The sequence below is a fragment of the Mesoplodon mirus genome (genome assembly GCF_964341445.2).
Source record: "Mesoplodon mirus genome assembly, chromosome: 3".
Classification (NCBI taxonomy): Eukaryota; Metazoa; Chordata; class Mammalia; order Artiodactyla; family Ziphiidae; genus Mesoplodon; species Mesoplodon mirus.
In genome coordinates, this window is record NC_138978.1 from 55,439,498 (window position 1) to 56,016,213 (window position 576,716).

The following is a 576,716-nucleotide window of genomic DNA, read 5'->3' on the forward strand; positions in this document are numbered from 1 at the left end:
TAATTTTTCTTTGTCTTTAATTTTTGCCAATTTGATTACTATGTGTCTCGGTGTGCTTCTCCTTGGGTTTATCCTGTATGGGACTCTCTGCACTTCCTGGACTTGGGTGGCTATTTCGTTTCCCACGTTAGGGAAGTTTTCGACTATAATCTCTTCAAATATTTTCTCAGGTCCTTTCTCTCTCTCCTCTCCTTCTGGGACCCATATTATGCGAATGTTTTTGCATTTAATGTTGTCCCAGAGGTCTCTTAGGCTGTCTTCATTTCTTTTCATTCTTTTTTCTTTATTCTGTTCTGCAGCAGTGAATTCCACCATTCTGTCTTCCAGGTCACTTATCCATTCTTCTGCCTCAGTTGTTCTGCTTTTGATTCCTTGTAGTGTATTTTTCATTTCAGTTATTTTATTGTTCATCTCTGTTTGTTTGTTTAATTCTTCTAGGTCTTTGTTAAATATTTCTTGCATCTTCTTGATCTTTGCTTCCATTCCTTTTCTGAGGTCCTGGATCATCTTCACTATCATTATTCTGAATTCTTTTTCTGGAAGGTTGCCTATCTCCACTTCATTTAGTTGTTTTTCTGGGGTTTTATCTTGTTCCTTCATCTGGTACATAGCCCTCTGCCTTTTCAGCTTGTCTATCTTTCTGTGAATGTGGTTTTTGTTCCACAGGCTGCAGGATTGTAGTTCTTCTTGAGGCAAGGGTTCTTTACCTTTCTTTGAAGTTATAAGATCCTTTGTTAACCTGCTGAGGTAAACACTTTGGGATCTCCCTGTAGAGAAAGCAAGATGTCACTCAAATAGACTCCAGGGCCAGGGCTCTTATTACACAGCTGCCTCAGAAGCCATCTGTCAGCACAAGGGGGAGGGTGCTGAACTCAGATATCCAGACCTTTTTACAGGGGTCGAGGGATCCCCTCCATCTGTCCTTGGATGCAGGTGGTGGGGCTGAGGGAGAGGACCAGCAGTGACTTACAAGGCCTCTGCAAAGTAGGTGACAGTCTCCCTGGGACCCTCTGAGAAAAGTGACAGTTTTCTCTGCAACAGATGGCCTGATTCCCTGTCACCTTTCAGGGTGCCCATGTGGGTGGGAAATCTCTAGATATTGCACCCAATTTTAGGGAGTCACAGCCTTGTAAAGCCCATCCAGGGATGACCCCCACCCCACTCCACCTTGTGACTAGTGGCAATGAATTGCAAGAACTGTGTGTTGGTTGAACTTAAAAGTCCCAAGGGCAAGGGCATACTTTGGTCTGAGAAAAAGGCTGTTTATCAGCTCTCCTCCCAGAAGCATATTCTCCCTCAACTGGTAGGCCTGGCTTGCTTGAATAGTGAGGGCCAGCCAGTTATCCCATGTTTTTGTAAGTTTGTTTTTGGATGTGTGGATTTGATTTCGTTTTCCTATCTGTGTTCTGATTGAAACCAGCCGCCTACCCCACCCCACCCCTCCCTCCCCAGGCTCGCTCCTGGCGAGCAAGCAGTGAAGATGAGCACATGCAGATCAAACCTGCCAAGCGAATAGGTCAGCCCCTTTGCCAGCCTCTGCCAGAGGGCCCAGGGTTAAGAGAAACCCAGCTGAGAGGGAGACATAAGCCCTGATGCATAATCTTCCCCACCCATCCACATCTGAGTTTGCAAATAAGCATTCAAAAGTGACCCTGGGGCTTCCCAGGTGGCGCAGTGGTTGGGAGTCCGCCTGCCGATGCAGGGGACGCGGGTTCGTGCCCCGGACCGGGAGGATCCCACATGCCGCGGAGCGGCTGGGCCCGTGGGCCATGGCCGCTGAGCCTGCGCGTCTGGAGCCTGTGCTCCGCAGCGGGAGAGGCCGCAGCAGTGAGAGGCCTGCGTACCACAAAAAAAAAAAAAAAAAAAAAAAGTGACCCTGGGGCTTCCCTGGTGGCGCAGTGGTTGGGAGTCCGCCTGCCGACGCAGGGGACGTGGGTTCGTGCCCCCGTCCGGGAAGATCCCACATGCCGTGGAGTGGCTGGGCCTGTGAGCCATGGCCGCTGAGCCTGCGCGTCCGGAGCCTGTGCTCCGCAACAGGAGAGGCCACAACAGTGAGAGGCCCGCATACCGCAAAAAGAAAAAAAAAAAAAGGGACCCTGGTTCTGAGGGTTTTCACCATACTGTGTTCTCCCCAGCCAAAGCCTGCCCTGAGTTCCATTCCACACACACCTGTCTTTCACCTGCTGGGGTACCCTAAAGGGAGACACGTCATGTACCCATCTCAGGGGAGTAGCCGGTCACTCATCTCAGGGTACAAGACCAAACTGTTGCATAGATTGCAGCAACCTTCCCTCTGAACCCCACTGCCTGCATTTATTGCTACTAAAGGGGAATCTTCCCCTTGCAGAGGGCAGCTGGGGATGGCTGTTTCGTGCAACCCAGGCACACTATATTCACAAAGTGCTTCTCTGAGAGGGCAGCCCCTGTCGTAGGAAGAGCCTGGTGAGGTAGGGACCCCAAGATTCTTGTCCTAGCTCTGCTGTATTATAGTCACTTTTCCCTCCAAGTCTTAGCTTCACCCGTCAGCAAAAGGAAGGTGTCAGCCTAAATGAGAGGTTGGAAACTCAACCGCCCTCTGGGACCAGGCAGGTCACATAGCTGACAGTAGCAGCCAGCTGGGAGTGTTCAGAGCCATGGTGAACAGAGAAAGCCTGCACCACCTATAAAGGCATTTTTATTCCAAAATTTTAAAATATGCTTGAACAGCAAGATATGTCTGCAATCGAAGACTGTGACTGCAAGTTGTGAGCTCTAGGTATTGATTACAGCCAAAGCAAAATGATGCTACAAGTATTTCAGTACTTATTTTATTTAGTGGCCCTTTATCTCAGAAGTATTTAGGATGTTTTAAATAGAATTGGTGAAATTAAATAGATTTCAAATATGAAATTTTAGCTGAGCCTTCCTTGGCCATTACTGGTTCTGCTGCCGTCTCTGACATCAGTCCCTTCTGCCTGGGGCAACTTGGAGTGACTCTGGGTGATGGAGTAGGTCCAGGTGGGTTCTGAACTCTCCTGCAGGGTTTAGCGCCTGAATGCAGCTTTCAGGACCACTGCCTCTGGGCAGCGCCTCTGCTCTGTCCAGGAGCTCCTAACTGTAGCAGCTTTTATTTCTCTCCCATCTGCCCAGGAGACATGCCCCTGCCTGCAGCCCACCCTTCCTCTGCTTGTGTAAGACAGGAGGTAGGCAGAGGTGCAGAGTTCCATTCAAAGCTAGCTCTCCTTAGGAAAAATTGTTGGTGATATTATTCAATTTCTTCCAGTCCCATGTCGAGCCTTTGTGCCTGTGTGGAGGGGAGGAAGGAAGTTCCCCTGCTCCATGTTCCTCTGGCTGCCTCTGTGCTTACCTCTATCACTACACTTTTCATACTACATTATTATATTTTATTGTTCACATGTCTGTTTCTCCCACTAAAGCTATAAGCTCCTTGAAGGTATTTTTGTGTCCCCAGTACCTAGCACAATGTCTGACATACAGTAGACTCCACACATTTTTATATTACTCCTTACTTCTTGTTTATTGCAAGGATGTTAAATTTAATAAACAAAATAAAGAAGATAGGGCATTCTGGGTTTGGGGGAGCATAAACATAATAAACATAATCTATAATTATTTATATTTGTGATGGATATCTGCCTTTTCTACTCCACTGCATTGCCAGCACCTAGCACAAACCCTGACATATAGTGTGTGCTGAATTAGTATTTTCTAAGTGAATGAATGAGGGGAGAAAAAGCATATTTCTGTCAGCCTTCCTGGAAAAATTGCTTTGGTTTCCTTGCTTTCTTGAGCTCACCTACTAGACTCTCCCCTCTTAGGTACTGTGTTGATAACTTCTTTATGACTTTGTGTTGGTGGAGGGTCTAGAAATCTTGAAAGAAAACCCTATGCAGAGCTCATGTACATACATGATAAACCAGACTGCCAGTTAAATCAGAAAGGCTTTTTCATAATTTAGTTAAACTCACTTAAATGTAGACATTAGTCAAGGACAACTTTATTGAGTCTAACTGCATATATTTTCTTACCCTTTACTGAAGCTTATTTTTCAAGTCACTTGAAAGACTGCCCCCATTTCTGAATAGGCATATGCCAAAACGAGGTTTTAATTCATTACCTTTTGGACATACTGTCATTCCCTGGCTAGCACCAATCCGTTACAGAGTGTGATAGTGTAATTACTTATAGGACTCCCAATCCACCTTTTCACAAGAGTTAGCTACTAGAAAATCCTGAAGATCTGTCTGCCTTTCATTCATTGATACAATCAGTCATTCAACAAACATTTACCAAGTCTCAACTATGTACTAGAAATACAGCAATGAATGATGCACAAAACTGCTCTCCAGAAACACCCAGTCTGATGGAGGAGGTTGATGAATAAATAGTTCATTTAGCATAATGTACACAATGAACTAAGAGATCTGTATAAGACACCAGGTAGCCCAGAGGAGGATGGAGTGATTCATGGGGGAGAAGTCAGGGAAAGCTTCACAGAGTCATGTGTGAGCTGGGTTTTAAAGGGGGTAGGAGTGCTTTGGACAAATAAAGTATGGTAAGGGTGTTCCAGGCAATGTCACACCATAGCAGATATATACACAAGAGGAAGTAAGGAGTAGCTAAGACACTGAGTGCCTGAGGTGGAGGAGTAGCCAGTCACCCCAGAGAAGGAGCTGGGGACCATGAAGAAAAGGCCTTCTGAGGATTTGGGTCATAGTCAACTTGACACTTCAGAAAGATGACCCTAGCAGCTGCATAGAAAATGGACCACAGGGACTTCCCTGGTCGCGCAGTGGATAAGACTTCACGCTCCCAATGCAGGGGGCCTGGGTTTGATCCCTGCTCAGGGAACTAGATCCCATACGCATGCCACAACTAAGGAGCCGGCGAGCCGCAACTAAGGAGTCCGCCTGCAGCAACTAAGACCCAGTGCAACCAAATTAATAAAAAATAAATAAATACAAATACAAATAACCATGCTCTGGTGGAGCAACCTTTAGAAAAAAGAAAAGTAAATGGACCACAGGACAGTAGACTTCACGCTTCTAGCTGAAGCCAAACCTCTCCAGCACCTCGTCCCCCAGGTTTCTATGGACCAGCAGTGAGAATCCATTCCTTGCCTATTCTGGTGACTAGAGGCTACCTATAGCCCTTGGTTCCTGGTCCCTTTCTGCATCTTCATGGTCAGCAGCATTGCTTGTCTCTGATCGTACTTTCATCCTCACATCTTCTCTGACTCTCCTTTTCAGCCTCCCTCTTCCACGTTTAAGGGCTTTCATTATTACACTGGGTCTACCTGGATAATCCAGGATCATCTTCCCATCTTAAAGTTAGCTGATTAGCAACCTTAATTCCATCTGCAACCTTAATTCCCCTTTGCCATGTCAAGTGACGTATTCACAGGTTCCAGAGACTGTGACATCCGAGGGGCCATTATTCTGTCACTACATGGAAGAAGCAGAGAGAATGAGCCAGTGTTGAGGCGTTTCTGAAGAGGAAAGCATCTAGTGTGATGGAAAGAGCCCTTTCCACTGTGGCTTTGAAGTTAAAGACCTGGGTTACATTAACAACTGGTCCACGTGCTCACCCATGAATTTGAACAAGTCAGTTGATACCTCTGAGCCTCAGTATCTTCATCTATCAAGTGGGGATAACAATAATTACCTCCCAGAAAAACTGAGGGAATAAAATATTCTTTAAAATTTAGGAAACAGGGACTTCCCTGGTGGCGCAGTGGTTAAGAATCCGCCTGCCAATGCAGGGGACACGGGTTCCAGCCCTGGTCCAGGAAGATCCCACATGCCGCGGAGCAGCTGAGCCCATGTACTACAACTACTGAGCCTGTGCTCTAGAGCCTGCAAGCCACAACTACTGAGGCCACGTGCCACAACTACTGAAGTCCGCGCGCCTAGAGCTCATGCTCCGCAACAAGAAAAGCCACCGCAATGAGAAGCCTGCGCACCGCAGCGAAGAGTAGCCCCCGCCCGCCGCAACTACAGAAAGCCTGCGCACAGCAACAAAGACCCAACACAGCCCAAAATAAATAAATTTCTAAAAATAAACAAATTTTTAAAAATAAAATTAAATTAAGGAAGCAGTGCTTGGCCAAGAATAAGTACTCAGCAAGTGAAGAGGAAGGGGTAAAAAGCTGGTTTCAGCTAAACCATTGGGAGCTAGCAGAGGAGCAAAAGAAAACAGAGCTGGAAAAGTAAGCAGGATTCACATCATGAAGAGCCTAGAATGCCAAATTTTGACCATGAAATGCTATCAAAGACACTGTCTGGAACAACAGTGAATGGCTTAGAATATTCACCAAGCAAACAAGACTGTCAGATGAATTAGAATAAGTAGTTTTGGTATGAAGAGTCCCTCAGGACAGGTAGGCTAGGCTCCCTCACAGCTAGATTTCACACCTTAAGCCAATAAGCAGAAAATAAATCCCCCAATTCTGCTGCTGCCCCTGGTGAGCAGCATGTTGCCCTCCAAGCTCTTGGTTCATGTTCACACATAATTTTAATTCTGCTTTAACTTCAGATTCACAGATTTCCAATTTATCCAACCCCTGGAACACCAAGGGCACTGGAAAAGCCTTTCTGGGAGCCTGCCACTTAGACAGTGGTACCTCAATAAACATTTGTTGATCAAAAACCGCAAACATGGGAAAAAGAAGATTTGGAAACTAAAACTAGGTCTTTTGAAGTGGAACAGAATTTGAAGAGTTTAACTGTGACATATTGAAAAGCATATTTTGCAAGTAAGCAAGTGGGGAAAATCATCAGCTAAAGTCAGCAAAAACATTCAGAAGAGAAAAAAGAAAATCTAGAATCTTTATGCATGTGAAGGGAACGTTTTGGACTTATTTCCTTTTTGTCACGATCATATGTGTACACACACATGACCTGGGACAATGCCTAATTACAAACATCAAGCAATAACTCTGAACATTCAGAAAGATTCTTCTAAGCTTCTATGACTATTATACCATCAAATATCCCTAACTAATATTTGTTAATCAACAATAATAATTTGTTTTGTAAAATTTTTCTGCAATCCACGATACACTTGTATGGCATTTCTAGTTATTTGGTTAGTTAGCTAGTTCTCTATAAACGGATACATTTCTGACATTGAAAATAATATTTTTGAATGAGTGTTTTCCTCCTGATTATAGGATAACAAATGAACACTGTGCTTATTGCACTAATCTCTGCTGGTAATATGAATCATTTTAGGGCATGTGTAGTGAGCTCTAAATGTGTCGAATTGGCTTCCTGATTTAGAATGTTTGTCATAGACCAATGTCACCACGTCTCCAGAAGGTTCCTTTTAAAATGTAGATTTCCTCCTGAGCAAAGGACAAGGGAGGCAAAACTAATGTTTGCAGAACTCCTCTCTGAGCTGGCCCTTCAAGGACATTATCTCACTCAGTCCCCACTGTAACCCGGCGGGCGAGTAATTATGAGTCCCATTTTATAGATGAGAGTGTGAACCTCAGAGAGCATAATATCTTGCCAAAGTTCTTTCCACCAGTAAGTGGCAGAACTAGGATTTAGACCCAGTTTTCTCAGCCATCAGTGGTGCTAGCTTAACTTCCAACTGCTAAGACAATTGGAAAGTTAAAACATAAGTCACTGATGAACCACAACGGATGCTAAAACCTACAGGATGGGGCCTGAAAGAGAATCATCCTCACTCTCTGACTTATGTTAAAGAAAACCTCACTGAACTACGAATTACTAGTTTGTGTGTCTCTAAGAAGAAATCAAGGAAGATTTCAGTCAATAGATCAGCCCCAGGGTGGCAGTTGAAAGCATGGCAGATAATAACAGCCAAAGTCATGATAATATTTATTCAGTACTTACTATATGCCAGGCCTTCTTCTAAGCACCTTAGAGATATAAACTCTTTTAATCCTACAGCATCTATGTGAGGGTGGTACCGTTGTCATCCCATTTTATTGATGAGGAAGTAGAGGCACAATGAAACCACAAGGTAAGTGACAGAGTTAAGAATCAGCCCAGGAAGTCTGGTTTCAGCACCCATGGTCTTATCCACTAAACCTCCCTGCCTCTGTAAAGGGGATTCTGGATCATATAATATCAATGAACACAGAATCACACTGATACAAGAGGGTCTTTCAGCCACAGAAATAATGATGCCTGCGATTTAGAAAAATAACTGATTCATTATCATTCATATCATTCATTCACCATTCATTATCTCAATTGATTCTCTTAAAGGAGCCTGAATGTACATTTTTTATCCACACTGTACGGTCCTTTCATTCATTCAGCAAATTTGTATGGGGTGAGCACTTGTCTTTAGCAAGCTTTGGAGATAAAGAAGTAATCAAAAAGGATCTCATCCTTGCCTTTATGGAGTTTACAATATAGTGAGCAGGACATTCTTTAATAAATAATTGCATGAATATGTAATTACAAATGGTGCTAAGAGCTTTGAATGAAAAGTATTGGGGATTATATGAGCATATAATAGAAGATGACCTAGTCGGGGATTCAAAGACTCGCTGATAGATCTAGTCTGGAAGACATCCCTGAGGAAGTTAATTTGCACTAAATTCTAAGAACAATTGAGAATTAATTTAAATTTTACCATGTCAGTAAAGACTTCTACCTTATTCATAATTACAAGCATTTTTCATAAACCTTACTCCTTTCTGTTCTTTCCTATCAATTATCATCTTCTAACGTACAATTTACTTATTTATTATGTTTCTTTTTGGTCTGAGTACCACCCTCTCCCCCAACTAGAATGTAAGTTCTATGAGGGTTGCAAATCAGTTTCATTCACTCAAGTCTTTGGCACACGTAGACCCTCAATAAATACAACAAAGGAACTAGTGAAATGGGCTTGGGGATGTAGGAACCAGCAATAAGGGGGGGGGGCGGATTTCTCAGTAGAGAGATCCCTCTCTCAAAGTTCCTGGAGTAGGAGGGCATATTGATTTTGAGGGAACTCAAGAACGCCATTGAGCATGTAGAGCAAGGGAGAAAGTGGCAGAAAATGAGGTGGAAAGGGAAGATTAGACCATGTTATGAGGAAATGGACATTCAGAGTGAATGATCCCCAAAAAGAGAGCCATGTGTGTATCTCAAGTTAGATCTAGCCTACCTTGTCATCTCAGAATTCTTTAAGAGGAGTAGAGAGCTACTCGCTCTTCATACAAAAATAGCCAAGCTTAAGCAGATGACAGGGAGCCGCAGAATACTCGGATTGGGTGAATATTTAATCGATGGTTAAAATACGGTCATTTAACATGCTTGAGGCAGAAAAGCTTGATGAATATGGTTGATTTATGAGCAGCTGGATCTTAATACGCAGGGTATCAAAGTGTGTGGATTTTGTAGAGTTTCCTAGTTCTGCTTTGTTAAAACATAATATTTAAAAAGTGGTATCCTAGATCATTACTGTCTCAGCTAGAGATAACTGATATTGTGGCAGATAACCAGCATTGTAGGAGGAAAGAGAATGTTTCAGGAGGCCAGCAACATGAGACATCCTAGGACCCACTGATAGATTCCTACCTGCCTGTCCCATCTTTGACCTCTTATAGGAAGGAGCAAAGTCTTCCTTAGGACAAGATGGTGGATGGTGGGATCCTTTATGTCCCTCCACCTGGCTCAGAAGAGAGAGGTTTGTGTCTTTTAATTAAAGCAGATCTTTGTCAAACTATTGTTCTTATTGGAAGCTTATTGCATACAGACTCCCAGGTTATGCCTAACGTGTGGTTAAGACTGGTGAACCCCTGCGGCACAGTATTACAGGAGGAGCTTGGGGCTTGCTTCTGTCAAACAAATTAAATGCCTTCACTTTATACACTAACAAGGCCAAATTAAACACCCGTCAAAGGGGAGATGCCTTCCAGTGTGCAGTGCCTGCTGCCTCCTTGACACCAGCTAGCTTTCCCAACCAATCCCAGACTGTCTTCACTGGATACATGAGGATGGCATTTTATCTCCTAGGTAGACGTTTCTAAGATTTAAGTCTTCCCTAAAAGGCTGCCTCTTGTTCCAGCTACTCTGAAATTCTAGTTAGTACATGAAAGATCTTAGCCACCATAGACAGTTCATTCTTACAAATAAACGTTGCCATAAGTGTCAGCGATCTGTCTTGCCCAGAAGGTAATTTATAGTAAATTAGATGGGACCACCATTCCAGAGACTCTTCCCAGAATGTGTGGCTGAAAGTCTTTGAGAATGACTACTTGCAAATTGAGCTATGGTAACTTACTCTGTGATTCCATTTTCTGACATGGTCACTGCCAATTCTTTGGTTGCTGTAAACTAGAGACATCCAGCGGCCCATTTAGATGAAAATCTAGATAAAACCTAACATAAGTGTGTCTGGCTGTGGTTTTGCCAGCCAGCTATTGACCTGGGAATTGCTTTAAGGAAGTAGAACCTGGCTGTAAGTTATTTCCTGACCTTCCCCTGTCTTTATATTAATTTTGGAGTCTTACATGTTGAAAGCTAAAAGAGACCTTGAAAGAATATTTGGCCAAGTAATTCTCAAAAACAAATCAAACAGCTGCATCAGAATTACCTGAGGTGCTTATTAAAAATACAATCTTCCAGGTCCCACCCCAGACCTACTGAAACAGAAGCTGTGGTTGTGGAATCTAGGGATCCAGGTTAATAATAAGTTCCCCAAGAGATTGTGGTCTTTAACCACTACATTTAGAAATGAAAGTTCTATTCCTCCCCTCATCCCATAAACAGAATGATACATAAGCTCTCTTAGCAGAGAGATATGATAAATAGTTCCCTCTCTTTTTATTGTTATTTAGGAACAGAGAAAGGCCTCAAGTTATCAACATTAATTTCACATCTTCATCCTATTTTCTGGGTTGGGTAGGGCACTGCATTATAAGGAAGAGTAATTCAACACTGGTGTCAGTATACAAACGGCTCAAATCTAGTGAGTGCATTATAGTGGCCGGAGGTTCCAGGCAAAGTTATAGTCAACATCATGCACCTGCTACATCTAGTTGGAGTAGGATTCCTGCAAGTAGCTGCTCTCATAGGAAACAAGTCCAAGACCATCAGGGGAGGGGGCAACCAAAGTTGGGTGAGGACCTAAATCAAACACTTCCCATGTATTAAATAATTTAATCCTGATTGTGGCCCTTTTACATAGGCAGTATTATTAACACCATTTTAACAAGTGAGGAAACTAAAGCACCGAGGAATTAAGTAACTTGCCCAAAGTCACACAGATTGTGAGTGGCTGAACTGGGCTTCAGAACTGGGCAGGGTAGCTCTAGAATCTGCATCTTTAATCATTAAACCCCACTGCTTCCTCAGAAGGCTGATGATAATGATGCTCTAGTCAACAGGGAAGTGGAGCACTCAGAAGGAAAGACAGTCAGAAGCTCGGGTGTAGCACAGGTCAGCCTACCAGTTATTTAAAAAAAAAAAAAAAAAAGGCTGCTTCTTGGTGACCACCAGGACACTTCAGGTACAATGAGTCATAGACCATACAGCAGCCAGACTAATTCCAACCAACCTCACCCCCAGGGATGGTGTAGGGGCTCCTTCTGTTGCCCCTACTCTAGAAGGAACTGGCTCAAGAAAGAAGGGTGTTAGACATTGCCTTACCTTGGGGGCTGCCATAACACTATGCCTTAGGTGGCTTGAACAGCCGAAATATCTCTTCTTGCAGTTATGGAGGTGGGAAGTCTGAGATAAGGTGCCAGCGTGGGTGGGTTCTGGTAAGAGCTCTCTTTCTGGCTTGCAGGCGGCCTCTTTCTCTCTGTGTGCTCGCATGGCCTTTCCTTGGTGCCTGTGCATGAAGAGAGAGATGGCTCTCTCTTCCTCTTTTTAAAAGATCACCATGGGACAAAGTGAGAGAGTGGCATGGACATATATACACTACCAAATGTAAAATCAATAGCTAGTGGGAAGCAGCCGCATAGCACAGGGAGATCAGCTCAGTGCTTTGTGACCACCTAGAGGGGTGGGAGGGACACTCAAGAGGGAGGGGATATGGGGATATATGTATACATATAGCTGATTCACTTTGTTATACAGCAGAAACTAGCACACCATTGTAAAGCAATTATACTCCAATAAAGATGTTAAAAATATATATATATATATATATATATATATGATGTAGCTCTGAAGACTGCCAAAACAAACAAAAAAATAAAATAAAATAATAAAAATAAAAGGTCACCAGTCCTATCAGATAGGATCCCATTCTTATGATCTCATATAACCTTAATTACCTCCTAAAAGCCCTATTTCCAAGTTCAGTCACATTGAGGGGAAGAGGGGCTAGGGCTTCAACATATGAATCTGGCAGTGGTGTGAGGGTGATACAAAATTCAGTCCGCAGGAATATTTAGATGTTACGGGAGAAGGCCCATCCAACACAAGCAATGACAATACTGGTTCCTGCCATTGAGGGTCTCCTATGTGCCAGACACTGAGTTAAGCACTTCCTGTGTATTATCTCATTTGATCAGTGCTCCACAAGCCCAGGATTAATGAATCCATTTTTTAGATGAAGAAACCTAGGGTCAGAGATTTGGGGAACTTCAGAGTTAATTAGTAGCAGAGCCAGGCTCTGACTCTGCTCAGTCTGACCCTTAATTCCTATGCCAGAAACGACACTCTGGATCATGGATCCTTTTGAAAGTCTGAGTCAAGTTACGAACCCTCTCCTTAGGAAAAAACACACAAACACAAATTTTTGCATATAATTTAGGGGGCCTCCCAGCCATCCAGAGGCTAAAGTAAGTGGAAACATAGGATAAACATGGATTTTTATTTTCCTAGAGAATCAGAATCTCAAGAAGCCATATTATAGAGCGAAGACAACTTTAACATAATCTTCTAAGCTAAAGCACGTACATCAAAGAAACCTGTTTGTTACACAGGCTGTACTGGGCTAAGCCCCAAGGCAACAAACCCACACTCCCCTGACTAGGGAAAACAAGGCTGCACCAGGCTCTTTTTTTTTTTTTTTTTTTTTTTTCGGTACGCGGGCCTCTCACTGTTGTGGCCTCTCCCGTTGCGGAGCACAGGCTCCAGATGCGCAGGCTCAGTGGCCATGGCTCATGGGCCCAGCCGCTCCGCGGCATGTGGGATCCTCCCGGACCGGGGCACGAACCTGTGTCCCCTACATCGGCAGGCGGACTCTCAACCACTGTACCACCAGGGAAGCCCCATGCACCAGGCTCTTGCTCTCTCTCTTTTTCTGGGAACAGCCTTGATGGGGGAAGAGGAAAATGGCTGTTGATGAGGTACCAAACGAGCGGAACAGGCTGAGGTCACCTGAGAGCAGGAGTCTAGAATGCAGATACAGCCAGGGGTCAGCAGATAACAAAGACTGAAGCTGGTCTGGTATAATAGGACAGGAGCGGGCAGCTCTCATCCTAAGGCACCTGCCCACAGCAGCTCCTGTCTACTTTCTCCATGAGGAATGTGGCTTTGGTGGGGACACATCTTCATTTTTTTAAAGCAAAAATATCCAGATTTTTATGTAAAATTTCCCCATTTTCAAACATCTACCCGTAGAAGACATGCAGTCTTAGAAGAATCTCATCCTTTATGACCCTTACTCTCTCCATCGGTAACATGAGGATTATAGTAAAATGAGTCTCATAGGATTTTTTCAGAAGATCAAATGAAATAAGGTATATAAAAACACTTTATAAACTATAAAGTGCTATATAGGTGTTAACAGAGAAACCCATAAAAAGCAAATTCTCTCCAGAGGTAGCGATGGTATATTTAATAGCTGGGCGTCACACACCTATAGAATCTGAGCAACAGCAAAAGGGACCTTTTAAAAATGTAAATTGGGGCTTCCCTGGTGGCGCAGTGGTTGAGAGTCCACCTGCCGATGCAGGGGACACGGGTTCGTGCCCCGGTCCGGGAAGATCCCACGTGCCGCGGAGCGGCTGGGCCCGTGAGCCATGGCCGCTGAGCCTGCACGTCCGGAGCCTGTGCTTGGCAGAGGGAGAGGCCACAACAGTGAGAGGCCCGTGTACCGCAAAAAAAAAAAAAAAGTAAGTCGGATTATATCCTCCCTCACTTAAACTCTCTAATGGTTTCTCATCCCACTTAAAGTAAAATCGAAGCTATGCATGACCTGGGTACTGTCAACCTGTCGGCCTGATCCCTGACCTTTCCCTCACTTAGGATGCTCCAGCCATGGCTTGTTTCTACTCCTTAACCACAACAAGAGGATTCTCCTCTTAGGGCCTTGGCGCTAGACAGCTCCTTGGCTGGAACTCTCTAACCCTGACCTTCTGCATGGTGTCTCATCATTTAGGGCCTCAGATAAACTTCCCCTTCTGAGAGAGGCACCCCAATCCAGAAGGGCCACCTGATCACTCTCAACAACGACACTTGAGTTTATGCTCGGCATTAGCCCTTCTCACTGTCTGATATGGTTCTTAATTTTTATTGGTTTGCTTATTTAACAAATGTGTCCTCCCACTAGATACAAGCTCCAATTAGAAGGATCCTATATAGTCTTTTTTTTTTTTTTTTTTTTTTTTGGCGGTACGCGGGCCTTTCACTGCTGTGGACTCTCCCATTGCGGAGCACAGGCTCCGGACGTACAGGCTCAGCGGCCATGACTCACGGGTCCAGCCACTCCGTGGCATGTGGGATCTTCCCGGACCGGGGCACGAACCCGTGTCCCCTGCATCAGCAGGCGGACTCTCAACCACTGCGCCACCAGGGAAGCCCCTGTATAGTCTTACTCACCACCATATCCACTAGCCTCTGAGGCAAGTCTGGTACATGTTTGGAAGTACAAATATCCATTGAAAGAGTCTTAAAATGGGTATTATAGTAGAAATTTTAGTAGAAGAGCAATAAGCACTTTGAACTGAACCAATGCCATTTCCCGGGTCCCACTCAGATTTACTGAACCAGAATCTCTAAGAATGTGGTTCAAGTATCTGGATTTTGAGTAAACACCTCAGATGGGTGATTCTGGTATAGGTGACCGCAGAACACATTTTTTTAAAACACTGAATTTAGAGGCCAAAGACTGAGTTCTAGATCCTGGTTATTTTGCAGGGTGTTCATGAGGCCTCAAAAGACAAAATGGCAGGTAAAGTTCTTTGCATACACCCAGACCTACAGAAATACAGGCCCAAAGAACCATTCTTCCCTGGCTTTCCTGTCAGGGGCTGCAATGTCCACATTCAGGGACAGAAGCTTGCTGTGCCCTTAGGCAGCTCCTCCCTTTCATGGACCTGAGCACGTTCTGTGCCTTCTTCCTCTTGGTACGTATTCAAGGATTTAAGACAACTATACCAGCTCCTTTTAGCATTTCTAGCTGGTTAGCCATTCTTAGACCATGGCAACCCAGATATATTTCAGTTTGTCCACGCCATTTTTAGAGTATAGATTTTTATAAATTAGTGAAATAGTCCACTCTGGTTTGTTCAGTGTAGTTACATGATATGAATATTATTTTAAAAACAAACAAACAAACAATGACTGGAGTTCCAGGGTCAAACATTCAGGAATTTGATTTTTTTTTTCCTCAGCTCGTCAAAAATGAAACAGAGTTTTGCAGAAAGAATCATCTGCAGAATCTCACAAAAGACTGATGAAAAAACTAAAAAAGTCAGGGTATCAACCTACCGTGAAGAGAAAAATAGTAATAACTAACACGTATGAACCCCAACTCAGGGCCAAGCGCCATCACACACTATCTCATTTCATATATACAACCCTGTAAGGAAGCATCATGATTCTCCCCATTTTAGAGATGAGAATTGCCCAGCATTAGTAACTTGCCCAAAATGGCATAATTAGAACTTTTCACACTTGGTTTAAGAGCCCAGGTACCTGGCTGACCCAAGGGCCATGTACTTATCCACTGACTACACTGTGTGAAAAGTTCTTCTCTTCTGAAACCAGACCAATCTGTCTGCACAGGCTCTTTATTTTCTGTGTTTCACTCTGACCAGCCAGTTCTTCTCACTGACATCTTCTCTTTTTAGATACAATACCATCGATTATGCCACAGTCAAACTCCATTTGCTTTTCCAGTTTCTCCTCTTGAAGGTGCTTCTGTACCTACCCATTATATGTTGATTTTGTAATTTAAGTCTTTGGATTTTGTTGGAGGCAGGGTTCCTTGCTGATGCCTGTAACTTTCTTCAATGACCAACTAAAACTCCTAAATATTTTTCCAGTATACTGGTCTAAAGCTAGGCTCGTATACTTGTGCCATTGATTTTTTTTTCAATCTAAATACAGAACTTTGCATATATCCCTATGGGATTTCATCTTGTGGTTTTGGACCAGTGTTGTAGCTTGTCAAGATTATTTTAAATCTTGATTCTATCATTTGTGGTATTAGCTACTCCTCCCAGCTTTCTGTCATCTGTAGATTTTATTAAATGAAACATCTATTCCTCAGGCAAATAAGAGACAGAAATGTTGAACTGCACAGATAATATGACAGGAGGGATTTTAAAAAATGAGTATAATACTGGACTGAGCATGAGGAAGAAAATTTGGTCCCTACAATTGATCCCAGATGCACTATTGAAAAGAGTGTTGTTCCATCTTTCTCCTGATTTTCCCCATAATGCCACATTCTGGCAGGCGTGCTAGTATCATGATCACCACCTCTGATGTACCTTTACAGATACTTCCTTGCCCTTTATAATTTACTGCCTTGATGAAGTAAAAATCTCTGTGCATATGTGCTGAGGTTACAGAAATGAGGAAAATAAGCAATTAAGTTGATCACCTGGGCTCTTAAACCAAGTGTGCAAAGTTCTAATTATGCCTTTTTGGGCAAGTTACTAATGCTTTGGCAATTTTCATCTCTAAAATGGGGAGAATTGTGATCCTTTCTTACAAAGTCGTGCGTATGAAATGAGATAGTGTGTGATGGTGCTTGGCCCTGAGTCGGGGTTCATATGTGTTAGTTATCAATATTACTATTTTTCTCTTCACTGTAGGTTAATACCCTGGTGTTTTTTTAGTTTCTTCTTCAGTCTTTTGTGAGATTCTGCAGATGATTCTTTCTGCAAAAGTCTGCTTCGTTTTTGACGAGTTGAGGGAAAAAAAATCAAATTCCTTAATGTTTGACCCTGGAACTTCAGTCATTGTTTTGGATTTTTTTAATAATATTCTTGTCATGTAACTACACTGAACAGACCATAATGTACTATTTTATTGGAGAGATGATATGGAAGAAAAATAGGGAGACACATTACTATGATGAGAAATCAAGAAAGGCTCCCTAAATGAAGGGGTACCTGGGTTAAATCTGAAGGTCAAGTGTAAATTAGCCAAACAAGGAGTTGGGGGTGGAGAGGTTGTCATGAGCTAAGGTCACAAAGCCCCTACGCCATTTTAGAAGACTGGATTTTATATTAATAGTGTTAGGGATTTTCATTAAAGACTCGGTCCATGAAGTCTTCCCCATACACTTCAACTTTCTCCAATCCCTCCTGCATTGAAAATGTTACAGCAGTTTTTCTCCATCCCAGGGGCAGGTTGCTCCTTTACCATATACTCATATTTTTACCTCATTAACATGTACATGCATCTTTCATCCCTCAATTCGTGGAAGGGCATTGAAGACTGAAACTATGGCTCACATTTTCATTCTGTCCACAGTTCTAAGCACCAAGGTGGTAGTGAAAAATTTCTTGATGAATTGAATAGAGACAGCAGCCATGACTGGCAAACAACAGCAGTGGAAGATCAGAGGGGAGGGTGATAACCAGCAAAAATGGCACACATAGTGAGGGGCCTAGAAGACAGAGGCAGAAACTCCATGATGGCAAGGATCATATTTGTGATGTTTTCTCTTTATGCCACGTGACCAGTGGAGTGCCTGGTTTTATCTCTTGATAAAATAAACCAATAAAATCTGTTCCACCCATCTTAGAAGAACTGTAAGTCATACTTAGTATTTGTATGTTCAGTCCTACTTTCCAAGGACAGAATATGCCTTTGGAGTCCTTTGTTAAGGTCCCTCAGTCTGTGAGCTGGCATTAATTTTATGCACAATTTCTTTATATATGTCAAGATATAGTGAGTTTTGGAGGGTATGCCAAGCTCATACACAAACCGGTCTGATTATTTTACATTACCTGGTAGGTCGGGGTACATAGACAACAGATGGAAAATAGATTGGAACTTCCATGAGTTCTCTCTCTTCCGTTCTCTCCAGTGGTCAGGTTGGTTGAGAATAGCTGGCTGGGCTCTGTGGGAAAATGAGGCCTAATCTATTGTTCATGTCTATTGGCCACAGGTGAAGGATGTGGTGATTGGGAAACACAAGGGCTATACATATGCCATCCCTGATAGGTGTTGCCTTTAATGTGGCTTTTTAAAAGATTTTTGGGGGCTTCCCTGGTGGCGCAGTGGTTGAGAGTCCGCCTGCCGATGCAGGGGACACGGGTTCGTGCCCCGGTCTGGGAAGATCCCACATGCCGTGGAGTGGCTGGGCCCGTGAGCCATGGCCGCTGAGCCTGCGCGTCCGGAGCCTGTGCTCCGCAACGAGAGAGGCCACAACAGTGAGAGGCCCGCGTACAGCAAAAAAAAAAAAAAAAAAAAAAGATTTTTGGGGCTTCCCTGGTGGCACAGTGGTTAAGAATCCACCTGCCAATGCAGGGGACAAGGGTTCAAGCTCTGGTCTGGGAAGATCCCACATGCCACAGAGCAGCTAAGCGCGTGCGCCACAACTACTGAGCCTGTGTTCTAGAGCCCGTGAGCCACAACTACTGAGCCTGCATGCTGCAACTACTGAAGCCTGCGTGCCTAGAACCCATGCTCCGCAACAAAGAGAAGCCACTGCAATGAGAAGCCCGCACACTGCAACCAAGAGTAGCCCCCGTTTGCCACAAATAGGGAAAGCCTGCATGCAGCAACGAAAACCCAAGGCAGCCAAAAATAAATAAAGTAAAAAAAAAAAAAGATTTTTGGCACAATCTAAATGCTCAACGTCATCCTTCACCTTATAAACTGTGGTGTGCATTTGATTCTAGCCTTTTCTTTAACCTTCTTACTATGAAATAAAACATATCTAAATAACATATTGATCCAAAACACATTACTAAACAAAAATATATAAGATATACATATACAGCTCAACAATCTGTCCAGAGTGAACATGTGTGATACCACCACCCAGGTCAAGAAATAGAACAAGATTGGTCTCTTACAAACTCCTGTCTTTTACTCCTTCCCAGACATTACCCACCATTGTCCTGATTTTTAAGGCTATCACATCCTTGCTCTCTTTTATAGTTTTATCAGCCAAGTATGTATCCCTAAGCATCATAGCTTGGTTTTGCTTTGTTTCTTTTTCCTTTTGGTACTTAATATAAATCAATTCATATGCTATACTTTCTTTTGCGTTTTTTTAATCCATATTATGTTTATGAGCTTGATCGATTTTGCTGCAGATAGCTGTAGCTCATTTATTTTTCATTTTTGTATAGTATTAAAAAGTGTGAATATATGAGTTTTATTTATCCAATCCACAGGTGATGAATATTTAGATTATTACCAATTTTTAATTAGTTTGAATAATGTTGCTATGAACTTTTTTATACACAATTCTTGGAGCACACATTTCTGTTGTGCCTCGAGAGTAATTGTTGGGTCATAAGGTATTCGTTATGTTCAACATTAGTTGATAATGCCATATGGTTTTCATGTGCATATATGGCTTTCATAGTTGTTGCATCAATTTCACTTCCACCATCAATGTTTGAGAATTTTAGTCCTTCTGATATGTGTGTGATATTTTATTGTGGTTTTAATTTTTATTCCCTGATGACTAATGGGCATCTTTCATATATATTTTGACCATTTGAATACCCTCTTTTGTGAAGTGACTGTCCAGGCCCATGTGCCAGATTTGTCATTTCCTTTTATAAATTATAGGAGTTATTTTTATCTATTCTGGACACAAGCCTTTATCAGTTATATCTGTTGCAAATATCTTCTCCTATTTGGTGGTTTCCTTTCCACCCTCCTAATGGTGTTTTTGGAGGAAAAGAAGTTCTAAATATTATGTAGCTCATTATTATTCAATATTTCTCTTTAAATTTGTGCTTTACGTTGTCCAATTTAAGAAAAATTTCCCTAGCCCAAGGTTGTGAAGATATGCTGTATTATCTTCTAGAACACTGATTATTTTATCTTTCACTTTTCGAACTACAGCCACCCTGGAATTTGTTTGTTTGTTTGTTTGTTTGTTTGGTCTGGTGCAGAGCAGTAGTCATTTCATTTTTTGCATAAGGATCACCAACTGATGCAGTTTTGAAAAAGACTGCTCTGAAGCAATACCTTTGCTTTGAATCAAGTGTCCACATATGCATGGGTCTCTTTCTGGAATCCCTATCTTATCATTATTCAGATGGCAATATTATACCAATTTCTGCAGTCTTCATATCCCGTGGAGCACATCCTCCCACTATTCTTCATCAAGTGTCTTGGCTAGTCTTGGCCACTTGCATTAACATATGCATTTAGGATAATCTTTTCAAGTTCCATTTTAAAAATCTTGTTGGGATTTTAATTGGGAATACATGAATCTATAGATCATTTTGGAGAGAAGTAACATATTTATAATATTGTATTGTCCAATTAGGAACATGGTTTATCCCTCTTTTTATTTAGGCAGTTTTATACAATATTATTGTTTTCTTGAGGTTTATTCCTGAGTATTTGACAATTCCTAATTGTCCAGGGTTTTTAAAATCATAAATGGATATTGAATTTTACCAGATGCTTTTTCTGCATATACTTAGATGAGCACATGACTTGTCTCCTTTATTTAGCTAATGCAGACTTTTTGTTGAGTTCTGAATACCAAACCAACCTTGAATTCTTGGAATAAACCCAAATTGGTCATGATTTATTATCCTTTTACATATTGCTGATTTTTTGTTTAGAATTTTTACATCTATGTTCACAACAGAGAGTAGCATACAATTTTATAAACTGTCCTCATCAAGTTTTGGTGTTAAGGTTATGCTGATAAATCATAAATCAAATGGGTAATATTCCCCTTTTTTCTATTCTCTGGAAGAGTTTTTGGAAGATTGGCAACATCTCTTCTTTAAAAGATAGGTAGAATTTACTGGGAAAGCCACCTAGTTCAAGATTTTCTTTATAAAAATGTTTTTAAGTATGGATTCAATTTCTCTAATAATTATCAAATTATTCAAACCTTCTCTTTCTACTTTTATCTATTTTGAAAGTTGTATTTTTTAGAGAATTTGTGTATTTCATCCAAACTTTCAAATATATTTGCATAGAGTTATTCATACTATACTTTCGTCAAAATTTTTTAATGTGTGTAGTATCTGTAATCATGTCCCCTTTTCCATTTGTGACATTGATTATTTGTGTTTACTGTTTTCTTTTTCTTTTTTCCCTTAATCAGCCTCATGAGGGATTTATCAATTTTACTAACTTTTTCAAGTTAACTTTTGGATTTGTTCATCCTTTCTACTCTTTTATTTCATTTGTTTCTGTGCTTATCTTTATTATTTCCTACCACATATTTTATTTGACCTTAATGTTCAGCTCTCTTTAAATTATTAAAACAGATGATTAGCTCACTGATTTTCAGCCTTTTTTCTCTTATATGCATTTGAAGCTATAGATTTCCCTCTATACATAGCTTCAGTTGTATCTCACAAGTCTTTTTTTTAATATTTATTTATTTATGGCTGCAGCAGGTCTTAGTTGTGGCTTGCGGGCTTCTTTCTAGTTGTGACACGCGGGCTCCAAAGCATGTGTCACACGGGCTCTCCTGTTGCAGCACACAGGCTCAGTAGTTGCGGTGGTTGAGCTTAGTTGCCCCACAGCATGTGGGATCTTAGTTCCCCGACCAGGTTCCAACCTGCATTGGAAGGCAGATTCTTAACCACTGGACCACCAGGGAAGTCCCATATCTCATAAGTCTTGATACATATTTTTCATTATTTTTCAGTTTAAATTATTTTCTGAGTTTTGTTGTCATTTCTTCTTTGAACTATGAGACTATATAACTGTATTTATTAATTTCCAGATATTCAGGGGTTTTCCAGTTATCTTTCTGTTATTGATTTCTAGGTTAATTGCATGGAGGGAAATTTTTTGAAAAGTTTTTGATACTTTATGGTATAGAAGTTTTGCATGTGCTTAGAAAAAAATGTGTATTTTGCCATTACTGGTTGTTTTATTCTATTTATGTCTATTAAATCAAATGTGATCGTATGTTGCTCAAATTCCCTATATTCTTACTGATTTTTGGTCTGCAGTTTCTATTAGATATCAAAAGTGATTCTTAGGGCTTCCCTGGTGGCGCAGTGGTTGAGAGTCCGCCTGCCAATGCAGGGGACACGGGTTCATGCCCCGGTCCGGGAAGATCCCACATGCCGCGGAGTGGCTGGGCCCATGAGCCATGGCCGCTGAGCCTGCGCGTCCAGAGCCTGTGCTCCGCAACGGGAGAGACCACAACAGTGAGAGGCCTGCGTACCCCCAAAAAAGTGACTATTAAAATGTCCTACTATGATTATGTTAGTCTATTTCACCTTTTTGTTTTGTTAATCCTCGCTTTATATATTTTTGTTGCCTGTTATCAGGAACATACAAATTTCCTGCAAATTAAATATTTTATCAGTGTAAAGTGTCTCTCTCCATCTCTAATAGTACTTTATAATGATTTAAAGTGCATAACTATAACAGTTAAGTTTGGCTAGTACTTGTATTATGTATATTTTTACTCTCCTTTCCTTCAAATTTTTGTATTTTTATGTTTAGGCATGCCTTTTATAAATACTTTAAGCATCGTAATTTAAAATTTGTGTCTCATAACTCCTATATCTGGAATTCCCATGGGTCTGTTTCTGTTGCCTATTGGTTTTGTTAGTTTTCATTCCTGTTGTCTGGTCTCCTTATATTCCTACTTATTTTCTTTTCTTATTACATGATGGTCAACGTGTTCAAGAATGTGTTTATAGAATTAATTTGAGACCTAGGATGAGGTTATCTTCTCCAGAGAGGATTTACATTTGTCTCTGCCCTCAAGCCCTAATCACTTCAATCCAATTTAAAGATGATTCAGAACTGGTCTTAGTCCCTGCTGGGCCTCTCTATTTCTGGTCCACCCACACTCCCAGGGCTCGTACCTGTCTAGGATCACAGCCAGGACTCCCAATCTGGGCAGGTCTTGCCCTCCCCCCTCAGCCGCCCTCTCTAGACCTGATATCCCCCTAGTGGATAAGTAGGTCCAAATGAGGAGCTTACCTGTTCGGCCTCACTCTCCTCTAGATCCTAGCTAGGTCATTCTTCACTACCTTGTTAGTCCTCCAATGCCTTAAAGCTGATAATTTTATATTTTCATCAGTTTTTCTTATTGTCCTCAGAGAGATGATCATTCCAAATTACCTGATACACCATAATTAGATAGATGTAAGTGTCTGCTCTCCATTTATTTTATTTTTTAATGTAAATAGTGTGTAAATAGTGATTTACGTTCGTTTCTTGTTATTCTTTCTTTCTTTCCTTTTTTTTTTTTTTTCTTTTTTTTTTTTGGCCATGCAGCTTGCAGGATCTTAGTTCCCAGATGGAGGATTGAACCCACACCCTCTGCAGTGAAAGCACAGAGTCCTAACAACTGGACTGCCAGGGAATTTCCTTATTATGTTTTCTTATTATGATTGCTTTTTTATTCTGAAAGTTGTACATTTCCACTGTCGAAAATTTAGAAAATACAAACACAAGAAGGAAGAAAATTTTAAAAATCATTTATAATTCCCTATTTGTCTTTTTTCTCATATATACAAACATTTTTAACAAAAATGAGATCACACTGTAGTTATTTTACAACAGAATTTATTCATTTAATATATCACAACCTCTTGATAGCTTTATGGTATTCTAGTACATGTATATGCCATAATTCATTTAAACAATTCTATAGAATTAGATATCAAAATTTTTCCAATTATTCATCATTATAAAACCACTATCACAAATATTATTTCATCAAATATTCTAACAGTTCATTATTATCTTCTTAGGATAAATTCCTAAAAGTGGAGTTGCTGGTCATAAGATAGAAGGCATTGTATAGGTTGCCAAGTTGTCCTCCAGAAGAGCATTATCAATGTACACTTCTACCAGCAGCGTTTGAGAATGATAGTGTTCAACTCCTAAAATCAGATTAGAACTTCTGAGCAATTATTTCCTTACCAACATAGGTGAGATTTACCATTGTAAAACAAATAAAAGGGGCTTCCCTAGTGGCGCAGTGGTTGAGAGTCCGCCTGCCGATGCAGGGGACACGGGTTCGTGCCCCAGTCCGGGAAGATCCCACATGCCGCGGAGCGGCTGGGTGCGTGAGCCATGGCCACTGAGCCTGTGCATCCGGAGCCTGTGCTCCGCAATGGGAGAGGCTGCAGCAGTGAGAGGCCCACGTACCGTAAAAAATAATAATAATAAAAAATAAAAAGCAAAGTAAGTGAGTAGAAAACTTCTTTCTGGTAACTCAGAAATTAGTATAATACCTAAGCAACACTCTAAAATAGACAAGCTTTGGTTTGAATTCCCGGGTACTAATGAAGTCCAAACTCCTTAACAGATCTTTTGAGATCTGCCCTGTTCTCCACTTCTCCCGCCTAGACTTTCTCCTTTCTAACTTTATACCTTAACAGCCAACAATACTGACTTCCTCTTAGTTCCTAGATAGAGCCATGCTTTCTCTCTTCTTCTCCCCTATACCATGGATACAGTGTCCTTTGCATGGAATTCTCTTTTTCTATTCACTATCAACTCCAGTTTATCCTTCAAAATTCATCTCAGATGTCATCTCCTCGTGGAACTCTTCCATGACTCTCACATCCTGGCTAGGAGTAACTCCTATCTTGTAGGCTTTTGTGTTCATCTCTATCACAGCACCTATCACTCTACACTGTATTCCTCTGTTTACTTGTCAGAGTCATCCGACCAGTTAAGAACTTGTGATGTCAGGGACTATGTCTTATTTCTCTTCATAGTCTCAGCGCTGCACCTGAAAATGCTCCTTAAATTAAGTCTGCACCTGAAAAATTCTCCTTAAATTGTCTTTCCTTCCCTTACAGATATTCTTTCACTCATTCCCCAAATCCAGGACTTTGTTTCTATTAAAGAAAATACAACCTAAAAATCTCATTCCCACTAAGGTAATAGTGGGATGTAGGTGCATAACATTCTAGAATGATAAAACAGGGAGGGATGTAAGTAGTCATAAGCCAAGTTCTCTATTTTTGTGGCAAAGGAACTGAATTTCAGGGAGATGGAGTGACTTGTCCAAGATCATACTGCAAGTTCATGGCCAAACTAAAATGTGAATGCCAGTTTTTTGATTTCTAGACCAATATGCTTCCCAGTAAATCAAGGATCTTAAGAGCAGCATCTTAGAGGAGATAGTACTTGACTCAGAAAAGAATCTCTACCGGTGGGATTTCAGATGCTATGGCCTCCATACTAGGGAAATAGCTAGTATCTCTCATCTTATGCCACATACGTCTACCCAAAGTGAGGAAAGGGAAACTCTGCAGTATTAATATGGAGAAAAAAGACTATGTTTCACAATATACTTAATAAAGAGGATTTTGTTCTATATCCATTATTATATATCCTCTTTAAGGTGTTGTAAAGTCTTTTTGAAGATGAAGAAATAGAAACAGGAAGCCACACATGCTTTTTAAACTAGATGTCGATGTAATCAAAACTGAGTTTCACAGGGTTACTTTGCTTGGCTTATTTACTGTTCTAATACTACCTTATGGAAAATAGCAGATACCTGTTTCTGAAATGTATTATAACTTAAGCTGACAAGTTAAAATCAATTATGTTATTTTAGTTTATTTCTAAATATTAGTAGAACATAAAATAGTAAGAAATATTATGTTAGTAAAGCCCTGGCTTAGCCTGTGGGGCAGTATAATATAGTGGTAAACAGCATGGGCTCTGGAGCCAAACTGAGTTTGGATCAGTGACTTCGAGCTAATTTTGAGCAAACTACTTAGCATCTCTGCCTGGGCTTTTTCATCTGGAGAACGGGGATGTTAATAGTGCACATTTCAGATGGCTCTTTTGAGGATTAAATGAGGTAATACCTGTAAAGTGCTTAGACAAATGCCAGGCACATGTTAAGGCTTAGAATTAGTTATTATAGCAGGGGCTCTGTAAAGAAATGTAAGCTGAAAATAATCAACAGATCCATCTGGGAGTGGGAGTTACCTGTTCCTGCTCCAAAATACAAAGCTCCTGCTATTGGAAATAATTTTAGAGAATGGAACGTATGCCCATTGACTCCCTATAATATTATGCCACAGGAGACCCATGAAAGGAAACTTGATAAAATACAAGCAGTAAATGTTATCCCATAACTATTCATAATTTCTGGATTTCCACAAAGCAGTTCTTCCGAATCGTAATTAAGGGTTTGAAAGTCAAATGATTTAAGTGCTAGTTTTAATTACCGCTTGGTGAACTTTAGTGTGTTAGAATTGTCACAACTTTCCTTAAGGATTACTCTGAAGCCAGGCGATAGTGGGAAATTATTAACTCCTACTTTGGTACAGCAATTATCTGTATTACAAGGTTTATGCAATTAGCTCTTTAAGATGTCATTATATTTTGCCATCTGGTACACAGGAGTTTATGCATATGAACAGGCACGTGCTGAAGTGATTTTCACTATATGACTTGTTCTCAACCCAAGTCATCTCTCTAATGAGGGGAAGTTACCGTGCACCGTACATTAGTGGCAGGTGCACACTATCAAGCTTCATTTTCATCGAAGACCTTCATTTTTCCATTTTAAAGTATTCTGCACAAGTGTTGGAAAATTAATTAGTCGTTTGCCATTGAACTACGCCTGCAGACATGTTCCTTAGCAGTTAGAGGGGGGCACGGCGTCAGTGAGGGGCCGCTCCTCCTCCTCCTCACCCAGAGGGCTGCGAGGAACCCTCCTTCGGTGAAAAAAGCCGGGGCGTGCACCACGCCAGTAGACTGCCTCTCGGGGGCAGGGAAGGGGGGCCGGGCGGCGGGGTCCGCACACCTAGCCCAGCTTTCCACCCGAGGGAGAGCGCGCCAGGCGGAGGCGGCGCGGAGGTTCCCAGACCGCGGCTCCCGCCGTACTAGCGCGGGTCCCGACCGACGCGCATTGGAAGGGCGCCCTCTGCCGTCGGCTCGCCGCCGCCGGGTAAGAGGAGAGGCTTGGAGCGGCCGGCTTAACCTTACAGCCGGTTCGCACGCGGAAAGCCCAGCTCTCCGAAGGGGCTAGCAACCCTGCGCACGCGTCGGGCGCGGACGCCGCAGTCGGATGCCCCCGGGTCGCGCGAGGACTCAACACCCCGCCCCCGGCCTCCGTGTCCAGGCCGGCCTCCCGCGCTGCTCCGGCCCGAGTGCAGGCACCCACGGGCGGCCTCGGTGTGGAGGGCCAGGGCGGGCCCTGGGCTCCGAAGGCTGGAAAAAGAGAAGCCCCTGGTCTGGACGGTGGCGGGGTGCGGGGCGGCAGGGGCTCTGGCACCCCCGCCCCGGGAGGTGGTCCTGCGCCGACCGCCGCGGGGCCTTTGTTGTTCGGTTCCGTCTGAATCGCCGCGGGGCCCAGCCGTCCCCGAGAGGCGTGCGGGCACCTCGCCGAGGCCGGCCCCGCGCTGCCATTGAAACGTGACACTGACGAACGAGCTGGGCCCGAGGCTTTCTTTGGGAGAGTTGGGAGTCGCCCGTCGCGAAGAATGTGGCTCTCAGGTTCCCTGGGAAACGTTCAGCCCCCTCCGTTGCTGCTATCTCCGGTCTCCCCCCAAATACCCCACAGCACGCACGTGTTTCCTCTTTCCCAGTCCGCGTGCCTAAGTTCACTCCGAGAGTTGGGAAGAGAAGGAACCTTCAGAGCACGGGGAAGCGTGGGTTTGTTGGGGCCCAGGCAAGAATGTAGTTCCTTGAGCCTTTTGTTTTGAGGCTCTGACTGTGGAGGAGCCTTTTACATTTGGGGCCTGAGGATGACGGACGGCAAAGGGGCCAAGGGTCAAGAACCTGGCTGAACCTGTCCCTCCTCCACCCCGAACCCCCTTTGTCATCCTTCTGCACCAGCCTTTTTTTGGGGGGAAGGGGGGAGTGAGGAGTTGGATTCTTACAAGCAACCAACACATATTTCTAGATAGACAACAATGTGTGAAGCACTGAACCAGGGACCAGCAGTTACTGAGAAAGTAGGAATTTGCAAACTGATTAGACAGTAAAATTCAAAAAAGGGATAAATTGGTTTCATTAAATATTCAAATGGTGCAGCCAGGCTGGGTATACAGATAAAGCGTGGGTAAAATTAGAATTGGCTATTAGAGTCTCAGAACTTCTGTACCTGGGCATCCCTACAAGTGAATTGCAGGTCAGAGGTGATTCTGTGTCAGCAGGAAACAGATACTTAATAAAGTTTGACATGATGGTGCCAAGAAAAAGAGGCAATCCCTCGTGCTGGAAGAGAACGCTGGACAAGTCAACCAAGGCCAGATTGAGAAGGCTGAGGGGCCTGGATTGAGTGGATAAAGTAGGAAAAGCTTGTGCTTTGGAGCCAGACTAGATCACCTCTCATCTGTGCCTCTTACAAATTGTAATTAGGAGTCTCTGTTCCCCTCTGTGAAATGGGGTAATTATGCCTTAGTGCTGTCATGATTACACAGGGTTATATGAGACAATGTCCTTGGTCCTAATACATTAAGTATCAGTATAACCTCTTCTTCCCTTTCAACTATTTCAAGTGTTCCCATGATCCCTAGGCTTCTTCAAGGCATCTTTAAAGGTTATTCAAATAAACATGTGGCTATGCCCCTCTTGCTTAAATTCAGTCAGCTCAGTTGCGTCCAGACACTCAAGAGTCCATGCTATACTGCTATCTTTTATAGTATCCAAATTCTTTGAGAATACTGCGTATTTACCATAAGCTTTCTGAGCAGCTATCCCATCAGACTGGTTCATCTGATGCCAATCATGTGTAACATGGGTTTATTAGACCTTCACCAATGGCTTTGGCTGAAAACTCAATTCTCCATGAGCAGGAGAAGCAAGCAGTTCAGTTTCTCAAACAACTCCCATGGGGCCATTTCATTTTTATTAAGTATCTGCCTTCCCAGAGCTGGGCCTACACAGAACAACCTCTGACCTGCAATTGACTTGGGGAGATAGCCCACATTCAGAAGCTCTGAGAATGAGACTTGGGAAGGTCAAGGCTCTAATTCAACACAGGTGATGTGAAGAATACTAATGAGTTTCAAAATGACATATAGACTGGCTCCCACTCTGCCCTTTCATTACTAAAAAGAGCCCTGGATTGCCCATTGTTGGGGAAAGGTACAGAAAAGTAGTAGCTAAGATCTCCAGATATATGCCCACACACACACCAACCAATATGTGTTTCCATGACATAAAAGCACAATTACAGGGGACTTCCCTGGTGATGAAGTGGTTGAGAGTCCGCCTGCCGATTCAGGGGACACGGGTTCGTGCCCTGGTCCGGGAGGATCCCACATGCCGTGGAGCGGCTAGGCCCGTGAGCCATGGCTGCCGAGCCTGCGCATCCGGAGCCTGTGCTCCGCAACGGGAGAGGCCACAACAGTGAGAGGCCCGCGTACCGCAAAAAAAAAAAAAAAGCACAATTACACATCAGAGAATAAAACAGGTGTCTCCAAAGTACAATGCTGTCTCTTATAAAATGTCTTATTATAAAATGAGGCCATAAGCTATAGTGCCCACCTTTTCTAAAGTCTTCTCCATTCGTTCATTTATATAACTATGCGTGAAGATGATGAAATGAGTAACTAAAATTCTAGGATAAAGGTAGTAATTGCAGAAGAGAAACATGTCAGCTCAACGTATGAGGTGAGATCTGTATTCTTTGAACATTAACCCCATCACTTTATTATGGCAGAACTAAGGCATGGACTTAGGGACTGGGAGAGAGGGAGAAGTTTCTACCTTAAAGTTTAGAATGTAAACCCCAAGAGAGATACTCCTGCATTTCTTCATATCTCTGCTAGCACCCAGAACAGTGTGGAACACATAAAATAAATTCCACAAATATGTGTTGGTTTCAACTGGTTTTTCTTCACAAAGCCCTCTTACCTAATTACTAACTGGTCCCCAAAAGCTGACAATCCAAAGCCATCTGACCTTAAATTTGATAACTTTATGGTGTTTGTTAGTTACACAGTGAGGTTTTCCTGCTAATGAATCTCCTATGGCATCTGTTTCAAAACGAAAATCTATTACATTATTAGACACATTCCCAGTGTACAGAAGCTGTATAGAAGTGAAATGCAGCTGAAGTCTGAGCTCTTGACATTGCATTGGCAAGCAGAAGCATCAAGGCTGGACCCAGTTAAAAAAAAGAAGAAGAAGAAGAAGAAGAAGAAGAAAGTGGGATGCACACATTTACATCCAATACCCCAACCCAAAGCCTTCTTTAACCCTCCTTTTGATATGTTGAGTTATTCTCAAAAGTGAAAAGGAGGTGTTCTGTGTAGGAATGCTGGTTTGATTTGGTACTTAGGAAGGTAAGAAGAAGGGGAATTAATGAGTGTTTCACAATGGAAAAACAAAAACATTGAAAGGACTATAATTTTCCTGCCTAAATAATCCAGTCCTTTCACCACGAACTGTTACTATTACATAGATGTAGACCAGCAAAAATATTTAATGTGCAACAATACTTATTGTAGATAATTTTTGTAACCAAATCAACAAAGAACCATCACGATAGGTCAGATGCCAGGATTTGGCAATAGCTACACTATACCAAATTTTTCAGTATGATAGTATGCTAAAATGAGATTTGGTTGGTTTGGTCATTAAATAAATATGTTCTTCATATTTATAGAAATATAGATCAATTCATTCTTTGGCTTCTCCCAGTGCACACTTGCCCCCTTCCTCCACCATTAATACTTCCTTACGAAACGTTGTAATACTCTACCGTTACTAAAGGCTATAAACACCATCTTCTACCACACCTTCAACATGGCAAAACCACCAAGGTGCCCACTTCTCCAGGTGACCTTTCCCAATAACTTGTAAAAGTGCCCCAGAGTTAGTTGGGATTATGCTAGGTTGTGGTGTAACAGAAGGCACCCAGATGTATAATCAGAAGATCTGGGCTCTCCATGACCTGACTCCACCACTTCTCTGTAGGACTTTAAGTGAGCCCCCACCCCGGATATCCTTGAACCAAGGTTTCCTCTTCTGTGAAGAGAAAACTTGAAGTCCTACTTCACAGAAGTGTTATGAGAATCACATGAGACCTCATAGGTAAAAATTTTAATATAGTAACCAAGCACATAGTAGGTGCCTGATAAATTGATGTTAAAGGTAGATTCTGAAATATAGATCTGGGTTGCTGACATAGGAAAATTTCTTTAAAGAAACAAAATGTACCAACTATGGCTTCTATCCCCATGTCTTTATTTCCTCATATTCAAAATGAGGATAACATGTAAGGTGATATAAATTAAATGAGGTAATAGTAAATAGCAGTAGTAAGTGATCCATAATATAATATGTTATTATTTGTCTGTGAGGAGGGGATTACCTAGAGAGAGTAGTTATCAAAACTTCCACTAACCTGTCCTTCTATCCTATTCAGACACTCAAACCTCTCTGGCTCTCTCTGCCCTCTTCTAAGGCCCTAATCTTCAAAAAAACAGAAAACAGCTAGGCAAAGTCTTAAAAGTTAGATTTATTAGGATAAAAGATGGTTTCCTCATATTAGAAATCGATGAAAGCTCACTCTAGAAGGCACCTATAGTTTCTCATCTACATTATCTCGTTTAATTCTCGCAAGGATCCTGTCAGACAGGTACCACGATTCCCCTTTTAAAGAATGAAGAAACCGAGACTCAGAAAGATCAAGCAACTTGTCCAAGGCCACACAGCCACTCTTCTCAGTGAAACAAGCTGCACTCCATGAGACCGGCCTGGAGGAGGGACTTCTTTGGTCCTTAAATCCCCCAATTCCTGTATTTACTCCCCCAATTTCGCACTCCCCAAAAGTTCGTTCTCAGTGCCCTCAGGACTCATGCTGCTACCAACAGATCCGTAACTTTGGAGCTCAGAACTCAGACTTAGGAGCTGAGAGATGGCCCCGGACACAACAGGGCCCTGCTTCCCCTGGGTCGCCTTTCTGGGCCAACCGTCTCCCCTTCTCCCTGCTGCTATCTGGAACACGCCTGTAGGTGGCGCCCTGATTCGCTCGGGGAACTTGGAGGGCTAGGACACGGGTCACCAGCTGCCTCCCCTCAAGTCCATTTTAAATAGTCCCTTGGCTGGAGCTCAGCACAGGAACCCTGGTAATGTGGACGTGCCCCCCTGCCCGGTCTCTCTTCCTCTCCCCCACCTCGCCCCTCCCCTCCCCCGCCTGGCCCCTCCTCTCCACCCCCTCTCCCCACAGCGGCTGGTGCGGCGCGGAAGCGGGGGCCTTCCTGCGCTTCCCCCGAGGTCGGACTCGGGAGCAGATCTCCAAGCCCTCTAGGCCGAGCCTGGCGCTCCGGGGCGGTGCTTCGGCCCCAGAGCCTCGGCCTGCCAGCCCCCGCCCCTCCCCGCTCCCTTCCCGCCCCCTCTGGTGCCGCAGCTGTAGCGGGGGTGGAGGGATGGGGGGAGAGTGTGACCCGTGAATGCTGGGCCGGGCAGCTTTAAAAACTTCTGAAAGGCCACGTTCAAAGCCTCCAGGGACCGAACTTGGGCCCTAAGGCGGTTTCCACCGAGGAGCCTACAAGGGGGCGGAGGGTGCACCTGTAGGGCTGGGAGCGCACTGCCTGGGAAGAGGGTCTGGGTACCCGCGAGCCCTGAAGCTCCGGCCCCGCACTCGCCACCTGGCCTCAGCCTCCTCCGTCCCAAGCCCTCGCCCCCTCCGGGAACACGCGGCCCCTCCCGGGACCTTGGCTTTCATCCTCCCCGCGGGACAGCAGCGGGGCGGGGTGGGAGCCTCTTTGGGCCGCGCGTTCCCCGCAGGGTCTTCCTTCCCTCTGGCCCCTCCTTAGGAACCCGAGATTTCGCAGCAAAATTGAATTCCCGGATTTTAATTCCAATCCGCCCGGGTGGGAGGCGGCCGAGGAAGTGGGCATCGCGAAGGAGGAAACGTTCCCATTTTACCTTCTACCCCATAAAAATCACTGGGGAGGGTAAGAAGGAAGGGAAAGCGGGAGGAGGGGCCCACGCTTGTGGAGGGGAGGGTGGCGAGGGTCGCATAGTGGCGGATCGGATAGTGGTCCCGGCGGGCGGCGTCTGGAGTCGCCGATATCGCTGTGCGCCCCGGTTGTGCCATCTGGGGGCACACGGGGAGGGGCAGCCGCTGGCCAGGGCAGCTCTTCGACAGAGAGCGGACGCCGCCCCTCGCGGAGCAGAGAGGGAACTAAAGGGATTTTCATTAGTACCGCATTTTGAGGATCATCAGCCCCCAAAGTCCTTCCTATAGAGGCTCTTGAATGAATTAGGTAAATGATTTGCTCCACTGGTAGTTTCTGAAGAAGACATTTTTCTCAGATCTTCTGAAATTGAGCGCTTTAGCTGGGGAGCAAATACGGGGAGGCTCCTCGTAGGACGGTTTCCACTCCTGCGGTCTCTCTGGGTGTGAATTGATGGGTGGATTAGTGGGGACACGTGGGAAGAGGTAGACATGGAATCGAACAAAGCTGCGTGATTTAGTTAAGGAAGAAAAAGCTGCTGAAGATAGAGTCGTTTAAAAATAAACTACGTAAAGTTTATTGTTTTGCTTGGAGTCCTTTTCCCTGATCTGAGAAAGTAAAATAAGTGAGAGTTGAGTTATGTTTTTTTTCCAATTAGCGTTTATTACACTTTCTCAAAGGCCTTGAAAGAATTATTTTAGCAAAGTTTAAGAACAATAGTTGCTGGCATTACAGACAGCAGAGATGTGGCGAACAGATCGGTAGACGCCAGGAGAGTTTAGTTGCAACATTAACTCTTCAAATTTAGTGTCGACTTTATGTATTTTTTTAAATAAGGCAGTGTTTTTATTAACTTCTAACTTCAGGAGGTAGGGAACACTAGGAAGGAAAGAGACGGAAGGAAAAACAAAGCAATGGAAACAAAGAGAGAGACGAGATTAATTGTAACAGCCTGGTCTTCAATGAGTCCCAAGTCGGCATCCTAATGCAGTGCACATTTCTGGTAGCGTTAACTTTACCCGGAATATTGGTGGGCCTTGTCTCTAAGCTCTTCCTAAGAAAGAACAGGCTTAAGCAAAATGTGTTCCCTTTTGTGAAGGTCTAGCACTTGGTCAATGAAGTTGCCCCCAATGGTAAAAGTGGTCCTCCTGCTCTCGGTGGCCTGACCCGATTTCGCTGCTGCAAAATCGGCAGGTGTGTGCAGCATCCACGGCGCTAGAGCCGGGACCTGGTGAGACAGAGAAACAGATGACCCGCCAGCAGCGTCCTGAGTACCTTGCCCTGGCGTTTTAGCAGACAAGAACTGGCATGTTGAAGCTGTCCATCTGATGGACAAAAGCTAAGCGATCGGGTTTCTTATAGACTCGCCCACTTTGCGCCCAGCATTCTCCCGTATACAGGGTGAAAGCAACATTTTTATCCCTTAAGACTAAAATGTAACGTTTAAAACAGGTTGAAAGCATGGTCAAGGGCTCAAAGGCAAGCCTGCATTCCACACAGGGCAAGTGCAACTTATCAGGGTAAAGAGAAAGAAACTTTGTAAAAGTTGGAATCACCATTCAAAGAGATAGATTACTACAATACGTGCTACAAAATAATGCGGTAACCACAGAGGACCAGAAATATTGGGGTGTGCATTTGTGTTTGTGAAGGGGGGTAATGGAGACTTGTTATGCTGTAGTTTGAATGATTTGAGGTTTACAGAAAGCAGTCCTATTCTCTTGAAGCTGGAAGGCTATACTTTCTGGGCAAAACACTCTTGGTGATTTCACCCTCAGAGTTATGGGATCTAAGACCTTTGCAAGCACTCTTGACCTGAGAAATCACACAACTAGCAAACTCTGCAACTTTTCTCTTGAGTTCATTATGCAAAACACACAAACCTTGATGGCTAAATAATTTAGGGGGTGTTTTCTCCCAGAAAGAAACTGCAGGGAGAGTCTCTGGAGATGAGGGCTGTGTTAGAGCCTACTCTTTAGCAGTGGGTCAGGGGGGCAGACAACAAACTGGCACAAACACACATCTTCATCTGCACTGGCACCCTCATTCCCAACCTGGGTGCACACACTGCCAGCCTAAAGAACAAGAGCTTATCCACCCCAGGTGTGTAAGGAGCAAGGCTTAATGCAGAGTCCAAATACATGCCCACAAAACACAAAAGGGGAGCTTAATTCTGGGTGTTAGGAAGGGCTATCTTGAAGAAGCTGGGGACTTCCAGCAAGCGGTGAAAAAGAGCCCCAGAGATCTGCAACCTGTCAGCTCCAGGGGCAGTCACGGCATCCCACCAGTCCCACAGTATCAGTACTGTGGTTCAAGCTTTGGAAACTGCGGTTTTTAATTGAGGCTGGGTCCTGCCTCCCACCCTTCCTCTTCAGCGGCCCCTCTCTGTAAGCGGATTTGCTTTTCCATGCATCGCTGGCAAGTCACTTTTAGGAAACCTTGCCTCCGCAGAACGTTTTAAACATGGTAATATATTGCAGTCTTACTAAGTCCCCCTCCAGAAGTGCGTGAAAGGGGCTCTGTTTTCCTGAAGGATTCAGGAACTTTACTATCTGAGCAAAGGCTGGCTCAAGGAAGTCTTGAATTGACTTCATATCCACTCACGTGAAGGCAGCATGTTTTGTTTTTGGTTTTGTTGTTTGGTCTGGTTTTTAACACCTAGAAGATTTTAAATTCACACAATACTCCCTCGGAAAGGGGTGGGGGGAAAGTATTGAACTGCTTTCCTTCTTTACAAGACATCCTAGAAGTCCGTCTGAGAGAAGAGGCTGCTGAGTTGGTAGAACCACCAATTAATATGGAAAACTAGGTTGTCTGGGCCAAGTTCCCCGGGTATGGAGACGCGGAGGGGAGGGGACGAAAGTCTCTCACAGGTCGCCACTAGGAAGGGGGTGGCAGAGCAGAGAGCCCCTTCTAAAGTTCGGTTGTGCTGGGCATCCGATCTGCCTTCCAGGACACCTCGCCAGGGAGCCCCGCGGGTTTCAGCTTCCACCTCAAAAGTAAGGGTTGGTTCTGCGGCGTCGCCCCCCCCCCTCCTTCCCCTAGGGATGTGTCGGGACGGTGGCCGAGACCCGAGCAGCGCGGGGTCAGCCCCGGGGCCAGAGGGCGGCGCCCGGCCACTGCGCGCCTCGGTCGGCAGCCTCGCGGTCGTGACCTTGTCGGGCAGCTTCTGCGAGTCCCGCTTGGTTCCTCCAACCGCCCTCGCCCCCACCCCCTCTCGGGGCCTGGAGCGGAGGATCCGAGACCTATCGTCCGGGTCGGTGATGATGGAGGGTAGAATTGAATTTATTTATTCTCAAATTCCCCCAGTACCTCTGCAACTTGGAAAGTCTGCGGGCCACTGGGGACCGTCCCCGCGGGGACTCCTTGGAGGTCTCCGAAAGCTCTGAGAGGCCAGGTGCCCGCGGTTTCTGGGTGCCCGGTTGCTGCGGGCGCGGAGGAATGAAACTCGCCGGGGTTCCCACCTTTGGCTCCGGAAATTTTTTAAAGTATATAGGTACCTTCGGTTTCCTTTCGGCACCTTACAGCGCCTCTTTAGAGGGAGTGTGTGCATGATGGAGAGGGTGGGAGTCCCCACGAGCGAAAGGGAGGAAGGCAAGCAGGTGTTGTGAAAGGCAGCTCACCCTCTTCTATTGATTTACTTATTTAGGAGATTGTGTTAATCAGATTGACAAAGTGGAGTCGAGCGCTCACGCTAGCGCTTGGAACACAACTTTTCTTCCTGCGCTTTCAGCAAGACGTTGTCTGGCTAACGGAGAACTTAACCTGGTGCCTGAAGCCCCCTCAACTTGGGGTTGGACGTCACCCTGGGCGCCCCAGGTCTGCCAGCCCTGGATGGGGCGGTCTCTTCACCAGCCCCTGGTAGAACAGTTAGTGCACCTGGGGCTTCAGGTGCCGTAGGAGGAAAGAAGTGGGACCTTACTTTCCAACCTGCAGTGACCTAAGCCTGCCAGTTCTGGAAACACCTAATCTCCACTTCCTCTATAAAGCTTAACTGCAGCTCGCCTCCAATCCCAAATTGCAAGCACTATCGGGATTGCTCCCTTAAGCATTCCTTGCCTGTGACCCTTCCTAAAGCCTGGTTCAAGTCTGCACTTTGGGGGTCATTAAGAGAGGAGAAAGAGTCAGGATGTTGCTTTTCCCCTTTAAACTAATAAATGACACAAAGGGAGCACGCCAGAGATTTGTGATTGTTTTGACTCCATAATTCAATGACAGAGATTAGGCCTGAGGTAACACATTGTGTAGGAAAGAAAGTATCACAACAGGAACAGGCAGGAACTGATGGCTTGGAAACTTCTCTCCAAAGAAAACCTTGGCTTCCTACCACCTGGACAGTCAAGACACACATTAATAAGTATGCACTCAACATACAGACCCAATACTACACATTTGCATTGATCTGGTCAGGTGGAGAATTCTCCAGCTTCACAACTATTGAATGTATGGGAATGGAGTTCTGGTAGATAATGTTCTGGCCTATTCTTAATAATAATAAAGACTGCTGAGCTCCTTGCTTTAAGCTGACATCATAAAAGCCCGATAAAATAAAGTGCTTAGAGGCCTTAGTTGAAATCCAGGAGCAGATCAAAGATCCCTCTATTATATCTGACCTTGCTTTCCCTGTGTTTACACTGGAGTAAAAATAACCTCTAACATTTATTGAGCTGTTGGTTACATGTGCCATGCTCTGTTCCAAGCACTTTAATATGATAACTCATTTATCCTGACAACAGCGCTACGAATTAGTTGCTATTACAATCCCTATTTTATAAATGTGGGAAACTGAGGCACAACTAAACTAAATAATTTGGCTACAATTACTCAGCTAGTGCATGTCAAAATTAGTTAGTGGTTTGGTTCTAGTGCCCACACTCCTGACCAGTTACTATACAGATAAGAGGAGTGTCAAAGAGTGGTCTCTGCCTGCGACCTTTGGAGTTGTTTTCTGAAAAAAGTAGACAGGGAGTAATTAATCCCCTTAATTCAGTCAATCTTGACAGCCAATCTGGCACAGAAGAACTCTTACCTACTAAAAACTTATTTTCTCTGAATTATCCAAGTAATTTAATGCATTTCAGAAACAGATTATAAACAAGAATATTGAAGATTGTTCCAATCCCAAAATCCTTTTGGCTGATCCTTGAAAAGAGTCTCTACCCCCCCAAAATATAATTACAAGGTTACATTGTCATTCTCAAAGAGCATTCATTGTATGCTATACATACTTCAGAGCTGGAACAATAGCAGCTCTTAATATAGACACAATCTTTATTGTTAAGGACGCAGGCATACTGGATTCATCACTTTTATCACCACCAGTTTATACAGATGCCACCTGAAGAATGTGACCTCTTTTTCTCTCTACATTAAGACCTCCTCCTGGCCCCCCATCATCATTCCCTCCTAGCTAGAATCATGCTGTCAGTGCAAAAAAAGACCTTAGAAAGCATATCATTTACCCTCTGCGATTTTTACAGATGACAAAAGAGGGCTATAGAAAGAGACCTGCCCAAGCTTACAGACCATCCCAATGTGTGGGACCCAGGACTCCACTCCCAGTTCAGTTCTTCTCCCAACCTGAATTCATCCTTAGAGTTCATAAAGGTATTTACATTGAGAGCACACTCTTTTTAAAAAGTTTTAACAACACTTTTTTGACCCAAGATATATAAAGAAGGGGCTGTCTTACCCCTTTCTTCCTTTCAGATGTGTTCCTGGAATATCTTCACCAGATGTTTACCCAAGAAATTACAGTCGCAGAGTCTTCAACATGTGCGTGTATTTTCAAAGCAGCATTTTAGATCTGAACCCAATTAATGATTTTCTTTTCTTTGTTTTATTATAAAAGGGGGGGGGAGAATTTTAGTTTTGCCTGCAAGTGATCCGAGTCTTTACAGAGCCTGCGTTAACGTCACTCACTTTCACTCTGCGACGTGCTAGTCTCACAGTCTAGTTTTGTTCAGACTTTATTTTGCTCCAAGCTGCCTTACACGCCACTTGTCCACGCTGCAAAAGGTGGGGGGTAGGGGTTGGGGTGACTGGCTCTTTTGCTCTTTTTTTCCCCCTTCCTATATATGAAGCAATCTGGAATCATTCCACTTGGCCCTGCGCTTGGACACACACGCGCACACACACGCACACACGTGTACCATGCATGGGTGGGCGCCTGTGGAACTGTGTAGACGCGCGTTTGTGATTTAAAGTGGCAGAACCAAGAGCCGGACTGTAGCCGTGAATTATTTTGCGTGATAAATCAGCCTGATCGTCTGCTCACTGTACTGGCATTATTCACCCGAGTGCTCGGCTGTTACGGCGGACGTGCACTGCGGCAAAAAAGCCCTCGGAGCCGCTAATTCTGTGGCCACGGCCGCGGCCGGGGCGGTGGCGGCGCGGGGGCGCGAGCGCGGATTGATTTTTCAAGATCACGTCTCCTTCGGTGCGGGTCGCCAAATCGAATCCGTTGATTCCAGAAGCCTCGATGGATGCAAGCGGATTGGGTTTTGTACCTGAGATTGTTAAAATACTTTTTTTCTTTGGAAGGAGGAGCCCAGCTGTTAGTGCAGGAAGGGAGATATACCTTTTCTGTTCTATTTTCCTTTTACGTTTGGGGAAAAAAATGAAAATGGCTACCACCTCTTCCCGAGCACAGGGGAGGCCAGACCTTTGCAGACAGGGAGATGATGCTTGAAATCCTTTCTTTCCTCTCTTCCTCCCTCCTTCGCCCCCATCCTCCTGTCTGCTCTGCGACAGCCCAGGGAGAAAAAATGGTCCTAGGCACTTGTGCGTGTCATCTGTCCTCACTCTCGCTCTTTTGTTTCGACAAGTAGTTACCTTTTTTTCTTTCTTTCTTTCTTTTTACAAACTGATCCTTTTCACCTGGTTTCAAATTTTTAATAAAAACGTGTCCGGAACATATCTGATTTGTCTTCTGCTTAAACACCCAACATTGCAGCGGTTGAACAGCAGCGGGGGTGGGGTGAGGGCAATCTCCGGACCCGATCTGTAGAGATCCCTTGGGGCAGACACAGCCCAGTGGTTACCTATACCTTTGGGGGGGCGGTGTTGTCTAATTAACAAATTAGTTACCAGATGTGTATTGATGCCTGCGAGTTTTTAAAAAGCACATTGAGAATTTCATTTTCACGTGTTCGTGATTGTATTGCTCTTCTCTACAGCCGAGCATATGGATCCTACCAGACTAATCATTTACATTTAAAATGTGGGATTCCAAAGACTTGGGAGGCGGCTTCGGCGTCCCACTTTGTTTGCAGGAGAAAACCTGAGTATCTTTCCAGAGGGTAGGAAACCTTTTCCCTTCGTGAAGGTGGCACTGACATTATTTATCCCAGATTTTTACTTCTCCCGAAGCTGCCTGCAAAGCTACGATGGTATTTGCCAAATTGGGAAGATAATTGCAGTGTCTATGTGTAATGACACAGTGTTGCATAATAATAATTTAAGCAACTGTTTTTGTTTACTGTGATGTAACTTTCCCAAAGTTTGTTGGTAGCTTTAAAGGGTTTAAGTGCAGAGCAGCTTGCCAGTGAGCAGCTGCCCTGAAGAAAGTGAGCGTGATTCAGCCCTCCCACCTGGGATCTGCAGTTCCCATCTTTAGCTGCAATCCCAACCTGTAGGTCCCAGGAGCAGGGTGGAAGGAAAAGGCCAAGCTAATGACTTGGCTTTACCTGAAAAAGTCTGCCTGAATTGTCCATGACTTGGAAGAATGCTCCTGTTCAAGGCAAACTAAAATGCCAGAGGCAGCAGTGCTGTGAAAATCCAGCTCAGTTAAATGGGAGCTGAAATACAGCTTTTTAATGAGCGTGTCTCAAGTAGTAAAAATGAGTGCAAATGAATTCAAAACCAACCACCGTTTTGCTCCACCATTTCAGACATACTGAGTCTGTCATGTGTTCAGGCTGCTGTTTCACAGCCCATGATGTGTAGACAGTGCACAATTTACATGTTATAATGACTTGGAGATAAACGAGTGTTTTAATTCAGTCGTTAGAGACAAATGAAAGTAAGTTATACATCTAGGTCCACAGAAAGGCGGCCTAGCAACTCAGAGGAAGCCCACACTCTCCCAGGCAGCAACACTTCCACTGTCATTTTTTCTTAGAGACCAGATTCCAGGACCTCAGAGTTGGGCATGAATCTGATGTATAACTATAAAAGTGATATACCGAAATGTATTAGTTCACACATGGACATATGAAAACTAAAAAATAAAGAACTCTTTGTTGGCCATTAGGCAGGGCTGTAAACTTAGGAAATGCTTCCCTAAAGTTTATCTGAACTAATACTTTTTTGTGATATCTTCTGTATAACCGTGATTTGTCATTTACAGAGACCCTATTCAGGCAGGAGAGTTAGCTTTTTAAAAATTTTGTGGTATCAAAGTTTTTTTTTTTAAGGGGAAAAAACTCACAAACTAAACTTTCTTGTTACAGGAAAAGTTTAGTAAAATTCTTAATGTGTTGCTGCTTTAGAACTAATGTGAACAGGCATTTCCTTTGATGATAATAGTAAATATCTGAACACTATTAGCATTAGTTATGGTATTTTCTTAGTTAATTGATCATGTTTTTTATTTTCAAAGTAACTATTTCTGATAGTGAAAAACTTCAGATTATCTCATATTGGGATTGTGGGATTGCTCTATCAGTGAGGTGCTTTTTAGCTTTCAATTTAGGATTGTTGTGTTAAACTTTCATATAATAAATTGTGAAAACAGAAAGGTTTTTTGTTTCTTTTTGTTTTTTGATTTCAAAGTTAATTCAATTATTTTATCTACAGTCCATGGGAGTCTATTACTACTGTACCTAGCAATTCATTAAGACTAATAGTAAGTAATGTTATATAATACATTTTTTAGAAAAATTAAAGCAAAGGACATGAGCAAATTGAGACAACTAGAGTGATCAAGTAACAATATCAAAACAATACAGACACTTGTAAAATTATGTGTTTGAGTCATTATTTACATTCAAATTTACAAAAGAAAAAGAACAAGGAAGATGAGCTTTATAAGCCTTTCCAATTAACACTTAGCTTGGGAAATAACAGGTGTCTGTATCACTGTAATTATCCACTGAGAAAAACTCTTTCCTGATCATGCTACATGCCCCCCCCCCAAAATTCAAGTAGTATTTTACCTAGCACCGATATTGATATTGCAATGAGTCTTTCTTTCAATTATCTGTAATATAAAATTCAATTGTATTCTCAAATTTTGACTTTGAGAAACTAAACTGAACATGAATCATTATAGTTTTAACACACTTTGAAACAAGTATCATACATATTATATTTTCAGGATTTACTCAAATATTATACCTCCACATAAGAATGTAGGAATTACTACAATCTGATGTTCAGATAGAGACTTTCAAAAGTTAGTCCTACTACTGTAAGGCACTAGATTTGCAGGGAGAGCAGTGAGGTAGGATGTGCCTTATTATTTGGTACAATGTCACGTGTCATATGTGTTAACTCACCTGAAGAAGGTATTCTACGCTGGCCTTCTGGCAAATAAGATAACCCAGCCTTGCCTAGAGTCACTTGCCTCTTTGAAGACCAGATCACCACTTACTTGTCCTGCGTCCCCAGAACATAATGTAGTGCCAGGCTACTGCAGCATCCAGTAAATGTTTCCCAGCCTTGAATTTGTTTGATAGTTCAATTTTTTCTTAATTTTTGACAGTGAGTGTAAATTTTGCAAGTGGATAGGGCTAGTAGAAATACTTTGGCAGAAAACCAGTTGGGAAAATTTTGTTTCTATCTACTATCTCATGACAAATTAAAATATATTTGATTTACTGTCAACTTTATAGCTCTTGGGAGGACTAGCAAACTAATAGGAATAATGTTAAAACCAGAAACACTTACCGTTCTTTGGCTTCGTTCTTGAAGAAGCACTTCTTTTTTCAATATACTAAAAACATACTACGTACCATACAAACTTTAATTGTTCGGCTCTCAGCCTGGACCTTCTTGCTACAAGCTGGCCATTTCAAGCATCCTCGCCAGACTAAAGCACTCTTTATAATTGGTTCTCCTTGCTCTCATTTTGGTTTTCTTTCCTTGGTAAACACAAAGTAAAAACTATGCCAAACTGCCAAAATTTATTGAAGGCAAATGCCACCCTTTTCGGCATTATTTTACCAAACAAGGCATGAATGATTAAATGAATCTTAATATCTGCAGTAAAGCAAGGCATTATTCTTGCATACTAAAACTCAGAGTATTTTTCCGAACAACTTGGTTCTGCATTCGTGTGATCTAAGATAGAAACCAACTCTTTTTCTTCACCCATTAAAAATAATGGTCTTCAAGGATCATTTGTTGTTTTCATAGGTATACAATCTGCTGATGCAGCACAACTCATAACTTTCTTAGTAAAGAAACTAAGAGGTATATAAAAAAGGAAAACAGCATCACTGTATTTTTATGATTTTAGAATATTACATTATTTATATAAAGAACATTATATAAAGCTAGAACTAGACTATTTGCATCCCAATTAAAGAAAAACTCCACTTAATTAAATATGAATTTTCTTAAGTTTTCTCATAAAATATAAGGTGTTATATTAATATGTGATATTTAATTTTCTAGCATTACAGATAAAGGGATAATAATTTCCTATCAGAACTTCTTTAAAAATTGCTTTAACGTCATAGTCCTAAAGTATTAATTGACAAACTAATGACCTGAAGACAATAATACATTCCCAACCATGGTGAATAGTTTTCACAGTTTAGGAAAAATGGTGGCCAAATATTTTTCAGTGTAAGGAGAAGTACAGTACAGTATTATTTACCAAGATGAAATAAATTTGATCTAAATGTCTTTCGTTCCAAGTTAGGCTCTGGGACATCTTGACTAATTTTCCCACTTTCAAAGCAAAAGGAAAAAATGAGGCAAGGGAGCAGAGAAAGAATAGGTTAACTTGTTTTGAACCCCTGCAATCTGTTCTCCACATTGTTGTCAGAGTGATTTTTCTAAACAAAAACTGATCTTGTTACCACCTTCTTTACGCCCTTCAATGGCTCCCCATTAATGTCAGGATAAAGTCTAAAATCTTAAAATTTGGTCACTAGGCCTGGAGTGTTCTGACCCATACTTACCCCTTCAGCCTCCTCTTGGTACCTGCCCTTCAACTAGCTTGCAGTTCATTTTATTTTTTCTTTCAACTGTTACCCCGGCCTTCCTTCTCCCCATTCCCATTCCCATTCCCCTCGGATAATTCTTACTTATCTTTGAGGGAAAAAAAACCTGTTCTGACATTCAAACAGCATTTCCAAAATGAATGAATGAAGAAATGAGAGGATGAACTCATATACCAAAGAGAATATGCAGAATTAGAGACCTTTAGAATTTCAAAGGACCTTGGATATCAACTAGTTCAAAGATACCATTTTTCAGATGAGCAAACTGAGAGTGGTCCTGAAAATTCAGGTGGCTTTAAAGATCACACAGTTAATAGAAGAACTGAGAATAGAATCCAAGATTCCTGATGCTCATGAAAGCAACTCTGTAAATGAAATGTCATTAAATAATTTGTTGAGGGCTTCCCTGGTGGCGCAGTGGTTGAGGGTCCACCTGCCGATGCAGGGGACATGGGTTCGTGCCCCGGTCCGGGAAGATCCCACATGCCGTGGAGCGGCTGGCCCTTGAGCCATGGCCGCTGAGCCTGCGCGTCCGGAGCCTGTGCTCTGTAACGGGAGAGGCCACAATAGTGAGAGGCCCACGTACCGCAAAAAAAAATAAAATAAAATAAAAAAATAATAACAATAAATTGTTCAATTTTTTCCCAAAGCCAAACTAAAATTGCCATTTCCTCTCAAAAAATTAAAAATAGAATTACTATATGATTCAGCAATTCTACTTCTGATTATATACCCAAAAGCATGGAAAGCAGGGACTTATTTATACCCCATGTTCATAGCAGCATTATTCGCAATAGCCAAAAGGTGGAAACAACCCAAGTTTCCATCAATGGATGAATGGATTAACAAAATGTGGTATATACTTCCAGTGGAATATTATTCAGCCTGAAACAGGGAGGAGAATCTGGCACATGCAATAACATACATGAATTTTGAAGACATTATGCTAAGTGAAATAAGCTACTCACAAAAGGGCAAATACTGAATCATTCTACTTATATAAGGTACCTAGAGTAATCAAGTTCATAGAGGCAGAAAGTAAAACGCTGGTTGCTAGGGGCTGGGAGGAGAAGGGAATGGGAAGTTACTCTTTAATAGATACAGAGTTTCAGTTTGGGATGAAGAAAAAATCCTAGAGGTGAATAGTGTTAAGGGTTGCACAGCAATGTGAATATACTTAATGCCACAGAACTGTACATTTAAAAATGATTAAAATGGTAAATGTTACGTATATTTTACCACAATTAAAAAAAAAAAAGATTGCCATTTTCCTAAGGGTTCTACCAGTACAGTGTCAGATTGTGCCCTATCTCCCTACCCTGACCCACATAGGCATTTTTTTTCTGTAATGTTTTTGGTTGGCTCATAATCGTGATTCTTAGCCTATTAACTGGGCTTTGCATCAAGCTACACACTTGTTACTGCTAGTGTATCCAACACAATAACAACAACCCCAATTCTATAAATTCCTCTGCTGGTGTTCCCTTTGCTGATCCCATTTTGAGTCACCTTATGAAAGAGAAGGGGAGACTGGAGAGCTGAAGGATTGAGGATGGAAAAGAGAGTCTGAACTTGCTGCCCATGCCAACTGGGTTGTCCAGTTCCTGTTTCCTTCCTATCCATACTAGTTTGGGGGGAGTGGGATATGATCTTATGAATATTAGAGTAAGTGTGGGGAATTCCCTGGCAGTCCAGTGGTTAGGACTCTGCACTTTCACTGCTGAGGGCACAGGTTCAATCCCTGGTCGGGGAACTAAGATCCCACAAACTGCGTGGGATGCAGCCAAAAAAAAAAAAAAAATTAGAGTATGAAAAACCCCAGGGCCATAGGGGTCAACGTCAACTGGTTCTCTCCTTTCTTTGTTGCTGATGTCCTGGGCCCTAGAGTCACTGCTGTCAAACCAATACCAGGTACATCCTAAGTTAGTGGTATCTGGAGCACTAGTACCACTAGCCCAGGGCACTCAAGCTACAGTTGAGGAGTTCCTAAATTAGTCATTGTAGAAGATGCCATCCTTCCTACTTCCTCTGTCCTTATGCTGGCTGGAATCTCATCCAGTGATTGAGTACATGGTTCCATGCCACATAGTGAAGCTTGTCCTCTTCAGGACAACCCGTGGCTGAGTGTATGTATGGCAGCAGTAGTGATGGTGGTGGTGAAAGGTCATGTATTCAACTTTGCAGACCTCAGAATGTCTGTGTTGCTTTTGAACAACCCTTCTTCAATTTGCATTTTATAATCATAGGAATATTGTATATTTCATAGGTTTTTACCTTTCCTTTTTTTTTTTTTAAATAAATTTATTTATTTATTTTTGGCAGTGTTGGGTCTTCGTTCCTGCGTGCGGGCTTCTCTATTTGCAGCGAGCCAGGGCTACTCTTCACTGTGGTGCGCGGGCTTCTCATTGCGGTGGCTTCTCTTGTTGCGGAGCACGGGCTCCAGGCGTGTGGGTTTCAGTAGTTGCAGCACATGGGCTCAGTAGTTGTGGCTCGCGGGCTCTAGAGTGCAGGCTCAGTAGCTGTGGCACATGGGCTTAGTTGCTCCGCGGCATGTGGGCTCCTCCCTGACTAGGGCTTGAACCCGTGTCCCCTGCATTGGCAGGAGGATTCTTAACCACTGCACTACCAGAGAAGTCCCTACCTTTCCTTTTTAAAGTTGATTAGAAGGAAACTCAAAGTCAAAATGGCAAGCCAACTCTAGAAAAGTACATAGGATCTCACTGCGTGTATTTTGGACACTAACCTTGGCTTTGATTTTATCTTATTTCTATCTTAATAGCCTCTCTCTCTCTCTCTCATATATATATATATATATGTATGTATATATACATATGTGTATATGTATATAGACACATATATGTGTATACATGATATATATGTGACTATATGACATATATATGACCGGTATGTGTCTGTATGTGTATAGCTATAATTAGACAGATAGAGATAAATAGACACAGATACATATATACAAACACACACATCCCCACTCCAAAACATTTTTGAGTAGAGGCAGGATAAATACGACCAACTAAATCTCCATGCTCTTGATTCTGTGCTGGATGATAAACAACTGTTGGTGGTATAGGCCTTCACAGAATAGAAACCTAAATTGTTGTACAGTTTTGCATTCATGATTTCATTGAATCCTCACAAAACTTCATGATGTAAGCGAGGCTGATGATATTCACATTTTACAGAGAAGGAAGCCAGAGGGAGAGGTTGAACTGCCAGGGTCCACAAAGAGCAGAGAATAGAGAACCAGATCCCTCACAGCTCTTCACACCAAGTTGCAGTTGCTGCTCTCACCCCCATCCTCGTTTATTTTTCCTCAAAATTATCCTTGAACTGTCTGAGCACGTAGAGGTAAATCTTTCAGGTACCTGTCTGGATTTTATAGCTGTCCCTTCAATTTAGATAATTAACCGTTTTCTTTCTCTTATCAGATTCACAAACAGTATTTCTTCACTTTCCCAGGCCTCTTTTCAACTTTGATAGCAGAGATAGTTATTCACTCCTTTCCCATTCCTGCAAAATATCCCTTGCATGATGTAATGAAACTGGCACTGAACTGGGGATTAATTCTTTACCAGCTGTGTGGCCGTGAGCTAGCTACTTCACTCTGCTAGTTTCAGTTTTATCATCTGTAAAATGTGGTGGTTGGAGACTTCTGAGGTCCCTTTCAGCTCTTCTTCCGTGAATTGGGAACTCGTACTTTGCTACCTTCACTTTAGTCATGATACAGATTTCCTCTCTCTGGTTGTCCTAGCAGCTCAGTTGTGCACCATCGTCTTTGGTCTTGAGGAATTTCTAGTTTATTATGGTGTGTGTCTAAGATAAGAAGGATGGGTCTGGGGGTGGGGAAAATGGGGAGTTGTTATTCAACGTTATTCATCAGCTCTGCTTGATGAATAAGTTCTAGAAATCTGCTGTACAATTTAGTGCCTAGAGTTAGCAATACAGTACTGTGCCCTTCAAGATTTAAGAGGAGAGAACTCAAGTTAAATGTTCTTACCACAAACAAAAATTGGGGTGGGGGACAAGGAAACTCTGGGAGGTGCTGGATATATCTATTACCTTGATTGTGGTGATGGTACCATGGGTGTTGGTATATGTCCAAACTCATCAAACTGTATACACTAAATATGTGCAGTTCTTTGTATATCAATTATACCTCAATAAAGCTGTTTGTTTTTCTTTTAAAAAAGGATGGGTCCATGTGTTTGCCTTTGATTATGATTAGAGCCCACTAACTGTTAAAACAGTACTTAAAAAAATTGAAGCCTGAACTTTTTCCCAAGTCAGACACATCATAGCTAGAGCTCTGGGAAGGAATGCTAAACAAATTGAATTCTATTCAACCACTCACTATGTGGATGACCTTGAGTAACCCCTACAGTTTCCTGAGCCTTAGTTTCCTTGATTGTGTGGTGAGAATGACAATGGCTGACTTATCCAGAAGGAAAGGTAAAGGTGAGAACATATGTGGAAGGCCTGTGACAAACTCAATGTCCTACTATTTTGATACTTAAAATTTCCACTTGGTAATAATGCCACATCTTGCACGAGCCACACTCCTGACCCTGTATTTCCTCAGACTACAAGGCTGGAAAGCTAACAATTTGTTCATCTATTCATTCACATGTGAATTTGCCCAACATTTACTGAGGATCTACTATGGCACTTTGCTTGTAGTTATACAAGGATGAATGAAGTCATCACACTTTCAAGGAGCTCATAGTCTAGCAGACAAATGGACAAATAAATAACTAATATACAATGTGTAGAGAGCTGTCCTAGAGGTGAGTATAAGACATTATCGAACATGCAGGAGGGACTGATGGATTCTGCCAGGGGAGTTGGGAAGTAGCATTTGGTTCTCGAAAAAAAATGAGCGGAACCCATTTTTTAGGGATTTCTGGACCGAAAAAAAGCACACAAACAAGGGAAGAGACGAATTAACATGTATGGTGTGTTCAGAAAGTGATGAGAAAAGTGAGTCATTTAGTGTGGATGGGACGAGGGGATATCAGAGAGAATTGAGGCAGAAGGAGAGTCTGGAAAAGGAGGGTGATAATAAAACCAAATGTGATCTGTACCAAGTTGGGGAAAAACCATAACATTTTAGAGAGAAATCCAAAGGTATCATGAGACTATTTTATAATCTTGACTATTAGTTATACTAAAGGCTAGGCTGCTATATCAGAGGCCTCAGAACACAACAGTTTAAATATGATCTAGGCTGGAGGAGCAGCTTTGCTCCATGAGGTTGTTTAGGGACACAGGTTCTCCTACCTTGCTGCTCTCTTGTCTCCTAGGGCATTGTCCTGGTCTTTTTCACTGAAGTTCAGTCTCTAACATAGCCTCACCGCAGTCCTTAGGTCAAAAATTGACAACAAATTTCTTTTAAGCAAGTGACATGGAGCTTGGACTCAGAAATTCTGCTCCCATTCTATTGAGAAGAACTTAATCATGTGTCATGCCTATCTTCAAGGAAGGCTGGGAAATATAGGCTCTAAACTGTTCATCTATGTCTCCAAAAATAGAGAACCGATTTAGGGGAGACAATAGTCTGCCACAACTTGCTTATTTGGAAGCCTCATCAAATCCTAGATTTAAATTTGCTTCTAGTATTTATCCTTTATATTGCCATGTTAGATCTCTAAATGCCAGTGTTGATTACTTAGCCTAAAAAGTACTTTGGATGATCTAGGATTTACCAAGCAAATCAACAAAATGTGAAATATATCTGTGTGTTCAACATTCAACTTAGTTTGGAAATTTAAATTTATTATGAGAAAAATATTGCAATTCTGAATTATGTTTCTAATTCTGTAAGACTCTGATGTTCTAGTCTCCATATCAATGCCCTGCAAGAGGATTAAGTTTTTATTTGGGTCAACAAAGCAGAATTCCTGGAAGAGCCTACTATTTTCAAGGCATAAAACAGGACTATGTGGAAACATGAGGCTCTCAATGGGGATGACGACTCAAAATCACCCTATTCCATGTGCAGCTGATTTTCAGTGGGGCTGAAGTTACTGGAACACAAATTCAGGGTGTGGGAAGAGCTAATAGAGAGTAAACAGTCAATCTATGTGAGCTATCGTTATGGTTACTGTTTCATTTTAAATTATTTAACATTGGTAGGTTTAAGGATATAGAAGTGGCAATTTGTGGGGTAAGGAGAGCCTCTTTCACTAATAGGTCTTATTATACATCGGGTGGATATTTGGACTTCGGGGAGAGTCTGGAAAAATTGCACTGTTAAGTTGTCCCTGTTGATCAAGGTCCCTAAAGTGAATGTCAATGGCGCGTCTCCCTTGCTTCCTCACCTCTCTCCTACCCTCTACTCTTCCCTTCCTTTCTCTCTTGCTCATTCATTCCTGCTATGCTATATAGTTCAAGACTTTATCTTCTCTCACCTTTTTCTAACTGGTCTCTTTGCCTCCATTGCTAGCATGATCTTTCTAATTTGCAAATCTTACCTTGTCTATCTTTTGATTAAATACCTTTCATGCCTCCCCGGTCCCTCAAGCAAAAGTTTAAATGGCTCGCAAGGTTCTCCACCATCTTGCCTCAGTCTGCCTTTCTAACTACATCTGTAGTTACTGTAAGCTAATACTAGCTAGAGCAATGAGCCACAATCGAACCCATCCCCATTCTCTGGCCCACTGCATACACTGACATCTCCGTGCTTTCCTGGACAGGAGTGCCCTGCCCCTCGATTGTTCACGTGGCAAATTCATACTTTTGGCCCAACACAAATGTCATTTCCTTTTTTTAGCTTTTTATCTGTACATCCAGGCAAAATCAGTCATCTGTGTTCCCACTGCCCTTTATGTATATCTAAGTTGGACATAGCACTTATTACATTACATTGTTATTTACCTTTATGTCTTATCTCTGCCATTGGACTGAAAGCGTCTTAGAGGCAGGGATAATATCTTATTCTCTGTATCCCAGCTAGCACATTCAATGTACCTAGAACATGGTACATATTAAACAGTAATAATATTATTATTATAGCTACCGTATATTGACCACACATAATGTACTAGGTAATTTACAAATGTTCTTAATATGTCCCATTTTTCAGATGAGGAATCTAAAGCTTACAGAGGTTAAATAATTTGCCTGGAGTCACATAGTAGGACCACATTAACACCTAAGTTGGACTCCAAAGCCTATAGTATGTTGTTAACTAGATGGAGATATAAAAGTTCACTTTGGAAATTGTACTAACCTACCACATTAGACTAAGTTAATGAACTACAGACATTGTACACAAAACTCACTGTTACCACTTACTGACAAGGCCTGGCTTGCTTAGCATTGGGAATTATTCAGACCATGGCCTCTACAGAGCAATGCAATACAAGGTGATACCTCTTGTGCATTTCAAAGGCTCTTAGCTCTTGACAAAACAGACCTCCATTCTCACAATAGGTCGATGTCCTATTTTACAGGTGTTATGTAACCATCTCAAGATCACACAGCCCTAGCACCAGCTGAACTAGGCTTAGAACTTTTCTGATTACTTAAAAAATTATTTTTTCTTTTTACTTAAGCCATTACATCTCATCAAGTGTATTTCTAGGGTGAAAGTAGTATGCCAAGTGGAAATGTATGCTCAGTGGAGGAGGCCAGGATTAAATGCCACAGACTTTCTAGAGCCAGACAATATCTGAATCTATCAGCGGCAGACCAGAACAGCCAAGCTTGCTTAACACCAAGGGCAGCCACAGTACTAAACCTCCCAGCAGTGCTGCATCAGTTAGCTAGTTGTAAAGTGCAAGCCTACAGCCAAAAATGTGGTTCAAAATAAAATAGGAGATTTCTCTAACCTCTAATTTAACTGTGCAAGGTCCTGTTATTAATTAATTAGGTACCTTCACCAAGGACAGTTAAGAAAATCAGACAACTGCCAGGTTGCTTCCTATTCCTCTTGACTTCTTATTGGATAATTTTTATCAAGTGAGCTAAGTACACATTTTCACGTAACTCAGTTATTCAGCAAAACGTCCTAAGCTACTTAACTGATGTAAAGCAAACACATTTTAAAAAAACGCAATAGCCCGGTTGTGAAGCTTTCCAATTAAAGGGACATTCTCCCAGCAGCACCACTGCATCAATGGCTAGTTTGTTGTTTAAAACAAACACATGAAAGGTTGACATTGAAATATCCTGATTACATGATCTTAAAGAGTCTGGATTAATAAGATGAATCAGTGAGATGAAGGACTTAATATTCCAATAATTGTGTTTTAACCCCCCTCCCCCCTTAAATGTCGAAATTCTTACAGCTCTTCTTTTGGGGGGATGGGAGGTAGAGGGGTGCATTAAACTTTGTGGAACCCAGGTTTTGTAAGGATATTGACAAATCAGACAATTGCAATTAAGTTAGAATTTCACTGCATCTCCTGCTTTAAAGGAAGAGCTTTATTCTTGAGGGAGCGCACCTAACAATTTTGTCAGCCATCTGCAGAGAGCAGAGTCATTGCTTTTTCCTTTCTGAACCTGGAGCCGAAGCTTTATTTCACTGAGAGTTCTCTGTGACATTTTGCACTCTCTTGATTTAATGAACCAAAGAGGATCTTTAACTCTTGGTCTACACCAGTGCAAATAAAGGTTAAATCTCTCACTAACCATCATGAACTAGCCTAATAACTCACGAGAGGTTGTGGAAAAAGAAACCGAGAAAGCAGGTGTGCAGACTTGATTAAAACGTGCAAAACCCGCACAACCGCAGGCAAAGGTACTATATCCTCACATCTCCCTAGTACCGGCTGCGAGGTCCGCAAGCCGGGGATCTACTACTGCGCCAAAAACACCATCCTGCGAGCGGGGCCTAGTAACACAGGGGCTTTTCTTCCGAACGGTGTCCCGACCGGAGCTTGCGCTGAATGCCGGGGCTCCTATTGGCCACACGCCGTGGGGGAGGAGGAGACTGGCGGGGAGAGCGACAGGAGGAAGGGAGAAGGGGGCAAGGCCTTTTCCCTGCCCCCTCCCGGCCCCCTCCGCAGGCAGCCGCCGGCGCCTCTTGCGTGGTTACTATGCAAATTGCAGCGATTGCGGAAATAAACAAGGGAGTAGGGACGGGAGAGAGGGACTGCGAATCGATGGCAACTTCTGCAAAGTCTCGTACAATCCAAAGCACACAAGGCAAAACCAGAGAGAATCTGAGAACCAGCCAGCCGGGGTTGGATCGCTTTCAAAAGAGGAGAGAGAGACAGTGAGAGAGGCAGAGAGCGCGCGTTGCAATTGCAAAAGCCTTCTGATTTGGAGTAAAAAAAAAAAAAAAAAAAAAAAATCTCCAAGAAGCCTGCAATTGGCCAACAGCTTAAAAAAAAATCTCTTCCGGGTTTTCAACGGTTCCAAGTTTATTTAGATATCTTTTCTCATGCAAAAAAAAAAAATGGGAACAACAAATGAAGCAATTCGTCCGAACATTTTAAAGTTTCTCACGTACTCTTTTTACATTGCAGTGGTACGTGGTACATCTTTAAACTTTCTATTTTGCGTTTATACGATAGGCGTTTTATAAACAACAATAATGGTAGAATGATTTTGTTTAATGGCTAAGACTTTAAAATTTCTCTAGCTTGCATATGCATTGAAGTGACTACTGGGTAAATGTCTGTTGTAATGGTTTTGTTTTAAAAATGTAGCTTTGTGGATGGCTTTTTTTTTTTTTCTTTTTTGCTATGTGCATCAGGGACCGGGTTTCCTTTTTTTTTTCCTCCCCGAGATTTGAAAAAATTGCTGAGCTTGACAGATTTTTTTCCTCCTAGCGCTTGCTCGGTTCCAGAAGGGGGAAAAAATCCTGTACGTGCTCTGTTCTGTAAAAAGACGTCTGGCCTCAGCAGTCAACCTAACCCGAAAAGAAATGTCTGGACCCGGAGAGTAATTGACGATTCGATCCTCTAATCAATGGGACAACATGGGAGATTGACAAAAGCTTTATCCAATCATATCCAAGCTTGGGTGTACAATGGCTCGCAACAGCCAGAGGGGGCCGGGCAGAGAAGATCTGAAGTTCTCTGCGGCTCTGAAGGGGATGGTGCGGTTCAAGCTGTCAAAGCTACAAGCTCTTCCGGATTTAGCAAGCACAATAGGAAAGAGTTTTCGAGTTTAAGAAAAAAAAAAAAAAAAAAAAAACAGCGTGGGTTTTGTTTTGTCTTGTTTTGCGTGAATTGTATGCCTTCTTCATTGCCTTTTGGGAAAAGTTTTAAAAAATTCTGCTAGAGAAATCTTTAACTTTGCATGAGTTGTTATTTGTAAATTCAGGGAAGCTGTTTATGGTTGTGGAAGGTGAGGTTCAACTTTTAAAAATGTGTGGCTTGAAAACTGGGACTGTAGTGAGCTTTGGGAAGTAATATATTGCACAATTAGCCTTGCAAAACGTCTTACTCTGATTATCTTAGAAGCTTTGGCTTTTCAGGTACTTTGAAGGAATAGGCAAGCCTCTCTTGAACTCTAAACAGTTTTAAGGGAGAGGGACTGTTTCACAGGTGGATTGACAGCTGTTTTATACATCTGAAAGGAAGATGGGGAGAAAGAGAGTGTTGTTCTTGACTTTTCTTGAATTCTGTTTAAATATATGGTCAATAGCGAATAGGATCTTGAGACTGGCCAAGTTCACGTTTCTTCTTGTTACCACAACAACTCCTGTGGAGGGTGTGTGTGGAAGATTGCTGACTCGCTAACTCTTAGCTGGAGTCTGGCCTCTTGGACAAGTCTTTGACACCAATCCAGTGGAAACCAACTGCGGTAGCTTGTCTTGGAGACAGTAACTGGCAGCCTCTGACTAAAATATATCCATCTCTTCCTTCCCTCTGAGCTGTGTAGACACCTAATTCTGTTGGGAAGTGAATGGAAAATAATATAGGCTCTTTCCCATCTTTGGCTTAAATTCCCATTGAGCTATTTCCCAAGGCTTTAGGCCTTCTAATCAAATCTGGCCTGGAAATCTGATGTAAGAATCCACTTGGATGCTCAGTTCAGCAACATGATTCAATTTAGGAATATATGCATATAAGAAAAATCTGCACACAAGTGACTGTAGGTCAAAAAACTAGAGAAGAAAAATGTTGGAAGATGCTAGTAATAAAGTTAGTCTTGGTAGGAACTATAGTAAATGGCGTTGTCACTTATGAACCCCAATTTTACCTTCATTGCTTTGTACATTAAAATCTAAATCATATTAATAAGATCTTCCTATTAAGTAACCTCCAAAATGAGAGGTATTTGAGATGTACATATAAGTGAAACCTTATTGACATAATTTATATATCTAAGAGGATTTCACTAAAACTGGCAAGGTAACATTTCTGCAAATAAAACACAGCAAATGCAAGGCTGGGCTCTCTGCCAGGGAGAATATGGATAGCAGAGAGCATGACAGGAGCCTCCTTTGCGCAGAGACAATCCCATTTCAAGGCAGCCGCCTAGCACTTGCAAAATAAATGACTGGAGTGGTTATTTCCAATAAGGGATTTATCCTTCCTAACAATGGGTCACTTATATGATTGCAGTAAACTAGTTTTTGTACTTCACCTGTGTTTCCTATACTGTTCTCTTTACTATCCTTTCTTTCTTTTCTTCGCCCTCCATCCCTGTTCTCTTTCAAGGGTCTTAGTATCTTTGTGAACCCTGGACAAGGATTTACTTTTGCAACTTGGGACGTAGGGGAGAGGGTTGGAAAGGTTTTCTACCCCCAGTCTGCCCTTTCAGGAACATCTGTTTCTTTGTGTGTTTAAATTTATGCCTGTTGGAGAGAAAGTTACCAGAAGCCTCTCTGTAACTGTAACTCTTCTACTGTATTTTTCGCAGTCCTGTTTCCAAAGGCTGTAGTTGGAACTGTGCTTTGTAGTGTTTCCCCCGCCGGCCCATCCCCCGCCCCCACCTCCCGCGGGGGAGGGAGCGGGAGCTGGCGGAGGTAGGAGAGAAAGCAGGAGCGGATGTGCAGGGCTTTGGTGCTGAACTTGGATCCAGCCTTTGCCTAGAGGGCGCAAACAATCGTCCCATATCCAAAAGTCTTACGAAGGGCGCCAAAAGTTACTTAAGATAATATTGCTAACCGCAGAAAGCTGGAAATCGCGGGCACATCCACTGCTGCAACAAAAGAAGTTTTCAAAGTAGAAATAGCAGCATTAAATTACTTTTCCCCAATTTTTTTTTAAAACCAGGGCGACATGCCAGCCCTTTCTAAAAAATTATTTTCCTTTTTCTTGAGATTCAATTAAAAGTCAGCATCTTTGCTGTTTTGGGAAGAGGCAGATGTGAAGTCTATCTTTTAACACACTAAAAGAAAGATTTTAATCTGCTCTGGAAGAAAGCTTCCCAAGAGTACACACTCGGAACAATAACTTCTCACTGTGCCTCAGTTACATGTTGGAACCGTCAGCCAGAAACTTCTATCGAGGAAACTTGGAGCGCGTTGAAGTTATAGATCCCAGCAAGGGTTTTCGTGGCCAGGGATGTTGTCTCTGTTATTCGGGTTGCCTTTTAGGACGTTTCTCCCCTACTGATAATCCAAAAGGAACCAAGGAAAAGCAGTTGTGTAGTTTGGGAAGACGGGGCTCTCTCATTAAAGGTTTAAGTCATTATTTCCCCTCACCCCTTAATAAATAATCAGAGAGTTTTCCAAGGAGATTTAGAAGCGGGGGGGGGGGAGCGTGTGAAAATGGTCTCTTGAGAATTCAGGAATTATTCTGGCAATAAAGTAACTGGAGAACAAGCATAAAATCACGTTAGAAAGATGCAGAATATTTCAGAGAACTTTGTTTTCTCCAGTAGCATATTTCTTGCTCCTTACTTTTAAAAAGGGGGTGGGGTGGGGGAGAGTCTGAATGAGAGTGGCCTTAACATGTCACCTCACCCTCACATGCTGAGTGGGCATTCCTACAGGAATTTCCTCTTTTCAGAGGCTCTCTAGCTGTGTAACCTCTACCAAGGTGCAGATTCCCCTGTCTGTGTGCCAGAGCCTTTCAACGTGATACAGTCGTCTTTCCTTTTGGAATCTTGAGAAGGATTAGAAAATGCAGCAGGCTGCAAACTAGAGTGAGGGAGATGAGGAGGAAGAAATGGGATGGGGGTTTGGAGGAAGGAGGTATACTTTTTTTTTTTTCTTTCCCATCAGTGAAGAGAGTCTAGAGAGAAAATATGAGGTTAAAAAAAACTGGAAAAGCAGGCTTATTGGCAACTTGCCAAACCCTAAAAACCACCCCCTTTTTTGCCAAAACAATACTTTAGCAAACCTAAAATAATTGCAGGAAGCTCTTTTCCATTTTAAGAACTATTACCTGGGGGAGGAAAAAAGAGGGGATTCTTAAAAGGCACCCTTCCAGAGGTGTCTCAGGAACAGGGACAGTAATGATAGCATGCGTCCAGTTCTGGGCACGTGTTTTTGGACCAGAATATCTCCCTTCCCTAAGGGGACATCCCTTTCACATTTTTTTTTCTTCCTAAAAAGAGAAAGATGTCATAGCTAAACCACTGTTGTTTCTGAACGTGATAGAACTTTTTCTATGGCGTCTGTGTTCAAACCCACTAGTTTCACAGTCCTAGGAGGGAGAATGCTAGTTAATCTCCGCCTCCCTTTCTCCAGACACCACCCCCCCAGCCCCCAAATCCGGTGAATCTTCCTTGTGAAAATTTCCCCCACCACCCCCGCTTCTGGAGGCCATAGGACTGAAGCTGCACAAAGTTTGCAGGATTTTGTGCATAATTACCTCTGCCGACGATCTATTCCCACAAAAAGCTTCGTTGGAGAGACTACAATGCTTTGAGCCGTACCGCATTTCAGAAGGGAACAAAAGTTACCTAGGAGGTCTGATTTTTAAAAATATTTGCATACATGCAAATTTGCCCCCCCCCCCCCGCCTTCTCCGCGGTTCTCTACGTGCCCACGCAGCGAACCGAGGGGTGCAGGGCAACCTGGCAAAGTTGCCCAAGTCCTCCACCGAGGTCCGCGAAGGTCTGCGGCGGGGGTTGGGGGATGGGAACGAGGAAAAGTAGTTTTGTTTGCTTAAGCACATCCTGTGGCAGCCTATAGCTGCCCGGGAGTACAGACTGTAACTGCTCCTCACTGCGTTACCCAGTAATGCGCTGAGCGGGGACTGGGGGGGCGGAGGGGGGTGCCGAGCGAGCGAGCGAGAGAGCCAGGGAGCGAGCGAGGGAGCGAGAGAGGAGCGAGCGAGAGCGGCCGCGGAGGCTCGGGACCGGGCTGGCCGCGCGGCGCCGCAGCCGCCCCCTCCCCCACACCGCCCCCCCACCCCCCCGCGGCGGCGCGAGCGGGCGGCGGCCGTGCGGTGCGGTGCAGAGCGGAGGCGGAGGCGGGCGCGCGGGCAGCTCGCGGGCACCCGGCCGGCGGGCGTGGGAGCTGGAAAGGGTGCGCTATGCCTTTAACGCCCGCGTACAGTAGACATGTATAGTGGAGTGTAGGGAAACTCTAGGCGGGGTTAAAGTTCAGCTCATGGAGCGGCAATAGCGCTGGCTGGCTGCAGTTGAGCCGAGTTGGAAATGTGAACGCAAGAAGCAGGCTTGATTTTTTTTTCTCCCCCCTTCTCTCTCTCTCCTCCTCTCTCCCTCTTTCTCCTTTCTCACCCGCACTCACGCACACCTCCAAACCGCACACCCAGACGCACACGCACACCCCACCGCCGGGCAGTGATGTATTCTCCGCTCTGTCTCACCCAGGTAAGCAGCTGTTTGGATGCGGAGGGGCTGTGGGGGTCGGAGTGGCGGGGGCCGGGCCGGGGGTGCCGGGGACCCCCGCGCCAGCAGGGCCCGGGACATGTGTCTCGGGGTGTGCCCGTGTCTGCGCGTGTTTCGGTGTGTGTGTGTGTGTGTGCGCGCGCGCGTATGCTCGTGGAGGGGGTGGTGGTGGAGAAATACAGCTTTAAGAAAGTAACTTTGTTTCCATGCGGGTGCATTCCTCTTGCACGGCCATTTGTGTGGGCACATGGCTAATGGCGCCCTCTTATTAATGCGTTAATTAATATCGGGGCGATTGACTGCGGAACGGCGGTGTTTTCGGACGCCCCGCACGTGTTTCGGCGGGGTTGCAGCCCATGACACGCTGAAATCTGGACTCAGCGTTTCTGCAGGCGCGAGGCCGGTTTCTGTAGTTAACGCGGCGCCCGGGGAGGGGGGCGCTGACGGAGCCCCCAGCACGCCCCGCACTCTCGGGGCCGCTGCACCCCTGGCTGCGGGAGAACTCGGGTCCCCGCGCCCGCTGCCCGCCCGCTGAGCCCGCGCCGCAGCAGCCTCCCCAAACTCTTACTTTTGTTTATTGTTTGTCAGCCTTTGGGGTCCGGCCGCGGGAGGGACGCGGGCCGGGGCCCCGGGCCCCCGCCGGGACAGCGCCCCTTGGGCACGGGCGGGCGGCGGCGAGCCGGTCCCGGGGCTCGGCGGAGCGGAGCTGCGTGGCCCCGCGTCCCCCCGCGCCGGCCGGGTGGAGCCTGCGTCCTCGCCGCCCGTCGCCCGCTCGCTTTCCCGAGCGAAAGTTTCGGTGCCGGGAAGAACCCACGCTGCGCGGGTCGGCGAGCGACGGAGGCCGCGAGCCGCGAGCCGCGAGCCGCGGGCCGGGGCGCGCCGGGCGGAGTTGGGCTACCGGCCGCGAGCCTGAGCGGCGGCCGGGCCGGACGCGACTCCCCCCGCCCCGTCGCCGCCGCCGCCGTCGCCGCCGCCGCCTCCCGCTGCTGCCGCGCGACTCGGGCCGCCCCGCGCACCGGACGGGGGCAACTTTTCCCTCCGACCTAACTCGGAGCGTGGGTCTCTCTCGCCCCAGCGCCTCTCCTTTCCATGCCCTCCCTTTCCATCCCTCCCTTGTCTGCACCACCCCCAAGCAAAATATTGCTACTTCACGGCCCCAAGTTTGGTCCCTTTTGAATATATTATTTATTTTCTTTGAGTAAAAGGCATGAAGGTAAAGTGATTTTGCGCTAAAATTTTTTTGAAGAAAAGTGTGAGCCTTCATACTGTTTTGGTACATTGCGATCTGACCATTAATCACCTAGATGAAGTTTGTATGCTTCATATAAAATGTTTATTCACCACTCCCTTCAAAAACCTGCTACCACCTCTTGCTTTCCTTTAGCAGGAGATAACGGTTTAACCTGAATACTTTCTGGAAGACTAAAAAGTATCCACAGTTTCTTCTCTCTTCTCTAGTTTCTGGATTTATTTCCCACATGACATGCCTTCTTATTGCAATATCTAACAGTCATCTACCGGCTATTTGATCTCAGAAGACTCTTAAATGCATCTTCTATGTTGAAATGGTCTGTTTGGGATTTAGGCCTAGCATTAATAATGGATAGCAGTTGCTTTTAGTTATTGTAAAAGTTTTTTATTTTTCCCTAACAAACTTCCAAAGTTCCTATTTTAGTAACTCGTGGAAGTATGGAATGAAACTTTTCCAACCAGTTTTGGCAAGGTTCACAATTGCATATGGATAAGATGCAAAGTGTAAGATAATTTGAATGAGTTATGACTACAGTGAAAATGCTGAGATTCAAAGGCTGAAGTTCTAGCTGGCAAAAGTTTGCAACACGTAGAACTGGTAGATAATACCAGTGTGCTGCCCTAGTGGGGAAGGACCTTAGCAGACACATTAGCGTCTTCGCCAGTGAGCTCTCAATAGATAAATTTGTGTTTTGGGATGGTGCATACATGAGGATACCTGTGTACCTATGCAGGCCCAGGGCATAGTCAGGTATTTAACAAAGTTGGATTCTCTTGGTTCATGAACTATTACCACATTAAGAAAGTTTTTTTTTTTTAAACCTATTTGGCAGTGACATTTAGTAGGCCTTCTTCTGGAAACACCACTAAGAGAAACGCTTACTTAGTGTAACAGTTTGTAAAGAAAATGTACACTAAATAGTGAATGAGGGCCATATATTTTATGAGTTCTTCTTTTAGAAATTGATTCACAATTTATTTAACTTGCCGGAATATTTATAAAGCTTTAGAGCCAGTTTTAAAAAGAAAAACTTAGGTAATTTATTGGTCGTTAAAGAAAGTCCAGTAAAGCGCAGTGATAAAAATTACTCTAAATGAAAGAATAAAATCCATATACGTGTACAATTTTTAAAAACTTTATCAGGAAAATTCCAGACATCGTATTTTAATCCATGTGGACACATCTTAACCAAATCATGTACCTGGTCATAGAATGGCAACAGTAGAAATTTATAGGTGAACCTTTGAAAGAGGTAGTTCCAAAAATATCAGCATTCTGTGGTTCCGAAACTTGGCTTACTTACAAACAGATGAACGTTGAAGATGCTGATTCAAAGTCCTACCACTTTTGAAACAGGTTTTCAGGTTTGTTTTTATTGGTGGCCCATAACTTTCTCACTGAGTACATACGTAAAATATTCTTTGTTTTCTCTTGAATATTTTGAAATATTATATAGCTTATGGCGGTATGTGCAACAACATGCTTTATAAGGGCATACTGTTTTGTTTTTAAACTAATTTATGCTGTGCCTGGGCATTTCCTGCAAGTGAATGATGTTCTTTAGTTTTGATGTTCTGGAATATTTCTAATTGTGCATTGAGAAATATAACTCGCACTTTCCTTGTGTATGTGAGTAAGAGTCATACAAAATATTGTGCACTTTTATTGGCACATTCTTAAAACCTTTGGGGAGTAATAACTTGTAAATACTTTTGATGTAAAACTGGGGACTTAGATTATTCTTAATGATTAGTTGAGATAGTTGGCCTTATTTAAGGATTTTTATGATGAGATATATGGGCAGTTGGTTGGCAGGTAAACAAAATCCTTTTGAACACGAATGCACGCAGTTCGCAGTTCTCTGAGAAGCATATTGGGAGTATCTTCGAACACTTAAATGTCACATTAGAAGGTTTATTTTAAATGTTTATCATCATTAATAAAGGTCTTTAATAAGACAAGGTTTTGACATAAATATGAATTGTTTGGAGCTAAGTTATTCTTTGCATTTTAAAATGGGGCTGAGACTTTAAAATGAAATCCTCATTTTGGTGAAAGCTCACTTTGTAGTTAAGGTAGACTCCGGGCGTTCTTTGCATAATTCCACAGAGCCTTGGTCCCTAGCATGTCTTGTGTATATAAGAAAATCAGTCAATGTGAAGGACTGTTTCAAACCCCAAATTTATGTATTTTAGAGCATTTCAAGGATGAGCTCAGAATTTAGTAATGTTTAAATACTTTGCAGTTTGGCGTATACCTTATAGATAAACTGTGACTTGAAAAATGCTCCCCCCACCCCATTTCTCTCTTCTAAAGTACGGCAATAGGAAAGATTCTCAAACATCAGAAATTTTAAAGTGCTAATGGTGTATGGGGAAGAATAATAGAATTCTTGTATTTTTCTCTGTTTTTTTCTCCACTTAAAGAATGCACATGTGTTGTGAAAGCTGACTTCTCTTTTGGATTCTTTTATTGAAAAAGAGCAGTTTTCAAACCTAAACTTGAAATACGGAGCCTGAAATTTGTTGAGAGAGGGAAAAAAATGTTGATTATTGAAATGATTTAGTGTGTATTATATTAATATAACCTTACTTTAAAAAAGTCATATGTAGTGTTTAAGTGATTGATTATAGCTTACAATATTTTAACAGGCTTGATTGTTAAAGTATTTCACCAATTTTAAGCACTCAGTTTATATTTGAATGTTTAAAAATTAATAATTGCTTTAATAGTAATAATATTTTGGACATTACAGTTACTTGTGCCTCCAAAATTTATTTAGATGGATATTACAAACCAAAAAAGAATGCATTTTATATTTGTCTGTCCTACACCCTTTTTAAAAAAGTCATCAAATATCCCTTTGGTTTTCTTATCCTCATTTATTTGAAAGTAAATAATTTATCTTTTGGGGGGAGGGTTGTGTGGTGGAGAGAAGTTAAGATTAGTAAGATTAGTGTGGGGTTGGTTAATCAAAAGTTAGATGTACTCAGAAAGCTTTGTGGAGTTACTGTTTAATTTTTCTTTAATTTTATATTTCTATTTCCTAAGAAAATGTCAAGTAAAAGAATCAAGCATTTTCCATAAAACAGTAAGAAAAATTTAAATGTTTTAAATTCAATTTTATTTTCAAATTACTTGGATTTTAAGAGGCAACCATGAGGGTTTTCCGGGAGTCTCGTAAGCATTGAATATACCAGGTTCCCTGTTTCCCTGTGAGAAAAAGCCTGAAATATTATTTTCAAAATTTAAATGAGTATTCTGTTTTTTCGGAATGATTATTACTGAAGGTATTTCACAATCAGATCAGTAAATTGAATGTGTTTAGTTGCAGCCGTGTTGTCACAGTGACGCATTCTGTTTACTATCTGGCTTGTATGCTTTTCTTTGTTTTTTTTTTCCTTTTTTCCCTGTTTTGTTTCATTTCTATAATATCAGCAATTATGTCTTGAACATAGATCTTTTATTTTAGTCCGATCAGTATCAAATCCATCTCTTCTTTTGTATATGGACCTGCCAAATTTTTCTAAGTTTTTGACTAAAAAAAATTGTGTGTAACTAATACTTAGAAAGGAATTAGATGTTACCAAAATGACTAAGAAACAGATCAGAGTCTACATCAGAGTCTACTTTTAGAGGGGAAAGTCTTTGTTTCCATTGATCGTGGAGATGATTTTTGCTCCTAGACTTCCATAAACATTGACTGGCATCTAAATGTTTAGGATTTGCCAATCTGGCCGCCGAGCCCTGGCTGTACTACAAGTAGTGAGGTCAAGGCTGGAGCAAAATTAGATATGCCTTCCTTGAAATAGGGTTAAGATTATATGTTGTTATAAACATTTCGATAAACTTCACTTACTGTCTAAAGAATCTGGGACCTAGGCCCGACAGTAGAACCTGGTACACTTCTGTGAACATAACAAAACATTTTTTACTTTTTAACGGTTTTCTTCTTTAAGATTGTGAGACATGATACCGATGGTTTTTTTTCCCCCCTCTTGGACTTCCCATAGGGATCCCATGTATGATTTTGGTAACGTAATGCTTGAATCAAATTTCAAGTGAAATAAGGATATATTTTTTTAAAGGTGAACACCTGAAGAAGTGCTGTTGCCTTTTGTTTTCATTATAGTTATCTTTTTGTCTTCATTCATTTCCTCAGGATGAATTTCATCCTTTCATCGAAGCACTTCTGCCCCACGTCCGAGCCTTTGCCTACACATGGTTCAACCTGCAGGCCCGAAAACGAAAATACTTCAAAAAACATGAAAAGCGTATGTCAAAAGAAGAAGAGAGAGCCGTGAAGGATGAGTTGCTAAGTGAAAAACCAGAGGTCAAGCAGAAATGGGCATCTCGACTTCTGGCCAAGTTGCGGAAAGATATCCGACCTGAGTACCGAGAGGATTTTGTTCTTACAGTCACAGGGAAAAAGCCTCCGTGTTGTGTTCTTTCCAACCCAGACCAGAAAGGCAAGATGCGAAGAATTGACTGCCTCCGCCAGGCAGATAAAGTCTGGAGGTTGGACCTTGTTATGGTGATTTTATTTAAAGGTATTCCGCTTGAAAGTACTGATGGCGAGCGCCTTGTAAAGTCCCCGCAGTGCTCTAATCCAGGGCTCTGTGTCCAGCCCCATCACATAGGGGTTTCTGTTAAGGAACTCGATTTATATTTGGCATACTTTGTGCATGCAGCAGGTAAGTGCAATGGTGAAAAGTCGGTCCACTTTCTCGCGTGTGCTTTTTTTTCCTGATGACCTCTGTATGTGCTGGGCCATCCCCGAGCTCCCTAGGGCAGGCCATGTCCACATGGATGGTGTGGTGTCCAAGGTAGACCAACATCGGAGTAGCCAGATCCTCCATTGTTTGAGGTTCCACCTTCATTCAGGTGGAGAAGCATAGCTTGGAGAGCATTCTCGCTAAGTTTAGTTCTTTTGTCAAGTAGCGTTATCAGAGGTGTTGGTCATCAGTTATGGGATATGTGTAAATCACGTTTTTTGATGAGGGGTGAGAGAAGCCTCATAAAAACCCTTGTAAGAAAGAGTCTATTTTAACTGGCAAGTGATCTAGTTAAAAAGCGTTTAGTTTGGTTGTGAGGCGATATTTTTAGTTGCTTTTCTTCTGGGAGTGTTTTTATCTACTGGGGTCTCTTGAACCCCCTGCTAATTAAGAAGAGGTTGGAGGTAAGATTGCTATCAAATCGCTGATCATTTATGAAGGAAAAAGAAATCACACTAGTACAAACTTAGTAGCTTTGTATTAGGAATACTTAGTGTTGTTTACAATAGCTAAAGGAAAAAACAAACCAATTCTTTAAGTAACTGATGGAAAGATGAATCTGAAAAGTAACCAAACCTGTATAGTGCATGAGCACATTGAGAAATAGATATTGATAATTGATTTGGTGAGTTGCGTGATTTGTAACAAAATTCTTTATTGTTCCAAGGCTGTTTTCAAGGCATGCTTTACCTGTGCATATTACAGCATGTAGAGTAGCATTCAGGATAAAACTATTGAGGACTGGATAAAATAATGCATTTTTACTTTGTTCCTCTCATCTTGTTTTGGACAAAAGGCTCATTGTGTTACGTGAAAGCTCAGGTCTTGTGAAACTTGTTGACTTTTTATATGTACATATCGGTCTTGCTAGATTACCTTCATGGCAGTTACTTGAGCCAGATGGAAGAAAGAAGGTTGTGGAATCCTACCAGTAGGTTGTTTTGGGGTTCATGTATTTTTTTTCATAAAGAACAGAGAAGATGTTACCTGTAAAAGCGATACTCCATTGTTTTGCAAAACATTTTCAATTCTAAAAATATGAGCTCTTAGAAGTCATCTGATATCCTATTCTGTATTATTTTTCTCAATATATGTTTTAGAAAGAGAACTTTTGTTATCCCTCTGTCCTAACATAAGAAACTGGAGAAATTTACTTTGCAAGCATGTCACATCATCATTTGCATTCTGTTGGCAGGGGATAAATGAGTATTTTAGAGGATGTGATCTGTAAGTGTTTCAAATATTTGGGTTTTTGAAAATGTATACTTAATTATAAGAAGTGCCTGTTGCTTTAGCCAGTTCTGGGTAGCGAAAACGAAAAGGCAGCACCTTTCAGATGACCTCTAAACAGGAACAAGTGGCCCTTAACTCCCTGTTAACCCTATTGTTGTTACTTTATTTTGTCTATTGAAAAAGCAGAGTTAAAATTTCTTAAAAATTTATTTGCATATATAAGTGGAGAATCTACTAGGACAAGGTGCAAAAAAAAGTTGTGGGTATTATATGCTTTGGGGGAGCACTCTCTAAAAATCTAGTGTTTCATCTCTTGGATATTTGGAGAAGTAAATAACTTACAATAAATGCTCTAACGGACCAATATAAGAAGTTGCAGGTGTCAGTGGGTGATGCCCATCATGGTAGGTGCTTCCTTACAAGGTAACATCAAAGCGAAATACCTGTTATGCATTTATTGGTGTGAGCAGCATCCCTTCTAATTTTTAGATGTGAACGTTTCCCTTAGATTCACAGAGACGCGGCCTTCCTCGCTCTCGCCGTTTCACGTTGGATTCTCTCTCGCTGTTGACAGTTTGTGCCTGTGCTGTGGCTCCAGATCCCTTGAGCCATCATAGTTGCTGGTGGTTTCAATGACCTGAAGGGTAATGTTGGTAAAATGGCAGGTAGACTGTTGCTTAGGAGAGTTAGCATCCTTATTGCTTATGAAAGATTTATTGCCAGCACTGTGGATCAGACTACCTTTCGGTTCGGTTTTCCTGCGCCTCCCAGAATCCCTCGGTCGCCTGAACGGTGGCCAAGTACAGGCCATTGGCTCTCCCTGCGCAGCCGTGGCGCCTCTGTGCGCACCAGGATGGGTCTGAGGGATGCTCAAGGCCTTTTGTCTGAAAATATCTCAAATGTGATTTAAGAGATTTAGAGACCTGTTATTTGTGGAAGGGAAGCTGCCAATACAAATAGGAGGTAGATCGGTCAACTCACATACAACTGATTTGACAAGCATCTGTTATAATGCTGAAGATTTGTAAACACTAAACAATGTTTTTACCTCCTTAAAAGTTTTGAGAACTTGCCAGTATTGGCAGGAGGCAGAGACTCTGAAATGTGCTTCAAGAAACATGCCAAAACCATTGTGGCCTTTTCACCTATAGTCTTTTTTTTCCCTCTCTTTCTTTTACATGTATTTTTTTTTTCTTCCAAAATGCCATTTTTCCCCCTTGATGGCCACAGGAAGATCCTTTTTTTTCTTTCTAAAAATGCATATAATAATTATTGCTTCATGCCTCGGCCTCTTCTTGGGAAGGAAGTTGAAATCTTAGAACGCACATGTAAATACTGGAAGCTACTGCAGAATCAATTGTTTTTTAAAAGCGGAGGTGATTTTTCTAAGACTGATTGAGATGCTAAAATACAATACATAAACTGCATTCCTTTTTCTTCTCTAAATCCAGGGGTATTAGAACTGTTTGAATTCTGTGGCTGATAACCAGTAACAAGTGTAATGAAATCGGAGTGATTCTATAAGCCTGAGAATTTCATCTCATTAAAAGTATAAAAGAGTAAAACCATTTTATGCCTTTAATTTGGTCTCTCTTTGAGTCGTTCTTCCCATGGATCATATGACAACTTTGAGATATTATGGTATTGTGGTAAATGGTGTTCTTTGTGGGCGTGTAACAGTAAAGCTAATTTATGACCAGTCTTTACCAGATGATCTGTATCAGAATCTACAATATACCCGGCACGTGGCAAGGTCACAATTTAAGTTGTTAAGGTCATAACCTTAGCCACCAGGCATTTGACCTTTTAGATAAAGTTAACCTTTGTTCATTAGTAGGCACTCAACCGAGAACTTTCTGGAGAGTTTTTTTTTTTTTTTTAACTGCTTCTGTATAACTTCTGGTAATGTAATCAGATTCTAGAAAGATTTTCAGTTGAGTTAGTTAAATTTTGTAAGAGGTTAGACTTTTTAAGGACTCATCTCTTGGATAGAGGTAGGTTGCTGTGTCTAGGCCATAAAATGACTTTTTATAGTTATTACCTGCTGCGGGTAGAATGAAAGCTGAGGTAGCTGTGTGGAGATGTTTAAAAACTAAAATTAAACAAATAGGATTATGTTTAATTCAACGAAGGCCTTTGCTCATTTTTGAATGGCATTAGGCCTCAAAGATAAATCACAATGAGCATCTTCACTTTTTGCAGATGAGGGATTTTTTAAGATTGGAAGTATTTTTAGTTACCTTAAAATTCACTCTGAAAGACTAATACATAACCAGAATTTGTCAGGTAGTTGCTGTAATTGCTAATTAGCCAGGGACGGAGCGAATTGAACTTGTCCTAATGGTAGCAGGAGTACTTGTTAGTTTCAGGGTAGAAAGTGAACCCGTTTGCACAGTAGTGTTTTAGTTTAATAGTTACAGATTGCTTCCATGGTCTCTCTTTACTACCTTTACTTAGTGTTGCTTGGCAGGAACAGTAAAGGTCCCGTCGCTTACTGAAAGAGTTGCGGTGTCTGCGAAGCCTGGCGCCTGTCCTGGAAACCTGACGGCGGTGTTACTGATGCCCACATTACCTGTACCATATTGTTCCCTTAATTATGCTGTCCTGGACGCTCATTTCAAATTATTTACATTACTACTAGTTCTGCTCTGATAGGCCACGTATTATTCCATTTCAGCAAAGAGAGAGAGACTCCCATTCAGGTGCGTTCTAGTTGTATTTTGGCTTCGTGATTGCCATTCCTTCATATAGTAATAGAGAAAGCCGTGATATGCAGATAGACCAGATGGTCATGTTGACAGATTGAGAATTCACTTCCTGCTGCTTCAGAGCAGGTGTAAGATTAGGAGTGTCTGTGTAGGAACGTGTGTGCGCTTCGTGTGCATGTGTGTGCACATCCAGGCTGCACACAGAGTGCTGGTTAGAGTAGGGGGAATGATTTCTTTTTTAAAAAAGCTGGTACCTTAAATACAGTGTAACTCTCTGTGTAAGGTTATCAGTGCATACAGAATAATAATTGTAAAAAAATTTAAATTGATAATGTTAGATTGTTATAGTTTATAATTTTATGCCAAATTAATTATGATAATTTTTAAAGTTTTAGGTAACTTACCATGTTAGTTTGTGGCAGGATTGTATATCTGAAATATATTCAATGTATTCTATTAACAGGGGTTTGTGTGTATGTGTGTTTACACTCAAATCTAAGACTATACATTATTGAATTAAACTTCTTCACTACCTTAATAAACTCCTTAGTAGAAAGTTGTGTAGTTAGTTTCTGTGGTTTATAATAATAAACCCTATTTGGAAAAAAAAAGGGGTAAGATTAATATACAGCGATATTTAATGAAGACAGTAAGTACCACCCTATCTCAAACTCTAACCTTAAACTAAAGGTGGATTTTGTGGCTGATTGATCTACTGTAACTTATTGGTATATGCACACAGTTACAGAAAATGTCATTTATCTTTCTATTTATCTTTTAATTCTTTAAGGGAGATAGCACAGACAATCAACAAACTTGAGATTAAATATGGCTTTTATATCCTTGAGTATTTTCTGCATAACTTGAAGATTGTATCAATATCCTCTGTTTAGAACGTATCTAGAATGTAGTGAGGAAGATGGAAGTTGAAGGGTAGAGAGTGTAGAGGTATAGGGAGAAAGGGTGTTCTTGAGTAGAAGGGAGGTCAGCTCATTTATGGCTCAGGGGTTTGAGTGTTGGTAAGAAATTTCCCAATGCTGCTGGCTTGGATTTGCCTTGTCTGCTTTTCCACCCAGTGATGGATAGCATTAATTTGAACCTATTTAGGGCTAGTGTGGGAGAAACCACAGCCTTTGTTGTGGTCACTGCTATACACAGTAGGACTGGTTGTTTTACTTGGTTAAGGCCTCAAGCTGCTTCCAGAGGATGCAGAACAGCCTGTCGGTTTTTTAAAACTTGCACAGAAGCAGCAACAATTCTAATTGCTCACAAATGTTAATATAGATTATTGAAAACAATTTTGAGGTTAGAATAGAAGAAAAAACATAAAATACAGATTGCATTCATTGAATGTGCTAAACACCAGTTTGTTGTCATTTCAGCAATTATTTCCCCATGGTCGTTTAGAGGTTAGATCTTGCTTTTAAATTTATTATAAATTGTAAATCCTTGGAAGGTGATGTCAGGGGAAGGAAGAAGTCAGGTGGAGGAGGAAGAGAATGAATAAACTGGCATGCTTTGTTAAGAGAAACATAAAACCGTGAACTTAATTGAAAATGGAGATGCTCTAAAAAGTGTTTTGGTTTAAGTAATGACTGTAAAAGGATCCCAAGCAGCAAGATATCTAGTAGAGAATTTTATAATCCATCTCACCATCATTTTTTTGCATAGTATGCTTCAGACTAAGAGACCTCCTGGGGGCTTTGGAGTTTCTATTCAGATTGTTAGAAAGAAAAGTTTTGCAAAAATTCTTTGTAGCGTTTAGGGGTCTAGTTAGGGACACTGTGGCATGCATAAACTTGGAAAAGGGGCTATTGAGATATTCATTATTATTACCATTTTGCTTTTTAAGGGGTAACCTACAGTGTTGTCAACATTTTAGCTGTCTCCCACCAAGGCAACTGTAAGATAGAAATGATTGCTCCAATCTTTGGTGTCCCTGAACTTATCAGAATTCTCTACCTGCTGCTAAGATAGAAATGGCTTTTTCCCTAGGCATTTCCTAAAATATTAGAAAACAGTGCTTCATGTTTTGCTATGATAATTCCACAGGGTAAAAGTATATTTTATCTAATGGAATTAGTCTTCTTATTAATACTTTAGTGAAATAAACATGGCTTATGAGCCAAAGGAATAAGTCCACAAATGACAGATTGCTGCTACTTTGTAGCAGAGGATATTTTTGCCTTTCTGTTTGTAAGAGACACTAAATGAGATAAGATTGAGAGAAATAAGTTCATTTGTGTTATGTATTTTGGCGAGCGTTGTTCTGTGATATATTGCTAATCTCAATCTCAGAAATGATCAGGATGATCATAATAACTGGAGTTTGAAGTGGAATAGCCTTAATGTTTTTTGAGAACTTTAAACTATTTGTCTTAAACTCTTTGTCTTCATGTCTTACACATATTTTCCTAGTGGTAAATTTTGGACCTAAATCGATTGAGAGTAGAGAGAAGGAGATGGATGGAAGAAAGAAAGGAAGGAAGGCAGGCAGGCAGCCAGACAAATAACTTTTATTGAGTGTCTATTTTGCAGCAAGTACAGTCCTAAGTTTTGCCATACATTGTAGCTTTCTTTTATTTTTTTCCTTAACTTCACAGGAGTATTGTAAATAAGTAATGCACTGTCCATTTGGACAGGTGAAAATCACCAATCTCAGAGGTGCCAGGGGATTTGTGCAGAGCAAGATTAAACCCAGGCCTCCTGATTCCATATCCTATGCTTTTAAAAACAAAATTCAGGTCCATTCTATATCCCTCTTTATATCCTGTTGTCTGGCGTTGGATGTCACTTAAATGGTATCACACACCCACCTTGAGTCAAAGGGGAAATAAAAAGTCAAAATCCAAGCCTTTCCCACGGAGATATTTTACTGTGGAGTTTGGTTTTAGCCGCAGAATGAAGCCACACTTGGTTAGAAGAGGGAGAAATGGTCTCATGCTTGTTACTGTTGGGGTCAAAAATCTGGAATGACTTGTTCTTTCTTGTTTTTAGAATGTAGAAGTTTAGTGAATAGAAGCATTATAACACAGGTTTAAGAATTTTTTTTTTTGTAAGATGAAGTTAGATAAATTGGTTCTAGATGCTTTGGTAGGCCATTGAGAATTAAAGCAAGCATTATTTTAAAAATCAGAATTGCATGTAATATTTTACTAGGTAAATTTTTATGCATTTTAAAATATGCAGAAGAAATATGTATTTCTAACGTCCTTTGATGATTAGATTTAAAAGTTTTAAATTTACTTTGTTTCCAAAAGTTCCTGTGATTATGGCTGTGTGTAATTATTTAAAAGAAAGCAAAAATGGAATTTTATTGTTAAAAAATTGTTTTTTAACTTAAAAGACAAAGGAAGAAAATTGAAAATAGGGAAAAGTTTCATTTTAATGCCCTTAAATGACTGACTGATTTATTGATGGATTTATTTAATGCCCTTATTTTCACTTCTTTAAACTTCGGCAAGATTAGTTCTTAATGACTTTAGTGCAGAAGTTCAAAGCCTCACTCAACATGAATTTTATAATTGTAAATAGAAAAAAAGATTATAATTATAACATACTACCTCTATTCATTTTATGTATGAGTTCTTCTAGTGTTTATTTTTTTAAAAAGCTGCTGAACTGAACTTATATTGAATAAAATAGAAATGTGACTTTCTTTTTAAGTTTCTTTTTTTAGAAATGCTAATAAATCTAAAAGTTAGGGTGTGGAGTGTCAGTCGCCCCAGAAAGGGAAAACTGAGGTGTGTGATAAAAGTGATTAAATTGGAAACAAAAGAGGATTGCAATGAAAAAAAAATAGGACTCACACCCCATTGTCCTCTCCATCAGGTTCCATACTGCCTACCTTTGATGTCTCTGGTGAGTGTTTCTGGTGGTCCCAATAGCTTATGAGTTTCCAAACAGAAACAATTTTCAGAGCATATATATTGATGTAAATATTTTAATGGCTATTTTTGAAATATTCTATGGGTTATAAAAGCCAGATGAAATAAAAGTAGCAATAAAACATATTTTAAAAATGAATAAGATTTAACAACTTGTATGTATGTCTGTGTAGCATCTGCCATTGTCAGGCTGTTGTCTTTGTTGCTATGGTTTGGGTGATTTTATTTCCTTTTGTAATTTTGCCAGCCCGTGATTGGCTAATGCAACATGTTCACACTGTTGGGGAAGATGTATCTGTGGTGAGTCATATAGCTTTATCCGAGGGGTAATTTTTGGTAGGGAAAGGTATTTGTCAGTGGATAATAGGAACTGTGGTGCTGTATCAATTGTAATTGGATTTTTAAAATTAGGGACTATTAATATGGGAAACTCAGAACTGTCTCTTCTGTGTTATTTGCCTTCCTCTTTCCTCTTCCCCTATTGGAAGCGTTTAGAATTCTATGTATTTTAATTTTAAAGGGATTAGTTATTTAAGTTTAAGGTCCCACATAAAGTGAATATTGTATGTACGGGATCCCATCATTGTCACTTTCAAATATTCCATTGCCTTTCAAAGGAGCTGACATTACAAGTCCTTAGGTTGACAAATTCTCATCAACTTTTGTGAAAATTTTGGCTGCAGAAGGAGTAAAGTCAAAAGAGGGCCATAGACAGATGGATTTCAGTGTTAAGATGACATCAAGCCCTTCTTGTGGCATTTTTAAACATTCCAAATGAATGAGGAATGGAGATGCTTACAGAGCTTACTTACTGTAGAATAAGTAATTAAGATACTGTGCATCTGCATGTAAACCTTCATAGCATACTATTCAGCAGAGCTGTATGGGCTCAGATATAATAGATTAACAATGAAAATCGTAAACATCTTTTATACTGAGTATAATTCATAAATAATATTAGATATAAAAAGTGTTGATGGAAAACAGTGTATACCTGAGAATATATTTTTAGCATTAAGTAATTGGAAGTTAAAGATAAGTTGGGTTACAAACACTTAAGATGAAGTAAGGATTCTGGATAAGAATTTGGCAAAAGCTTGTCTGCATCTCTGTAGGACTGTGGCATGATTTTTGCATGGGTGTCTTTTATATAAAAATTACTGAGTTACTAAAGTTTCTGATCGATTCATTTAGTTGGCTTTTTCTCCCCTTCTTTTAAATGGTGGAGGTTCTCTTTGGGAGAGTAGTTTCAAGTAACTTCTGAGAATGAAGTCTTTGTAACTTGATGCTGTTCAACAGCATAACTATTGTTGTATGTTCCTGTCAGGGAAAGATAGTCATTGCAGTACTTTTATTGTATGGCCTCTTAATATGTGACAAGGACTTTTATTAAGAATTCTTTTTTCTTTTAAATGTACTTTTAGAAGTCCCTTACCCTCCTGACCCAATCAGGGATTACAGTGGTTTTTAAGAAGATTCAAGTGAATTTTTATCATTTTCTTGGCTCATTTACTGTACAGACAAAAGTCTTATTTTTTTTTTTAAAGGCTCTGGAATCATGTATTTTAGATTTTCTGTAAAATAAAGTAGGAATAGAAATTAACAGAAAAGTGCCGTCTCATTGGGCCCAGGATGTATACAGTTCTTGGAGAATGAGGATATTGCAGCCTGAAATTTTAGGGTTGAAGAACTAATTGTTCTGAAGATATTTGCCCCTCATCTCAGAAAAGACGGCAAACATGCGAAATGGATAAATGTAATCCTTTGTACTTTTACCACCTACATTTTTAAACTACAGTGACTGTGATTTCTCCAGAAAGGTCAGAGGTTTCAGACAGAAAGCTTTGTGATTCTTCAAAGAGAGACATTTTCAATTTTGCTATCTAATGACTGATTATGCATAGCTTTTAACTTTATTTGCAGTTGAGCCTCAGAGGTGATGGGATGAGGGTGATGCTGAGTAAGTGAGGCCGGGTCATGAGACAGCGGAACTGGAGGGAGACAGCTAGATTGGAGAGGAACGTAGATGCGCATTTAGGGATTTGCATGTTTGGCCCTTTATTACTGACACCTTTTAAAAAGTGAGAACAGAGCAGCTGCAACAGTACGTTTTGCTTTGTGCTAGAGCATTCTGTGACAGACTCTTAAATACTTTGGGCACTTGAAGGAGTTTACATAGCTGGGTGCCATTTTTTAGGATTGGCTTTGTTGGTTTTCTGAATTGTGGATGTGGGTTTCTTTGTTTCTGTTTTGTTTTCCTTTTGGACTTCTCCAAGTTTTGGAGAATTTTTCATGTTGGGTGGTAGGGGCGAGTGGAGCTGGTAGATGGCTTTTGTGGTGGTTTACTCCTGTTATTCAGGAAACAGAGGTTCAGAGAGTGCTCCTAGCTCACTCAAGGTCACGCCAATGGTAGTGGCAGAGCCAGGATGAAAACCAGATCTGTCAGACCCCAGACTAGTCTTGTTAACCTCCATGATATTTAAGTTGGTTCTTATACATTATTTTATTAGCTCTTCCTATAAACCTTACCTTTTTGGTAGGAGAGCTTTTATAATTGCCTTTATGCTGCTGAGAAACAGAGAGGCTGAGTAATGTGTCTATGGTACATGGTTAGTAAGTGGTTAGGGCTGGTAAGTAGGTCTGACCCTTTTATGGCCTGTTTTTCTCTCTCAAGTGTTTCCCAGTATATCATACTCCCTAAGCTCTGCCTTGGAATTTATGGATGGGGCTAAAACTGTTCTCTGGGAGTACATTATAGTGCTGAAAGCCATTGTTTTCTCTAAAGTTCAAAAAGTGGTGAGCAGCTAGACCTTGTCCTGGTTTGTTAATAGATTCAGAATTTTATACCTTGAAGGAAACTTAGAGGAAACCTTCATTTTGCCGGTGAAGAAACTGAGTCTATGCCTCCCAGGAGCTCTGGAGATAGACAATTCTTGTATAAGTTGAGGAGCAGTTGTGGCCTGTTGTTGTCATTTGCATCAAAGTGGATGCTCTTTGGTTGGTGTTGGCATAGAAGATGTATTTTGGTTGCCTTTATTGACAGTTTCCACCATGTCCTTGGCAACTCAGTTCAGCAAACGTGTTTTGAGCGCTCACTACATGTTAGACACTGTGTTAGGTGCCCAAAATACACAACTGAAGAAAATACTGGGAGATGCGTTGTTGCTATCTTAGATGAATTTTCCTCAGAAACTAAGATTTTAAGGCTTTCAATGTCTTAAAATTAGGATTCTCCCAACTAATAGCCCATTAGAAGTTTTAGACATTTGCAGAACCGGTTGTTGATACTGCCTTTTTCCTGTACAATTGGTGTACATTGAGGAATTGTATCATTTGGTGATATTACTACTAAGTGTTAACTTTTTGGTTGTCTTATGTCACAAACATCTATGTAAATGGAAAGAAAACCTAAGCAGACACAGAACAGGGTACAGGTGGTTTCTATTATTTAATAGTTCACCATAGCACGTCTTCTCTAGAGAAAGCTGGTGCACAAAAAAAAAGTTCTACTCTTTTTTTTAAGGACATCCTTTGAGTAATGCTGAGGTATAAAACAGTTATAGGCAAACTAAACAGCAGGAGAATGAGGGAGTAGCAAACAGAAAGGAAGGGAAGGCCTTGAGAGCAAGCTATGGTGATTTCATTTGGCAGTTGGTAGTTCCTAAAACACAGCCAAGTCCCAGTAGCATAACCACTTAAATTCTCTATTTTGCTCCATCTCCGAAGAAAGGTAGCAATCTTGAGACTTTGACGTGGAAGTGGATTTTAAGTTGTCCGAGTTCTCAAGCTGCTCTGCTTTTCTTTCTCTTGTGAGAAGAAAACAGATAATGTATTAAGGGGTCCTCTGTGTACGAGTGTGTGTTAGTGTGGTAATGGGGCAGCTGTGAGGGTCCTTTGGGAAAGTGTGTACAGATGGTGATAGAAAGGAGAAGAACTACTGCATGTCTGATAAGTGAAATACAAACCGCGACAGCACCAGCAGCAATCTGGTGGTCCCAAATATTGGAAATTTTTTGTTCTCTGCTCTATCTGCTCGTTGTTTAATCTGAAAGTGAAATCTGTTTCTGCAACCATTAATATATGTGCGTTTCTTTGTATAGAGTGCGGAACAAATGATCTGTTCTGTAATCATTTTCAAAAGGCAGAAAATTTGTGTGTAACATTGAGAGTGGCATGGGATTGTCATAGAAACTCGTTCTGGACGCTGTAAATAAAAATGGTTGGGGATTAGTCACAGTGACATGGGGGGCATCATGGAACGCAAGACATTTTTCTTTGTTTGACGGTGTGAGGAGTGAGGCAAACTTCATAGGGTTCATGGGATGCTCGCAGTTCATTTCTTCCAGGGAAAACCCAGTTGACTTCAGATTAAGTAAACCACTTGGATACAAACATCAGCATTTACCTGATAAGTTTTACAATATCTGATGTTTCCTTTACTTTAGGAATGTCTTATTTCCAAATAATGAAAGGTTAACCAGTTTGAAAATCTCTCTGTTTTTACTACTAAGCTTTAGAATCACCCTGTCTCTTTCCTCCTTCCCTGACCACACTTTACCCACTTGTAATCCTGCATGGTATTTTTACACATCTGGCCTTAATTCTGTTTTCTTTGGTCTTCCATTTTTTTTCATGAAATATGAATAAAACTGAACACATTAATGATAGACCACTTTCATTAATGTTATATATTTTTAATTATATATATTCAGGTAGAATTATGAGTCAATATAACACCGTTTTCTGTTTTTTAATCGGTTATTTAGAGGGAAATTGTCTGAGGGGACACTCATTGTCTAAGTCCAACATCTGGAAAAAGGATTGCCCATCTTTAAATTTGGAATGAATTCCCAATCGCAGATTCCCACCAGGGTGATGTTTCAATAAACTCTGATGTCTTAGCCTTAGACTCTTGAACTTTTGGAGGTAGGGGCTGAACTCTAAGAAGGGATTTCAGGACTTAAGGAACTTCCTATTATGGGGTGACTTGTGCTTCTGACAAGGCTCCTTTCACAATGCTGTGTGTTATTGAAGGGTCTTGTTTGTTATCAAGATAATAAATGCAATGTTTAAATAAGGGCAAGGTGTATGAGACAAATGTGGGATAATTAACACGAGTAAATTACCTTTCTGGATTGAGTGAACCAGTGGACATAACTAACCTTGAAACTGGAGAGAGCACATGCAAAGACATAAATGAGAATTTTGGTGCATGGAACATATAGGGGCAACCTGTCTCCTTGCCAAGTCTCTACCCCCCCCCACACACACTCTCTCTCTATATATATATAGAGTGTGTGTGTGTGGTGTGTGTGTGTGTGTGTGTATATATATATGTGTGTGTGTGTGTATATATACATACATATATATATATGTATAAATTAATGGAGAATCTGGGTTGAACAAAACCAAAAAATGTGAGAAGCTTATAACGTGAATTTTAAAACTAGGTAACATATAATACAGTGTTTAGGTGTTCACTTCAGGACTGAATTTAAGCCTAAATTTTTTTGGTCAGAATAATTTTCCCTTTTCACTCTATCATGTTAACTGATTCTGATTTTTCACCAAAATCCAAAGCTTCATGTTAACCTAAAAGTTATGACACGTGAATAATTATAATTCTGAAAATAAAGCTTTGGTGATGCTGGACATTTATATAAAATTATATAGGCTATTTCTGTTTCCATCTGAGATCCTGGTCTTGACTTTTATCCAGACTGTTTACCTAGAAAAGATGATTTGGGGGTGATAGAGTAATATAGTCATCGCTCCAGCTTATGTGTGAGGAAATCCATCTTTATACCAATAGCCATTTATCAAGTACCTACTATGCGCTAGCTACCCTGCTAGCAGGGGAAAGAAAAGATTTTAATCTCATGCTGTTGAATTTGTGAAGAGCACAAGCTTGATTAAAAAGGAAACCCTCTCCTCAGGATGGACACACATTTCGTTTTGAATCACATACTGTCCTGCTCTGCAGGGAGAGTGTCTGTCAATCATAGCCTTATCTCTAGTGAGCATTTGCAGGTTTGTTTGTCTATCCTCGCTAAATAGGATAGATTTCGGCATGGTTACTTATCCTAAGTTGGGAGAGGCCAAGGGCAGTAGTGGTAGAAAAGGTAAAGATCAGAATTAAGGAGCTGGGTCCAGTTATATGTGATGAACTCATATGTTTCCCCCTCCTATCCAATGCTTCACTCTCATTAAAGCTGTTAGACCAATTTCATTAGCTCCAAAATGCACCAGCATATGTAAATCTTCTTTGTTTAATTGGAGACCTATTGATTGTAGGTAACATAAGCCTCTCTAAGGGAAACAGAACCCAACTGAAGATAAGAGTTTCTTCCCTCAACACATACAGCATTCACGATTTTATTTCTCTAGGCATGTTCATTATCAAAACCATTCCACTGCAGACTTTCCCAGAAAGTGTTTCTGCCTGGCCCTGTTTTCATATCTAAAAGCTCCTACTTGTTTCAGCAAAGGATAATGGGAGGATTTTGACAGAATATACATTTCTTTCTTTTTTTTTTTTAACTAAAACTTTAATAATAAGGAGAAAGAAAAACTTATAAAATCATATGAAAATAATTTGCTTTAAGGAGACTGAGAATAAGTCTTCTTTTGTGTTTTCATAGACTGCTAAAGGGGACCGAATTCTGGCTGTCTTCTTTGGTGAGCAATCACCAGCAATATTCCAGTGGGGGATGGAAACTAGAATGTAATTTTTCCCCTTACAGTCTAATTGGATCTCAGAGTTGCAGAGAGGATAGTGTACCAGCCCACACTTTGCAAAGTGATATAAAGTATGGGATTTTCCCAGTGCGCTTCATATGATTGGGACATCTTATAAATGTTTAAACTAATGAGAAAACTGGCATTTACTTATATATGTTCCTGCAATTCCACTTTATTCCTGAAGTGTAAGATTCAGATCAAGGTCAATGTCGGGCTTATAGGGAAGTAAGAATCTTGGGAAGGAGAAATATCTGTTCGATGTTGTATTCATACAGTAACTCAAAAATTATCTTTAAATGACAAAAAATAAGGTGTTGGAGAGGTAAATATATCTACTTTTCCTTCCTTAAAATTATACTAAAATTATGTTTAATATTAAGCACTTGAATTAAGAAGTGCTCTAAGTTTTCTATTCCTTAGAGTATTATTGATCTCTAAAGGAGATAATTAATTAGTGAAATTACAGCATCTTGGAAAAAATTGGTTATTTTCTAATTTCATAAGGCAGCTGATGCTATATAGCAATGCCTTCATGGCCTTTCTTGTAGCGTTCATCTTTTTCCTGTGTGGCTGCTTGAACACCTCTCAGGTGGTGAGGAGTATATGTTTAGATGGCATAGAGTAGAGATATCTTGACTGGTAGTGAGTAACTTTATATCAGCCACTATAATGCTTATCAGTGAAATTCTAACTCATTTAATTATTACTTAATTCTCTGATTATTTTTTTGTATCTGAGAGAAGATGATCGCCTTCATCCTGGGAAAGTATGGATGGACAGATGTTGCTATTGCAATTTCTTAATTCACTACACCTGGAAAGGCGTTTTGAGGTAGAACACCTTTTTAAAGAATAGTATGTCTGTGTACCTACAAAATGGTTGTGGTGAAATTCTGACTGGGCTTGTGATGAAATAGGGAACCCTGCAGTTCAGTTCAGTTCATCTTTGAGTTCTGCATGCCACTCATGTTCGGTCAGGTTTCTAAAAAATTTCTTTTGGAGAGTATTTATAGAAACTCAGATCTATAACCAGGTATTGAATGTTATCATTGGAAGGAGGCTTTGTACTCATCTATCATTTCCTCTCTGCCAAGCCACAAAAATCCCACCTTGTTGATTTCTTCTTATATATATGATATATGACGTGTATGTATGTGTGTGTGTGTGTGTGTGTGTGTGTGTGAGAGAGAGAGAGAGAGAGAGAGAGAGAGAGAGAGAGAGGGAGAGGGAGAGAGACAAAGACACTGCCTAGCTATTTACAGCAAACCTGTATCATCATCCTTTCTTAGCCCCTTCCCTTCCCAGGAATAGAAATTTCTTTGAAACCAGGCATAATGAGGAAATGAAATAGAATGTTAAAAGACTGAATGATGCATTTTAAGTTGAACAGAAATGTGGATTATCTGCTGTTCGGATTTGTCCATACTGGAGTTAACCTCCTATATCATTGTGTCCTCCCCTTTAGCATGGGAAGCGGAAATTACATTTAAAATACAAATTATTCACACCAGTCAAGTAAAAAGGAATGAAGATTTTTTTTCTAATTTGATTATTCATATATTTTCTTGGAGGAAGAAGCATTATTAAAATAATTCAAAATAGAAGTTCAAATCTATTTCTTTTAAATCTTTTCAAACCTGTTGCTGAAAGGTTCTAGGATATTGTGAAAAAGTTTTGTTTTAATAAACATTACTGGTTTGATTTCTTATTGATTTTCACTTTATTTTTCAGTGTGAGAATATATGTAATTTATGACACATAATAATGAAGACCTATGTACCTACCACCCGACCCAAGAAAGAGTACATTACCAATACCTTGTATTTACTTCCATGTTCTCTAAAAATATCACACTGAAATTGCCCCCATTATCATGAGGATTGTGTTTATCAATCCCCTTCAATAATAGAAATTTTTTATCACATATGTGTACTAAATATATGTTCAGTTTTGTGTGTTATTAAATTTTATAAAAGTTGTGTGTATATATATACATATATGTATGTGTATATATATATATATATATATATATACACACATACATACATACATATGTGCTTCTGGAAATTGCATTTTCACTCAACATCATGTTTCTAATATAACTACATGTACAGTTGACCCTTGAATAATATGAGTTGAACTACTCCAGGTCCACTTATATGCAGATTTTTTAAAATAAATAAGTACTACAGTACTACAGGATCCAAGGTTGGTTGAATCCAAGCATGTGGAACTGTGGACATGAAGGGCTGACTGTAAAGTTTTACGCAGGTTTTCAGCTGTATGGATTTCAGTGCCCCTACCCCCGTGTTGTTCAAAGATTAACTGTACTGGAATTTCTTCATTTCTTCTTATATAACATGCCATTGTGTAATGGATCGATGTGGTGTTTTCAGTTTCTTATTATTAGCAAGTTTTGTGAACAGTAGCATGTCTTCTGGACCATGTGTGTAAGAGTTTCTTTAGGGTATATGTCTAAAAGTAGAATTGTTGAATCATAGGGCATGTAAATGTTACATTTTTAAAAAAGACAATGTTATTTTATTAAATAGTTGTACCTATATACACTCTCACTAATAGTAGCAGTGTACAAAAGATTCTGTTGATGTACATCCTCTCCAACACTTGGCATTGTCGAATTTTTATTTTTTGCCGTTCTAGTGGCTATAAAATGATACCTCATTGTGGTCTTAATTTTCATTTCTAATTTGTTTGCTAGTGAGATTAAGTATCTTTTTGTATATCTGTGAGCCACTATCTTTTCTTTTCTGTGAAATAAATGCTCATTCCTTTTACTCATTTTTTCTATTTTGTGGCTTATCTTTTTCGTTTGTAGGAGTTCTTCATATATTCTCAATTCTCTTCCTTGTGTTATCTGTTTACAAATATCTTTTCATAGTTTGTAGCTTGTCTTGTTTTCTTTAAGGTATCTTTGATGAACAGAAATTCTTAATTTTAATATAAATTTTATTAACGCTTTATTTTACAGTTAGTGCTTTTGTGTCTTGTTTAAGATCTTCTTTACTCTGAGTTTAGAAACACATGGTATTTCTTATACATCTTTAAATATTCATCTCACATTTAAGGTTGTATTCCATTTGGAATTTATTTTTGTGTATGGCATGAGGTAGGGATCCAATTTCATTTTTTTTCTATGAATAATAGTTTTCACTATATCGTTTATTCAATAGTTTCTCTATTCTCAAGTGATCTTCAGTGCCATCTCTGTCATTTATTAAGTTTTCATATTTGTGTGGTCCTGTTTCTAGACTCTGTTCTATTCCAGTGATCAGTTTGTCTACTCTGTGTCAAAAGCATGTTGTTTCAGTTGCTGAGCCCTTATACTTAGTTTTGATATCTGGTAAGGCAAATCCTTTATGCTTTATTTTAAGGAGTGTTTTTAGTTATTCTTGACCAGTCACTGTTTCATATATATTTTGGAATCATCTTGTCAAGTTTCATGAAAAGTCCTGTTGGGATTTTGTTTAGAAATGTATTGAATTTACAGATGAATTTGAGGGGAATTGGCATCTTTTTACTGTCAAATCTTACTACATCTATGAACATGGTATGTTTCTCCATTTATTTACATCTTATCTTTCAATAAATTGGATGTTTTTCACCCAGGTCTTGGACATTTTTGTGAAGCTGATTTTGTACATTGTGTTTTTAAAAATATATGTATTTCTGTGTTTCTAGTATAGAAATGCAGTTTATTTTTGTATAGTGATCTTATGTATAGCTATATTTACATATTTTTCAGCCAATAATTTGTAAATTATTTTGTGTTTACTGTGTATATAATCATACATTTTCATTTCTGCTATTCTAACGTTATGCTTTTATTTTCCTAACCCTTCTCACTACACAGGCTAGTACCTCCAATGCATTGTTGAACTAACCTGTGAGTGTGGGCATCCTTGACTTTTTCCTTGGTTTCCTATTTATTTTTTATTCATGAATAAGACTGAGTTAATGCCTTACTATTTAAATATTACATTTGCTGATCACATTTTAATTAGAGAAAGGTCAAGCAAGACCTTACCTAGTTTTGTTCATTTTTCCCCAGTTTTTCTTACTAGGTTTGCTCTGTTATCAGTAATTGAAACCTCAGATTCTCCTGGCACATTACTTCTTGTCAAATGAAGTAGTATAAATTATTAGGTGAGTGGTGTTTTGAAGAATGCACTCATCTAAAATTTCAAAATGATAGACCAACTTGTATATACGTATCATTCTAGATATTTCAGTGAAGACAAGTACCATATTTTGTATTGACTTGAGATTCTTTGATACTGTGGTGTGTGGATCAGCTTCTTAAGTTTGAATTTGAACTATAGAATCCTTAAGGATAATTTTTTACAATTTAAAATGCCTGATTTGGATGGGTTTACTTTTTCCTTGTTTCCTCATGCAATTTTTGTTAAGACTTGAACAGATTACTCCTAATCTTGTGAGCAGACTGCAGGAAGACAACTATTAAAAGTAGAAGGCTATTAAGCAGTCAGGGGTTTATTATGCTTTAGTGTTTTGTTTAAGTCTGTTCTTAATTGGTTGATTAATGTACATGAAGTCCTTTTCCCCCCTCCATCTCTACAGATGGCAAATGGTAAGTCCCAACTGTCATTGTTCGAAAAAAAGGTTATGGTTCAAAGTCAAAGATTCAGAGATAACACAATAATCAATCATAGGAACTTGTCTCAGAGTGCCCAGCCAGGCAAAAGTTAGGCAGAGCAGTAATATTTACTCAGAATCCCTTAGGAGCACTTTTTTTTTTTTTTTGGTGTGTTCTTGATTTTATTTAGAAAAGATTATTTAATTAATAGGAATGTCTCTCTGAATTTAGTGTCAGGGATTTAAATAAATGTGAGAAATATGAAAAAGGATGGTAAAGAAGTTTTATGTTTACTGATTATCAAATATTGCTGGAATTTAGGTCTACTGTTTAAAAATGAATAGAATAGAGAATGTAACATTCTTAATACATTGAGATTAACAGAAAACTTTCAGAGGAATACCTTTTTTCCATTTTCATGTGAAGATGATTTATAATGGTTAACTTCCTTTTTTTTAGGAGGAAGAATAGAATTATGTTCTGGTATTGATCCATAAAGAGGATTTGCATTTTATTCATACTATAAAAGTACCTTTAATGGATTCATTGTGGTAATTGAATCTGTACTGTGTATCACTATCAAAGTATCTTTTTAATTATTTTATGTTATATAATTCAGTAACTAAATTGAAGTCATGGGGAAGGAGATGACTATATTACATCTTTTAAGTATAATGTATAGCCTTTAATATTCTTAAAGTGGATGGCAGTTAAGGACATTTGTAGTTGAATGCAAAAGAAAGAGAGAGAGAGAGAGGGAGGGAGAAAGAGAGAGAGGAGAGAGAGAGAGGGAGGATTCCATTACATTCAGCGCAGTATGAAACTAAGTCAAAGGAGTTTTGTTAATTAAATTCAATTGCCATCCATTAGACCAGTGGAATGAGATGGCTCTGCCAGGACGCTGACACAGCACAGGTATGCAATTTGGCTAAATGGCCATTTCTAAACCATAGCAGACATTCTCTACTTGTTCACTCTTTTCTTTTTTTAGGTGAGAGTTTTTACTCTTAAAAAGTCAAAGAGTAACCAGTGCTTGCTGAAGGGTAAAGGTATCATTTTTATGCAGTCTGTTGAGAAACGAGTAGTTTGTTGACTTGGAAATGTGTGGTTCACACGGAGACTCTTTGGGAGAAAATGGCTTTTTAAAAAGTATGCAGTATCCTCAGGCACGCATACTAACCTGTATAACGTGTTAATATAGACGCGTGTATGTGTTTTAAAATTTAGCTGTCTTTTAATCTAAACCTATTTGACTCATAATTATTCCTTGAATTTTTAAAAGCATCCTAGATTTATAAACTTGATTATAACTACAATTGAGATATATAATTAGGGGATGTTATAATAATTGTGGAAATTTTAAAATGAAATTTAGGAGGTGGGTAAATGTATCTACATTTTGGCATAAATCACTACTTTTAGAGGCTTTATATGTCAGACTGATAAGTTTCTTACCATGGTGAAATGACAAGAATACCACTCCGGCATTGGCTGACACATAATTTTGACAGCCAGCAAGATTGCAATGTTGCTGAGTGCACAGATTTCCACTTCCTGCCAAGATTGAAATTGGCAAAAACCAGAGAGGATATTAGGGATTGTCACTTTAAGAAAAAATAACATGTTAATGTTCTGCATTTGCTTAAGAAATATAAGGGTGATCTCTTGAACCGTAGTCTGTTGAATTCTATGAGTTTGCAATCAGTAGAAAAGTTTGATTAGTGTGAGCATCAAAAATTAAATAAAATAGGTTGAGGTTCTCTGACATTTGTGATAATACGGCTCATTATATTTCCACTAACTAGGACATTTTAATTTTTCTTCTGTGTAAGAATTCTTCACAAAAACTGTAAGATGGGTTTCCCAACAGCCCCTGGAGAACAAAGGCCTACTTTAAGTTTGTGAATTTGAAGACAGAAGGCCTTACTTCCAGAATTCTTTGATTTTTTTTCCTGTATGACCAGATGGTTTTTCTTTTTATAAGCTGCCAGATCTTCCCTATAACAAGAAATCCCATCTATTGAGAACCTACTATGTGCTGGGTTCTGTACCAGACACTCAAATCTTCCATGTTTTTTTCTTACTTAGGAGTTTTTGTTTCAGTGTAGGCATAAAAATGGAGAAAAAAATGATATCCTCTGTTGTGAAAGAGTCAGACTCTGAAATCTGCTTATACTTTGCTATTTACAGTAAGTACTTTTGAAACAGCTGTAGATGTTCAAATGAAAGTAGCAATGTGGAGTGGGAAATGTGGGAGCATTCATTTGTGAAGACTTTGCATTTCTCCAGCTTTATGGCCAACAGAAAAGGAGATTGTTGTGCATTCTATTAAATACTGCCAGTATGATTAATTTAAAGGGTTACATTTTATTGAACCCTGGTGTAGATGTTCTTTGTCAACCCACATTCACAGCTAGTTAGAGTGTGTGTAGCATTTATCAAAACTTTCTGGAGCCCCTCTCACCTCATTAGCATCTGAATCTCTATTCAGCAGTTAATGTCCGTTACTGCTAGAGTGCTCAATTCTTGTTTTCAATAAGCCAGTTGTAAAATGTCAGACTGTCACTTACAATATAAAAAACCAAAAATGATGGTATTTGTAAAAATGTTATCACCTCATAAAAACAAATTGTAAAGACATGAAAGTGATCTTGCTATGCTGGGCTTTCAGAAGGGGGTTAGTACAGCTACTTTAAATACCAGTTGTGTAGATTCCCACACTTTTCTACCAATGGAGAGGTTTACACAAGCATAATTTAAGTTACAATTATACTAATTAACATCTCATTTGCATAAATTGTTGAAGTCAAAACAACAAAGAATTGTCTAAGAAGCTTAATCCTATTTGTCCAAAATAGAAAGATTTTTTTTTTTAAAAAAGCCATGCTCTAAAAACTGGCAGCTTGAGTATGTCTTTAGTATGTTGAGCTGTGCCGTTTAAAAAATAAATGCTTTATTTGTTTAAGAATATATTTCTCTATCCTTTTTAGAATATTTCATTTTTAGTATGCTTTGAAAATTAAAAAAAAAAAAGCCCAGTACACTCTGGTTCCTAAATCAGTGATAACGAGATTAAAGTCAAGGTACAGTATCATTTATATGTAATAGTGTAGAATTACATGACTCGTTAGATGTATGATGAAGAGTGTGTGTGTGTGTTAGGAATTTAAGTGTCCCTGTAGATTATCAATGGTCAGTTAAAGTTTTTAAGTCTTGGCTGGTCTCGTTCAGATCTGTCCAGGTGTTTTCAGTGTCTTGTATTTGCCTTTTTATTGTTGTAGATTAAGGATATGTTAAAGGTAGTGTTTACCCAGGTCTTCTACATGTGTGATAGCTCACACCTCTAGTCCGAAAACTTATTTTTTAATGGCCACCCAAATGCAGTTAGCTTCCTGGGGGGTGACTTAGTACAGTAAACTCTCTTCTTCTCTGCGATTCATTTAAACTTAGGGACATGTTTGCATATAGTGGATTAATGAAGTTTTCATACTAACCCACAAAACTCTGCTGTACTCTCCTTTGTAGGTCTAACATTCATTTATTTCATATGCAATTATTGTTGCCATTGAGTCTGCATTAATTACATTGTGCATATATGGAAATAAAATGTCACCAGCAAGGTTTAGGATTTTTTTGTTGTTAATTTTTATAGTAATTTTGGGTTGAGGAATTAAAAATTAGGCTGCATAATTAGTATTTCCAATGCTTTACTAGCCCTAAAAATGCGACGAGCTCAGGAATAACATTAGAATGAAAGTTTCACTTTAAAACTGTATGTCTTGAAAACATTTTGTTTATAATACATAGTTTATCCTAATTTAGTTATAGGTACTTTAAATATATTCTTTAATTTGATCTTATAAGGTAAAGTTTATAAATTACTATCTTAGAAATAGTTAATTTACAAATATGTATTGAGTGTCAACTGCATGTGAGCCATTGTGCTGGGTTTGGTGAGGGATGTAATCTTATATATACATATATAATGTAGTCTTTGCTTGTATGAAACATACATTCTTCTTGGGGATATGTAAATAAATAAATACCAAATGAGAACATGTTTTGTAGAAATGTAGAAGAAAATTCATGAAGAATTGAGACAGTATAGAAGGCTTTTGTATAAAACTAAATTTGACTTGTGGATTGAAGAATTGTTTGGAAATGAGTTGGTGAGGAGGGGTGATGGTAGGAATTAGTAGAGAGAAGACCTGGAGAGCAAGGGAAAGGCATGAGTACAAGTGCAGAAGCAGAAATATGCAAGATCTTTTCCAGGTCAAGTAAGTGGACAAGTTTGGGGAGGGCACTGAGAGATCAATTAGAGATTGAGGCAATAGAAAATCTAGTAGGGTTTTTGAACAGGGACATGTTTTAAGAAGTGTTTTGGCAAAATTAATCGTGAGGCTCAATACAGGGAGCCTTGAAAAAGAGGATGGAGTGAAGTTGTGGACAGTGAGCTTATGTAGTTGTCCCAGCACAAAATTATAAATCATAATATTTTTTATTTCCTATTCCCTGAGTAATATAATGAACTAAATAAATAAAATGGCAAGGGTGCTTTAGAAAAAATAAATAATTTCTGATTCTGGGTGGTACTTAAAACTAAAAAGATATATTTCTGTATAATAAAACATTTATTTTTATTATTTTATTTCTTTTTAAAATTTATTTATTTATTTATTTATTTATTTATTTATGGCTGTGTTGGGTCTTCGTTGCTGCAGGCTTTCTCTAGTTGCCGCGAGCGGGGGCTACTCTTTGTTGCGGCACACAGGCTTCTCATTGTGGTGGCTTCTCTTGTTGTGGAGCACAGGCTCTAGGCAAGCGGGCTTCAGTAGTTGTGGCACGTGGGCTTAGTAGTTGTGGCTTGTGGGCTCTGGAGTGCAAGCTCAGTAGTTGTGGCGCACGGGCTTGGTTGCTCCGCGGCATGTGGGATCTTCCCGGACTAGGGCTTGAACCCATGTCGCCTGCATTGGCAGGGGGATTCTTAACCACTGCGCCACCAGGGAAGTCCTCTTTTTATTTTTAATATTAATTCTCTCTATATGTTTAGAAAGATAGGTATGGAAAAAATGAACATTATTTCCATTCTCCTTTCAAAGGAAAATTATTTCCAGATTATTTTCCCATCTATTTTTTAAAAAGTTGATTTTAAAAGAATAAAATTCTGTTTCTTGGAGTATGGCCAAATTGTTTCATTGTCAATATTTGATCTTTCTTGAAAGTTGAGGGCATGTCAGAGTTACTCAGGAGAATGTTCTGGACTTTTCTTCTTATCTTTTAAAGGCTTATCTTTGATAAGGCTGGACATGATGTGTACATGGTGATTTTTATCTTTCTTCTTGTCACTTTTCTATATTTACCTTGTTCTTAGTAGGTAATCTGAGAGTGCCTTCAAGAGACTAGAAGAGACTTGACCTCAGACACCACATTTTGGGTATTTTAATGTAATCAGGAGAAACTAGGGTATTATATTCCAACAGGAGGGTAGAATGCATTGGCATTGGTAGAAGTACTCATCTTAAGCATTCAACAAATATATATTAATCATTTACTAGAAATAAGGTAATGTGGTGTATGTTGATAGAAGAATAATAGAGAAAATCGAGAAGCTGTCCTTCCCTTCCAGATGCTCAGAGATTGGTAGGGAAAGAGGCAAACATGTTGAGTGCTATGTTAAGTGTAGAATACAAAGGACCCACATGGCCCGAGAGAGGACAGCACAGGCACACCTCAGAGATATGGCGGGTTCAGTCTCAGGCCACAGAAATAAAGCGAATATCACAATAAAGCAGGTCACATGAATTTTTTGGTTTCCCAGTACATATAGAAGTTATGTTTGCACTAAGCTGTAGTCTGTTAAGAATGCAGAAGCATTATGTCTTAAAAAACAATGTACCTATTTTAATTAAAAAATCCTTTATTGCTAAAAAAAATGCTAACCATCATCTAACAAGCAGGGTGGCCACAAACCTTCAACTTGTAAAACGTGCAGTATCTGTGAAGCAGAATGAAGTGAAGAGCAGTGAAACAAGGTGTGTTTATATTGATTCTGAGTTGAGGAGAATGAGGAAGACTTCTGTGAAGGAGGTGGCATTAAAGCGGGGCCTTGAAGGCTGGCAAGGGACGTGAAGGGACGGAGCATGGGGCTTGTGTTCTGGAAATGGCAGGTGGCTGAGATGGAGCTCAGGGTGCGTAGGGTATGTGGTGTCTTCACTCCTGTTCCTCAGTTATTCAGCAAGCACCCATTGCTTCCCTTGTGCCAACTGTGGAGCCAGGCTGCTCGTGAGGAACTCACCAGCTTCTTCCTGGACAGAATGGAAAGAGTTTGTCCAGTTGCCTCTGCCTCAAAGGGGGAGAAGTTCCATGCATGGTGCCTTTCATGTATTATCCCTTGGCATAGTTAAGAGTTTGGTTCAAGTGTGAAAATTTTGAACCTATAAAAATTCCCTTAGCCAAAGTGTGAAAATTTTGAACCTATAAAAACGATGGTGAAGACCATTGTTCTCCCTCTTCTTTCCCTTCCTTCACCTGCAGCCAGATTCTGCCTTGCCTCCAAGCGTGACCTGAGGAACATCTGCCATATCTTCTGTCTTTCCCTTGCTTTAAGGAGTCCCCTTTTTGGTCTCCCCTAAGAGAGTCTGATGCTGATTGCCTCTCATTCCAAGGCTGCCCAGTTATAAGAGAGGTCAGTGGTATAAATGCAAGGCGCAAGTTAGAGATCCCAAAATAATGTTGGAGAACTCTTCACTTATCAGTAGAATTGTCTTTTGGATTTGAGGAAGTTTTGTATACAGTGAAAGTGAGACCCTGAGTTAATTAAGATAACTTCACAGTACATACCTACCATTGCCAGTGCGTCTGCAAATATTTGCAAAGTTAAGGAGTTTTGGTAACTGCAAATATGAAGAAAACATGTATATTAGAAAGTTTAGACGACTTTAATGAAGAAATAAAGTCGGCTTTGGAACTTTGCCTAGCAAGAATGAGGTTTTATGTATTTGATGAACACTGTCAGTTGTTAAGGCATCTTCTGATAGGTGAAAAGTGGTTTTTTGATGCAGTACAGCCTGGCATGCATCTTCTCTGTGGTGTTATCTTGGGGGAATGACATTCGTTAAGTTGGTATCTGTGTGCCTCCCACCCAAATAAAGAATGTTTCATCAGCAAAGTGAATTGCCATGTAGTCATCAGACTCTAGAAATAAATTATCAACCATGACTGCCGTGGGTGAGGCTGTTTGTTTATCAGATCACTTGAGAACAGAGTAAAGTGAGTTTCATATTTTCCTGAGTCTTGAATTCTCATTTTAGACATCTGTTCGGAAGCTTTCTAAGCCATGGAGTATTCTAAATGAACATTTTGTTAAATGGATGAAGGAAGACTTAGTTTTCCATTGTTAGGTGAAACCTAATTAAAAATTAAATAATGACCTTGTGTTGGCTTGCAAATTCCTTATTTCCTGAATATGTGAATGTATTTTGTTAGAACATTCCATTTTAAAATATGCTTTTTTTAAATGACAAGAAATACTTTATTATATTTTTTAATATCTTTATTGGAGTATAATTGCTTTACAATGGTGTGTTAGTTTCTGCTTTATAACGAAGTGAATCAGCTATACATATACATATATCCCCATATCCCCTCCCTCTTGCATCTCCCTCCCACCCTCCCTATCCCACCTCTCTAGGTGGTCACAAAGCACTAAGCTGATCTCCCTGTGCTATGTGGCTGCTCCCCACTAGCTATCTATTTTACATTTGGTAGTGTATATATGTCCATGCCACTCTCTCACTTCGTCCCAGCTTACCCTTCCCACTCCCCGTGTCCTCAAGTCCATTCTCTACTTCTGCGTCTTTATTCCTGTCCTGCCCATAGGTTCCTCAGAACCACTTTTTTTTTTTTTTTTTTTAGATTCCATATATATGTGTTAGCATACGGTATTTTTCTCTTTCTGACTTACTTCACTCTGTATGACAGATTCTAGGTCCATCCACCTCCCTACAAATAACTCAATTTCGTTTCTTTTTATGGCTGAGTAATATTGCATTGTATACATATGCCATGTCTTCTTTATCCATTCATCTGTCGATGGACACTTAGGTTGCTTTCATGTCCTGGCTATTGTAAATAATGCTGCAATGAATATTGTGGTACATGACTCTTTTTTTTTTTTTTTTTTTTTTTTTTTTTTTTTTTTTTGCGGTATGCGGGCCTCTCACTGTTGTGGCCTCTCCCGTTGCGGAGCACAGGCTCCGGACGCGCAGGCCCAGCGGCCATGGCTCACGGGCCCAGCCGCTCCGCGGCATATGGGATCCTCCCAGACCGGGGCACGAACCCGTATCCCCTGCATCGGCAGGCGGACTCTCAACCACTGCGCCACCAGGGAGGCCCCATGACTCTTTTTGAATTATGGTTTTCTCAGGGTATATTCCCAGTAGTGGGATTGCTGGGTCGTATGGTAGTTCTTTTTAGTTTTTTAAGGAACCTCCATACTGTTCTCCATAGTGGCTGTATCAATTTACATTCCCACCAGCAGTGCAAGAGGGTTCCCTTTTTTCCACACCCTCTCCAGCATTTATTGTTCGTAGATTTTTTGATGATGGCCATTGTGACTGCTGTGAGGTGATACCTCATTGTAGTTTTGATTTGCATTTCTCTAATGATTAGTGATGTTGAGCATCTTTTCATGTGTTTGTTGACCATCTGTATATCTTCTTTTGAGAAATGTCTGTTTAGGTCTTCTGCCCATTTTTGGATTGGGTTGTTTGTTTTTTTGATATTGAGTTGCATGAGCTGCTTGTAAATTTTGGAGATTAATCCTTTGTCAGTTGCTTCATTTGCAAATATTTTCTTCCATTCCGAAGGTTGTCTTTTCGTCTTGTTTATGTTTTCCTTTGCTGTGCAAAAGGTTTTAAGTTTCATACAAGAAATACTTTAAAAATACTATTTGCTTTTGGAATTACTGTAGAGTAGCAAAGGATAGTCTTTTTGTTGAGAGTGAAGAGGGGTGGAAGGTGTTAGAGGCATATAGCTTTAGGAACTGGATGGTCTATGAATATAGCAGAGTTAGTTTAACTGTTCACAGAGGCACCGCTATTTTTGTTATATTAGGAATTCTTTATAAACTTAATAAATGAAAATGTTTTCTCCTACAGGCCTGATTCTCTAGTAGACTTCTGGTGAAATTATGTGGATACCTTCCATTAATGTTAATGGAGGTATGGATATAAATCCCTCCATAGTGATGGAAGAATGAGCCCCAGAGGAAAGAATGCTAGTAATGAATTATTGGGTTGTGATACAGGATTCACTTGTTCTCCCTAATACCACTTTTTTTTCCCTCCTAAAATTTTAAGGTCTTACATTTAGGGACTAGCCTCTCTCCATCCTAATCCTTTGTCGTCAAGTCTACAATAGTGTTAAGAACAGAAAAAAAAAAATAGGGATTCATGGATAGACATAATTTTTGTGTTAGGTAATGATATAGTGTATATATATAATTTTGTGTTTTATTTAATATTATTTGGTAGACATAACTTGAATGTTTTAAGAGGTCTAATATTCTTCGCTAATAAGCATTGCTTAATAATTCATTATCCTGACAGACTGCAGTTTATCGTTTAGGTATTAAAGCTCTCAAATATGTTGACTGACTACCTACTGTGTATAAGGCTCTGAGCTTAACGCTTATGGCATAACCCTTATCTCAGATTGCCTAGGATCTGATGATAAAAGTAGACCCCAGTCCCTAAGGCACTTTCCCATGGGACACAAACTATGAAACTTGCCCTGATTCAAGAAAGGGAAAGAAGTTCAGAATCAGTAATGTCACTTCAGGGGATCTGGTTAGAGAAAATAATTCTATATGTAATGATGTTTTCAGTCAGTATTGTTTTAGGTAGTTCATCTTTTCAGCTAACTACTATTGTCTGCCCACTGTGTACCAGGCACTGTGCTAGGTACTGGGAGTGCACCAATGGCCGAGGCAGATAGAGCCTTGCTCTCATGGAGTTTACAGTTTGGGGTGGGTAAACACATGTGGTAAATCTCTAAAGGAAACACATGGTGGTAGAGAAAAAATGAAGGGCCTGCTTTAGATGGGGATGTGGAGGATCAGACCATGGGCACCTGAGCTTCTGAGTAGAGAGATGATCAAGTGCAAAGAACCAGGTGGGGGATGGAGTGATTATGTGTGTATGTGTGTGTGTGTGTATCTCCTAGGGACTGAAGCCAGGAAGGCCATTGTGGATAGTGGTGTGTTAGGGGAGAGTGGTCTAGAGAGGGATAATGAAGTTCCTCCAGAGAGGAAGAGCAGCTTGCCACAGGATCACATAGCGAGTTAGTGGAGGTGGAAGTAGCATTTAACTCAGGTCTGTCTGACTCCAGACTATGCTGGTGTTCTACCACATGTTGTAAGCACCAGGGAGTAAGTGCCAAAGAGTAGTAGAAGAGATAATCGCTACAGGCATTCAGACGAGAGGAAAATCACTTTGATCTGGAAGATAGCTCAGGATTCTCTTTGCAAAAATGTTGGGGCTTCCCTGGTGGCGCAGTGGTTGAGAGTCCGCCTGCCGATGCAGGGGACGTGGGTTCGTGCCCCAGTCCGAGAGGATCCCACATCCCCGGGGAGCGGCTGGGCCCGTGAGCCATGGCCGCTGAGCCTGCGCCTCCGGAGCCTGTGCTCCGCAACGGGAGAGGCCACAGCGGTGAGAGGCCCACGTACTGCCAAAAAAAAAAAAAAAAAAAAAAGTACAGAATGTGAAAGATATTGTGGGACTTTTCCTCCTATGATATAATCAGAAAATTATTCAGGCTAACGTTCCAATAAATTATTATGATCTCTAGCTGAAAGAAATAATGTACATAAACCTTTTTTTTATTAGCTAACCTTTTCCCATGAAATCTTAAATATTTGTGCCTGTAATTTGGTGATTTTTTCTTTTATTTAGGTATTTTTCCCCCTAGTGACACTTACAAAATCTTGCTTACACAACTCCCAAAGTCCACACCGCTAGTATACTCTCCAGCCTCTGTTCCTGGGCCAAGCATTCTTCCTTTGTTACCAGGTCCACACAATTAATGGTTTTATCATATGAGGCAATTCAGTTACTCAGCAAAACAAATGATATACACTTTTAGAAATAGCTCTAGAAAGTAAACTTGAACCTAAAAGTGTTTAGCGAGAGGAAATTTCTGTTTGTCTTTAATTAAGAGAAACTGTATGGAAATGTAAGCTAAGGATGCATTAATCAGAGAAGTTGGCATTGCACTGTGTTCTTCATTTTATTTGGCATAGATTGCATGGGTGCTCATTAAATAATTTGGCTGGAATAACTCTTGTGATATTTCTTGCTAAATTTTTGCATCTATTCAGACTAAAACTCTGGAAAGGGAAAAAAATTCAATCTTTAGGTTTGAAGGTTTGAGCCATTTATTGTAACTGAAAACGTTTATTGTGGAAATATATCCACTATAATATTTGCTTGCCTCATTGTTGGGGAAGAAATGTATATTATGAGAGTATATATAATTTCAATGAAAAACTAATTCTCTTACAGCAAATTTATAGCTGGTAAGTAGATATTTGTACTTAATGTCTTTGAATTTTAACAACTTTGCCTCTGCTCACCCTCTCTGTGAACTTGTTAATTTCGATATTGTTTTAAAAATAAATGTTTGAAAAAATAAAAATAAATGTTTGAAGGAGAAAGTTTGCATGTTTAGAGGGTTGGTAGGGTATACTCATATCTCAGAGGCAACCTGATCTTTAGAGATAGCATATTTGGATCTTCAAGGCCAAGGAAAAGGAATTTCCCCCTCCACTTTAATTTTTTGGTTCATATAGATCAAACCAGGATTCTCTGGCCTAAATCAGGTGGCCATAGGTTTGGTTTGGGCCCTGTAATATTTGTAATTATGTGAGATGAGAGGATTAAATTAACTTAGTTGTAGAGTTTTACACAGTGTCCTTACCAACTTCCTAATAAAGTAATATGAAATTCAGTAAGTAATGCCAAGTGGGACAGTGCTCCACTCACATAAGCTTCGTAAACGTGATATATTCTTATGGCGCTTCTCCAAAATGTAGAAGAAACACATTTATCTAGGTGATTAGTATTCTTTCTGTCTGCCAGATTTAAGGATTGTTTGGAAATATTGTTAGAATCAAAATCAACATTTGTTGCTACACAGGGTTGGGCATTCCAGGCAAACTCCGGTCGTTTTTAACGGTGTTACTCTCATGTCCACTCATTCCACATCTGCCATGACAGTGACAGTTTTCAGTAACACAGAGCTGCCATCAAGAGTGATAAGCTTGTAAGTGAAGCCTTTGGGAAAGTAATAAAGTCATTTCTGGCCCCATCTCAAAGGACAGTATTGAAAATATCTTTAAAAAGTGATCAAGGTAGCACCTACTAGGCCCTGTACAGTTCAGGTTTTTGAAGTCACTAACAATCTGCACTTAACTCCATTTCAGACTGAAAAGTGGCTGTGGTACCAGCTCTTTTTTAAACACGTAGCTGGTTCTAAGTTTAAGGAAAATGAAAACATCAGAAATTAATAGTCAAAGAAAGTTCTTGGGCAGAAGATGCTTTTAAGTTTGTAACTGCCCAGATCAGATTTAAAACTTGAACATGGCAATGCTTTGCATTTTGTGATGGCGAATTAGTGCCTTGTAAGGTATTTTGTTCATAGTATCCATTAGCTGTAGTACCAGGTCGTTTTTAAAATCTTGAATAAATTTACAATAAATGTATTAACAAATTGCAAGGTCTTACATTGACCTCCAGGACATTAGGAAATCAAATTTAAAGCGTTGCATTGTCTGTTACTCAATGCAGTGCACTGAGGACAGCGTGTGACTTGTGTACTAGGAATGATGCAATTGCTAAATATTCTAGTGTGAGTTAAGGTTGATTAAATGATCATCTTTAACTCTGCTGTTCCCGGGGCTTTTGGACTCTTGTTTTTCAGGTGATAGTCTATGCTGTATTCTGTTGTTCTTTTAAAAAAGTGTTCTCTTTGAGGCAAGAAAACATTAAAGCTCTCTTGGATCCTGGATGGAAATTAGCAACCTTAGGCACAGAGTGTAAATGTACACTGTGTTATCACAAATGGACCCTCCTCCAAAAAAAAATTCCAGGGAGTAAAATATAGAAACAAGAAACCAGAAATTGATCTACAAAGTTATAAATTTTTAAAAAACTTTTAAACATTTTTTTCCCTGGAATTAATTTTCTGTGAAAACGAAGACATTTTTCTACTCATCTGGAATCCGTTTTTACCCTATTAGCAGGAAATGGTGAATATACATTCAACACAAATTGAGTTTGCTTTAAGAGGCAAAGAATTTGCACTTCAGAAGTAGATGTGTACAATAAAAGACTCTTTCTGCTGTTGTTCAATAGCATTGTGAAGGAAATTATAGCAGTAGATACCATCATTCAGGTAACTTTCAATGGTGTGATTTCCCCCCCCCTCCGACCCCCATAAATCCAAAGAAAGAATGTTTAACCTGTTGGGAAGTATTTTAGTGCAGTCTTTAGTATATTGGTAAAATGAAATGTTCCCTAGCTGGCTCTTGGTGGTGAGAGCATGTGGGGCTGGGGTAGGACTCTCTTTTCCCTGTTCTTTTGATCTTAAAGTTACATAACTGTGCATTCAGCTCAACTTGTGTTATTGCAGTAGGAAGATGTGTAGGTGGAAAGATATTCTAAAGGGAGGCTAAAGCTACCTTCCCTGACAAGAAGAAATTCAAGTGAACAAATAAAAATAGACTCAAAGAATTATAGAACGTTATAGCTGTAAGGGACCTGAGGTTTCATTTAACCCAAATTTAAGCTTCAAGGTCCTAGATAAAATTTATATTCTGTGTTGTGAATGGGACTTTTCTGTTTTTAAAAGTTAAATTAATTAATGTGTCCACTTGTTGACCATGATATATTTGTGGCTATTTTTTTATATCGCTAATGGGAACATTCTGTATTATTGCTTCTATTTATTTGTCTGGATGCTTGTATATGCTTGTTAGTCTACTCATCTCACATGTGCAAACATAAAAGAGAAAATGGCAATCCAGTATTGTAAAATGGAGAGTTATATAATGCAAAGAGACTGGATTAATTGTGCTTTTGGCAGTCAAGTTGCCATAAAGGTCATATTTTAAAGTTTTAGACTACCCCGCATGTATCCCAGAGTTCGTACAGGGTTGTTGAGTGTCTCATTAGACATACAATCTGCCTGCTGTTCTGTCCTGACATATAAAATGGATGTCACTGAACTGGCATCTAGAAAGCATCCGTAGCGCTACAGATTTGATCACTCATTCCAAACACAGGAATTGCAAAACACCTTTCTTTAAATATTATCTCTTCATGGTACAACTGGGGACGGCCAAATTCCAGCCTTAAATAAAGTTTCAACCTGACTGAGTGACAGAAATGGCAGAGTAATGAAACTTGCGGTCAAGAAACTGATGCCTGGACTGTATCTAGGGTTAGACTGTGCGTTTGCGACTATTCCCGATCGGCTCCTTGTTTCTATTCAGTACAGCCATGCTTGTAGCCAGGAGGAAGTGGAGAGTTCCACCTTTGGTTTCTCTTTCTAGAGAGATTCCTCTTCGGACTCCTAGACACTAATCAGTATTCTTTTGTTGATGATAATCTACTTAAATGATATCTTATCATCAGAATCCCTTGATGGAATTATCTTTGCATTTTGCACAATTCTTTCATCCTGGCTTCTAAAAGTGTTTCCCCCCCCCCTTAAGTCATTTTTCTAATGGAAATTACATATAAATATGCAGGACAGAATCCATAGTCATGGCAGAAAACCTACATAGTAGGGCTGGTTTTGATACACAATCTACCCTGTTGGCAACTACTTTGTAGGATGCTTCATATAATAATGCATAGGGTACAAAAAGAGACCTCTGCTGTGATTTCTTTGGTTTATATATTTTGCATTGAAATTGCAGATTTTTTTGGGTTGGAATTTATTTGAGATGATTAAAGATATTTTGCAGAGTACTCAAATATAGGTGAAAGAATTTCAAGTTTGCTCATTTTGGCATAATTTTAAAACAAAAGTGTTACTGTTGGATCTGGGCATGTGATGGGTGAATGAGTGTTTCAATGAAATGACATAAGTCTGTATAATTTGGAGGGTAATGATGCCTTAGAACAAGAATAAATCTGGAGCGATGGAAAGGCTCCATATTCTTAGAGGAATGCATGCTTCCTCTTATGAGTCTGAAAAATAAAATTAAATTTTTATTTATATGAATCCACTGGGGAAAAAAGCTACATGGACTGGGTTTATGCTATATTTCAGAACAGGAATATTAGCCTTAACCTCTTTCCTCACATTGCATATGATATTTAATCCATCATCTTTGTTTTAAACAAACAATACGCAAGCTGTTGCTGGCATTGGTATAAAGCTGATGGTCCATCTGGAGAGCAGGAATATAGATCAGGAAAATAAGAGAATTGAAATTGGGTGCAAGGGCAGATTTGCATGTGCAAAACCTTTCTGTTTTACCAGCTTTTTATCAAATTATTTAATACTCGGCAAAACAGATTCCTTTTTCTTGAATCTGAGTGTCTTACTGGAAGAAGAGTTGCTTCAATGTTGAAAGAAGGACAGTTGGGATTCAAGAGACAATAAAATCCTAAGCCATTCCTATCACCTTTTTTAGCGTGAGAGAGTCATGTGGAAGAGGAGAGGGAGCCCCGCTGGGGGATTTAGTTCTGGTTCTAGCCCTGTGATCCTTGGCCAGTCATTTTAGCTTCTTGACCTTCAGTGTCCTTTGATCCCAGTTAATTCAGCAACCGCTTATTGGGGCAACTGTGAGAATTTTCTCTGAGCCAACCATTCTGTGAGGCATTATGGATCCATAGAGGAATAAGCCTGGGTCCTACTCAAGAGGCTTCAGGGGCTTCCCTGGTGGCGCAGTGGTTGAGAGTCTGCCTGCCGATGCAGGGGACACAGGTTCGTGCCCCGGTCCGGGAAGATCCCACATGCCGCGGAGCGGCTGGGCCCGTGAGCCATGGCTGCTGGGCCTGCGCGTCCGGAGCCTGTGCTCCGCAACGGGAGAGGCCACAACAGTGGGAGGCCCGTGTACCGCAAAAAAAAAAAAAAAAAAAAAAAAAAAAAAAAAAGAGGCTTCAGGTCTTGCAGTGGAGACAGACCTTACAACTGAACAGTGGAGTGAGTGTTGCATAAATGAGATACGGGCTCACAGAGGAAGGGAAGATTCCTTCTCTCCGGAACAGACAGGAAGATTTGTGTTATGAATCCTTCCTAGGGCTTTTCTATTTTGACAGGCCAAGGAGCTCTAGACATTCCAGGTATCTAAATGGTGAGAGGTTCAGAACAAATTATCAACAAAGTTCTCTCCAGTTCCACATGTGTAGTGTTATCAATGTAAAATTCTTTGAATAGCTTTCCACTGATGAGTTACTTGCCCAAGAGTGTTTATTGTCGTGGCTGAAAGAAAGTAATAATGAAAGAAACAATGATTTCCTTTAGTTTTGAAATTGTGCTGGATGGGAGGAGGCAGCCAGTTTTTGGTTTGTTTTTCCTCATTTCAATCGCCGCCCTATTTGACAAAGCATCCTGCATGGGGGTGGCAAGCGCTCTGCACAGAGGCCTTCCTCCTTCCTCGCAGAGAGTGGCAGGGATGGAACCGCTGTAGCCTGGCCTCCCTCCATGGGAGGAGGGAGTCCAGGTGGCCGTGTTCAGATGTGTGTGTGCAGCGAGGCTTCTGAAATGACAGCGGAGCCCGGCGGCTTCCAAAGCAGCTGCGACTCTGGATCGCGCCCACCATCTCTGCTTCTCACTGCGAGAGGAGTGAATCTCTGATGCCTTAGGAGGCGTGGAGCCTGCGACTTTTCTTCCTTTTTTAATTTTTCGTCTTATTTTTATATTTTTTGAGTGGTGGATGATGATTTCTTGACAAAAGAACGATTCCCTCTTTTTAAACTGTGCTAACGAAGGCTCTTGTGTAAACTCATGGGTTAGGAAGAAAACTAGAATACCTTCCTTTTTGTTGTTGTTTATGAATGGCCAATAATTTATTCACATGTGACATTTGAGCTGGCGTCTTTTTTTCCTCCTAAGATAACAGTAGCTTCCGCTGTGGTTGTACCCTAAAGCAGTCAGAACAGCCCTTTGCTTTTGTCCCCGTTGGTAGTTCTGTTTTACCCTCTTGCCTTTTTTCGTTTAGACCTTATGGTGTTTCCTAACCCTCAGACTGTTTTGAAAGACTTTGATTAAAATATGCTGATAAAAGAATTTGATAACCCAAGTTAGGAACGACAAGGGTATCTGGAGAAGACCGAATGATTTGGCAGCCTAACAAATTCTATTCAGGGCACACAAAGAGATCCTGGAACGTTTTATAGGGACTCTCGTTTGGGGAATGGTATGAACTCAGGTTACCTGCAGAATATGGTGTCATATGGAAACATTTAAGAGCTTATGGAAAATTCTTTGAAATAAAGTGGAATGAGCCAGCAAGCATATAATACCTGAGGAGAAAAATAGGAGCATTCATTCTGATTTTCAGGTGGCTGCTCAAGGAAGGGAGAAGGACGAAAGTAAATCATTTTCAACATCATACACATACTGTGGAAGAGGTATCACCTAAGAACGGTTTTGCTAATCAAACCCTAGACTTAAAGGGATATTAGAGGCCATCCTGCCTAACAGCCTTCCTCTGTAAGAAGCTCCTGTGTGACGCCCCAAAGAGCCTTTGCTTAAATACTTCCAGAGAAAAGTGAGGGAGTGGAGAAGAAGGTTGCAGGCCCTCCTGTTAAATACCTCATATCTGCAAGATACTCTAGTAGACACTTTCTCACTGTCTCATCTGACTTACGTGTGGGTTTTATAACCTCCGGTTTACAGATGAGGAAACTAAGTTATACAAACGTAAGGTGTCTTGCCTCAGCTCATGTATCTAGCTTAAGGCAAAACCGAAATTAGAACGAAGTTCCATCTTTTTGCAGGGCACTAACCTGCCTCCCAGGTTGAAGAAGAGCTCCCTTCCTCACAGGGCAGCCTCTTCCATCCTAATGCATATTGTTTGAAAATGCTTTCTTTTATTTAGCAGAAATCTGCCTCTCATTAAAATCTCTCCTTGGTCTCCATTCCACCTCAGGAACATCACAGAGTTGATGGAATTTTCTTTCCTCATTCAGGTATGTTAACAACCACTGCTGCCCATATGGTCTCTGCCATCTTGTACATAGTTGATTTTTTTTTTTGAACGAACACACACACACACACACACACACACACACACACACTCAACCATCCTCTTTCTGACTGCGATTTACCTTCCAACACATGGCAGGATTCTTTTTGAATCCTAGGGGTCTAGTCTCAGAGAAGATGGGTGTTAGCAGATCCCTTAGTTTCATTCCGCCCTGCCTGATTCATCAGCCAATTGTTAGTATGCCATCATTCAGACCATTAATAAAAATAGTGAACAGGACAAACAGGCTAGGTTAACTTGTGGTCTGTGTATTAGTTCCTGAAATTGCATGCAGAATTTACACTGCCTGTGAATTTTTCTGGGAAGAGGGTTGGTAACGATTGTCCAGTTTTTAAAGGAACCCATTATCTTAAAAAGTTAAGAACTACTCAAAGTAGAGAACTTCCTCTAGGTTGAGTTAACTAACCTCTTCGAGGAGGGCTTCCCAAATGACCATGAATTCACATAATCACCATCTAGACCATTTACTTTGTCCAGCAGACAGGTGAAATAGTCTCATAAGATGCCTGGTTAAAATTAAAGTTTGCTGTGTTTTCTGCATTCTCTTGATACTCCTGGACATTGTAAAAGGATAATTATGCCCTTAAAAATGGAAAAGAGACTGTAACAGTCTTATAGGAAGTGAGCCTTTTTTAAAAAAGTGTCCTTTAAAAGGTAAAAAATATAAATGTTAAAGAGTTTGCATTTATTTTCCATTTTTCTTTGTTTTTAATTGTAAGCCTAAGTATCATTCACCAAAACTTTACCCTTTACTCTGCAGGAACCTTGATAACAGGTGGGCTATTGAAAAATATCCTGTCTACACCTGGCACTTACCTGCTGTTGAGTAGATGTTTGGTGTCCTCAGTAGCCTGGGAGATCCTCAAGGGCAGGGGCCTTGGCAAGGCCTTGACTCCCTAGCACTAAGCCCAGTGTGTGGCAGATTTTAAACTCTGAAGGTTTCTGAACTGAATGGAGTGATTGAGATGAAACTGCCTGTTATTTAGTGTTGTGGGTTGTTTATTTTAGTCAACCTTATTTCATGTGCCTTTATTTTGGGTGAATGGTGTAAAAATGCAGTTGTACTGAGTGCCTAATTAATTTAATAAACAATGAAGAGGAAGAATAATGGACCATAATGAGTTGTGAGCTACAGGGAAGTGAAGAGCCCAGTTAAAAATGATGAGCTTTATTATGTGTGAAATAAAAAATATGTAGCTGAAGCGAAAGTGTTGATGAACATAACCCCCCTCATATGTTGTTGTTTAAGATGGGCATTGGCCTGCATGAAATGGAAATTGACAATTTTACATACATAAAAAGAGAGTTTTAGACATCTAGACTTTAGAGAGGTTAGTTAATACAATCCCCTGCACTTTTTAGATAAGGAAACTCAGGTGCTGATACTAAAGTGACTTTCCTAAGGTCACACACTAAAAACAGTAGGACTTTTTCCTATAAACAGTGGTGCCTACCTACCTCATGCTTTGTTTTCTTTTTTTTTATCTTCTAAATGTCAAAGGTATAAGATTAAGTAAAGATCATTTCTAGACCATATGAAGTAGCCCAGTTGCCCCAGGAGTAGTTTATGATATGTCTATCCACCGTTATCTAGTGGCATAAGAGCAAAAATCCACACAACTTGGTTTTAAAGGACAGTTTCTGTGCAAGTGAAATATACCCACAGAAAGACCACAGTCACATTTTCTCATCTGAAGTTGTGAGTTCTTTGCGGTATTTCCCATTAGGGATACTTTCCAAGGGGAGTTTAGAAATACTGACTGTGTTAAAGACATCTAATAAAGCTAGGAATGTTGAGAGACATTCAGAGCCTAGCCATACGTTCTTACAAACTGTCTCTTGGGGGCCCCATTAGAATTAGAATCCTTGCTTGATAGACAAGGGAGCTGACCCAATGTAATGGCTCTTACAATGTTATGATGAACCTTCCTTGACTCTTCTCCAAAAAGTCAAAGTCATTGTCTTCACTTCAAGCATACAGCCTAGACTCTAAGCTTTTCTTACGCTCCCAGAATGACTTACTCAGTAATTCTACTTTGTTTTAAAACAGTTTTGGTTGTTGAGGTAGGAAGAAGAGGAAAGACCAACCCATTTCCAGTTCTCTTGGGCTGTGTTAAAGTTATCTTTCAGACTGCTAGTGAAATAAGAAAGATTCTTGGTTTTTACAGCATCAGAGTTGCCAGATGTATGATGAAGACAAATGTTACCTAACTTTTTTAGAGTAATGGATAAAAAGACATGCCCATTGCCCAGTAACTTTCAGATCTTCTGTAACCTTTTTAAACAAGATGGAAGAAGTTGCTTCTTGTACCCAAGGGAAGAGAAAGTTAATGAATAGAAAAGACAGAATTTACTTAGGAAAACAGTGGAATTAAGCTCTGGACAAAGCATGCATCAGTGATGCATAACATTTTTGTTAATTGGGTCTTAACAGGTTTCTGACTCATGTGGTAATCATTGCAGAAGTGGGTCATACTAGACCACGACAGTGGCATATCCCACAGCTATAAGAACGCTTACCTACTTGTGCACGTACACCTGAGTTTCTGCAGGCATACGTTTCTATAGCTTAATTTAGGTTCCACATACACTTCAGTGGTTAAACCTGAGCTAGACTCAGAGTTTGTTTCCATTAAGAAAATGAATCTTTTATGTGGACCAAGGTCAGGTGAGTTAATTTGTTTGCTTTTATTGGGATAACTTTTCCCATTCCAATTCATCACTTAATTTTAAGTGGTTCTACTAAAATTCCCATTAAAGTTCCTTACATTTCTCATAGACTAGGGCTATGACGGGTTCATGCAACTTTTTTTTTCAAAGTACAAAGGTAGCTTTTCCGGTCATCAACCTAGTCTTCCTTGTCCGTAATTTCCCAACAATGAGGGAACATTTTATATAATAGCAGTATGAACCCTAACTGCAAAAACAGACCAAGTGAAGTTTTCATGAGAAACAAGATTAATTAAATTATGAAAATGCTCTCAACAGTGATAAACATTTCTTTTAAAAAATACTATGACTTTTTCCCCCCTAAATTCTCCTTTTTCTGCCCACTTCACTCTCTTCCCCACTGATGCACTTTCCAGGAACTCAAAGTCAACTCCTGCTAGTGAAGTAACTAAATGTGATGTTATCGCTCTGATTAGTGGTGACAAAAGATCAATTAATGTTATAATTAAAAGCAGTGTCTAGATCTGTTGTTTGTGGTGAACAAATGTGACAATTGCTTTGTTCATTGACATCAATGTGTTGAATTTCCTCCCTAGATTTTAAGGGGGATGGATGCATTTTAGTGCTGATGTGCACATTTAACTGTGGACAGTAGGAATAAGGCAAGCATATTAGGGAAAGAATAGGGCCCCTAATGTCTAAGCTAGAGCCATATTTTAACATATTTGACACCTTTCCTTGGTGCCTGGTGCTCTATCAGCAACTTGTACTCACTGGGTCTGGAGCCTCACGCTTTTAATATTTTATCACTAAATGCTTAAGTGTTTATGTTGCAAAAAGAAAAGGAAAAAAAGATTCCCACTTGGACTCTTAGATCACATGAACAGGACAATAGAGGACAACTATGTCATTGATGATTTTGGTTCCACCTATGGCAGTGATTTTTAAGTTGATGGGCCAGAATAGTGAGTATGTGATTTTCACAAATCTAGTTGGATTTTTTTCTGATATGGAGCAAGCTGTTTTTCATATATTGAAGCCTGGGAAAGCTATGTTACTGTAGAAAGAGTAACCGCATCTCTTTTCTGAGTTGTTGCCAAGCAGATGTAGACTTTTGGAACGTGCCCAGAAAACTTCTACAGCTGATACACTGGTGACTTGTTCCTACTTCTGGCTTTACTGGCACCTATTTCAATAGCAGAGGAACACGATTTCATGTTGGTAGGTCACAATTTTATACATGTCTTTAGAAGCAGTTAACTATAGGTAAGCCAAGTGATAGAAACAAAGTGAACCCAGTTTGTTTTTCGAGAAGAGCAGTGAAGATATGACCAGCTTTGGTTATGTCATTACCAAAAAATCAAGAAAATCTGTCTAAAAAGTTCTCAGAGAGATTAGCACTGAATGTCAAATAAGGCGATCCACTACGATTACTAAAAGAATCTCAACTTTTAATCTCATATATGGCTCATGCTCAGTGGATCTACCTGAGTAACACTTGGTTTGATTTTAAATTCTTAGATATTACTCACTTCCACTATCATGGTCTGGTATTCCTTCCGTGGTATTAATGTTGTAAAGGCTGTTAGAAATGGGGAAATAGCAACAATGTCAAGTTCACAAAATTTGTCAAGAAATGAGCCTTTTTAAAAATTAATTTTTATTGGAGTATAGTTACTTTGCAGCGTTGTGTTAGTTTCTTGCTATAGCAGGGTGAATCAGTGATACGTAAAAATATATCCACTCTTTTTTAGATTTCCTTCCCATTTAGGTCACCACAGAGGACTGAGTAGAATTCCCTGTGCTACATAGTAGGTTCTCATTAGTTTTCTATTTTATACATAGTATCAATAGTGTATATATGTCAATCCCAATCTCCCAATTCATCCCAACCCCCTTCCCCCCTAGAGATTGTCATACAGAGTGAAGTAAATCAGAAAGAGAAAAACAAATACCATATAATATCACTTACATGTGGAATCAAGAAATGAGCCTTTTCTGTAACATCAGCTCAAAACAACAGAGGTCAGTACCATCATCACAGGTAACTTAGTGGTAATTGAAATCCTGTAAACCTCAAAAGTGGTATGCTTTTGGCCTGGACGGTAAAAGGAGGAAGCTAGTTGAATCCATTGACTAACTGTCGCTGGCTAAAAAGACAAACAAGCAGAGAAGGGAGGAACAAAGAAACAAATCTGTTCCTCTTTTAGGAGTTGGAAGATGAGGAGTAATACAACACTATAGATATATATGTTAAAAACTTACAACAAATCATAGATCATACTAAAGGATTACTGAAGTTTAGAACATGGCTGAGGGTATAGATGTCAGATTTTCTTAACACAATAGTGAGTCTTTTGTTTCAGAATTCACTCTTGGCAAGAATCTCCCTACCACTGCGTTAATTTCCTGTCGATCTTTCATTCAGCAAAGAACTAGAGATGGGGAGCAGACACCCCCCACCCCAGGCTTTTTAAGACTGAGCTTTGTGTAGATTAAAAAGAAGAAAGAAAAAAAGAACAAACTTTTTCCAAACAAGATGTCCATGTGCTTTCTTTAAGATCCTGTGTGTGTGCTTAAAATGATCCTTAGAAAAAGCCCTCCGTAATTTTGAACCTCTCCTTTTTCTAAAGACTTTTATAGCCCTTTTTTTCTTCCCATCATGTGAACAAATATGTAACTGGAATAGATGTTACTTTGCTATTTACTTAGATTGTTTTAAAAGGCTAGCTGTGTGGAGGAATGAGGAAGGAAGGGAGGCGGGAGTGGCTGGGATTTATTTGTTCTGTGCTGACCTAATGAGTGCAGTTCTTAAAAAATAATAAATATTTATATGTGATCTTAATTTTTAATGAGTCTCAGGAACTGGCTGGTATAGAAAAATGTATGAAAAGCCATATATATTAAACTATACATATTGTAAATACGTGCATATGTACACTAGAATGTTTTAGGAGGGAGAGGACATGATTGGTCTTGTTCACTATTGTTTTCCTAGTACCTAGAATAGTGCTTGACACATAACTGGCACTCAATAAATATCTGTTGATTTTTTCAAAAATGAATGTAAGTAGGCAGCATCGTATAGTAGGATAGCATTAGATAAGAATTCAGAAGACCTGGAGTCTGCTTCTGACACCGTCATTAACAAACTATGTGAAGTTGCTTAATTTCTTAACGGAGTCACTTAATTTCTTTGCTCCTCCATTTCTTAAAAGTTGGAAATAATAGTACCTGCCCTCTTTGCCTTTGAGGTTTTTTTTAAAAATAATGATTAAGGGCTTCCCTGGTGGCGCAGTGGTTGAGAGTCTGCCTGCCAATGCGGACCCAACACGGGTTTGTGTCCCGGTCCGGGAGGATCCCACATGCTGCGGAGCGGCTGGGCCCGTGGGCCATGGCCACTGAGCCTGCACGTCCGGAGCCTGTGCTCCGCAACGGGAGAGGCCACAACAATGAGAGGCCCGCGTACCGCAAAAAAAAAAAAAAAAAAAAAAAAGATTAAATGATATCTAAGAGATACAAAAGCGCTTTGGAAACTACAGGGTGATTTAAAGATGTCTGTGTGTGTGTGTGTGTGTGTGTATACAGGTACAGAAAATCCTTTATCTCTTGCTTCTCAATTTCTTTTCTTAGGAAAATCAGATTATTTAAATCCTATTATGCACAGCTCTCCTCTGTTCTTCCTAAGCCTCTGTATTCCATTACCTTCAGTAAATCAGAAAAAGGTGGTGAGTCAGGCTAGAGTGGAAAACAGGGTCTGCGTTTTCTGATGTCCATTTTACTCTGTGGAACTCTAAAATCTTGAGTGCACGTATCTCATGAAGTTTCTTACCTGTTTCAGCTTTATAAGATATAGCATAGGATGTGGAATAGCTTAGATAAGACCACTTCAAGATTCTTTGATGACCAAGTTAAAATATTTATTAGTTGTTAATACTAGATTGATAATCATGAATTTAACATGGAGTCTGCCTAGATAATGAGTATCATGGAATTAGCTATAAAGATATTTTTTTAAAAAGTGTGTGTGTGTGTGTTAAAAATAATATGTCCTGAAGCTGCACACCTGGAAGGGAGGGAAAAGAATAGAAAGTAAAAAGTAAGTAGAGTGGTATTAACAAAGAGAAAAGAGATCATCATCATCAGGACAATTGTTCTTCATTTTCAAAACTCTTCAAGGCTTCATTCATTCTCTACAGTTACTTTTTGAATTAAGATTCTTAAATTTCAATGTCGAGTAACAATTTAGGGTGGCCATTCATCTTAACATATTGCCTTAAATTAGGAAGAAAATGGTGTGAAGGCTGCAGTAGACTTTTTTTTTTTTTTTTTTTTTTAATTTTTGGCTGCCTTGGGTCTTTGTTGCTGCGTGCAGGCTTTTCTCTAGTTGCAGTGAGCAGGGGCTACTTTTCGTTGTGGTTCATGGGCTTCTTATTGGGTGGCTTCTCTTGTTGCAGAGCATGGGCTCTAAGTGCGCAGGCTTCAGTAGTTGTGGCACTCAGGCTCAGTAGTTGTGGCTCGTGGGCTCTAGAGCGCAGGCTCAGTAGTTGTGGCACATGGGCTTAATTGCTCCACGGCGTGTGGGATCTTCCCGGACCAGGGTTTGAACCCGTGTCCCCTGCACTGGCAGGCGGATTCTTAACCACTGCGCCACCAGGGAAGTCCCTGCAGTAGACTTTAATAGCATGGTAGAACTTCAGATTTGGAAGTAGACTGTAAGAGATTCATAGAAGTTTTAGATTTTAAGAGACCATTTAGTCCAGCTACTCTCACTTGGGTCTTTGAAGAACTGAGACCCACATGGCCCAGGCCAGGAATCTTTTGGAAGGTCATGTGACCAGTTACTTTAGCATCAGGACTGTAGCCTAGGTCTTCAGATTTCCAGATTCCAACTATTCCTTCCTGTTACTCAACTACTTAACTTTCATAAAACTAAAACAATCGTATAAACCCCCCTTAGAAATACCTTCCAAAATATTGTAAAGGTTGAATGCCTTGGCATTACATGTGCTAACAGCAGTCACTTAGGTTTACTGAGCTGGAAGCCTCACTTTCAGATTAATAAGTGATATCGAATGTGCCATCACTGGCCAGACATATCCATAGATCACACATTTTAAATCTGAAAGAATATAAGTAATCTCCCCCTCACCCCACCACCACCCCCGCACTCGTTTAAATGACGGGGGCTATTGAAAACCCTCCACTGTCACTTGCATCCATGTGGCTTAAAATATATGCTGCTTATTGAAAGAGTTGTTCAACTTAAACTCAGGAGATATATTACACCGTGTAATATGCCTGCATTTGTCCATGCATTCTTTTTGGAAACCTGATCTTATTTATGTCTGCTTTTAACAGATAGGCTAGGTTAAGTTATGTTAAACATGTTGTACCGAGGCTTGATTCACTGTGCTGCCGCCTGGCTTTCTTCCTTGATTAGCTTTAATCAAACTCTCCACATTCCATGACCTTAATAAAGCTATTTTTCCTGACAACTGAAGACTGTCTTAACAAGCACAGCTCATCTGTGCTGAAACTAAGGCTGAGTTAAGATGGGGTTTAGGTCCTCATTAAAGTCCACAGCATGGAGTATAAGAGGAAATGATGAAATGGTGCTCACTGAAACATCTCTTCTTTAAATTTAATTAGACAAATTATACGCAAACCAGTAGATGCCCTGGGAAGGGAATCAACATTAGGGCTAATAAAAAGCTTGAATAGTATAAAAGGGCTGGGGGGAGGGGCTGTAGACCCTTTCTAACACTTATGAGAGATAAATTAACACCAATCGCTAAACATACAAACTAGATGAATTTAAATATTGATTTAGAAATTAATTTTATGATGCTGTTCTAAGTGCAAAAATGCAGTTTATGCTTAAATCTCTTAAAGTTTGTCATGTGCACACATATGCACAAAGTATTTTATGACTGTATACATTAAGTATACATACATATGCACTTTGTATATGAAATATTGTATACACTGGGAGACACAATTATGGTCTGACTTAGGAGTTTTTGAGAGACCTAGGTTCAAATTCTAGAAAGTTCCCCCATTTGCTCTTTGTGTGTGTGTATGTGTGTGTATGTGTGTGCAAGTTACTTCACCTCTGTGAAATCCAATTTCATCATTTATAAAATGAGCGAAATGTTTCTTTTCCTGGAGAGGCTTTATAAGAATTAAGAGAAATTCAATTAGATTATATGTATAGAATGCTTGGCACAATGCCTGGCACATAATAGGTGCTCGAAAATAGGTGTCCATATTTAAAAGAAACTTCCACTTAGTTAAGGGTGGTTTCAAGTGAACTATCCTATAAATATGTGAGAATTGGATTATGAATGTAAATATTCTACACATAGTTTTATGGATCAAGGTCATTTTAAGGGAAAGTGCTAGAGGACAGAAGCTCATAGATTTTGGAAAGAATGGTGACTCAGACTTAATAAGTGAATTGTTTGGAGCCTAGAGTAGCCAAATGGAGAGACACTTCAGAAAGTTGAAACACTGATTAAGTGCTGCATGCTAAGTGTCTTGTATACCTTATTGAAGACAACTCTGCAAGGTAGGTATTATTCACCTAAGTTTACGGACAAGGAAAAAGAGATTGAGAAGGACTGCGTGAGCTGTGTGTTACCAGGGTGGAACTCAGGGTTGGCTTGGCTGAGAGTGCTTGCTCTCTTTCTCTTCATCCTTGGATAACTTCTCAATGCACTTATTCTGTGTTGTGTTTAACCCTCAGTTCCATTGCTTTGGGACTGTGGTTCTCAGCCTTGACTGCCCTTTGAGCATCACCTGGGATGGGGTTGGGCATGAGTATTTTCTAAAGCTTCCCTGGTGATTCCTGGTGTGCAACCAAGGCATTCGGATATGTCTACCTCAGGCATGGGTGTTTTGGTTGTCCCCAGTTTTAAGCCTGAGTGTCAGCAGTGATTCGTCAGAGTCAGTTATGATCCTCCTGCTGGTTTAGAGGAAGCTATATAGAAGGCCTAAAATCTTTTCTAGTTGTGATAGATGTTGCTTATGCATTAATTAATTAGCACATAAAAATTAAATATTCCCTATTCTTACTGTTAGCTCATTTTCTCTTTTTTTCTGGTTGAAAAAGGCTGAATTAAATGGAGTGAAGATTACAGCAAAAAAAAAAAAAAAAAAAGAAAGAAAAGTGATCATGGCAACTTTTTCCCTCAAGAATGAGAGAGTAAGACCATCCTTTTCTTTATTTTTAGTAAAACAAAAATTATTTACAAAATACACTGACCTTTACCCCTACTCCCTTGAGGTGGGAAGAGTCTTTGTGGCCAGACTGATCTGTGGTCAAACCCGGGCTCTCACTTTCTAATATAGAATTAGTCATTTTAAACTCTCAGAGTCTTGGTGTCCTAATCTGTAAAAGAGAAATAATTCTTAACTCATTTAGTTACTGCGAGGATGAAATGAAGAAAAACAATTAGCAGAGGCTGGCCCAGAGCCTGACCTGGGTAGCTTCTGTTGTTAGGAGACACGAGTGTCTTTGGATACTGGTCAGGTTGGGGGTTTCCAGAGAAGACTCTGTAGGGCTGGTGGGTTCTGCAGAGCAGTGAGGCCTGCAGCTGACTCTAACTGAGGATGCTTCTATTCAAAAAGATCTTTTTCTTTCACCTAAGAGATGCTGGGTATCTCTTTTACAGACAGAAAGTAAGAAGTTAGGGTACTTCCCTGAAAGCCGGTCTGGGAGTTGGTAGCTGATAGGAATCAGTGACTCCCTAACTTGAGATTTCATGATATTCTCTCTCGTTTTAATTCTGAGTCATTGGTGCCTGCTCTGGTGGCATTGTTAATGAACTCAGGCGGTTACTGGGAAGTGATCTTGTCGTTCCTTTTGCCTTCAGGCACAACTACATTGAAATTACCCCAAACAGATGTATTCCATTCTTCTTTAAAAGACTATGTAATGAGCTTCACTATTAAGAAGCTCATTCTAATTTCTAACATTGATAAGCATCAGGTTAAATATATTTCTACTCCTGCCATCTTCCTTAGAGGTATAAAATTGTTTGTATACCTCTTACTTAGGGATCTTTACAAAGAAAATTTTGCTGTCTGCTAATGGGTTGAATTTGCAGGATGTTTTGAGAACTCAGTAGAAGAGTAGCTCTCCCTGCACTTCCATGACCTGGTGAAAAGCCGGATGTTAGGCTTGACCAAACTGAATGATAACCAATAAATAGTGATAGGAATATCCAGAGAGGTAGAAGGCTTGAGACCATCTACTCCCTAAGCTTCAAATCCTTATATGACCCTGAGACAGCCAGGCAGTGGGGCTGCAAGGCTGAGATAAGTACTGAAAACTGGCCAGGGTACTTCTTTTTTTTTTTTTTTAGACATAGCTCCCTCCTTTGCACCTTTCTGTACCTCTGCCCTGAAGGCTACGCAGCCTGTTACATACTGATAGCTAAGTAAAAGCAATCAGCATTCTTTACTACTGCCTACAGAAAAGACCTAAATTATTTACTGACCTCCAGGCTGTTGGTACATATCTGGCTGGTATTTTTTGTTTGTTTGGGGGTTTCTTTTGGGGTGGGTGGGTGGAGGAACCCAGTGTACAGTATCTAAATTTACATTATAAAAATACAAATTTTGTTCTCCAGAATAAGAAATCATTTATAGTAGACCTGCACTGTTCCAAGGCTAATGACAAATTATCTTGTTCTTAATATGCAGGTGCCTCCCCTCCCCCCGTAGCTTTATATATTTTCTGTAAGGAAAAATGCTATTTATAAAGTAACCTGGGATAAGGAGAGTCCAGTGATAAAAGGGATAAGAACATTTTCAGACTGCTTCTTGGAAGGTAGCGTGGGAAAGCTCATTCCAATAGGCCTCTGGGCATCTTGGCAAAGTTGGGAACAAAATTGGTAAGAATGAAGTGAAAATGGATGAAATTTCTCATTTTCTGTTAAATATAGACAGGCTAGGAATGGGGCATCCTGAATTTAGAATGAGAAATTTCCTTGTACAAAGGAGGAAACATAATTTGACAGCAGTCCATGTGAAAACAGCCTAAGAGTGTAAGTTGACTGCAAGATTAATAGGGGCCAGCAGCGTGACAGTGTCATTCCCAAAGCTGATGCTGTGTTGGGCTGTGGTCTGACCACAGCTGGAATTTTTTGCCCAGTTTTGGGCATAAACTGTTTAAGAGGAACGCCAACAGAATGGAGATCCGGATGCTCATGGATCAGGAAATCATATCATAGGAGGGGCAGGTGAGGAAAGCGTGGCTATCAAGTCTGGAGGAGAGATTCCTTAGAATGACCTTAAGAACACGCTTCAATATTAAGTATCCTGTAGGATATTCTCTGTTGCTCTGGAAGACAGGAGTAGGAGTTTGGGGCTTTCTCTGGAGCCTTACACACACACACTCCACAAGAAAAGACGGAGACAAAAACCTGGGTTAACATCTTGCACTGCCTGACCCATTTTTCCAACAAATCTGCTCATCTTCCTGTGTTTCAGAATCAGTGTCTGTCACCATTTTTCACCCTGTCATCCAAACCAGAAATCAGGCATCATCTTTCACTCATCCCTTCCCCTCAGGGAGAAAGACTATTGCTTGTAAAGTCAGCACCCATGGTACTAGGCTTCAGTTTATCTCCAGTAACTCAATTGCTAATAGCTCTTGATAGGGAGGCAATACCACTAAACTTGATAATTTCTAAAGAGTTTTGAGCTATTTTGCTCTAAGTGATGCCAAAGGAAAAGAATACTAGGTACTTGCAGCAGAGGGAAAAATTCTATATCCTTTTTGGGGGCCAAGCTTAAGTTCTCTGTGACTCAGCAAATTGACATTCTGTGTGACCCTAAATCCCTTCTGTTTCCTGATCTGCTTGTCTTGACCTGTTACACTTCTACACCAAAGTAGTTTCATTAACACTGAGATCATGCACAGGAGATAGTAGCTAACTGATGTAATTAACTGGTGTGTCAAAGGCTATTGGTTTATTGCATATGCAACTGTCTTTCCTGGTGGGAAGGTACACTTTCTGCTGACATATCTGCAAAGATACCCAATTGCCAAATAATCTGCTGGGTGATGGTGAGGTGTTTGTGGTGATTCCATTTATACAGACAGAATGGTGGGATCATTTACTCTGTTCTCCCAAAATGCAGCTGGCTGAAGGTGCTAATTGTTCAACAGCACAGAAGAGGAGAAGGCAGTTTAGTTTGGGGCCTTGGTGAGGTCTTTTCTTCTTTTTTTAAAATCTGTGCTTTTGGCATGCTAATGCACGCACTTAGTCTCTGCAAGAAATTTCCGTTTAAGAAAGAATTTAAAAACATGAAGTGCTCAATCCATATCTCCTAAACAACTAAAAAGACTGCAATTTCAAATGAGAAATTATGTTGCAAAGAAGAAAAAAGTTGTTTATTATGGCTCAAAATTTTAATCACCCAAGGGCTGTAAAGTTAAAAATAGACAATTCTGCCTTCTGTTTATGGTAAACTTGGCTTAGTCCCGGCAAATTTCAAAGCTGAACATACTGTATGTTATTTTTGCTTAATTTTAGATTCCACATTTTAAAATTATTTCTTACAAGAAGCATATTTCAGGATATAAACTTAGCCTGAAGAACGGTATTCTTGATTCCAGCCCATATTGAAACTCCTTTGAAAATAGTAAACTATGGTTTTGGGATTTTCCTATTCCCAAGAGTCCAAATGGGTACCTTTCTAAGTCTTTTACATTATGAATGAACACAGGAATATGAAATTGTAAAGGTTACTTTCTGCTATCTGGTTCCTTACTTGTGATTTTAGTTTTCTTAACAGTTTAACTCAATGCAAACACACTAACTTGCACGAAGTCTTTCACAAAGGGAGGGGCGTTTTGTTTCGGCGCTAGTGTTTCAGGTATGGAGGCTGAAGACAGAGAGGCTCTTTGGCGTGCAGCAGGTGTCTGCGTGGGTGCCAGGAGCCTAAGAGAGCACCTGGGAGAGAACCTCCCAGCTGCGGCTACCGGACAGTGCAGCTTCTCTTCTGATCCGCTCACACCTGCCCTGAGAACCGCTCCTGTGGTGACTGTTTGGCCCAAGAGCAAGTAGGCTTGTTGACTCAACCCTCTTCATGCCTCCTGAGGGAGGAGGAACACCTGGCTTCATCTCTCTACATGACTCTTGTCGATTCTTGCCCCTGAGCTCTTCCAGAGGGCACTTCTGGGCCTTTCCTCCTAAGGTTTTTAGAGCAAGCCCTTTGGGGTGACAGGAAATCTAGGGAGGGGATTTTTTTTAATCTATTGCTCAATGTGGCATCAGAGAATCAAACCCTCCCCACAGAGTGAATGGCATGCTTAGTAAATATTTGCTAAATATTGTTGGGCGAACGACTGTTTACTGAAGATCAAGATTTCTGTGATGGCTCTCACAGAGGTATGTTTGTGATTCGGTTGATCGTAGCTACCGCTGAAAAATTCTTACCATGTGCTAGACACATATCTGAACACTTCATGTATGTTGTTTCTGATCTTCCTAAGAACCCATTGTACAGAAGGGAAAACTAAGCTTTACTAAGTTAGGAAGTTGCCAGAGGACATTGAGCTGTCTAGAATTAGCCGTGTAGAATCTGTACTTACTAAGTACAGAATTAGCACTGATTCCATATTCTGTTCAATATGCCATTTCACCATGATTGAGAAAGGCTGTGATAACAGGACCCATGCATTGACACCAAACCTCTGAGAGGCCAAAGGCTTTGTCACAGCATTCATTAAGATGCTCACGCCCTTAATCACGAGAAGATTTCCCAGGCCCCAGTCAGAACCTGTTCACACACAATTTTAATAAGGTTGGTTATCTATTTTTCAAGTACACAGCAGATTTATTTATTTAGTAATTATTTCCTGAATGCCAAACATGTGCCATGTATTCTTCTAGATACAGAGAACAAAAAAGACAGAATTCTTGCCCTTACAGATCACATTTGCAGGTTTATACATCGCTGGTTCTCACAGTTATGGTCCCCAAATCAGCATCATAAGCCTCACATGGGGACTTGTTAGAAATTCATATCCTTGATCTGAATTCTAGACCCACTGAATCAAAAACTCAGGAGTTAAGGCCCAGTAATCTGTTTTTAAGCAAACCACTGGTCTAGAAGGCTTAAAACAACGCTTTTGTGTTCCTGTGACAGGCCGCTCTGTGGAAAACTTTTGTCTCTAGATTTATCCTGATCAGTGTGTGTGTATGTGTGTGTGTGTTGAGGTCTTAACTCACCCATTCAGTGATGGGCCCTTGCTGGGCAGAGGCATGGGGACACTTGTCCACGAGAATTTGAGCCCTGGAATTCACACGTAGCTGGATTCAGATTCTTTCTTTGCCAGACACTAGCGCCATGAACTCACGGAACTGCTAAGCCTTAGTTTTCTCATTGTGACAATGCGGGTGATAGTAATGGGACCACACTTAGCACAGCTGCTTGATACAGAGAACATGCCCAAGAACTAATTAGAATGTTTTTCTGTCTCTAGGATCTAGCACTTGGCTTGGCACAGGATAGGTGCTCAGGAAACGGTCTTGGGGAAAATAGATGGATGTTTATTTTCCCTTTGTGTTAGCCATTAGTGCAGGCCTGTAGCTGTTTAATTCCTACCCTTTGTCCACCTTTAGTGGAAGAAACCAGGATAATGAGACCTGGCATCAGAACATACCTGACATACAAGGTCCTTTTGGAAATGTGTGTTGCCTGCCTCAGTTTAGCTGCTGCTGTTACTTAATCCTCACCAGTTTAAGTGTCACATTGCCTTCTTCCCCTCTGGCCCTTAGCTTTGGGATATTTCAAATGCCTATAAAATTTCATTTAACTAAGGGGCTTCCATATCTGCTTGTAGATATTTTTTTTCTTGAAATGCTGGTGGCATTAATAGTAAATCTAAGAGAATCAAACCTCTGCCTGTTTTGTGCCATTTCAGCACTAAGCCAAGGAGAAAAACTCTCAAGGAAATTAATGCTTCGCTCAAGCTTGGTAGGAATACGGAGCTAACACACTGCCATATAACCCGGTTTCACTGACTTTCCGAACTTCTGTTTTGCCCTTTTTATTACATGTCACATTGTGTGGCTAAAACCAGAAGTGCAATTATGAGGAAGATGTTTTCTCGAAATCTGCAGAGTCTGGCCAATCAGATAACATTTCAGTAGAAACATTATCCACCGGAGACTTAGTTGTTATTCACAAATAGATTATCTTTTAACTCCAGACTTTGATTAGTTCACTAAATATTACTGAGCACCTACTATGTGCCAGGCATTGTTCCAATGCTGGGGATACAGCGCTGAACAGGACAAAAATCCCTGCCCTCCAGCTTCTCGGCTTCTTTCTTTTTCACACAAGGGACTGCGTGTAGGTGCCTTGGGAGTAGTGATTTGTATGCAGAATCTGAGCCTGTGGGTGGGCTGGCCATGGCAGAGGCAGTCAGATGTTAATTCCTTGGATATTAGGTGACTGCTCCCCTTGAGTCATTAGGTGACTGCTCACCTATAAGCAAGTCGAACCACTTGTAGTATTTTGCACCTGTTTTAAGTTTTATGTGTGAAGTTATGGTCAGTCACTGTCATCGTTTCTCTGCTCAGGCACATCGTGGTGCTTGGATTTATGGGGTCAGGTCAGTGCTGATTTAATTCAACTCTTCTTCCTATTACTGCAAGCCCTGTGTTTAAGTTTCCCATTGCTGCTGTAACAAATTGCCACAAACTAATGGTTTAAAACAACACAAATTTATTTTCTTAGCGATTCTGGTGGTCGGAAGTCTGAAAACCTGTCTGGTGTCAGCAGGACTGGTCCATCCAGCAGGCTCCAGGGGAGACCCTGTTCCTTGCTTCTTCCAGCTTCTAGACGCTGGGTTGGTGTTCCTTGACTCACAGCTGCATGACTCCAATCTCTGCTTCCTTCTCCCGGGTCCTTGTCCTCCTGCCTGTCTCGTACAAGGAACCTTGCGATTACATCATTGGGCCTACCTGAATAATGCAGGATAATCTCTCTACCTCAAGATCCTTAACTTGATCACCTTTTGCCATATTCACAGGACGTGGAATTAGGATGTAGCCATTTGGGGGTGTGGGTCGGGGGGTCATCATTATTCAGCCACCCACACCCTGTCAGAGTCCAGTGTCCCTGGGTTCATTAGCAAATAAGCCAGTTTTGTTGAGTAGTCTCTTCTGGTCTATGAAACCCAACCCAGCAGAGTGCACTCTAAAATGCAAATGTTGCTAACTATGCAGAGCTAGTTATACTTGCTTCACTACCTGAAAACCTCCTTAAATCATTCCAGTTTCTTCTGTAAGACTCAGCTCAAAAAACCCTCCCCCAGGAAGCCTTCCTGGGCTTGTTTGACACTCTTCATTTGTGATTCTGTGGTGCCCTGTGTTGTGTGTAAGTGACTACAGGACCACACCTCCCCTGTTGTGATTGTGTGGATTTACTTGCAGCCCACTGCCCCCCTATCCTCTCTCCTTCCCCTAAATGGTGTGCTCTTTACAGGAAGGTACTGTGTGTCCTGGGCACATAGAAGATATTTGATAAAAGTTTCTCTTTTGATGAATGGAGATTCTCTTCTCTCATATGTTAAAAAAAAATTGTTTTGTGTGTGTTTCACTTAATTTCATTTAACAAGGTATTCACTAGAAGTTGAAAGTGGAGTGCAGCCAGCGTGGGTTGTGGAAGGACTGGCATCATGTGGCTTGTCTAAATTGTATGTCACGGTTTTAGGACACCTGACTGTGAGTTCATGGATCTTAGGGATGCTTCTTTCCAGGTGAATGTAATCCTGAAGTTATGCACCATTCTTTTCTCTGTGTCACCAGAAATCTTACCATAAACCAGGTAGGTTCTGAATATTTGGAAATAATGATGTAAATCAAGGTGAAAGACTGAGTGAATCTTTAAATCTAAAATTAGTTTCTGTCACCAAAGAACAGATTCTGTGGCCTGGTCACTTTTAGGGTTACTCTCATTGGAGTCAGGTTTCTGGTAATTGAGATATTTTACTTTATTTCAGTTTTCAAAAGTAACATCTTCCTGTGTGGAAAAATCTGTGAGTCCTATACAGTTGTTGTTGGAAAATCATTTTGCCTTCTTTTACATTATCCAGGCTGATTTTTTTCTTCTCTGTAAGTGGACCTTGGGCTTTCTGTGTGGCTGGAAAGCATGTAATTTTCATTTTTTTTTTCACGTAGTGGTGCTTAATGATACCATGTGAATTTTTATGGTCCCAGCTGCACCGAAGTGTGTGCCCTGAAATTTCAGTTGGATTAAGAACATACCTTGATGTGAGGGCTGAAATTGGAGAAATGGGAGAACACAGGGTTGGATCTATATGTTGCAATTAATATTGATGAGTGGGCAAAAGTCCAACATTATCTTAGGGGGCTTGGCTAATGTTCATTGTAAACCAGTGCAAGGGAGTCCTTCCCCTGCAGGTGTGAATAGTTTAATTTAGTAGGTGGATTAGGAAAAACAAGGGGTGTTTTCTTGTGTTCCAGTTTACAGTACGCGTTGAACGTTCACCAGCTGCATGAGGTACAGCTCATCACTGAGTGGTGGTAACAGATATCCTGAGACGTTGCTAACCCATCTCGATATCTCAAGGATCTAGCATCATGCCTGGTACACAGTAGGCGCTCATTAGCGTCTGTGAAATGAATAGAAGAATGAAGGAATGGTCGCTGAGGCAAGGCCCCTTAAAAATACTGGCCTCGGGCTTCCCTGGTGGTGCAGTGGTTTAGAGTCCGCCTGCCGATGCAGGGGACACGGGTTCGTGCCTCGGTCCGGGAAGATCCCACATGCCGCGGAGCGGCTGGGCCGGTGAGCCATGGCCTCTGAGCCTGCGCGTCCGGAGCCTGTGCTCCGCAACGGGAGAGGCCACAACAGTGAGAGGCCCGCGTACCGCAAAAAAAAAACAACAAAAAAAACAAAAAGAAACTGGCCTCTGCTTATCTCTCTAGCCCTGTTACTACCGCCTACCTTCAGTATATTATTTGTATTGATAGCTTGTTAAATATTCCACATTCTTTCTTGCCTTTGGACCTCTGTACCTGTCATTCCCTCTGCCTCTAACCCCACCCTCCCTCTCCCCTTAGTTTGGCTAATTCCTGCAAGAACTTTATGACTTGGCGTCTCCTAGAAGACTTTTAGAAGGGCATCATTGTGGGTATCTAGGTGAACCTTTGAATAACAACAGGAGGACACTGACTAGTGGAACTGTTGAAATCTGCGTCTGGGCCTTCTTTTCGGGAGCATGTGGAGCACTGTCAGGTGTGGAATCGTTTGGATTACATCTCCCAAACTCTACTTTATTGGTACTTTCCATTTTGGAATGGGCAAAACATGACTCTGTAATAACAGGAACAGAAGTCGTCAAGTTAGCAGCAGGTTCTATTGTGTTTACAGAGCATCAGTATCAGGGTACAGTGGACGATGGAGAACCACTGATGAATTACCTGTAGTGTGACTGATACCAAAGGGACCAAGTAGGCAAGAAGAAGTTGAGAAATGGAACCATTCCCTTTCTAATGAAATTTAGAAAGTTGCTTACATAGTAGGTGCTCAGCCAACATTTGCTGAGGATGGAAGAATAAATAAATCAAGTTACTTTTTTCCTTTTTTGGGCATTATGTTAAGATTAAAAAAATAAATCCTTAGATAGTCTCTTCCACTCCGCTCCTTTTTGCACACATAGCCCTAACCTCAGTCTATACTTAGTGCTTTTGCTAAAACTGACTCATCTTGTTTCTGATTGCCTTCGTGATATGAGACTCTGGTATCCATGGGAATGGTATAAGTCTGTATTGCTTTCATGCTTAGAAAAATGTAAACCAGAAGGGCCAGCTGTTGGTACCGGTACCAACTAGTTCCCGAGAGCTATAGGGCAATCTCATTCTTACATTCTTAAGCCAGTGTGGAAAACAGCGTAATCTCTTGGGAAACTAATCAGCTTTTGTGACAGATAGATGTGATTCAAATCTTGTGCCTGCTGCTGACAGGCTGTGTGACTTTGGGCAAGCTGTTTAACCTCTCTGAGATTCTTCATCTCTGTTTTTTCTGTTTTGTAAAATGGGCGGGGTGGGGGGACCCTATTAACTCACAGGGTTGTTTGACAATTAGAAATGATTTTGTAAGTGTCCTAGTCTGTATTCGATGTTCAGTAAATGGTAGATATTAAGACTACTATTACTGCTCTGAACCAGGTTGGCTACAGGCCCTCCAGAGCTTCATGAGGACAAGGTTAGCGGCAACCACCGGGATCAGGGTGGGACAGCTGAGTTAACATTTAAACAGTCTCTCTGTGTGTGCAACGGAGATTTTCTTATTTTCCTCTGGGGAGAATTCAGGTTGGTTTAAGAAGGGAACTGACAGTGTCTTCTTTATGTTCTGGATGTTTTAAAGATGGCTAGAAATTGGTACTAGTTGCTAAGGAAGAACTTTAAAAAATATAGATGTGAGGAGACAAGGTGGTGTCGAGGCAAGAGCACTGACCCGTGTTCCCTGGGGCTCAGCTCTGCGCTCTCTGCCGAGTCCCTTTCTCTCGTTGTGCTCTTCCTCTCTTCCCTGGGAGTGAGCACACTGGACCAGACAATTATCCTGGCCCAGGCAGGTGCTTCTTCCTGACTGGGAGTTAGTATGGGTGGCCCCAGCTGGGCTGGTTTTATCGTTCCAAAAAGTGTCAGCAGAGAAATGGCTGGACATTGGAGTGTCCTTTGTGATTTGACATTTTGGGGAACCCTTTAATGGTACAGTGTACCTGGCCAAAAAGTCTTCCAGCTGAGAAATTCTGTGCGTTGAAACGCTTCGAATAAATGTCAACCAGGAAGGGATCGTCAGGGTAAATTAAAAAATTCTCATCTGTCTCAGCTGTAGCAACTGCTCAGACCACTGGACTTCTTCGGGGTATTGACAATGCTTGTCTTTGAAGGGGGCATGAATTTCCCAGCTTCCTAGGAGCAACAACAACAACCGTTCCCCCAACAAACCCCAGGGTGTCTGAAGCGCCTGCTCTCTTCTCGAAGAGCCGATCGAATACCCTTCTGTGGGCTCAAGAGCTATCAGCAGTATTGAACAATTAGACTGGAAGGAAGGGCTGTGAACAGTTGTTCCCTAAAGGCTTGGAAATTAACAAAGGCCATATTAGTCAGTCCCGGGAGGAGGGGGATGAAGAGAATGGGGGCTGGGAGGAACAATTCAGAAGTGGAGAGGGTGATTGGAGGGGTTTGTTTCCCAGATAGTTTTCAAAGAAAAGAGATTTGTGTAGTTTGCTGTGGGGCTGAGAATGCAGTGCAAAACCAGTTGATGTTCTTTTTTGTCCAACAATTACTTTTCTCTGGCACATTTCTTTTTAGGCTGACAAAGTGTCTTCCTTCCTTTTTCATGGTCATTGATAGCAAGAGCTTAAGGGTTTTTTGCTTCCCAGGGCTCAGGGTAGGGTAGAGAGAAGGACACACATAAGAGGGAAACGACATTTTGCAAAATTTCGTGAATTTTGTCACAGGCAAGGAAAAACCATCCAGTGCACAGGGAAGGCTCAGGCTTTCATTTCGGTCTGGGGGGTGATTGATTTCTTTCTTTCAAGGGGCTGATGGAGGAGGTCAGTGTCTCAGAAAGGGGAAGAAGCCAGGGAAAGGAGAAAAGAAAGAATGAGATTTATAACCTTCTGGATCCCAGCTTTTATGTCACGTAACCATTCCCAATACTGGAAGTTCATGACACCCTGAGAAACAGCCCTGGAACTCGGAACAGTGATCTGCGTGCAAAGGTGAAATTAAACAGTCCAGCAACTGCTTTGATTGAGAGTCACATACAGTCAGTCCTGTTCTAGATCCCGAGTGCTGCTTCTCTTTAGTTTGCCCCTCAGCATGCATTCTGGTGTTTCATGGAGTTATGAGACAGACCACCCAGGGCCACTCGCGTTATACGGAGGATGGTTGAAGAGGTGCTTAGAGAGGAATTACTTCAACAATGGGACTTTCCCATTATTCTTTCTGTAATCAGCCCTCTGCACTCAGCACATGGAAACCTTCGCATCTGTCACCAAGAATACTAAACGGATAAGGTGTTGCTCAGAGAGCCCCTACCCTGGTCCCATCCCCTGAGATAACAATAGAAGACCTTAAAAAGTGTAAGGCTCTTCCATTTTTATTCCATATGGCTCCTTAGGTAACATGACCCAATGTGGCCATTAAATGACCCTGCTTACACTTGGATTACTCGGTACAAAGCAAATTTATGGTTGTTTATTCTCTCCTCCTATCAGCTATTAGTGCCTAATCATATGGTCTATCGATCATGAGATTAATCGCCTGCTCAAAGAGGCATCAGGTCTTGTGGAATGCTGCACTGCGCCAGACTGAACTTCAACCTTGTACACAAACTGGAGGAGTCAAAATCATCATTCACTGCCTGAAGCCCCTGGTCCCTGGGCCTCCTGAACCCCAGGAGGTAAATCCCTGCTTTTTCAAACCGTGTACTTTGCACTTCCTTTCCCGTGTAAAACTTCACCTCATTGATTCAGTCAGGCCCTTGTAAATAAAATCCTCACATCCTATAAGTAATGACCTAAGCTGAAACTATGTGGGCTCTATTATACAAAGCCCCATAGTAATGCCATAATTAAAGGTCTGTCAGTATTTCTATTGGAAATTCTCGTTCTGGAAGATTTATAACTGGACCATTAAAGTTTTCTTGGGCTAAGACTTTCCACGAGTGTCATGATCTGAGACCTTTTTTTTTTTTTTTCCTTTTTGTGGAATATGTTTCTTTAAAGATATCAGTAATAAAGCCCAGAAACATTATGCTGTAGTAGTCCATACCGACCAAGGTTGGACACTTGAAAATTTGAGCACGGCCTCCCCTAAAGTGGCTTCTGTTCCCCTTCTCTGTGTTCTCATTGCAGTTTTTGAGAACAGAGCATTGTTGTCCTGTTTGTGCTGTATTGTAATGTTCGTTTCCTGGCCTGTGTCTCCTACTCTAAGGAGAGTGAGGGCAGGGATCTTAAATCATTTGTCTTTCTAGCCCTTTTATTGGAGAGCCGAACTGGGTGAGCTGGGTTTGTTCAGTAACTGCGTTTAAGGATGGGAATTGGGAAGCTTCCTTTCCAGTCCTGACACTGTCGTTTAAGGTGGGGAGTAGATTCAGGCAGTGAATTTAGGCAAGTCACTTGGCTTCTCTGAAAACAAGTTTCCTGATCAATGAAATGGGTGTATTGCGTTCAGAGCTGGTGAATCGGTATTCTGTGAGTTGAATGCTGCCAGCCCAGTTTTCAGACATTTGAATCTGAATGCCTTTAGATGGAATCTGGGCTTTCTAGTCTGCCATAATCCCCGCCGTCCCCTGTTGTATTATATTGTATCAGCAGCCTGCTTTAACCATTTGCCTGCATGGCCAGTGTTTATGATTCCTTGTAGTTACAGATTTATAATGGGGTCTTCTGTTTTGTTGTTACAGTAAGGGTCGAAATCTGAGATTCAGGGATGCCTTTGACCGTAATTTTAATTCTCTAATTTCCTTTATCAACAAGAACCTCAACTGTTATTTTTTATTTCATTTTGGAAAACTTTTGTTTTCCAGACAAACTGCATTGGTTAATACTTAATTTGCTTTCCCATTTTTAAAGCAAACGGTCATCTGTAACTGAGCACGCAGATACACACGAGCTGAGAGTATGAAATAGTTTTTGTGTGATGAGTTGGGTGATGTTTTAGCAAGCTTGTGCCGTTGTTTTGTGGATAAGTATATAGTTTCTATTTGAGGTTTTGGTATACTAAAAATAGCTCCTAGATCTTCCTGCCTTTTTAGACACATGAGGGTCCAAGGACTCTAGCTGAATGCTTAGCTTATTATTCTTTTGTGAGTTCTGGGCTACCCTTGTCCTCAGAGCTTCAAGTAACTTGTTTGTCTCTGTATGCAGTCCACGTCTTAATTGTCTCGTTACGGGTAAGCCTAGAGAAGTCTCTATAAAACCTGTCTTTTATATTCCATAAGGGGAAAAGAGCTTCCTCATATGAGTTTACCCAAAGGCCCTCGTTTCCATTTTCTCCCTTTAGTCAAGAGCATTTTAGAAGATTTGTCAGAAGGAGAGGGAGACAGTTTGATACTTGACTCCCAAGCTAAGGAGAATCCTTTCTTTCATCTCAGCTGAGGCTGTTGTTGAATATTGAAGGTTGAGAATTTAAAAGCACACATTTAAATAGAGCAAGTTAAAGATCTATAGCGTAGAAGTAACCTGCATGCAAACCAATCTTGAGGCGTGACCTTTGGCACTTAAAGTGGTCAACATCACGCCAAAGTAAGGGGCTTTGGAAGATAGCAACCTGGTTTAAGCAGATCACCACATGGATACTATTAACGAGAAGAGGCAGTGTCTGCATTGTGGCTAAGAGCTTAGTCTCTGGGGTTCCACTAATTTAGGTTTAGTTCTGTCTTGGTTCCTTATCAATTCTCACTTTGGAGAGGTTACTTAAAGCTCCATAAGCCTCAGTTTCCTCATGTGTAAAATGGGGATAATAATAGCTTGTTGTGAGGAGTAAATGAGAGTAATTCACACGAAGGATTTATGCTGTTCATCACAGAATAATCAATACTAATTATCATTATTAGCTAAGGTATAATTGAAATATATTTCTCAGCTTTGAGTTGTTCTCTTTAAGAGGTTAAAGATATGCTTTCTTAAGAGTGTTCATACACGCTGGATCACCTACCTACATTTCCAGGAAATCATATGCTTCAGCAGTCCAAATGTGCCGCTTTCAGTTTTTTCATGACGTTCGACCTTAAAAATCTAAAGCTGAAATCTTCTCCGTTACATTTTCTTTTCCCTCCAGATCAATCCAAATTAAAGTTTCATTGCACAAGTTTCATAGACCCTTATTAGCATTAATTGTCGGTGTACTGGTGAGAGTCCTAAAGTTAGTGCATTAAGATGTAAAGCCCTTGAGAAAACTTTAAACCCTCACGGACTGAGAGAGCTGGAAGGGACCTAAGCGACCCTCTCCTCTAAGCCCCATTTTACAGATAAGGAATGTGTATTCTACAAGGTAAAATAGGTTTTGAACAGGGACTATCCTACCTAATGGCTTTTTAATTTGTACTCTCCCTGGAATCTGCACTAATTTGCCATGTTATGATTATGTTCTTATTGTGGGGATTGTATGTATTTATTCGAGGCCACTGAGATGTAGCACTGGGCATTACTTCTGTGGCAAAGGCATGGGGGTAGTCATCATTAGTAATGGATTCCATCATTTGGGAGAGCATTTTACTGACTAGAGAGAATTCATTGCGTTGATCCATTGCGCCACATTTGTATTATACCAGGTAGTCTAAAATGATACTCTCTAAACTGGGAAGCTGAAAAATTGTCCAGTCTTAGCAGTTATCCCATCAGTAAGACCTTCCTTTTACTACTGAAAATACATAGTTTTGTTGAAAGAAACCTTTTCACCGGTCCCCAGTGCCCTGAATGTGTTTAAATCCCTCACTACTGAAATAGGAGGATTACTACTGCTATCATTGTTCTAAAACAAACTTCCTTTTGGATGATAACAGCAGCGGTAAGTCAGATGTTGAAGAAAGTACCAGCTTAACTTCAGTTTGCTTTAAAAGGGCTTCCTCTTTAATTGACAAGTGTCATGTGTAATAGAGCATGGCAACTCACATAGAAAACCATGGGCCGGGCTTCCTGCTGGGGTTGGAGTTCTTAATGAACATACAACTGAATACACTGAGGCAAAAAATTAAAGCGCCCCAACTGTGGGCCATTCATTCTGTTCATCCTGGCCAATGTGGTGATTAGCACCAGCCACACCGATGGCCAGAGAGACCCATCTTGGTCATGCGGCTGTTTGGTAGCTGTGAGCTAGGGTGACTGTGGTCTTTCCTAGTGACATTTTGAATAACAGCACAGATCCTAGTGTCATATCTAAGGAATAAATATATATATATATATATATATATATTTTTTTTTTTTAACTTACAGGCTATTTTTGGCATATACCTCTTCACGGAGTGGTGGTTTTCTGGAGCTCTGGCCCACTTGCTAACATTTTGAAGTTTCCCTCACTTAGTACTTCCCTTTTCCTTCCCTTCACTCCCCAAAAGAGAACAGAGCCGATTTTTCAGAGGTGATGTTTACAACAGTTCAACACACTCGAATAAGCACTTAGAATCATGTCAATAGAGGAAGGGGAAAAAAAGGGCGTATTATTATCAAATTAAGTAATGGATGGGCAGTGATATTTTATTTATTAAAGCTCGTCGGAGTACCATTGGAAACAGAGTACGTTGGTTCTGAAGTGCACAGATTAGAAAGGAATGTTGAGTTTGGAAACGTGGCAGCCTGCAGCACTGTGTATGGTTTAAATTAAACCTTTTTTTGGAAAGCAGAATTGCTCTAGGCCACATTTAAGGGAAAAGCTACAGCAGAGTGAGCTGGCTGTGGTTTTTCTTTTACTCTGTAACCGGCCCACTTTCCCTTGTTTTAACACAGAAAAAAGACTTTGGACTCCTTCAGACCAACCACATAGCTTCTCTGCTGACCACAAAAAGGAAGCTTTGCGTAGAAGCCATAGGATTAATACCCACTGTCTCTTAACCCAACAGAGTGTGAAAACTTTTATAAGAGATTTCTCTGGGCAGGCTGACACTGTAGTTGGACTTGAAGCATTTTAAATCAAGAGCAACTTTGAATTGCATTATGCCACAGTGTTCTGTAAATTGTTATGTGCGATCTCACTGTTAAAAGTTATTTACATGAGTCCCCAGGTTTCAGAGGGATAAACCACTAACAGCTTTGTGTATCTTGAGAAAGAAATACAAGGAGAATTAAAGACAGACCTATGCCAAATTATCTCAGCGTAGGTAGATCACAGTCAATCAGATTTTATCGTTCCTGGGCAAATGAAGACAGTTGGCTCTTGGTGGAAAAGCCTTTTAATCTTTGAAAGTAATAAGATTAAGATTGTGGATTCTATTAAGTCACTTGATCAGCTTTATTAAGTCATCACATTATTTTTCATCTAGGTGAGAAAGCTTCCTTTTAATAGATGTGCATCTTTCTAAAATAATTGGTGTGTTGCCGAGGTGTTATTTAATATGCTGACCTGCCCAGGGATTATAAATGGCTGTTTCTGTGTCCTGAGTGTTCATTTTAATGATTGGAATCTCACCACCCTGATTAACTAATCATGTGTTTGCACAAAGCCACTGTGAAATGACCAAACAAACAAAAACAAAACAAGAAAACCCTTGTGTGTGTGTATTTCTGTTCAGTCCTCCCAATTCCTAGGATTGATATATTTTAAAAGAAGTCATTTGCATGTACCTTTTGCCATGCTGAAGTAAACAGCTTTTCACAGGTGCACTGTATCAGCAGTCTGGTTTCTGTTCAACAAAGAATCTCAATCAAAAGAATTGATTTGAAAAGTTGCAGGGAAAAACCGGCATACATGTTTCAGGACTGTGGTCTTACAGTAACCACCGAGTTAATCCTTGGTTGACAGAGTGTCGCGAGAGGGGTTTCTTTGCTGTCATTAGAGAAATTGGTCTGTGTAACACTTCCTGTGTGTGAAGAAATGCAGTTGTCATCTTGCCTAGACCATTAGAACAGTATTTAAATACTTCCAGTTGTGAGGAGCCTTACGTTTATTGTGGTTATTTTCCCAGGTGTCTTAGAAGCGGCTGTTGTGTGCTTTCCTGAACTTAATAGTTGAAGAATGTGGGAAAGAAATGGCATACTTTCTGGGTAAAATATTTTAGCCACCCTGGAGTAGTTGCATCTTGATCTTCTTTCATCTGGGTAGAATTCTACTGTAACTAATTGAATCCATTGATCACTGTCTTGTTTTTTTTCCATCTTCTTCTCAGAGGATTCATTTCATAGGTGTCTATACATCAGTCAGGAAAATGACTATAGAGGAATTACCAAGACTGGTAATAAAGGTAATTTAACCTGGCATAATATTTGTTTTTAAGGCAAAACACTCTTAATTGTCCTTTCCCTGGTGAGAGTTAGCTTCCTAATTAGGCTCTGTTGGAAAACAAGTCAAAATAGGACACTGACCAGTACTTTCGGAGAGGGAGAGAAAAGAGGGACGAAAAGACATCGATCTTGGAATTAGATGACCTGGTTTCTAGGCCTGTCTATCCCAGGGCTTTTCAAACTTTAATGTGCGTATGAATCAACTGGGGAGATTGTGTAAACTGCAGATTCAGACTCAGTGGGCCTGTGGTGCTCCCTGAGATTCTGCAAGATTCTGACAAGCTTCCCGGGATGTCCATGCTGTCGGACCCCAGACCACACCCCAAATGCCAAGTATCCGTGAGAGTGCTTAACTAACTTTGTGGTTTTGGATACACCTAACGACTCTGCATCTCTGCTTCCTAATTTCTAAAATAGGGAGGTTAATCTTTGCTCTCCCTACCTCATCAGGTTGTTATGAGAATCAAATGAGATAATGTAGATGAAATTTTAAAAGGCTACACAAGTATAAGACACCAAGGATCTTTGTTTATAGATAAAGACATTCTTTGAATACCTTTCCTGGAATCACTGTGAGCTGCTCTGTGATGGGAAGCGCCCTGAATTGTGAGAGAGACTGGAATCCTTCCTTCCCTAGCATCTACTCTGTGCTGCCTTTGGCCATATCCGTTCAGCCTTCTGGTCTCTCATTGTCTCATCTTTAAAATAAGGGCTCGGCCTGGATTAGTGGATCTCAAAGTGTGGTCGCAAGACCAGCAGCGTCAGCATCCCTTGGAAACTTTCTAGAAATGCAGATTTCCAGTCTAAATTTTGTGTCATCTCCTGTCTCACAGGCGGAGAAGAATTGGGAGTTCCCCAAGGTGTTCACTGAGCATCTGGAAAGGAGGGATGAACAGCCGGGGGTTTAAGCCTCACCTCCCTGGAGGTCAGAATAGATTCTTACTGCATTGACTGATACCTTTCTAGCTAATCCCAGCTTTGGGGCTGCTTCAGTGGCCCATGAAAGCTGATTGAGACAGAGCAGAACGTGCAGCCCCAGGAGGTTCTCGTCCGTCCTCCTCTTTCCTCTCCTGCTCCCCTGATGGTTGTCAGCCTAACCCAGCACCATCTTATATTTTTCAGACTTTTCGAGCACTTTCACAAAGATGATTGCCGTCTATTTGTGTAGGGTAGCTTGGCGTGAGATGAGAGCTGAGAGTAAAATACATGATTTTCTTAAATTCATTTACAGTTAGACTTCACATACCTGCAGTTTTGGGTTGTTTGTTTGTTTTTACGTTTGGAAGTACATCTGAAAATTACAACAAAAGCATTAACTGGCCTCCAGTTGTCCAATGTAGATTTTATCAAGTTCAAGCACTAAAGCTCATGATCTTTACGCTCAGAAGAGACCCTCAGTGAAGCCTAGCAATGTCTACACAAGTCTGATTTTTTTTACTCCACAGCAGCAAATAAAGCCATAATGGGCAGTTGCTTGAGTCTGGAGAGTAGAGACAAACAAGAGGTGTTAGCTGGCAGCTGAGCAGTGAGGAAAGACTTGGAGATACTGTCAAAAGTAGAGCAGGTAGGAGGGCAAGATAGATAGTAGCTTGAGCCCCTCTCCCTATGTGTATATCGATATACATATGTATACATATATGTATTTCTGTGTGCAATATAATAAGTATATATATAGTGCATATGAATATACCTGTGTGCGTATATATATAAATAAATCTATATGGTATACAAATGTATGTATGCGTATAAATATTGTATTGGCCAAAAAGTTTGCTCAGGCTTTTCCATTACATCTTACAAAAAACCTGAACGAACTTTTTGGCCAACCCAATAGTTGCATTTTTATTTTTATATATGCATACACACATATATTCTATATACTAATATTCCCAAATAGTTCTTTGGGTATTTACTGTAATGGAATACTCATGTAACTCACGTTCTTAATATCTTCAAAAACTTATGTTTCTGTATGTAAGAATATCAGTTACCAATTACAGAAGGTTTCTCTTTAAAATAAGTTATTGTAGAAAACAAATAGTCGTTAAGGAGATAAATGTGAGCCCTTTGCCAGTTCATAAAATCATGGACATCTGCAGTTATGAAGAACCTTATTGATCATTTTATCCAGTGGTTTCAGATTTTCTTTAAACAGAGATCTTTTATTCAGAGCTAAATTCACGGGGAAGTGTGCGCTCTCTCGCTCTCTCTCCCCATAAATATATATACATATACACATATATATGTGTATATATATATGTGTGTATATATATATATGTAATTGAAAAAGTGTGTGGGTACTGGGTCTCTCTTGGCTTTGGCCTTTCTGTTCTTTCTTCCAGAAGCAGCTTCTGTTGGAATTGACCCCTAGGGCAAGGAATCACCTGGGAAACTTGTTATATGCATATTATGATTCTGTAAGTCAAGGGTAGGGCTTGAGACTCTGCATTTTTAAATTAACTCCGGAGGTGTTAAACATACACTGACCGCAGTTTGAGTAACAAGTCCCTGGGGGATCTGTGTAGACAGTTTGAAATCCTTCAACCTCTTCATTTTATACATGTGAAAAGAAAGACTTGGACTTAATAATGCGTTGCCAAAAGCCACATGCCTAGTGAGGGTCTTCTGATTTCTGGTAGGTCCTCTGTTCTGTATCCTGCCTGGAAGGAATGGCTGTGTCCTACCCCTTCTGGCTGAATGGGGTAGCCCAGTACCAGGGTTCCATTGGCTCTACCAGGGCCTTGCACAAACTTACCATCACTATAGACGATACTGGGAATGCATTCTCTTCCAGTCCACTCTCTGGCCCATGGAAAAGCAGTACTTTGAATCAGACCCCATTTAGGGTGGAACATTCTGATTAGCCAGCAAGGGCCGTTAGGCCAGTTGCCGTGGTGTCTGCTGCCACAGCAGAATGGATAAGCAGTTCTCAGCCCCCCCGCAACACAATCCATAAAACTCTTTCAAACCCCCCCCTTTTTTTTTGCATGATGTCTAGCATTTGCAGATGGAAGTGGCTGAGGAAAAACAGAGTGAAAGTTTATATAAAATATTTATACCTTAAAGATCTTTTATCTTGTGTCATTCAAGAGATAGAGAAGTGAAAAATGTATTGGGAGTACATTATCAAGAGTACATTATAAATTTAAATCTCAGATTGAATAATACCAGCTGCTAATGTGTGGAGCTTTGGAAATGAGTCACTTTTGAATCTTGAGAATTTACTGTACCAGGGCAGTTATACTTAAGAAGGAAATGCCTTTTGAAAAAGAATTCTATACCAGAATCAAAACTGATACTAATGGGTATTAAAAATCAAATATTTGACATAATATTCCTGTTAGAATGTACTTACATAGGAATGAGATGTAGGATCTGAGAAAGTTTATGGAACGTTTCTCAAAAAAAATCAGGTAGTTTTGGTTTCATCTTTGTGAAGCAATGTAACCTGTGGTTAATAGTATGTGTCTTAGAGTCAGGGAGACTTAGATTCAAATTCTCTATCCACTGTTTGTTAGCTATATGATTTTTGGATCAGTTGGTTTCTCTGAGACTTACTTTAAAAATAAAGGTAAGGGCTTCCCTGGTGGCGCAGTGGTTGAGAGTCCGCCTGCCCATGCAGGGGACACGGTTTCGTGCCCCGGTCTGGGAAGATCCCACATGCCGTGGAGCGGCTGGGCCCGTGAGCCATGGCCACTGGGCCTGCGCATCCGGAGCCTGTGCTCCGCAACGGGAGAGGCCACAACAGTGAGAGGCCCGCGTACCGCAAAAAAAAATAATAAATAAATAAATAAAGTTAATAGTGCTACCCAATATGTGTGGTTTTTTTTTTTTCAGGATTAAATGGCATTGTATTTGTACAGCACTTAGCCCATTGCCTAGACTCAGTAAAGTCCCAGTAAATAATTAATATCATTATTATCACCATCATATTGTCTTTAGCCCTAACTAATAGTATATTGCTCTCTGGTGACACGGTGTTTTTCTCCCCTCTGTGTAGGTGTGCTTTGAAAGCAAAACCAAAATTGGTGTGCCTGTTGAAAAAGTTAGCAGCTGGAAAAAGAAAATGTATTTTCCTAAGTGAGACCATGATGGTCTATGCCAGATATCCGGATGCTAGGCAGCAAAAAAGAACCCTTTTGTTATAATGGAACTTGGTTTCTGTGGTGCACAGTATATATTGTTGTATGCTCTGTGCTAGGGTCTCACATTCAGACTCCTGAAGCAGCAGGAGGAATGAAGTAGGCTGTGGGCAGAGAGCACCCAAGTCCCACTGAATGCCAGTGAGTCCCATTGAAAGACCCCTTAGCTTGAGTCAATTGGTGTTGGGTGAAAACCTGGATGCAGTGTCCCAATTATTATTATTATTATTTTAAGAATCCATGGAAATCCACATTTTCATGTGGATCAAAGGATGTTTTAAATACTGGCAACTGTGTCTTTGAGAATGCTGTTGGCTGCAAGAAACAAAAAATAGTGGTCTCAACACAGATTTATTTTTCTTACAGAGCGATAAGTTCAGAGGCAGTAGCTAATGTGGGTTTATTTGCTCACTAATGCCAACAAGAGTCCCGGCACTTTCCTTTTTTTTGTTGTTTTTGCAGTACGCGGGCCTCTCACTGCTGTGGCCTCTCCCGTTGCGGAGCACAGGCTCCAGACACGCAGGCTCAGTGGCCATGGCTCACGGGCCCAGCCGCTCCGCGGCATGTGGGATCCTCCCGGACTGGGGCATGAACCCGTGTTCTCTGCATCGGCAGGCAGACTCCCAACCACTGCGCCACCAGGGAAGCCCCCACCGGCACTTCCCATTTTTATGCTCTGACATGCTTTATTTGTTGACTTATTTTGTAATTCCTGTCATGTTACAGTCGCCATATGTATGTTCGAGGGCGGATGATGAGGAGATGGGTCATGCTAGCCTAATGTGTTCCATTTATCAGGGAAGGAGAAACTGCCCCAGAAGCGACACAGGTGGCGTCTCCTTATTCACTGGTTACAACTGGATCACTCGCTGCAAGGAAATTCGGGGAAGCTAGTGTGCAGCTTGCCGGTCCCTGCAGTGGGCAGCGAGGAGGAGGTTGTAAATGGCTGTGGTGTTTGCCAGGGCACAGTGCCTGCCCCAGCACCCAGCTCAGCAGGAAACCCAGCTGCATGGCCTGGAGACCCCTCGGCCTCCAGCGTGTATCAGAAATCTCCAGATTTGAGCATTGTGAAGGGAAAGTATCATTTGGGGAAAGGCCAGGGCTTTATTTTTTAATTTAGTGGTTTTGCATTGTATGAGATAGGTCGTTGCTAGCAATGAGGAAACTGCTGAGGAAACAAGAATTTATTTAATTTTTAGAAAAGTTTATCTGGAGTTTTAGTAGAGGACTTAGAAAAGAACATACCATTTAATGTTATTTCTGGACGACTACTACATTACAATAAAATATGTACATTTCCCTATACATATTTTTTTAAATTTATGGATAAACTATATTTGTCTTTAATTGTTTTTATTCTAAAACAAGTATATGCTTTATAAATCATTCTAATCTGATTTTGATAACCTTTTTCAGAAAGAAATCTTTTCTGCCTTTTTATTTATCTATATATTTAACTTAAACACCGGGCAGCTCTTCCAAAATGCTTTATAAAAGCAGCCATTTTAAGCTGATTAACAGCATGTTTGATATGTATGGATGTAGTTGAAATGCTACCAAACCAAGTATATATTTAGATAATTAAACTCAAGAATTATGGAAGTTTTAGATTAAGAACTCTTAATCACAGGTATGTATACAGTAAGGAAAATCAAATCCGTTTGACTCCAGTCAATCGACTCTTTTGTAATATTTTTGCTTACACTTTTTTGCAGCTTTACTGCTGAGTTAGCTGTTCTCTAATGTCCCTGACAAATTTGGGAAGCCACCGTGTGTACATAAATTGAGAGAAAATATTTCTGCCAATTCAATCCTGATCGTTTCTTCTCAGGGTTATAAAATTTGGGTTTTCATGACCCCAATGTTAATTAAAAAAGAAAAGAAAAGAAAAAACCCAAACAAAGCAACCCCTGATAGTCTGAAGGGTTACTCGTCATTGTAGGAGGGTATTGTAGAGTCTAGGGACTGTGAATTGGCCACCTACTGAGTAACTAGAAGCATGGAAACCACACTTTACAGCTTTCATATAATTCCAGTGTCTAATCACTTTGTCAGACCCAGCAAGTCAGAGAAATCTCTAATAATACTAGGATAATTAAATACTTCAGTAACCATAAGCTCTAAGATAAAAGGCAAAACTGTTTTTTATTAGGGAAACTTATGCTGAGACAACCTTTTAGAATGATTTAAGGGGGTCAATAGATAGGTGAACCAGTCCACTATAAATAATATGTTTAAGATTAAAAATATTGCCCAGATGCTGTATCAAAATCTACTTTAGAGTGAAGTTGTAGTGAGGGACTATTTTATTTTATTTTTAGAATGGATTTTCTTTTCTTTCTTTCGGCCATACTGTGTGGCTTGCGGGATCTTAGTTCCCCCACCAGGGCTTGAACCCTGGCCCTCGGCAGTGAAAGCACAGAGTCCTAACCACTGGACCGCCAGGGAGTTCCCAATGAGGGACTGTTTTAGAGACAAGGAAAAGAATAGGAGACTTCTTTGTATGGGAAAATATAGTGCACTTCTGTTTAGTATATACCTATCATGTGAGAGATTCTGTGCCAGGTGCATTAAACTTATTATCTACTCCTCAGATCAATCATAGATTGGGTCTTGTGACCTGTGTTTCCTTGATGAAGATACCAAAGCTCTGAGTCCTCCAAGTGACTCAGTTGCTTGAGGTACACAGAACATTCTGGAGCTGAGCTTTGAACCCAGCTCTGTGGTCCACACTCATTCTCGTCCCCCTTCATCAGAAGTTCCACCTACATTGGGCGAGTGAGGAGACAAATAGCAGATGGACTTAAATGTGGGTTAATGTACTTAGCAAAGGAACAATCCACACTACTTATAGGATATGGGCTCTTAGCTACAAATTACACGTCATGAAGGAAACCTGGAGCCACTGTGTAGGCTGTCACTCAAGCTGACAGCTGCCCATCCCCTAAAGGCAGTGGATCCAGGAACATTTGTTGAGCGCTTACTTAGCGTGGAGATAGAAAGAAACTGTTCTTGCACTTGAAAAACTTACATCTTTTCTCATAAGACTTTTCTCATGTTGCTGTAGTGAGAAAAGTTCCCTGTAAAAGCTCTCTAAACAACACAGTGGTCTGTATATGGAAAGGAGAGATAAGGGTACCCTCCTTCAGTGCCATGTACTGATTTGGAGTGTGTTTTGGAAATGAAGACTAGAAGTTAGAATAAGTTTACTTTGATCTAAAGGAGGTATTTTCTTAGTAGAGTCATTATGATATTATTTCCTAGCTATTAAAATTTGCCATCTTGATGCTTGGTTATTCACTGAAAGAAATGAAATATTTATTAAGGTCATATCACTGTTGCATACAAAGGGAGCCACGGAGTGATTTTTATGCCATGCTTTTTGGTAGCAACGTTTCTGCTGGGTTGCATCGACATCTGTAAATTTTATTGATTATAATTAAGTCAGTCTCCATTGTCTCTGAGAATTTGCATGGGTTTAAAAATCAGTCCTTTATGTATTCATTTGAAATAGTTTGAAAAAGGATCTTAGTAGAAGGGACAAATCTGCAACTATTAATCCTGTTATTTCTGTGAGCCAGAGTTATTTCAGTGTTATTTCCAGGGTGTTATTTCCCATTAAAACATTCGCAGGTTTTAGGTGTTATGATCCTTTTAGTTTTCTTTTAATTTCATTTCCTCTGTCTCCAGTCTTTCAAAAGCGTGTCACAGCTTATCCTTATCTCCAGTAGATTTCTGGGTGTGCCTGGAAAAACCCCCAGCTCAAATCCTAAGGTTAAATTCCAATGTTGGATGCTCTCCATATATACAGATTTTGATGTAGAAATAAGATTATGAAGATTTCATGCCAATTGATACCTTGCATTTACATGATGGATCAAAGGACTATGGAAGGGCTAATGGGAGAGTGATTGGAGGTTGTGGGGACATTGTCAGGGATTTTTACTAAAAGATTCCTGTGTTTCTTTATGTATCAGCCAAGTTTGACAAACACATTTCTGTTAAATATTAAGGCGTTAACAGTCATACAAGCTTGTGGAATTAACTCATATTGATATATGTGAGGTCTTAACCAATACAAAGACCAAAATTGTAAGACTTTTAACAGCTGGTGCTTTTGTGGAAGTATAAGAATTGACTTAGGATTTCCCTGGTGGCACAGTGGTTAAGAATCCGCCTGCCAATGCAGGGGACACGGGTTCGAGCCCTGGTCTGGGAAGATTCCACATGCCGTGGAGCAACTAAGCCCGTGCGCCACAACTACTGAGTCTGCTCTCTAGAGTCTGCAAGCCACAACTACTGAAGCCCGTGTGTCTAGAGCCTGTGCTCCACAGCAAGAGAACCCACCGCTATGAGAAGCCCACGCAACATAATGAAGAGTAGCCTCCGCTCGCCGCAACTAGAGAGAGCCGCGCACAGCAACGAAGACCCAATGCAGCCAAAAGTAAATAAATAAATTTATTTAAAAAAAAGAATTGACTTATATTTATATATTTTTCTACAGCAGCTAATTTCAGGTACATTTACTTCTGCCTAAGTAGATGTTTACTGTGTGTACATGTCTATTATAGGTATATATTGAGAGATATAGTTGGAAAGATAATAGTGTTTGACACAAAAAATACTGAAGTAAATTGCACTTTTTTAGTTTTAAAGATTAAATAAAAATAAAAGAGCACTATTTGTAACAAATTCAAACTAAATACACAGCTGGGTGAGCCTTTAAAAAAATAATTTTTTGAGATCCCTTTAAGGAATAGTTTTAGTTTCCCAAACTGGAGATATGTAGAGATTATGGACCCAACATTTTCTGTGGCCATGATTCTTGAAGATAGTCAGGGAAAACTTCTCTTGTTATAGTTCTGTAAAACGACATTAAATTTGTGATATCCTAGGACTAGTGCAAGCCTCTGGGATGGAGGTTACATATCTCTTTTTTTAGAGGTTGAAAAATTAAGCCCTGGCTTATAGCAGTTTTGGTGTTTTCTCTAAGCCCAAAGCTTTGATCACAGGTTTTGAAAGCTTAATTATTAATGGCTGCTAAACATGTTTTTTTTTTTACCCACTTATCAGCATTTTCCTTTTTTGCAGCAAGACTAGCTTCCTTTGCTTATGGAAGGCCCCACGTTTGTTTAGAAAACAAAGTCCGTCTTATCCTAATTTTGTTGGTGACAAGATGTGGCTACAAAAAACAAAGAACAAACCTGTGGCTCTTTCGCTCCTCATATCAGGCCTCTGTTTGGGGGAAGCCTAAACGAATAAAATGGCAACTTGTTAAACTTAGCCCCGATTCTGTTTAAGGAGATCTTTTTATTTACAAAATTGAGTTGACTGCTCCCTAAAGGGGGGGAAAAATGGTAATTTTAGTGGCTCTTTAAAGTTTTTGGATAAATACTCCCAAGTTTCTTTCCCCAAGCTTAAAAAGCAACATAGATAGTCTGAAGCCTGGTTTTTCCAGCTGTGTAAGAAGCACAGAATAGAGGATTCCAAATATTTATCTCCCCACCCCCCCCCAAACGCTTCTGTGTTCCAATCAAATGTGATTACTTGCTGTGTGTTTCTAGGACACTTTTCACGCTGTGCTCTCTTGGTTCATCCCTCCAGGAATGCTCTTCTTTCTACCCTCACATCTCTGTCCAAAGGAATCTTGTCTATCCTCAATCTGCATTTTAAGTGTCAATTCTTCCTTGAAGTCTTCATGGACTCCCCAACAGGACGTGGTTATTCTGGAAAGGGATCCACGCTTTCCAATACAATTCCCTTACCTACCTTGTGGTTGGGCCCCGTATATTGTTTTTCTGCCTTGCCTTTTAGGTATTTGCATATTCAGTAGTGTTCGGGGGTCAACAGACATTTACTAAATGCCTGCTTTTGCCAGATGTGTATTATTTACTGGAGAAACCAGAAGTTTGAAACATGGCCTGTGATGTCCATACCTCTTGGTCTTTTCTTTTCCCAAGTTGGCTCTGAATTCCCGATGGATAGAAGCAGTCTTAGGATTCTTGGGTATCCTCTGAAAATCCTGGCTTCTTGCACATAGTAGCTGCTCAGTAAATCTTCATGGCGTCAAATTGGTTGAGTAAATCAGTTTTCTTCTGATTGAGTTTGAACAAGAAGGATTAGCTTTTGTCTTCGGGATCCAAATGAAAGCAGTGTTATTTATGCCATTTGCAATTACACTGTGATTTTTTTGTGGTATATAAAGGAAGATGTTCCCACTATCTCTGCCATGTACTCTTTGGGCATTTGCTATTTTTCTTGGAAGGCATGGTGACGGCATGGGTCAGGCAATCAGAATTTTATTGAGTACTGGCGGATACCATGTTGGCTTCCTCATCCTACCCCATTAAGCTACCCTAGGGATCCTCCTGCATAGGTAGCTGACTGACTGCAACTTTTGGGCCCTGTCAGTTTCCAAAGGCATTCATGACCCCAGAGAGGCTAAGTGAATGAGTAAGTTCACACTTGTCTCCCTGAAGGATCTAAAATGTAGGTGGCATTTGGACAGGTTCACAGCTGCTCCGATCCATAGTAGTGTCGCAGAATTTCCTTTTACCTAGATGGGGGAGGAGGAACATCTGTAAATGTGAACCTAGAGTAAAACTTGAGATGACCTCCAAGAAGCTGTAGGGCTTCTGGGCAAATGATGGCGAACTGCTACATTATTAGGACAGGCCTAGAAACCCAGCTTGCCAGAGAATGGCCCTGTTCATAGCATTTGGCATTTTCCCTGTACTCTAGCCAGCATAGGACTTCTGGATGTTTAAGACCGTAACCTAACCTGTACTCTTGCCTAAGAGTATCCCCTCACCCCCACATTGCCGTCTAAATGACAAGGATAACTATCAGTAATATTTTGAACTTCCCTGCAAAATTGTGTTCTTCATTGAGTGCTCCAGGAAGTATTTCTTTACTTTGGCAATTTAGATGATGGTCTGAGCAGAGCAAAAATTAGTGTCACTGCCTCTTTAACGGCTGGACACTTATCATCAAGCCGTGTCAACATCAGTGATGGTATGCCACAAAGGTGTTTGGTCTTGATAAGCTTGTAAAGAAGCAGACTTTGTTGTTGTTGTTTTTTTTAAAAAATAGCTATTGGACTCTGTTTCAGTTTCATAATAGAGAGAAAGAGAGAGAAAAAGACAGAGAAGAGGTATTCTTTCCTAAATAGAAAAGGCAGAAAGTTTATAGAAAATAACGCTAAGTTGCTAACCCACCGTTTACCCTTGCCCTGCGATTGTGTTTGTGTGTGCAAGCACGCACGGCTGCTAGTTTGTGTACTTAGTATAAGGCCTTTGAATGGATACCAGATTGGCTCTGTAACCTTGGAAGATTTATTTGCTCTCTCAATTCCTTTTATTCCCAATCTTTTATCAAACACTGTTTATTATATTCTCTGAAATTGTTAAATAAAAGGGACTGTGGAAAAAAATTTCAAAATAGTAAATTTATTTCAGGCTAAAGGTATTACAATAGGATGATGGTGTTTAACCCGTCTACTTGAAGTAAGAAGCCAAGCAAATGGAAATGTGATATATTTAAGAGGGCGTTTCTTAGAGGGGAAAAAAATGTTTGATGTTCCTTCCAGACTGACACAATTCATTGTATTTTTAATTTAAACATAACTTGAAAGTGTGTTTAAAGTAACTATAGTGACATTTCTTGTCTGGTTGAACCAAAGGATAATAAGAGATAAATGTTATCTGTAATGCAGGCTACATTGAATCATTAAAAGCCCCATCTTTGTTATAAAACACTGAATATATGATTTGGGAGGAGGAGGAGGAGGAGTTCCTTTTTTTTTTTTTTTTTTTTTTTTGCTTGCGGTACGCGGGCCTCTCACCGCTGTGGCCTCTCCCGTTGCGGAGCACAGGCTCCGGACGCGCAGGCTCAGCGACCATGGCTCACGGGCCCAGCCGCTCCGCGGCATGTGGGATCCTCCCGGACCGGGGCACGAACCCGTGTCCCCTGCATCGGCAGGCGGATTCTCAACTACTGCGCCACCAGGGAAGTCCCAGGAGTTCCTTTTTAGGAAAGGTTTTTGGTAGGTCTTCTTTACAGAAATGAGGGAAATGCCCTGCTGATCTATTTTGAGAAGCAATAAGAAACTGCACCTCACTGTGGCCAGCATGCCGTGGTCCTGTGCTGGTGTGGCTCTGTGCTTTTGCTGGGGAAGGACAACACTGGAAAAGGGTTAGACCCTTCATTCTAAGTTGCTGTCCCCCTTGGGAACTGTGTGTCCTGGTGGAGACAGCAGTATTTGATCCTTGCAAAAGGGAGGATTTCCTATGCACCCCTTAGGGGATTTCAGGGCTTGGTGCAAAGGGTAATTTCAAAGGATTTACCTTAGCAGCTTTGTCCCTGAGTGCGGAGAGAGGAATTTCTGTGATGATTCCAAACTTACAATAAACGCTAGGGAAGAATCCATAGAGCTCCAAGGACTTCAACCTCCAGGGGAGAAAAGCAGTAATTTATGGATCTCTCTAGAAATTATGGTTGGGTTCTTTTCCCTCTGAACCCAGTCTTCCTTAGTCATGTGACCGGAATTCAATTATCAGTGCCATAAATAATCTTGTGAATGGAAGCAGTGTGTTTGACAGTGAATTTCTGCTTCCTGAAGAGAAAGGAACCTTTAGAAGTTATTAGAAATAATGCTGGACTAGCCATGATTCTGAAGGCGAATGGTCACAGAAGCACAGGACTGGGTCACCGAAGACAGAGGGTTTTAGATGAGTCAGATGTGTGCTGGGGACGGATGGCATGAAGGTGGGGTATGTTTTTTTAAATACATATTTAAAGCAGGCTGTATTTAGAAGTTTATTTATAATTGGTTTTAGGATAAAGCCAGCCTGTTGATGCATAACGGAGTTGATCTTTTGGTTCCATTAGCATCTTTGAAATATTTAACAAGAAGCTGAGTTTAGCATATGAGCTCTTTCAACCATTGTTGGAGATAAGGCAGCCGGTATTGGATAATTCCTGCTGTAAAACCAGCAGACATCCCCTTTGTTTTTCCATCTTGCCCCATGCCCTGTGTTCTAGACTAGAGAAGGTCAGCTTTTTATAGTCAGAGGTATGTATGCCTTTGAAAATGGCCATTCCCCTACCTATCCTCAGCCAGTTACAACTTATGTCCTGAAGACAGCAAAGAGTGCTGATTTAGTTCATTTTACAACCAGTGTCCTTTCATGGGAGCAAGCAGGCTGGTAAAATTGTTTCAGGAACCAGAACATTTTTCTTGGTTATTTTTAACATAACTTGACCACCCAGCTACACAGGGCTTCGTTCAATTGAGAAAGTCTATTGAATCCAAAAATAATAATCCTTTCTATTTGTCTAGTATTTGCAGTTTTATAAGGAACTTCACATCCATTCTCTCATTTGATTTTTTCCGACAACGCCATGAGGTAGAGAGGGCAGGTGTTATCGGGCAGGTGTTATCACCTGCAAGTCACAGATGAGGCTGGTGATGAAGCACTGAAACTCAAGTGCTTCTAAGTCCTGCCCAGGGTTTCACAACTAGTAAATGACTGGGACGCGAGCCCCCTAGATTTTATTCTGGCTCAAAGGCCAGTGCTCTTTCCACTGTTTGTTTTGATACCCTTGGAAGGTTCATTGCTCATCTAGGAAAGAAAAATTGGCAGCTCTTGCTGGAGAACACGGAAATCTGCTGGGAGAAACAGATCCGAGAGAGCTGTACTGGCTCAAGAGTAAAATGAGAAAAGACCAAGGGGGTCAGGGGCCTTGGCCACCTGCCCTGGTTCACTCCCTGTGTGATCATGGGCAGGTCACTTAACTTCTCCATGCCTGAGAACTCGCTTTTAATCTCTCCAAGGACGATCATCTCTCATCTCCCGTAGCCATCCTGCAGGTCTATGGTGAAGATGATAGAGAAGTGATTTCTGTGCGGGGTCCTTGGATGATACACATTATACATCAGACAGGTGGCATCACTACACATGTTTTTAGTATTTGAGTTTGAGGTGTGAGGTGGAAAAGCAGTCATTTTCCATTTATAGGGGCCTCAAATCTACCCTCCAGGGAAGAGTAAGGGATTGCTTTATTTGCCCTCGGTCAATTTCTTACTCTTCCTTTATTTCCTTTCTCTCACCTCTCTGGGCGGGACTGTGAAGATATCCCTAAGCATTTCCTATGCGAGGTGACGGCCTGCCATGGAAGGAATATCAGATTTACAGCCAGATAGCCCAGCGCCACCACTTTCCAGCTGGGTGACCTTGGACATGAGACTTGACTTCTCTTGGCCTCAGTTTCTGTTCTGTCAAGCAGAGATAAGGGTGGTGCCTAGGGGGATTAGCATGAAGTGAGGTAATGGATGCAGAGGGACCGGCACTCAGTATGCTCTCAATAAATATTATTCTGTGTTAGACATTGATGATTAGGGTAGAACTGATGAGAGAAGTCGATGGAGAGAGGGATGGCTTTGGGATTTGGCCGTTTTCTCCACTGGAAACACTGTTTGCTGTATTATCTATCAGACTTCATTTTGTCTCTCATTTTTTTCCCTCTCAAATGTGAGGTGTCTTCAAGGAAAAGACAACCTAGGAGGTGAGGGCGTTATGCAGATGGAGAGGTCCATGGCTAACGGTACTTGCAGAAGCCCCTCTTCCCAGCCTTCCTCAATTTTGAAACACATGCCCTCTCAGCAGGCCAGGGTAGTTTGCAGAGCTGTGAGAAGGCTTCACCCAGGCAGTGCCACGTGCTCAGAAAGCGACACACATACCTACGCACTTGACGAAGCAGAAGGCTTCTTTTGTTTTCCATGTGGTTGAAAACGAAATGGACCTTTAACAGAGTGGGTTGGGGGATTCCACACTCTGTTGTGACTCTGGTACAAGGACAGAGATATGGTATACCCACAGCTTGTAGAAGAATTTGTACTCCTAGTTTCATCTGGCAGTGGGGTGGGGGAATGAGGAGAAGGAAGTGAGTGAATGAAGCTGCTACCTTGTGGTCCAAAACGAGTGGGTAGCCCGGCATCTGCCATTTGCATTGAAAACTGAGAAGAAGGGAAGGAGCGTGTTTCTGCCTTTGATCCCACGTGGAAGGGCAAATTGGTTTGGTTCTATTCCATAACCTTTGAGTGCCTGCAATATGCCAGGCACTGTGGTAGGTGCCTAGGGTATGAGGAAGACATACAGATGTCGTCTTTGAGAAGGTTCGTTTGAGCCACTGTGATGGAGCTGAAGTTATGCTTTGAATTATAAAAGTTAGGATTTGGGGATGAACTTTGGATACGGGACTGACAAGGAATAGCTTGTTCTTTTGAGGGGCACCCTGGCATGCAGTGAGAAGCACCCTCTGTAGCTGGAACGTGTTTGAGGATTGGTATTCTCGAAAGTGTGGCCTCCTCCCCGTTGTGGGTGTAAAGGGTTTCAAAAAATATATCTCAAGACTTGGAATATGTTGGGTATTAACAGACCAGTCCACAAGACATTATTGATTGTTGACTTTTAAACTAAGCCTTTCTGTGTTGATATTTATCATTATTTCAAGATTCTGAGAAATGTCGTACAACTACAGATGCGAAGAACTCTTACTGCATTTCCCCCCGCCATTATAACTGTTAGAGGAGGGCACCAGATAGTATTTAGTCATGGTTTTTCGGAATCCTTCTGGTACCTTATCTCCTCCCCTGCCTCCCCCTAAAAAAAGACGGTATTAAAAACCCGTGTGACAGAAAGCCTTGTTCAGTAGGTCAGTATTTATACAGAGGATTCTCACGTTTACTTATTGCTACATGACATTGTAAGTCAGTTATTTCATAGGTAATTACATCTTTATGCGATTACCTTCTGTCAAGTGACTGTTTCCTTCTTAGGTTCCAGTTATATATTCAGTCATTTTCTCACTTATTCATTCAACAGTCTATGACACTTAGTATGTGCCATGCACATATGAGGCATGTTTCTGTCTTCAAGGAGCTCACTGCCCAATGAAGAGACAGAAAAGCGAATATAGTAAAGTTTGATCTGTGATAGACTTAAATGCAGAGTATATTTCAGACTGTCTTTCTGAGAGAGGTTTCCTCTAAGCTGAGTTTTAGAGGATGAGTGAGTGGAAATTAAGAGGCAGAGGGTTGTTTTGGGGAGGAGATAGGAAGAGTAGCGTGTGTGAAGAGAAGTGGAGAGCTTGGAGAGAGCAGGGTATGTTCCAGCAGTGGTGCCCGGTTCCTCCTGGGGCGTGTGAAGCTGTATTCAACTTTCCAAGGCCATGGCTAACTGCCGTGGCCTCAGAGTGGAAAGCTGCGTGGAGGCTGGTGTAGTACCATCACAAGGGCCATAGTGACACCTTCCCAGGTGCTAATAATTTTTTCCCCTTTGTAAGTTTTGCCATAGTTTTTACTGTAAATGTTACTGTTTTAAGTTGGGTCATAAACTTTGCAGGATGAGGGGGGCAGGCATGAATTAGTGAATGGCAGAGGCCTTTAAATCTCCCTTTAAAAGTAGCCCTACCAGGCTTCCCTGGTGGTGCAGTGGTTGAGAGTCCGCCTGCCGATGCAGGGGACACGGGTTCGTGCCCCGGTCCGGGAAGATCCCACATGCTGTGGAGTGGCTGGGCCCGTGAGCCATGGCCGCTGAGCCTGTGCGTCCGGAGCCTGTGCTCCGCAACGGGAGAGGCCACAACAGTGAGAGGCCCGTGTACCACAAAAAAAAAAAAAAAAAAAAAAAAAAAAAAGTAGTCCTAATGAGTTCCTCTTTTCATCTCAATAGATACTTAATAGGATAGACATAAAATCATGGATTTTTCTCCCTTCTAATTGCTTACTTTCATTTAAAGCTTTTTTTCATATAAAATGTGTTGATATTAAAAATAACTTATCTGTACTTGTAAATACGTAATATCTGCAGTATAGAAAATCTAGAAAAAAATACATAGGTGAATATTAGAATTAACTCTGCCTTTTTTCATTTTTTCTTGCATTCTTTCCTTCTATGCATTTAAAAATAAAAGCAGGATCACACTGCAATGAAATAATTTTTAAAAATCCATTTATTCAAGAGATAGTTGTATTATTACATTTCCATAGCAAAACAAACCTTTTAAATCCTCTGTAGGGAACTCTGACAATTATTGGGCATACCAAAACTGGAAAAGCAGAAGTAACTGTATTTCTCCCCATCTATATTTAGTTCTCTATTTATGAGAAAGTTCAAAAGAAGCTTAAGAGGAGTTAGTTCAAAAATAACTTCAAATGCATGTTATAGGGTCAAGTTATTCCAACCTCCTACACTTTCTATATGTACCTTAAACAGTATTTAGTGAATCCATGATGACGGTAATAATAACCCTGATTTTTAAAAAGTAATATCCGTATAACACCATTTACCTAGTGATGTCATGTACATTATCTCATTTAATTCTTACAACTCACTATTGTTACCACTAATTCTAAAGACCAGAATATTGAAGCATGGAGAAAATAACCCTGTGCCGTGATCCTCAGGTATGTTCTGAATCATTAAAGAGGGTTATATTATATGTAGTATAGTGTTTATAGTAAGAATGTTTTGTATCCTCTATGTGTGTGTTTTGGAACGTCATGCATTGTATACAAGTCTCTTGATTTTTAAGCTAGTCAGACTTCCCTTTCCATAATCCCCCTCCTTGAATTTAAGCCATCCTGAATAAAGAGGAGCTTTAATAAACCATCTCTATTATTGGTTCTATAAGACCTTGACATTTGCAAACTTTATTTTCTGTCTTTTGTCCCACACAGTAGCCACTCTTGCAAATCAACCTTGGGAAGTTAGCATTCTTAATGAAGATCTATAGGAGGCTTTCTCCTTAGACCGTAAATCAGCTCTTTCAAGGCACCATTTATCTCTTCCTTTGAGCGCATGAATTGGTATATGGCACCTTGCAAGAGCTCATTTATCTTACGTGGGTTCCTAGTTATTCCCTCTGCCCACTTCCCCTAGATCGCCAGGGATCAAGGCAGAAGTGAAGTAGAGGATGGCTTTGTACTTTAAAAGTTGCCAAGGTCAGCTGAGGTGCCTGCGGCATTGACTTACAGAGAGCTGGTACTGAGTATCACCCATAACTTTTAGGGGGATATCACCCACACCAGCAAAGGAGTTAATTTGCTAAGCATTCGAATTATGCTTGGTTAATTAAAGGTGGCTAGAGGATAGACAAAACAGTAGGAGAAAACGTTGGTTACTGTATCCTACCATCAGACATTTTTTTCCCTCTTTAACATTTGTCCAAATTACATTGGCATCCTTTTGGCTTCATAATTAATTCTATGCTGATGAGAATGATGAACCTTTATGTACCTAGGCTATAGTCTAGGTGCTTTTACAAATGCTCTATATTTTTCTTACCATGATAGAGGAGTCATTATCCTCATTTCTCATATGACGAGTTGATCACTACTGAGATTAAATAACTTGCTGAAGAATACATAACCGGAAGGGCAGAATCAGGATTCAAAACCAAGCATCTCCAACATTTGCCTCTGAGACCATCCTCTGGCAAGGCTGCAGCTTTACTGGCATCACCCACTGTTTGAAGGATGCTGCAGACTGTACATAACATTCTGCTAACAAATTAATCGAGGCAGAATACTGGTATGAGGTTACAGTTAGCAGTGGACGCTGAGGCCAAGCTTACATTGCTAATAGTGCTAATGCTTGTTTTTATAGTTTGGGTTTCCTCACAAGCAGACCCTGAGACAAAGTTTTGGGTGTAAGTAGTTTATTTGGGAGGTGATCCCAGGAAGTGTGGGGAGGAAGTAAGTCCAATAAAAGGCACCTTAATGAGCAGATTACCCCTGTGAACAGTTGGGCCTCAAGTGCTGGGGGTCCCCCACTGAGAGTCCGGAGCACATGCCTCATACTTGTTTCACCAAGGGCCACCTCTTGTCCTTCACTGGTTGAGGTTGTCCCTGGTTACATTAATTCTCCTGCATTTCCAGCCTGTCCCTTTCTGCCCTGTGGGCAGAGAAAGCCCCGAGGCAGAGGGACTCAGGTGTTTGAATTTGAGACGGGAAAGCTTGTCCACCCCAGCAGTAGGTGACCCCCAGGGTGAGACGGGCAGCATGCGAGAGGCACCAATAGTTTCCCCTACATTTGCTTTTGAAGCCAACGCTTGTGCTGATAAAGGTGCATCTGGACTGGTCACCCGGACTAGAGGGTTGACACTTCGTATGAGCCAAGCAAGGCAGCAGGGAAGGCAGTGAAGCTGGGATTAGTCCCAAGGGAGGAACTCAGGAATTGGAGTCAGGCAGTCTCAGGCTTTGGTCCCAGTTTCTGCCACTTATTAAATGTGTGTTAGCAAATCACTTAATTTCTCTGAGCCTCAGTTTTATTACCTGTAAAGTGGACATAGCTGCCTTACAGGGTCCATAAAAGCCTTTGTAAATTATAAAGCAATATGCAACATTGATGCCCCTGATCGAGGCATCTGATGGAGTGCTAGGTGCTAGTGGAACTTCGAGCGCAGCTGTTTGCCTTATGTGATGCTCCTGAAGAGTGAGTACCATCTTAATACCCCCCGGAAGCCTATCCTCAAGTATCCTGACACCTTGGAAGTCAAAGGTCAGTGAATTCAAACCTTGTCTAGGCCCCTCCTTCTCAGTGTGGTTTCTGACCAGCTGAGAACTGGTAACCCCAATTCTGCACCAGAGTGAGACTGTATTTGCAGTAGCTCCCTATGAAGTGCCGATTTCTTTTCTGGTGAGAGTTGATTTGGATTTGCAGCCCCGTAGATCAAGCACTGGTTCTTCTAAAGGTCCATCAGCCTTTTTAGAAGATGTCAGCAAGGCGTTCATCTCTCACACTCTCAGTTTGTTTTTGGTTTCTGACCAGAGGCTGACTCTTCCATGGGTGACTGATGTCAAGTGAATCAGGACTCTCTCCACATGTGATTTGGGCCCTAATATAGCCAAGAACTGCGTGGATGGCTGGGAGCCCACCTTGGTATCCACCCTTCAGTACCCCCTGGCTCCTCGGGAGTCGCATTTCCAGGAGGAGAACACATGGCCCTGGCTGTACCCCCTCACATCCAGCGCCATGCCCAGGACTCCGTGCCTTCACCCCACCCACCCAATCAGCCCCTGGCTTGAACTCCATCACTCAAGAGGGAACGTTAAAAAACCCGCACCTCTGACTCATGCTTTGATTTTGCGGCCTAAAGAGGCAAAGACGCCGTAAGGAGCTTTTAGGGGCCATCACCATGGAGCCTCTTTATTGCCTAGCAAGAGCCTTAAATGATAATGGGAAACCTCACTATTGATTGGCTGACTCTTAATTCTTCCTCTTTGGGTTTCGAAGTAGAAGTGATGGTCCAGAATATTTATATTACTCATTGGATATATTAAATTAAACATACGAAAGTCCTGAAGCCATTTAAGATGAGGTTGCAGCACTGGTGAACAGGACTTTATTACCCAAAGAGGGAATAGTAGCTTTTAGTTGTGGCTTATCTGGAAAGTACATTGATGATAAGAATGGCTCAGCAGAGGGCTTGGGACTCTCAAAAGGGGCTCAGAGTGTGTTTCTTTTTAAGAAAGTTCTTCAGGCCCATCCTCTATAAACACCCAGGGCTATGGTGTGATGGAGGGTGTGGTAACAAAGACTTAACTTCTATCCTGGCTGAAGATAAGCCCTGTTGACATCTCCGCGAAGGCTGTTATTGGGCTGTTAAGGACCAGTGCTTGAGTTCTGGGGCTGCACGTCTCAGAAGAAGATGTCCGCTTTCTATGAGAAGCCACATGAAGTACAACCTTACTGGATAGTTTGGGATTTAGAGTATTTATTTCTCTCTCATCTTAAACCCAGTGGAAATGAGAATGGATGAGAGGATTGGATGATTCTGTTAAATGACTGGTCAGGCATATTAGGGCTACAATTTTTGTTGTAAAAGATTTCAACCCCTGGAAAAAATGCAGAGCCTGTGGTAGTGAAATGGTTAACATGACTGCCTCTCTTACAGGTTTCCCCAGATATGCTTACTTGGTGTACAATGGATAATTGTTAGCTCTTGTTATGCAGATGCTGTTGCAGATGGAGTCCTGTACCTGCATGCATAGCAAATGAATTAGACTGGCAATCCCCTTTATAAAGCATAAATATGTAATTTGTTCAGCTGTTGTAATTAAATATGTATGTGTGAAACAGCCACCATTCAGGTCATTAATGATGCGCCATGCCAAATTAGAGCTTACAGACAGTAATGTACATTGTTGTGCAATGAGGGAATTGCAAATAACATAGCTAAGCCTTTCCTGGTAAAGTGATGCATTCAGCAGCTTTAAAAGGAATATTACATTTGTAACATTATTTTTATTTAGAAGGTACTTTTTTGTTCATTGTGAAAGTCTATAAGATGGAATTACTTTTATTACCAGTTCAGCTTTATTAATGTTTTAACATTTTATCGTACAGATGCCACAGACTTTATTAAACATGCTGCTTGCTGATAAGTCTTAAGTACCTACTTACATATAAAACAGCAGTTGCCCCTGTTTTTCAACATGGTTATGATAGAATTGATGTATCATAGCACCTTGGAATGCCTTGATTATTCCACTGCATTAAAAAAAAACAAAACCCTCATAATATTTCAACTCTATTCCCCACTGATAGATAAAGAAATTCCTCTGACAGTAAACAGTATTTTTATTTCCATAGAAATTGAGCTGAGAAAAATGCAGTTATCAAAATATAAACAAATAAAAGTGGTAAATTTGTCTCTTGTGCTTTAATTCCCAATGAATTACTTGTGAATCCAAGGAATTTCCTAAGAAAAGTGTCATCCATGGGTCAGAATGGTTGTTTTTAAAATATTAAGACTCAAAGTTTGTGAAGTTAATGCACTTGGGAAAATTATCGTTCTGTCCTTTTTCTCCTTGGTTTCATCTTACAGTCTTTAAAATACTTAAAGCTGAAATTTAAATATATTAAAACTATTTTTATTTTAAATTCTTTCTGCATTTGTTGCCTACAGACAATCTATTTTTAACATGCATGTTGTTTTGACGGGTGGTACTGAAACTATAAGAGCTAACCATCTTGACCTTTTCTGTCCACCAGGGCAGCAGGAGGAAGCGTCTCAGAGTTAATTCTGTCTTGTTCACAGCTGGGAACAGAACATTCCTCTGTGATCCTCTTGCCCATGATTCGCTGGGATCTCTTGGAAGTCAAACTTGATACCATAAGTCCTGGGCTTCTGAGGTTGAGCACAGATCAACCATACTGACACATTTGGTTAAGAATTAGATTAGACAAGACCTAGGTAGTCGTTAAAGTTTCACAAACAATTGAAAATGGAATTATTTGGTACATTATCTTAGGGGTTTTTTTGTTTTTTTTTTTTACACTATCTTAGTTTTGCAACAAATTCAAATTTAGAAATTTCTTTAAGCCCAAGATTGATCAAGATTCAGGACCTTGAAAAATTTTCAAAGTTAGAACTCTAAATTGTGCATGGATGTAAAATTTTCTTTATTTTCAACAAACAGCAAATGTTTCAATTAAGCAAATGTGTATTTTATTTGAAACAGATGAAATCGTAACAGCTTGGCTTGCTTTACCTAAATTATTGTTCTATAATATCAAAAATTTTGCTTAAAAGAATCTCTTATGCTCATATTCTGATTTTTTTATCCCATTTTCTGTGTAACTTTTCAGTTCAACTAAACAAACATTTCGTTTGCAGCACTGAGGAAAAGTTTGATTCATGCATTATTGTTTATGAAATAGAAATGTTATATGGATGACAGTGATTTAAAAATATGGCGACTTAACTTGGTTGTATTCAGGCTGCCTTTACTGAAAACCGAAAACCATGAAAAGACTTTGCCCTGCTAGCTGCTTGCTTAGCGTAAACTATGAATTCATAACTTTTCTGAAAAGATTTTCTTCAAGATCCTTTTCTCATTCAGTCCCTTTATCCCAATTAGAGATCTTAATCTTCTGATGGGCAGCTGCCATTATTTCTACCTGTTTCAGAACTATGGTACTGGTAAAATAGCGTAACTAACGTATGTTTTGGTTTTCGGAGAGAGAATTTGAAGGATGCATGGGTTTATTTAAAATATCCTATTGCAGCTATCTGTCAGAGGTCTCTCCTAATTTATTTTCTTGCGGGAATTTCAACGATGCTTAAATTCATCAAATGATGGTGATTGAGGAATTTAATGATAGAATAGGTAGGGATGAGAATTGGGAGGTGTGCAGGAGTCACTGGACCCGAGAAATGCCCGTGGTTTGGGGAGGTGGGACTGTGTGAGGAGGTCACAGGCCCTGCTGAGGTAGCTTCAAGGAGCGGACACCTGTGTTTTGCAGCAATGGTAGCAGGTATATGGGTGGTTTGGCTCATTCAGGCTCCTCTCTCTGGAGGAACACGTGTAAAACCATCAGCATGTCTATCGGTCTTTTATTAACTGTGGCAAGGCTGTGCATTAAAGAACATAACCATCACCAAAAGGGTGGGAACAGCCCAGTGGCCAGTGGCCAGGTGCTTTAGGATAACACCGCAGGCAGGCCTGGCCAATCAGATGCGCTCTTCTGCTGGCAGTTGCTCCTTTGGCCACCACGGCAGTAAACACTTTCCCTTGGATGTTGGTTTTCTGTTGTGTCTGGCAGCCACACAGGGCTGCTTGAACTTTAGCCAGAGGCAAATATTTATACATCAGAGTGTGCAGTGTTCAACTGGTCAGGCCTGAGAGGGAAAATGAGAGACCTCCGTGCCTTTTCGCCAAAGAGGATGTGTCCTCCCGCCACCCCCCTGCTTCCCCTTCCACAGAGTGACTTGGTGAAGTGGGACCATCCTGGAGGTCGCTGGAGCTCAGACTGCATGTGCTTCTTTCCCAAACGTATCCAGGCGCAACCTGAGGGTGTGCTTTCCGAAGGGAGGGTGTCCTGACATTTCTGCCTGCTCCTTTAATTCCTCTTGGAAGGTTTACAGTTAATATTTTCCCTGGAACATTGTCAAGCTTTTGACAGAGCCCGAGTGTATGCCGAACTGTGAAATCGAGCCGGAGAAGCAAGTTGTGAGAAATCTGTTTCTACTCAAATCCGTAAGGTTTCGTGAAAAACAAAAACAAAAACAGAAAACTTCAGGGGAGAAGCCGGGAGCCGGGCCGGCTTCTCGTGGTGCGGGCTCGGCCGCCATTTTAAGAAGCCAGCGCCGGGCGACGCTGGGCTCCTTACATGGCGGCTGTATTTACTTGGCCGCAGCCAATCACGCCAGCCGGGCCGGGCACGTGACACGCCACGAGGGCACGCTCAGCCATTTCCTCGCTGCTGAAAAACTTGCTACCTACACAGAGCACTTTACCTTGTTTTGCATGCCAAATGTTCCTGCAGAATGTGTCTAGCAGACTGGCATTTGTCCATAAAGTTATTTTAGTAGGTAAAAAGTCTCCGAGCACTTGAGCTTTGTGCATTCTTTATGTAAAATGGATTTCCCTTCTTGGCCAGAGGCCAAGGGTACAGCACACTCGCTGGGTGAGAAGAGAGCTTCTCTGCTGAGAAACTGGTGGACCGACACACTCTAATTTTTTGGCTTCTGACCAAACAAGCTCGATGGATGCCAAAATTCAACAAAATAACACGTTATTGTGTGATAGAAGCCGTGCTCGAAGAGAGCAGTAACTCAGAGGAACTTCATACTGCCCCCTCCGTGCCCCCCCCGCCACAAAGCATTGTCACTTTGGGGAGCTTTCTTTGGGAAACGAAAGGAAAGTGGCAAAATGCAACCTAGACAGTAAGGTGTAATTTGCACATAAACACGAAGGAAGGAACTGAAAGAAAACAGAGGAGTTAAAAATTGCTTTTATGAACTTTTCCCAGACGTAAGACACAGTAGCCTGACTTGACTCCGCTTGCATTCTTTTAACCCTGTAGGCTCCATCTGTGTGTCTCGGCTGAGTGGTGGGTTACTTAATATGCAAATAAGAATTAACGTGAGATTTAAGCACTTTAAAAAGACTTAAAATCTAAGGATAGCTGCAAATGCCAAATACGGACTCTTGGCAGGCTTCTTAGGAACAACAGAAAACTTCGTACGTTTACATGTTTTATGATGCTTTTGCCCCCTGACGTCTGATCTTGAGTGAAGTCTGCTGTTAATTACGTGCGTGGAGTAAGTAAGCTCTCTGTACCTCAGTTTCCACATATGTACAATGAAGACATTAAAGAAGGTAGTTAAGATCCTTTTGAGCTCTCAGGACACCAGAAGTTGAATTTGAATGAACAGCAGGCATAAGTATGAAACACATCTTCAGTTTTTGTGTGGAAAGTTGTCAGTCAAAAGGGGAAAAGGGGAATATCTCTAGTTCAAACCACCGTCATCCTTCCTCAGACTACTATAATTCTGGGTGTTCTGCCGCCTTTAATTCTTGCTTCTTCACACGGCAGCCAGAACGGCCTTTAAAGAATTCAGTTAGGTTTTTTTTTTTTTTTTTTTTTTTTATCATCCCTCTGCTTAAAAACCTCTCATGGTTTCCCATGGATTTAGAATAAAATCCAAACTTCTTGCCATGGTCTACAGACACTGCATAGTCTCCTTCTCCAACGTCACATTATACCACGGATTCCTTGGATGCCACACTGGCCTCCTTTTGATTTTTGGAAGGTGTCAACCTCTTTGCTCCTTGTCTGCTTAGAATGCATTTTTTCCTGGCTCTTCCTGTGGCTGGCTTATTCTCACCTTTCAGCTCTCATTTCAAGTGATATCTCTGTAGAGGAGCATTCTATCTAAAATCAGCCTTCATACTGATATTTTCATAGCACTTTTAGCAATCTGAAGTGGTCTTGTTGATTTATCTGATTACTCATTTTAGACCCATTTTCAGTCCCACAATGATCTTTACTGTTCTGTTTTCTTTTTTTTGTACCACACGTAAACACATTGGGAATGAAATGGGCAAATTAGAGTACTCCAAAATACATACTTCATTTACCTTTCATTTCACTGTAGAGTCCTATATTTTATTACTTATACTCGGAAAACTTTTATTATAAAATGCCTACTTAGACTAATGCTTTCAGTTGTCTATGGAGAGTCAGTAGAACACATTGGCTCAGAGAGAACAAAGCTGGGAACCCTCAGTGTGGCTGTCCTTGGATCTTGGCTCTGCCATAGACCAGCTATGGGAACTGAAGCAGGTGACTCAGCTACCCTTCACCTCAGTTTCCTCATCTATAAAGTAGAGTTCAAAATAGTTCCTTCATCATAGGGCTATTGTAAAGATTAAATGTGATATCACATGTAAAACTTGCATCACAAAAATATTAACTATTACTGCTATCGTTAACTACCACTCCTGTTAATTAAGAACAGTGTGACAGGCTCAGTCCTGGCGGCAGGAGTGCAACTGTGCTGAGAAACATCCCTGTCCATTCAGTCTGTGGAAGAGACATCTGTGTCAATGACCTGCTGTAGGTGCATTACCTACAGTACGTTGTGCCAAGAGCTGTAAGGATATGTGAACAGAGCATTAATGAACACAGAAAGGGGAACGTCTGCCTCTCAGTAGACAGCGAAGGAGCACTGGGCCAGATTAAGTTGCCCTTCAGGTAAAATATGTTCCTTCGAGATAGTAATAAAATAATGGCAGCTAGTACCTATGTAATTCTTCTACTAATGTGCAAGACTCTAAGCGCTTTACCTATATTATCTCATTTAATCCTCTCAGCAACCCTGCGAAGCAGTACGATTATCCCCATTTTACAGAGGAGGAAATGGAGCCAAAGAAGGGTTAAGTGGCATGCCCAAGGTGGCACAGCTATCCATTGTCAGTCCTGGGATTGCATACGTTTTTGCTGTTAGAACACAAGGGCTACCCCTGCTCAGTCACTTTGGCATCCTGTGGTGTTCCATTTTGCTTTCATAATGCATGGAAGCCCTAAAAGGATTCTGTGAAGAGCTGGTTTCACTTTGTTAGCCCTTGTTGCCTTACTGGTAAAATGTCAACTGTAGCCATCTCCACCTACCTTATGGGGTGATTATGAGAATTAAATGAGGTAATTCAGGTAAAGGGCTTAGCATATTGCTCAGCATATGGTAAGCACTGAACAAATGTTTGCCATAACTAGTATCGTTGTATGTTTAGCCACATTAAAATGAGCTCTGTGATCCCCTGGGACCGGCCTGAGCCCTCCTTCTCTTGGTAACCCCCGCGGTGGGACAGCCACCTCCAAAGAGAGCAAGTTGCCGGAGCTGAAATGGCACACCACCCAGGTTGCTAGCGTCGTCCCTCAGCTGCCTCTCCAACTGCCATAGCTGCCTTCGTAATTTAAAAATTACTCTTCCCGTTTTATATTTCAGCTCAGAAATCGATGCATCTGTGAGGCAGTTTGTTTTCCTGGGGAAGTGTAAGGAGCCCTGGTGGTGGTATGGAGACGCGCTGCGTTTAGACTCAATATTGCCACCCACTCGCTCTGCAGTGTCAGAGAACAGCCTCGGAAAGATCTGTTCCTTCCCCTCACACACTGGGTACCACAGACCGGCCCATCCTCCCGGACTCTGCTTATCTGCAGGAGTAGGGAAGCACTGATGGCCCCCTACTTGCCTCTGTTTCTTGTTCCTTTGGTGCCTCCCATGTTTCCCTGTCTCCAAGACTTCAGAACTGGATAGACGCCCCTGTTTCCCACAGCCAGGGTTCCGTGCCCGCTAAAAACCAGGGCAAGGCTCACGATAGCCCAATTTCCCTTTTTCTCTTGTGGAAGTGGGTCTCTGCGAGAGGGGACGGTGCCTGCTCTGTGCCTGGACGAGGCAGTGCTGCAGCCACCTCTGGCTCTGCTGTCCTGGTGCAGGTGGGCTCTGAGCTCCAGACGTGGTTGGGGGGGGGGGCTGGTGTGGTTGGTCGTGTAACCGAAACGGAATGGGCTTATTCTTGAAGTTTTCTTACATGACCATCTTCAGAGTTCAGAGAGGGAGGAACGCAGTCCCCCGAAGCACCGGGAGTTACAACATATAAATAGCTCTGCTGAGTTGAACAAAAGCACCTATTGTGTGGCGTACTGCAAAGCAAGATGTATACTGGGAACTCAGAACAAGATACTAGAGATTTCTTTTCTTTCTTTTTTTATTTTAGCCTGAAAAGTTTGTTTTCCCCATATGAATTACGCATTCAGTCTTGGGTCTTAAAACAGAATAGTTTAAAGATGTGGGTTCTACTCCTGGCCGTGCCACTCCGCACTGTTTGATTTTAGGCAGATTATGTAACTCTGTGCTGCCGTTGCTGTCGATGCTGTTTAGGTGAGTTTTGGAATTAATCTTCTAGGGCATTTATGATGGATGGAAACCCGTTCTTCTAAGTTAGTAATCAGTCATTCAGCGTACCTAAAAATTTCCTTCCTTAACAGGGCCAGTTTTAGTCATTACTTTACTATTAACGGTTGCTTACCAGGCCATACCTAATTTGTATCTTTTCCAAGTTAAAATAAATTACTTAAGGTCATAATAATTGGTGCTTGAGTTCATATGCAAAGTCCTGTATGTCTGATTCCATCTGGAGATAAATTATTTAACTTAAGTACAGGAAGTGTTTCCTCGCCTGTAAAACAAAGATAAGCAATACCTACGTAACAGGCTCTTCGTGAAGATGATACGTGATACCTGTAAAAAACGGCCAGTTGGGTGCCTTTTACAAATTTGAGGGCATCATGGCTAGTCAGGCATTCGGGCTCATGAGGAACCAACAGATAACCTGTGATCAATTCAAAGTCCTTGAGTCAGGGGGTGTAGACAAGGTGGGGGCGTCAAGGAGGTGGGTGGTCTTCTGTGGCCAGGAGAAAGCAGGTAAAGAGAAGGCAAGGTGAAGAGGAGGGGGATTCGGAAGCCAAGGCAGACAGAGCAGGAGTCCTGAAGATTAGGTGTGGGGTTGGACCTGATCTTTGGGCCACAGCTCCTGGAGTTCTTCTTTCCTCTCTGCTCTCTGTCTGGGTAGCACATGGCTCCAGAACCTAGAGTACAGGTTACAGGTATGGAGAGAAGGTTCTTTTTTCTTTAAAATTTAGTTTTATTTATTTATTTTTACATAGTAGGTTCTTATTGTTATCTGTTTTATACATATTAGTGTATATATGTGAATCCCAGTCAAGGGAGAGAAAAGTTCTAAATGTGGTTCAAAAATAAGCCGCAGGTCGCTTCCCCTCTTTTCCAATAAATACTGTATTTCTAAATCAGTAAGTTCACCACTAATGTTTTATTTTATAGGAGCCATTTGCCTGTATGAAAAAAGACTTCCTTGTCTTAAATGTAAGGAGAGCTGGTCAATAGGAGTGCTAGGAATGTTGGATCATAGGCACTCATTAAATACTTGCTGATGGATTGATTTGTTTGGATCATATCTGGAATTGGGGAAACTCTCGTGCACATCTACAGCTTTAGGATAAGGGAAAATGTCATATATGGCTATTTCTGATTATGGTGCTATTGAGTTTTAATATTATTGATAGCGTTTATTGAATGCTGCTGTGTGGCAGGCAGGCAGTGTTCTAAGCCTCTATGTCAGTTATTTCACTTAATCCTCACAATACCCTCTGAGTGAGGTACTTTTATTCCTCCTATATTCTGAGTGGAAAATTGGCACCAGTCAGGTGACTCCAAAGCCACCGTCTTAATCACCCCACGTGTCTCCAGTCAGAATAGTTCCATCTTCGTGGTACTTTGGACTAGTTCATCCTCACCCCAGAACCATGAGGTTGGTGAATTCCTTCGTTTGCTGGATAGTTCTTACTTCTGTGCTACCAGAATTGGGCTAGGCATGGGATGGGATATGGAATTATTTCTGGAGGCTAAGTCATTTTCCTAAGTAGGGCTGCTGTCAGAATTGTAATTTAAAGTTCCAAGTTCATGGCTTGCAGTCTTGTGCTTGTAAAACAGACACACATACTATATCCTATTTTTATGGTTACCTCACAGGAATGATTTGCATTTATTCAGACACAAATAGGGCAGAGTGGAAGCTAATGTGTCTCAGGATTTGTTGCAGATTTTATCATTTACACATCTTGCGGTGTAACTGACTGGGTCTGATTTGAGGCATCTACTGAAACAAATAAACAAAATGCTTTCTGACCTTTAGGTACAAAGTCTGGAATCAGAATATGTGTGAAATCAGGACCCAGGGATATGAGTTGGATGATATACTTAAAATGTAGACTATATCTGATTGCCCTTGTAGCAAGGATTTTAGTTATATGACTTAGAGTTGGATTTCTTGCACGAGTAAGTCCTTTCTTTTCCTTCCCCATGGCAGGCTTTATATCATTTTTGGTACTGAGCACCAAACTCTCCTGGCAGTTTTTTAATTGAGGTTTTGTAGTTTTAATGGTCTGGTACTATAAAAAGCCAATTTTGTGCCAGAATTTTTCCAAGACCAGACATGGGCTTTGACACCACAATAAATTAAAGATAAATAAATAAAGAAACATGACAGTGAAAATGTGGGAAGTTTCTTTAATGTTTTTTGTTTTTTTGTTTTTTAAACTAGCAAGTGAGCCCTACTTGTAAATTTCAGGCATGTTTTCTTAGTACTTCAGCTCAATGTTACAATGCTTAGCTACATTAATCTGTTACTGGGTAACTCCAGAAAGAATGTTAGACCAAACCATTAGGAGATTGGCGATTTTTTTTTTTTCCCTTTGAGCATTATTGAAATTTGACAACATTCTCATAGTCTCTGCTTTCATTTAAGGATTTGGCTATCAAAAATAGTAGGGGTAAGTGAAAGGAACCAAGAGAAACTAATGACCAAATGAATAGTAGTATTTAAAGTCGCAAGTTGCTACGATACAGGCTTCACCGTGACCTGGATGGATAAGGGCTAAACAGGATTTGCTTTCTGGACAATCTGGGTGCCTGTTCCACCAATTCTGTTTGTCTGCAGCCTGCCTTTTTGGCCTCCTCCTTTTCCCAGCACCACTTATTTCGGTTCTGAGAAACAGCTTCCTCCCATTACATGCACCAATTCAATTAGGAAGGAGATAGTGCTGAAGGTTTTTGATGCCATCAGCTTCTGGTGTGCAGACAGTAGCTCTGTTTAGAAGAACTTTGTGACGGTGTTGTGATGTGCATCTTTCTGGATTCTGATCCCTTCTCAACTCAAGACTTTCAAATCAGTTTCTCTTTTCTCTCCTTTCCCCTCCCCCTTCCCTCCCCCTTCTCTTTCCTTTCTCTCTTCCATGACGCAAAATGTGGATGATTGCTCTGATCAAATCCAAGCCCTGCCTTTCTTCACAAATATTGGTAAATCATTTGGAAGCCATTACTTTTCTTTCAGATGCTAAGTGATGATAGCCCTTTTCTGAGTTTGGAATTTAGTTTGCCCCTGCAGGGACCTGTTTCCTTTTTCTAAACCGTGTCTTAAAATTTACAAAAAAGGACTGAACAAGCTTTGAAGCATATTAAAAATAACCCAACAAAAAACTTCCTTCTCTTTCTTTAGTCTACTAAACTTCGTCTAATTTTAGCCCACCGTGTGGAACTAAGCTTTTATTGAGGTTTGAAATGTCAAAATAAGGAGAGATTTGTGTATATTTTCACTTTTGACTTCATTTACTGGAAGTGCTGAAGCACCAAGGGGTAGGTGGTTTTGGAAGTATTTCTGATCTAAAGAGGAAGTTCCATAAATCATCCATGGTAATGTCTCATTTGGTATTCTGGGGAGGTGTAGGCAATTTCTGTCATGCATCCTGGCCTTTGACCTTATACCTGGCCCTAACCTGGATTTCAAAATTTGAACATTTCTGTTGCTCACTCTTGAAAATGTTAATACTCATATTCTTAAGATGTTCTGTTAAATATTTTTCAGAGCCTAATATACTGTTCAAAACTGGCAGGCGCTGTCAGATTCCTATGACATGGGAAAAACCATGGCTGTTACCATCGAATGTCCCCCCCCGAGACCTACCAGCGTTGGCCATGTGTTTGGTTTGGACCAATTTATAAAATGTTCACATGCTTGTGAAAATCTAAATCTCTGCTATTCAGAATAGTTGAGTATAAAATTGAACAGAAAAGTATAAGAAAAGAAGCTTTTCTGTGACTCCCAGTATCTCTCTTTTAGTCACTGAGTGCTATGAGAAGGGTCTTTTTCATTTCCACTCTTAGGAGTCTCTTTGGTAGAATTACATCTAGTGAGAAGTGGAACTTACTATGCTTCCTATGTTGCCCCTGCCTCTCCCCATGCAGAGAGAGAGTAGCTTCTGAATGAGGTGTAACAGAAATAAGTGGGTTCTAACAGGTTAAATTAATAGTTAATAGTTAATAGTTAATAGTCAAAGTTAATAGTTCTTCCTCTATTTACAAAGGTGCAGTAGGAGCTTTTCAATGTTATTCTGCAAATGTTGTCTCTACTAATGTGGTAGAAGAGAGATGATGAAGGATCATCATCTGTAGTCAGTTGTATTTTGCTTCTACCAAAGACAGTACACCAGTAAGATATATTTCCTGGACAAGCTACAAATTTGCTGTATCCCAGATGAGTTCTGATGGTTAATGCATTTATATTATAATCTGCCCACGTTTCCCTTTAAAAATTTCCCCATTGATGTCCTTGTTGCCAGAAGGCAAATATCCTAATTTCATAGGACTGATAATTATAGGACAGATTCTTAGGAATATGTCTCCTCATCCTTACATTTTTATTCAGGGCTTTGTCTACATGCATCCAAAGTCAGCTTAACTTTTTGACCCAATTAACTGATTGGCCTGATGAAGTTAATTAAAAGAGGGGAAGTGCTTGTGCAGAGAGGACCAGCATTAGTATAATGTGGTAGTTAAGATTAACAAGACTGATTTGATTTGATAATTAATTTGATAATTTGATTAACAAGATAATTTAGTGTCAGTCAGAGACCTGGGTTCCAATCCATTTTAGCTAGGTGACCTTGTCTTAAATGTTTTAAGTGTGTTTCCCCCCACCTATTAGAATGGCATGATAGCACATACCTCATAAGGGTGAAGTGAGAATTGGTGAAATCAGTCATGTAAAGTGCTCAGCACAGCACTTGGCTCAAAGTCGCTGGTGGACAAAAGTACCTTTTGTTATGTTCTAGGATTTTTAGATATGTGTCCTCGGAAGGACACCACGTCTCAGATTGCTGTCAGATTTCTTTCCGAGTGAACAGAGTCACTTCTTTTTCTGAAGACATCAGTAGCACAAGCATCATATGGTCTCTGAATTTTCTCCACCTTTTTGCAGTTGAGACATTCCTCCCTTTCTTATTCACATCAACTTCAGATCATAATAATAGTCCCTATATTTAAAAAATTTTAATAATTTCTCTACAAGCTTATCTTATTTCATTTTCTCAAAACCCTATAAGGTGGTCAAGGTAGAGGTTAGGTCATAGAGAGACAGAATTTTAGAGGTGGCAGGAAATGTGGTGGCCTGGATTCTACCCCATCATTTGGTTGGTGCAGAAGCACTGTGTTCAAGTTCTGTGTAGTAGGTGGCAAAGCTGGCAAAGCAGATCTGAGTTCAGTGCCTTTTCCACCACACCATGCTGATCACTTCTCTTTTTAATTCAAAATGCCCTATTCCTGGCCTCTTATTGACAAGTTGCTCATAGCTCTTAATTTCTAGGGTTCTCAAAACTGTTTAATGAGCATATCTGGATTAAATCCAGATACTCTGAGGATATGGTGCTCCTTTCCGTTTCAAAGATCCCTATGTAAGTACAGCATAGAATCCATAACAGTTTCCTATCAATTTCCCCTTTTTAAAATCTTGGCTCTTTTTCTGTAGCCCTCTGAGAAATCAATTCTGTAGACCTCTGCTGCTTTCTGTCACCACCTCTTGTCACATGTGCTCCTCTGACTGTAGCTGCCACATTTAAAAGAATGATAGCTAGGAATCAGTACTGAAATACTTTCAATTAATTCTTATTTCTGCAATATGGCCATTACAGGGCTTCTAGGTATGCATTTAACAGATTTTCCTTTGCCTATTCTATTTTATGGAATGTTAACTTTGTTCAACTGAGATTCCTTTGTCAGAACTGCTCTGATCACTGGGTCTTACGCAATCGTGAATGTGTACCCGTTAGTTAATATTATCTTAGCCACGTAAGAACATAACCAACTTGTATGTGAAATGCAACCCGAGGGGCTATAGGTTTTTCACCTACATCTTAATTTTCTTGAATTCTTTGTATTTCAATTCTAATCTGTAATTTACTCCCATAAACAATATTGTTCTCCTGACCTTTCTTCCATACCCTCCTCCGTTCATTTGCCTTTTTCTTATTTTTGCTTACATTGTGTCATTCAAAGTTAAGAAATTTAAAAATATAATTTATTGCCTTATCTATATTTAAACATTTTAATTTTGTATTAGATTTATGAATTCTTTTAACTCCTGACAGTTTTAGCCTATTCAAAGGTGATGCTTATTTTCTGTAAATGTTCTGTAATTTGCCATTCTATGAAAGACTCAGTAAAAATTTACATCAGATTAACAGCAGATATATTTTAGAACCATAAGAAATATCTCTTTTAAATGCTACCTCTTTATAATATTATTTCAGAGACTAGGAATTCAATTGCAACTTTTATTAACCTAGTTTTATGAGATCAGAAAAAAATACATGTATAAATAAAGCAGAGTAAATATTCTAACAGTTTTTAATGAGCCTGTTTTTTTCTTACAGAGTAACTGGATTTTTCATAACAGAGACTCGATCTTTTGGGATAGATTTTGCTTTGTTTGTCCACATGTGAATTCTAATTCTGCTAATATTGATTGGAAAGCTTTTTTTTTTAATTGAAGTATAGTTGATTTACAATGTTGTGTTAGTTTCTGGTGTACAGCAAGTGATTCAGTTATACATATATATATTCTTTTTCATATTCTTTTCCATTATGGTTTATTACAGGATATTGAATATAGTTCCCCGTGCTATACAGTAGGACCTTGTTGTTTATCTGTTTTATATATAGTAGTTTGTATCTGCTAACCCCAAACTCCTAATTTAACCCTCCCCCACCCCTTTTCCCCTTTGGTAAACGTAAGTTTGTTTTCTATGTCTGTGAGTCTGTTTCTGTTTTGTAACTAAGTTCATTTGTATCATATTTTAGATTCCACCTATAAGTAATATCATATGATATTTGTCTTTCTCTTTCTGACTTGGACAGTGTATTTTAAACCCTATAAGTTTTCAACTTTATAAAGAAATGTTTACAAGGTTTCAATTTTATAAAGAAAATTAAAGGTAAATTTGCTTTTGGGGGTGTGTTTACTCTTCTTTTGTGTAGGTGCTATAGGTGGGTTTTAAATGAAATTTAGTCATATCTTTTGAGAAAATTGCAGCTGTAATGTGCTACTGAAAGCCTAGCGTTGTGAATCAATATCTAACACTTGATTTGGACAAGAAATTTGTATAAACTTTATAGAGGATTTTAGCAGGGTAAAAAAAAGTACACCCCCAAGGCAGTATTCAGTACTATGTATTAGTAAACTCCTAGGTCTGTGGAGCTCTTCCTCAAGTTAAAGGAATCTTTACTTGAACCAGTTAAAAGCTAGTTTAAGATACAGTTGGAAAATATCTAGAATTGAGACTATATATGCCTTTGGTTTTCTCTGTTGCTCATGAAGGTACATTTTAGTGCATTCTTAGTGTAGAGCAAATTTTATAGGCAATATGACTGGCTAGTGGTATTTTATTTCAAAAAGCTCATGCTAATATATAAGAGACTGTGGTATTTGTTGTTTGTTTGTTTTATCAGCATGCTTTATTTTTCTAAGCGTAGCTGTATGCAGAATGCATATTTGCTGTCCAAACGAGTTAATGGGCTTACAACTGGAGGGTGTAAGTTCTAGTATCTGTATTTTCCAGCTTGCAGCAGTGTTGTCTGAAGCCTGAAACAGCTGATGTTAATCTTCGGTTTGTTTCGTTGTTTTCCAAAAATTAAGTTGAAGTAAAAGAAAATGTGATGTAAATCAACTTCCCTGCATGATAATAACAATACTAATAGTGAGATATAAAGTGAAATTTCCTATATGTCATAGTGTTTAAAAACTTTAAAGGAGAGAGAGAGAGAGAGTGTGTGTGTGTGTGTGTGTGTGTTTAATTGAATAGGGGAAGCAGTAAATTTCTGGCTTTTAATCAAATTGATGAATTTTGAATTTCCACTTCAATGATGGTTCTACCTTAAATTCATTTGGCTGATTTGATAGCAGTATTTGGAATGCAAGGAAGAGATAAGGATTTGGACCCCGTATTTATAATATCGCAGAAGAATTTCCTTTCTTATTGGCTAGAAACTCAGATTTCCCACAGAGTTGTAGATGGTGCGATTTGGCATGTACTTTTACTTACCCTTATTGTTTACAAAGATTTATAACTCAGAAGGAGTCTTGTAGGTAGAGAAGGCTCTAAAGAATGGTTCTCTTAATATTGCGTCGTTTGGCTAAGAAACCTTTTTATTATTCTGTTCGCTGTGCGTCCTAGACTTGCCTAGAAACAGCAGACTTAGACTATTCCCGCTTCAAGTAGAATAAATAAGCAGAGCGGGGCCCGGAAAAGCCAATGAAGAAGCCACAAGGCAATTCATTAACCCATTTGAAGACATTTTCAAGCAACTTGTTAAGCTTCAAAGGTCAAAGTGACCGACATTGAATTCATCACGGGAAAAAATTCTGGTAGAAGCACAAAGTTAGCCATCTTGACCTTTAATACATAACAAGTTGTCTTAAAGTGTTTTTTTCAATCTAGATACTTTGCTAACATGATTCACCTTCTAATCTATGTAAATGTGACTTTTACATCATATTGGGTTTTATGTAAGGGCTTAATGCAGTGGACTTCGGAGCAGGTAACACAGAGTTTGTGATTGCTGTGTCCTGTTGTGTGTCCTGTCACAGTCACAGGGAGAGTGCCCCCTGCAGGGGGGATCAAGTGAGAAGTCACAAGAAATCTGGCTAGGCTGTTGTGAATAGTTTCCGGCTGCAAGCAGGGCACGGGAGGTGGGGTTTTAACCTTTTGCGTTTCTTTGCCCTGCTCTCCACTCCATCGAGTTGCAGCAGTGGCCCCTGGCAGGCAGGCCTGTAAGCGGCGGGAAGGCAGTGCTGGTAGCGGGGTGACGCTGGCCGAGCACTTTCCAGGCATGCTAGCACCTAGCGCACAAGCGGAGAACTTTGCTTCTGCCAACTGTGACTTCAGAACCCAGGTCTGTTCCTGAACCTGGACGCCCAGCTGTCAGTGTGTCGCCATATGTCACCAGCACATGGCACCCTAATTAAAATTTCAAATCGCATGCATTTGTGTTTGCTGGCTGACTTGCTTAAAAGGCAGAGACCTCACCACCCCAGCCTGCCCTCCTCCTCCACGGCTCTGAGGTATTATGTTTGCCATCCGTAGGTGCGGGTTGGAGAACGGCCTTTCCTCACGAAAAAACCATCTCTCTCTTGTTCTCTCACCTCCCAGTTTGAAGGAAGAATACTCCCTATTTTAAGGGAGGAGGAGGGCTGTGAGAAAATTGTGTCTGGTGCCCTCGACTATATCTCTGAAGGCCAGAAGTGAGGTCCCTGTTTTTACCAGTGGCTTGCACAGAGTACTCTTCAGTCTTTCTCTCTCTTCTCATTTGAAAGAAAGTGAATATTACTATCCCTTAAACATAGTATAAATTTTTTTAATGAAGCTTGTTTATTATGGTACATATTTATACTTTAAAATTAGACACCAGGAGGTGGTGTTAATAAGTACACGTATTTCATTTGTGCTGTCCTCTCTTTGTGCATAGATATAGCTCTTTGTATGTTTACATTTGAAATTTTTTGAAAAGGATTAGATTGATCCCTCCTGTAAAACAGTAACAAAGAAATTCTATGGAAGTAAGTCCCTCTATTCAAAGCAGCCGAGACTTAACTGCTGCTTGGGAATATCATCTATTAATAGCTGCCCTTTATTGATCAATTACAAAAGGCTAAGGAAAATGCAAATTGGTGCACCTCTGTCACCTCATTTAATTCTCACACCACCCCTACTACGCAGCAGCTGCTAGCATCCTCATTTCAGAGATGTGTATGTTACAGCTTACTCTTGAAGCTTTTCCAAGGTAACACACCCAATGTGTTATGGAAATGAGATTTGAACCCAGATCTGTCTGACAGGAGACTATGCATATTATACTGCTTCCTCTCTGGGAAGAAAAGGCAAGTTTTTTTCTGGTTCATTCTAATCCTAGCTTTTTTGCTATACGCGGGCCTCTCACCGTTGTGGCCCCTCCCACCGCAGAGCACAGGCTCCGGACGCGCAGGCCCAGCCGCCATGGCTCACTGGCCCACCCGCTCCGCGGCATGTGGGATCTTCCCAGACCGGGGCACGAACCCGTGTCCCCTGCATCGGAAGGCAGACCCTCAACCACTGTGCCACCAGGGAAGCCCTAATCCTAGCTTCTTGTGTGTAGTCTTAGTAAGTTTTGCTGATGTGTTCAGAAAGTTGAGCTAGGCTTCATACAATTCATTTCATATCAACCCCTTGTCACCATTTGCAGTGTTGACAAGCCAGGGGTAGTTTCATCTACAGCCAGGTTGGGATCATAGTGCCTCGTGGTGAAATATGCCTGTGGTCTATTTAAATCTCTGACAAACTCCAGTATTGAGCTCTATGAGGACGTTGTTGCCAAAGATGTCACTGCTCAGGCCTACGTGGCTGATCAAACACGTGTCATGGAATTTATCTCAATTATTTATTTACTTACTAACTTGTGATTAATGATAAGGCCACTCATCTGCAGAAGCAGGAATGCATGTGGTTTTCTTTCTCAATAACTAGGAGACTGGTGACCAGGTGAGGAGGCAGCATGGTCATTAGTGTGGACACTGGAGCCTGACTGCTCCAGGTTCAGATCCCAGCTTCCCCCTTTTTTTTTTTTTGCGGTACGCGGGCCTCTCACTGTTGTGGCCTCTCCCGTTGCGGAGCACAGGCTCCGGACGCGCAGGCTCAGTGGCCATGCCTCACGGGCCCAGCCGCTCAGCGGCATGTGGGATCTTCCCAGACCGGGGCACGAACCCGTGTCCCCTGCATCGGCAGGCGGACTCTCAACCACTGCGCCACCAGGGAAGCCCCCAGCTTCCCCTTTGACTAACATTATCATCTCGTGCAAGCCACCTGACCTCTCTGTGCCTCAGTTTCCTCATCTGTGTAAGAGGGATGATAATATTATGAATTAATCCATGTAAAACACTTTAGAATGTGGCTCCTGGAACACTGGAAGTAATCAATGTTAGCTAAAAATTAATCATCACATTTAACACTTTACACAGAAAAAGAAGTTATTTTCGAGGAAGAGTAATTGCTGCGTTTTACAGAAAATTCTAATATTAACACAATGACCTTTTGAAAGCATAAATAAAATGACTGACTAAATAAAATGAGACACCCTCTTGATTGGATCTGCCAGTCAACAGTCATTGATGGCGCTTCTGGTGTGAAGTGGTATATGGAATCTCCAAAATAAAAAGTATTATCATAAACCTTAAAGGGTTCCTGTCATGTTGGGTAGAAAAGATATCCTCTTACTTATGTTTCAACAAGTGCTCTGGAGTGTTTACAAATGTAGTACAGTGAATTGTCACAACTACATAATAGAATGTGTACTCAATCCTAAGTAATGACAGAAAGGATGAAGAAAAGCTAAACAAACAAACCAAAAAAAATGCCCATAAATTTTAATAACATATATAATGCTAATAGTAGTATTTCTAACAGTGATTATAACAGAAGTAGAAGCCAGCAGTGCACATGTAAGCAGCTACTCTTATGGCTCTAGACAAGCTATTTACATACTTAGCAAAGTTATGAAATTCTATCAGCTCAAATCTTTCCCACCACAAATTATTCATTTCTTGTAAAACTCCCATGTATTCCACAGGGTTGCTGAAACACAGCAAAGTGTGAAAGAGAAAACAACTACGCCCTCTACATTTTGTTTAAAAATAGAAAATTCTGATGAGAATCTGAGACACAAGCCAAGATATGTATTAAGATTTCACATACTTTCTCAGATTTGGCTTTTTTTCAACCCCAAGTATCATATGAAAATACATTCTGATAGCTTAAAGAATCAATATCTTTTACTACATCTGTGAAAAGGTAACGAATGTTGATAATTTTTGTGAGATTCATTGTACTCATTTTAATCAACACATCGTCTCACCTATAGCATCACAGCCTTGAGATAAAACTGGCTAATGACCCATGAACCGACCTGTTTTCCTTCTTCCACTGAGCTTTAAAATGTAACGCTCTCCCTGGTGTTCAAAGAGATATATTTGTTTAAGCCTTTGTGTATATTACGTGTCATTAAGAAAATTATGAAGAACTTGACGAAAGCTTGAGGCAAATTTCTTAAAATAGAGTTTGTCATGTCAAATTCCTGTCTCCGTTGAGCTAAAAAAATAAGAGAAAGAAAGAGAGAGAAAGAAAAAGAAAGAGAGAAATAAAGAAAAGAAAGAAAAAGAGTAAGGGCCGTTAGGAGGATAGCAGGTAGTAAAAGCCTGTTTAATGTAACATCAATTGTGGAGAAAATAGTAGGTACAATTACATAAGGATTGTGTGAGAGGGAGCACCTTGAGAAGCATAATTTAATTAGAATGAATTTATGAGGAAGAGGTCCTGTGCCATTAGACAAAGGGAAGGCAGTAGTGATGTGCTCTTTTTTCACAAGAGCATTTTAATGTTTCCACACAAAATACTTCAGGTAAAAGATTTGTAGCAGGTGGGCATAGAAATGTAGCTCTAAACAAAACCTGTCAAGTGGCCCCAGTGGCAATTTCTGAATTAAGAGTATTCAGTAAACTACATGGATATTGGTATTGCTTAATGATGATTTCAGTGAACAGCTATCACCAGCAAGATAATCCTTTTCTCTTTTTAAAAAATCAGATTCCAATGCATTCTTTAGTTGGTCAATGAACATCTAAGTGTAGTCCTGGCCTCACTTGACTCCTGTCTGGCACTCGTGTTAGATCACACCTCATTTAGCTTTGCATACTCATTGACTGTCCTGATATTCCAGAAGGATAGGTGCCAACGGTGACTTTAGATTGAGATTTTGCCTTAATGGTTTGTCTCCTGTTTCTGGTCAGAGGGAATTAGGGCGTTATCTCCCTATAATGTAATTGTGGTCATAAACTTTATCAGCATTCTTTTAAATAAAGTCCAAGTTGGTGAAAGGGAAGGAAAACACTATGGTGAAACTGGGGGAAGGAGGATGCAATAAAGGCATGACCTTAACCTTGGTCAAAATATGTTCCTTAAGACTCTGGGAAATCTCATATATGTAAAACTTGTACGGAGGGTTTTAAAAAAATTGGCAAGAGAATAATTCGTTGTATAAGGATTTATTTGTGTCTGTTCCTCAGAAGGTATGTTTTTGGGATTTATTACAAATAATCCTGTTAATCTTTTCCTAGATTTCCCGACAGGCCGGGTGGCTAAAGAAGGACGATACTTAACAGGACTATGGAAATGCCATAAATTATTACATAGTAATATAAGTATTTGTGGTATCCATGACTAACTTTTAAAATGGCAAAGTTATAAATATCTGTAAAGTCTATGCACAGTTGTTACTGATTACTGTGGCACTAATGTGTAAGGAACATGTTTTTTTGTTTTATTTTCCACCCTTAGATTTTATTTATAAAACCAAAATTTTACATTTGCAGAAGAGGGGAATTAGCAGGGTGTAAATTAAAGACAAAAAGCCCCCAATAGGGAAGAATATTTTAAATGTCTTGCAGGGAGTGGAAGAAAGAGTTTTGCTTCAGAATTTCACCATATGCTAACTCTACGCAGCACTTCAAGTTTATTTATTGTTAAAGCCTCATGTAAATCACGTCATTCTGAAAGTCATGGAAACTGCACATTTGTGCATTAAACTATGTAAACAACAAAAACTGGTCATCCATCCAATTGTTGCTTCACTTATTTTGAGTTATAGCGCAATTTTGTGGAGGGTGAAATGGGGATTGCACAATATAGCGATTTCCTGTAACACCTACATTTTTGCTGATCTAGCAAGGTCTGTTGGTATGAGAGCTTAACCTTTATTTTATTTCAAAATGTGTTTTTTATTCTGAGTTCCATTGGTGCCTATGGTTTCACTTTTCTCCGTGAACCACATGTTAAAGCCTGCCCTGACTAAATGAAGGAGTCAAGTGGTATAAAAGACCTTGTAGGCAGGCGAGTTTTATACTGGAATGAGTTCAAGAATACTTTGAACCTATCAGTAACATTATTAATAGAGAGAAAGTGTAAATGCTAACACTTCAAGTGCTCAAGTGTACATGTCAAAATTAAAGCATAAAGTTACAGGAGACTACTCACCATCCTCCCTTATTCATAAAACAAGATATATCCTTTGCACATAACTTGCCCTGGTCCCCTCTGTCTATGCCTGTTTTTCTGTCTCAGGTGCCCAGTTCTTCCTCTGCTTGCTGGAACCCTGCTCATCCTTCAAGCTGCCTCCAGTCTTTGGAGGATGAGGGCAGGGAATACATGTTTCTTCTTCTGACCAGCCCCCCTTGATTAGCCTTCTTCCTTATCCTTTCACCCATTGCACGTGGTCTAGGTTGCTTTATGGTTAAGCCCGGTTTGCATTTGTACTTAGTTGTATGACAGTTGGTCTTCCTCATGAGGCTCTGTTTTCTTACTGCTTGAGATAGTTCTTTGTAACAGTGGATACTCAACAACTATTGTTGGGACTGAATTAAAGGAAAAAAATGAGAGAAGTCTACTTCAGTAGGAGCCAGGCCATAAAGTGGTGAGGATACATTGAGGGAAATCTGTATCTCTCCAGGATCAAGGCTGGTTGCCAGGCTCCAGTTGGATTCTGTGACGGTCTGACCCCATGTTTTAGGGTAGATTTTAAGGTATATGTGTGTGTTGTGGTCTGTGAATACTCATTTTTGACCAAAGAAGCTGTTTCTTTACAGATATTCCTATAAATCACTCTTCTGTAAATTCTGAAGGTTTTTTTTTTTTAGTTACTAACTGCCTAGCAATTTATGAAATGATAAAGTGGAACAGAGGTCTGTCTCCAGCTGGATTGTTCTCATCAAAGTGACCTCCCCTTTTCCTGTGGCCTCCTTGAAGTGGATCTAGTCTAGAAGAACCTCTGATTAGTTTATTGTCTTAAGATTCTTACCTACTTAGGTATACGCTCAGAGGACCAAAACTAAGCTGAGGTTGTGATTAGTGAACTGGAGCCAGTTAGCTGTGGACTGGAAGTTACTCAGGCTTGAATTGATTCACACCTCGTTCCTAAGAGGTTGTCCTGGGCCACAGAACTTCCTATAGTCAGTCTGATCCATGCATCTGTTTGGATTTAGAGCATGCATGTAAATGACCCTAAAGGTAGTACCTGGTATAAGACATAGCAGGAGGACCGATCTTTTTTTTTTTTTTTTTTTAAAAAGCCTTGGGCTTCCCTGGTGGCGCAGTGGTTGAGAGTCCGCCTGCCGATGCAGGGGATTCGGGTTCATGCCCCGGTCCTGGAAGATCCCACATGCCGCGGAGCGGCTGGGCCCGTGAGCCATGGCCGCTGAGCCTGCGCGTCCGGAGCCTGTGTTCCGCAATGGGAGAGGCCCCAACAGTGAGAGGCCCACGTACCGCAAAAAAAAAAAAAAAAAAAAGCCTTTCCTGTGTAATCCTAGATGGTTTGTTAAGTGGGTTGCCTTTTGTTTGTATCCATCTTCATTCCTTGAAAAGACAAAGAAGCAAAAATGCACTAAAATTTGATTTAATTTCTAGCTGTGGATGTTTGACTGTATCTGCCTTAGTCTGCCTTATGGCCCCAAAGGGTGGATGCTGAAGATAATGAAGCTCTCCAGTGGAGATTGGACGTTGACCTTCATTTTAGTAGAACAAACTCGGCTGCTCTTCTTACCTACCAGGGATAGTAGGTTGAGTTGAGGAAAACTCTATCCTGTGATTCTGTTATTATGTGAGCATTCCTGAAGTATCCTGGGTGATATGGAAAAACATTTAGGTAGAGCTTTTTTGTCTCAGAGCTTATTCATTCATTCACCCAACCACTATTTACATAGTACCCACTCTTCTAGGCCCTCAGCTTGTGTTCTATTAGCTCCGACATAATTTTCTGGGAGGGCATACCATAGTGCTAGGACATGTTGATTGATTTAAAGGCCATAGCCAATTATAAATTGATTTTGCTGTCTATTCAGATATGTCCTAAAGGCTACCCTATGAAGGAACACTGTTTTTCAAATTTCAGATTATTTTTTATTTTAAACCCTTTTGTTGTGAAATCAAACATTTAGGAAAAGGGCATACAACTTAAGTGGGCAGGTTCAGGAATTTTATCATGAGAACCACTTACTGCAGCCACCACTCAGTCAAGAAGCAACACTGCCAGGAGCCCAGAAGCCAGCGTGTGCTTTTCCGGCTCACAGCTCCCTTCTAAAGATGATCGCTTTCTTGACCCTTATGGTAATCACTTCCTTGCTTGCCTCTTCATAGTTACTCATAGTTTGTCTTCATTTGCTCAATTCTGTGTTGTGAGGTTAACTGTGTTGTTTCACGTGGCTGTAATTTTTGCGGTACGCGGGCCTCTCACTGTTGTGGCCTCTCCTGTTGCGAAGCGCAGGCTCAGCGGCCATGGCTCACGGGCCCAGCCGCTCTGCGGCATGTGGGATCTTCCTGGACCGGGGCACGAACCCGTGTCCCCTGCATCTGCAGGCAGACTCCCAACCACTGCACCACCAGGGAAGCCCCTCTGTTTACTTTTTAAAAGAAAGCCGTGGTATATTCAAACAATGGAAGCATCTACAGCAATGAATGAATACTATTATTATGCCCATTTTATAGATGAGGAAACCGAGGCACAAAGAGGCAAATCAATTTACCCAAGGTCATACTGCTAGCATATGTTATAAAACTGGGATTTGAACCTAGCTAGTTTTTTTTTTTTTTAATTGGGGTATAGTTGTTTTACAATGTTGTGTTAGTTTCTAGTGTATAGCGAAGCGGAGTTCCCTGTGCTATACAGCAGGTTCTTATTAGTTATCTGTTTCAGATAGATAACTAAAACCCCCACCCCCCCGCTTTCCCCCCTTGGGATCCATACATGTGTTCTCTACATCTGTGTCTCTACTTCTGCCTTGCAAACCGTGAACCTAGCTAGTCTTAATCTCTGAGTCTGTTCTCTTAATACCACACTAAGTTGTCCAGGACTTTTAGCAAGACTTAGCCTAAATGGTGTACATCATTTCAGTTTCTCTGAAGGTTTATTTAACAGATTTTCTTAAAAGTTAGTTCTCAGAAGTGAGGCTTCCTCATAGATATTGTAGTAATGATATAAAAATATAGAAATTTCTAGAATTATGCAAATTTACAGCCCCTGAAGATGATCTAGTCACTGGATTCTTCATTTTAAAATTTTGAAAGTAGAGGTCAGAAAGTTGTGAGACTGAGCAGCATTCAAACACTTGTTTATCAAAAGAGGCAGGACCAAGAAGTTGGTTGAAGTGAACTGATGAGAACTCCAGTGATCTGGAGTTTATTCCATGTTTCAGTGTTGGCACCAATCTTTTGGTCAACACACTAAATCTTATCCAATTTGATGCCCAGTTTCTTGCTGAGAAGTTTTCAAGGTTTGGTATCAGCCATTGCTAGGAAGAAGAGCTACAGATACTGCCTTGGCAGCCAACAAGGCTTCAGATCAGACCAAGTTCACTGTGTTGATGGGACAGAAAACTTTGAACTTCGGTGGGCTTTAAACTGAAACCAATGACTGGCATGTTCTTTCTCTCAGTCATAAGCATGATTAGAAGTCAATCTGAAGATGTTCTTCCCCCAGTTTTGATAATTCTTGTCAATGTGACCTCAGAGACACATATTGCCTCCTTTTTCTCTGAATCCTTTGACCAAATGGAATTTCTCCTACTTTGGATGTTACCAAAAAGCATTTTAAAGATGCAAGGTGTGTCCTAGATAAATATAAATTAATTGGGTTCTAACGCTTGAATAGAACCAAAGATAGTCACGGAACCATCCTTTCCTTCTTTGTCTTTCAGAACTGTTATTTCCTGCCCATCATTGCACTCCTGAACCGATCTGGTTGCAGCACACGCACACACACACACACACACACACACACGCACACCATTGAACTGTAGTTTTCAAACCTTTGCTTTGGCATCAACATCCCTATTGTTCTGAAGAGCTGTTCTATGAAAGAATAAGTGAATTTCTGATAGGATTAATATGTGGGACTTGGAGGTAGACAGAAGTCAAGTCAGTATGAGGAAGGTCATTATAATCATTGAAGATGTCCAACAGTGGACTGGACTTGTAGAGAGGCTAGGGATCCCACATCTGGGAGGGAATGGTTCTGCTGAAGTGGTTCAGGGATTTTGTAGCTGAGATGGATTGGGAAATTGCATGAGACAACCTTCAAAATTTTGTACAATTTTTTAAGATTTTGAAATGAAATTTAGTGAATTGTTGGTTGGGGGAGCAACTGGTGTTTTTCTTCCACTTTTTTTTTCTCAGATTTAAGTAAATACTCACTCACTGGGAAATTATTCCTGAGTAATAAACAGTAGACCCATTTCACATATACCCATATTTGTTCTTTCCCTATATTTTTTAAAATTTAAAAACAAGACTATAAGGCAATGTTAAACTGTCTAGCCAGAAACTGTGTTGTATATGATCATCTTTCCTTTCTTATTCTTTTCAACTTCATCATTTTGTCCTAGAAAATTTACAAATTCCACTTACATGTACCTCCCTCCCCAGCTTGGTAGCTGCCATGAAAAAGAAACTTGGGTGCTCATGGGGCATGTAGAGTTCAGCTGATGGTCGGAAGTGTGGGAGGAGTCCCGGGAAATATGTAGCTGTGAGCATTCATCTTTGACCAGAGAAGCACTGTTAAGATGTGCCCAGATGGAATTCCCGCGAGTCTCTCTTCTGTGAAGTGGGACTTTTGTGGCATTAACAGCAAAGCAATTCATGAACAAAAAGCCTTCTCTGGCGTCACCATTGCTGATGTTCACTATTTCTTGCCTCCCTTCGCTTTTGTTTGGCAAGGGGCTTTTATTTATTCACACACACATTTTTACAAGATTAGAACATACATCCATGTTAATAACATCCTGAGTTATCCTTTTGGGGGGGAGATATGCACATTTCATCTTGGTGTTTGTGTGGGGTTTTGCTGAGGAAAACAAACAGAATTGAATGAAGTTTCACTCCCTGTAGCTAGATGATGGTATGTATGCCTTGTAATGTACTGGGCTTTTTTTTTTTGACTCAGCTTCTCGGGAATGGTAAAGTAAGGCACTATCTGCAATGTGTGAAATACTTCTTAAAAAGTGAGAACTCCCAGTGGAGGCATGGTGTAGCAGGAGTAGGTCAAGTGCTTCCTTTCTTTAATATTTAGCCAAGAGAGAGAGACGACTTAGCTCCGCCGAAGCCTTCCCTATAACAGATCATCTCTTTCTTTTTTTCTGTTCTTAGCATTATGATTAAACTCTTGTTCTTGTACGCCAGTGAGATCTTGCATCTGAAAATCCTGCTGCAAGCAAGTTCTGATCAATTCATCATTTTTGCTGCCATTCTCTGCCGGAGTGCATCTTGGTTCATGCCAGGCTGAGGATGAGCTCAGCAGAGGAAGGAGAAATATACAGTGGTTTAAGAGCATGAAGAGAAAAAGAGTATTCTGGTGGTCCTTCTGTGTTTGTGTTTGTTTTGTTTTTTAGTTTTGAGAAGACGCAAGCTCCCACTTTTTTTTTTTATTCAAAGGGAAGCAACTTGAGATACAGAAGCATGGGCTTTGGAGTCCAGAAGACCCGAGTTTGGAGCTGTGCTTTGTGACCTTAGACAAACTACTTAATCTTTCCAAGGTCCAGTTTGCTGTGTGTAAAATAGGAATAACAGTATATCATAGAGTTGTTATGAGGATTAGATAAGACACTTCATATAAGGTCTATAGCACAGGGCTTTGCACGTAGCAAGTGGCTTGTTATTATTCTTGTATTAATAAAGATGTCCTGGTATTTCTTCCCATTAGTAATTTCCATAAAGTACATATTAAGCTCTATGATTGAATATGATTTAAAACTTTTAATAAACATGTCTAGAGTTTAAGATTTAAGACTTTAAAAAGGGTTCACACAGGATTGGTTTCTTGGTGATTAAGTAGTGGGCAGTCATAAGATACTCATCTTATGACATGTTTAAGAGAAAGTACTGAATGAAGCTTGTAATGGTAACAGCCCCTTTAATTAGAGGACCAAATAGAGAAGTCATTTCCAGTGCTGCTGGGAAAAGGGTGGATTTCCTGCTGCATCCGAGAAGCCCTGGGTAAAGGACCCTAAAGAATTCCTGAATTAAAGGAGCTTGGAAACTAAAACATGCAGGTTTTTTTTTCTCTCTCAGAAATTGATCTATTGCATCCTAATGATATTAAGTAGAAGTTGATTTTTCAGAGGAAAAGAAATACTTGAGAGAATTGAATTGTCTGTCAGATTTACATATTTCTCTTTGGAGAAACTGAAACCTGTTTATTCTGTAAAAGCAGTTATTTATGTCTAGATTTGCTCTCCTGGAAGCCATCATTAACCCTTCAGGGTCAAATAATTTTCCCTCCCCTAAATGGTTTTTGTAGATTATTTTTTAAAGATTCACTTTCCCATATAATCTCTTTGAGGGCAGGATCAGATAGCCTTCAAAGTACACATCACAGTGTGCACCGATGCTGAAAATTAATATTCACATCTTTATTTTTAAAGACTTTTATTATAAAAGTAATATAAGCTTATTATAGATCATTTGGAAAATGCAGAAAAATAGAAGGAAGAGAAACCATACACAGTTCCACCATCTAAAAATAATTATCATTCAATCTTGGTGCATTTCCTTCTGGATATTTTTCTATTTGTACGGAGCACTATGGTAGATATTCATTATTATGGATATATATGTAGGATCCTCAAAGATCTTCTCATGCTGAGGCCAGGTGTTGTTGGACAGAAACTGATGGTATCCAGGCAAAGTGTGTGAACATAATCATAATGATGACAGAATCACAGGGGAGGGTGGAGTGCCCTTGGATTCCTCAGCCCAGGGTGCACGCATCTCTGCCGTGGCAAGTGTGGTTTTCCTCAAGTGAAAAAAGACTGTAAAGGGAGGATAGGCGAACTCAGAAGAGATCTTCAGATTGTCCCTGTGGTAGATAACAAGGGCAATCAAAAAAAAAAAAATTTTGCTGTGCTTTGGTTTTCCTGTATTCAGAAAAAAATCATTAGTTCCAACATGTCCAAGTGTTGAAGGTAATTTTATTCCCTTGAACATTTCCCATTAGGAATTAAATTATTGTCATTCACTTCAAATGTGGAGGGGGAGACATAAACATACGAGAATTGAGAATAGTTAGCACATACAAATTTTTGCAGCATGACTGTCCTCAATCCTGACTATCTTCTATTGAGTTATATCTTTCTTTATAGTTGCTTTCCAGTCTGGCCCATGCATCTCTGACTTTTCTCATGCTGAGTCATACTTTATTCTGTTTTTTTATGTAATACATATATGTATATATCTACACACATACATATATACATACATATGTATACATATGTATACATGTGTATATCTCCATTATTGGACAAAGACTGGAAGAATGGATATGGCATTGGGAAATGTGCAATATGTCCAGAGATCACTTGTACTGAGAGATGATTTCACTGTAATCCTTCCTGATTGGACATCTCAAACCTGTTATTCTCATCTGCAAAGTGAACGTTTTTATCCCTTTTCCCTTGGCACTCATGTCTCCATCTGTGTGCAATGCTCAGGTGGACTTCTTTACCAGAGAGAAGAGCATAATATTCTTTAAGTTTTCCTAGCTCTTTGGCATTTAAACAAGCTAGAGAGATGCATAAATTTAGCAAAGGATCGGGGCCAAAGTGATGGCTGAACTGGCATCATTTCACATTTTTCATGCTCTGTATTTATAGCAATAAATTTTAAGCAGGGAAATAGATTGCAAGGAGTATGCTGTATTAGGAAGGAAGTTTGATACTTTTGTGGCTTATTGGTATCTTAGTGTAACCTTCTTCCCACTTCCCTGGTTGAGTGAACTGAAACGGATAAGTTCAGAAGCTTTTTGGTTGTTCTTCATGTGTCTGGCCAGTTAAAGGATAGGCTTTTTAAAAAACAAAAAAACAAAAAAAAACTAAATTGAGTTCCCAGAATTATTGCTTGGTTGTGACTTTCTTTCTCTCTCTCTCTCATTCTAAGAACCTGAAGATACCCTCTCATGACTGCTGCCCCCATAGCTGCTAAGTTCTAGGGTTTTATGATGAATTGCATATGTTAACTTAAAAAACAAAGAGTGCCCAATTTTTAAATAAGATTACGATAAAATTGTGTTTCCCAGTCATTGAGATCTTATGAAGCTTTACCAATATTGAGAAAATTTTTGTTCCATGATTGTCTTGTTTTTTGAATCAGTGGTGGGTTACAGTTCAGAAATGAATTGCCCAATTGCTATTTATTTAATAACAATATTTAAATGATGAAGATGATGATAAATAGTAACACCTTATTTTTTTAAAAGATAGATACCAGGCTAAATGCTTTCATGAATTATCTCATTTAATTCTCTCAACAATCTTGTAAATCTTATAATATTATCATTCCCATTTTATAAATGAGGAAACTGAATTTTTTGAGAGCTTAAATAACTTCTTTTTGAATATAGGTCTTAAATATCTAGAGTAAATAAGTGATATCGGGAAATATTCCCTTCCACTAAATATGCTTTCTCCCATGTAGTCCATTAATTAGAGATTTTTGGAAAAGGGGCCTGTTTTTTAAAAAAGAGAAAACCTTGGTAGAGGTTTTAGTGTTCATTAATCATACAGAGTTATGGTGTGAATTTGAGTGCGCAAACCAGTTGTTGGATTTGTAGCTGTAGGATAATGGGGTTGTTTGTGAGAGATTTAAAGGAGAGGTGAAGGGGACTTCCCTGGTGGTCCAGTGGTTAAGACTCCTTGCTCCCAATGCAGGGAGCCTGGGTTTGATCCCTGGTCAGGGAACTAGATCCTGCATCCCGCATGCTGCAACTAAAGATCACACATGCTGCAACTAAGACCTGGGGCTGCCAGATAAATAAATACTTTTTTTTTTTTTTTAAAAAGGAGGGGTGATGGTTTAAAAAGTTTTTTTTTAACAAAAGGGACAAGCAAGCAAGCTGGCTTTCTGTGCTCAAGGGCACAGGATGGGGCAAAACATCAAAGACAGATTCCATCTACTGCTAAAGTTTCACCTTTTACTCCAATAAAACTTTTCTTATACGTCACCTTTGAGACACATACCAAAGCTTATTGTTCTGTAGAGCTACCAAGTAAAGTACATTTACTTCGAGGATGTAAAATATGAATCTAGAGAAATATTTCAGATTTAGAAACACTTAGATTTGCATTCTAAGTTTTTATTATCCAGTAGGGACTGTGAGCCCATGAGTAGGTACTGAATTATCTTCATCTTTACGTCTAGAGTGCCTGGGACAGGGTCTGACAGATAACATGGTAAGAACTTCATAAACCTTTTTGAATAAATGAATGAGCGAAGGAATGAATGAACAAAACTTATAGAGCTTCCTTCTATCATCAACTAAGCATCTGCCTATGATTTTAAAGAACCTCCTTTTAATAACAATAAAAAGAGGCTAATAACCTTGTTTTTTGACAATGTTCATTCAGTATTCATTCATATATATTGTAATTGGACTTATTGATAAAAGAGAACTTTGTAGCTTGGTTTATAAAAGAAAATTCACAATTCAGTAGAGCTGGGACCACACCTTCAGACACAGACACTCTGTTCAGACTTGCAGACCCCCACCCTGCTCAGCTTCTGGGCTGCAGCCCAGACTGAGGTTGGGCAGCGGGAAGAAGGAAGCCCTGTGGTTAAACCACTTGGGATAATCGAAAGTCAACCATACTTATTTTCAATTTGGCAGCTGCATTAGCTTCTTCCTCAAGTGTGCAGTTTTCCCTGGCTGTCTTCACTCTGTGGCTTGCTCACCATTGGTGACCTGGCAGAGGCATCTGAGGAAGCTCACCATGGCTCCCCTCTGACAGTTCCTTTGCGTGTTCCAGTGTTTTCCCTGAGTTGGCCATGCTCTCTGGTCTCAGGCAGTTGGATCAATTGCAGTGAGTGCAAAAGAAAAAAAGACAAAAATCAAGAAAGTCTTGATAATAATAATGGAATGTTAAATTTAACATGGCCTGAGTTTGGCTGGATATAAATATTTACAGCATGTGGAAATGTTCCTGGCTCCTCCAACTGTTTCACGTGCTTTGATTCAGACCCTTAGAAGTTTCTGGTGGGCAGTTGATATTTGAGTCCATCAGTATGTCCATCTTGATGCTCCAGGCTTGGATACCATTTTAGTTAGAGGCATGGCGTGCTGGCTACAGATGATGTGTGAGTGTCTCGGTGTCTGTAGGAGAGGAAGGTTGTGAAGACACGTGTTCATGAGGGACAGACAGACTGCAGACCCACATCTCCCAGGATGAGCTACTTAGTGTATGTAGCCTTGTTCATTTTCTTTTTCCTGTTTCTTTTAACCTGCATTTTTTTCTTTTTCCATTTTCATCTCAAGTTTTGATATATCATTTAAATTTGCACCAACACCTGGGCCTAGTTTCCTACCCATGTTGAACCTCAATTAGAAGAACCTCAGGTCTTGGTGATCTTACTTTACTATTTTATCCAGAGGATAAAATGCCCTTGATACCAAATAACTGTATGTTGAATATTTATTATTGCTTGAGTACAGTTTCGTGGAAAGGATATCAGGGGTTTCATAAAGGGGTAGTAAAATCCACTTTTCCCTTTAGCATTTACCAGCAACCTTGCAATTCGGGTGGCCTGAAATATGGTCAGAGTTCATGTTACTCAACTTCTCCTGGCGGCTCCTGCTCTCTCACGCTGCACACAGATGATGCCCCCCACCCCCTGCCAGTCAAACAGCATGAGACCTGCTGACGCATCAGGCACGTGTAGGGACCTGGTTATACCTTTCATGACTCTAGTAGGGAAGGATGGATGCCAGGAAAGTAAGAATCAGGCTGTTGACCTGCCTGACTTAAAAAAAGCACCACTGCGTTTTGTTGGAAGTATGGGAGTTTGGAGGTGTCCCCCAATCAACCTAAAACTGTAGGTGATTGGGTTGCTATTTTCTTACAGGTGTGTGGAGGGCATCATTTCATGACTCCCCTAGGCCTGAGTGGACAGTCAATTAAAAGATACAAATTCATGGATCATATCAGAGAGAGAGGATTCTAATTTGTGGTCAGAAGGGGTCTACTCTTGTGTTCTGCTAGGGTTTTTCAGGATATTCCTTGCTGGAAGTTGCTTGTCCAGTTTGGATTGAACCACTTAAGTTAAATGGAACTTCACCTTCAGCCTTGCAAGTAAAAACAGAAAATCCTGGAAAGTAAGAGTTTTGCTAATATCTTACGTAGGCTCTCAATGATGAGAATTGGGACGAAAAGCCAGGGAATCGTGTTTGGCTGATGGAAGTTAAAAGTTGAGCTCATAATAAATTTCATTTGCATATCAGTTAACAGCTTGCAAACTGCCTCACATATACTATATTATTTGAGCTTTATAATTGTTCACTGAGGGAAAACGTCTATTAATATTACTATTGCCATTATTATCAACATCACCTTCCATTTCATAAGTGATAAAATTGAGGCTGTGAGAATTTTAAGAGATTTTTCCCAAATTACTAAACTGTTACTTCTGAATCTGAGTATGTGCCAAGATCTCTGTCTCTGGATCCTGTGTTTTGCCTCTGAAGTGTACTGTTGCTAAGCCTAGCTTTCTGAGGACTTCACTGTCTTTTATTATCTTACAGTTGGCATTCTAGCAGAATTAAGGATGTTTTATAAATGCATATTTTATAATACTTCCATAGCCAATATAGGAAATGGCATTGAAGTTATAGACTTTGCCTGCTAAAATCAGCGCAATTTGTGAAAAGGCCTTACCTCTCTTAAACTCCGTTAGCTCCCAAACACTTAACTACTATATTATTATAATGAAGTTTGCAAAGGACTGCAAAGATTGAGACACACTTTTACCCTCCCTAACACCAGATAGCACTATGACATGTCTGGAGACTTCAACAGAAGATATGGGCCTGCGGTGAAATATTTATTGAAATTTAGGTCTTTCTTCATGAGTATATTTCTTTTAAAACTGAAAACAATGGTATTTAAACAGAATTTGTATCATTGCATTAGAATGTGTTTTTAATGAGAATTAAAAAGTACATTTTATGGATTATTCAACGTTGACAAATTGTTAAAAATGATTACACTGTAATTTGAGGTATAAACTCTTTTATATCACTTATATGAATAATTCCATTATATGTAACACAGCTGGAAAATTCTGATGGGGTCATGTCCATGCAATTACTGATTGTGTAATGCTCTCAGTTTTTGATAAGCATGTTCCAGGTTTCTCTGTTCTGAACACAAACATTAAAGTCACCCACCATTGGAGACAAAAGACTGTCACTTTTTTTTTTTAGGAATTAGTATCATTAGATACATTTAGAACTAGATGGGAAATCAAAAGACCAGAGCAAAAATCAGAAGACTAACCCTATTGATAAAAATTCAGTTCCTTGGGAGCTTTCCAGTGATGACCACCGAACATAAAAGGCTTTTAAAGTGCACCTCGTCATTGTACAAGTGTAACTTATTCAAGTAGGTGAGATAAACCAGCTCCCCATCTATCCAGCTGCAACTGAACAAGGATGATAGTATCTGACCTATAAATGACTTCTTTTTTTTATATTGCCTGTTCAAATCAGGTCACTACGAAATCACTGTTTTATGAACTTATTTCTGTAACATGATGGTCTAAAGTATTTCAAGACTTGTTCATCCCTTTTCCATGTGACTCAGAATCAGATTCTGCACTCTGCTCTGCTAAGGTCGTTCTGACTGAAACAGGTAAATTGAACAAGAGGCCACAAGGACGCAAACTTAGGTACCTGTGGTCATCAGTCATGTACGTTGCTTTGGTTAAATAAACCCTTGATGTACTTGATGGTTTATTTGCCAAGAACTTGACAGTTCCCCCCAATTGCTGATGCTACCAAGTGCAGGGAGAAATGTGGATGGTTATGAACTTTGCGTGGTGCTGATATACTCGCATAGTGATATTTGGCACAATTAAACCTTGTGTTAGTAGCTTCCTGGTTCATTTTCCATTCACTCCATCAGAGAGTTTGGCCCTTAATGGACCGTCACTGTATGCAGTTCATGGTGATATATAGTTCACGTTTCTGGAAGGGCTGTGAGGTTTGAGTAATAACCCTGTGCCGTCATCATATCATCTTTTCCTGTAAGGTGCGTCTTCAATAGCTTTTAACTCCTTGGGATGCCCAGTGCAGTATCATGGGTTTCAGTTTTTGCCTACCAGCCCTACAAGCCCTCAATTGTGTGTGTGTGTGTATATATATGTATACAAAAATGTATACATGTGTGTGTGTGTATATATATATATATGAAAAATATTAAGGTGAGTGTAGGACTTTCAAAGAAAGGCCTCTCCTTCTTCTTGTTCTGTTGACACATAGATGGAGTGTCATGGTGGAACATAAACGTTGTTCCAGTTGGCTCCTGGAACTTGAAAAAGTTTCACTGTTTCAGCCAAACTGAATCGTCATCTTGGTTTTTTAAAAACTGATCGATTCAACAAGACAGGGCTGATGGCACAGGCAAATTAATTGCCTCTGAGGCAAATGTTTAGAGTAATTATTCATGGACGATCTTTGGTATCAGTGTGTAGCAATAATCTTTACTGTCCTATTTTGTTTAATTGTCTGTGTATATATACTCTAGAAAGGTGGTTGATTAAACTTGGAGATAGCTTGAGTCTATTGTATGAACTATATTAATGTACATAATTATGCCTGGAAGAGAACTATAAGTAATTACAAAATTTATGGTTAAGTGATCTATACATTATTTTCTTCTAGTTTTCCTTTAGCTGTGTTTTAGGAGGTATTCAGGAGTACAAGTTTAGGTTAATAACCCATGACAGAGCTAAAATCAGGAGGGGATGGTCCCAGAGGACCTGAGCTGGCTCGTGTTGGGAAAAGCTCAGGATTGAGAAATAGAACTTTGGAGGCATAGGGCAAAGGAGGATATGAAATATTTGCCCCACAACCCTGTACATGATTAACCTTTACTTTGGAGAGGAAAGGTTTCTCAGACTTACTCAATGAGAATTAGAATAAACCTGACTTCAGTGGTTTAGAAAGTCATAAATGTAACAGAAAAAAAGGCTTAAGATCTGACATTGTATTCAGTCTGAGCTCTGCCACTTAAGAACTTTGGGACTTCAGGCACACTGCTTGTTTATCTATTAGCCTCAATTTCTTTGCCTCTGCAAAGGGTAATGACAATGTCTATATTGTGGCATCGTTATTAAGAAGAAATGAGGTAATGTTAAAAAATGTTTCACACAGTCACTGGCACATTGAAGGTACTTCATAAATGTTGGTTTCCTTCGTGTTCAGCAAAAGCTTAAGGAGGAAAGCTGGTGGGGGGGATGTTTATATATTTCATTACTTCAGTAGCATTTGCCAAACGTATTTACCTCATTGTTGCTAAGTAATTAAAACAGAGAGACGCATATCTAAATATGCAGAGATATTTTACAATTTAGCTACTTCTCCTTTTTTGTAATGCATTGTGGATTCTTATTTTACCTCTGTGTCTCTGAAAATCTTATAATTTTAAAATATATTTATAAGTTCTTTTGGGGGTCTTCTGATTGAAATGGGGGGGTTCTTCAACTCCATTCATGTACTGGCTTTAAGATATTTGAGAATCCCCTGAATTGACAAAGTGGTGTATGTTCTGAGTATATATATTTTCTTGGGAAGGGGGTGTGTGGCTTTCATCATATCTGAAGAGTTAGAGGCCCCCAAAAGTTTAATATTGATCTTAATGATGACTTTATGCTTGTATTTTTTGGTCCAAGAATATAAATGTTGCTACTGATATGTGTTGAAGTTTATTGTATGCTGGGCTAAGTTCATTATATGTGTTATCCCAGTGGAACCTGGGCCTTTTGAACCTAAAGCCCACAGAGATATTTTAGAGCCATCAGGAATAGAAAGTCCAGGCACAGCTTGCCTTAGCATGGTAGAAGGCCAAAACCAGGGATGGACAATTCATTCCACTGTTCACTTTGTACATAGTTTTACCCCAAATGTGAAAATTGTGATTCAATAATAGTATTGTGTTTCTATACCATGTGTTGAAGGTATTAGAGGTTTTTTTAAAGCATTGAAAAATTAAGGTGATATTAAGATGATCATTTCATAAATCATGGTGTGTGGAATATACCTTAGACCATGAACCTCAGTTTGGGGGGGATTTTATTTATTTATTTTCTATGTAGGTATGTAAAGTCTACCATTGTCAGAAAGATTAGCTCCGTCTGTTCTTTATCCCCTCTATGGGAGTGGGGAGGGGGGGAAATCTACGGAAGATTCAGATTGGTTAAAAAACCCATAGCAGGAAGCCTTGTGCCTTGAAGTGTCCCGGTTACAGCTGGGAAAATTAGGGCTAACACATACTGCCAAATAGCTGGACACTGGCCGGTTTGAGGAAATCTTCAATATGGGGTCTTAGCAGATTCTTAGTGTGTTGTTGAATTGACCTATTATGATATGTACATAGCTTGAAATTATCAAAACTTGTGAGTTAGAGGTAGGGTTGTATTTGCCTTGATTAGAATTGTTGTCCAGCCTCACCGGACATCTCCTGAAGTAGCCCTTTTGTACCTGGGGTTTGTTCATGTCTATTGTCTTTTAAACATATCTGTTGTGTTTAAAATAATACAGTGATAGCATCAAAAATGATGAATATCAAATAGAATTACATGCCTGGGTACTCTTTTTCCTGACCACATGATCCTCTACAGTTTTACATCCAGCATGCATTACAAAATGTTCATGATAGAATTGCTGTTTTTCTAAAGCCATCTTTAGAAGATTTTTCAAAGGATTTTGAATTTTTAGGGGAGTTAGAGGATTTTGCTTCATTTGGACTGGAAATATGGTGTCTCCATTGAAACTTGGAAACCAAACCAGACAGTTATGGGTTCTCTTTCATTTAGAATGTCAGAGAACATAAAAGTGAAAAAGCCAATTTTGTCCTAATTCTACATATTCATTATATTTTGTTTTAAATTTCTACTGAATATGACTGACTTTACTTGCTTCTTATGAACTCTGTTTCAAATAAGTTACTTAGAAAACTGTTGAGGAAAGGTAAACCTGAGCCTAATGATCATAAACTTTTCAACTAGGAGTGTTAACTAAACTGTGTATCTTTGGTCAAAGTCGCATAATCTTTCTGGCTCCTGTTCTACTTCTTGACAGTTTTTAAATTTTAAGAGTTTTCCTTCTACCTAATTTTTCTCTAAGATAATTTCATGGTAGTAATCTAATAGCAGTCTATATCTACTGTGTCTCTGAAATTTTCTTCCCTGTAGCATTTGGGAATTTAGCAGAGTTTAACAAGTAGTGATTAGTACTACCACACAAAAAAGTTGCTAACATTTCTAAAATACATTTACTATGAGGACTGAAATTCATAGGAGTGATTTAAATGCCCAGAGCACAAGTGCTCTGTGTTATAATATCTTTATAAAAAACAACAAAAGCTTACTTCTGTTTATTTCTATAGGATTTATATGCCATCATTGTAATTTGCATTATACACCCTGGTAAAAAGAAGAAAATAAAATCACCTAGGGGAAAAAAATCACCTAGGGAAAACCATTATTAAAATTTTGCCATTCTGGGATTCAGCCTTTTGAATATATGTATGTATTTTAAAAATCCTGTCTAAAAATTTAGTTCATTATCAAAAACACCTTTTTCTGTCATATATTCTCCTCCAGCATCATTTTAATGCCTGTCTTATATTCCATAATATATGGACTATTATTTAGTCCATGATATATGGACTATTATTTAGTCCATGATATATGGACTATTATTTAGTCCATGATATATGGACTATTATTAAGTCCATAATATATGGACCATAATGAATGGACTATTATTTGTAAAATCAGTTCTGCATTGGATACTGAGTTTGTTTGCAAGTTTTTGCTATTATAATTAATATGTAAATTAATATCCATATATTAGTTGTGATTTATAGATCATCTTTTTAAAAAGCAATATTGTGATTTTAAAACATTTTTTAGACAAAACTAAGTGATATGGAATTGATCAATTCCTCCCTTGTATACTTTATTGTCTGTACACTTTGTAAAAGAATTATTTATCCAACTACTCACCTCAATTACTTAAAAACTGCTTTTAAACATTTATTAGCTGTATAGTTTTGACATGTAACAGTAATTTAGTTATTAAACTTTTAGTTATCTTACGTTTAAGGACATACCAATTACCTCACATTATTTTCACTAATAGAACAACGTAAAATAGCTTCCACTTGGGGGAAGGAAGGTAAATAGGGCATATTCCATTGGCATTTTCCACCAATAATATGGGGGTATGTTTTATGCCACTGTCTCCCTGGTGATGGGAAGCGAAGAATTTCTTGGGTCTTAAGGAAGAAGAGGGACCACAAAATCCACAATATTAATGTTTATATTTTTTAAAATAATCTTTTACTTCCTGGGGTTTTAACTCTCTCTGTGTGTGTGTGTGTGTGTGTGTGTGTGTGTGTGTGTGTGTTCCCCTGCCTTTATGCCTCTGTATCCATCATAGAATATCTCAAATGCCATTGGAATACTTTACCCTGTCCCCTCCAATTTGTGGGTTTGTGGGCTAGTCCAGCAGCAGACTTTGGAGAAGTTACTTGCTACCTTATTATAACATACTTAAACTCAATAGCAATTCAGGCCTTACTGGGTATTTACCTAATTTATTGTGGCAATGTGGTATTTAGACCACTGATTAAGTGAAGTCTGTCAGTATAGTTAAAAGAAATTAGAGACACTATCATTGCTAAATCACTTTACAATTCAAAGAAGAATTGTAAACATATGAATCCATTTAATTATAATAGTGCCAATTATAAGAGAAATTGTAACGCTGAGAACAGTGGCTTTTATGTAATCATAATAATGGCATGTATTTATCTTGGTTTGGCAAGTTAGGCCTTTCTTTAATACTTGGCTTTGCCTAAATAGAATGTGGTTTGCTGAAACCCACAATAACCCCCACACCCCCCAATTTGTTATTGCAGAAAATACTGAACAATAATCATGTGGTATGAATGATTAATGTATGCATGGGTTAGTAAGTATCTTTGAGGTTTAAAAAGTGTTTTTATTTACGTTCTTCCATTGGCTGAAGGTATAAAACAAACAAATACAAATCCACGTGTTAAATCTTCCCATCCCTTTTCAGAAATACAAGTATTTGCAGCGTTGAGTACCATCATAGTGTTTTCATTGTTTTCTGTGCTTTTTGTGTTTGTTTACTCAGCGCATATCCTTTAATTATATTTCAACTGTGGTGTTTGATATGTAATCCATTTTTAAATTTGCTAAGTGCTTTGAATATAGCTTTCTCCCCAACATAGAAATAATCAATTGAATAATATTTGAAGATTGGCAAATTTAATTGATAATGTGTTCAAAATAATACCTATTAGAGTCACACTTATTTCTAGAAGAGCATATGTAAAAAGATTACTCACATTTTCTGTTTAATAAGATTACGTACTATTATCATGGAGGAAGAGGTGCTATCTAGTGGTATAAACAAAATTACTGTGGAATTGGAACATTTCTACACTTTAATCTCAGGGCTTTTATTTATTTCTGCTTCCTGCTTTCAGAAAGATAATTTGCAGCAGTTCCACACTGTGCATTTGTAGAAGTGGAAGGAAATCCTACTTTCCTAAGCAAAGAAAGAAGGAATTTAAGTTTAAAGAGGGCTCTGATAAAAACTTACTTTTAAAAACTCAGATAGGTCTTTATTTTAAGAATAAACAGCCCTTCCATAAACATGTAGAATTCACTGTAAAAGCTATACATTATAAAGAACATCAGAAATCCAAACTGTTGATTTTTTGGTAAGACGCAGCCCAGAAAGTAAAGATAAACAATAATAGATTTAAAAAATTGACATCTGGAAAGGGTTAATATTTTTATTACTTGAAATTTGATATAAAATTGTGGGCAACCCATGACATGGTTTGGAGTACTTGATTATTCTTTCCTCAATAAATAAGAGTGGCATACAGTTAATTTCAGCACTGTAATTGAGCAATGCATTCTGGGAAGTTGAAAAGCACTGTAAGATGAGGAAATGTTTTAGGGACTAATCATGAGAAGAAAGGAGCCTTTCATAGCCCGTATGATGCTGTTGTCAGAGCTAAAGGCAGATAATGATTCGGTAATAATGGCACATTGTGAATATTTAAGCTGAAAAGATTTGGGCAAAATGAACAGACATTGTTGGTTTGTTAAAACTGAACAGTTGGTCCCTGGGCTTCAAAAGCGCTCTGAACTCAGTACAACATTTTTATTCAAAATTTTTCCTAAAACAAGACACTTTTTTGAAAGTTATATCAAACACCATCACTATAAGAAGTTTTAAAATGATCTACTTGTTTAATTTTTACTCTAGAAATTGATAGTATGGGCTCTTTTTTTGTTACAGAGAAGTTTAAAAGTTCCATGTGTTTCTTCTATGTCTTCTAAACTTTGCAGGCAGAAGCAATACCTTCAAAGAACAATTCTCATAGCAATGATGTAAAATACTGAATATAAAACCAGGAGTGTCAGACTGCAAAGAAAGTGAAGTGATTTGTATTTTGTTTCTGAGGTTCCCAATACACCCTTAAGAGTTTTGCGGCTGGGTTTCTATGTACCTTGTCTTTTCTCCTCGTTAATATATTTCCAACCTGTTTGTTTGTGTTCTGGAAACATCTGTTAAATACAGATTTATACAGCTCTGGTTTCCCATTTTGAGGTGAATGTTACCAGAAGCTTAAGATTTGAGTCCTCATAGCCATCCTTTAACTTAGAACGGGAAGAGAACTGAACCCCGAGCCAAGAGCAGTATATTTCAATACTTACTAACTTTAATGGTGTGTTTTTAGGGTTGGTAGCACATCTGGGAAAAAGCTAGATCCTGTTTTGCTAAAGTGTAGGTAACACACTATTCCCTATACTTTAAAAAGCATTATGGAAAGCCTTACTGAAATAATGCTTTTAAAACTTTAAAATCTGATTCAGTTAGAAAAGAGAACTTTTTTAGTGTAAGTTTTAGGACAGAATTCAACCTTTACGTGTGTATGATATGTATATCTCCAGTGAGCTCTCATTTATTATATATATGTTACAATGACATAAATAATTCCAAGTCTGGTATTTCTTTTATAAATATACTTTTCATGTGCAGTTTTACACAAAGACTGAAATGAAACAGATTTCTGAGGCTATACAAATGTTTTTTGTTGAGTAAAAAAGGTTACTTATTAAAATGGCTTCACAACTTAAACCAAAATAACTTTTTTTTTTTTTTTTGGTTTATTCTCTGAGATTGTTTGAAGGGGAAAAACTGTTGCCTTATGTTTACACTAACATTCATTTTTACCCATATGCTTTAAATCTGTGTATTTGTTTAACCAAATATTGTTTATTTTTAGAACTGTTTAATTTTTCTTTTTAACTGGAATTTTTAAACAGCAGCTCTTTTAAAATTAAGTTAAATAAAATTACACCATCTCAAGGACATTTTCTTCAGGAGTTTGAACCAAGAAATGAGTCCTTTATTACCATTAGATGAGACTAGTCTTTGGGCAGGAAATAGGCAGAGTCCAAAAGCAAAAATAAAACAGAACAAATGTTTACCAGGAAAATTAACTGTGACCCAAGGAGATTCTTGTATCACTTTTCTAAAGTAGCTTTTATGAAAGGTACTCCATGCAACTATGGGCAGAAGAGACTATCCCTGTACTTCTGCATGGAAACATAATTTAAATTTTGACACTCTACCTGTACCAATTTACAGTTTTTCAAGTTTGAGAGCGGGAATTGAGAATATAAAATGAGATTGTTATTTACTTGGAAGCTCCATAAAATTTCACTTATTTTTATAATAGAAGATAAACATTTCAAATTGTATTTTGAAAAATGTTTTTGTAATCAATTTTTTACTTTTTCTTAGATTCCACATAATTCCAGGATTGTTTGTCCTAAATTTCTTTTTTGTCTGAAAATGTAGCTTTCTCATTTGATATTAAGCAGTAATTTTATTTAGAATGATAGTTATTATCCCCCCACTCTATCCTCTGTATTTCTGTTTATTCAAATTCACATTCTTTTATCAGACAACTCTATGGCCATAATCAAGGAAATCAGTGGTGCTAAACTCTATTAACATTTACTTTGAGGTTTTCTGAGGATATCAACTAAACCTTCATCAGAGGAACCTTCCAGGAAAATTAACCTTAAATTTTGTTATAAATAATTTAAAGCCAATATTCAGAAATCAGCCTGTTTGAAAACTGACCTCTCCGCTTACAAATTACCAGATGGTTCTTGCCTAACATGAAGAGAAAAGGTTGAGGTAGAGCTTTTGTGGAGAGGAGGAGAGATTTTTACCGCTGATAGAATTACATTTTATTTACTGAGGTATAAAACAGTAAGGCCAGACAATGTGCTTAAAATAGGGTAATTATTAAAGAATTTCAGTTAGTTTTTTTAAAAGATTTTGTGTTAGTTTATTGTCTTGAATTTAGCTATTCAATTTAATTTTAAACAATTCTACTTAAATCTAACATTTGACTAACATAAACTAACCGAAGTACAGTTTCCAATATTTGCATCTTACGCTCCATGGAAAAAGGATTTGGGGTTTTTTTGTGAAATATATTTAAAATATAAATGCATACTGTTGTCCCTCTTGAAGAGTCACAGGGCACATTAATATATTAAAGGGGTCTGAGAACTTTGTTTAACCTAGTAGTTCCGAAATTGTTTGTCAGTGGAACCTTTCTGCTTGTAACCCTTATGAATCCCCCCAAAACACACTTTGCGAAATTATGCCCTCAGTCTTTTTTTTCTGCTTTTAAGTGAAGAAATTTAGGATTTTGGTCCCTTTTGGTGCAAAAATCATCTTCCTATTGACCCTTCTGCTCAGGGAGAGCCCTTAAAAATGAATATGTTCTGGTCTCTATGTGGGTACCAAGTGCCCCTTGGAGGGGGACTTTATCTCAGAAGCAATGCTGCTTGATTTGTCTGTTTCACCCCCACTACTCATCCATCCAGTCCATTGCAATTTACTTTAAGTACTTCTGACTGTGTCCTTGGAAGACAGCTTTGCCTGGAGCTATTCCAAGTTGCCAAAGGGATGTTCTAATAAAGCTCTAAGTGGTACTACTTGCTGATCAAGAGGAGAGGGGAAGGGTGGTGACAGTGTGATGCTACAAAGGTCATTTCATATGACTCTGAAGTCCATTTTTAAAAGGTCTCCTTTCCTTTCACCCCATAATTTTAAGCATTGGAAAGATTTGTTAATGAAGCTCACTTTTATTATGTTATGCCTCCTACGAAACAGACTTTTAAAAAGAATTATTTTCAAGATTCCTGACATAAGAATCCACCGTACACTTCTGCTTTAAATTTGCCCCATGCCTTAAAAAAGGTTTTTTATCAGTTCCAGTTTTTTTTGGAAAGAAAATAAAATCCATCAGGAGGGAAATTGATGTGAAGATTTTAACCTAAAACTCAGTAAATATTCAATCTAAAAACATCATATGAATTTATACGTTCTTAGTATCTTTTTGCATGGGAAAGAGATGGAACAAGTGTGGCAGGAAATTTTATTTTTTATTACCAAAAAAGAAGTTTGCTGTTCTCATCCAGTTGACATCTTCAGTGTTTGCTGAATAAGCATAAAGGATTATTTTTCTATCATAACATGTATGTTTGCAGCTATCTAAGAGATATTAGATTTGTTAGTGTCTGAGCCCTCATTAGTATGAGAGGTGAATCTGTTTTAGTGTTTGAGCTGTTACCGAGCTAAATATCTTTAAAAAAAGAAAAAAAAAACAACCACATAATACAATACCAACTCTATAATCTTCTTACCAAGTAGACTATAATAATTCCAGAGGATTTAACACAGTTTATTAGATAAATGACTTGCAATTTTAAGAGACCATGAACATACATTTAAAAATTATTGTAAGTGAAACAGGATCTTGATAATAATTCATATAATCTAATTAGCTAATATATCAGTTGTTAGTAATTTTAAGATATCCTGTAAACTAAAATAAAATGTTGGGCACCCAGCAAACATGTGTGATAGGAGAAAATCCAACTCCAGCAGGAAAATAGTATTTGTGGAATATGTAATGTGGTACTATGGTAGCATTATAAGAGATCAGTGACCAGCTGGGGTTAGTAAGCCTTAAGTTTGCGTCATGCTATTGACATTAGGCAGCCACTTGGTAAAGCCTGTAAAGTAACATGTGCCTCAACAGTTAGCACTTAGAGATTGTGTTTTAACAAGTCTCCAGATATGTATTTACATGATAGACCATACTAACACCTTTTAGTGTTATCTGTCAATCAAGATTTAATACTGTTCCTTGATAAAATGTATCTGGTGTTCATTTCCATTAAGTTACCCTACATATTTTGTATTTTTACGTATTCATTAAGAATCCATGGTTGCCTAACCTCTTGGCAGCCTTCTGTAAACTTCACATTAACCCTGCTTCCTAGGGATTGCAGGGGTCATTTTAACCCCCGTGAAACTGAAAGTTCCAGATAATTGAGTCCAAAGAAGCTCGAGAAGGGATCTGCAAAGTTCCTCTCCACCACCACCCCCCCGCAAAAAAAGAAATGTTTTAGTTTATGCATTTGGCAACCACCCCTCCCCTCTTTTTATTTTTATTTTTGGTAAAAGGATTTTATGTCAGATATTATTAAAAGATTTTATTTAACACTCAGATGCATTTTGTTCTAAAATGAATGCTTGCTCAAGAGTCGAAGAAGGCTTCATGGGAAGAGCAAAGCAATCTAAGCCATATGTATTGGGCAGGTTGCCAGTTGTTTGCCAATATGCCCAAGCCACCTGGCTGTGCATTCAGCCAAGTATGCCATTCCGACCAGCCAGCTTTAACCTCCCGGCTGCTTTTCAGTGCTTAGGAAACTCCAAAGGCCTGGGAGCTGCACTTCATTTCTCCCATGCCAATAGTTTTCACTCAGACAAACGGCACAGCTACACTGACCGGTAACTCACAAACACCCATTTTGAATGAGCTCTCCTTTTGTTTAAAACACCATTCACTGGTGTTGAACCATTGCCATAAGATGAGTCTGGAGATAGCAGCCTGAAACCTTTACCCATATGCCGTAGACACTTTGACTGACAAGCAGCATTTTATTCCCAAGCCTGCAGCGATAGGGTTTTGTGATTCTGGTTTGCTGAGGTTTGGGTTGACTCTATTTGCCACCGGTTTCAATTTTTATTTTGGGTGCTTCTAACTTTTAAATGTTTGGAAACGTTTGTTCATTTGGTTTTTCCCTTTTTGTTTAGTTTAGACATTGGTTGTGCTGTTGCATAATTTATGTATCAAGCCTGATTTCATAATCTTTGGCAATCTAGGTCAGGAATTGTGTGGGACAGGCAACCTTAAAATTGTGGATGGAATCGCGAAGACTGATTTTGTTCTTTTCAAAAGTCACAATAGGAAAGGTCTTACTACTAAAAGGTAGTATTCTTTCTTTCATCTGATCTTAAGAATTATGTAATATGTCTTGTTTCCTTTTTGGACTTGGCTCCCAAGAAACTCAGAGGTAAATTTAATTCTTAGCCTCAGTAAATAGTTCAGCCCAGGTTGCTGCCCACATAACTTCTCTTCTTTAACCCCGTAGTTTTTGTTTGTATTTTTCTCTTTCATGGCCTTAAATTTTCATTTATGTGTGTATGTATTTGTGCATTTAATATATGTTTGCGAACCATCTCAAATCATTTTGGGAATGTAGGTGTGATAAGTAAATATAAATTCAGAAACTTTAGAATTAATTAAAATCTTTAAATGGACTTTTCTGGTATAATTGCAGGTGTCTCAGATTAATCATCCCATGTTTTAACTAAAGGGAACTGTGATGATTTAGGCCTAGAACGTTCATTGTTATAAATTTCTGCACTAGCCTTGGACTGGCCAATTTATTATTTCCCATCAGTATTGTGGTCTGTACATTCTTAGTGGATGCCATTTCCCTCTTCCTGGCTCAATGACCACTGTCTCTCAGATCTTGAAGATCTGTTTTGGCTTGGCTCCAATTTAATCAGTCTGAATGGATTCTATTGAGTAACTTGACTCATTCACCCTGCTGAAGAGAGTCTGAATACACTATTTCTGAGGGTTTAAAAAAAAACTATTATAGTGTTCTTTTTGATTAGAATTGTCAGTCATTTCAGGAAAAACGTGATCTGTGTGTGTGTATGTATTTTGGGGGCCCATTTTTCATTCCACTAATAAGACCCATTCGGATCGTAACATTTTGGCCAAAGTCCTCGGACACACTCAACAAAGGCCTGAGAAGGTGGAGCTGCACCAGCTCACAAGATGGATAGACAGAGCTGGGGGAAGTGTCCCAGCGGGCTTTGCAGTCTGTCAGAGGAGCTGCAGCTGTAACCACCCATCTGTGCATCCTTGGCTTGGACTGGGCTTCAGTATTGAGCACTTACCCTGAAGAAAGATGTTCGAAAGGAATGGATGGTATGGTTCCAATAATAATGACCAAAATATCATAGGGCTAATGTTTGAAGATGAGAACTATTATATTCCACAAACTGTAAGATTTAGCCTTGTGACATTTCTAAATTTCTAAAATTTCTGTAATGTTCGTTACATTGCTTGTTTTTCTGGATCCTGCTTGAAAGAAATACTGGGCTTTCAGTTTATTTTTTTAAGGGTACATGAAGATTTTCAGCATAACGTTAAATCCAAAAGAATCTTGACAATCATATTCATAGTGTCTTCCTTGATTCATGCTTTTATCTTATGAGTTACGCTTTTTGTAGTAGGTAGCCATCTTTCATATCTTGGTTCCTGAGCATTTATCATCCCCTCATTCATTTTGAAATACAAGTTTTTCTTTTGAAAACATTTGTGAGCAACAGGAAGCTCAGTAATTCTGGACAAAGAAAAGGCTGTTAATTATTTGCACCTTTTAAGGTTCTTTATAAGAACGATAAAAGAACCTTATAAGGACCCACTAATAACCAAGAATGCAAATATCCCCCAAAATAATACAAAAACTCTCTCCCTCTTTTTGATATAGGAAAATGATGTGTATCATTTATCATTTATATTTATGATATTTATGTATATGTTTGATATAGGCAAATGAATACATTTCATCCAAATCATCTAAAATATGTCATTCATGGTGTCAAAATAAAAAAAAACAAGATTCTTTCCTTTATTAGATCAAAAATTTCATATGGGGCTTCCCTGGTGGTGCAGTGGTTGACAGTCCGCCTGCCGATGCAGGGGACACGGGTTCGCACCCCGGTCCGGGAAGGTCCCACATGCCGCGGAGCGGCTGGGGCTGTGAGCCATGGCCACTGAGTCTGCGCATCCGGAGCCTGTGCTCTGCAACGGAAGAGGCCACAACAGTGAGAGGCCCACGTACTGCAAAAAAAAAAAAAAAAAAAAAAAAATTCAAATGTGTATATACCATATATATGGTATGTATATATTTCATATATATATATATATATATATATATATATATGTACCTCAGTGTCAATTAGATTTAGTTAAAGAACATATCACTTAAAAGGTATTCTTGAAAAACTAAACTACTCTGCTGCTTCCCTCAGTATCACCCCCCAACCAATTAACCAACCATATATTGAAGAAAAGAAATATCTTTGTGTTTATGCTTGAAAATTTGTTACATGTTTACAGTGCAGTGAAATTTATATCCCATCTCTTACATATTTTCCTATACTCAGGTCCCCCCAAACATCACTGATGCCTCAGACAGGATCCTTAGACAGTGTTTTTAAAAATTCCCTTTATTTGATTTCACTCAACTAGATGAACGTATCAAGCAAAAATGAAGTGTTAAATCGGACGTCATCTCAATGAGAAATCATTTATGGATTTATTTATTGAGTGCCTACTGCACTTGGTGCTAAAAACCCCATCCTTGCCCTATGGAAGATTAAAGTATGATTTTGAGTCAGGAGCCCTGTGTCTTTCCTTCCTCCCCAACATTCATTTATTACCCTTGGAAAATGCTTAAGTGTTGAATTTTCAGTTAAAACCTAGGATACAGGTGCAAAAACATTATTAAAAGTCATTTTGGGCAAAAGGATTTGATAAAATTCAACAACGATTTCAAACCTTTAAAACCTTTTTTTGATAACCAGTAACAAAGGAGAACAGTATCCTTAACACGATAAAAGTTGTCTATGTCATAGCAACAGAAGAAATCATACTGAATTGTGAAATATTGGAGTCATCCTCACTAAAATTAGGAACAAAACAAAGATGAGCATTATCACCATTATTATTTAATGTTCTCCTAGAAGTTATGGCCAATGTAATAATATATGAATTAGAATTAAGAAAAGAGGAGACAGAATTATCACTCTTTGCAAATGATATAATCATCTACTAAGACAAACAAAGGGTTCAGCCAAAACCATGTGGAATTAATAAGAAAATTTAGCAGAATATCTGATTAAAAGATCAATACCCCCAAGCAATAAATTTTCATATACAGTCATCTCCAATAAGAGCCTATGCTGAAAAAATGATCTCATTCAGGAGAATAATAAAAAGCACAAAATATCTAGGAATAACCTTAAAATAACTTGGCAGTGATTTGAAGAAAAGGGCTGCTCTGAAGTTAGTGTTCTGAATCATGAGGGTTATAGGAACGGGAAAGGACGGCATCTAAAGGGATCGTCCCTTATACATTTCTCTCAAACTGCAACCTGGAAGTTATACCTTAGTCCTCTTTCATGTTCCTCCTATCTAATCAGCCACCAACTTCTGCCAAGTCTGCCTTCTTATTAGCATGCAAGTCAATTCGCATCTTACCCCATGCTTCCTTTAGTTTTACACCCTTATTATTTCTAACCTAGACTGTCTCTGTTGCCTCCTCTTTTTGCTCTCATTCTTTCTCTGTCATCCATATACTTGCTGCCAGAGTGATCTTTCCAAAAAGAGAATTATCATTCCTTTACTGACATCCCTCCAATGGCTCCCATCACCTGCTATAGAAATTCTGCATTTCCCAGCAATCCATGCAAGATTCTTTATCATCTGGTCCCTCCTCACACCTCTGGTGTCATTACCACCCACCCCCATCTTTCACACTTGGATACATTGCGCTCCAGCCCTCTGATCTGGCTCTGCTGAAATGCTTGCCATTTACCAAGGTTCTGTGCCTTATCAGTGCCTCGGTACTGCAATATCAGCGTGGCGCCATTGCATGTTCTAGTTCCTCTGCTGAGAATACTCTCATCCAAATGGCTCCACAGCCTGGAAAACTCCAGGTCCTCTTGCAACACTCAATGTAAGCTTTGTGTCATTTGGAAGACCATTGATAAACACACAGTCTTGCAAAGTTACTGAGTCTCCCTTTTCCCTTACGGTCTTTGTATACTTCTTTCATTTTACGTACCACACTAGACTGTGCCATTGGTAAACCCCCAGTAGAGTAGGAACTCATTGCATCTCTAACATCCAGCACAGTGGCTAGAACATAATAGATGCTCAATATTATTTGTTGAAATGAATATAAAAAATTTTCTTTAAGTTTGAAATTCATGAAGTTTTATGTTTCTGAGCTATATAATTGTTTTCTGGGACAATTGCTTTAAAATTTCTTAGTTTTGTGGCATTTTGGAACTAAACAATGACTGGACATAAAACATAAGTACACACATTTTTTTATGTTACAGCTAAAGTTTGACAAATATTTAATTTTTTTTTGTTTTTTCAGAAATAAATTATAATAAAGTTTTATGAATTAGGCTATAATTTGTGTTTATGTTTTTAGTGCTAAATCATTTTTTTATTAGATGCCTAGGTTAAGGTCATTAGCTTATTTGCTGACATCTGCAATCATATAACGTGTTTTATTTAAACTAATAAATGATACAAGATCATAGATATGTAAAATTCAGATCCATTCAAAATAATTATTCAGATTCTTTTATATGCTTAGGGCTGAACTTGGTGCTATTACATTTTAGAAAGGTATAAAGCAGCTCAGTCTTTAAGAAGGTTGTATAAAAGAAAAGACTTGCTTACATAACAACCAGACCAGATAAAAACAAAAGAATATTTCATCCTGAGAAACCGAGTATCATCATCATCATTTTATAGATAAGGAAACAGAGTTTCAAAGAAGTTTGGTGGCTTTACCAGCATTACAAACCCAGCTATTAATGATGGGTTTGAGGCTGGGACCTAGATTTTCAGTCTGTGATGAAGGGCTCAGAACAGAGTTTAATATGCTAAAGAGGAATTTGATGAATTCAAAAAATGTAAAACAAGTCCACAAAGAGTTTTCTAATTGTTTCCCTCTATTTTACTTATGAATATATAGAAGTAAATATTGAGTAGGTTATATCTAAATAATAAAGCATGGCATTTGGGTGGCTCTGATATTTTGTAGGCATTCCAGAAATACTAATTAATCTAAGGTCACAAATATTCGTCTGAGTGATTGGACTAGGCCATTTTAACTCAAAGGGAAATTAAGCCATATTATATATGTACATATTTATGTAAAGCATAGTAGAACAATATTGCATCAAAATTTTATTGCTGTGAGTTTGAGATGACATCTTATAAGTGGCAAAGCTGCAAGTGAGTTATGCAGGTCATCTCAACTAAATGCCAATAAAATGTTTTTCCTGTACCACATCATCCAGTATTCTGCCTATGCTGCAAATTTAAAAGAGAACCAATTTTAGAAATACCCAGAGTTATAAAAGTTTTTATTGGCACTATATTTCAAAGTTGCTGGCCTGTAAATATTAGTTCCATTAATTGTGGTAAAAATTAGTGAACAGAGAGTTTAAAAAAAAAGCACTCATGATAGGGGTCTTTTCTTAAAACATATTTCTTTCTAGTTTAGTTCTGTTTTTTCAGTTCTAAGTATAAATACTATCTTCTCTATTCCCTTTCTATGTAAATCTTTTTCTCTTTTCAAAAGCTACTTCAAGCCCCATCTCCAAGGAGCTCTCCATGGGTCCTTCACATCACCCCTAAGTTTAATCTCATTTTTCTGAACACTTACTTTTACTTATTGCCCATAAATTCATTAGCAAATGTTTTTATTCCTTTTAAACCACTCTTTCAGTTGTAGTTTATTGTTAAACTCTTAAAGTTTATCATTATTAAGCTTTTAATTGAGTGTATACTGTCTTTCCCATATAAATTCTAAGCTCCTAGGGAGTGTATTCAATGCTTTATGTTGTTCCTGGCCTCTAGGACAGTATTTTTGTTTCTTTGTTTTTAATGTCCTTTTTTATTTCCTTCCCTCCTTTCCTTCCACAGATATTGATAGAGTGCCTATTATTTATTTTCATGCCTTAGAATGCATTGGATATTGAAGAAGAAAGGCTGCCTAGAAAAGAGCTTATAGAGATGATTCTCAAACTATGGTGTACCTAACAATACCTTAAGGAGAATTGTTAAGGAAGTCTACTCCTAAGCCTTATACCCAGAGATTAAGGGCTGGGAGCCAAAGATCTATACTTCTAAACACCAGGTGATTCTGGTGCTGAGCACCCACTGACTTTGAGAAATCCTAGTTATAGGTTAGGAGAGAACATACTATAAGCTGATCATCATACTGCTGTGCTATTTTAAAAGTCCTATTGATAGCAACATGCTCCAGATGTTCAAGGAGCCCAGTGGAGGGGCACCTACTGAAACTGGAGAAGTCAGAGGAGTAATGTCATCATTGATGCTTAATACTTGCTCTATGAATAAATGAATGAATATTTGAATTTAGAATTGTACTGATGTGGTGGAAATCCTGGGGCTCTATGACCCTAAGCAAATTCTTTAATTTCTCTGAGCTTGAGTAGAGTGACCATGAGTTGGGGGTATCCTCAATGCTGATTCCATTAAATTGGTTTCAGTAGCTACTTGGCATACTTTATTATTTTCTACTGAGAATCCATAGATGAGAGCTGTGAAGTGATCTTTGAACTCTTACCTTTTTTTTTTTTTTCATTTTAAATAACGTGTGCAGAAAGAGAGTCTGCCCTGGTACCCAGGGCTTCTAAGGGCCTGTTTCACAGGGACCTAATATAAAAAGCAGTTCCTCAGACCATAACCCTAGTTTTGCAGTTTTGAATGCTTGATGTTGATCCATCCTTGCATTATGTGGGTACATGTCTGCCTCCCCTGGTCTCTGTCAGCTCTTCTGTGAGCTGGAATGTCTGTTCTCTTCTTAGTCTTTCTACACACCTATCAGGCTACTTTGCCCTTAGTAATCCTTTCAAAAATACTGGCATGTGAATGAAACGAATCCCTCAGAGAGACCCCAGCAGCTAGCTCGAGCCCCAGCAATAGATGCGGTATCTAACTATCTAACTATTTTGGCAAAAAAGTTTGTGCTTTTCATATTATCGTAAAACTGACCATATCCCTGCCTTTCTAGCTGTACTGTTATACTGGTCAGAGATCCGATGACTTACAAGTTTTTCAAGAAGAACGAGTATATATTTTGAGTTGTGGCACTTCCAGAATGGGATTTTTATTAAAAGACAAGAAGAAACACATTTTGTTTACAATATTTTTGCTTTTTAAATTTGTTTTGAAGGATGACCACAACTGGGTTATTTCCTGGAAATTCAACTGTAGTTGTGACGTCCATACTAGCTTTCCACACACTTGTGACCACTGTGACATGTCTGTGGTTTCCCCACTTCATATTTCAGCCCCTCTCTCTCCCTGGTGGGTCCTATCTTGAACCAAGTCAAGCCTTTCTACCCCTTATACTCCACTCTCAAGAAAGAAGCTATTCCTACAAAAGGAAGTTACAACATGCGATACAAGGCATGGTAGGCAGCAGGAGCAGGGTCTGTCGAGTGAATAAAGGAAGGAAACTACTACATCATGAGCAAATTTTTTTTTTTTTTTTTTGCGGTACGCGGGCCTCTCACTGTTGCGGCCCCTCCCGCCGCGAAGCACAGGCTCCGGACGCGCAGGCTCAGCGGCCATGGCTCACGGGCCAGCCGCCCCTCGGCATGTGGGATCTTCCCGGACCGGGGCACGAACCCGCATCCCCCGCATCGGCAGGCGGACTCTCAACCATTGTGCCACCAGGGAAGCCCCACGAGCAATTTTAAAAAGTGAAAAAAAGTAGATTTATCAGCTTGTCATTTCATTTGTAAGACAGTAAGGGGACTGAGTCCCCCCTACCCCAACTCAGTCGAAGATTGCTTTGCTGTTATGTAGACTCACTGTTTTTTTAGGTTAGTGTCTGACGGTGTAGATGATAGATCTACACTGGGAAGGATGTCTTAGTCATATGGTTTCTGAACTTCCCTTCCCTCCCTGAGCCCCACCTGTGACAGAACACTGAGGCTGCTTTTGCATTCTAACTCTGATTCAGAACACATTAAAAACATCCCCAAGTGGTCAATTAATCTGCATCCAGTTCAGGATATACTTACCATTTCAGAAAATATCCGTCTTTTTAAAAAGGTGGGGAAAGGGGGTAGAGAGAAGTAATTCTTTCTAGATCAGTGTCGACGTAGGAACAGCTATTCTATTTAGAACTGGCAAGCATAATCGTTGCTGGAGAGAGTTTTTCAGCTAAATAGGTGTGAAGAGGAGGGTGTATCTTGAGTGTACTGCTAGTTAGGGTCCCAAAACATATGGCCCAAGATATCCTTGAACAAAATAACAGACAATGTGTGCTCTGTGCTTTTAAGGCACAGGCGCTATATATACTTTTTACATGGTGTCTTTGATGTGAGCTGTCACAATGTACTTTATCATGTCCAAGCCTGAAATCGTGATCCTCACCTACAAAAATGTTATATAAACATTTTAAGACATAAAGAAATAGAAAAGACCCAAGTTCTAGGACTAACAGACACCTTCCAAACTGCACCTGGTCTAAGAGTCTAACGTGGATGCATTTTAACCTGTTTTTGGAAAAGAGTTTTCCTAGAAAGGACCTCTTACTTGTTTCTGATCAATGTCTTTATTTTGTGACTTCTTTCTTTTTCCTGTTGTCAAGTAGTTTAAAATGACTGAGTGGATTCATCTGTTGTATTAATGCGTGAAGGGCACAACCAAAGGACTGTGTGCTTTTTAGTCCATTGGCAGATATAGCCCATTTCTCTAATTATGTCTGGCCAAGGAGCACTGGCAATCACTCTTTTGCTTTTCATCAGTGAGAAAACTTTGTGAATATTAACCTTTGAAAAAAGAAAACAATACAGATAACTCTATGAAGCCATAGCCAACCACTTTTTCATGTTTTTATCCCAGTGCCTAAGGTGTTTAATCATTGTTGCCTGGATGAATTAATATGTATCTAGAACCTTTATTCTCAACTCCAGTCTAATGTAAGCTCCCAGAGGGCAGGGAGTTTTTGTCTCTTGTGTTCACTGCTATATTCATGGTGCCCAGAACGCTGCATGGTACCTAGTACGTGTGTCTCTCCTCTCCATTTCCAGTGTTGAATGAATGAATGAATGAGTTCAAAGCATTCTTAGCCTTCGAAAGAGTCAGTGATATGGTAATTTTTAATTCATAGTATCGAGAACCTCAGACTAACATAGCCATGTTTAAAGTAAAAGCATTCTTCTAATTCTGCAAAATATACACTTACTTTTAAAATATCCAAGTGGTATTATTAAACCAAAGATAATAAGAGAACCTCATCTTTCTTGGGTTATGTTAACAATAGAAGGGTTAATTATTTTGACAATTAACTGATTAATACCTAAGTCTCTATGGTGGGCAAAATATTGTGCTTAAGTATATTAGAAATGAAATTCAGAAAATTCACAAACTAGTTTTTCTCCTCATGAGCAGAATAGGTAAAAACAAACACACACACAAACAAGACTCATTGTTTGATTTTTTTTTTTTTTAAGCAACAAAGTCAACAGAAGTCAGATTGCTTTTTCATTAGTTCTGCAAGTTTTTTTCTTTTCTTTTCTATCACTGTCTTTGGATATAAATGTCAAAAGGTGGAATATTCTGTAAGTTTCCCACATTCTTATTTTCGTTCTTGTGTATGCTCTGGTATCTTGGTTTACCCTTCCCAGTCAGCTGTGCCTCAGCTTTCCCAGGTGTAAAATTGGCCTAACAGTGCTCATCTACTAGCAAGGGGCGGGGGGGGTATGAGACTTAATTAGCAAACAGCTGGAAAACCCCTTGAGATAGCTCTGTGAGTCAGAATGGAAGTGCATTGTTATTAATCATTATTATTATTATTATTTTTAAATGGCTCAGAGCCATCTCTCAATTTAGTAGTAAAATGAATGCATCTAATAATTCTTCCCAGGTACATGATAGGTGGTGATGCATTTCACAAATTAAATGGTAGAATACCTGTAGGATATGATTATAATGATCCAAGTAAATGATCCTCAACCAATTCAAAATTATGTGATTAAGACCCCAAGGCGCTAAAGCAAGCACTTTGCTTTGTTACCTTTCAGCTTCTCGAATGACCCATTTTGTGTTAATTTATGTGAAAGGGAAAATTAAACTTTTTTTTTTATTATTAACTTGGACTTTTCTGTGTAATTAGTTGGGAACTGGGGAGTGGGTGGGTCACCTCCTAAGATGTGTTCCAAATACATCTATCTGTGACACCTTGTCCATACTATACATATAAGTTGTTCTAAATATGTTTGTCTTAACTTCCTGTCAGTTATTGAGCCAAGTTTAATTTGTGAACTTTAGAAGTCAGAGATCTTCAAACACCCTCTGAAAAGATAATCATATGAATCATATGTCTTATTTTTCTACTTGTTCCCTGGTCTCTTCCTCTACCCTTCTGTCAAGAAATGCTTTTGGGTCTGAGTTAGGTTGTGTTGCAAGTTGGTGGAGAATCAGCTTCCACTGAGATCGTATGCCTGTAGCTTGAATTATCTCAGGCAGACATCCTGGCTAGGTGCAATGCAAAACTCAGAGGACTCAAGCCTAAGAAGACCTAAGGCTGGCAGCCCACTAAGTTGGGGATGAGAAAGGAAAAGGGAAACTCTATCTTTTCTGGTGCTTTTCCCCTCTTGGTTTCCTCATGAAAAATCAATAGCGTGGTCGATAGTTGGTTTTGAGTTGTTCACTACATGTTGGAGTTTTTCTGATGTAAACCTTTGGTGTCTGGGCTTCAGACATTATAATGTGTCAGGGAAAGTTTGATAGCTGCCACGGGCCCTCCTGGGTTACATTTTGTTCCCTGTGACAGCCTTTGTAATGCGAGAGGGGAAGTACAGATCAATTTTTACACCATTTAGTTGTTGGGGGAAACTTTTTTTTCTGTGAATTGATTGTTCTTTTAAAAATTTACCCTGTTTATTCTAAACAGCAGAAACTAATAGAATGAGGCCTTTTCGTTAAAGAATATTTTCAAATAAAAAACAATTCAAGCTTTGCTCTGAGTTGTTAAGACCCGGTCGTATCCTGTTCAGAATTTCTCAAATTCCTTTTGCATGACTTGGAATGACACTTTTAATTTTAAATGTATCCATTTGGGAAAACCTGGTGTCCTTCCTTAGCAATCCTCTGGAATGGTGATGATATCAGGAAGAAAATGGCACAATGTCAAATATAATGTTTGTGTGATTTTTAATTCAGCTTTTGGTTTCTTGGAAACTCTATGGTGGCACTTATGGATATTGAATAATTATAGATAATTAATAGTCACTATACATTTCTATTAAAAAGTTTTAATTTTCATTTGAGTCCTTTCTATTAAATCTCTTGCTGTCTGGATTTGCAAACATTACATCTTCTCTTCTACAAACAATAGTTTAAGTTGCTTACCTATTTTTTCTTTCATTCTAATATTTATTCTCCTTCAGCATAATAAGTCTTATCAGAATGATCCTTGAGAAGCTGTAAGGTAACCTCTAGTGTGTTAAATGGACACGGGATGATAAAGTTGTGTTTGTAAGATGGCTTCAAATTTTGAAAGATAAATTTCTAAATGGAATGAAAATGTTTTTGTAAAATTATGTTGAAACAGAATCCTACAGAGGTGCAAATGCTGTGTCTTTAAAATACTAAATACATTTATTTGAAATAATGGCCAAATATTTGAACAATGATATTTAAGCAAGAACACTAGAGTCAGGCCTCTTATTCTCCGAGTGTTAGATATCCATCATGCTGTATTAATTGAAAGGATTGAGTATAATCTCATAAAGAAACAGGCAAACTCTGGGCTTTCTGCTCTAGTAAAAATATATCATTTATGTCTTCCATTACCGTGCTATAATTATGGTAAGTGAAGCAGAATGGAATCGATAGAGCAATTTATCAATGCATTCCAAACTATTCTAGCACCGTTTACGTCATCTACTGCAGATACTGTCATTCAATAAAGAGACATCTAATAGTATCAAGACTTTAGACTGATCCATTTCAGCATAATGTTTTCCTATTTTATGTTCTAATTTGGATCATGGTTTAATTAATTGTTTCACTTTGTATGATATTATGTGAAGTAAAATAGTTCTTGAATTGAATTTCAGTAGAAATTTTAAAATTTAGTCTTCAAGTTTAAAAAGCACTGCTATATTATAAACAGTGTAAATAGTGCATTGATATAGGCTTTTAGGTGCTGTATTGAATTATATCACAGTTGAAACCAAAATACAAGCTAGGTATCCATCATGCCCCAAGATACATTGAAATTTAAATAACAACTATTTGGCTGGGGATATGATTTAATGACTCTAAATTTTTGTTTTTTAACATCACAAGATTCAAAATTCTTTAGGCTTTATCCTCATATTTATGATTTAACCGTAATTGTAGACACATAGAATATTCAGTTCATTTAGATTTTTTTTCATAAAACGATAAGCAATATGGTCTTTTTACCATTAACCATCCCCTCATATAATATGGTATTAAATATTCACAGAATTGAAGGGAAGATACTAAATTGTATATTAATGTTATTTTTTTAATATGGAAAAGATACTTCAGATTATTAGATTGTCATTTTCCTTTTCCATTTGGTGGTAAAATTATCATCCAGTGTCATGTAGTTAATTCAACCTTCTACAAAATGGTATAAATCTGGTAAGGATGCCAAGAGTCACACCAATGCAAAAGTATCATTTTTATTTCAGATTGTAGCCATCAAGAAATGTTTTTAAAGATATAACTTATTTTTTGGTTGATTAGAAACATTGAAACTTATGGAGAAATAGTGAGGTTGAATATAACACAATTGTAAGAAAACATTTATAACTCTTAGTTTTCGAAAAATGGTATTATGTACAAGTTTTTTCTTTTTGTTTTCTTTTAGACTAGTTCTTAAGGTAAGATTTGTTCTTGTTTTTGGGTAATTTCCTTAAAGCTCCTTAAGATAGTTTCCATGAACTCACAGAACATTAAGTGGGGCACAGTCTGACATTTTGGGATCATTTTCTAGAATTGTATTCCACGGGGTGTGACGACAGCCCTTCTCCCTTCTATTTTATATCTTGAATTTGAATGGGCTTGTGAATGTTTTGATATAAGTTCTGTCTATGTTTTTGGCCATCGGTTTCCTTCTTTATACCTTCCATTTTCCTGCTCACTGATGTCCCTCCAGGATTGATTTTTAAGAACTTGTCTGCTAAAGGGTTAAGGAGTCAGATTTTGAGGCGCTTCAGCGTGATGTATTTAAGTTAAGAAAATTGGGATGTCATTTAGCTTGGTGAAGATGTTATAAATTGTTTGGTTGGCAAGATTTATTGAGGGTTATTCTACCTGATATCACACTGTATTGTTGAATGTGGACTATTTTTAACTAGCCTTCTATTTAAACAGTGTCAGCGAATTCTGAGAGCTTGCCAAACACATTCTCAAAATGGTTGCCAAGCTGTAAGATGGCTGCCAAGGTCTGAGCACACTGAACAGGTTCAAAATGGTGACCAACTTCGCAGGATTTGTTGGTCAGATTCTCCCACTGCCATCCTCAACCCCCCCAACGCACAACTACCACCGAAAAAGGAAGGGAGAAAAAAACCCCGAAGATGCAAGACTTGGCACCAGCTCCTTGGCACGAGTGGTAGTAGTGTCATCCAGAGATTCAAGTAGTTACCGTGTACTCCTTGTTTCCCATGCATGGCAGAAGACTATTCAGGGGAGTACGTGAGGTGAAAACACCACCGTAAAATAACATGGCCATTTTCTCCACCTGATCTAACATGCACCAAATCATTCTTTAGAAAGGAGTGGGGAGGGGGGAGACTAGATGAAGCAGTGCTTTCAAAGAGCTTTCTAACGGAGATCCAAGAGCGTGAACCAAAACTTTGGGCTGTGCCTTTTTGTACTGCCTGCCTGAAGTGGCACAAACTTTATATACAACAGGTTTAAGATTTATTTTAGTTTTGCATTTGTTTACTTAAGTTTATAGCAATTGCTTTCTGGCAGTTGTGCTACTTAGCAGATTGAAATAAAATCATAAGGGTGAATTAAAACATACTGCTGTTAGTGCTGATTAGAATTTTAGCTTAGTGTAAATACCGGATGCAGGGTCCAACTTCTCAGACACTTGGCATGAGCTCAATAGGGATCTCCAGGCTACACAGGAGACAGTGTGTGTGTATTTGGATGCTTTTAAAATTCTTGGATAGGTGGAGCATACTACTTCTGCTGGCATGTGAGTTCATTGTGCTGCCGGCATAATGTGCTTGGGTTCCAAGGTAGACAGAGAAGCTGGGGAAATCATGATAAGGGAAAGTAGTTGGAATTTAAAAAACAAAACTTGGAAAAAAATGGATTTTAATTAGACCCTGTGAAGTTTTTACTGTGTGTTTTGGTTATTAGATATAAATAACTAATAGTAAACTAAATTGAAGAACTGTCAGGTTTGTGATATTTTGAACAATGACCTGATAGTGAATATATTTCTACAACTTGTTAGAAGTTTCCTGTGTGACACTTTAAAAAATATACTTGGTGAATTAACTTCTCCAGGCAGTCAGTTTACTCAGGGAATTCCTTACATTGGTCTTCTGTTTAATATCAGCTATGGGCTAGGTTTTATATACTGATGAAAACCTGAATTCCTGAAGAGAATTTTTAATTGATAGAGCATTTTATTTAATACTTAAGTAGCTATACAAAAAAGGTGGTTGTCACGAAGGTGGTGGTGTTTTGTTTTGTGTCAATCAGTGGTGGAATCGGCTAGTGATAATATTACAGTAGGATGGTTTATATAGTTTGAGCTTTTGGCAATCTGCAGTTTTAGGATTTGTTAAGTCACGGAGTCCTTAGGTGGGGGAGATGTACACTTGGTGTATACTCTATTGTAAGAGGTAGCCAAGAAATGTGACTTCTCAGTTCTTTTTTACTGATATTCTTTCTCCGTTTAGTCAACAATGACTGTAGCTAAGACTCTTGTAAGTTCTTTTCCAGTCTTTTCTCTCTTGGTAGGCAATTGTCAACCAAGCCCCAGGCATTCAATAGGTGAAGCCAAATGTTATTGACAGTGCTGAAATTTGAACTCTGCATCCTTCAGTGTAAAAGATCAATGCCCATTAAGATGCTTCAGCTCTGGAAGTTTCAACATAGAGCTACATAGGCTTTTAGAGGTTAGCTGGGCAAATGTGTAATATGAAAGTTACATGGCAGATCCCTTAATACATATTTACAGAGTACATTTGTAATGTTATATGATATTACGAATGTAAAGTAGTTTAATTAAAAGCATTTCTTGCTAATTCTTATGTATTTTACTGTGCGTTAGTGACAAGGAACTTGAATAAAACCTTTCTTTTTAAATTAAAAATCAGGAGTTCATACCTCTTCACAATAAATCACAGTACTTTTTTTAATTAAAAAATTTATCTATCTATCTGGTTTTTTTTTATGGCTGTGTTGAGTCTTCGTTGCTGCACATGGGCTTGCTCTAGTTGCCAAGAGCAGAGGCTACTCTTCGTTGCGGTGTGTGGGCTTCTCATTGCGGTGGCTTCTCTTGTGGAGCACAGGCTCTAGGCGCGTGGGCTTCAGTAGTTGTGGCTCGCAGGCTCAGTAGTTGTGTCTTGCAGGCTCTAGAGCACGGGCTCAGTAGTTGTGGCTCATGGGCTTAGTTGCTCCGCGGCATGTGGGATCTTCCTGGACCAGGGCTCGAACCCATGTCCCCTGCATTGGCAGGCAGATTCTTAACCACTGCGCCACCAGGGAAGCCCCACAGTACATTTTTAATCTTCAAATTAAGAATGTGTAAGTAGTACTGATTATTACCTGTCAATTTTTCCCATTCTTTTCTATCGTATATTATTCACTGGCAGTTTATTTAAGTGAATAATGTTGTTGTAGCAAAGATAGAAATTAGATCCCTAAAAATATGCTATTTTTACTTTGTTCATAATGTAGTGTATCCATGAATATGTAAGCAAGTATAATTTTTTCAGATGGCCTGGAACATGAGATAATTCTAAATTTTATAGTATAAAATGCCAATCAGGCAATGTTTAGGGAGGTAGAATAAAGGAGAGTTTTGCAGATTCACAAAGAATTCAACATTCTTGCTTATATGAAAAACACAGTACTTTTCAATATTTTTAAGAAAAACTTTATTCATTTTACCATTGTTAGACATAGTCCATATTTTCTGTTAGTGAAGTACAAGATCATTTCTTCAGGAAATTTTTCTATTAGTCCTTCCAAAGTGAGTATTTTAATTTAAAAGAATTGTTTGTCTTTTAAATTTATGTTGTGTGTTTGGCATTTTACCCTTTTCTACATAGTATGCATGTATAATTAGTACATGGGTTGTATGTGTATGCCTGTTCTACCCAAGTATGTATAGAGATATAAAATTTACTTTCTATAGAGTAGCTTTCTGCATAGGGCAACCCAAACAGCTGTTACTCCTTTTTATAGCTTCTTTAATCTATGTGCCAACAAGTCAGTTTACAAAATCTGTTTTGTTGATGACTGCTGCGATAATAATTGTGGTGTTTTGTGGCTTGGCAAAAGTCTGGGGTCTCCTCTGAGGACTCTTGCCAAAGGCTTTGAAGGGGTTGAGGGGGATTCATTGCCAGAATGAGTCACCGCTCTCTATTTTATTTAGTGTCCTTCTGCCAAGGCCTTAGACACTTTCTGTTTTCATTCTTTTGTAGGCTTTCCTCCCCACATTGTGGTTTTCTTCACAGCCAGAGGCCTGGGTCTGCCAGGATAGGTGAGAGAAGCTGGCTGCTCTTCACTAAACACCAGTGTGCAGTGGAGCTGGAGGGATGGGGGGTTAGCTGTTGTGCTTCTTGAATGAATGTGAGTTTAATTATATAGTTATGAATTCTAAATAAAATGATGGATAATCTGGTTCACTCTCGTCACCTGGATTTGGGTTAGAAATTCTCAGGAGAGTAGTTATTATTTACTTTAAAGTAACATCCAAATAATGTGACAGCGTTTTAGTGCTTTTCATCATTGATTGTTGAAAAACCTTAGATTATTCATGAGTTTTGGCTGTAGGCCCAAATCATGAATTTTTCCTCAAACAAAAGGATACCATCCCCTTCCTTCTAAATGCCATAATATTTTGCTTCAGATAAACTGTTTTATACACACACCTAATAGTTTTCAAGGACTAATCCTAAAAATTTTATTTCGACTTGTCTAGATTTAAATTGTCACTGGTAAGTGGACTCAGATATGAACTGCTAGTCTGTTGTCTAAGATATATTAGAGATTTAAATAGTTTTGTCTTCATTAAATTCTTCGAATAGATTGAAATAAGTTGGACTAAATATCTTCTTGCTAGATTCTTCCAACTCAAGTACATTATGCGTATAGAAAGATGACTGGGATAAATTTAAATCTTCAACATGCAAGCAAAAATGGCATTTCGTACATTAATATGAGGAGGACTTAATTGGACCTTTGATGACTTTGGCCCCATAAATTCAGATGGCTTTTTCTTAACTAACGTTATGACACCATTCTAAAAGCTAATAAACTGTATATGCAAAATTAAACTGAGGGACGTAGTTTTCGCTTTGTTAAGTACCCATTCATTGTGTTAGATCTTTAAACATGGTCTACATTATAATATCCCCTGAAAACATTTTCATAAGTATAAACTATACTTTTCAAACTTCAGAGTCCTAACTGTGGGATATCAAAGTATTTTCCATATATTATGGTCCAAGCTTTTGTTCCTCAGGAAATAAAAATGCCATAAAATGACTTTAACACTTTGTTTACAAAATAAATACTATTAATAATTGATTATTATTCCTTATAAATATTTCAGTTAGAAAATGTATAATTACATAGGTGAGGAGTCTGAGATAATATTAGGATAAATTGATCAAATTGTATCCTACAAAGGTTAGTGGTTAACATTCAGACACGTTAATGTATGTGAAAGCCCTTTAAACTGTAAAATATTATATAAATATCAAAACATGAAGTTTTTATTTCTTTTCTGTTTTCTTAAACTTTGGATTATCAAACTCTTTTCTCCATGTATCTTCTTTACATTTCATTTTCATTTAAAATAGCAAAAGTAAGTAAACAAACAGTTACTAAAAACCTGTAGTCAGTTTGTGATATAAATTTACTCAGAATTTAAATACTTAGAGTTCACGGCAAGATTCCAAGACAGAAATTCTTTTGGATGATCTATAAACCACTCAATCCCTGGTTAATGCTCAAGCCATGTGAAAAGTTCCAGGTGAAGTTCTCTTTAAGCCTTGTCTGAACCCCATAAACTGAGTGAAGTATGGTAAACCCTGTGTGAACCCCAAAGAATCAAAATAACTAAACCTGGTGCATTTCATTAAAACCCACTGTTTTCTACTCGCTGCTTAAATGTGCCCCAAATTTGAAGACAAACTTTGCATTTGGAAGTGAGCTGTTTTATTTTAGAAAGTATGAATCATAAGCTACTTAGTCCTTAGATATAGTTACCCTATTGCGAAGGTCTAATAATAATGCTGTTTCAGAAGAGGAACAGGCGCCTCCTTACAGGTCCTAATAGTCCCAGGATCTCTCAAAAGTCAGCAAGACATAAATAGAGCAGTAGTAATGGTTGTCATCCTAGTAATGGTATTAATAGTAGAGATCCTCATCAACAGTATTTTGAAAGAGTTACGTTGCCTTGAATTTATCCTGAACCTTTGTGCCAAATACTTAAAACAAGACTCAATCTATCCTTTGTTACTATAGTGTGAGTTGATGGAAGCTAAGTATTATTGGTCCTTTTATGCAAAAAGGAAACAGAATCGTTGATCAGTTAAGTCACTTGGCTTCCAACTAGTTGCATGACTTCAGATACGGGTAGATTGATCTTTGGGGGCATTGATCTCCTCTTCTGAAAAATGACTTCTTAGATTCCTTTCAACTCTTAAAAAAAAATCTGCAAATGCTATTGCTGTCGGTTTAGAAAGCATATCCCCAGAAATAACAGTCTTTGTGTCATTGTTCATTTTATCCCTTTTGAAGATGAGGTGACTGATCCATAGAGGACACATGATAAATCACTGGCCTGATTTCCCTTATTAATCACCATAATCAGAAGTACAATCATAGTTATCACGCATCAGGTACTTACTCTACCTTGGATATCGTGTGCTGAGCTCTTTCTGTCAATTAGCTCACCGGTCTTTCTGTAGTTTTTCATTAGTAGCCTTAGTGTCTGAGTGTATCAGTGATTTTATTAAGTTGACTACACATTTTGTATGACTATTTTTACAGGCCAATGTCCTTGAGTATTCAAGAATCCTGAAATCATTCCCTTTGCCTGTAAATTTTGACAGCTAACCAAAATGAGGACTTCTTTCACTCTCCTAACCATTTTTGCTTTTTTGACTATCAGTCTTATGATGAGTTTCGTAAGGATTAAGTAATTTTCATATATTTTTCTGTACATTCTTCCAACCATCCAGCTATCCTCTTGTGTACACACAGGCTTTTGCGCACTGGAGAAACCTAGGTGAATAAGATATGCTCCTTGTCTTCAAGAGCTTGCAACTTCCAAAGTTACAGATTCACCATGAAAAGAGCGTCAAGGTGCACCTTAAGTTCGTTACCTAAATGGCCCTGGTAAATATTTTCAGATAAGCAAATATTGAGCTGACATTGAGTGAAGTGTGTGCTTTACAAACTTTCATGTTTCATTTCCGGGTAAGACATGGCACTCTGAAGAATGGGCTTTTGGAACGTATATGCTTAGCTTAGTTCTAGGTGCTAAAGACAGTAAATAGCAGCTGAAATAGTCTTCCATCAACCATGAGCAGTATCTTCGAAGCAGTCACTGCATGCGCTAGGCTCTGTCTGTTGTAGGGTCTGCTCATTAAAGCTACTTTCTGGGTCTTTGTTCATGTCATGCAGACCTTGTGACAGGTGTTACAGCTGCCAGCCTGGCACAATCCATTGGGGGCGTGCTGTAATTGCTCTTGATGCCACCCTTAATGGGTGGGTGAGGGGAGGTGAGAGGATGCCCTCAGGCCGTTACTGACATCTGGTCACCACTGCTGTTTCACTGCAGTGTCTGCTTGGTGCCTACAAATATTGGACCATTCAGTTGAGTTTGCTGCCACCATTGGATTCCTTGCAGCTATCATTATTTCACAGCTGGGCAATGATTTTAGCTTGGAAAAGGATTATTCATCTCAGGGCCAGAAACAGTCCACTGCCAGCATGACCCTGAGAACTTTCTTATGTTTATTAAATGAGAGAATAAGTATCCTCATGACCTCCTTTATTAAGTAAGTGTTTCCTGGTTTTGAACTTTTTGTTTTTTTGCGAGAATGTTATCTTTCATCATTATTTCTGAACGCATAAAGGATTAAATTTCCTCTTCAAGAGTTTCACATATTTCTTTTATGTATGCAGGGTGATAAGTAAACATTGATCTGAGGAAGTTCTGAAAAATCTCATTCAGCCAGCATTTACCAAGCCCCTTATCTGTCAGCTACTGAACGAGGTACAGGGAAAATAAAGGCCTGACTTCAACTCGCTCTCTCTCCAGTAAGGCAGACAAACCTGTACACAGCTAACCATAACATCGGGCAGAGTGATTAAAGTGAAAATGAAGTAAAAGTGTGTAACAGCATGGGTACAGTTAGATTTGTGTATCGTGCTTTTAACTAGACACTTGGGTGAGATGGATTTGAGAAAACTTCATGCACAAAACTTCTCAATGCACAAATTATAGACAGGCCCCTGAATATGAAGACACTCTCGTGAGGGAGGATTTCAGGCTGTCTGGAATCCGCAAACTAGAGTTTGCCCACAGAACTGAATTACAAGTAGCTACTTCTCCTTATGACCTTTTGTTTCTGCAATAGTGGCATCTTCCTGAGGCCGTATTCTTTTGGTTGGAGCAGGGCTGTAGTATGTTGTTAAGTTGTTTAGGAAAGCTCCGAGACAATTAATGAAACGGATTTAAATGTGTATTTAAAACCAGTCACAAAGTTTTTCTTTGTGGGAGATGCCCATATTGCAGTCCTTACTTAAATACCAACTTAAATAAGAAACTTGACTTTAGGTGTGCTCCATAAGTATTCTGTGATCATTTCTGGGGTGTTATAAGACACTTCTAACCACTTTATAAAGATATTAGTCACTAAACGATCGCCAATTAGAACCCTCTCCCCTCCATTTCCACATCCCTCTGTGCACACCCACTCTAAATGCTCATGGAGAGATAGCATTAAGGCTCTAATCTGACCTTGGTGATTTTGCAAATATAAAGGTAGCATTTCATGGTCCCTGAAGTGATATATTATCGGAAGAGCATTCATACAATTTTGTTTTAATTGATTCTAACTCTTAAGTATGCAACCAATCTGTGTACATCTCCTTTTAATTATCTGAGCTGTGAGAGAAAAGTAGGTAATAATTTGGTGATCCATTCAGATATCTTCAAAGGAAGGTATCCATCTTTTATATGGCAGACATGCTGAAATATATAAACCAAAATATTTTTATTTAGTAATTTCATCAATATTCTTTATAGCGCAAACGATTTAAATCACAACTTATACAAGTTGCTCAATAAGTACTTTTGATTGAAAAAAAATGGCCACAAGAATTAAATTTATGAAATTAAGTGAGAAAAAAGCTAGAACATAAGAAATGATAAATTAATGAATAAATTCTCTTTAGAAGGAAGCCAAATATTATAGTTAGGGTGAACAATGAAATAATCCCACTTGAAGAAAATTAATTCAGCCAACACATTTTAGTGTTTTCTCTATGCTTATTATGGGGCATGTGACAGAGAGAGGTGGAGGAAATTTATCAGAAATGAATAATATTCATTATCATGTTCCTGTTGACAAGTTCGAGTACACAGGTATACTAGTGAAACAGTGAATTCAAGGAAGAATGAATTGAAACATAGGTTGAAATTATCATGGATAGAAGAGGCATAAAAATACACTTCCTTTTCTAGGAAAATATTTGTAAATTGTGTTTGGTTAGTGCAAGTACATAGAAAGCATATAGAAGTTTTCAGTCTATTTTCATTGAATTTGTAAGATGCTGGGTAAAGTGTACAGGTCCTTGTCCTGTATGTTGAAAATTATTGTTTTAATTGGATTGCTTCTTTGGAAAGAAGACAAAGAGCATATTGCTAAAAGCTTCTGGAAGCCATTTTCAATATTTGTAATAATGTAAGTGCTAGAAATGTGCTTCCATTATATGCAAAGGCAATAATGCCTTCTATAAGCATAGAGTCTCTGTAAGACTTTTATAATATTGTCTATTTAAATGCAAGCAGACAAAAATTATTTTTAACTTTAGATTAGAGGACCAACTCCATCTTTCTCCTTTGCAATTTTTTGGCCACTCTTTCTAATTCTGCTCCCAAGAGCAATTTAAAAGTCACTTTTTGTTTTTCTAAAAAAGGAGTATTTATTTCTACAAGTACCATGTCAGTTCTATATGACCTGGATGGTGTGTGTCATAAATATAATTTTTATATGATTGGTCAAAGTTTTCACTTTTACCTAAGATGTCTGCTGTAGCACAATACTTGGGAATGTTTGTGTTGAGAGATAATGTAGAATTTATTAACTTACTTTTAAGAGTACCTCTGATAATATAGATATAACAGCTCAATTATAATGTTGCATCATCTATATGTAGGTATATACGTGAAACAGACTGAGAAATTAAATGGCCTATACCTATACCATATAATATGTTTCTTTTCATGATTTGAATTTAAATTTTACAATGTTGTTTACATGACAAGACAAAATTTGAAATTATAAGAAAACTATGGGCCAGTTAGGTGCCTTTAGAAATGTACTTTGGGATATTGAAATGTTCTATAAACCATTATGAGTATAAAATGAAAGGGTTCTCTTTATCTCTTTTCTAAAGCGAGTCAAAACTTTTGCTTTCATAACATGCCATTGAAAAACATACTTTACAAATATTTTATAAAATCTTACCTTGAAATTTTTTCATGCAAGTAAGGAATTATCTTTAAAATTATGCACGCTGCTAGAGAATAATATAATTGTGTTTAATATAGAAAAACTCATTGAAAATCTGTGTGGATTTGGTTTATCTGAACTATAGATTGATGAAACCTATTTTACTTTTGGATATTCCATAAATTCCAGACATCTCTTAATGTCTTTTCTATGTATGAGAAATCCATACACAACAGAGAAAGGATGGAAAAGATGGAGAGCTTTCATTTCCCTTATTTTCACTTTTGTTTCATCCCTCTGTGCTTGTCCTTTGTTCAGATAAACTTTTGTGGTATGTCTTTCACACATCATCGCTCCTTGCTTCAAAGGCTTCTTTTAATAACTTAACCCTGGCTCACTTTCTTTTGCATATGAAATTGATTTAACTAAAGAGTATGTGTGTGTGTGTGCATGCATGCACATGTGTGCACTCCAACGTGTACACACACATCTGTACAAATAAAAATTTCACTGGAAAGGGAAGTCTATGATCTCTGGTTTACTTTGAATACACACACACACACCTTGTTGAAGTGATAAAGCCTAAGCTTAGAGTCAATCTATTTTTGAGATCCAGATTTTTCTCTTAATGCTCTCTCAGTTTCCTCAACCTGAAATAAGGACAATAATATTTACTTTGCAAAAGCGGCTGGGAAAGTTACATGAATGTAAATAACTTAGCTCACAGTGTTGGCCATTCTTTTTTTTTTTTTTTTTTTTTTTTTTGCTGTACGCGGGCCTCTCACTGCTGTGGCCTCTCCCGTTGCGGAGCACAGGCTCCGGACACACAGGCTCCGCGGCCATGGCTCGCGGGCCCAGCCGCTCCGCGGCATGTGGGATCTTCCGGGATCGGGGCACGAACCCGTGTCCCCTGCATCGGCAGGCGGACTTTCAACCACTGCGCCACCAGGGAAGCCCGTGTTGGCCATTCTTGTTATTTTCAGGCAGTTGGTAAATGCTTGCTGCTTCCATCACCATCATCATCATCATATATGAATATAATTAAGTAATATATTGATCTTGAAGCTGATAATAAGTTAACTGATAATAAGCAGAAGGTTGAAATTAAGGCTTTTTGTTCCTGAACAATTGATCTTAAGTACAATCACATGAAAAGTGATAGTTACATTAACCTGAAAATAGTAAAACATTTTTAAAAAATGACAGTATTATCTATGTGATTTTTAATTGTCAAGCCAACTTATGTTAAAATGGAAATTAAAATTTCCATTAGCATAGTGTCTATAATTTTTTAAAAAATGTTTCACCAATTACAAATTTAAATCAACAGAAGTAATGATATACTGATAGTTGTACAACATAACAAAAATGTAAATGAAGTTTAGAATTTGAAAATACTATATCAGGAGCTAAGCTGTGTAATTATTTATCTTGTTCTTTAACTACAGTCAGATGAATTTAAATATTGTTTTCTATAGCAGGTAGATAGAGATATCAATTCAGCTACCATTTTAAATACAGTAACTCTGAGAAGGTCTAGTTATTTCTTACGTTATTAGAAATTAAATTCTGGTATGAATTTAATTCTGGAAAAGATATCTTTTTCAATCTTGTGTCCCACCATCAAGCATTATGCATCAAGCATCAATGGCTTCTCATAATATCCACTGGATGACTATTTGAATTTTATTTTCATTGGGCAGACCCTCACCTTAGAAGCTCTGTATTAACCAGCTCTCAAGACTGACTAAGACTTTTTCTCTTCTTTGTAACATACTAACTGATGCCTGGAGTATGCTGAATACTAATGGCCAATAGCTACCTGCTAGCACAAGCTAGCAATTTTATTTTTACTAGTTGTGTGCTTACCAAAAGTTGGGTTATTCTCAGACCTGTTTATACTAGTATTATTGGTATTGCTGTAATGTAATTTAATTAAATTCATGTGATCTGATGACATACAACCTCAAAATAAAAAAGAAAGTTTTATTTCTGTGAAAATAAGCCAGTGCTTTGAAAAGTCTTATTAAAGGTGAGTTACAAAAAATTTCTGTCAGATTAAGTGTGGGTGAGCTGTCTCAACTGTAAAGGGAAGTTTGTAAAAATATGAAAGAATCCTGTGCTCAGATTATTTTAGAAGTATGTTTAGATTCTCCCTGTACTGAAAAAAACCACAAAACCTGGAAATCTTATATGATGTTTTATAGGCGTGGTTTATGTAAGAAAGATGCTGCAGTTAACAAACATTAAAGTTAAGGCCTTATCTCTGTATAAAAAGACTGGCCAACAAATGTACATGTCTTTACAGTTAAAATACTTAAGGTGTATATGTTTCATAAAAAATTATCCATTTTTTTAAACTAACCGACCAACTACTAGCCCCAAGAGTATTGGATAGGAATGCCTCTACTCTATTTCTGGTTCATATACTTTTCAGAGCTTTAGAGATGTTCTGGTGTTTTGTTTTCCTAACAAGGGAAATTAGAGGGAATTGGCAGATAGGGTTTCTATGTTGGGCTATGAGACTTGTAAAGGGCCAAGACCTGAAATTATGATGTGGAAGTTGATATGCTGAGGTCGGTCAGCTCCATAAAAAAAAAAATCAATCCAGCCAGAAAATGTTCCAGATGGCCTGATTTTGGGTGGTAGCTTAGTGGAGTAGTGGACAACATGGAGGTCTAACTGGCAGAAGGTGAGAGTCCCCAGAATTGGGCAGAAACAAGAAATAGAGTCCATGGACAGGTGACACTAATCCAGGCAGGTGGTTAGCATCAGAGAAGTCTGTCAGCAGGTAGCAGGGTTCCAGGTGCTAACCTGGCTTTCAGGGCCAGAATTTCATTCTCGGGAAGCAGGTAAGGAAAAGCACATCAGTATCTCCAGTTCCAGATGAGCCAGGGTACTTGACTGAACACTTAAAGTGGAGTTTAACTGTTGGAGAACATGGCACAGATTGCTGGTACCAGAGTTGGAGCGTGAGGTCAGAGGCTAGGGGGTGGCTTAATGCTGAGGCCCCTGGGGAAGTTGTGTTTCTCAGAGCCCCTCCTGTCTCCGGAGGATGGATGCGCTTACAGATGGGGACTGTTACACAATTGGACATCAAATAGCTTACCTAGGGGTGGCAGAGAGCCAGGTGACAACTTCAAGTGTTCAAATAAGGAAGAAAATAAAATAGTTCTGTGTCTGTCTTCTTGAAGACAAAACCCAATAGCCAAAGGACTGAGAGTTTTACCAAAGAAACTGCTGTTTTTGAAAGAACGGTGGAAGATGCATCTGCTTCCAGTGTTAGATTAGCCATACCTAAGTAAGGTAAACTCTTTTTCTTTCATTGTTGTTGCTGTTGTCTGTCCTGTCATCTAGTATTGCCTGGCACCGAAAAAAGCAAGGAATAATTGCTGGCTAATTCGACCTATCTGGATGGCATTTGTAACTGAGATTCATCCTTTATTGAAGCAAGTACAGGCATTATTACTATTTTTTAAAATATCTACTTACTATTTTTGTAAGTTTGTTTTTTGGGTTTTTTTTTTTTTTTACTAGTTTGTTGTTGCTGGTGGTGGTTTGGTGATGTTCTACAGTGGGGCCTACTTGTAGCTCAACTAAGGTGTTTGAGTCAGACTTTTTAAGCATAAAAGTACTTTGCATGGTTTTATTTCAAGTGTTTCAATTACGTCATTTGTGGCACTGAAAGTGAGATTGTAATTCCCAGAGCGCTGGGACAGTTCATTCAAAGGTTAGCCCACCTATGTTTATAGTAGTTCTCTGTAATATAATTATAACTAATTTCCACTGTTGTTTTTGGAGAAAACTGTAGACTATAATTATGTGTTAGCACTTTTTAAACAGCTCCCTGCATTGTCATATTATTTTAAATGGGCTCTGTTTTAAAATAACCTTTCATGCTTTGATTTCAAGAATATAGCTTACATGGGTCTGTAGTTAGCAAAATACAAGGATCTAGCAAATCATAGAGAGTCAACACAACAGTAGAAGCATGTGTTAAACGTTTCTAGCACTGCCCTAGGTTTAGAGGGGAAGATATGGCGGGGGGGGTGGCGAGTAGAAATTCCTTGTCCTTTAACAGTTGATCAGCCCTGTTGGATAGGCAAGATATTACACAGAATAGCTAAGCCCCCACGTGGAAAAAAAAATACATAGTACACAAATGTAAAAATGCTACACGCGAAACATTGTATTTCATTTTTGTGGTCCACTCATAGGAATCTCAGAGCAGAATTAGAATAAAGTCCCATGTCCCAGAATTAAGGGCAGCAACACCATTTTATCTCTTGGCAAATGTTGCCCGTATCATCCTCAAATGGCAGATATCTGCATATAGTTAGTCATCTGGACACACCCTTCCCCTGCTACATTTCATCGCCATATTAGTAATAGAATTTTAGTGTTGGTTTAAAAGACAGGCTGCCTTAAAGCAGATTGCATAGTTTGCACACTGTGAATTGTAATTAAAGTGTAAGGGGTGCTTATTATGTCAACAACTGGCATGAGAAACCCCGAGCAGCAGGTGACCCCGAGCATGTGACGTTTGTGACAGCTAGGATCCCCTTTCCACTGGCTTAGCAATCTGAAAGTCCAAATTGAAAGAAGCCCAGAGGCTGTATATTTCATTAGATCCCAGGGGAAGTGCAGGATACAGCTTCCTTCTGTTTTCCTGGGAGGTCGCCAGAAAGTTTGTGGAGCTCTGTTTCTGTCAGAGACTCAAAAGAGAAAAGCAAAAGCACACACAAAACAAAACAAAACACCATACACACCACAAAACCCTCCACCAATCACCCCCAGGACCATAGATTTGACATTTCCCACAGTCTCTCGGAGACCACAGTGTTGCTGTGTCAGCAATATACCCCTTGCTTTGAATTGTTTGAAAGGAAGGCTCCGTGTTCTAGCATTTAAAAAATGTTTAAGCTTCCATATGCGGTGATTCTTTTGGTATAAAGCCATGAAAAATTATCAAGTACAGATATCATATGATTTGCTTTAAATACTTTTGCATTATGCATTACATTCTCCTCACCTTCTAGGATGGGGCAGAAGTCCGAATTTAGAAAGATGAAACCGCACGAATAATAAAGGAAACAGACCAAGGAGACATGCCATATGTATTTCAGTTCTTACTGTGATGAGTAAACCATTTGAAATGTGGTCACATGAAAGAAGTGCTACTTTAGGAGGCTCGGATCCTTTTAAAAGTAGATTTTTATGGTATTCCATAGTGGGTACAGACCCCCACTAAGGTTTTGGTTCTGCTGGAAGCTTTTGGTCTTGAGTCATCTTGGGACCTGACTGACAGTTGCTGGAGTGAGCAAAAAGGTGTCTCTTTTTTCACCTCACGTTGGATGGCAGGCTTCTTACTGTCACGGAGTTTCCATAGCACAAAAATGGAAACTATGGTACTTTGTTGCTTAGTTTTGGTAACCCAGATCTTTTGGAAGTTGATTTTTCATATGGGACTCAAGCTTCCTACATGAACTGATGGGCTGTGGCTTCTCTGCCCTCAGGAAAGCCAGGTTTAAGCCCAGCAGGAAGTATTGCTGGCCCTATAGATACCAAGCATACCTTTTAATCCCTAAGTGTTATTAAATTTAAACCAGAAAAGAAGAACTCTGTGAACCCAGACTCCACTTTTTTTGTGTGTTTTATTTTTTGGTCAAGAAAGAAAGGTTAACAAGTCGCTGTTTTTAAGCATGCGTGTGACTGTGTGTGTGATCTTATGCTAGCCTGGGAAGAGAACCTCAAGGCTTGAGAAAAAAAGATGTGCCGTTTTTATAAATTTGGTAAATAAAATAAAACCTTCCAACTTTAGAGCTGCATTCAAGTACTGTAATTAAGGGAGTACCAGTTATTTTTTAAATTATAATACACCTATTTTAGCAAATTTGCAAAGAATTAATTTCTTTGTATTTATATTTTTCAAGGTCAGTTCCTTTATTCAGCCAGAGAGAAATCCAATATCCTTAGCAGAATTTTACCTCAGTTTCCCAGAGAGATGAGATGAGAATAGATTCGGCGTGGAATGTGACAGAAATTTGTCTGTCTGTGCTGCCTAAGATTAGCTAACTAATCATCAATTTCTGTAGCAATATAAGCGTAGAGCGTGGAGGTTAAAAAAAACTGTCCCAGGTCGTGAATTTTCCATTTTTTACTTAGCTTCTAAGTGAAGCTTTTAATTTTTTTTCTCTCATTGTGTTATGTGAATACTACTTCCTTAATCTCTATTCTTAGTTTATCATCCTTTATCATATGTCCTTACCTGCCTTGAAAGTCTGCATTATATTGTTTTATTATCTGTACAAAATCACATCACTTTATGGATATTCTAAATATAGTCTGTTAATACATAGTGCCTGATAAAAGGTGAATATATAGAAAATAAGCCATTTTCAGAACTTTTGGCTAATTTTAGAAACCGCATTCTCAACTTTAGGCCAGGTTTTAAAAAAAGAATTTAAGAGTATCTGATCTTATGTCTACATCAAGCCAAAGATAAATAGGGTGTGTCAAACTGGCCATAATTCCTATCAGAATTGGTCTTCAGCCTAACATTTTCAACACCGTTTCAATATTGGTCTTCTGAAATGCATGCTAGAATGAAAACCAAAAAGGAATTTTAACATCTTATTTTCGATTATCTAAATGAAACTTTCGATGTCTTTTTTTGTTTATTAACTGTAGTTATTCTTCTCTTACTGAGAGAAGCTTTACTGATACACCAGTCCAAACATGATTATGTCACTCCTTCACATACTTAGTAAAGTGTTCTTGCTCTGTGATGCATATCAAGGAGTCTTCAGTAATTATGAAATCAGAAATGCAGAAGCCTATCGTCACATACTGCAGGAATTTTCTATAGTAGGGACCTAAAAGATTTACATTAAACAAAATTTGTAAGCTTAGCCTTACTCTTCCTACTACAGATAATAGGAAATGTTTTTAAAGATTCTGGTCCCAGTATATTTGCAAATAATTGTCAGAATTGTCTCATGATTTGAGTAATCTGCTTCCCTTTTAAATTCTAACTTTTTGTTTGTTTATGTTTCAAATATTAAATTATCTGATAAGATTGTCGTGGGCACTAGACAAGCCATTTGCCCATCTCTGATAGAGAGGGGGAAGTCTTTCCCTTATATGTAGCCATTTCAGGAATTTTAGCCTTAATTGAAAAACCCTGCATGTTTTCTAACTGTACTTCGTTTCTGCTAGGAGATAGAAAAATATATAGGCCGTCTCTGGGATAACCCCTGCTTAAAAGTCTTGCCCAGACTAGCCTCTCCCCTCTATTCCTCTATTCAAGGTCACTTATTGAGCATTTACTATGTGCAAGCCTTTCTTTAAACGTGTGCCCTCAAGGGCTTGCAACTTGTTGGTAGGGCAGGTGGGGATTATACACTGGGAGAAATGAAATAGAAGCTGAGCCCTGTTCTTAGTAACCAGGCTGTAGGAAACCAGAGGAAGGAGGGATTAATTCTGCCAGGAGGAAGGGAAAGGATCCTGCCTTCATCCTCTTCTACACTGAATTATCTTCTAAATTCAGGACAGGGATCTGTGCTGTATAAATGTGACTAACCGGCATCGGAAAAGAAGGCAATTACTTTCTGTGCCTAAGTGGGTGTTGACAAAAACAGAGGGTAAAAGCAAAGACAGAACTCTATAAATTGACTGAAATTTTTTCAAATATTTGACAGGAAGCTTTGGGTAAAATGTTAGAGTTTTAATTACTGTATTTTAATGGCAGCTGAGGGTTAATAAGCGCAATGGGCACTTGGCCTGGTCATCAATGTGTGGTTGCCGTACAGTTGAGAATAGTAGTGTGGGCTGGGCTGTGCAATACCAGTGGGTTAATCAATTTTGCGATAGTCTGTCACTCATTCCTCAGGCAGGGGGACATTTGAGTTTGCAATAGGTCATCCTGAGTTGCAGTTTTGTGTTTTAAATGTAGCTAAGTTTGAGCCTACAGAAAAAAAATCAAGAAAATGGAAGTGGTGAGTTTTTTTTAACTAAGGAAATTCATTCAGTCAAGGCAGAGGGCCAGTTTGAACAATGTAAGCCTGAGACATCTTTCACAGGAGACTCTGTGCCCTTTCAGTGTTCTACTTTGCTTTGCTTCTAAAGACATGATGTCTGTTTTCCGTAAAATTTCTCGGAAAGTATTTGTACCCATTTATTTTCTTTTCTCAAGGAACTTGCAAGCAGATCTTGCAGTGTGGTGAGCACACACACATTTTCTCTCCCCGTTGGTGCCATCCTGTCCAGGGCAGCGCGCGGACTTGCGGTGGGTGATTCTGCAGAGGATGCCCGGCAGCTCCCGGGCCTGCAGGCTTCCTGGAACCTAGGCGTTGGGAGCCCAGAGCTTGTGAGCCTCCTGTTCATGGCTCTGTCTCCAGGGCTCACAAGAGTGCTGGGCACACAGTAGTTGCTTGATCCATATTTGTTGGTTTTATCTGTGGAATGATATGCTGACTAAATGATGAGAGTATATTAGTAAGGAATTTCAGTTGAGTTTCCATTTCCTCGGTTGCTAGATTTGTAATATTTTAATCAGCATATGTCAACATTTCTAAAATTATTTCAGATTTATCAGTGACATCTGAAGTTCCACTTACTCTTTTGCAATCACTAGTTTCTTGGGACGTACAATTCTTAGGAAAAAATGATTTAGACTACAAGAATTTAGGAATTTTAGGGGAAAGCTAGAGCTCATTTACTTTAATAGCCCTAAAGATGAGAAAAATGAGACCCAGGTTTACGGAGCTTTTAACAGTCGATTCTGGATCCCAGATTTCCTGATTCTGAACCTGCTGTTCTTTTTTTGGATATTAACCCAAATACCTTAAAGCTTTTCCTCTCTGTTGCTCTCACTTTTGATCTCTCATTTGTGAATACTTTCTTTAGACCAAACAGGGAATAATAAAGTACTCCAGGAGAGGGGAACTCAGAGGTGAACTTCACATGGAAATGTTACAGGCCTGCTGCAAGGTGCAGCCAACAAAAAAAAGCGAGCTGGCAATCTGCCTTCCACGCAAAGGTTATTTTTCTTATTACAACAAAACTAATTAGTGGATTTTCTAATGTAAGAAAATGTTGCTGTTAGTAAAAGTTTCCTCTGTGCCAGAAAGCAGATGGTGGCAGTGAACAGTGTTTTCTTTTGCCAGGTTTTGTATATGCTTTCTAAACCTGCAAGAGATTTTGCTTTTCCAGATTCAGATTTCTGATCTTTTTTATTTTTAAACAGAAATAGAAACTTATATTTAAATGTACTTGCATCATGTGGTCTGTTTGACATATCATGGTTCCTTGAAAATGTTGAGTAACATTTGATGTTCTGCATGAATTTCTTCTCGAAGAGTCTTGGGACTTTTTAATGTTGTGCTATACTTTCCTTACGGAAATCCAGAGGTCGTGCTTTGAGAGCGCCGCAGTAGGGAGTTTAGGTGGGGTTATGAAAAGCAGTGTAGGAGATTTTCTTTATGTGGCAGAAGAAAAAAAAGATTTTCTATTTTCTTTTTTCTTATTTTGGTTTTTTGTTTTTTGCTTCCAATCACTGTGTAAATACCAGCTTTTCTCAGTAAGGTTCCTTAGAGCCTGCCTCTATTCATGATGACGTCAGGGTTTGTATACAATTTTGAATAATTCATTTCCCTATCTACTGCCGGTGAGATGTTACACTCTTCCTGTTAATTTAAAATAGTCTTTTTGCCTAATGTTTTTTATGAAATTCCTTCCAAATAGGTTTGTTCAAAGTCTTCCCCTTTGAAGTCTAAGCATGTCAGGACAATACCAACATGGCGGCATTAAAACAAAGTGCTTTCTGATTTTAAGACCAGGTGGGAGAACATGTGACTACAATAGTGTGATGTGAGGCTGTTTTGTATGATAAACACTTAAGACTCTGTTGACTAAGACTTTAAAAAATTTCCCCTTTCTACAGGACATCCATTTAGAGGAGAAAAGGAAATCATTAAATTGTTAGATGAGTTGCTAAAGTATAGAATAAAGATGGAAAATGAAAACCAGCCCAGTAATCTTTTTTTTTTTTTTGGAGATCATTTGGATAAATATAACAAGAAATTATTGCCCCAAAGTTACTAAATGGAAAAGAATTATGAAATTCCGTGCTGTTTTTGGAGGTGGTAGCCGGACTTAAAGGAAATAACGGAGACCTTCATCCCTTCTTTTACAGCATTCCCATGTTAAGCTCTGCTATTGTTCCAACCATCCCCCAATACAAACCTGATAATTGAGAGACACCATGCAGGTATTATGTCACCTTTAATTCCTGAATAAACTCTGATTTTTTTTCTTGTAACTTTCCCCAGATCTGTTGCAAATAAGATTTCCTGTCTCATTTGAAGAGCTGCTATTTCTGACCCCTGTTCAAAGATGCCACTTGTTTTGTTACTGCGATTTTTTTTCTTTTTACTATTTCTTCTTTTTCTTTGTTTTCCCCACTTATAATTTGTTTTTAATCTTTTTTTCTAGTAACCAAAAAATAAAATAGGACAGTTTAGAAGGGCCACTGAGCCATTTCAACCAAAAATGATTTAGTCACCTTTTATTCTTTGCTTATCTTATCTTATCTTATCTTATTTATTTATTTATTTATTATTCATGACTGTGTTGGGTCTTTGTTGCTGCATGTGGACTATCTCTAGTTGTGGCAAGCAGGGGCTACTCTTCGTTGCAGTGTGTGTGCTTCTCATTGTAGTGGCTTCTCTTGTTGCAGAGCATGGACTCTAGGAGCACAGGCTCAGTAGTTGTGGTGCACGGGCTTAGTTGCTCCACAACATGTGGGATCTTCCCGGACCAGGACTGGAACCCATGTCCCCTGCATTGGCAGGTGTCTTCTTAACCACCAGGGAAGTCCCATTCTTTGCTTATCTTAATATTGTAAATCTGAAAAGACAGAGGTGATATTGAAATCACTCTGAACCCGAGGTTTGGGCCTTGTCTGTGTGAATGCTGCAGGGGGTTAAACATTGCTTCAGGAAGCTCAGCAGGGATAAGGGTGTAGGGGTGAGTTGGGGTAATAATGGGGTATGATTGGCAGGTAGAACTGCTCGATTTTGTTCTATACGCTGGTGCTCTAGCTTCCCTCTCAGATTTCCCTTGTCTGTAGGCTTCCACCGTGACCAAAAAATTGAAAAAACCATGGAACCCAGAGATTCATCATTTTTGTTAAATAGAGAACAAACAGATAAACCATTTCCTATTTGTAGAAATCTCCACCTCCTCTCTCCTCCCCTAATAGACTTAGGATAGTGTTCTCAGAAACACTCGATATTACCACCACTGGTGGAGATTTGGGGGTTGGGGGGAATAGCTACTCTTAAAAAACAAGTAATATACGCTTTAATAAACGATCCAGAGTTGAATGAGTGGAATTGTTAGTCAACATTATGAGCTACCTCAGAACTGAATAAAAGCTCACAATGCCTTGCACACAGTAGGTGATAAATGTTTGATGAACTGAAATAAGCTTCTTCCCCTAGGAATCACTAATTATTAGTCATTCTTTAGAGTGATAATGGTTCTTGAAAAGTGAATCAGAATGAAGTTCCAGTCACCCACTTAGACTTTTTGATGAGGAGCAGGTGTTGAAGATAGCACCTCTATTAGAAACTTTCCAGAAAACATGATTTTTTTTTAAATCAAAATAAATCCAGGTGGCAAATAAGAAACTTTTTTTTTAAAGCACATCCCGAAGATAGTTCATTTGCCTAATCCTATGTGAACTATTACTAGACATTGTATGGAAGACAGTTTGATTTTAGGATTATTACTAAGCAAATTACTCATCCATACTGAGTTACTGAAATGGAAAATACTTATCCCCCCTTCAACATAACCACAGAAAAGAATGTCGATTGCATCCTAAAATGAAAATACAAATGACAGATAAAATGAACTTCAGATGAAGGTGAAAGCACATAAGCTCAACTGGCACCTAATTGGGTTTATGTGGGTAGGACCTCATGATCTGTGGTGAATTTCTGAAAGCTTTTCTGGATTCAAAGCTATGTAAGTAAATTCATGTGTTTTAATTATCTAGGTTTGTTTTTTTCTTTTTATGTAGGGTGTTTGCAGTTTTCTCATTTGTATCAACTCACACATTTTTGAAATTTTATAATTTAGTATAGTTTTGGTTATAGATTAAAGTTCACTGACTAATCTTTTTAGCATGTTTAACTGCTCCATGGTATAAAGATACACAGAACTTGATGGCTTCCAAGTGTGGTTCAAACATCCAAAGCACTTGAGATTAGCACCATGTGAAGAAATTTTAAAATATTGTACTGCAATTAATTTTAAATAACTTAGCACTGCATATGTCAGGGAGAAAGCCATGATAGAATCCAAATGGAAACTCCTAAAAGTGAAATGATTCAGTACATTTAAGTCATTTTATCTATCATAAAGACATAGAAGCAAAACATATATGATTATTTCTCTTGCAAAATGCTTGGGTGAATTTCTAGAGAATCAGCTATCACTTGAACTTTGTTATGATGCTGTGGGAGTCTGAGGACCATTTTTTGGTTGACCAAATGATAGCTCCCTGTTTTCATGCATATTTGTTAAAAGTCCAGAAACCAAGTTGTTAGGGAAAAGTTATTGTCAATGTGGAAACTGAAAACACATTATTAAAAAAATATATATTTTACATATTATAACAATACAAGGATTAGGGGCACCAACCCTTGACACAGTCAAAAATCCTCATATAACTTATAGTCATTGCTCAGTGTATGCCGTTCTTCTGTATTTGCGGTTCCACATCGGCAGATTCAACCAACCATGGATCGTGTAGTACTATAGTATTTACTATAGAAAAAAATCTGCTTATACAGTGAACCTGCACAATTCAAACCTGTGTTGTCAGTGGTTGTTTTTGAGAAAGTATTGTCCTCAATACTAGTCTAAGACCTAGGACCTAGGCTAAATTCTTTAAGGATACCTTATACAGTAGCTCCTGAAACAAAAAGTTTCCTGGTGTTCTGAATTACATAATGGGTTAAGAAGTAAAAAGAAAACACTGTTTATTGGCTCCTGTAGTCAGGACTGGCCAAGTCACTGAAGATAAACATTTACAATTCATAGTAGGGTATTTGTCATCACTTATAAGGTAAAGAAGAGAGAGTCTGACTTATAATGATTATTGAACTCATGTTATTTCTAATTGTACTTATGATCAGCAGCTAATATCACCCAGCCCCTTTTGATGAGATGTGGGTCCCAGCCTTGAATGCAGCCAGAAGACCAACAACTGGATTGCTAATGATCTGTTTCAAATTAGAACTCTAGGGCTGGAAAGAACCTTTATGGGTGCCTAACCCCCCTCATTCTAGTCCTGAATCTAGGACCAGAAAGCCAAGCCTATGAATCCCATAAGGTCTGTTCTCACCACATGGGATATACCACCATCCAGTCATGCAGTCTCCCCAAAGCCAGAAAATTTACCCCCAAACATCTGTTGACATCGCCCAAGATAGGCCCTATTGTATTTCATGGCCCTGAAAGAGCAATTCTTTCACCCTCTTCAATTCTGTTTCAACAAATATCTGTTAGTATGTATATGTTCTAGATACCATGCTCTGTGCAGTAAAAATAATGAGACAAGAAATAAAAGTAAGTAGTCAATGTGATTCTTTAACCAGTTTCTATACATTAGCAAATGTATGCAGTGTACAGTTAGAGTTATAGCCACTATAATTTACAAGGCCTTTTAAACCATGCCATTCAGTTCTCATAATCTTGAAAGTCAGGCATTTGGAAGATGAGTAAATTGAAATTCAGAGAAGTAAAGGGGCTTGTCCAGTTCCACAAAGCGAATATAAATGGCCAAGAGGGGACTCAAACTCAGGTTTTCTAATACCAAGTTCTCTACCTTTTTCAGTGTACCACAGCTACCTTTGCTAAACAGTCATTTCTGTTAAAGGGAGTACACCAGGCCTGATTAGGAATATTGTCTATGAAATTGTTTCTAAGGGGGAAAAAACCTGATTTTTAAAAATCATTTTGATATTTTACACCATTCCCAACAATGCTAACTATGCAGTAATATACCTTCATCTTTCACTTGAAAGGACTCTGCCTAAACCTCTCTATATCTTACTAGAAAAGTTAATCCCAACCATCCATTCCCACCAACAGTTAGCATCCAGGCTACTGTAAATTCTGTTACAAGGCTACACTTAGTGGTACAGTACTGATTACGAATGGTAAGAGAATAAAAGCCATTACAAATGTGCACAATAACATGTCGCTGTACATTAATTTCACCAGAGGACAGGACTTAATCAAGAGGGGATACCACAGAACCTTGATTTTATTATCGTTATTCTGATTGACTGAGAGATCTTGAGAGCAGAGACCTTGCTTTTTAAAATTTTTATCACCACGGACACAGGGAGAAAGGCTCATAGTAGATGCATTGATGAATGCCTGAATTAACGAATGGAACAAGTAAGCCCAAAGACAAGGAAGTTAAAAGGAAGCAGTGCTTTTTCAGGAGACTCTTCCAGTATCATTTTCCCCTTTGGTTAGGAGTCGTGGTCTGAACATTGGAGCACTGCAGAATCCCAGGCTTCTCCAAAAATCTCTAGCTATCAGTGGTGTTGGGACTCACAAACACACTGATAGTCCTGTTTTCCCAAAAGCTTCAAGGGGGGGGAAGGAAAGAAAGAAAGAAACAAAAAACCCCAAACTTCCTGATTTACCCAACCACAGAATCTTCAGCCTTCTCATTAAGGCGTCTGCATTTTTTAGGCAAATTGTTACTGTGCCATTCTCATCATCTTCTTTGACAGCATTATTCTCTGGTTATGGATATGACATGGTCCAGTGATTTGATTTGTGAGAGTTTGGTCGTTTAGTCAGTGGATTGAAATCTCTTCCACCATGCTCTCTCCCTGTGTCCCAACCCTCCCCTTCCCGCCCCCCACCAATTCTTAATTCCCTTTCCTCCTTTTTTCCTTTCCAAGCAGGAAAATGTCACAGTAAACCTCACTACCTTGTCATCCAAAATTCCATGGGAGCCTTCGCTCAGGGGGTCTTCTTCTTGAGGCCTTCACCTTACTTTTAGACAGTTGTCATTATCTTTGTATAAAGGTCATAGCTAAATTGAATAAAAGGAAAGCTGTGTTTTCCTGTCGATGCACAAAGGCAGTATTGACTTCCCTAATCCAGTTTGCTGAGGGGTGAGAGAATTAAATTAGATATCTAAGCACAGAAATTGAGAGCCTTTGAAAACAAAGATAAGGAGACAAGACTGTATTTTCCCTTTTCCTGGGAGCTCTGGGCTCAAGATTTTGCAGGTGTGTCATCTGATCCATGGCTTGCATCGATCAAAACTGTGCCAATGCATATTTAATTAGCAAGGGGACCCTGGATGCATTATAGCCATCATCCCTATATTGAATGGACTGTCAGACTTTCTGCACACTTCTCCACCCCTACCGTCCCCTCAACCCGTGCCCCCTCCCTTGCCTCCTTGTTTGGGAAGCTTCTGCATTTTGTCTGAGCAGCTAAAAAGTTTCTTTGTTTTTAGCTGCTGATGCATACAGCACCACTGAGGAGAATACAAACAAGTAGAGTCCTAAAGTGTTTATTTTGTCTAGAAAGACAAGCTCAACCAATTTGATGCCTTTGGTAAGATTTTCAAACCCTATAGAAAACCAACAAGAAAAATAAAAAGAAATATACTTTTCAACTCTTCATGTTTAGATTTTTTAAAAAGAGTCAGTTATATTAGGATTAAAAAAAAAGAGGATCCCGGGATAGATACTTTAGTAATAGAATAAAAGAATAAACGTTTTACTATTACGATAGAAAAAAGTATTGAAAAAAAAAACCTCCCTGGTCTTAATCATTAGATAGGGCATGTTAGCAAACTTCTTATTTATCAGTCCAAATTGCATGATAAAATTCACCATTCTCTCCTGAGGCTATCGTGCCTTTAGGGAATTCAATGAGTGTAGAAAAGTTAAGATAGAAGGTGAGCAAAAGTTAGAGTTGGATGTATTTTTTCAAAGTTTCAAAGGTTTCTTAGGAACGTCTATTGGTGGGGGTCCTTAAAGTGATGGGAGGTTTGGAGTTTTGCCTCCGACAGGTTATTTCATGGGATTATGGTCACCGCTGATTTTCACACAGGTTACAAAGCCAGACAGAGTGTTGTCTGATAAACAGATGTAAGGCACCAAGTCTGCTTAAAATAAAGAGCAACAGACTGTGAGCAGATATTTAGGATTCATTTAAACTCATCAGCATAGTCTAGCTCATAGTTCTCTGTCTCTAGTCTACTTTTGAGGTAGCTTCTTGCTGGTAAAGTAACAAGGAATTTTTTTTTTCTTACTACAATTTGCTGTGGAGACTCATGGGAAATTCATTTGCATACATCTTGTTACAAAGACTGACTACTTCCTGGCTTAGACAAAGTGTTGCCTGATAAACAGACTTAACACACAAATGTCTGTCTGGAATAAACAACGGCAAGCTGAGATTTAAATTTCCATTATCAGAGATAATCTCTTTCCCAGTATATTGGAATTAAGAACCTTTACTTTAAAACCAGGGCTGTGATGCTGATGTTCTATACCAGAATCATGTCACGTGTGGGCTGGGGTTGATTTTTTTAAAAGAAACAAAAATGTATGTGGATGGGAAGATTTATATTGCAGAGGTAAAAGTACATTTCTTTTTGGGGGACCTTATAGTTTCAAAATCAGGTCTTCTTGCATTATTTTATTTGATCCACACAACAACTCTATTAAATTAGGCAAAATAGTCATTAGTGTTCCCATTTTACAGGTGAAAAAAACCGAGATCCAGAGTTAAATTATATAGCTCAGATTTTTTTAGGATTCCATCTTTGTACCTTTTCATACTTCTTTCAATATGAAATATGGATGCAAAAAAAGTTAATCCTTAGAATACTAACTGAACTTAAATAGCCATGATTATCCTCAACAGAGATCATTTTATTATTTTAATGAAATTTTTTACAGATATCCAGACACATGAAAATAATGTGTATAGACTATAACTAAATTATGCATCATTTTCATTTGACACATTTGTTTTTATAGTATGAAAGTATACAGGGAGTTTTTCTACTTCCAGTTGTATAGATTGACTACATAAGTAATCTTCAAGTATATTTTCTTCTAAGAACCCCAAGAACTTACTGTTATAATTAATTTTGTTTGTGAAAAAAGTGACTCAAAAGGGGAAATTGAGCACAATTCTGATATGCAATAATGTTATACTCATGGCTTTTTAGGCAGGTCTTTGTTTACACATGAGTGGGTAGGTAACCAGGTTGACTCACTAATGTGAGTTCTGAATTGATCAACAGATCACCATCACATGTTAACACAGCCCCTGTTATGAGAAAAACAAAATTCAAAGTGGTTACATCAATTTTAGTTTATTTTAGTCAGAGACCCTTGTCAAAGAAAATACGAGAAATTATAAATTTAGTCAGAGTATCGTGCTTACATATCTTTTATAATCATCACATTCTTGCCATTGACTTCACTTATAACTTTGCTGAAAAAGCCGATGATGACTGGAAATCAGCCTCATGCGAAGATTGAAGGTTTAAAGATTGAGTCATTTGGTCTTTACTTTCAGAGTGACTGAATTTGTAATTTTCAAAGCTTAGAAATGATTCCCCCTCAGTGTCATAACACAACAATGGTGAGACCATTTTACTTTTTTCTCAACGTGTTAAAACTGTGTATCATTCCACAACCTCCCTGTGCATGTAGCCAAATAACACGTTTATGAGTAGGTGATAAGACAGTTGAATCACTCTTCAACCTAAACAGTCTCATCATCATACACAGCCCTGACTAAACAGATGGGCCTTGAATACCAGCATTAATGCCAAAAAATCTAATTCCTGCAAATTTAATATTTCACAAATTCTTCTTCTGAAAGGCATGTAAAAAAAAGTTTTAAGAAAGAAAATGGTCGTCATCTAGATTATATAACGCTTTTAAGATCCGACCCCGAAAATGCCATACCCGGGAGTGGCTAAGGGGTGGATCTCCCGAGCAGCTGGCAGCCCCCGGGGTGGTCTGGTGGAGCCCTTCCAAGTCTCTGCTGCGTGAACACAGCCTTCCCGCTCAGATTCGGATTAGAGGATTCAAGGGCCAACGTGTACAAACTAGCCTGGTCCTTTTGGAATTAGGGTTTTCCTTCTGCCCGGTCTCCCCACCTCCCTTCTGGTGAAGAAGGATTTGCTGTGCATACCTTGATTACTGCGGTTATCATGACGCACGCAATTCTAGCTTACTGGGAAAGTTACACAGATCAAATTTTGTATTTTAAATACAATAAAGATAAGACTTCCCATTTAAAGAACCATGGAGTGTTTCCATTTTCAAAGATAAGAAAACTTCTATGGTGTGACTCACCTCATAATTTGTTTTAAAAACCAGGTTATTGTGTATTTCTTTTTCATTAAGTAGGCCACAGTTGTATACATTAATTACCATTAAATACTGGTTTGGTTGTTTACTGAGCTTAAAGGATTTATCCATTCTCTGAAAATGCTGATGATAACTGAAGATTTTTGGTGGTCCAGATTTAATGATAGTATTACAAAATTCTGTTTGTTCTTTGCCAGACCACGATGGATACTGTTATATGTAGTGGATGGTATTGTATTCATCAGTTTTACTCGTAAGCCCCAGATTGTATATACATGTGTGCACCTGTGCAGTGACATTCTACATCTCAAAGGTTTTTAAAATATTTCCTCACACCTCAGTCTTTAAGGTCATGGTGATACTGGAAAAAATAGACAATGTTCCTAAAGTTTGTAAAGTATTACAATAATATTTCTTTTATAACTGCAGCTATGAGAGAGACTAATAAGCAAAATGTGACTATTATAGCCATTTTTCTAGATCTCCTTTCTGTAATAAACATCTTATGGTACTGAATGATCAAAATTAGAGTAATTCTAAGCCTTATACTACCAATCAGAAATAGATTTCTATAACATCATGGATGTAGAAAAATGAATCTTGGATTCTTTGGCTTGACTCTTTTGCAAACTACTCATCTTCCCAAACCTCTGTAAGAAAAAAAAAGAATCTACCTAAATTTTTAAAATCTTTAAGTGCTACAATCCTAGAGGGTATTTATTATATTCAGAGTATAATCACCCTATTCCGTATTGTCTTTTACCTCAGGAATGTTCCTAACTCTTCATTTATTTGCAGGAAAGTATTCATTCCTAACTTTGCCTTTTCTTTTTCACACTATGAAAAACAACTTCATCTCTTTTTGGCGGCATTTGCACTTTCTTTCACTTGACTAACTCATTTTTGTTTCTGGATGCCTTCTGATTTCTTCGTATCACCTTTTAATTTGGGAGATTTAAAACTGGACACAAAATTCTAACAAAGACTTTTCAAGCTTCATCCTTAACCAAATCAATATGCTTGTAGGGAGGTTGAACTTAGGTGAAATTATTTTTCCCCTGGAACCTGAATTTGTGCTTTCATGGTCCATAGACTTTTGTTGATATCATGTTGACTGAATAGGAATTACATTGGTTTGTTTCGGGGTGGGAAGGGTTCCCCACCACTGCGTGGCTGCTCTTCTTTTATCAGCTGTTCACAACAGCAAGTTGTTAGGATTTTGAGTCCCTCTTCGGGCATCAGAATATGGCAGCTTTCTCTTATCTTTGTGTTTTTTGAATGTGTGAAATATTTCTGCGATCCATCCTTTTAGCCTGCACACATTTCTGGGGGGCCTTTTATGTGTCAGACACCACTCTCAGCTCTTACTATTCTAAGGAGCCTCTTGTGGGTGTGTCGGCCAGGGGATCAGAGGAGGTGATTGTCTGCAACTTCTAAATGCTGTGCAAGACTTCCTACTCACGAGCCAGAGGGATGTGCCTCTCTCTTTCTTGCCAGGTCCCGCGAAGGGGGACATGAAGCAGAAATAGAGACCTTTTCTACCCTCCTTTTTCATTTAATAAGTCCCAATCTGCTTTTAGGTGTGAATTTAGTATATTTTCAGTCACTGGCAGTGGTTCAGCATTAGAAAGCTGAACAACAAGTGAAAATTCATCTCTTTCGTTCAGCGGTTATCAAATCCTTAGCTGGGCCAGGTACCCTTGGAAGGTACTGGGGGTAAGACTAGAGGAAGAAAGGAATTCTTTTCTTATGGAGCTCAAATTCTCATAGGAGATCATTGAAGAGTACCTTAGTGCAACATAATGTAAGTCACATTGTAAGAGATGTATGGCCAATAAAAGAGGAATCAGAGAGGAAAAGTTTAATTCTGGGTCGAGCACAAGGAAGATTTAACAGTATTCCATCTTTGCACCATGCCTAGAGAACAGAAAATACATGGAAGTGATGTCTATATTTTTGCCTGACCAGTTTTACCATATTGACATGTTTTTGTCACTCTTCACCATACCAAAAGGAGTATTCTCTGAGGTTCCAAGTTGAAGAGGAGCAGAATTGAGGTTAGGGGGACTGGAGCCATGCATAAGTAGCAAATCCAGTACAAGGTTTCTGTTCCTACAGTGCACATGCTTATGGAAGCAGAGGCTAGTGTGTAGGCATTAGGATTTATTTTATTCCTTTCCCTAGTGATTATATTGATAGTGAAATATCTTTGTCTGAGTACTCCAGCAATATAGCTGTAGGCACCATAAAAATGCATAGGTAGATGACTACCGGTTCAATTAAGAGGTCTCAATCCAGCCTCCTATATGAAAACCCTGTCAATTTTAGGTTTAAATTTCTGCTCATAAATTTTTTGCAAACCAAAAGAAAAATTGCTTTTCTTTTAGGTTAGGTTGAAGTCTAAGGTTCCTTAAACAAAAAACAAATCCCTAGATGGAAAAAAAACTGATAATCCTAATATACTTCCTCACAATAGCATTTCCAACTCCATCATTTAAACACATTTTAAATAATATTCTCTTCATTGTAATATACAAATTTTCTGGCTTTCAACCAGGGAACCAGAGAAAGTCACGGCTGTGGGAGACTCAGATACAGGAAGGGCACCCAGTTCTATGCAGGTGGTTCTTTTTTTTCTGGGGCCTCTAATTATTTCAGGTGGTGGGAATCAAAAGACCATTGATAATTGTCCCCAAAAGTAAGACATAAAGTTACCTTGGCTTCTGACAAGTCTCTCCCAAGTATTTAAAACAGAAAAGTAAATTAGTTGCTAACCTTCGTGATAGTGTTTTAATGCAAATGCTTAAGAAAGAGATCTTTCGTTTGTATCAATTATGTATGGGTAGAAATTAATTTATAATTCTGGTCATCTGGTCGGCTCCATACTTAACAGCATTGGTGACCTTTTGCAATACCAGAGAAAGTATCCATGCGTTCTCAGCATAGAATTGCACCAGCACTGGGTAATTTTGTTCCTTGTTGGTTCAAAATAGAAACGGCATTCAATAGCCCATGGTAGAAAATAATTACCTAAGTCTTTAGATCATTTAACTTTTCTTGTAGATCTTTGGCTTTCCCTATCCATTACCAAGATGGTGTATTTTAGTATGCAGTCCTCCGGTGGAGAACAGTATTCCCAGCTTTTGAATAAAAGTGGAGAAATTAAATTCCGTTTTCAGTTTGGCTAGATGCCTTCTCCAGTGTTTGTATCTGAGCTTTCACAAGAGTGCTGCGGCCCCTTTCAGACCAACTCTGAGCTGTTTTCCTGCCGCTCAGTCATTTGCTGTTTGTTTGCTTCTTTTTCTGTGGCTTGGAATTTTAAACTTTCTTTGAACATACCTATTGCCATCTTTTGTTGCTGTTCATGTTTTCTATAATTATGCTACCTTTCTATAAATATAGGGTGACAAATGTAAAAGAAAATTTAAAAGGACAAAGGAGTCCACTTTTAGATGATTAAAACAATTGTTTGGATCACCCATTATTTTTTTACCTTAGCTTAGTATTAATAGTTAAATATCAGAAAAGTAATTGGCTATGGTATATTTAAATTAATTGAGATAAAAAATATTTTTCTTTTTGTAAAGTGATTAATCGTAAAGATATTACATCAAGAAAAAGAATATTGGCTAAGCTATCATATAGAAAGTTAGGTTTGCTAGTCTTATCCCAAAGAAAATGTTCTATTTGGCAAAATTTTATGTATCTATTCTGGGACATGATCAGGAAGAATTTTAACTTTCCCTAAGACAAACTTAGATATTTTCTTTAATTTTAATAGTTGGATATTAATGGTTTAAAATTTTCTAGTTCAAAAATAATGAACGTATGCCTTTCTCCTAAAACATGTTGAATTACTTCTAAGAATGTTGAATTTGTAATTTTTAATGGTGAAATTACAGGATATTCCCTTAGAAAAAGAGAAGGTAGTCATGCCGTGTTTTTAAATCATTTACTATAAAAATAATGTTAATTTATGGAGTTAAAATTTCAAATGTAATCCGATATAAATTGTATTCCAATTTTCAGTGCAGACTTTGTATTTAGTGGTTCATTTTGAAGAATTTGTCTAAAGTTTTTTGACCTGTAATGCTTTTTGTTTGTGTGTTCACTATGGCTATTGTTACGTTATGATAAAAGCTATCACTTTGCCAGACAAATAAAAATTCAAATTTTCACATCATTTGCTATCTGAACCTTTGAATCAATCTAGAATTTTTTCACTAGTTACCAGGTTAAGAGCATCTGAAAATTTTTAAATAGACATTTAAAAAAAAGTACTTCCCAATAATTAAAATCTTCATTTGCCTAAAAGCAGGGAGCCTTTCTTAAAGTAATAAATTAGCGCTTCTCTCGACCTAGGGTCAATAGTAGTGCTGCTACTTTTTGCAGTATCTCCAAGAAAGAGAATGCTAAAACTGTAACTCTTTTGAAATAGAATTAATATTTTCAGTTTAATCACAGTTAAGTGTCATGACCTTTTGGATCTTGCATTGAACTTCTTGCTGAAATGTGGTCAAATTTCAGGCAGCCCATTCTAACCCTGTGAAGTCAAGGTAAAGTTCGGATCCAGGCTTTCCACAGATACAGAGATTTTTCTGAAACTTTTTTTTTGCTTGTTTTTTGATAACATTATATATTGTTTCAAGTCTCAGAAAATGCTTTACATAAAAAACTCTCTCCTTGAAATATTTTGCCTTTTTTCTCCTTTCCCCCCAAAATGTATCATAAGTATTCTTACTCCTAATTCTGTGAATTTTTTGATCTTACTTAATTTTATCTCATCTTAAAATTAAATATTACTTTATTTTAAATTATCTCATTTAGAAGTTAATTGATTGAATCACATTTTTTCATTTGAAAATGATTGTGTTTTTAAAATAAAAAATAAATGGGATCCAATAAAGGTGTGCAGGAACCTGTTTTTGCTCACAAGGCCTGTTAGGATCTCCCAAATGCATCAGTACAAGAGGAAAATAATACTTATAAAGTGGGGGAGAAAGATATCTTTGAGTGATCATGTTATTTTAAGTAAATGCACTAGAATATTAGGATTCTAGTATTTAATGGTGTTAGTCTGCATAGTCTGTTGCTGTAATACAGAGCTAAATATCAACAGAACTTGTTTCTGTTGTTTGGGTTGCTTTTATATACCAGCTTCAAAATATGTTTTGACACTTTATTATGTTCTGAATCAAGCTTCAGATGTGTGTAATGAAGGATGAAGTCTTTATCAGACTCTAGTGTATAAATAATGGAGAAGAGCAGTTTGGGAATGGTCTCTGAAGGAGGATGGTTTCTGAAGAGTTTCAAGTTATGATCTGGCACAAGCCAAGCGCCACTGGAGGTGTCAACAGAACCGAGAGTCCTCTCTGAAGGCACGGGCTGTGGCCTCTGCTGCTTTTCACCCCCTGTCTTTTCTCTCTTCTTTTTTCGATCATCATGTCACTTCTGTAACATTCTCATTCCTAGTTTCCATGCTGAACCTTTTGAGAAAGTCTGGCACCTCTGATCCACTTTCCTTCACAGACCCTGTAATTTTTGGCTGTATTTTTATGTTTTTCAGATTCAAGTCAATCTGAAAGTCCCAGCCAGCCAAGTGATGCTGACATTAAGGACCAGCCAGAAAATGGTAAGTCTACTTTGGGACTCTTGACTGCTGCTCTGAGAGTCCATGGTAGCCAGCAGCCAACCAAGTACAAGGATTTTGAGGTCTGCCCCTATGGGCGGCCCACGGTAGGGACAATCTTGAGGATTCCAGGAGTTTTCTGGGCCACTCTAGCCTCCCCAAACCCTTCCCCTCAGCCACAGACCCTATCAGGGTACTCATAAGAACCTTAGTTCCCAAGAAAGTTGATTACTGTGAGAGGCGGTGTTGATTTACCAGATCAGGATCTTTTACAGCATAAGTGAGGCGCCAACGCCTTTTCATTTCAGTTCCTTTTAAGGTGGCAAATGACCCACAGTCTTCTTCACTAGTGATTTAAGTTTATTGACTGACAAGTATTTTTGAGGCCTTTTCAAAGCCTTTGCTAATTGCTTTAAGAAAATCATCTCTGCCTTTGAAGGATTTTTCACTTCAAATTGTCTAAAATAAAACACTAAGGATACGTGACAGAATTAAACTCATCAGTTGCATAAATATATAAACTTTCCGTTGCAGAAACTTGACTAACCTAGAATACACACTTTATATATGAATATAATAGTATCCACTAAAATACTCACTGTGTGGTATATGCACTCCAAGGACGAAAAAGATTGTCATAGGTTAGAATGTAAGATTGAGTAAAACCATCAGTTTCAATAAAAATCAAGAAGTAAACTCGTGATACCCCTGACATGCTAAACATTGTATTATACACTTTCATAGATATCATCTCATAAAATTCCAAAGTGATCTTCCCTGGTGAGAGAGCTGAAGACTCTAATGGGAACTTGACCTTGAGGGACCTTTGAGGGGAATATGGCACCAAGGCTAAAAGCTCAGGCTGTGGTGTCAGACCTGTGTTCAAAGTCTGCCTCTACTACTTCCTGCCTTTGTAATGTTGAATAGGTTATTTACCCTCCCAGAGTACTGATTTATTCCTCATCTTTGAAGTGGTATGGTACTAATTGTATTGATCTGTTGAAGAAGTAAATAAGATAATGTGTATAACATACTTTCCATAGTATCTTTCATAGACTTTATACTAAAAAAGTTGGCTGTTGTTCAGTATTCCTCGTATTATTTTTCTGGTCAGTATAGTTCTACCATACATTGTTTTTCACTTACTTAGAATGACCTCATTCCTCCTGACTCTCTTCTTTTTGTTGTTCTATCTATTTTTCCATTTTGATCTCCATCTGATCTTTTGGAATAGATAGGTAAACTGAATTATGTCAGTTTTGTGGGGTAGAGGATTGAGTTTACCACACTGAATATCCTATCACTGATTTCTCAGGATTCGTTTCATTTCTCAAGCCTGGGAAATTCTGTATAACATTGTTGGGCTCCCATATTAAATATACACTATCTGACTATTCCTTTCCTCACCCTGGTATTTTGGTGGTATTTTCCCTATCAAAGTCATCTTTTCACAGCAGGCATTAAAGAGAGAGAGAGAGAGACCTCTGAAGGCTTGTTTTTAGTGTCATAAACAGCTACATCTTATTTTTTGTTGACATTTTAAAGAGCGATATTTATAGACTAGTTTCATTCTTTATTTCCCACTTGACTTATAGATGATGCCTTATAGTTTCGTTAGTTTCGTTTTTTTCATATATTATGTCTCTATATAATCTGCCTGAAGTTGTGTCCAGAGATATTCGTTTTATTTTCACCTTTAAGAGCTGGTGGGCTGCCGAGGTATGTGGTTCACGTGTTTGGGTCTGGCCGCCCCTCTCACAGGCCTGCGATTCATCTGTCTTCATAAAATGGCCGACAAGCTGTTCACATGCAAATATAAATTGAGAGCATGAGAGGCCTGGCATGCCTTTCTGGAGCTGCTGTAATACCGATATTGTGCGTTTCCCATTCCAAAAAGAAACGAGGATTGAGCCTGGATTTTTCGGCCAAAGGCACAGAGAGACTAGCCAAGTTCACTGTTAACCCCAGATCACTTGGTGCTACCTCAAGGATTCACAGTACCATTTGGGAAGGATCGTGTGAGTTCAAAGAAAGAAAGTATTAATATCCAGGAGAGACAGTAATGAATTCCTATGTTTCAAATTTCTATTTATTTCAGAGAAAAGTTGAAGTTGGTTCATCTTAGACAATTCCAACTGGAGCTCAGACTAGAGGAATATCAGCCTCTTCAGTTTCCTCTTTCTGCCTTTTGTCAATCTCAGATGAAGTTATTTGAGGAAATATTTCCTCTTCCTTAAAGTCATATAATCCCTAAAGGAAAATAAATGAAGATTTCAGGACTAGGTATTTACATGCATTAGATGACTTTCTGGGGTTGCTTTGATAAAGAGTATTCTTTCATTTTCATTACCCCAGGTTATGGAAGATGAGTTCCTGAAAAGTTCTTGTTTGTTTGTTTATTTGTTTCATTTTTGTTTTTAAGAAGAGAACTCTCATAAGTATATCAACAAAACTCAAGAACTTTTGAAATGTTGGTGGATGAAGAAGTGACAGACTCTGGTCTTCAAACAAAGTGGGAACTCATTATTCCTTATTTATGTATATATTCGAGGGGAAATAATATTCTTTTTATGCTAGCTCTTGAGGAGAAAGGTAATGGGAAACGAATGGTATTTTCCTAGTAAACCATGGAAAATGAGTAGACAAATGGTAACATGCTGTTTCATCCAAAACCATAAACTAGGCCATGTAACTTTACCTAAAGTGGATGCAGCTGTTTCTTCCCTGCCCAACTAGTCTGTTTTTTTTCTGTGGAATTTTTGCTTTCTTTTCTTGTACTCCCTTAAGACTCAACTGTAAAAGAAAACAAATCTTTGTCCAATTACAGTATTAGATGGGAATTTTGAAGGAATTATCTGAAGCCCAGAGATAAAATATCAGAATCTCTGAAACTCAAAATTGGTATAATATAATGATTAAAAATTCCACCTCTAGAGTCAAACAGGCCTGATTAAATAATGGCTGGGCAACTCTGAATAAGGTATTGCCCCAGTCTCAGTATTCTTATCAGTAAAATAGGAACACTAAAAGATCCTTCCTCATGAGTATTAAAATGAGAATATGCCTGTGAAACAGCATAATGCTGGGTTCATAGTAAGGACTCAAAGAAAGGTAACTACCACCACTCTCCAGTTAATAAAGCTCATACCTGTAATGAGATACACATATTCAAGAGGTCAAAAGCTGGGAGCCTTGGAGTGGAAGGAGAGATAATATCAGAAATAAAGCTAGACTCTTTAGAGACAGCTTTTGTAGATACCTACTCTGTTCAAAAATGTCAGGCTTAAGTCTCTTAAATCTGTCCATAATCCCCACAGTGGCACATCTATTTCGCTGTTTAGTTCTCTTCTCCACATTCTGTTTACCTCCCAGGAGTTGAGAGCTACAAAAGTGATTCAGAGTTGCTAGAACCTTCAGAATGAATGCTCAAGAAAGTTATTCTGGACAGAAGGGACTCCACTTAGATGTCTTTAATTTTGTCTGAGTTTTTCCTTGGCACAAACCAAATAGAATCTGGCTTATTAAAACTATAAGCTGATGAAAGATAGGATTCATGACCAATTCCATATGACTTGAACATGACAGATACCTAGTATTTATTAAAATTAATAAGTAGATAAATATACTGTCATTATCCCCAAATAGTTTTTGAGTATTTGCTCACTATTGATTTACCAAGAAGTGTTTAAGGAAAAAAAAAAGAAACCTTGGAGAAGTTGAAATCTAATTTGGATGTGGATATAAGTTGTACAGTTGTATGTGTATGACACATGGGCATACATACACAGATATGACTAATACTGCTGGGAAACCAAAGCTAAGGGTTATACTAATGGCCATAGTAGATGAGAAGGAGGTGTGATCAAAGATATGCAGTACCAACAAACAACCCAATCCGAAAATGGGTAGAAGACCTAAATAGACATTTCTCCAAAGAAGATATACAGATGGCCAACAAACACATGATAGGATGCTCAACATCACTACTCATTAGAGAAATGCAAATCAAAACTACAATGAGGTATCACCTTACACTGGTCAGAATGGCTATCATCAAAAAGTCTACAAACAATAAATGCTGGAGAGGGTGTGGAGAAAAGGGAACCCTCTTGCACTGTTGGTGGGAATGTAAATTGATATGGCCACTATGGAGAACAGTATGGAAGTTCCTTAAAAAACTAAAAATAGAACTACCATACAACCCAACAATCCCACTACTGGGCATATACCCTGAGAAAACCATAATTCAAAAAGAGTCATGTACCAAAATGTTCATGGCAGCTCTGTTTACAATAGCCAGGACATGGAAGCAACCTAAGTGTCCATCAACAGATGAATGAATAAAGAAGATGTGGCACATATATACAAAGGAATATTACTCAGCCATAAAAAGAAATGAAACTGAATTATTTGTAGTGAGGTGGATGGACCTAGAGTCTGTCATACAAGTGAAGTAAGTCAGAAAGAGAAAAACAAATAACCGTACGCTAACACATACATATGAAATCTAAAAAAAAAAAAAAAAAAAGGTTCTGAAGAATGTAGGGGCAGGACAGGAATAAAGACACAGAAGTAGAGAATGGACTTGAGGACATGGGGAGGAGGAAGGGTAAGCTGGGACGAAGTGAGAGAGTGGCATGGACATATATACACTACCAAATGTAAAATAGATAGCTAGTGGGAAGCAGCCTCATAGCACAGGGAGACCAGCTCAGTGTTTTGTGACCACCTAGAGGGGTGGGATAGGGAGGGTGGGAGGGAGACGCAAAAGGGAGAGGATATGGGGATATATGTATATGTATAGCTGATTCACTTTGTTATACAGCAGAAACATACACAATGTAAAGCAATTATACTCCAATAAAGATGTTAAAAAAATAATAAATAAATAAAAGGAGAAGTAAAAATTCCAAAAAGAACCCAAAAAATATTTGTTCCAAAAATGATGATTCTCTTAGTACTTGCCTTGGTCACCTAGAGACATATCAAAGTAGACAGCTAGGGGCTTCCCTGGTGACGCAGTGGTTGAGGGTCCGCCTGCCGATGTAGGGGACGCGGGTTCGTGCCCCGGTCCAGGAAGATCCCACATGCCGCAGAGCGGCTAGGCCCGTGAGCCATGGCTGCTGAGCCTGCGCGTCCAGAGCCTGTGCTCTGCAACAGGAGAGTCCACAACGATGAGAGGCCCATGTACCGCAAAACAAACAAACAAACAAACAAAAAAACTAGACAGCTTATAATAAAGAATTCACTTTATGTGACCTAAGTTTAAAACTTGTCTTCTATACCAGAAAGAAAGTGAAATTTTATTGGGATAATAAAGAATTTTAAAAATTACAGACTCTTCCTAAAATTATAATTATGCTTATTACTAATATTTCCACAAGAATGCACCTGAAAAATTAAGACTCTGTTGAGAAGAAAAAAAACTAGAGAATGGATATAATTGAGCAGCATTAACTTAGAAAAGTTACATTCGAGCAGTGGTTTCATGTGTTGAGAACAGCTTTGATTTTCCCCAGAACTCCAATTACTATTGTTAAAATGTTAAACCTGAAGCAAAATAAGAAAAAATCAAACAATACTTTTAAAGTTATTGCAATGTCAAAGAGTCAAAAAAAAAAAAAAGATATGCAATATCGTCATGTTCCTTTATGGTTGATAACCATAGGGAATGGAATCCCGACAAAGTTCTCAGCTCTGACTGGTATCCTTCCTTTAATCATTTTGCATATTACTGAAACCCCCTTTCTGGCTTTTCAAGAGCTCCTGAAGGTTTTAAGCCTTATTTGTTAGACTTTGACTTAGAACACCTACTCAAACCACCTTTGTGAATTCCCAGAAGGTACTTTGGCTACTGTCAAGAGTATTTGTGGATATTGGAATGCTTTATATTTGCAATGCTTTCTCGATATTTACAGGGCCTGTGAACAGTCCCCCAAAGCTTGCGTCCTGTGGTGCATCAGGTCAGGCATTACTGAGGGAAAAGCTCGTGTGATAGCCCTCCTACTTAATTCAAGGCACACTTCTGTGTGACCACGCTGAGGGAATAGCACAGTCCAACACTGGCACTCTAAAAGCACACTCCCCTCTGGGACTCCCTGTAGACGCACCCTTAACTAAAAAAGGAAAGAAAATGTGGTGTTCCCTTGCTGGAAAAAGAAAAGTTGTGTTCACATGTGTTTTGCTTTTTTTGTTTTTGTTTTTCCTATTTACTGTCTCTCATCACCTGCACAGGCTGCTAATAATAATAATAACCTCATCTTAGTGGTTTTTAAAATGTGATATTTATAACAGGACATCAGAGTTGGTATTTAGATACTTTTCTTTAGTGTTAATCACGTTTGCTCTGCCTCATTTATCTGGTAGTTGCACGTATGTCGGAGACATCCTCCCTCAGATGGGCCTTTGCAATCAGTGGAAGGCCATGAATCATGATGCTTGCCCCAGATTTTGAAAATTTCCAGCTCTCCCTGCCAATGTGAAAATCACCCTGGAGTACTGGTTGAATCTAGCTTTCATGTTCAACATCTTTATTTATGTCATTCCCATCCTGTATCACCAAACTAGGGATCGTTGCTAAAAGTTGCTGGAGGAGCAAGGAATGTACTTTTCTTCAGTCTCAATTGTCACTCTCTCATTGGTTATCAGTTAACTCACTTCTGTGAGTATTTTGAATATTTTAGTACTTACGAAATAAATTCCAAGGCTACTGACTTCCCGACTTAAGATTTATATGTAGGATTCACTTTGTAACTTGGAGGTGAGATAAGAGAACTATAAATTTCTGTTTCTTTTTTGGACAAACATTCTTTTATCTGATAATATTCTCATAAGAAAGTGCAGACCCTTTGCTTTAACTTGTTTCACTACCTCCTCAAATATGTAGTAGATATATTGCAATATTATGTTATAATATGAGTACATAGTTGGAAGGCAAAATAAAATTCATAATTCCAAACGCTAAGAATTGTTTCTTACTACTGGATGGACTGCTGTTTTAGGAACTATTTTGATTACTGGGTCATTATAGTTGGGTCATTTTAGGAATTTTGGAGGCAACATGAAGCCGAACAGTTAGCATTTTTATTGGGAAAGCAGGAGCATTCTAGCACCATTGACTTGTAAATGCAACTTGTCAGTATTTCATAATTTGCATGACTTTATTTTGCAATTACCTAGCAACAGTTATTCTCAGCCATGTTTTTTCCAAAAACCCTGCAAGGACAGACACAGTAGAGTGACCACCAAAATAACAGCGGTAACAGTAATGATCAATATTCTAAATATTGTAAAGGTCCCAACTCAGGGAGACATTAAAACTAAATGCCTTCTGGTTTCCAGATCTGTGAAATTAAATTCTGACTGATGAATTTTCAGCAATGCAGTGGAGCTAGCCTATCTTCTTTTAGAGACTGGGGAACTAGAATTTGGTTTAATCTAAAATGTCAGTCTGAGACCAGGTGAATTGTGCTTTCTTAAATATTGTTAGCAGATGTGACCCATCATTGTTTACAGGGGCTCTTGAGAAATGCCAGCAGACAAAGGAAATTCTTGGATCTTGCCTTTTGAAAGATGAGGTACCAGCTGAGGCTTCCCCCATATGCATGCTGCAGTGTAGAGTATGATGAGCTTTACCACAGTATTCAGGGTAGTTAAGGAGCCTTTTCAACTGAAAAAGGAGGATGAAATTTGTAGTCATTTTAAAGAAGTAGTTTTACCTCTCACATTATGGGTGTTTTATTGTCTACATACAGAGGATAACTAGCTGAACAGACTTTAAGTAGTTGGCTAGTAGCCAAAATAGGGAATGTTTTAGACCCCTATTCCCCTGATTTCCAAATTCTAAAACGGACTAGCTGGGTGGTCTATTTCAGACACAAACCCCACCTCCTCCCCTCTGCCAATGCCTCACACACAAATAGTTATAGAGGAAAGAAGAAATAAAGAGGTGTCTTTCTGGTCCTCAAATTACTTCATGCCTGTGACTCTTGTTCCAGGAGAGACAACCATTTGGATGTAACATTGCAAATAGAAAAGTGTTTTTAAGTGTTTGTTTATAACTTATATGGGATTGTGTAAATTTATCCATAGATCTCGATTCTCAAAATATGAAGCAAAACAGTTCACGTAGTATTTGAATCGGGCTCAGAAAAGAAATCAAATGCGGTGCCATCATCACATCACAGTTGCATGGAGAAGGTGTGGTGGAAGGTACACCTGGTGTTTGGCTGCAGTGCCATCTGCCCTTGTTCTCTGTTCCCTGGGGTCGAAGCCTGGATGGGCTTTGATAGGACCCTTTGACAGATCTCCTTAGAAGGGCCTGCAGTGTACTCCTAACGGTCACTTTCACATACCTCTCCATCACTGAAAAAATCCGCATGATGAATTTTCAGGGAGGCTAGTTTGGATCAGGAATAGTGTATGAGCTTTCCTTGCCACAAATAACAGGGTCTGATTTGACATTTGACTATGAATTTGTTGATTTAAATCCTGTACATTATTTTGGGGAAAGAATGATACATTTGTGGATCATATTAGTAAACTGAATGTGATATAAATAATTTATTCAGGGATTTGGAGTAGCTAATCCAGATTGATTAGTTGTCTGCTAGAAAAATTCATGTGACCACAAGGATTTTTGGCACCTTTTCTCCCTACAGCTTCCTCATTCTTTTTCTCTTCTTCAGGTTTCACTCAGCTCCAGGCAACTGTGTTCCCTTGGCATTACCTTGTCGTTAAGGAAATCTACTGGGATAGCTCAAATCGAGGTGGTGGAGGGGTAATATTTACTGCAGATTACTCTGCCCCATCTCAGTTGTTAATTTCTATACTTGGTTGATTTTATCCCAAAGGGAACAGGGGAGTCTCATATGCCTTATCCACAGGCATCGTATGGCAAATATCCAAAGAGAGAAGTATAAAGGATGTTATGGTGAGGCCCAGCAAAATAGTAATAGGCTTCCAACAATCTCTTCATGAAGGAAAGTCAGTGTTTTCTTAGATCTCTGTAGGTATTTTGCAACCAGAGAGCTTCTCAGCAAGCAGCATTTGTAAACTCAAGAGATGAACAAGTAGAAGCCAAATCACAGCTTCCGAATAGGTCAGATTAGCAAAGGAGAGCTGCCATTATAAGCCTGACACTGAGCATCTGTTAAGGGGAAATCAGTTGTCCAAGTCACTTAAAGACCTGTACCTCAATTTTCTCATAAGTAATTTAGCAGGTAGTTATTAAGAATCCGCTGGGTACATTTGGACTATGTACTGGATGCATTGAGGGAATACAGTGATGGATCAGACATCCTGTTCTAAAGGACCTGATAGTCTAGTAAGGGGAAAGAGGCTTCATTCATTCATTCCTTCATTCCTTCATTCAACAAATGTTTATCAAGTGCATTCCAAGGATCAGATACTGCACTGAGCAAAACAGATAAAATCTCTCTTATTCCTTCTGGTGAGAGGAAACAGACAATGAACTAACTAATATATATAATATACCAAATGGTGTGAAATATTATGAAGAAAAATAAAGCAAGATAAGGGATAAACAGTGGAGGATATGGGTGCTATTTTACGGAGGGTGGTCAGGGAAGGCCTTTTTGATCTGTTGACTTTTGAGCTAAGACTTGAGGAAGGTGAAGAAGAGAATTATGCAGATACTTGGGACTTTTGTTCTAGAAAGAGGGAACAGTAAGTGTAAAGACCCTGTGGCATGTTGGAGGAAAACTCAGAGGGTCAGTGTGGCCTGCAGGGCACAAATGAAAGAGGAGCAGTTGGAGATAGGGGTAGCAGGAAGCCAAATTATACTGGACCTTGTAGGCCAAGGAAAGGACTTGGCATGTGCTTGATAAACTATGATATCCTCTACAAGGGTATGCACATACCAAATCCATTCATTTCTTTTTTTTTTTTTTTTTTTCTGTATGCGGGCCTCTCACTGTTGTGGCCTCTCCCGTTGCGGAGCACAGCCTCCCGACGCACAGGCCCAGCGGCCATGGCTCACGGGCTCAGCCGTTCCGCAGCATGTGGGATCCTCCCGGACCGGGGCACAAACCCGTGTCCCCTGCATCGGCAGGCGGACTCTCAACCACTGCGCCACCAGGGAAGCCCCCATTCATTTCTTGATGTGGAGAATATGCCTTGAGCCCCGACACTGTGTTAGATACTTAAAGTTAAGTGGTGAATAAAGCAAAAGGCCTAATTCATAGCATTGTCAAAGAAGGAGACTCTCGTCTGCCATGGCAATATCTTTTAGTATCCCCAAAGGTTTTCCCTTATGTGTGTATCACTGAAAGCAGAGTCACTTGCATGGGATAGATGGCTTCACATACCCTCTCATGCAGACGATTCTTTTTTCATTTAATGGAGGTCTAAATCTGTGGAGCTGCAGTTTAACCCTTATCTCAGGACTCCATTTAGATTGTAAATCCCCAGGTCTCAAGTCCACAACCCTGAAGCTTGATTTTTCTCCCTAATAGTTGCCAGATTTAGCAAATAAAAATACAGGATGCCAAGTTAAATTTGCATTGCAGATCCACATAAATACATTTTTTTTTAGTATTACATGGACTCTACTTATTACAAAAAAGGATTTGTTGTTTATCTAAACTAAGTCCTGTATTTTATCTGGCCACCAGTCCTAATTCTCTACACACTCCCATGGAGGTTACATGGGCAATAGTAACAGCAGTATAGGAAAAGGTTTGATTAGTCTGTGATGATTTCATTGATCACAAAGGGTCAAACCACTGGAATTTAACCCGCTGAAAATGAGACCTGGGAAGAGTACCACGAAGTTCTAATGACTTGACTGCTTAAATTCCATTCCTCCTGCATCTGCCGGTACCTAGCCCAGTAGTTATACAATAAGCCACTTGTATGGCACAGTCAGTGGGTACAATACTGCAGTTGAGAGGCACTCCCTATCCAAGTCAGTGTGTAAGTTTAATTTGTGGGATAGTAATTGAGTAAGGCATTGGGACAGTGCGTGAGTCACTTCTTCAAAGGAAGTATACCTTGTCGCAAGGGGTTGTCAGGCAGTCATGCTTCTTTTAACTTGTGATATGAGTGTCTCATTTTTTATGGCCACCACAGCAAGGCACTGTGCTAAGGGTTCTAGATTCATGATCTTGTTTCACTCTGATACACCCCTATGGGGATAAGTATTCTTAGTTTACCCATTTTACAGATGAGGAAACTGAGATGCAAAGAATTTAGGTAGCTTGTCCACAGTCAACAAGCAGAAAGGACAGAGTTTTTAAACTTAAACTCCAGAGTCTAATTGCTTAACAATGACCTTGCATTATAGCAAGAATAGTATTCAAACTCTGGTTCTGTAACTTACTGATGAAGTAAATTTGGGCAAGTAATTTAGACTCTTGGACTTGTGTTTCCTCATTTATAAGGTGGAATGTTGTCACCTTCCCAGGAAATGTGTTTTAGTTGCTGTTGCGTTTTGAGGTTAAACAATGTTCATTCCTTTCCTTCCTCGTGTTGTTCCCTCATCTAGGATGGTCATGTCTTCCTTTATTCCCCATCTCATTCTCTCAGGTATCTGCCTCAGCCTTGCTCAGGCACCCACAGGCTTAATTACGTCCTCAGAACTAACAGGACTGTTTCTATGCAGATTATGTATATGAATATATCTCTATGGATGTGTGTATGTATAAAGTGCCCAGAACTTGCAGTGATCCATAGGAGATACACAATAAAGTGTAGCCCACCTTCTCTTTCATCCACTTCATTGCCTCATGGACATGAGCCCTGTGCTAGAGGGCAATCTAGAACATGCCTTTTTCTTGTTTTCAATTTTGGGGGCAAAATTACATTCTTTTGGAAAAATTACGTTCTTATTTTTCATATAAACATTCTTTACTCTTTTTTTCTACAGTTTCAAGCATCCTTAGTCTATATTTCCACAATGGGTACTTTGAAACAATGGACTAAATTTTCATTTGATTTTTCTGCTGGAGGTGGAGTGTATAAAAAGAGATTAGTTGTAAGGTATTTATACCAGATGCCATTGTGTTTGTTGGCTGGCATAAAACAATTATGATTGCCAATGAATTTGAAAGTATTTCACTTGCAAAAGATGTAGGAGTGTAGTTTTATTGAAAACATATAAAACATTTATTTCCACTCCCCATTTTTTGTGCAGTACAATAGAAATTTGCACCTCATCCGTTTGATTTTAGATTTCTGAATTATTTAAAAGAATTGGTTAATTCTCCATTTCAAGTGAGTTAGACAAAGTTCATTAGGATATCTGATTCCTAGCATGTCCCCCATTCACAGATCATGTTAACTCCTTAGAGAGGTTTATCTTCTTTTAAAATTGCAAATGCTGTCCAAACTGAAAGCTTTTCAATTTAATGCATTCTTACAGCTTTGGACTATAAGTAAGATCTTTAACAGTAGAGAGGGGACAATGAGGCACCTTGTTGTCAGAGCATCGGCCAGTTCTAAAGGCAGCAGTGCCCAGGACATGCATGTCCCTTGAGTTCTAATGGATTTGCAAATTGATATCATGAAATATATATAAGTAAAACTCAACACATGCTAACACATGCTCCTGACCAGTGGTTGCCAACTGGCAGTTCTTGAAGGTGGCCAAAGAAAAAAAAATTTTTTTAAGAAATTATGCATTTTTCCCTAGATAATAAGATGCATAAGCTGACAATTTTTGCTTTTGACTTTGTGAACTCACTGGCTGTCTTATACTTACAGAGACTCTGTTTGGCAGTTATAATTTGGATTCATTTAGTTAAAGGTGGGGGAGAGATGAATTATCCATAATTTAGTAAAAATGGTAAATTAAATACTTTGAGAAATAGGCACCATGAGAGGAAAATATTACGAGATGTCCTTAATGGTGAAAAGACACAGAAGCCCCTGCTGTAGACCAGTGGTTGATAATAGCCTTTAACTTTCTCTTTTGGCAGGAGAGGGAAGAAGAGAAAAGCAGGTACCAGTAAGAGCCAATAAAGATGAGTTGTGCCCGGGGGCTGCTCATCATCTCCACAATGCATCCCTCCATTCATTCTTTCAGCAGATATTGTTGAACTCACTTCTTTCTGAGCGGAATTGATAGTGAGGGCCAATGAGAAAAGCAGCTCAAAGTAGGAGACTCAGGTATGCACTTCTGTGCATAAATTGACCCAGAAAATCATACTTTTAGAATATAAGATTTTAACAAAGTATGGGTAGCCTAATCATTCATAATTGTGTAGAACATTTGAGTTCTGGATTCAGAGCTCTTTCTATGTGGATTCTGTACATCACTAGGAGAGGTGAGAAAACTGGCCTTGGCACTAGGCACTTTATTTTTATTTTTTTATTTTTTTGCAGTACGCGGGCCTCTCACTGCCGTGGCCTCTCCCGTTGCAGAGCACAGGCTCCGGACATGCAGGCTCAGCGGCCATGGCTCACGGGCCCAGCCGCTCCGCGGCATGTGGGGTCTTCCCGGACCGGGGCACGAACGCGTGTCCCCCACATCGGCAGGCGGACTCTCAACCACTGCGCCACCAGGGAGGCCCCACTAGGCACTTTAAATTGTTTGGCTATGTTGTCTTAATTTGTCCTAATCTATGAGGTAGACGGTAAGGAAAACGAGGTTCATGGAAACTGAGGCACAGATCGATGGTCAACAGCTAGTGAGTGGCGGCGGAAATGCTGCTTTGTCTTCGTGGGGAAGGCTCTACCATTAAACAGATAATGGATAGTGAGGTGCTTTGAAATGTTTTGGAATGCTTGACATTCAGCAATTGTAATAATCTCAAATAATGTGTATTATTAGTACATTAATTGTACTATTTCAATGTATTTTCTCTATGTCCTGTCCTTTCTTCCCAGGGAAATCATAAACATGTGGTTGGAGAATGACAATAGTGGGGAGAGTGGTGGTGAATTAGTTAAAACTAGATAATCCATCAGTTGTTTTAAGTGAACACCAACAAATGAACAGAGTAATACGTCATAATGGGATGAAAATTAAACCAATAAGAGAGGGTCTGCAGAATTCCACATTTTCCTAGGGATACCGTTATGTACCGTGGGTGACACGTGACCATCTGACATAGGTACCAAGTGAGGGAGATGGCACTGTTAATAACAAATTCATCATTATTTTTTAGAAGATGCAACATAAAAATAAGTAGAAACCCCAATGTTTTCTTTGGGTCCCCTAATATGTGTTTTGAGGAGACCACTATTCTAGATAATGTAGAATAGACTGCCCTTGGGGGAAAAAATTAATGTTTGGGTTGTATTCCAAACATAGTATCTGACAATCAATAAATATTTTTGGAGAGGATGAATGAGTGAGCAAATGAGTGAATGAATGGCTCTTGCCCTCAGGAGTTTGAAGTCTTTCCCGCCCCCATCTCTATCTTGCCCCTCCCCCCATTCCTCTCCTCACTGGTAACCACTAGTTTGTTCTCTGTATCCATGAAAAAGTCTTTTTCTAAAACTTAGCTACATTTGACATATAACATTGTGTATGTTTAAAGTATAAAACGTATTGATTTGATACATTTCCATTGAAGAAATACGATTGCCATTGTAGCATTAGCTGACACCTCTATGGCATCACATAATTATCATTTTCTAGGGTTGGGAACAATTAAGATCTAGTCTCTTAGCAAGTTTAATGTTTATAGTATAGTTTTGTAGTCTATAATCACCATACTATGTATTAGGTTTCCTGGACTTACTTACCTACTAGTTTCAAGTATGCACCCTGAAATAACATCTTTCCCATTCTTTCACCCCCAGCTTCTGATAACCACCATTTTAAGAGTTTAAAGCCTTTTAAGGGGAATAAAGTAATTCTACCCTCTTCCAATTCATTCTTCCTTAATTATACATATATTCCTAATCCTTGCATTAGGCAATGGTAATATAAAGATAAATGAGATGCAGACCCAGTGCTCATCAGATATATATTCTAGCATGGGAGATGGATTTTTTTTTTTTTTTTTTTTTTTTTTTTTTTGCAGTACGCGGGCCTCTCACTGCTGTGGCTTCTCCCATTGCAGAGCACAGGCCCCGGACTTGCAGGCCCAGTGGCCATGGCTCACGGGCCCAGCCGCTCCGCGGCATGTGGGATCTTCCCGGACCGGGGCACGAACCTGTGTCCCCTGCATCGGCAGGCGGACTCCCAACCACTGTGCCACCAGGGAAACCTGGGAGATGGATATTTAAATAGATATTTTCCATAAATTGTGACTGTGATCTCCTGAAGGTATTTAGATAGTGTTTGGGGCCAATGGTGGAGGAAGGTACAAATGATTAAAGCTATGCAAGAGGCAGCAATAGTTAAGTTATAGGTGTTTATAGAAGAGCTTTATTAAACATTTGACCTAAATATTGAAGCATATGTGTGATATGCTATGCTATGGCTATGCTATTCTATGGCTTCCCTGCCTCTTAGAATGAGCTCAAAACCCCCATTCCACACTCTGAAGAAATCTAAACGTCACCCCAGGATTTCTGCATGTTTCTGGGGGGGGTTTCAGGCTAAAGTTCCCTTCTGGCTCTTGGTTCCTACACTTGCTGAGTTAGTTTAAGTGATAGATCTTCTCTCAAGCCATACAACACTCTCTTCCATGGACTGTGCTCCAGATGTTGGGATCAGCCCCTTCTCCATATTTCTGTTCTGTGCACACACAGAACATATGTGAGTCACTGAGATTGGTAAGTTGCGTGGTAACGGGGTTGGGGAGGGAGCACTTAGGTCATGTCTCAGAACACACAAACCACTTCACACTGATTTTACACAACTCTGTCCCTAGAAACACTTAGGCGCCTGTGCCCTGTTACCATTGCCCTCTCTTTTCTCCCTTCCCCCTCCTCTCTGAGCTTCTTCTTGTTCTTGTTTAGTTCTTAATGCAGAGGAGTTTCACTATATCTTATTTCCTTGAATTTTGAAAATTGATGTTCTGGGGTGGGTCTCCTTTATTAATAAGAAATGTACCACCAATACATTTTCCTAATCAGTGAATGCTGGTGCTCTTGATAATACAATAAATGGGATTCACAGCTTCTGTATGTGTGAGAGGGAAGATGTAGCATCCTTATTAAGCAGAAAGAACATTCGACCCACCACATTAGACTCAGTTTGGCTAAGGCATTGTGTTTCTGAACAGTTTCTAATACAGCATAGTCATATCATGTTTAATTCTTGGATGGCCAATCATCCGCTATGTTTCCCTTGGAGTGAAGCTTGCAGGCTGCCTGGCTGACAGATAGAAAGCATCCATAAATGAGAGACAGAGTCGAAATTAAAATGTGACTTCTTTGGCATCCACCTTTAGAACTTAGGCCTTCCCCCACTTTAATTCAATTTAGTAGATGTTGGACGGAAACTAATACAGTTAAAAAGAACTTCATGTAATCTCACTAACATTCTTAGAATATGATGTTCAAGGTTTTCTGGTCAAGGATATTTGCATTTGCATTTATAGAACAGTTAGAGGTAGAATTCTGTGCGTGTGAAAAGTCCTTGCTCTGAGAATGACATTTCCAAGCTGTCAAAATCTGATGCACCCAAAGCTAAAATCGAAATTGCCTTTTATTCTGTAAATATTGAAGAAAGGGCTTAGCATGGCACTTGTGAAAATGCTAGCCAAGGAACTAGCCTACTGGGTTGGAATCAGAAAAAAGGCTATTTGTTGAGTTTAAATTGTCACAGAATTCAAGCTTGAGTGATGCAGTGAGAAAGTATTACAAGCAGTCATAGCCCCACATTTTCCTGCCAGCCATTTAGCCCCTTTGACAGTATTTACTAGTGCATCATTTGGGGGTGTAAAAAATTGAATGAATATATGTTGCTTGACTGTTCTTATTTCCAACTTCTTGATGTTTACAGAGAACCACAGAGATAGTCACACTAAATCTTCACATATTATGTTCATCCATTCAAGCAACATTTATTTATTGAACATCTGCTGGATGCCTGACACTGTTCCAGGCATTAGTTACAGCAGTGGTCCCCAACCTTCTTGGCACCAGGGACTGGTTTCGTGGAAGACATTTTTTCCATGGACCGGGACAGGGGGGAGGATGGTTTCGGGATGATTCAAGAGTATTACATTTAATCTGCACTTTATTTCTATTATTATTACATTGTAATGTATAATGAAATAATTATACAACTCACCATAATGCAGAATCAGTGGGAGCCCTGAGCTTGTTTTCCTGAAACTAGATAGTCCCATCTGGAGGTGATGGGCGACAGTGACACCCGAAGTGTGTTGCTTATGTCCAGTCTACTCTCTAAGATGCAGCTTCATTGTCATTTACCACTCACTGATAGGGTCTTTTTTTTTTTTTTTTTTTTTTTTTTGCGGTACGCAGGCCTTTCACTGTTGTGGCCTCTCCCGTTGCGGAGCACAGGCTCCGGACGTGCAGGCTCAGCGGCCATGGCTCACGGGCCCAGCCGCTCCGCGGCATGTGGGATCTTCCTGGACTGGGGCACGAACCCGTGTCCCCTGCATCGGCAGGCGGACTCTCAACCACTGCGCCACCAGGGAAGCCCTACTGATAGGGTTTTGATATGAGTCTGCAAGCAATTGATTTACTATGGTCTCTGTGCAGTCAAACCTCTCTGCTTGTGATAATCTGTATTTGCAGCCGCTCTCCAGCGCTAGCATCACTGCCTCAGCTCCCCCTCAGATCATCAGGCGTTAGATTCTCATAAGGAGCCGCAACCTAGATCCCCCGAATGCTCAGTTCACAGTAGGGTTTGCTCTCCGATGAGAATCTAATGCTGCCAGTACCGGTCTGTGGCCTGGAGGTTGGGGACCCCTGAGTTACTTCTCTGGAAACCCAGAGAAGTAAGGAGATGCACCTCAGGTAACACACAGTTTAGCCATAGACCTGAGACCCTGAATATCCCAGTCCCCTGTCCGGCATTCTTTCTACTATATTTATTACTCTGCTTTTCTTAGGCTTACACTTTTCCCCACAGATAGAATGAAATCAAATGGTTACTTGAAAGGCTATTGAAACCGTTCTTTTAATCTGGCAACAAGTTGTAAAGTTTATTTGAAAGTCACTCATTTAGTATTTTGAATCAAATTATGGCAATTTTAATATTACATTTATTTGTGGGAATAACATCTGCAAGGCCAACATCATTATAAAGTGGATTGTAAACTCCATGAAGGCAAGGAGTATTTATCCCTTCCTACTCGCCATTTTCTCCTTAGCACAGTGCCTACCACATAGCGTGTGTGGATAAATATCTGTTGTAGATACAGAACTGAATGACTCTGATGCCTTACGGTTCTGCTCTTGTCTGGTGTAGTATGCATGCAGCACAAGCTCTCCAGAGAAGTCTGCTGCTAGGAAGATTACACATGACGTGATCCATATTCGGTGGGCCTCTGCTGAGGACGTGTAGTTCCCAGCCCATATCCTCCTGTTTTAGTGCTTAGATGGCCATCGAGCAGCTTAGAGTGTTGCTTGCTGGATTGTGGTAGGAGCCTCTGATACCCGGGACACAGCAGACACAGTACGTTGCTTTTGCGGTGAGGCATGAAAAGTTTGCTGCCGGTCAGGGAGGGAAGGTTTTCCCTGGGACTTGGCTGGGGCTGGCAGCATTGCAGGCTCCACATTTGCTGGTTCTCTCTGCTACCCATCACTGCCATCCTCCTCTGCCCACAGCTGGCAGCTTTCCACGCTCTGAAGGAAAATCTTGTAAGAGGCCGAGCTGGCTGTAGCTAGTCACAGTGTGAGATAAAGACATGTTACCTGGCAAAGCTGACTTTGACATGAAGTGATCTTTGCGATGAGAGGTTGAGCAGAGCAAAGGAAAGCAAGAATAAGATAGAAGCGGATTCTGTGTGAGCATGTGTGACAAGAAAGGCCAGCTCATATGATTTTAACAAGCATCTTAATATGGAAAAGCATAAATATTAGACATGGTCTCTTAGTTCACTTTTCTTTTTCACGATCTTTTAGGGTAAAGAACAGGCATAAAATTTGAAGAAATAATGAGCTTGATAGTCACTTTTATTGGAGGAAGTTGGTTTTGGGAAGGAAGAGTGAAGTCCTGTGATTTGAGCTTTGACAGGTGCATGGGTGGAAGAGGGATGGGACACCCTTGACTTTGTCCCCTGCCTGGCTGCGAAATGTTTTTGAAACATTCAGACCTGGACTTCCCCACTTACGAACTGTAACTGACCCTGGGAAAGAACTAACCTCTTCGTGTCGCATCTTCCTCATCTGTGAAATGGAACTAGGTGATTCTCGTCCTTCCCTCCCAAGGATTTAGTAAGGATATAATGAGATAATGTATCTGAAAGCACTTTATAAGCAATCAAGCCATATATAAAATGAGCTATTGTAATAATTTCAGGTCATCAGGAATTCCTTCATTTCCATCCCTGGTTCTCTGAAAAATGCTGGGAGGCCACTGAGTATATTCCACAGTTGTTTCCTTCCACCCCAACAGTACTCATTTTCAAGTGCATATGGTTCCAAAGCTGCTGCATGGGAAGTGAACGCTCCTTTCCATGGGCAGCGTATTTTACCATTTGGCACAGGGCTTCACCCCCATGCCTACAGAAAGGTATTCTTTCTGCATTTACCATGGCACCACTTTTACCCTCTATTCTGAACTAAGCTGGAATTCTAAAATTTTCAAAGATAATTATTTTAAAAGTTAGGCATCCAAAATTACGTCAACTAGCCTAAACAAATAGATAAGTGGAACCCACAGTTTCTAATGAGACTCCATCTGGTCCAGAATGCATCTAAGGGATCTTTAGACTGTGTTAGTGTATCAGTGTTTGACTGCAAACTGACTCAGGTTTATTCGATCTTAAACTCCCTTGAATCCCCAGACTTTTTTTCTTATTTGCATTGAATATATTCACCCCAGTGGCATTTAAATCCACTTTTAGTTGGCTTTTATTTAAACTTTTTTTTTTTCTGGGACAATCAGCTCAGAGACAAAATAGGCTCTAACCCTGTGTATTTGTTGTTTTGGCAAATAGATAGATTTCACTAGGTGGTGAGAGTTATAGGGATATAGTTGTTTCTAATAATTCTTACGTGTATTTAGTGGTCTTAAAAGGAAGTATTAGTGTCCTCATTCTTAAGCCACTGATCTGAAAGATCTATCAAGCATAGACTTTAAATTCCCTGACAAATTATCTCCAAGGTTCGGAAAGAAGTTTTGAGCATTTTCCGATTCCAACTTTTATCTCTGCTCTTGAGCCTCCATTTCTACCCACTGTTAATTCCTGACCACAAAATATTTGTGTCTTCACGACATCAAAGTTTATTTTTAAAAAGAAAATAATGTTTCATCGAAAGAAAACATCCAGTATGTATTGGAGGGCTATGATACATTTGCCTTTTCATACATTTTTCTGGTTGAACCAAATTCACCTCCCCTTCTCAGAAAAGTCTTCGACCCTGCCCATATAGAGGTGCAGCAGAACAAACAAGGTTCAGCCATTGCCAAGACCATTTTTTTTTTTTTTTTTTTTGCTGTGTGGTATCTGCTGAGGAAGCTCTTACTTATACTCTGACATATATGACATAAATTGGTGGAGAAGAGCCTCTTTCGTTAAATGGTTCATTCATTTCACTGGCCTGATGTAAGTTATATGAACCACAGTGAAGCACAACAATTACTAGTTTAATTCCTTTTTTACCCTGTATTCATTTAAAAGGTTTGCTCTATAAATATAGGACCTGTAGATAAAAGGTTTCTGTAAAAATCACTCACTTTTCAAGATGTTTTCATTAGTTGGTATTCATTAAGTGGGTTCTACTCTGCATACCATTAAAGGTGTGTGTAAATGTTTTTATTGGTTTCTTCCCTATCTTCCACTTTTATATTTCCTCCATAAGAGGCAATGCCATTAACCTTAGCAGTGCTGAGTGTGATTGTCTTTCGATCAGCCCCATCATTGCAAACCACTGATCCATAGCTTACATTACTTAAACCACTGGTTCCTAAACAGAAAAATAGCCCCATTACCTTCCTTGGAATGGTGATTGGCTGTCTGAAAAAGCCTTTCAAAAAGAAGAGTGAGCAAAAATACTCCCTAGTTCCTTTGGGAATAGTCCTTTCTTTGATAGAAGTGTTTGTAGTAGTGGAACTTGAGTTTCCTATTTTAACTACACATGAAACACTTATTGAGTACCTGCTGTGTTCAGGGTGCTGTTTAAGATACACAGATCATGCCATGATTTTTGGATGCAGTCCTTTAAGAGACATACTTTTTTCCTGCAGGTGATAGACATGTATGCTCCTAATAATAATGCAGGGTAAATATGCTACGTGCTCTAAGAGTGAAGCAGACAAAGTGCTCTGAGGATGTAGAAGAGAGAATGCTTTAATTCAGACTTTAGAGACAGGGAGTAGAAAGTTACATTTCACCCAGCAGAGAAGAAAAGTGAGGAGGAAAGAGGAAGAGGCATGTTCAAATCAGTGAAATAGCCACCAGAGTCACTGTGTGGTCTGAAAGTTTGTGGTGAACTTTGAAAATAGCCGTAGTCTGGTATGACTTGTGCAAAGTAAAATGAGGGGTGACAGAAGGCATAGCATCTACAGGGATGACATTCATGTTTTAGCCTCCCCTTTGAGGTTCTCCCTGCAGTGTAAATCAAAGATTCTATCAGTCCACACATGTTGGTGGACTCACTATCTTCAGAATTTCACTTAACCCCACTCCATCACTCAACCAGTCAGAGTGTTAGAGGATGCCTTGAATTAGGAACCCAGAAAACTGTGTTCCATTCCTGGTTCAGCCATTAATTAGCTATGCTCTTGGATAAGTAACTGTTCCTCTCTGAGCCTTGATTTACTCTTCTGTAGATTGGAGACAGTAATAGTACCTACTCCATGGTTATTAAAACAGTCTTAAATGAAATAATGCATAAAAGGTGCTTAGCATAGTGCTCAGTATGTAGCTAGTGCTCAAAAAATGGGAACCACTCATTTAAAATGATATTTTGATACCTCATTGCCTATCTTAAGTGAACTGGACTTTATTTTAATTATTGATAACTTACAATACAGTGGGAAAAAGCCCTCTGTTCAACGTGGCTGCATTAATTTGGAAACAAGATCCAGTTTATATTCTTCACAATAAAAATCACACTAAGAAAGTACTCACTTGTATTTGTAGAACAGGTATTTTGAAAATTTTGAGATCTGAAGGTTATGAAATTATACTTTAATGCAGATCTAAAATAATCATATAATAGAGCTTTTCCCATTGCTTGACATTTGTTCCTGAGTGTTCCAGTGCGTTTATAGAAGCTAAGAGAAGATGGTCCTCTCTAGTTACATACCAAGTGCTGAAGTTTTCCTTCTCTTACAGATTCCCATCCTGTATCAAAGGACTCTAAAGATCACTCAAATCACTGTTAGCATTTACTGCTGTTACAGCAATTTTGCATCTTGATCTTTTCATTGACTAGTATTTTCCCTTCCTTTTCAATCTTTTGAACTTTGCTCTGAACTTTGAAAAGACACAAGTGTTTGAAAGCGCGATCTTGGTCTGTCTTAGGCTATGGAGGAGAGAGTTTTAACTTACGTTCCCCAAATCAGGCCACTACCTCTTTAATTTTTCTTTTTAATTTAATCTCTATGTCTGTACAAGAAAAGTTTTCACTTAAAGCATGACCTTTAAGAAAAGCATTTTTGTTAAAGGGAAATCTTAATGGAGAGAACTATAGATAACGAATATGAAGAAAATGTCTGGCAACACAGACTTCTGCAAGTTTGAAGCTCTTGGTGAAATCTCAAATAGTCGGAATGGAAAATTACCCAGTCTGTTTCCTCAAGATAGACTTGTTTGTACAGCTACTCAAAGTTTAAATGGCAGAACAGTAGGTACACAGGCTGTACTTATAAGCTGTGTTTGTATTACAATGCTGTGTTTTTAACCTCCTTTTAGTTTGGAACACAAGCTGGTTAATGTCTTAGTTCTTTGCTTCCTGGATTATTAGTGAATAGCTCAGTTGTATTTAATAACCAGAAAGAAAGGAACAAACAGGCAAATAACTTCACTAAGATTATATTTCTCTCTCATTACTTAGGTTTTTCCTTCAGTTTCATATGAAGACTATTTTCCCATTAGATATTGAGTCCCACTCTCATGAGATCAAAGAGTTTTCAAATATCTGAGGGTTCTTGTGTATACTCTTATTTTGTAGAGTCCCATTAAAGGTCCTCTCAATGAGCAAATGAGCTAAGGATGACTTAATATAATTATTTTTCTTTTTTTTTTTTTGCGGTACGCGGGCCTCTCACTGTTGTGGCCTCTCCCGTTGTGGAGCACAGGCTCTGGACGTGCAGGCTCAGTGGCCATGGCTCACGGGCCTAGCCACTCCGCGGCATGTGGGATCTTCCTGGACTGGGGAACGAACCCACGTCCCCTGCATTGGCAGGCAGACTCTCAACCACTGCGTCACCAGGGAAGCCCTATTTTTCTTATTTTTTATGTCTGTCTCGCAGTTACCACCATTCTTAGCAGTAAAATATGGTTCAGCTCTTATGTTCATATTTTATATGCTATGGGTAACAGCAATGATAGCTAACATTTGTATTATACCCTGGAGTTTTACGAAACACTTTCCTATGCATCATCTCATGGGATATCTTGCACATCTTCTTCTAAGTATAATTATATGATATTCAAATGATCTAAACCCATTTCAGTAGAGTCTGAGTAATAAGCATATTGAATTTTTAAAAATTGACACCCATCTGAAATTTTTGAGAATAAAGCATTTTAGAAATTAGACTCCAAGAACTCTAAATCCACATTTGTATTAGGTAAAATAATATTACAGAAAATGCCATTAAAGTATGATATAGCTATTTCTTTATATTGGTAGATAGCCCACAGAGATTTGTTGAACTTGTTAAAATAATTCTCTACAATGAATAATCCAGTACAGCCAATTTTATTTCTGTTTCATGTAATAGTTCTTTCTCATGAAAATATACTAGTAAAATTGTAATCTTTACAGATGAGCGTGTGTGTATAGATTGTATATATATATGAACTTCCATTTTATAAAGATTGGAAGACTTACAAAGAAAAAGTACAGTAAAATGGAAAATATAGTCAAGTAAAAAATGAGGATTGGAAAATATATAAATCAAAGTAGAAAGATAATTAAATTTGAGCAAAGATTCTACTATACTGTTCTACATAGTTAATAGCATTGAGCCATAAGCTTGGTTCTGAACTTCCTCGCAGCCAAAGGAAAAAGAGAAATACACATGATTAATTATGTGCTTCTCATTACCTATGAGATGATACATACCAGTTCCTCAAGGGAAGAAAGATTTTCATGGCACTTAGTTGTAATGTTTTTTCATGTGGAACTTCAGCAGTAGGACTCTGAGGGATAGAGCGGCATTCAGGACATGGATGCAATAGAGGATTTGGTAAGATAGCTTCTTTTGGGGTCCACTAACTAGAAACTGAGAAACTAATGCAAATGTCTAACTTAATGAAAATTATTCGGGATGATCAATGACAGAACTTGCTTCTAATCCATCAGAAAATTTACAAAAGCTAGAGAAATTGACATTGTGATCCTTACAAAAATCTATGGAAGTAGGTAGATCTCAATGTCTTCACATGGTTTTAAATGTTTCTCACAACTAAGCTTTTGATTAAAGTTCCCATTGATGTGTTTTAAGAACTGATATTTGCTTAAAGACTGGATCTTTATATGTCACAGAGTAAAAAAAGCAGAGCTTGCATTTCAGGGTCGAAACTGGCTCCTCAAAGATGATTCTTGCCCGGATGTAGGGGAAACAGGTATTTGCCCTTGTGGTTATTTTTAAAGTATTTTAAAATATTCTCTCTTGGGCTTCCCTGGTGTCGCAGTAGTTAAGAATCGGCCTGCCAATGCAGGGGACACAGGTTCAAGCCCTGGTCCGGGAAGATTCCACATGCCGCGGAGCAACTAAGCCCGTGCGCCACAACTACTGAGCCTGCCCTCTAGAGCCCATGCGCCACAAGTGCTGAAGCCCACGTGCCTAGAGCCCGCGCTCCACGACGAAGAGTAGGCCCCACTCGCCGCAACTAAAGAAAGCCCATGCGCAGCAACGAAGACCCAATGTAGCCAAAAAAAAAAAAAAAAAAAAAAAAAAATCTCACTCAAGTCTCTCCCCAATTGCTTGAAGATTCATTTAGCAGTAGATCAAGTCTATTGTTGATTAAAGGGAAACAGGACTCAACACCGAGCCTTTTGAGAGAGAGAGTGAGCACACGCTGATTTAATTCTTCTCCAAATAGAAATGATTGATATCAGATTCTTGTCTGAAAGCACTTTTCCCAAGTGGAAAGAACTCTGGGTTCTTCAAGGGGAGTGACAGGGTAGGTTCTGTTCAAGCCAGGTCACCTACAAAAGCAAATGCCGCTGCTGCTTCCTAAGGTGCTTGTTGGCAGTACGCAGTCACCTCTGGCCTGGTGACCTTTCCATTGAGTTTCATCCAGAGCACTCTCTGAGAGAGAACTTTTCCACTTACAATATTACATGCACACACTACTGTTGCTTAGGACTAAAAGGGTTATTTACACAAGGGATAAAGTGGTAGTGCAAAGGTGTGTATTTTGACAACTGCCGTTTCCTCATGCGGTGATCAGATTTTCTTTTGACCCTGTTCATTCATGGCAGAAAGGTGTGGGCTGGTACCCGTATCCTCACCTAGATACTTGGGATGGGGATTCTAGAAAAGTCTTCGCTCAGAGTAGAAACCACATGGAGTGTGGTCATGTTAACAACTTGCTGAGCCGTATAGCCTGATATTATACTGTTAAGCATCACAGTACAAAAAGAAGGTTTTGTTCCCCTAATTCCTGGCTACAGTCATTTTTTAATGTGTAACTTCAGATTTATTTCATCAGAGAACAACTGGGAGGTCCCAAGACGGTGACTAAGTGGGAATATGCAGCAATGACGAGTGAAAGCTTAGTTTCTAAGAACCTCGGTTTTGTGGAAATCCCCCTTAGACTAATGATGGAAGAGAAAACATGTGGTGTGTGTTTGGTAGATCATTCCCTAACAGGATGTTTTATTTTTTGTGTTTAGTCTTCGTCCATAGTAACAATTATAATGAATGCATCAAAAATAAAGCATGCAGACCTTGCGACCTATCTTGCAATCAGCATAAATTAGTTTGGGGGCAGGATAATCCAGCTGCATATTAGTTTTATTAGATGTTCCCAAACATTTTATTGCAATATTTTGGAAAAACCAGCCACAAACAAATCTAAGTTTTCAATGTGTTTCCTATTCAATATGTATTTTGTTTTTGAGGGATAATTAAATTGTATGTTTATAATTCCTTTGTTCTTAATGCATCAAAATGCTGCCTTTTGGGAAAGCAGTTTCAACACAGGAAGATTATTCCTTTTCCCAACAACCTGTTTCTAGAAAGGGAAATGTATCTTTAGCCCCGCCACTACCCCTCCAAATGTTCTCCAGACTGTAAAAATGCTTTTAAAAGTTCAAACTATTACTTTTCACTTGGTTCTAAAGATATTGATTGAAGTACATTTTTTTTCCTATTCTGATGATCAGAATTGCTACTTTTAATTGAGTGACTAAAATGAGCTGAGCACTGTAAGCTTTTCGTCTTACTTAATCCTCTTTTTTATCGATGAGGAAACTGAGGCTCAGAGAGCTTAAACACATTGCTCAGGTCATGTGGCTACTAAGTGATAGAACAATCATTCTTCCTTCAACATTCAATAAATATGTATTGAGTACCTACTTTGTGCCAGACACCTTTCTAGTGGCACAGGATATATCAGTGAATAAAGCACCTAAAAACCCTGCCCGCCCCCAACTATATTCTAGTTGATGGAGACAGAGAATTCAAACATAAATCAGAAAAATGTAGAGTGTGTCATCTGGTTAGAAGTGGAGAAAAATTAAGAAAGGAAGTGGGGTGGGGAGTCAAGAGTAATTTGGGTTTTAAAGAAGATGGCCACAGATGCATTACTGAGAAGTTGACATTTGAACAAAGACGAGAAGGAGGTGAGGGAGTGGGACAGGCACCTATCTGGGGGAAGACTCGTGAAGATGAAATGAAGGGAGTGAGGAGGAGAGTAGAAGGAGAGGGACTCAGGTAAAGGGCTGGGGATGAGGGCAGCTCATGCAGGACAGTGGTTGTCAAACTTTAGCAGCATCACCATCACTTGGAAGACTATTGTTAAAACACACATCGAGGGGCACTCCCCCTAGAGTGTCTAATTCAGAAGTTTGCAGTTCTAACAAGGTTCCATGTAATGCTGCTGGTGCACCATCCCTGTGGTCCAGGGATCCCACTCTGAGATGCATTGAGGCTGTTGTCAGACTTTGGCTTTTTACTCTCGATGCATGGATGCCATGGGCAGGATTTGAGCATGGGCGAGATAGGATCTCTGTGCCCTGGAGAGTAGGCTGTAGGAGTCAAGGGCAGAAGAAGGGAAACCAATTAGGGCACTACTACAGTAATCCAGATAAGAGATCATGGTGACAGCATTAAGCTCTGTTATCTCTATTCTGAGTTTATTTGAGCTTGACCTCTAAAGTAAAAGTGTACTAAGCCTCAGGTTTAACCTAAAATTCCTTTGGTTAAATCTCTAGCTAGAATGAGTGTATGAATTCCTTTTCAAACGCTGCTGGTCTAGAAGTTTGTGAAAAAGACAGAAAACATGGGGAGTTCTGAGTTGAGAGATTTTTCTAATAGAGCTTACAAGGATCTGCTCAGGAACACAGGACTTGGGGGAGTGACCCTTGGGGAGGCATCTAGGATGGTGGGTCAGAGAGCACCCAGAGCTGACCTTCAACTGACCCTCTATCTACAAGCTGATCGTTGGGAGGACTGGAGAGGTGAAAGTGCCTAGCATCCCAAGAAATATTGTTGGTAGTGGATACCATTGTTTCCTGAGATGCTCAAATCTATGAGGAATATATAAGGAAAGAGAGAACTGAAACGTGGCACAGCCTTTTGCTTCCTTCCTGATAGGCAGCATGCGGGAAGCTGCGAGGAGAAAGTCAAACTTGGAGTCACCAGTCTCCAATGAATAACTGCATCTTTGCCCAGATCTCTTAATGTCATCTGAAAATGGGAATAATAATAATAATAGTGTTTGTCTCACGGCAGGGGTCAGGTGAGGCTGTAAATCAAATGTTAGTTGTAACTGCCATGATTGTCACAATGAAATTTAAGTAGATTTCTGGGCTTTTCAAGTCTGACACTTCCTGGTCCCTTGTCCAAATTTCCACTGCAAAGGAAAATAGCAGAGTGTAAAGTTAGGGCAAAGGGGAAATGGTGGAAATGCTGTGGATGTTAAAATGCATGGTGGGCGTGGGAGAGGGGGGAGCAATAACCCCTTTGAAAGAGAGAAGAGGGGAGCAGGCAGGCAGAAAATGGAGATAGGATGGAGAACCAGAGGAGGGAGATTGAGATGGAGAGCAGAGGCAACGTGAAAAGGGGAAGGAGGGCATGAGAAAGAGTGGCAACGTGGAAGGAACCAGAAGTTCCTGAAACCGGCTGTTGGGGCAGAGGATAACATTGAGGCAGCTTGCTTCCATGGCCCGACAGGCCGAGTGTACCTTACCGAGCCTCCATGACTCACAAGATGGCCATTGGCTGGCCCGGCGGACATCTCTGTGCTTTTGAGGGGCAGCATAAAACAACAAAAGAAGTATCAGAGAAATCACAAGTTAGACCTCAGAGACTCTACTTAGCCACGGTGTCTGTGGCAAGAAGACTCATGAAATCTGATATCCATGCAGACCTTTTAGGCGGATAATCTGAGAACCGAGACAGTTGTTACAAGTCCCCACGGAAGCGTCTGAGGAATCCTTCTCTGCACATCCTGGGGCCAAACCCGGAGTGACCTGCTCCTCCAGTGGGGTAGAAATGAAAAGGATAACCATCATCTCTTCAGGACCCTCCCTCTTATTTTATCCTCCGATGGGCAGAATTAGTTCCATTTAGCAGATGCAGACTCTGAGGCTTAGGTTAGGTTGTGAAGGGGTACGGCTGGAATTCAAACCTGGTGCCTGGCTCCAAAGGACTGCCTTTCTGTTAGCAAGACACTGTCTTCTGAGTGTTTTCAGGGACTCATTAGTTGGCCTCTTTGCTTTTCTCACTTCCGTGGCGCTCTGCCTGCCTTTTGGCCGTTCACCTCTCACCCTCAAACCCCGGGATCGCTCTTGGATAGGGATCTGGTATAGAGTTCTGTAGGATTTGGTATAGAGTTTCTTTGTTTCCTTGGCTTTTGTTTCTAGAATGCTTTCTCTTTCACACACACCTCTTCTTTACCACTTACCATGATTGATTACTAGGTTACCCACAAAATGATGTTGGCCCGAATCACCTAGTTCGTGGAGGTTCTTCACTAGCACCAGTCCCCCCTCACACACATGCAGTGCCCAGATTTTGGCCTGGGAGTCCTGAGGAGTTGTTGCCTAGCATCAGCAAGTATTATCTGTCCTGCACACCCAGGAATGCAAAACTCTCAGGCTATAAGAAGAGTTGCCCCATGCCAAAGTTGGGGAACGACCCTGCCCTGGTGTGTCTTCCTCAGGGCCGATCTTGTCCAGTTCATCTTGCCTTCCTCTACCATATCAAGCACAGTACTGTGCACACAGGAGGCATCCAGAAAGCGCTGGGTTCATTAATGGAGAGTAGATTACCCATTTTGGCCTACATCAGTGTCTTTAGGAAAAAAAATCCAGTGGGGTGGCATGAATATGGAAGGATCTAGGCATTCTACAATAACCATACCACAATCCAACACCAGAAAATGTGATTTTTCTAAACCGCAATGAAAATCAGTCACCTGGATAAGTGCGCCAAATGCCCAAGTGAATCAGCCAGTCGTCTATAAAGAATCATTTCCAGGACCCACATATGATCGTGTTTCCTTTTTGTGTTTGTATTAAGCTACTCTGGAGTAATACCACTGTGAGTATTTCCCTGGCACAGGGAAGTTGGCAATTGAGTCACCTGTTTGTGATAGCGAAACTTTTATGAACCTTTAGCAGATCCATTTATAGGCATCTTTTAAAGACTCCAGATTTTCCGACGCATCTGAAGTAGAACTGGGAGCTATTCTTTGTCAGAATAGAAAATATAGGCAGTCTTGTCTTCCCTATAAATGTAAGTTGTTGTTGTTATTATTATTATTATGCCAGCGGTAAACTGCTCCCTGGAGAACTGAGATACAGCATCGCAGAGAGAGTGTGGCTGGCTGTGGAAATGGCAGTAGGAGTCCGATGATATTATCTCGTGGTAATGAATTTACCTTTATGACAGATCATTATCCCCTTCTGTAGCTGAACCAGATGAAGGACAAGTCTAGCAGAATAACCTGGTGGTACTTGGGATTTATTGGCTTTAAATTTTTAAGCTGGAAAAATGCAGTAACCGCCAGGTTATCTCTATATGAATGTTGCAGAGGGGGACAGAGAAGAAGGAAGTCACATTTTCTTTCTGGTAATGGTAGAAAGCAGGTGGTAGTGACAATCTTTAACAAAACAATGAATGCAGTTTTTCATATGCTTTGCCATCTTATTGCTTGAGTCAAGGGATTAAATGAATGGGAAAAAATCCATAGGCCATCATCATCATTGATAATAAGTACTTGAGGTCTCAGTCTTACACTACAGGAAAGAGCAAAGATTTATTTTTAAAATGAATGAGATGAGATTTCCTTCCCAGGTGTGTATAATTCGAGTTCATGATTTCAAGGCTATATGTAACATGGGACTGTCTTATGTTAGTGAGCTGGGTGTAGTAAGTTGTAGTTCTGCATAAAGGCGAGCTGTGGTGTCTTGAGGGGGGTGTCCCTGTGGGAAGAAGATGGGCTTGGAATCATATAGGTTGACATCCTGGCTTTGTCTTTTACTCACCATATGACCTCAAGCAAATCAAATTTTCTGTCTTAGTTTTCTAAGAGGAAGCAAAGAAGTCAACGCCTGACTCTCAGCTTTGTTTTATGCTGTAGTGTCAAGTACCTAGTAAGTCTTCAATAAACGATCATGGTTGGTGTTCCTGCTATTGTTATTGTTGTGATTGTCTTGACTCAGGAGCCCTGGTGGTGACACTCCATGCTGTATTCCAAGTAGGACCCACACTTAATTGTTGTGAATGAGGATCAATGTGCATGTAAAGGTCCTCAAACCCTGCATTTCTACAGAAGCCATGAGAAACCCATCCCACTCTTCTTTAGTAATCTATACTGCAGGGCCCAGCTCTCAAACCATTTTCCATTTGCATGATCATCAGAAGAGAGACCAAATGTTCATTATCTCTTTGTGAATTCTCTATAGAGTTTCCCCATCTTCCTCCTCTTCCCTCTGATTTTCCTTACAAGGCCTTTACTGCTTTCATCTGAGCTCTGACACTGTACATTATGTTAATTATGTGGAGCCCCGGGCCAGGCAGTCCTTACAGAGGGGCTTCATCCGGCTTGAATGTGAAGAGATGGCTAATTCGTGTTCCCTGGCTTCACTCCTACGAATCTCAGAGTCTTGAGCTCTTTCTTCAATATCAGTATCCATTATCTTCTATTTTGGGCAAAATGTGAGTGCCCCCCCTCACTGGCTGAAAAAGCTCCCTGACCCACAAATCTATACATGATTCTTCCTTACTGAAATCTTTTCATGACTTAAATCCTTTTTTTTTTTTTTTATCTTGCTTTCAGCTGTGAGACAGAAAGCCAGGAAAATTCACAGGAAGGTTTGTGTATGTAAAGACTTGGGTCCAAGTTCTCCTCAGTTCAAGGAGTGAAAGAAAACCTCAACGGTTTTCTTTAGGAAATTTAGGTGGATGTTTCCTTCTTTTCTTTTCTTTTTTTTTTTATTTTAATAAATTTAGTTATTTATTTATTTTTGCTGTGTTGGGTCTTCGTTTCTGTGCGAGGGCTTTCTCTACCTGGGGCAAGTGGGAGCCACTCTTCCTCGCGGTGCGCGGGCCTCTCACTATCTCAGCCTCTCTTGCTGCGGAGCACAGGCTCCAGACGCACAGGCTCAGTAGTTGTGGCTCACGGGCCCAGTTGCTCTGCGGCATGTGGGATCTTCCCAGACCAGGGCTTGAACCCCTGTCCCCTGCATTGGCAGGCAGATTCTCAACCACTGCACCACCAGGGAAGCCCTCCTTCTTTTCTATTTCTTAGAATGATTGCATGGATAGAAGCAATTGCTTCCTTTTTACTTTTTAATACAGTGGAAGTCTGTTTTTAAGTCCATTTGCTTTGAACACAGAAGAATGCCTGGAGTTTTCCTGTGACAGAGATGGTTTACAAAGTAAGACCCAGTTGGAGTTGCTCAGTCAAGATGTGTCTCAGGTGAAATGTTAATCCATTCAGTGTTTCTTTGTGTTTTGGAAACCTCTTTAGTGTGCTGGGCTGGCGGCCACATTTTCTGTAGTACAGATGTGGTATCAGACTTTATTAACAAGTCAGACCTTAACAAGGATGAGACCACGGTACTGAAGTAGGGGAAAGACCCCTGGAAGTGGAGGGGCTCAACCTCCTTCCAGTTAGAACTGCCATTTTCACCTTAGCTTTGGTCATATTACTGCAAGCTTAATACTCTTAAGGAGCACTTCAGTACTTTAACCAAGCTCAATGGAGCAGGTAGTGCTCATGCTTTGGGGGGTACTGGTGACAAGTAGAGGGGAAGATGCCTGGGGAAGAAGCATCTTACTGCCCTTTAGTGTATGGGGAATAATAAAGGGGGCAGTTAGGGATGCTAAATATCTTATAATGCTCTGGATACTCCCATCTAATGAAGAATGAATTTTCCTAAAATGCCAGTAGTGTCCCTATTAAGAAAGGGCCTGGGGCTTCCCTGGTGGCGCAGTGGTTGGGAATCCGCCTGCCGATGCAGGGGACGTGGGTTCGTGCCCTGGTCTGGGAAGATCCCACATGCCGCGGAGCGGCTGGGCCCGTGAGCCACGGCTGCTGAGCCTGCGCGTCTGGAGCCTGTGCTCCGCAGCGGGAGAGGCCGCGACGGTGAGAGACCCGCGCAAAAAAAGAAAAAAAAAAAAAAAAAGAAAGCTCCTGCCAGACTGTTCAGTCTCATCCCTTTGGAATCGCCTTTGAAATATTAGGTGCCTAGGCATAGCATCAGCTTAATATTAGGAAATGGTACCCACTGCATTGGTCTCCCATGTCTACAGGTACTATGCTGGGGTCTCTGCATTATTTCATTCAATCCTTGCTCTAGCAATAGAATAAGAAGCTGGGGCTCAAAGTGTTTGCATAGCTTGCGCACGTGGAGAAGGGCTGGGATCTGAGTGCACGTCTGCCTGGCAGCAAGGCCTAGGCTCTGTCCTATGCTGCCTCCCTGAGGAAGAGAGGCGGCCCACTTCTGTCTAGAGGTTGGCTGCCATCCAGGTGTGGAGAGCCATATGTTACCTCTTCTGCACAGTAACTGCTGCCTTCTTTATATCACTGGCAACCCAGTAAATATCTGATAATGATAAGCCTGGCTACGTAAACTTGTGGGTACACAATTGGCCTGTGCTTTGAGTGTTGGGCCACAGAGTTCATGGAGGTGAACCATGGCCAAGCAAGAAATTTATAATCTCCTTCATCTTTTGTCTACATCAGAGCTTTGTAAATGCAGTGTCCGCGTCCCTTAACGGGCTCTCAGGTGAAAACATAGATATCAGCATTGCTCCAAGCTTGTTCTTTATTAGAATTCTTTATTACCTAACTTGAATGACAAAGCCACATGAGTTCTGAAATTGTGGTTCTTAGTGGCATTCTGTAATTCACTGTTGGTCCCCTCCCCAACATTTTTACTTGAAAAAATTTTAAATTGGAATTTCTTTACAATAAAGTTTATTCAAAGTCTCAACTGATAGAAAAAAAAAAACAACTCGTAACTTTTAGAATAATTCTGTCCCTCGAGTGACAGCTAACTCACAGCTTCCACTGTTAAGTTGGCCCTGCTTTAAGCTTGCACATATGAACAAAAATACAGTAAATTAAGTAGTAGTCAAGGATGGATCAAAATCATATGTATGGTGAAGATGTAAGAGGGAAGTGGTGTTAAAGGATACAAATTGTTTTCAGAACTCGTGGTTTTAGTGGTACTGATATGGAAGAATTAACCTTCCCACGGGGTTGTTTGGTGAAGGACACTTCCCTTTGACTATAAAGCTGGAGTTTCAGTTTGCGTAGAATCCACTGAGTCCATCAGCTGGTGGGAAGGAAATCTACTGTAGTCAGATCTGCAGGTCAGGGGTTTGTATGTATACACTGATGACAGTGATGCTTATAATCATGTCGTCATCTGCTGAGCCTTTCTCAGTGCCTGGCCTGTGGAGTAGATATTCTTATCCATGCAATTACGGACAGTGCCATGGTTGAGAGCATGGGTTCTTCAGTTAGATTGCTTGAGTTGAAATCCCAGCTCTGTCAATTACTATCTGTGTGACCTTTGGCTTAGATGATGTTCTGTGCTTCGATTGCCTCATCTATAAAATGAGGACAGAAGAGTACCTACCTCATAGCACTTTGAAGATTGTAAGAAAATAACACATGAAAAGCTGAGAAGAATAGCTGGCACGTAGTGAGCACTCAGTAAACATTCACTAGCGTCACTCCATTGTTATTCTCCTACCCACAAAGAAACTGTGCCACTTTCCTCCACTTCACAGTGTTAATCCTGCTGGTCTTTGGGGACGGTACAGGACATCACTTCCCTTCCATGAAGCCTTTTTTTAACCCTCCCAGACTAGTCTAGGACCCTCCTCTGTGCTCTCAGAGTCTGCTTCTACTACCAGGGCCTTTATCAGGTTGTATTGTAATTGTCCCAATATTGCCCTGCCTCCCCGACTAGACTGCAAGTACCTAAAGGTCAAAGATATACACCCCAATGACTCCCATAGTGCCTGGAACAAATAGATATTCAACATATGTTGTCTGGATAAATTAATGAAAGTTTAATTAGCTTATTCAAGGTCACAAAGCTGGTAACTGAATGAGAACCATGTCTTATAAACGTAAATAATAAGCTGTGGACAACATTCCCCTAATAATAATAATAATAATAATAATAATAATAATAATACATTAAATTATGATTCAAGACTGACCATTACTTACAGAATATTGTCCAAATTTATTGAAACTCTACAAATTTTGGCCCTATCATCCTTTCAAACCTTTATCTACTAGGCATATATACCCAGAGGAAACCATAATTCAAAAAGACACATGCACCCCAATGTTCATTGCAGCACTATTTACGATAGGCAGGTGATGGAAGCAAACTAAATGCCCATCAGCAGACGAATGGATAAAGAAGATGTGGTGCATATATACAATGGAATATTACTCAGCCATAAAAAGGAACGAAATTGGGTCATTTGTAGAGACGTGGATGGATCTAGAGACCGTCATACAGAGTGAAGTAAGTCAGAAAGAGAAAAACAAATATCGTATATTAACGCATATATGTGGAACCTAGAAAAATGGTACAGATGAACTGGTTTGCAGGGCAGAAATAGAGACACAGATGTAGAGAACAAACGTATGGACACCAAGGGGGGAAAGCGCGGGGGATAGAGGGGGGTGGGGGGATGAATTGCGAGATTGGGATTGACATATATACATTAATATGTATAAAATAGATAACAAGAACCTGCTGTATAAAAAATAAATTAAATTAAATTAAAAAAGACAACCTTTATCTACAGTAATACTTGCCATCTCCCCTGCTGCCAACATATACACTTGGCTGCCTAGCCATAGGGTTATCCTTGTTGATCCCCATAAGTTTGATCACTTACACTCTCATCTTCTCTCAGACAGTTGTCAATATTTATTGAGCCTACAATGTAGAGACCTGTGATGTTCTATGGATACAGAAATGAAATCAGAAGGTGATGACATTTGAATTGGGTCTTGCAGAGGTGAATCCAGTCTTCTTACTAGTTCTTCTTTGAAAGGTATTTTTGCTAAACTGAAGACAGGGAATTTGTTAATATTTGTTCCAAGTTCATCACCTAGACTTAGCTCATGGATTGGCATCAACAGATTTGTTGAATGAATGAATCAGGCTGTAGAGAAAACTTTAGGTTTATAATTAAAGCACCTTAAAACAACAACAACAACTACGTTTAACTTCTCCCTAACCCTTTTGATAGTAGCTGGAACCTCAGAACTCGGCCATTGAGCTTACTGATTTTGTCAAGTGATTTACTATATAACAGAGCAGAATTCTGTTGGCTTCGCCAGCTGTGTCCAGAAGAGCTCCATGTTCAAATTAGCCACAAATCATGCCCCTCTTGGTATTGTTGCTAATGGTGACATTGAAGACCTGAAATGCCTACATTAGTGAAAAACATATTATTTGGTGCCCCTGACAGTTTACATCTGAAAAGAAAGTGCTTTTCTCTGTGTTGGTTTTTGAGGGAGGAAACGAAATTAAACACACGGAAGTATATGTACAGGTATGCATGGATGCACACAGGGCTCCCACCTGCCCTGTGACTGTTCTGCAACCTGGGAAGATTTTGTAGCTCCCCTAGTGTTAGGGGTAGGAAAGGAGCTAATGGAGTGCACCTTGGTGATCACAAAGCAGAAGGACTTCCATGCCACAGGTACTGGGTAGCTGCCCTTGTCTCTCACTTTTGGAAAAATTCAATAAAATATCAGAATGATTAAAGAAGAAAATGAGAGAGCTGGAGGAGCTGCCCTCCTTCAAAAGAAACATCTGAGACAAAGGCACTCATTGCAATTCCTGGTTGGTTGACAGCATGTAGCCTGTTGTTGCTTAGTTTGGTTTATTTTCATAGTGTAGTTGGTTTGGTGCTAGCAATAGGGACTTGGGTCATTTTGGCCCTTTGTCTCTTTATTTCACCTACATCCTTTTGCTGAGAGCAGAGAGCAGAATGAATGTTTATTTTCAAGCTTTACATGTTACTTCATATTTCTGTAGAGTCTGTGGACTTGAGGTACAGTGACACTGTCGTGAACAAACAAACTATTTGTGGGGTTCCTGGGAGTTTATTAACAGTGAACGTATCTTCTCGGCAACAAGAAGGGATCAGAGAGGCTTGGTCAATATGTCATTTGAAATCAAGACTCTTCCAGAAAGGCCAAAATGTGTTTTATATTTATGGATCATATATATGAGAGCCCCCCAAACAAAACAAAAGTTACAGTATTTCTGATATAATATAAAAAATCAAATTCTAACTGTAATATCTGAAGTAGATACTTGGATAAGGGTGAGGGGTAGAGGGCAGGACTGAGGAGGAAGTGAAATTTCAAAAGAATTGTAAGAATCAGTCCCTGGCTTACAAGAGTTTGCATTCTAATTATAGAGACAAATAAGTCAGCTCAGTAGTGGGCAAAATTAGGTAGTATCAAATACCTAATGAAATTTGTAAGACAGTATTTATACACTAGAGAATATTTTTCACCAAAGGACCAAATGGCCCCCCTTGAGGGGAGTTCAAAATGTACGAGGGCATTTTTGGTTCTTACAAGGAGGGGATGTTGCTGGCGTTCAGTGGTGCAGGCCAGGGATGCTAAGTGTCCTACACAGTGTACAAGGTAGTTCTGGACATTGGAAGGAATCCCTCTCAAAATGCTGATAACCCTGAGGAGAAACACTGCAGAAATTCGAAGAAGAACTCAGTGCTCTGGCTTAGCTAAAGCCAGGTCTAAGACGTACCTGGTTACTCTGCAAGTCATACAAAGGTTCTGTTTTCCCTAAAATCAAGAAAATGGCCTGCATCATGAAGGGCTTCAGTGATCAAGGTCAGTAAAGGGAAACATGTTCATCATTCTTCTGCCTAAAAGGACAGATTCTTTTAGCATTGATTTAAAGCTATAAGGAATTAAGACCCTTCCTCTAGTGATGCTTTCTGATGGCTCTCTGTCTATGTTGAAGTAAGGATCTGAAGTATGGAGGCCCTGGATTGAGGGTAGTTCATTTCAAAAAGGTATTTCTACATTCGATGTTAATATTGCTTATTTTGTAGGCATTTTTATGCTATCCGAAGGATTTTAATGTTTAAAAAAGTTTAAATAGTTTTCATCTGAAAAATACTGAAAAACAAAATTAAATTTTTAAATACCTGTTTTCTAGAACGTGCAGCTTGCATTTAGTTACCAATAAGAATTTTTAGCAAACGAAAATTCTTTAAATAAATAAAATGTAACTGGCAAAATAAGTGTGCCATTTTTCATTCTTTCCCTAAATACTCCTAAATATTGTTTATTGAAAAATTAGGTAAAACTTGATCTACTGGAAAAAAATTGACCTACGGTCCATTTGTTGGTTGAGTCTCTATAGTTATCACCCCCAAGATATGAAACCAAAATTTGTATCCCCATACCTAGGATAATGCTCGGCCCATGTAGATAGTTAAGGTGCATTGAAAGAATAAATCTATATTTAAAATTATTTTAGGAATTATAAATAGTTATATTTTTACAAATACTCTGAATAAATATATTTATAAATAAATATAGGAATCAGATTCCTAAAATTTGCACTCAGTTTATTTAGAACAATTGGGAGACTAAGTACTGCTTTTATCTCACTTTAGAAAAACGTGAGAAATACTAGAGGATTTGTTTTTAATAAGTTTTTTGCTGCTTGCTTTAGAAAATAATTTCATTTCCACTCAAAAATTCATTATAAATAAAATTATATCATCATTTTTATTTGTATACACAACTTTTATATGGATATTACATTATTTACTCTTCCACATCAAAAGAACATAGTTATTCCTACCTGTTTCTTTAAAAATTTTTCTATCTGATCAACATCTAAGATATAAAGAATAGATTTATTATTATAATAATAGCTATCATTTTTGGAACACATTCTGTGTTCTAGGTTCTTGGCCAAATATTTTAAATACATTATCTCATTATTCCTAGCAGCAATTTTAAAGTAGGTGCAACCGTTAGTGCCATTTTACAGCTACGGAAACTGAGGCTTAGGACATTTGGGATTCTGATTTCTGTAATATTTTCCCTACTACTATATGATATGCAAATAATACCTTGCAAATATAATTTTTGAAAGACAAGATGAATGAACATGTTGCCATATTGATCCCTTTACAAGAGAAAAGACACATTGCAAGTTCACCTTGGTTTATACTTAGCCTAGAGTGTTTTGTTCTTCTGATCACCAACAACTAAAAACTATGAAACTGAGTATGTTTGATAATTACTTATTTTACATTAGATATATAACTTATTTAAATGCAAAAGTAAGTTCGAAGAAGCTTGATAAGTGAGGCAGAATTAGCTTCCTTTTGAGTGAACTTTCAAAGCATCGGTAATAACTCGCTAAGAAGAATGGACACGGGCAGGTTTGAATCCTTGGTTGCAAGCTGACACTTTGAGGGAATGTTCTTAGCAAAACACTCACTTCAAGGGAAATTAGGTCAGGCTTCTGGAACATTTATCATGTGTACCTGTCACCAGCAAGACCCAGTCCTTAAAGTGAACTGAGATCACAAGCAATGATCCCTCCTGCTCTGGGTTGCAAAGGACACTCTAAACCAATAGTTCTACAAGTATGTGAGCTTGGCAGAAACTCCCATAAAACTGAAGCCAACGCCCATATAGTTGCTGTGGGAATTGAATTCCTTAATACTCTGTTTATAGAATTTTGAAACAGCAAATGGATTCGGTCTGTTCTGAAAAACAATCTGTCCCGTGGCTTGTTTGGAATAACATCTAGAGTTGCTATAGAAGGATGTAGGCAGACAACCCATGTCTGCTTTGGAAGTCAATTTCACCAGCCTCTGCTTGTCTCACACCGCACAGCCAGGCTGGTTTTTGCCCAACTCAGGGTATTATTTGCATAAAGGAAAGGCTACCCTCTACTGAAGCTAAGGAGTTGCTCATTTGATATAGAAACTAGAGTCATTAGCAAAATCCAGAGCTAGAGAAATTAGCAAAATCCAGAGCAATGGAAGGTAAGATAGAGTGTATGGTAAAACCAAAACAACATAAATGAGTCATAACTCAGTGTCCTTTCAGTAATCATGTGGCATCATTCGGGTGGTTTCAGAACAATGTCAGCAGTATGGGGATCCCGCATAGGAATTTGAGATTGCACCTGCATCAGGTTATGTACATTTCAGCTCAATGAATGTCATTCATTGAGGGTCTTATGGATCAAAATAACCACATTCACCAAGCAGTCAAATCTCTATATCTACTAAGTTAAGTTACCTTATCTTTGAAAGGAAGTAATTAACTCATCTTTTTCATAAATTCTTGTTGGGTAAACATACCTAAAGATGTAACAAAAAATTGCTAATTTATATGTGAAAATGGTTGAAGAAAAAGGTGATATTATTAAATGTTTGTGTAGGAACCTACCTTTATATCCCAAGAAGAATAAAAAGAATAAATGGATAAGAATAAATACTTCATTTCTGTGTTCCATTGTCATACATATAGTGAGGACCCACCATATGCTAATCACTGTATAAATGGTGGAATTAAAAAGATGAGATAGATACAGTTCCTGCTTTCATCAAACTCTCATTTAAGTTGTGTCTGTGTGTGCATGTGGTGTGTGTGTGTGTGTGTGTGTACAGCAGATCCTTAAACAAAAAATAATGATACCCTGCGTGAAATGCCAGAGGTTATTTTAAAACTGAGAAGAAGTCAGGAACTTAAAGAAATTTTGTCTGTGAGAGGTAGCTTGTGAAACAAAGTTTTGTTTTTAACTATGTCCTTAAGAAAGATGGGGATGTTATAAATGCAAGCCCAGAAGATTTGAGGGGCTGAAGGGGGAGAGTAGGTATGGAAGAAATCTACCAATGATTTCTTGCTGGAAGAATTAAAAAAAAAAAAACTTTCATTATCACACTCTATTAAGCCAGGACCAGGAAACAATTTCTAATCAGCACTCTGATCTGGGCAGAGATTGTGCAGCCTTTTGTACCAGGCCTCAGATCTGTGTTCTCCATTCACACATGCTCACTTCCAGCTGTTGTCATTGAAATCCCACATAATCTTTCAAGGTCAAAGGGCAGTCACCCATGGCTGCTGCAGTTAAAAGGTTATGCTGATTTCTGTTGTCAAATATTGGCCCTTTTCTCTTCCAATCACTCCCATTCTACTTTTTCTAACAAGAAAAATCCAGGCTAGAATTGTATTACATGACTTTAAAGTCTTAAAAGTGTTCCCCCATTGTGCTAACACGACATGGCCTGAACAGTCTAATTCATTCTGTTATATTTCACAAAGAATTTTCTGCTACTTCTAAAATACTTTGTGTTTGTGCTGAGCCAGCGAACTTCAAAGTCTAGTGGCCTGCACAATTTGTGGCATGGCGTGGTATCTGCAGAAATGTATAATATAGATCCTATAATTTAATAAATGCTGTGAATTATGGCATCAGTAGCTAAGTAATTGCTGGGTGAGTAGGAATTGCACAAAAAAAATGACTTTAAAAAGGATGGAAGCTCTTTGTATTTTGTGGTTCTCAACATTAAGTAATTTTATTATATATTTAGAAAATGGCACCTACCTATTTGTAATTTTTTTTTTCTTTTTGTAGTCTTGGACAAGTCATTGCAAGAATTCTTTTAAAATATATTGCTTAAGTTCATCAATGATTTTTCTTTCCATGCTTGGTGAACCAAAATCAGTGTTAAGTGTCTTAAAATTAGCACATGGCCCCTGGTCATTTTCTTTCCTTGTCATTGCATGTGTCCTCAGGTGGTTTAGCAAGCAGGGCTCTCTGTGAATGTTTTCACAGCAATGTGAATTAAACCTAAAAAGGAAGAACAGAATGATGGGCATTAATTTTTTTGTTTTCTGTTTTACATCCATAAACCAGGGTAGCCCTCAGGTGATACAGTTTCATGTCTGTTTCATTTAAGATAATCAGTTTCTGATGTACCCAGAGAATGCATTTCCTTATTTTTTTTTCTCTAGTATATGTAAGAGTTTATAAGCAGAAACTGAAGCTATTACTAATAGCTTGATCTGTTTGCAGATTAACAGTTGTTACTGTCCAAGTTTAGAGAAAAATTTAATTCAGAACATAGAAACAATAAGGTTGCTTAAAAACCCCTTTTAGTTCAAAACCAGGTTAATTAAGAAATACTTTTAAGTTTATGATACATTAAAAAATAACAACATTAATTTTCAAATATTTATAAAATACTAATCTTATTGTGCTAATATACTGGAACTTACTTTTTCTAACATGAAGCAAAATTTTCTTTCTTTAAATTTTTTTTTTTTTTTTTTTACGGTGCTTTGAAAAATAATTCCCTAAAGCAAGTGTTTCTCTGTTCTTGTACAAAGCTAATTTGTAGTTGGGTCCACTTGCAAAATATCTATTTCTGCTTATTATAGGTATAATATATGTATAATTCTAAATGTTTAGGGGCAACGGGGAAATTAATTTGCTGACATGACAGAAGAATGAAAGGAAGAATATTTAGCCTGGGGGAGAGACTGGGGCTGAGGGACTGTCTTCATATATTTGAAGGGTAGCAAAATGTAAGGGAGATTACATTTATTCTGCCTGTTCCAGGGGCTAATGAGGTGAAGTTATAGGAAGGCAAACATATTAATGAATTATTTTTTAAAAATCAAACTTCATGATTTCATTAGTCTAAAATTCTTTATGACACAATGATTACTCCATTACTAGATGATCTTTAAGATCCCTTCATTTCCAGTTCATTCTGTGATGTCATGCATCCAGTATTTCTAAACATACAAATAGGTAAAAATCTTTTTTCACTTTTTATTTAGGCATTTTGATATCTATTAGACATAGTCCTTTAATTAAATGCTTAATCACTTGTAACTCAAATTCATAAACCCTCTTTATGTAAAGTCGAACCATGAAATTTAATTTAATGAAATACTACTCTTCCCTTCTTAACTGCAGGAATTGGTAAAAAGATGTGATAAGGCCTCTGGGCTAGATTGGATAATCAAGTCTCTAGCATTATATTTGTTGGATTAAAATGCAATAAAATTCATTATATAAAGATAACTAAACCTGTGTTCTAATCCTAATTCTGCCACTAGCTGTGTGACCTTAGGCAAGTCAACTTCATTGAGCTTAAGCTTCCTTTTCTGTAAAATCAGAATATTGCCAACTACACAGAGTTGCAGGAAGAATTAGAGCTAATATGACTAAAGTGCTTAGCAGAGTGCCAAACACGTAGTAAATACTGAATAAATGAAAGCTACGGTCTTGATGAAAATTAATGCTACCTAGAGTTGTTCTATGGAAAAATTTTTCAGCTAGGTAGCTTAACTTTATAATACCTGTTACCAGCTTGATCCATTTCCCTAATTTTAAAGTGATTGCAAGTTAAGACGTGGAATATCCTTGAGCCTTGCCTTAAATGTGTTAATTAGCTTAGAGAGTTCAGATTCTGCTTTCCCCTTGGCACATTGGTACATAAACCAAATGGGGAAAATAGGAAAAGGAGCAGAATAGTGTATTAACAGAACAACATTTGCCAAGAACAAATGGTATCCTTGTCAAATTATTTAGGAAATCGTGAGTTAAATGGTATTAAGAAAGTTTGTTTATTGCAGGAACTTTCAGAGGCTTTAATATGTAATTTTTCCTCATCATTCTCCAAGGGTGGGTGTGATAATGTTTTCTGAACTTATTTTACTATGGAAATCTTTATTTAATATGTATTTGTGTCTTTGTTTTTAATTCGTTTGTGGTAGAGCATTTTGGGGGACTATTCTACCTAGCACGGTTTGGGAAGTGCTGATATGAACCCTGATATGGAGGATGGAACATATCAGTATTTGGAGAAGAGCAGGTGGGACATCTTGGCTGCAACACAGAGAGTATGTATTTGGGTGGTATTGGAACTACTACCTGAAATGCTGAGAAGGTGTATTAGAGGCCAGATTTTGAAGGGCTTTAAATACCTAGCTAAGAAATCTAAACTTAATTCTCAAAGAAATCATGAAATACTGATGGCTTTATTATCAGACAAAACACACCAACCATCCATGCGTTCTCTCCCTATTGTGCTAGTAGATTGAAGTGGAGAGAAGATACCTAGCCAGCATCACAAATTTCTTTGCCTATAAGGGCCTTACAGAACATTTAAATAAATAAAATACAATAAAGAGTATTGGGGAGTGTGGTATATTTGTAAGCTCACGCTCAGTTTAAAAACTTTTGTATGCAAAAAAAAAAAATTAGTACTCTGCTAGCCAAGCAAAATGTGTTTGCAGACTGAAATTGGCCCTTGGGCTGCTAATTTGTGGCACTTTCAATTCTAAAGGGAAAGACTGGCACTTATGTTGGTTAAGTTAAGTACTAGGCTGCTATAACAGAGACCAAAAAAATAAGGTGGTTAAAGTACATTAAAATCTACTTTTCTTTTTGTAATTGTTCCAGATGACAGGCTAAGTTGGCAGGGGGGGGGTTCCACTTCACACCGTCATTCAGGGTCCCAGCTTCCTCTGTCTTATTGCTTTCCCATCCCATGGGCTCTGTCTTTGTCTGCAGACCAAAATTTTAAAATTCGGGCTTAATGGATCGGTAGAAATATACCTCCACCCCACCTTAAAAAAAAAAAAACAACCTGTTTTCTAAGATATTCCAAAATACAAGTAGAGAAGGAAAATGTGACTGGACGTAAGCTAAAATAATTTACATTGTGCTTTAGAGGGCTACTAAGTAAGGGTATCTCAAGGCGCTCATCTGAATCACTGAATCAATATTCATTACACACCTAGAACCAGAGATTGTGCTGGGCCCTGTGGGCATTGTCAGATCAGGAGACACAGCCTGCTCTTACCTGGTTTGTTGCAGGAGTGCTGAAGGGCAACAGGAAAACAAATCACTGTCAAATAAAGAGAAAGAGCCTATGACAGAAGGCAAGTCAAGCTGAAGCTCTACTCAACAGTATTGACCGAGCACAGCTGCTAAGTATGGACTGAACTGGGGGAACGGGGAAGAGGAAGGAGCCACGTTCCCTCCCCTCACACGGCTCATAAGCCAATGGGGAATTCACCGAAGGAGGAATGAAAATTCCAGGGAGGAACAGTTGATGAGGTCACCTTTTCTTTAGGAGTAGGAGAATTCTGTGAGTTCTGTGAGAGCCGTGTCTTCGGGATTTAGCTCAGGGTCTTCATGTCACAGACAGTCCCAAGTACTTATGGAATTGTAGATGGCCTGACCATGAAGGAGCTCTTTTCTCTTTGAGGAGCCCAGACCCAAGCATGAAAAGTCCCAGACATTGGCCTGGCTTACTAGTGACGGGACCATGTTTACCGTGGGAGAATAGACTAGGGATACACTCGTCCCCACGCATCCATATGCGTGGATGTTGGTTCCAGGACCTCCATGGATACCAGAATGCTCAGATGCTCAAGTTCCTTGTGTAAAATGGCACAGTTGGCCCTCAGTATCCACAGGTTCTGCACCCCCTATACGGAAGGCGGGCTGTACATTCTTTGTGGTGAAATGACCTGTGTATTGCAGTTGGCCTACATCTACTGGCCAGATGAGGTTTGATAATTTAGAGCTGAGGGCCTTTGCTCTTCCAACAGGACAAACAAACATACCACCTCATGTATAAACTTTCCTCCTCAGATACATTACCTCTGTTTCATGGACATTTCAACTTTCTTTAAAGACCAGCCCTCCAGATGGTTTGTCTCTTCCTTCCCCAACCTCTGAAGGTTCTGCAAGGTTACCTGTGTCTCTGCAAATCGAACTTTTTTCCTTTAAGAGGTAGATAGATGTGCAGTCCCTTCATGAGATACGATTTGGTTCCCATATAATGGCATTTTCCATAATAACTGCTGATATCATCAAGGTAAAGAGAGATGCTTCTCCTAACCACCCATAACAGAACTTAGCTTTTTATATTTCTGCCTCTCTAGAAAGCCTAATCTCTCCCCGCTGTGGGTATGACTGACTCCAGGTATTGAAACCTGTACTCTAATTGGAAATTCATTGAACAAGACTTCAGTGAGGGAACTATTTTAGCCATTTTATCTAAAATGAGAAAGAATCTGCTCCTTATTTCAATGTCCTATACAATTGCTCCTGAACAGTAGTTCAGAATTGGAGAGAGTCAGATCAGTGTGCAGTCTGGCTTTTCACCTAAGACACACTTAACGGAAGTATATGTTTTGCAGTCATTTCTGAGAGGCCCTGTTCAAAACATAAATCTTGGGACCTTTTGGGAACGTTTAATCAGCTTTCTATTTGAAGATCTTTTAATGCTAACATCTGAATTCTGAATAACGTACTTGAATTTGCCTTTTTATTGTCTTTTCTGTTTTTCTCTCATCTTGCAATAAAGTAGAACACCAAGATTGGTGTTATTTCCCTGAAAGTCATTTTTGTGACTTGGTTTGTGTTAGTAAGAAGGAAATACTAATCTGCTCAGGTTTGCTTAGTAATTATGCTAGCTGTGTCATTTTTTCCATCATTTCTCAGGTTTCATTTCTCGTTGCTATCTTCTTCTAGAGTTCATCACTGGGTTTCCAAGTAATTGGTGAAGGAACAAAACCAGTTTCATAGTCATTTAAAGTTACCTGGAGTGTTTACACTGGCCTTTCCTTGGGGACATATTATAAACATGAAGTAGTCAAGGCAATCTGATAACCTCATGATACTGTAAAGGGATGGTTGCTTCAGAATTTGTGAAGTAATTCTACTCTTTATTGTTATTTTTCTGGTTATTGTACATTGACATATATTTCATCTTCTAAATTACATATATTCTATTAAAATGGCCTTAGGGGCTTCCCTGGTGGTGCAGTGGTTGAGAGTCCGCCTGCCAATCCAGGGGACACAGGTTCGTGTCCCAGTCTGGGAAGATCCCACATGCCGTGGAGCGGCTGGGCCCGTGAGCCATGGCTGCTGAGCCTGCGCATCCGGAGCCTGTGCTCCCCAACGGGAGAGGCCACAACAGTGAGAGGCCTGCATACCGCAAAAATAAATAAATAAATAAAATAAAATAAAAATAAAATGGCTTTAGGAGGCAGGTTGCTGGAAGGGGAAGGAGGATCCAATTGTTATTTTTGCAGTGACTTTCAGGGTGACACAAAATCCTAGCTTTAGTGTGGGACTAGATGTTTTTTAGCCCCTTGTGTCCATTATTTAATGCTGCCCTTTATCTCTGTTTTTATTTGGTCTCCCAAAAATATTAACCATAATCACAACAATAGGACAACCCCAGACATTTCTCATCAGGGAAACTGATAGCACCATCTCAATTGGAAGCTTTGTCTAAGTGGATTGCCCATCCTGTCCTTGTCCTGTTTAGTTGGGAGGAACTATTTGGATAGTTCATTTTAATAGTTTTTAGGTGCACGTTGGCTTGATTTCATTGCCAGAGGTGAGAGAGAGAAAGAGACAGAAATAAGAAGTTCTGTTAACGTTTTTATAAAAAAGGAAAGAAAGCATATTGAACCCAATTTGAGTTGCGTTCATTCAGAGGCATGTCTGGAGTGCGTACTGCATACCAGACACTGCGTTAGGACCTGAAGGGCTGGAGACGCGGAAGATGCTCTCTCTCCCCGCAGAGGGCTCACAGTCTAATGTGAGAAAAAGACAAAGTTACAATTCAGTGTGCTAAGTCCTAGGTTAGAGCTTAGTACACCAGGAGAATATTGAGAAAAGAGAAAAGAAGTCTTCGCCAGCAGTGGGGGTAACCAGAGAAGGTTTTTGATAGAGATGACAACAAAGCTGAGATTTAAAGGACAAGTAGGAGGTGGACAAACAAAGGGTATGAAGGACAAGGCATTTCAGGGAGGAGCATGTATTCCCTCAGGCCAAGAGGTAGGGCTGGAAGAGAAAGACAGAGATAGAAAATGAGCCTGAAGAGGGAAACAGAGGGGGTGTGGAGGTCTTACGCCACATGAAGGAGTTTGTACTAAACCCTGAACACTCTGTGGGGCTCTTGCAAGATTTCTGACAGGACAGTGAGCTCTGAACACATTGCGTTTATCTCAGATTCCTCAACACCTTGTTCTTTTCTACCTCAGGGCCTTTGAACATGCCAGTCCCTCTGTCTTAAGAGCTCTTCCTCCTTCTTTTCTGGGCTGCCTCCTTAGTATCTTTCAGATGTCAGCTCTTAAGAGAGACCTTCCCTGACCACTGTTTCTAAAGCTTTTCTTATTTGTTTCCCATCATGCTGGTGAGAAGTAGGAAGAGCCAGGGCCACAGTTGGAAGGGAGAGATGGAGATGTACATGGAGTGAAGAAACAGTATGAAATGGAATCAGTGGAGATTCGTTGGACATGGGTATTTGTAAGAGGCAAGATTCAGGGATGACACCAAACACAGAAAATGAGATGAACAGTGGACGGTTCATTGAAGTAGGGAATTCAAAAGAATAAGAACAGGTTTTTGGAGAGAAGAAAAGGAACTCGGCTTTGGACATGTTGGGTCTGAGGATACCCGTGAGCTATCTGGATAGAAATATCTAATAAACATTTTGATTTATGGGTTTGGAGCCCAGGAGAGAGATCTTGGCAAACGATAAGGATTTGAGAGTCATTGACCTATAGATTCATTCATGCACTGATTCAACAAATATGCACTTACTAACTGCTGTGTCCCAAGTATTAAATACAGTGGTGAAGCAAGCAAACATTTTTCTAGTTTCACAAATATCACAGTCAAGCCTGGTAGCTGATATCATGGAACTAAAGAAAATAACATAGGGAATATATATGTAAGGAGAGATGAGTACAAATGCTGGAGAACACCAATATTTAAGAGGTGGACAAAAGAAAAGGAACAATCAAGAGAGGATGATGGTTTGAATGGATGAACACTCAGGTTTCCCCCTCCCAAGTCCTTATGCTAAACTAAACTAAGTTTTCAAAATAGATTGGTTGCTTTTTCCGGTGGCAGGATTAAAGTACGTTCACATTCGCTCTGTTCAGAAATTCATTTTAAGTCATCCTTAAAATAAGGAATTTCACAGGTTGGAACTGAAACAAGTATCAGCCCGCAAGCAAGTGACGCAGACAGAGATGAGCAAGAGCTGGAGATCAACCCAGATTTTCCCACTCAGCTCTGAATTTCCTTGCTATTGTTATATGGGTCTTAACTCAAACTTAACATATGTTGTGGTTGGATTTCCTTTGTTATAGTCCATGGGATAAATGTGCTGTTAACGTTGTCACAGTAGAAAGAGATATTATGCTGTTTTGCCAAGACTTCGTTAGAGATATTTATTTATTTGTTTGTTTATTTATTTATTTTTACTTCTCAGTTCTTTTAACCCAAGAGGCAACACCTCAGGCACTTACCAAGTAGAAGTCAACTACGTACCTGGGTGTGGGTTGTTTTAAGAGGTGAAATTTCTTAGGCACTTCTTCAAATGAATTTTGCCTTTTTAAAAAAATTGTGGTGCATATACATGATTCTTTTTTTATTAAGATATAATTGGCATAAACATTCTATGAGTTTCAAGTGTACAACACAATGATTCAATTTGTATGTATTGCAAAATGATCACCACAATAAAGTCCAGTTAACATCCATCACCACACATCGTGCCATTTTATTTTAAAAAAGCAAGTTATGATTATTGCATATTCTAAAAATTAGAGCTGCTTCATCTAAAATATCATAGATTGTTTGTTTGATATAAAAATTGACTGAAAATTGTCTTTTAATTCTCAGCCAAAACATCTTTCTTATACAAAAGTCCAATGTAACCAAAAGAAAAAGAATAATTTGTAGGTCCATTTATTATTCTACAAAACATGGTGATTTTTTTTGCATGTGTTTATGTGCATGATATTTAACAGATTTATTGGTGCATAAACTATGCCACAGGTAAACTTGCTTCCTTTTAGTAGTGGGCAAAATCTTGCTTTTATCAATGACATAAATCTTATTTATGGATTGTTTGTTGTACATTCAGACTAGTCCAATTTCTTACATTGCATTTCTTAAAGGTATGTTTCTTATTTCAAAGAACACTTATTTTAAAAAAAAATCCCTTCAGCCAACTACTTTTCCTTGACCCTAATTTTAAAGCAGATTACACTAGCCCTATAAACAGATCCATCCCTCAACTAGATTCTACCTGTGAGACTCAGAATCAGAAAACTTTAGAGGCAGAGAGGGAAATGACATTCATAAATTATGTATTCCTTGCCATTTATAAATATGTTCCTGTATATTCCATAAAAATAAGCAGTTGACAATTAGATGTAATATCAGATATCTTAAAGGAAATTAATTATATCCAGCAAAAATAAAGCAGATACAGAAATCAAAGAGTAAGTCATTTTGAACAATTAATTTATTATCTTTTCTCAAAAAATAAGGTTCAACCCACCCCTCCACAAAAAACCCTTGTCTCAAAACAAATATAAAGTTTTATTTGTGCTCAAAAGAATTTGTGTTTATGTTTCAAGGTTTGGAGCTTGTCTTTTGCAGTCTTGACTTCTTAAGGATTCACGCTATGGTGCCTGTAGAAATGAAGGGGGAACATCTTTAAATCTTGTTTGGTTTGAAGGAATGGATAGCTAATCCCTATCAGATGTTTCTTTAGAGAACAATGTTTAAAAACTGTTTGGGAATTTAGCTATCCTAGCTGATTCTTAGGTAGGCTGTTTTCATCCCAGTTGTGGAGGTCTCAGAGGTCAGCCAAGGTAACCATTTATTTTAAATCGTCTTTTGTTTCAGATTTCCTGTTGAACTTTTTTTTTTAACCATTTCAAAAATCACCCAGTTGTTGTGTCGTAGCTTTCCATAACCTCCAGATTCAAAGATTCAAACCAAAAAACCATCTATGTAACTAAATGACTATACCCTCCTACGTGACTCTAACTAGAGCAGAATATGAAATTAGACTTCACATTTTTTAATCACAATGAAACTAATATTTGAAATTCTCTTGTCAGATGTCTTCTATTTATGACACTTCGCTTCTTTTGTTTTTGTTTCCCCAGGACATTTGGGCTTCCAGGACAGTTTTGTCACATCAGGGGTTTTTAGTGTGACTGAGCTAGTAAGAGTGTCACAGAGTAAGTATAATTTTGCTTTGATTTGGTACAGATTTGCCTTGGGTTTGTGCTTACCTTTTGCCTAGGCCTCCTAAAGACATAAATACCTTTCAGAATCTCCTTTTCATACTCCCACTGGAAGAATTTTGCCACGTAGTTTGTTTGACAACCAAGAATTTAAGTCAGGAAAAATTAATATCATTTTAATGTGAGACGAAGGGAAAGAACTGAAATCCTGAGTGTCTCACATAGTCCCTAGTCTATAGTGTGAACCTGTTTTTAAAAAATTGAGGCTTCCTGGATTTCTAAGAAATTCTGAGTTTTAAAAGAATTTGTTTTTGACCTTTAAAGAATGCTAATGCCCTTAGCATGAGTGACACCGTGCAGCATGATCATTACCAGCTTGTCAATAATCACCAACAACAGTGAATTAAGAGTACCTGTCACCACCCTGTTCCATTGATCAAAGGGTCATTGATTGTATTTTTGCCATGACATAATCCAGACAGTCCAAGGAGAAAGTATAGGATTCTCCCTCTCCCTCCCTCCACCCCCCCCCCACACACTGTTGCCTTCCCACAGAAACATCTCTTTGTTTTTATTTAAAACCATACCTATATTACCCCTGAAACTAACATAATGTCATACATCAATTATACTTCAAAAAACTAATAATAATAATTTTCATCACGCTTCAGACAACTCTGCAGGCCTTGAAAAGATCATAGGCCTTAGGCATTGTGCCTATTGTGCTTAATGGATTAAAATAAAAGTTTCTGGCTAACATTAAAAAAAAGCGTATCTACAATGACTATGGTGTTCTAGGTCCCAATACCAAGGAAAAATATACTAAATATTAAAATTTTATTTTCTATCCCCCTTCAACTTCAAAATACCACTGGTGGATGAAATTTACATTGTTGAAATTGGTTTCAGGCTGCATCAACTTCTTTGTGGAATGAGGTGGAGTAAAAATAAATATTTTTATTTCAAGTTCATACCCTCCATTCACTGTATTACAGTCTTGCAAGCTTGACCAAGGAAGCAAGTCAATCTCATGACAAGATGTCAGGTCAAGCAAGCCAAGCCATCCTGATCTCACAGGCTCAGGTTCTGTCTGTTCTTATTTCTTAAAAATCCAGAAAGTGGGATACAAGGTGTGGGCAGGGGATCTGAGGGTGGAGGGAGAGTCTATCCACCAAGCACTGTGCTAGGTTTTCACGTATGTTACATAAAATTAATCCTTGCGATAAACATGTGAGCTTAAGAAATTACTCTCATTTTTACAAATGAGTTAAATCGAGGGTCTAGTTAAGTCGTTTTTCCAAAGTCAAACAAGTGGGTAAAAGGTTAAGCTAAGTCTGTGTAGCACTAGAATCTGTACTCTTAGACTAGCCCAGAGGATCTTGAAGAAATCTACAACCTGAGACTAGACAGGGAAAACAGCAGGAAGGTAACCATGGGTGTTAGAATTCTACAGTCAGGAACCCTTAGTTAATGCTGGGATGTTCTGGTGTAGGGGGTCAGAACCCTAAAGAATGAAGCATTATGAGCAGCAAGTTATGATTTGGAATGGCGAAGTTGCTGCCATATGATGAAGTGTGCTTAGAGTACCAACCAGCGAGCTGGAGAGAAGATTGCCTTGGGACCTGGTTTGTTTCCTGTCCCTGTTTAGAGGGCTGTGTTGCTGCGGCCTGGCGTAGTGAGCATCCTTCGGCTCTTGAATGCTTTTCGATTCTGTACACTGCTGTGTAATTGCTCTAGGACTCACTCACACATGCCCTCATGACTGAAACTGTTTGGCAAGAGTGGGACTGGGCTGTGTCAGCTAAACCATGGCTTCTGGCCAAACCGCCATCCAGAGCCCCCTCTCTCCTGCAGATCTTTTTTTTTTTTTTTTTTTTACGCGGGCCTCTCACTGTTGGGGCCCCTCCCGCCACGGAGCACAGGCTCCGGACGCGGCTCACGGGCCCAGCCGCTCCGCAGCATGTGGGATCTTCCCGGACCGGGGCACGAACCCACGTCCCCTGCATCGGCAGACGGACTCAACCACTGCGCCACCAGGGGAGCCCCCTCCTGCAGATCTTTAATCCAGGTTTGTTCAGGGTCTGTGTCTCAAGATTGCCTTGTCTGATGAGGGAAGGGTCCCCCAGCTCATGTTTCCTCACCCACACACCTTTCTGAAAGATGTAACACTCAGACCACATGATGGAGTCAAAATCCTTAACCATTCCTTACAGCGCTGCCCACCTCCCCACATTAGAAGAGCTGAGCATCCATTCTAGAGGTGCAGTGGACACTTGTTCCAGATGAGTGGGGCTGGGGTGCATTCTGTAACCTTGAGATAGAAATAAGCTAACTGGCATGTAAGTTGATTAAATGCATAATGTTAGCCCTGGTAGGAGCATAATGTAACGTATGAAAAATTACAGTAGCCAGCATTTATCAAGCATACACCAAGTACCAGGCATTGTGCTAGGCACCATTCAGTCCTCCCATGGTTGCTGTTATTGTCCCTTTTTATAGATGAAGGAGTCGGTGATGCTCAAAGTTAAGAAACTTGCTCTTTTCACTTTACTGTACTCAGCTAGCTGCCTGTAGACATTTTTGTCATGACCTCTCCTATAACTGCATTCTAGAACTAAACAATCCAAAGATTCTGTGCTTTTATTAAATTATCATTTCTTATTAGAGTTGATAAACTTTTCAATTGTTAATATGTGCATCAAAAAAAAAAGTTTAAACGATTTTCAGGTAAACCAAAACAAGTAAAATACTTAATTACAATTTTTTTTCCTGGATTTGTTTTCAGGTTTGATTTTTTTTAATGAATAGACTTTCAATATCGCTTCCTCCCCAGTTTCCTCTATGATTAACATCTTTTGTTAGTGTGGTACATTTATTATAATTGGTGAGCTGATATTGATACATTATTATTAACTCAAGTCTGTAGTTTACATTAGGGTTCATCCTTTGTGTTGTACATTCTATGTGTTTTGACAAATGTTTTACAGTATCATACAGAATAGTCTACTACAGTATCATATTATTACACTATTACAGTGGCATACAGGATAGTCTCACTTCCTTACAAATCACGTGTGCTCCAACTACTCATTTTCCCACTCCCCCAACAAGTGATCTTTTTACTCTTTCTAATAGTTTAGCCTTTCACCTGGATGTTTCTAATGGCCTCAGTGTCTTAGAATTTCTTCCACTGTGCTGCACATTTCTTCTTAACTTCCTCCTGTCTATCCCAGACCCACCCAGTCCCCCCAGTCACACCTGGGACCACATACGTGGCCCAGAAATTTCACACTAATGGTGGCCTTAGCTTGAAAATTTTCCCTCTTTCTGGATCTTTCGAATTCAGTTTTTAAATTTGCTAATACAAATATTGACATTCCCGAGGTTTCCAGTTCGTTTCTGTTTTTAGTTTTCCTCCTTTCAAGTTTAATAGAGGAGGGAGATGCTATTTCAGTATTTCCTCATGAGGATTCACTGAAATAACTGTGCTAAGTTTGTTGATTATAATCGTGTTACTACAGGGTGGCCATGGCCGAGAAACTCAAGAGAAAGCTGCTGGCTTAGCCTTGCACATTCAGAGGTGAGGGTCAGGCGACAAAGTTGCTTGACATGAAATCATCCTGCTCAAATGCACGGGGCTGTTGGAATCAGGGCCTCCTGCTGCAGTCTCCCACCAATTCCCCTCTTACCCTTGCCTCCTGCCTGCCTACCTTTTAATTTTTTTGCATCATCCAGACTCTGTGAAAGGCAAGAAAGGAGAGTTCTGTTTCTCTTAGCAGTGAAGAGAGTACTGTAGCATAAAAGTAAATGTATATTCATTCTCCTCCTACCTTTTCCCCCATGTGCTAGGACCATCTGAAAGTAGTTCTGGTTATTTATTACTTTGTTCCGGGGGAAGGAGGGCGACATACAGACCACTAGACACGTTGCCAGAGAGAGAGAGAAGTCTTCTCTGCTCTGGGGGAGGGGGTTTATAAGTGCTAACGATGAGGTTCAGAATCATTAAAGTTGTTTTAGCATAAGACTGTGAGGAAAGAGACAGGAACCATCTGTTGAAATGGCTCTTACATGATGCTGCATTTTCAAACAAAGCCTTCTAGAAGCATTTTCAGATGGGTCTCTTTCCCATGAAGTTGCTACAAAGCGAGCCCACTCTACTGGTGGCTAAATTGATGCTGCTTAGATAGCTCTCTGTCAGCACCCTCTCTTGTTTATTTTGCACCAGTGTTTTCCTCAAAGTGTGTGCTTTGAGGCTGTCAAATATCCTTCCTGGTATGCACCCAGAAAATCCTCCCGAAAAAATCCACTACTTCTGCCCATATCCTTCTAAAGTGCTGACTCTTTTATTTGAAGTTGGTGGAGTGACTCTGAAACCTTAAATACTTCACTGGGAAAGAGGAAAACCGCAAATACACACAGACCATTGTGACTCTGGCCTGACGGGTTCTAATTTTCTAGCAGTGGTTTGTACACCCGAGCTGGCTGCAAGGGTTAAGTAAACTTCGTGGCTGGGTATGATTTCATGGCCCTGGAATTTTGAAAAGCCAGGGTTCTCAGTACACTGTGGCCAGCCTTAGAGTCTTTGGGTGTGAAAACCACTCTCAGTTACCCAGACTCATTTTGGGTTCCTGTTGCATTGCTGCAGAATCTATTAAAATCCAGCAGCTGAATCGTCCTGGCTCTGCCACAAAGCTGGGCTGCTGGGTGGCTACAGGATTCCCAAGTTGTTTGTCAATGGAGAGTGGGAGTGAATGGAGCAAGGCATATGCCTCAGCCTGGCATGAGGTGGCACCCTAGTGGCTGTTCTCTGCCTTAGAAATGTGCACTCTTTCTGTATTCTTACACGAGAATTGTCATTAAGATCCAAATTGCAGTTCATTTGTAAAATTCTTTCTTAAATCTCTAGGTCCTTTGTGTGTCTCTGGGGGCCCATATCCACACCCTTGGATTTTCTGACCAGCAATTTAGTAGGAACTATTGGCAATAGTCTAACCTGCCTTGATGGCGCTACTACAACAGAATTAACTCGGCTCCCAGGTACAATAAGGAAACGAAGATCTTTGGTAGGGACAAGCCCAAACTTGAGAATTACGAAACGTTCCTGCAAAGAAGGACTCATGAGGAAATTGGTGTAGGATAAGGGATTCCGGATGTCCCAGTCCTCTGGGGTGCCATTTATTTGCCAGATTTTAGGTCTTTGTTAAAGTGGAATAGATTTGAAACTTTCTTTTCTGAATAAGTGGCCTGTTGGTTCACCTTTGATCATGGCATTGGAAATTATTTTTAAAAATAAGGCTATATTCTTATGCAAGCTCTTCTTTCGAAAGAAACCATTTGGACTTGAGCATTAAAGGAAGAAACAAAAAGATTATAATAAAAAATACACTGCAGCCCTAGCATGAACAGTGGCTGTGACCTTGCCTCTTGTTTGCCATTACACAATTCAATGGCAGTCCACTCAAACTATGCTCTCGATCAATATCCTATTAAAGCAGCACAAAAAGTCTCCATAAACTTAGTGGTTAGCTATGTTTATAAATGGAACTCGGCATAATTAGATGGTCAATAGCAGGCTCTACTAGTAATTTTAAAATGAACATCACACATTTTCTATCTGCAGAAGTCAATGGCACCTCTTCCAGAGTAAGGGGATCGTGTGCAGCAGACAAAAGAGTAGGAGTCCCTTTAAAAAAATCATAATGCCTATCTCCAGAATGCAGTTTTTCAAGAAAACCTGTTACATTATGGAATAGAAAATACTGATTGGCCCTATATATTTTTTCATTGGCCTGTCTAAGCCACCTTATTCTGAATATATTATGACATTGCAAATGTTTTATTTTCTAGTTTTAATCAACCCCTCATGGAGAGATAAAATAATAAATATTGCCATACTCTTAGGAAGAAAAATACCAGTCTGGCTGGCTTAATTTAGTGGGTTTCCTCTGCTATAATTCAATAAATTTTCAAAATAAATACTGAAATTGAATTACTTCAAAAGGATGTTTTGTTGTATCATTTTTTTTCTTTTAATTTTCTTGACATATTTGGGGTGAATATTTGGACAGTAAAGCTGGCAACAAATGGAATGAACTGGCAGTAGCAGAAATTTTCGTCAACTACTCTTTCTTCTGAATCCCGGCTCACAGTATGTGTGGCCAAACATGGTATTTTTTTTCTGTCCTACTCTCCTCACCCACTAGAGACAGAGCCACATAAAGTAAAAGGTGTTCCCACCCTTACCTATGAATTGAAATGTGCATATACCTTGTGTTTGGTGTGGGCTCTGGCAGCTGTGTTATGACCACCATGTCAGCTGAAATAGAGCTATGATAAGAACAAGCTTATGACATCAGCAGACCCATCAGCCAATGCTGTGCATGAAGGTCTTGTCCTTTCTGTTACACTCATACCCCTACAGCCTTCCTGCTTAGAGCTGGCAGTGAGTTCTCATAGCAAGATTTAGAGGGCCTCTTGTTTTCTTTTCTTAGCTGAAGCTCCTACTAAATTTACCAGACTATGAACATTTTTATTGTAAAGGTTTGACTCAGGGAGAAGCAAAACACATAACACCTTGATGTACATACTATTTTGTTATCACGATCTCTTTTCATATATTCATCTATTTCTCATCTTTTCTAGGTAATTTTTTCTTTGGATAATATATTATATAAAATCTATATGCAAGATCGCATAATGGTTATCATAAAATAGTCCAGGATAATAGATTTGGGGATCTGGCCTTACCAAGTGACTTTGGGCAACATTTAACCCCTCTCAGATGTGTTCTCCTGATAGGTCACCATCATTTATTCAATCAGCAAAGATTTATTAAGTACCAATTGTGTGCTGGGTCTAAGTCTGAGTGCTGGAAATAGAAACACCTTTCAGAATCGATAGCTAGTGGGAAGCAGCCCCATAGCACAGGAAGATCAGCTTGGTGCTTTGTGACCACCTAGAGGGGTGGGATAGGGAGGGTGGGAGGGAGACACAAGAGGGAGGAGATCTGGGGATATATGTATATGTATGGCTGATTCACTCTGTTATAAAGCAGAAACTAACACACCATTGTAGAGAAACTATACTCCAATAAAGATGTTTAAAAAAAAAAGAAAGAAAAAAGAAACACCTTTCAGGAGTGTTTCAAGGATGAAGTGAGAAAGTGTCAAGAGTCTAGTACATAGTAGATGCTCAACAATGGTAACTACTATGATTATTATTGAACAAAGCCTCTGTCCTCGATCTTTCACTCAGAGCGGATCCTTGAGCTGACCACACTATCAGCAAATTTATTAAAAATGTGTGTGTGTGTCTATATGTGCTGAGTGTATGTGTGTATAAATTAAGAAGGACTGATTTTAGAATTCATGTTCTAAAAATCAATTTATTACAAGGACCATTCTAGTGACCCTTTCAGAGTTAGTAATTCCAATAGAAAAAGAGCATGCCAATACTAGATCTAATTCATCTGCTTTAGGAAGCCAGAAAATTCTTATTCCACACGTTTTCAGCCAAAGCCTATGTTTCTGCATTATTCTTGGAATTTCTCTTCCAGGGTATAGAATGGATAACAAGATGTTTAAAAATTCTCGGTCTAACGTTGACACGTTAACAACTTTTTAAGTGGCCAGCCACACCATGGTTATTTTTATCAGAGTTTTTCAAAGTATTTGGTTCTATAGTATTTGAAAATCTTGCTTTCTCTTACATTATGGATGTAAAAATTCCAGTATGCTGGAGGTCATTACTGCCAGTTGGTTTTTAGTAAATCTTCATTTATGCACTCATAAGCCTCAATTTTTAAAGAGTAGATATTCATATCCAGTAGGTAACATTGGGGAACTAAAAGGCATTTGGGGGCTTTCCAAAACCCTGACACAAGAAGACTGCAAATATTATTGAGATTTTGGCTGGAATATATTGTCCTCACTATAACTCTATTTTTTTTTTTTTTTTTTTTTTTGCGCGGGCCTTTCACTGCTGTGGCCTCTCCCGTTGCGGAGCACAGGCTCAGGAGGCGCAGACTCAGCGGCCATGGCTCACGGGCCCAGCTGCTCCGCGGCATGTGGGACCTTCCCGGATTGGGGCACGAACCCGTGTCCCCTGCATTGGCAGGTGGACTCTCAACCACTGCACCACCAGGGAAGCCCCTCAGTATAACTCTTACTGACTACAGAGACTGTTGCTGATGACCCTATAGGCATGTCTAGGATGAGATTGAGGGGGTTCAGACTCAGAAAAGCAACATATTAGGTCAAATACTGGAAATTGAGTTAATCCAGTATGTGATTGGTGTGAGGACATATAAGCACCCAAAATTTTTCAATAGATGGAGGAGAGAAAAAATTAAACAGTTCTTGGTGAAAATATTGAGAAGTATTGCAGACAGCTGGATTTGTAGGTTGTTGAGATGGGACTCTGTTGACATAGTTTGGTTTCCTAATTGCTAATGGTCAGATAGTCCCAGTGCACTCTTGGTTAAGGGGCTTATGTTTAGAAGCCCGTCCTTGGTTTATAGATCATTGTGGTGAAAAGACCTCTTAGGCTATCATATCTATTCCCTGTCAGAGAAGACTTAATCCCATGGCTGAAGCTGTATCATATACTAAACGGGTACCACATTTGACCTCAACCAAAAAGCTAAGAAGAGATGATACTCTAAAATGCAGAAAATCAATTTCAGTCCCAAAGGCAGAAGCCACTAATGCAAGAGATCTGTCAGCATCGCTCACCCCACTGTGGGTTGCTCTGCAGGTCCAGGTGTCAGGCCCTTCACCCAGTGAAGCACTGCCTGCCACTCTAAAGACCTGTAAAAACAAAGAAGGGAGGAGAAGGAAGAGGAGATAGTTGTTTTGCCTGTTAAGTGGTAGTTGATAAATATTTCTCTATTTAAATCTTACTGAATTCATCTCCCCAGTAACCAATGGTGAAGGAAGGACAAGGAGACTAGAAATGTGGGTTTCCCCTCTGTTTCTTTGGACAGGTATCTAGAGATATCTGGGTTCAAATCCCCGCTCTGTCACATGTTTCGCTGTGTGAACTTGATCAGGTTACTTAACCTCACAGCTCCCTTTTCACTTCTAAATGAGAAGAATACAAGTGCATATTCCATGTCCCCATGCAGGGATGAAATGAGATAATTCAGGTAAAACACCTATCCCATTGCCTGGCTCTTAATAAATACTTGATAAGTATTAGTTCTTCACCATTTTTCATTAACAAGCTCATATAATTTTAGTTCAACTCAGTAAACATTTGTTGCATGTGAATATATGAAGCATCCTTCACTGTGTGCTGAGAATACAGAAATAAGTAGGAGACAGTTCTTTCCTTTATAGGGTAGATATGTAAGTTTACTGAGATCCAAGACTGGACTTTATGGCGATAAAGTGCCTGAATATGCTTTATTTACAAATTGAACTCAGTAATTATCTATCAAAGATAAACCATCTTCATGGCTCACAGTGGGGAGGAAGAGGGTATCAGTGAATGGTTCCTAGTTTCGTAAAAGGAAAATATTGTTTTAGAAATAAAAATTCCTCTATTTACCTTCTTTGCCACCACAAATTTACATAATCCTTACCCTGTGTCCTCAAAACGTGAATGTGTGAAAACAGTGCTCTGTGTTAGCTGCTTTTGGCACCTAATGCTACATTTCATAATGAAACATTGCTTCAATCTTATAATAGCAGGGAAGTTCATTTTCACCTAGAGGGAAACCCTTGCTTTGGTTCAGTGCCTTTCTTTTATGTTCCATTCTGGAAAAACATACTCCAAGCCTGCATTGGGTCAGACCTTTCAGAATGGAAGAGTGGGGAAAGGAGATCAGCACACGGTTTACAGACTAGAAATCTGCTTGGCAAAGGAGTTGCTGAAGACCATGGCGTAGAAGCTGCAGAGAAAGTACCTTTATGATTGATTTGCATTCAAGTCAGACTGACTGCCGTGTGGTCATTTTTCTAACCCATAACTGCTCACACTGCAGCAGTCTGCTATCTGCAGGGTGTCTGAATTATAGCAGGCTATGTCCGTGTTCCCTCTTATACAAATTACTTACACTGGTTTCTTTTTCCATGCAAATTCATCAGTTTTACAGCCCTTCGAAGCCAGTCAGGAAACTCTGGCCGAGAGCACAAATTGATAAAATGAGTTAATTTTACTATACTTACTTTTTTCTTTCTAAGAGCCCTCTCTCATAAGCAGTGTTCAGGAAGCATATTACGGTAAAAGGAAGATAACAAAGGAGTTGAATTTTCTTGCCACAAATTACTTTCCAAGTTAATTCCTTTAACGATGATTCCAGATTTGCTTGAGTTTTCATAGCATTGTGCGTTTACAACTGTGCCTTTGATAGAAAAAAGAACAAGTATTTTCCCATGTTCACTCCTTTTGTGCCAGTGACATGGACTTTCTTAACAAGATCTGTGCCACTAGAATGCAAAGCAACACTAAATTGTGCTGGGCCCATTGAACTGTGTGCTGTTGTTGGACTTTTTCCCCCCCACAGTCTTAAAGTACAAGTTCCCAAAGTCTCGGTGAGTACATTAGAGTATGTAATCTAGAGAGAAATAAACCTCTCTCTTTTTTTTTTTTCAATAGTTCTTTTACAAGTTGGAAATCCAGTACTAAATCCTGATAGTCTTTTTGGGGGGATACCTATTAGCCAATATTCCATCTTCTTTAGTTGCCGTGCAAATTTGAGGAAAGACCAGCTATGATGGTTAATCTTTAAAATGTAAACCCCACGAGGGCAAGGGTTTTTATATATCTTGTCCACTGATGGATCTCAAGCATCTGGAGCAGAGCCTGGCATATTAAAGGTGCTCCATAAATATTTGGTGAATTCAACTGAATGCAGCCTCTCAGAGAAGATGTGCCGTTAGCCATAGGCTGGCCGCACTAGTCATTTAGTTAATGCTCCCCGCTGATTCCCATTGAACACATTGTGAACTCAGTGCTCTGTCATCTCCCAGGCAGAGTAGCTTGAAATTTTGGATAGAGTTTTTTTTTTTTTTTTCCATCATCTTCTCTTTCCAGCAATGCAAGCCTGAGCAGATTGTCTCTGGTGGATGGCAGAAGTTCGATAACCACAACCTTATCCAACTACTAATGTGTACAGAAGAGCAGGTCATTAAGAGGGTTGGCTACTACAGTAACCCCTTTCTTCCAATAGCCCACATTACTGTAATGATTCCTTAATAGCAAACCGTTTATTAAGAAATGACACAAAGACTACATTCTATTCATGACAGGAAAGAAGGGCGGGGGGAGGAGGATGAATGACTTAGGAATAACATCTTAAGAGACAGTTCCCCAACATTAACCTTTGTTGTTGTTGTTGACATCTTTATTGGAGTATACTTGCTTTACAATGGTGTGTTAGTTTCTGCTTTATATCAAAGGGAATCAGTTATACATATACATAGGTTCCCATATCCCTTCCCTCTTGCGTCTCCCTCCCTTCCACCCTCCCTATCCCACCCCTCTAGGTGGTCACAAAGCACCGAGCTGATCTCCCTGTGCTATGTAGCTGCTTCCCACTAGCTATCTATTTTACGTTTGGTAGTGTATATATGTCCATGCCACTCTCACTTTGTCATAGCTTACCCTTCCCCCTCCCCATATCCTCAAGCCCATTCTCTAGTAGGTCTGTGTCTTTATTCCCATCTTATCCCTAGGTTCTTCATGACATTTTTTTCCTTAAATTCCATATATATGTGTTAGCGTACGGTATTTGTCTTTCTCTTTCTGACTTACTCCACTCTGTATGACAGACTCTAGGTCCATCCACCTCACTACAAATAACTCAATTTCATTTCTCTTTATGGCTGAGTAATATTCCATTGTATATATGTGCCACATCTTCTTTATCCATTCATCCAATGATGGACACTTAGGTTTCTTCCATCTCCTGGCTATTGTAAATAGAGCTGCAATGAACATTTTAGTACATGACTCTTTTTGAATTATGGTTTTCTCAGGGTATACGCCCAAGTAGTGGGATTGCTGGGTCATATGGTAGTTCTATTTGTAGTTTTTAAGGAACCTCCGTACTGTTCTCCATAGTGGCTGTACCAGTTCACATTCCCACCAGCAGTGCAAGAGTGTTCCCTTTTCTCCACACCCTCTCCAGCATTTATTGTTTCTAGATTTTTTTGATGATGGCCATTCTGACCAGTGTAAGATGATATCTCATTGTAGTTTTCATTTGCATTTCTCTAATGATTAATGATGTTGAGCATTCTTTCATGTGTTTGTTGGCAATCTGTATATCTTCTTTGGAGAAATGTCTGTTTAGGTCTTCAGCCCATTTTTGGATTGGGATGTTTGTTTTTTTGTTATTGAGCTGCATGAGCTGCTTATAAATTTTGGAGATTGATCCTTTGTCAGTTGCTTCATTTGCAAATATTTTCTCCCATTCTGAGGGTTGTCTTTTGGTCTTGTTTATGGTTTCCTTTGCTGTGCAAAAGCTTTGAAGTTTCATTAGGTTCCATTTGTTTATTTTTGTTTTTATTTCCATTTCTCTAGGAGGTGGGTCAAAAAGGATCTTGCTGTGATTTATGTCATGGAGTGTTCTGCCTATGTTTTCCTCTAAGAGTATGATAGTTTCTAGCCTTACATTTATGTCTTTAATCCATTTTGAGCTTATTTTTCTGTATGGTGTTAGGGACTGTTCTAATCTCATACTTTTACATGTCCCTGTCCAGTTTTCCCAGCACCACTTATTGAAGAGGCTGTCCTTTCTCCACTGTACATTCCTGCCTCCTTTATCAAAGATATGGTGAACATATGTGCATGGGTTTATCTCTGGGCTTTCTATCCTGTTCCATTGATCTGTATTTCTGTTTTTGTGCCAGTACCATACTGTCTTGATTACTGTAGCTTTGTAGTATAGTCTGAAGTCAGGGAGACTGATTCCTCCAGCTCTGTTTTTCTTTCTCAAGATTGCTTTGGCTATTCGGGGTCTTTTGTGTTTCCATACAAATTGTGAAATTTTTTTGTTCTAGTTCTGTGAAAAATGCCAGTGGTAGTTTGATAGGGACTGCATTGAATCTGTGGATTGCTTTGGGTAGTAGAGTCATTTTCACAATGTTGATTCTTCCAATCCAAGAACATGGTATATCTCTCCATCTATTGGTATCATCTTTAATTTCTTTCATCAGTGTCTTATAATTTTCTGCATACAGGTCTTTTGTCTCCTTGGGTAGGTTTATTCCTAGATATTTTATTCTTTTTGTTGCAATGGTAAATGGGAGTGTTTTCTTAATTTCATTTTCAGATTTTGCATCATTAGTATGTAGGACTGCCAGAGATTTCTGTGCATTAATTCTGTATCCTGCTACTTTACCAAATTCATTGATTAGCTCTAGTAGTTTTCTGGTAGCATCTTTAGGATTCTCTATTTATAGTATCATGTCATCTGCAAACAGTGACAGCTTTACTTCTTCTTTTCCGATTTGGATTCCTTTTATTTCCTTTTCTTCTCTGATTGCTGTGGCTAAAACTTCCAAAACTATGTTGAATAATAGTGGTGAGAGTGGGCAACCTTGTCTTGTTCCTGATCTTAGTGGAACTGGTTTCAGTTTTTCACCATTTAGGATGATGTTGGCTGTGGGTTTGTCATATATGGCCTTTATTATGTTGAGGAAAGTTCCCTCTATGCCTACTTTCTGCAGGGTTTTTATCATAAATGGGTGTTGAATTTTGTTGAAAGCTTTCTCTGCATCTTTTGAGTTGATCGTATGGTTTTTATCCTTCCATTTGTTAATATGATGTATCACATTGATTGATTTTCATATATTGAAGAATCCTTGCATTCCTGGGATAAACCCCACTTGATCATGGTGTATGATCCTTTTAATGTGTTGTTGAATTCTGTTTGCATCTATGTTCATCAGTGATATTGGCCTGTAGTTTTCTTTCTTTGTGACATCTTTGTCTGGTTTTGGTATCAGGGTGATGGTGGCCTCGTAGAATGAGTTTGGGAGTGTTCCTCTCTCTGCTATATTTTGGAAGAGTTTGAGAAGGATAGGTGTTAGCTCTTCTCTAAATGTTTGATAGAATTCGCCTGTGAAGCCATCTGGTCCTGGGCTTTTGTTTGTTGGAAGATTTTTAATCACAGTTTCAATTTCAGTGCTTGTGATTGGTCTGTTTATATTTTCTACTTCTTCCTGATTCAGTCTTGGCAGGTTGTGCATTTCTAAGAATTTGTCCATTTCTTCCAGGTTGTCCATAAATAAGGAAACACAAGCTTTAAATGATACATTAAACAAGATGGACTTAATTGATATTTATAGAACATTCCATCCAAAAACAACAGAATACACATTTTTCTCAAGGGCTCATGGAACATTCTCCAGGATAGATCATATCTTGGGTCACAAATCAAGCCTTGGTATATTTAAGAAAATTGAAATTGTATCAAGTATCTTTTCCAACCACAACGCTATGAGACTAGATATCAATTACAGGAAAAGATCTGTAAAAAAATACAAACACATGGAGGCTAAACAATACACTACTAAATAACCAAGAGATCACTGAATAAATCAAAGAGGAAATCAAAAAATACCGAGAAACAAATGACAGTGGAGACACGACAACCCAAAACCTATGGGATGCAGCAAAAGCCGTTCTAAGAGGGAAGTTTATAGCAATAAAATCCTACCTTAAGAAACAGGAAACATCTCGAATAAACAACCTAACTTTGCACCTAAAGCAATTAGAGAAAGAAGAACAAAAAAACCCCAAAGTTAGCAGAAGGAAAGAAATCATACAGATCAGATCAGAAATAAATGAAAAAGAAATGAAGGAAACGATAGCAAAGATCAATAAAACTAAAAGCTGGTTCTTTGAGAAGATAAACAAAATTGATAAACCGTTAGCCAGACTCATCAAGAAAAAAAGGGAGAAGACTCAAATAAATAGAATTAGAAATGAAAAAGAAGAAGTAACAGCTGACACTGCAGAAGTACAAAAGATCATGAGAGATTACTACAAGCAACTCTATGCCCAACCTTAACCTTTGGGGAAAACTCCTCGGTGGAACAAAATCCACAAGTACTTCAGGCTGGAGTAATCGCAGTGCCGCTTAAGAGATTTGGGGAGCCAGTTCTCACTATTTATGTGTATTTATGGATTTCTAAGTGTCATTTTGCAGTAAAAGTTTGGGAGAGGGGGTGCAAATGGAGAGGGAGGGTAGTTATTTACTCTTCTTAATTCAGAGTATATTTACTGATCATCAGCTGTTTGGAAACGTAAAAGAGGCTGTGGGATCTGTAGGATTAAAGGCCATCTGGTGTAAGGCCTCTGACTTCATGACCTAGGAAAGTTCCTAAACCTCCTTGTACCTCAGTCCTTCCTAGTGGTGTTGTAAGGATTCAGTAGGATGAGGTGCTGAAAACTCTTAGCCCAGTATCTGCCCAAAAGTGATGCTTAGTAAATGTTAGTCCTTGTTGGGATGGTGACAGCTGTAGCAGTGATGGGTGGTGCTGGTGGTAGTGGTGGTGAATTTTCACTTTTATCATAATGAATATTAGAATGATGAGTTCCAAAGAGTTTAAGTGACTTAACCAAGTTCTGCAGGTGGTTCTTGGCAGAGCTGGACTCTAAACAATCTCTCCCAGGCCCTGACCAGCACTTTTTCTATGCCCTGGGATGTCTTATCTTTACAGAGCTCAAATTGCACTCAATCTAGTTGGGTAGAAAATCTTATGTATGAGTTCACTAAAGAATGATGAAGCCTATGGTCAAGTACACATGGAGCAAAATCAGGTTTCACAATATACAGAGCAGACAGGAAATGTTGTTGTTGGTCCAGTCCTTCCTTGACATCCCCACGTTTGATTGGCGGTGGCTATAATCTCTGCACCACACCAGCAGGCAGTTAGTCATTAGCTTCAGAAGCCCAGCATGACATCCTGGACAGACACCTGACAAATCATTTAACCCTCTCTCGACAACTTACTTCCCTAATTTGCAAAAAGGACGTAATACCATCATTAGCTAAGAAGCACATTTTGTTATATACATCTTTTTGATATTTTATATTTATTAGACTAGTATAATCATTTGCTCGTTTATGCCCTTCCATAGTGTATAATGAGAAACATGTCTTTTATACCTGTTTACTATCCAGAAAGAGGTGACAGATACCAATTGTGAAAATTCTATTTTCTTCCTTGACACTGTAGTTTAGGTCTCCATTCCCTTTCACTGGGACTCCCGAATCAACCTACCAACTGACTTCCCCACCTCTGGAGTCCTGGTCCCCTTATGTGCATTTTGTATGCTGTCGTTATATTAACATTCCTCAGATTCAACAATTATTTTATCACCCCGCTACTCAGAAAATGTCATGGTTTCCACAGATCACTCACTTACCTCCTACCTCCAAACTTAACGTATGCACTCTTTTGCTTAGAAACCCTCTCCTATCTCCTTCTGGGCCTCTTTACATCCCAACCATCCTTGAAGGCTCAGCTTAAGCACCCACCCTTCCTGGAATTAACCCTTTTTCTGATCCCACAAGCCAGTGGGATCTATTACTCCTTTGAACTTTCCTAACACATTCTTTTCATTTTCCCTATGAGATTTAACACATTCAGCCTTGCATTAGATATTCAGGTATTATTTTATTATTCTGCTAGGTTGTAAACCCCGTGGGGACAGAGATACTACATACCCTTTTAGCATCTCAAGTTTAAGGCCAATATTGTACATGAAAGTCAGGGTGGTGCAGCAGGAAAAGCACAGGTTTCGAGGTCAGACATCCTTGAATTTTAATCCTGGCTCTCTCTCTTTCTTGCCTTTCTGTGATCCAGGACAAGTGATTTAACCTCACTCCAGGGCTTAGTTCTCCTCAGCTAGAAAATGTACCTTTCCTGAAAAGATTGTTTTGAGGCTTAAGTTAGATATAATAAAGTGCTTCTCAAAACATGGCCCCCTAGGTACTCAGAAAAGCCTGCTGAAAGTACACCTTTTGAGTTCTTAGTTACTTGTCAAGGCTCTTCCTGTTCTTCAGATTAGAGGCACTGAGAATACCCAACCCACTAAAAGGATACTTTGACTGCGACCTCTACACTCAGATATAAGGCTTTCTCTTTGGCTGTCACTGTATCACTGAATCAGAATCCACGCCAATAAGCTGACATTCATACCAGACATACATACAGACAGCACTGGGTGATGTTTCCTTACAAGACTCTTTTCAAGAAGGCAGAATTTGGATGCTCTTTTTTAGATTAGAGCTACAGTGTACTAAATGGATCACAGGAAGTAAATATACAGGCAAGTTAAGGAACATTTCTGTGGGCTTAATTATTTTTTTATTCTCTCTGAGAAGTAGACACACCACATGCACGCATGTATTTTTCTTCCTTTTCCTGTTCTGGTTCCCTTGACATTGTAAAAGTATAAGCAAGGTAAAAGATATTTTCCAGGGTAGAACAAGATAAAGTGTTAGGGTTCCCTGGTGGCGCAGTGGTTGAGAGTCCACCTGACGATGCAGGGGACATGGGTTCGTGCCCCGGTCCGGGAAGATTCCACATGCCGTGGGGCGGCTGGACCCGTGAGCCACGGCCGCTGAGCCTGCGCGTGCAGAGCCTGTGCTCCGCAACGGGAGAGGCCACAACAGTGAGAGGCCTGCGTACCACACACACACAAAAAAGATAAAGTGTTAAATGGAAGAGCAGCTTGATGTTCACCAATAGGTGGAGGGCCTCAGACTTCTCTCAGTGGAGTCAAGTCCATCTCACTCACATCTTGCTCTGTCTTTCCTTCCAAGAGGAAGCGAGTGGGGTCATGCAGTTTCCACGGTGCTCCATCCGGCGGAAGCCTCAACCCCATCTTGAAACTTGTGAGGAAAATCTAAATCCAGACCCATGATACTGATTAGCCTTATCCTCTTTTTTAGTTAACGAGAGATGCCAATCTCTAAGCTCCATGAAGGCACAAACATTAAGCACCTATTATATGCCATGTTGCTAAAAGGGATAATGGGTGGTCCATGCCCATATTAGAGCAATCCCCTCCACACCCCATGGCCTATTTCAGACATAAAATATTATGAAATCAAAGGGGAGATTATGTAAATAAATTTAATATAAAAAGCAAATTTGGGAACGACTAGCAAAATTATTAATTAGAACTCTCTTTACACTTATTGTCAAGCCTAACCATTTGTTTTTGAAGTAAAGGCCTTCCTCCATAGAGCCTGTCATTGAGAAATGTGTCTGAATTTCAGAAAGTATGTGTGAATTTCAGAGCTTTCTATTTCTTAGCAGTGACTATTTTTATATAACGATAGTTGCGATTAAGGTTTAGCCATTGCTATTAATCAAACAACTAAATGTTTATTTTAGAAATTGCTGTGTCCTCTCATGCCTTTTCTTGATTCCACAGTTTTATTATGGCTTCACAATTCACCCAGTTTCCCAAGCTGCCGTCCTGGGAATTATCCCATACTCCTCCTTTTCCCTTATTACCACACTCAAGAAGTCAATACATTTTCTCAATTCTAACTCCTAAACAGCAGTCACCAGGCTCCTTTCTATCCCTTGAATTTAGACCACACCCCCATCTTCTTTTATTTAAATGAACTCCACTGGCCTCCACGGTTTTACTGATTATATTCTTTAACTGCCACCCCTCCCCACTCCAAGCTTACCCTCCAGACAGGTGGTGTGTCTAGCTTATAAGTGCAAATTTGATGACAGCATACTTTGTTGGTTCTCCTTTGACTAACAATCAATTCCATGTGACCAATGCTTACTGACTGCCTCCTGGTGTCCGGGATTGTATTAGATACTAGCAATATAAACCCAAAAGTCCCAATGATAGTGGAGTGTGATAAGTCCTTTAATAGCTTATAAACTTGGGAATCGACTGAACTCAAACTCATGTTCCTTAAAGAAACCTACCTACCTTCATGACCTGACCTTAAATCTCTCCTCTTTTCCCCATGTATTATATACTACATCATATCAAGTTATCAGAAATCCAGTCACATTTTATGTTCTCTTACCTTTTTTTTTTTTTCCGCGGTACGCGGGCCTCTCACTGTTGCGGCCTCTCCCGTTGCGGAGCACAGGCTCCGGACGCGCAGGCTCAGCGGCCATGGCTCAGGGGCGCAGCCACTCCGCGGCATGTGGGATCTTCCCGGACCCGGGCACGAACCCCTGTCCCCTGCATCTGCAGGCGGACTCTCAACCACTGCGCCACCAGGGAAGCCCCGTTCTCTTACCTTTATAAATGCTGTTCCCTCTGCCTAGAATACCTCCATTCCTCTCAGTTGGGTAAATCCTACTTGTCCTTTTAACATTCTTCCCAGGCATCACATTTACTGAGGCCCTTTTACTCCCTTGAACCTCTTATCCCTCAGCTGGGTTACATACCCACTTCTGTGCAGGCATGTCAATTTAGGAATAACTCTAGCAAAGGACTTATCAGACTGTATCGAAATTAATCTGTCAGCCTCACTCTCTAGAGCTGTTTCAGGGTAGGGACCACATCATTCATTTAAGTGCCTTCCTTACCCAGCACAATTCTTAGCAATAGCAAACTCTCAGTAATCATTTGCTGAAAGAATGAAAGTCCCTGGTTCATGATTTTCCTAATTACCCTTTCTTCTTATGGATATGAGCCTCTATTTAATTTATTTATATATCCACTTCTATGGGCTTAAAACTCTCAAACTAATGCCTCAATACAGAAATATATGCATCTATTGCTCCCACCTTATGTAATCTTTCAAAAGAACAGATTATTTGCACTTATATAGTTACATCACTGATTTTACACAGAATTGTTTTCCAAGATTGATAGATGTTATTTATTCATTTGAAAATATTTATTAAGCTACTCCTGTAAACAGGATATCCAGGACGTAAAAAAGTACGGAGAATCACATCTCCCACAAGGGTCAGCTCTGAAAATCATGTGTTGTCAAAGTTATTTTTAACAGTCCCTTAAATCAGAGGTCGGCAAATTCTTCTATATAAATATTTTCTGCTGTGTGAACCATATGGTCTCTGTCACAGCTACTTGTCTCTGCTGTTGTAGTGTGGAAGCAGAGACAGTATGTAAATGAAGGGGTGTGGCTATTCCAGTACAACTTTATCTACGAAAATTATGGCTCAGGGACCATAGTTTGAGGACACTGCCTTACATTAGAAGGTGGGACAAATAGTAAAGTAAAGATGTATGCAGGGTGCTGAGGTGACTCGGAGTAAGGAGAAATCACAGATTTCTCAGGGCAAGAAATTGGTAATGAGTGGCCTAGAAAGATGAATTTGCAGTTCAGAACTGATTCCAAAATACAGGTGAGTGGAAGCTATCAGGATCAGACAAAGTTAGAAAAGCCCAGGGAGTATTTTGTCTGGTCATTCAAGAAAAGTTTCAGACCAAAACGTGGAGGTATTTTTGTTAAAAGCATACAGGAATGTTGCAACCTTGGTGACAATTTACCATTACAAAAAGAGAAAAGATGAAAGGTATGTTATAAAAAAAAATAAAAATAACTATGTGCTTCCGATGTAGATGATTTTTATTGTCAATATTCTTTTAAGGTCCGAGTTTATTACTGATTATTTTTGATGATCTTACCATATAAATTCAAAAATAAAATGTGTTAAATGCGACACTGAAATATGCTCTCCTTGGTCTTTTATTTACAGAACTTACCTGATGTTTCTTTCTTTTTTTTTTTTTTTAATTCTAGCACCAATAGCTGCAGGAACTGGCCCAAATTTTTCTCTCTCAGATTTAGAAAGTTCTTCATACTACAGCATGAGTCCGGGAGCCATGAGGAGGTCTTTACCCAGCACATCCTCTACCAGGTAATTTGATTGATGGCTCATAAAGAGGTCATAATTCATAGTTACATACCTTGATTTTAACTCTGGGCCTGCTAGACACTTAGCAGTGTGTCTGTAGTAGTAGAAGATACTAGAAATGGGTTCAGCCCCAGTGGATTTTCAGTCTCACTGGGGAGAGAAAGCAAATGCATATGCAGCATGCATATATGTGTATACACACACACACACACAGACACACACACACACACAAGTCAGTGAAAAATTGTGTGGCATAGGCTGAAAATAGTTAAAGACAGCTTTATCCGAAAGGAGTGACTTGTGCTCAGCTATAAACTGTAAGCACTCGTCGGGGTTGGTGAGATGGAAAGTAAAGGAATGGTGTTCTGGGTGGGGTGAAAACATGAGCAAAGGCATGGAGGAAGGATGGATGATGAACATAGCAGGTTCTCAGGAAATTAAGGACAAGACTTGACTAGGGAAAAGGGGGTGTGTTTTGGCTTGTTTGGCAGAAAGCTGACACTGGTGACATCAGTCCCAGTCTCCATGCCCACAACAGACATTACAGCTCAGTCCCAGCTCTTTTCCTACTGAGCCCCCGACAGGTCTCAAAATCCAGTCTACTGGAGTTGCCCTGTGAGATGCAACCTATTTGATATCCTGGTGTGAGGATGTAAAAGCAAATGCAGTCCCCCAGCAGTGTGAGGCCAGATCATAAACACTGTTACACCGGGAGACCTTTAAAAGAGCAAAGCTAAAAGAACATAACCAGATAACAATTCTGGGGTTCTTGATCCCCTTGAGGTCACAAAGCCAAAATCAAAATGAAGCATTTTGCAAGATCCTGTTGTCTCTAGATAACCTGTACCAGAGGGAAAGGGATTAGGCATTAAACCCACAGTATTCTTTTACAAATTGGCTTTAGCACTGGACTGTGACAACAAAGAAAAGAATGGTGCAGAACAATCTTTAATGTTTGTGTACTTCGCAGAAAAACGTTTGACAAAGGTATATTCCTCCTAAAGCAAGTACCAGAGTTTTAGGGTTTAAAACAATGGCCAGATGATAGAAATTTTCCATGGTAGAGATTCATTCTTACCTTGACTTTTAACCATATTTTAACAGTATATTTGATCATGACTTTAAAAAAAATCAGCTTAGTCATCACCGATACCTTGAAGACAGTTAAAGAAACAGTTATTCCTTAAATATAACCACCAGATTCTACCATCATCTTTCTTGCTGTTTATATGTCCCCCTCAGTTCACTGGGGTATCAGCTCCTCAGGAAAAAAAAGTCTCCAATCCGAAAAAAACACTTATAATAAAAGAATGAGATTGTGAACACATTTGGATGTTAATACATTTTGAGGATTTTGAATGTCTGCTGATGGAAGAGACACTGGGTGTAACTACACTCAGTGAACATGAAAGAGCTTTGCAAATACTTGTGGTCAGTGATTAATTTAAAAGTTGATGGGCTATTTGTTTTTCATATGTGTGCTGCGTATGTACCATGGACATCCCAAATACCCTTTCAACTTCTCCAGCTGTTTTGTTGCCTTTTGTTGTGATTCTCTGTGTGGAAACCTGGTTATTAATGTTGTTTAAAAGGCTAGTGTCGTTCCTATAATCTGCAAATAACTAACCCTGATAAGGTGCTAATTACAAACAGCATCAGTAGTTAATAACTTGGTAATATGTTTGTTTTGCTCACATTAGACTCTCCTAAGATGATTCTTTTAAAATTATTCTTTAAGTATATAGACTCAGCAGAATTATCTGTGTACAGGTGAGAAAATGTGCCCAGAAGAATGCCCCAGATTTACATATAGAAAAGTTCATCAACCAATCAATATTTGTTGATGCTGTGCCACTATTAATCGGTCACCTGCTCTGTGGCAGGCACTGTATTAGGTGCTTTACATCCCTGATATGAGTTAATCTTCACAGTAATTTTACAATATAGACAGTGTTGCCATTTAACAGTGGGTCAGCCTAGAGCTCAGAGAAGTTAAGTAACTTGCCCAAGGTGACAGACCAAGTAAATGGCAGAGTCTACATTCAAACTCAGGTCTGTTGAAAATTTAAAACCATGCTCTTTTCACACTGAATCCTCTTAGGAATGAGGCTCACTCTTCTAGTAAGGAACAGTAGAATGGGAAGCCCCCAGAAAGGAATACCCAGCATCTCTACTTTGCCTGGACACTTAGCATTTACTATTTTGAATTATTATTATCATCTTTGAGGTATGTACAGGTCCTGCTTCCCCATCTGGACTGTAAATCCCTTAGAGAACAGTGTCTAAGTCTTCTAAATCAGCAACAAACATTTATTAGGTCCCAAGGATATTGTCCTAGGCACTGTGGATATAAAGTCAAGTACAGGAGCTTTGCAATCTCGAGGTAGAGACTAACAAATGAATGGAGATTGTCAGTTCAGGGCACTAGGAACACTCAGGAAAGATGTGTTTTGCTGTTTTGTGGGGACAGGGTAAAGCTTCTAGGCTTTGTACGTAGTAGGAATTAAGCAAATATTTGGAATGAAGGTAGTAGTCTTACCTTAATTTCTAGGTAGAATTGATAGGAACAAAACAAATTCCACACACAAGAGAGACTGCTTGGAAGAGTATTTATCCTCCCTCTTATATAGAGATCTTACTAGTCCTTTCCAGTGCTCCTCAGATGTTTCTGGGAGAGTAGAATCACTGTGTTAGAAAGTCAAGAGCAAGAAACCAAAATTAATGACTGATTCATTTCTAAATTTTAAAAAACAAAGAAGACTGATAAGCATTAACTGTAGGTTCTGTACCCCTTCATAGTAAACATCTGCAGAATCATAGAAGGGTAGTGTAAAAATTGGGATAGTGTATACTTTTTTAATCCCAGAGAACTTCATCGAGATAAATCAACTGTCAAGTTTGTGAAGTCAGTAAACTTTGTCTTGGAAGCCCTCCACTCGTCCTTCCTGGCACTTCTAATTTCCTTCCCTCCTGCATCCTGTTCTCTCCTCCAACCTGTGTCGCCACTTGCAAACATTTATCCTGTATCAACCCTTGACAGTCCTTGCTTTCAAACTACGGGGTCAGCTAATATCTACACATTCTTTCACCTTTAGGATTTAATAACTGCATGAGTATTTGCGTTTCATTAGAGGACACCAAGGAAATCAAAAGCTTTAGAAACTCAGAGAAGTATTAATAATGGGAGAATGACGGGCAGTGAAGTTGGCCTTTTGGGTGGGATCTCACTGAGTCATGACACTTGGGCGAATCCTTGTCACAAGTACTCATATGACTGTTTCTAAATCTGTAGCCCAAAAATAAATAAATAAATAAATAAATCTGTAGCCCAATTCAGCAGTTTTTGAGCATCTGTTATTAGTCAGATACTGTGATAGGCACTAGAGATAACAAAAAAACAAAAAAACCTGATAGTCTCCTTCCCCACAGATCTCACAGTTTTATCAGAATATGCATGTCTTACCTTTTATTTGCCAAGGAACATAAGGAAAATATTTATTTTGTTTCCAATTTGTATTCTTCCAACTTCCAAAATTATTTCAAGCGGCTTTCAATTTAAAAACACAACAGATAGTATTAAATATAGAGAGGACAGAAACCATGTGGAAAGATAGGAGAGACTATTATATCAGGAATGTGAACCCAGAATTATGCCTTATGTTTAGCCCTGAAATTCCTGGTTGCCAAGGCAAGAAGGGGGAACACTAGGTTATATAATGTGCATTTGCTAATAAAAGGAAACAGTAGAAATTCGTTTAAAGAGACCATATTTTTTTCTGGTTTTATGTATTAGGAGGAATTTTTGTGTGTATATCCTTTTATAAAAGACTTCTATTAGATGCAGTTTTACATAAAATACAGAAAAGTTCTCTGAGTGGCTCTTTTTCATTGAACTTCAAGGAAAGCCAAGCAAAGAACATTAAATATGCTATTAAAGGTTTTTCCTTTGGGTACTAAGCTAGCATGCTACAGATATGTTGCTTTCCTGTGGTCTGGCTTTAATGAAAATAGAGCTTAAAGACTAAGAATCCTGGAATGCCAAATTGAATAACTAGAAATTCGTGCCTTGAACTGGGCCTTCTGCATTTTTTTACTCAGGTTGCTGCAGTAGCCTCTTAACTCTCTCCCTGGGGGAAGGTTCCATCCCCTTCTTTTCCCTTTGCTTTTCAGAAGCCATCATCTGTGCAACTACCAGAGTGACCTTTCTAACAGACGACTCTGATGTCACTCCCTGTTTAGACTTTTTCAGGGAGTCTCCATTGCTTATAGGATAAAGTCCAGACATACAATATCTTCTATCACCCCATCCCCTTCTTTTGCTCTGCCCCTCCTGCTACTTCAGCCATAGCAAACACCTGCCAATTCTCTGCATGTGTCACACTCTGCTCATGGTGTTGTTACTGCCTGATATACACCTCCCTCCTGGAGTGATGTTCAAAATAGCAGATAACCTGTGTGACTCAAGCATACCACTTAGGACAGACCTGCCCTGCCACAGTGTGAAGTCCTGGAATGCCCCCCTGATGTGTCAAACCTTAACCCTTTAGGTTTGGGATCATGAGTCTGTTCTGGTGCAAAGATGGGATGACAGGGTTGGGGGAAATGTATGGGGCATGGGACAGTGGCACTTTGCCAACTGGTAAAGAAGTATTTCAGTATTTTAAAATCGAGAATGGCTGCCTGAGGGGTGCATCAGCTGAATAACAGCCCGTCTCTGCCCTGTCCTTTCTACCCCATCTCCTGACACTCTCTTACAGACAGTTCAGGAAGCATCTCCAATGGGAAGCCTTTCCCGACCTTCCCTGTGTATCACTTTTCCTAACTCCTTCAAAGAACCCACTATAACCTCTGTGTGGTTCCATCATCATACCTGTATTTCTCTTTGCACAATTTTGTTTACCTCTCTGTCTTCATCCACGAGATTCTAAACCCCATGGAGACAGGGGTTATGTCTGATTTATTTCAATATAGCAGCATTTAGCACAACACCTGGCATGCAGGAGGTGCACAATAATTGTCTGATGAATGAACACATATTAAAAATTCTGTACCCTGACACAGGAGGAAGAGATTTCCCAACAAGCACTTGCACCAAGTATAAAATCTACCAATTCTGGTATGTTAGTGACATAATCAGTTAACACAATGAGAACAACATCAGCAACATGTAGCATTTCACTCCCTTTTAACTCCTGAAGTCTCAAATTGAGAGGAAAAAAAATTCAGTCCTTTAACTGGTAGAAAATGGAATATATTCTGGAAATGTCCCAACCATACCTATGCAAAACTAAAAAATCCCCACCCTGATGGCATAGAATTTCATTTTGGTAATTTTGTTGTAGAGACAGTGCATAAAAGTCACTGGGTCACGCTTGTTTCCATGTCCCTATTCACACAAGGAGGTGTACTCCTTCCTTCTGTTTTTATCTTGTTTATTCACTGTTGTACCTCTAGTGCCCAGATCAGTACCTGGACTGCTGTCACTGTGCAATAAGTATGTTTTACATGAACAGATCTGAATGGAAGATGAGAAAACATGGCAAAAAACCAAACAGCAGTCCGAGCTTTTCTTCAAGGGTCATGCGCCCTGATGTTTCTCCTTTCTGGGGTGGCAGAAGGGATTGAATTGATGTCTAGGGACATTGCTGACGGCTATGCCCCAGCCACTGCTCTAGGAGATGCAAATGTGAGCGTACTACTGACTCTTCCAGGTGGAGACAGGAGCGGGAGCCAGCCACCCGTTCCTCAAAGGAAAAAGGAACTGGAGGTGGGGGGCAGCAGAAACTCGAGTGACAATAAAAATCAAACCCAGACGCTTGGAACAACACAGACCCAAGACTTTGCTCCACATCCAGTGACTCACTAAACTGAACAAGAGCCGAAAGAGAGACCATGAACTACACTGAGTTGCCCAACTGCTTCCTCCCTTGGCTTTCTTTCCACCAGAGATGCCATGTCCAGGAGAAAGGTGCTTTGGATGACTTTTAAACATGTCCCCGTTTGTTATTTCAGCTCCACAAAGCGCCTCAAGTCTGTGGAGGATGAAATGGACAGTCCTGGTGAAGAGCCATTTTACACAGGCCAAGGGCGCTCCCCGGGGAGCGGAAGTCAGTCCAGCGGGTGGCATGAAGTGGAGCCAGGTAAGCGGGCTGGGCAGTGGGCTTGCAGCCACCCCTGTAAAGTCCAGGATACGTGGGAGCCCACGCCAGGCATAAAGGGAACGCAGCAAGCTCAGAGCAGTGGACTTCTTCCACGTGAACACGTGTTTGTACCTGACTGCTGCTTTTATGAAAGGGTGGTAGTGAAAGGATGCCATTTAACTGAGAAGAGAGACTGAGAATGGTGTGTAGGGTTTTCTACTCTTACATCTTTTCACCTACACTGCAATCCAGCGTTCCATTTGCCTTTGCTTTCATTTTATACTAATTGCCTTTTGGGTCTGGTTTTATCTTTTAATAATCAAAATAAAAATCTATCAACTTTTTCAACTGCGTTGATAACATTAGAAAGGTAGAATGGGTTCCCTGTGTGGTAGCTTGTATCTTGGATCTTTATAAAATGAGACTTTTAAATATGTTTTCCTGTTACTGGACTTCATCATGATTCTTTTTTATTTAAAAGGAACAGCTATCTTTATGTCCCTCTTTCATGGACTAAGCAATTGATGACTGCTAGTTTAACCTCCTGGGGTAGTTCAGTCTTGGCTCTGGAGTCTTGAGTAATGTGACTAATTCTGATAGCAGAAGCTTTTTGAAACTTTTCTCAGTGTCTAACCTCCACTTTGTCAAGGGAAAATCTTCTCCAGTGGCTTCCTCGATATGCAAAGTCAAATGCTGTAGAGAATAGAGTGGGCTTTGGAAAAAGACAGGCAGAGTGTAATCCTGACTCCAGCTCCTGCTGGCTGTGTGATTATGGGCAAATTACCTAACCTCTCTGAAACTGATTGTCCCCATTTTTATAATCTGTCAATAATAATAGCTATGTCAGTGCTCTTGAGAATTAAATGAGGTAATATACATAACCTGTCTATAAATCACACCTAGTACATAAGTTTGAAAAAATTTCCCCAACCCGTGCCTCAGAGTAATTCCCTGCAAAAACAGACAAGCGCCAAGAAAATCTCTGAACCCCTTCATCTTCAAATCTTAACTTTTTTCTCTCCTCTCTAACATATCAAAAGAGAATCCTCAGAGGGTGTGACTATAAAGGAAATAGCACAAGGGAGATTTGGGGGATGATGGAACTGTGCTGTATCCTGTTTGTGGTGGTGATGGACAGGAATCTATACATGTGTTAACATTCATAGAAAAGTATGCCTTCCACTCCTGAACCCTCAGGCAGTTTTGCTATATGATAATTAAAAACAAAACAAAACCTCAGGCCCCACTGTCTGAGTCCTTTATCTTGTTCACTTTACTAAAATGCAGAAATTTCACTTTGCCTTACTTCTACCTAATCTTTTCACCCAACTCATTCATTCATTCGCTCACACCTTCACTGGGAACTTTTCTCATAATGAGGAACTATGCCTGGTTCTGGGAACTCAAGGATGAATGGGAAGGCTATGGCTCCTGCTTTCAAGGAATTCACAGTGGGGATGGGGAAGAGACACATAAGAAGATTTTTAGGGGAGATTGGTTCAAGATGGCGGAGTAGAAGAATGTGCACTCACTCCCTCTTGTGAGAGCAGCAGATTCACAACTAACTGCTGAACAGTCATGAACAGGAAGACACTGGAACTCACCAAAAAAGATACCCCACATCCAAAGACAAAGGAGAAGCTGCAATGAGATGGTCAGAGGGGGGCAATCACAATAAAATCAAATCCCATAACCGCTGGGTGGATGACTCACAAACTGGAGAGCAATTATGCCACAGAAGTCCACCCACTGGAGTGAAGGTTCTGAGCCCCACGTAAGGCTTCCCAACCTGGGGGTCTGGCAATGGGAGAAGGAATTCCCAGAGAATCAGACGTTGAAGACTAGCGGGATTTGACTGCAGGACTTTGACAGGACTGGGGGGAACAGAGACTCCACTCTTGGAGGGCACACACAAAGTAGTGTGTACATCAGGACCCAGGGGGAAGGAGCAGTGACCCTATAGGAGACTGAACCAGACCTACCTCTTAATGTTGGATGGTCTCCTGCAGAGGTGGGGGGTGGCTGTGGCTCACCGTGGGGACAAGGACATTGGCAGCAGAAGTTCTGGGAAGTACTCCTTGGTATTAGCCCTCCCAGAGTCTGTCATTAGGCCCACCAAAGAGCCCAGGTAGGCTCCAGTGTTGGGTTGCCTCAGGCCAAACAACCAACAGGGAGGGAACCCAGCCCCACCCATCAACAATCAAGTGGATTAAAGTTTTACTGAGCTCTGCCCACCAGAGCAACACCCAGCTCTACCCACCACCAGCCCCTCCCATCAGGAAGCTTGCACAAGCCTCTTAGCTAGCCTCATCCATCAGAGGGCAGACAGCAAAAGCCAGAAGAACTACAGTCCTGCAGCCTGTGGAACAAAAACCACATTCACAGAAAGACAGACAAAATGAAAAGGGAGAGGGCTGTGTACCAGAGAACAAGATAAAACTCCAGAAAAACAATTAAATGAAGTGGAGATAGGCAACCTTCCAGAAAAAGAATTCAGAATAATGATAGTGAAGATGATCCAGGACCTTGGAAAAAGAATGGAGGCAAAGATTGAGAAGATGCAAGAAATATTTAACCAAGACCTAAAAGAATTAAGGAACAAACACCTAGAAGAATTAAAGAACAAACAAACAGAGATGAATAATACAATAACTGAAATGAAATATACACTAGAAGGAATCAATAGCAGAATAACTGAGGCAGAAGAAAGGATAAGTGACCTGAAAGACAGAATGGTGGAATTCACTGCTGCAGAACAGAATAAAGTAAAAAGAGTGAAAAGAAGTGAACACAGCCTGAGAGACCTCTGGGAAAACATTAAACACACCAACATTTGCATTATAGGGGTCCCAAAAGAAGAGAGAGAGAAAGGACCCGAGAAAATATTTGAGGAGATTATCACTGAAAATTCCCTAACATGGGAAAGAAAATAGCCACCCAAGTCCAGGAAGCGCAGAGAGTCCCAGGCAGGATAAACCCAAGGAGAAACACGCTGAGACATGTAGTAATCAAATTCACAAAATTTAAAGACAAAGAAAAATTATTAAAAGCAACAAGGAAAAAGTGACAAATAACATACAACAGAACTCCCATAAGGTTAACAGCTGATTTCTCAGCAGAAACTCTGCAAGCCAGAAGGGAGTGGTACCATATATTTAAAGGCATGAAAGGGAAGAACCTACAACCAAGATTACTCTACCCGGCAAGGATCTCATTCAGATTTGACAGAGAAATCAAAAGCTTTACAGACAAGCAAAAGCTAAAAGAATTCAGCACCACCAAACCAGCTGTATAACAAATGCTAAAGGAACTTCTCTAAGTGGAAAACACAAGAGAAGAAAAGGACCTACAAAAACAAACTCAAAACAATTAAGAAAATGGTAATAGGAACATACATATTGATAATTACCTTAAATGTGAATGGATTAAATGCTCCAACAAAAAGACCCAGGCTCACTGAATGGATACAAAAATAAGACCCATATATGTGCTGTCTACAAGAGACCCACTTCAGACCTAGGGACACATACAGACTGAAAGTGAGGGGAAGGAAAAAGATACTCCATGCAAATGGAAATGAAAAGAAAGCTGAAGTAGCAATACTCATAGCAGGTAAAATAGATTTTAAAATAAAGAATGTTACAAGACACAAGGAAGGATGCTACATAATGATCAAGGGATCAATCCAAGAAAAAGATATAACAATTATAAATATGTATGCACCCAACATAGGAGCACCTCAATACATAAGGCAAATGCTAACAGCTATAACAGAGGAAATTGACAGTAACACAATAATAGTGGGGGACTCTTAACACCTCATTTACGCCAATGGACAGATCATCCAGACAAAAATTAATAAGCAAACAAAAGCTTTAAATGACACATAGACAAGATAGATTTAATTGATATTTATAGGACATTTCATCCAAAACCAGCATATTACACTTTCTTCTCTAGTGTACACGGAACATTCTCTAGGATAGATCACATTTTGGGTCACAAATCAAGCCTCAGAAAATTTAAGGATACTGAAATCATATCAAGCATCTTTTCTGATCACAATGCTATGAGATTAAAAATAAATTACAGGGGGTGCTTCCCTGGTGGTGCAGTGGTTGAGAGTCCGCCTGCCAATGCAGGGGACATGGGTTCATGCCCCAGTCTGGGAGGATCCCACATGCCACGGAGCGGCTGGGCCCGTGAGCCATGGCCGCTGAGCCTGCACGTCTGGAGCCTGTGCTGCGCAACGGGAGAGGCCCCAACAGTGAAAGGCCCACATACCGCAAAAATAAATAAATAAATAAATAAATAAATAAATAAATAAATAAATTACAGGGGGAAAAATGTAAAAAACACAAACACATGGAGGCTAAACACTATGTTACTAAATAACCAAGAGATCACTGAAGAAATCAAAGAGGAAATAAAAAAATACCTAGAGACAAATGACAGTGAAAACATGATGATCCAAAACCTATGGGATGTAGCAAAAGCAGTTCTAAGAGGGAAGTTTATAGCAATACAAGCCTACCTCAAGAAACAAGAAAAATCTCAAATAAATAATCTAACCTTACATCTAAAGGAACTAGAAAAAGAAGAACAAACAAAACCCAAAGTTAGTAGACGGAAAGAAATCATAAAGATCAGAGCAGAAATAAATGAAATAGAAACAAAAAAAAATAGCAAAGATCAATAAAACTAAAAGCTGGTTCTTTGAGAAGATAAATAAAATTGATAAGCCATAAGCCAGACTCATCAAGAAAAAGAGGGAGAGGACTCACATCAATAAAATTAGAAATGAAAAAGGAGAAGTTGCAACAGACACCGCAGAAATACAAAGCATCCTAAGAGACTACTACAAGCAACTCTATGCCAATAAAATGAACAACCTGGAAGAAATGGACAAATTCTTAGAAAGTTATAACCTTCCAAGACTGAAACAGGAAGAAGTAGAAAACATGAACAGACCAATCATAAGTAATGAAATTGAAACTGTGATTAAAAATCTTCCAACAAACAAAAGTCCAGGACCAGATGGCTTCACAGGTGAATTCTATCAAACATTTAGAGAAGAGCTAACACCCATCCTTCTCAAACTCTTCCAAAAAATTGTAGAGGAAAGAAAACTCCTAAACTCTTTCCATGAGGCCACCATCACCCTGATACCAAAACCAAACAAAGATACTACAAAAAAAGAAAATTACAGACCAATACCACTGATGAATATAGATGCAAAAATCCTCAACCAAATACTAGCAAACAGAATCCAACAACACATTAAAAGGATCATACACCATGATCCAGTGGGATTTATCCCAGGGATGCAAGGATTCTTCAGTACATGCAAATCAATCAGTGTGACACACCATATTAACAAATTGAAGAATAAAAACAATATGATCATCTCAATAGATGCAGAAAAAGCCTTTGACAGAATTCAACACCCATTTATTATAAAAACTCTCCAGAAAGTGGGCATAGTGGGTACCTACCTCAACATAGTAAAGACCATATATGAGAAACCTAGAGCCAACATCATTCTCAATGGTGAAAAACTGAAAGCATTTCCTCTAAGATCAGGGACAAGACAAGATGTCCACTCTCGCCACTATTATTCAACGTAGTTTTGGAAGTCCTAGCCACAGCAATCAGAGAAGGAAAAGAAATAAAAGGAATACAAATTGGAAAAGAAGAAGTAAAACTGTCACTGTTGCAGATGACATGATACTATACATAAAGAATCCTAAAGATGCCACCAGAAAACTACTAGAGCTAATCAATGAATTTGGTAAAGTTGCAGGCTACAAAATTAATGCACAGAAATCTCTTGCATTCCTATACACTAACAACAAAAGGTCAGAAAGAGAAATTAAGGAAACAATCCCATTCACCATTGCAACAAAAAGAATAAACCTACCTAAGGAGGTAAAAGACCTGTGCTCAGAAAACTATAAGACACTGATGAAAGAAATCAAAGATGACACAGACAGACACAGAGGTATACCATGATCTTGGATTGGAAGAATCAATATTGTGGAAATGACTATACTACCCAAAGCAATCTACTGATTCAGTGCAATTCCTATCACATTACTAATGGCATTTTTACAGAACTAGAACAAAAAATCTTAAAATTTGTATGGAGACACAGAGGACCCCGAATAGCCAAAGCAATCTTGAGGGAAAAAAAACGGAGCTGGAGGAATCAAAATCCCTGACTTCAGACTATAGTACAAAGCTACAGTAATCAAGGCAATATGGTCCTGGCACAAAAACAGAAATATAGATCAATGGAACAGGAGAGAAAACCCAGAGATAAACCCACACACATATGGTCAACTAGTCTATGACAAAGGAGGCAAGGATATACAATGGAGAAAAGACAGCATCTTCAATAAGTGGTGCTGGGAAAACTGGACAGCTACATGTAAAATAATGAAATTAGAACACTCCATAACACCATACACAAAAATAAACTCAAAATGGATTAAAGACCCTAATGTAAGACCAGAGACTATAAAACTCTTAGAGGAAAACATAGGAAGAGCACTCTTTGACATAAATCACAGCAAGATCTTTTTTGACCCACCTCCTAGAGTAATGGAAATAAAAACAAAAATAGACAAATGGGACCTAATGAAGCTTAAAAAGCTTTTGCATAGCAAAGGAAACTACAAGCTGAAAAGACAACCCTCAGAATGGGAGAAAATATTTGCAAACGAATCAATGGGCAAAGGATTAATCTCCAAAATCTATAAACAGCTCATGCAACTCAATATTAAGAAAACAAACAACCCAATCAAAAAATGGGCAGATGACCTAAATAGACATTTCTCCAAATAAGACATACAGATGGCCAAAAGGCACATGAAAAGCTGCTCAACATCATGAGTTATTAGAGAAATATAAATCAAAACTACAGTGAGGGGGCTTCGCTGGTGGCACAGCTGTTAAGAATTTGCCTGCCAATGCAAGGGACATGGGTTCAAGCCCTGGTCCAGGAAGATCCCACATGCTGTGGAGCAGCTAAGCCCATGTGCCACAATTACTGAGCCTGCATGCCTAGAACCCGTGCTCTGCAACAAGAGAAGCCACCGCAATAAGAAGCCCATGCACTGCAATGAAGAGTAGCCCCCGCTCACTGCAACTAGAGAAACCCCCATGCACAGCAACAAAGACCCAACACAGCCAAAATTAAAAAAAATAAAATTAATTAATTAAAACAAAACAAAAAAAACTACAGTGAGGTCTTACCTCATACCAGTTAGAATGGGCATCATCAGAAAATCTACAAACGACAAATGCTGAAGAGGATGTGGAGAAAAGGAAACCCTCTTGCACTGTTGGTGGGAATGTAAATTGATACAGCCACTATGGAGAACAGTATGGAAGTTCCTTAAAAAACTAAAAATAAAATTACCATATGAACCAGCAATCCCACTACTGGGCATATACCCAGAGAAAACCATAATTCAAAAAGACACATGCACCCCAGTGTTCATTGCAGCAATATTTATGATAGCCAGGTCATAGAAATGCCCATCGACAGATGAATGGATAAAGAAGAAGTGGTACATATATACAATGGAATATTAGTCAGACATAAAAAGGAACGAAATTGGGTCATTTGTAGAGATGTGGATGGGCCTAGAGACTGTCATACAGAGTGAAGTAAGTCAGAAAGAGAAAAACAAATATCATATATTAACGCATATATGTGGAATCTAGAAATATGGTATAGAAGAACCAGTTTGCAAGGCAGAAATAGAGACACAGACATAGAGAACAAACGTAGGGACACCAAGGGGGGAAAGCAGTGCGGGGGTGGTGGTGGGATGAATTGGCAGATTGGGATTGACATGTATACACTAATATGTATAAAATAGATAACTAATAAGAACCTGCTGTATTAAAAAAAAAAAAGTATAACCCCAGACTAACCATGAGAAGGACATCAGACCAGTACTAGTTGAGACTCACTGTACAATATATTTGACCACTACTCTGCAAACTGTCAAGGTCATCAAATATAAGGAACGTCTGACTAACTACCACAGCCTCGAGAGGCCAAAGGTGCATGACCCCAAAATGTAGTGTGTGGTGCTGGATGGGATCCTGGAACAGGAAAAGGACAGTGGTTAAAAACTGAAAGGATGGGAATCAGGTGTGAACTTAAATAATGTATCCATATTGATTCACTAATTGTAGTAAACATACCATAGTAATGCAAAGTGTCTGTAGCAGGGGAAACTGGGTGTGGGTATGTGAGAACTCTCTGTACTGTCGTCACGTTTTTTTCTGTAAATCTAGAGTTTTAAAAAAATAAAGCTTATTTAAAAGAAAAAAAAAGAAGAAGATCATTATGTGGTGACATGGGAGGCGTAAGGATGGGGAATTAGCCTCTGGTGCTGCCGTTTTCTAAGTGTTACGAACACAGCATTCAAGGTGTGGTGGGTCTTCTACAAAGGCCACACATCAGCTTCACTCCACACTGATATCATGCCCATTTGCTGAAAGCGACTAAGAAATACACCCAGGCCTAAATGAACATGATGACCACCCAGGCTGCCAAATGCATCATCAGCGCGACCTCAGGATAGTGCCAATGAGAAGCTTATGTGCTATTAAAAAATTTGCAGATCTAAATGTTCTTTGAACTCTTTTCAACAGGTCAATTAAAGTCCTGGCCCGTTTACCTGCTTTGCTGAAAATCAGAATCAAAATATATAAGTTTGGGACATTGTGCTTGAGGGTCATACTGATGTGGTTTTATACAGACTGAGGTGCTTCATTGTGTCGATGTACATGAAGCTCCTCCACCATAAGCCTGTCCTGTCAAGGTAGATTCCTTTGGGGGCATATCTGGGGGCAGTGGGAGTACGTTGAATATAGAGTGCCTTGACCTAGTGACTCTTTTTTTTTTTTTTTTTTGACCTAGTGACTCTTTTATTCAGAGTAATTCTATTCTTGTCTGCATGTCATGATTCAAATGACCATAAATTTTAACATCTCAATACCTATATCCTTTGTGGTCATTAAATAACTAAAATTTAATGGCTAAATCCTTTTTGGGAGGAGATATATATAGATATAGATATAGATATAGATACAGATATAGATATATGGTAATAATACTACATATTATACTATATGTATATAGCATATATGTACATATAGTATAATATACTGTATATACTATACATATATATGTGTGTGTATATATATATATATATAGAGAGAGAGAGAGAGGGAGAGAGAGAGAGTGTATATTTGTAGGGGGGTTCTCTAAGAAAAAAATTTATATTTTTAGGGAAATCCCCCACAATTATACTGTATTCCTGCACTGATGCTCCATTCTCTATCCCTATTTCTTTACAGAAAAATGCAGTTTCATGGTATATGTGCAGGGGGTCGGGGAGGACAGTGAATAAATTTACATTTGGCCATATTCAGCATAGAAAGTCATAATTGAAACATGGCCTGATGGGACATTAAAACTCAGCTGAAGGATGTTGTACATGTTCGTGGTGACTTTGGTGTCATTAACTCACACCAGCCATTTTAAATGGATAATTTATGCTGCCAGATGGTCTTTTTTGGGGGTTTTCCATCCAGCCCAATCCCCTTTTTGGCACAGAGGACACCCTTATGTTGTTCCCACACTGATCCGGGCCTGCATAGCTTTTCCCCAGGGGTACAGTTCATTGAGTAGGAGGCTTTTAGTGATTCACGCATGTAACTTACCTTCAGAACGTGTTTGGCGTTATGTATATCTGAAGGCACCAGCAGCCTCGTGGTTGCCTACATGTGGGATAATTCTCTCAAGCAAGTACTAAAGGATACTTTGTTTATGCCTCAGATGTGACCCAGGAAGCAAGGCCTGTACTTATTCCTCACTCAGAGAGCTTTGCATCTTGTTTACCTGCCCTCAGATGCTTTTTCAGTGCTCCCCGGCCAAAAGAGGGCCGAAGGTTGCCAGAAGAGACACATTTCCTGGAGCAACAGGAAGGCTTTGGAAAGTAAAACAAACCAGACATGCAGTAAATTACATGGGCTCTTTCAAATGTCTTTTGTAGTATCCTGTTCCCCATTAGTTTATCTCAGCACTTTCAGTGCACAGCTCTTATTATCTGGGAAGAGGGGCAAAGGAGATTAAAGATGATGTTAGTTTAAAAACATCAGACAACCTCAAGCTGACTTGTGCTTCTCTTACAATGCTGCATTTGTTCTTTCCACTTAGTTTCGTTTCCCAGTTATCTCAAAACTGGGTTAGATTCGAAGCTTTGAAGCTAATCATGCACTGATGAAATGAGTCCTATGAAATTCTATCAAGCAAAAGTGCACATACCATCAACTCTTGTTTATCTGTACAAATGAAAAATTGCAGAGGAACTGATAATGCAAATAAATAGGAAGGAAACCAACAGGCAGGCGCCTACACTGGGTCAGACGCTGCACATGGTGCTTTCATATATATGGTAATGATTATAGTTATAAATTGTTTAAGTACCTCCTGTGTACCAGGTTTTTTGTTTTTGTTTTTTAATTGCCCTAAATCATGCAAGTAGAATGAGCTTGCCTCTGTAGAGATGAAACTGAGAATTATAAAAAATTAGGTGACTTGCCCAGCGCCACAGAGATAGTAAACCTATGGATCCTGAATCCAAATTTCAACCTAAATCTGTTTTTGGAGTATAAGTTTTGTCTTCTGTACCCAGAAGACAAAATAACCTCTTTTACCATAAACATTTATGCTTGTATTTTAAGGTCTCATGTCCTGAGCTTGTATTTAAATATAAAGCATAACAATAAAAAATTTTAAAAATTACTCATCAGAAAGACCTGAAAAATCCCCCCCTTTCCTTATCCCAAACCCTTGTCATGCACCCAGGCCAGAGAAGGAATGTGGGTTTATTAAATACACATAGGATATAATATGTGAGCAAACGGTATTAACTGTTAACAAAGTGAAATATCTACCATTTTTTGCCCATAAAATCAAACAATCCTCAGCATTCAGATCTTTGTTCAAATAATACATTATCAGAGAGGCTTCTAGTGATCTGAAATAGCTGCTGTTTCTCTTGCATCATCCTATAATTCATAACCCTGCTTGCTTTCCTTTCTTCATACCACTATCTCCTGTTATCATATGTTCTCCCTCTAGAATATACACTCTGAGCAGTGGGGCTGAGTCTGTCTTTTCCACTGCTGTACCCCCCAGCATCCGTGACAGTCTGCCACATAATAGGTACTCAATAAATGTTGATTGAGTGAATGAATGAAGCCTATAAAGCAGGGAATTTGGGTGCTTTCCATAAATCTGAAAGCAGATTTTGCCACCCGTAATTCTCTCAGAATTGATGTTTACTATATTCTCAATCTGTAGGCTGTTATTCAGTCAAATCCAATTATTAGCAAGTAGTAAGCAAAACAATTGCTAAGGCTCAATGATGGGCCCTGTTGACAAGTGGTAGGGTTATCAAATTTTATTACAAGTATCCCTCACGTTAAAGGGTATTCCTTTAAAAGATAATACTTTATTGTCTTCTAAGATAATACTTTTTTTTAAAAAAAGATAATTCATTACCAGAAGCTCTATATCAAGAATCCCAATAGGGCTTCCCTGGTGGCGCAGGGGTTGAGAGTCCGCCTGCCAATGCAGGGGACACGGGTTCGTGCCCCGGTCCAGGAGGATCCCACATGCCGCGGAGCAGCTGGGCCCGTGAGCCATGGCCACTGAACCTGCGCATCCGGAGCCTGTGCTCCGCAACGGGAGAGGCCACAGCGGTGAGAGGCCCGCGTACCGCAAAAAAAAAAAAAAAAAGAATCCCAACAGTGAATCTTTATAGAATGTTTTATGTAACCTTCCTGATTTATGTCTGAAAATTTTAAGATTTCCACGTGAAATTTTCTTTTATACAAGCATAAGTAACACCCATATGAGACACTATGAGATCTGTATCACGTGGGGTCTAATCTTGCTATTCAAAGTGTGGTCTGAGGACCAGCAACATAGCATCACCTGGGAGCTTATTAGAAATACAGAATCTCAGGCTCTAGCCAGGCCCACAGAATTTTAGCAAGATCTCTGGGTGATAGTTATACATGTTAGGGATTGAAAAGCCCTGATCTAGGCTCCTCCTCTAATTGTTCCTTTATGTAGGCTCTCACCACTCAATCATTGCCTTGTCTAGCGGCACCCTGAACTTTCAGTGTTGTGCTCCCCCAAGCTTTCTCCCTACTTTAAGTAGGAATGCCTTTAACACTCTTCTAGATAGATAGAAATCTAGCCTATTTTCAGACAGATCAGAGAAGATGGTACCCTCACACAGTGATTCATACCTCAGTACATGAAAGAAACTTCTCTCTTCTGCGTCTCTCATCTTCCTCCAGTTGAAGTGCATGGAGAAGAAGAGCTGGTCATCTAATCAGTATAGTTCAAGTCGAGCCAAGTCACTGAATCTTTATTAAGTGCTGACTGTGTACAGTACAGAGTAGTTACAAGATGACCCCGTCAAGTCCCTGTCTTCAAGGGCAAACCAGATTTCCTCCATTGTCAGTCACCATCTGTAAGATGGGCACTGTTGTTTCTGCCCCATCTCTGTCGCAAAGTTACAGCAATCAAATGATGAACTTGAACTTCTGTTCCAAATGCCAAAGTCCTTTGTTAAAATTAATGTCCTTTAATCATGTGAAGTATCATTAGAATTACTGAGAGACAAACCCTACCCAGCTCATGGTGGTTGGATTAAATGCTATTGGAGTAAAAGGAGACAGCTGACTTTAGAATTAGGGACACTGTCCTCAAAAGGAGGCAACGAAACTGGGTTTCCATTGGAATCCAAATGAGAAACGCTTACACACTTGAAAGTGAGACATGATGTCTCTTAGCCTTTCAATCATTGGTATATATATAAATTTAAGTGTTCTTCATATACCTTTCTTTCTAAGATACATATATCTTGCAAGCCAGCTTTGTGGCTGTCCTGTGAAACTTCTCAGGTTGTCTGTGTCCCCAGAATTGACTCATCCGAGGGTTCAGTGGGCTTCACGGATTACTGAGTTGCACCCCTTTCCGCATTTGAGATATACATACCAGTCAATTTCAGCACAGTTAAAGATATTTTTTATTGTGAAAAAACATGAAGTTATAGGACTTTTTCAGTGAAATTTAGTTCTGTGTTTGAAAACAGGAGCCTCTTACTCCTTAATTTTTCTCTTGTAGGAAGATATTCAGAACTCTAGCATGCCTTCAATTATTTTGTGATTGTAAAACCTTATTAACAGACACCATTACTTTAGCCAAGATGCTGGAAGTTCTAAACAGTTCAGTGAAAAGTTTTAAAGTGAAATTTGGTAAGTAGTAAGTTTAGCTGTAGTCCTTTTCTTAAAAACTTTCAGAGAGAAACTTCTTTCAGAGATAGATTTCTTCCCAAAGGCTCAGCAGTCCTCATTTTTGAAGGTTAAAATTAAGCACTGTGATAGCATACTGTCTATTCTTATCACAATTATTAAGTCAGGAAATACATTTTTAAAGGCATTTGCAGAAGAATACTTGGTAAACATCTCATGAACCAGCAGCCCAGGACATTTAGAACCAGAGTTCAGTGTCACAACTGCTAGGAGCACAATTGGATTTTGCAGACTTATGTTGGTTCATTGTAGTTTTCAGTACTCCAGAATAAGTTCACTTGGATTCCCAACCCTGCTAGTCCTAATTTGACTATCAACAGTCATTCACTGGTTGTAGGAGCGGGGGAAGCTTGCCAACATAAACTTGTAGCTGAGAAGCATAGGCAGAGCCCCATTATCGATGCCAATAAAAAGGCAGCAGACTAGTAACAGTAATACATTGATCATGGACGCTCAGCTGTACTGGCATGTATTAGGGGAAATGATTAAATCTTCCACAATCTCCTGCTGTAATAGGAAGAGTCACTGTTACAGAACGCTGCCATAGGATCAATGTCTTGGCTTTTCTTCTACATTTATAGAGCAGTGGGAAATCATCATTATGTGACAACGTTGTCTCCCATTATCTCTTTAGTATTGGCACTTGCTCTTAGAGGCTGGCGCACCAGGGAGCACCACTACAGTAACAAGAGTTCCTGCTCTTCAGTGAGCCTCTTTTAGCAGAGAACTTTCATCCAAATACGGTGTTATGAAAGGAAAGCTATATTACAAAAGGAGCATTCCTTAACTACCCTTCAAAAATATCCGAATTTTCTTTATCAAGGCTATTTTTTAAAGCCAAAAAAGGGGCACTAAAACAACCTATTCTAATTGGAGTCTAAAACGTTACCTATTAGAAAAAAAGAAATACTCTTCTCACATATGTGCACGTACACTAATATGTGGGTGTGTGTTTGTCAAATACGTAGATATGGTAGAACATGGTCCAAAAAATGACCATTGTATACCTGAAGCCTGTTATAGTACCTGGCACATGGTAACCATTCAACCAAGATTTGTTGGATAACTAAATAAAGAATAAGATGGGGACCGCACATGTCTTATCTTGTCCTCTGAGGAGGGCAAAGTGCTCAGGAAGCAGAGTGCTGCATACATCTGTTGAGTGAATGAGTACAGTTAGACTTGCGTCAGAGAACTCAGATGCACGATTTCGTGAATACAGAAGCTCCCAGGAAAACAGATGCAGCATTTCAGCTGGTCTTATCTGAGTAAATAAATTACCCAAGTCGCCAAATTTTTTATTTCATGTTTGAAAATGAAGCTGTGTAAGTATGCTAGAAAGAAGGAAGGAAAAATGTATCTTATACCTTAGGTTTACATGGGAAATCTTCCTCCCTCCCCTGTTCCTATCACCGTCTTTAGTACAGCCCCTGAGTCTTAGGTAGCAAAGAGCTGGCTCATTGAGTGGCCTTATTTTAGCACATTGTAAGGAGGAGCTTTAAAGTACATTTCAGGGACTTCCCTGATGGTGCAGTGGTTAAGAATCCGCCTGCCAATGCAGCGACAGGGGTTTGATCCCTGGCCCAGGAAGATCCCACATGCCGCGGAGCAACTAAGCCCGTGCGCCACAACTACTGAGCCTGTGCCCTAGAGCCTGTGTGCCACAAGTACTGAGCCCACATGCAACAACTACTGAAGCCCGCACGGCTGGAGCCCATGCTTCTCAACAAGAAAAGCCACCGCAATGAGAAGCACATGCACCTCAATGAAGAGTAGCCCCTGCTCGCTGCAACTAGAGGAAGCCCGTGCACAGCAACAAAGACACAATGCAGCCAAAAAAAAAAAAAAAAGCAAATTTTATTCCAGCCACAACAATCTTTTTTTTTTTTTTTTTTTTTTTTTGGCAGTACGCGGGCCTCTCACTGTTGTGGCCTCTCCTGTTGCAGAGCACAGGCTCCGGACGTGCAGACTCAGCGGCCATGGCTCATGGGCCTAGCCGCTCCGTGGCATATGGGATCTTCCCGGACCAGGGCATGAACCCGTGTCCCCTGCATCGGCAGGCGGACTCTCAACCACTGCACCACCAGGGAAGCCCCACAACAATCTTCATAGGCTTGTTGGGGAGGGAAAAAATAAGAGAAAAGTAGCATGTATTATAAAGAGGAGAAAAGTACAATTAAGATTCAAAAGCCTCCAATTCTTGGCTTCTGTCATGAACAAGCCTGGAATTTTTAGCAAACGACTTCTCTGAATTTTCATTTCCTCATATGTAACATTGGGTTCTATAAAACACCTTGGCCTTCCTAACTCACAGTTTTGAAAAGATCAGATGAGATTATAATAAAAACAGGAACTACCATTTATTAAGCACCAGCTGTGTGAAAGGTACTGTGCATGACACCGGACATAGGAGTATTTTTAATAAATGTAAAGTATACTTATAAACATAAAGCTTTATACAGATATTAGCTATCCCTTTTTCAAAATGCTGAAGTGCTATGTGAGTTTAAGATACTATGAAATTAAATTGAAACCCTAGTATACATGTCTGCATCTGTTATATATAAAGCACTGTGCAAGATGGTAGAGGGCATATAAAAATAGGTAAGACAAATCTTCTAGCCCAGTGAAGGAAGGATAGGTAACTGGTTAAACCAATACCCAGTTCTGCAAGGTATCGAGTATGCTAAGTGTCACATAGGTTAGGAGTTGATTTGTTGGCTTAGACCACCATCCTCTGCTGTAACTGAAAAAGCAGATGCATCAGCCATTCCATTATTAAAGGAGCATCAGTGAATGCTGGTCCCTGCTTTCTCCCTTCCATACTATCAGAGTCTTACCTTTCTTTATCTCTGAGAAGCAGGTAGAATGCTGATGTGCTAGGAAACACTCTGGAAGTGCACAAGGCAATGCCATCCTACTCCAGCAAAAGATACAGCTTTCTGCACCCATGGACTCAACCCCTACCTAAAGCAGTGTTCTGACTTGTAGATAGTGAAAATGGGCAGAATCTAAGCAAATATTGACTTAGAGGAAACAAAATTATTCTGAATTGAGATTAAATTCACCAAAGGGAAAAGTAACCAGAAAGTATAGTTGGAAGAGAAGAAACAAAAGATATAGATAGATAGATAGATAGGCAGATAATCAGACTTACCTAAGAATGTCCTGTGTTGATTTTCCTTTGTCTAACAGATTTTATTTATCTAATAACTACTAATAAATATTTGTAGAACTCAAACAGAATGTAGTTTTAACCTCTGATATAAAGAGAAAAAAATACTTCTTAGAGAAGTGTTCCTACTTCCTCTGGCCTATTCTATGAACACAATGTAGATATTTCATAGACATGAGTAATACCACAATCTGATTAACAATAAAAGATAAATTTACTTGTATTTTGTCATTGGAATGTTGCTGAAAATTTAAATATATAAGTGTTTTATTAGAAAGGGCTAGTGTTTATTGAGCACTTACCATGGGCCATACATTGTTCTAAGCTATCTGTATATATTCTTATATATGTAGCTATATATTTATATGTATATATGTGACAAATATGTGCATATATGTATAGATATAATGTGTATATGTACATATATGTTCAATTTGTAAAAGTGATACAGATCACTGATAATACTATTTGCATACTTACTTCCCTCTCTCGGTCCTACATACTGATGATTCTATTTAAATGTTAAATAATCAAGTATGACACTGTCAGTTTATATGGGAATAAAGTTCTCTCTATTTTGGCCACCAGTGTTTTTAATAAAATCAGTTTTTCATACTCTAGAATTAAGGGGCTTTCTATGGGGATGGGGGAGAAAAGGAGGAAAGAAGTCCTCAGGTGCACGCAGGTCTCAGGAGGGAATAGCTTTTCCGCCCGTGCTGTGCAGCAGTTTCTCATGTGGCTGTGCACACCCCAGTCACTTTCCTGCTCGGCGGAGGATTACAATAATGCCTATTTATCCAACTCTATCCATCCAAGGATTTCAAATACATCATAAACTCATCAATTAATCAAAGACATGGCACCCATATTGAGATGATGGGTGAATTACATCCTAGAAGATTACGAGAAACGCTCACATCAACGTAGTAAATCAGGGACTGTTTCCTGATGGATTCCTGAACAACCCACCAAATACTAAAATGGAGAGGGTTCTTTCCTGCACTGCATCACAAAGTATGTCTCTCAAATAGGAGAAAACTTCAGGAATAAAAAAGTCACTTTATTTCTAAGTGATGAAATATTAAACCCTGATAAAATAACTGAACCAATTTAAATACAATTATGCAGCATGCCTCTTCAGAGTAAAGTATTACTGATCTCCGTTTTGTAACAATTAAAAATCCCCCTCTGAAGCTTTTGATTTTTAAATACTGGGTTACTTTGGTTCCTCATTCTCTGGTCTGTTTGGAGTGAGGGACTCTGTGCTGTGGTCCAGTGTCTCCAGCCACTGTGGAGAAGGGCTTCACAGACAGCTGTGAGTGTTCATTCAGATGATGCTCCAGCTCTTCCGGATTTTACTGTGGTCCAAGCATCTTATTGTCCTTCATTTTGAAGAAACATGCCAACCTCTAGGGATTTTCCACTTTGTATCTAATGAGAGGTAAAGTTTTCATTTGCATCCTTGCACTCCAGTCATTAGGAATTCAAGGAATGGCAACCCAATATCCATTTCTAATCTGAAGTGTCCTCTGCAGTACCAGATTATTCTGCAGCTTTAGCTATCCCAACCCAGAAATTACTTCACTGTGATTAGCTTCTAAGATGAATGAATTCTAGGATATCATGATTGCTTGTGACTTAATGCCAGTTAGAATTCGCCATCTGCCTTTCAGCCATTTCGTGAACCTGAGCGAAGAGATGGTTTTCAAAATGGCTGTGCAGCACCTCTCATGTTTTAGCACTCTTTAGGGACTTACATAAGCAGCACTTCATGTTCTGATGTCAAAATACACGTGCGAGGATTAAAAGTAGTATGGGATGCATAAGAATACTTTTCAGGGCCAGCTATTCTTTGATATTTATCACTTCATAGCAATGACACCTGCTTCTAATTTTAAGAGTTCTTTTTGCCAGTGGGTGATTTCTTTTTTTCTTCAGAAAAGAAATCGTATCCTCAAAAGACTTAACTGGTAACTCTTCTCCTTTTGATGTGCTTGATATTTTTATGAGTTTGTCCATTGGCACTGAAGCCTTAACATGCCTTTAGTTTTAAAAAAAAGTCTTTATAACACATAATTATTATATTGGGTCACATAAATTTATATCCTAGCCACACATTTAGAGACTTTTGCAGAGATATATTTGTTATAAATGTCATTATCTGCCCCTTGGACTAATTGATAGTTGTCTTAAGTTGACCAAAGCCAGAGAAATAAACTCCCTTGTGGGAGAGGTTCAGCAACTTACATTCAGTACGAATATTTTGTTGTTTTTCACATTCAGTTGGTGACAGTTGTCATTTGAGGGTTGGTAAGTAGACGAAAAATAGGAGAGGAACCTAGTTTTGTCTGTTTAGATACATATGAAGATAGTCCTTTGGCTTGGGTGTAGCCAGCCTACTTAAAGAGTCCAATGTGGTTTGCTTTTTTGTTTTCATAGTGCATAAAGAACTTTTCCTAATAAACACTCTATAGAGTTAATTATCCTAGTAGAAAAAGATGCAAAAGATGGTACGTTGCTAGCATCCCATTCTGACTGGCCCGTGGGGAGTTGTCTGTATAAAATTGGATCCTTGTGCTGGGTTCCAAAAAAAGGTGTGAATATGAAGGAGAAGTGCTAAATCATGACTCCAGAGAAAATGTCGGCCATGAGCAGTTTTTAGTTTAAGTGAAAACCAAACTTTAGGATTTGGACAAATAAGACAAGGAGAAAAAAGGGTGAATCATTAACTCCCATATAAAAGTGTTATGGTGATCAAGTTTCAGCAAACTTGCATAAGACACTCAACAAAGGCTGTGACTGAATGGAACTAACTCATCTACTTAATTGATATGAAAAGCTTTGCCAAGCATTTATCCTTCACGTCAGATAAGTAATTTTTAATAAAATATTTCCAAGATATGAAGACAGTTAAGAAAACAGCACAGTTTTTAATAATTGCACTCCTAAGTAAACGGATCTATCATTACATTGTCACAAAGAATGACAGTGAGAAGAAACATCCTGCTAATCCCTCTCTGATAAGTGTTCAACGTAATTAGACAGACACCGTCTCTTAAGTGTTCAACATAATTAGACAGACACCGTCTCTTAAGTGTTCAACGTAATTAGACAGACACCGTCTCTTCTGTTGAATGTAGCATTAATCAGAAGTGCAACTTTACAAAGAATACTCTTTTCTAATATGTCATTTTGCTTCCAAAAATGACTCACGTAGTTGTGCACAGCTATTTCCTTTTGATTTTGTTTGTTTTAGTAGTGTTTAATAATAGTGTGGGCCTTTTGCATCCACAAAGCTGCATTTGAGGTTAGCAGTTCATTTTGTTTTGCCAACTGTCAGAATAACAAACCGACTTGAAGTATTTGGAAGCTTTGAAATGACCTGTTGGCTCATCTCACTGAAATGAAGGCGTGACTTTTTTAGAGAGAGGTTTTCTTATAAGGAAGAAGCCAGAGGTTTTCTGCATTAAACAAGAGCTCGAGAGAGAACGTGTCTCAGTGAAACATTTAATGTTAAAATGATGAAATGTGTTGCCCCCTTTCAGCATCCACAGGCACTGCCTTTTTAAAAAATCCATTTCCTTTTGCTCTGTGGGCTTCTAGCCTGAACTATGAACTACCGCATAGTTATAAAGTGGTATCCGCTCCGTTCATTGCACGACTCTACCTCCCCACTTTCTCAACGACTCAAAGGCCTTTGAAGGCAAAGAATAGGGTTATTGAAGGATGGGAGGCAGATTTCACTAAGTAACAGGTGGAGGTCAAAGTAGTTTATTTGTGGGGATGAACAGAGTGCAGAGATGAAAAATCAAATACTTTGCCGTAATAAGGTTTAGCAACAAAATGCTGACTACACTAAGCTGAGATTCTAGCTGACAGAACCTTTTCTAGTGTTCATTACTTGATTTCACAGTTCAAGCAATTTGAAGAGACCTAAAATTATATTGCTTTTTTCCCCTATGAAATGTTCCCATCAGTTTCAAATTTTACTTTAAATAAGGTGATGGGTGCTCTACTTGTATCCAAGGAACATTAGGACTTAATAGATTCCCAGTGCAGGCATATCCCAAGCATGGAACATCGCAGACTGCATCTCTTACAAATTAAATTCTACCAGTAGGAACCTTAAACTCCAAGATTTCAATCATGTTTTAACAGACAGAGTGAACATATTTTAATGAACATGTAACTTCACATCATCTAAATGAATATTGTAGGTGAAGAAAAGTATCTAGAGGGATATTTACCAAGCTTGAGCACTGGGTTACCCCCAGGTTGTTGAAGATAAAGAGGAAAGAGCTTTTGTTTTTCTCCCCTTTATACAATTCTGTATTTGTATAGTGCATATATTTTGCTTTTGCAACTTAAAAGAGGGTTGGGCTTCCCTGGTGGCGCAGTGGTTGAGAGTCCGCCTGCCGATGCAGGGGACGCGGGTTCGTGCCCCGGTCCGGGAGGATCCCACATGCCGTGGAGCGGCTAGGCCTGTGAGCCATGGCCGCTGAGCCTGCGCGTCCAGAGCCTGTGCTCCGCAACGGGAGAGGCTACAACAGTGAGAGGCCCGCATAACGCAAAAAAAAAAAAAAAAAAAAAAAAAGGGTTAAACATGCTGAAAAAATATATAAAAGTAAGATTTATCTACTGTTCTACAGCAGGACCAAAAAGGTAAAAATGTTATTTGGTTGCATATAGACCAAAGCTGTTGAATAGAACTTTCCGCAATGATGCAAATGTTCTAAATATGCACTGTCCAAAACTGTAACAACTAGCCAAATATGGCCATTGAGCACTTGAAATGTGGCTATGCTGAGCAACTGAATTTTTAAATTCATTTAATTTTAATTAATTTAAATTTAAGTAACACATGTGGCTAGTAGCTACCATATCAGACAGGGCAGATATAAACCAAACATATGTATGATTGAGTTTTTTACTTTTCATCTGGGTATCTAGGCAGAATGAATAAAACATTATGTTATATTGTACTATATTTTTCATGCAAAGAAAATAGTTTGGTTTTCTCAGTAATTTCTTCTTCATTCTCAGTCCTCTGTGAATGTGTGTGATTGCTATGTTGAGCCAAAATCAATCCTTCCCTGAACACACGGAAGGATGAGATGGTTAGGGGGAAGATGGGATGGGTAGGGAATCTCCAACTCATAAGTATATGGAGCATGAAATGCAATTTTTAAATTTTAGCCCTGACACTGGGGTGTCTGTACTTACCCTGAAAGGAGAGGAAATCCCCTAAAAAGTCATGAGACTTTATTGTTGGCCCAGGAACTAGATTTTTTTTTAAATATCTTTATTGGAGTATAATTGCTTTACAATGGTGTATTAGTTTCTGCTTTATAACAAAGTGAATTAGCTATACATATACATATATCCCCATATCTCCTCCCTCTTGCATCTCCCTCCCACCCTCCCTATCCCACCCCTCTAGGTGGACACAAAGCACCAAGCTGATCTCCCTGTGCTATGCGTATGCTTCCCACTAGCTATCTATTTTACATTTGGTAGTGTATATATGTCCATGACACTCTCTCACTTTGTCCCAGCTTACCCTTCCCCCTCCCTGTGTCCTCAAGTCCATTCTCTACGTCTGCATCTTTATTCCTGTCCTGCCCCTAGGTTCTTCAGAACCTTTTTTTTTTAGATTCCATATATATTGTTAGCATACGGTATTTGTTTTTCTCTTTCTGACTTACTTCACTCTGTATGACAGTTTCTAGGTCCATCCACCTCACTACAAATAACTCAATTTCATTTCTTTTTATGGCTGAGTAGTATTCCATTGTATATATGTGCCACATCTTCTTTATCCATTCATTTGTTGATGGACACTTAGGTTGCTTCCATGTCCTGACTATTGTAAATAGAGCTGCAATGAACATTGTGGTACATGACTCTTTTTGAATTATGGTTTTCTCAGGGTATATGCCCAGTAGTGGGGTTGCTGGGTCGTATGGTAGCTCTGTTTATAGGAACTAGATTTTTTGTATGACATTTTCCTTGTGTCTATTCTTTTTACTCTCTCTGGTTGTAAATTTTCACTTACAAGTGAACATTTGAATACATTAGAGAACTCATCATTTCTTTTCTCCTGAATAATCCATATAATTTTTACTCCATTTTCCCATTTTTTAAAAATTGAAGATACCACTTGTGTCCAAGCCTTTTAAATTACCTGAACTTCTTTATGATGTGGTAATTCTTTGGGGGGGTCCTTTTAGCTCATTTTAAATAGTTGCATATAGAGCAAGAAGGATAAACCTCAGAAGCTGTAGTAACTTTCATTTTATTGTCTCCATCATAAAAATGATTTTAAAACATTTTTTATTCACTGAAAAAGGTTAAAAGTCAAAATAGTCTGAATGTTTTACTTTTTTATTATTGAGTGTGTTAATCATAATAAATTACATTAGGATGAACCCTAATGGATTTTATCATTAGGACGCAAATCTAAGATGAATACAGTATCTTGAATTACTTCCTCCTGTCACACAGCATGTGTTGATACCCACAGGAACAGAATGGTCCTTTAACTGTGGGATTAATCTATCCAAGCACAGCCTTTGTTTAGCATCATGGTTGGAGATGATCTCATCATAAGGTATAGCTGAAATGGTCCTAGGAATGTCCAGTTCTTGCCTGGGGGGCAGCTGCTAGAGAGTGGGGCAGTGCTCTGCGTCTGGAAGCCATGAGTCTGAGTGTAAATTTGCTGGTGGTAGGTGACTTGCAAAATATGGTACTGGTCCTCAGTTTTCATCCTGTGCTTGAGAAATGGCACTGCAGTTTATGCCGGCAAAATTAGTCTTACAGACCTGACTGGCGTATCCATTCCCCACACTTAGACCTGGAGGTATAGGGGAATCTGAAGGCCCAAATGTACAGAGAACAGTACAACAGCAGTTAGCATGTCATTTAGGCTGGAGAAAAATGTTTCCATACCCTTAATAAGCTCTATTTTAAACCAGCTTGTTTATACCAGTAAGATAGATAGATAATGGGAACTTTCTTCAGAAGTAGGCATCTGGCTGGAGCAGTACACTGAAAGGAGGAAGAGTGTTGGCTGGCTGGGTTCAAATCCTGGCTCCTCCACCTACTAATCTTGTGACCTCTCACCTTCTCCGGGACTTGGCTCCCTCAATTATCCTCCCGCCAAAGCATAGCCTTCTGCCCATCTGCTAGAGACATGCCCATCAGAAGGCCAGCATGCCTTATTGGCTCCCATCTTCAGAAAGGTCTGCTTTGCTTCCCTCCAGCTCCCTAAAGCTACTCCCCTAATTTTCTGCTCCCCTCTACAGACTAGTTTTATGAGAGAGTTGACTACAACCACTGTCCCTGCTTCTTCCCTTCCCGTTGATTTTTGCAAGCCATTCTAACCCATCTTCCATGTGCCTCACTCTCCTGGTGCTCATTTATTCTCACTATACTTGACCTCTCAACAGCCTTCACTGCAATCCATCACAGCCGTTTCCTTGAAACACTTCCCTTAGTTTCTGTACAACTGCACTTTCCTCTGAGTAAAATGCCTCCACTTAGTTGCCTACTTTGACACTGATGTTAGTAGCTCAGAGGCCTCCCTTAATGTCAAGACTTACTGAATTCTTAATAATTGTGTGTTAGACTTTACCTCTGGTTACATGACGTATTTCTGCATTATCATATAGACTAGGCTTGGAAGATGTCAATGATTCTTAAAAGAAAAATTGTGATCCTTTCTGCTGTCATTCGCAGGAGGCTGTAGAGAAAGCCACTCGTTGAACAGGCAAGCGGCCTATTGTGCATATTAAATGTATTTACTCTTCTACAATTTAACATCTTTGGGTCATTATCTATTAGAAGACTTCTTCTAAGTCTGTGTGATATTTTTCTTTTGGAGGTTCTGTGTTAGAATTACTGGTAATACATTGAGTATAGTTAATAAAATAGTGATTCCTACTAATAAGGCCAAGAAAAACCTTTGGTATGTAAGACAAAGTGATTCTTAGTACTGTACTTCAGAGTTGTTTTTATTTTTCGCATACTCGTTTGCAGCTGATATAAACTTTCTTTGATTTTTTTCTTTGGATAACCATGTTAGAAACTTCAACTATGAATATATTTTGTTGACTTAAATAGGACACTTTTTATAGTATACAAGGGAAACTACATGAGGGAGTGTGATATTTTACAAAATATCCAAGCTTTAGAACCAGAGAGACCTGGGTTGGAATTATCACTTAATGGCTGTATGATCTTTTTTTTTTTATTGGAGTATAGTTGATTAACAATGATGTGCTAGTTACAGGTGTACAGCAGAGAATGGCTGTATGATCTCGAGCAAGTTGCTTGACATCCTTGATATCTACTTTCTGTGACATTTCTCCTCTTTAAAAAGTTATAGGTAGGGAGGATAGTAATACCTACCATTCTGAGATGAAAATGTAAGGATTTGTAAGTACATGGTACTTACATGTACTTACATGATGGTACTCCATCACTTGTGGCTTTTATTAGTCTCAGTCTGTTTTTTGGAAATGATCAATATGTAGGAATTTGATGACCATCTCTTTAGCTGCCTCCTGGCTCTCTTGAGGCTCCTAGGTGGATGAAGGCTTCCAATAGCCTTTAGGTTTAGTGTAATAGTTGTTCTGGTAAAGCGATAAAGATAGGTCATTGGGAATTCGATCATGACAGCAAACAGAAGAATGTCTGAAGTCAAACATGAACAGATGAACTTAAACAGCATTTTGTGGTCCTCTCTAACCATCTTATATATTGGATTTTAAAATGAAAGTGCAGAGTTTGCTGGTTTCTCCCAAACAGATTGTGACTATAAATGAACAGTATTGAAACTAACCTTTCTTTTTTTTTTTTTGGCCGTGCCGCGAGGCGTGTGAGATCTTAGTTCCCTGACCAGGGATCAAACCCATGCCCCCTACAGTGGGAGCACAGAGTCTCAACCACTGGACCGCCAGGGAAGTCCCCTAACCTTTCTGTTCTTGACTTTGATACTTTGAAGAAAGAAACATATACCAGTTAAATCTTCTCTGACAACTGAAATTGCATCACGCAAACTCCTACAACAGACAAGATAAGGTCCTGCTGTCCTGAGTAGCATTAACCAGGGATCATTTTCACAGGACAGTGGATTTTTGACTAAGTCCTCTAACAAAATAAATACTAACCCTGACTTGTCACCTCCTCTTTAAAAATCCAGCATGTTGTTCCATTGTCACTGGAATAATTATAGTTTATTGTGATCTCTCCCTTCTTCCCCCCTTCCCATTAATACTGTAGCTCCTTTGACTCCTAAAAAATATCCCCTTTTAGAAGCTTTCTCAAGCAAAGAACAGCACTGTACTTTCTTATCATTCCTGTAGGATTTGCTTCACAATTGTCACTGTAAAGTTCTTGATCAAAGTGTTTCGTAAATCTCATGATTTGGGTGAGAGGGGGAGTTGAAATTGATTATGATTTTTTCCCCTGTATATTCTTTTTGTTACATCAGGTTGCAGCAAAAAGTAACCCCCCCAAAAAAAACCCTTGATTTGTTATAGGAGACCTCAAGAATTATTTTGAATTTTTTCATATCTTTTGATCTCATTTTATTATTGATGTTTCTTGAAAGAATCAGGAGGAAATAGAAAGTGTTTACACCATTGGAAATCACTATTTATTAGCCTCTTTCCTAAGAAGGTGTCTTACCATTTTCTCTGGGTGAGTGTAGGCTAATGGAATACCTCACTGCTAGGACAGACTTGCTAAAAATAATGGAAACTTCTGGATGTCTAGAGATTAATTCGTGTATAGTAGGCATCTCTAATACACCCATTCCTAGCATGAACAATAGTCTTATATTTGAATATCATGTTAGTCTGCTATTGCTGTATAGCAAATTACCACAAACTTAGCTTAAAACAAAACAACACACATTTATTATCTCATGGTTTCCATGGGTCAAGAGTCTGGGCACAGCTTAACTGGTCTCTTTGCTCAGGGACTCACAAGGCTGCAATTAAAATTTTGTCCAGGTTGCATTCTTTTCTGGAGCTTAGTGTTTTCTTGCACATGCTCGCGATTGTTGGTAGAATTCTGTTCCTTGTAGCTTTAAGACTAAGGCCCCAGCTTTCTTTTTTTTTTTTTTTAGCTTACCCTTCCCCCTCCCCATATCCTCAAGTCCATTCTCAAGTAGGTCTGTGTCTTTATTCCTGTTTTACCACTAGGTTCTTCATGACATTTTTTTTCTTAAATTCCATATATATGTGTTAGCATACAGTATTTGTCTTTCTCTTTCTGACTTACTTCACTCTGTATGACAGATTCTAGGTCTATCCACCTCATTACATGTAGCTCAATTTCGTTTCTTTTTATGGCTGAGTAATATTCCATTGTATATATGTGCCACATCTTCTTTATCCATTCATCTGATGATGGACACTTAGGTTGTTTCCATCTCTGGGCTATTGTAAATAGAGCCCAGCTTTCTTAAAAGCTGTCTGTCAGCCACAGCCCCACTTAGTCCCTCGAGGTCCCTATAGTTCTTTGCCATGTGACCTTCTCACAGGCCTTTTTATCACACGGCAGCTTACTACTTCAAAGCCAGCAAGAGAATCTCTCTGACTTCTTTTTTTTTTTTTTTTTTTGCGGTACACGGGCACCTCACTGCTGTGGCCTCTCCTGTTGCAGAGCACAGGCTTCGGACGCGCAGGCCCAGCGGCCACGGCTCACGGGCCCAGCTGCTCCGCGGCATGTGGGATCCTCCTGGACCGGGGCATGAACCCGTGTCCCCTGCATCAGCAGGCGGACTCTCAACCACTGTGCCACCAGGGAAGCCCCTCTCTGACTTCTAATTCTTCTTTTTTTTTTCTAATTTTATTTCTTTATAAATTTATTTATTTATTTTTGGCTGTATTTGATCTTCATTGCTGTGCACGGGCTTTCTCTAGTTGTGGTGAGCGGGGGCTACTCTTTGTTGCAGCGTGTGTGCTTCTCATTGCGGTGGCTTCTGTTGTTGCGGAGCACGGGCTCTAGGAGTGCGGGCTTCAGTGGTTGTGGTTCACAGGCTCTAGAGCACGGGCTCAGTAGTTGTGGTGCATGGGCTTAGTTGCTCCGCGGCATGTGGGATCTTCCCGGACCAGGGCTCGAACCCATGTCCCCTGCATTGGCATGCAGATTCTTAACCACTGTGCCACCAGGAAAGTCCCTGATGCTTCTTTTGAAGGACTCATCTGATGAAGTCAGGCCCACCCAGCATAATAATCCTTTACTAACTCAAAGTCAGCTGGTTAGGGACCTTAATTACATTCACAAAAGTTCTTTCCCCTTGGCAATATAACAACCTAATCACAAGAATGACATCCATTTTATTCACAGGTACCACCCACATTCAAGGGGAAGGGATTATATAAAGTATGCAACCAAGGGCCTCCCTGGTGGCGCAGTGGTTGAGAGTCCGCCTGCCGATGCAGGGGATACGGGTTCGTGCCCCGGTCTGGGAGGATCCCATATGCCGCGGAGCGGCTGGGCCCGTGAGCCATGGCCGCTGGGCCTGCGCATCCGGAGCCTGTGCTCCGCAACGGGAGAGGCCACAACAGTGAGAGGCCCGCATACCGCAAAAATAAAAAAAATAAAATAAAAAAAAATAGAGTATGCAACCAAGGGGCCACAAACTTTGGGATCTTCTTAGAAATCTGACTACCACAAATATCAATGATGAAGCTAACAGAATCTTTTTGAATACTGTATTTGGCCTATACTTTCACTCACAACTGCCTCCAGGGAACAGAATAACTGAAAGACTAGAATTTCATGTACGTTTGTTGCCTTTGTCCATTGAACACTATTTGAAATGACTCAGATAGCTTAGAAAAATGGCTAATTGGAGAGAAATTCAGAAAGTCTAGTTGTTAGAGAGCCAATGGCTAGCCAAAAAGCTTCTTGAAATTCATCTCCTATTCTATTTACCACCATTGGGTTTTTATAGCAATCAATAGGAGAGAATGTCCCTTTTTTTTTTAACATCTTTCTTGGAGTATAATTTCTTTACCATGGTGTGTTAGTTTCTGCTTTATAACAAAGTGAATCAGCTATACATATACATACATCCCCATATCTCCTCCCTCTTGTGTCTCCCTCCCACCCTCCCTATCCCACCCCTCTAGGTGGTCAAAAAGCACTGAGCTGATCTCCCTGTGCTATGTGGCTGCTTCCCACTAGCTATCTATTTTACATTTGGTAGTATATATAAGTCCATGCCACCCTCTCACTTCATCCCACCTTACCCTTCCCCCTCGCCGTGTCCTCAAGTCCATTCTCTACATCTGTGTCTTCATTCCTGTCCTGCCTCTAGTTTCTTCAGAACCATTTTTTTTCTTTTTTTTTTTTTTTAGATTCCATATATATCTGGTAGCATACAGTGTTTGTTTTTCTCATTCTGACTTACTTCACTCTGTATGACAGACTCTGGGTCCATCCACCTCACTACAAATAACTCAATTTCGTTTCTTTTTATGGCTGAGTAGTATTGCATTGTATATATGTGCCACATCTTCTTTATCCATTCATCTGTCAATGGACACTTAGGTTGCTTCCATGTCCTGGCTATTGTAAATAGAGCTGCAATGAACATAGTGGTACATGACTTTTTTAAAATTATGTTTTACTCTGGGTATATGCCCAGTAGTAGGATTGCTGCGTCGTATGGTAGTTCTATTTCTAGTTTTTTAAGGAACCTCCATACTGTTCTTCATAGTGGCTGAATCAATTTATATTCCCACCAGCAGTGCAAGAGGGTTCCCTTTTCTCCACACGCTATCCAGCATTTATTGTTTGTAGATTTTTTGATGATGGCCATTGTGACTGCTGTGCGGTGATACTTCATTGCAGTTTTGATTTGCATTTCTCTAATAATTAGTGATGTTGAGCATCCTTTCATATGTTTGTTGGCAATCTGTATATCTTCTTTGGAGAAATGTCTATTTAGGTCTTCTGCCCATTTTTAGACTGGGATGTTTGTTTTTTGATATTGAGCTGAATAAGCTGCTTGTAAATTTGGGAGATTAATCCTTTGTCAGTTGCTTCATTTGCAAATATTTTCTCCCATTCTGAGGGTTGTCTTTTCATCTTGTTTATGGTTTCCTTTGCTGTGCAAAAGCTTATAAGGTTCATGAGGTCCCATTTGTTTATTTTTGTTTTTATTCCCATTTTTCTAGGACATGGGTCAAAAAGGATCTTGCTGTGATTTATGTCACACAGTGTTCTGCCTATGTTTTCCTCTAAGAGTTTTATAGTGTCTGGCCTTACATTTAGGTCTTTAATCCATCTTGAGTTTATTTTCCTGTATGGTGTTAGGGAGTGTTCTAATTTCATTCTTTTACATGTAGCTGTCCAGTTTTCGCAGGACCACTTATTGAAGAGACTGTCTTTTCTCCATTGTATATTCTTGCCTCCTTTATCAAAAATAAGGTGACCCTAGCTATGTTGGTTTATCTCTGGGCTTTCTATCCTGTTCCACTGATCTATATTTCTGTTTTTGTGCCAGTACCATACTGTCTTGATTACTGTAGCTTTGTAGTATAGTCTGAAGTCAGGGAGCCTGATTCCACTAGCTCCGTTTTTCTTTCTCAAGATTGCTTTGGCTATTCAGGGTCTTTTGTGTTTCCGTACAAATTATGAAATGTTTTGTTCTAGTTCTGTGAAAAATGCCATTGGTAGTTTGACAGGGATTGCATTGAATGTGTAGATTGCTTTGGGTAGTAGAGTCATTTTCACAATGTTGATTCTTCCAATCCAAGAACATGGTATATCTCTCCATCTGTTTGTATCATCTTTAATTTCTTTCATCAGTGTCATAATTTTCTGCATACAGGTCTTTTGACTCCTTAGGTAGGTTTATTCCTAGGAATTTTATTCTTTTTGTTGCAGTGGTAAATGGGAGTGTTTCCTTGATTTCTCTTTCATATTTTTCATCATTAGTGTATAGGAATGCAAGAGATTTCTGTGCATTAATTTTCTATCCTGTTACTTTACCAAATTCATTAATTAGCTCTAGTAGTTTTCTGGTAGAGTCTTTAGGATTCTCTCTATATAGTATCATGTCATCTGCAAACAGTGACAGCTTTACTTCTTCTTTTCTGATTTGGATTCCTTTTATTTGTTTTTCTTCTCTGATTGCTGTGGCTAAAACTTCCAAAACTATGTTGAGTAATACTGGTGAAAGAGGGCAACCTTGTCTTGTTCCTGACCTTAATGGAAATGGTTTCAGTTTTTCACCATTGAGAATGATGTTGGCTGTGAGTTTGTCATATATGGCCTTTATTATGTTGAGGTAAGTTCCCTCTATGCCTACTTTCTGCAGGATTTTTATCATAAATGGGTGTTAAATTTTGTCAAAAGCTTTTTCTGCATTATTGAGATGATCATATGGGTTTTCTCCTTCCATTTGTTAATATGGTGTATCACATTGATTGATTTGCATATATTGAAGAATCCTTGCATTCCTGGGATAAACCCCACTTGATCATGGTGTATGATCCTTTTAATGTGCTGTTGGATTCTGTTTGCTAGTATTTTGTTGAGGATTTTTGCATCTATGTTCATCAGTGATATTGGCCTGTAGTTTTCTTTCTTTGTGACATCTTTGTCTGGTTTTGGTATCAGGGTGATGGCGGCCTTGTAGAATGAGTTTGGGAGTGTTCCTCCCTCTGCTATATTTTAGAAGAGTTTGAGAAGGATAGTTGTTAGCTCTTCTCTAAATGTTTGATAGAATTTGGCTTTGAAGCCATCTGGTCCTGGGCTTTTGTTTGTTGGAATATTTTTAATCACAGTCTCAATTTCAGTGCTTGTGATTGGTCTGTTTATATTTTCTATTTCTTCCTGGTTCAGTCTCAGAAGGTTGTGCTTTCCTAAGACTTTGTCCATTTCTTCCTGGTTGTCCAATAAGCATAGAGTTGCTTGTAGTAATCGCTCATGATCCTTTGTGTTTCTGCAGTCTCACTTGTTACTTCTCCTTTTTCATTTCTAATTCTATTGATTTGAGTCTTCTCCCTTTTTTTCTTGATGAGTCTGGCTAATGGTTTGTCAATTTTGTTTATCTTCTCAAAGAACCAGCTTTTAGTTTTATTGATCTTTGCTATCGTTTCCTTCACTTCTTTTTCATTTATTTCTGATCTGATCTATATGATTTCTTCTGCTAACTTAGTGATTTTTTGTTTTTCTTTCTCAAATTGCTTTAGGTATAAGGTTAGGTTGTTTATTTGAGATGTTTCTTTTTTCTTGAAGTAGGATTGTATTGCTATAAACTTTCCTCTTAGAACTGATTTTGCTCCATCCCATAGGTTGTGGGTCGTCGTGTTTTAATTGTCATTTGTTTCTAGGTATTTTTTGATTTCCTCTCTGATTTCTTCAGTGATCTCTCGGTTATTAAGTAGTGTATTGTTTAGCCTCCATGTGTTTGTATTCTTTACAGATTTTTTCCTATAATTTATACCTAGTCTGATAGTGTTGTGGTCAGAAAAGCTACTTGATATGATATCAACTTTCTTAAATTTACCAAGGCTTGATTTGTGACCCAAGATATGATCTATACTGGAGAATGTTCCAAGAGCACTTGAGAAGAAAGTGTATTCTGTTGTTTTTGGATGGAATGTCCTATAAATATCAATTAAGTCCATCTTGTTTAATGTATCATTTAAAGCTTGTGTTCCCTTATTTATTTTCATTTTGGATTATCTGTCCGTTGTTGAAAGTGGGGTGTTAAAGTCCCCTACTATGATTGTGTTACTGTCGATTTCCCCTTTTATGTCTGTTAGCATTTGCCTTATGTATTGAGGTGCTCCTCTGTTGGGTGCATAAATATTTACAATTGTTATATCTTCTTCATGGATCGATCCCTTGATCATTATGTAGTGTCCCTCTTTGTCTCTTGTAGTAGTCTTTATTTTAACGTTTGTATTGTCTGATATGCGCATTGTTACTCCAGCTGTCTTTTGATTTCCATTTACATAGAATATCTTTTTCCATCCCCTCACTTTCAGTCTGTATGTGTCCCTAGGTCTGAAGCGGGTTTCTTGTAGGCAACATATATACGGGTCTTGTTTTTGTATCCATTCAGCTAGTCTGTGTCTTTTGGTTGGAGCATTTAATCCATTCATGTTTAAGGTAATTATTGATATGTATGTTCCTATTCCCATTTTCTTAATTGTTTTGGGTTTGTTATTGTAGGTCTTTTCCTTCTCTGTTTTTCCTGCCTAGAGAAGTTCCTTTAGCATTTGTTGTAAATCTGGTTTACTGGTGCTGAATTCTCTTAACTTTTGCTTGTCTATAAAGGTTTTAATTTCTCCATCGAATCTGAATGAGATCCTTGCTGGGTAGAGTAATCTTGGTTGTTGATTCTTCCCTTTCATGACTTTAAATATGTCCTGCCACTCCCTTCTGGCTTGCAGAGTTTGTGCTGAAAGATCAGCTGTTGACCTTATGGGGATTCCCTTTTATGTTATTTGTTGTTTTTCCCTAGCTGCTTTTAATATTTTTTCTTTGTGTTTTATTTTTGATAGTTTGATTAATATGTGTCTTGGCGTGTTTCTCCTTGGATTTATCCTGTATGGGACTCCCTGTGCTTCCTGGACTTGATTAACTATTTCCTTTCCCATATTAGGGATGTTTTCAACTATAATCCCTTCAGATATTTTCTCAGTCCCTTTCTTTTTCTCTTCTTCTTCGGGGACCCCTATAATTCGAATGTTGGTGTGTTTAATGTTGTCCCAGAGGCTTCTGAGACTATCCTCAATTCTTTTCATTCTTTTTTCTTTATTCTGCTCTGCAGTAGTTATTTCCAGTATTTTATCTTCCAGGTCACTTATCTGTTCTTCTGCCTCAGTTATTCTGCTATTGATTCCTTCCAGAGAATTTTTAATTTCATTTATTGTGTTGTTCATCATTTTTTTTTCCTTTTTAGTACTTCTAGTTCCTTGTTAAACATTTCTTGTATTTTCTTCACTCTATTTCCAAGATTTTGGATCATCTTTACTATCATTACTCTGAATTCTTTTTCAGGTAGACTGCCTATTTCCTGTTTATTTGTTTGGTCTGATGGGTTTTTACCCTGCTCCTTCATCTGCTGTGTGTCTCTCTGTCTTCTCTTTTTTCTTAACTTACTGTGTTTGGGGTCTCCCTTTCACAGGCTGCAGGTTCGTAATTCCTGTTGTTTTTAGTGTCTGCCCCCAGTGGCTAAGGTTGTTTCAGTGGCTTGTGTAGGCTTCCTGGTGGAGGAGACTAGTGCCTGTGTTCTGGTGGATGAGGCTGGATCTTGTCTTTCTGGTGGGAAGGACCATGTCTAGTGGTGTGTTTTGGGGTGTCTGTGACCTCATTATGACTTTAGGCAGCCTCTCTGCTAATGGGTGGGTTTTGTTCCTGTCTTCCTAGTTGTTTGGCATAGGATGTCCAGCATTGTAGCTTGCTGGTCATTGAGTGGAGCTGGGTCTTAGTGTTGAGATGGAGATCTCTGGGAGAGCTTTCAGCATTTGATATTACATGGAGCTGGGAGGTCTTTGGTGGATCAATGTCCTAAACTCGGCTCTCCCACCTCAGAGGCAGAGGCCTGACATCCGGCCAGAGCACCAAGACCCTGTCAGCCATATGGCTCAGAAGAAAAGGGAGAAAAAAATAAAATAAAATAAAATAGTTATTAAAATAAAAAATAATTATAAAAGATTTTAAAGTAATAAAAAAAGAGAAAAAAAGAAAGAAAGAAGAGGGCAACCAAACCAGAAAACAAATCCACCAATGATAACAAGCACTAAAAACTATACTAAAAACAAAAAACAACAAAAAATCCCGACAGACAGAACCCTAGGGCAAATGGTAAAAGCAAAGCTATACAGACAAAATCACACAAATAAGCATATGCATACATGCTTGCAAAAAATGAAAAAGGAAAAAAATATATATATCTGTATATTTTAAAAATGGAAGAGAGCAACCAAATCAATAAACAAATCTGCCAATGATAATAAACTCTAAATACTAAACAAAGATAAACATAAAACCAAAAACAAATTAGATGCAGAGAGCAAACCCCAAGTCTACAATTGCTCCCAAAGTCCATCGCCTCAATTTTGGGATGATTGATTGTCTATTCAGGTATTCCACAGATGCAGGGTACATCAAGTTGATTGAGGAGCTTTGATCCGCTGCTCCTGAGGCTGCTGGGATAGATTCCCTTTCTCTTCTTTGTTTGCACAGCTCCCAGGGTTCAGCTTTGGATTTGGACTCGCCTCTGCATGTAGGTTGCCTGAGGGCGTCTGTTCTTCGCCCAGAAAGGACGGGGTTAAAGGAACAGCTGATCTGGGGGCTCTGGCTCACTCAGGCCGGGGGGAGGGAGGGGTATGGATGCAGGGTGAGCCTGTGGTGGCAGAGGCCGGCGTGACGTTGCACCAGCCTGAGGCACACCGTGTGTTCTGCTGGGGAAGTTGTGCCTGGATCATGGGACCCTGGCAGTGGCGGGCTGCACAGGCTCCTGGGATGGGAGGTGTGTATACTGACCTGTGCTTGCACAGAGGCTTCTTGGTGGCTGCAGCAGCAGCCTTAGCATCCCATGCCCGTCTCTGGGGTCCGCGCTGATAGCCATGGCTTACGCCCGTCTCTGGATCTCGTTTAGGTGGTACTCTGAATCCCCTCTCCTTCTGTACCCCGAAACAATGGTCTCTTGCCTCTTAGGTGGGTCCAGGCTTTTTCCTGGACACCCTCCCGGCTAGCTGTGGTGCACTAGCCCCCTTCAGGGTGTGTTCACGCAGCCAACCCCAGTCCTCTCCCTGGGATCTGACCTCTGAAGAAGCCGGAGCCTCAGCTCCCAGCCCCCACCCATCCCGGCCGGTGAGCAGACAAGCCTCTCGGGCTGGTGAGTGCTGGTCGGCACTGACCCTCTGTGCGGGAATCTCTCCGCTTTGCCCTCCGCAACCCTGTTGCTGCGCTCTCCTCCGTGGTTTGGAAGCTCCCCCATCCGCCACCCCCCATCTCCGCCAGTGAAGGGGCTTCCTAATGTGTGGAAGCCTTTCGTCCTTCACAGCCCTCCCACTGGTGCAGGTCCTGTCCCTATTCTTTTGTCTCTGTTTTTTCTTTTGCCCTACCCAGGTATGTGGGGAGTTTCTTGACTTTGGGGAAGTCTGAGGTCTTCTGCCAGCATTCAGTAGGTGTTCTGTAGGAGTTGTTCCACATGTAGATGTATTTCTGATGTATTTGTGGGGAGGAAGGTGATCTCCATATATTACTCTTCCGCCATCTTGAAGGTCTCTGGGAATGTCCCATTGAAACAAAACATTATGGTAAATTTCTGCTTCCAATTCTATGTAATTCTTTATTTTTACATATTGAAAGGAACTTTGAAGTAATATTTGTTTTGTTCCAGAAAAACGTGTAGCATTACTTTATAATCTTTTTTTAAAAATCTGATACTTATAAAAAATAGTTTTAAATCAAAATTTTGACTCATTAAGAGAAAGCCAATCAGTCAATCTTTGCAGTAATTGTGTAACAGTTGTGCATAGCTATTTGGTAAAAGAAATTTTAACAAAGAGCTTATTTTTAAAGTAATGTACAGAAACCAAATTTGATTTCAAAAATAAAAACCAGGATTAATGTTGTCTAGCTTTAAACATAAAGCAGTTTACTAGCATTTTAAAACTTCATTTGGTCAATTAAGTATACGAAGCAAATTAACGAAAACATACATTATGCATATGGAGAAAATATAAGTAAATAATAAGGAAACATGCTCAATATGAGTCTTTAAAAATTGAAAACACAAAGTAATTTTGAGATTCATGACAGCCTTGGGGTTCATATTACTTGACCGTGATAAATTTAGAAGGTTATACAGAGTTTGGCTTGTTCTTCTTATATGCAGAAAGTATTTCTTCTCTCTTTAACCCTTTCAAAGAGGATTTAAATTTTGATCATTTTGAATCCATTTACTAACTGGATAAGCATTTTCATGCTTATTGTCTACATTTGACTTCCACTTCCCCTTTTAAAAGCGTTAAGTGGTGGGTTTAAATCATGTCAACATTTCTGACGTATTTAGAATTGCATGGGTTGGAAAACATGAACTTTTCAAAGAAATGACTTTTCCTTGAGTCTAGCCATTTGCTTTCTTTAATAAGATTAGTTCAGATACTGCATTTCATCATCAATTCCATCATCTGAAAAAAATTCTGCCATCTCAAAAGTTTTGACATTTTCATTTTCTATTCTATTTCTGTTCCATGACACATAATTCAGGCATTTGACTGAGTTTAAATCAGTGGACTGGTTGGAAGCCTAAAAATTGCCTTGCACAGAAGAGTTTTGAATGAATTGGGAGATTTCTTTACATTTGGGAGCTTTTTATTTCTTTCCTTTCATTTTTTAATTTGATCTCCTCTGTGATGTAATTACATGATGATACCTTAGGTTAGGTTACTTGTAATGAACGTTGATCCAAAATCTCAATTCGTCCTAACGACGTTAGGACATTGGCATGCCATGACTTTGGTTACTGATTCATCGAGCAAACAAATATAGCTAAAGTCACTTAGTGACTTGTTTCTAATTCAAATCACACACATATTGATCTGTAGAACGGATCTGATCTGGATTTGTCTAGCTCGTGTGAAATCACACACCACTTCATGTTGTCCTTATGTCTGACTATGCAAATGTGCTTGCCGATTTGCAATTTGTTTCTTTCTTAGGGTCAAAACCCCAAGTTTTGCTCTGTCCAGGCATCTATTAGTAAAGCCACAGATCTCTTAGTAAAGCCACAAACTACCTGTACAGGTAGTTTACATATCTTTTCAGACCACTTGATATGTTCTAGACTCTTTGTTAGATAGCCTGAAAATAGAGGCAGGCAAAGCAGACCTCGTGTCTCTCCTTATAGAATCTGTGGTCACACTTGAAGGTTGTCTTGTAGAATTTCATTAAGGAAATCTGTGATTAGAAATAACAAGGACATGTTTAGACAAACTAACTAAATTTCTAAACAGATCTATACCTATAAAGTGCTTAGAATAGTACATGGAACTTAGCAAGTACTCGGTAACATTTACATGCCAATATCGTTATTATTTTTATTACTTATTTTTCTAGTTCACCCAAATAATTCTCTGGTCATAGGCAGAACATAATACATGTAGATATGTATAAGTAAAATGAGATTTGGTTCTTTAAACATGAAATCAGACCAATTTTGTGCTGCAAATTTAAAAGAGCCCAAATTTTTCCTGTGATGTGGAGACTAGGAGTCATTTCCTTTATTTTTATATCCAAGTTTTCATTGTTTTAATTGGCACCCTACCAAACTGATAGATGCCTCTAGTTGTGTGTGTCAGCGTAGTTGCCGAGAACATTACAGATGCAGTAATTACAAGGGACCATTTTCCCATTATTTTCTTCCCAAAGCGTTTCCTATGCTGGAAATGCTATGAAAAGTTTAGACTATAGTAAAAATACTATTTTTTTTAAAAACAAGCTTTATTTTCTTAAAATAAAATATGTTCGTCATAGAAAAAACAAGTAAGCAAAAAGAAGCAGTGAAAATCACTCAAATCCAACATGCAGAGAGAACTACTGTTATAGTTTATGCATATTTCTTTCCAGTTCTTTCTCTGTACATAAAAATACATTTTAAAATGGCATCATTGTATAATATCCTATTTTGTAATTGCTTTCCATGTCTTTATTTCATGTCATTAAATATCTTTCCATTGTCATTATTCTTTTACAGTGTTATTTGCATTTGTTATACCTTATTTAACCATTTAACTTTTATTTTTTAACTTTTACCTTTTCTTTTTTTTCTATTATAAATTATTCATTGGATGAGCAACTGAGTTACCACTGATGAGGGTTTTTTAAATGTTAAAATAGCTAAATTGTATAAAATGTGGAGAGAGTGCCTTGACACTGAAGTAAAGTAACTGGCAAGATAAGATGATTGCATATGAGGTCCTCATATGCTTCTATAACCTTCTTTACAAAGGGTCCGAAAGGCCACTGGCTCAGACAACAACTTCAGGAAGCACTGGGGAAGTGGTGCTCCATAATTAGAGAAGATCAGTAACCCCAAAATGGACTGTGATTTAGGAGAGTAAGTTGAAATCAACTCTATGCTGATATCAGGGGACCGTTCTGTCACCTGTTTGTTCCTATGACAAATTCAAACCAATTCAAAACAAATTTTCCCTTCACAGGTAGATTTCTTTTTTAAATTCTTTTAAGTTTAATCTTTTAGGTTGCATAAACTGTTGTTCCGTGATTTAAGTGTGCTTGTCAATCCATCCTTCCTGCCAGGAATGCCATCTCCAACCACACTGAAGAAGTCGGAGAAGTCTGGTTTCAGCAGCCCCTCCCCTTCGCAGACCTCCTCCCTGGGAACGGCATTCACACAGCATCACCGACCTGTCATTACAGGACCCAGAGGTGAGCTGCTCCACAGACACCCTTGATTGTGCTTAGATCATGACCTTGGGACCAGAGTAGCAAAATGAGAGACATGAGACCCGAGTAGCAAAATGAGAGGCAATGAGGGCTCCCCCAGAGTGGTCCTAAAGGCAGCAAGTGTTCCAATTTCTTATCCTCGGGGGCTGCTTTGGAATTGTAGGGACCCAAGAGATTTGGCATCAAACCCTGATCCTTACCTGTTTCTTTGCTGGTGGGATGTTGAAAAGAGGTGGGAGGTAATTTGAATTAAACCAAAATCAAATCTGTCCTACAAATTGTACAGGGGGCACATGCACGCGAATGTGTGTGTATTTGTGTGTGTGTGTTAGGTAGTTTATTTTTGTGTAGTCAATTACCTCTTTTCAAGCAATAGCTTATTTTCATTCTCTCACCCCTGCTGATTCCCTTTCCTTGAAACCTGATTTCAATATGTGGCATTTTGCGTTGAGGTTGTCTGCAATCACTGTGTTGACGAGCCATCTTCATTCCCTTCTTTTGAAGTGGTAGATAGTTTGTCTGGTTTTCATTGCAATGTTTTCATTATTTTTGTCTCATGTGCTTTTAAGTTTATTATTAAAATGTGTCCACAAGAAATATGATTTGTATTTCACATTAAAGACAAGCTTTAAACCTCAAGAGAATGTCAGCAAATCACTTAACTTGATCTTATTGCAAGATGAAAATATTTATTAGTTTGTTTATGAAACTCCCACAGTAGGAGTACGAATAATTGTAACCACGTTTGCTTTCTCCCATCAGATTTTCGTTTAGGTAGGTTTGTGATCTACCAGCTGGTATCATAAAACATCCTAGAAAGTTATGGTCTCTTGTCTACTTTGACATACGCCTGGGGAAACTGATGTTTCTTGCATTAATCTCAATGTGAGTGCCACAAATCTGAATCCCTTTATGAATACTCTGTGTGCATCTCAGGGAAATATGGCAGTTGAGAGGGCTGGCCAGTGCACACGTGCAGAAATCACACTGAAGAAAATAAGTATTCTGACTATTGTGTGAAGCAGTTTCTCTATCCACAATTATGGATGTTCACTTGCCCCATCTTTGAACATCTTGTGATCATTGACGGAACTTTCTCAAGATCCCTAATTATTCCATTTGTGTGTGAGAGTGTGTGTGATACAATCAGAAAAGCTAAATATGTATTTTTTCCTAATTTGAAAACCTTGCATCTGAATGGGATTATGTGGTCCCAGAATGAGTCTCTTTAAATGGGGCAGTATGATATTTTCCTCGTTGTCAACATTCCTTAAGCATTGAAACTGTGGTGCCAAGTAAGAAATACAAAGCCCTTTTAGTCAGAAGATTTTTGGTCTCAGGGAGATAAGGCATGTGACGTTTCTCATCTTTATTATGGTCAGGTTAACATTCTAAATGGTAAATTAATGTTAAAAGCAGACAGTTCTGTAGGACCTCAGGGGAGGGAACTATGGAGCTTCCTTCATCCATTAAACAAGAATTTAATGAGTACCTGTCACTATACAGGCACTGGGAAATCAGTGGTTTCTGTCCTCATAGAGCATATCATCTAGTGCAGGAAAATAAGCATTTAGAAAATGATGTGGAATGCACTGTTACTTATCACTTTATATCAAATAAAGAGACTTCAAAGTGTACATAACATTGAAGTCAAATCTTAAAAGTTGCTTACATGAATGGAGGGCATTCCAAGCAAAGAAAAGACTCATGGGCGCAGCAGGGCGACAAGGATTGGGAAGCAGCAATGTCAGCAATCAGGTTAGTTGGTTAAGCTGCCTCTTTCCCTTTCCACTTACCTTCTGAATTTTTTAATATCCTCGTCAATAAAATGGGAACAATACTACTGCTGAATGAATATTTTCTCCCAACCTCATATTCTTATACAGAAACTACAATAAAACAATATTTTTAGAGACTCTTTGAGGAGCATAAAGCAATGTGCCTATGTTATCATTTATTCAGTAAATACTGAATGCCTTCTGTGTGTCTTGCCTTAAAACCATAGTTCTAGAAATCACTGAAATGATTCTAGCAGTTACTGTGGGTGCCATGATTGGGTGCTTTCTTCATGCTAAACAATCACATTTGCTAAAATGACCCACACTGGGTCGAACCAGAGGGGACCGTCTTAGCCTACAGGACAGTGAGTTTTGATCTATTCATACTCATGAAATTGTTTATGTGGCAAAGAGAAAGATGCTCAATTTAAGAATTATGGAATTCCAAAGATGCTTTTTTTTTCACCAGAATTCAAGATGGTTCCCAGCATCCTCAGTTCTCCTTTCTGGGAAATCTACTCAGGTACCCATTCTTATTGCATCCTGCCCCACTTAGTGGTCTGGTGAAGGGAAGTGGGGTAGTTGAGATGAAATACTTCAGCAGCATCACAGAATTGAGATAGACTAACATGAGACACTCTTGGGCTAAGACCTTTTTAAAGGTTGGTATTCAGGTGCTTATTATTTAAGACATACTTGCTACAGGTATTATAATCCCGGTTATTCTTCTCTGAACTAGTTGGAAAGCTAATGCTTAGAATGACATCACATCTGGGAGTAAGAGTTGATATTTTAGGAAGATGAGGCCGGATTTAAAGGAGGAGAGTCTGACCGAGGGAGCCAGTGTGGAATAAATGAGACATTGGACATAAAGGAGAATTCAACCAGACATGTTCTTTTTATTATAAGGAGTTACCACAGTCTGAAATGATAAATCATTAGAAAATCCAGACAGATGATCCAGCTTCAAAAGGAAGAAGAGAAAGGTGTGTCCTTTATCAGGATCCTGGGGCACTGGGGAGGTTGTTTACTACACTCTTGTTCAGAGTTACATGGTATAGTCACCTCTGGATAGCACCTAGATTGCAAGACTTCTGCTGCCTTCCTTAAAATTTCTCAGGGGACTACCTTGACTAGACAAACACCAGTTAGTAAGCAGTAGCTTTGTAACGTACCTCAGTGCCCAGGCCAAGGGTGGTATTTTAGCAGAGCTACAGAAAAGCAAGGTCTCCTCACTGAAAAAACAATGACCCCATTTTTCACTGCAAAAATTATCTATGTTTGGAAATTTGGTGGCCACCTTTTAAAAAGGAAACCTCTCTTTGATGATTGTAAAGCTGAGGCAGAAAAATAGAGCCTGGAAGGGAGTGGGTAAGTGCAAAAATTTGGGGGTCGAATGGACTGGTATTTGAATCCTGTCTCTACCACTTTCACCAACTGTGAGAACCTAGCAGATAGCTTTCCTTCTTAGAGCCATGGACTCCTCATCTATAAATTGAAGATCCTAATCTCAACCTCAAGAGAATTGTATTATCTAAGGAGTAGATGAAATCATGTATTTGCAGTCCATAGCACAGTGCCCGGAAGTAGAATATGTACTCAGGTCATACAAACAATTAAATCACCCGTTTTCATCCAGGGTTTGAAAATCTCAGGCTGTCCTCCTGCCTTTGCCTGTCCACATATTGCCCGTCCTAAGACCAGCTTGGGTACCACCTTCTACTGGAAACCTGCTCAGCTCCACCCAGGCCGCCATCATCTCACACTCCACAGACTCCGGGAGACTTTCACACCTGCACATTCCCTCCACCGACATGGTCTTGCTTTGTTAGTTAATGTACATGTCTTGTCCCTCCTCCAGAGCAAAACCTCTGAGAGGAAGGATCTCTAATGTGTGCTTTTTGGTATCTCCATTGTGTCTCATACACAATGCTCAAATATTGCTTGAATGAATAAAAAGTACTCAAGTTGCACATAAAGGTACACAAGAGACATTCATCCCCTCCCTGACACTGATGGATTGTCATTGCTTCAGAAGAACAAAGGGTGACAAAGGATAATAGTTTATATAGTACTTCTTTATGAGGAATGTTAAAGATGAGGAAGAACTATGGCCTTTCATCCAAAGAAAGCTTTTGCAAGATTATGAAGTAAGGCTTTGCTATTAAAAGCTATGTTTTTTCTTAGTTTATGCTATTCTAATCACTTTCCTATTTACCTTGTGAAGGTAGAGGCATGTGGTTTCTTAAAACGAATCCCTTCTCTGATATTGGCTTTCTTTATGGCTTTGATAAATCATTTAACCTTGTGGCCTCAGTTTGGCCATCTGTATCATGGGGGTAATACTTTGCCACCTATGTAGTTAAAATTAGGTGAAGGGGTTAAAAGTTATGCAGTGTCCTAGGGAGTGGGGAAGAGATTAAGTTTCAGTAAGGGCATTTGTATTTTGTTATACATTATTACAATTATTGTGCACTTCAAGCTGAACGATTGGGCTTTCAGAGACTTTCTTTTACCAGTACTTAAAATTTCAACCATAATAAAGTATTTAATCATGACAATTTATCTTATTCATGATAATGGAGAAAAAAAAGCCTTTTTCTTCCTTTTGCCTTTTTAAGAGTTGTAGGTTTGCCTGATGATTTAAAAGAGCCTAACTCTTTTGGATAATTATTTGGAGTACTCATCAGAGATATTTTCGAACTTCTTGAAAGTTTGTCTTCTTGAAACTTATGTTTCTGCCTAAAGTCTGCTATTTTCAAAAACAAGATAATGAATGATACTTAATTTAAATGCTCAGCACTGGGTAAGGCAACTCTGTGCTTTCGGGATTGAGAAGCAGGGAGGGGCCTGCACTATACACGTTGTGAGGCAGAGGTTGAGCGTAATCGCAAATAAGCACTGATTGAGCTTCATCTAGAGCCATAGAATTTCAGAATAGTGCTCTGAGAATCTTCTGGTTTAATCCTTTCCCTGTATCCACTAAGAATGTGTTTGGCTGTAAGTAACTGAAAGTCGGACTAAGCAGGTTGTATTTTTCTCATATAGAAACAAATACATGATTCAGGACTGTCCTGGTGTCATCAAAGCACCATCAAGGACTGAGATTTCTTCTTTTACCCATGCTTTAATGGGTCGTTTTCATCCTCATGCTGTGACCTCATGGTCACAGCATAGCCACTACCCTCTTTCCATGCATCTGCATTCCAAGCAGAAAGAAGGGAACCGACAAGGGCAAAAAGTGCCTGCCAGCTCATTCTGCCACCTTTTATAGAATGTTACACAGCATGATCAGAACTATGCCACACAATCTCCTCTAGCTGCAAGGGAGGCTGGAAAATCTAGGTTTTTTAGCTGAGCATATTGCTGCTCTGTATAAAATTGGGGCTTTATAAGTAGGTAAATAGGGGAGAAATAAGCTGGCTAGCAGTCAACAGCATAGTTCCCATTACTCATAGAAATGTGAAATCTGAGCTGGCCAGAGCCAAGACTAGAAATCTAGTCTCCAGTGCTGTGCCTTTTTCACCATATCAGCAGTTCCTACCTTTTTCTCTACCACTGGGAGAAATCAACTGCATTTATTTAAACAATTGGTTTGTTTTCACAATTTTTAGTCAAAAACATGACATAGCCATTTAGATCTTTCGATAAGCATGACATAACCCGTGTTATCACACTGAGTTTTTTTTTAATAACAACCGTAAACAGATCACTTGACATTTTTTATGAGCCCCTGAATCCTTGCTACTGGTAAACACAGGGTTTCTGGTAGGTGCGAGTCACTTCAAAGACAACTTTCGAGGTCAGTTTGGCTTTTTTTTTTTTTTAATATTGAAATTAGCTTGCAGACTCTCATTACTGTCTGGGGACCCGTTCATTTTTCTGCAAGTGTTTATCAAGCACTTACAGTGTACAAGGTGCTCTGCTACTTGCTTAATAGAGTGAAAAAGAGAAGCTTGGATTCTGGCCTCAGCATGCTTACTTCCTGGTGGAGGGCAGACAAGAAAGCCAGCCGTTGTATTATTGTGATGGGGACTCCCGGGTGCTGTCAGGGTCGGGGGCAACCTGATAGAGAACTACCATGGCATTCGGCACTGGGCGAGTCCAAACAAGCGTGATTTACCCCTGTTCTCAAACAGAGTACCTCCTAGTTGTAAGCGTGCAAGGCAACAGCAGTCATGCTGTAGCTAAGTACTGAGAAATCCAGACATACAAAATGTGAGCACAAGGCTAAAGCCCCACTTCTTTATGGGTCAAAACATATATATATATATATATATATATATATATATATATACACACACACACACATACACGTGAAGGGGGTTTAGAAATCAAATCGCCCTGATTCTGAAAACATGCACAAGATGTATTAAAACAATAGCCATATAAACCAAAGATTTATTGTGCAGCTTTCAAAGAATCCTGCCAGTTTCTGTTCAGACGTTTACATGCTCTGTAAACCTCTCTAAGTCCATGATCCTCGTGGCCCAAACAGGGATCTTGCTCTTAGTGATGAAACGTCTGAGGGTCTGAAGTTAACATCTCCCAGTTTGGCCAAGAAAAATATACTGCAGAGAATTATGAGAATTAAGATAACTTTCCAGGAAATTCAGGTCACCAGGAAAGGTTGGAAGAGCAGAGACTCATAGACAATAATAGAGGAGGAAGGAAAGAGAGGTACCATAGGAAGGCAGCAGTTATCACTAGATGGCAGGGCCCATTAGAACGGGGACCATTCTTTAGTCTTCCTCCCGATACCCTGTATCCCTCAGCCTTGTGCCTGGCGTTAGGAAAGCACTCAATAAATATTTGTTGAATAAATGAATGAGCACATGGATTTGATTGAAAGCAAACAGAAAGTTTGGGAATAACAGGGAGTTCTTTCTATCCCCCACGTGTGATAATAATACAATATTCAAGTGCGCGTATTTGGCAACATTTAGGGAGATGCCTAGCATGGCGAATAAATGCTCGATACACATTTGCTTGGTTTTAATTAAGAACTTCTACTTCCATGGGCATTAAGAGAAATGCTGAGCTCAAAATGATTTGATCCCCCTTTTTTTTTTTTTTTTTTTTTTGCGGTACACAGGCCTCTCACTGCTGTGGCCTCTCCCGTTGCAGAGCACAGGCTCCGGACGCGCAGGCTCAGTGGCCATGGCTCACAGGCCCAGCCGCTCCACGGCGTGTGGGATCTTCCCAGACCGGGGCACGAACCCGTGTCCCCTGCATGGGCAGGCGGACTCTTAACCACTGCGCCACCAGGGAAGCCCAGATCCCCTTTTTATGGAATATTTTCTATGGTATTATAAATGTGTCTGCCCAAACTAAGGATCCTGAAGAAGGAATAGTCCCTGGCGCCTCGTCACTCTCATAACCATGGCACCTTCCTTGACATAGGCCCTCTACCTAAGTGGTAGTTTCGTTTAGCATTCTCGTATCATATTGGCAAACTTCTTTGCCTCTTAGGAAAACTTCTTAACTCAGTTGTGGAACACGCTGGTGCTAATTTGTCTCTCCTGGTTTTAGTGCAATTGAATCATCTCAGGAAAATGAGAAGCAATTAAGTACCTGTTGCTAACAAGGCGCTGAAATAATCTGCCAACAGATGCAAGGTGTTTATTTATTACTGGAGTATGTCATTTGAGAAGACATTACATTGTCTTTCTAACAATCAGAATTGACTTCCAAATGCAGGCATCACAGACCTAACAAGTACCACCTTTGAGGAGCACTAAAAAGAGAATAAGAGGGCTTGTGAACACTGGGCAAGGTTAGCTCAAGTGCTGTCGCCCAGCCTAATGGGAGACGTTGCCGATGGGCTTTGGAGGAACTGGATGGTAAAGAGGAGAAGCAGCTTTTTAGCAAAGGCCCTTTAAGTCCCAGTTCAGGAAATTATTAAATTCATTAGCCAGATACTTACAACCAACTATTACTGCCCAGCCAAAGGAAAGACCAGTGCCAGCAAATGTTTTAAAACTACAACTAAACAAAAGTCAGGAAGCATGTAATTAAAACTGTACCTTTATTGTACTGTAAAGAATTTCACTGTGACATGGAAAATATTTAAAGGAGAAGGCTGTTTAGCTAATTTGTCTGCAAGTGAACTGGTATCCTAAATGAACTGTAAGGCCACCCACCGAGCGAGCCTCATAAAGGGCCGTGGCTGCTCAGCTTGGTTTTGTGTAACCGTTCAATAATTACTAGATAAATGCATAACTAAAAGCTCTATTACACTAATAATTTGCGCTGAGGTAGATGTGTGGGACACCCTGCTGGGTTAATTTGTCATCCCCGCAGCAAACTTCTAAAGAGAGCTCTTCTGCAGTGGAATCTGTTAATATGTGGTCCCAAGGAGGACAGGTTAGAGCAGTAAGACCAATTGGCTCCTTATCTCTTAAAGAGGCAAAATGCCTCCCGGGTGAGCACCGGAGAGAAGAATAGGGTGATTGGTGATTAACCACGTGGACCCAGATTTAAACTCATCTGGACAAAAGAAGCTGCTCTCCATCTCTCCATCTCTCCCTCCCTCTCTTCCACCCCCCTACCCGCCCCCCAACCACAAATCCACACATGCAGCCACAGTGAAGGCGCGGGTTCTGAGCAAGGTTTCTTTGAAATTATGTCACTGATAAGACTTGTGGGTATCACTTATACTATAAATCACATAATCAGATAAATCCCAAGCAGGTCTTTCTGGTTTAGCTTAATATAATGTTGATTCCATGCTTAGATTCGTTGTTTATTTTTCTTTTTTCAGAGTAGAATAAAAAGTCAATATTGGACTTGTGTCTCCTCTCTATATGAAATGTTTTCTTCTGTCTCACACACACACACACTTGCTGTTTTAAATATGAAGCTCACATTTAAGCTTCAGCACAGGGTTTTCAACCTCACCGATTGACAGAACCATAAATCATGTTAAAGTTAAGTGAATTACTGTAGCATGGAACTGTAGCTTTAACAATGTTTATGTAGTATCAGCTTATCATCCATGTAGGCAAAGGGGGGTGAGCACTGATATTTGAAATGGGAATGTACAGTCCTGTTAATGTAGCTGCAGGATCATGGAGAGTTACCCATTTCATGCTGCATCCTTTGTATTGTTGAAACTAGTGTATTTAACCACTCATGTGTATGGAATGTTTTTTTAAATGTATATTTCCACAGTAAACTTACATTTGCCATTTCTTAGTATTAAACGGCAGTTGCTTCCCCCAACCCCAAACAATTCATTCTTCTTATGCACAAAACACATGTGAGGAACATCAGAGTTGCCAGGTTGTATTACGGTAATAAGGGACCTATGAGGCAAATATCATGAAAGGAAATAAGCCATTTGACCTCTGAAAAATAATTCAGATGGGAGCAGCAGAGTGCAGTGAAAAGAGCATGGGCTGTAGAGTCAGCCAGGATAGAATGCAAATCCTGGCCAGCCACTTGGGATCTGCATAAGCTTGTGCCAGTCATCCTTCCTCTGCTGGTCTCTTAATTTCCCACCTGTACAAAACTTTAAGGTGTTAATCGGAGGAGGAAGTGAAATGACATATGGAAAGGGCCACATATGTTATTAGTATGTTACTAAATGTTAACTGTCTCAGGGACTTCCCTGGTGGTGCAGTGGTTAAGAATCCGCCTGCCAATGCAGGGGACACGGGTTCAAGCCCTGGTCCGGGAAGATCCCACATGCCGTGGAGCAACTAAGCCCGTGCACCACAACTACTGAGCCCGTGTGCCACAACTGCTGAAGCCCACACACCTAGAGCCCATGCTCTGCAACAAGAGAAGCCACCCCGCGCGCCTCGAGCCCATGCTCTGCAACAAGTGAAGCCACCGCAAGGAGAAGCCCTTGTGCTACAATGAAGAGTAGCCCCTGCTCACCCCAACTTGAGAAAACAGCAACGAAGACCCAATGCAGCCAAATATATATATATATATATATATATATATATATATTTTTTTTTTTTTTTTAATGTTAACTGTCTCAGATTCCCCCCATCCCCATATCATTTTTTGCTGTCTTTCTGTGTGGTTCTCTTGAAAGGATTCTCAGTTCCCTCATTCCTCACTCCCCATTCCCAGTTCTCTCTTTTATCTGCTCCTGTGGGTCCAGAAGGAGTGTGTGTTTCCCTTCACTGGGAGGAGCCTCATAGCCTAGAAGAGATGGGGCCTCAGGGAAGTGAGACAGCCTGGTTACTCCATCCCATTATTCTTGTGTGGTTAGAAGAACGGGGTGGGGGGTTCTCCCCAATCAGGCAGGTGAACCCCCTTCCATGATGATTAGCCTGTAGCCATGGTGAAGACTTTGCTTTGGCTTGTCTTCATTCAGGCATGGCTCTTGCTAAAGGGATAAGCACCGGGACTTCCCTGGTGGTCCAGTGGCTAGGACTTTGCCTTCCAATGTAAGGGGTGCAGGTTTGATCCCTGGTCAGGGAGCTAAGATCCCACATGCCTTGTGGCCAAAAAACCAAAAATCATAAAACAGAAGCAATATTGTAACAAATTCAATAAAGACTTTAAAAATGGTCCACATCAAAAAAAAAATCTTAAAAAAAAAAGGGAGGTAAGCACCATTGTTATTTACAAGAGTCAATTCAGCAAATAATTTTTGAGAATGTATCATCTGCCAAGCACTGTGCTAGGCCCTAATGAGCAAACCAGACAAGCCAGTCCTGCCCCTCCAACATAGTAGAACAGAAGAACAAATAATTATTGCTCGGATGAGATTCATGAGAGGGGAATTAGCAGGGATAATATAGGGACAATATAGCACAGGTATTTAAAGTAATTGTGGGGATTTGGATTTATTTGTGTCAGGTTGTATAGGTCCCTTCTATTGGCATACAATACAGATTAAGAAAACCTTGGTATTGCTGAGGGACATCTCTAGATCTTCCTGAAACCTCAAATTCCTGAATACTGTAATAAGAGTTGTTGAATTGTTGCATACCCGGTAATGAACAGAAGACATGTTAATAAGCACCCTTTCAAGTGAAATATTCATACAAGTGAAAGAACCCAGCCAGATTGCTTAATCACCCCTCCAGTCTCCCCAAAAGGAGATAATGGATTGGTTCATGTAACCGAAAAGTCAGAGGGTTTGTGGCTTCAGGTAGAGCTGGATCCAGATACTCAGGCAATACCTTCAGAAATCTATATCTTTATCTTTCTCAGCTCTGCTGTCCTCTGTGTGAACTTGATTCTTAGACTAAATCTCCTCAGATCATGGCACTGATGATATGAGCAGCTCCAGACTTAATCCCCAATGTAACAATCCCAAGGGAAAGAGAACAGCTCTTCCACAAGAGATCTAGGGACAGTCCTACTCCCAAGAGTAGGATGCTTATGGCTCTGATTGGCCTGGTTTGGGTCATTTGCTCACTTTTAAAATAATCTTTATGTTTAAAAAATAATGGGGTGGGGGGAGCTGCCCTGGTGGACAGCCGCCCCGCAGGGGGCACAGCATTGGCAGTCCTGGCCCCCAAGCTGGGCAGTGGCAGTGTCTGCTTTCAGAGCCCCCTGGGGCTGCAGGTGAGGGCCCAGTAAGGTGCCAACGGAAGGTCACGGCTAAGTATGACCTCGAGGAGCTACAGAAGTGCCTCAACCTGGAGGAGTGGATCCTGGAGCAGCTCCCTGGCCTGCAGAACTACCAGGAAGAGGGGATCCTGGAGCTGGAGATTGCTGTGGATGAACTCCTGGATGTGGAGAGTGATGAGACCCAGCTGCCAGGGTCAAGGAGCTGCTGGTGGACTGTTACAAACCCACTGAGGCCTCCATCTCTGGCCTGCTGGACAAGATCCAGGACCTGCAGAAGCTGAGCACACCCCGGAAGAAAGGAAGGGTCCCCCACGCAAGTGAACAGTGGCTCCACAGAACAATCGCTGCCCCCCGCCCTCATAGCAACAGCAATACTGGGGGGCCCTGCAGCCAAGCCTGGTGCCATGAGTGGGGCTCCCCGTGCCTCTGGCCCAGAGGTGTCTTCCCAGACATTAAAAAAAAAAAAGATAATGGGGTTTCTCATTGGTGTGGCCTGGGTTACATGCCCACCCACAGAGCTGGGGGGAGGGTAAAGTCTAGGCTAATGACAGACTGAGGTGGAGGGAAGGATAGTTACCCAAAGAAACATTAGAGCTCTGTTTCCAGAAGAAAGGGTGAAAGACTGCTGGGCAGCCAAAACTGAGAGCTGTCCAGTACAGGAGATAAAAGCAAAGCTGTCCTGTGTGCTGGGCAGTGACCTTGGCTCTCCTACCAGCCAAGTGACTTCCTGCTGCAGGTGGAGCTTACAGAGGACAGGTCAAACCCCGGTCTTAGAAGAGTGACACTTAGTCCATGCCGGGGACTTCCAGGGCCATGAAAACAGTTGAGAACAGTTCAACTCTTGATTCCCAATTATCTCAGGTTGCCACATGGCACTGCATGATCCTGATTACTTTTCGTATATCTGAATTTATCCTAAAAACACAACTCTAAGAATAATAAATAGCCCAGAATCAAGCACGCTGTCTGGCACACAATATATTCTCAACACATTCATTTTAAAGGTGTGAGCCCACTATGTACTAGGCACCTAGAATTAGAAATAATTCTAGGGCTTCCCTGGTGGCGCAGTGGTTGAGAATCCGCCTGCCGATGCAGGGGACACGGGTTCGTGCCCCGGTCCGGGAAGATCCCACATGCCGCGGAGCAGCTAGGCCCGTGAGCTATGGCCGCTGAGCCTGCGCATCCGGAGCCTGTGCTCCGCAACGGGAGAGGCCACAACAGTGGGAGGCCCGCGTACCGCAAAAAAAAAAAAAAAGAAAAAAAAAGAAATAATTCTAATTTTTGGGAAAATCTCTTAAATTAGTGCTATTTTACCCAATTCACAGACAAGGAAATGCAGGTTTGAAAAAGTTACATAACTTTTCCTAGACTCGCATAGGGAGTGAATGATTTCAAACCCAAAATAGTTGAGCTCTAAAAACCATACAGATATATAATTTCCATTTTGCAGCAGAGGAAACTAAGGTGCATAGGAGGCTGACACAGAGCTAGTTGATACCCAGCCTGGGGTAAATCTTCGGTACCCTGACTTCAAACACTGGACCAATTCTTCTCCTACTTCCTCCCCTTGTGAGAAATCTACCAGCAGTAGGATAAATCCCTAAATCCTGTAGGGTGAATTCAGGAGGATACTTTGAAACCTGTGCTTTAGTAATCATGTTGCTCAGAAACAGGGGCTTGAACTGCAGTGTATACCTGCCGGTTGGGCGGGGGTAGTGGGGGGAAGGCTGTGAATCAGTCATAGCTTTGTTGTGGGGTTTGTTTGTTTATCTGCTTGGTCTTGCCTTTTTTATTTTAAATGTCAGCCAGCAAAGACTCCCAAACAGCGCCGGTCCCAGGACTTGGTAGGCCTCGCATAGGCTAGAGAACCTCCACGGAGCTTACTTTTGAAATTCTCTTTTGCGGGACTGCCCTTCCAATAGGTCATTTGAGAATTCATTCTCTGCCTGTTTCTGTTAACCTCTGTGATCATCCAATCTATGGTGGTGGTTTTTTCCTTAAATGTTTTTCTTTCATTCCTCTCTTGACTCGCAGTATTGCTTGCACATTACATAGAAGCTCCCTTCGTGGAACTGAAGTCTTGTCAACTTTGCATAATAACCAGTCACTCTTCATATCTCTAATAATCACAGCTGTTCTGTGGCGTTTGAATGCATTGCACATTAGCCGTCATGGCGGCTTAGGGGATTCGTGCACAAGTATGATCTATTCAGAGAAGAGGTCCTGTCAGGACCCAAAGGCTGGGGCTCTATCTCACAGAGCTTGAACTGGCACATTCCCTCAGGGGGGTTTTTGGGGGTTTCTTTTGCGGTACGAGGGCCTCTCACCATTGTGGCCTCTCCCATTGCGGAGCCCAGGCTCCAGACGCGCAGGCTCACTGGCCATGGCTCACGGGCCCAGCCGCTCCGCGGCATGTGGGATCTTCCCGGACCGGGGCACGAATCTGTGTCCCCTGCATCGGCAGGCGGACTCTCAACCACTGCGCCACCAGGGAAGCCCTCCCTCAGGGTTTTAAAAACTCTAAATATCACAGCATTCCCAAAGACACAGGCTCCTAGAGACTGAGTCCAAATATACCCTAGAACCTAATATCCCAGAAACGTTTAAAAAATAATTTCTTTTAAAAACCACATACTCCCGGGACTTCTCTGGTGGCGCCGTGGTTAAGAATCCGCCTGCCAATGCAGGGGACACGGGTTTGATCCCTGGTCCGGGAAGATCCCACGTGCCACGGAGCAACTAAGCCCGTGCGCCACAACTACTGAGCCTGCGCTCTAGAGCCTGCAAGCCACAACTACTGAAGCCCATGCACCTAGAGCCTGTGCTCTGCAACAAGAGAAGCCACCACAGTAAGAAGCCCGTGCACCACAACGAAGACTAGCCCCCGCTCACCACAACTAGAGAAAGCCTGTGCGCAGCTACGAAGACCCAACGCAGCCAAAAATAAATAAATTAAAATAAATAAAAATTTTTTAAACCCCACATACTCCCTTGTTTCACATTTTTTAGATTTCAGTGTTGTTACATATGGATCAATTGTATTGTTATTTGTAAATGTAATCCCAGAGACTGAATTTCATTGAAATTTAAAGCTAGATGAGCTTCAGTGGCTGTTTAGTTCAAACTCCTCATTTTGCAGACGAAAGAACCAGAGGAGAGAGAAGTTGCCCACATTTAAAGCCAGGTAGAGACAGCAACACAATTAAAACCCAAGTCTCTTTATCTAACTAGAAAATTTTCCTAAAAAGTACCCCAGAGCTTCTAAAAAACTTTTTAAGCAGTTAACATATATTGGCTCTCTGATAAGCAACTCGCAATAACTAACACAGTGGGACATTTAAGGGCAGTGGTAGAGATCTCCATTGTATGAGGCTATGACGAGGCCATGCTCAGAATCTGATTAGGTCAGAAGTGTACTTAGGTAGCAGGGGTCTACATGGTAAAGGGGGAGGTCGGGATGGACACTTAAGGATTATAGGTCTAAGTAAAAAATAGAGTCTAGAGGGAGATAGCCCCATAGTTCTAAGTTTCTAGGTTAAGTCTCAGAGTCTAAGATTTAAGCAAAGGTAGGGATTCAAGGTGTATTTCATCCAAAAAGAGCCTTTACCGTCATTGTTTCTATGGAATCTATGACTTCTACATCAAGGTCGTTTCTGTTGCTTTGGTTTTGCATTTTGTTGTTGATGGAACTTTTTTCAAGACCCTCATGTCATATCCATATTGATAGCTCATACTCTTTTATCAATATGTATGCACTCATTTGTCCAAGAGACAGATAGATAGGCAACAGGTGCCTCTTACTCCACTGTTCCCTTCCCCCTGTGTATTCTACGATTTGAACAGGTCCCTAGCACATAGGAGCAAATTCCAATTTAGTCATTTCTCATCCCCATACCCATCTTTACCTATAATAGTATTACAAGTAAAAGAAGCTGTTTATTGATGATCCCTTAACCGTATGGTCAGGAGCTGCTCCATATGCCTTATATATACATTGTCTCATTGAATCCTCAAAACAAATCTATGAGGTATAAGCCCCATTATACAGATGGCAAACTGAGAGAAGCTTGGGAACTTGAATCACAGCTGGCAAATGATAGAGCTAAAATTTAAATCCATGTCTATCTGACTCCAAAGTCCATGGTCCTTATATTACATCACTCTACTTGTCTTCTCTTCTCTTTCCTTTCTTTTCTTTTTATTAAAGTATAGTTGATTTACAGTGTCCTGTTAGTTTCAGGTATACAGCACAGTGGTTCAGTTATACATATATATACACATATATATAAAAATTTATATATATAAATATATTCTTTTTCAGATTCTTTTCCCTTATAGGTTATTACAAAATATTGAGTATATAGTTCCCTGTGCTACACAGTAGGTCCTTGTTGGTTATCTACTACTTTTCTGACTCATATGTTTAGTTTGACATGATATACACCTGGATGTGGGAAACCAGCACATACACAAGGCATGTTAAATAATGGTGAAAAGGGACAGTCAAAGAGGGACAGTGGATAGTTCTTGGAGTTACAGATGGCAAGCAGGTTGCTTTGGAAGCCTTCAAAAAAGGTGAGGCTCCAGCAGAAAGGCCAGCTGGGACAAGGATGCAGTTTGGTAGGGAAGAGGTGGAAGGAACAGTGATTGTCTGGTGCACAACTCACAAGCAGAGCGTTGCAGGTGTTTGGAGGGTGAACAGGAATTATGTGGGTCTATACCAGGGGCCATCAAACTACGGCCCACCAGTCAAATCTAGCCCTCTTCCTGTTTTTTAAAATAAAATTGTATTGGAACATGGTTACACTGATTTGTTTATGTAATATCTATGGCTGCTCCTGCGTTTAGTGGCAGAGTCAAGTAATTGCAACAAAATCCATGAGGCCTTCAAAGCCTAAACTGTGTCCTCTATGGCCTTTACACAAAATGTTTGCCAACCCCTGGTCTAGACTATAAACCAGGGCATTTGAGCAAGAAAGGTCTTTCAATAGCTAAAATTGATCTAAATTAAAATTTTAAAAGACCCTGGCCTGCCCCTCACCCCTCTATATATATATATATATTTTTTTTTTGGTTAAAAACAGACCAAAAGATATTGGAATTTGCTCTCTACCCTGAACCTGTACCTTAACTCAAATGGAATAGAATATATCACTTATCTTGGAAATCTACTGTAACAGCAAGTTACTTTGTTTGGTAGCAATAATATAAAAATACTGGTGTTTTGCAAGTCATCATGTAATGTCATATATTTCTCTTATGTGACATACCCAGGTTCTTTTGCATGCCTCTCAGTGATGTTAAAGATGCGTACTATATGTTTTGAAAACCTTGGCTTGAGTCACAGGTTTGTTATTTAGAAAAGGTTCCACCTCCCAAAGGCTTGAAAACCATTGCCAATTCCTCGTTCCTTGTGTCTCTGTTGAAATAAATCCCATAACTCCAAACTTCTAGGCTTTCATAAATGGCAGGTCTGACTCATGCATGATTTATACATTATAGCCATGGACCCTTAAGATAGATTTCTCAGCTTTAGGTAAGCTATCATGGTGTTACATATTGTGGTTTTGAATTTCTGAAGAAGCAAACTGCATAGTAGTTGACAACCCAAACAACTCAGGTTCCATTTGCCCTTATAGAAGGCTTTTTTTTTAAGCACAATTTTTTTCTTCCACTTTCTGCTCCTTTTAGAGCCCTGCCTTATTAAAATCTTTACTTTTAAATACGAGTATTCAGGAGTTCTTAATGCCACCTTGTACTTTATGGAAATGGTTATTTTTGTGTAAACATCCTACTGCTGAAGACAGATGAGTAGCTTTTTCTTCTAATGGTGCTAACAGAGCGAAACGAACATTTTGGAATCTCACCTGTTGCCACCGACAGTGTCAATTAACAGTAAGACTGAAGTTTCGCAAGTGCCAGGGCTTGGGAGTGGTCATTCATTCTGTGAGGGAAGAAGGCTGTGTGTAACACTGTCTTAAGAGCACGCTGCACCTGAAGGAGGATTAGATTTTATTGTTTGCACTGCTCTCTTGAAAGCTTATCTTTGGAGCCTCCTATAAAAGAGAGACTAGGATCTAAGGGCTGGTGCCGGAAAGCAAAAGCTAAGATGAAAAGAATCCAAGTCTCTGTCCAGTCCGTGAGAGTCTGCAGTGGTTCATGGACAAGAAATAAAGGAATTAAGGCAATGTCAGGGCTAAATAGAAGAGCATATTTCAACTGTGAAATCTTGGTTTGAGAAAAAATGCAGGAGGGTTATTAGAATTCTTGGAGGTTGAGTTTGGGCAAAACTGCTGGAAATGGTAAAGAGAGGTGACTTTCTTCTATCTCTTTTTCTTTCCTAAGACTTAGAATGAAATATAAGATTCCAAACCTGTCTGGCCCTGCCTCCCTGGTATCATCTTCTTTGAGCTAGAAATGTGTCCATAAAGCCTCCTCCCTATGTAGACTCTCAGATCAAGAATCAATTGTTGGACCACATAAGTCTCTCAACATACACAGTAATATAGTAATGACCTTGACCTTCTCCTTCCCAGTCTTAATCAATTCTGCCTTAAAGAAGGAAGAATTTTTTTAAGTTAAAAATATATACACTCAATCACATTGAATTGTAAACTTTTTCTCTTTCAAGCTAAAACCAGGAGAGTCCTTTAAATAATCGGGGCCACTGTGTGGGGTGGTGGGTGGGTGGTGTGAAAACAGGTAAACCAACCTGACTGACCTGCTTTCTTGTTTTTAAGTATCCAGTAATATGATCATTTTGCAATAAATAACTGAGCCTACAGCTTTGGGACATTCTGGGTCTCTGCTTCTTTAATTGTGGCTACTTTGTTCAGAATGTGTAGACAGGGCCATTCCAGCCAAAGAAACCTGATCAAATTTCCTTCCTTCCCATCCTACTGGTATTCTTTGTGAAAAGCCCAAGCGGTTGTTTGAAACTAGTTTGGCCTCTGGTTAAAGTTTAAACTAGTAGTGAGATCCATCCAGAATGGAGTGTTTCTGACACTTTCTGCTGCTCCTGGCCTAGGGTACTAAGAGTATTAGACCCCAGAAGCAGCCAATTTTGTAGTGCCTTTTAATACACAAAATTGTATTAACATCAGCCTGGATACAGATGGATGCATTGCAATAAACTGTAACCACTTGAGAAAAGCCTTTATTGACTCTCAAGTAAATAATGCACATTTTAAAGGATCTAAATATGCATTTACATAATGTGCTATAATTTTTTATTGTGTCAACTATTCACACACACACATCCATAAGAGATGTTTTTCCTCTGTCAAAAATTTGGACTCATACCATTTTTTCTGCATTGCATTAGCACCGTGCCAGATTCACAATGGTATTTTCTCTTCTCTAGGGCCTGAGCTGACCATCTCAAAATACATTTAATGAATTTTACTGATTGAATGATTTGTTGACTGATTTAACCCCAGTGACACTTTCTAAAATAATTTGCAACCACTTGGACAAAAACTTAGGCACACTAAAAACATCTAATCCAAGATAAAAGGGAGCAAACAAGAAATAGGGAAGGAGGAAAACCAAATTTAGACATGGCTGAAATCTTAAGTCTGAGCTTGAGAGCAATGGAAGAACCCAACGCAGTCTCATCGTTCAGGAAAATAGTGCTGCTAGCAGGCTATCCGGAGAAATAGTGGGTATTTAATAGTATTTAATAGTACTTTGTAATGTCTGTAACACAACTGTTTTCTGTTTGAAGAAATTAAAGCTCAGGATCTTGAATGATTTATATCCAGTTCCACAGTAGACTAATGGCTGAACCAGAATGTCCAAGGCATGAGAAAGTAGGGGTTGTGAAGGATGACCCTTCGCAGTGCAAACTCAGCAGTTGTCTAATGTGAATCTACAGACTAAATGATTTCCTGGTATTAATTAAGAGTTAATTGATCCTTATAAATCAACCATTGTGGAATTAACTCCATATAGTACCATGTGTTCTTAGGTCTATGTTAAAATAAACTCTATGACACAAGAAAAAGGTGAATAAATTGTTTTTAGTAAAATGTAATAAAGAAACTAAGGTCTACATTTAAGTTGTTAATGATTTTCTTTTACATATTTAACAACAGCAGCAACAAGAGGGCAAGGATGCTTATTAACAATTAAGGGAGGGATTCCATGGTCCCGTTGAATTATTTCCTCTGTCAGGTTTCTCTAACTTTTATCTGTCTAGTCTTTGCTCAAGTGAATTTTTCCCCTTGGGCAGCATTCTCTGCTGGCCACCACAATTTCATAATCTCACAATCATTCATCACTTTCCATTGAGCACCTGAAGCATTGCCACTTTATCATTAAGGTCTGCTTCCTGGAGGCTCTTGACAATGGAGTTGCCACCTTTGTGTTTGACATGCTGTAAAAGTTGAGTGTATCATTTTGTTGTGCTCAGTACATTCCCAGACTCATTTGGGAAATGCCACATTCCATCTCTAACTAGAAACTGTTCAGTCAAATGCAGGGCACTGGGTCAAAGTTTCTTGCTACCAGCAAAGACGACCGTACCATATTAGATGAAAAAATTCCTTGGGTTCTTTAAAGCACAATTTGCAAAGTAAGAGATGACCAGAGCCATTTAACTTTTTAGCTGCAGATTTTAACTCAGACGGTAATGGATTCCAAGATTTACCATTCAGTGTATGAAGCCCTAAGTTTTACCAGTTTTTCTACAAGCTCCCTGGCTGTTTGCCAGGTTAAAAATATTTTTTTTAAGTTTATATTTATTTGTATGGTTACTTTATTAATTTCTGTACCACTCATATATTCAATCATTCATTGTACCATCAACAAATATTTACTGAGTGCCAGACACTGTTCGGGGGATATGACAGTGAATCATTAAATGGATGGAAAAGCTATTTACTAATATGGAGAAGAGAGAAGAGCCAGTATGAGGGGTGGAAGGTGACAAGAATTCTAGTTCGAATGGGTTATGTTCAAGATGCCCTCAATTATATGACTGAAGACAAAACTTTGTATTTTCTCGGTGTTGTATCCCAAGCCCATAGTAGGAGCCTTGGAATATTTTTGGATAGATTAAAGGTTGCATGAATGAAAGGATCCCATCAGGTCATCTGCAACGTATGGACTGGACTCTTGTTTCCACTCCAAACCCCTATTTCTACTCTTTAAAAACTACACATGCCATTCTGAACCTCAGGGTCCTAGCCACTCTAATCATTAGTCAGAAAATGCCCCAGTCCTACAGATACAGTAGGGAACAAAAATCCCATGTCCGGGGATCCATAGAGATGCATCCTTTTTTGACAGATGGGATGGTGGTAGAAAGTGTGGCCAGTCTCGCTTAGTTGCTCTTCGTTTTACGAGTCACCCTCAATATTAGGAAAGTCTTACTTTCCAAATATTTGGGTATTCCTTTGTTTTCTCTTTGCAGGGCCTCCTTGAGTTTAAAGATTTAAACTGCAAAAAGTAAAGGAAAAATAAATACTCTCATCTGCTTGTACTTGGCAGTTGTTTTTCTGGCCCTCACTGGGGAGTGAGAGCCGCCATCTTGGCGTTACTTGGTTTGAGTGTCTTCAGCCCTTCCCATGTGCTGTTCTTACCCTTCAGCAGGCTTCACGAATCACCCTTCCGCTTCAAGGGCAGAAGTCTTCCCAGGAAAAATTATTAAGCACCTCACATACGTTTTTTAAATCTAATGTAATCTTCTTCCTGTATCAGTGAAACTCAGCAGGGTTCAAATATAAGGGAGTGATGGTTGTCTGAGCCTTTCATCAGTTTGTATGAGCAGAGGGCCAACAATTTAGCAGGGGTCACTGCCTACCTACTCAGCCTGTGGGTTCTCCTGCTATAACTAACATCTATGCGTTTCTGAGTTTGGCTTTGAAATGGCCAAGAAAAAGGCAACATAAACCTTCTGTGTAAAGTGAGGCACCCAAATTGCATGGGTTCATTAAGTGATCATTTACTACAGACTTCAAAAAATTTCATCCTGAATTAGTCCCTAGAAATTTCCTTGAAAGGAGTATAAGAGCTTTAACAATGAATTATTATTGTCTATGGAAATCTCAGCATGAAAGGGGATCCATATGTGCAAACTAGAATTTGTCATATGTAATGTCAGTTAAATCAGGTCTAATCTACCAAATACATTTTTTATTGCCTGCTTCATTAAAAAAGCTCTTAAGGTAATGAATAATCTTCAGCTTCACCAAGGATTATTAATGCCTTTATAACTCATGTCCACTGAAAATAGAAAGACAGCTTGAAACTTTACCCTAATCTAGCCTCCATGTTTGTCTTAGAGCTTTAAGGAAGAAAATCTTTCAGACCTCTCCAGTGTTAAATGCCGTCACCCGAGCAGTTACTAGGAATTGGGTCAGGAGAAGAAATATTAAAAGGAAGTTGAATCCAGTTTAAAAGCTGTGGCAAAACAAGTCTTTCTCTTATTAACTCTGATGTTTTCTTTTCCTACAGCAAGTCCACATGCGACACCGTCAACTCTTCATTTTCCAACATCACCCATCATCCAGCAGCCTGGGCCTTACTTCTCCCACCCAGCCATCCGCTATCACCCTCAGGAGACGCTGAAAGAGTTTGTCCAACTTGTCTGCCCTGATGCTGGTCAGCAGGCTGGACAGGTGGGGTTCCTCAATGTAAGGAAACTTCTTTTTTTTTTTTTTTCGATTTCTTTAGAAATATTAACCGAATGTAAAAATAACAAGGGAAGACCTTATGACCATGTGACGTTGTGCTCTGATGTCGTGTTGACTGACTGCAGGCAAATGTCATATTTATTCTAGATTGTGGGAAAGTTAACTTACTCTAAGAGGGATTGGCCAGGGTTTAAAAACAGTGTTTGTGTTAACTTCGCAACTGTCAAGTTTATGGATATAAATCATCTCAAGGGTGAACTGTGTAACCTTCTAAGGTCTGTGGGCAGATAATTCCACCTCATGCATACTAACCCAAGGGCTCACGCAGTTAACAAAATAGAAAGACCAAATAATTTTAAATAATGATTTTGGGTGGTAGGGAGAGGTAGGGGGAGGAGGGGGCACAGATGTTTCAGATCAATTAAGTTGATATTTTTAAAAAATAGTCCTCTAACACTTTACATCAAGTTGACCAGTACTTGAACTCAAGATTCTAGAAGTAGTTTATTATAGTTTGTTATTTCTGCAAGTAGTTATCTTTCCCACTTATCTTTGTATAAAGCTAAATAGTATTCAGTAGTTTCGAATGGAGGTTTTCATTGTTTCTAAAATAAACCAAATCACAATTTGAAACAATATTCCTAATGTAAAAGTGATTTTTTAAATCACAAATTTTATTTCAAATATAGAACCAAATGTTTGCAATGGATAGCTATATCCCAAGGCCAATAATAATAACAATGAATTGGAAATAATGACCAGCATAAAGCCAAATGCGATTTTCCTTTTCTCCTAATAACTGTAATGAAGCCACAGATGAGCCATAATTATTATTGCCTAATTTAGAATATTATATCACACCACCCTATCACTGATTTTCTTCCCTCGAAGAATACCTGATTCTGCATATCTGAGATAGAACAGGCAGCTTTGACTAATGTCTGGTGATGTGTTAGCAGATACATTTCCGTCTAGACAACAAATCAATATGGACCCTTTTTTCTTTTTGCTTGTGTATTCATTTGCTTGGCTTATTCTAAAGCATTCACTTATGGACTTTTAGCCCACTCAGAAATGACACACAGGCAAGTGTGTTGGCAAGAAAGCACAGCATTCTGACTGTCAGATGAGATTGTCTTTGAGGAACAATACTAAATATATAAGTGAATGTTGATGAGGCAGTCAGACTTCCTCTGCAGAATTACTAAGCTTAAACTTAAAAGCCTGGGACGGCAACTGAATTTTGATTCAGGACTAGAGCCTAAATAGGAGCTGTTATTGTTGGTTGAATAGTGTCACTGAAGACCAGAGGCAGAAAGGCCACTTGGGAAGCCATGGAAAACTGAAGTGATCACCAGCATCAAGCATCTGACTTTTAAAATGTCTGACTTTTTTTTAATAGTCCCGACATCATCCCATATAACTGTCAAATGACCAGTTTTGCATTTTGATCAAAATTTTATAGGGTTTAAGGCAGGTCCTTCACAGGCCTGTTTCAAAAAACTCAAAAATAAATGGATTTTATTGCTTTTTTCAGAAGGAAACTTTTCTTTTGTTAAAGAGCTGTTACTTGGTTGTTCTAACATCAGGCAGCCAGATAAATATGACTCTTATGGCATATGCTTATATAATTTAAATCAAAATTAGAAGTGATATTTTTCCTTAGCAGAATTTTGACAGCTGAATTCTAAAGTTTCTGTGCCTGATGTTATACAATATGTGAAAGAAATTTTTTATGTTCACTTAACATATTTATTAAATGTTATGTAATATCAACTTTGAAGAGTGAAAATAAAATATTTTTTAAATCTCAAATGCATGTTTAGGAAACTTTGTTATATCTGTATAAATAGACGTGATGGAATAATTCCACAATCTATAAAACACATATATTAAATCAATATTTAGTAATCATGAGAATGATGACAAAAGTCACAGTTAATACAGAATCAAAACATACCAAGCAAAAGTTGGCAGGTCATTTTCTAGAATCAGATGCAAAGAAGGTCAAAGTAGTTCAAGAGGTAAGTTTAGGATGCATGGAGCATGTGTGCCTAAGACTGTACTTTTGTGGAATGCCTTGAGAACAACCCACAGCTCTTCATCCATATGCTCTTATGGAAGAGTTCAAGTAGCTAGAATACTTAGTAATTTACATGAAAGGTGCCTAAGGAATCTTTTGTTTTCCGAAGCAGCTAATGGTTCTATCTGTGTCTTCTTTCTCCTGTGCGTGTTTTGTTTGGTTCCCACCGTGGCAGCCCAACGGGAGTAGCCAAGGCAAAGTGCACAACCCATTCCTCCCCACCCCCATGTTGCCACCGCCGCCGCCGCCACCGATGGCCAGGCCTGTGCCTCTGCCGGTGCCAGACACAAAGCCTCCGACCACGTCAGCGGAAGGAGGTGCAGCGTCCCCCACCTCACCAAGTAAGTATGGCTGAGATGCGGCGCCGGTCGCCGGTCAGGCTCTGCACGTGTGAATGCACACCTATGCCTGGCCCCTCACTGCATAGGCTTCAGTGAAAGGCACGATCCCCAGCGATGGCTGTAGCATGAGTTTGCAGAACCAAGACCAGATCAGAGCAAATAGCACTCTAGGGTGCTACCAACCACATCAGGTGTGGAAATGACTGGGTGTTTGGGTGGATGAAATGGTGTAACTACATGCCAAGGACTGAAGTCAAGATATGAAGTATTAAATTTTGCCTATTATTTGAGTGGCTTTGAATGCTATCCTCATGATCATCAAACAGCATCTACTTTTATGGATTCTTATTAGCAAAAAGTTCCTCATGCTTCTGTAGAGCCCTGCCTTCCAGTAACTTACAATCCAAGAGAAAAGCATTTGATGAGGTACCCAGGTTAATGCAACTCATCCATCAAATAGAAAAAAAGTTTAGATCAAAGTAACCAATTCAAAGGTGTGTACATTGAACGTTCATGAAGAATAAGAGCCTGGCAGAAGGTCAGAGCCAGTAGCCATGGCAGTTGCATGGCTAGGCTTGGCAGAGGAAGGAGATGGAAGATGAAACTGGAAGGAAAGAGAAAAGAAATCTTGGCTTGTCTCTGAACAGTATGGGAACACGTGATCAGAGAATATAGAATTTCAAAACCTTTTGGAATAATGGGACTCATTACTTGATGAATTAGAGGGAGAACAGCTCTCCTGATATTTTAAAGATGACAGGGAATAGAAGTAGCTTAAACACATAAATTTGGCTTCTCTTAGTACCTGATACAATGACCAAAAGAGTGACAGCTGGAGGCAGAGTTCCCAAGTGATGGATGGACTTACCTGACCTTGACGGGGGTGTGATGAGCACCTTCTCTAAAGCTTTACAGAGAGATCAAAGCACAGGAAAGAATGGGTGCTGTGACAGTGCCCCTAAGGAGAGGAGGTCTTCAAGGAGGTGAGGCTGAATGCAAGGAATCTACTGAGGAAAAGATGAGCATAGACCACGAAAGAAGTGTTAAGATCAAGAACTTGAGCAGCAGTTATAGAAGTTGAATGGAGGAGAGCACAAGAAGAAACGTCTTATCGACATAAGCTTTGAGATTGGACAACCACTTGGATGAATATAGTGAAGGATGATTCAGACTTCTCAGCACTGGGGACGTAATGGTATTGAGTACAGGAGGGAAGGAGCCAAAGAGAAAAAATGAACCTCTTTTGACACTGTGTTCATTGGATTTAGTTTTGGTGACACTGAATCCAAAATGTCTAGAGTCTCTCATGGGCATGGATGAGCTTTGGCCTATCTAGTACGTATTCACTTTGATAACACATGTAGTAGTGAGTGGCCCTGTGCGTGGATTCTGATTTTATAGCAAAAAGATTGAGAGTCCAGGGCCAGTTTTGGGGAGGCTTACCTCTCTTGGTAAGAGGTGGTTCAACACTTTTCAACAAAGGAGAAAACTCTTGAGTGTCCAGTGACATAGGAAGCGAACTAGGCTTGCTCTAAGCATCTTGGAAGCTCAGCTTAGAAAAGAAGCTTCTGAGAAGCAGAAGCTCATAGGCCTGTCCTGCTTATTGTGTATTCATGTAACATCTTCAAAGGAGTCAGAGAAATAATCATCTCCAAACTCTATTTAGATCTAGTCACTGGGGATGTTGACTTACACATTGGCAGCCATGTGCTTAAACTGTGCTCTGTACATGCCTCTGGGTACCACTTTTCTGTTCATCTTCTCTCTGTATGTTCAGGACACTGGCAGAACCCTCAAAAAGCTTTGTTTAATGTTCTTTTTATTCTGTGTAGACATATCCTCACCTCCACCATCAATGTCTCATGCATCTGTAGTGCATTTTCTAGTAATGGGGATGGGGCTTTTCTGAGGCACTGTGGATGAGTGGAAATACCCTGGGTAGCTAGCTATTGAAGTCTAAAGGATAGGGGCTCAAACCCTCACCTTTCACATTGCTAGCTCTGTTTCTCTTCCAACCCCAGTTTCCTCATCTGTAGAACGTGGGTGATAATACCTAGCTGGCAGGGTTATGTGAAATCAGCCACGATAAGCACTACCACCAAATAAATTGGAGCATTTTATTATCTGCCAAAACTCTAGGCTTGGCTAATGAAAAAATATGCCTGTAGGACATGTAGAAGCTACTCAATCCCTCAGTCAGGTTGATATCTTTGGGTCCATTCCCTGGACTCCACTCCATGGATTGGATCTAATGCCTTGTATACAAAGATACCCATGGTCCTCTTGTGCCCAGCCTCAAGCATTCTTTCAACATGATGGGAAGAAGTGTGGAGGAGGTCTGGGCAGACACGGTTATGGTTGCATGTTCATTAGCACAGTGTTTAGAGATTTTTGGAAAGAGAATATCAGGAAAGGGGACCCAAAGTTTGATATTTACATAATAATTTGAAACTTACTTTTTGAATCCTAGGATTCTAGGAATGTAGACAAAACAAAGTGTTCTACTGATGGCATAGAAAGGTTTTTATCATCATAAATCTTAGCCTTTTTGGTCTTTTCTGGGGTTTGCTGAATTCACAGTCATATGTTGTTTCACAGCAATTATCACCTGACCATCTTCTACTTTATTATTAAGACAGTGATATTCTGGGAAATTTATAGCATAAGAGAAGCCTCTCAAGTTAAAAATCTCAAAGCCTACCAGTCCACATTGGGAAGAGATTTAAGAACCCCTGCAAAACAAATCCTCTTCCATGCCCCAATTTCTGAACTAATTGATAAATAAAATACAAGGAAAAAAATCAGATGGAAGACTAGACTATAACCTCTACTATTAGAAAATTTATTTTTTAGCTACAGGTGAATGCGCTTCCTAATGCTGGAACACAAACAAACCCACCCAGTCGCTGGCAGTGCAGGACCACCACAGGCCTTCCCATGGGAGGGGGCTGCCCTCCTGTGTAGAGCTGATGGAGGTCCAGGTGGCTGTGTGCTTCCTGCCAGCACCTGTCTCCCTAAGGGAAAGAGGAGAGGAAGGGGTGGGACGAGTCACGTCCAGTGTCTACCTCCAATCACTACAATAAGTGAGGGAGTGGAGAGGCCCAAGTATATGGGAGGGAAAAGGTACCGAGAGTGATGTAGCCCCTCTTCCTTAACATTCATCTTTGATAACTACTTTCTTTCATTCATTTATTCATCCTTCATATATTGAGTATCTATCATGTGCTAAGGACTGTGTTAGCCCCTGGGGATACAAAGATGATTCATCCCTGCTCTAAAGAAATGTGGGATTTATTGCAGGAGACAGCTGGGAAACGGGTAGCTCACACTGACAACACTGGGACAGAGGTGCACATAGGTGCCACAGAGACTTGGGAGGGATTTGGGTCCAGATGCGGAGCCTCAGGTAAGATTTTTTTGGCGTGAGTGACTTCTAAGCTGTTTAGTAGGAATATCATTCTGGTGTTTTAAGTCTGAGCGAGAAGGTAGAACTTCTCTTCAGAAACCAGCTTGTGGGTGGAAGGAGGGGGTGTCTAAAATTGGATTACCACTGGATAAAAATTTAGAGCAAAAGTATCATTTCATAAATTCTGTGCTTTCTTAGAAATTAAAACCACAGGATGGTTGGATCCTGTTTATCTTTGTCAGTTTATTAGAGCTCAACTTTAGCGAGGAGAAACATCACAACAGAGTATTAAGTACAGATGTTCAGTATCCCAACAGTATGTCTGAAACTGAGGCGTTTTCAAAAACACTAACTGTATAACCTAGGACAGCCTTTCCTATTGAGGGGTTTAAGGTGACTTGCAATAAAAAAAGATTTAAAAAATAAAAGTAGGAAATCATACCCAGGATCACCTATATTACCAGCCTTTCTGGGCCTGGACTTCCGTGTCTGTTGGAATAATACTTTGCTCTACACACTCTCATAGGTAGATTGTCAGGATGAACTGGGGTGACAGATGTGCTGTGCTATAGACAGTTAAAAGTCCAAGACATCATTTTTAATATGCTCTTATAATGAAATACAGCCAGCCTAAAGCAGAGTATATATTTTAATGGATTAAACTAATCAGTTGCCTCTGGCACCAATATGCAACTTTGCAGCTGTGGCCAGGAAAACAGGGTAAGGCAGATTTGGGGAGGGAAATGTTTGCCTATAAAATAAATATATTTTAATGGGAAAAATCTTTACCAGTGCCTTAAAAAACAGAGTAGTGAGGGTGGAAATAAAAGTTCTGCTGTCTCTCAAGGAGAACATTCATACTGTTGATTCGTTTGGAGAAGGATTCATATACTATGCCTGATCTCTTTAGGATACCATGACAAATAGAAAGAACAACTGGTAAGAGTAATTCACAATGGATGGGTTCCATTCCCGCTGATTAACTGGGTTTAGATACCCAGTGAGAGAATATCACTTCCTTCCTTCATTCAATAAATAGTTATTGACCATCCACTATGTGCCAGCAGTGTTCTAGATGCTAGGATTCTGCAGGAAATGAAAGAGATAAAAATCCCTGATCTTGCAGAGCTTTCATTTTACAGAAGGAAGAAAGGCGATAAATAAAACAATAAGTATAATTGGTAGGAGTGATGTAAGGTGGTGATACATAAGTGCTACGTAGGAAAATGAAGCACAGAGGGGTTGGGATTAGTGGGGGTGGGATACAACTTAAATAGGGTGGTCGGAGAAGGCCTGTCTGAGAAGGGGAGATTTGAACAAAGGTCTGACAGAGGTGAGAGGGTGAGCCATGAGACTGTAGAGGGAAGAGCTTTCCGAGCAGGAGGATCAGCCAGTCCAGCCCGCATGTTTAAGGAACAACCCGGAGGCCAGTGTGGTGAGAGCAGAGTGAGTGAATGAGTGAAAGTAGGGGGAGGCCAGGTCTGAGGGGTGATGTGGATGAATGTGGATGTGACTGGGAGATGGGGGGGGCGGCGATAGGGGGTGGAGGAAGGCTACAAATGTTGGAGGTTCTTATAGGCCATTGTTAGGACTTTGGCATTTTCTCTGAGTGAGACGGGGGGCAGAGGAGTGATACTACCTAGGTTTTAACAGAAACTCTTTGAAGGCTTTGTTGAAAATAGGTTTCAGGGGGCAAGAATTAAAGCAGGAAGACCAGTTAAGAGGCTTTTTTTAAAAAATCAGTACATATGATGAGTGTCTTCTACATGCCAGCCACTATTCTAGGTGCAAGGGATCCAAAAGTGAGCAAAGCAGACAATCCCCTTCCCTTGTGGAGCTTACATTCTGGAGGGAGGGGACAAACAATAATTAAAGAATAAGTAAACTAGTAATTTAGGGACCAGTAAATACAATGGAGAAAACTAACACGGGGAGGGGAGGTGGCACACCATTGCAATAATGCAGGCAAGAGTTGCTAATGACCTGTACCAGCATCCGGGCAGTAGGGGTGGTGGGAAGTATTTGAAAGGTAAAGCTGATAGGATTTACTGACACATTAGATGTGGGTTGAGAAGAAAAAAAAAAAAAAACACTAGAGAAACAGCAATGACTCCTAGGTTTTTGACCTGAGCAGTTGGAAGGATGGAGTTGCCATAAACTGAGATGGGAAAAATTGCAGGAAGAGCAGTTATGGGCAAGGGGTGGGGATCAGAAGTTTGGTTTGACCAAGTTATATTTGGAGATGCCTAGTAGGTATCTTACTGGTGAGACCAATTATAATAACATCCTACCTACTGCAGTTCTTTGCAGTGTACTCAGTTTTTCCACATGCACCATCTCATTAATTGCGGAGGGACTCCTTTTCAAACATGTAATAAAACAAGTGGATATTCCTGAGTCCTGAGGACAACAGCTCCAGAATAGGAGAAATCTCTCACTACATTTGGGTCTGTTTGTGGTATGATAATTCAAAATCCACTATTCATTTTCTTAATTGCATTGTAAGATTCCATTTTTTTATAATAGGTTGGCACCAAGAACATACTATAAAAATGGGCTTTTCCAGAAAAGAAACTGAAGATTGGCATCATAGCCTAGAATTATAATGAAAAGAAAGAAACACTTTTGAATTATGATGGAAGATAAAACATGCATATTTTCCTTTTTTAAATTAATTACGAACACAAAAACTCAATATAAAAATGCATAAAAGACTTATAAACAATTTTCTCCATGCCTTCTTAGCCATGAACTTTTGATTTTTTAAAACTAGAATTCTGTTAAATTAGAAGCATGTAATAACAAATTCCCTTTTTTATTTTTATATCTCTGATGAATCTTGTATATATTCATTATATGAATGAGTTTGAACCTGTTAACCAGAAAGAAAATAATCTGACGGGGACTGAAATTTCCTAGTGTAATAATTAACATATGTTCAATGCTTTTTGGTTAGCAAAGCTCTTTACACATGTATGTTATCTCGTTCCGTCTTCCTAAGACTCCTGTGAGGTCAGGATTTTATAGACAAGGAAACTGAGATTCGAGAGTGGAGGTTACTTTCCCAAGATTATATAATCCCATGGTAGCTTGGTACTAGCTCCTACTGTAGCCAAATTACAAAGCAATGGGACTTGATTTTTGGTTACCGAGCAGCCACAACTGTCTGCTCTCGTCTGAAATTAATAACAGAACAAACTATTGAGCTTTTATTAATGTGTCAAGCACTTTAAAAAATGTTTTTTATGTATTATCTTGTTTTTATCCTCACATTAATGCTATGAAGTACATACTTTAAAAAGTAAATACCCTAATTGAGAAAGACAAGGCACGAAGATATAGGTAACTTTCTCAGGGTCACTCAGCCAAGGGTAGCAGCATCATGACTCACACCCAGCCACTTTGAACCTGTAGTTCATGCACTTGGCCAGAGCATCCAGAGCCCAAAGTTTCCATGTTTGCAGTGAAGACCCTGTGGGAATAGTACAGAGGAAGATATTAGTGGTCATTTATACTTTAGTGTAGATTGGTTTCTGTTGCTGAGAGTAACTTTTGTTAGCAGGGAAAGGAGGAGAGTAGAAGATCTGGAGGGAGATAAGACAAAAATAGCAAAAAAGGTAGACAAACAGGAGCTATTGCTAAAGGCAGATTTTCTTTATTCCCCAGTGCTCTCCAGAGCTTAAACTGTTGCTGAATGCTTAGAATTACTTTCTGAGTTTTCACCCAAATGACAGCTCTCTTTTTCACCAACACTTTTTTATGTGTAAAACACACAATTTTAATCAGTAATTGAATTTAGAGCAAGTCAGTGAATGATATGTCATATTTACACAATTTTTAAATGACTAAGGACTGTATTTCCTCTTTCAGAGAAGAACCAGTGGATAAGGACAAGAGAGAATTTTAAAAAAAAAAAAGGGGGTGGGGACTTCCCTGGTGGCACAGTGGTTGAGAGTCCGCCTGCCGATGCAGGGGACGTGGGTTCGTGCCCTGGTCTGGGAAGATCCCACATGCCGTGGAGCGGCTGGGCCCGTGAGCCATGGCCGCTGAGCCTGCGCTTCCGGAGCCTGTGCTCCGCAACGGGAGAGGCCACAACAGTGAGAGGCCCGCGTACCGCAAAAAAAAAAAAAAAAGTTAGCGGCTTCCTTTCACAAAACAGTTTTTCATTACTGATGCCTGCACTATTCCTTTAGTCTTTAAATTTTTTTTTAAATTTACATTCAGTGAAATTCACTCTTTAGTGTACAGTTCTAAGAGTTTTATAACATCATAGATTCTTCCAGCCAACACCAGACAGGATACAGAACAATTCTAAAGAACTCCCTCCTCTTTCTTATCTACTCTTTCTTATCTACTCTTAAGTTATTGTCTGACGTCACTTAGTGCCAGGGAACTTACTTTACTTTGATCTATTTCCACATTGATTTTTATTCTTCTGTCAGTACTGCTACTATTCCCATTATATTTTAATTTTTTATATTCTTCTGAATTAGAAAGAGACCTACATAACTACAGTACTTTAGTATATGATAATAGTGACATTTCTTATTGGAAGAGGGAAAGGGATTATTCAGTAAAGTATATTGGGATGACTGAGTAGCTGTCCAGAAAAAATAAAATTCCTTACACCAAAATAAATTCCAGGTGGTGCAAAAAATATAACATAGAAATATTAAGCCTTAAAATACCAAGAAAAAAATAGGAGAAACTTTTTGTGGAATATTGGAGTGAGAAAGGCCTTTCAAATAATACCAAAAAAACCCCACCAGAATCCATGAAAAGAAAACTGATAAGTTCTACTCTAAAAGTATTAAAAATGTATGCATTGGAAACAAACATCATAGACAAAGTCAAAAGACAATGATAAAGTGGGAAAAATATTTGCAACACCTGTGGCAGAGGGCTAAATTATGTAATATATAAATAGTTTTTTAAAGTCAGTAAGAGAAAGACCAACAGTCCAACAGAAAGACAACAAAATGACATAAACATAGAGAAATGGAAAACATTTGAAAGATATCTCATTCATGTAGCATAAAAGCAATACAAATTAAAACTCGAATGGTATTTTTACCTATCAGATTAGCAAAGATCAAAAAGGATCTTGACACAATCTTGGTAAGTGTGTGGGAAACAGGCACTCTCCTATACTGTTAGAGGACTGTAAATTGGTTCAACCTCTTCAGAGGACAATTTCGTTTTATATGTATGTGTGTGTGTGTGTGTGTGTGTGTGTATAAATTTTAAATGTAAGCCATGCATTGTGTTGGACATATGAGCAAAGATATACATCAAGTGTTCATTGCAAGTGATTATAATAAAAGATTGGTAACACCAGTCATATCCACCAATATGATATACATTAGAAACCCTTTAAAAATAAGGGTAGGGAGGGCTTCCCTGGTGGCGCAGTGGTTGAGAGTCCGCCTGCCGATGCAGGGGACACGGATTCGTGCCCTGGTCCGGGAGCATCCCACATGCCGTGGAGCGACGGGGCCCGTGAGACATGGCCGCTGAGCCTGCGTGTCCAGAGCCTGTGGTCCGCAACGGGAGAGACCACAACAGTGAGAGGCCCGCGTACTGCAAAAAGAAAAAAAAAAAAAAAAAAAAGTAGGGGGACTTCCCTGGTGGTCCAGTGGTAAAGAATTCGTCTTACAATGCAGGGAACGCGGTTCGATCCCTGGTCAGGGAACTAAGATCCCACATGCCGCGGGGCAACTAAGCCCTTGCGCCACAACTACTGAGCTCGCGCATCTCAACTAGAGAGCCCACGTGCCGCAAACTAAAGAGCCCACACGCCCTGGAGCCTGTGCACCACGACTAGAGAGAGAAAACCCGCACGCCACAGCTAGAGAGAAGCCCACGCGCCGCAATGAAAGATCCCGCGTGCTTCAACAAAGATCCTGCGTGCCGCAACTAAGACCCTGACGCAGCCAAAAATATAATAAATCTTTTTTTTTAAAGTAAGGATAGGTCTGTATGAATTCATGGAATAATCTTTGAGTTATATTAAGTAAGCAAAGGAGAGCGCTAAGAAAAAGTATGTATAAAATACCTACTGCCATAGAGTGGAGGATGTATATACACACTTGACTGTGTGTCGAAGGATGGAAACTGGTTCATTGGAGGGTAGTTCTTTAGTGCCTTGCCCAACGAGGATGAAAGATATTATTGAGTTTTAAATCCCTTTTTATGTCAAATATAATGCTTTATTTAATTTTTAAAGTATTTGTCCAATGAACTAAAATTCTTCTTTATACCCCAACCACTAACTGTAGTGACCAAAACTCACACAGTGGAGGCAGGGAAGGGGGGTGGTTCATAAAATCCTTGGCAAATTTTATACATCTAGTTTTTAGTTGCACTAACCTGAACTTCGGGTGTGATAGCAAAAATATGTGCTCTTTCTGGTAAAGAATACTATTCTTTTGCCCTCACAGAGAACATGGAATTGAGTACAAGGATAGCATTTTCACTCTCAGTAGCTATTATTTGGTCACAAGTTCTGCTTTAGGAACCCATTGGATACAGATGCACACATGCTATCTTAAGTCATAATTTTTCATAAATACTTTTTGCAGAGTATTTCTACTTTTTGTACAACCCAAGTTTTTAATGTCTAAATTTGAAAAGGAAAAGGAAAAATACTTACTGGAAATCAGGCACTTCGATAGGTATTTTCATATGCATTACCTTAGTTGCACTTGATTGTTATTTTAATCTGCAGAATTGGACTCATTAGCCCTCTTTTTAAAAAGAGAAAACTGAGACTGAACCAGAATTCAAATCGGGGTCTGTTGGACTCTAAAGCCCCGTGCTTTCTACTCTACCAGGACACTTACTGTGTTTCAAGATATAATATCATACACCTTTCCTCTGAAAATCCTAAGACACGCCATAAAGAACATTTTTTTCTTTTTTTGGCCTCACTGCGTGGCATGTGGGATCTTAGTTCCCCAACCAGGGATCACACCTGTGCCCCCTGCACTGGAAGCGGGGAGTCTCAACCAGTGGACCGCCAGGGAAGTCCCAAAGAACTTTTAAATTATTCCAATAAAAACTCTTGGGTACATTGAATTGGATGAAAAACAGGAATGAGAGCAGGAAAAAGGAGAGAGGAAATGAACTTTGTAAAGAAGGAGTGAGTTACAAAAGAGAACAGACAATAGATGATTACATTCATTTAGGTTATCATAACCCATTCAGGTCTTATTTTTGCCTCAGTTTTTTACTTTTTCATATGACAGAAATGACAGATGAGTTTTAAGATTTTCTTCATAAAGATAACAATGGCAATGTAGGAAACTTGAAAAATACAGAAAAGTATTTTAAAAATCATATTCTCCTATAACCAACTACTATTAACATTTTGGTCTGGTTTCCCCCATTTTTCAGTGCATGTCTATGTGTATATTTATATAAGATGATTGTGACCTACTGAATATAATATTTTTTATGTTATTTTCTTAAAGAATATTTTACACCTTTTCTTACTTCATAAAAAAATAAAAAGCTAGGAAATGTGATTTTAAATATTTTTACTTATTCTCCTACCATAGACCGTTAACTTTTGTTCCAACCTATGGAATATGCTCCAGCATATTGTCGAACATATATTTTTGTCCCCAACTTGAATAATTTTATTAGGCTAGATTTCTAGAATTGGAATTACTAGTGCAAACAGTATGAATATTCCTCTTGATACACATTTGCAAATTGCTTTTCAGAAAAGTTGTGCCATCTTACACCCTTACAAATTATATTTGAGTCTGATATAACATTAACCCTTGAGAGGTTTGAGTATTATTTTTTTAATTGGTGGAAGGCAGATATCTCAGGGTGTAATGCCCTTAATCAGATTTTGGAATCAGTAGTCCCTGATTGGATGAGTTTAGCAGTTTTCTTCAACTGTTTTAATATAAAGTACATTGGGATTCTGGAGATTTCCCATCTTGTTGGCTAAGCCTCTCCTTAGGGATCACTCTCTGGATTGCTCCTGTGGAGAGGGTCGCCTATTAGACATTCACAGAGTGGGTGAAGCCTTAAAGAGCTGGGAGTATTAGAGTAAATAATATTTACTATGCTGAACTTTTTATATAGAGACACTCAGAGAGGTTACTGGCTTGCCAAGGTCACATTTCTAGTAAGAGACTGAATGGATTCAATCCAGGATTTTCTGATTCTAAAATTCATTTTCTATTAACTACCTTGCACTGCTGTAAAAATAAAAATATTACTTGGGGCTTTCAGGTTCTGTTTGTCTTCATTTTATTTAAGATTAAGACTTACTGGAAGGTGTTTTAAAATCACTCATAATCCCAGTCTTTAGAGATAATCACTTTCTGTGCATATTTTCCAGTCATTTTCTGTGCATATTTTAAACATAATTGATCATGATATGTGTGTGTGTGCGTATATATATATATACACATATATACAGTTTTGTAAACTAATTTTATTTCATATTATAAACATGTCATGGTGTCATTATTATTTTAAAACATTTTTAATGGCTGTAATATTCCATCAGTTGGTTCCAGTTTGTTGCACTTATAAGTAATGCTGTAATGAACATCTTGGAGCATAAATCTTTATATGTACTTTTAAGTATTTGTTGAGGGTATAGTCCCAGAAGTGGTTTTCCAAAGTTACACTGCCTTTGGAGAGGCTGCAGAAGCCTTTCAAGAGGGAGGGATCTAATCTATTGATCTACGTTTCTTTTCTTAGTAAACCCCAGCTGAATCCAGGGTTTATTCCCTGTGGCTCTTTAATATTACTTTCACCTGTGCCTACCCATCTACGTGGTTGCTTCTGATCAATAAATATGTTCTATCAGTTGCACAACACGTGGGTATACACGTAAAAATGCATGACATAGAATGTGGATTAGTCATTAGAAATAAATTTAAATGAACTGAAACAAGGCTGTACTCCTATCCTTTAAGTTATTATGAAAAAGAATATTATAGGCAGTATAAATAGGTTGTTTACAGGAAACACTCACTGTAAAGTACCTCTTTATCACACAGATTTTGGTAACATAACGTCAGAGCACCTCCAGTTTACAAGTTGCTCTGATCCCCTTCTCTCTGTGTGCACACATGAATTGTCTTATACCTTCCTTTCTGTACGTTTTACCCCAAATGATGATGTCACTTGAGCCCCTGCCCCCTATGAAGATCTCTAATACAAGTAGAGAGACCAGCCGAGCAAAGCCATCTGCTTAAATTGATTCTTTTCATGATTTTTTGAGAACTATTGGCACATTAAACATTTCATGCAAATTGTTACCATACATGTTAAGTAATGCTAATATATTAAAGTTCGAATTCATTAGCTTTTCAGGAAGAAGGCTTGTGGGTATGTTATTCTGTAATAATTTACTAGCGATAAGTAGGCTTTAATTTCATGCCCTGAGGGCTGTGTCCTTTTGTGTTGTTGGTAGCTTGTTTGTAGAGACAAAAGATCTGCAGAGATAATAAAATGAGGTAACTGACTGCACAGATGTGATCAAAGTAATGGAAATTCAGTGTGGTTATCTTCTAGATTCCAAACATCTGGATGAAAACTACAATATCCATTCATTCACGTGGGAATTTCTAAACCTCTGAATACTGGGGATTCATGTGTCAGCAAAGGCTGTATGTGTTTCCTTGGCTGTATAATTACATTAATAATGCTAACCCAGGCCCTGTAAACTTGTCGATACTCATAGATTTCTTCGAAGGAAAAAAACTCCAATATCCTCCAGCATTTCTTTTGTGACCTGGCAAGAAATAGTGCTGTTCAAGTTCCCAAATGAGTTCAATTGTAATGGACTTCATTTAGAAATTAGCCAATCTATTTTCTAATAGTTTCCACATTTTTTTCTAGAAATGAAAGTTTTCTCACAGGGCTTTTTTTAAAAACTAGTAACATGTGATAGTGCCGTTAAGATTGCAGAAACTGTTTCAATCAGGTATTTAGTCATCTCACTGCTTCAGTTTGCAACTGAATGCGTTCTCGTGCACCGTCAGGTGTCACCGATAAACATTTAGAAAATTGCAGTCTGAAGACACAGTGATGTGTTCAAGTCTGCATTCCTAAGCTTGTTTGGATGGCTCCTGTCCAGTAACCAGCACATTCCTGGGCAGGCAGTAAGTCTAGCTGAATGAAATTGAATTTTTGACTAGCATTTTTAAAGGGATATCTGCACATGTGAATATGTCTGAGTTTCTGAACACAAGGGAACATGTGAAGTGTATACTGATTTTCAGATAGGAGGGGAAAGGTTTAAAGTGTTAGGATGCCTAATGGTCTTAATGGTGTTTAGAATGGAAATCTGGTATCTTTGATAATTTTATAAATTATTTCTTCCTCTTGAAGGAAAAATTCAATAGACTTTTTCTCCTGCATTTTCAAACATTCAAGTCTCTGATCCTTAAATGTTTATCTTCCCTGACCTTATGGCAGAGATATTCACAACGTCCCATCTTTTCTCCTTTCCCTCGGCGATTGACATCCCCATTACCCAACTCTTGTTTCTTTGCTCATGCAGCTTCCTCTGTGATCCCCAATCCATCTGAACTTGTCAACCAACACATCTTTTACAGCCCGTCATCACAGCCATCTCCATCTCCTCTACAAATCTTTCCCTGTTCCCCTGCCAGGTGTCACTTTTCTGTCCTTTAACATCCTAAAGATTTTTATTTATATTACTTTTAGGCACTCATATTTTCACTTTCTGTACTCATCTCTCCCCACTAGACTCTAACATTTCATGGATAGCCGTGTGTCTGGCTTATCTTTTTATCTCCCATAAAACTTAGCATAGAGCCTGGCACAGAGGAAGTGTTCACACGAGAGAGAGAGACAGAGACAGAGAAAGAGTAAGAGAGAGAGGGAGAGGACATGAATATATTAAACTATCTTTCCTTGAGGCACCACAGTGGTTAGACTTGGTAGAGTTTAAAGGAATGAAGAATTGGTATTCCCTCCTTTTACATAGTTGGAATCTCTGATGAAACAGATCACAAACTTCTCTTCAAACTTTGTGTCTGCCAGGGTTTGGGGAACTTTGTTGCTTCCTGTGTCTGGAAGTAAATTCAGAATGTCAGAACTAAGAAGGACCTACTGCATAGCACAGGGAATTTTACTCAATAACTTGTAATAACATATAATGGAAATGTATTTTAAAAAGAATAGGCACGTACATATGTATATATATAACTGAATCACGTTGCTGTAAACTTGAAACTAACACAACATTGTAAGTCAACTATATTTCAAAAAAAAATTTTTTTTAAAGACAAATAAATGTCTGTGCTTGCTTCGGCAGCACATATACTAAAAAAAAAAAAAGAAGACAAATATCTAACACATACACACACACACACACTCACACACACAAAGAATGTCAAAGCTCACTAGCTGTCTTACATTGTCTTTCCTGCCAAGGTGCCTCAGCAGGTCATCCCCCCTCCCCCTCCCTCTCCCCAGCAGAGGAGCTGGCCATCACTATCCTCAGGCCGTTCAGCCCCAGGCCACCTGGCCACTCAACCTCCTGGTGGCCGCTCTGTGGACACTGGAGGGGGCTTCGTCCAAAGGTCAGCTCTCCTTTCACACCCAAGCTCTACACAGAAATCTATCTAAATTTTCTCGCTCTTCTGTTTTTCAGTGATTACACGCATTTCAGGGGTCGCTAAATTTGAACTAGATCTTGAATCTGGCTGCCTACTTTCAAAACAAGCTGATGCACTCACATCTTCTAGTTTGTCAGATTGGAGTGGTTTTATTGATATCATTTTTATCTTAAAGAAACATCAACTGACATTGATACAAATATTTTAATATCTTAATATCTTGTTTTTCAGTCATATTTTTTCCCCAAAACAGGAAAATTCCAAGCATCTTTTATTCAAAACAATTTGACCACTTTCTTAGCACCATGGTCAGGTATGATTGTTGGGTGAAGGCTGTCACAGACTCAAAACTGATTCATCTAGAAATGCCGTGATTCCTCTATCCAGACACATCCCTCATTCCTCCTTATTCAGAAAAACACAAAACAAACAAACAAACAAAAAACCAGACAACCTGGGAACAACAAAAGTTGGAATTCTCTTTGGCTTGCAGGCAGTCAGTTACATCGATTTCTGAGGACATAGAGGCTGTTCTCCCAGGGAACACCTGCAGGGTTGTAAAGAGCAGAGCTAATGGGTGATCTCTGCCACTCTCCCTGCCCATCCCACAATCTCCCTAGAGATAGATTCCAGCATCCGCAGAGGCCCGACTGCATGAACCGTTTTTCCAGTTGATCATCCTGAGGCCCAACTTGTACTGCCTAAGTGACGGATTATAGAATTAGCAATGCATATGGTAAGTGGGCAACACAGAAGGATATGGGATCAAATTCTGATTTGGGATTTTGGTATTTACCCCTGTGGCTAAGACTAAGAGTCTTGGGTAATCTGAAGAAATATGTTAGAAGGAAAAAGTACGATCAGATTAGCCCAAATAAGAGCTGGTGGAAGCTTCTTATAGGAATGTTTTTTTTCAAAATGTTAAGAAAATGGTCCATGGTGATACTGCTCATGTAGGTAAAATGGCTGCTAAAAGAAAAGCAAACCCTTTCTTTTTCAGAAACAGGCAAGCAATCATAATTTGATTTCTAATAGTCATGTTTGCCATGAGGACTTTTACAATGAGGTTATATAAGCAAATTGATTTCCCTTTTGACTTTATCAGAAAATCGTAAAATGCCCCTGAATCTTCCCTCCAGAATTCTCAAAAATGCCTACAATAATCTTCCTAGAAAATTATTTTCTGGATTTCATGATGTCCTGAAGCTCTTCCAGCAGCATTTGATGATTGCCGCTGTAAATAGGCAAAACTTATAATTGAGAAAGACAATGAATGTGATATAATAGCATAGTAAACACAGTTGTATATAATTCATTACCACATCTCCCCCTTTACTTGATTTTATATTCATGTTGAAAGCTCTTAACTGGGCATGTGTAATTGATTCACCATGGTATATGTGGTTGTTTTAATAAAAAGTTTCAACCGAGGCTTTTGTTTAACAGGATAACTCCTTCATTCCACTGTTTCTTTAGGAAAATCAAATTCAACTTATGTCATATCATCTCTGGAACTACATCCTGTTATAGGTGAACACTGCCTATTTTAGCTACAAGAATGGAAGATGAGTCAGACTTTCTTCCTTCCCTTGTTTTTCCTGTGTCCTTGATTTTTCCCAGAATCAACTTTCTATAGAATAAATTTCCCTGGGCACTTTTTGTTCCATTCGATGGAACTCAGAGACTCTCAGATTTTTGTAATTGTAATATCCTTTTCTTAAAAAGGCAAACACATTACCACCTCTCTCAGCATTGCTCTCTTTTTTAAAAACCAGAATAAAGTTTGGAGAAGTTTTAATAGCCTGTGAGAGCATTAAAGGCCTTCTGGGATGTTTTGTCTCATGATTGAAGAAGGGACAATAGCCAATTGTTAGCCTCATGGTAACGTTGAGTGGCTCAATTATTTGGATGCTAACCCTACTTTCAAAATGGCAAAATAGAGAATGGGATGTAATACAGACTTTTCCAGATTTAGTGCTATGTATGGTCAACGAAGAACTATATTCACAGACCAAAAAGAAAAAGAAAAAAAAAAGTACCATGTATCCTAGGATCAATCAGCATGCATGTTTCTGACGTCACCAGTATGGTAAAAACGTCATAGGAAATCCTGCTGTGTGTCTGCAGTGACCAGGGCTGACATGCCCACACTGCTCCGCTAGGACCATCAAACCAAGGCCTCGTGGTTCAGCATCTGTCATCAGTCATTTAGTCTTAGAACCTTAGCTTACTCTTCATGCCTTTTTGTTCCTTCTCAACCTACCTACCTATTCACATGTGAAAAAACTTTTTTTCTCCTAATGGCTAACAGGTTTAACAGGTTATTTTATCTACTAGCTTCCTCCTTATCTCTCCCACATCCTCTTTGTGCCCTAGAAGCAGGTAAATTCACTACTAGCTAATTATAGTACATCATTTTCAATACATAACTTTCTGTTGAGACTTCTGAAAGCATATCAAAGAAGAGCAATAGGCTGAATGAAACAATTAATAAAGAGTATTTTACTGAGCTTTTTAAAAAAGCAAATTTCCCCCATACCAGTGAGTGAGAGGCACATACAGAATGGCTAAACGCAGAGGTATTTCTCAAATCTGTTCAGGTTAATCTGACATAGGATAGGCTGGGGAAGAAATCAATGGATTCACGTTGCTAGACAGTACAGTGTATCATATATTTAGATCATTTTATATATAGCTGTTATTGGATGAATTCTTCTAAAACAAATACTACAACAACAAAAAGTTTCTTAATAATAGACATCAGGGGAAGCTTATGTTCCTCCTCTGTTCCATGCTGATTTAACACAACCATACCCACATGACCATCACAGCTCTGCGTGGGTGACTTAGCTCTAATGACCAATAGGACTTGGCCCAGATTGGTGGAAATTTTATCTCTAGATGTGCTTAACAAGGGAAACAAGAAGGCTGAGCAGTTTTCTGTGAAACAGAAAATCAAAGGAAGAGAAGCAGATGATGTCAACAAGGGGGGAAAAAATCTGGCAAAGGAATTTGGTATTATTCCCTCAATTATCTGTGTTTTTTAAGAAATGCAAATCCTTTTCATCTTTTAGATGGTGCATGTCTCGTGTTAGTCCAGAAAACTTATGCCTTTTACAAGTATTGTTAATAAATTTGAAATTAAGTAATAGTCTATCTAAAAATTTTAGTAAAGAAAGAATGTGAATAAATCCTTGGAGTTTGTGGTAAAGAAGTGAATTGAAGGACACCAGAAAACAAAATGTTCATTTGGATGTATGAACCAATGAAACACCAGAACCACAGAATTTTTTCTCTCTAAACTATAGTGAAGCTCTTAAATATAAGTATAAAAACCAACAACAAACCGTTCATATACTGTGAAAAGGACAGTTGGCTGAAGTGTGGTACCTGAGGTTCCAGGTTTACAGGGGATCTTGATGGTTTGTGCCTGAACAGAAGGGTTCTAGGGTGGGAAGACTACAAATGTTAGTACCGTAAGAGCATTTTGTGCATCATAAAATTCACAGGCCCACTGAGCCTGTAAAGACAGCGTGCTCTAAATGGTTTTCCACCACTTTTCTGGAGAACCCAGCCCCTTCTATAAAGACTCCTCTTCCATATTTAGAGATAGAGGCACAGGAACATTTCATGATCTTTAGGAGGGTAATAGTGTGAAAAGTAAGGTTGTAAAATGAACTACTTTCCTCCCCTTTCTACCTAATTTCTTTCTCCTGTGCTTTTAAAGACTAGGATATCTCTTTCTGACCCCAGAGCTCATGTTTAACTCAGAAAGTATACTTTACAAATGTCCTGCATGTTCTAATTCGTATGATGGAAGGAGAAAAGAGCTCATCTGAGCACCAATTTGACATCGTTTTATTCCAACAGTCTTTGGAAGCCAACACCCCTTCCCTTTTTGACTGTCTAAAATGCCCTTGCTAGCCAGGTCCCTCTGCTAGCTACAGTGTTTGCACATTTCCTTGTTAATCAGCCTCGTAGGCTCGGAGACTGTGTGTTTTGGTGTTGTTTCTGTGTGCAATCTCGTGCTGCTTCCTGAACGCATGTGTCCCTTCCCTTCACAGCCTACTCGACACCCAGCACCTCCCCCGCAAACCGATTCGTCAGTGTTGGACCACGGGATCCAAGCTTTGTAAATATCCCTCAACAGACACAGGTGGGCCGCTCTCATCTTTTCTGTATGTGGTGCAGCTTGTTTTATTCATCAGGTGCATTGTAACTCGTCTTTCGGCACAACAGGCTGCATTTCCCAGCCCCTGTTCAGTCCCCTTTCCTCCCGACCCCTACCCATCCTGGCCCTTCAGCCACATTTCCATGTGTTCTTAGAAATCATGGAAAACAGTGCCTGCAATTTTTGCTTCTTGTATTGAGGGGGTAGGAGAGGAGGGCTTCTGTGCCGGAACTGCTTTTGCTATGGGAAGAAAATTTTCCCAGGCTGGATAGCGTGTGCTCCCTCTTTTAGGAATCTGTGCCTCTCTACATGCAAGCAGACAGAAGTAGGCCCCTATTGAACCTGGAAAGTATACTCTGGCTGCCGGCGACATCAGAGTGCATGCTGGGAATGGGGGGCCAGTCACTCTTATGTACTCATTATAGGGTCCCCAGGAACCTGGCAGACTTCCTAAGAGAAAGGAAAAGAAAGGGTTCCTGAGCGCTGTTAAGTTGCTGGTGTTGGTACTGAAATAGGAGGTGTTTGTTACTGGCTTCGCTGGCCCCAGTGGGGTGGGAGGGGATTATGTGAATATAATGTCATATTTTGAGGTAGGTGATTGAAAAAGAGTATGCCAGGACATCTAGAGTTTGTTTTTCAATAGATAGTTGTGTTTTGTGCTAGTACAGGCCAAGGAGAAAGAATCTCTTTTAAAAGTTTTGAAATAGCTGCTGTTAATTGAGAAACAGTGAAAGACTTTCGGAATTCAAAGGTAGCATATATAAAGATACTTAGAGACTTGTGGAATAAAATTAGATGCAAGTTTTGGAAGAATCTACTCTCTGATCTCCTAATTAGAATGTGACTGTATATTATCAGAATTGACATAAAGAATTTTCTCTTTGAGGTTCTCATCACAGTGTTTGAAAAATTCTCCAAGATATTTTGTGCATGCGCCTCGGTATGTAATCTCCAGATGCCTAATTTATAACTATTCATCTTTGTTTGTAACACTATGAGCAGGTGCTTATGAACGAGATAGATTTGCTTTCCTGGGTCCGTTTGCTTTCTCTGTGAAGGGTTTTAGTTTATTGCTGTGTCGACAGCGTGGGTTAAACAGCATTGCATCTGAAGCCTTCCTTACACTGAAACAGGGTCACAGAAAGTACAGCCTCAGAGGAGGCAGCTGGGAGGAGAGGGAGAGGGGAAGGAGGGAGGGGAGGGAGAAGGTTAACTCTTGAATTTCCCACTTGTGCTGTTTCTTCTGAAACTGGCAGGTACATGGCATCTGGGATTAACATCGCCTATTCAGTACTCCCCATAAAATTGTTCAAGTTTATTGCTTATTTTCCCATACCTTCAAATATTTAACTGGTGAATTTGAAGTTGAATAATTACCTCAAAGGCATTACAGTAGAAGAACATTTCTTATTGTACTTTTGGCTCACATGATCAAGGTCAATGAGAAGGGGAGAACTGGAGACAGTAGCTTTACATTGGATGATTGCTTTTCTCAAAGCACCAGTGGGCTCAGGTTACTTCATTAAGAACCTCAAAAATGCAGTTTGGAAATGTCCTGTTTTGTATTTTATATAGTATTTTTATATAAGATGTGATTCACTGAACTGAAACTGTACCCTGCATTCCATTCAATTTGTTTCTCTATAATCAAAACGTATTCTATTCCAACATGGCTTTGTTTCACAAATGCCTTATTTAACCCAGAAACTGAGTCTTCATGATGTTGACCACAAAAATTCAATTCTTAAAAATCCAGATTTTCTACGCATCTGTATGAATGATGTCATGTAGACCCAGTGTTGGCATCTGGAACTGAATTTTTTGGGTTTCTGTTAAATATTTGGCATCATAGAGACAACAGCTTAAATGTTTTTTATCACAGTGGCACCTGCCACTTTTGGCTAGAAGAAAGCCATCCCCAATTGTCTTATGAGAAACCGCACTAATGGAGTTACTCTTTTTCCCCAAAAAAATATCCTGAGATAAAAATTATGTGCTCTAAGTATTTTAAATATTTAGGTATATATATTAACTCTTTTTTTTTTTTGGAGGAACTACTTTCTGGAACCATTTAAAGTAGTAGGCATATATAGATATAGGTCATAAAAATAATATTTTTAGGTAATCTTTTTGAGAGGACATCAGAAGAGGAATTTTTACAGGAGTTTTTTAAGACATAATTTAAACATGGCCTGCAGATTAGTAATTTCCTAGGCAAGCTTGCATTTTTCTATATAAATTTTTTTGTTAATAAGGCATGAAATTTGTATTAGTTGAATTATGGGAAAAGTTTTCTGGGAAAGCAATATTTTCTTTTCTGCCCTTAAAGAAGTAAAAATTGAAGTGTCACCCAAGCAGATAGGTAAGCTTTATAAATGCAGGAGAGGTATCCTGCACAGAAATCCATAAGCAAATACAAAATAAAATGGTCTCTCTTTTCCCCAAAGAAACCTCTTAAAATACTTGAAACATCAACCTGTAGAAGACAGATTAGATATGGTCCCTGTTTTTTCCAGCAGATAGAATTCCAACTAATGAATAGACATTTGAAGTAGGCAGCTTTCAGTTTATCATAAGACCTTTCTTTAAAAAAAAAAAAAAGAGTTCTTTGATTATACATAACCTCTATTTATTGAGCATTTTCTATGTACTAAGTACCTTAGGTACATTATCCAACGAATCTTGACAGCTACCCAATAGGATATATATAATTATCTCCACTTTATAGATTTGAAACCTGAGATCTGAAGAGATTGTTGATTTTCCCAAGACCACACATGATGAGGAGCGGAGCAGGAATGCATCCCCAGTTTTGTCTGACTCCAGGGCCTATGCTCTCAAACCACTGTGCTGTACTGCCTCATGGGCCGGTGAGCACCTTTCCCTGCAGATATTCAAACAGAGACTGATGCTCAACTCTCAGGAATACCACTGACGTATTCCCTGGTTTTAAATCTGAGATTGCACTAAAATCTAATCATGAGTATATACCCCAAAGAATCGAAAGCCGTGTCTCCAAGAGATACTTGTACACCCATGTTCTTAGCAGCATTCTTCACAATAGCCAAAAGGTAAAAGCAATCCAAATGTCCATTGACAGATAAATGAATAAACAAAATATGGTATCTATATTTTATTGTGTATATACCATTTTAATGTGGTATCATACGTATTATTCAGAATTGAAAAGAAAGGGAATTCTGCAGTATGTTACAACATAGATGAACTTTGAAGACATTATGCAAAGTGAAATAGGCCAGTCCCAAAAGGACGAATACTATACGATTCCACTTATGCGAGGTACCTAGTGTAGTCAGATTCATAGAGACAAAAAGTAGAATGGTGGTTGCCAAGAGCTGGGGAGAGGGCAGAATAGAGAGTTATTGTTTGGTGGTATAGAGTGTTAGTTTTATAAGATGAAAAAGGCTCTGAAGATGTGTGGTAGTGATGGTTGCACAACAGTGTGAATGTCCTGAATATCACTAAACTGTCCACTTAAAAATGGTTAAGATGGGGCTTCCCTGGTGGCGCAGTTGTTGAGAGTCTGTCTGCTGATGCGGGGGATGCGGGTTCGTGCCCCGGTCTGGGAGGGTCCTGCATGCTCCAGAGCGGCTGGGCCCGTGAGCCATGGCCGCTGGGCCTGCACGTCCAGGTCTTGTGCTCCGCGGTGGGAGAGGCCACGGCGGTGAGAGGCCCACGTACAGCAAAAAAAAAAAAATAGTTAAGATGGTAAATTTTATGTTGTGTGTATTTCACCGCAATTTTTTAAATGTAATCATTAGATAAACTCTTCATAGTCCTTTCTCCACTTGAGAGTCTAAAATTCTGTGAAACAACCAGGAAGAGTGAATTGTTTATCAAAAAACCCACTGTCATTTTGTGCTCTCATGTCCAACACATAGTGGGTAGCCAGCAGATACGGGTTGAATCTAAATGATTCATAAGGAAGTTTAAAAATAATGACTTTTGGGCTTCCCTGGTGGCGCAGTGGTTGGGAGTCCGCCTGCCGATGCAGGGGACACGGGTTCGTGCCCCGGTCTGGGAGGATCTCATATGCCGCGGAGCGGCTGGGCCCATGAGCCATGGCTGCTGAGCCTGCGCGTCTGGAGGCTGTGCTCCGCAACGGGAGAGGCCACAACAGTGAGAGGCCCGCGTACCGCAAAAAAAAAAAGACTTTTTCTTATTACAGTCGTGATACATGTTAATTGTGGAAAATACAGATGGGAAAAATAATAAAAATCACTTGTAGTCCTACTGTTAACATTTCTGTCTAAATCCATCCAGACTGCTTCTCTGCATACAAATATATTGCAAAAATGAGATCATATTATATACACTGTTTGGTAACCTGCTGTTTCTTCCCCGTAACAATATATTATGGCCTTCTTTCCATGTAAATTGGAAAAATTGAATATTGGCTTTTATTGCACCTATTCATCATCTGTAATGATTGGTAGGGAAAGATAACATGGATAATTGAAAGCCATTTTTTCTCCTCCTTCCCTTCCAGTCTATCTTTTTTCCTCCAGAGAATTCCTCCCTTCACTGAGACAGAATTGCCTTCTCTTTAGCCTTGCCTTGAGCTAGTTTTCTTTCAAACTGCCTTCCAATTGCATTGTCTGTCTCACCCCAGCTTTTGGCTCTGTTGGAACATTCCTGCCAAGTTATCTGTCCCATTCTTCTGAATCACTTGTCTGCTACCTCTGCTGCTATCATGATTTGCCTTTCGTTTTCCTTATACTCCTCCATTTTGTAGCTCATCATTAACATGGGGGGGGGTAGCCACCTCCTGACAGCCTTTAGAACACCCATCTGTTCTAAGAAACCGTGACCACCCAGAATCTCTTATTTTTCAGTATTGTCCACCATGACAGTTGATACTAACATATAGCAAAGTCTCTGGGGCATAGAGTATTTACTTCACTTTGGACACTATTAATGTCCCCTGCACACCCACTGAATGATATAAGAGAGCATGGCATCGTCTCAAACAGCAGAAAGCCAATGGCCATTTCAGTTGCATCTCATAATTTAATCTGATCCCTGAAAACGAGAGCCATTAAGAGGAGGCATTTATTTAGAGAAAAAAAGTTAATATTTCATCATGAGGTAATAAATAGAAATACCAATTCCCACACAGAAGGACTGGGCAAAGAACTCATTTTTTTTCAGGTTCTAGTTTAATCAGAATGTTCAAATAAAATGCTTAACCTGCAGAACACCAATGAGGACTAATTCTTTAAAATGAGAAATGAGTGCAAACAATACTAAAAAACAGGCATTTCTTCCCTGCCACCCAAATCTATCACTGTTCTACCTCAACAGAATTGTGGTATCTGAAATGCTATTTAAAACCAAATTACCATTTGGGTTATTAGAAGAATCGCTTGGCATGGCATGGGCCTGATTTGTTGACAAAAAGGCACAGGTGCTGTAACCTTTGCTTAATAAATCATTTAGTTGCCTGACTCTCAAGCAGTGTGGCTGCTTCTGCCTCATGAAATTTACAAATGTATGCACAAACCACACACTTCACTGTGCTGGAAACCTGCTGATCTGGAGAGGTCCCTGCAGAGCTAAATTATGGGCAGAGCACCCGTTGTCTGCCTTTGGTGGAGATGCACAGGGAACATAGGGAGGTGGTGGATATGGAGAGCGTTTGGATCTGTTGCCATTCTGTGTGTCATATTCCTGAAACTCTGCCTAAGAAACCAAAGCTCAGGCAATCTGCAAAATGCAAAACTTCCTAAGTCCCTTTCATCCGTCACTCATCATTTCTGACTATATTCCCAAGACCTACAGAAGGCAGGGAATAACAATTCTCCTCAAGTTGTTCAAAGTCTAATAGAGGAAACAGATGTAAAAAATAATAGTAATGACAACATTAATAATGCAGTGTGATACCAGTTACAACAAGGATTTGCCTAAGAGGCTTCGAGACCAGAGAGCTGAGCAGAAGAACTTTCCAAAGAGTGGAAGGGACAGAAAAGGCTAGATAGCTTTTCTCTCCTTGTCTAACTTTGGACTGATGATATGGCTCTGGTTCTTATACATTTTACCTTTTTCCTGTACTTTTAATTTTTTCCGTGAGCTGGCCGATAAGGCTTTATCCCATCTTAGGTAGAGAGACACGCTGAGTTCTGTCTTCTCTGGACCAAGCAGATAAAATTAGAATCCTTTCCCACTGCTGACATATCAGCCAGACCCCCCCCGCCACGCCCAATCCCTCATTTCCAAGAAACAGCCCTTCTTGTGTAATGTTCTCACCCAGGACATCAAGCTCACTTGAGATTGCACTGCAGTTAGCTGAAGCCATTCCCTGCCCCGACTCCAGCTGCCTGTCTGTAGGAGGTTAGGTACCACACAGAAGTTCAAGGAGCAGCCTGGATAGTTGCAAAGGCAGGAAACTCAGATTTCGTTAGAGAAAGGAAAGTAAAAAATATCCTCCCCCTTCTAGTTAGCATTGGATCTGAGCATTTTTGTTACAAGCCCATACAGCTGAAAACTCCCAGGATTGGAGAGGAATGGCAGATAAAATTCCATTTACTCGTAACTTTGAAAAAAGTTAATTGGCCAAATGGGCATTCTGTATTAAGCTCCAGTGCGTGCCAAGTTCTGTGCCTGCACTCCCTACAGGCCTCAGAGCCCTCTAAGATTGGTGCTGTTATCCCTATTTTACAGATGAGGAAACTGAAGTTTCAAAGAGTATACTTGCCCCATGGCAAACGAGGTAGTCAGGGTTTGAACCAGTCTGTCTCCAGAACTGCTCTCTTTCCTGAATACTATCTTTGTCCTTAACCATTTATAATGAAAGGTTACTGACCATTTTCTCTTTATGGTCTAAGATTGACTCATCCTCTCACATCAAGGAATAGGACCGACACTGCACTTGGTTCTTCTGAAGACCTGCCCCAGTTTCCTATTAGCCTGCATCTGTGAAATCAAGACTGAGTTCATTCTCTCATCCTGCCTGGGAAAAAGACCTTTACTAATGACATTAGTCTGCATCTGTGAGAACAACCAGCCTCTACCCAGAGCCCAGATAGCAGAGCAGCTGAGATTGTGAGCTTTCCTTTCAGATCTTGGTTGGAGCTTTATTTCATCACTTAGCAGTAGTATGTGTACTTCATGTTTTGTACGTTTTAAAATTTTTTCTTTGTAATTCAATTTTTCTAGCCTGGTTTATTAACTGTAAAATGGTGATAACTGTATTTATCTACCTTCTACGGTTGTTTTGAGTCTTAAATTCTGTTAGTGTAGAGAAAGTAAGTGCTTGACGACCTGTTAAATGCTCAACAAATAATAGCATTTGTTGTTCAGTTGATAACTAAACTCATATTTAAACAGTATTTTCTGGATTACAAAGTATTTTCTCATTTGATCTTCAGAGCAACCCTTTGAAGTAGGCAGAGCCGTTATTATTATCCCCATTATACAGATTTTAAAACTGAGGTTTAAAGAGAGGGAAGTGACTTCCCCAGAACCACATAGCCGGGGGCTCGTAGAGCCAGGACACAAACCTGCTTCTGATTCCAGAGCCCACACTCCCTTCAGCATGCCCCATCAGGGAAGGACTTGTATGCGTCCTCGTGTGCTACTGTGTAGATATGGGCAGAACCTGCCCACCAAACGCTGGATCTAAAGTAACCATCCAGTTAGGACAAAATTAGGACAACACCTCCACAAGATCAGAATCTCATGGATTCTTCCACTGAGCATCTGCCCTAAAGGTACTCCAAAAGCCTCATTCAACTGGGTACATCTGTCCTTGCCCTGCACGCCGTTTCTTCTCTTAAGCCAAATTGTGCCCCAAGGAAGAGGAGACTTCCCAAGGGGAAATCATGTCTCTGAGGGTGGCAAGGACTGTGGCAAATGAGTGTACCCCCCAGAATCTGCGGGGAAAGGCAGTGCCTGGTCATTCTTTTCTCTTACGTTCTCTGCTCCAGCCGTAGGTGTTGAATAGTCAGCACCGCCTCGTGGAGATGTTACCCCTGCCATCTGCTCCCTCTTACTGTGGGCAGGAGCGACTCCCCCAGCTTCCCAGCCCCCACCCCAGCCTGTAAGTTCTTACCATGTTCTCTTCGCAAACACTTGGCAGCTGACTCACGGACAGCCTATGAGACACGCTTAAAATACATTTTTCAATAAACAGAACCGTTGTCTTTCAAGTTTTTTTAATTGGGCAGCGCGTTTTAGTTGTCCTCAGCCACAAATTTCACTTCTGAGCCAAGTGGGAGCCTCAGTTCTAGGTACTGGTCTCCTTTTTCTCGCTCAGTTTTTAATACTTCGGAGATCCCATCATGTTTAATGGCATATTTTGGTTTGGTTTTAGCCTTTCTGTTTGTTTGTTGCCTTGCTCCAAAAAGATTTGGGGAAACTTCTTAGTTGAAGCAAATTGATGATCGTTGAAAGAATTAAGGTGCTTACATGGGATTTGGCACACAGTAGGTGCACAATAAATAGTGGTTCTTTTCATGCTTACTTCTTTTCCAGTATTTAAATGAGATCAGTGGCAATGGAGAAGGGGAAGAGAAAAGGGAGATTTCACAGGAAATTTTAGATTTCGTGGAAGAAGAGAAAGGACCAAACGTCTGGTATTTATTTAATTAGCCCTTAGGATTGTGGGAAAAGTGGGATAGAAAATGAAGAGGGGGGAACGATTGAAACAAGAAGCTGTGAATGGGTGTAAAGAGCTGAGAGGAGTTAGATCAGAATTTGATGATAGCCTTACAGTGAAGTCAGAAAACCATGGTATCAAATGCAGCACTGCCGTCAAAATTTCCAACCCTGAAATGGTTTTTTTTTTTCGCGGTACGCGGGCCTCTCACTGTTGTGGCCTCTCCCGTTGTGGAGCACAGGCTCCGGACACACAGGCTCAGCGGCCATGGCTCACGGGCCCAGCCGCTCCGCGGCATGTGGGATCCTCCGGGACTGGGGCACGAACCCGTGTCCCCTGTATCGGCAGGTGGGCTCTCAACCACTGCGCCACCAGGGAAGCCCTGAAATGTGTCTTGATAATGATGTTTCCAGTCAGTGGAAGTTTCAGGATACTGAGGGAAATGCGCTTTGTTTTTAAGCTGAAATATACTTGATTTACAATGTTGTATTAATTTTTGCTGTACAAAAAGTGATTCATTTATACATATATATGCATTCTTTTTTATATATATTCTTTTCCATTATGGTTTACCACAGAATATTGAATATAGTTCCCTGTGCTATACAGTAGGACCTTGTTGTTTATCCATTCTATATATTAGTTTGCATCTGCTAACCCCAAACTCCCACTTCATCTCTTTCTTACTCTCCCCTCCCCCTTGTCAACCCAAGTCTGTTCTCTATGTCTGTGAGTCTGTTTCTGTTTCATAAAAGTTCATTTTTGTGTCCTATTTTAGATTCCACATATAAGTGATATCATATGGTATTTGTCTTTCTCTTTCTGACTTACTTCACTTAGTATGATAATCTCTAGTTGCACCATGTTGCTGCAAATGGCATTAATTCATTCTTTTTTATGGCTGAGTAGTATTCCATTCTATATGTGTACATCTTCTTTATCCATTCATCTGTCGATGGACATTTAGGTTGTTTCCATGTCTTGGCTATTGTGAATAGTGCTGCTATGAACATAGGAGGTGTGTGTATCTTTTTGAATTATATTTTTGTCTGGATATATGCCCAGGAATGGGATTGCTGGATCATATGGCAACTCTATTTTTAGTTTTTTGAGCACCATCCATACTGTTCTCCATAGTGGCTGCACCAACTTAATTCCCACCAGCAACGTAGGAGGGTTCCTAAGGGAAATGCTCTTGACACTCATGGTCTGATTTCTTTAGGGGAACAAGGAAAAAGTCATGAATCAAAGAGTACAATAGACTTATTTTCATGTCCTGGCTGTGCCATTTATCTGAGTGATCTTGGACATGTTACCCTTTAAAATTCTGTTTCCTTATCTATGAAATGAAGGTGATAAAGTATCTACCTCATAGAAGAAAACCCAATTAAGTGTGGCTTCAGCCAATCAGGTTTTCTTTTCTCACATAGCAAGAGATCTGTCAGTGAGTGCTTGTTGGCATTGTTTCAGCTGCTACATGTTGCCAGCAGGAACCTTGCTCTTTCTAACATTCTGCTCTACCATTCTTAGCATCCACAATCAGGTGCCTCTGACTGCAAAATGACTGCTGCAGCTCCAGGCATCATACCCATATCCTTCCCCATTATTCCTCTCATATCAGGGAACAAAGATCCTGCCTTATTCCTTCCCTGTTTCCTGCTAACAAATTTCTATTTGGGTCTCATTGACTAAAACTGGCCACATTTTAATCTTTAGTTGCAAAGGATGCCAGGAAAGCCAGCACAAAACTATCTTGATTGGCTATGATCATGACTCATTACCCAGGGTTGGTCGCATTGTCCTCCCTAAACAAAATTGCAGAAAGAAGGGGCAATAGCTAGTGGGTAGACTGTTAACAGTATCTGCCATCTGCCTTTTTCCCATTCCCTGGTAGGTTCCATGCTGTTTTCAACTCCTGTTCTTGCACTTGACTCCTTTCCTCTCTTGCTGCTTGTCTCCTTCCAGTGCCTTTCCTCCACACTCACTCCCTGTGCATCTAGGAGACAGGTATGCTGTGTGCATGTGTGAGTGTACAGTGATCATCTCATTTCAGACCTCTGTTGGAGTCCAGGATTTGGGCAGAAGTACTGGAGTTTTCTGCAGACCAGCTCCCACAGGGCCGGGTCAAGGTTCTTCTGGTAAACGAGGACTCTGAAAAGGCTGCGTTGAAGGACATGTGCCTTTGTAATTGCAGGGGAACTCTGGGAAACAGTGCCCTCCACGTGCCCTCCCAGGTGCTTATCAAACAGTCAGCAATAGGTTCTGGGTTTCTCTTTTATGACTTGGAACCAGATGCTTCCTTTGCAAAAGAAAAGAGCCTGGTTTTGCTGAGCTTGAGTCAACAGAGTTCAGAGAACAGGAAAATGAGTGCATTGGCCCTGCTACATGCTCTGAGGAGAGAAGGCAGTACAGGTGGGGTTCCCACTTTCCACAAAGCCCCTGCATGTGAAAATCCCATACCGGGGAAGAATTTGCTTTACCAAATGTTTCTGCACTCTAAATAATGACTGTTCACATTAGGAGAGGTTCCTTTAGGACACAGGCTTTCCCAGGCCTTCTAATGAGTCTAAGACCTTGAAGGTTCCACAGATACACATAGTTCCAAGGCCAGAGCCTATTGTCTAACGTGAGATTCTCAAAGATCTCACGTGAGTTCTCAATGATTCTTCCTGGCCGCTTTTCCCACACCCACTTGTTTACCTTCCTCTTTGTTTATTGAGGACGAAGACACATTCTTTTATCAGTGGCCTATGTTTTGGGTATATAGCCTTTCATTGGAGCCTGTTCATTAAGTTACATTCCACAGTGCAGGCTTCCCCCAAAATATTTGCCTGAGAATTTTTCCTTAGGCTTCACATCGCTTCCTTTATATCAGAGACAAAGTAACGTAGCACTTCTAATTGGCTTTTCACTTTCCAAATGCTTTACACATTAACTAATGAACCACATGATCTCGTGATAAGCTGGATCCCTGGGTTGGAGCTGGGACACGGTTAGGACAGGCTGTCCTGGCCTGGTGTTCCTCGCCCTCACACTCTCCCTTCCCCGCACATGCTGCCACCCGTCCCACCCGTCCCACCCCCCTACCCCTCCACCCCCAGAATCGGAATGTGTTGGGCTAAATGGAGCTGCGGCCCAGGCACAAACATCCTCAGCACAGGGCAGCCTTGGGCCCACACAGCTCTGCCTTAACGATGTGGGAAGTGCCCAGCACTGCCTTCCAAGGCTGGATATGCTGCATCTTCAAGGAAATTTAAGGCAGCCTTCGTGGAACACAGGTTCTGCCCCTCTCAAGTACAATCTCCCTTCCGTGGATCTATGGCCAAGTGTGTATGTATGTGTATTGGGGAAGCAGTAGCACCAGGGGTCAGGGGTGGTGGGAATGGTAGGACAATACAATGGAAAGGTCTAGTAAGGGAACTGAACATAGTGCATCTTAGTAGAGTAAAATGAGCACTGGGCTGGGGGTCAAAATATCTGGATTCCTAGCTCATCTGTCCCACTCACCAGCCATGTGATTGTCCTTAGGGAGAAAAAAGAAATCAGAATGTACTGAGCACATACTATATCCCTGGTACCTACCACACCAGGGTACTACTGATATATATGATCCAATCCCTGCCATCCATTGCTTACAGACTTTTAAGGAGAAAAGTAAACAAATTATAGTAAGATATGGTAAGGGAAACAGTTGAAGTACGTATAATCTACAGGTAGTGCAGAGAGTAGATAATTAACCTGGGGGAGAAGCAGGAAATTCATGGAAGATATTCTAGAGGAGATTTCACATGAGCTAGTTTGGAAGGAGGCAGAAATAATTCCATTCCAGGAAAGGGGAACAACACATGCAGAGAAACAGTGGTGTGTGTTCAGAGAATTCTGTTTCATATGTTGGTTAATGTAAGGTAAATGACAGAGAATGTTGAGTAATGAGGCTGGCAAGTTAAACGGGGTCCAGTCTTGAATACATACATGCCTTTATACAATGATAAGGCACTTGGACTTTATTCTGTGGGAGATGGGAAGCAGGTGAAGGGCACAGTGGGATCTCTGTATGTGAAGAAACCTTAACTTAGCTTGGTTTAACATGCATGAGGTCTGAGATTTTACAGGTAGTAGCAGCATTAAGACCTATGGTCATGAGGTACTCTCCTCTCCAAGGCAGTATAACATAGTAGAGAAAATAGAAGCTTTGGAGCCAGATGGACTTGATTTTGATTTATCTCAGTACACGACTCATATGGATTAAATTGTAACACCCCCCCCCCAATTTCATACGTTGAAGCCCTAACCCCCAATGTGATAGTATTTGAAGATGGGGCCTTTGAGAGGTAGTTAGGTTTAGATGAGGGTGAGACCCTTATGATGGGATTAGTGGTCTTTTAAGAAAAGACAAGGAATTCCCTGGCGGTCCAGTGGTTAGGACTCAGTGCTTTCACTGCTGTGGCCCCAGGTTCAATCCTTGGTCGGGGAACTAAGATCCCATAAGACACGCAGTGCAGCTAACAAAAAGAAAAGAAAAGACACCAGAGAGCATGCTCTCTGTCATGTGAGGACTCAGCAAGAAGGCAGCCATTTGCAAGCCAACGAGATGACCTTCCCTGGGTACCAAATCAGTTAGAACTTTGATCTTGGACTTCCAGCCTCCAGAACTGTGAGAAGATAAATTTCTGTTGTTTAAGCCACTCAGTCTATGGTATTTTGTTATGGTAGCCTGAGCAGACTTCTACAGTGACCTTGGGGTAATTTTTAGCCTTTCTGACCCTTAGATGTCACATTTATAAAATTATAAATTAATTCCTGCATTCCACTTAGAGTTTTGTGAAAATTCAATAGGGTTAGAATGTAAAGCCCCCAGCACCCCACTCTGGCACGGGGAAAGCTGACGTGTGCTGCTGCCTTTTCACTCCTTAGAATGGAACCTCCGTCAGCACCAGAAGTGAGGCAGGATGCATCTCCTTCATCTTTGGGACCAGGGACCCGTGATTGCCGGTAGAGACATAGAAATGTTAATATGGTGAGAACCACAGAGGTAATCTGGTAATTTTTCCCCTGGGCTGCCTCGTCTCTCCCTCCATCCTCCCATGTCCATTTTCCATAAACTGTGCCATTAATTCTCTCACTAGCTAGTGGAATGATATTTATTTATTAAGAACATACTTAGCATACTCCCAAGGAGCAAGTTAAAGCTCAGCTAACAGCTTCAGTTTCTGGTTGTGAGGAAAAATACACTAAGGAATGTATATGGAGAGTTTCTATGTATGGTATAATTTCATATTAAAAAACTATTAAACTTTATGCTGGATGAGGGAGAGAAGAAAAAGATCCCAGTGCAAAAACAAGTTATGAACCTAGGAGCACAGTTTCTGAATGTTTATTTTGTCAGATACGCAGCTGACATGACTGGCTCTAATGGGGTGGTGATCCTCATTGAATTGCAGATGGCTGTGAGTGATTGAAATGCCACCGGGACTTAAATAAGTGGTGCATACTGTATTACTTAGGCTGCATCCTTTAGCCAAGTGGAAGGCTTCTTTTTCTCCATCCATTCCCAACACACGCATGCACACACGTAACATGCACACACATGCATGCATCTCTCCATTCCAGAAACTCCGTGTAGAGCCTTAATTTCCCATCTAGAACGATGCCGATGTGCCTTTCCTGACTTTGCCCCTTTGCCCTCTGCCACCAAAGTGCAGCCCCACCACACACACACACACACACGCTCCAATGCAGATAATGGTGTCTCAGATCAGTCTGCTTTGCTGCAGCATCAAGACCCAAATCAATTTATCGACTCCATCAGAATGGCTGGTACAGTAATTGTTACAAGAGAAGAATGGAAAGTGAGAACGTTTCCACGTGAAAAATAAAAATGACGTTTTGTTCTTTCCTGCCCCCCACTTTTGCCTCATAGATCTTTATGTGTTTACACAGCAGAGAGCACTTTACTTAAGTTAATCAGCTCCTTCTACATTATTAATTGTGACAGGGTGCTACATGACAGGAAGAGTATTATGGGAAACATTGATCTCACTCAGATGGCGTGGTCCTGAGCAGGTTTGGTATTCCTTCCCCCATCTCACTGCTTTGGGCTCCCATCAAATCACATTTCCCTGATTGACAACACAGAACACCTCCCATCAATACAATTGATTCTGTGAAAAAGGACAAGGAACGTTTTTCAGCTGGAGATGATGAATCATGGTGATGGTAAAGAGAACATTTCAGAAATCTTCTTTCAGTTTAGAAACTTAAATTGGGAACTAAGGTACTATTATCATCCCGAACACAAGCCTAATGTATATCCTCAGAAAAATGCTCCTGTTAAAAGAAACTTACTACAAGTGAAAAATAGATTTAGTTGAAGCCAGCAGTGAACCTGAAGATATAATAGATGTTTTTAAAAGGCCATCCGCTAATTTTTTGTGGGACATTTTTGGTTAAGTGCACATCTTTGAAAGACATTTCATTAAAGTTCAACTTTCATGGCTTATACCTGTAGACCCTAACATAAATCCTATGTGAATGGACAAAAGTGAGTGGGTATCATTTGTGACCTGGAAATAAAAGGTCAACCATTGGATTTATAGCTTTTTTAGTGAAAAGAACATAAAGATTCCTGCCAACTGGAGTCAATCCATATTTTAATGTTTCCTAGTTAAGATTATAAAATCAAGAGATTAGGATCATGCTGTTCAGTGAAGGTCAAAAATTAAATGTGATGGGCTAAGTGTCATTCCCAAGGGGCAGAAGTTAATATTTTAAAAACCGTTTCTACCACTGGCAGTCAAGACATGAATTGTCCATGATCATTAACCAAGTTAAGGAGAAATCCCACTATTATTACTAAATTTAATGATGATTATTACACTAATCAACTATATGGTTAAATTACTCTGCTGTTCTCCTTTAATGTCCCCAAACAATAATAGTGGATTGATTGCTGTCAAATAATTCTCATATACAATTGTGAACAAGTCATGATGAGGGCTCGTGGACGAAGGCTTATTTGTGGGAAAAGAAGTTGTGGCTATGTTATGGATAAGAGAAATAACATAGAACCTTACTCTGCATATAACATTCTTCTAAGACCAAGACTCTGTGACACTACAGACCTGTTATTAAGTATGATTCACCAGGACAAGTTTTTTAAATACAAAAAAAAAAAAGAACATGCATTTCTTTTCATTATCTTTTTTTCTGTTTCCTATTTTTGCCATCTTTTTCTTTTCTTTGTAGGAAAAGAATCCATTTACAGGTCCTTTTCTTCTTCAAACTTGTAGAGCTCTGGATCCCATCTCCTTTGGATTTTTATTAAGGGAGAAGAAAGGTTATTTAAAGGTGTTTATAGGATGACTCAGACACATGGTACCCCCTGCCATTTTCAAATCCATTTTAAGATACTGGTATTTGGGGAAGTTACAGAAATTCAGAATCCTGAAGCCGATAGTTTTCTTAAAGAATGTCACCTCCACACCCCATCATTTTTCAGATATGACTTTAAGTGCATTTTGGAATAAAGTGTGTATACTTCTGATCAAACAGCCCCTCCAAACAAGAGGGCCCAAGCTCAGGGAGTTGAAACGACTTGTGAAGCCACACAGCTAATCAGAGGCAAAGAAGGTCTGAGAGGCAGGGTTTCTGACACCAGGGAGGGAAGGCACTGGTAGTTTAATATGTGGCTTAGGATATGGGTGCACAGCTTCTATTTTACAGAGGTGTTTTACAGAAGTTCAATATCCATTAGACTGACCCAAGTGCATTGGAATCCTGAGGAACAAAAGCATATACTTCCAGAGTTCACCGTGCAGAATTTATCTTCACACACTACCACCTAGTATTGTGTGCATGTGGGTGTGGGTGTGCGTGGGTGGTTTTTAAACCTGTGCTTCTGTCTGTGCTCTGGGGGAGCTTTCAGTGGCGTATTTTTCTAACTTCTGTCCTTCACAGTGCAGACAAAGGTTAAAACTCCCATCTACTTTCACAGGCAAATATTTTAAGGTACTTCTATAGGAGGCAGGCAGCAGGGAGGACCTTTGATTTAAAGTTCAACATTTACATTTGTAATTTTGCCTAATTTCTGTGCTCACGTTAATTAAATTGAAATTGTTTAATTAGAATAAAAACTGAAATTGATCATTAGGATTAATTTAACCTGATAGGCTTTGTGTGCTTTTCTAGGCAAATATTATGAAATGTAGTGATAATGACGCAGCAAGAGGTATAATTTCACATCTTATAATGATTTTAATATCTGCCAGTTGTTCTCTCTGGTATCTGGATAGCTCTCAATGTTGCTGTTAGTTCCGTCATTACCATTCAGCTAGGGCCAGGCTGTATCTCTCTGCTGGCTTCTTCCCAAATATTTTTTCCTGTCAAAGTCTAAAGATGTACCAAATTCTCTTCACCCCCGCCTCCTAAAAACATAATCCTTTCCCTTAACCCACCCCCACCATCTTCCAGGAACGCTATTTGCTTGGCTCTTCCCCTCGGCCTTGCATCACAAAGACCTTTGTAAAACAAGAACTGCAGAATGACACTCCTTATGGAATTCACTAGTGTTCCTCAGTTCTGGGGACAGTGATGTCAAATCTGGACTGTCCCTCTGCACCCCTTCCTGGCTGCTTGCTTTGAATAAGAACCAGGCACAGAATTAAGCCCCATAGTAAGATGAGGGATGGTACCCACTGAATAACTCTAAGGGAGCAGGAGAGAGAAGGCAGCTTCTCCAAGTGCCTAATTTGTGTCCAGGCAATAGCTTGCCCTCTTCATCCTGTGCCTTCCATGTAACTCCATCCAACGAGCATGTTTCCAAATTGGTGGCCTCTGTTTCTGAAAGAAAATTGCTGAAGGATGAGACTACTGTTTTGCCCTAAGATTCAGCATGAATGAAATAACAGTAGATCTGCATCAGTCTACCAACACACTGATGAATGTTAAACTTTTTGAACTATCAGGTCAACTATCAAATTATTTTGTCTTCAGAAGAATTAAGATCTGCATGGATAGATTAAATCCTCAGGAAAATCTGCAAAGCATTTGAGTATCGAATTCCTCCCATCCACCATTTTGCCAGAGATACTTAAAAAAAAAAAAAAAATTGACATTGGCAGTTATGTTTACTTTGTTTCCTGCAACAACCCTTAAGGCAGAAGTTCAAAGGATAGTGGAGAATGAGTCAAAATTGGATAGATATTTATGAGTAAGGAAGAAGAGAAACAAAAACTAGACAAAGGAAAGAACATGTGATTCTCAGTAATTTGGGAATGAGTGACCAATGGTATAGTAGAGACTATCACATATGCAAATTATTATCTTTCTGCAGCTTGGCCAATCGTTCCTGGCCAAAGGCAGAGAAACTCTTAGGGTTGTGAGTCCTGATTTCATTCAGTTGTCATAAGTTAACTGCCGCCCTCAAAGAAACTAATTTTATCGTTCATTTCTACAGAATGTCATCTACGTGGATTCTACTTTTATTCATGTCTTTATCCAATAGAAGAAACTTACTATGTTCATAGCAAAGGGTTTTATTTGGATGCATATTCACATTTAGTTTGTTTTTTAAAAATCCTTGATGTGTCTAGCAGTTGAGCTAGGCTAAGTTCAAGCGATTGAGAGAAAAGAGGATATAGCCAGCATACTCAGGCTGTTATTGTATTTATCCAAGAAAAGTGACTGCCCATTATGTACTAGGCCAAGAAGCTATATGGGCTAGCATATAAAGATGAGGTTTCTGTCTTCCCCATGTCAGAAAGGAAGACACATACATTTAAAAAAGCATCACCTTTGTTTGACAGCTTAGTTTAACTTAAGTTAAAAGACAAAACACTTCCATATTTTCATGTTTCACTTCATCCTCACAACCACGGTGCTAGGAAAGTGTGTTTTTTTTGTTTTTGTTTTTTTTTTCTGTACGTGGGCCTCTCACTGTTGTGGCCTCTCCCATTGCTCCGGACGCTCAGGCTCAGCGGCCATGGCTCACGGGCCCAGCCGCTCTGCGGCATGTGGAATCTTCCCGGACCGGGACACAAACCTGTGTCCCCTGCATCGGCAGGCGGACTCTCAACCACTGCACCACCAGGGAAGCCTAGGAAGGTGTTCTTAATCAGAGGCACAAACTGAGACCGGATTCACAATGGACTCAGTCCATCTTCCCTGAGCCAGGTAGTTTCTTCTCTGAATCCCCACAGCAGTGCTTTCTTTTGAGCTATTTATCTGACTTACCACCTGTCACTGTGCAGGGATGCAGCTGCTGATGCTGGAGTACTGGGAATGCCACACCCTGCAATTCCGGGTATGCTCACCTATCAGGAAACTGCTCCAGGGCCGAGATGCTATAGAGTAACACTCAGGTGTTGAAGCATTGGTTTATTATTGCTGTACCCACTTTCTTGCTAAACTCAAATTCACAGAGAAGTTGAGTGGCAAGAGTTCTTGGTATTGTTTGTCCGGCTCTCCTTCCATTTCTGTCCACAAAGACCATCACTGCTTTCTCTGAACTCCAGGACCCTTGCTTAGCAAGGAGACTGAGTCTTAATCTCAGTCAGCCAGGAAACCAGTTCTCTCCAGATTGGTTTCTATGAGCATCTCAGAAACCCTACTTCAACCCTTCAAGCTTCTAAACCAAAAATAGCCATTTCTTCCTCTCTAGTGTAACTTTGTTGGCTGGAAAATCCCTGAGATCTTTTTGACCTCAAAAATCCCTTAGTGGGGGCTGCCCTGGTGGTGCAGTGGTTGGGAGTCCGCCTGCCGATGCAGGGGACGCGGGTTCGTGCCCCGGTCCGGGAGGATCCCACGTGCTGCGGGGCGGCTGGGCCCATGAGCCATGGACGCTGGGCCTGCGCGTCCGGGGCCTGTGCTACGCGGCGGGAGAGGCCACAACAGTGAGAGGCACGTACCACAAAAAAAAAAAAAAAAAAAAAAATCCCTTAGGTTTTTTCATAAACATAGTAAGGAGTCCCTTCTGAGTTGGGGACATTTATCTTCATAACACTTTTTAACTGCATTTTTCAAGTCAGAAAACCAGTTTACACAAACCCTAGGTCTTAAATTTGGAGACAATAAATATGTATTGACCACTTTCCACAAAGAGTTGAAAATGATTTCAGAGAAATCTAAAGTCACGACTATGGAATTCTAGAATATGCATCCATCTTTTTAAATGGAATGTTACCACGAGAGCCTTATCGGGAAAATTAAGAAGATTCAGTTCTCCAGGCCTGGCCTTGTCTTTCTTCCCCTCTTTCTTTGACTTTATAGTAGATCTGAGGAAACTTTTAATACTAACTAAAGCTTACTGTTGCCTGGCCTCTGAGTCTAAAATGCCTGAGAAAGCAGTACAGATTCCAACTGTAAAACATTCCTCCCCCAAGCCTTGGAAACTAGTGTACAGAGGCCGGTAGAGTTCAGAGGGAGCACATGTAAATGAGGCTCAGTTATAAACTCCTGAGGAGTGTTTTATTTAGTTTAAACCTGAACTTGAACTTGTAAACCTGTTCCTGGAGAACAACACAGAAAGCTGATGCAGTAGAACAGGAAGCCATATCTCAGCTCAGACAATTCACTTCTTTAAAAGAAAAGAAAGTCTTTGAGTAATTTTTTTTTAACTGAACTGCCTTTAGGATAGCACAAGGTGGCATCTTTGCAAGATTTTTGTGATTGCAGAATCAGAAAGAAAGTTAATATGTGGCATTTGAATAGGCCACCATTCTTGCAAAGTGAACAATGGGATCTCCTAGCCGTAGGGTGATTTAACAAGAGAAAAGGGTATTTAAAAAGCCAAAGAACACATAACCATCATCCAATCTGTAACTGGTTTCATTAAAATATAATAAAGTGATAGGTATGGAACTGTTCCAAATCGGCACTGTGTGTACGAGTTCTGAGTTTGTTCTTAAATCTCAGTTACTAGGAGAGCACTACCAAGTAGAATTCATCTGAAAACAAAGTAAGTGATTTTGTTTGCGTGCTTGATTTTATGACACATTCTTAAATATGTCTTCAGGAATCTTTGCTTATGAAATCACCATCTTTAAAGTCATTACTAAAAGGTAAAAATGAATTAAATTTTCTGTGTTGGAATGATACTACCTCTCTCCCAGAAGCATAGATTCCTGACAGGGAAGCTTAGTAGCTCTGCTGATCCCATATGTTATGTTCACGTCCAAATCATCGATAAGACCTTTGACAGAGACCCTTAATGCTGTGGGATTTCACCTTTGCACAATCCCCAACCCGGCCCTACCGAGACGCTTCCAACTCACCTCCCCTGGAAGAATATTCAGGAAGAGTCTAATTGTTTGTAGTAGTGAATATTGCTTAGTTGTAAATTTAATCTACAAATATAGAAGGAAAAAATCTGAACATAAAAAGCATTTGCTGTTTCAGCATTAAAAAAAAAGCACTGTCATTTGAAACTGCCAACTCCCCCATGTGGGTTTGTTTTGCAAGTCACGTCTTAACAAAGACAAGTTTTGTTGCCATAAAACCCTAAATCCTACCACATTTTCAGAAGGAGGAGGAAAGCATTGTTCACTGATCCCTAGTTTGTGCTTTCAGGGATGTCACGTAAGAGCTTTGACTGGACTTGGGGAAATCATTCCATTTTTATCCAAGGCAGTTGGCTCCGATGAAACCCTGACCCCATCGGGTGACATCTAGAGCACACCAATGCCTCCCTTAATGATGCTGCTTACATTTTAGGCCAGTATTTCAAAGATCTGTCTCTATGTTTGTTATTTCCCCCCACCACCAAATAATATAGTAATATTATAACAACTGGCATACTGAGGCCTGTTCTGCAGATAAATAAAGTTGTGACCCCTGATGTCACACAGACTAGAATTTAGGTCTCTGACTTTTTCCATGGTCAAGCTCCTTCTAACCTCAGTGAGGGATATGAACAGTTTTATCCCTGCCACTATCACATCTACACAGCGAACAAGGAAAAGATGACTCCTGGACCAATACAATTGAAAAGCAGGTGTTCCCAGAAGGTACAGGTGTAGGAACGGGATCTTCGTAGTGTAATCAGAGCAGCCAAAATCCCAGGGCAGCCAGTGACTGAGCTGAGACTTGAACCCAGGCCCCTGCCTCAGAGTCCGGTGCTGAGTTGCATCTTACTGTACTCTCACCCTCTTCTCTCAAGAATCTGAGAACCAAGACGCTACAACCTCCTCTGCGCTCTGTCCTGATCCCGTCTCTGCGCCTCACTTGTTGGGCTCAATACACAAGCTTCCGTCCCGGCTGCCAGACGGGTAGTTGCGGTTGCAGTTGAGTGTGCCCTCTTCCTTCCTCTTAATCCAGTGAATGGAGTGGGGAGGGCTGCTGCTTTGCATAGCCTTTGAGAGAGTGGGGGTCTGCCCTCATTCTTGTGGGGGATCGAACCAGGTGGAGAGAGAGAGAGACAGAGACAGAGACAGAGACAGAGACAGAGACTGGCTGGAGGGGTGGGTGGAGGGAGGCAGGAAACGGGACTGGAAAGGCCAGAAGGAAGGACCCTGGACAGGGAACAGAGAAGGTCCGAAGCAAAGACCTGTGCTCAGGGCCTGGCAAAGAGGTTACCCGCGAGGGTGGGAATGGGCACAGGGGGCAAGTACCATCCAGTGCCTAAAGGGCTCCTTGACTGGAAAGGTTCGTTTGGGAATTCGTTTCTGGCAAAGTAGCAGGTCTTCTGTCGTTCTCTTGCAGGAGGTCTCTGGGAGAATTTTTGAAATTACTGAACTTTTCACTTCAATGTTATTTTTTTTCCTTACCAGATTTTATCTACCTGCACAATCGGAACAGTAAATCTACATGATAGATTTACTGTGAACCTGAGTCATGTTTGGGAAGAGCTTTTCGGCTCTGGGGGAAGAGCAGGAGTGGGGAAGCACCCGGTGGCATGATTATTGTAATGTGGCCACGCTCGGCTGAGCGCCGACCTCCACTCCCACGCCTCTCTTTTTAAACCAGAAAGGTTACCTCCCTGGGCCACCATTGGGCCAGCCCCAAGTGTGACCGTCTGCACTTGTTAGACAGCAGGCATTTAATTAAAATTGGAATCTGATGTGTAGAAAACATACATTTTTTTCATTTCATAGCTCCCCAGGAAATCATACTCTCTTCCTGCCCTGTTCCCCTCAACTCTCCCTGCCGCCAAAAAAGAAAAAAGAAAGACAGACTAGGGGAAAGATTATTTAATGTTGAAAATCAGAAATTACAAAGGACCAGGCTGCCTTCTTTATTTTTGCCTTTGGGGCTGACATTAGCCAATAATAAAGCCTGTATTGTATCTTCAGCCCAGAGCCAGCTTTTTTTTTATGGCTAACTTCCCATACGGAAAAGGGGTCGTCCCTTTTCAGAGCATTAAAATACAGCATTTAATGAATCTGTAACTAAAATCTTTCATCTTACTTTATGCAATAAAAGGGGTTGCCTGATGCCTTCTGATATTTGGCTGGACTTTGTGGAATCAAAAAAACATCTTAAAGCACAAATAATAGACACAAGGCCCAAGCTGAAAAATCAACCTCAGAACACCCTGGTCACCGCCTTTTCCGCAGCAGAGCCGTCCAGCGCACCGTCCGGGCTCCTCCCAGAGCAGACGCGGTGCCATCGTAGGCAAATAGATAGGAACTCTGGACGATTTCATCGGGTCCTTGTCCCCCTAATCTCCACGCTGCACCTCAGATCTCAAGCAGCTTCCGTGGCGTGGGCTCACTTTAATGGATAATCTATTTTTCATGAAAAAGCAGGAAATAAGCTGTCTCTTTCATAAAAAGATTTACAAAATGTAATCATTGTTGAAATATTCCCTTTGAACTGCCGTGTCCACGGGGGTCTCCGCTCCCAGAGTCGTGCTTCATTAGGACCCCCTCTCAAGCGGCTCCAGAAGGGCAGGTACACTGGTGGTGCCTGGCTTTGATGTCCTGAATGAATGAAAGAAAAGCACAATAAAAAAGAGCTGTTGATCAAGCATAAAATACTCTTTAAGCTGACAGAATAGCAGCGTTAACACACCCTAAGCTGCTTTTCGTTTTTCCCTTTTTTCCTCACATTTTCCTGTGCTTTGTGTACACTGGGGGTTTGTATTTTATAAGAAGTCTCTGATCTATGTAGTATGCCATTCGCTAACAAAAACCAAAATAGGATTGTTTCTGTCCCACTTGGTTGCCTGACTACTCCCTCCCTCCACACCCTCCCCCGCTTCCCCCCCCAACCCGACCCCGGATCCCCTCTCCCCCTCATCCCCAACTTCCAAGGCATGCAGTTCAGCCTTGCAAGGCAAGGGCCCAAATGCCTTTCATAAACTTGAGCCAATTCCTTTTGTGCAGTTGGTTTCGCTGCTCTGATTTTAATACCGCAATTAAAGACAGATTTTTATTTTCTCAAGAACTTTCTTCTGCAACTGGGGAAATGGAACTGACGCAACTGCTACCTTTAACTAAGAAATTATATCATTAAATGAGAGAAAGCCGCCTTGTTGATCAATGCCTTTCCAAGGGAACTGGTCCCCCGTAGGTCTCCTGTGGACCTTAAGGCCTGTACACACTTTATAGTTAGAGAACCCATCTACCCTGGCTTTCGGCTTTTCTGTACTTGTCTCTTTCCAGGCATTAGCTCATTCGGTCCCCACAAAAACGGATAAAGTTGTTATCTCCATTTCACGGAGTCTAAAACTGAGACGCAGGGGTGCTAACTAACTTACTTAAGATCACTTAACTAGCATCTAATGGTGTACTAGTTAAATGATGGGATTCTGTTAACTCTGACTCCAGTGCCCCACCTCTCACCACTGTGCACTCAGCCCTCCAGTAAGTCGGCAGAGCAAATGTGAGTGGGCCAGAGTGCAGTTTTTAATTCGGAAGTCTTTGGTTTCACAAGGTAAAAGATTACTTGATAAAAACGTAAAGGGAAACCAGAAAAAAGAACTTTACTTTGATGGTGAGGCAGACACTAGGACAAGTTGGAATACGGTGGAAGAGTCAGACTTTGGAACGGACCGTTGGGATAATTGGATTGTGTATGTACTCTCAAGGTTTGGAGGTGCTGGATGGCTTATTGGGTAAAAAGATTAGTGTTTTCCCGTCTTGAGGTTTGAACCAAACGGAGGTCTTGGCCGGGAGCAGCACGGTCACTCTCCAGGGAGTGGTGGTTTGGACAACTCCTCTGCGCTCGTAGTAAGTAGGCCGCGGTCCATGTTACAAAACTACTGCACATGCTACGGCCGCAGTTGGCTGCAGTTGGCCCCGTCCCAAGAGCTTTTCCGTCAGAACTGCCTGGGGAGGCTTGTGGAGACCTGTGTCTCCCTGGGGAGAGCACCTTCACCTGGGGAGATGTGGACATGGGGCATGAGCATGGATGTGGCACAGCCATGCTAGAAGTCACCCATCTAAATGCCTTGTTGGAGTAACCGGCACCAGGCTTTGGGAGCCTTGGAGATACCTCATTTCTTCCTTTCTTCCTTTATTCAACAGTATTTATTAAGCCGCTGGAGATGCCACATGCAAGAAGACAGTTCGTTTTCTTGAGGGAAAAAAAATAGGTAATGACAGTTCAGTGACTGGGACAGAGGTAAAACCCCGGGACTAAAGGCCTGGAGAAAGACCCCTTGGAAGAAGGGACTGATAATCTGAGACAGCAAAGACTACCAAGCATTAGCAAAGCCAAGGAGAGGGGGACCCCTGCGCCAAGGCCCAGCAGAGAGAAAGTATTTGGCTTTGGGGGATCTGGAAGAAGGTTAACACCGCACAAGGGTTGAGTACAAGCAGTGAAAAGATAAGGCCGCAAAGGTAAGCAGGGCCAGTCACTGCCCATTAACATTTTAGTAGTTTCCTGTACAATAAACAAGTCTTGGTTTAGTGTTATTGAAAACAGGCTTTCTTTAATTAACAAAATCACACAAGAGAAATGGCTGCAGAGATCAAAGCCCGTGGCTGGCAAGACCAATAACTGACACCTGGGTACAGCGTGTCACCTTTGTCAGAAGGAGCCCGTGTTAGAAACTGCTTTCCCCTCATGGAATGCAGAATGGCCCTACAGTAGTCCTCTGGGGGCCAGAGGACAGAGTCCTGCTTACTTGAAGTCACACAACTCATCAATGGAAAAAGTGGGACTAGGTCCTGGGTCCCTCGGATATTGGATACTCAGCCTTCTCAGCTGACATAAGTTTTTAAAGATCCAACTGTGAGAAGATCAGGGTAGCTGGTCTCTTGAAGGATACAGAAGTCTAAAATCCAGCGCTTTCTTTCTGCAGGGCAACTCCTTAAGAGCAGGTACCGTAATTGTGGTACTCATTATATCCCCAGAGCCTAGCATACCAAGCACACAGTAGATGCTAGTACTTGTTACGTAAGTGATGAAGTACTCCCAAATGATGTATACTAACGTGATAAACCAGGAGTGCACTCCGAGGCCCTGTCCATTTCCATTGGATTAGAAGCGGGCACGGGAGGCTACCAGACCTCTGGCTGATTTGCCAAGGACAACTCATTTGGGCTAAACGGTGGGCTTGAGCTCATCGAACAAGAGCAGGAAGCCAAAAATGACTAACTGGATTAGTGTGACCCGGCAGAGATAGCATCTTCTCAAGAGAGAAGTCAAAATGTTGACTGCAACTCATGCAGTACTGGTTGGTGGCATCCTCTTCCGGACTGATGGAGTAGGAAGGAGTGGGGACTGGGGGCCGAGGCCTCCCTGTATTTGTGTGTTTCTGTTTTCTGTGTGTGAATGTCCTGAAATAACCCACCTTGCCTGGAGAAGAAAGCAAAGTGTCACACCCAGTTCTGGATTCCACATTAACAACCTCCTTCCGCAGCGTTCAACTTTGCCCTTGAGGCCTTTTGTTTAACTTTTTAATTTGAAAAACAGATTCTGCTGCGTCAGAGTCTGTTCCGCCCTCCCCACCCCCACCCCTAGCACCCTCTCCCTTTTTTTGGTTAAAGTGAAATATAGCTATCTCAAACAGACTTGCAGTTTCCTTTTGTTTCTAAAATATACATCCTGCCCTCTTAATGAAAAGTGTCATTAAAAGCCTTTTTAAAAGTCGTTATTTGCATTAGAATGTTTGGTGTTAACTAAGAAGTTGAGTCTTCATCAACCATGTCTTAGGCACCCTCCTGACCAAATTTTGGAAAGTAACCTCAGTTTCCTAATTGCTCTCCCTACAACATAGGAAAGGAAAGAGACTGCTTTCAAAGCTACCAAGAGCCATTTCAGGCTTCCTGCTTACGATGCAGCCGGATAGATGTTGTTTATGGTTCATAAAACCTGACTACTGTGAGTATTCCAGAATCCTGGCAGAATGGGATTCGAACTTTCATGGAGCTGTAAATTAAGGGGCGGGAAGTGTGATAAAACTCCTTAGAGAAAGGTGAAAAAAAAAAAAAGTCGCGCTGCAATGGTTAAATGAAATTTTATAAGCACATTCAGTGTGGAGCTGTTTTGCATTACATGAGTTGAATACCTTAGAGACGCCACATCTGCAGGCACTTTATTAAATCCTTAGTCAGCACTTTCCAACCTGATGAGATTACTTCTTCATTTGACTGGAGAAGAGGAAAGCTGAGCTCTGGTCCTGGACTGCAGATTTCTTTTGATGTTTCACCTTGAACACTGAGAGAGGACAATTACCTCCCCCCTTCCAGCCCCCTCCCCTCCTCCTTTAGCACATCCCAAACTGTAGAAATTGTGAATGTAACAGAGTAATTTTACTTAACTCGAGCCCCCGTGGGAGTGTGGATTTATGGACCTCCAAAACTACTATAGCTGAGAGTTCGCAAGGAAAAAAAAAAAACAGATCAAAGCTCTGTGTTTACTTCCTTAATGTAAATGTATCAAGATAACATCGTCCGATATTGTATTGTAATATTGGAACTCACTGCAGATAAGGGACAGAGATTCCTTTGTAGTCCATCTGGATACAGGAGGTTAGACTGAAGGGCTATAAAATATGAAGGCAGAAACCATATGAAACCTAAGCTTATGTCAGTAAATATCTGAAGACAATTTTTTGACTCTCCATAAATGAATTTTGTTTAATGTGGCAACATTTTCCCAGTGATTTTCTCCTCAACGCCACCAATTTAACAATCTCAGATTTCTTTAATATTTTTCTTGTACGTTCCAAGAAGAAAATGCCCAGAATTATTCGTCAAGTAATGTTTTGAAACTTGCACTGCTTGAATAATAGATTTTATAATAAAACATCACAAGAGAAAAATGGGCTTTTCCAAACATTATCTTGTTCATTGGACGTCATTCGTAGTTCATGGAAGTTTTTAGAAGTCGAGTGGCTTACACACGTGCGACTATCACGCTCGTCCGTAATGGACTTAGGAGGGTCTTCAGCTACAAACTGATCATGAGAACATTCGATGAAATGGATGGATTTTTTTTAGCATTATAATGGTTTATCTGCCATCTCTACAAATAAATTATTTAATCAAAGAGCCCTCATTCAGAAAAAAAAAAAAAAAAAATCCCTGTGTGGTTCCCCTAACCGGCTGACTTCCCATTCTGGAAAGCTTTGGTCAAGTAGCTGGGTTAATTGTCATGAAGATTAGTGTAATGTTGAAATAAGGACTAATGGTCAAATTATAGGAGTGAAAAAGTTTGAGAATAGGTTTTGGTTTGGGCCTGAAAGGGTTAATTAAGTGTTTTTCACGGGTTCTTAAAGACCCCTAACCCAGGCCTTCAGGAGCCATATTGACACCCCACCCCAGGGCAACTCGCTCCTCTGGTGACATGTTGCTGGTCAGAGCACAATAGCCTTCTGTGTCTGCAAATCATTGCTAAAATCATCCCAAGGAAAAAAAAAAGTTTGAAAGCTTTAACGTTAGACAAAAGCCCAAGAGCTGCAGTGCGCGGCTCAAAAACTAGGAGTCAGCAACTTCTATTGATTAAAAACTAACCTTTAAAGTAACTCTGAGAGTGTGTGGTTAGCATTTAAATTTAAACATGTCATGAGTTGATTTGTGTTACTGAATACCAACTCAGAAGGAGTAACATTCACATCGCATTTTTTTTATAATTCCCTTAAGCAGCTAAAGTATTTCATGAAATGTCAATAGGGCAAAAAGAAAAAGGGGGGGTGGGTGGCCAAGGCTGGGCCTGTAGTTTTCTTTCCCATGCAAATATTCACCCCCCAAAAGAAAAGTGTGGAGAGTGAAACACAATAATTAGTCCTTTGTCTAACTTTCCCAAGTGCCAGAGAAAGACAGATTAATTAAATATACAACAGTGTTGGTTTTTGGAGTGGGGGTCTTGCTTGCTGTGTAGGTCATAAATTAGGCAGAATAAATACTTCAATGTGTTTGCAGTGAGCCTGCTACGTCAGAGCCACTGGAAGGTTGGTGGGAGGAGAGCGGAGGGTTTCTTGCTAATGATAGTCACGTCTGGGTCTGTCTGGTTGCTCTTAGCAACCAGACATGATGTAACACCAGGATGAACTTGAACTTGGGGGACTTGAAAAGAGAACAATAGACCAGAGCAATCAATAAAGCCTATTTCAGTGAAGGATTACAGAGCTGCTCTGGGGTAACCTTGTCGGCAAGGCACACACTGAATAGTAAGATGTGTGAAGAAACTTTTTTTTTTCCTTTGCTTTGCTTTTTAAGAGAAGCGTAGAGGCACTGCAGATTTTTGTAGTGCACCAAGGTTGTGTCCAGAAACTGTGGTATGGAAAACTGCTCCCTCTGCTGACTCACTAGGTCCCAGGTGCTTGCTTGAAGAACTACGACACAGCGTCAGATTTAAGAAGTCTGGAATTTCACAACTGACTTAGAAAGTGTGAGAACAGAAATTGTAAGCATTATTCGCCGCACCCAAAGTTTGAGACTTTTGTTAGAGAGGGACTCAGCTCTAACTAGGATCCACGTCAGCTAACCGGGAGGCCCACTAGAAATAACAGTTTGGAGTCCGCCTCCCCACGCCTCTCTTCCCCCTTCTTTCTTTTGTCCAGTTCGATTTAGGCCGTGTGTATTTGCCAGGATGATTTCCTTTCAGTACACAAGAGGCTTTATTGTGTTCCTCAAAGCATGTGGTCAAAGAATAACATCTAAAAGTATACAGGATGAGTAGTTTTTCGGTTTAGGCTTAGGTTTTTTTTCAAGTCCTCTGGAGATCAAAGGTAGCTTGTGTGACCAGGAAATCTTATCCCAACCTCCATGTAGCTATCACTTCGCCATTTATCCTGGGATCAAACGCGTCCCTGCTTTACCTAATTGAATCTCTTGGACACGGATGAGCCTTCATCTGACTGAATCAACCCAAATGTAACCCTTTCTGATGCTGTCAACTCAGAGATTTCGGAAGCATTCACTTTTGCTAGAGGTTGATGATTTTTCTGTGAATAATGATAAATGTGGTGAATTTGGTAGGGTATTTCTGGAGAAAAGTTGTCAAAAGCCGTATACTTTATTTCACTTGTGAAACTGACTCTGATATTAGACCATAATTGGTCACTTTGTTTAGCTAACATAGAAGAAGTGCCAGCATGTAGAGTGACGCATCACCAGACTATTGCCCAAAGCTAATCACCTAAGGATTTATGAAAGGAAAAGGTAACTGGGCCCAGCAGGTATATGGAAGGGTCTAAATAAATGTCGAGGGAATGAAAGCATGAACGAGGGCTATGCAGGTGACCTCATTTTTTTCCTTTGGACATCACGGTAGCTAATAGGATGAAATCTTGATACCACATGATTATTTTATGTCATTTTTGAAAACATTATTTTAGAAAGATTGAGCTTGAGAGGAGCATTTTACATCATAAAATCTACCTCATGTACATCTAAGGAAATTGAGTAGAAGGGAGATGCTGTGACTTGTCCAAAATCACCCAGGATTCTTGGTACAGCACTTTTTCTACTATAGCTCCATTTACTCTTTTTTTTTTTTTTTTTTTTTGTGGTACGCGGGCCTCTCACCGCTGTGGCCTCTCCCGTTGCGGAGCACAGGCTCCGGAAGCACAGGCTCAGCGGCCATGGCTCACGGGCCCAGCCACTCCGCGGCATTGGGATCTTCCCAGACCGGGGCACGAACCCATGTCCCCTGCATCAGCAGGTGGACTCTCAACCACTGCGCCACCAGGGAAGCCCTCCATTTACTCTTATATCACTGCTGATCATCTGTGCCTGTTACAAGAATGTGGCAATAACATCTCGTTGAAAAGGAGATGTTGTGAAATTCATCAGAGAAGACACTCATCATGACGCAAAACCTCTCCCCTAGCCCATTCTCCACTCATTCAACTTCTTTGTTGAGAAGCTTCTATTCCAGGCACTGTGCTAGGAGGGTTCAATCAAAAACCAGATGATGAAGCTTCCTGCCATCCTATAGCTGCCCTCTCCAGACTGCAAAACCCATATATGTATTTCAAGTGGACATAAATACTTTATTTTGTAAGATACACTCAAAGCATTGGCAAACCCCAACAAAGGCATTGAATTTCAATTTCGGAAGAGTGAGATCAGTTTAAGTGTCTCAAGATTTACTGTTTGTCATTCCTTTACTTTTCCCAGTGAATCTCCTCTTCGTCTCTAACGTAGATCTTGATTTCACCATTGGAAGGGCGACTTTTAAAATGTGTTATTTTCCAAATTGTGCCTCTAATTGCACTTTTCCTTTTGTCTTCCAGTCCTGGTACCTGGGATAAAAGTCACAGCGTCCCACCATCCACCAGACAGACCACCTGACCCCTTCTCAACTCTGTAACATGGACGCATCCTCAACCCAGCGCAGTTACAACTTCACTGTCACTGGAAGGGGAGAATCAAATCAACTTATACATGGAAACAGCGAGCATTATGGTCCAACAGCAAAGGCCATAACCTTTTGGGATTTTTTTTTTTAATACTTTAGGGACTGTTGTAATTTTCTCATATGGTGCTGGAAATGGTTGGGCTTTGTAACATTTGAAGTGTTTTCCGTGGTAGCGTGAGCATTAGGCAGTGTGGCTGGAGAAGGTCTACCCTTGCTCACTGACTTCCCGTTGTGACACACTTTCTTTACGGAGCCCGGCTGTTTCACAGTATTTCATGAATTTACCCACACAGGTGTGAGCCTCCTTGAGCAGTCAGGAGACACATGGAGAACTAAGTCTTTTGTAGTAGCTGAGATCTGCAATATATAACTTACGGGACAGTCAAAGGGCAATGTTTTTCTGTAACATATTGGAAAAAGAAAACGCAGTTATGTTCCTTTTTTATTTTTTCTTTTAGTTCGGTTTGGTTCAGCAGTCAGCAGTAAACTAGATAACATGGCCCGGAAGGACAGTGAATCCACTCACGTTGCAGAATAATTCCGAAAATGGCAAACTACTACTACTACTATTCAGTTTTTTAAAAGTTTTGAAATGCTGCACTTAACATTAAAAAAAAAAAAACATTTTTTCAACAATTTCAACAATGACACACAAATTCACATGGAAATGGGGAAGATGGTCTGTTTTGACAGAAACTGACAGGAATCAATCAAAACAATCGAATTTTGAATTGAGTAAAGTGCAATTTCATTGGATAGCTAAATATCTTTGTAAGATAGAGATTGTTGAAAATTCTATTTTTGTTTTTCAAGTCCTTCCACCCCAGGACTCTAAATTATTGGGGTAAAAAACAGCCTTGCAAGAAAAAGGGGAGCTATTTTTGCTTTTTATGTTTTTTATTGTTAAACTTGTATCCCTTTAAAAACTGAAGGAAAATTTAAAAAAAAACAAAAAAACAAATCTAATGGTGCTTTTACCACAATATGTTAACTACATTAAATGCTAATTATTTTCTGTTATCAAAGCACATAACTAAAATGAAATCATGGTATCTGTTAATTTTATAAGCTAGAAGTCACTATAATGGATTATGCCAATTCTGAAAATTTTTACATGTATCAGGCAACATAGGATTTATCAGTTATCAGACACTTCATTGTTCCAGAGATTGTCCAGAAATTTTAAAGACCTTTGCGCCCCTGAACTGGGCTATGGGAAAATAATATTAATAATAATAATGAAACCAATACTGACACAAATGCTGGTGCCCATTCAGATCAAGGGTACTTGTTAGGGAAAAAAAAAAGTTTGCACCCCCAAATGTCCTGTATCTTATGTAAAAAAAAAACCCACAAAAAACAAACAAAAAAATAACAAAAAAAAGTGCAAGTGATTTTTCTACCAGACAGCGAAGCACCCCTTTGCTTCCCATGCAACTTCAAGAAGGTTTCCTATACTATACATATATATACGTTCTGGTTGGCAAGCCCTGCTGATCAGAGAAAGTCTCTGCATGTTCTAGTGTTAGTAACTAATTTTTATATAGCTAATGTAGGATAAAGTAGAGTGCATTAAGACACAATATTGTAATCCCTACTCTAGGCACTTGCCTTTAAACTATGTTTTTCAGCCCTTCAGAAGGGTTCTACTACTGTCCTATACAATCAAGTAACTGAAATTCTTGGGAAGACACTTTGCTCCTCATCTTTCCCCCCCGAAACAATGTTGTTTTGTTTTGTTTTTTTTCCTTAATTTGCACGAAAACAAAAATTCCATATCAATGTGCCTTGCCCTGGATAGCGATTATTTGTGGAATTGTTGCACATGCTCCTCTATTGAAAGGGGTTTTTCCCTAGTCAAGCATTTGGAGACACTTTTTGTAAATGTGACTTTTATGTCATCCATTGTCAGTTTCAACATCTAGAACTAAATAGAGAGTTAGTTGTTCCGCAGATAGGAGTAGTCTTTATTGTCCTCTGTGGTCAGTGGCAGTGCTATTCTGAGATCTGTAGATGCTTAGAATATCAGTATTTTGGATGTTGCTGCATTTTACATTTTATTTGGAGTCTTCCTTTATTCCCCTCCCCGCCCCCAGATATATGAAAATATGCAATACCTGCTTATATCGTGTAGAAAAGCTTAGCTATGATTAATTTTTCTTTTATTTTTTTTATTTGACCAAAGTCGGTGCTGCACTTGACGCAGTGTGTTTTAGGTGTCTGTCTTTGTACTTTATTTGTGATTTTTGAATGCACGTGCGCAGGAAGGGCTCCTCTTAGAGAAGCAGTCAAACTGTGAAGCACTAAGCTGACCCTGCTTCAAGCAATTTTGTTTTTACAACTGTTCCTTTCACAAGCAAGCCTTAAAAAAAAAAGACAACTTCCCTTTTCTTCAGCTCCCACACCCCATTTTTCTTAGCAGACTGCAGTCAATCCACATTCAATACAAAGTATATAATGCCCATTTTTATATGCACGTTTTTAAACTTCCAAGTTCTGAAAATTGTTTACTGGTTATCTCTATTTAAGGAAAAAAAAATAAAATAAAACATTTTGGATTTTCATATGTGTCTGATAAGTGGTTGAATAGTCGTTTGGCGCTGTTGTATGGTGTGATTGTCAGTATATGGTGTCACTTCCTCTAGCCAGCCAGCATACTTTGCCTTCCCCTATAGCACTTAGCTGGGCATTACTTTATTATGACATATGTGCACTAAAAAAAGAAAAAAGAAAAAAAAAAAAGAAAAAAAAATAGCAGCTTTCAGTGCTTCACAGTGAAGGGAAAAAAGCCTAGACAAACATTTTGTCAGAACCTTGCAATAAGCCAAGGTATTACCAGTAAATTGGTTGTATATACAATAAAATTGCACCCTTTTTTAAAAACAAAACAAACTAAGCAATAGTTTGGGCAGTTTTAGTTGTTTTTAGTGAGCATGTTGTAGTCATGACTGCAAAGAGAGAGATTAACTGCCCACTCAGAAGATATGTAATTTGTATTGTTGTATAGTTTTATTGATTACACTGATTTATTCTACCCTATTTTATAATGCAGGACTTTTGTAATGTTGTTTAAATGAGGAAAAATTTCTGTCAAATTAGCCTAGTGAAATTTCTGATTGTTCATTATAAAGGCAGCGTTCATAGAATGGCTTTTCTTTCTTTCCTGCCCCCCCTCCCTTTGGGAACTGGATTTAAGTTTAAAACTTTCCTGTTTCCTTTTATTTTTTTTTGTAAGTATTTAAATACAGTTATTTTTTTTCTCTCTCAATGGTATAGCATATTCCTATGCTTGAGAAGTATAGGTCTACTGAAAAACCATTGTAAATGGACGTTACAGGTATGCTGTATTTTTGAAGGTATTTTGTTGTATTAAGTTTGATGAAGCTAAAATTAGGGAACTCTGAACAGATTTGCAGGAAAAAATGTTTTAAAGGCTTTAAAACATTAGGGAGGCAGTCTAGGGTGATAACGAACAGGGGTTAAGTATTAAACACACTAAGTTATATTTTTGTTCATGTTTCATTGTCCAGAAAGCAGCAGGAAACTGTAGTTCAGTTGTGATCAAGCAGGAAAAAAGAAACACCAACAATATGAGTGTTTAACCTTTTTAGACTCAAAGTCAAGCGAAGATTTTTGAGGAAGACTTTGCTACCTGGGGTGTGTAGACTGACAGACCGAGGGCCATCCGTGTTTGGAGGCCCAGCCCTTGATTCTGAGACCCATTTGAATTTTTTCTCTCCCGTCAAATGGCATTAACAATATTGGCAAAGATAAGTCCCTCAAATAACTCTCCATTTTCTTCTTTGGGAACTGAAGTCAGAGGCACAAACATTAAATCATATCATTTTTCTGTATACTTTTTTTTTTTTTCTGGCCCGTCCCCTTGCCACTAAAACGCTCCTTGTCTGATTATTCATGGGCAGAGGACCTCTTTCCAATGCCACTCTATCCATCCCACAGTCTTTTTCTTTCCTTTGAGGTTTGAACTAACTTTTCTGTTTCTTCACACCCTGGCATGACAGCTCCTCCCTGCCCCACAGTCAGGCGTGGGCTACAGGCAAGCCAAGGCACACTTCCCAAAGCTTATATTCTTCATACTCTGACCGGTGAAGTGTAAAGGAACCCAGACTTCCCAGAGTCACAGTATTCAGGCAGCCCATCAGAAGATGCAAAACCCATCTCAAAAAGTTTGTCTTTCACTTTTCGAACCCTTATCCTCATAGGCTTTGAACTCTGTAGTTACAGTGTCATAAAGTATTTATGAAATCTGGATTAAGAAAAATTTTTTTCCCTTGTGATTGTTTTTTTTGGGGGGAGGGAGTTTCTAAGAATGTCATTTAATGTACTTGGCATCATATCTGTTTGTCCCTAGTGGTGGTGGTCTCTCTCTCTCTCATTCTCTTTCTCTCTTTCTTTCTTTCTTTTTTTCCTGGTAGCAGGCCTCCATAGAACAAACTTAAAACACAACTGGCATGGTAATGTACGGAGAGCTTCAGTGGCACCTCACCACCCATGCTCCGAGATCTGTCCTAAGACATAAGACAGTCTCAGAAAGCTGCACTGCCCCCCAGCACAGCTTTCATTCAAATCAGCTTCCAAGGCCAATTTCGTCCTGAAGTCAATGCATGTATTTACTGTTTGACAGTAAACCCGCTCTGCCTTCTCCACGTCCAAGGCTGTGCATTCGTCTAATTAGTGTCGTGTATGTTTTCCTTTTATTTTTTCCAATAAAAAAGCAGTGGGATGAAAATTGCTTTGATATATAGCAGGTAACATTGAAGCTATTCCATAGCACTTAACTGTAGTGAATACTGTGTCACCAATTCTGAAATCAATTTAATGTTTAATGCAAATCCATTACATGGTGCTATTACAGGCTGACAAAATGATTTACACAAATGTGACAACTTGGGCTCAATTCACTCTGCTTTCCAACAGTGTAAATGCATAGCAGTGTTTATCTGCATGAGAACTATGCACTAATCTATCTGAAGAAAAACTATATCAACTTTGGTATCTACTTTCCGTTTACTTCAATCCTTGCCTTTTTGGTCATTGTTATAATGCCAGCTTTAGGACAGAAAGAATTATAAGAAAACCAGCATAATACCTGATATATTAAAATGTAGTGCCTGTGAAATCTGTATTATATTGCTCTTCTGAAGTAAGATTTTTCTACACCGGTAGCCTTCGCTGTCTGTCAGTCAGGACCTTCTGGTATAGGTGATGTAAAATAACCGTACAATATTAATGCATGCTATTCCATAATGCTTAGTGAACTGTATGAATATTACTCAAAATTATGTTAGTCTTTTTTTCTGACTTGGTTCTTGTCAGCTAGGTTTAAAGGTATTTCACTGAGAATGCAAATTCTGTCTTTTCTTGATTTCGGCTGTTTTCAGTATTTTGGAGGTATACATTTACTTAATTCAGTATTACTTGTGTTTTTGTTTTCGTTTTTGTTTTTTGTTTTCTTTTTCCTAGGGGACAAGCATGGGTGTTTGATTTCAGAAATCAGTCCCTGGCAAGACTTCTGTCTCAAAACGACCATTTGAATTTCAAGAACTCTGCTCTGAAGACACTGAGGACATTTCCAAATGAGGGACATTTTCCTTCACCCTCGACTGAAGCTTTGCTGATCCTGAAGCGTTTTCTTAATGGACAGTGTTCAGCCAGGTACCCATGCTTGATCCGTCTTCACACCAGACTTCCTCATATTAAAAGAAAAAAAAAAAAACGAAAAAAAAATCTTTATGAGATCACGTGGCTATTTAGTTTCATGCACAGTTGCAATATTTTCTTCAAAAATAAAACTCTGTACAAACTTTGGGCCCGATTCATAAGAAAAAGAAATTGGCTATTAACACGGGATTTTTAAAATATAACAATTTTTTTTTTGGTCTAAATTTGAAATGACTTGCTTCCCAAATGAAATGTTTCATCTCATTTTTTTTTTCCTAAGCCAGCACCGATCTGCCTTTTATGCCCCAAAGGGTTACATAATCAAATTAGGCGGCCGGGGAAATGGGGAGCAGATACCAGAAATGCTCAGAAAGATAAGGGGGACCACCTGCCCTTGAGCATGGTAACCGGGAAGGCAGCAGCATGTGGGGGTCAGGACCTTGCCTGTGTGCCAGGCATCATGAATTTCCACTTGTGGACTCCTGATGCTATTTAATTAAAAAAACACAATTTCCAAAGTATGTCTGGACCACAAGCATATATGGTGGAAGTGCCACCTCTAATCCAACCAGAGCACCTTCAGGGTGGAAAATACTCCCCAGGGTGTGCGCTGTGAACTTGTGTCTCTCCACGGTGGTTTCAAGGACAAATGGTGTCCAATGAATGGGGCTATTTTTCCTGCTGTTTTTATGCTCAGCTTCTTAAAATAACACAAGCTTTCTTCCCTTTTTGATTCTATTTGTGTTACTCTTTTTTTTTAATTTTTAATTTTTTTTAGTAATAGTCTATAATTTAGCACTTTTTTTTTTCAAACGTCTCAACCGAAGGCCACAAGGCCACTGGCTACGTTGGGATAGAGGCTCGAGAGAGCTGCCCTTTCTTTCTCCCTGGTCTCCGACTGCCTTTCTGCACTGCAAAGGCATTTGGTAGCATCACCACTGAGGTACTAGCTAGACCCAGAGCTGGAGCTTTATCAGATTCTAGGAGGTCCTTAGGAAGACTTTCAAAGGCAAATACACGACCCCCTCCCCTACTGCCCTGACCTTTTACCAGAACAAAGTTCACCGGGGACTTTTCCCACCACCCTTAGAAATCTGTCTGCTCAAGATACCTCGGGTTTTTTTCATTTCAAATTGTGCGGGGAGGGGATTAAACACTTCCAGTGATGAGAGAGCTGTTGTGACACTAAACACCCCCGTGTTAATAAGTTGGCTTGACATTTGTTTTTTATGAGCCGGGCCCCCTGTGCCTCTAGTATACTTGTATTGACTCTCATAGTTACCCTTTTAGTTTGACTGTGTTCTGTGAAAATTTGTAATTGGTTGAGAATCACTGTGGGCGTCCATTCTTATTCAACTAAATCTCCACAGGTTTTTTGAGCTGGTGTGGATTAGTTTAACTCTTGTATTCAACCATTAGTGCTACCACCTTCTCACATTACAATACAATTACTGGAAGCAAGTACTGCATTTCCTATGCAACAAAAAAGGAAAATAAAAAATTGCTAATGCTATGGAAGCTGTGTCATCATTTGCTTTAAATCATACCTGGGTGATAGTGTTTGAGTGACAGTTATGGGTGTGGATTGGAGCTTCCCCGGAAGACACACGGTCTTTCTGCACCATGGCGTTTGCATTATCCTTGATGGATGTCAGGCACCTTGTGCCCTTCACAGGGTTCTCATGGGCCATATTGGCTTTTTTACCTACTTAGGCAAATGCAAAACTTCACACTCACATAGTGCTTACTATGTGCCTGATACTGCTCTAAGTGCTTTAGATATTGCATCAGTTAGGTCCCCGGGCAGGAACCAGGAAAAGGGTCTAATAGGTTTTCCAACACAAGTATAGCCACCACCCCTGAAGTTAGGGAAACAAAAGTGAAAGGTCGGGTTACCAGAACCTAGGAGCTCCAAGGAGGGACCTCCCACAGATGATGTTTGGATCTTTATTGAGAGCAGTCACCATGAAGGTGGGGGGGCACCACATGGCTCGTACTCAGACCTCTCAGAGGACGTGGGCAGCTGGTGCTGGGACCGCCGAGGGGTTCACAGCCAAGGGTATCAGCACTTCTGAGGCAGTAAAGCCTGACTGGTGCTGGGAGAGTTGAAAGGAGCTGGGGCTGATCATGCCTCCATCCTTGGCAGCTGTCACATTGTGGGAAGGAACTGAACCCAGAAGGAAGTCCCTTCTTGCTTTCCTTCCTACTCCTAGGCTCCTGCCAGGGTCTCTCACTGGCTAGATCTAACCAGAGCCATCTGGCAAAGGAGTCTGGAAAATGTCGTGAGAAAACTACCAGCCCCACAGAACAGCATACGGAAGGGTGGGCTTGGAGACCAAAGACAATAAGTAAATAAATACATATCTTAATCCATTTAATCCTCACAAGCACACTGTGGGATCGCTACTATTTCTAATCCCTGTTTTACAGATGAAGAAATTGAGGCAGAGAGAGATTCGATAATTTACCCAAAGTCATTCAACAAATACATGGCAGGGTAGGATCTGAATCCAAGAAGTCTGGCTCCAACTTCCATCCTGTAATCACTACAATATATTGACTCAATTGTTTATTCAACAAATATTTTTTGAGTACCTATCATGTACCAGGCACTATGCAAAGGGCTAGGGATAGTAAGTAAGTAAAGACTGGGCAACTATTCTTAGGAGGTGTACAGCCTAGGAGGCAAAATAAGCACTATTCAAACAAACAGCGGCAAAGGTAAGCATGTAGTTGTGTTAAGTGCTATAAAGGATATGTACACATTGCTGTGAAAGCCGATTGAGACTGGTAAGACAGAAATTAACCAAGCAAAGGGGTGGGCAGCAGGGAGAATGTTCTGGGCAGAGGCAACAGCATGTACAAAGAGCCCGTAGTAGCCCTAGGAGGGGATTGAAAGAAGGCCTGTTTGGATGAAGAGGAGAAAAAGAGAGGAAGTATGGTACAAGATGAAGCTTCATGTTTAGGTCACAATATTGCAGGGCCTTGCCAGCATATTAGAGATCTTTGTCCTACCCTCTAAGGGCATCATAAAACATGTATCAGTCAGATTAGGCTAGATCTATGCTGTGACACAAACAGGTCCAAAAATGCCGCAGCTTACCACAAACAATAAAAGTTTACATCTTATTTTGCTTGTCTGTCAAGGGTTGCTGGGACTTCTGTATAGGATCTCCTCATTCCAGGACCCAAGGTGAAAAGCAGCTACCATCTGGACCGTTGCTGGATGTCAGCATGGGGGAGAAGGAGCATGGCAGGACACACACTGGCTTTTAACAATTCCGTCTGGAATTGACACACCCCACTTGCACTCACATTTCATCAGCCAGAGCAAGTCACGTGGTTCAACAGGACCAGGAAGGATAATCCATTCTCAGGGAAGGCTGGAGAACACCACTGCCGATTAGTTGGCGTAGGGGGGGGGGTGCAGTGTGGGGAGTGGGCTGAGTGGAGAAGGCCAGCGAGAACATACTTCAACAACCAGAGAAAGGACGCCTGGGCTGTGGCTCCTGTGATGGAATGGAAGACAAATGAACAGATCAGAGAGGTTAATAAGGGTGTTAATAGCTACTGTGTATTGACCTCTTTTATGTGCTAAGTGCTATACGTGATTTATCCCATTAAATTTAATATTTTCTCTCTTATTATTGCAGCTTTCAAAAAGGTATAGTCCGTCCGTCCTCAAAACATATTTCTGACTCAGGTGAATAGATCAATTTCTCCCATACATGCCTTAGAGTCTAGGTTAGACAGAATCAGTTACTACCTTTCGGTTATTACTCTGGCCAGTAGCAGAACTTTGGTCTCTATTATCTGGAGTTAAGACTTGGAGTTAAAGTCATTAACACTGCTCCCTCACTGACATACTCTAGGACAGATTGTTTGTAGGTACCGGGTTTGGGGTGAAGGCAATGTAGAGATCAAATACAGGGTCAGGCGCAAGACTGCCTGGGTTGAATCTTGGCTCAGTATTTTGTTAGCTCTGGTGTTGGCGAGTGCCTCAGTTTCCCCATTGGTAAGATGGGAAGAATAACAATACCTGACCACCTCACAAGGCTGCTGTATTTGATGAGTTAACATTTGTAAAACGGCCAGAAGTGGCCTGGCCCATTGTAAATGCTATGTGAATGCTGTAACTAAAAAAATAAGTGATTGCAAAATGTAGACCTAAGGCATTCTTTCAGTGCACTGATGGCGTAAGTCTTCTTCCTTGTCATTTCCAGGTCTCTATTTGGGTGAAAATTCTGAAAAAACTTTCATCTAACACCTGCCTCCACTAAGTAGGAAGAAGTAGCATAGAAAGTATCATTGAAGGTTTGAGGACAGACACACTTAGGTTTAAATCTCGGTTTCTCATTTTATTAGTTCTGCAACACTAAGGCCCTCCGTTTTCCTGCCTGTAAAATGGGCATAAGGATAGTATCTACCTTATGAGATCATTTAAGAGGCTTAAATGAATTAATACATAAGAACATCCAGTACAGTACCGACCACATAACAACTATTATTATTTGAAGCCTGGGGTTGGTGCATCCTAAGGAGAGGAACCCTGACACTGGGAGGGCAATACTGTGTAATGTCTAGAAGCCTGGGCTTGAAACTAGAGGACTTTGGTGTGAGTCCCACTTTCATCATTTGTGGGCCATATGATATTAAACAAGTGACTACATCTCTCCCTGAGTCTCAGTTGAGAGAAAGGCCCAAATGGGTCAATGACTATGGATGAGAAGGTGTGGAGAAGCACAGTTCCAAGCATCAGGCGCTAGGCTACATTGAATAGAACCCAGCTAGAGTCTAGGCCCACCTGGCTCTGGTTTCTATTTCCCTCAACAGTGTGAATGGCCAGGGAAATCCATTCTCATCAGGCAGGGGAGTTGGTCAGGAGAAGTGGTGCTAGGCATCTTTTTAACCCTTCAAGTTCTGGTTCTTTGTTTTTAAAAAATGGCTAACGTGTAGCGGTCTTACCGGCTTCTGGGGAGAAATAGTTCTTCCCTTGACCTATGAGGAATGAACAATCTTCCATTTATCTCTGAAACATATAAGGGCATTCTATATTCACTTTCTTTTTTTTTTTTAATTGGGGTAACATTGCTTTACAATGTTGTGTTAGCTTCTGCTGTACAGTGAAGTGAATCAGCTATGTGTATACCTATATCCCCTCCCTCTTGGACCTCCCTCCCACCACCATGCCCCCAGCCATCCCACCCATCTAGGTCATCACAGAGCACCGAGCTGAACTTCCTGTGCTTTATAGCATATTCCCACTAGCTACCTATTTTACACATGGTAGTGTATATATGTCCATCCTAATCTCCCAGTTGATCTCACCCTCCTCTTCCCCCCAACCCTGTGTCCACATGTCCATTCTCTACGTCTATGTCTCTATTCCTGTCCTGCAAATAGGTTCATCTGTACTATCTTTCTTGATTCCACACATATGCATTAATATATGATATTTGTTTTTCTCTTTCTGGCTTACTTCACTCTGTATGACAGACTCTAGGTCCATCCACCTCACTACAAATAACTCAATTTCATTTCTTTTTATGGCTGAGTAATATTCCATTGCATATATATGCCACATCTTCTTTATCCATTCATCTGCTGTTGGACATTTAGGTTGTTACCATGTCCTGGCTATTGTAAATAGTGCTGCAATCTGGCACATTCAGTTTGAATTTCAAGTTCATTTCAGGGAGCTTGGTAAACAGCAAACAGTACATTTATTTCTATCACATATAAAATTTCTTCTATTATGGAAGAATACCATTATGTACAACATAGACAGAATTGATTAATGAACTCTCATGTACCTGCTATTCATCTCTTACAATTAACTCCTACGCCCTCTATACTCCATCCACTTCTTGACCACCCCCAGATTATTTTGAAGCAAATCTCATGTATCATATATTTCATCCATAAATATTTCAGAATACACCTCTAATAAAACAGACTTCTATAAAAGGTATTCACAATACAATTTTCACACCTCAAAATATTAATAATAATTCCTTAATATCAAATAACCGGTGTTCAAATACTCCCAAGTGTCTTATGATTTTTTATTATTTATTTATTTATTTTATTTTTTTTGCGGTACGTGGGCCTCTCACTCTTGTGGCCTCTCCCGTTGTGGAGCACAGGCTCCGGACATGCAGGCTCAGTGGCCATGGCTCACGGGCCCAGCCACTCTGCGGCATGTGGGATCTTCCCAGACCGGGGCACGAACCCATGTCCCCTGCAACGGCAGGCAGACTCTCAACCACTGCACCACCAGGGAAGCCCTGTCTTATGATTTTTAAAATAATTTGTCCAAATAAGGATCCAAATAAAGTCCCTACACTAAGTGGTTGTATGTATCTTAAATATTTAAAGAGAAAGGTCCCCTTCTTCTCTTTTCTTTTCCTTGCAATTATTTACTGAAGAAACTGGGCCATTTGTCCTAAAGGGTTTTTCACAGTCTCCATTTTGTGGATTGCATCCCTGTGGCATAAACATGTTTCACCACTAAATTGGAAGCATATTCTTGATCTTGGAAGTTGACCCAATGAGATTCAATCCCAAGGCTGCCTCATACACTGTTATGGGATGGATCAAGGAACTCTCCTTGTGTTTGTGCCTTGACTCTGGAAGCTGTGGCCAAAATAACTGGGGCAAAGTAAAAGGTGCCCCAGGAACTGTTCTCCACCAACTGCATCCCTAACTGATTTTTTTCTCTGAGAGGGACAGTGAAGGCACAGGAGAGTCTACCTCAATGGCAAAGAATTCGGTCTCATTTGCTACCCACTGCTGACAAAAAAGAAAGAAAGAAAAAAAAAAAGCCAGCTTGCCACCTTAAGGACAAAATGAATAATTCTGGTTGAAAACTCAGATAAAACTCTTTCTGTCTTACCGCCCTGTTCAGTGGGCATCCTCTTCCCTTATGAATGTATGGCCCTGGGATAGAAGTCAGTCCCAGGGCAGGGAGAAGGGGCTTCCAATCAGGCTCTATGGGGCAGTGGAGCTGGATTCTTAGAGCCCTGAGATCGCTTCATCTAGCTCATCTGCTACCTTCACTTCTACCATCCTGGATTCTGAACACTGGCCTGGGCCACACTCTGGTTCCTAAAACTACAAACATCTCGTTGTGCAAAGTCATTCCAAACAAACTCGACCACCATTATTGAGTTCCTCTCCTGTGCCAGAAATTGGGGCTGGAGAAGGACATGTATCTGAGTTCATCCCAGAGGAACACAGAGTCTAGCAGAGGAAATAGACATGCAAACCAAATAATTGCACCTTGGCCTTGTAAGAACCAGGGAGGCATCATGTGCCAGGTAATCTGGGGTCAGGTATGCCCAAGGGAGAGGGAGAATGGAGAGGGAGAATGGAGAGGGAGCCCGGGGGGAGATGCACAATGAAGGAATTCAAGGATGAGAAGGAGTTCAAGACACTGGCTAAAAGATATAAACAGCAATAGCATAACAATAGTAAGAACAGCAACAGGTACCGGGTGAGCCCTTACTTCATATCATACATCTTTCCAAGGGCTTTACATGTGCTCACACATATAACCCAACCCCATGAAGGGGACGCAACTGTTATTCCCATTTTACAGATGAGGATGTTGAGGCACAGAGTTTCAGTAACTTTCCTTATATTAACAGCTGCCTGGGTGTGACCTTAAAGTGCATACAGGGACTTAGGGGTGGGGTACACTTCTAAATCGCAGTTAGTTCCAGATATGTCTGGTCCACTGCCCTCTTCCTAGTGTCTAAAACACTGCTTGGCACGTAAAAGACACTTTGTTGTGTGACAGGACCAGCAATGGATGTGCAAGGGGCAGCTGTCCTTGCCCCTCCTGGTCTACCCTTCACCCCTCTCCAAGTACTGTCTGCTCAGGAGGCAGACTGTGCGACCTCATCAGTGGGCCTCCTCAACCTCAGGTCTTCAGGGATCAGCCAGCTGGAAGCCCAGAGAGCAGATGGATGGGGTGGGGGGAGGACAGTGATGTCAGGGCATTTATTTCCCTGGCTCTCTCCCCAGGTCCCCGCTGGCCAGTGGCATTCCTTAACAGAAGGTCAGTCCTTCTCAGAATGGCCCTCATTTCTCCTTTTGGGCTCTGATAACGGCTCCCTCTCCTCACCCCTTTCGGCAGGAGGTGGTAAGAGGGCACTGCTCTGTCCTTTGTAATTTCTCTACTTATTACCCAAACCTTTGTCAATAGCTTCTTTATTAACCTCTCTCAAATGATCTTGCGTTGAATATGCCGTCTGCTTCTTGCTGGAATCCGGACTGATAGAGTGGTCAAACCAGAGCAGGCTTCCGGAGTCTTCTTTCTCCTAAACTCCAGCAGAGGCTCAGATTTATTCACAAGATGGATGTCAAAACCATAAATTTTCCCATCTTAGTTTATCCTAGCCTCAGAAGGCTGGACTCAACCTTCAAAGGTCACTAAAGACCATTTCCCTGCCTCCAGCAAGGAATCCTGCCCCCCACCATCAACCCCGACTGCTCCTGTCAGAGAGAAGTATATCTTACTTTGAAGATCTCCAGGTAAGGAGATACCATAACTCACTCGAGTGTCTCCATCCTCCCGGCCTGATAAATCTCCCTTCTGTCTGACACGAACCCCTCCTGTTACAGGTGAAGCCCGCTTCCTTTGTCTGCTCCTTGGCAAGAGCTGAACAAAAGATCCTTCATGCTTTGAAAATAGGCACTAAATCATCTTTCCCTTCCTGTAACTCTGAAGTGCAGATCAATGAAAGGAGATATGCTGCCCATGCTGGTCTCAAGTCGTTCTAAGAGAACGCTACGCTGTAACGAACACTTAGAATAATGAGTTCTAAAAGGTTTGTCAGGGGACAGCGGGAAAGATGGAGCCCAAACCTCCACTGAAGATGGCTGACTGGGTTCCTGACAGGAGAGATGGGGAATTCTTCTCCTTTGATTTACTTGTCTCCTTGGCCATTTATCCTCTACATGTTTTCCTCACCCTGAATTCTGGAGGGTGCTGGTTTGCGGGTAGTTACCATCCCTGACAACAGGCGCTGCTGTATAGACAGCTCTTCAGGCCTCTGCTTCTTCCCTACAATCTCCACCCAACTGGGCTTTCACTGGGCTTGAACTGAGCCAGGCAGGATCCAGGAGCAACAATACAACCAGGATCTGATAAACCTCAATGCCCACAAACCACTGATTGCAAATGAATTTTTTTTCAAAATTTATTTCAAAAGTTTTCAAGGGCTTCCCTGGTGGCACAGTGGTTGAGAGTCCGCCTGCCGATGCAGGGGACACAGATTCGTGCCCCAGTCCGGGAAGATCCCACATGCCGCGGAGCGGCTGGGCCCGTGAGCCACAGCCGCTGAGCCTGCGTGTCCGGAGCCTGTGCTCTCACAACAGTGAGAGGCCTGCGTACCGCAAAAAAAAAAAAAAAAAAAAAAAAGTTTTCAAAATGTTCTTCCCAAAAACCTGATTTTTAAAATCCCAATTACATATTTTAAACCATTTATCTAGATCTTTAAAGTGTTCTCCAGTCCAGCACATTGTGTTTACTCTCATTCCTAGACTGGTGAACATACGTACACAGGGCCTTTGTCTCATTCCCACAAAAGCATAAATGATGGATATATGGGCCCTTACTTATTCCTACATCAGTTAGATGCCCAGCCTGGAACCTGAGTCAGCAGGAGAGTAGGGGCTTGGCTTGTGTCACTGGCTCATCCCACTTAATCACTAATCCTCCCAGTAACCCGACAAAGTAGATGCTATTAGTCCACTTAAAAAGTGAAGAAATTATAAGTCACAGAAAGAGGAAAGTCACCCAGCTAGCAACTGTGAACCACAAGCCTCACCTCTGAACCCTAAAAGGGGTGTGAAGTCTATTTAGACGAAGAGAAGTGCCAGCAACTAATACTGTGGAATATGTATACCTGAAAGGTGCTCATAATTAGGACTTGTAGGTGCCTTACAACCCTTAAGCTCTTTCAAAATAATCAAAGAGAGATATGAATAATTTTAGCACCACTTGAGCGTGCTAAGTTTTTAAACAATTCTTGTCCTTTGAGAGTGGGTGGTCAGTACAAACCTTGTCAAGGGAACGATTGGTTACCCCAAGCACCGTTTACAGTGGGCTGAGTGGGGAGTGTGACCCCCACTCAGGTGTCACTCGTGAGGACACACAACCACATCCATTACACAAGGTGAGAGGAGTCTTGTCCTCTCAATGGATCAGTCCTACAAAAGCTCCCGTGAAGTTAGGTCTGGGTGATTCCTCAAGCATGGCACAGAAATCCAGGTATCTGCCAATGGCACAGCAAGAGGAAGTCAGAGAGTCACACTCTGTGGCTCACTGCCCCCGTGGGGGACCTGAGCCTCATGGTCTCCAGGGATGGAAAATACACAGGATCTGGACTCAGGGTGGAGTCCGGAGCTGAGAGGTAATGCATTGATGCCTGGTGCAGCAGGCCTGGGTTTGAGTTTCTCCTCTGACACTTTGACACCCTGATTCATCTGAACCATCGCATCTCTGAATCTCAGTACTCCTTATTTGTAAAAGGGGGAGTGGTTCTCACAGGGTGATAAAAGTCCTTTTTAAACAAAGGAAGATCATATTAAAGGTTGACAGTTGGATTTTAAGGGCTGAGAGAAATGCAGCAGAGATGGTGTGCCTGAATTTGCCTCTGCCCAGGGGAAAGAAGTCATCAGGATCCTCACCCCCACTCCCTGCCATCTAATGACCCAGAAAATACAAGAAAGGGTCTCCTGCCCCGAGAGGTATCTGGCTCGCTTCTACCGAGATTAATTGGCCAAGCCCCGGTTTTCCCTTCAGAAAATGGTGCCTCCAGGCCACACTGGGCCTGGGACTCTTGAGCTGAGGCTTCAGGCTGTGATGCCCAGAGTCCAGCCCCCTCTGCACCGCAGGCAACATTCCTCCCTCTGAATGGTTCTGCCCACATGACCCAAGTGTCACAGAACATTCTCTACTCCTGCTTTCTCAGGTTCTATAAAAAGGTCACTTTGGCGTCTTCTACTTCCTCAACTTCCTGCCTTAAACCATCTTATTGAGGCTGTATTCCCAGTAAATTAGTTCAGTGGAGGGTTTTTTCCTGGGTACCTGTTCCTTGACCTTGAAACATAAAAAATGGTAATGTCTCTCTGAGGCAAGGGAACTCAGAACATGGAGTCTCTGCTAGCCTCTTGGGATGGAAGAAGCAAAAATACCATCCTTATTTCTGGATCTACTATAATCATGAGAGCAAACCTCAGGCTGGTATCTCTATAAGTTGGCCTGCATTCATGACAACCAAGAGCCAATAACTGTGCTAAGGGGTTCTTTTGAAAGTATCATCTCATTTGAATGAAAGGTAATAAAATAAAATCTCTGCATCTGAACATAGATGCCACAGAAATATTCATGACACACGCTCCATTCTGCTCCCTGGGGCCACCCGTTGTTTGTCACCCCTCCCCCTCAAAAAGAGACAGCCGTAAATTAAGCTGGAAGTGAATTGATTGCTATGAACAGAGCCCATGACTGAAGCCAAGACCTGGTCTCTTACACATAAAACTCAAGGAGTACAGCTGCCCTTGCCCAAATTCATGAATTTTCTGAAGAGATCAACCGTTTTCTTCCCTTGTCCAGGGAGAAAATGATATATAAGCTCTAGAAAGGGAAAGGTAGAAAGAGTTTTAGAAGAAAGAGAAGTAGCATTGAGAGTTTGCCCATTTGGCATCCCCATTTGTTTTGAAAGGTTGGGAGGGGAGGCCGGGAAATAAATACAAGAAAGTCCTGAGTGAAGGGGGGGCACAATTTGAGAGTGGCAACCCTATGTTGCCCTGATGAAGACATGGACATTGGGAGTGTGGGCCTGTGTGCCATCCACAAGAGGCCACCTGGTGAGGCCAAAGGATGCACAACAGAAATGCCTGCAAACAGGCCCACGGGAGTGAGAGAGGAAGAGGCATCCTCCATGTGAATCACTCATACTGGGGATTCCCAACAGCCAAAGGTGCCCCTAGACAGAGCAACCCCCAGGCATTGTCTGTGACAAGAGAGGAGACCATGGGGACAGTAGCATCTCTGGCAACATGAGAACAAGATGCAGGAGAGACTGGAGCGTTATGCCTCCCTTTACCCACTGCTGCCCAGCTGTGGTCGCCTCAGTGCCCCTGACATTGGAGCCAACTCCAGAGAGGGAGAGGGGAGAAACTGGAAATGGTTTTGAACTGGAAGTGGACCTAATCATTCTAAACTTGACAGAAATCACTGATTGGCCTGAATTTACCCCAAAGTGTCTAGATTGAGTTGCTGGCCAAAAAAACAGCTTAGAAGCCAAGAATCACAAATGAAACAGAGTTACATTTCTTTTTTACACACCCAAATGATGACTGGGAAACTGCAGACCCTCCACAGCTGTTAGTCACCATGAATCAAGGGAGCCTTGACCTGGAACATGGAGGCTGACTCCCTTCTTGGGATGGGAGAAGAAAAATAATCTAATTGTTTTGATTTTCCTGTAGCAGCAAGGACAAACTACAAACAATATCTGAGTAAATTGTCCCCCAAAATAATAAAGATACTAACAACTGCTACCAAAATTGAGAGCTGTCTGCCAGGCATTTACCAATGTTATTTTGTTTAAACCAATGAAAATACTGCCGGCATTGCCATAGAGATGTGGTTCCACATGATTTAGGTGGTAGGAAGGACCAGCCATCCAATTGTTCTTTCCTACTAAGCCCTGTAGCTCAGAGTCCCTATCAGCTAAGGTGAGGAGAAAAGGTCATGACTGGAGACCAGGTGTGTGGAGGTATAAGATTCCTGACATGGGTACTGCCTCATCTCCTTATTCTGCTCTTCTGACAAACAGGACTCTGGCTCCCAATTGAGGTAGAGTGAACCAAGGGCCAGGGCTTGGACATGGCAAGTCAGGCACTTGCTAGGGTGCAAAATTTAAGAAGGTGTCGAAAAAACCGAAAAGATGCTCAACATCACTAATCATCAGGGAAAAGCGAATCATACCCAAAATGAGATATCACCACACACCTGTCAGAATGGCTATCATCAAAAAGAACACAAATAACAAGTGTTCGTGAGGATGTGGAGAAAAAGGAACCCTCGTGCACTGTTGGTGGCAATGTAAATTGAAGCAACCACTGTGGAAAACAGTATGGAGGTTTCTCAAAAAAACTAAAAAGAGAACTACCATACAACCCAACAATTCCACTCCTAGTATATTTCAAAAAAACCCCAATAACTCTAATTTGAAAAGATACATGCACCCCAATGTACATGGCAACATTACTTATAATTGCCAAGGTACAGAAGCAATGTAAGTGTCCATCAACAGAGGAATGGATACAATGGAATACTCGAATTATGGAATGGAATTTCTCGAATTGTGTATGACTTAACATCAAAGCCCCCAGGAACTACTGAGTGGGAGTAATAAACTTCTTGTTCTACTAAAGTTCCATGTGCAGATTAAATTGATTAGAAACCATTCCCAGTATTGACATGCAGTACTGTCAAAACAGTTACTGGAGCAACTGCATCACATCTGAGTTCTCTGCAGCAAAAATCTACGGTTTAAGAGCTGAGTTGGGGATAACTAAAAGGGACTGAAGTGTTTGTATGGGTATAATCAAAGCACCATTGCCTACACTCAGACAGACTGACACTGCTTTTGCCTTTACCTCTGCCTCACTTGTTCTTCATGTATAAACTCACTGCTGCTATTGAAAAAAAATATGCAAAAATCAATAATTATATTTTTATATAATAGTAATGAACAATTGGCATTCAGTTTTTAAAGCATCATTTACAACAGCATTCCCTCCAAAGTACTTAGGTACAAATCTAATAAAATATGTTCAGGATCTGTATGGTGAAAACTATAAAACACTGATGAAAGAAATTAGATAAGACCTAAGTAAATGAATTCACCACGTTCTTGGCTTGGAAGACTCAGTGTTAAAATGTCAATTCTCTCCAAATTGATCTGTAGAGTCAGTGCAACCTCAATAAAAATCCCAGCACAATTTTTTGGTAGATATCAACGGTCTGATTTCAAATGTTTTATGGGAAGGCAAAGTGACTAGAATAGGCAAAACAATTCTGAAAGAGAGGGAGGTCCAAATAGGAGGTTTCACACTGATTTCAAAACTTACTCTAAAGCTGCAGTAATCAAGACAGCACAGTAGTGGCAAAAGAATAGATACATAGATCAATGGAACCGAACAGAGTCCAGAAGTAGATTCACACGAATGTAGTGAATTGATTCTTGACAAAGGCAAAGGCAACCCAATGAAGAAAGTATAGTTTTTTTCAACATATGGTGCTAGAAAATTGGACATCCACATGCGAAAAAAAGGGGAGGAGGGAGAACCTCGATGTATACTTCACACTTTGTACAAAATTTAACTGAGAATGAAGCATAAAACTAAATGTATAATGTAAATTTATAAAAACCCTAGAAAAAAATAGACTAGAAAATCTTTGTGACCTTGAATTTTGCAAGAGTTCTTAGATACAACAGCAAAAGCATAATCCATTAAAAAATAATATATTAGTCTTCTTTAAAATTAAAATCTTTTGCTTGTCAAAATATACTGTTAAGAGAAAGAAAAGAAAAGCCACAGACTGGGGGAAATATTTTCAAAGCATATGGTCTAATAAGGAACTTGAGTCCAGTATATATAAAGAACTTTCAAATAGTAATAAAACAATCCAACTAGAAATAGGCCAACGATTTGAACAGGCACTTCATCAACAAAGAACAGTAAATTTTACTATATGTAAATAAAAATACACTTCTTAAAATGTAAGAGATTTATCTAAATCATACTTATATAACATTTTATACCTTTGGATGCATATCTTAGCAAATAAAAAAAGGATGAAATCAATGCACTAAGGAGCCAACTCAAGAATTATTTGTTTTTTAATTTAATTTTATTTACTTATGTATTTAATTTTTGGCCTCACTACACGGCATGTGGGATCTTTGTTCCCTGACCAGAGATGGAATCTGTGCCCCATTAAGTGGAAGCATGGCGTCTTAACCACTGGACTGCCAAGGAAGTCCCAATAATTTTTTAAAAGATCACTAAATTATGCCCAAGGAAAGTAGAAAGGAGGGAAAGATAAATAGGAAACAAATAATGAAAGACGAAGCAAACATACAACAGAGGTCAACAAAGCCATAAATTGGTACTTTGAAACAAACAATAAGAGTGAATATTCTGAGGAAAATGACCCATAAAAGAGGAGTTTAAATGCACAAATAAGCAATGTCAGGAATGAAAAGGGGGACATAACTATAGATAAGGTAATTATTAAAAATAATATAGTAAGAGAAGTTTGTGAAATAGTTTTATCCCAACAGACTAGAAAATATGGGCCAAATGGATAATTGGACAAATTTCTTTAAAATCCTGACACTAGACAAAATAGAAAATCTAAGCTGTCCTATGAAGATGAAAGAAATTAAAAACCTACCCACCAAGAAGAAAACTCCAGGACCTAAATCTCCCAACAGTGACTTCTACCAAACTCTTAAAAGGAAGAAATGATGTTAATAGTTCATAATTCTTTTAGAGAAGAGAAAAGAGAGACCCCTCTATTTTACCTTGATACCAAAACTTGACAAGGATATTAAGGGAAAGAAAAATTACAGGCCAATCTCATTCACGAACGTAGATGCAAAATTCCTAAACAAAATGTTAACACTGAATCTAGCTTTATAGTAAAAGGACCTATAACACAATGGGTTTAGTTTTATTTCAGTAATGCAAGGTTAACTTAGCATTCAAAAATAAAAGTAATTCATCATATCAACAGAATAAAGGAGAAGGTTTGTTTATGATAAATCATTGAGCTATAGATTTTTATTTTGTGCACTTAACTGTATTTGTGTTATATTTCACAATTTAAAAAATTTACCATAATGAAGGCACTTCAGGCAGACCAGGCTACCTTGAAATTACAACTTACTTTACAATTAAATTACCTTACAACTAAAGATACTGGACAATATGCAATTTTTTAAAGTTCATTGTATGGCTGAGCTTGCAAGGAAGAAAGAGAAATCCCCAGGTTCTAGAAAGACAGCAGAAACTGAGAACAAGGTGGCAGCACCTAATGAATCTCAGGTAGCCTGCTGGTGGGCATCAGGGGCCTCAATGCCACTACCGGTGTCGGTGCTAGTTCAGGGTGTGTGAAAGATTAAGAGCTCATTTTTTTTTTTTTTTTTTTTTTTTTTGCGGTACGCGGGCCTCTCACTGTTGTGGCCTCTCCCACTGCAGAGCACAGGCTCCGGACGCACAGGCTCAGCGGCCATGGCTCACGGGCCCAGCCGCTCCACGGCATGTGGGATCTTCCCGGACCGGGGCACGAACCCGTGTCCCCTGCATCGGCAGGCGGACTCTCAAACACTGCACCACCAGGGAAGCCCTAAGAGCTCAATTTTAAGCCATATATGCATGTGAAACATTGATGTCAAGAAGGAGGTAGGTTGTTAAATGTTTGAACCACAGGATAAAAAAAGGTAGGATCGGGCCTCCCTGGTGGCGCAGTGGTTGAGAGTCCGCCTGCCGATGCAGGGGATACGGGTTCGTGCCCCGGTCTGGGAGGATCCCATATGCCGCGGAGCGGCTGGGCCCGTGAGCCATGGCCGCTGGGCCTGCGCATCCGGAGCCTGTGCTCCGCAACGGGAGAGGCCACAACAGTGAGAGGCCCGCATACCGCAAAAAGAAAAAAAAAAAAAAAAAAAAGGTAGGATTGAAATTTGAGAATCTGACATATTTGTTGGGTTTAAAGACTGTCTTTGTGGCCTTGAACCCCACAGCACTCTGTGTCTTTCCTCCCCCCTTTAATATTGGCATTTTTCCACTTTATGTATCTGTCTTTCCCTCTAGACTCAGGGTGGGAAACGTTTCTGGGTCCTCAGTGTTGGATACAGAAAAGCTACTGCACAAACAAGCTGTTGAACCATTGGCTGTCAAATGGCAGGAAGCCAAGGGAGGAATTTGGTCAGGCTCCAGACACCATGGAAGAGCAGGTGAGCCTGGAAAGTGGGCAGGATGTGTTGGAAAAGGGAGAGCTGGGCCTCTAAGGAGCCACCTGGGAAGCCTCAGAGGAAGGAGTGATGTTGGGCTTCAGAGAAGAGGAGGTTGGTGCCAACTGGGTCCAGACTGCCTCTTCCTTCTGGCGTCTGATTTTCTGGAGCTTTTGTTGATGGACTGGTTAGGATAGTCCCTGCACCTCCTACCACCCACCCTCCTGCTCTGGCCCTGCGTGCCCATGGGGATGTGATATGAATAACCCACACCCTAAAGTATGATTGAAATTCCCGCCTCTTTCATTATCAGAGCTTCATCTGCTGGGGCAAGTCAGACAGTCTTGGTGCCTGAGACCATAAATCTGCTTTCAAATGCCCAAAGCTGTGTCTCTCTGGATCTGTGAAAGATACCCTAAAGTCCCCCCTTCCAGAGGAAAACAGCCATTCAGCTGATGACAGAAACATCCCCACTGCAACCAAAGCCCTCGCGCATGCCAGGTGCTTGCTGCAAGAGCTGTTGCCTGACTCACCCTTCTTTCTCAGTGGCATTTGGCATCATTGCCAACTCCTGAAGAGCCTTCGGTCACACACCTGGACATCTGGGGGCGGCAGTGGCGGGGACACACCAGGCTCCCAGTCCAGGGGACTGCTTCTTAACCTACTTACTTTTAATCCTCATGGTGGCCACGGCACCACAAGAAACAGCCCCAAACCTGACTTTTTGAAACTGAAGGGAGAATCAGGAAGATCAGTGAGCTACATCCTCCTTTTAAATAACCTGAATATAGCTGGAGGAGGCACAGTTATAATGTTCCCTAAATGGGAGAAGGATGGATAAAAATAAGCCTACCAAGAATATGTCACAGACTATAGCAATCAAACAACCTCTGTATAGAGAAAAGAAAAAAAAAAAAAAAAGGACCTGGAAGAAATTGATCAAGGTATCTTCCAAAAAGTCTATAGAGGGCACAACTATTCTATTTTCCAAGTAAGTCTATTGTGTGTATGTGTGTCTCTTCCACCTATATCTTGAAAAATGCCAATATGCATTTTGTGGAGAACTAATATGGGCATATTTATTACCCTGTTCTCTAAATTGCCAGACTGAGCTGCACCTCTTACTCAAGTGATTACAACAGAAACAGCAACTCCTTCTACACAAACCCAGTGCCTGTCTGTGCTAGGCAGGGCGTCGGCTGGGTTGGTACTGTGGAGGTTGTTTGTAACCTTGGTGGCGGCTGTCTCTTGAAGTGCGGACAGAAGCCAGATTGCCATGGGCTGTGTGGCGAGATAGAGCAAGAGAATAAAGGGTAAGTCTGTTTAAGGACAGCCATAGAAAAGGTTTTCTGTAAGGAGGTTGCATGGCTTTACTCTGGCTGCCATTAACAAACACCACAGACTGGGGGGCTTAAACAGCGGAAATTTATTTTCTCATAGTTCTGGAGGCTGGAAGTCCAAGATCAAGGTGTCAGCAGGTTTGGTTTCTTTGGACGCCTCTCTCCTGGCTGCCTTCTCACTGGATCCTCACGTGGCCTTCCCTCTGCACACACACATCTCATTGTGCATTCAAATTTTCTCTTCTTAGAAGGACACCTGTCAGACTGGCTTATGGTCCACCTCAAAGGCCTTGTGCTAACTCAATCACCTCTTCAAAGGCCTCGTCTGCATATGCAGTCAGGTACTGAGGGTTGCATCTTCAACATAGGAATGTGGGTGGGCACAATTCAGTGGTAGCAGATCTGGTTCAAGGAAATGTTTTTCTTTTACTATGCAAGTGACAACATTTTTCATGTGGAAAGAGCTCACAGAGGAAGAAAGGACAGTTGGGAGAGGAAAAGTGCTGAGGCCAGGGGAGGGCTGGGATGTAGTGTAGAGCTCAGGGGAAAGGGAGCCCTGGGCAGGAGAAGGGAGGACCTGCCCCAGTAGACAGAGGGAAGCAAGAGGGTGGAGCAGGTGCAATCTGTGTCTCTATAATCTGACTGTGAGAAGCTGGTGAGTCTTCACATGGCAGAGGAAGCAAATGTCGGAGCTTAAACTGGAGCCATTTTGTGGACAGTTTGGCCACATATGTCAAGAACTTCAAAAATGTGCATGTGAATTGACCTAGAGATTCCACTTCAATGCGTTTATCTTCAGGAAATAATTAGGGATGTGCACCAGAATCTAGTAATACTAATGGGTAGACAAAAGAAACTACAGTGTTGTTTATCATTTTAAAAGGGCAGAAAACAACCTCAGTATCCAAACATGGAGGGCTAGGTAAGCAATCTGGTGTATGCTCTTAAAATGTAACCTTGAGGGCTTCCCTCGTGGCGCAGTGGTTGAGAGTCCGCCTGCCGATGCAGGGGACACGGGTTCATGCCCCGGTCCGGGAAGATCCCACATGCTGCAGAGCGGCTGGGCCCGTGAGCCGTGGCCGCTGAGCCTGCGCGTCCAGAGCCTGTGCTCTGCAACGGGAGAGGCCACAACAGTGAGAGGCCCAAGTACCGCAAAAAAAAAAAAAAAGTAACCTTGAGAGTGTATGCAGCCATTAGTTACAGAAGTGTGTTTATTAACATGGGATGAGGGGCAATCACACAAAGAATGATCACGCTTTTTTTTAAAAAGCGATGGATATATTTAAAAAAGAAACGAGAGCCCATGTGTGCAGGAGGCAGAGCTTAACTGTGGTGATCTCTGTGTGGCGGGATTCAGGGGGCTAATTATTCTCTTTTTCTTACTTATAGTTTCTAATTTTTGCCACAGTGAACGTTTTATTTAAGCAAGATGGGGGGAAAAACAACAAAAAAATTTTTTTTTAATGCAGCACCTGGATTTCTTTTCAGGGCTATTTTCCACAAAGAAACGAATTTTTTATTACCTCTTAAGAGTTGTGTAAATGATGCTGGCAGGTAGAAAATAGTAAAGCTGATATGAACACGCTCCCTGTAGATCGAGATCCTGTGCTGCGTCCCCGGGGCCTAAGACAGCGTTTAGCACACAGTAGACCTGCAAGTGAATGGTTAAGGACAAAAACGGTTGGATGTGGTGCTGGGGGCAGGGAGGGTTAGTAGGCTTCCTCCAAAGTGAGAAAATCTCTCTGACAGCAGCCTCCATGTGAGGTGTAAAATCATGCCTTAGTAAAATAACAAACGACCACAAGCCATGAAGCCCGGATGTGGCTCCAGAGTTGTCAAAATCTAGACTATTCTTTCTATGTAGGTTTTGAGCCTGTGGGAATGCGGGCTCCAACTTCCGCCCGCTGCTCAGGCTGCTAACCAACCTGGACTTCAGCCCCCATCAGAGGCAAGGCATTTGCCATCCAGAAATCCTTTGAGGACAGAAGGCTTTGATATTGGAGATGCATCGTCCTCAGAAATGTTCCATCTTCTTTTTAGGTCTATTGTCATTACCACTATATCCTGAAGGCATTACTTAGATGTTGTGAACCAACAGCCCTTTAAATTCAGGTTATGGGCTGGTATGGCTATTTAATCTCATTGTTAGATGTAAATGTTCCTGATGCTATGGAGAGGAAGAGAATGAGAGAATATTATTACAACAGAAGATGAGTCTAATGTCTTCTATCTCCCAGAGACAAGCCAAGACTAGAGATATTTATCTGCTCAGTATTCAGCAACATGGTATTAATTGTCTCTGAGTGTTTTGATGGGTAGTTCGTGCAAGGGGATTAATGAAAACAACCCCACTTCATTTTAAAATTAACTACTTGTCCATTGAGCAACAGGAGCTGATAAATGATGGCAATAAATTTGTGATGGAAATTTATGTCCTTGTAACTCAGAGCAGGGCCATGGACATGCTCAGATGGGGTGGGGAGATAAGAAATACCAAAAAGTAGCTTTATCCAAGAGGGTATTTCTCCCAAATCCTTACTGAGCCTGTTAGCTGATACCTTCTTTTGGGATGTCACAGATTGGTAGATACTTGGCTTCCCAGGTGCCGGGGGCAGGTCCCAGGGGAGATCTCAGGCCATCCTGCTGGATGAGATGCTTCCTGATCTGTGAGGAGGTGTTTCCTGGGTGCTTGTTCTGACTCTGCCAATTTCATCCTGATAACTGGGGAAAAGAGCTTTCATGCACCTGCGCTTCTGCAAAGCAGCTCCTCCCAGGCTGACGCGGCTGACACAACTGTTATTTCCTCAGAGCTGCCCCTTGCTAAGACAATGGGAAAATCTACCCAGACAGACATAGCAAGGCGGGAAGGAGCTATTTCTTGAACATTTGTTGTCAGGCTCTGGGCTAGGTCCCTAATTTACATAATTCCATTTAATCTCTACAACCATCTTGAGAGGTGGCTCTTATTAACCTATTATTAACTCTGTTTTAGACAGAAGGAAGTTGGAACTCACAAAACTGAAGTGACTTGCCCTGAGCCTGTGCATTGTGCTTGCCTGGAGACCATGCAACAGGCAGAACGTGAGTTTTGACATCACAGAAGCCAAGTTTGAATCCCAGGTACCCCACTTGCTAGATTGGTAATCTTGAGAAAATTATTTAACATTTCTGTGCCCACAGGTTTTTTGGTTTTCTTATTCTTTTGCCTGTCAACAAAAGATAGTAACACAGTCCTCATGGGATTCTTGAGCAGGTTAAATTAAATAATAAAATGAAAGTCAACCAGGCTGGGATTCCAAGCCAGGCTTTTCAGACTCAAAGTTCTTGTAATTAAACCATAGAAACTCACAACCTTGGAGAGACACAGAAGCCAAGGCAGGATGTCACTGCCAGAGCTATCCAGGAGGCAAGCAGGGCACTGAGAGTGGAACCCACTCAAGTGCCATGTAGGGCTTGGATCTGCTGAGGGACGAAGCTAGAGCAGGGTTATCCTTGCTGGGGGTGGGGGCCATAACAAAGTCAGCATCCAAGCATATGGACCAGTATATACCTGTCACATGGGAATGACAGAAGAGTACCCCCCAAGAAACTGAGAAACCTCACGGTCTGCGAGAAGAGGAGCCTCTGGAAGGAAGATGAGGGGATGATAGAGAGCCGAAGTTGTGACCATGGGACATCCCAAAGAGTGTATCCTTGGGGTGACCAGAAGGGCACTGTCTGCTACCTGAGACTCTGCTGAAGGAAGTCATTGACAGAAGTCATTCTCATTGAAAGTTTCCTAAAGTGGAAGTCATCCAGCTGCTGGAAGACTGGTGGGGGACCGTGATAACGATCTGGAAAAGGAAGTTCATTTCCAGGCCTTGGGACTAACTGAGGGCTCTCAGCACTAAGGAAGCTCCTGACAGTATGGTTAGGGCCTGGAAGTCCATCTGGAGGTCGAGTACAATCTTGAAGCAGAGAAAATATGGTCCAGTGGGAGATCATGGATGCAGTACCCACAGGTGCAAATATTTAGGATTCAGGAAAAGCAATGTGTAATTGGAAGCTGCAGTACAGAGTACCAAAGAAATGATTCCTACCCTCAGGAAGTCCCTTGGGGGAAGACAGTGAACAGGCATTTATGACACAATGTGGTCAATGTTTGTTCCCAGAGAAGCCCCGAGGAGAGGCCCCCAGGCCATCAAGTGGCAGTTGGTTCCTGGAGGAGCTAGGACCAGAAATGGGACTTCAAAACAATGGCCGCTTATCTGGACAGCAGAGAGGATGTCCCCATCATTGTCCTGCTTCAAATCTTGTTCTAATCAGTAACGTGGCTTATATGATGAGCCACATTCATGATTCAGCTCCTACCTCAATCCCCAAGCTCATTTCTCCTCATGCCCTACTTCCCACTTGGTCTACAGCTACATCAGTTGCTTGTGGTCACCGACATAGCCAGACTGCTTTTTGCTTTTGATTATACACTCCCGTTTGCCTGAAATACTCCACCACCTCTGAGGGCAACTAAATTCTATTCATCCTTTAAGAGTCTCTTAGGACTACTTCTCTACCTCCCCTGTCTGGTATTAAATGACCCTCGTGGACACCCCTGTCTCTGTCACTGTCTTCCCTACCTTGTGTTAGATTTAACTATGTGTTTCTCCCTCACTGGACAAGGCACTAGCTGATATCAGGAACTATATGTTCTTTTTTATTGTCAAAGTATCCAGCAGTTAGCTATTGCTTCATAAATACGTGGTGCCACAGGTCACCCAGTTAAACTGGAATTTGTAGTAAAATTTCAGTTTCAGATAAGCAATGAATAATTTTTTATTGCAAGTTATGTCCCAAATGTTACATGGGATATACTTATACTAAGTAGCATGTGTCTCAAGTATTTCCTGGGACAACTTATACTAAAAATGTATTTGTTATTTATCTGAAATTCAAATTTAACTGGTCATCCTGTGTTTTTATTTGCTGAACTGGGTAGACATATGTCTCCCATTAAGTTTCTAAAAAGCTCAAAGGATGTGAGCAAGAGCATTCTTACTCTGCCGATGGAAAAATGTTCAGTCTGGTGGGGAATTTGGCAAAATATTTTCAAATATGATTGGATAATTGTACAAAGATACTGGGAATTAATTCCAGTATTTTCAATGACCCAAAGTTTGAAAAAACTTAAATGGACCACAGTAAAGGCTTTGGTAAAATGAAATAGAATTTTCTGTGCAATATAACATCAAGATTAAGAGCACAAGGGGACCAGTGGTTAAGACTCTGGGCTTCCACTGCAGGGAGCGTGGTTTCTATCCCTGGTTAGGAAACTAAGATCCCACATGCTGTGCGGTGCGGGGGGGGGGGAGATTAAGAGCACAAGGGGGTCTGGAGTCAAAATACTTGGGTTCAAATCCAGTCTGCACAGGATACTATGAGGTGCTGAGGAAGGTTACTTAAATATTCTGTGCTTCACTTTCCACATTTGTAAAATAAGAATAATACAAATGTCTACCGTAGGGTTTGGAGAAGATTAAAGGAGTTAAAATATGTGCAACCCTTACAACAGGGTCTGGCAGATAGTAGTGATCAAATAAAGATCGCTATCATCATCATCATCATCACCATCCTTATTGTAGAATACTATGGTGCCATTGCAAATGATCTTGTAGATTGGTGTTTATTGACGTGAAAAGATCTTCCCATTATACAAGTGAGGAAAAATAATCAGAGCAGCATACAGCATCCATTTAGCAAATAATTTTTGAGCACCATCTCTCTGTTAGACCCACTGTCCAGAAGTCAGCAGCTGTAAACACAGCAAGGAACGAAGCCGAAATGACTCCTCCCCTCATGAAACCTAGAGGATCATGAACAGAGAGACATCACAGAAAATATACACAAACTAACATGTAACTAATATTCTGATAAGAGCTATAGAGGAAAATAAAGAGAAGAGTATAATATAGGAAAGACCTAATAATAAAGGGCTAATTTACCTGAAACCTGAAGGATGAGTGGGATTAGCCAGGCCAGAGCTGGAAGACTTTTTTTTTGTTTTTTTTTTTTTGCGGTACGCGAGCCTCTCACTGTTGTGGCCTCTCCCGTTGCGGAGCACAGGCTCCGGACGCACAGGCTCAGCGGCCATGGCTCACGGGCCCAGCCGCTCCGCGGCATGTGGGATCTTTCCGGACCGGGGCAGGAACCCGTGTCCCCTGCATCGGCAGGCGGACTCTCAACCACTGCGCCACCAGGGAAGCCCTGGAAGACTATTTTAAGCAGAGGAAACACTGTGTGTGAAAGCTGTGAGGAGAGGGAAATCTAGATAAGTTTAAGGAACTTGAACAAGACCAATGTGGTGGAAGCCTAGTGGATGGGTAGGGAGCAGTGCAAGATGAAAATGAGGGAAAAATAAGGGTTTGATCACATTGAGCTTTTGTGAAATATCGAAAGTCACATTAAGTGGGGTTGAGTAGTGGGGTGTTTATGCTAAGGTCCCCCAATACAGTCTCACCATCTGTCATTTTTGTTTTACTTGCTTGAGATTTTGAGCTCTGTGTATTGAAGGAGAAGAACAAAGTTGAAGGATTGATACTACTGGACTTCAAGACTTCCTATAAAGTTACAGTAATCGAGACAGTGTGATACTGGTGAAAGAACAGACAAATAGATCAATGGAACAGAAAAGAGAGCCTAGACATAGACCCACATAAATGTAGTCAACTGACCTTTGACAAAGGAGCAAAGGCAATACAATGGAGCAAAGATTGTTTTTTCAGCAAATGGTGTTGGAACAGCTGGATATCCACATGCAAAAAAAGTGAATCTCTACACAGACCTTTCACACTTCACAAAAATTAACACAAAGTGAATCATAAACCTAAATGTAAAACGCAAAACTGTAAAACTTCTAGAAGATAACGTAGGAGAAAACCTAGATGACCTTGGCATTGGTGATGACATTTTAGATATAACACCAAAAGCACGATCCATGAAAGAAATAATTGATAAGCTGGACTTCATTAAAATGAAAAGCTTCTGCTCTGCAAAAGACAATGTCAAAAGAATGAGAAAGCAGGGCACAGACTGGGAGAAAATATTTGCAAAAGAAACGTCTGATAAAAGATTCAGAGCCAAATCTCATTGGCTTCATTAAAGTCACATATCCCCAGGGAGGGGACAGGAAGGATTCTCCCTTCAGCTTCCACCTCTGCTATTGAAAAGCTACTATGCAGCCTCTGCTGCCCTGGCTTCCTTCCACCCCCGCTGAATCCTGGGACCCCATGCGAACTGTGGCTCCCATCAGTAGCCCCAGCCTCCAGATAGCAGTGGCTACAGCAAAGACGCTGGTGTTCCCCTCATTGAGGTATTTCTCAAGACTTTGGCAAAGGGGATGTCCTCTGTGTTCTCCTGGGAGACATAGTTAGGGAGTGAAAGGATAAGTTACACATGATAAATTCACTCCAGCATTTCTATCTCTCAAAGTCTTTGGATTCTTTCCTTTACTTGATATCAAGGAATTTATGACATCTCAACTCTGTTTAGTGTTGGCCACCATTGAGTCCAGATTTCTGTCAACCAATTGAACAAACAACGGTATCTACTCCCAGCTGTTCGAACTTGCCACAAAATCTGGAGTCTCTGCTAAGTGCATCCACGTCAATGACTTCAATTTGGTCTAAAATTATGTTCTTCTGTCCTTAGTCAAGAGCCTACAGAATTCATTCCCACACATATTCCCCAGATCCTTGAAGGTGTAAATTAGCAAAGTTTGGCAAGTTACTTGTTCTATGCCTTCTACTTTCAGGTTTGACTTTTTACTCCCCACCTTCCCCATGGGTATTCAAGCTCTGATTCTCAAGACAAGGGAGGGTTGCTGTAAGGCAGATCATAAAAATAGTCCTTCCATCAGTGTAACTCTTTGGAGTAAGGAAGTTCTAGTATCTTTGAGCAAAAATGAAAAAGAGTCAACAGTCAAAGGAGAAGGGCTGCTTTGGATAGCATGGGAGAGTCAGTGAGTTCTCTGAGTTGTTCATATACCCTCATTCCAAGTCTTATCCTATCCATGCCTTAACTTTCTCCTGAGAGGCAAGACAAGGCTGAGAACTCAGCTGATGTAATTTGACAAACCTCAGATCCCATGTTTGCATTTGTTTTCCAGTCTCTCAGCTATGTGGCTTTGAGAGGTTGGACATTCATTTATCAATAGCACTGCCATAGTAAGTTGCTGCATGTTAATAAATGTTTTAAATGGAGAATTTGGGGTATTTAAACTTGTTCTCTTTTAATAAACTAACCACGGCCAGCAGAAGCAGCCACTCTATCCTGCAGTCCTTGAACTCCTCCTTTCTTGTACACTGTCCTGGAATAATGGTCTTGAAACCTTGTTTCTCATGAACCCTTTGTACAAATGACCACAGGTGATAATTAAGATGTTTTGCTGCCATGAACCATGGGCTTCCAGGTTCTTATCTCTGAATCCTAAAAAGATGATCATGGTCATCAACTCCCCACTGTGGAAATAAAATCAATCCCAGATTTCTACCTTAAAGCCCTTCTGATTTGAAGAGCCTGCTGCATACTCCTCTGTATAAATCTCTGTACTGGGAAACTGCAAGAACAGAAACAGAGTCTGACTAACTTTCATAACAAAATTCATTGGAAGGTATTGGGTAGCTCATGGGTTTGGAAAATTGTCAGGAACCAAGCAAGGCTAGGCAGCAGGAAAAACTGGCCAGGATGTAGCTACAACCAGTAACAAACAGAGCCATCCTGTGGCTGGTCTCATCATCCCTTTGTCTTTGCTTCACTCACTCAAGAGTCAAACTTTTGGGTAGAAGCATTAAATTAGTGACCATAGGTCACATGCCCTCACTCTAGCAGGGGAGGGGGTGGTAGAGAGAGGGAACGCTTCCCATTAAGGAAGTGTTCACCAAAACCCAGATAGGGGTTTGGTTTTGAGAAGCCAAAAAAAAAAAAAAAAAAAAAAGACAAATGACTGATATCACGGGATGGTGTTTCTTTTCAAGGGTGTTATATAGCTCATAATGTTGGCAGAGGGGTATGGGGAGCCTGACCCTTGGTCATTATTCACCTCCATCTGCTCAGTGAGATGTTGCCACTTCTATGTGGTCTTATGTCATGAGCCCACAGAGGTCACCATGGAACCCTCCTCCTTCCACTGCCAAGAGTTCTGGGCAGCATCTCTCTCTGTGCTTGGGAAACCTCCCTCCACCCCTTACCATGCTGTGCTATGGGGAAGTCTGTGGGACCATAGCAGAGCTATTTCTCTAGACAACCCACGTGGCTGTTTCTACTCTGGGGTATTTTCCCCTTTCACAGACTCTCCTCAGAGAAGGAAAGAGGGCTCTTGACTTCCTCAATCCTGTCTGGAATTTCTGCTGTCTCCTCTCACTCTGAGCTTGACCTAAGGTGGAGGGTGGGATGCAACACCCCCTCTGTCTAACTTCTCTGTGTTTCTCCTGTGAATTTCTTACCTTCTCCAGTCTGGAGAATTTTGTTTTTGTTGTTGATGTTGTTTTGTTCTGAAGGTGGGAGAGTCTGGCTTTACATCTAAATCCTTAAATCTTTTACTTATGCCCTGACTTTCCTTTGTTCTCGGCTTGGCCATCCCTCTTCCAAGGCAGAAAGCACAGAACACACAAGCTGTTTGCCAAATCAATGTAAGATTTATAAGATAACAGGAAATACTGAGAAACAAAAACAAACAAACAAAAAGTTAAAATATAATAAATAACTTAATATAAACTATCCTGCAACCGTACTGGTTTTGCCTATCTGTATTTTTGATTTTTTCATTAATTAAATCAGAGTACACTGTAATTTAAAATCAGATTGGTTGCCTTATGAAATAGTGAGCTCTCCATCAATGGAGGTATTCAAACAGAGGTAGGATGACCATCTGTTAGGAATGTAGTAAAAGGAACTTCTCCATTAGTTTAGTGGGAGGTAGGATAAAATGATGTCTAAGGTCTTTTCTAAAGTTAGTATTTTATGCTTTAATTTATTTTTACATTTATTTGTTCTACAGATTTTGGCATCTTTTTTTTTAACATCTTTATTGGAGTATAATTGCTTTACATTGTGTAAGTTTCTGCTTTATAACAAAGTGAATCAGCTATATGTACACATATATCCCCATATGCCCTCCCTCTTGCATCTCCTTCCCACCCTCCGTATCCCACCCCCCTAGGTGGACACAAGGCACTGAGCTGATCTCCCTGTGCTATGCGGCTGCTTCCCACTAGCTATCTATTTTACATTTGGTAGTGTATATATGTCCATGCCACTCTCTCACTTCATTCCAGCTTACCCTTCCCCCTCCCCGTATCCTCAAGTCCATTCTCTACATCTGTGTCTTTCATTTTTTTTTTTTTTTTTTTTTCCGTACGCGGGCCTCTCACTGTTGTGGCTTCTCCCGTTGCGGAGCACAGGCTCCGGATGCGCAGGCTCAGCGGCCATGGCTCACGGGCCCAGCCGCTCCGCGGCATATGGGATCCTCCCAGACCGGGGCACGAACCCGTATCCCCTGCATCGGCAGGCGGACTCTCAACCACTGCGCCACCAGGGAGGCCCTACATCTGTGTCTTTACTCCTGTCCTGCCCCTAGGTTCATAATTTTGGCATCTTAATGGGACTATTTTTTTTAACATCTTTATTGGAGTATAATTGCTTTACAATGGTGTGTTCATTTCTGCTTTATAACAAAGTGAATCAGTTATACATATACATATGTTCCCATATCTCTTCCCTCTTGCATCTCTAATGGGACTATTTTGAGGTCCCTACTAATTATAAAAACTTAAAATGCCCTCCCTGGTTTCTAATAAATCAATCAACATTTTTAATAGACCTTGTTTTGAATGCCCAAGATTGGCTATTTCCAATTCTGTTGGTTCTGTTGGCTTTGGTACAGCTCTTTCTGTTACAATGGCTTTATTGTTCTTTTCAGTGTCTTCTGGCCTTTTCTCCGTAAATCTTCTATGGAGTGAGTGTCTGCTTATTTTTCCCGGGGAAAGAGGAAAAAGTATAGCTTGACCCAAGTTTGGGGAGAACATCTTTTAAAACACTGAAGAAGTTACAACTTCTTGAGGTAAAGGACTTGAGGTAAAGGAACATGTATTTCAGTCCTAGACACAGCTCTTTCTAGCTATGGGGACCTGAGAAGCTATTCAACTTCTCTGAGCCTCAGTTTCTCATATACAAAGTGAAGCTAGTCCCCACTATATCAGCTCAATCAAACTTAAGCACAACTGACACGTCAAGGTGTGAGATGATCTAAAAGTCACACTATCATGGCTCTGTCTCCATTTCTCTGCTGTTCCTCCACTTTGCCCTCTTCTCTGCGTCAGCTCCCCTTCCCTCCCCTGCTTCCCTTGGTTGCCTCTCCTGTGGTAGCAAGAATGACAGCCGTGTTTTCAGGCCTCTCCTTCATACACTGCATGCCCCAAAGGAGGAAGACTGGTCTCTTCCAGTTGTTACTGTGGATGGAAAAGGAAACTTCCTTCCTGGAAGTCCCAGCAGCTGTCTCCTCACGTCTCACCAGGCAAACTTGGTCCCATGCCCATCCTGAAGATCCTCGTGGATCAGAGTGAGAGGAGCCAAACTATTTAAGCCAATCAGAGCCCCCTCTGAAAATGAGGTGGAAGTCATTCCCTCCAGAGAGGGGAGCTCAGCCCAAGAAAGAACTGCTCTCTGCACCAAGATCTGGGTGCTATTTCCAGGAGAAGATGGAGAAATTGAGGCTGGGGAAGCATCTGCCAAAATGGCCCTATTCTTATACAACTCTCTAGGTTAATACAAGAGTCACATCACTGTGAAAATGGCAGTCCCTTGTACTTGTAGAAAGGCCAGACTCCAACAAGCCAAGTGCCATCAGGGGACCAATTTGATTTCTGATCCTTACCTACCACTTTAGACAATTTATGCAACTTCTCTGAGACTTAGTTTCCCCATCTGTAGAATGGGGGTGCCACCTAATAATGGGACATGCTCACAAATATTCATTTATTATAAACTGTTTTTAATTGTGTCCGTGCTGGAATTGAGTCAGCTCTTCTAAAACCAGTTTGGGCTGGTAAATGTGGTGGTCCTGTTTGCAACCTTGAGAAAACCACCCCCGAACAGACCAGTAAGTTTCAAGTAATTATGGCACTGAGATTTCAGAGGGAAGCAATGCTTTGTGAACCAATTTCTTAGTAACATGTAGAAAATCATATTCATGTGTGCATAAGTCATCATGCCCTGAACCATTAATCTCCATATCTCTGATGCAGAAAGATTAATCTTAGAAGGAATAACTGGCAACCCATGGCTTCATACTGCAAAGAAAAATGAAAATGTCCTCTGCAAATGTGATTCGTATTACAATACTTATGTGTGTTCTGCGCTATCCGATCTTGTTCAAATGAAAGGAACTTGGTCAACTATTCTGTTGGAAGATATACATATTTTTTTTCCTTTTGTATCATTCTCAGAATTGTTAGAAGCTAAAAAAAAAATGACTGCTTCTTGCTCACACACTTTTATCTATGAGCCAGGCATTCCTAGGGAGGCAGAATGGCTCGGTGGGATTTTGTCAGATTGTCCTGTTACGAAATTCTGACTCAACTATTTTCTTAACCTCTTGCAAGCCTTCAGCATTCTCATTAGGGAAGTTGGGGTGATAACAGCACCCACCTCATTGTTAAGAAATAAGTGAGATAATGCATGTTAAATGCATGAAAAAAGAGCCTAACATTTAATACATGTTAGCCATCACTGTTTGGGGATTTCTGAGAAAGAGGAAATGTACTTATATTGGAAAAAGTAAGGTAGGTTGATGCTTATTCTGATTTTGGGCCTTGTTCCATCATGGCTGGTATGTTCCAACATATGAGGGTCCAGGAATAAGAGAAAGGGTCCCTGAATCAAGGCTAACCCTTTTCTTTTCTTACCTCCACTTCAGTGCTGTGCTGTGAGGAGTCTTGTGCACGTGCCTGGAAAGCCCAACCTGAATGTCCAAGCTCCGTCTACATGCCCACCCAAATGCAAACAGCAGCCCCTAGTTTACCCTCTCAAAATTAGGAGTATGTATACCTGTGACGAAGCCTGCCATCACCATTGGGAGATGGACAGGTGAAGAGCCTCTACGAGCCATGAAAGCAGATTGGACCATTTGGGCAGGAATTCCAGGGCGCCTAGTACCAGTAGCATAGCCTATAAGGGGCAGGGAGGAATCTTGGTGGGTGTGTTCTCTTAGCCCCATGGACATTCCATCTGTGGGGAGGGCACAGCTATAGGAGAGCCAAAGACAGGGATCTCTAAAGTGTAGGGCCCAGAAGAACCTGGATCTGGGAATGGTACTGGTTTCATCTTTTGGAAATTTATTTTTTTAGAAACGAGTGCCTAGGGCTATATGCTTTTGATTGCTTTTTTTGTTTTGATAACAGCATTACTGAGACATGTTACACACCATGCAATTCACCCATTTAAAGTATACAATTCAATTGTTTCAAGTATATACACAGAGTTAGGCAACCATCACCCCACTCACGTGACTTCTGCTTCAGTAGTCAAGGGGGAATCTACTCTCATTCCACTCAACATGTCTGGCTGGGGGGAGCATAAAAAGGGGACACTGGAATTGGCTTTTTCTCAGGGGATCTGTCTTCCCCATGGCCTCTCATAAAATGTGTTGCTGCACTGAGTTTGATTCAAATATTTAAAGATATGAATTTCTGGCACCGCATGGCCTCAAAGTGCAACCCAATATCTTCATGAGGGTTCAGTTATGAAATGGTGATTTTTTTTCCCCAAATGGAATAAAAAACTGACCACCGTGGACTTGCTAAGAGATGGTACGTCAACCTCCAAAATACTATTTTCCTAAGGGATTTTCAAAGGAAATTTTGATGACATGAAATTTCCACCTTATACACATATCAGAATTTAATTCTCAAGAAAGATGCAACTTTGCTCTAGACGGGAGCACGAAAGAAGCATTTTGTTTGGTCCGGGGCCGTTAGATGACCCAGGGTCTTGCAAGCCCCTCCTGGCTGTGACTCAACGTCAGACCTATCAATGTGGCCGCCTGCAGTGCCGGTCTCCTAAATTCCATTCACAGTGCATCTTAGTTAAAAAACAAGGGTTTTCCCTGGTGGTCCGGTGGTTAACACTCCATGCTTCCACTGCAGGGGGCGTGGGTTTGATCCCTGGTTGAGGAACTAAGATCCCACATGCCATGTGACGTGGCCAAAAAATAGAATATAATAAAAAAATAAATAAAAACCCAAAACACCCCTGGCGCCTCCATGATTCACTATACTCCAAGGAGAGTGAACCATCCTTCAACTATCCAAATATATCAGTTCTTAAGTTGGAATACAGTATTTGAATAGTGAGGAATACCAGTTTATCCAAATCAATTTGGCCGCCGAGTTTCCAATAGCACATAGTAAGAGTTTGGATAGCAAAAAATTTATCCTAAAATTCATCTGAATTGATTTGGCTCTAGCATTCTGATAGCAAGAGTTTGGGTAGTAGAGATAGCTATATGTTTATTTAAGATTATTATTATTATTATTTGTGTACTTATGTACTAATACGTGGATATCATAAAAATCACACAAAAATAGTCATTTTTAATAGATGAAACAAAAATAAATGCAAATAGCAGTTCCAATCATCGTGCTAGTTTCCTGGGGTATGTGTCCCGCTTTGGAGATCATTCCAACCGGTCAAGAATCAGGAGTGTCCTTGGGTCATTGTGCAGAGTGGCCATAAAACAGCCTGATCTATTTCACTGGTTTTCAGAATAATTCTCTGCTCTTTTATATATTCACAGCTATTAGCCTGCCTCATGCTTGGGGTGACTGCCTTTTCTTCATGTAGCCTCGTTTTATCACTTTATAAGTTTTGATGGTATTAGCAAATTTGTAATAGCTTCTCCCTCTTCTGTTTCACAGTAGGTCAAACATTAGCGTTAAATGGGCAGTTTCTGATTTCTCCTTAAGATAGAATCCTAATTGTGTTTAAAACTACCTTCTCTCTGGGTGGTTTCTCAATAATAATTGCCAAAATGCTGAAAAGTTTCTGTCCTTCAAGAAGGAACAAGCTACATCTGGCCTCCTCTCGCCTCATACTGAATTCCAGAGAAGTGTCTGGCCTTTGCTGACCCCAAGAAAAGCAAGTAGGGGCTTCACCCATGAATGACAGCTGCCAGTGTATTTGAGACTTTCAATTCAGTTTAATCAATATTTCTGAAACCTTACTATGTACGAGGTTCAGTAGTCTGTTTGAATCTGATGTTCCAGTTTATGTTACTATTGGGTTAGAGAAAGGCATTATTTATGTGACAAATGGCTAATATATAAGAACTAGGTCTTCAGACAGCATGCAGATTTTTTGTTTCATCTTCATAGCCAGTCATCAGCAAAAGGAAAATTAGCTTGTCTATTATAGTGGTCTTTAAATGTATTTGGGAAGCACAAGGACTTTTCTCTAAGACTGTACTTGGAACCATCGTGTGTGAAAGAGAGGAGAATATTCTGGTTAATGTAGAAGCAGGAGCCCCAGGTCCCACCTACATGGCCTTCTCTTTCCCCCAGCTCCTGATTCTCTTCTTTGTAGAAAACAGGAAAAGAGCTGGGGGCGGGGGAGAGATTGAAACACATGGACTAAAATCTCTGCTCTGTACAAAACAATATGAATGTGTGACTTTGAGATGGGTACTAACCACTCTTTGTCTCTGTTGGCTTGTTTTAAAGATAGAACCAATAATATTTACTTACCGGAATGATTATGAGCCTCAGATGAAAAGCTTGGCTTCTTGCTTTACTTCAGTCACTCTGTTCCAAGCAGGCCCAAGCTTCCTGAGCAAGAATAAGGGCAGCCATTACAATTGCTCTCAACCCAAGCCAAGGTACACAGGTGAGAAGGAAATTCTGCCTGAGGCTCCTTCTAGGCATCAACACCGATGGGTAAAAAAGAAAAGACCGAAAACTTGGTTATGCCGCCGTAAGATTTATGATCCATACTGACTCCTTCTGTCAGGGAGAGAAACCACAGGTCTGCGGTACCCCAGATGTTCTCCATAAGGTTTTCCTGACTAGTCCACTTTCTCCTAAATGTATTCATAACTTACTGTTTCTTTTTTTTTTTTTTTTTGGCTGTGCTGTGCGGCTTGCAGGATCTTAGTTCCTCAACCAGGGATCAAACCCGGGCCCCAGGAGGGGAAGCGAGGGGTCCTAACCACTGGACCGCCAGGGAATTCCCTACTTTGATTCTAATAACTCAGTTTTATGTCTTTCCCTCCTCCTGTAATGGAGTCCTTCTCCCGATTCTCATTCTGATCAGTACTGCCCCACTCTATAAACATGATTGTGAATATGCTTTACAATGATCACAAACTGTTCACATGTGCGTTACTATTCCTGTCTTTTTTTTTTTTTTTTGAACTTTTATTTTTAGATGTTGGGGGTAGGAGTTTATTAATTAATTTATTTTTTTGCTGTGTTGGGTCTTCGTTTCTGTGCGAGGGCTTTCTCTAGTTGTGGCAAGTGGGGGCCACTCTTCATCGCAGTGCGCGGGCCTCTCACTATCGTGGCCTCTCTTGTTGTGGAGCGCAGGCTCAGTAGTTGTGACTCACAGGCCTAGTTGCTCCGTGGCATGTGGGATCCTCCCAGACCAGGGCCTGAACCCATGTCCCCTGCATTAGCAGGCAGATTCTCAACCACTGTGCCACCAGGGAAGCCCTATTCCTGTGTCTTTTATAGAAGTGTCCAGTAATTGTATGTATCATGCTTTCTGACATTCATGAATCATTGTCTTAGATCAGCTTTGCTTTTCCTTTGTCTTCTTTCAAATAGAACTGGCCTCTACCTCATCCATTCCCCTGTAGCCCTGGAAGCCAGAATCTAAGACACGCATATATAACTGGTGGCTCTGGAAGGGAGAACTTGGCTTTCATTGCTCTGTCTTTTTCTTCCCCACCGGCTAGTTTTGTTTTCCCAGACTAAAGGCAAAATTCCACACTGGATATGCTGCTGCCTGGGATTCATTTCACTAACAGGCCATCCGCCACTTGGAATTGTCCATGACAGGTGGCACAGAGATGCCACAGCCCTTCCCAATCATGAGGGCAGTGGGCGTTCCAGGCCTAGATTCATTTCATGGCCCCTCTCTCCTCTCCATTCCCACGGGTGGGTTTCAGAAACTGCATTGTTTTGAGAAGGGGATAACGGTCAAGGTCCTGACTGGAATTGTTTTGAGGGACAGCCACGGGGAGGTAGAACCTGTGAACAAGGGATGTAGGCAGCCAGTGACCAGAGCTGTGGGTCTCTCTTCAGCCTGAGGAAACTCAGTGGGAGGTCCCACACAGGCGGGATGATGCAGCTCATTGTTCAGACCTGACACTTCCACCCCTACAGCATCAGAGGCATTTGCCAATAGCCCCACCCCTCTCTGGAAAGGATAAGCTATCGACTGTGAAGGAAACGCAAATAATGGAGGTTATTTCCGTGCAGAGACACCATGAGCCAGGGTTCTCTTTTAGGTAGTAAGTCTCATCAGCAATGGCTTCCCTAAGTGCCTACAAAGTGTCTATCCATTAGGGCCAAAGGAGGCGCTTTGATTCTCCCTTGGAGGGGAGAGCAGTTTAATAAATCACCAAGTGGATGCAGCATCTAAATTCAATAATTGTGAAGTGCAGATAAATCACAGCTGTCAATGCCGACTTCGGCTTTATTCGTTCAAAACAGTTAAATTCAAATAGCAATACTTCTATCCAGCATCCAGATACACACAGCTCACAGCCCCTGGCCACTGGGCTAGAATGTCTTCCCAGAGCTGGGCCTCATTCCTGGTTGTCTGTTGGGAAGTGGGGAAGGAGGAAGCAGGTTGAATTACAGCCACAGAGATGACCCATTCGACTGACAGAGAGATTGCGGAAGCTCAAAGTGAATAATTCATTGTCCTGTCGGCTGTGTGTTAGGTTTCATCCCTGAGCTGCTGATGGAAAGGAGATCAGGCTCTGGCATCTCATTCCAGCTGCACCACTGGGCCTTCCAACACATTATCTGTGGTTGATTTGCTTACCAGCAAGGTGAGGGCATGACACAAAGGTACATGATAGTAGCTGGAAGTTCCATAGATTCCAGTTGAGCCAAGACTGGGAGGATAATTCTATCTCCTCCCCCAGATTCTTCCCCATAAAATACGGGGCTTTTTTAGCCCCTCCATTCAACCCGAGGTACGTTTCATGTAAGATGCAAGTGTAACCCTTATATTTATAAACATGCCAACTTGCAAATGGTTGGATAGGTATTTGAATTATTGATTGTTAAGTATTTAAGCTGAATTCCTCATCCATCAGTTCTCGTGAGAAGCCAGGGGACAGATTTACGATGCTGGAGTTTTTCTGGTTAGTTGGCCGTTGGCATCTCCATTAATTATGGCGTACACGGTAGGGTCTGTAATGCTCATCGTAGCGCTCAAAATCAGGGTCTCTATTATTACTTTTAAAGGGGGTTTATGCAGCAAGAGCTGTTGACATGAAAAGGAAAAGGAACATGCCCTCCTGAAATGGTTGCTGCCACTTTCTGAGGTTTTGGTGCGTCTGATTGCATCTTTGACTATAGCATAGTTGAAAGAGCAACTTTTTAGAGGCAGACTCACCTGGATTTTAGTTCTAGGTCTCTTGCTTTCCAATTCTTTGAAAGTGAACAATTTACTTTATTCCTCTGAATCTCAATTTCTTTATTTAAATAAAAGAGAATGGGAGAGGGATAAATTAGAAGTTTGGGATTATCATATACACACTACTATATATAAAATAGATAACCAACTGTGTAGCACAGGGAACTCTACTCAGTATTTTGTAATAACTTATAAGGGAAAAGAATCTGAAAAAGAATATATACATACATATGTATATCACTTTGCTGTACACCTGAAACTAACACAACATTGTAAATAAATTATACTTCAATAAACTTTTTAATAAAATAAATAAAAGGGAACAATTATAACTAACTGGATATAAATATAAATATATTCATGTATATACATATATGTGTATAGAAAGATAGGTGGCTAGATAAAGTGTAGTATAATGCCTAACAAATAATAAATAGCCACAATTCTTAAGCAATAAAACATAAACTTCATGAGGGGAGAGGTTTTAGTCCGGTTTATTCACTGTTAATCCCCATTGACTAGAACAGTGCCTGATACAGGGAAGAAATTCAATAAATATTTGTTGAATGAATAAATGAGCACATTCCATGTTCCAGACACTGGCATAGGTGTCCATTTAATCTTATGAGAACCCTAGAAGGCAGGTATTATCATTTTTTGAGATAAAGTCTCTCAGACTCTGAGAGGTTAAGTAATTTTCCCGATGTCACCCAGCTAGTAGATGCTCAGTTAATGTCAGTTTCTAGTCCCTCTTCTCCTGCTCTCACTAAAAGTTGCAGTGGGTCCTGAGATATGGCTCTTCTAGGGTTTATGGGCTCTGTGGCTATGGGATCACATGTGGAAAGGAAAGTTCTGTCTCCCTCTAGCAGGGAGAAGTCAGAGGCTCCTTTCCCCTTTGAGTTTCACACATGAAGGCTCAAAACTGAGCAAGCACCCCCAAACCAGCAGAGCCCGCAGGAGAGAATATGGGTGCCAACTTGGGATACTCATGGGAGCTCTGAGGGTGGGACAAAGGAGAGAGCACAGAAGGAAAGCCCTTCTTCCTTCTCTAGGCTAAGTCTGTGGCTCAAACACCAACAACATCCTCTCTTTCCTGAAGAAAAATGCTCGACTGGCAGAGAGAGATGAGGAGATACTTTTGGACAATCCTGTTTGTCAACTGGATCCATGAGAAGGATTCGGGGAGGGGCTACTGTTTTTTCTGATAGAAGTTGGGATGGGTGTGTGTGTGTGCGTGTGTGTGTGGTGTTTGGTGTCGAAACCATGAAGGCAAGGACTGCACTTTATCGTCATTGTACCCCTGCTCTGGGCACAACGTCCAGAACGTAACAGGCACTCAACAACTCTTCATTGAGTAGATGGATCCTGGTCCTGCCCGCAAGCAGTATAGTTACTATGAATTAAGTGCTCTCCATGAGCCACTCATTGTGCTCCTTTTTGCCTGAGATATTACCAGGCTCATTTTATAAATGAGGAAACTGAGGCTCTGGAAGTTTAAGTAACACTCCAATGGTTATGTGGCTAGTGAGTAGTACAGGCCAGGGCTTAAACCTTGACTCTCAGACTCCAGCTTGTACCCTTGGTGACAACTATGCCGCTTCCAACACGGTGCTCAGCTACTCCTGATCCAGGGAGGGTTTCTCGACCTCAGCACCACTGACATTTTGGGCCAGATAATTCCTTACTGTGGAAAACTGTCCTGTGCATTGTAGGGGTTTAGTAGCATCCCTGTCCTTTATCCACTGGAGCCACTGGACCCTCCCCACAATAAAAATGTCTCCAGACGTTGTCACATCTCCCAGGGGGTGGGGGGGGAAATGTCTCCCCCAGTTGAGAACCACTGTAACCCCTCTGACTCTTCCCTGCCCCTCCATGACAAAGTGTGGAGAAGCCAATCCCTTGGGACTTCGAGCCTATCCAGTTGCCTCCTGGACATTTCCATTTGAATGTCCCTCTGACCCTCAGTCCTAAAACCTAGCTCATCACCCTCTCCTGGCTCACATGCTTGTCCTTCTGTGTTCCCTGCCTCTGTTAATGTCACCACCATGTATCAGTTGCCCATTCTTATTCTGAGTGTCATTCTTATTCGTTCACTCCTTCACCATCAACAACCAATCAGCCCCAGTCTTGTCTGTTTTATCTATCTTGTAGCTCTTGAATCTGTCTATTTCTCTATGAATCCACTGCCACCCACCATCATTTCTCACCAGTCTCCTAATGGGTCTCCCTGAGCCCCTATTTTGCAGACTTTCCTGTATCTAAACATATTCTCCATAGCACAGATCTAATCATTCCCTTCTGCAGCTAACACCCTTCAGTGACACTCGGTCTTCTCAGGATGAGTCTACGTTTCCTAGCAAGGTTTGTAAGGTACTTGATGAGCTCCCCACTCTAAGCCTGTCCCTTCCCCTTTGTCCTTTGTGCTCCATGCTCTGGCCATGTGGAACTCTTGCAATATGCCAGGCTTCCTATAGCCTCAAGGAGCAGCATATGCAACAGGATGTTCCATTTTCTTTTCCACCGCTGCCTCCTTTCTTGGGGGCTGCCACATGCTCATCCCTTTCTCCACGACTGGCTTTTATCTAAGTTAAGATGAGAGAGGGTAGTAATTCAAGTAAAGATTCAGAAAGGACAGTCTCTCTTAGCATCACAGAGAACAGGAGATATGCTAAGAGGGCTCAGTTGGACAGTCAGGCAGGATAGGGGGTTCAGGAGAGCTAAGGGGAGGGGGTCCAGGTTGCTATAAGAAATAAGGTGGTCTGAGTAGGTTCAGAGTAGGTCTCACTGGGGAAAAGTAATCTGAGCAGAGATACAGAAGTTGAGGGAGTGAGCCCAGCACGTATGTGGGGAAAGCCTTCCAGACAGAGAGAACTCAAGCAAAGGCCTTACTGTGTACTTGTGCCCACGCTGTCTGAGGTACAGCGGAGGCTAATGGTGTGAGCAAGGGGAAACTAGTGGAGAGGAGAGGGTGGGTGGTATTATGTCCCCTGTGCCCAGCACAGAGTTGTTATCCAGTAAATATCCAAGTGAACTTACCCGACTGCCCATGATGGCTTTAGACATACATCTTCTAGCAAACTTTTTCTCCCAAAGGAGGAACAGAAGTAGGTCAATGGTGACTGGGAGAGCACCTTCTCTCTAATCTTCTATTTCTCATCTATGAAATAAGGAGGTTGGGCTATCCTGCTCAAAAATGCCATCACAACAGGAAAGGGGATAATCATTTCCATCATGCCTACATCACAGGATCATTGAGATGTTCCTTGAGAGGGGGAGGGGAGCGAGAGATGAGGCACATTAGTACACTTGGGTCTCTCTACCAATGAACTTACCCTTTCCGAGCCTCAACTTCTCCATCTGTAGAATGGGAGTCACAACTCCCCTCCCACTCCCCTTCCGAGTCCGTGTGAGGTTCTGATAATGCATATGTTGTATTTTGAAGGTCTATAAATCATGAAACATTGTGTAAGGTTATTACTATCTTTCTGGTCTGCTTATGCTCTTTCCTATCTCTGTGGCTTTGCTTCATATGCCAAAGGGGGATGAGCATTTTGTCAAGCAATAAAAGACCTGTTGATTGTGGACTATGCTGCCTGAGGACCAAGATGAAATCCAGTTGTGAGTCTTCCACACTGGAAGTGTGGAAGTGTTGCCTAGCAAGAAAGAGTGAGGGCTTTTAGTGTCAGGGATAGCTGGGAGACCTTGGGCAAGTCACGTCACTGAGTTGCTTGATGACATCCTTTCTCTGAGAACTGCCCTCCTCCCCATCACATAGAAGGAGTCACGTTTCTGTCATGTGACTGAGACTCCTCAGCCATCGTTGACTGGGCCAGAGCTGGTGACTGACCCTAGCTGGGCCTGTAAGATTCTCTCTCTACAGAAAATATGCCTGGAAGACAGAACCTGGAATTGGACTAAGAAGAGTCATTGGAAGAACTCTAGAACAGAAGGCTTTCAAGTCCTGCTGTTACAATCCTGGAGTTGCCATGGTTTTCCCACAACCTAAGACCTAGTTGTTCAACTTTGCTTTGAATTCCAAGAGATCCCAATAAATCCTTCCAAAAATGCCCTTTTTATTTGAAGTCAGTTTCAAATGAGCTCAGTTTCTTGCAGTCTAAAGAGTTTCAGCTAGCTCTTAGACAGCCCTGTTCATCCTCCTAGGGATTTCTCGTGACTATATTCAGAACTACAGTGTAAAGAACCTCCCTGATTTCTTGAAACCTGCTTTGAAATATAGGACAATATTCTCCAGTGTTTTCCAGTGTGTTCCATAGAATACGTTCTCCAATGTTTTCCAGTGTGTTCCATAATATACACATTTCCAATGTGTTCCATGAAGTGAATAGTATTACATAGAAAATGGGTTCCAAGTAAAAACCCATTTAAGAACAATCAATTAAACAAATTATAATAGGCATTATTTATTGAGGGCGTGCTATGTGCTAGACACTGTTCTAGGTGCTTTACATATATTAACTTGTTTAATTCTCACAACAACCCTTTGAGGTATATACCATTTATTTGGTCCATTTTATAAATGAGGAAACTAAGGCACTAAAAGTTTAAGGAACTCGTGTAAATTCACACAGCTGGTAAAGGATGGATCTGGGTTTTGAAGTCCTGTGTATGGGTCTAATAGAACTTCCTACAGCAAAGGAAATATGCTATGTCTGCGTTGTTTATATGGTAGAACCCAGCCACACGTGGCCAGCGAATACTTGAATTGTAGCTGTTGGGACTGAGGAACTGAATTTTAAATTTTATGTAAATTTAATTAATTTAAATTTAAATACCTGCATGTGCTAGTGGCAACTGTATTGGACTGTGCAGGTTTAGACTACACAATCATAGTTGAACAGGCTTCTTTCCTGCAGTACTTCTCAGAGCCTTTAAGCATTAATGAGTACTGTGAAGCTTAAAGAGGAAATAGAACACACCCAAGGGGATATAATCACAGAAAAGATTTTACCACAGGGTGTCTTAAGGGACAAGAGTTCTACAGAATACAGTGAGTAACCAAGGAGGTGTACTAGTCAGTGACTCCCCTGGAGGTGACAAATGACTCTGCACCCTCAGGGAGATGTCTGTGGGACTGACACCCTGTATCCAGAGCAGATGCCTGCCCATGCAACGTGACAGAGGCTGCTGGGTCCCCAGATGCTTTCCTGAGACTTCTATCATGGAAATCACCCGCTGGCACAGACACAAAAACATTTGCTCCCAAGAACACAAAGGTGGTAATAGATCAACCTTATCCCAAACACATCCTTACTTTACACAGAACGGATGAGTTAACTTAAATTACACAGAATGGATACATTTATTTAAACTAATAAAGATATACTTTACAAATTACGTAGCACTTTTAACTTATATCCATTGCTACTCAAAGTGTGGTCCCCACCACACTTTGCAGCAGCAGCCTTACCTGGAAACTAGTCAGAAGCCTGAATCCATAAGCCCACTCCAGACCTACTGAGTCAAACCCTGGGGGTGGGAGCCAGCACTCCGTGTTTTAACAAGTCCTCCAGGTGACTCCCATGCACCTTCAGGTTGGAAATCATTTACATGCATTAGTCTAATTTCATCTTTAGAACTGAAGAAAGAGAGGTCCAGGGAATTTAAATAACACGCTCAAAGTTACACAGCTGGAAAATTACCAAGCTGGAAAGAGAACCCAGCTCTCAACCAGCAGATTAGAATCAGCCCAGCGGTTTTCCAGATACCCTGGGCGGAGTCCCAGCTGCTGTAGCCCCCTTCTCTGTGCTTGCCCAGGATTCAGAGGGCGTGGTGGCCATGGAGCAGCAGGGCCAGTGGTGTGCTCCCCTGCACTCTCTGCTCTCCTATCTCCACCTCCCTGCATTACCTCTGACCCTATCTGGTTTACAAGTACACAGTCAGCAGCATTTTTCATCTTCCCTTCCTTCCCCTCATCCCTCATCCTCATCCTCCCTCACTGAGGCTTTTGTACATGCCCAGTCTCTCATGTGGGAAAGTAGAAATTTAATAGGTCTAATGGGGGGTAAAGGGGGTTTCATGGTTAGGAAAGGCTGGATTAAACAAAGTAGCTTTCTTTATCACAGGTCTTCTCAGAGCCTTTACTATGTAGTAAGTGAAGCTCCAAAACGAGGATATAGCAGGTGGCATTCACCAGCTCAGATGATCACAGAACCTTTTTATTCAGAAAGGAACATTTCAGGACACTAGTGTTCTGCAGGGGATGGGTCCTATCCCCATGGCAAGCAGAGCATGAGACCTAAGTGGATAGGACATGAGTCAGTTAGATTTGGAGCGTCCTGGTAAAAGATGGAGAAAGTTCCAGAATACAGAATTTCCATTCCATCAGTCTTTGCCATCTCCAGTGCATCCTCAAATGTAGTCCTATCAGACATCTTTCTAAAGTGCCAAGTTTATTGAGTGGACATGAGTAATGTTAGGGAAATATCAGTACTTGGGGTTGAGGCCCAGCACTGGGCGCCCCACAGCATTGCTCGGGCTGAGTACTGGAGGCCGTATGGGGCCACATGTGCATCCTTTAGTTGCTGGATCTTGGGGAGGTGGGGTGGGGGAGGTCTCAGGTGAGGGTACAGGATAGCTGAGTCAGGGAGGGGTAGGTAGATATTCTGAAGGCTCAGGGTAAGCGTGTTCTGTCAACTATGGAATTAATCCAGTGTTTGACAATCAGTACAGCTATTCTGGTTCATGCCATCTAAATATTACCCCTGAATTCAGGAGCAGGGTTCAGGAAACCTGTATCCCTTCAGGGCTGTATTATCCAAATAAAACAGTATGTATAACATTTGGGGACATGCTAAAATACAAAGCATAGGTCTCCACAAAAACAATGAAACTACTCAACTACACACAGTATTAAACACAAGTTATGGTGTTACTGTTACATAACAATGTATATCCCAAATTTGGGATGAAGATCAATTCTGTTTCATTTTAGGTATCTGTTGATTCTACCTGGTGGACTCAAAAAGCACATCTTTCTATAGGAGTGGTCACACAGCCCAGGCAGAGACCCCTGGCTTGGTTGGTTGACCATAACAGGACAAAGAATATATAAATTAAACTTTGAAACCCTTGGTGCTGGTTCTGGTTCTGCCACCAGCTCTATGGCCTTGGGAAAGTTATATACCTTCTTTGAGCCTTTGGAACATGGGGGTAATCATAAGATTATATGCATGAAGCAGCTGATAGAACAAATGCATGGTACATAACGTGATTTCAATAAAAGTTGCAAGACCTGAAATATTGTTACTAAACCTGAAAAACTAAAAAAAGTCAACTAACAAGTTAACTAACTAAAAAACCACATGCACACATACATACCAGCTCATTTAGGATCACAGGCCTCATTTGAGGAGTGAACTGCTGGTTTGGATTTGAATGTGGCAAAAGGAACCTGAGACTAACTGCCTCCGCACTTCTGCACCCTTGCCTTCAGTGAAGGAAAAGCCGATGTACAGGAAGGGAGGTACCAATCTGAATGACCAAACCTGAGCTGGAAGAAAGCTCACATAATCCCCATGGGCAAGCGCTCATAATCTGGTAATTGGGTGATGGACACATAGTATATTAGAAGTATGTATCAATTAGCATTTGCTAAGTAACCAACCACTCCAAAACTTAGTGGCAATGACCACATATTTAGCTCATTGTTCTGTGGATCAGAATTGGGGGCTGGGCTCCTGTGGTCTTGACTGGGGTCACTCACACACGCACAGTTGGATGCAAAGTCAGCTAGGAACTAGCAGGCCTATATGGGCTTTAGTTGAGATGGCTCATCCCTGCTCCACATGGAGTGTCATCCTCCAGCAGACTAGTCCAAGCCTATTCACATGGCAGCTGAGCAGGATTCTATGAGAGAGTAGAAGTCCTCAAGACCTGTTAGGTTCAGAACTGGTGAGACATCATCACTTCCAATGCATCTTATTCGTCAAAGCAAGTGACAAAGTCAGCACAGATTCAAGGGGTAGAAAAACAGTCCCCATCTCTTGATGGGAAGAACCTGATAGAACTTTTGATCAAAGTCTCTACCCTTCCTAGCTAACAGGTGTCGTGCAACCCAGTAGACCCATCTGGGTACTCTCTGCCTGGAATTTGAACATTAAGTGAAAGGAACCAGTTGGGATCTTGGGATTAGCAGATGCAAGCTACTATATATAGGATGCATAAACAACAAGGTCTTACTGTATAGCACAGGGAACTATAGTCAATATCTTGTGATAAACAAGGATCTACTGTATAGCACAGGGAACTCTGCTCAGTATTATGTAACAACCTAAATGGGAGAAGAATTTGAAGAAGAGTAGATACATGTATATGTATAACTGAATCACTTTGCTGTACACCTGAAACTATCACAACATTGTTAATCAACTATACTCCAAAATAAAATAGTTAAAAAACTATCCTGTGTTAAACCATAATGGAAAAGAATATGAAAAAGAATATATATGTATAACTGAGTCACTTTGCTGTACAGCAGAAATTAACACAACATTGTAAATCAACTATACCTCACTGAAATTTAAAAAAAAAGATCCAGTAAAATTATTCAAAAAAGAAAGAAAGAAAGAAAGAAAGGAACAAGGAAAGTGACGTGGTGACTACAGAAAGACTCTCCATTTGTTCCTGCTGCCTTGCTTGCCCAGTGCAGTCTACCCACTTCCTTTCTCAAGCCTGGCTGTTAGTTTTACTTCAATTCTGTACATTACTGCCTGTAGGGGATGCTTTGGTGCACTGCCCAGATCTCCTCCCAGGACTGGAAGTGTGGCTTGCTGATGGCCACGGATAAGTCGCATCCCAAGAATTGCCCTCTGCTCTGTCACCTCACCCAAGGTTATGCTCCCTCCCTGGCAGGGCCTCCCTTGTGGCAATTCTGAAAGGCCATCCCTGTGGGATCACAGTTAACTTCTCCCTCTGCCCAAACCTGCCTTCCTCACTCCCTCATGGGTTTTGTTACTGAGAACACTGTAGAGAAATCTCCAAGAGACTGTTTCCTGGAGGCTCAATGTAAGATATCCTGTATCCCTTCAATAAATTCCATTTTGGCCTAGGCGAGTCAGTCAGAGTCTGTTACTTACAATCCAAAACTGTTTTAAGATATTTCAGTCCAGGATTCTTTTCACTACACTATTTTCTAATTCTTGTTTACTATTAATTGAGTGCCTACTATCTGATCTCTCAAAATAACCCTGCCATGTGAGTACCAGTTAACAACAGAGATAACTTTAACTCACGGGCCCTATGTCGGGGGTCCCCAACTCCCAGGCTGCAGACCGCTACTGGTCCGCAGCGCGTTAGGAACCGGGCCGCACCTCAGCAGGAGGTGAGTGGGGGCGAGCGAGCAAAGCTTCATCTGCCGCTCCCCATCGCTCACGTTACCACCTGAAGCATTCCCCACCCACCCCACTGCTGTCCGTGGACAAATCGTCTTCCACGAAACTGGTCCCTGGGGGCAAAAATGTTGAGGACCACTGTTCTACATGAATCATCCAAGGTGAAGAGCTGATAAAGCAGAGTAGGTAAGAAACTTGACTTTGGAGCCAGGCTGCCTGGGTATGATTTCCACCGCCACCACTGACTAAGACTTACGTCACCTTGGGCAAGTTCCTTGATCTCTTTATGCTTCATTTTCCCCCTCTGTAAAATGAGGGTAATAATTGTACCTGTCTTATTAGGCTGCTGTGAGGATTACTTGAGTTAATATACGTAAAATGTTTAGAACAGTGTCTAACAAACAGTAAGCCTTGCGTAAGTGTTTGCCATTATTATTGCTATTGTCGATGTTAGTATCATCAGTGGCAATGGTATTAATACTGATCTTTCTGATTCCAAGGCCTGTGGGTGTTGTGTCTACTATCTCTCCCACGTGAGAATCCTCTTTTTGCCACTTCCCCAGTCCATCTTGCTCCCAGAATGCCGGAACTCGAGCAGAGAGCCATGCATCTCTAATGAAAGGGAACAGCCACGCCAGCTCTGCTGACGGGGCTCCTCTTTGCTGGCCTTCACATTTTTCTTTGTTGCAGGTTTGATATACTGTCTCCTTCCCGCTCACTGGCTTTGCTGTAAGTAATTGTCTTCTTGGAACAACCTGAGAGGCACTCCTGTTTGGGGAGTCCTGGCCTGACAGGGATGTAATTTGTTAAAGAATATTTATATACAATAGACTCCCAGAGTAAATGGGCAGTGTGCTACCCAAGGAGCTGGTTTAATTATTAGGATCATTCTCCAGTCTTAATTCTTAATCTCAGGCCTGACTCTGTTATCTGCACATCTTGTGATGGGATATAAAATAAATATCAGAATCAATAAATTACAAGTTTTCAAGGATGGAGGCCAAACAACAGTAACCTGGTTACTGGGTACCAAAGCCAACTTCTCCTTAGAAACCTTAATCCTGAAATAAGAAGTCTGAGCAGTGGGACATATTCTTGTTATAGGGCACACGCTGTTCTGAAATGAAAAGAACGTAGGTTGGCCTTAAAATCTGGGACCTTGTAATTATAAGGGGTGACTTGGTTCTTAATGAAAACAGGAGCATTCCCAGGCTTCACCAACTTCTGTTTGGAAATCACAATGCCAGGCTGAATGTGAAAAACAAAGATTGACTGAGCATCCCTAAGGGTGCTGAAGGTACAAAGGAAAGGGGGTCCTCGCTGTTCTCCCAGGAAGGGAGGTGGGGAGCGAAACAAGAAAAGCATCTTTCCAGGGGGGTCAGAGAGCTATAGAAGGAACATAAGGAAGGGTGTCTAAAGCCAGCCTTGGGGCAAGGGAGGGCTTCCCTGAGCTGAAGATTCTTAAGATGAGGATGAGGAGAGCAGGTGCAGAAGAAGCCGAGCAATTTAGACAGAGGAGGACGCTCTCTCAATGGCACCGATGCATGAACAGCTTTGGGAGCTGTGGGAATCTCTTAAATTCATTTCCCCCTACCTCCTACCCCGCCCTTCCTGCAGTGAGCAAGTTCAGACTCTCCCCGTCTCTCACCTTGATTACAGCAGCCGCCTTCTTACTGGTTCTGCTGTCTCCTGCCCTCCTATAACCTCTCCTACCACAGCCTCCATCCTCCCAAATCCACCCTCTTCTGAGTAATCTCATTCTCACCCCGCTTCCCAAAACCCTTTAAAGAGGCCTCCCCAACAGGATGAAACCTACTCTGTTTAGTTGTAGCCAGTGTCCTGTGTGAACTAATCCTGCTCCCTCCAAGGAGCCTTCTCTCCCACCCTTCCCCTGTCTTGTGCTCTAAGGACACAAAAATGTGAGTGTCATCTGAGTGTCAGGCACTGCGCTGAATGATTTTGTTTTGTATATGATGTCATTTATCCTCATTTTACAGATAGGTCTAAAAGGGAAGCCAACCCCACAGTCATGCTCTTCCTAGGGCTGTAGTTTGAACTAAATTTACGTTCAGACTTTTAAACTAATGATTTAAAAACTGGAGAAATAAAACTATATGTTAGTCATATTAAAAGAAAAACATTTATTCGCAATCATTAAATGAATAATCCATATACTCAAGTCCCCTTAAAGACCTGGAATTGAGGGCTTCCCTGGTGGCGCAGTGGTTGAGAGTCTGCCTGCCGATGCAGGGGACACGGGTTCGTGCCCCAGTCTGGGGAGATCCCACATGCCGCAGAGCGGCTGGGCTCGTGAGCCATGGCCGCTGAGCCTGCGCGTCCGGAGCCTGTGCTCCGCAACGGGAGAGGCCACAACAGTGAGAGGCCCGCGTACTGCAAAAAAAAAAAAAAGAACTGGAATTGACACCTGACACCATGCTTGGCTCCTGATCACCTGCCTGACCTCATCTCCTATTAGCCCTCCCCCTGCTCTCTGTGCTCCAGCCATGCTGGCCTCTTTGTTCTTCCCTGAATGGGCCAAGCATGCTCCAACTGAGAGATCTTTTATTAGCTATTCCTCTGTCAGGAAGTGCTTATCCATTAAGTTTTTTCATGACTCATTTTTTCACTTCACCGAGAGCTTTGCCCAGATCTCACCTCCTTGGAGAAGACTCCACTGACCACACTCTCTAAGATATCCCCATCATATTTGATTTCTTTCCTGTTGCCCTTACTCATAGCCTTACCACTATCTGACATATCTGCTTGTTTATTTGTTATTTGTCATCCTTACTCCACAAGGTTCTATAACTGTAGGGTCTACATCTCCTGAACCTAGAACAGTACCTGACATGTAATAGACACACAATTAGTATTTAGGGAATGACTGGAAGAATGGTTCCTAATACTCCAAGGCTTGACTATGACCTGACTGAGAGCATTATAGTGACTAAAACACATGGGTTCACGCAGAAGGTGACCTGGGTTATTGGTGGACTTTGGCAGAACAGGAGAGGTGTGGAGGCAAAGTGGGTAGTGTTCACCTAAAGTGCTTAGGGAGGAAAAAAAGGTCTGATAGGGTCATCCCAGGTGCTTTGATGGGCATCCCATCAGTTATGGAGATTAATACCTTATCTTTTTATCCTGAGCGCCTGGCACAGAGTAGACACTCAACAAATGCTTAAAGTGTGAGTGAATCCTAGAATTTTATGGTTGCCTCAGCCTGCCTCTAGCTGGTTCTACTCAAGTTCTGAGCGCAAAGGTTGGTCAATGACTTTACAAGTTGTTATTTCCTAAGTATGCATCTTTTCGATTCTGTGCTTAGAGTGGCAGCATGAGCAATCTGATTTCTGGTTCCCGATAAGGGTAGAAACTTTCTTGTAATTCTCAAGGTTGGCTCAGATCCAGCCGTGGAGTCTGGGAAGCTGAAGGCTGAATGACTCTTCCAAAGGTCTTCTCTGTAAAAGTGGTTAGTGTTTTGGCAAGCTTGTTGGAGATTCTTCACTACGGGAACCACTTTACTTCTCAGGGTGGCTTGAAATAGCTGGATGGTCAGGGGGCACATTCTGTAGCAGAGTTTTTCCATTTACAGGTTTGCAATGGTTTGTGGTGACCTTTAAATCACTTCAATGCAGTAGTTTGTTAAATCAATGTAATAAGTTACATACAGCTTTTTAAAATAAAATATATTAGAATAGAAACTATAATTGGTAATCTAGAATCAAAAATGTATTTCAAAAATGAAGGCAAAATAAAGACATTTTTAGACAGCAGATGCACACTAAAGAAAATGCTAAAGACGCTCTTAGCAGAAGGAAAATGATCCCTCACAGAAGCATGGAGAGGCAGGAAGGAAAGAAAAGGAATAAAAAAGGTAAATTTTAGAGAAACAATGTATAAAACACTCAGAGAGTTAAAATACATGACAACAAAGCACAAATTTGGGAGAGTATTAAATGGAGTGAAGGTGTTCTAAGTTTCTTGCATTTCTTGTATTATATATAATGTTATATGTAACAATATATAATATATAATATATTTTATCACAGTATTACAGATATGCTGTTAGATTTAAAAAGTCAAGTATGCATGTTGTAATCCCTAGGATAAACATTAAAATAATAGTAAAGGAATGTATAAAAAACAAGTTAATAGAGGGGAAAATAAAACAATAAAAAAATCTTAACCCAAAGAAGAAAAGACAGGAGAGAAGAAGGAACATAGAAAAGGTGGAACGAATCAAGACCAAATAGGATGATGGTAGATTTCAACCCAAATAAATTAGTAATTTATTAAATTTAAATGGACTAAAAATTCTAACTAAAATACAAAGACTGGATAAATCAAACAAAATCCCAATTAAAAGACAAAGTAAAACAAACAAAGAAAATACTGTATGGTGCTTACAAGAGGTACATCGTAAATATAAGCATATAGAAGAATTGAAAATGAAAGTGTGAAAAAAGAAATACAGCACAAAGCTAACAAAAATAGGGGCTTCCCTGGTGGTGCAGTGGTTAAAAATCCGTCTGCCAATGCAGGGCACATGAGTTCAAGCCATGGTCCGGGAAGATCCACATACCGTGGAGCAACTAAGCCTGTGTGCCACAACTACTGAGCCTGCGCTATAGAGCCTGTGCCACTCAACAAGAGAAGTCACCACAATGAGAAGCCCGTGCACTGCAACGAAGAGTAGCCTCTGCTCGCCACAACTAGAGAAAGCCTCCATGCAGCAACAAAGACCCAACACAGCCAAAAATAAATTAAGAAAATAAATAAAAATAAATAAAATTTTAAATAAATAAATAAATAGGGTGTAGATGTACATCATACATCAGGGTGTAGATATGTATCAAAAAACATAGATTTTAAGGCAAGAAATATTACTGGAGATGAAGAGTGATATTTCATAATAATAAAAGGGTCATTCTGCCATGAAGACAGAGTTTTTATTCCTAATAACTTAAGTTCAGCATATACAAAGCAAAGCTTGACCAAAAAAGAAGAAATAGACAAACGTAGAATCATAGTGGGATATATTTTAAATAAAAGATTTATTGAGATATAATTCACATATCATAAAATTCATTCTTATAAAGTGTACATTTCAGTGGTTTTAGGTATATTCACAGAATTGTACAACCATCACCACTACCTAATTTTAGAACATTTTTATCTCCCGCAATAGAAACAAAGACTCATTAGCATTCACTCCCCCATCCCCTCCCTGCCAAGCCCCTGGCAACTTCTGCTTTCTATGGAGTTGCCGTTTCTGGATATTTCTTTATATAAGAAGAATCATAGAATACGTGGCCTTTTGTGTCTGGCTTCTTTCACTTAGCATAATGTTTCCCTGTGCTGTGCAATATAACCTTGAAGATTATTTTATAATAGTTTGTACCTCTTAATCCCCTACCCCAATATTGCCCCTTCCTCCATCCTTCTCTCTGGTAACCACTCATTTGTTCTCTATATCTGTGAATCTGTTTCTTGTTTGTTATATTCACTAGTTGGTTGAATTTTTCGATTCCACATTTAAGTGATATCATACAGTATTTGTCTTTCTCTGTCTGACTTGTTCACTTAGCATAATACACTCCAAGTGCACCCATGTTGTTGCAAATGGCAAAATTTCCTTCTTTTTTATGGCTGAGTAGTATTATACATATATACAAAGATATATATATGTATGTATGTGTGTATATATATATATATATATATATATATATATATACACATATGCCACATCTTCTTTATCCATTCATCTGTTGATGGACACTTAGGTTGCTTCCATATCTTGGCAGTTATAAATAATGCTATGAACACTGGGGTGCATGTATCTTTTCAAATTAGTGTTTTTGTTTCTTTAAGATATATATCCAGGAGTGGAATTGCTGGGTCATAAGGTAGTTTTATTTTTAGTTTTTTGAGAAACCTCCATACTGTTTTCATAGTGGGAGATTTTAACAGTCTGAGTAATGATAGAATAGGCAGACCATAAATAAAATTTTAAAAAGATAGGGCTTCCCTGGTGGCACAGTGGTTAAAAATCTGCCTGCCAATGTAGGGGACATGGGCTCGAGCCCTGGTCTGGGAAGATCCCACATGCTGTGGAACAACTAAGCCCGTGCGCCACAACTACTAAGCCCATATGCCACAACTACTGAAGCCTGCACACCCTACAGCCCGTGCTCTGCAACAAGAGAAGCCACCACAATGAGAAGCCTGTGCACCCCAAGGAAGAGTAGCCCCCGCTCGCCACAACTAAAGAAAGCCCACGCGCAGCCATGAAGACCCAAGGCAGCCAAAAATAAATAAATAAATATTTTTAAAAATCAAAAAAGATATAAATTACATGAGTGAAAAAGTTAATCCAATGGATATATATAGAACATTACAATCAACAATTACAGAAAACACATTCTTTTCAAGTGCACTTTAAACAAGTGATTGTAAGTTTTGATATATAGTAGTATAAGTCCTCAAACTTTGTTCTTCAAAATTGTTTTAACTATTTTTGGTCATTTACATTTTTGTATAAATTTTAGAATCAGCTGTCAATTTTCAAAAACACCTCTCTGGGGTCCTGAATAAGGTTGCATTGGATTTCTGGATCATGTTGGAGAGAATTGACATATAAATGTGATACTGATTCTTTCAATCCAGGAACATGGTATACCCCTATATATACTTTTTCTTCTTTGATTTCTCTAAATTTGTTTTATGGTATAGTGGTGTTGCATTTCTTTCTTTATATGTGTTCATAAATAGTATACACGTTATCTTTTAGAAATATGGCTTTTTGATTTGTTGTTGCTGCTATATAAAATGCCTACGAATATTTGTATATTGACTTTGTATCCAGAGAACTGCTAAATTAATTTCATAATTAGTTTTATCTTAGATTCTTTTGGACTTTCTATGGACACAATCAGGTTGTCTGTGAATAATGACAGTTTTTTTCCTTCACAATACTTATCCTCTTATCCTCTTGTTTTAATGCACTTAGGAGGACTTTCTGTATGATGTTGAATAAAGTTGCTGATAGCAGGCATTTTATTCTGATTTTCAGGAAGACGCTGTTAATATTTCACTTGTAAGTATACCTCCTTTAGGTTGTTTTAGGTTTTTAAAAAAAAACTTTGATGGACTGAGGATGTTCTTACTTCTAATATGCTAAGTTTTTTGTTCATTTGTTATCATAAATGAGTATAGGGTTTTATTAACATATTTACTGGAATGAACTCATCTTGGTTTTGCTATATTTCATTTGGGGATTTTGCATCTGTGTTTGTGGACAGGAGAGAAAATAGACAAGACTATAAATCCAGAGTGTGATGTGCTGACTGGGAAAGGACTTGATATTATAGGAGAGCATACCCTAGGATACTCAACCTAGTATAAGAGAGTCAGAAAAGACTTCATATTGGACAAGAGCTCTAAGTTAAGGGTTAGTCAGAGTAAGCAGTTGATGGTAAGATGTGTAGGTGCTACATACGATGTATTCCAAGCGGAGTAAAGAATATGTTCAAAAGCCTAACGGTGGAGAGAATTAGTCGTGCTCCAGGAATTGAAAGACATTTAGTGTATCTCAAATAGAAGGGAGGGGTGGCCCAGAGAGTAGGGGAGCCCTGTTATGAAGGAGGCTGGCCATATGAAGATTTGTCTGGTTGGCTTTTTCATTTGTTGCTCCCTTTCACTAACAGATATTGATACTGTGACTGATACAGAGGTAGTGTTAGTTCAGTGATTTTTCCCCCCCTCTGCACTAAGTAGTCTCAGGAGTTCTGTAGAGATGCCCATGGACCACGTTGGGAGGGAAGGTGGGTGGCAGCACAGCCTCCTCTCCCTTATCATCTATTTTTAAACCTCCATTTCAACTACAGCAGTCATTTCACACTTACCTGATTTACAAAATGGATTTCTGTGTAATATTTCATCCAAAGGCAGGATTCTGCTGCTTAAAATGATGTATATGTATATATGAATTAGATAGTTCCCCGAAATGAACTATTATCTTCAGGAACGAAGAAATCTGCCTCTAGCAAAGGACACAAACTCTGTCCTCCAAAGGTGAGCAGGGGTGGGGGTCTCCTTGATAGCATGGCCAGATGTTTCCAACATGCTGCAAGGAAAATTTGACTTCAGTGTTCCTGGAGCTGAATTGCAAAAATTAGAGAATGGGGTGGGGATGAGAGAAAGGGGAAAAGTCAAACACGTGAGTGTGTGTGTTTGTAGGGACCTTGGCAAACACTTATTCTGAAACAAGGGAAGCTGCAGAAACTCAGGTGGTATCCTTCTTAGGAGGACTTTCTGAGCTAAAACAAGCTTCTCCTTGTTACTTCTGCCTTTATCTCAGGGGCCAAAATGGTAAGCAAAACCGAGCATCTCTCTTCCCACCAAACTTGTCATCACTCTCCCCACATCCCCAGCCCTGCCTGCGGAGGAGAGGATAATTTGAGTTTGGCAGAAAACGTGAAAACAGTTCATTTTCCCAGACTTTGAAAAATAGCAATTAAAACCATCCCAAACACCTTGAAAATTAATTAACTCTTTTCCAGTTAGGCTTATTGCCTTGTGAAGACAATAAACTCACCTTGTTCATATACATTGGAACATTTGCTCATTATTTCCCCGTATCTACCTGTCTTATCTATCTTTATTCAGACTTTTACAAAGTAGTTATTAAATTGTGTGCATCAGTAAATACATTAATTTGGTGCAATTTCATGGAGATTTATGCACCTGCAAAGTCGAATATATTAAGTTCCCACAAAAGCTTGGCTTTTGGGGTGTGTTCTTTTCAAAGACCCTGTGGGGTACATTTTCAATGTGGAGAGTGATATGCAGGAACCAAAATCAATGGTCTTAAATTATTAAACTTCTAAGGACTGGCTACAGATCAGGCCAGGTATTTTAAAACTTACAGTCTATCAATTTATTTCAGTATTAATTTTAGCCCTGTGCCTTGCCATGAAAGCCATGAGAATGGAAAGCCTGTAACATCTCACTTAGAGCTGACACAGAGGGGAAGTGACTCTGAAATATAGACCCTCTTGGCCTCTAGGGAAGATTTATGTGGCGAGGATCACTCGCCTCAGAGTAAGACTGCAGGTGAGTGGCAGGTCTGCATTATAAATGCTTGGGGTAACTATAAAAACACAAATGGTATCAGATTATTGATTGTTTTTCTTTCTGGAACCCACAAATTAGAAAAGTTACTGCTAAAAATCACTGGTCTCTCCACAAATTTTAATTAAAGCATAAATAAATCATTTTGGTTGCTGCACTTGCATATAAACAAAGGGGGAGATGGCATCCTTACAAATGCTTGTCAACATTTGGTGACTAATGGCTCACAGTGAAAATACAATCTGAAGCAACTGAATTGAAAGCAGATTCTGGAGCTAACTAATATCACATGCAAACCATCTAAAGCTATTACGGCAAGAGGCATTGAAACCACAGATCAGGTTTTGGGTGGTGGTGGGGGGATGAGGATAATTTTGTTAAGTAGAGCAATACTATTTTTTGTTATTAAATAAAATGAAGCCCTGTAATGAGATATTACAGCTGCTGCACTTTTGCCACATGATGGAGAAATGGATACCGCACCCCTTATGGCAAACGTTAACCATGTGCTGCGATGATTCCAAATGTTGATTTTATTCCTAAATAAATACATAGCAAGGACTAATATAAATAGGTCTTTAGAAAACAGGGGTTGAAGGGGATGTTCTGAGCATGCCTAGATCCCATTACGTCAGAAAGAAGGAACTGAAATCCTGAACATTAAAGGAATTCCCAGGGGATTTCCAACATTGGCATGGGTGCAGGAAGCCTCAATCTGGTATCCGCGTTGTGCTCCAACTTTTGGAGAGTCACGTGGAATGTTTCTCTACAGGCATCACAGGAGGGTACCCTCAAGATTTCTCTCCAGAATCTGCTGTGCTCAGGAGGCATTGAGACACTAGGCCCTGTTTCTGCTAGAGGAGGGGGATTTGACAGAATGACCTGTGGCCAACATATCTTAATACAAGGTTCTTCCTTGTAGGAAGATGTACCTTATGTGAGTGTTCTTGCAGCTGTACTGGAAGAAGCTCAGAGAGAACAGAAAGTCTGTTGTCTACAGTAACATCTTTTTGTCAAATGTTAGTAAAGGAAGGACAATTTGTATTCTTCATTCATTCATTTATTCCTCCAATTAGCCAACATCCATTGTGTACTTAACCATGTGCCGTGCATGATGTTAGCTATCTGAGAAAATAGAAGCACTTAATGCGAAGTCTCCATCCTCAGGAAGGATTCAAGTTAAAATAAAATAGATTCAACACAATGTGGTAAATACTTTAATAGCTGCATCCTGAGAATACCAGGGGTCCAGAGGAAGGCAAGCTTAACTTTGGGAAAAGTCGTGGGGGCCAAGAAAAGTTTCATATAGTGATGTTTAGGCTGAATCTTGTCATATGAATGTGCATTTGCCAAGTAAATAGATAAAATTTCCAAATAAATGGAACTTAACATTTTGTGTGCTGAAACTTTTCTCTTTACTAATTGCTAAAAGAAGAGAAATCTTATCTAAAAACAAAAACAAAAACACTGTACCAAAAGCATAGAGAAGCTAGACTATCTAGCTTTAACTTACAGCTCTACCACTTCCTAGCACTGGAAATTTGGGCAGGTTGGTTAGCCTCTCTGTGCCTCAGTTTCCTAATCTTTAAAGTGGGGGTAACAATAGTCCATACCTCATATATTATTTTAAGAAGTAAATGAGAGTTAATGCCTCTAAAGATCTTAGAACAGTGGCTAACATGTAAAAAGCACTGTAACCACACATTAACAGACAGACCCACATTCACACACACTCTCATAGACAACACATAGATTATTATAATTATTATACTTACTTGATAACAAATGTTTATTGAACATTGATTATGTGCCAGTTCCCATGCTAGGCACTAAAAATAGGTGGAAAACAGAAAAAGAGTCCCTGCCCCTAGGGAGCTTGCAGGGTTTTTTTTTATTGAATTATAGTTGATTTATAATGTTATGTTAGTTTCAGGTGCACAGCTAAGTGATTGTCTCATATATATATATATATATATATATATATATATATATATATATTCTTTTTCAGATTCTTTTCCCTTATAGGTTATTACAAACTACTGAGTAGAGTTCCCTGTGCTCCACGGTAGGTCCTTGTTGGTTATCTATTTTATATATAGTACTGTGTATATGTTAATCCCAAACTCCTAATTTATACCCCCTTCTCCTTTGGTAACCATAAGTTTGTTTTCTATGTCTGTGGGTCTATTTTTGTTTCATAAATAAGTTCATTGGAACCCACAGGATTTTTTTTGGTTTCTTTTTGGGGATTTTTTGCGGTGCGCGGGCCTCTCACTGCTGTGGCCTCTCCCATTGCGGAGCACAGGCTCTGGATGCGCAGGCTCAGCAGCCATGGCTCACGGGCCCAGCCGCTCCGCGGTATGTGGGATCTTCCCGGACTGGGGCACGAACCCGTGCCTCCTGCATCGGCAGGCGGACTCTCAACCACTGCACCACCAGGGAAACCCAGAACCCACAGTTTTAAATCACAATGTTACTGACTGCTAACTCTGTCTTCAAACATGAACACTCCACCGAGTCACAAATGCCACCTCCTTATCTTACAGAACCCTCACGCTCAGCAGGTGCATGATCATACACATCTCTTTCTCCCTAAACCCATTCTTTTTCCTTTACTCCTAGCCATAATTAGTAGCATCACCACCCAGCCAGTTGTCCAAGCCCAGAACTGAGAGATTATCCCTGACTCTTCTCTCTCCCTCACCCCCCAAATCCTATCACCAAGCCTTTCCAGTTTTATCTCTAAACGCTTTTTCAATGCTACCTCCTCATCTGCGTTCCAACACTGACTCCTGGAGTTCAAGCCCTCAACACTGCCCTTCTGTTATGACTGCCATAGCCCCTGAATCGGCCTCCTGGTTAGACCATCAGGCACCCAGCTCCCAGAAGAACTTTCCAAAGTGGAATCTGGCCATGGCCTACTCACAGTCCCTCAAGTGGATCCTCATTGCCCACAGTGTATACCTCATGACACGCGTGGACATTCATGGTCCAGCTGAGTCACATACCATTATATCAAACGGTGCTGAACACCCCAAACCTCATCTTTTTTTTTTTTTTTTTTTGCGGTATGCGGGTCTCTTACTGTTGTGGCCTCTCCCGTTGCGGAGCACAGGCTCCGGATGTGCAGGCTCAGCGGCCATGGCTCACGGGCCCAGCCGCTCCGCGGTATGTGGGATCTTCCCGGACCGGGGCACGAACCCATGTCCCCTGCATCGGCAGGCAGACTCTCAACCACTGCGCCACCAGGGAGGCCCCCAAACCTCATCTTGAACTACTCTCTGCCTCATATTTTATATTCTATCAAGATGGAGCCACTTTTGTCCCCACTGTACTCAACTCCTTCCCCAACCACTTGTATTCCATCCCTCTGGGAAGGCTTCCTTGACCCCTCCTTCTGGCCAGTGCCCCCTTCTGCAATCCCATGCCCTCCTGTGCATGACTCTTTCACGGCACACATCACGTTGCATTGTGGGTAATCATTAGTTCTCTGAATCACTCTTTCTTACTGCACTGCATGGTGAGCCTAGCACAGCTGTTACGCACAGAGTGGGAACAGTATCAATATTTGCTGAAAGAATACAGTGCTTCCTCAACTCTAACATGACATTTTTGTGAGATGCACTATTATTTTATGTTCCACTAAGGAAGAGAAAATGCTGCCAATTAAACGGATACTACATATTCTTATCACATCTATTATATGACACATCCAAATTGCAGACATGTTAAAATGGGAAAGATGGGCTTCTTAGAATATGTGAATTATGATAACTAGAATTGTCTTTGTGGCTTTGCCAGAGAGTGCAGAGATTAAGGCATGGGTTCTGGAGTCAAACTATTTATTAGGTGTGTGAATCGGAGCAAGTTACATCCTTTCTCTGTGCCTTGGCTTCTCATTTAAAATAGGGTTAATAATAGTACTATTTCTGCTTTGTCCTGCCACACCATTCCTGCATTTTGGACTTTGAATGCTAAAGCCATTGCCTTTCTAGAGTGGCCTATTACTTAAGTTGGTAGGTAGATGCTTGTTTGTCCAGTGTCATTCCTTTGGTGAACCAATCCTCATCCCATTCATTTTCCTGCCCAATCCAAATGACTCTGATGGGACCGATGAGATGACATATGTTTCAGCCTGAAGGAGGTGAGGAGACTGAGGTAAGAGCAGGGGGACGGTGAGCAATCAGAGACAGCAGACCTGACCAATCAGAGCACACCATGCTACTTGGCCACAGTGGCAGACTCAAGGAAAAAAAGAATACTCGGGTTTCGGTGAGGGTTGAAAAAGCTAAAGTACAGAAAGCAATTGTGCAGAGCCTGGCACGTGGGATACACAGAATAGTTATTCATTATTATCATTATTACTTTGGTGAATGAGCTATGATATAATCAAGGCTGAAGTAACTACCAAAACCTCTAAGGTTTATGCCAGTATTCTAAATGCACCCATAGATTTTCTGCAGGAACTAGAAAATTGCTTGAATATAAGCTTTTTGAGGACAGAGATCTTTTTTTTTTTATAGTTTAAAAAATTTTTTTAAACTTGTTATTTATTTATTTATTTTTGGCTGCATTGGGTCTTCGTTGCTGCACATGGGCTTTCTCTGGTTGTGGCGAGTAGGGGCTATTCTTCGTTGTGGTGAGCGGGCTTCTCATTGTGGTGGCTTCTCTTGTTGCGGCACATGGGGTCTAGGCACGTGGGCTCAGCAGTTGTGGCTCGCGGGCTCTAGAGCGCAGGCTCAGTAGTTGTGGTGCACGGGCTTAATTGCTCCGTGGCATGTGGGATCTTCCCGGACCAGGGAACGAACATGTGTCCCCTGCATTGGCAGGCAGATTCTTAACCACTGTGCCACCAGGGAAGTCCCGTTAGTATGTAATTCTTGAGTCTCTTGTATATAGTGTATCTCCTGGAATATTGTGCATGCCCATAAATGTTAATTACTGTTATTATATTGAGCATATGTGCTCAGTGTAATACATGTTTATGTACATTTTCTCATTTAAGCATGTCAACTCTATGAAATAGGTGCCACCATTTTTGACAGATGAGAAAAGTAAGGCACAGAGGAATTTAATAACATGTGTAAAGTCACACAGCTAGTAAATAGTGGAGATGAGTTTTGAACCCAGGCTGCATGCTCAGAACCACCACACTGAACTGTCCCTGGCCTACTTCCAGGCTTTAGCCATGCATATGCCCCACGCAACCCTTGGCACAAATAATAAATAAGTTGTCCTCTTCGCATCTGCCTTAATTTTTTGCAGCCTCGCCTACTTCATCTTTCAGGCCTGATATTTAGCTCCATCCACATGTGACCTTGGACCTCTCATCCAGCACCCCTCCTCAGACACACTGAGTGGCAACCCTCCAGGTCTAGCACTCCATCCCTCTGGGTGATTCCTACAAGCAGGCCCTGGAAAGTTTGCTGCTTTCCCAGGTAGCACTGTTTTTTGTACCACCAAGGCCCCTGCCATGCCTTGTGTAACAAATTCCATTGTATGGTAAAAATTGTGTCACCTGGCACATTACAGTGTCATGGGGCATTGGTCAGTCAAAAATTCCAGTTAGCTAGGAGTTAAATTTCTTCTTCCTACATTGGGGAGGCAGAAAGAAAACTAACATCCCTGATAGGATACTTCCTTGAGATGTTAATTTTTGTGTTGCTGTGGATATTTGGAGTTTTATAGGGCAAAAAGCAAAAGTTGCATCTGTTGTTGTTAGCATTTGACTCTTTGGTCTTATTATTTGGGGAGGGGGCGATCTGGAGGAGGAAGGAAGAGACTTGGAAGGCAAGAGAAGAGGGTGTGCAGAGATGGGAAAAGGCATAAAAGATTAGCAAATTTCCAGCTGTCTTACTGTGGCCAGAGAGGGGATTAAAGCTGCTGTGTGGAGCTTTTGGGGAACCTGGAGGTTGGGGGCAGTGACCCCGTTTCACCTGGGTTTCCTCTGTTCCAAGCAGAGCACCTGAACCTGAACCCCTGGGAGGGAACAATGGCCATCTCAGCAGTGACCAGAGGGGTCTCTGGCCTCACAACAAACTCCAAGAACTTGTCCACAGACAGGAAGGTTCATGACTGAGTCTGAATTTCCTTCCAACGTAAAAGGGATGGGAGCTCAGAGTTTTATTTAAGTTGACTTAATAAAATAAAGATGTGTGTTATTTCTTGCTTCCTTAATCTGTAGCCTAAGATTCAACCTACTACACACATGAGTGCCTACTATGTGTTAGAAAATATAGTGGCACTTCCAAACATATTTTAGCATTTAAACTTCAAAACAACTATTCTGTGGCAGTCAGGATTTGAACCAAATTTTGTCTGACTGCAAAGTCTGTGGGTATCTTAATAAAATCAAGAGAACTAAAGGAAATAATTTGTAGTGAGAGTGTTCCAGCATTTATGTTATATATGTAACTTTAAATCCTCACAACAAATGTAATGTATTTTAAGTAGATGAACAATTGCTGAGGTATTTGCTCTGGCTGGGATAATAATTGCTTGCCTGTTCTCTAGATGACGTCTGAAAAGCCCTGTTTCTACCGCATGACCTCACCTTCCCACAGTCCTAAGTTACACATCTTCGTTCAAAGTGACCAACAGCGATCAACAGAAACGGATGGGCTAAGTCTGAGTTCCAGATTTCCAGAAGAGAGACTCTTCCTGGTCCAACACGAGTCAATTGTTAATTCCTGGTCCAATCAGCTATGGCCAGCAGCATGCCATCAAACAACTCAGCCAAGCTAGTTCTCTCTCCCAAGGATTTGTAATTGGGTCTTAGAGAATCTAATTAGCCTGTACTGGCCACTTGAACAAGGACATGTAACTGTGATGCTGGGAAGTAGCCATAGTTGGCTATATGTGCATGTAGAAGCAGAGCCAACTTGTAAAGATGGAGAAGAACAAAGCAGACATATATATATATAGAGAGAGAGTGATTAGAGACCATATGCTCACCCTCTACCCTTCACATGCCTTACTAGAGCATCTAGGAAACTCGCTTACCAGGTCCAATTAGAATGATGTCCCTGCAGAAAATATTATGACAGAGAGATCAGGAGAGTCACCATGGCCCTTGGGTGATGTGCATGTGTGCTGCAGGGTTGCCATGTGACGGCCGGTTGCTTTGGAAACTTTCTACTGATGGGAACCTGGAAGAGGACATTTGCCAGATCAATAACCATATACCAAGGGCAGAAACAGTGATGATCTACTCCAGTAAACATACAAATTCAACACAGAAGCTGCAATTGGGGCTAATACCTGGTTAAACTTACAGTAATTCATTATCACCTACCCGGATCCATCTTTTATTTTTTTTCAAAGATGAGACAGGTAACTTAAACAGGGATGTGATGGAGACCATCATCCTTGCAACATTTAAGTCCTCTGAGGATAGAACTAATTTCTGCAATACCATAAGGTGGAGAGGCGAGTTAAAGGGCTTCTACTTGGTACGTCCTGCTGTATGGCCTTATTCTATATTTCAGTGGAAATGAACCAATGAAACCAATGAAGGATCTGCAGCTGTTATGCACGTCTATCTCAATTATACACTCAGGGACCAGATAAATAACTGAAGGGTGGATCCTCAAGTACATTGGACCCAAAATGAGGCAGCCTTGGTAGTACTCCATTTACCTCCTGGCTTCCATAAGTCTCACTCTATACAAAGAGCCATGATGACATCTGGGGTACTCTAGTATCAGTATCAGCTCAGGCTCCATATCTTACAGTCCTCAGAAATCTGGCTATCCCCCACCTCCCACTCCCACTACTTTTTTTTTTTATAAAGTTATTTTTATTTTTGGCTGTGTTGGGTTTTCATTGCTGCTCATGGGCTTTCTCTAGTTGCTAGGGGCTACCCTTCCATGTGGTGCACGGGCTTCTCATTGCGGTGGCTTCTCTTGCTGTGGAGCATGGGCTCTAGGCGCACGGCCTTCAGTAGTTGTGGCACGGGGGTTCTAGAGTGCAGGCTCAGTAGTTCTGGCGCACGAGCTTAGTTGCCCCGCAGCATGGGGCATCTTCCCAGACCAGGGGTTGAACCGGTGTCCCCTGCATTGGCAGGCAGATTCTTAACAACTGCACCACCAAGGAAGTCCCAACTCCCATTACGTAATGCCAGCACTTCCTGGCAAATGATGCATGTAACTTTGGGGAAGGATTGGGGGATATTTATCGTATATGCTTACAAGGGCTTTGTAAGTCCTGCCTCAAGCAGATCCAATTTCTCTAATTAAGGGGCTCCAGGCCTATGAATTGAGATTGAAAACTGGATGAAGAAACATGATTTTCCATTGTCACAACTAACATTAGCCTTCTGCTTATCAACTCTCATGTTATTTATTTACTTACTTAATTCAAATTTTACAAAACAAGAAAGACCTTGACGTTTGTCCATTTGTTTTTCTCCTAGGAACAGCATGAGCTATACACCATCACCACAGATCTCTGTGGGTCAAGGAACCTGATTACTACTTTGGTCTTGCTGCCTGTTATAGAAATTTAACTGCACCTTTCCTCTGATCCTTAAGAGCTGGCACTTGGCCTTGTTTATTTTTGAATTCTGTCATCTCCCCTGAGACTCAGCAGCCCAGTTCCATGGTAAATCTTCCCCACCCACCTGTGTCAACCCTGAACTGCAAATTCTCAAAGATGCCAGAGCCCCCTTCTCCACTGAATATCTTATAACCTTAAGGAAAGGAGTGCCCTCTAGGCCCTCTTGAGGATCTACAGGTGGTAGATTCCCAGTTCTTACGTAGTAAATCCAATCTAACGTTCCTCTTCTATGACTCTCTGGATGTTATTCTGGAAATATTCTATTTTTTTGAATTTTATTTATTTTTTTATACAGCAGGTTCTTATTAGTCATCCATTTTATACACATCAGTGTATACATGTCAATCCCAATCTCCCAATTCATCCCACCATCACTCCCACCTCCACCACATTCCTCACTTGGTGTCCATATGTTCGTTCTCTACATCTGTGTCTCTATTTCTGCCTTGCAAACTGGTTCATCTGTACCATTTTTCTAGGTTCCACATATATGTGTTAATATATGATAATTGTTTTTCTCTTTCTGACTTACTTCACTCTGTATGACAGACTCAAGGTCCATGCACGTCTCCACAAATGATCTGATTTAATTCCTTTTTATGGCTGAGTAATATTCCATTGTATACATGTACCACATCTTCTTTATCCATTCATCTGTCGATGGGCATTTAAGCTGTTTTCATGACCTGACTATTGTAAATAGTGCTGCAATGAACATTGGGGTGCATGTGTCTTTTTGAATTATGGTTTTCTCTGGGTATATGCCTAGTAGTGGGATTGCTGGGTCATATGGTAATTCTATTTTTAGTTTTTTAAGGAACCTCCATACTTTTCTCCAGAGTGGCTGTATCAATTTACATTCCCACCAACAGTGCAAGAGGGTTCCCTTTTCTCCACACCCTCTCCAGTATTTGTTGTTTGTAGATTTTCTGGTGATGCCCATTCTAACTGGTGTGAGGTGATACCTCATTGCAGTTTTGATTTGCATTTCTCTAATAATTAGTGATGTTAAGCAGCTTTTCATGTGCTTCTTGGCCACCTGTATGTCCTCTTTGGAGAAATGTCTATTTAGATTTTCTGCCCATTTTTTGATTGGGTTGTTTGTTTTTTTAATATTGAACTGCATGAGCTGTTTATATATTTGGACATTAATCCTTTGTCCATTGATTCATTTGCAAATATTTTCTCCCATTCTGAGGGTTGTCTTTTCAGCTTGTTTGTAGTTTCCTTTGCTTTGCAAAAGCTTTTAAGTTTCATTAGGTTCTATTTGTTTATTTTTGTTTTTATTTCCATTACTCTAGGAGGTGGATCAAAAGAGATCTTGCTGTGATTTATGTCAAAGAGTGTTCTTCCAATGTTTTCCTCTAAGAGTTTTATAGTGCCCAGTCTTACATTTAGGTCTCTAATCCATTTTGAGTTTATTTTTGTGTATAGTGTTAGGGAGTGTTTTAATTTCATTCTTTTACATGTAGCTGTCCAGTTTTCCCAGCACCACTTATTGAAGAGACTGTCTTTTCTCCATTGTATATGCTTGCCTCCTTTGTCATAGATTAGTTGACCATAGGTGCATGGGTTTACCCCTGGGCTTTCTATCCTGTTCCATTGATCTATATTTTTGTTTTTGTGCCAGTACCATATTGTCTTGATTACTGTAGCTTTGTAGTATAGTCTGAAGTCAGGGAGTCTGATTCCTCCAGGTCCGTTTTTTTCCCTCCAGACTGCTTTGGCTATTCGGGGTCTTTTGTCTCTCCATACAAATTTTAAGATTTTTTGTTCTAGTTCTGTAAAAAATGCCATTGGTAATTTGATAGGGATTCCATTGAATATGTAGATTGCTTTGGGTAGTAATCACAATGTTGATTCTTCTAATCCAAGAACATGGTATATCTCTCCAACTGTTTGTATCAACTTTAATTACCTTCATTAGTGTCTTATAGTTTTCTGCATACAGGTTTTTGTCTCCATAGGTAGATTTATTCCTAGGTATTTTATTCTTTTTGTTGCAATGGTAAATGGGAGTGTTTCCTTAATTTCTCTTTCAGATTTTTCATCATTAGTGTATAGGAATGCAAGAGATTTCTGTGCATTAATTTTGTATCCTACAACTTTACCAAATTCATTGATGAGCTCTAGTACTTTTCTGGTGGCATCTTTAGGATTCTCTATGTATAGTATCATGTCATCTGCAAGTAGTGACAGTGTTACTTCTTCTTTTCCAATTTGTATTCCTTTTATTTATTTTTCTTCTCTGATTGCTGTGGCTAGGACTTCCAAAACTATGTTGAATAAATGTGGTGAGAGTGGACATCCTTGTCTTGTTCCTGATCCTAGAGGAAATGGTTTCAGTTTTTCACCATTAAGAATGATGTTTGCTGTGGGTTTGTCATATATGGCCTTTATTATGTTGAGGTAGATTCCCTCTATGCCCACTTTCTGGAGAGTTTTTATCATAAATGGGTGTCGAATTTTGTCAAACAATTTTTCTGCATCTTTTGAGACTATGATATGGTTTTTATTCTTCAATTTGTTAATATGGTGTATCACATTCATTGATTTGTGTATATTGAAGAATCCTTGCATCTCTGGGCTAAATCCCACTTGATCATGGTGTATGATCCTTTTAATATGTTGTTGGATTCCATTTGCTAGTATTTTGTTGAGGATTTTTGCATCTATATTCACCAGTGATATTGGTCTGTAATTTTCTTTTTTTGCAGTATCTTTGTCTGGTTTTGGTATCAGGGTGATGGTGGCCTTGTAGAATGAGTTTGGGAGTGTTCCTTCCTCTGCAATTGTTTGGAAGAGTTTGAGAAGGATAGGTGTTAGCTCTTCTCTAAATGTTTGATAGAATTCACCTCTGAAGCAATCTGGTTCTGGACTTTTGTTTGTTGGAAGATTTTTAATCACAGTTTCAATTTCGTTAGTTGTGATTGGTCTGTTCATATTTTCTGTTTCTTCCTGGTTCACTCCTGGAAGATTATACCTTTCTAATAATTTGTCCATTTCTTCCAGGTTGTCCATTTTATTGGCATAGAGCTGCTTGTAGTATTCTCTTAGGATGCTTTGTATTTCTGCAGTGTCCATTGTAACTTCTCCTTTTTCATTTCTAATTTTATTGATTTGAGTCCTCTCCCTCTTTTTCTTGATGAGTCTGGCTAATGGCTTATCAATTTTGCTTATCTTCTCAAAGAACCAACTTTTAGTTTCATTGAACTTTGTTATTGTTTTTTTTTGTTTGTTTCTATTTCATTTATTTCTGCTCTGATCTTTATGACTCCTTTCCTTCTACTAACTTTGGGTTTTGTTTGTTCTTCTTTCTCTAGTTCCTTTAGGTGTAAAGTTAGATTGTTTATTTGAGATTTTTCTTGTTTCTTGAGGTAGGCTTGTATTGTTATAAACTTCCCTCCTAGAACTGCTTTTGCTGCATCCCATAGGTTTTGGATCATTGTGTTTTCATTGTCATTTGTCTCTAGGTATTTTTTGATGTCCACTTTGATTTCTTCAGTGATCTCTTGGTTATTTAGTAACATATTGTTTAGCCTCCATGTGTTTGTGTTTTTACGTTTTTTCCCTGTAATTGATTTCTAATCTCATAGTGTTGTGGTCAGAAAAGATGCTTGATATGATTTCAATTTTCTTAAGTTCACTGAGGCTTGATTTGTGACACAAGATGTGATCTGTTCTGGAGAATGTTCCTTGCACACTTGAGAAGAAAGTGTAATCTGCTGTTTTTGAGATGGAATGTCCTATAAATATCAATTAAATCTATCTGGTTTATTGTATCATTTAAAGCTTGTGTTTCCTTATTAATTTTCTGTCTGGATGATCTGTCCATTGGCGTAAGTGACGTGTTAAAGTCCCCCAGTATTTTTGTGTTACTGTCAATTTCATCTTTTATAGCTGTTAGCAGCTGCCTTATGTATTGAGTTGCACCTATGTTGGGTGCATATATATTTATAATTGTTATATCTTCTTCTTGGATTAATCCCTTGATCATTATGTAGTGTCCTTCCTTGTCTCCTGTAACATTCTTTATTTTAAAGTCTATTTTATCTGATATGAGTATTGCTACTCCAGCTTTCTTTTGATTTCCATTTGCATGGAATATCTTTTTCCATCCCCTCACTTTCAGTTTGTATGTGTCCATAGGTCTGAAGTGGGTCTCTTGTAGACAGAATATATATGGGTCTTGTTTTTGTATCCATTCAGCAACCCTGTGTCTTTTGGTTGGAGCGTTTAATCCATTCACGTTTAAGGTAATTATTGATATGTATGTTCCTATTACCATTTTCTTAATCGTTATGGGGTTTTTTGTAGGTCGTTTTCTTCTCTTGTGTTTCCTACTTAGAGAAGTTCCTTTAGCATTTGTTGTAGAGATGGTTTGGTGGTGCTGAATTCTCTTAGATTTTGCTTGTCTGCAAAGCTTTTGAGTTCTCCATCGAATCTGAATGAGATCCTTGCTGGGTAGAGTACTCTTGGTTTTAAGTTCTTCCCTTTCATCACTTTAAGTATACCATGCCACTCCCTTCTGGCTTGTAGATTTTCTGCTGAGAAATCAGCTGTCAACCTTATGGGAGTTCCCTTGTATGTTATTTGTCATTTTTTTCCTTGTTGCTTTTAATAATTTTTCTTTGTCTTTAATTTTTGTCAATTTGATTACCATGTGTCTTGTTGTGGTTCTCCTTGCGTTTATCCGGCCTGGGACTCTCTGCACTCCCTGGACTTGGGTGACTATTCCCTTTCCCATGTTAGGGTAGTTTTCAACTATAATCTCTTCAAATATTTTCTCTGGTTCTTTCTCTCTCTCTTCTCCTTCTGGGACCCCTATAGTGTGAATGTTGTTGCATTTAATGTTGTCCCAGAGGCCTCTTATGTTTTCTTCATTTCTTTTCATTGTTTTTTCTTTATTCTGTTCTGTGGCAGTAAATTCCACCATTCTGTCTTCCAAGTCACTTATCCGTTCTTCTGCCTCAGTTATTCTGCTATTGATTCCTTCTAGTGTATTTTTCATCTCAGTTTTTGTATTGTTCATCTCTGTTTGTTTGCTCTTTAATTCTTCTAGGTGTTTGTCCTTTAATTCTTCTAGGTCTTTGTTAAACATTTCTTACATCTTCTCGATCTTTGCCTCCATTCTTTTTCCAAGGTCCTGGATCATCTTCACTATCAATATTCTGAATTCTTTTCCTGGAAGGTTTCCTATCTCCACTTCATTTAGTTGTTTTTCTGGGGTTTTATCTTGCTCCTTCTTCTGGTACATAGCCCTCTGCCTTTTCATCTTGTCTATCTTTCTGTGATTGTGGTTTTTGTTCCACAGGCTTCATGATTGTAGTTCTTGCTTCTGCTGTCTGCCCTCCGGTGCATGAGGCTTTCTAAGAGGCTTGTGCAAGCTTCCTGGTGGGAGGGACTGTTGGTGGTTAGAGCTGGGTGTTGCTCTGGTGGGCAGTGCTCAGTAAAACTTTAATCCACTTGTCTGCTGATGGGTAGGGCGAGGTTCCCTCCCTGTTGGTTGTTTGGCCTGAGGCGACCCAGCACTGGAGCCTACCCGGCTCTATGGTGGGGCTAATGGTGGACTCTGGGAGGGCTCACGCCATGGAGTATGTCCCAGAACTTCTGCTGCCAGTGTCCTTGTCCTCACGGTGAGCCACAGCCACCCCCTGCCTATTCAGGAGACCCTCCAACACTAGCAGTTGTGTCTGGTTCAGTCTCCTATGGGGTCACTGCTCCTTGCCCTGTGTCCTGATGTGCACACTACTTTGTGTGTGCCCTCCAAGAGTGTAGTCTCTGTTTCCCCTAGTCCTGTCAAAGTCCTGCAATCAAGTCCCGGTAGAATTCAAAGTCTGATTTTCTAAGATTTCCTGCTCCCATTTCTGGACCCCCATGTTGGGAAGCCTGACGTAGGGCTCAGAACCTTCACTCCAGTGGGTGGACTTCTGTGGTATAAGTGTTCTCCAGTTTGTGAGTCATCCACTCAGCCGTTATGGGATTTGATTTTATTGTGATTGCGCCCCTCCTACCATCTCATTGAGGCTTCTCCTTTGTCTTTGCATGTGGGATATCTTTTTTGATGAGTTCCAGTGTCTTCCTGTTGATGATTGTTCAGCAGTCAGTTGTGATTCCAGTGCTCTCACACGTCCTTCTACTCTGCCATCTTGAACCAAACCTGGAAAAATTCTATTTTTTGTATTACTAATTTTCTCTTCAGCTATGTCTGATCTGTTGTTTAACCTGTGATTTTTTTAATTGTAATTATTTTTTAATTCTGGAAGTTGTACTTCATTATTTTCCAAATATAATAAGTTATTTTTACAATTACTTCTTTCTTATAGACATTTGAAAGTTTATCTTTTATTCTTTTAAACAGAAGATTGGTTCTTCCATGTCTGATAATATAATAGCTGAGGTCTTTGCTTGTCTGTCTCTACTGTCAGTTGTTCCTGCTAGTTCTTGGTTTTGGTGCCTTCTTTTTGTGCTTATTGATTTTACCTTGAACTGCTCATTTTCCTTATAATACTATTTGTGGGGATTCCTTGAAACCTAGGACAGAAGTACATTCCTCAGAGAGAATTTGTGTCTCTTTCTAACAGGGAGCTGGGAACAACTACCATCTGGGACAACTTTAAAGTTAATTCACAGCTTGACGTTTTTAGATCTCTCACAATGTGAATACAAACGTGAACCCAAGCATGAACTAGCTTATGGTCACAATGCCCTCAGGGACTTCTCCCCACTATTCTGTCAGAACACAGGCAATACCCCATGCAGTCACCAGGAGTCAGAGGGTGTGAAAGTTTAGTTCTGGGTCACACTTACACTGAGGGTTTGGCAATTTGAAGGGTCCAATTTTTGTGGGAAGTATCTTCTCTTAGAATCCCCATCTAGAGAAGACCCTGGGCTTTGTCTTCTATTCTCTGTGCCACACATAGAGGGGAAAACAAAGCTCAAGGGCAAAATATTCAGCAAATGCCCTCAGGACAAAAGCTTTCTCTGAGCGTCACTTTCAGTTCTGGGATCCTCTCAGAATGTGGCTGTATAATTTCCTCCTACTCTACCAGTCCTTAGAAGCTTTCAAGTAGATTTAAAAGATTTTTTTAATCTAGAAGATTTAGTTGTTTTCATCAGGAAAACCATCTAGCCTGTCATATGACTGACAATGGAAATCTCATGATTTTTTTGAGATCAGGGAACCCAAAACTACCAAAACCCATGATAGTCTATGTCCAAGAAGAAATTAAAAAAAAAAAAAAAATATATATATATATGTTTTCATGTGGCTCACTTTATAGTTCACTAGGTATTAACATCTTATCTCCTGTCCATCTTTTCCTCTCCTTTCCAACATCAACCAGCCTAATTCAGGCTTCATCACCTCTAGCAGGCTTCTATCTGATCCCTGACTTCCAGCTTCTCTCTCCAATTCATCTTGCCAGAATAGCATTCCTAAAAACAATGCAGCCACCTCACTCCTTTGTATACAGATATCCTATAGCTGTCCATTGCTTATCAGATAAAAATCACTCTTCATCCTAAGAGGGAACACTTCTCTACATGAAGATTCACGTTTATATAGCTTGACTCCTCAACACAGATAAAAATATACATCTGTAAGACTTAACTCAGCACTGATTTCTTCTCTGAGTTATTCCATACTACCCTTGGTCTCTATTATTTTTCTTCCCTGGGCAATGAAGAAATTTATGTAGTAACACACAATCTATTATTCTTTTTTTTTAAATAATTTTTGTTGGAGCATGATTTTTATTGGAATTGATTTGCAATGTTGTGTTAGTTTCAGGTGTACAGCAAAGTGAATCAGTTATACATATACATATATCCACTCGTTTTCAGATTCTTTTCCCATGTAGGTCATTACAGAGTATTGAGTAGAGTTCTTTGTGCTATACAGCAGGTCCTTATTAGTTATCTATTTCATATATAGTTGTGTGTATATAACCATCTTAACCTCCCAATTTATCCCTCCCATCCTTTCTCCCCTGGTAACCATAAGTTTGTTTTCAACATCTGTGACTCTATTTCCGTTTTGCAAATAAGTTCATTTGTACCAATTTTTAGATTCCACATATAAGCAATATCATATATTTGTCTTTCCCTGTCTGACTTACTTCGCTCAGTATGACAATCTCTAAGTCCATCCATGTCACTGCAAATGGCATTATTTCATTTGTTTTTATGGCTGAGTAATATTCCATTGTATATATGTACCACATCTTCTTTATCCAATCCTTTGTTGATGAACATTTAGGTTGCTTCCTTGTCTTGGCTATTGTAAATAGTGCTGCAATGAACATTGGGGTGCATGTATCTTTTCGAATTATGGTTTTCTCTAGATATATGCCCAGGAATGGGATTGCTGGATCATATGGTAGTTCTATATTTAGTTTGTTTAAGGAACCTCCATAGAGTTCTCCATAATGTTTGTACCAATTGACATTCCCACCAACAGTGTAGGAGGGTTCCCTTTTCTCCACACCCTCTCCAGCATTTATTGTTTGTAGATTGTTTTGATGATGGCCATCCTGACCGGTGTGAGGTGATAATCATTGTAGTTTTGATTTGCATTTCTCTCATAATTAATGACACTGAGCATCTTTTCATGTGCTTTTTGGCCATCTGAATGTTTTCTTTGGAGAAATGTCTAGTCAAATCCTGTGTCCATTTTAAGATTGGGTTATTTGTCTTTTTATTACTGAGTTGAAAGAGTTCTTTGTACTTTCTTGATACAGGCCCCTTATCAGATATATGATATGCAAATATTTTCTCCCATTCTGAGCACCATCTTTTCACTTTTGTGAGTGCTGTTTGCAGCCAAAATTTTCTAAGTTTGATGTAATCCAATTTATCTACTTATTCTTTTGTTGCTTGTGCTTTTCATGTCGTATTTAAGAAACTATTGCCTAACCCAGTTCCATGAAGATTTGCCTCTATATTTTCTTCTAAGAGTTTTCATAATAGCAGCTTTGAAGTCTTTGTCAGCTAGGCCTACTGTATGGGCTCATACAAAGGCAGTTTCTATTGCCTGTTTTTTCCCCTGTTCCTTTGCATGTTACATAATTTTTATTGGAGACTAGACATTTTAGATAATATGTTGTAACAACTCAATATTAACCCCACCCCCACCCTGGTTGTTGTTGTTTGCCTGTTTGTTTGTTTCATGACTTGGCTGCACAAACTTGACAAAGTCTAATTCTACTGCCATATGCAGCCTCCGAAACCCCTGCTCAGACCTTTCTCCATTTGTTTTTTTCTTTTATCTTGACTTCCTAGGGGTCACCCTTGGGTTGGCATGAACCACTTGTTGGTGAAAGGTTGTGCTTAACCCCTGTAAGTAGGTAGATGTTTACCCTTTAACAATGAATGTGTATGTAGTTTGGAGGCTTCTATCACAATTCAGGGAGTTTTCTCTTTTTTTGCCCCATATCCTGTGAGGCACTGTAGTGTGGAGGCTCCCTCTCTTATCCCTTCTGAGAGGTACAGCCTTGGGCATTCACACAGGCTTCCAGATGGCCACAGATACATGTGATTTTTATTTTTAAACCTGGCTTTTTAGGAGTTACCCCTGGGTCAGAGTAGCTTATTGCTCAGTCACCACTGGGTCAGAGGCTGTGTTTAAGCCCTTTGTACTAGTGCAGCTTCTGCCCTAGGTTAATAGCTCTGCGTACAACTTGAGAGATATTTTCAAGTCCACCCCACATCCCACTCTGATTGTTTCTGGATGGTGCAACCTAGCACATGCATGCATCCGTCCTGACTACACAATTGACTGTGATCCCAGGAGCCGCTCCTCTTAGCTGTCTTTCTCTGCTTGCTTCTACTACACTTCTGTTCTGCCATTGTTCTTGTACAATGGAGCTACCAGCCTCCTTTTTATTGCTCTCCACCAAGATCCCCATTGGTTTTACCACTGCTTTAGGTATGGGGTGCTCCACACTGTTCCAAATGAAGTCAATCCCTCAGGCAGAGCTGTGGCATTCTTCAGTCCTTATGACCCGCCTTTGCCCTGAGCAGAACCCCTATGCCACTGCAGCAGAGCTGGGGACAGATACTTATTTATATTAAAGTGACACCCTCGCTCTATGAGTGAGCACTGGATGAGGTGGTAGCCCCTGATCTTCTTGGCTTTCTCCTCCTGGCATGGAACCTCCACCCTCCAAACGAGTTGGGATGGGGGTGATAGGGCTCCAGTGTTCTCAGCCTCTGCACCGGAGGAGAGCTTCCATCCTACACATTAGAGCTGGGTGAGGAAGGGAAACTCCATCCTTTTAGTCATGCTTGCCCAGAATAGATCTTCTGGAACATGGGGCCGCAGAAGATAAGAAACGGCAGCCTGCCCTTCCCTGTGGGAAACTTTAGCTCCAAACTGGGGGCTGGAGGGAGAGGGGGCCCCTGTCTTCATGGCTGCACATGGCTGGAGCAGAGCTTCTATAACATGAAGCAGCTATAGAGAGGGGTAAAAAAGTGGGTTCTGGCTCAGATGTCATAGACTCTCACTGTTCTTACCAAGATTTGGTAGATTTTTTGAATGAATCTTTCTCCCTTTGCTGTATGCCCTTAGGACAATTTTCAGAGACTTTACATGCTTCTTTTCTCATTTTCACCAGTGATTTGTTTTCCTTACTCCTCTATTCTGAAAGTTTTGAAGCCACACAATCTATTATTTGGTTAGAGAGAGATAGACTCTATTCATTCACTTGACAAATATTTATGGAGTATCAACTATATGGCAGGCAATGATTTTGGTACTGGCTGACCTCTATTAACTTACTGTTTCAGAGGTTTACACATGTCTAGCACTCAGATCTCTAACAAGGGGGAGTGAACCTCAAGGAAAGGGCCATGTCTATTTGGTCTTTGTAAATCACTGTGGTGGGCAGCACAAAGTGAAAAGTCTATACTTTTGTAATTCGTTCCTTCCTGATGTCCCTACTTGACTAACAGCACATTTTCAAAACTATGCATTTTTCTGAAATGCTCATTTCCTCTTGCCTTTATTTAGCAAATCATTCTGGATTTTCTATTATTTGTCACTGATACCAAAGTCACTGTGTCACCATCTTTGAGTACCTAATGTGGATTAGGTCTTTATATATGCAGTGCCACCAAGGCTAGCATTAATCTCATGGTTGAAGTATTCCTATCCTATTTTGCAGATGGGAAAGCTGAGACTCAGACAGCTAAAGGGACTCACCTAGTGTTATAGCAAGTAATCGCAGAGCATAGAGCTTCCTGCCACCAAAAGCAGTTGTCTTTCCTTCATGCCAACCTACCCTGATTTTTGACTTCTGAGAGCTTCTCTCAGAACTACAGCAAGTTTAAGAAAAATGGTTTTCAACACCTTGAGTCATCTACAACAGCACATGCTTTGAAAGTCTGCTGATGTTCCCCAAGCAAATACATGATCTGGCCTCTTCATGCTTATTGCACACAAAATGACTAATGAAGAACCAAAGGAGTAAAAAGGAGGGACCTCGTTACACCACCCCAAAACCCCCAAATAACCCCAATAAGAAAATGATCTGGCTGATTTACAAACATGTAGCCCACAAAATGGCAAATATAACTCAACCACAACCAATCTGGGCCTCGTCAGCTGAGTTGTAACAAGAACTTGTATGAATATCATTATGAAACACTTATTTAGGACAAGAATTTTGCTGAATTCAGAATTTTCTCCTACAGCAAAAAAAAAAAAAAAAAAAAAAAATCAGTTAGGAATGGTGAAGCATATCTACATCTCTGGTTTTTGTGGTTTTTTTAATTGATTTGATTTGAGCATCTTCACAACCCTGCATCCTAAAGATCTTAGTCCTTCAATGGGATTTGAGTGGGTCAGTTGGATCTTATTGGTTGGTTCCTTTAAACTAGTCTAATCTCACACCTTCTCCACCAACCTGCAGAATCAATAAAACAAGGAGGGGTAAAACTGGAAAGAATTTGAGTGGAAGCCTCTGAGGAAAATGTGGGTTTGTTTCCTTCTGTGGCAGGAAGAAAAGTTGACATTTCAGTAAATTGTATTAGACTATAAACTTATTAGGTGTTAGATTGCTTATCCCCTAAGTTCTATAAAACACTTGAAATAGTATTACTTACTTATCAAGAGGTCTTCAAGCATTAGTAGATTATTGCAGCCCAAATCTCCCCTTCATTGTCATAGCTGATGGAACCAGGGTTAAGTCACTTTAAAGGTTTGCCCCTGAATCTGCTCTATTACCAGTCTTCATCTGCCATATGGCTTATTCATAGCCTTTTTTTTTTTTTTCTTTTGCATCTCTCTGGGAGTTCCAACATGGGGTTGGAATGTCTCACGTACAGTCTGAGCTGCTTTCTGGTCATCTCTCCCTTTCCTGTCTTCTGGCTGTTGTTTCTGTTGTCTAGAGTGTGCTGTTTTTCTGCTCAAGCATATTGATGCCCTAGGGGTTGGATTGAGAGGGCCCCAAATGCTAATTCTTTCCCCATGGTGGGTAAGTTGCCTATGCCATTTGGGGCATGGAGAGGTAGACTAGAATTATGGCCCTTGGGGCAGCTTACTCTTAGAAGGAGTAAGGGAAGAGTTCAGCTGCCTAGGCCACTTTTTTCTTACTAATCAGTTAAGCTTTTCCAACTGTCCTGGGAGGGAGTGAAAAAGGGACAGTGAGCGGCTGAGAGTGTGACTTTCACTGAGTTCATTCCACAAAGAAGAAAACTTCAGGAACGATGGAGAAGCAATTACCCCCTAATGCCCTGCAGTGTTTTGCTGAGTGCCCTCAACATGGTAATGCTGATCTGCCCTTGGCCTCTAATGTCACTGGGGCTCCTAGGTCTAGATCCCAGGGATTCATCTCTCTCTCTGACCACTTCACCCCTCTCTCCTTCCCCTTTTCATATACTGTTCTTTTCATAAGGAGGAATGCCACAGCCAAATCAGGGTGGGAGGATGGCTAGAGTCATAATTATACCTATTTTTGTTTTGTTTTCCATTTTATAACCAGTGTGTTGAATGTTCTAAACTCAGTAGAGCACAAACATGAAAAATACTATTTGTTCCAGTGACTGCCCCTAAAAGGAGCTGTTGAATCTCACTCTCTCTTCCCTAAATGACATTTTAGGAAAAACTTTATGCTCATTTTCAGATATTTAAAAAAATACAATATAATACAATTGATCCAGCTTAAGCCTTCAAAATCATATCCAACTTAATCATCTTCCTCCCAACTCAGGAGACTCATTGTCTACCGTGGACGGGAGTGTGCTTTTCTCTTTCATGTTTCTTCCTTTCTCTGCTGTCTTCTCTAGTGTTTTTGGCCCTTAAAGAAGAGTGGGGAAGAGGGAAGCAAAATTCTTCTATTTAAGTGGTGCTCTTTGATCCTTCTTCCCTTGGCAGTCAACACCCAGGCATAGCAGAAGCCTAAATGCTGGGTCTCCCATTGGGCTCAACACTTTAAGTTCTTAATGGGATCCTGCAAGGGCCTCACACTGCACAGTGCCTCCTGTGGGAGATGCACCCTGGTATCATTTCTTATAATCCTCCCTCCACCCTGAGTTCCCCTTCTCATTGGTAAATCCCACATTTTTCTGGATGGAATACCTGGAAGACAGCTTAAGACTTATATGGTCACCTTAACTAAACACAGCAGAAGTTTGTTATATTCTCATAAAACAAAATTTAGCTAGGTGAGCTCTCTAGCCTGGGTGGGCTGCTCACCCCACTGAGTCATTCAGGAATCCAGGTTTCTTTATCTATATCTGCATTTCAGCGTGCAGGAGGGGGAAAGAGGAAATCAGACTAAGCAAATTTGTCCTTAAAGTGATGACTTGTAGTTTCCATACATCATTTACACTTCCAACCTATTGGCCTGACTTTAGTCACATGACCATATCTAGTTGCAAGGGAAGCTGGGAGAATGTAATCTTTGGCTGGGTAGCCATGTGACCACCTGAAACTTTGGAGGGTTTTTTATTACTAAAAAAAACCCAAAGAGAATGGATGTCAGGGCAGAGTTTAGCAGTCTTTGCCTCAGGCATGTATGAGTACATCCTTATGTTGTACTCCAAACCACTGCCTTCAGGTTCTGTTGCCAAATGTGGACCATGGCACCAGACTTCTTCCTCATTTCCTCTAGACTCCCAACACCCCTCCCTGCAATGTCTTCCTGGTCTCATTTTACCATGCATCAAACATATCTGTAGATACTGGAACCCCAATTGTAGACAAGTTTCCACATTCTTACTGTGACACATGTAGTTCAAAATCACTGTGGTAAGTGACATAGGTGTAACCTTAAGATGTTCTGGGAACACATAGCAGAGACACATCTAACTAAGGTGGAGAGGGCAGAGCTGGAGAAGGCTGACAGCAATGCCTGGGAAGAGTTCTGAAAGAGCAGCTGTTCATCAATGCAAAGGCATTATGAGCAACAAGAAGAGCGTGTGCAAAAACCAGGAAAGAAAGGGAGATAGTGCATTTGCAGAATAGCAAGTAGGACACTATTGCATGAGAGTCAAGTTTGGGTCAGAATGGGGGATGTTTTTAGAAGATGAGGCTATGGAGGTAGGCAAGAAGCAAATGATGAAGGCCCTGTAGACTCCAACTTTATGCTGAAGACAAATGGGATCTAATGTAGAGCTTTAAGGAGGGGAGTGACCCAAATGGGTCTGCATTTGAAAAAGACAACTCTGATGGCTGGGTGAAGGAGGTATTGTAGCAGGCAAGATTGGGTGCTGCTAGAACAGTTGGGAGGTGATTAGAGAAATCCAAGGGAAAAAATTAACAGCCTGAAGTAGAATAATGACAGGTCTGCCTCCAAAGCTCACATTCTTTCCACGATAATATTGGTTTTCTTCTCTATTTGTTTGTTTGTACAATGTCTCATTCCACAAAGGATATGGGATGACTTTCACAAATTCACAAGTACAGTTAGTGAATATGAATCCCAGTCTGCAAAGTCAGGTATATAAAAAGTATTGTATTTCTTTGTTTTCTATATGTCAAACTTAATATCTAATCCAAGCCCACTCCTACTGGGTAGGTGGGCTGGCCACCCTTCCCACCTGGCGTCTTGCCACTTTTGTGAGCTCTGCTTCCCTCTGCTCTCTCTAAGGCCACAGATCCAAAGACTATGAGAATCACTTTGGCTTCTGGATGAAATCCTGCTCTTTCCAAGTTTCCCTCAAAAGCCCTTTCTCTTCCTGCAGGACACTTAGCTCAACCTCCTTAAAGATTTTAGACTTTTCTAAACGAATCCAGAAAGGGAAGTCAACCATAATTTTACCACCTGTAAAGCAAGAAAGCACAGAACTTGCATGCTACTTTCAGAGAAGAAGGAAGAAAAGAAAAGTCATGAATTAACATGTCAGAAATGGTCCTGTCATGATATCATGTGATTATTTCACATATAAGTAATTCATGGTGAAGGGAAAATAAAATAAAATAAAATTAGTGACAGAGCTAGTGCTTTGAAAGCCACAACGTCAGCTCTGAGCTATCTAGTGACCAAAGCAAAAATGAAGACACAAACTAATATTGCAACTGTTCATGGCATCCACTAAAGAAAGCACATCTGTTTTTCAGAAGCAACATGGTTTTACCTACCCCTGGGATGAGAGGAAAGCTTCTCCACTGGATCCTTATGGAGTAGACACTGCATAATGCAGGCACCACCATGTTCAACAACATCCTTCCAATAATTACTTTTGTCTGATAACAATATAGGCATCAGATACTTTAAAAAAAATCTTATAAATGGTCCCTGTGCTCAGCGTGCCCTGGACTAGTCAGGAACACAGGTAAATAGACAATTCCCTCATGTTGTTAAAGTAACATGGTGGAGGTGTTGTACAAAGAGGAAAGGAAACACTTTTTCAAGTTCCTAGAAGAAAGAAGGATAGAGGGAGCCCAGTACCCAAAGATCATGGGGGCTGAGATGAGGATGGAAAATGCTTAGGTCATAATAAATAGAAAAAATACAATTTCACTTTCAAAACAAACTTATACAAAGTACTGAAAGGAAGTATACTAAATTACTAGTTGTTATTACCAGGTGATCATATTGTAGATGATTTTTTATATTTTGCCTTCAGCTTATCTATATTTTCAAATTTTATGATAAGAAAGTTATTAATAGTTAGAGACTAGTTTTAGCTGTAACAGAAGACCCAATAAAAGCAGCTTTTAGTTTCTGTCACACATGATGTAATCCAGAATGAAATGATATGAGGTCTGGGATTTGCTTCAAAATAATGTGGGGCAGAGGAAAAGTGGACAGGGGCATAGATGAGTCAAGACTGGTCATGAGTTGCTAATTGTTTAAACTGGATGATGGATGGGTACCTGGGGATTCATTATGCTGTTCTCTACTTTAATATATTCTTTAAATTTTGTATAATAAAACAATGAAAAAGCAAACAAATAAATAAGGAAAGTGACCTTGGCAAATTAACCCCTCCCTGGTTCTGTTCGCTTAATTGTAAAATAGAAACAATAAAAACACCCACTGCATAAGATAGTTGTGTGGATTAAATGAGTGAACATGTGTAAATTGCTTATAACAGTGTCCGAGACTTAAGTCATAATTATGATTGTATTATGATTGCTTAAACCAGGGGCACAATGACCTCTTCAAGATCTCAGTTTCCATCTTTCTACTCTGCCATCTCACGTGTGTTACCTGCTTTCATAGTTATATGATGCTGAAACTGTTCTAGGCATCACCTCCTTCTGTCGCCATGTCTAGAAGCAAAAGAGAGGTGAGGCTCTTTTTTGGTGTCCTCTTTTAAGACTCAGGAAACTTTCCAAGAAATCCCCTAACAGGCTTCCCTTTACTGTACTCCTCACTGGCCAGGATTGCATCATGTACGCATGCCTAAATGAGTCACTTGCCAAGGGATGGATCTGCCAGGTTAGCTTAAACTAATCAAAAACTTATACCCTGGAGCTTTGTGAGGGCCCCTGTAGTATACGGTACACAAATGCCAGAAGGAAGAAAACCATGGCTCTGTTAGGAAGGAAGAAAGTGAAAAAGTGGCTAATGGACAGTCAACAGATAGTAATTTCTCATGCCATGTTAGAAAACAGTGAGTAGTTTTGTGGGACTGGTGCCTAAGATAATGTAGAGAACAGGAAAAGAGATGTCAGGTGATGGCAGGTGATAGATTGGGTGCCAGGCAGGAAACACTGCATTTTTTTCCTATAGGGAGTGGAGAGCCAGGAAGACTGAGGCACAGAAACTAAGGAAAGCACAATAAGGAAAAATATTACTAATTTTATTTTAACTCTGAATTTTCCTGAAGATGGTGTGTAATTCTATGCAAATTCTATGTACATCATATGCAAATGCACTTATTACTCCCTCAAATATTTTGCACAACTAGATATGGTCTTTGCAAAAACATAAAAACAAAAACAAACAAACTAAAACTTGGTGGAAATAATGGACTAGTGGACTCAGCAGTAATATCTCTAAGTGGGGAAGCAAGCTAGCCTTGGATTTGATATTCACATCTTAACTTCATTTTCTACTACGACCTTTTTTTTTTGGCTTCTCTACTAAGTTCTTTCATGATTTGCCTTCAAGGACCTGGTGAATATCCATAGCCCTCACCCCAGTGTCTACCCTAGGTGCTGAGTGTAATCATCCCTATGTGAAGATGAATTCCACATGAGTCTTTTGAAGAAGACAGAGCCTTTTAAGGTATTATTTAATTACAAGTGAGCAATGCATTATTTGATTCATTAAAGAAGACCATCAGGCACAGAGGCTAAACTCAAGCTGATGAAGGCTTTTCAAATTAAGATGCTGGGAGCTTCATTATTGGAATAAGTGTTGCTTACTGGAGGGCCTGCACATGTGATGAAATGCAAATGGGTCAGGAAGGAGAAATTAGGAAGTATGCTTGTCACTTATGAGACTTTCTTGTATTTCTGAACAAGAAAATGTGATATCAGCCAGATCTTAGCTGAAAAAAGGAAGCTTATGATTTTTGTCTCCATGAAAGTCAAGCTGCCCCTTCTCCTCCATTGGCAGAAGTAGTGTACAATGAGAAAGGTAATAAGTGCTTCCCATGGATCTGGTATGTATGAAAATGAGGATATTCTTCTTGATGCACAGAACCTTGAATAAGTTAAGTATATACTTGAATTTGTTGAATAAATGAATATTACCAACCCTGGTGTAAGCCAAATTCCAAGGCTGAGCAACTGAAAAATAAGAGTATATCTTACATGGATCGCTAATTGTATCCTTCTTATTATGTATAGAGGCTTTTAATTTAAAGCCTCTATATGCAGTTACTATTGTAGGCACTGGGAACACAACATTGAATAAAACAGCAAAACTCTCTTTTCCCTTGGAGTTTACATTCTGATGGAGGATGATATAAAACAAACAAGATAATCATGTAATATATATCTTATGTGTAGGTAGTGATAGATGCTAAAGAGATAAATAAAGTAATTAAGGGGACTAGGGAAATTGGGAGGAGGTCAGGAAGAATTGCAACTTTTCATATGTGGCCAGGGAAGGTCTCAGTTAGATGATGACTGATAACCATTAATATCATAGTCCTCTTGATCAATATTTCTGGTTCTTCTTCTGGGCACATGATAGATTATATTTCCTTGCTACTTTGGAATTAGAGATGCCCAGTCACTTGCTTTGGCTGATAAAATATGAGTAGAAGAGATTTGTGCTATTTTGGCATATAAGCTTTAAGAGCTAGTATATGATTCTTCATGTGTTTCCTTTCTCTGTGCCACAGCAATGGTCCAAAATGTTTTAAGCTGCTGAGTTTCAGGGGTGCTTGTTACTGAAGCATAACCTAGCCCAACCTATCTGATACAATGACAATTGATTAAAGACCTGAAGGAAGTTGGGGAGTAAGAAGTGTGAATATTTAGGGAGAAGCACTCCCAGCATGAGTAATAGTGCAAATGCCTCAAAGTGGGAATACGCTTAGCATTTTAGAGTCAAATGAGTGTGGAAATACAGCAGTAGAAGATACAATCTGAGAAATGATGGACCTCCAGATCATGTTGGGTCTTGTGTACCATTGTAAAGACTTTAATTTTTTCTATAAGTGAAATGTCAGTCATTAGAAAAGGAATAACATGATCTGACTTAAAATTTTTAAAAACATTCTACTTGGTTGTTGGGAATAAATTGAAGTGGGAGTAAGATAGCAACAGGGAGAACAGTAAGGAGGCTTTTGCTTTAAATCTAGGTGAGAGAAGAGAGTTGCTTGACTCACTGTAGTAGCTGTGAAGGTGGTGAGAAATTGTTGGATTCTGGATATATTTTTTATATAAAGCTGATATAATTTGCTGGTGGATCAGATACAGGTTGGAAGAAAAAGAATGGAGTCAATGATGACTCCAAGATCTTTGCCATAAGTAAATGGAAGGCTAGATTGCTATTTCCTGAAATGGAAAAGACTGTGGTAAGTTTGTTGGGGAAAGCACAGGACCTCAATTTTGGACAATGTTAAGTTTGGGATGCTCTTTAGACTCCCAAGTAGAGATGTTGAGTAGACAGGTCCATGATGGAAACATAAATCTGGGGTCCACTGGTGTATAGATAGTATTTAAAATCATGAGGCTCAATGATAGCATCAAGGGGAAAAGAGTGGAGAGAAAGGCATAGAGGTCCAAGGATTGAGCTTCTTAACTGAATACTAAGAGATAAGGGAGATGAGGAGAAACAGCAAAGCAGGATGAGAAGGAGCTGCTAATGGGTAAGAAAAACAGCAACAAGAAAGTGTGTTGAAGAAAGATGTTCAGCATGTCAAATTCTACAGATAGGTCAAATGAGATGAGGTCTGAGAATTGAGCATGGGATTTAGAAAATAGTGGTCATTTGTAACCTTGAAAAAAACAGTTTGCCTGGAGTGATGTGCCGACAGCCTGATTGGACTATGCTCAAGAGATAATGGAAGGAAAGAAATGGAGACAACTCCTTCAAGGAATTTTGAAAAGGAAGTAAAAAAAAAAAATGGAGCTTTACTGGACAAGAAAGGGAGTCAAAAGAAGATTGGGAAACAGATGAGAGAACTAACAGCAATTGTGTAGGCAAATGAAAAAGATCTACTATAGAGGAAAAGACTGATAATGCTAGAGAGAGAGGGGAGATTGCAGGAGCAGTGTTCCCACATAGACAAGAGGAGATGAGATCTAGTGCACAGAGGGGATGGCTTTTGCTAGGAGTTCACCCAGGAGAAATATGCACAGATGCAGAGAGGTGGTTGCATATGGAGATGAGAGCATGTGGAAGTTATCATCTGAGTGTCTGTGTTTTCTTAGTGACATTGGAAGCAAGCTCATGAGCTCAGAGTAAGGGTGGCAATTTAAGGAGAGATGAGAAGGTATAAAATGGTGGTTGAGGAGAGTGAGAAAGTGAATGGATTCAGAAAATAGACTGTGACTGCCAGGCAGCATTAAAGCGAGTAAACAAGAATTCAAGGGAGACCAATGAACATGTTAGTGTGGTTTTCTCAGGCCACTTTCAGCTGTGTGGGTAGGTAAAGAGATGGGTTTACACAGGGTGGTGGTTTGCCATAGCAGTCTGATGAGGAAACAAAGGGGCAAGACAGCTGAGGATTTATGCAAGGGTGCAATGGTGTCATAATTAATGATGGAATTTAAGTTGGCCATTGAGGAAATGATCAGGGTTAGTTATTAGAAAATACATTAGGATCAATGAATTGTGAAAACAGTAGTAGTGGCCACAGCTGACTGAATGCCTACAATGTACCATCACTGGGGTAGGTGCTTAACATTAATTAATGTTAATTTACAACAACCCTGTAAGGTGGGTTTTATAATTCCAAATGTATAGATGGCTAATAGGCTGACCTCATATATTGTGACCACAAGTGAAGCAATAAGAGATAGTTGAAACTCAATCAGTTATCATTTCAATATCCAATACACAATGCATATATTCAATATCAATAACAAGGGTTATGTGACTCTAGGAACCTGGAAGAAACGGGAAGGTACTTACAGATGTTAAGGTTTTTCCAAAGAAATGCAAAACCCAACCAAGAGACTGACTTGGGCAAGAGTTACAGGCTTCCTAGAGCATACACATAGAAATGTGTATAAATTGACTGCAGGAACAAGAGCGACACAAATAGCCACTTCTTGAAATTGATCTGCAACTATGAATAAAGTTCAGCACATCCAAGCAGAGTCAACAGGAATCCAGTCAGCATCCTGGCTGAACTCTGGAGTCTTTGGTGACAAACAAGCAAACTCAGAAAGGCAACCCACGTATGACATGGAGAGATACACTGGTTTTCTAAGTGAGATGTGAGAGGAGTCAGTCCAGGTAGCTGAAGCTCCAGGTCTCTTGGTTGAAAGTAACCTCAGTGACTTTTGATGATATTTGTCTAAACAAATAGAGAATTGTTAAATATTAATCTTTAAGTCTGAGGAATCTATGCAAGTTTTACATATTTCTAATGTTTACATGACTTTGGCCAAACAGAGTGACAGGCTTGTGAATCCAACTTGCATTATGTAATTGAATACCTGATTAAACTTACAATTTTCATTTGAAGCCTCACTAAGTTTATGTACTGTATTAGAATATCTGAGAGCTACAGTTACCCACATTTCTAAGTTTAATTTATTAGACTTAAGTTTTTTTTAATTAAGGAAATTTTATTTGTTGTCAGACAATTGAAATCCTTAAGAAAGGGATGAAATACATTAAACCTATAAATGAACTTTAAAATATTTGAAGACATTTAATTAACCAAGTTTCTAAATGAAAGTCAAATGCTAGTCATAGGCTTCCTCAAAAGTGATTGTTAAAATTTACCAGCCTTATCTCACTCCCTCTTGGGAGAGCACCAGAATCACAACTAACAGCTGAACAATCATTGACAGTAATACACTGGAACTCACCAAAACAGATACCCCACATCCAAAGACATGCTGGGTGACTGGTTGGGTGACTCACAAACTGAAGAACAATTATACCACAGAAGTCCACCCACTGGAATGAAGGTTCTGAGCCCCACATCAGGCTTCCCAACCTGGGGCCCTGCAATGGGAGGGAGAATTCACAGAGAATCAGACTGTGAAGGCTAGCGGGATTTGATTGCAGGACTGCAACAGGACTGGGGGAAACAGAGACTGCACTCTTGGAAGGCACACACAAAGTAGTGTGTGCATCAGGACCAAGGGGGAAGGAGCAGTGACCCCATAGGAGACTGAACCAGACACAACTGCTAGTGTTGGAAGGTCTCCTACAGAGGTGGGGTGGTGGTGGCTGTGGCTCACCATGGGGACAAAGACACTGGCAGCAGAAGTCCTCGGAAGTACTACTTGGTGTGAGCCCTCCCAGAGTCCCCCATAAGCCCCACCAAAGAGCCTGTAGGTTCCAGTGCTGGGTTGCCTCAGGCCAAACAACCAACAGGGAGGGAACCTAGCCTCACACATCAGCAGACAAGTGGATTAAAGCTTTACTGAGCTCTGCCCACCAGAGCAACACCCAACTCTACCCACCACCAGTCCCTCCCATCAGGAAGCTTGCACAATCCTCTTAGAAATCCAGAAGTCAGACAGCAGAAGCAAAAAGAACTACAATCCTGAAGCCTGTGGAATGAAAACTAGATTCACAGAAAGATAGACAAAATGAAAAGGCAGAGGACTATGTACCAGAAAAAGGAACAAGATAAAACCCCAGAAAAACAACTAAATGAAGTGGAGATAGGATACCTTCCAGGAAAAGAATTCAGAATAATGATAGTGAAGATGATCCAGGACCTCAGAAAAAGAATGGAGGCAAAGATCGAGAAGGTGCAAGAAATGTTTAACAAAGACCTAGAAGAATTAAAAAACAAACACCCAGAAGAATTAAAGAACAAACAAACAGAGGTGAACAATACAATAACTGAAATGAAAAATACACTAGAAGCAATCAATAGCAGAATAACTTAAGCAAAAGAAGGGATAAGTGACCTGGAAGAAAGAATGGTGGAACTCACTGCCACAGAACAGAATAAAGAAAAGAGAGTGTAAAGAAGTGAACATAGCCTAAGAGACCTCTGGGAAAACATTAAACACACCAACATTTGCATTATAGGGGTCCCAGGAGGAGAAGAGAGAGAGAAAGGATCCAAGAAAATATTTGAAGAGATTATCATCAAAAACTTCCCTAACATGGGAAAGGAAATAGCCACCCAAGTCCAGGAAGAACAGAGAATCCCAGGCAGGATAAACCCAAGGAGAAACATGGGTTTACATGTTTACATGTTTGATTACATATAGTAATCAAATTGACAAAAATTAAAGACAAAGAAAAATTATTAAAAGCAACAAGGAAAAAATGACAAATAACATACAAGGTAACTCCCATACGTTAACAGCTGATTTCTCAGCAGAAACTCTATAAGCCAGAAGGGAGTGGCACAAAATATTTAAAGTCATGAAAGGGAAGACCCTACAACCAAGATTACTCTACCTGGCAAGGATCTAATTCAGATTTGATGGAGAAATCAAAAGCTTTACAGACAAGCAAAAGCTGAGAGAATTCAGCACCACCAAACCAGCTCTACAATAAATGCTAAAGGAACTTATCTAAGTGGGAAACACAAGAGAAGAAAAGGACCTACTAAGTGGGAAACACAAGAGAGGAAAAGGACCTACTAAGTGGGAAACACAAGAGAGGAAAAGGACCTACAAAAACAAAGTCAAGACAATTAAGGAAATGGTAATAGGAACATACATATTGATAATACCTTCAATGTGAATGGATTAATGCTCCAACCAAAAGACACAGGCTCACTGAATGGATATAAATATAAGACCCATACATATGCTGTCTACAAGAGACCCACTTCAGACCTAGGGACACATACAAACTGAAAGTGAGGGGATGGAAAAAGATACTCCATGCAAATGGAAATCAAAAGAAAGCTGGATTAGCAACACCCATATCAGATAAAATAGACGTTAAAATAAAGAGTGTTACAGGAGACAAAGAAGGACACACATAATGATGAAGGGACCAATCCAAGAAGAAGATATAACAATTATAAATATATTTGCACCCGACACAGGAGCACCTCAATACATAAGGCAAATGCTAACAGCTGTTAAAGAGGAAATTGACAGTAACCTAATAATAGTGGGGGACTTTAACACCTCACTTCCACCAATGGACAGATCATCCAGACAGAAAATTAATCAGGAAACACAAGCTTTAAATGACACAATAGACCAGACAGATTTAGTGGATATTTATAGGTCATTCCATCTGAAAACAGCAGATTACACTTTCTTCTCAAATGCACAAGGAACATTCACCAGGATAGATCACATCTTGGGTCACAAATCAAGCCTTCGTAAATTTAAGGAAATTGAAATCATATCAAGCATCTTTTCCAATCACAACGTTATGAGATTAGAAATAAACTACAGGGAAAAAAATGTAAAAACACAAACATATGAGGCTAAACACTATGTTATGAAATAACCAAGAGATCACTGAAGAAATCAAAAAGGAAATCAAAAACTACCTAGAAACAAATGACAATAAAAACACAACAACCCAAAACCTATGGGATGCAGCAAAAGCATTTCTAAGAGGAAAGTTTATAGCAATACAATCTTACCTCAAGAAACAAGAAAAATCTCAAATAAACAATCCAACCTTACACCTAAAGGAACTACAGAAAAAAGAACAAACAAAATCCGAAGTTAGTAGAAGGAAAGAAATCATAAAGATCAAAGCAGAAATAAATGAAATAGAAACAAAGAAGACAATACCAAAGATCAAGAAAACTAAAAGCTGGTTCTTTGAGACGATAAACAAAATTGATAAACCTTTAGCCAGACTCATCAAGAAAAAGAGGGAGAGGACTCACATCAATAAAATTAGAAATGAAAAAGGAGATGTTACAATGAACACCGCAGAAATACAAAGCATCATAAGAGACCACTACAAGCAGCTCTATGCCAATAAAATGGACAACCTGGAAGAAATGGACAACTTCTTGGAAAGGTATAAACTTCCAAGACTGAACCAGGAAGAAATAGAAACTATGAACAGACCAATCACAAGTAATGAAATTGAAACTGTGGTTAAAAACCTTTCAACAAACAATGGGTTTCCCTGGTGGTGCAGTGGTTGAGAGTCTGCCTGCTAATGCAGGGGACACGGGTTCGAGCTCTGGTCTGGGAGGATCCCACATACCACGGAGCAGCTAGCCCCGTGAGCCACAATTACTGAGCCTGCGTGTCTGGAGCCTGTGCTCTGCAACAAGAGAGGCCACAATAGTCAGAGGCCCACGCACCGTGATGAGGAGTGGCCCCCACTTGCCGCAACTAGAGAAAGCCCTCACACAGAAACGAAGAGCCAACACAGCCATAAAAAAAAAAAAAAGGCAAAATTCCTTAAAAAGAAAAAAATCTTCCAACAAACAAAAGTCCAGGACCAGATGGCTTCAGAGGTGAATTCTATCAAACATTTAGAGAAGAGCTAACACCCATCCTTCTCAAACTATTCCAAAAAATTACAGAGGAAGGAACACTCCCAAACTCATTCTACAAGGCCACCATCACCCTGATACCAAAACCGGACAAAGATATCACACACACACAAAAAAAATTACAGACCAATATTACTGATGACTATACACGCAAAAACCCTAACCAAATACTAGCAAACAGAATCCAACAACACATTAAAAAGATCATACACCATGATCAAGTGGGAATTATCCCAGAGATGCAAGGATTCTTCAAATTATGCCAATCAATCATTGTGATATACCATATTAACAAACTGAAGAATAAAAACCAAATGATCATCTCAATAGATGCAGAAAATCTTCTGACAAAAGTTAACACCCATTTATGAGAAAAACTCTCCAGAAAGTGGGCATAGAGGGCATCTACCTCAACATAATAAAAGCCATATATGACAAACCCACAGCAAACATCATTCTCAATGGTGAAAAACTGAAAGCATTTCCTCTTAGATCAGGAACAAGACAAGGATGTCCACTCTCGCCACTATTATTCAACATAGTTTTGGAAGTCCTAGCCACGGCAATCAGAGAAGAAAAAGAAATAATAGGAATCCAAATCGGAAAAGAAGAAGTAAAGCTGTCACTGTTTGCAGATGACATGATACTGTACATAGAGAATCCTAAAGATGCTACCAGAAAACTACTAGAGCTAATCAATGAATTTGGTAAAGTTGCAGGATACAAAATTAATGCACAGAAATATCTTGCACTCCTATACATTAACAATGAAAGATCAGAAAGAGAAATTAAGGAAACAACCCTATTCACCGTTGCAACAAAAAGAATAAAATATCTAGGAATAAACCTACCTAAGAAGGTAAAAGACCTGTACTCAGAACACTATAAGGCACTGATGAAAGAAATCAAAAATGATACAAACAGATGGAGAGGTATACCATGTTCTTGGATTGGAAGAATCAATACTGTGAAAATGACTATACTACCCAAAGCAATCTACAGATTCAATGCAATCCCTATCAAATTACCAATGGCATTTTTTACAGAACCAGAACAAAAAATCTTAAAATTTGTATGGAGACACAAAAGATCCTGAATAACCAAAGCAGTCTTGAGGGAAAAAAATGAAACTGGAGGAATCAGACTCCCTGACTTCAGACTATACTACAAAGCTACAGTAATCAAGACAATATGGCACTGGCACAAAAACAGAAATATAGATCAATGGAACAGGATAGAAAGCCTAGAGATAAACCCATGCACATATGGTCAACTAATCTATGACAAAGGAGGCAAGCATATACAATGGAGAAAAGACAGCATCTTCAATAAGTGGTGCTGGGAAAACTGGACAGCTGCATGTAAAAGAATGAAATTAAAACACTCCCTAACACCATACACAAAAATAAACTCAAAATGGATTAAAGACCTAAATGTAAGACCGGATACTATAAAACTCTTAGAGGAAAACACAGGAAGAACACTCCTTGACATAAATCACAGCAAGATCTTTTTTGACCCGCCTCCTAGAGAAATGGAAATAAAAACAAAAATAAACAAATGGGACCTAATGAAACTTAAAGGCTTTAAGGAAGCTATAAACAAGACAAAAACACAACCCTCAGAATGGGAGAAAATGCTTGCCTATGAATCAACGGACAAAAGATTAATCTCCAAAATATATAAACAGCTCATGCAGCTCAGTATTAAAAAAACAACAACCCAATCAAAAAATGGGCAGAAAACCTAAATAGACATTTCTTCAAAGAAGATATACAGATGGCCAAGAGGCACATGAAAAGCTGCTCAACATCACTAATTATTAGAGAAATGCAGATCAAAACTACAATAAGGTATCACCTCACACGGGTCAGAATGGGCAGCATCAGAAAATCTTCAAACAACAAATGCTGGAGAGGGTGTGGAGAAAAGGGAACCCTCTTGCAGTGTTGCTGAGAATGTAAATTGATACAGTCACTCTGGAGAAAAGTATGGAGGTTCCTTAAAAAACTAAAAATAGAATTACCATATGACCCAGCAATCCCACTCCCAGAGAAAACCATAATTCAAAAAGACAATGTTCATTGCAGCACTATTTACAATAGCCAGGTCATGGAAGCAGCCTAAATGCCCATCGACAGATGAATGGATAAAGAAGATGTGGTACATGTATACAATGGACTATTACTCAGCCATAAAAAGGAATTAAATCGGATCATTTGTGGAGACATGCATGGACCTTGAGTCTGTCATACAGAGTGAAGTAAGTCAGAAAGAGAGAAACAAATATCATATATTAACGCATATATGTGGACTCTAGAAAAATGGTATAGATGTACTGGTTTGCAAGGCAGAAATAGAGACACAGATGTAGAGAACGAACATATGGGCACAAAGGCGGGAAAGTGGGGGGAGGGTGGTGGTGGGATGAATTGGGAGACTGGGATTGACATGTATACATCAATATGTATAAAATAGATAACTAAAAAACCCTGCTGTATAAAAAATAAATAAAATTCTAAATAAATAAATAAGATAAAATTCAAAAAAAAAGTTTACTAGCCTTATAAATGGATTAATACGATTTGAAGCCGAACTTAAAAGCTTAAAGAAGAATTCGAGTTTTCAATTTGTAACTTTAATTTAAAAAATTAATTTAAAAAACCAAACTAAGCCTCTGATTAATCATTCTATGCACTAAAACTTCCCTTGAGGATGCCAAAAAAACTCCTAGCAACAGAGATGAGGAAACTGTGGCAGACAGTTACTAAGTGGCAGAGCTGGGAGCCGGAGTCTGCGAGCTACAAAAACTTTTATGCTTTTATCATCACTCTTCCTCGCCTTCTCCTGACAAATAATTAGACAACAGTAACATACAATTAACATAAAGACTTGAAGGGTTCATTCTTTCTCCCATGTCCTGCAATGCCTCAGGGTTATAATTATATCATTATCCCACAGTACAGAGCAGGGTGGAGTAGGTGTTTAAGGATTGGACTGAATTAGTATGACTTTAATTATAACATACCCTGGAAATGGCTTTTCTTACTAAATCCCTAATGTTGGCATGTGTATATATACTTTGCCATTTTCTCATAAAAGTAGAGTATAAACAGAGAGAAGAAATCCAATAACCTATGGCTGATTATTTAAACTGTAAGTATGCTTGCCTTATAGGTAAACTGGAGTTTCCTGTCCTCAAGCTTTTTCCTTAGATTGGTTCTGTGTGTACCTAGGAAGAGGGATTGCATGGAGGGATGTTCCCCTTCAAGTATTCTAAAGAAAAACAAAATCCTAATCTCCAAACAGATAAGATATCACAATTCTCATTAGCAGCCAAGGCTATTGAATGTCGTTCAGAACACTCAACCTATTATCAGGGACTGTACTCTAAAGAGCCTCCTAAAATTTCTTGTGGAACTGTTTTAGATTTCTCTATTAGACAGCTTCTTCAGTACCAACGGTCTCCCATTGTCTCTGCATTTTCTGTTAACAAGAAGGAAGGCCAGTAATGGTTGTTGAGGGACAGAGTTGGTGGCCTTCCCAATAACTATCTAAGTCCTTCCTCCCTGCGAACAGATGCCCAGCACTGCTCAGGTATCAGACAGGAAGCCCAGGGTCTCTTTGCCAGTGATAGGTACAGAGGTACACATGGAACCCAGTTTTAGACAATGAGACATAGGAGTAAGACTGCAGTAGTGAGTAGGAGGCTTCTGGGAAAGATTTCTTTCCTGATATAAGAGGGAGTGCTGTGAGCAAGAGCTCCTCTCACCCTGCTCTCCCTGCTGATGAGATGCTGTCCTTTAAACAAGTGATGCTTGGAATTTCAGCAGCCATCTGGAAACTAATGTAAAATGTAAAAATCCCACTTAAAGCAACATTTGCCTAGGAGAGATCAAAACTGATGTGTTTTTATCACAACTTTTTCTAAACAGCAGAACCTGATAAAGGACAGTGAACTTTGAAGGACCCCAGGAATCAGATCCCTACTGGACAAAACTGAAGACCCTTTGCTGACCAATGAACATCGCCACCAATACTGACAAATCCTGGACAGCTAATGGATTTACTCTGCTCTGTCCAGAGTACTAGTTTCTATCCTTAGTTAGCCTAGCCACCATGAACCGCTCCTTCTCATTTAGCTCTTAAAAACCCCTGACTTCTCTCCTTCAAGAAACATCTCGGTGAATTTCTTCAAGGATCTGTGACCCCTTGACTATTAATTTAATAAACTGGCATTTAAAAACAAGCAAACAAACAAAAAAAACCTACGGTTTGGTTTTATTCGCTACATGAGCGTAGGGAAGCACATGATTCTCCAGCTCTGTTACCTAGTGATGTTGCTGAATCAACCCTAAAACCTCCCACCACTACTAGACCTCTTGCTAAGTGAAACTTAAGTATCCTATATCATGCCAGATATTCACAAATTACAGCCCATGAGCCAATAAATAAAGCTTTATTGGAACACAGCCATGCTCCGCTGTTCATGTATTGTCTTTGGCTACTTTCGTGATGTACCTGCAGAGTTGAGTGGTTACAACAGAGACAGCATGGCCTGCAAAGCCTAAACTATTTACTAGCTGGCCCTTAACAGAAAAAGTTTGCTAACCTCAGTTTTAAGTACTATTAGGTGAATTTTCTGTCACATCATATTGAAAGCACGGTGGAAATGATACAGCTATATTTTGGCTATTTCTTCCATTCCCCGGGTCCTCCCAGTAAACTCCCAGTAAGATTACTCCTGCAAGCACTGTCTGGTGGGCCATGGACAGGATCCAATACCTACTTAATCTACAATCTGTACAACTGACCTTATCACTGTCCAGTGACCCCAGCTCTTTCTCAAGTCTGTGGCTGAGCCACGCTCTGTCCCAATATGAATAGCACACATGTAGTCTGGAACATTCTTAGAACGGTTTCCTTCCCCTTGGCTACCTTCTATTCATCTTTTCTGGCTTAGCTCATAGGTCATTCCCTCAAGAAAAGACTCCCTGACCCACCAAATCTGTCATATCCTATTTTATGGTCTCATGAGATGCTAAATTTCTCTATCAGAGCACTTATCAAAAATTGTAATAAGGCATATGTTGTGCAATTAGTTTTTATTCTCTCCCTTCCTTTTTAGAATAAAAGCTCTGTAAGTGCAGGGGCTATCTGTCTTGTTTTCCTTTATGCTCAGTGCCTAGAATTTTACCTTATATGTAAAACACACAAAATAGATATTAACAGAGGAATGAGGAATAAGTGCATGGAACAAATAGTACCAACCGTAGTTTGAACCATGTGAAGTCTTATGTCCTTTACTAGACCATGTCTATCTTTCAGAAATATAGAAATGACTCCAGTGTGTTAGGCTGATGTGTTTTTGATGAGTCTGAGAGTGTCCTGATAAGTGTGCCAAGATCTGGCACCATGGCCACCCAACCTGGCTAGCACGCTCCTCAATTTTCTAATATGACATGTCAGTTGCCTAATGCATCCTCCAGGTACTCTTGCACTTGTGTATGTCAACTTCTGCTTACCTACAGAGGGAGCTGTGCCCCTCACCAGCTATGTGCCCTTAACTGGCTACTTGACCTTCCTTTTCTTATCTGTAAAATGAGGACCTGGTACATAGATTAGAGATTTCCCTTCCCACTGTGAAGAGGATGTGTAAACTTCTGCCTAAACTTAGACACCATCACAGAAATAAAGAGGAAGAGGGGAAACACCTTGAGAAGGAAAATGTGGTCCCGATAGTCTGTGTTTTTTTTTTTTTTTTGCGGTACGCAGGCCTCTCACTGTTGTGGCCTCTCCCGTTGTGGAGCACAGGCTCCGGACATGCAGGCTCAGCGGCCATGACTCACAGGCCTAGCCACTCCGCGGCATGTGGGATCCTCCCGGACCGGGGCACGAACCCGTGTCCCCTGCCTTGGCAGGCGGACTCTCAACCACTGCGCCACCAGGGAAGCCCCCGATAGTCTTAATAGCAGAATCCATAGAATATTTACCTGGGACAGTTTTAAACTCAGAGACTACATTACCTTTCTTTTATCTTTTCTCTTCTTTTTTAACAAACTGTTTTCTGCTAATCTTATTTCCATTCTGTTTAAAGCCTGGAGAAGAACAGCTTAAGACCACTCAGTGGTTGTTCCTACCCTTTCAGTGGCCTGAGCAGTGGGAGATGCAGACCAGTCCTCAGTGGCGGGCTGAGGGCTCCTGTCTTGTGCAGGAACTTCTGGGCAGGCACAAAGAGGCACCTGCGCCTTCAGACCCGTCTGCAACCACGGGTAGAATACAGTGAACTTGGGAGCTGCAGCAGTCCATTCACCCTGATGCTCCTCCTTGGCCATGGCCTTCTCAGCATGGCCTGCTCTTCCTTTTCAGTCTCTCCAGCACCTCTGTAGAAGCAGAGATCAGGCGTGACTCCCCCAGGGTGTGCACACAGGATGGTACCACGCATGTGCAGAACTTCCTGGGCCAGGATCCACCACCTCAGACCCACTGAGTGAACTCCCTTGTTGCTGCAAGGATGGCAGTGTCCACAGGGTGCAGAGGAGAGTCTGTGTTACAGGGAGCAGTGGTAGGTGGGTTAACACACAACACCTCTGTGAGAGGCTGGTCGTCAGCCCTGGGATCAGTAACCCCCAGAAGACGCGGCCCCTGGAAGGCTGCCTGGATCTGGTTAGTGAAGGTTCCAGGAGTGAAGCGGACAGCAATAGGAGTGGCTCCAGTGACAGCAGCAAACTTCAGCACAGCCCTCTGGCCAGTGTTCCTGGAAGATATGACACTGATGTGTCAGTTTTTAAATGGTAACAATGGCACAAGCCATCTGCAGAAGCTTCTCCCGGGTCCCCTTCAGATCTATAATGTAGATGCCATCGCTTTTCTTTTAAGAGATGTATTGTTCCATTTGGAAGTCAAGGTTGGTGCCACCTAAGTGGGTTCCTGCTGCTTGGAATTTAAGGACATCCTCTTCCTTCATTTGTGGGACATCAAGCGTTCTAAACTTTGTGAACGTTTCCCTTTAAGTTACAATGAGAACCCAAGACAATGCTGTATGGACTCCTCTCTGGGTAGTTGAGGAAAGGCTGTATTACCTTTCATTGGCAAGTCTGAAGTTTTCTTCACCCATCAACAAGCATGGGATCTTGAGAGTAAAATGGATCCAGAAGGAAAATGTCACTTTCAGTTATAACATCAAGTTTCATTGAGCCTCAACCAAAGTTTCAGTCTCACTCCCAATTTAAAATTTCTGTTTTTCCCAACATCCCCTGATTTGCAACCCTCAACATAGGCCTGAGTCATGGGCAGGAATCTTCAGCGGCAAATGAGAAGTGTATGTCTGGGTGTATTCTCCTCACTTCTACTGGATCTCCAGATTTGGGGTAAAAGAGAGGGGAAGAGGAAGAAGAGAGAGAGACATCCTTTCCTAGTGCTGCTGTTAATGTTTTATGTCTCCCTCAGCTACTCCTGCCTGTCTCTAGAGGCTTCCATACCCTGGTCTTTGGCCAGTTGCCTGTGGATTACTTGGAGGCACCCTGAGGACCTACACACTGTGCAGCCCCTGACATTCATGTGAGTGACACACAATCCAGCTGATATCTTGCCCTCCTCCACTCTCAGCTTTTGCAATCACCTTACTGCCATTTTCTGCTGGGATGACCTTCAAGGAACTTTAAATCCAGTTACCTTCAAAATATCCTCTGGGCCCGTGGAAAACTCAGACATCCCTCCCATGTTGAATAGTGGCGTCGCTGTTCCTCTGTGGCTTTTTCTCCTTACCCTGCTGTTGCCAACTGCTCCTCTGGCTCACCCCTTCAGGGTGCTCAGACAAGCCATGCTGGGCTCACATACGCCCCCACCTATAGGGAAGGGATCATGTGTCAAAATCCCAAGAACTTTCTCACTCTCCTCTGCTTGGGAGGCAGTACCTTCATGGGCCTGAGACTGTCTATAACTCAGCCAGCATCCAGAGAGGAGTGAGAAGCCAGGTTCCCCTTCTTGTAGGCATCCCTGATTTCTTGGAGTGGTTCTCTTAGAGCTAGTCTCATCTGACCTGAGAAGTGAGTAACTCATGGGGAACGGAGGAGTGATGACACAACAGTTCATATGCAACCAACAACTCATTAGTAAGAGGTTCCTACTTAAGCAAACTGAATTTGAGTTTCTTACCTTTTCTTATATAGGTGGTGGGGTATTGCAAGGCTATCTGGTCTACCTTTTAATAACGTCTGCATATGTACCTAGCATCTCCATTTTAGAATGTGAGGGTTCTTTCAGCTTTGCAGCTGTAGCCCAAAGTCCATGACAAGAGGAGCCCCATTTAACATCCTGTTAAATAAATTTAAATATATATAATATAATATTTTACCAAATTTGGATCATATATTTTATAACTTCCTTTTTCTTACTTAAAGATGCATTGCAAAATTTCCCTTGTTACGAAATGTGCTCTGAAATGTTTTTTGTTTTTGTTTTTGTTTTTTGCGGTACGCGGGCCTCTCACTGTTGTGGCCTCTCCCGTTGCGGAGCACAGGCTCCAGATGCGCAGGCTCAGCGGCCATGGCTCACGGGGCCAGCCGCTGTATGGCATGTGGGATCTTCCCGGACCGGGGCATGAACCCGTGTCCCCTGCATCGGCAGGCAGACTCTCAATCACTGTGCCACCAGGGAAGCCCCTGAAATGTTATTTTTAATACCTGTGAGAGGGAGACAATCTCTCACAGCATCAGTAGTATTCAGGCTGGGTCTAAAAGGGTGAGTCATAGTTTTCTAGGGAGAGAAAAGGGAAACCTCTATTAAAAGATATAGAATCAAGAAAGAACATCAAATGTTTTGGGAACTGGGTGGAGGAGGAAGGGACTTGATCTACACAATCCTGTGAAATTGGAGGGTAAATACTTATTACCGCTATGATTACTATTACTATTATGATTCATTTTATTTTCAAAAGAGGAAACTGAGGCTTAGAGTAAGAGATCTCTCAGTGGTAAAGCCAGAATTCAAAGTTAAGACTTCTGGAACCTAAGAGGAAACTGAATATAAGAAGGAAAGTTAGAAAGTAAGGAGCCCAAAGTCATGACAAGGAGAAGGGGTACACTAGAAGTGAGAGGGTGAGAAGGGAAGGAAAACCCTCTGTCCGTTTCCAATTCAATCCCCTTTGTTCTCAGAGAGGCCTGGGATGTTGACCACCAACTTCCCTCATCTGATGAGTAAAGTGTAATAAATGTATGCTTTTCCTTTTTGTAGAAACGTGAAGTCATTTCCAAAATTAGCCCTGTCCAACTGTTAAAATCCCCAAGTTCCCAAACTCTCGCAACAGGAAACAAGCAGTGGACATCCAGATGTTTCTCCTCCCAGTGTTTGTGTAGCGTTTGCATTTATCTTTTTCTTGTCAAATCATGACTTTATGAAATGCTTTATTATGGTGATTGGTCATATGCACAGAAGTCCTAGGAAGGGAAACTGAGGGCAGCCTGGGCATGGGGTGACACATAGCTCCTTAGCCAATGATCCATCTCGGAAAAACATTTCTGAGAGCCACACTGCCAGCAAATGCTCAGAGTTAAGGAATTCACCAAGTATGTGACTCAGTTGAGACTGCTCCTTTTCTTTATGAAGAGAATTAGCACAAGGAACAACCTGATGAACCACCCTTTGGAGGTAAGAAGCAGAAGGATCTGCCTGAAAATAATGTAATCTACCAAAGGCTGTGAACACCAAAAGGACATATTCCCGCAGGAAGAGAGGTGAATGGAAGATGGGATGGTAAATAATAAACAGACTATCACCTTGGGTATCATTAGTTATCTCTCACCTTGTGCCAAGAAGTGGGCTATAAAATGTCAGCATTGTACATACACTGCCTCTGCTAATCCTCAGAACAATCCTAAGAAGGAAGTACTATTTTCCTGCCCTGTTTATAGATGAGGAAACTGAAACCCAAGACAGGTTAAGAAACTGAAAATGTAATACATCTAGTAAGTGGCTGAGCTGGGAATCCAACTTAGGTCTCAGTCCAAAGAGACTATGCATTTGCCTCATCATTATGTTGTGAGTGCAATGGACATAATTCTATCATATGAAAAAAAAAGGGGTGGGGACACTTTTTGTTCTGATTCTCCAAGGAGGAGATGGGATTTTGCCTCAGTTTCTAACAACACCAGAACTGTCTGTTTTTCTCTCTTTTAGTAACATTTTAATGAGGGTCTTTCTCTTCCTTCCTCTATGGCACCTATTTTGCTTAGGCATTGGGGTCACTTTTGATCACTTTTCTTGTCTTGTTTTTTTTTTTTTTTTTTCTTTTTGCGGTATGCGGGCCTCTCACTGTTGTGGCCTCTCCCGTTGCGGAGCACAGGCTCCGGATGCGCAGGCCCAGCGGCCATGGCTCACGGGCCCAGCCGCTCCGCGGCATATGGGATCCTCCCAGACCGGGGCACGAACCCGTATCCCCTGCATCGGCAGGCGGACTCTCAACCACTGTGCCACCAGGGAGGCCCTCTTGTCTTGTTTTTAAGCTGGCATTGTTTCATTATTTCTTTGAATCCCAAAGAAAGATATGAAAGGCAAACAGCACATACCTGACAGGTCACGGCGATTAGCAATGGAAACAACAGACAAACAAACAAACCAAAACAGCTAGAGGATTGGATCCTAGAAGCCTTTCTCCTGCCAGGTAACTGGTGACCAAAGTGATCAGACTTTCAACTCATATCACACTGGATTATTTGATCTTTTTTCCTCCTTTTTAATTATGATCTTAGCCAAAACTCCATGTTCTTTGTCCCACTATTAAAGTGAGGGAAGGAAGAAAAAACAAAGATAAATATAACCAACTTTATTTGGATCTGCTATGTCTCATTAGCAATTTTATGGTTTGGGTATAGAGTAATACTTAGTCCAGAGAAGGCATTTGCTCTTTCTGATTTATTTTTTAAACTAAATGTTTAATTGTTTTGTCCCCTTTGGCCTCACTGGAGAAAGGTCTATATCCTCCATGCACATACTGTAAGAATGGGCATCAACCGAAGTCAAACATCTGCTCACCAGACCTGCCCCTAAGTCTTCTTCTTAAGCACCAGGGGAAGAATCTCAAGTTAGACTCCAGTTTGACTTTGCAAGAATGCTGCAGAATCCTCTGTAGTGTTTTTGCCTCTCACCTTTCCTGGGAGTTTATAGGGGGCTTTGAAGTTCCTCTGAACAAACAGGGTCTCTGTGTTTCACTATTGCTGAGCCAACCCTGGGGCCTTGGTTCCATCAGCTCCTTATTAAGTGTTTAGTAATTCCAGTTTCCACCTTTTGGTCTGGCTTGCTTTGCACACATCTGGAGAGAATTAGCTCCCAGGCCTCTGTAACATACCCATTTTGTGGTTCTAGGGAGAATTGTGTGCTAGGGGATGTTGCTGCCATTAACGAGCTTTCTTTATGGTGTTTAACTGTAAAAGGTACCCTCATTAATATCAACAAAGAGAAAGTGAGGCTGTTCCACCTCTATTTAGCTCTTGCCTTCTTGACTGTGCGTGAGCCCTTCTTGCTGAAAAAGAAAGAATAAATATCATGAAAATGGGAATGATGTACAAGATAAAAAGAATAAGAATCATAAGAATAATTCATCATAAGAATAATAATAACAACAATAATGTCCAGACACTTTAAATGAGTAGAAGTCTATCCCTGCCCGATTCATGTACCTACATGTGCCTTTTAAGCTCTTGAAATGTGGCTGGTATATATGTATTAAGGTTTACTGGGTTTTTTTTATTTTTTTATTTTTTGCTTTATAACAAATTTAATCAGTTATACATATACATATGTTCCCATATCACCTCCCTTTTGCGTCTCCCTCCCACCCTCCCTATCCCACCCCTCCAGGCGGTCACAAAGCTGATCTCCCTGTGCTATGCAGCTGCTTCCCACTAGCTATCTACCTTACGTTTGGTAGTGTATATATGTCCATGCCGCTCTTTCACTTTGTCACAGCTTACCCTTCCCCCTCCCCATATCCTCAAGTCCATTCTTTAGTAGGTCTGTGTCTTTATTCCTGTCTTACCCCTATGTTCTTCATGACATTTTTTTCCTTAAATTCCATATATATGTGTCAGCATACAGTATTTGTCTTTCTCTTTCTGACTTACTTCACTCTGTATGACAGACTCTAGGTCCATCCACCTCATTACAAATAGCTCAATTTCATTTCTTTTTATGGCTGAGTAATATTCCATTGTATATATGTGCCACATCTTCTTTACCCATTCATCTGATGATGGACACTTACGTTGTTTCCATCTGCGGGCTATTGTAAATAGGGCTGCTATGAACATTTTGGTACATGTCTCTTTTTGAATTATGGTTTTCTCAGGGTATATGCCCAGTAGTGGGATTGCTGGGTCATATGGTAGTTCTATTTGTAGTTTTTTAAGGAAGCTCCATACCGTTCTCCATAGTGGCTGTACCAATTCACATTCCCACCAGCAGTGCAAGAGTGTTCCTTTTTTTCCACACCCTCTCCAGCATTTATTGTTTCTAGATTTTTTGATGATGGCCATTCTGACTGGTGTGAGATGATATCTCATTGTAGTTTTGATTTGCATTTCTCTAATGAGCAAAGATGTTGAGCATCCTTTCATGTGTTTGTTGGCAGTCTGTATATCTTCTGTGGAGAAATGTCTATTTAGGTCGTCTGCTCATTTTTGGATTGGGTTGTTTGTTTTTTTGTTATTGAGCTGCATGAGCTGCTTATAAATTTTGGAGATTAATCCTTTGTCAGTTACTTCATTTACAAATATTTTCTCCCATTCTGAGGGTTGTCTTTTGGTCTTGTTTACGGTTTCCTTTGCTGTGCAAAAGCTTTTAAGTTTCATTAGGTCCCATATGTTTATTTTTGTCTTTATTTCCATTTCTCTAGGAGGTGGGTCAAAAAGGATCTTGCTGTGATTTATGTCATAGAGTGTTCTGCCTATGTTTTCCTCTAAGAGTTTGATAGTGTCTGGCCTTATATTTAGGTCTTTAATCCATTTTGAGCTTATTTTTGTGTATGGTGTGAGGGAGTGATCTAATCTCATACTTTTACATGTCCTTATCCAGTTTTCCCAGCACCACTTATTGAAGAGACTGTCCTTTCTCCACTGTACATTCCTGCCTCCTTTATCAAAGATAAGGTGACCATATGTCCGTGGGTTAATCTCTGGGCTTTCTATCCTGTTCCATTGATCTATCTTTCTGTTTTTGTGCCAGTACCATACTGTCTTGATTACTGTAGCTTTGTAGTATAGTCTGAAGTCAGGGAGCCTGATTCCTCCAGCTCCATTTTTCGTTCTCAAGATTGCTTTGGCTATTCGGGGTCTTTTGTGTTTCCATACAAATTGTGAAATTTTTTGTTCTAGTTCTGTGAAAAATGCCAGTGGATTGCATTGAATCTGTAGATTGCTTTGGGTAGTAGAGTCATTTTCACAATGTTGATTCTTCCAATCCAAGAGCATGGTACATCTCTCCATCTATTTGTATCATCTTTAATTTCTTTCATCAGTGTCTTATAATTTTCTGCATACAGGTCTTTTGTCTCCTTAGGTAGGTTTATTCCTAGATATTTTATTCTTTTTGTTGCAATGGTAAATGGGAGTGTTTTCTTGATTTCATTTTCAGATTTTTCATCATTAGTATATAGGAATGCCAGAGATTTCTGTGCATTAATTTTGTATCCGGCAACTTTACCAAATTCATTGATTAGCTCTAGTAGTTTTCTGGTAGCATCTTTAGGATTCTCTATGTATAGTATCATGTCATCTGCAAACAGTGACAGCTTTCCTTCTTCTTTTCCGATTTGGATTCCTTTTATTTCCTTTTCTTCTCTGATTGCTGTGGCTAAAACTTCCAAAACTATGTTGAATAAGAGTGGTGAGAGTGGGCAACCTTGTCTTGTTCCTGATCTTAGTGGAAATGGTTTCAGTTTTTCGCCATTGAGGACGATGCTGGCTGTGGGTTTGTCATATATGGCCTTTATTATGTTGAGGAAAGTTCCCTCTATGCCTACTTTCTGCAGGGTTTTTATCATAAATCGGTGTTGAATTTTGTCAAAAGCTTTCTCTGCATCTATTGAGATGATCGTATGGTTTTTCTCCTTCAACTTGTTAATGTGGTGTATCACATTGATTGATTTGCGTATATTGAAGAATCCTTGCATTCCTGGAATAAACCCCACTTGATCATGGTGTATGATCCTTTTAATGTGCTGTTGGATTCTGTTTGCTAGTATTTTGTTCAGGATTTTTGCATCTATGTTCATCAGTGATATTGACCTGTAGTTTTCTTTCTTTGTGACATTCTTGTCTGGTTTTGGTATCAAGGTGATGGTGGCCTTGTAGAATGAGTTTGGGAGTGTTCCTCCCTCTGCTATATTTTGGAAGAGTTTGAGAAGGATAGGTGTTAGCTCTTCTCTAAATGCTTGATAGAATTCGCCTGTGAAGCCATCTGGTCCTGGGCTTTTGTTTGTTGGAAGATTTTTTATCACAGTTTCAATTTCAGTGCTTGTGATTGGTCTGTTCATATTTTCTATTTCTTCCTGATTCAGTCTTGGCAGGTTGTGCATTTCTAAGAATTTGTCCATTTCTTCCAGTTTGTCCATTTTATTGGCATAGAGTTGCTTGTAGTAATCTCTCATGATCTTTTGTATTTCTGCAGTGTCAGTTGTTACTTCTCCTTTTTCATTTCTAATTCTATTGACTTGAGTCTTCTCCCTTTTTTTCTTGATGAGTCTGGCTAATGGTTAATCAATTTTGTTTATCTTCTCAAAGAACCAGCTTTTAGTTTTATTGATCTTTGCTATCGTTTCCTTCATTTCTTTTTCATTTATTTCTGATCTGATTTTTATGATTTCTTTCCTTCTGCTAACTTTGGGATGTTTTTGTTCTTCTTTCTCTAATTGCTTTAGGTGCAAGGTTAGGTTGTTTATTCGAGATGTTTCCTGTTTCTTAAGGTGGGATTGTATTGCTATAAACTTCCCTCTTAGAACTGCTTTTGCTGCATCCCATAGGTTTTGGGTTGTCGTGTCTCCATTGTCATTTGTTTCTAGGTATTTTTTAATTTCCTCTTTGATTTCTTCAGTGATCACTTCGTTGTTAAGTAGTGTATTGTTTAGCCTCCATGTGTTTGTATTTTTTACAGATCTTTTCCTGTAATTGATATCTAGTCTCATAGCATTGTGGTCGGAAAAGATACTTGATACAATTTCAATTTTCTTAAATTTACCAAGGCTTGATTTGTGACCCAAGATATGATCTATCCTGGAGAATGTTCCATGAGCACTTGAGAAAAATGTGTATTCTGTTGTTTTTGGATGGAATGTCCTATAAATATCAATTAAGTCCATCTTGTTTAATGTATCATTTAAAGCTTGTGTTTCCTTATTTATTTTCATTTTGGATGATCTGTCCATTGGTGAAAGTGGGGTGTTAAAGTCCCCTACTATGAGTGTGTTACTGTCGATTTCTCCTTTTATGGCTGTTAGTATTTGCCTTATGTATTGAGGTGCTCCTATGTTGGGTGCATAAATATTTACAATTGTTATATCTTCTTCTTGGATCGATCCCTTGATCATTATGTAGTGTCCTTCTTTGTCTCTTCTAGTAGTCTTTATTTTAAAGTCTATTTTGTCTGATATGAGAATTGCTACTCCAGCTTTCTTTTGGTTTCCATTTTCATGGAATATCTTTTTCCATCCCCTTACTTTCAGTCTGTATGTGTCTCTAGGTCTGAAGTGGGTCCCTTGTAGACAGCATATATATGGGTCTTGTTTTTGTATCCATTCAGCCAATCTGTGTCTTTTGGTGGGAGCATTTAGTCCATTTACATTTAAGGTAATTATTGATATGTATGTTCCTGTTCCCATTTTCTTAATTGTTTTGGGTTCGTTATTGTAGGTCTTTTACTTCTGTTGTGTTTCTTGCCTAAAGAAGTTCCTTTAGCATTTGTTGTAAAGCTGGTTTGGTGGTGCTGAACTCTCTCAGCTTTTGCTTGTCTGTAAAGGTTTTAATTTCTCCATCAAATCTGAATGAGATCCTTGCTGGGTAGAGTAATCTTGGTTGCAGGTTTTTCTCCTTCATCACTTTAATTATGTCCTGCCACTCCCTTCTGGCTTGTGGAGTTTCTGCTGAGAGATCAGCTGTTATCCTGATGGGGATTCCCTTGTGTGTTATTTGTTGTTTTTGCCTTGCTGCTTTTAATATGATTTCTTTGTGTTTAATTTTTGACAGTTTGATTAATATGTGTCTTGGTGTATTTCTCCTTGGATTTATTCTGTATGGGACTCTCTGTGCCTCCTGGAGTTGATTAACTATTTCCTTTCCCATATTAGGGAAGTTTTCAACTATAATCTCTTCAAATATTTTCTCAGTCCCTTTCTTTTTCTCTTCTTCTTCTGGAACCCCTATAATTCGAATGTTGGTGCGTTTAATGTTGTCCCAGAGGTCTCTGAGACTGTCCTCTGTTCTTTTCATTCTTTTTTCTTTATTTTGCTCTGCAGCAGTTATTTCCACTATTTTATCTTCCATCTCACTTATCCGTTCTTCTGCCTCAGTTATTCTGCTATTGATCCCATCTAGAGTATTTTTTATTTCATGTATTGTGTTTTTAATCGATGCTTGATTCATCTTTAGTTCTTCTAGGTCCTTGTTAACTGTTTCTTGCATTTTGTCTATTCTATTTCCAAGATTTTGGATCTTGGAAATAGAATCTTGGATCATCTTTACCATCATTATTCTGAATTCTTTTTCAGGTAGACTGCCTATTACCTCTTCATTTGTTAGGTCTGGTGGGTTTTTATCTTGCTCCTTCTCCTGCTGTGTGTTTTTCTGTCTTCTCATTTTGCTTATGTTACTGTGTTTGGGGTCTCCTTTTTGCAGGCTGCAGGTTCGTAGTTCCCATTGTTTTTGGTGTCTGTCCCCAGTGGCTAAGGTTGGTTTAGTGGGTTGTGTAGGCTTCCTGGTGGAGGGGACTAGTGCCTGTGTTCTGGTGGTTGAGGCTGGATCTTGTCTTTCTGGTGGGCAGGTCCACATCTGGTGGTGTGTTTTGGGGTGTCTGCAGACTTTTTATGATTTTAGGCCACCTCTCTGCTAATGGGTGGCGTTGTGTTCCTGTCTTGCTAGTTGTTTGGCATAGGGTGTCCAGCACTGTAGCTTGCTGGTCATTGAGTGAAGCTGGGTGCTGGTGTTGAGATGGAGATCTCTGGAAGATTTTCGCCGTTTGATATTATGTGGAGCTGGGAGGTCTCTTGTGGACCAGTGTCCTGAAGTTGGCTCTCCCACCTCAGAGGCACAGCACTGACTCCTGGCTCCTCAATTTGGGATGATTTGTTGTCCATTCATGTATTCCACAGATGCAGGGTACATCAAGTTGATTGTGGAGCTTTAATCCGCTGCTTCTGAGGCTGCTGGGAGAGGTTTCCCTTTCTCTTCTTTGTTCTCACAGCTCCTGGGTCTCAGCTTTGGATTTGGCCCCGCCTCTGCGTGTAGGTCGCCGGAGGGCGTCTGTTCTTCGCTCAGACAGGACAGGGTTAAAGGAGCAGCCTCTTCGGGGACTCTGGCTCACTCAGGCCGGGCGGGAGGGAGGGGCACGGAGTGCGGGGCGAGCCTGCAGCGGCAAAAGTCGGCGTGACGTTGCACCAGCCCGAGGCGCACCGTGCGTTCTCCCAGGGAAGCCGCCCCTGGATCCCGGGACCCCGGCAGTGGCGGGCTGCACAGGCTCCCGGAAGGGCGGTGTGGACAGTGACCTGCGCTCGCACACAGGCTTCTTGGCGGCGGCAGCAGCAGCCCCAGCGTCCCACGCCCGTCACTGGGCTCCGCGCTTTTAGTCGTGACTCGCGCCCGTCTGTGGAGCCCCTTTAAGCAGCGCTCTTAATCCCTTCTCCTCGCGCACCAGGAAACCAAGAGGGAAGAAAAAGTCTCTTGCCTCTTCGGCAGCTCCAGAGTTTTCCCGGACTCCCTGCCGGCTAGCTGTGGCTCATTAGCCCCCTTCCGGCTGAGTTCTCGCCGCCAGCCCCAGTCCTCTCCCTGCGCTCTGACCGAAGCCCGAGCCTCAGCTTCCAGCGCCGCCGGGGCGAGCAGACAAGCCTCTTGGGCTGGTGAGTGCCGCTCGGCACCGATCCTCTGTGCGGGGATCTCTCCGCTTTGCCCTACCCAGGTATGTGGGGAGTTTCTTGCCTTTTGGGAGGTCTGGGGTCTTCTGTCAGCGTTCAGTAGGTGTTCTGTAGGGGTTGTTCGACGTGTAGCTGTATTTCTGGAGTATCCGTGGGGAGGACGGTGATCTCCGCGTCTTACTCTTCCGCCATCTTACCCGGAAGTCCTAAGGTTTACTGTAAGTATAAACCACACTCTAGATTTGGAAGACTTAGCATAAAAAATGTAAAATATCTCAATAATTTTTACATAGATTATCTTTTGAAATGATAATAATTTGGAGATATAAGGTTAAAATTAATTTTACCTGTTTCTTTTTAGTTATTTAATGTGGCTATTAGAAATTTTTTAATTACGCAGATGGTTCATCTGTGTGTTTTGCATCATGTTTCTATTAGACAACAGTGCACTGAAGGACCAGACAAATGATTTAACAGGGTATGACTCTGGACTTGCAAGAGTCCCATGACTGGGTCTTCCCTGGTGGTGCAGTGGTTGAGAGTCCGCCTGCCGATGCAGGGAACACGGGTTTGTGCCCCGGTCCAGGAAGATCCCACATGCCACAGAGTGGCTAGGCCCGTGAGCCATGGCCGCTGAGCCTGCGCATCCGGAGCCTGTGCTCCGCAACAGGAGAGGCCACAACAGTGAGAGGCCCGCGTACCCCCGCCAAAAAAAAAGAGTCCCATGACTTGGAATCCATGTGACATCAAAGTGAACAGGAGAGATGTCAAAAGAAGTATTAAGAAAATGTCATCCTGAATCTCAACAAAGAGGAAAAGGTGGCTATTGGAAACTACTGACTGGTAAGCTTTTTCTCAGTACAAAATTCTAGAATCAATTATTAAATACAACACTTACAAGCGAATTAGAAAACAAGTAGATGAGTACAAGAAACCAGCTGAGTTCACTAAAAACAAGGCATACCACATCAAATTCACTACCATTTTTGATGAAATGGTTGCACTGACAAATCTAGGGAATTATATAAACATGCCTGATTTCAGCAAACTGTTAGACAAAACTTCTCATGACATCCCTGCAGACAAATTTCAGACAGTTGTGTTGGATAATAGTAATTGGGTAAAACCACAACTGGTTGAATATTTGTATTTAGTCTTTAAAATTTACCTATAGGAAGGTCTATAGGGGAGGTCACAAAACTAAAAATTAATTGAATTAATATGATGGTTAACAAAATCAATACTCAAAAGAGAATGCATCAGTAATTGGAATATGGCATACAACCACCATAAATGTAAAGTGCTTAGCTCATAAAATGAATTGTGTAGATACAGCACTAAGGTAGCCTGGCTTGAAAATAATTAATTAATGACAAGAATTAATTTTTTTAACTAAATGTGAACTATACTTTTGGAAAAATATCACAGGAAGTAGTAGTCTCACTTTATTGTACTTAATTGGCTAAATCCAGAATATTTTGTTCAGTTCTTGGATAACTACAATGGTGGGGGGTGGACAGTCTTAACAATGAGAAAATGAAGGCCCTACATGAAGACTGACAAAGAGGAATCTTGGTGGCTATGACATGAGAGCTGTGTTCATTGCTATCACTTGGAGAGTGTGGCCATTCTGCTTTGCTACAAAATACAGGTAGATCCCAGAACAATTAGTGGAAGTTACAGGAAAGGTAGGAACAGACCATTGTGAAGAATTTTTGGAGCTCTCCATGGGGAGAGACTGGGTTCCTATGGCATTCATCAGGAATGTTAAAGAAGATACTTCTACACTGGAGGGATATCGAAATAAGTGAGTTCTTTAAATTTCCAATTCTAAAATCAGAAATTCTATTAATATAGGGAGTCTTTAAATACTCTGCACATTTCTGCTTTGGTGAGATCAAGCTAAGTATCACCTGGAAGTTTCTTGAAAATGATGAGGCACCAGAAATTAGACTGTCAGAAAACCTTGTGCGTTCTGGCTCTCTGTGTATGTTTGGGTGTGGGGATGAAGCTTTATAGGATTTACCAATTTCTGTGGTGTAAATACTCCTACCGCAGCAAATTTTAAGCTACCCACAGTTTAACAACTGGCTCACAAATTTCCTGAAAGTTTAACATGGCTTTCACAGTCAGTATGAGCTGGCTCTAGTTATCTGCTACTAACCCATCACCTGGTGGTCAGAATGTGGTGTCAGCAAGACAGATTCAATCAATCAAATATTGGGTATTGTTTTTTGTTTTTTCATGTTTGCTATGGGTCACACACTATGAAAATTGTTAACATGTGACATGGTATTTTCCCTCAAAGAATTTAAGGCCAACTAGTAGGGGAGGAGAATGGGCTGGGGGGACAAAGATTAACACACACAGAACAAATAGAGAGTATTTTAGGACATAGTACAGGAGCTGACCATATAGGTCTATGCTGGTAAAGCTGTGAAGGCACAAGAGCTAATGTTTACTGAGCGTTGAAATGCTCCATGTGCAGTGTGAGCCACTTTTCATAACTCAAGACTCATAATCTTAACCCTGTAAGGTTGCCATTGTGCCATTATATGAGTGAGGAACCAGAGCTCAAAAATATCAAGACGCGAACCTGAGGCCACACCACTGGTAGGAACACAAGACCCACTGAATCTACACATCCAGTTCATTCCACCATTCTGTCCTTTGCATCTTCAGGGAAGGAGGAGGTAAGCCTGGGATGGTGTGGCTCCTGGCCCTGGCTGACGCAGAAAGCAAGGCAAGGCAGATGGCACAGAGGTCATGCTCCCAATCCCCACCCATGCACGCTGGAATGCTGCTCCCCTCTGCTCCATCAAATTGACTGGGAGGTTGATTTTGAGTTTTTATTAAAAGTTCCAGCTGTGTGAGGGCAGTAAATAGCTCCCTGAGCCTCGGTTCCTCTTCTTCCATAAAATGAAAAGACTATCTAATTTACACTTTGCTGAGATTAAATGTGTTAATTTTACAAAACACCTAGCACCATGGCCAGCACAGAGGAAGCATTCCATAAATATTAAAATCCTTTCCCTCTACACAGCTGCATGGTTCTCTCCCTAGCTGGACTGTCGTATGTGTCTTTATGTCTTCAGCAATTAGCACAGTGCCTGGCAGAGTCCAGGTAAGCCTTGTTCAGTTACAGCAGTGATTCATCCCTCTGGGACCAGAAATACTTTTTACATTAAATAAAACAAATATATATATATATATATATATATATATATATATATATATATATATATACACACACACACATGTAAAGATCCATTCCAATGCTGAGAAGTCAGTGTACGCTTTTCTCGGGGCTGGTCATTCCATACAAATAAGGACATCCTGATGGTCCGCTCTGCTCAGCCTGAAAGCTGCCTCTATCTCTTTATTAACTTCAACGAGGTGTCATCTTGCTGCCATGATCTTTCCATTCTAGGGAGTTGTTTGTCCCATTACAGTAACAAGTGATGGTGCTGAGGTTGCCACTAAGAGTCCAAGGAAGAGTGTCATAAGGGAGGCTAGAGTTCAAGTAGGACAGCTCAAGGCAAGTTCAGTCAAGGAAACCAGTGGTGAAGGTCATGGGGCTGTTGGTGAGGCCCTCGGATTTTTACTAAGGACCTCATGTCCATCACTGCAGCCTGAGAGGGCTGACCAGTAATTGCACAGATGGGAGCTGGAAGCCTGAGGCTTGTCATGACTCCAGGGGATTTGAAGAGAACAGAAAAGTGGTTGGCAACAGACAAACTCCATAAGATCAAGCAAAGGCACCCAACCGTGCTAATTCTCTCTTTCCATTAACTCTTCTCCCCCTACCCAGAGCTGCTTACCAAGGTGTGCCTATAGGCAGGCGCTTCCTCACCTGTGCACGCAGGAACCAACTATGAAATCCACCTATGTATGTTCTGTAGAATCTGGCTCTAATTTTAGCAGACAGCACGAGCTGTCCTCTGGTTTTTATTAAAATCCATAAGTAAGAGAGTAATTCATACTCCAAAATGTTACAGACTTACTATTTACATAGTGAAATTGATTGAAAACTGTTTTGTTGTTTTCTGCTTTTCTCTATTTGGCAATTGTTCTTTCATGAGCCTGGAATACTTTTGTATTTTTAAAAAGAGTAAGAGTTTCATGTCAGAAACAGAAGTATAGACACAAAAATTTCTATCGCTAAAGACTTTGAGAACCATATTCCTAGAGCTCTGATGATCAGAAAGTCGACTTATTGGGGCATTTTCCTCCACTTTCTGTACATCTGAGTAAACTTTGTTCTGGGACTTCCAATTGAAGATTGAGAAATACACATTATAATTAGAGGGATGAATAATCAGTCGAATTCCCTAGCACTTACTGCCATTTGAGTTCTAGGTGAAGTGCTTGGAAAATGATGGCTTTTCAAAAGCTGGGCTTTCTCAGCGTGGAATGATAGGATATGGGACAGGTCTTGGTCCAATGTTTGTCAAGCATCAGCTGTGTGCTGGGCACTGCTCTGGGCACTGGAGATATAGAGATCATTCATGGCTTCACTCTAGCTAGGAAGGTAGATATGAAAGCAATATCGCAGTACCAGGGGGTGACTTATGTACAGAGGGTGTGGTGAGTGCTCAGGGCAGGTTTCACAGAGCCCGGGACATTTCCAAAAGCTTCCTTTTAGGGTAGGAATTTGCTTAGCAGACTAGACATGGTTGGGTGGTAAAGAAGTGGTTAGAGATACAGGGAATCTGGCAGAGAGAAAAAATGAAAGTAGGATAAGGACCTTGGGACAAACTCATTTAAAATTCTCCAACACACAACAGCTCTTGTCCCAAATAAGAACTGAGGCTAGTGGGCCATTCTGAGCCCCGATTCCACCCAACACCTATAAGTCCTGCCGTGTACTCAGTATAAGTATGGTGATGATTAAAGAAAACCACATGACATCATCATCCAAAGTCACTTGATGATCAGAGAGTTGTCTTACTGTGGTGCTTCCTGTCTTTTTGGTAAATGTGTAGAGAAAAAGTGAAACTCTGAGGCTGCCCATTCAAGAATGAGAAATTGCATATTAGAATTAGCATAACAAATACTTATGTTTTGTATAACCTATCAGAGATCCTGGAATGGCTTTTCCTGAAAGAATTTACAATCTGGACACTGTCCTACCACCTAGACAGGCGGGAAGGGAAGGGAGTGTTGCCACCAAAGTTGCTTGCTCTGTCATCGATGGCCTTCCAGCCCAAGAAATAAAAATAATCGCAAGGTAATTTTAATCTTTACTGAGTTCTGTTGAAACATATCAAAGAGAATCCCCAATGCACAGCAAAACATCTTAAAATTGCCTTTCCCATCTCTCTCTTGTCGTATATATCACACATTTATGGCTCCCTCCTCCCAATTCTTTCCTCCTTCGCCCAGTATCCCTCCAAACTCTCTTAAACCCAGCGACAAGAGCACTTGTCTTCTCTCCCCCAGCTCCCATCCCGCCTTTCTGAATTTATTCCTCCCAAGGCTGGTAGCTCCCTCTCCCTTTTCTAAAGTAAATCAATTTCACCTTTCTGGCCCTATACTCCAATCAACACCACAGTATTTTTATATTTGTGGCAGAAGTTTAATAGGCAGAATGGGGGGATGCTTTGCAGAGGCTAGAATACCCAGGGGAATGATTTGTTTTTCTTGTCATCTGAACAGCAAGCATTTTTAGCCTCTGCTGGCAAAGTTTCTCTGTGGTGGCTCCCATATTTTAGGCCTCGCTCACCCTAGAAACGTAAGCCTTCCCATATCAGAGAAGCTTGATGTAAAATGATCTTCATGAGCCTATTTTCTGGAACTTACTTGTCTTTCCTTTTTACTCATAGAAAATTTGAGTCTCCTCTCCTTTACTCCTCAAAGGTGGCTAACTATAAGAATGTTATTCATGGGAGACGCAAGAGGGAAGGAACAGATGTATATGTATGACTGATTCACTTTGTTATAAAGCAGAAACTAATAATAAAAAGAAATGAGTAAAACTTAAAGCTATATAAAAAAAAGAATATTATTGATGATACAACAAAAAAAGAAGCAGACACACATATAGAGAACAAACTAGTGGTTACCAGTGGGGAGAGGGAAAGGGGGTGCTATATAGGGGTAGGGGATTAAGAGGTACAAATTATTAGGTATAAAATAAGCTACAGGGCTTCCCTGGTGGCACAGTGGTTAAGAATACGCCTGCCAACGCAGGGGACATGGGTTTGAGCCCTGGTCCGGGAAGACCCCACATGCTGCAGAGCAACTAAGCCCGTCGCCACAACTACTGAACCTGCGCTCTAGAGCCCATGAGCCGCAACTACTGAGCCCGCAAGCTGCAACTAGTGAAGGCCACGCACCAAGAGCCTGTGCTCCACAAGAGAAGCCACCACAATGAGAAGCCCGCACACGGCAACGTAGAGTAGCCCCCGCTCACTGCAACTAGAGAAAGCCCGTGCGCAGCAACGAAGACCCAACGCAGCAATAAATAAATAAATAAATAAATGTATTAAAAAAATAAAAAATAAAATAAGCTACAAGGATATATTGTACAAGGAGCATTGCCAATCTTTTATAATAACTATAAATGGAATATAACCTTTAAAAATTGTGAATCACTATATTGTACACCTGTAACTTATATAATATTGTACATCAACTTCAGTTAAAAAAAAGACACCATTCATGTAGCGCTTGTCATCCCCACAAACCCCAAGGGCAGGGGGCTCGTCCATTAGCGCTGTCCGTGGAAAATGCCATGCACCCATTTCTTACTGTAGTTAGTATTTGTTGAAGTGGATCGAACGTGAGCATAAGTTTCTCAAAGGGTCTTTTAGTCTGTTCTCACTGACGTGAAACCTGGAGCACACACGATGGTATCTCCCCATGTCTCAAGCCACCCTATGAATGGGTGACCCGGAAGCAGTCTTCTTCTCACAGGATTTCCTCTGATATCAACACTGCAAGCCAAGGGTCTTTAAGGACAGAAAAAAGCCATTTGTTTTTCCTTTCCTCTGAAAAGTGACCAGGTGCAAAGTTTTCCACCCAACTCCTGACTTCTCTGAGCCCACTCTGGCATTTGAAGAGTTAATCTGTTGCCACCTAGTGGCTCTCGGCCAACCTGCGGGACCCCCAGCTCACAGAAGAGGAGGGGCGAGGGTAGTGGGGTGAGGTTGCCTTGGTGAAGGGACAAGGTTCCACAGCGGCTTTGTCTTCCCACCCCCGAGTACTACTTAGAGGGGTTGGCTTTTTGAAAACGTATTCCCTTTCTCCTCTCCCTCCCTCCCTCCCCTGCAACTGGGGCCTGTTTCCGCTAGACCTGAGGCAAAGCAGTAGTGCAGGCTAGGATTTCTTGCAAGTTTTCCGCTGTGGGGTGCCGCAACAGCTGTGACCCTGGCTTGATTTTGATGTAGACTTCAAGGGCACCGTCCCCAGCAGGGGGAACATTTTTACCTCAGGAGCCTATTCACATTGGTAGCCTTGGCAGGGAAAGTTCCAGAAGCTTTGATTACACAAATACCTCTGCTAAGTACAGGCCCAGTCTTGGCAACCTGTGGAGAGAGAATGTGCACGTGGGCTGATTAAACCAAACGACCGTTTCCTTTGCTGGGGCGGGGGCTGAGGGTCTTCAGCTTGGAAATGATTTTTTCCTTGGCTGTGTTGCCTGGAAACTTGGAGGGTTTAATTAGGACTGGGGAGGTTTTGGGCTTCTGCAGCTGCCTCTGCTCTCCCCCAGGGTTACTGAGTGTGTGTGTGTGTGTGTGTGTGTGTGTGTCCCCGGCAGTGCAAGCCAAAGCCGTCTGGAGGAGTAAATTGTGTACCGCGGCAAATGTGACCCTTTTTATTTCAATTGATTTTAGTTAATAACTTTGAACCTTGTAAACCACAGAGAGGCTGCATGCGGTTTACATATCGCGTATTGGAGCTGGACAACTAGGTGGAAGTGGTAGCTGTTACCTTCTTACCTACATCCATCAAGGGCCAATCTTTGAAAAGTTTTCTCAATGTTCCCAAGTATGTACAGGAAGAACGGCCCTGGGTCCATGTCTCCCTGGTTCTGTGAGTTCCAAGGGAGAAGTAAGGCAGAGCCCAGTCTACCCCAATTTTGTTATCTTACTTCGTTAGGAAAAATCAACAAATTAAAATACAATCTATTAACCCTTTATTGACCTCAATGTACTTTATTCATCTCAACATTACCAGTTAGTTATTCTCCCGTTTGGAGATTTTGAAGAATTGAGGAGAAACATTTTCTTTTCCATTTTTCTTTGGTATGTGTGTATGTTTGTAGTTATTTATTTTTCAACTACAAATATTATACATATGTATGTTCCAGTTACAAAAATGTTAGAGACAGAAGTATAACCTCTCTTGCTCAAATGCAGATTTTCTGGCTGGAGTCAAGGCTGATCTAGGCACATTTTGGCCCATCTCTTCTTCCTTTCCTCCCTCTTTTCTTTCCTCCCTTCCTTTTCTCCTCCTTTCAGTGGAAGATTCAGAAGCATAGTCCCTCCCTTTATCGAGTCCACAGAAATGAGTTATAGCATGCTATATGTGTTAGTTCCTAGGGCTCCCATAACACAGTACCACAGATTGGGTGGCTTAGACAACAGAGCTGTGTTGTCTCACAGTTCTGGAGGCTAGAAGTACAATATCAAGGTGTCAGCAGGGTTGGCTCCTGCAGAGGGCTGTGAGGGAACTCTGTTCCATGCCTCTTCTCTAGCTTCTGAGGGCAACCTTTGGTGTTCCTTGGCTTGTAGATACATCACCCAGATCTCCACCTTCAACTTCACATGGCATTCTCCCTGTGTGTGTGTCTGTCTCTGTGTCCAAATTTCCTCATTTTATAGGAACACCAGTCATTTTAGATTAGGGCTACCCTAATGACCTTACTTTAACTTTGTTACCTCTGTTAAGACCCTATCTCCAAATAAGGGCTCATTCTGAAGTAGTTTATGTTAGGTCTTCTGCATCATTTGGGGGACCCAGTTCAACCCATAACACAAGGTAAAGCAACAGCTATGTGTACTTGGTACTGTGGTCAAAACCAGAAGGGAGTACCAAAAAAAAAAAAAAAGCCAATAATGGGATATATTAGCATAACTACTTTTTTCTTTTCCTCTTTATTTTATATTTTAAATTAAATTAATTAATTAATTTTATTTTTGGCTGTGTTGGGTTTTCATTGCTGCGTGCAGGCTTTCTCTAGTTGCAGTGAGCAAGTGCTACTCTTCGTTGAGGTGCACAGGCTTCTCACTGCGGTGGCTTCTCTTGTTGCGGAGCACGGGCTCTAGGCACATGGGCTTCAGTAGTTGTGGCTCACGGGCTCTAGAGCACAGGCTCAATAGTTGTGGCACACGGGCTTAGTTGCTGTGCGGCATGTGGGATCTTCCCGGACCAGGGCTTGAACCCATGTCCCCTGCATTGGCAGGCAGATTCTTAACGACTGTGCCACCAGGGAAGCCTTCCTCTTTAAATTTAATGTTTATTTTCATTAACATTATACATATACATATATGAAGGAGTCAACTATTTTTATATGGCTTATTATGAAAAATAGGAGTTAACAAGCCATGCAATGCTTCCCACCTCCATTGCACACTCTCCAAAGACAATCTCTTTCAACTTTTCTGATTCTGTTAATATTTAACTATAAGTTTCCAAATAACAGATTTATGTTGCTACATGATATTTTAATTATAGATGTTATCTATTGGCTTCCCGACATACAAGATGGGGACTTAGCTCTCTATAGGTCACACACACACACACACACACACAAACACACACACACACACGTAGTGTTCCATCTGACCAATATAGTGATGTTGTAACTCAGTTAGATCAATATCTAATGTTTCCATCACCATGACTGTGTAAATGCTGTAGGCAACTAATTTGTGTAGGATATCAAAAATATTTTTCCTTTCCTGCACATTTTTTCCACCTAGAGTGAATAATTGGCTTGTTTTTCCCTTGCTTGGGTTTTAATGACCTTATCCCTAATCAAATCCAAATTCTGCCCCAGTTGTGTAAAAACACATTAGTAATTATTGACTACATTTTCTTGAGATCTCTCCCAGAGCTTCCCCAACTTGGCACTGGGGGGTTATATGACTAGACCGTTTCCTAGGGAACCCTCCATGTGGGCCTTTTCTCCTGGACTGGTCAGGTGTCCAGAGAAGACTCTTCAATCCCCTTCTTACAGAATATATGTCTGGCTGCTGTGCTCTGGAAGTGGAGTGGGGGAAGAAGGCTGGAGTCCAAATATTCAGTCAGCCCATCAATATTCCTTGAATCCCTCTGTTTTCAGCACAGTGATCTCCCATACCTCGACTCTCCCTGAATCCCCAGTTCAGAAACCCCCTGTTTACTGTCTCTGGGAAATAAATCTCTGCTGTCATTTACTGCTGAGGAAGAGTCAAGTGACTGCATGACATGGGGAGAGTGGGAGTGGAGGCAAGGGAAACTACCTGCTTCTACACCCTTTCTGCCAACCCTCCTGCTCCAGCCCCACCTTTACTCTCACTTCCAGAGATCCCAGGAGCACCAGTTCCTGCCCTTGCTCTCTGTCCCCAAGTCCCTCTGGGGGTCTCCCCACAAGAGGCTTTGCAGGCGGCTTTGTCCACCTTGTCTGCTAACTCAGTCACCAGTCCTTCATAGGTTTTGCTGTTTTTGCCTTTTCCATCTTCATTGCTGTGTGTTGGTGGGTTTCAGGAAGAAAGGGAGCTAAGTATATGTGTCCAGTTTGCCAGCTTTAACTCTAAAGCCATTCTTGTCCTTTCACCAGCATGTTCTGGAGACAGTTTCAAACTCCAAATGAGTGATCCAATTCCTGAGCTATCTAGAAGTTGTGGGTGAGTTTGGGGAGAAGAGAGGACCTTCATCATGCTCTGTGTGATCTACAAACATGCAAACGTACACACACGAGTACACATTCAGCCCAACTCTTCACTCTAGGTCATCTAGAGCCAACCTGGGCTGAGTATTTGGAATCAGCTCCAGATTCTTATCTTATTCTCCATGTAATTTTCTTACATTCCCCAATTCTCTCTTTCCCCCAGTCTCCAATTTATTCTTGACACTACAGCCAAAGTGTTCCTTTTAAAAATGAATATCCTATTGTCATGTCATTCCCCTACTTTAATATCTTTACATTACTTTTAATGTCTTCTCTTTACCCTTAGAATAAAGTTCTGTACTCTATTTTTGTCATATAAGTCCCCACCCAACAGCTTGGGGGGCTTATATTAATCTCATATTAGTCTCCCCTCCCCAGCTAAGCTGTGGCTTCCTTAGCTATTTCTCAGTTCTGTTAGGCCTTTGCACATGCTCTATACTCTTTCTGGAAGGCTCTTGACCTCAGCCCCCTAAAGACTCTGTTGGGGAAAGATCATTTACCCAGGGACACCTTCTCTGACTGTGTCTCAGCCCCTCCTTACATGCACTCAGCTAAATCCTGCATTATACCCTCCCATGATACCCTATACTTTTGCTTTGATAGCACTTTAGTTACATGTCCAAGCTAGACTGGAAGCATCCTGAACACAGGATTTTTTTCTGTCTTGTTTACATCATCACCCTAGTCCCTAGCACCAGATCTGGCCCATAGCATGTATTCATTCCATCAATACTTATTTAATCAATTGTACTTTTCACCTTAGAGTTTTCTAATCTTCACTCCCATCCTCACCCCAGCATACCCTCCCTTCTAAATGTACTGGTTTAATAGCAGAGAATATTAGTTAAATATTGAAAGTGTTTGGCCTGGAAAGATAGTCATAATTCCCTTCCTGGAAAACTGGGCATGGTGCCTCTCTGTCTCTCTCCCTTGTGAAAAACAGCTCTCATCTTCAGGACACTGGAGCAGGTGACCAGGGGTCTTTCAGCTTATTCTGCTGGCTCTCAAAGCAGAAGGTCCTCAAGATTATAAAGAGAAAGGGAAAGACTTGATTTTTGTTTTTCATAGGCAATCAGGGAAGTTGGTTGTAGTGATATAGTGAGCAAACTCATGAGGGTTCTCATAAAATAAACTGAATGGAGGTCCCTGTTACAGAATTACGATTGCAGCATGACATGTAAAGGTTGCCCCAGAGTTTTTTCTCATTGCTTTCCTTATATGAGAAAAAAATGCAGCTCACAGTATGCAATAATTGGAAGTTTGAAACTGAAACTGTTTCCTCATCTGTAAAATGAGAAAGTTGAACTGAGTGCCCTCTAAGGCTACTCTGAAACTCTGTGACCTTATTCTGAGCCTTTATAAGAGCTGTTCACAAGAACTTCTAAGTTTCTGAAAATACATTGCTCTTGAGGAAATCAAAGATTTATTGGAAGGTTTTTAAAAATATATAAACACCTTTATGAACTTGGCAAAGACTCAGGTGAACAAAAGTGTGGATTTTCAATCTGCCAACAACGGTGCCATTCTAAAGAGTTCAATAGTCAGCATTTTAGTACTCACACACAACTACATAAGGACTAGAAGGGCTGAAGCCTTCAGCAGCAGCTTTTGAATTTTGTGTCATTGCTCAGAGGCAAAAATGAAATACCTGCCTAACTGCAAAAGATTAAGTAGCCAAGACCTTTTTAAAAAATAAAGGTACCGTGTGATACTTGGTATTATTAGTAGTAAATATTTACTCCCTTCAACATTCCATCATGGGCCTTCACTTTCCTCCCCCATTGACGTTGGGTTGCTTTGGCCACTGAAATGTTTGTGGACATGAAAAACATTGTGCTTTCCTCAATTTAGCTTCAATCTTGTGCACTGGTCACCTGCCGTGAGATACCCTGGGTAACTACTTTCTGGAGTCCAAAATAAAAAATATGGAGCAGATATAAGCTAAATTCACAGACCCTCCCACCTGAGCTCAGCCTAACTCAGCTGAATCACAGTTGATTTGCAGACCTTTGAGCATGAGAATAAATGCTTGTTGTTTTAAGCCACTGAGTTTTGAGGTGATTGTTAGTCAGCATTATTGTGAAAAAGCTGACTAATACAAGATGCAGTGTGGGTTCTCATGAGATATAACATGACGGTTAAGGTATGGTTTCTGAAATTTGGCACATCTTGTTTTGAATCTCACTTCTGTTATTTACTAGATGTGAAATGTCAGGCAATTGACTTAACCTCTCTGAGACTCTATTTTCTCATCTGCAAAATGAAGATAATCACCAAACTCATAGCCCTGTTGTGTAGATCAGATAACCTAATACATAACAAGCAGCTAAGACAGTGCCTGGTACATACTGAGGAGCCAGTAAATGTTTGCTATTATTAACAATAATAATTATTATAATTTCTATAAAATAAATCTTACTTTCCTGTTAACTTACATTATAAAACTACATATAAAGACTTATTTGGAATATTTGGTGAAGAAGGATGAAGAAGATAAGTATTCTACCTCATGGCTGATAAGTTCATATGATATTAAAAAGGTACATTGTCTACCAAGCAAGCGTATCTGTGTGTATAAAAGAGTTTTGAATTACTTTGTAACAATTTCCCAAATCTGAGCTCCTTTTACAGACAGAATTTACATTTCCATGTCCCCGAGTCTAGGATATGAAGTGTGGTGTCAAGTATTAACAATCTAGGTCTGACTGTACACTCTCAGCACCCAGAATTGTTCCTAAGAGTTCACATCTAATAAATAGTACATTGTTGCGGTTCCTTGCCTTCATGTACTTAACAAACATTTATTAAGTACTAGGCATTGCACTAGGTACTAGAGGTAAAGAGATAAACAGACATGGTCCTGTACTCATGGCCATCATACTTTAGCTACAGGTTGCAAATATATTTCACTCTGGTGTCAACTCAGGGATTTAGAGGGGCTGCTCAGAGCACTAGTTAAAAAAAATTCTAGGCAGCACTTGGTCTTAGTGGGGAAAAGAGTCATGGGTTTGGAAGGAGGAAATGGTTTTGAATGTTTGCTAATCCAGGTTTCGCTGGGGACAGACACATATACAACAAAATATAATTTAATGCAGTAAATGCTATTTGTGAGATAAGAACAAAGTGGCATCGAACACAAAGCAAGGAGTAATTAATTTTGCCAGGAGGGGAGTGGAGTAAGGAAAGGCTTAGTTGAAGAGGTGAAATTGTAGCTGGGGTTTGGTGGATGACCAGGAATTTAGTAGGTGATGAAGTGGGAAAAGATGATTTCAGGCCAAGAGCACATCATGAGCAAAGGCACAGAGGTGTATTAGTACATGGGGTGTTGAGGGAACAGTGAGTAGTCCTGTTTGGTTAGAACATGGGGTGTGGGGATGATGCTGGTAGGAATGAGTTACAATAGGGGATTGGGACCAGTCTGTACTGCTTTACTGTGCAAGCCATAGGGATCCCTGAAGGCTTTTAAGTTAGAGCATGATATGGCCAAATATGTGTCTTTAAATGGTTACTCAAGAAGAACTAGATTGGAGATAAAAAGAGAAAGAGGCAAGCAGCAGAGAGGAGGCTATTGCAATTATGCAGACAAGGGACCTGGGCATTTAAACTAGGGTGGTGTGGAGTGGGGGCCGAGAGAGAGGAAATAACATCATCAAATAGCACAAGGATGCTCTTCTCTCAAAAATGACCTAGTATTAGGCTTCAATCAATATAAAGCAAATTTAATGGTCTAACTTTTTCATAGCTCTTGTTCTAATGTTACTGTTTGAATATGTCATTAAATCACACATATAAAGGGAGCCAGATTTTAAAATTTATCCTTGAGTCAATCCTGTAAAGTAGGTACTAAAATTTCCATTTTACAGAGGAGAAAACTGAGGCCCTGGGATTTAAAAAGCCCACAATCAGTGATCTTAGACTACACATCTTCTAAATGTCAAAGCTAGCATTTGAACCCAGGGCAACTTGACTCCAGAGTCAATGTTCTTTTTTTTTTTTTTTTTTTGTGGTACACGGGCCTCTCACCGTTGTAGCCTCTCCTGTTGCGGAGCACAGGCTCCGGATGTGCAGGCTCAGCGGCCATGGCTCACGGGCCCAGCCACTCCGTGGCATGTGGGATCTTCCTGAACGGGGGCACGAACCTATGTCCCCTGCATCGGCAGGCGGACTCTCAACCACTGCGCCATGAGGGAAGCCCCCCAGAATCAATGTTCTTAATCACTACTCTATACCATGTGAACAATTAATTCTCCAGTGTTATGGTCCATTTCCACTAATTGTTAAATCTCTCATATACCTCCTCTTTTCAGTCTGATATATCTTGACCCAGGAGACAAGCCAGTGAGTATCAGAGAAGTAGTGAAGGCAGGAGGAAAGTACCTCTGAAACACTCCAAATAACTTGGACTTGAAGTCAAAGAAAAACTATTGATTTCTTTTTTCCTGAGTACTTGAGAGATTTGTCAAGTAATCTCAAATCTCTTACTCTATGAAAATCAACACATAAATCAATCCACAGGCACTGTACCTAGCACTGTGCTGAGGAATAAATCACCCTTGACTCAGTCCTCAATAGAAACACAGGGGAAAGAGCCCAGGACTATGACAGAGGAGATATAGTTGGGAGCCCTGGCTCTGCCATGAACCTGCCCTTGGCCTTGGACAAGTCACTTCACCTTGCCAGGCCTTCCTTTCACCAGTGGAAATAGCCCCAATGATGGCAAGTGTACTTACCATTCCTACATTTTTGCACCCGCCTTACAGGATTAATTGAAGGAAAAATAAAAGAGCAATTAGTATTGGACAGAAAACTGTGGTACTAAAACAAACTGAATTGCACGACTGTTTTAGCAATCACTTGGCGTCTTCTGAAACAGCCTCCTAAATATGCAGGAAGAGTGTTTATCATTCCTACTCCTATGGAGCCTGACACTTCACTGAGAGAACAGGCTTTACAATGTCACGCTTTCTCAAAAATTGCTGCATTTGAAATCTTGCGGGATATTTAAAACTTGTTTTTAGAGGACCTGAGGCACTTTGAGTTACTCAGTGCTTTAGCCCTCTTTCCTTTTCATCTTGCCTGGAGAATCCCCAGTGGTGATTTTTAAACATGGTTGTGTACCTCATCGAGGTCTTTGGAGTTTGGAGAGTGCAGAGTTTCCTCTGAGGCAAAATATTTTGAACAGTGGCTTGGCTGCATGGGCTCACTGTTTCCTGGAGCTAAAGACTGCAAATCGATTTCTGCAGCCCACTTCTTCCAGAAGGAGACGGTGGGGGTGAGTGGGAACACGAACTTGCTTTGTCCACCTAAACAGCGCCGTCAGATTTCTCAGTCATCCTCTTGGCTTTCGGAGGAATTGCAGGAGCAATTGTTGAGCCTCACAACAGTGAGATTCCGCTGCCTTCCAGCTCTAACAATCATCAAAAGACAAGTCTCCAGAGAGCACAGGCTCCAAGCAGTTATTAGAGATGATGGCATCAGCGGAGCGCTGGGGCCGCCTGCCCTGCCCTCCAAAATAAACGGTCCTCTTACGGCTTCACACTATGCTTTACTCCCTATATTAACACAGGAGCTGACAGATTGGGTGAGAAGCTGCAACTTGTATTTTGGAGGGCATAAAAGATGATTGTGCTAGTTCTAATTCCAGAGCTGATCTTTTTAGCAGATTATGATGGATGACTCTCCACGGTGGTCAGCGCCTCCTGTATATATTTTAGGTGGAATGCTTTCTTTTGACACGTACTTTACAGAGACATAAGTGTATCCTACTTTAATTAATGGAAGAAATGATTCATTCACAAGTGGAAGGTTTAATTAAAGAAAGGGTCAGCATGGGTCAGCCATGAATTGCAAAATATCTCTGATGTTTATTATACTCTCCACCAACTCTGCATGCTGTCTGGTGTGGTACACGGCAGTAAAGGCAGGCCCTGGAAAGAAAGAAAATGAAGTTTAATTCATTCATTCATTCAGCAAATATTAATTGAGCACCTACTGTGTTTTAGGTGCAGTGCTAGGCTCTGCAAATAAAATGGTGAACAGTCAGACATGATTTTTTGCACTTATGCCAGGGACAATGCAGTTGGGGGCACAAGAAAAGTGAGGAATAAACAAATAGAACACTATTATTAAAGATGGTAACATATTTTCTGAAGGAAAAAAATCATTTTGGGCTCTTCTCCTTGCACTGTTTGGGTATTGTTTTTTAAGAATTTTAATACCCCACTTTACAGTGAGGTACATTTAACTTTGGAATATATCTCTGAAACCAATCTGACCCAAGTCTGCTAGATGAAGTATCTTATTCTTAGAAGCAGCAGTTATACATACTGAGTTACAAAATATGTAGCTTGTCACAGTAGCTCCTTCCTATGAGGAGAGAAACTTTATGCTTTAGAATCAGACAAACCTGGATTCAAATCCCGGTTTCTCAGCTTAATCGCTTTCTGGTCTATGATATTACTTTGCTTTTCTGACCTCAGTTTCCTCGTTTACAAGGAAGAATAACAATACATAAGGCATTGAGTCATGTGAAAAAATACATGAATAGTACCTAGGACATAGCATTCTTATTAGTTAATCAGCATTAATATTTGTAATTTATCTTCTTACGTTATTATTATTAGGAGTAATATTTTTCCCTCTCTTTTGGAACTTTCTTGATTCTATGTTTGTTCTGGTTGTTCATGTTATTTTCTTATCCCCTCATTTGATGACAGAGGTCATAATTTTTAAAGCACTGGACCCAGTCTGATATATGCTTAGTGATCAATAAATAACTGTTGAATGAACGGATAAAATTCTATCTCTTTTTGGAACTGGGTAGAGAATAAGCTGATAGGAAACAAAGTCTCTCAAAGGCTTCCCATAACACTTGGAATAAAATCTATACTCCTTATCATGGCAAACAGGAACCAACATGCCCTGACCTTTCCAGTCTCATCCAACACCATTTTCCCTCCTGTACTCAGCTTGAGCCACCAGCCTTGCCTGGAATGCCCTTTCTCTAGAACTGTGAATGGCTCACTCCTTCCAGATCTTCAGCTCTCTGTTCAAATATTTTCTCTTCCTGGAGACCTTCTCTGACCACCTTGCCTATTCATTTTCTATCTCCTCACCCTGCTTTATTTTTTCTCAAAGCATTATCACTGTCAGAAATTACATGATATATTTCAGACTTTATGAATTTGTTGTCTATCTCCCCCACTTATCACATGTGAACTCCTGAGAGCAGGAACCTAGACTGCTGGTGTCCAGCCCTAAGTCACCATGCCACTGAATGAATCAAACAAATGAAGTATCTCTTTTCATTTTTGTAGGGAAATATATATATATAAACTATCCAAATAGTTTCTATAGTACAGTACTCTACAAAACATAAGAAATCTTTCCCCTAAAATTCTTGCTTGCAGCACTGAATTTAATTTTTCACCACAGAATGACAGGAAGAGGGAAAATCAACTATTCTAGTGGTATGGAAAATGAAGACACAGCCAATAAGAGGTCTCCCAAAGCCCCAATTTTAATAGGATTCCTACACATTTTACTTTCTCACTGTGAGTCTGGCCCTCCTTGTAAGTTGCTTCCTTTGTGCTTAAAAAAGTAGTTACTCCTGTTCTCAAAGCCAGCAAACATAGATTTTCTTTAGTTTTCACATGATCTGGCTCAAAACAGCAGGAAACTTGAATGTTTCATTTGGCGTCTTTCACTGTCTGAGAACAGAACTGCAAACAAGAGAGGAGTCTCCTCTTGCCCAGGTGGTCCTAGAGCTGGAGAGGACAGGCCAGAGCCACGTCCTCCACTACACGGTCCGGGGACTGGAGGGAAGGTGAGGACCCTGGAGGCGTCCCATCAGAGGGCAGGCCTGAGCCTGGGTGTGTGAGCGTGGTGTTGCATGGTGTGCGGGCTTTGCTGGCCTCGCCTGGAGCATTTTGACCCGCAAGTCTCTCCAAAGAGCCAAACAATGCCGGCTGTTCCTGGCAAGGCCGAGCCTGGCTTACTCAGATTCGTGTTTTAGGAGAGGTGCTTTGGGGTAACTGAACAGGCTCCATTTCCACCATGAGCACATCAGCCCTGGTTTCTGCTGTGCAAAAACAAAATTCTCAAAAATGTTACCGTATCAAATCGATGCGCCTTTTGTTTTATAAACAACTTTTTTTTTTATAGTCTGTGGAAACTGTAATAAAGACCAACACCATATCCAGTTGTTTTCCAGAGAACCAACTCCACTTGGGAGACTTTCTCTCAGCATGAGGGGCTGCTCTTTTTTTCTAGCAGATATTCCTAAAATTTGACTCCGTGTGGTCAAGGGCATAGCAGTGGATCCTCAGCACCTCAGCTTGGAACTGTGGGCTTCTTTCTGCTTCTGAAAGAGAGGGCTTCAGAACCACTAATGGAGCACCGGTGGGAGACAGCCAGTCAAGGAAGTGACCTCACAGAGGAGCTCAGCTCTGCTGGAGAAGGGGAAGACTCCCTTGTGAAGGAGGCCATGAATTTGGGGCCCACACATCCCACAGGCCATGAGAACACTTCATGAAGGCTGAGATATTCCGAGATGCCTGGATGACTCCCTGAAGCTCGTTGCTTCCAAATGCCTTCCTTCTTTCAGTACCATTTCATTTAAGACAAGTAAGATGAAAGCTTACAACAGGACGTCACTGATTTTCCAACACAAAACAGGCAAGGGTGATAATATTAATGGAACAAATACGTTTTGGGAGAAAATTCTTATTATTTGCACACATTAAAATTCACAAAATAGAGTTGAGCACCAGAAACCTTTCCCTTGTGACTGAGAAACCATGGGTTATCTGCAATAATCCACTGAGGATGGATCCCATCCAAAACCCACTCCAGTGGAGAATCGACTACTGAGGGAATGTGTGTAGTACATTTTCATTCCCAGATTTCATGAAGAAATGGTTAAAACTCAGCCCTTTTCAAATCTGGCTCTGTCACCTACTAGTCATGCCTCAAATCCCACATCTATAAAATGGAGATAATAATATACTTATTTAAATGTTTTGTTATGAAAATTAAATGAGATAATCCATGAAAGTCCTTGGCATAAGGTCTGACACTTGGTCAAGTGCTCAATAAATGTTATTTGTAAAAATAACTATGGGCTTCCCTGGTGGCGCAGTGGTTGAGAGTCCGCCTGCAGATGCAGGGGACACGGGTTCATGCCCCGGTCTGGGAGGATCCTGCATGCGGCAGAGCAGCTAGGCCCGTGAGCCATGGCCACTGAGCCTGAGCGTCCGGAGCCTGTGCTCCACAACAGGAGAGGCCACAGCAGTGAGAGGTCCACGTACCACAAAAAAAAAAAAAAAAAATCTATTATAACAATTATAATTTATGACATTATTATTAAAATTAACATTTGTTTGTAATGATTCCTATCCATTTCATTCTATATTTTCTTCCATTTTTCACTGCCTTTTGAATTCAGAATGTCTGGTAACCTGCATATTAAGTGGTAAAATACAAAATAACTGTTCCTCAACACGAATTTCTCTGAAAAATACTGTAGGTTATGCTACAGATTCCTGTAAGCATTTTGCTAATTTGAATAGCAAAATAACACTAAAATCAGCATGCTTTTCTATCTAGACTATAAGCCCCTTTTTAGCACCTTCTTTACTATTCTCTCTTCAGCTCCTAGCACATGGGGCTGCTCAAAATATGTTTGTTGAGTAGATAAATGTTCTTTATTCATACAAGAGAAACAACAATAAAAACAACAACTGCTTGAGTAGCCTCTACTTCTCTTCCATCTAACACTTTTCCAACAAAGAAATTTCCCTGGTTAGTATGGAAGTTCTAAGATAGAGGTGATCATGGGCAAAGGAAAGTCTTTTCTTGTATTTCACGCTTCCTGGTGGTCTGTGTTAAAAATAAGGTCACTCCGAAGTGACAGAGTGGCATGGACATATATACACTACCAAATGTAAAATAGATAGCTAGTGGGAAGCAGCCACATAGCACAGGGAGACCAGCTCAGTGCTTTGTGACCACTTAAAGGGGTGGGATAGGGAGGGTGGGAGGGAGACACAAGAGGGAAGGGATATGGGGATATATGTATATGTATAGCTGATTCACTTTGTTATACAGCAGAAACTAACACACCATTGTAAAGCAATTTTACTCCAATAATGTCGCTCTTAGGAAAAAGCTATCTGATTGCCTAGTGCCCCTCCTTTGATATGTCATTTGAAATACTGACATTATTTTCATAGTGTCTTTCTTAAATTAGGGTTGGAATTCTTTTCTCAGCATCATTCTTTTCTTTTCATCCATTCTAGGAAAGAGCTGTCACTGTCTCATTTCCCCAGTAATTGGATAAGTGATTCTTCCTAACCTTGAAATAACTAAGTAGAAATATACCCAGTGACCTTAAAATGGACAGCCCTTGCCTTTTCTAATTGGCATGTGTATTCTAGAACTCTTTGAACAATACTTTGAGTTCCTAAACCTTCTTAGAAAGGGGTGTGTGTGTGAGTTGGTGAAAGATGGGGAGTTGGTGATAGAGGGATCCACCTCCTTCATTTCTAGCTAAGTGAAGGGGCTTACACTTGGCCACATGGAGAGAGCAACATGTTGGCACATATAACCATGGCCTGAATGCTGACTTCCACTGGGAAATCTAGAAGCTGAGAAACAGAATGACTGGCCAATTTGATGGTGGAATCAGGAGAGGGCTGTTGAGCTGGGGCAAGTCCTGCATACCCTTAATTTGATGAGACAAGGGGTGAGTATTTCCCATGGACCAGATGTGGGAAAAGCTGAAGAGAGAGCTAAGCTCCAGACCTTTTAAGATCTGTCCAGTTGAACCTCCTGGGAGAAGGGACTCCAGCAAGTGTGAGTCCATGGAGAATGACCCCTCTTGGGCCAGGGTCTGCAGATAGGAGAAACACCAAGCCAAAGGAAAATGTGCATTGAAGTTGCAGTTGGAAGGCCCAAATGGGAACTTCCAGAAAAGCCCTGGAAAACACTCCACTGGAGAAAGGGATAGCTTTAAACATTTGTCAGGCCCAAGAGCATGAAGCCAGCCTATGATAGAACCAACTCAAATAAGGGTTTTCTTGACCTTTATCTCTTCTTCCCTCCCTTGCTCACAGACCATAAGAGTCAGAAATTGGATAGCAGGCTGGGGGCTAGGGAAAGGGAGAGCCAGGAGGAAGAAAAATGCAAGGCCTCACAGACCCTATCCCCCCTTGCTCAGTATGACATATTTTATTTTTTGTTGGAACATGATCTGATTTACATTTTAGAAAAATTATTCTGGCTACCTTGTGGAGAAATGACAGAGAGACAATAGAGAAAACACAAAGACCAGATGCAGGCCTATTTCACTTGTCTGCAGGAGGCATAAGGATGACTTGGACCAGGGTAACCAAGTGGAAGTGTTGAGAAGTGATCGAATTCAGAATACATTTTGAAGCTGGTAAGGACTTGATGCCTGTGAGGAAAAGAGAAGAGTTTTGTTTGACCAGAACGTTTTTGACCTGAGCAATTCTTCGAGTGAATGAATCCATTACTGAGTGAATGAATGAGCTGGGAGTCATTAAAGAGTTTTCAAGTAATCAGGTCAGATTTATATTTCAGAAACCTCACTCTAGTGAGGTTTAGTGAAGGATGGATTGGGGACTGAAAGCCAGGTGACAAATTGGAAGGCTATTGCAATAGTCCAGGGGAAAGACATTGAGGTTCTGAGCTCAATATCTAGGTAGTAGGTATGGAAAGGAAAGGATAGGTCAGAGAAATATTTGGGATATTAAATTATTAAAGTGTGGTGATATGATAATTGTGAAGGAGGAGAAACATAATGGCTTCCAGATGCCTGGGTGAATAATAGTTCCACCCTAATGATGAAGAACATGGAAGAAAAGTGTAAAGGAAGAAAAGAGAGGATAGATGTTATGATGGTTAATTTTACTTGTCAACTTGATTGGGCTAAAGGATGTCCAGATAGCTGGTAAAGCATTATTTCTGGGTGTTTCTGAGGGTGTTTCAGAAGAGACTAGCATTTGAATCCATAGACTGAGTAAAGAAAGATTGCCCTCACCAAAGAGGATGGGCATCATCCAATCTTTTGAAGGCCTGAATAGAACAAAAAGAACAAAAAGAACAAATAGAACAAAAAGGTTGAGGAAGGGTGAACTTTCCCTCTGCTTGAGCTGGGACATCCATCTTCTCCTGCCCTCAGACATCAGTGCTCCGGGTTCTCGGGCTTTTGGACTCAGACTGGGACTTACACCTTTGGCTCCCCTGGTTCTCAGGCCTTTGGGTTTGGCTGGAACTCCATCACTGGTTTTTCCTCCAGCCTCCAGCTTTCAGACGGCAGATCATGGGACTTCTTAGCTTCTATAATGAAGTGAGCTGATCCCTCATAATAAATCTCTTTCTATATTTCTGTGTATGTGTGTGTATGTATATATATACATATATATGTATGTATGTGTATATATGTATATATATGTGTATATATATGTATATATATGTGTGTGTGTATATATATATATATATATATATATATATATGGGACAGTTACTCTGACTCATGCTGGAATAATGCTAACAGATCATACACACTCTAGAGCTCCCTGTGGAATTGGCTGAGGTTTTGTCAGGCCTGCCATCACAGTTGGACTTCTCTCTCTGCCCAATCCTGCTTCCTCACCTGCCTGCCACAGGTGTTGATCCCTAATAAACATCCTGCATGTCAATCTCCATCTCACTCTCTGCTTCCAGAGAATCCAACCTGTGACAGTTGACCCCAGAAGTGGTCCAAAAGAGTAGGTGATTGTTGGGGTTTGGGAGCTGAATCACTTACCGGCTGACTGGCAAGAAGGACTCCACCACTGGTAGGAGACAGACAGACCCTGGCAGTTGGGTGTTGACCCTGTTGTTCACAAGCTCCTGGATTGTGAGTTGAAACGATGTATCAGAGGAGGGGATGGTGTTAGCTGGTGTAATGCATTAGGCATTTGAGATGTATGGGGTAATTACTAATTATTAGGACAATGGGATTGGATACTTCTTGCTAAGTGCAATTGATATGCTGGAAAAAGATAATGAAAAGCAATGAGAGATAAACAAGCAATTGAAAAACCAACTGTGAAAGCCAGAAGGGCTCCCTGGTAATATGACGAGGCTCTCATTTGCTACAGTAGGAGGACAGAGAAAGATGAGGCCTAGGCCCAGGACTTCACAGTCAAAGTGGCTGAATTCTAGAAAAGGTTAACTTACCAACCAAAGCATACCTGTTATGCAGGGTTAGGGCCCTGGTTGGAAAAAAATTAAAACCTCACACTTGGGTTTGTCTGACTGAATGCCCCTTCAAATTTTGAACTCCTAGACTCATCTGAACTCTCTCCATCTTCAGGAATGGCCCACTGTCCCTAGTAAGAATGAGAACTCCCTCATGCTTGAAGACAGTACAGAGAATTCTGCCCTGCAAGACAATAAGTGCCCCCTCAGGACCTTTGCCCACTTCCCCTCCTTGCCAGTAGGCCTATAACTAGGATTGGGTCACAGCAATGCAGCTGGAGATGTACTAGGTCTCATAAAGAAAGGAAGCAACTCTTCCCCAAAGGCGCAACAAGACATAACTGATATGTACAGCAGAAGTTGTGGAGTAGGTGTGGAGCTAGATTCTGAGGGTGCATGATCAAGGGGACTGGAACATAATATTGGATAAGGTTGAGTTTACTGATTTGGAAGCACTCTGCTAAAATACAAGATATAATACACTGACAAGGACTCCAAGAGATGATACAAACTCACTTCTAGGACAGCTCCTAAAATATTGGAAAAAGCAATGAGCCCCATTAAGTGAAATCAAAATGTCAGAATTGCTATTCCAGATGGTTGAGAAAGTTGTTTAAAAGATTCACAGAAGTAGGCATGCTGAAATGGATATACTAAATAAGGCTAGAAGACTCACCAAATGGTTGTGCTCCATGAGAAGGCCAAGAAGATACACGATTTACCAAGACCAGAAAGAATGTGCTGGTGAGAATGTCAGAATGCCTCTAAGACACAAATGTGACCTTATTACCCACTGCTTAAAAACTCTTTAGTGACTTCCCATTCTTTTGGGCATCATGGAAATGTTCCAGAGCCTTGTCCAGTAGGCTAAGTCTCTCAGTGGGAGAGACCAGTTCAGAAATAGACTCACATAGCAATGGGCATAATGGGATCCCCAAAGCAGTAGAGGTTAGGTGGTGGTGCTTAACTGCTTGAAGTCGAGTGGACACAATTATAATGAGACCATAGTTAGAGCAGTGGCCAAGAGGGCTTGACCTGCAGAGATTTATTAGGATACTTAATAGAATATGGCATTCCTCAAGGCAAAAGAGATGGACAGCCAAAAAGTGTCTTAATCAGATTTTACCTCCAAAGAAATTAAGGATAGATGATCAGCGGGCTGAAGGCAGTTACCCTCATTTTAAAAAGGCACAGCATCTTGCCTAGTTTCTGGACTTGAATGTATTTTCAGACCCAGACTCACTAATTCAACAGGAGGCCAGGTCTCCAGGAGGAAGAACCCTATAACACCCCAGCAAATGGTAATGATTTCCCTGGTCCTTCCCCAAAAGGAATAATGGCCATGTAGGATCTAATTACACACTGAGGAAAAGGAAATACCCAAACATTTCAAGGACTACCGGACACAGTATGAATAATCAGAGATCTGAATCATCATCATGGAGCCTTTCTTAGAGTAAGGGACTACAGGTGCCAAGTAATAGATGGAATCCTGGCCAAAGTCCAGTTACTCTGTGTTCACTGGATCCATGACCCACCAGTGGTCATTTCCCCTGTCCCTGAATTTATAATTATATTTGATATACTTGGTGCCACTCCCATATTGGGTCCTTGATCTATAGGATAAAAGCTACCGTAGTGGGTAAAGTCAAGCGGAGGTCTCTGAAAATGTCCTACCCCCACCCCATCCAAAAGAGTAAATCAGAAACAATATCACGTTCCAGAAGGATGGCAAAAATTAGTTGAGTAATCTATTGTCATCATCTAGGAGCTGTCTGGTCTCTGCAAGGACTAGAGTGGGGAATTAAATGAAGATATGGTGGGACCTCCATGAGGAGGCTACCAAGCCAAGTGAGAAGTAGTGGCAAGAGAGGAGGGAGGAAACCAGGAGCCATGAAAACCAAAGGATAAAAGCATCAATAACAGCAGAGAAATATAGTAAGGTCTGAAGGTGTCCACTGAAATTGGTAAATAATATATCACTAATGACCTTAGAAATAGGAATTCTAGCCAAATCAGTCATTTAAAAAACATTCAATGCATATGTTACCTACTGCTAATAGGTGGTTGAAATAGATATGAACCCTTAACCCATGAAAATGTATAGTCTAGTGCAGGGGTCCCAAACCCCTGGGCCGTGGACTGGTACCAGTCTGCAGCCTGTCACACAGCAGGAGGCAAGAATGTTAAGTAAACTATATACTCAATAGATATTTATACAGAAAATTAAAAAGTATTATCCATGAGTATTCAAAGATTGGGGGAAAGTTTAGGATAAATGTTAAGTGAGAAGAACAGAATTCAACATTTTATATAATGAGATTCATATGTGCACATATGTGTGTGTATATGCATACATATGCTTCTACATACATAGACAAAATTTGGAAAGAAATTCACTAAACAGTTATCAATGGTTAATCCTGGGTGATAAAATTATATGAAATTTTTACTTTAATCTTTATATATTTTTGTTTTAATTTTACCATGAAAACATTTAATAAGAAAAATGCAATCATTTCAAAAAGAGGGAGAGACATTTGACTTCCTCCAATTTTTCTTTCAAAAATTCAATAAGTCCTTAAGTGCTAATATGTGCCAGGCACTTCTTCACTGTGCCATTTGGAGGTTAGACCACCTGGATCAGAGTTGAGTATCTAGATCAGAGAGTGGTAGGAAATGGGACTGGAAAGATGGGTTGGACCAGGTTATTCATGGCCTTGTAGATCAGACAAGAGAGCTTGGACTCCATCTTGCAAGTTTTGAAGTGTCTGAGGCAATCCATATGAAGAAAAACTATGGGAGAGACCTTCAAGATGGCGGAGGAGTAAGACATGGAGATCACCTTCCTCCCCACAAATACATCAGAAATATATCTACATGTGGAACAACTCCTACAGAACACCTACTGAATGCTGGCAGAAGACCTCAGACTTCCCAAAAGGCAAGAAACTCCCCACATACCTGGGTAGGGTAAAAGAAAAAAGAAAAAACAGAGACAAAAGAATAGGGGTAGGACCTGCACCTCTGGGAGGGAGCTGGGAAGGAGGAAAAGTCTCCACACACTAGGACGCTCCTTCACTGGTGGAGATGAGGGGTG

The 576,716-nt window shown here is 40.3% G+C and overlaps 1 protein-coding gene and 2 pseudogenes across 6 annotated transcripts; 2 read left to right on the top strand and 1 right to left on the bottom strand.

The window, feature by feature from the left end:
- Positions 1–58,689: 58,689 nt before the first annotated feature.
- Positions 58,690–443,299, top strand: NFIA (nuclear factor I A; the record flags this gene model as incomplete). 4 transcript variants are annotated; one of them, XM_082613084.1, is made up of 11 exons in its annotated part: positions 58,690–59,061; positions 64,494–65,025; positions 244,056–244,121; positions 295,052–295,126; positions 315,852–315,969; positions 321,979–322,106; positions 361,012–361,140; positions 382,938–383,116; positions 385,375–385,540; positions 404,632–404,723; positions 435,980–443,299. In XM_082613084.1, exons 1-11 carry the CDS (start codon positions 59,035–59,037, stop codon positions 435,995–435,997), a joined length of 1,530 nt encoding a protein of 509 aa, XP_082469210.1. In that variant the 5' UTR covers positions 58,690–59,034. The 4 variants fall into 4 exon arrangements, with proteins under 4 accessions (XP_082469210.1, XP_082469211.1, XP_082469212.1 ...); XM_082613085.1 differs by having other exon boundaries at positions 382,938–383,101; XM_082613086.1 differs by lacking the exon at positions 404,632–404,723.
- On the top strand, positions 369,350–373,053 carry LOC309800776 (protein phosphatase 1 regulatory subunit 14B-like; annotated as a pseudogene). The gene is made up of 2 exons: positions 369,350–369,360; positions 372,383–373,053. The product of its transcript is annotated as a protein phosphatase 1 regulatory subunit 14B-like (transcript).
- A 94,174-nt stretch (positions 443,300–537,473) lies between the features above and the next one.
- LOC309801460 (small ribosomal subunit protein uS2-like) lies at positions 537,474–538,341 on the bottom strand (annotated as a pseudogene). The gene has a single exon. The product of its transcript is annotated as a small ribosomal subunit protein uS2-like (transcript).
- Positions 538,342–576,716: the final 38,375 nt, after the last annotated feature.